Source organism: Globicephala melas, chromosome 4 (genome assembly GCF_963455315.2).
Source record: "Globicephala melas chromosome 4, mGloMel1.2, whole genome shotgun sequence".
Classification (NCBI taxonomy): domain Eukaryota; kingdom Metazoa; phylum Chordata; class Mammalia; order Artiodactyla; family Delphinidae; genus Globicephala; species Globicephala melas.
This window is the reverse complement of record NC_083317.1, coordinates 66855700-67358657: the sequence shown is the minus strand read 5'-3', so window position 1 is coordinate 67358657 and position 502958 is coordinate 66855700. Positions and strand designations below refer to the sequence as shown.

General features: G+C 38.1%; 10 protein-coding genes, 2 non-coding genes and 1 pseudogene across 21 annotated transcripts; 7 read left to right on the top strand and 6 right to left on the bottom strand.

Annotated features, from left to right (window-relative positions):
* The first annotated feature begins 18403 nt into the window (after positions 1–18403).
* Positions 18404–45622, top strand: ILDR1 (immunoglobulin like domain containing receptor 1). The gene is given in 8 exon segments (XM_030858069.3): positions 18404–19195; positions 20580–20729; positions 24058–24177; positions 24461–24607; positions 30622–30753; positions 30972–31669; positions 31672–31794; positions 44122–45622. Coding segments are annotated over 8 exon segments (1659 nt in total). The 5' UTR covers positions 18404–18948; the 3' UTR covers positions 44164–45622.
* Positions 45623–67807: 22185 nt separating this feature from the next.
* SLC15A2 (solute carrier family 15 member 2) lies at positions 67808–104685 on the bottom strand. Of its 2 annotated transcripts, XM_030858037.2 has the most exons (22): positions 104548–104685; positions 102630–102717; positions 101885–102026; positions 93835–93927; positions 92637–92736; positions 90716–90806; positions 90359–90436; positions 85031–85113; positions 84524–84610; positions 84261–84350; positions 83996–84040; positions 82868–82900; positions 82053–82141; positions 80853–80934; positions 80147–80281; positions 79039–79203; positions 78839–78885; positions 77118–77228; positions 76350–76446; positions 70657–70803; positions 69990–70094; positions 67808–69660 (listed from the first exon to the last, which is right to left on the bottom strand). In XM_030858037.2, the coding sequence occupies exons 1-22, from the start codon at positions 104683–104685 to the stop codon at positions 69484–69486; spliced, it is 2223 nt and encodes a 740-aa protein (XP_030713897.1). In that variant the 3' UTR covers positions 67808–69483. The 2 variants fall into 2 exon arrangements, with proteins under 2 accessions (XP_030713897.1, XP_069901553.1); XM_070045452.1 differs by lacking the exon at positions 79039–79203.
* Positions 104636–166135, bottom strand: EAF2 (ELL associated factor 2). 2 transcript variants are annotated; one of them, XM_060298137.1, is made up of 6 exons: positions 165993–166135; positions 159289–159383; positions 151792–151928; positions 149651–149796; positions 125026–125286; positions 104636–104737 (listed from the first exon to the last, which is right to left on the bottom strand). In XM_060298137.1, the coding sequence occupies exons 1-6, from the start codon at positions 166099–166101 to the stop codon at positions 104649–104651; spliced, it is 837 nt and encodes a 278-aa protein (XP_060154120.1). In that variant the 5' UTR covers positions 166102–166135; the 3' UTR covers positions 104636–104648. The 2 variants fall into 2 exon arrangements, with proteins under 2 accessions (XP_060154120.1, XP_030713867.1); XM_030858007.2 differs by lacking the exon at positions 104636–104737 and adding an exon at positions 110524–110847.
* On the bottom strand, positions 153928–154000 carry TRNAG-ACC (transfer RNA glycine (anticodon ACC)). The gene has a single exon. It is a non-coding gene; the product is annotated as a tRNA-Gly (tRNA).
* Positions 166136–166290: 155 nt separating the features above from the next.
* Positions 166291–212544, top strand: IQCB1 (IQ motif containing B1). Of its 4 annotated transcripts, none has more exons than XM_030857940.3 (15): positions 166291–166423; positions 166909–166991; positions 171481–171592; positions 171824–171986; positions 174095–174224; positions 184647–184740; positions 189370–189469; positions 192447–192625; positions 194606–194715; positions 195323–195432; positions 199078–199220; positions 200830–200978; positions 208529–208660; positions 210140–210296; positions 211138–212544. In XM_030857940.3, the coding sequence occupies exons 3-15, from the start codon at positions 171493–171495 to the stop codon at positions 211365–211367; spliced, it is 1797 nt and encodes a 598-aa protein (XP_030713800.1). In that variant the 5' UTR covers positions 166291–166423; positions 166909–166991; positions 171481–171492; the 3' UTR covers positions 211368–212544. The 4 variants fall into 4 exon arrangements, with proteins under 4 accessions (XP_030713800.1, XP_060154118.1, XP_030713808.1 ...); XM_060298135.2 differs by having other exon boundaries at positions 166311–166371; XM_030857948.3 differs by having other exon boundaries at positions 166390–166777.
* PIR (pirin) lies at positions 201309–205493 on the top strand. The gene is given in 6 exon segments (XM_060297574.1): positions 201309–201336; positions 203020–203201; positions 203203–203284; positions 203287–203409; positions 203412–203756; positions 205275–205493. Coding segments are annotated over 6 exon segments (873 nt in total). The 3' UTR covers positions 205388–205493.
* A 17565-nt stretch (positions 212545–230109) lies between the features above and the next one.
* On the top strand, positions 230110–317238 carry GOLGB1 (golgin B1). Of its 3 annotated transcripts, none has more exons than XM_060298133.2 (22): positions 230110–230220; positions 248929–249023; positions 250264–250416; positions 250609–250761; positions 253286–253414; positions 256487–256612; positions 258816–258938; positions 260048–260161; positions 261618–262020; positions 263009–263124; positions 279590–279671; positions 282321–282394; positions 284657–289860; positions 290730–292638; positions 298318–298496; positions 304813–304978; positions 305179–305316; positions 310458–310613; positions 311950–312047; positions 312503–312637; positions 314011–314116; positions 314376–317238. In XM_060298133.2, exons 2-22 carry the CDS (start codon positions 248931–248933, stop codon positions 314508–314510), a joined length of 9792 nt encoding a protein of 3263 aa, XP_060154116.1. In that variant the 5' UTR covers positions 230110–230220; positions 248929–248930; the 3' UTR covers positions 314511–317238. The 3 variants fall into 3 exon arrangements, with proteins under 3 accessions (XP_060154116.1, XP_030713734.1, XP_030713725.1); XM_030857874.3 differs by having other exon boundaries at positions 279557–279671; positions 310458–310601; XM_030857865.3 differs by having other exon boundaries at positions 279557–279671.
* TRNAG-CCC (transfer RNA glycine (anticodon CCC)) lies at positions 284516–284588 on the bottom strand. The gene has a single exon. It is a non-coding gene; the product is annotated as a tRNA-Gly (tRNA).
* Positions 317239–319034: 1796 nt separating the features above from the next.
* On the top strand, positions 319035–363920 carry HCLS1 (hematopoietic cell-specific Lyn substrate 1). Of its 3 annotated transcripts, none has more exons than XR_009563712.1 (17): positions 319035–319148; positions 321565–321648; positions 322219–322292; positions 329175–329304; positions 331281–331391; positions 333977–334031; positions 340947–341057; positions 341720–341775; positions 342568–342637; positions 343241–343452; positions 343872–343976; positions 344478–344703; positions 344841–344909; positions 345109–345722; positions 352678–354582; positions 355248–355376; positions 363516–363920. XR_009563712.1 is itself a non-coding variant. In XM_030857854.2 (14 exons), the coding sequence occupies exons 2-14, from the start codon at positions 321565–321567 to the stop codon at positions 345243–345245; spliced, it is 1440 nt and encodes a 479-aa protein (XP_030713714.1). In that variant the 5' UTR covers positions 319035–319148; the 3' UTR covers positions 345246–347685. The 3 variants fall into 3 exon arrangements, 1 of the variants encoding a protein (XP_030713714.1); XR_009563713.1 differs by lacking the exon at positions 363516–363920 and adding an exon at positions 359349–360157; XM_030857854.2 differs by lacking the exons at positions 352678–354582; positions 355248–355376; positions 363516–363920 and having other exon boundaries at positions 345109–347685.
* Positions 349942–362470, bottom strand: FBXO40 (F-box protein 40). The gene is made up of 4 exons (XM_060297506.1): positions 362450–362470; positions 355407–355439; positions 352618–354513; positions 349942–350209 (listed from the first exon to the last, which is right to left on the bottom strand). The coding sequence occupies exons 1-4, from the start codon at positions 362468–362470 to the stop codon at positions 349994–349996; spliced, it is 2166 nt and encodes a 721-aa protein (XP_060153489.1). The 3' UTR covers positions 349942–349993.
* A 5203-nt stretch (positions 363921–369123) lies between the features above and the next one.
* Positions 369124–384911, bottom strand: ARGFX (arginine-fifty homeobox). The gene is given in 4 exon segments (XM_030864340.3): positions 369124–369181; positions 369183–369526; positions 370371–370555; positions 384803–384911. Coding segments are annotated over 4 exon segments (696 nt in total).
* Positions 384912–385602: 691 nt separating this feature from the next.
* Positions 385603–500149, top strand: POLQ (DNA polymerase theta). Its single transcript, XM_030857808.2, has 30 exons — positions 385603–385783; positions 386251–386430; positions 388383–388513; positions 389969–390125; positions 391739–391847; positions 399447–399666; positions 402152–402299; positions 404707–404853; positions 406508–406720; positions 411429–411568; positions 413210–413414; positions 413736–413878; positions 433813–434006; positions 434888–435012; positions 436309–436552; positions 450240–453349; positions 455690–455833; positions 456839–457035; positions 459791–460031; positions 466271–466464; positions 469993–470130; positions 471370–471544; positions 474055–474181; positions 474754–474875; positions 482253–482437; positions 485121–485232; positions 490124–490248; positions 496341–496494; positions 498625–498740; positions 499191–500149. Exons 1-30 carry the CDS (start codon positions 385603–385605, stop codon positions 499302–499304), a joined length of 7791 nt encoding a protein of 2596 aa, XP_030713668.2. The 3' UTR covers positions 499305–500149.
* Positions 453828–455640, top strand: LOC115857316 (ATP synthase F(0) complex subunit C1, mitochondrial pseudogene; annotated as a pseudogene).
* Positions 500150–502958: the final 2809 nt, after the last annotated feature.

The window sequence follows — 502958 nt, the reverse complement described above, 5'->3', positions numbered from 1 at the left end:
TTGAACCAATTTACACTTCTCACATCTTTACTAATGCTTAGTTGGCTCAGACTTTTACATTTTAACCAATTTGTCAAATGTGAAGTAGCATTTGTTGTTTTAAATTTCCAGTTTTTGATTACTAGTCAAGTTGAGCATCTTTTAATGTTTAATACTGAATCAGATTTCCTCTAATGTGAATTGCCTGTTCATCTCCCTTACCATTGGATTGTGTCCTGCTTACTTTTTAGGAGTTTTTTAATATTTGTTGGTTATAATCTTTTTGCCTTTTAAATGCACAGCAAATATATTTTTCCAGTTTGTGGTTTGTTTGTTCACTTTGTATATGTTGTCTTTTGTTTATAGAACTTTTAAATTTAATATAGTCTTATGTATCAGTCTTCCTTAATGAATTATTCTTTTTGTTTTCTGTTTAAGAATTCAGTCTTTTCTACAAGGTCATATGGGTATTCTATATTTTCTTATAAAAAATTGAAATTCTTGCCTTTAATATGTAGATTTTAATCAGTTTGGAATTTTGTATGTGGTATAAAGAAAAGATACACCTTATCTTTTAATACAACAGACACTAATTGTCCCAGCATCACTTACTTAATAGTTTATAGTTGTCCCTTGCATTGTAATGCCATCTCTGTTATATATCAAGTTCCCATTATTATGGGTGCCTATTTCCAGAATCTCTTTTACGTTCCATTTGTCTGTCTATCTATATGCCAGTGCCACATTGTTTTAATTACTCTAGCTTTATCATTTGAAGAGGCAAATTCCCTCTTCCTCCTAATTTTTCGTCAAAATTATTTAGCTACTTATCACCGTATAATTTCCTTTTAATCTTAGAAATGGCTTGTGAAGTTTTACAGAGATTTTTTTTCAGAATTTTGTTAGAAATATATAGAATTTGATTAATTGGGGAAATATTATCATCCTTAGTGATATTGAGTGTTCTTATCTATGAGCATGGTACATCTTTATATTTATTTAAATCTTTAAAAAATGTCTTCAGTACCTTTTTTCAAATTTCTTCATAAAGCTGTTCCACATATGTTTTTAAACTTACTCCTAGTTACTTTATAGATTTATTGCTATTGCAAATGTATATTTTAAATTCATTTCTTCTAAATGGATATTGTTGGTATATACAAACACCAGTGACATTAGTATATTGACCTTGTTTCCAGCAACCTTTCTTGTTAGTCCTTATATATAATTTATAGATTCTCTTCAATGTTTTGTGTAGATAATCATAATGTAACATCTTTATTCTTCATTTTCAGACTTTTAATTTTCTTATTATACTAGTTATAATATCCTGTAAAATGTTGACTAAGTATGGTAATAATAAACATATTTGTTCTCAAACTCCTTTTACTAGATTCTACCACCTTCTGCTTTTAGCCCTACTCCAAGATAAATTGTCTTGTTATATCCCACTAATCCAGAAGGTTTCTCAGTCCCTACTAACCCAGACCTCCCTATATAGTTGTGCAGCTCCTACTAACCTAATGTAACCAGATTGCACTTAATAAAGATGTCCAACCCTCCATAGGATTTTCATTTGAATGGTCCACTATTCTCTCAGGTGCAATGTGTTTGAAGTGATTCAAAACCTTTCTATATATCTATTTTCTTTAAAGGCATCACCATCCACCCAGGCTCAATAGTCAGAAACTTATATTCTTCTCTCAATTCCCACATCTAATTTATCACCAATCTTGTCAATTCTATATTCGAAATATCTGCCCAAGTATTCTCTCCTCTCCATTCCCAACACCAACGACTGGCTTAAGCCCTCAGTATCTCCCACCTTGACTATAGTATCAGTTTCCTAACTGGTCTCCCTGCCTTTCATCTCCGTTCTCACCTACCATTCTTCTTACTGCTACCAAGTTTATTTTTCTAAAATGCAAGTCTGATCATGCCTCGCCCAGCTTAAAACGCTTCACTGGCTTCCCAGTGTCTATTATATGAAGTCTTAGTAATCCAGCTGGTCATGCGAGGCCCTTTATTTACCCTGGCTAGCTCTCTAACATACTTTCCTACCACTCCCCACCTTGCTCTATAGTCTAGCCGAACTCAACTGCTTATAATTCAGCTATGCTATTTCCTGGTTCCATGATTCTTCACATACTGGTCTCTCTGCTTGGATTACTCTGGCAAAATCTTATTTGTTTTCAAACCCAGATCACATGTCACTTCCTCTAGAAACTATGGATTAACAGCTCGACAAATATTTATTGAGCACTACCTATATGCCAGGTACTATGCTATATGCCAGGCATACAAAGATGACTAAGACATACTCCAAATGGTGCAGCATCAGTTGGTGACTTTCTTTTCTTGCCCTCCTTTACCTTTAACTGCCTGAAGCATAATTTTTATTTACATGTTCTTTTGTTTTCTCCATTCTTGATAAATACACATATAGATATAGAAATATCACAGTATTCTCAAATACAGATGCATATGCACATATAGACTCAGTATTCAGAACATTCATGGATACAGTTTCAACTAGGAAGTGCAATTATAAAGGGTGAGATCATAAGCTCAGTACTTTGTGGTCAGAGCCTGGACCAGTCGACTCATAGAAGCACAGCATAACGAGAGTAGTAATTAAGGGTGTGTGCTCTGAAGACAGGTTGCTTGAGTTTGCATCTCAGCTCTATTACTTACAAACTGAGTGGCCCTGGGTAAATAACTGAATCTTAGTGCCTCAAGTTCATCAGCTATAAAATGGGGTCAGTGTTAGTCCTTGCCTCATAGTGTTGTTGAAAGAATTATTGAAGTTAAAACAAAAAGTGCTTAGAATAGTGCCTAGCACAATGTAAGTGTTTAATAATAGTAGCTATTATTATTTTACAGATGAGGACACTGTTGTCTCAATCAGTATCAGCAGGTCAAATGATTTTTACTTCTATATCTAGCAATGAAAAAACTATTTGTTCTGAGCCAAATGTATAATCTTATCTAATCTTTGTTGAATGAATGGTACATATTGGCAAAATGACTGGCCCAGGAGAGCTCATGACAGTGGAATGGAGTTTTTCTTTGTCTGGAGCTAAATGGCATATGTGGAAAGAAACTGCATTAGCACACGCTGATAGAGTCAACTATACACATTGAGACGTAACTAGGTGAGAGTGCATGGTGGTATAATAACTAAGAGCACAAGATCTGGAATCAGATTGCCTCACTTAGACTCATAACTCCACCACTTACTAGCTTTGTCACCTTGGGCAAGTTACTTCTTTGTATTTCAGCTTCCATTCCGTAAAATGGGATTGATAGTAAGTTCCAATTTCATACAGTTATTGTGGGAATTTACTGAGATAATGCATGTAAAGCACGTAGAACATTACTTGGTACATAATATGTAATAAATGGTGAAGAAAAAAAGATGCACATAGTAGACAGAGGACCATATAAAGTTAACCTAAGTGTTCACTACAAGAGAAGAAATGGAGGTAGATGTTCAGTTGAATGAGTGATTCTCAAGAGAAAATAAGGGAATCTTCTAATTCTACTACACTTGGAATAACCTTTGTTAAAGTCATTATTTTGTTGTTGTTGTTCCTATGTAAGTCTCAACGTATTCCCGCAGTTATGTTTGGGGTAGACCACCAGGCTTTCCCAGAATATGTTCCATGGGACATCTGCCCTAAGATATGTATGAGAAAAAAGGGTTTTGTGGTTGAACAATGCTGCATGACATATTCTCTTGGAAATTCAAATGTATATTAGCACCCTAAGAGGTTGATAGGTCCTGGAAAAATGTTTCATTTAGTTTAACCCAGCATTTCTTGAATATATTTGATCAAAGAGCCCTTTTTCCATATACTATTTATTAACATTCCATGGAACTACTGTTCCATGAAATAAACATGGAGAAATGCTGACTTCAGTGAATAGCAAAATGACCTTAATACCAAAGCAAGGGCTAAGGGAGGTATAGGTGTGGGAAGGAGAGGGCTCATACTTTTTTAGACTGGATTGAAAATTTCCCTAGAACAATTCTCAAAGCCAGGAATCACACAAATCCCTCAGGGTCACAAACTCTCAAACACATACAAGGTTCCTGGGAGCACATGCAGGATCCCTGGAAGGCGCTGGGGGAGCACCCCTCACTCACATTGTGTCCTGCTGCTCCTGCTGTGCTGGGATCCCACTGTGGAAGATCCAAAGGCTCCTAAACACACTGTGCCATCTGCCTTTGGCCATGCATTTCCTGATTCTACTTCCTACTTTTTAGAAGAGAAGAGGCTACAAGAAAACTATTTAAAGTGGAGAGGCCCTATAGGGGAACCAGAGGCCAGACACAGGAGTGGAGGGGGGAGGAGGGGATTTGGAGAGAAGAGACTGGGTTGAAACCTCCAGTCAGATTCAGGACAAGGATGCTCCTCTGGGTGGAGGCGAGATGAGGGACTCCAGTAGTGCCAAGCGAAGAGGAGCCTTCGTGGCAGAGCAAAACAGGAGATACACTTATGAGAAGTAATACTGACTTGTAAGGTCGGTGAGCAGAATAGGAGCTCCCTGAGGGCAGAAACCATGTTCAATGCATTTTTATAACTATTTTCTTCAGGAAAAAGGTGGTGCCTAGGAGGAGGGGGGAATTGTGTTTGTTACAGAACGGAGAGCACAGTGAGAAATCCCTGATAAAGGAGAGGTGTATAAGGTGGCTTGCTGTCTATTTATATTGGCCAGTGTCCATGTCACTTTCCAAATTAATGTCATTGGTTGGCTGGTTCCTGAAGGCAAGTGTGCCTTCCTCCTCTGATTTGCTTTACCCCTTACTTCCTACCAAGGAAGAAGGAGAGACTGGGAATACATCCTAGGTGGCCTGGTGCAAAAAGACCTAGAATCTTTCATCTTGGGCGGCTGAGGTCTGTGAGGGGCTGCTGAGCTGCATGCAGGATGGCAAATAATAAGGCCTAAACCAATATTAACGATGCCTAACTATGGATGGTGGGAGCACGGTTTTTTCTTACTTCCATTAATTTATATTTTTTCTAACTTTTCTATAATGAGCACCCTTTTCTTTTATAACTTGGAAAATTAGGTCTATTTCTCTAGTTCACACCCCACCATCTTTATTTATAGAAAACCTGAACAATCATTACACATAAACTTCCTATTAGTGTGTTTTTAGTGGGGAAAAAACATGTTTTCCAAGCACGTGTGAGTGAATGGAAACATACGGCAGGAAATATTCCCTAGAAAGTTATATCCACATAATTCTACGAAGAGTGAGGGAGAAATTTGCTAGGGGTAAGATTTCCCAAGAACTTCTGGGGAAAATGGTAACAGGCTCTTATAAGTGGGAGGCGAGAGTGGCACGAGATGGTGTTTCGGTGAGGAGAATCACCTGGCAGCCTGCCTGGGCGGGGCGGTGGCAGGCAGGAAAGGTGGCCGCGGGCCAGGGCCGGGGCGGAGCAGGAAACGGCGGCGCGCGGAGCGGGAGGCGGAGCCGCGGGGAGCTCCCAGGTGGACAGGAGCCGGGCGGTACCTGCCCGCGGAGCCGGACCGGTCCTCCCGCCGCGCCGCACGCAGTGAGCGGAAAGCGGGGGGATTCCTAGGAGAAGTGGTGCGCCCTGAACCGGCCGCTGATGAAGACAGACACAGTGTCCCTGGAGCCCCTGAGCTGAAAGGGAACGGAGAGGGCCGGAATGAGCCCCGAGCTGCCCGCACCTTGGCTGCTGCTCTTCACCTGGCTCCCAGCAGGTGAGCCGTGGGAAAATGGGTCCCACCAGGGGCCCAAGGGGAGAGGAAGCCATTGTTGCCTGGCCTTGCAGAGCTGGCCACAGGCAGGACAGCGGAGGCCCGGGCCGCGCTCAGGTGGCTCTTGGCACGGGCGCCAGGAGTTGCGGGGACTGAATCGAGTTTCTGTCTGTGGGAACCTGTTGTTTTCTTCTTTTATTAGCCTAGGCCCTTCCGAAACAGGTGCAACTAAGGAAGAAGCCAGGAGCCTCTGGGCTTCTCCTCCTGCTCTTTAGGCACTTCTTGGTCTCTAAAGCCAAATTGATAGAGGCGGAAACACCACTCTTACAATTCCTAATTGTAATTCCTAATTCCCACTTCTGACCCTGGGCACCCCATCCTCAGAATTAGGACTCTGTAGCCAGCACTCATCTAGGTCAAAAGAATAATAAAAGAAGCCTTACAGACAAAAATCCCATTAGGGTATAAAACCCAATCCTTAAATCACCAGCATGATGTTTTAAAAGCTGTTCTATTTTTACAAAGAATATTGAACGCTCAACATTTTTCAAACACAATGATTATAACCAAAGGGTATATTCTTTTTTTTTTTTGAATTTTATTTTTATACAGCAGGTTCTTATTAGTTATCTATTTTATACATATTGGTGTATATATGTCAATCCCAATCTCCCAATTCATCCCTTTTTCCCCCTTTGGTGTCCATACGTTTGTTCTCTACATCTGTGTCTCTATTTCTGCCTTGCAAACCGGTTCATCTATACCATTTTTCTAGATTCTACATATACGTGTTAATGCATGATATTTGTTTTTCTCTTTCTGACTTACTTCACTCTGTATGACAGTCTCTAGGTCCATCCACGTCTCTACAAATGACCCAATTTCATTCCTTTTTATGCTGAGTAATATTCCATTGTATATATGTACCACATCTTCTTTATACATTCATCTGTCGATGGGCATTTAGGTTGCTTCCATGACCTGGCTACTGTAAATAGTGCTGCAATGAACATTGGGGTGCATGTGTCTTTCTGAATTACCATTTTCTCTGTGTATATGCCCAGCAGTGGGATTGCTGTGTCATATGGTAATTTTATTTTTAGTTTTTTAAGGAACCTGCATACTGTTCTCCGTAGTGGCTGTATCAATTTATATTCCTACCAACAGTGCAAGAGGGTTCCCTTTTCTTCACACCCCCTCCATCATTTGTTCTTTGTAGATTTTCTGATGATGCCCATTCTAACCGGTGTGAGGTGATACCTCATTGTAGTTTTGGTTTGCATTTCTCTAATAATTAGTGATGTTGAGCAGCTTTTCTTGGCCAGCTGTATGTCTTCTTTGGAGAAATGTCTATTTAGGTCTTCTGCACTTTTTTGGATTGGTTGTTTGTTATTCTAATATTGAGCTGCATGAACTGTTTATATATTTTAGAGATTAATCCTTTGTCCTTTGATTCGTTTGCAAATATTTTCTCCCACTCTGAGGGTTGTCTTTTCATCTTGTTTATAGTTTCCTTTGCTGTGCAAAAGCTTTTAAGTTTCATTAGGTCCCATGTGTTTATTTTTGTTTTTATTTACATTACCCTAGGAGGTGGGTCAAAAAAGATCTTGCTGTGATTTATGTCAAAAAGTGTTCTGCCTATGTTTTCCTCTAAGAGCTCTATAGTGTCTGGTCTTACATTTAGGTCTTTAATCCATTTTGAGATTATTTTTGTGTATGGTATTAGGGAGTGTTCTAATTTCATTCTTTTACATGTAGCTGTCCAGTTTTCCCAGCACCACTTATTGAAGAGACTGTCTTTTCTCCATTGTATATCCTTGCCTCCTTTGTCATATTTAGTTGACCATAGGTGTGTGGGTTTATCTCTGGGCTTTCTATCCTGTTCCATTGATCTATATTTCTGTTTTTGTGCCAGTATCATATTGTCTTGATTACTATAGCTTTGTAGTATAGTCTGAAGTCAGAGAGTCTGATTCCTCCAGCTCCATTTTTTTCCCTGAAGACTGCTTTGGCAGTGTCTCCATACAAATTTTAAGACTTTTTGTTCCAGTTCTGTAAAAACTGCCACTGGTAATTTGATAGGGATTGCATTGAATCTGTAGATTGCTTTGGGCAGTATAGTCATTTTCACAATATTGATTCTTCCAATCCAAGAACATGGTATATCTCTCCTTCTGTTTGTGTCATCTTTGATTTCTTTCATCAGTGTCTTATAGTTTTCTGAGTACAGGTCTGTTACCTCCTTAGGTAGGTTTATTCCTAGGTATTTTATTCTTTTTGTTGCAATGGTGAATGGGATTGTCTCCTTAATTTCTCTTTCTGATCTTTCATGGTTAGTGTATAGAAATGCAAGAGATTTCTGTGCATTAATTTTGTATCCTGCAACTTTACCAAATTCATTGATTAGCTCTAGTAGTTTTCTGGTGGCTAAAGGGTATATTCTTAAAGTAAGCAAATTGCTAAATGGACAGACTTCAGAAAGTGGAGCTCCAGGTGTTCATGAACCAACCATGCAGTGTGAGTAGCCAGGATACTGAGGTGGTCAAATAATACAGACTGCTGTATTTGCCTGGCATTCGTTAAATGGAAGCCTACCTGCGTGACACATTTTAGAAGCAAAGAATGCTGAACACGGAAAGATCCTAAGTCCAGGAAGAAATACAGTTTACATTGTGACATATACACACATATATGAGATTTATAAAATATGAACAAAAGGTATACACACACACACACACACACAAAACCAGTTACTATGTTGGATAAAAGAATAACAAATTAACATTAAATATTACTTTAATAACATTTAAATTCATAGAAAGTAATCCCCAAATTAACAGTATTAAATAGAAAAATCCAGTAAGTTGATATTCTCAAGACCCACTGCAAACTGAGGTATGAACTTTGGAAAACCCTGCATTAGAACATATTCATTTTGGTCTGTCACCTTGTTCTCTTCTGTTTCTAAAGAAAAGTCAACCCAGCTCTCTGATTAGCATCCAAGTTTCTGCAGTTGCGAAGTGTGGGTCAGGAAAGAGATTATGTCAGATGTGGGTACTGGCTAGTTGGTGTGGCTTGGGGCCTCGATGAAGCCTCTGAGGTCAGGAAGTCCTGTGAAGTTACCAGAGTCTTTATGTTTGGAGCTGTGGAGAGATGGATTGTCAGAGGGTTTTGTGTGTGTGTAATTCTCCAAACTGTTTTTCCTTAAAAAGAAAGAAGTTTTTTTTATCACACAAGTGATATTTGCTGCTTAAAACAGAGCCTTAAGATAAGGCTAAAGTAAGTTCCTATAGCTCTTTGCATTATTGGCTAATAGCTCTGGTTACCTTCATCCAATCTCAAAGTTTATTCCTGGAATAAAAGTTTAGATTCTACCCCCCGCCCCCCCACTGCCAAATTCTAAAAGGTTGTGTGTTGTTTGTGCTTTTGTGAATATTTAAAAAGATCTTAGAGGGGTGTTAACTTATAGATCCACGTAGCTATCAACTTATATTATTCTTTAGGAAATCAGACAGCTGACTTCTAAGGGACAAGATTCTTAGCATCCTAGACCAGGAGCTTCCCCTTGGTGGTCGGGGTGAAGGTTGGGATCATACTGAAAACCTAATGACATCTTGGTCCCTGATACAGTAGATAGTAAAAAGTAGAGCTTCTCAGGTGTTGGATAGGGGACTGTCCACTCGACTCCTCTCTTGCCCCCCACCCCCCTGCCGTGAGGCTCCCTGAAGTACCTCCCAGAACCCCAGTGCTCTGCGAACACAAGTAGAAATCCCTCCCAGTCCTTGTCTTCTCCTCCCAGCCAGTTTTACAGATAAGGAAATCTGTGTCCAGGGAAGTCAGGCATCTCAAGTTGACACAGTGGAGTTGGTTTGAGAGCTGGGACGACGGGAACCCTGGCGTCCTCACTCTTAGTCCATTGCTCTTTCACCTATTTCATACCATGGAGCAGGTTTGTTTTGCCTAATTGAATCCTGGTAGAAATAGAAATTGACTACCTCCTGGAGGTATAACCAGATGTTAATTATTAAACCTCTTGCCTCAACAACAGTATAGTGGGATGAGATGCTGGGTAATTACTGTACTGTCTGCCTAAGTTTCTTTCAGCTTAATACTTTATTTCATTATTTGAAGTCCTTAGGGGAGAAATAAGATTGTGTGTTTTAAGAATTAGGAAGACTCTGATCATGTCTTGTCTTTCTCCAGTCCTCGTTTCTGGATCTTCCAATCTACAAATCTTAGGGTAAGGTGGGGTCAGAGGAAAGCATTCTACACTTTCTTCATTTCCCAAACCCAGTTAATCACCATGTGCTATTGCTTAATCCCAGCATCTTAACCATCTCCTTGCCTCTAGGCCTGCTACCTCTCTGCCTAGTTTCAACCATCCTCTACCCAGATGATAGGTTAGCCTACCTGGATTAATCTTTCCCACCTTCACTTGAGTCCTCCAAGAACGTCTACTAGATCCCCATAGTTTATATGAGTGGATTAAAGCTCTTTGGAATTCAAGCCTCACTCATTATGGCCTCACTAACATGGGCAGCCTTGTCTCCACTACTGTGAGCGTGCTCTTGCACCCCCTCTCCCCCCAACATACACCCTTCTTCCTTGCTTTTTGTCTGGCCATATTACAAATGGTTGACTTTAACCATTTGTTTTCTGTACTTTCAGAGCACTTAAACTTTGTTCCAAGCAGCTTAGCCTGTCTTGTATGAATTTATTTGTTTGTTTATTCAGCAAAGGTTTAATGCACACCATGTGCCAGACGTACTCTCAAACAAAAGCAGACACGGCTTTGGTCCCCATGGTGCTTATGGTCTAAAGGAAATACAAGCAAATGTAGAAATACAACTATGATAGGGACTATGAGAAAGAGATACAAGGTACCACAAGAGCATATAATAGATGGATTTTGCTCATTCAGGAGGCCCTCCCTGGAGAAATGATGCTCACATTGAGAGCTGAGGGGTGATCATCCCAAACAAATGAATAGCATGTGCAAGGCTGCTGGATAGGAGCTCAGTGAGAATGAGAGGTGGCAAGAATATCAGTGTGACTGAAAGGAGGAAGCCACTGGACGTGTGGTGGAAAGGAGGCCGGGGATGGGTAGGACCAGATATGCATGGCCTCATGGGTCATGGTGGAAGGCTTTGTATTTATCATAAGAACAATGGACAGCTTTTGGAGATATTTAAGGAGAAAGAGTTGGGAGACGGGTGTGAAATCCACGTGGAGGAAAACCAGAGTATGTGCAGGTACCAGTTAAGCTGAAGCAGTATCCAGGCTGGAAGTGATGGTAGCTTGTGCTAGGGTGACGGTGATGATGGAGAGACAGAGATTCCAGAAATACTTAGGAGACAAATAAACCCAATTTGATAATAGACTTTATATGGAGTGAGGAAGAAAGAGATGTCAAGGACGATTTCTAGTTTTCAGTCTTGTCCACTCACTGAGATGGGAAATAGGGAAGAAGCCCAAGTTTGTACAGAAGGAATAGGATTTAGATTTGGGGTCTGATTTAGATTCTGAAACAACCAAGAAGAGCTATGAGGAGGATTTGGACCCGTGTGTCTTCTTGGCTCTTATTGTACAGTAGTAGGATTTGTTATTCAAAACTCTACCAGTTTCTAAGCCATCCTATAAAGTTTAGCCATGACCAGAGGTACCTTGCTTATCCGTTTACTTATGTATTGTTGACTTTCCCCAAGAGTATAAGTTCCAAGAGTACAGGGACCTTGTCTCTCTCATTAGCTACTTTACCCCCATCGTCTGGAACAGCTTCTGGCTCATAGTAGGTATTCAATAAATGAGTGAATGAGTGACCTGAAGGCCCAGGGCACACCGAAATTTGTCATTGTGGTGAGACTTAAATTTGCATGTGCTCTGAGATTAGCATGTGGGGACACAGATGAGTCACTGAGTCACAGACACTGAGCGTCTGGCTTTGGGAAACCCCAAGCATCTGCCTCTCAGCCAGGTCTTGTTGTCCTCTACCCCTAATAACCAAAGGATATTAAATTCAAACCACCTGAGGGGCTATTTTTTTCACCTAGTAGTTTATCAAGAAATTTTTAAAGATTGATATTTCCCCTGTTGGAAAGATTGTGGTGAAACATGGGAGTGTCACACCCTGTTGATGGGAATATAAATTTCTTTCCTGAATTATCTATTAAAATATAAAAGTCTTATCCCCTTTGACCCAGCACTCTCTCTTTGAGAAATACATCCTACTAGAATAAAAGCATGCATGTGAAGAGATACTTTATATAATATAAAGGTATTCATTTCGACAAATTATTTCAGCATTGTTTGTAATAGTGAAATATTAGAAACAACCTAAATGCCCATCATTAGAAAAATGGGTAAATTATGGTTCATCCATGTAGCAAATTTTCATGCAGCCACTAAAATTTAGATCAATATATACTGAGATAGAATATAATGATATCTCATTAGTTTGAAGAAAAAACAAAGTTGCAGGTCAATGTACATAATATTAATTTTAATAAAAAAAAAACGTGTAGGAAAAGATGTGGAGGGTAGACACCAAATTATGGTGCCTCTGGAGAGTAGAGTTCATAGTGAGCAAGGATGAACATTTTACTTTATACCCTTCTCTATTGTTTGAAGTTTCTTATTATTTATCTTATAAATAAAAAAGGAAGAAAGGGGTTTCTCTACAAAATGGTTAAAATAAATTTGTGAATGTCTCTTAAAGGGTTAAACCTCCACCATTAGGAAACTTATCCAGAAGGCAGGTGGTACAATGGAAACTGTAGGATTTGGGATTTTAGAGGTATACGCTTATATCTAGTTTCGCTATTTACTAGCTGTGTGGCTTCAAACCGGTTACTTAATCTCCCTGAGGATTTTCCTCATCTATGAAATTGAGATAAAAATAAGGCTGATCTCATGGGGGTTTGCCAAGGTTAAACTACGTACTGCATAATGAAGCCCCCAATACCATGCTGACCAACACTGAAGTGCTCAGTAGTTACCAGTTTCCTCCCGAGGGTAGTCATAGGCTTCTGCCACCCCAAGCCTAACAACTGTCGAGAAGCACCCCCAGACCTTTGTTAAACGTGCAATACGTAGACATAATTCCTCCCCCGCCCCAACCTGCTTCTTTCTCCCCTTTTCTCCTCTCCTTGCTCTCTCCGTCCCTTACTTCTTGTCCATGCATTGCCAGGCCCTCTTCCCCTTGATTCCTCTTCTGTTTGCACTATTATCTGAGGAAATGTAACAAATACTGATGGTAAATGTACTTGGGGAGATAGCTTGCCCTGACATAAACTCTGATAGGATTAAACCTGTGTACTTTTTGTTAACCTGATTAGTGGAGCAGAGGTGACTCCGTGCCTGAAAAACAGGAATCAAGACCTTCCATTGGAGGCACCATTAGGCCACTGCCCCTTGCTGGGAAAGACCTTGCTCTCCTCCCTGCCTGCCACTCCCTTCCAAGCAAGACCTTTCACGTGGAAATGAGGGGAAATGCCATCCAGTCCCCTGAAAAGGATTCTTAGTTTAAAAGGAAAAAAAACTTTTGTATCTGTATCCCTGTACTGTATGGATAATATGTTCTAGAAACTATAAAACATCTTGCCCACTCTGATACTACACAGGGAAGACAGGCTGAATAAATAAATGTGCAAAGATCTGCATCTATTTGGGAACACATGGCATTTAGTTGTAAAGATACTCTTTTTTTTAATTGGTATATTTACCTTCCACTTCAACGCGGGATGGTAGTCCCCACTCTGCTTAGCAGCGTAGTCTTGGAAAGTACCTCATGGTGGGAAACAGAGAATCCCCTTCTCCTTCCCTCCTTCCCATGAGCTCTGCTATCTCATCTGAAGTTACCTTTCCACCCTTACAGATCTCCCTTCCTCTTTCACAGAGACAAACTGTGAATGGGTTTGCCAGGTAAGACGCAGCTTTAAAAGCTTTTAATGCACTAACTCATTTTGCAAAGAGAAGGCAGTAATGATAGCTTACATTTGTATCATTTTAATTCATTCAAAATGTTTTTGCATGCTGTTCTCAATTGCTCTCAACCTCTTGAAGTGGGCAAGATAAGAACAAATGATACAAGTAATAGCTACTGTTTACTGAGTGTCTATTATGTGCCAGGCTCTTTGCTAAATGCTGGACATATTTATCTCATTTAACCCTCACTATTACCCTATCAGGCACGGATTATCATCATCCCAATTTTGCATATATAGAAACAACTGTAGTTTGGAAATAACTTGTCAGGTCTTTTAGCGAGCAGGGGAGTGGAGGCAGAATTTGAACTCAGAAAATCAGTCTCCAGAATTCATGTTTTCAGGAGAAAATTATAGACACAACTAGGCAATTAGATGGTGATGAACTGGGGAGAAGGAGATGCCACAGGATGAAGGGAATTTAAGAACAGAAAGAAAAATTAAGAATTTGAAAGCCCGTAGTACCAGGTTTAAAAGAGCAAGGATGCAACCAGGACACATATAAACAGGACACTTATCTTTTTGAATCTCTTCATATTTTCAGCCCAGATTCTGCTGCCCTTAGTCTCTTCTTGAAAACTTTACCTGCTTAGTAGTGTGCGTGTCCAGTGTGGTTAGTTTTACAGAGAAATTAGAGGCTAAAGGAAAAGATAGGAGGTTTCTGCCTTTGAAATGGTCTGTCTTGCTACTTCTTCTCTCTTCCTCCCAATCTGGAAATTCCTCCTGCTTTTTGAGAGTCCAGTGCCTGACTTCTACTTGGGAAAGATTGGATTTGGTGTGAGCAAGACCCGAGTTCAAATCCCGAGGCTGAGAGGGCTTGGTTTATTACAGTCTCTGAACTTTTGCCCACAGATATGAGCAGGGCTGACCCCACCCTAGGGAATTTTGTGAGGATTAGAGACGATGTATGTACATCACCTGGTACACAGTAGATGCTGAAACCCAGAGCAACAGCTGAGAAGAAGGGAGAAGGGTTTGCTGGTTGCTCGGTACCGTTTGGCCTGAGACTCTCCCCCACTCTCCATGTGAGGGTGGGCGAGGGGTGAAGGTCTGGGAGCTGTACAGGATGCTGTAGGGCCAACAGACCGCTGGAGGGAGTGTGAATGAGTTCAATATTGTCAGATATGTGGGAACCTGGCGTATTTCAAGGCTTGAAGTTCACGTAAGGCATGAAATTAAAGAGAGGATAAAAGAGAAATACCAGGCAACAAAGCCAGTGCTGACGTTGGTAAAGGTGAGTCAAGTCACCCCACGTGTGCTTTGTCCATAACAAGAGCATTCATGGGAAAGAAGCTGAGTGCGCATTTGGTAATGAAGGTGATCACCCTTGTCCCCATTCTTCTGCCTCAGGGTGTCAGATTCAGCCATCTTCAAAGCTACCCCAGAGCAACTTCTGGCTCCAACCAAATACCCTCTCTGACTCCCAGCAAACCTGCACTACCCCCCTGCAGATATTCCACCTCTATACAAATAATGTTGACTGGAGTCCTTTGAATAAACTGTCATTTGTATTGAATTACCATTCAGCAAAATAAAGAACATGTAGTTTATTAGTCACGGTATTAGAGTAACTGCTGCCCGTTGTTTATTAATTATTGCTCATGTAGCCTGGCCCCATGCTCTGATTATTTGCAAGCTATTGAATACCAAACATCTTCCTTTATTTAAAGAATAGCCAGGTAGAGTGGCAAGAGACTGCTCAGGGGCAGAATCTTGGCTCCAACCCCCTTAGAAAATGAATGACCACAGTCAAGCCACTTGCCTTATCCAATCCTAGATTTGCTGTGTATGCACGGGCACAACTTGTTTCCTCCCAGGGCTCATATTTAGGGAGTAAATGAAAATATTTGAAAGTGCTTTGTGAACCTAAGATTTTGTTTACACCACAATTCAATGTTTTTCTCTCTATTCCAATCCATGTGTGTTACTGAACAAAATAAGCTAGTGTTTCTGTAGTGAATAGTGCCATCCTATTCATTGTCAAATCTTACCTGTAGCTGCTTCTGGTATGCAGTTAAAGCTGTGTTGGGTAAAATCTCCAAGGCCTACTTCAGGTCAGTTCTGGAAAAAACCAAAGAGGTGGTGAAGGTGGAGAAGCAAAAATAAAAAATCAGATTATGAAATAATCCTTGTTAGGCTTGAGATACTAGTCATTAGCTCTTCCATTCTGATTGGACTGATTTCCAGGAACACTACAGCTAGTAGAGACAGCAGCTATTTCCCCCAAACTCCTCAAGGCTTATTTTCAAAGTGATGTTCTTTTTCCATTCACAACTAAATAAGGAAGTTATCCATCTTCCTAAAAACATCACTTTCACCTTATTACTCTTCTTCAGGAAAGCCTTCAGTGATTATCCATTAACTGGAAATAGACTCTGGAGTGCAATTTACACTCCACCCCACCTCCCCACTTCCTACTCCCCACAACCAGCTCGCCTTATTTATCCTCTGTCTATAAAGCCAGAGGCACCAGCTGGGTTGGTTCCCTCCAGGTTCTCCAAGGAACTGCCCCTTCCTGATAAGGGCCTTTGCTCACTCCTTTCTTCCATCCTGACACAATGAGTCTCTCTGCCCTTTCCCTATTTTTCACATATCATGTTTTTTTTTTTTTTTTTGCGGTACGCAGGCCTCTCACTGTTGTGGCCTCTCCCGTTGCGGAACCCAGGCTCCGGATGCGCAGGCTCAGCGGCCATGGCTCACGGGCCCAGCCACTCCGCGGCATGTGAGATCTTCCCGGACCGGAGCACGAACCCGTGTCCCCTGCTTCGGCAGGCGGGCTCTCAACCACTGCGCCACCAGGGAAGCCCTCACGTATCATCTTAATCCTACTTGGGTTTTAGGGTCTAGCTTAAATCTCTTCCTTCCATGATGCTTCCCACCCACAGGTCTCCCCCACACTGCTGCAGACCCTCTCTCTAGCATGGCTGTCACTGGCACATCCTCATTACAGCCCAGCCCTGGAGATGGCTCAGGTCATTTCTGGGGACCAGAGCCTGTCCCAAGCAACATTCTGCTACCTCTCTGTGGACATGAGAAAAGTGGCTGCTGGTGGCCATCACAAACCATGATGGCTGTCTTATGAGGGTTGTGTCCAGAAGGCGAGGCAGGACCCAGAACCATGTGGCTCTGGCCGTTGAGCCAGGCTCACCCAGCTGCTCTATAACAGGGGTGACTGTATTTATTTTGTTTATGGGAGTTAGTCAAAATGAAGGTAGCTCTACCTGAGAACTCTATTGGAGGGACTCCCAGCTTGAACCCCTTTCTCCTTGGCCCTCATAATTAGGGAAAAAAGGAAAAAAAAACTCATACAGTGTCACTAACATGGCAGCATATATGCCAGCACCTTGCCAGGTACCATGCCAAGTGCCAGGAGTGGGTTATCTCATTGCATTCTTGCAAGGACCTGATTAGGTTAGTACTATTATAATCTCCATTCATAGCTGAGGAAACACAAGCTCAGAGAGAGTAAATAACTTGTCCAATGTCCAAGTGAGTAGTACAGTTTGATTTGAACCCAGTCGTATCTGAGTCCAAAGCCTGGGTTTACTTTAGCTAGTCTACACCAGTGGTTCTCAAAGTATGGTACCCATCAAAGTAGTATCAGCAACTCCTGGAAATTTGTTAGAAATATAAGTTCTTGGGTCCCACCCAAGTCCTACTGAATTAGAAACTCCTGCTGACAGTGATCTGGGCTGTCACGAGTCCTCCCGGTGGTGCATGCTCAAGTTTGAATACTACTGCTCTACACTAAACCTCCTATGAGAAGGCCGCTATAACTTGGCCTAGAGTCCATATTGACATAGGAACATTTGAAGATGCTGGTTATGTGTGGACTTCTGACCATGTCAGAGTCCCACCTGACATTTCTGTGCCACCTGGTTCCTCATCAACACACACTTGGAGCTTTCAGTATATCTGTAGATTTGGAGGGTAAGGGGAGAAAGTTTTTAAAAAGTAAAAAGAAAAATTGTTAGTTCCTTCAAGTCTTTCGTGATAAAATTTGTCACAGTCTGATCATTTTTTTATTTTCTTTATGCTTATGTCGACCAGTTGAACTGCCAAGTTTCACTGGTCATTCATTCTATCATTTATTCAACAAACATTTGTTGGGTGCCAAGGAGGTGACAGGCACAGTATGAGGCTCTTGTGTTTGAACAGTGAGTCAGAGGCAAACCCAGTTGGCCTTCTCAGAGCCTACAGTAGACAGGCCATCCCCAGAAGTGTGAAATGCTCTGCCTGTGGGTAGGATGAGGCACTTTGGGAAAACAGAGGAAAGCCCCTCTCCCAGACTTGTAGTCAGAGGAGGCTTCTTGAGGAGGTAAGGGTGCAGCTGAAGACCTAAGAAAGAAGTAGTACTTAGCCTGGTGAAGGGAGTGGAGTGGCAGCTGGTGATGTGGAAGAGTGCTCCAGCCAAGAGATGTGCATGTGGGAGCACCTGGGGAAGACAGCAGTCCTAGCACGGGAAAGACTGAGGCAAGTCCAGAGTGGCTGAAGCCCCAAGTTGGGGTGGGCATGAAGGGAGATGAGGCCACAGAGAAAGGCTGAAGGCAGACGTGACTGGCCTCCTAGGCCAGGGTACAGAGGTTGAACTTTATCCTTAGGGAAATGGGAAAACATTTTAAGAAGAGAAGTGACATGAAAAATTATATATATTAGCAAAGTCACTCCAGTACATACATGACCTTCTTTTTTTTTTTTTTTTTTTAAAGAAGATGTTGGGGGTAGGAGTTTATTAATTAATTAATTTATTTTTGCTGTGTTGGGTCTTCATTTCTGTGCGAGGGCTTTCTCTAGTTGTGGCAAGCGGGGGCCACTCTTCATCGCAGTGCGCGGGCCTCTCACTGTCACGGCTTCTCTTGTTGTGGAGCACAGGCTCCAGACGCGCAGGCTCAGTAGTTGTGGCTCACGGGCCCAGTTGCTCCGCGGCATGTGGGATCCTCCCAGACCAGGGCTCGAACCCGTGTCCCCTGCATCGGCAGGCAGACTCTCAACCACTGCGCCATCAGGGAAGCCCCATGGCCTTCTTTTAATATCGTTTCTTTATCATTGTTGGATGTGTTATCACTCCCTATGGACTGGGAGCACCTTGGGAGTCATGGTTTTTGCTCTTTTTCTCCTCCATCTCCTCCAGGGTGTCTGTGCAGTTTCCGTCCCAACCCTGCCCAGGCTAAGTAAGAACACAGACAGCTTGTGAGCTGCTCCCAACCAGTCAGGCGGTGTGTTTGCTTGTGTGCAATGCTTTTATTGCCCCATGAATAGAAGTAGGTCACCCCTTAGAGACCTACCTAAGGTCTGCCTTCAGCATTGTCTCCTGCTCTTGGCTGCAGGGTGTGTGTCCTTGCTGGTGACAGTCCAGCACACGGAGCGCTATGTCACCCTGTTTGCCTCCGTCGTTCTCAAATGTGACTACACCACCTCTGCCCAGCTCCAGGATGTGGTGGTGACGTGGCGCTTCAAGTCCTTCTGCAAGGACCCCATCTTTGATTACTACTCTGCATGTGAGTGCCCTCATCCCTTCCCCCTGCTCTCCCGGAGTCCTTCTGTGAAGTACCGCCATTAGGGTGTAGGAATTATTTAGGATCACAAATCCTTATAGTGAGAAGAAGCCAGAAAGATCACTTAATACTGTCCCCTTGTTTTATAGATAAACAAACGGAGGCCAGGTAGATGAAATAACTTATTCAGGGTCACATAATATTTATTTATTTTAAAATTTATGTCTCACCTTGTTCTAAAATAAATGAAGGCAGCTTAGACTTTAAATAAAAGGCAGAGCAAGTTGTGACTCCTAGTTCATTCCTGGTTGCCCACCCATGCGCTAAGATGAGGATGTAGGTCTGCCTCTCATCACCCCCACCTCCTCCGAACGCAGACAAGAAGACTCCTACCCGCCCCCCAATGACGCATGAGGAGTGGTCCCTTGTGAGCCTCCCGCCCACTGCCACACTCCCTTCTAGAGCCAGCCTTCCTGGTGGACAGTCAGTCCTCTGTGGACTAAACACTCTCAGTGCTGGAGAGCTCCCTGGCCACAGGCAGCCTGTTCATTGTTGGACATCCCTGAGTGCTGTGCAGCTCTCCCCATGCTTAGCCAAGTCCTGCCTCTCAGTAACAGCTGCCCTACTCACGTCAGTCCTGCTGTCTGGAACCAAAGCTCTTCCCTAGCTGCCCACCTCTGCCTCTCTCAAGAAACAAAGGAACCCTGATCCCCACCACCAGCCTGGGACAGTTAACCATTAGAAATTCGGAGAATAGAAGTAGATACCCTGTTCACAGGAAGGAACTGAGCTTCCTGAGATGAGGAAAAGCAAGGGGAGACATCAGCTTTACCTTTTTTAGCCCTAATATCTTACAATATGAACTCCAAAACCTAACTGTCTGAGCCACCCACAGAGCCTGACATTGTCCCCAAAACACCCCTCTCTAAATTGAGGCATTGTTTCCTGGGGGTTACTCTTAAAATGCCTGCATTAAGTGGGAAGGTAGGAGGGACCGGCTAGTAGGCATTTATCATCAGCAGATTTAACAGCTCTCAAAACTTTTATTGTGAGGGCAGGTGGATGAACCATATGGGAGCAGATTCTGGAGTGACTTTGAAAATGAGGCAAGGGAAACTGGGGGGGGGAGATGGGGATGCAGTCAGGATTTGGAAATGATGGCCTATTAGAGGGGTCTGGAGTCTTGCTGCTCAAAGTGTGGGTCATTGGTGTCACCTGGGAACTCATTAGAAATGCAGAATCTCAGATCCCCACTCCAGAATCTTTGTGGGGATGCATAGGCTCGGGAAAAATTGAGAACATTCATTGCTCCAGAAACCACTAAGGGCACCTTTCTTCATGGGAATTCCCCACTGCTGTGTGACGTAGGTATGTACTCTTTCCCCAGCATACCAGGCGGCTTTATCCCTGGGCCAGGACCCATCCAATGACTGCAATGACAGCCAGCGGGAGGTGCGCATCGTGGCCCAGAGGCGGGGGCAGAACGAGCCCGTGCTGGGGGTGGATTACCGGCAGCGCAAGATCACCATCCAGAACCGTGAGTGTGGAGGCAGCAGGGAACTGGGGGTGGAGAGGTGTGTAGACCAGGCCCAGAGGTCTGAGTCATTGTGGGGATTTCCCCTTTTTTTCTGCTGCCTGATGGTCTACTTCGTCACTTTCATTTTTTGAGGAAAGTGCCAAATACACAGAATGTGCTATATACCATCTGAAGTCATTACCCTGGAAGCTGGTCTCAGGCAAGAAGACATCCTACAGCTTTGGCTAAAGGTCAGGGAGTGGGTGATTTCCTTTGCTTTTCCAAGATGCAGGTCTAACGTGTGGCTCAGGCTCCCTTGATTCCTTCCACAGATTGTTCTCAGGGCCTGCTCGAACCCCAGGCCCCTCAGTTCCCCTCTGGCTACTTCTGTTGCCCAAATCTAAGGAAATAGGGGTTTCCAAGTAGATGGCCACCTTAGACCCTTGCCCTCCATTGGTAGAGGAAAGAGCATTGTGCTTAGAATCAAAAGACAGGGTGGGTGCCCCCATGCTTCCACTCCCTTGCTTAGTGACCAGCAGCAGATCCATTCTTTTCTCTGGCCTCTGTTGCCACATCTGAAAGATGGGCATAATGGCCTCTGTCTCCCCACACCAAAGTGAGTATCAAATGTGGTATCTGAGAGCTATGTCTAAAGCATATGCATTCTTTGTGGGAGTACAGAGAGTAGTGGTCAGCCCCGGCTATGGAGTCAGACTCAGGTGTTGGTCCCCGTTCTGCACGTACAGGGTGTGTGAACTTGGGCAAGTCCCTTCCATTTTTTTTAGCCTCAATTTCTGTAAGATGGGACTTGCCGTAGTACGTATCTCATAGAGAGTTGTCAAGATTAAGTGAGATAATACGTATAAAGCACTTAGCAAACATTAAGTGTGCAGTAAACTTCAATTATGATCACTCAACACTTTTGAATGGATGGGTCAGTGCCCCACATTCCTGTCTTATAATCCAGGACTGCTGCAATGGATTATTGGCACAGAATTCAGAGCGTATTTCAATGAGCTTTATGTGCAGTGTTACATAAATATTGGCTGGTTGAAAGTGAAAAAAAAAAAAGTGGGAGAATACACCTAGAAGGCCACTCAGGGTACTCTTAGCAACAATGTGAGGAAATCAGTGAATATTCTATGACTGTTGAGGTAGATCAAGCCAGTTTAAAAATTGCTTCCACCTTTGTGTATAATACTTTGGCTATAATACATAAGTCTGATCCATTTACATTCAACCTCAGACCTTCCCAAGTCAACCCTTGAATGCTCAGCCTTAGGGAACATCTATCCTTTTCCAGTTTCTAGGTGCATCCTCAGAGGTTCAGGGTGACTCTGCTTTCTCCAGAGCCCACAGAATTAGCTCCGATCTGACCTCAAAGTTTAAAGTCTCCTTTACAGTTTTTGAAGGATGAAAGTGCCCATAGGGGATAGTCCCTGATTTGCCGTCTTTTTTTCTAATTTTGCGCAGCACTGTCTACTACTTCCCCTCCCAACCACGTTTGGGTCAAACTCTGCCTCCTTCTTACTCCCATGGGAAAACGGTATTTCCCCTTGGTCTTAATTTTTAACCTCAGGCTTGTTGTGACTTCTTGGAGCCCTTGTTTTCTGATACTTTTATGCCTGTGTTTGCATCATTTGAGAAGACCCTGTCAAATCAGTTCTTGGATAATTTAAAATATTAACATATCTGAATGTCCTCATTACTCTGACATCCCTGAAATAATCCTTATGCCTCTAATAAAATTGGGGCAGATTTATAACACACATTAACCTTGGAGGGGGAATTTCTTCCTAAGCACTTTCACCATTCTTCCAAGTCTGGGGCAAGCTTGTTTCTGGGAAAGGCAGTGGGTTTGGAAAATCATGGGGTAGGAAAAAACCGTAGGGATTGACGTAGAAAGAGAAGGAAACAGAAGTCGAAGTTAGCTCCAATGGTGCGTGACCTTGCATGTTTGTTTCATTTCCTCAGTAAATATTTCTTGACAAAGAGATAATAAAGAATTGCAGCTAGGACTGCCAGCTGAGCAGGAGCAAGTCTTTAACTGAGGTCTTTAAGAATTTGAAGGTGTCCTCTGGTACTTACTGTGGCTGAAGTAGCAGGGACGTGGGAGCTGCCCTGATGCCTTTGACTGGACTTTAAGCGCTTTGAGGACAGAGATAGGTCTTGTTTGACCTTCCATAGAGTCTGATATAGTGCTGGACCCACAAAAGGTCTTTAGTGAACATTTGTGACATTTACTAAATGTGAACATAACATTCACCTATCTTAATGGGGTAGATGCTTGGTGCTCATGAAAACTGAAATTCTTTTCTTGAGTAAGCTTTACTCTTAAAATATTGGCATTTCATCTTTACTTATTATTCAAGTTCATCTCACCTATCCTTTCAAGATTCAGAAGTATGTGTTTCCAGCTTGTGAGGAATCCAGGCTGTGGAGTTTTCCACTCAGTTAGGAGAGGACGGTAGAGCTTGGTGGTTAAGGGAACCAGCTTTGGGGCAGAGACATGAGTTTGAACCTACCTCTGGTACCTCTCTCTGTTCTAGCTTCCTCTAGTCCTAGTTTCCTCATCTGAAATGCAGCTAATAATCCTACCCACTGTATCAGGATTAAGTTTGATTGCAAGTAAGCAAAAGCCCCAAATATTAGTGACTTAAACAATAAAGAAGTTTATTTCCACTCATGTATAAATTTGGAGGTAGACAGACAAGAACTAGTGTGGTGGGTCCGTTCCATTATGTCCTCAGGTACCCAAGTTCCTTCCAGCTCACCAAGAATGTCATCTCCTTCCTCATGGTCCAAGATGGCAGCCATCACATTTGCTTTCCAGATAACAGAGTTGAAGAAGAAAGGGGCAAAGAAGTTCCTAAACTGTTTTTAAAAAAGTTCCTGGGAGCCATCATGTGACACTTCTGCTTATATTGTGTCCACCAGAACTGAGTCACATGTCCATGTCCATCTGTAAATGAGGATGGGAAATAGTGATTTTATTCTGGATGGCCATGTACATGACCAAAACTTCTATGATCATGAGAGAAGGGGAGAATAGACATTGGGAGATAGCCGGTAATCTCTACCTCACCCACTTAGAGTTGTTTTGGGAAGTAAATGAGGTGATGTATCCCAAATCCTTTCAAGGTACCTAGTAGGGCTCAATGAATGGTAAGTTCTGCCACCTTTATATTGTTTGGAGAAAGAAGAGAGTCTCAAACGAAGGAATTGAGGCCTTTCTCTGAACTATGAGAGGCCCTCTTGGGATGTGGAAGTACAATGCTGGGGACTTGAAGCGACCATAGATCAGATCCCTCTCCTTTAACCACTGGCACCTTCCCCTCCCCTGTTGCAGGAGCAGATCTTGTGATTAATGAAGTGATGTGGTGGGACCATGGAGTGTATTATTGCACCATTGAGGCTCCAGGGGACACGTCAGGAGACCCAGATAAGGAAGTGAAGCTCATTGTCCTGCGTAAGTGCTCCTGGAGCTTTCTATTCGGCCACCCCGCTGTGACACTTTTACATACAGAAAAAAAAGAAAAACAGAAACACGCAAGCCTAGGTTATTGTTGTTGGTAGCCAGCCTCTGAAGTTCCCTTACCAAAGATAAACTTTTTTTTTTTTTTTTTTGCCTGTATGTTGCTCACCTTTAACCTATAGTTCAAGAGCTGTGTTGATCAGACCTCTACAATGTTACAACCTGAAGCATGCACCTGCATGTTTAGTTCAATCCCTGCTCGGCTTCTCTCCTGCAGACTGGCTGACAGTGATCTTGATCATCCTGGGGGCCCTCCTTCTGCTCCTGCTGATTGGAGTGTGCTGGTGCCAGTGCTGTCCTCAGTACTGCTGCTGCTACGTCCGCTGCCCCTGCTGTCCCGACCGCTGCTGCTGCCCCGAGGAAGGTGAGAGGGGACGGACGAGCAGTGCGGTGGGGTGGTGCAGGAGCCTTGTGCCCCAGACAGATCCATTTCATATGCCCAGGTCAAAACCTTGGGTTCTTCCAGGTTCTCCTCCATGCCCTTCTCCTGTCAGAGGCTCAGAGGTCTTTGGCCTCAGCCCAGGAAATTATGCTCAGGGAAGCTATGGAGCAAAGTGGGAGGACTTCTGCCTGTTCACCTCCTAGCCTGCCTAAGGCTTCGTTCAGGTGTCTCTGCCTACATATCAGTGGCCCTGATGTGCCTGTGCTCCAGCATTTGCTCCCGGCACTGACCTTGCTTGGACACGAGGTGGCTGGAGGGAGTGATTTGCATAGAGCTGTGAGAGAGAAGGCCACTTCTCAAAGATGACTTGAAAAGAACAGATGAGTAGAGAGAGGTGTTGGAGCAGGGATTCTCAAACTTAAGAATCTCCTGGAGGCCTCCATCTGCAGAGTTTCTGATTTAATCGGTCTTAGGTGGCTCTGAGAATTTATATTTCTCAAAAGTTCACAGGTGATGCAATTCTGCCAGTCTGGGTGCCACACTTCGAGAGCCTCATTTTTAGACAAAGGAAAGAGGGGGCAGAAGAAGATCTTGGTCTAATGTGATCTTTCTTTGGGCTTAAGTTTGACCTTTTAAAACAGAATTGTGACATGCCATAAAAAATTTGGTGAAGGCAAAAGAAAAAGAATTATTCTACAAAGATCTTTCCTTACTAAAGAGATGGAATCAACAGCTTTAAATGGAAGGAGGTTTTTTTGTTTTTAAAGTAACATTTCCTTTTCCTGATGATATAAGTGAAGTATTACATTGTCGAAAATTTGAAATGTAGGAAAACGAAAAGACTAATCTAAGCACCCAGATATAACCACTCTTATCATTTTGGTCCATTTGAAAAGAAAACTTTTAAAAGAAAAAAAAAAAGAAATTGGTTGTTAAGACAGAAACAAAACCTAATCTACAAGGTCAAGAAGTTCAGTGGTCTGAGTCTAGTTTCAGGCCTATGTTCTGAGGTTGCTGTCTTACAGGAAAAGAGAACTAACTTTTATTGGATGTCTGGTGTGTGTGGGCCCTTTGCATATATTTCCCTTTTGAATCCTCACAACCCTAGAAGGCAGGTATCATCATTATTTAACCATGAGGAGACTGAAGGTCAGAGGAGTCACACAGCTGGTAAGTAGCAGAAGTAGTGCAGCGTCGTATTCATGATTATCTGACTTATGAGTGCCTGAATTTCCCACGAGAGAGGCTGCCACGACCTGTCTGTGTAGATCACTATGGGATTGGCTGAGATACCAATGAACTCCTTCAAGAGAGGAAAAATAGCAGAGAACTCAATATTGGGCCACGGAGCTCCCTACCGTTCAGAGGCCTCTGGGAGAGATGCCACGTAGAAGTCACTGCCACTGGAGCAGAAACAGGCAGACTGAGATGGGAGAAACTCTCCCAAGATACTTTCTTGGAATCCCTAGGTCTGTGGGGTACTCAAAACAGTCAGGGCTAGGGACTCAGTCAGCACAAGCCATAAATGTATCCACTGTCAGTAAGCTGATAAACAGGTTCTGGGAGAAAGTGGTTTCTCCTAAGTGGTTAGAGGTCATTTAGAAGAACTGGTAAAATAAAGAAATGTGGGCCACAAATAAAAGATCCCTGAACTTGAGCAGATGAGATCACTTTCAAAGTGAGTCACTTGGGGAGTCTGTCCTGAGGAATTTGGTGATAAGAGGAGATTACATAGAGGGGGCAGGAGTTGTCAAGGAAAGCTCTTGGGTGGGGAAGAGGGTGTATGTGATCGTTGATTTTTTTTTAGAATAAGGTAACCCTAAGCATATGTGTAGGCAGAGAACCAAGGCCAATAGAAAGAGAGTGAAGGGAAGCATTGTGAAGTGAGGCGATGACTCAGAAGGGATGGAGCCAGTGGGAGAGACATCAGGCTTACAGTGAAAGGATTACCTTTAGACAGAAAAGGAAAAGGAAGCCTGCCCTCTGAAGAGAGAGAGGAAGTTGTTAACACCTGGAAGATGATTAAAGTGTCAGGGAAGGAGCTGAGGGAGCGAGCTCACACCAGCCTGTCTCGATTTCAGCACATCAAAATTCTAGATGCAAAAGGCAGCTTCGAGAACGATGCCAGTGATTCTTGAGCTTCCGAGACCACAGCCCACCTCCCCAACCTGCTCCTACTTTCCAGTGAGAGTTAACAGAGGACCAGAGAGGAGAAAAATGAAAATGACACCAAAGTTTAGTCATCCTTGGTAATTCACTTAGTACTAGTAAACAACCTACAGTAGAACTTAAAGAAGAAAAGTTATTGACACTGAATCTTATTTTTTTTCTGTGGGAACTGGAGCGACAACTTCCATCCCTAGATTGGTTGTTGACCCTCCTCCCCACAGAACCCCTAGGCGCACCCTGCAGTGGGCTATAGGCCACACGGAGAATCTCTGATCTATGCCACCCACCTCCCCATCCCCTCAGCTGAGGGAAGTGAGGCCTAGAGAGACTTTTCCACAGTTACACACAGCTTGTTAGTGATGAGCCCTGGACTAGACCTAGGTCTCTTGATTCCATGTCCAGGGCTGGTTCCTCTTCCTCAGCAAAGACATGTCATTAGCTGAAAGTTCATAGGGAGGGGAAGACATGAGAAGTTTAAACTGCTGCTCTGGAGGAGGGAAGCAGGGTTGCTAGATCAGTCAAGGAGATCTACGCACATTGCGAGAAGGGCTATATGAGGTCAGTTGCCTGACTGTGCAGCCAGTGTGGGCCCAGGAAGCATTGACTGGTGGTTTCCTAAAGCTGAAATGGCAAAAATTCAAGGGGCATGAGATTCTAGGATGCTCCCGAGGATGTCAGTGGAAGGACTGCCAGTCAATTTGGTATACTGTGTATACTGCCAGTATATGTATAAAAAAAAGGAATGTGTGACCATGGGTCAGAGAGGGCGAAGAACACACTGTAAGGGCAGGGAGGGGGTGGTAAGGAATAGTAAGAAGTTGGAGGTCCTCAGGGGCACCATGGGTGATGCACACAGAGGATGCTGGCTGCAGGTCTCTGCAGGAGGGGAGGTGTTGAGTGTTATTTCTGCCACAAAAGGGTCTTCTTAAAGAACATGCCCTGGGTTTTCCTCAGAAATGAGGATGAATATGCTTTTGGTGGTCTAGTCTCCAAATGTGTACTTTTTGAGATCTAAGGTGAAAGATGAGATCTTTCTATGAGATATCTTCTATGAGATCTAAGGTGAAAGAAGCGACTTATTTTAACAGTAACAGTGAGAGCCATGAGCTATTAGGCATTTCATGTGCATTACCTCATTTAACTTCAACAACTTTGTGAAGTAGGTATTATTATCCCCAGCTCAGATATGAGGAGATTGGGCTCAGACACTCTGGAAACTCACTCAAACTTACACAGCTAATACATGCTGGGATTCAAGTTGAAGTCCACTTGACCCTCAAAGCCTGTGTTTAACCTATCCCTGAGGACCATAATTCTCAGAATGTTGTTGAGAATCCACAATAGTCAACTCCAGTTCGACTCCCTGCATTAAAATCAGAGAGCTTGTTGAAAACATGGATTTTCTTACCTTGTATTAGACTGAAGGTCAGTCTGCGAGCAGGGTCCAGGAGTCTGTATATATAACTAGCGCGTTAAAGGTGACCAAGGCAGACTTTACACCACTGAGGTTCAGAGATAACTTATTAGGAGTCTTGAAGCTTTGTTCGTTTCTCCATGTTTCTTATTTTATTACCTGATTCCCCATTAGGTGAGCAATAGAAACACCTGATAGCCTAGACTTCCCCATGGAGCTGTTTCCAGGGAGAGGAGGGCAAGGGAGAAGCTCAGAGGCTGTATTTTTCCACTCCCATCTCATCAGTTCCAGTGCATCAGGGAAGGGAGGGACCCTGGGAAAAAGTTTGTGGCAGCTAAGAAGGGAGCAGGTGTGTTAATCTTGGGAATATGTAAAAATCTGACAGGAAAGCGCGTGGAGGATCTGGAAGGGTCTCTAGGGAGTCATCTCTGCAGGGGGTCCCATTAATTAAAAAGTCATTTGGGGAGCAAGGAGTTAAGCCCAACTCTCCTTTTCCCTCCTATTGAATTGGAGGAGTTGAAGAAGGAAGTGGCCCAAAGGGGGAATGGTATCATCTGGAGGAAACCAAGATTCAGTCAGAGGGGCAGGGGGTGGGTAGGGTTGTTCCCAATGGAATCAGATGTCCCCAGGCCTTGGAAGCAGAGGTTAGTCTGAAGTGGGTTTTGAATGGTGTGGTGCTGAGTGGAGAGAAATAAAGTGAGGCACTACCACTAGAGAAGGGTTTTTTTTTGTTTTTAGGTTTTTTTTTTTTTTTTTTGCTTTATCACATAAATAAAGGAGTCTGGGGACTCTGTGGTTTGGCAGAAAGAGTACAGGCTTGAGTGGCAGACAGACACCGGGTCACATGCTGCCTCTGCCAGTCACCAGCTGTGGGACATTGGGCTGGGAAGATAACCTCTGTAAGCCTAACTTCCTCATCTGATTCTCATATTAAGAGATTCCTCTGAGGATTAGTTAGCTCATGTAAAGTGACTGGCGCATATTAAGGAGGGCATTGTGTGTGCTGAAGATATCGTGTATAGGGAGCTGGGGGAGGCACCTATTAGCAAGAGGGAGAGGAAAGTGCTGAGCAAGTGAACCTATCTTTAGAGGGTCTGGAGTGCTGTCCTTTGGCATGAAGATGTGGCAGCTGGGTGAGCTGCTCTAAGTTTGCATCTGACTTCCTCCATGCTGGGCTGTGACTCACCATCAGGGCTGGGGCTCCAAACATTTTGGGGGGCTTGGCCGAAACCACTTCCTATTGTGCTGGAAGTTGGTTTCATACTAGAGCCATTGGGTAGCCTTCCTGATGGCCCTTTAGCTGCTGGCCTCAGCAAATCTCCCAACCTATGCAGCTGGGTCCAGAATGTCTGTCTTCTACCTCTTCCTACTGTGGTAAGAGGAAGCCTCTGGCAGAGCCCTGCTGCTTTAGGGGTGGCCACTGGGCTTGGGAAACCCAGGAGGAGGTGAGAGTGCTAGGCTGGCAGGCACTTCCTGCACTTAAGCACACAAGTACATTTCCTACATGCATGGATAGACAGGGAGCTTGGGAGACATGTGCACTTGGTCACAATTACCTCAAAATAGAAATTCATGAACAAAAACAACTAGATGTGTTTGTTTTTAATTTGTACTTGCTGTGGGTTGTGTGCTTCAGACCAGCTGCACCTAAGGGACTGGAGAAACATTTCTATGGATCCCTTGTGCTGCTTTTTTCTATTATTTTCTTTGCCCTGAAAGGAAATGGTATTTCCCTTCTCCCTTCTCTGCCTCTACCCCACCCATTAGAGATTCCCCCTACTTAGGGAAAACCCCAATACTTAATAAAGTGAGGAGAAGAGTAGAAAGGATCCACTTCAACTTTTTTGCATTCTCTGCCTTCTTCCCCCTGGTTTTCTCCCACCCAGGGCTGGCATTACCAGCTAGAAACGTTCTTCAGTCCCTCTCCCTTTACCAGTAATTCTGCCCATTGACCTCAGCACCTGCGTCCTCTTTTTCCACTCTGAGCAGGCAGTCCTCCCAAGCAGCCCCTGACTAACAGCCTCCTCTGAGCCCTTTGCATCTGTACCTTCTATATTTGGCCTATGGCCTGAAATTTCATTGCCTGCTAATACCTATGCATGTACCTATACATTTTAGGTGACCTTGGAAATGGGCAGAACAATGAAATGTTTTCAAGACTAGGAAGTCAGGTTTTAAGATTATATTTCCTAGTGTGCAGGAGTTGCAGTGTTGGCTAGGGAATTTATTCCCAGCTCCTTGCCAAAGGAATAGTTGATTCACTACTTCCCTTACACCCATGCGAGAGAGGTCACAATAAACTTCGAAGAGAGAAAGTGGCCTCTTGGCAAGGCTGCTAGGTGGAGAGAAGTGAAGTGGGAGGTGTGGGCCTTGCCCTGGCTGAGGGTCTGCATTTCTCCTTTTCCCCCTGCAGCCATGGCCCACCAACGCAACATGAAGCAGGCTCAGGCCCTAGGCCCTCAGATGATCGAAAAACCCCTGTACTGGGGGGCGGACAGGAGCTCCCAGTTTTCATCTTATCCAATGAATCCACTGCTGCAGCAAGGTAAACCTTGCCAGAGATTTGGGGTGGGAGAGGGTAAAGGGCAAGGGTAGGAGCGTGGGCTGCATTGGGGCCTTCATGACCAATATGGTGGACATCTTTACGACTGAGGATGGGAGGGGGTAGATGCATGCTAATAAGGTGGCACTTCGGTGCCCTGATTCTGAGGAGTGTGTTTTGGATCAGCAGTTCTGCATGTTCTTTTCCTTATTTTCAATCAGATTTGTCCCTGCGATCCAGCCTCCCAGAGATGACCACCGCTCACCCTCCCATCACCAACGGTGTCCTAGAGTATTTGGAGAAAGAGCTGCGGAACCTCAACCCAGCCCAGCCTCTGCCGGCTGACCTCCAAGGCAGATCTGGCCATCCCCGCAGCATGCTGTCCTCCCTGGGCTCTGAGGTCGTGGAACGCAGAATCATCCACCTTCCCCCGCTGGTCAGAGACCTGCCGTCTCTGCGGAGGACCAGCAACTCCTCCCACCAGCAGTGGCTCCCCCCGCCTCCCCCCGGACCCTGGGATCTGAGGGAGGGGAGAAGGCAGCACCGCTACTCTGATTTCCAGCAGGAGCACCGGGACCGGGAGCCTCAGCGCTGGGCGCTGGAGCAAAGGGAGCTGGGCCGACTGCGGAGCGGAAGGCACCGCAGCTCCAGGCAGCGCGGGTCACCCATGCCCTGGTCAGACAGGGACAGCCTCAGCGACGGCCCCTCGTCCAGCGAGGCCCGCTGGCCGCCCAACCGCCCCCGTCTCCGCAGCCGCTTCCCAGAGAGAGCCCGCGGGCCCAGCCCCCGGGGCAGCGCTCAGGGACACCAGAGGCGCCGGCACCGCAGCTACTCCCCTCCCCTGCCCTCCGGCCTCAGTTCCTGGAGCTCCGAGGAGGAGGAGGAGGAGAAGGAGAGGCAGCCCCGGAATTGGGGCCCCGCCGCCGCCGCCGCCGCCGCTCGCGCTCCCCAAACTGGCCTGAGGAGAAGCCACCCAGTTACCGCTCGCTGGATGTCACCCCAGGCAAGGATGGCAGGAAAAAAGGGAGTGTGGAGAGGCGCTCGGTGAGCCTGGGGCTTCCTGCTGAGGGTCGGGCGCGGGCAGAAGGGACCCTTCAGCCAGGCTGACACGGGCCACCTCACCTGCCGCCGCGGAGGGTCCCTCATCTCTGTTTTGCCCCGCTGGCCCTCTGGGCGTGGTGAGACCCCTCTTGCAGAGCTGGACGGGACCAGTGAGTGCCAAGAGCAGGGGAGGGACTCTGGGCGTGATGCTTAAGAGGGCCTTCTCACTCTCAGTCTGGCTCCAGCCCTCATCACAGTCCCGTGAGGCCAGTCGGGCCGGGTCCCTCCATTTCACGGGTGAGGAAACGAAGCTCAAAATAATTAAGCGCTTTGTGAGTAGTGGAGCTAGAACTCCAGCACAGGCTTCCACCAGCCAAGGCTTTACTTCCTGTCATAGCTGCCTTGCTTTACTTAGCAACAATTTCCATACCCCAAATTAGAACCGTGGGCCTGACAGGACGTTTGTGCCACTTCTGGGTGCTGCAAGTCAGTGTGCAAGGGCCTGAGACCCACCCCCAACCCCTCCGGAAAGTATCGTTAAAGTGATTTAGGGAAACAAAAACAAAACAAAACAAAACCCCCCAAAACCCTGTTATCCCAAATATGGGTCGAAACTTTAGGACTCTGTGAACAGGCAAGGTGCCAATGGAAAGGGGCACAAAGGGGGATGCAGGCTCTTTAAGCCTCTGAATATAGACCTTTTTTCTCCTTTAAGATGCGACTTTAAAATATCATCTTATAATTAATATACCCCTATGATAGTATTCCTTCTGTGTTGTCACTTTGCAAAGTTATGCTGGCTGTTGCTCAGAAATATTCATGAACTGCCTCAGAACCAACCTACAGGCTAGCCACAAAAATCTATTTCTCTATTCGACTAAAATCCTTTTTCCGTTTTGCTTCTGTTGAGATAAAGGGATACGTAGTCAGTTGTGAGGGAAGTTCCCAGAGTAGAGGGATATTAGAGGAACAAGAATTTTAATCTCTCATGCACTTTGAAGGATACAACTCTCGTTTGGAAATGCAAATTCTGCTGTGACTTGTTTTAAAACCAATCATCTGCATAGTGTGTACAAAGAAACAGGCACCTTATGAGAGCCCCAGTGCTGGCCTTTCTAGGGAAGAACCTTGGCGAAAGAGTGATTTGTGAGGAAGGTAGCAAAAGCCCACAGGCATTTCTGAAATAATCAATGGCAATTATATTCTCACAGATGTCCCACGAGAGAGGCAAAGACCAGTAATAATGAAACTTAGTAGTATCCTTACTAAGTGGTACTGAGCTATGGACATTTATGCAACATCTCATTTAATCCTTTCAACACCCTGTGAGGTTTGTACTATTATGTTCATTTTACGGTGGATACAACTCTTTCTTCCATGTTACCAGTAAGAAAATTACACCCTGAAAGAAAATACAGAATCAATCAGAGCCAGGACAACCACTGTTACTTTGGTCATACGATTACTAGACAGTCTCTTATCTTCATTTTAACAGAAAAATGTAATTTAAAAGTCAGCTTTTGGCTTCAAATCCAAACCCTATTTTTTTTTTAAGTTAAACTTTTTCTTTATTTTCTTCTAAATTATATGGTTTCTTTTAAGTGAGAGAATGGTGAAAGGAGCACCAGTTATGTTTTGGATAACAGAATAAGCCCTTTCCAAGCCTTATTTCATTTAATCCTTGCGATAGCCCTGTGAGGCTCAGTGAGGTTAAGTAACATGCTCAAGGTCACACAGCCAATAGGGAGTGAAGCCAGAATTTGAACAAAGCCCTCTGACTCAAGACTATGCCCTTTTCAATAACTCATGCTGCCTAATTAGAAGAGAATTGTGTGGGGCAATGATGTTTTCTTGTGACTTTATTTCTTATCATCAAGATGTACACACAAATAATTCTATCACAAGCAAACCAAATTTTCGATTGTAAAGTTGCTTGTGAGAGGCAAAGTCGCTCAAGATAATTGTAAAGGCCTTCATTGTTTTGGATTTCTCTGAGCTTATCTCCAAAATAGTTATCACTTTACTTTATCACATTCAACTATCCACTCAAACTCTGAGTGACCAGAGGCCCAAGACCAAAGCTTGATTTGGAAGGTTGATTCGTTTGAAGGGCACCGTGTTTTGTTTATTTTGTTTGTAACTTGAAATTTGAATGCTTTTAGTGGGCCCCAAATCTCTCTCCGCTCCTCTCCTTGGCAGGGCCGGATGCTTTCCACACACCTTCTAGCCTCTGAAGTCTTTGGAGCTTGCAGCTAACTTTAGAAGTTATGGTACAATTGGGCCACTAGATGGTGATCTTTGATTATATATAACTTGAGTTTCTTAAATTGAGCTGATAAGATGTATGACTATTTTCTTAAATCAAGCTTTCAACAGTTACAGCTTTACCATAACTTTTTACAAAATACTTATTAAAAACACTTTATTAAATATTCAGAGTAATATGAATTAATCAAAAAATCTTTTGGCTCAAATGGAGTGTCTCTCTAGAGTAATGTTTAACAAGTAGATACCAACAGGCAAGGCCTTGCATGTAAATGATCTCATGGGAACTGAACTAGGTAAGGAGTATTGTCTGCACAGTGCCCATGAGAAAAGGGAAGTTATGTTGAGGTATCTTCCATTTGACTCCAGAACCAGGACTCCAGCCAAGATCTCATTGCGTGTCTGGTGGTCTTTTCACTCCACCAAAAGTCAACAGTCTCAGAAATATAAGAAGCAGTAATATCAAGCTTTAAACTCCAGGGGTTTCAGACTGAGTGGCCCCTCTGTTTCTGGTATCCTTCAAATCGATCATCTTTCTTTCCAGTCTTGCTCTGTCAGGAAGGGCTTCCCAAGGCATTGCTGATTTGTTCCAATCTTGGCCTGTACACACCTGTTCTAATGCAAGAGAAAGTTACTGCATTCTTTCCTCTCCAAGCTAAACTCAAACTTGCTGTAGAGAATCCAAGATTTTTTTCTTTTTTCTTGACTCTTTGATTTAATTAAAAACATTTTAGATTATGGTACTTTCTTCTACTTTCAGTAAAATGTCTATTCTTTGATAATGTCTTTTCTTTAGAAAACCCTGTACAACTTCCTTTGGCTCCATTTTGTTGCTTTCCTTTGTCAGAGAGCATTCATCCCACAGCATTTTTGTTCCAAGAAAAATTTTTTTTATTGAAGTATAGTTGGTCTACAATGTTTCAGGTGTACAGCAAAGTGATTCAGTTTTATATATATATTATTTTTCAGACTCTTTTCTGTTATAGATTATTACAAGATATTGAATATAGTTCCCTGTGCTATACAGGAGGTCCTTGTTGTTTATCTACTTATATATAGTAGTGTGTATGTGTTAATCCCAAGTTCCTACTTTATCCCCCGCCCCTTTCCCTTTCATAACCATAAGTTTGTTTTCTATGACTGTGAGTCTATTTCTGTTTTGTAAATAAGCCCATTTGTATCATTTTTTAATCCTACATATAAGTGATATTATATGATATTTGTGTTTCTGTGTCTGACTTACTTCACTTTACTTCACTTTGTATGATAATCTCTAGGTCCATCCATTTGTTGCTACAAATGACATAATTTCATTCTTTTTTATGGCTGAGTAATAGTCCTTTGTATATATATACCACATCTTTTTAAAAAAAAATTTATTGGACTTCCCTGATGGTCCAGTGGTTAAGACTTCATGCTTCCACTGCAGGGGGCATGGGTTTGATCCCTGGTTGGGGAACTAAGATCCCACATGCTGCGTGATGTGGCCAAAAAAAAGAAAAAAATTATTGAAATATAGTTGATTTACAATGTGTATTAGTTTCAGCAAAGTGATTCAGTTTTATATATATTATTTGTGTATATATGTGTGTATATATATATTTGTATATATATTCTTTTTTAGATTCTTTTCCATTATAGGTTATTACAAGATATTGAGTATAGTTAGTTCCCTGCGCTATATAGTAGGTCCTTGTTGGTTATCTGTTTTATAAATATATAGTAGCATATTTTAATCCCAAACTCCTAACTTATTCCTCTCCCACCTTTTCCCCTTTAGTAGCCATAAAGTTTGTTTTCTATGTCTATGCATATATACCACATCTTCTTTATCCATTCATCTGTCGCTGGACATTCAGGTTGCTTCCATGTCTTGGCTATTGTAAATAGTGCCACTATGAACATTGGGGTGCATGTTTCTTTTCAAATTAGAGTTTGCTTCTTTTCCATATATGCCCAGGAGTGGGATTGCTGGATTATATGGTAACTCTATTTTTAGTTTCTTAAGGAACTTCGTACTGTTTCCATAGTGACTGTACCAATTTACATTCCCACCAACAGTGTAGGAGGGTTCTTTTTTCTCCACACCCTCTCTAGTATTTATCATTTGTAGACCTTTTGATGATGGCCATTCTGACTGATGTGAGATGATACCTCATTGTAGTTTTGATTTGCATTTCTCTAATAATTAGTGATGTTGAGCATCCTTTCATGTGCCTGTTGGCCATCTGTGTGTCATCTTTGGAGAAATGTCTAATTAGGTCTTCTGTCAATTTTTTGATTGGGTTATTGGGCTTTTTTTTTATTGAGATGTATAAGCTGTTTGTATATTTTGGAAATTAATCCCTTGTTGGTCCCATCGCCTGCAAATATTTCTCTCCCATTCTGTAGGTTGTCTTTTCATTTGATTTATGGTTTCCTTTGCTGTGCAAAAGCTTTTAAGTTATTTAGGTCCCATTTGTTTATTTTTGCTTTTGTTTCCATTACTCTAGGAGGCAGATCCAAAAAAAAATTGCTGCAATTTATGTCAAAGAGTGTTCCACTTATGTTTTCCTCTAGGAGTTTTATAGTATCCAGTCTTATATTTAGTTTGCTTTTGTATATGGTGTTAGAGAATTTTCTAATTTCATTCTTTTACAGGTAGCTGTCCAGTTTTCCTATCACCACTTGTTGAAGAAACTTTCTGTTCTCCACTGTATATTCTTGCCTCCTTTGTTGTAGATTAATTGACCATAAGTGCATGGGTTTATTTCTGGGCTTTCAGTCCTGTTCCATGGAAGTATGTGTCTGATTTTGTGCCAGTACCATATTGTTTTGATTAGTGTAGCTTTATAGTATAGTCTGAAGTCAGGGAGTGTGATTGCTCCAGCTCCGTTCTTCTTTCTCAAGATTTGTTTAGCTATTCAAGGTCTTTTGTGTTTCCATACAGATTAAAAATCTTTTGTTCTAGTTCTGTGAAAAATGTCATTGGTAATTTGATAGGGGTTGCATTGAATCTGTAGATTGCCTTGGGTAGTATGGTCATTTTAACAATACTGATTCTTCCAATCCAGGAATATGGTATATCTTTCCATCTGTTTGTGTCATCCTCAATTTCTTTCATCAGCGCCTTATAGTTTTCAGAGTACAGGTCTTTTGCCCCCTTAAGGTAGGTTTATTCCTAGGTATTTTTTTTAATGGTATTGTTTCCTTAATTTCTCTTCTGATATTTTGTTGTTAGTGTATAGAAATGCAACAGATTTCTATACGTTAATTTTGTATCCTGCAACTTTACCGAATTCATTGATGAGCTCTAGTAGTTTTCTGGTAGTGTCTTTAGAATTTTCTATGTATAGTATCATGTCATCTGCAAACAGTGACAGTTTTACTACTTCCTTTCCCATCTGGATTCCTTTTATTTCTTTTTCTTCTCTGATTGCAGTGGCTGTGACTGCCACAACTATGTTGAATAAAAGTGGCAAGAGTGGGCATCCTTGTCTTGTACCTGATCTTAGAGGGAATGCTTTCAGCTTTTCACCATTGAGTATGATGTTAGCTGTGGGTTTGTCATAAATGGCCTTAATTATGTTGAGATATGTTCCCTTTATGCCCACTTTCTGGAGAGGTTTTATCATAAATGGATGTTGAATTGTATCAAAAGCCTTTTCTGCTTCAATTGAGATGATTGTATCATATGGTTTTTATTCTTCAATTTGTTAATGTGATGTATCACACTGATTGATTTGCAGATATTGAAAAATCTTTGCATACCTGGGATAAATCCCACTTGATCATGGTAAATTACCCTTTTAATGTATTGTTGGATTTGATTTGCTAGTATTTTTATTTATTTATTTTTGGCTGCGTTGGGTCTTTGTTACTGTGCATGGGCTTTCTCTAGTTGTGGTGAGTGGGGGCTACTCTTCGTTGTGGTGTGTGGGCTTCTCATTGCAGTGGCTTCTCTTGTTGCAGAGCACAGGCTCTAGGCACATGGGCTTCAGTAGTTGTGGTTCACAGGCTCTAGAGCACAGGCTCAGTAGTAGTGACACATGGGCTTAGTTGCTCCACAGTGTGTGGATCTTCCCAGACCAGGGCTTGAACCCGTGTCTCCTGCATTGGCAGGTGGATTCTTAACCAGTGTGCCACCAGGGAAGCCCTATTTGCTAGTATTTTGTTGAGGATTTTTTCATCTGTGTTCATCAGTGATATTGGTCTATAATTGTCTTTTTTGTGTGATATCTTTGTCTGGTTTTGGTATCAGGGTGATGGTGGCCTCAGAGAATGGGTTCAGAAGTGTTTCTTCCTCTGCAGTTTTTTAGAATAGTTTCAGAAGGATAGGTGTTAACACTTCTCTAAATGTTTGGTAGCATTCATCTGTGAAGCTATCTTGTCCTGGACTTTTGTTTTGGGGGAGGTTTTAAATTACCGATTCAGTTTCCTTACTGGTAATTTCTTCGTATTTTCTGTTTCTTTCTGGTTCAGTCTAGGGAGATTGTACTTCCTAAGAATTTGTCCATTTCTCCTAGGCTGTCCATTTTATTGGCATAGAGTTGCTTGTAGCATTCTCTTATGATCCTGGATAAGTCTGAGTAAAGGCTTATCAATTTTGTTTATCTTTTCCAAGAACAAGCGTTTAGCTTCATTGGTCTTTTCTATTGTTTTTGTGGGTTTTTTTGGTCTCTATTTCATTTATTTTTGCTCTGAACCTTGTGATTTCTTTCCTTCTACTAACTTTGGGTTTTGTGTGTTGTTCTTTCTCTAGTTGCTTTAAGTATAAGGTTAGGTTGTTTATTTGAGATTTTTCTTGTTTCTGAGGTAAGCCTGTATTGCTCTTAGAACTGCTTTTGCTGAGTCCCATAGGTTTTGGATCATTGTGCTTTCATTTTCATTTGTCTCTAGGTATTTTTAAAATTTCCTCTTTGATTTCTTCAGTGATCCATTAGTAGCATATTGTTTAGCCTCCACGTGTTTTTGTTTTTTTGCAGTATTTTTTCTTGTAGTTGATTTCTAGTCTCATAGGGTTGTGGTCAGAAAAGATGCTTGATAAGATTTCAATTTTCTTAAATTTACCAAGGCTTGTTTTGTGGCCTAGCATGTGATCTATCCTGGAGAATGTTCCATGTGCACTTGAATGTGTAACCTGCTGCTTTTGGATGGAATGCTCTATAAATATCAGTTGAGTCCATTTGGTCTAATGTGATATTTAAGACCTGCGTTTCCTTACTAATTTCTGTCTGGATTATCTGTCCATTGATGTAAGTGGGGTGTTAAAGTCCCCCACTATTATTATGTTACTGTCAGTTTCTCCTTTTATGTCTGTTAACATTTGCCTTATATATTGAAGTGATCCTATGTTGGGTGCATATATATTTACAATTTCTTTATCTTCTTCTTGGATTGATCCTTTGATCATTACGTAGTGTCCTTGTCTCTTATAAGGACAAGGACACTTGTCAGTGTCTTTATATATATATATATATATATTTAACATCTTTATTGGAGTATAATTGCTTTACAATGGTGTGTTACTTTCTGCTTTATAACAAAGTGAATCAGTTATACATATACATATGTCCCCATATCTCTTCCCTCTTGCATCTCCCTCCCTCCCTCCCTCCCTATCCCACCCCTTTAGGTGGTCACAAAGCACCGAGCTGATCTCCCTGTGCTATGTGGCTGCTTCCCACTAGCTATCTATTTTACGTTTGGTAGTGTCTATATGTCCATGCCACTCTCTCACTTCATCCCAGCTTACCCTTCCCCCTCCCCATATCCTCAAGTCCATTCTCTAGTAGGTCTGCATCTTTATTCCCGTCTTGCCCCTAGGTTCTTCATGACCATTTAATTTTTTTTTTAGATTCCATATTTATGTGTTAGCATACGGTATTTATTTTTCTCTTTCTGACTTACTTCACTCTGAATGACAGTCTCTAGGACCATCCACCTCACTACAAATAACTCAGTTTCGTTCCTTTTTATGGCTGAGTAATATTCCATTGTACATATGTGCCACATCTTCTTTATCCATTTGTCTGCTGATGGACACTTAGGTTGCTTCCATGTCCTGGCTATTGTAAATAGAGCTGCAATGAACATTTTAGTACATGACTCTCTTTGAATTATGGTTTTCTCAGGGTATATGCCCAGTAGTGGGATTGCTGGGTCATATGGTAGTTCTATTTTTAGTTTTTTAAGGACCCTCCATACTGTTCTCCATAGTGGCTGTATCAGTTTACATTCCCATCAACAGTGCAAGAGGGCTCCCTTTTCTCCACACCCTTTCCAGCATTTATTGTTTGTAGATTTTTTCATGATGGCCATTCTGACTGGTGTGAGGTGATACCTCATTGTAGTTTTGATTTGCATTTTTCTGATGATTAATGATGTTGAGCATTCTTTCATGTGTTTGTTGGCAATCTGTATATCTTCTTTGGAGAAATGTCTAGGTCTTCTGCCCATTTTTGGACTGGGTTGTTTGTTTTTTTGACATTGAGCTACATGAGCTGCTTGTAAATTTTGGAGATTAATCCTCTGTCAGTTGCTTCATTTGCAAATATTTTCTCCCATTCTGAGGGTTGTCTTTTCATTGTTTATGGTTTCCTTTGCTGTGCAAAAGCTTTTAAGTTTCATTAGGTCCCATTTTTTAATTTTCGTTTTTATTTCCATTTCTCTAGGAGGTGGGTCAAAAAGGATCTTGCTGTGATTTATGACATAGAGTGTTCTATGTTTTCCTCTAAGAGTTTGATGGTGTCTGGCCTTACATTTAGGTCTTTAATCCATTTTGAGTTTATTTTTGTGTATGGTGTTAGGGAGTGTTCTAATTTCATTCTTTTACATGTAGCTGTCCAGTTTTCCCAGCACCACTTATTGAAGAGGCTGTCTTTTCTCCACTGTATATTCTTGCCTCCTTTATCAAAGATAAGGTGACCATATGTGTGTGGGTTTATCTCTGGGCTTTCTATCCTGTTCCATTGATCTATATTTCTGTTTCTGTGCCAGTGTCTTTATATTTTAAACTCTATTTTGTCTGATATAAGTATTGCTACTCTAGGTTTCTTTTGACTTCCATTTGCATGGCATACATTTTTCCATCCCCTCGCTTTCAGTCTGTAGATCTGAACTGAATCTCCTGTAGGCAGCATATATATGGGTCTTGTTTTTGTATTCATTCAGCCAGTCTATGTGTTTTGGTTGGAGCATTTAGTACATTTACATTTAAGGTAATTACTGATATGTGTTCTTATTGACATTTTGTTAATTGGTTTGGATTTGTTTTTCTGGGTCTTTTTCCTTTTCTTCTTTTGTTCTCTTCTCTTGTGATTTGATGACTACCTTTAGTGTTATGTTTGGACTTCTTTCTCTTTTTTGTGCGTATATCTATTATAGATTTTTGGTTTGTGGTTATCATGAGGTTTTTATACAGCAATCTATAAATAAATATTTTTATTTCAGTTATTGTATTCTTCAATTCTGTTTGGTTGTTCTTTATATTTTCTAATTCTTTGTTAAAAATCTCTAACTTCTCACTCTGTGCATCCATTTTCTTCTTGAGTTCCTTGATAATCATTATGAGTATTACTCTAAACTCTTTCTCAGATAGATTGCCTGTCTCCACTTCACTTAGTTCATCTTCTGGGGTTTTATCTTGTTCCTTTGTCTGGAACATATTCCTCTGCCACCTTATTTTGTCCAAGTTGCTATTTGTATTTTTGTGTATATGGTATATTAGTTATGTTTCTAACCTTGGAGCAGTGGCCCTCTGTAGGAGGCATCCTATGGGTCCCAGCAGTGCATTCCCCTCTTGTTACCCAAGCTGTATTCTCTAGGTGTTCCCCCTAAGAGGGCTGCTTGGGTCCTTCTGTTGAGGCAGGCTATGTGGGCAGTCTGGTAGGCTTGGTTGGCCCCTAGTTTGGTTGGTGTCAGCCCCTGTCTTGTACACATGCTGCTGGCTGCTGTTTAGTGTGGTCTGGTCATGAGGTGCCTGGTTTTGGGATCCAAGTGGGCTCCCCAGGGCTAGTGCTGGCTCCCTGGTGGGCAAAGTCAGGATCCTGAAGACTCGGGCTGTTGCCCACCCACTAGCAGGTGAAGCCAGATCCTGGGGTTAGTGCCAGACTACTGGCAGGCAGAGCTAGTTCCCAGGTCTTGCTGCAGGGTCCAGGGATCTCAGAGCTTGTTTCAGACCATTGGTGGAAGGGGGGCAGTTCCTGACACAATTGGGTATGGGGTCTGGGGTGTCCTGAAGTTTGCATTCACATGATAGTGGGCAGGGTCAGGGTCCAGGTGGTCCCAGGGTAGGATCTGGCCTGCATTGCAGGATTGTGGATTTCTTGCTTCTGGTGTCTGCCCCCTGGTGGGTGAGGCTGATCTAGAGGCTTGTGCAGGCTTCCTGGTGGGAGGGGCTGGTACCTGCCCACTGGTGGGTGGAGCTGGGTCTTGGCCCTTTGGTGGGCTGGGCTGTGTCTAGAGGCTTTTGTGGGCTCTGTAGTCTTTAGGCAGCCTGTCTGTGGATGGGTGGGGCTGTGTCCCCGCCAAGTTAGTTGTTTGGCCTGAGATGTCCCAGCACTAGTGCACCTACAGGCTATTGGGTGGCCCAGGTCTTGACTCTAATGAGCCAATATGGCAGCTGCCAGGAGTGTTCATGTGGCTGAATGTTTAATATGTCTGCAACTAGTGTCTGTTTCCCCAGGGTGAGCTGTAGCCACCCCTACCTCTCCAGGAGACTCTCCAAGACCAGCAGGTAGGTCTGGCCCAGGCTCCTATCAAAGTATTGCTTTTGCCTTGCGTCCTGGTGAATGGGAGCTTTTGTGTACTCCCTTTAAGAGTGAAGTCTCTATTTCCCCCAGTCCTATGGGGCTCCTGCAATTAAGCCCAGCTGGCCTTCAAAGCCAAATGCTCTGGGGGCTCATCTTCCTGGTGCTGGATCCCCAGGTTGGGGAGCCTGATGTGGGGCTCAGAACTCTCACTCCTGTGGGAGAACCTCTGCAATATAATTATTCTCCAGTTTGTGGTTCACCCACCCAGGGGGTATGGGAATTGATTATATTGCAAGTCTGCCCCTCCTACCTGTCTCATTTTGGTTCTTTCTATATATCTTTAGTTGTAGGAGATCTTTTCCTGTAGGTTTCAGTTTTTTGTTTTGTTTTGTTTTTTATTGATGGTGGTTCTGAAGATAGTTGTGATTTTGGTGTGCTCATGAGAGGAGGTGAGCTCAGGGCCTTTCTACTCTGCCATCTTGGCTACAGTCTCCCATCCCACAGCATTTTGATTAGAAACCATGCTCTCAAAACTCACTTTCTTGATAAAATGGAAACACACAATTTTTATAGCAACATGAATATAGTACATACATATACATTTTGAACAGTATGTTTTGAGGCAGATACCTTATCTTGCCATTTCAAACAAGAAAGGTTACATTCATAGATGACGTTGTAGATATTCAAAACTGAAATAAAAATAATCTCCTCCAATACAAAGTTAGAGAAATACGAGAAATTAAAACCATAGTTCTTGAAGCCCTCATAGCGCAAGATGAGAAAGCCAAAAGATCAAGTGGAATAACTTCTGAAGAAAAGCCACCGCGTTTGGTCAGGAAAAGATAATTAGTGATCTGAACAAATAACATCAGAGAAATACCAAGGTGTGAAGCTTAACTTTTTAGATAAGGGCTAAGAACAAATCGTTCAGGAGAATATAAATGGGAAAAGGAAAACTGGGCCATATCTTCATGAATAAATGATAGAGAGAGGGACTGATGAATGGAACAGGGTACCTTGTTTTTCGATCTAAGAGAGACTTAAAGATGTTAAAAACCAGCAAAAAGCAGAGTGAATGAGACTCTAAGAAATTTTCAGAAATTAAAGGTGTTTGAGGGAGGCTCCAGTGAGGTAGAAAGATGAGAAACATAAGCCAAGGGGAGAAACTGGCTTCATGACAAGTCAAGAAATAATTTTTAGATTCAGAGCTGCTGTCCCAGCAGCCACCACTCACTGAGGATTTGCACCAGAATCAAGCCTACTCGTGTATTGTATACATAGACAATAGAGCCCAGCTGACTGGATTTTTGTATATTCTTCTATTCCCCAGGAGAGAGAGAGCTCCCATAGTGGAAGGAGTGTGGTCATTTAGTCACCAGGCACAACACTGCTTCTGTGGCTACTTCTCAGCTCCTGCATGTCATCAGCATCACCTAGATTTCCAGCTGACTTGGGAGGGGCCATTCCAGCTGACTTGAGATGGACACCGCAAGTTTGTATCTAACAGTTTTGGCTTAGATTCTGAGAATCAAATAGAAGAATTTTATAAACAAAGTTTGAGGAATTAATGACTGTAGTTTTAGCCTTGGTACACACTCTGCATATTTAGATAGTCAGACTTGTAATGAATTCTAACTGGGATGTGATCCCTCAGGAACTTAGTAGCCTGAGTCTTCAACTAGGTTACACTGCTCAGAACTGTGGCCATTCTCAAAGTGAGAACTCAGGAATCTTTAAGAGGAAATCAAACATTTCCTGCTCCTCTTAGGAGCAGAAAATCTATGGAGTACTATAGGGAAATTTCCATGGAAACTTGTCTCCCCCTATAGCATATCTAGAGGATCCCTCCATGTTACGAGTCCACTTTACTGCCCCCAAGCCTGGTCCTGAATGCCTTTGAGGGTTCACTCAGAGATGGCACAGGAAATACTCCAGCAATGTGCCCTCTCACAGGCTATTTATTGCATGTGTAGAAAGTCACAGAGAAGCACTTTTGCACCAGTCTTATTCCTGTCATTTGTTTTCTTCTTTTTTTTTTTTTTTTGCCTATATCTAATTTATATTTTCCTATATAACATGCATCCATTGAAACCACTTTAAATGCTTCTTGGGAACAACAAAGTACATAAGTAAAGAAGAAGTAAGTGAAAGCTACTGGCCTGAGGATTCTGCCCCAAATATCTATTTTGATGCACTTGATGAAGTTAAGCCTTCTTCCCGACTAAAGCTCAGAGAAGAGCCAGGCCAACCTGATAATTTTGGAGCGACCTTTCTCCTGGCACTACTCAGCCTTGCAGAGTTATTCCCCAAGCAAAGGCATCCAGGCAGGTTTTACTACTCAGTGCCCCAGGAGGAAGGGTCTGTGCCTCTCTGTAATAGGCCCTACCTCTCTCTCTCATTTTCCTCAGCCCCTTCTGGTGGCTTCATCAATCCATTTGTGCTTCATGTAGAGACTCTCCTTAAGCAGACTGTAAGTAGATGGCCTGAAAGGAAGCGCGTGCATGTGTGTGTGTGTGTGTGTGTGCGCGCGTGCACGCGCGTGCGTTCCTCAACAGTATCTTTATGTGTATGGCCTTAAGCTCATTTTAGATCCTTTTGTATTAACATCCGTTGTTTCTCCCAGTCTCATTAATTACATGTTAGAGAATATTGGTTAAATACCTGCACTGTGCAAAGGTGTCTTTGGGATTTTTACTATCCATAATGTAACTGCGTCTAAATTGGTAAAACAGAAAAAATAAAACTTTAATGGATAATTCAGTAGCTGAGGGACTTCTGGTCTGGACAAGATGGCATAGACCTCTTTTTCCCTGCTCCTCCTCCCTAAGCACAACTTTATATATCCTAGAAATGACACAAGAGACGAGCAAAAGATGACTCTGAAGGGTGCTAAGAAGAAGATGATCTGGTTTGGGAACCTAAGACCAGATGCCAACACAGAGGCAGGGCATCTTGTGTCCCCCAACCAACAGAAGGCAGCCACCCAGACCTGATGTTTTTCTGGCTTCCCACTTGGCAACAGAAAGTAGTCCAGTAGCTTGTTCTTCCCCCTAGATGTAGTGGGAGTCCCTCTGACAACTTCAGGCAAGGGGGAACAACCGGGAGTCCTGCCAAAAATAAGTGACCAGGGGAAGCATTCTCCTACCCTGCTGGGCCAGAGACTCCTCTCTTCTATGGAGAGATACTGATGTGGATGGGAGCAACCAGTAAGAGACACCCAGGTAAAGCAGGTGGCCCACCTGGGGAAGCCTCTTTGTCCCCAACTCCTCCTCTGCCCAGAGACATTAGGGCTGACTGGTGGAATCATGAAAAAGAACCTGTCACAGCTAGCAGCCCTGTAGCTAGCAGCCTGGTCCCAGAAATCACTTTATCATCTCTCCTCCCTGCCCAGAGAAACCTGGGTAGCTGGGGGTGGTGGTGGTTACTAATAGAAGGATTTCCTCACCTGCCTCCCTCAGGCAGTCACAAAGTCTCTGAAAATTAAACTGTTGGAATCACAGCCCACAAAAGTAGGCTAAGACTCATGTGTTAAACCTAAATAGAGTAAATTCCTGTAAAATAAAATATTTAAATAGGTCCCAGATTGTCCTAACACAATAGACAAAATGTCCAGGATATAAATCAAGAACCTAGAAAATCACAACTTGAATGAAAAGTGAAATCAACTGATGCCAACACTGAGATGAATCAGATGTTGGAGTTATCTGATAAGAATTTTAAGGCAGACATTATAAAGATGCTACAACAATTACAAATTGTCTTAAATAAAAATGTAGAAAATCCCAGAAAAGAAATAGAAGTTATGAAAAAAAACAAGTGGAAATTATAGAACTGAAAAATACAATAGAAATTAAAAACTTGCTGGATGGGCTCAACAGAAGACTGGAGATGATGAAGAATAGAATCAGTGAATATGAGGACAGAACAGTAGAATTCACCCAATATGAATAATGGAAAAGAGGTTGGGAAAAAAATGACCAGAGCCTCAGGGACCTGTGGAACAATAACAAAATATCCAACATTCATTTCATTGGAGTTCCAGAAAGTAAAGGAGAAAGAGTGGGGAAATGAATAAACATTCAAAGAAACAATGACTGAAAACTTCCCAAATTTGATGAATGACATCAACATAGAGATCCAAGAAGCTGAATGAACTCTAAGAAGGATAAACCCAAAGAATCCATGCAATACACATCATAATTAAACTTTTGAAAACTAAAGACAAAGAAAAAAATCCTGAAAGCAGCCAGAGAGAAACAATGCATTCCCTATAGGGAAACACCAATTTGAATGTATTTCTCACGTGAAATCATGAAAAAGGAAATGGCCAAATATCTTTTTAAGCACTGAAAGAAAATAACTGTTGACACATAATTTTATATCTGGCAAAACTAGTTTTCAGAAATGAAGGGAAAATAAAAACATTCACAGATGAATGAAAACTAAAAGATTTTGTGACTAGCAGATACACCCTGGAAAGACTGGACAAAGGAAGTTCTTCAAACGGCAAGAAAATGATAAAAGGAAACTTAAGCATCAGAACACAAGAAGAAACAATAGAAAGATCGGAAATATGAGTCCATACAATAGACATTTTTTGAGTATTAGATGGTATTATAATTTGTTTCAATAAAATATGATTTATAAAACCCAAAAGGAAAAAATCTCACAAAAGAAATAGAAGTTATGCAATGTGTTAACAATGATATGTAAAGGTGGGAAAGGTAAAGAGACCTAATTGGAAGTGAGGTTTCTATATTTCATTTTAAATGGTAAACACTGTGATACCAAGTACAGAGTTATAAGTAGCACCCAGAGCAACCACTTATGAAAACTGCAGAGATGAACTCAAACGTGCTATAAATTAAGATGGAATCCTAAAACATGTTCAAATAACCTGCAGAAAGGCAAGAAAAAGAATAAAGAGCAACAACAACCAAAGGAAACAAGTAGAAAATAAATAATAAAATAGCATCGTAAAGTGCTAACATATCAATAATTACCTTAATTGTAAATGGTCTAAACATACCAATCAAAAGACAGAGATTAGCAGAGTAGACTGAAAAATTAAAAAACCAAATCCAACTATATGCTGCATATAAGAAACTCACTTCATATTCAACCACAGGTAGGTTGAAAGTAAAAGGATGGGAAAAGATATACTATGTACACATTAATAATAGAGAAATAAAAAGCAGTGACAATATTAATATCTTATAAAGTAGCCTTCAAAGCAAAGAAAATTATCAGAGAAAAAAAGGGATATTATATAATGATGAAAGGCTCAATCTGCCAGGAAGACACGATATACTAATGTGTATAAACCACAGAGTCTCAAATACATGAAGCAAAAACTGTTAACGCTGAAATGAGAAAGAGAAGAATGTATGATTATAGTTGGGAACGTAAACACTGCTCACATTCAGCAACCAATAGAACTGTTAGGCAAAAAATCACAAGGACATAGAAGATCTAAACAACACTATCATCAGGATCTAATTAACACATATAAAACAGACCATCCAACAACAGTAGACTACATTTTTCTCAATTTCCTGTGAAACACTGACCAAGTAGGAAAAAAAAAAAAACACCTAAAACAAATCTTGACGAATATAAAAGAATTGAACTCATAAAGTATGTGTGCTCTGACTATGGTGGAATCAAACTGGAAATCTGTAAGAAAGACAACAGGAAACTCTCAAAACACTTGGAAGCTAAGCAACACACTTCTAAATAATTATGGGTCAAATAATAAGTCTCAAGGGAAATTAAAAAGTATGTAGAACTAAATAAAAAATTAAAACACAACTTAAAGTATGTAGGATGCAACTAAAGCAGTATTGAGATGGAAATTTATAGGTCTAAATGCTTACATTTAAAATGAGGAAAGGTGTCATATCAATAACTTCTTTCCTCCAGAAACTAGAAAAAGGAGCAAAATAAACCCAAAGCAAGCAGCAGGAATGAGATAATACAGAAAATAAAATTGGAAATAGGAAAAAATTACTGAAAACAAAACCCCAAGGAAACAAAAAGTTCGTTCTTCAAAAAAATAATGAATTTGGCAAACCTCTAGCAAGACTGACAAAAATAGAACACAAAACACCAATATTAGGAATGAAATCAGATATATCATTCCACATAGTGCAGCCATTAAAAAAAATACGGGAGTACTACATACAACTGTATGCTCATAAATATGACAACTTAGAAAAAAAATGGAACAATTCCTTAAGAACCACAAACTGCTAAAATTCAAGTAAGATGAAATAGACAATTTGAATAGCCCTATAACCATGAAGGAAATTGAATTTTTAATTAAAAACTCTCCAAAATGAAATCTCAAGGCCCAGATAGTCTCACTGGATAATTGTATCAAACCTTTAAAGGGTAGTTAAAACTAACTTTATACAATCTCTTCCAGAAAATGGAAGAGGAAACATTTCCCAACTCATTCAGGAAGACAGTACAGAGCCAGACAAAGATATGACCAAAAAACAAGGAAAACTACAAACATTCCTCATGAACTTAGATGCAAAAATCCTTAACAGAATATTACCAAATATTTTAATACACAAAAATAATTATACACCACGAACAAGTGGGATTTATTCTACGTATTCAAGACTGATTACCAGAATAGTCAAAACAATCTTGAAATATACAACTGGAGGACTTATACCTTCCCATTTTAAAATGTACTATAAAGCTACCATAATTGAGACAGTGTGGTACTGACATAAGGATAGACATATTGATCAATGGAAGAGAATTGAGAGTCCAGAAATCTTATATTTATGGTAAATTGATTTTTGGCAAAGCTAGTTAGGCAATTCAATGGGGAAAAGATAGTCTTTTCTACAAATGCTGCTGGGTCATTTGCCAATGGCCACATGCCAAAAAGTGGATTTAGACCCTTAATTCATAGCACACAAAAGCAGTTAACTCAAAATGGACAGTGGACCTAAGTGTAAGAGCTAAAACTGTAAAACATTTAGAGGAAAAGGTAGTAGAAAGCCTTTGTGTCCTTGGATTACTTAAAGAGTTCTTAGCTATGACACCAATAGCATAATCCTTAAAAGAAAAATTTATAAATTGGACTTCATCAAAATTTAAAACTTTTTCACTTCAAAAGACACCATTAAGGAAATGGAAATACAAGCCACAAACTTAGAGACTATAGTGACAAATCATGTTTCTAATAAAATACTTCTAACCAGAATATATAAAGAAATCTCATAACTCAATAAGACAAAGAACCCAATTTTTAAAAATAGATAAGATTTGAATAGTGATTACACCAAAGAAGACAAAGATGGCTAATAAGCACATGTAAAGATGCTCTTTATCGTATCATGAGTCATGAGGAAAATACAAATTAAAACCACACGCCCACTAGAATGATGATAATAAAAGAGACAGACAATAATAAGTGGAGGCCTAGACATGGAGAAATGGGAGTCCTCATAATTGCTGATAGAAATGTAAAATGATGTAGCCACTTTGAAATGCCTTTTGTCAATTAAAGAAAAACCACATTCTAAAAAAAAAAAAAAGTTCTGAAAAACCTAGGGGCAGGACAGGAATAAAGATGCAGATGTAGAGAATGGATCTGAGGACATGGGGAGGGGGAAGGGTAAGCTGGGATGAAGTGAGAGAGTGGCATGGACATATATACACTACCAAATGTAAAATAGCTAGTGGGAAGCAGCCACATAGCACAGGGAGATCAGCTCAGTGCTTTGTGACCACCTAGGAGGGTGGGATAGGGAGGGTGGGAGGGAGAGGCAAGAGGGAGGAGATATGGGGATATATGTATATGTATAGCTGATTCATTTTGTTATAAAGCAGAAATTAACACACCATTGTAAAGCAATTATACTCCAATAAAGATGTTTAAAAAAAAAAACACACACGTTAAACATAAATTTACCATATGACCCAGCAATTTCACTCCCTGGCATCTACCCAAGAGGAATAATATATTCATGTAAAGACTTGTACATGAATGTTCATAGGAGCCTTATTTTTAATAACTAAAAATGTAGAAAAAAATCCAAATTTCCATCAACTGGTGAATGGATGAACAAAATATGGTATATCCATACAGTAGAATTCTATTCAGTAGTAAAAAAAGAACAAATAAGTGATACATGCTACAACATGGATGAACTTCAAAAACAATATGTTCAGTGAAGGAACCCAGATGCATAAGACCACATATCATATGATCCAGAAAAGACAACTCTGTAGAGACAGAAAGTAGATTAGGGGTTGCCTGAGATTGGTCTGAACAGGAATTGACTGCAAGTGGACAAGAGGTTCCTTTCTGAGGTGATGGACGTGTTCTAAAATTGGATTATGGTGATGGTTGCGCAACTTTATACGTTTACTAAAAATCATTCAATTGTATACTTATAAGGAGTGAATTCTATGATACATCTACTATGCCTCAATAAAAATCTTAAGTATAGTACATGAATATCATTTCAAAATGTTTTCTCTGCATATAGAGAGTGATAAAAATCCTTTTAAAATGTCTAATTTTAATTAAATATTTTAATTAAAAATTAAATTCTAATTTTAATTAAAAGTTTTTCCTACTTTAACAGAAGGAAATTGAAGTGAAACTAGAGGATTTGTTAAACTTCAAATCGTTCAAGTTTTTTTTTTTTTTTTAAAGAGCCCTTCCAGATTATGAAAAAAGACAAAGAAAAATGCTGATTTCAAATGGACTACCTGGTATAAACATGAGAATGCTAGCAACTCTCATATTTCCTCTAATCTCTCCATTCCTCACCTCCCAACTTAATCTTACGGTAAAAGTAAACAAAGTTCCCAGTTACATTTATTTTAGAAAACCTGCAAAAGACACAGTTTTTGTTCAAGATATTTTCTAACTTCTGCAGAAGGATGGCCATCTTAAAAATCAAAAGCTGTTCTGGTCTTTTACAACTCTGTAGAGTAAAACGCTGCACTTTTCTTGGGGTAGTGTCATGGACACAAAGTCCTTAGAGTTCATTTTAAGATCCCATACATCAAGACAGGAACTAGCCAGGCATTCGGACTTCTTTTCATTGTCTCAAACATATTTCACAGTTCTTGAGAAACAAAGATTTACATTTCAGTTGAGTCATTAGACAGTTTGACAGCACAAGAGTCTTAATTTCTTACACTGAATAGCAGGTAAATACCACAGAGAAATTGTAGGCAAGATAGAGCATAGTCAGGTTTTGTATTCCTGAAGACCTCATCTGAACCTGAATTAGTTAGTAAATTCAACCTTTCTTTAGACACTCAGGTCATAAATATCCTGTACCCTCTAGATTCCATTTTCAGAAAAGTGATTTACAAGATAGTGTCTGAATTAAAAAAAAAAGTACTTTTAGGACCTGTTTTTGATCTTGTTTAGTCTCCTTTTAAGTTAAAGGTGATGCCTGTCTTAAAGAGAGGCTCAAATTTTGGTTTACATATTTCATCCTTATAGATGAGATATTTTGTCTCCATATACATAAGTATTATTTTATCAAAGTTTATATTTATAATCTGCTTTACAATCATCATTCTCACAATTAGTCAGTGTTGGTTTTATATTTAACACAACTTCTCCATTCCCGAGTTCTTTATTTTTATTCATCTTATCTGGATTTCATCATCACACAGCTTGTGCAAGAGGTTCTCTCTCATACAGGCAATCTTCCTTAAGTTTATGAAAGCTATCAGTGGCCCTAAAAATTCAACCATATTTTGGTATAATTTTTTCTTTAGAATATTGTAACAACTGCTCCATTATCTTTTGGTATTGAATGTTGCTGTGGAAAAACATGAGGACAGTCTGTGGGGATTTTTTTTTCTCTTCTCAGTAGATCAGTGGTTCTTAAAGTATGGTCCCTGGATCAGCAGCATTAACATCACCTGGGAATTTGTTAAAATGCAAATTTTCAGTCCCCATTTTATAGCTACTGAATTAGGAATATGGGGTATAGAATCCAGTAATCTGTTTTAATAAACCATCCAGGCGCTTCTAGTGCATGCTAAAGTTCAAGAATTGATTAAATATTTCCTTTTTCTGCCTGAATACTTGAAGATTTCTTACCTTGAAATCCAATAGCCTAATCCAAAATATCTTAGAATTGAGAGCTCTCTATCAAAATTTCCTGGATTCATCTTGCAATGTGTACTCTGGCTGGTCATGAATACCTAGTAAACAAATTAATCACTTGGCTTTTATGACTGGATGGCCATGTATGTCAGGATAGTTTTAATTTATGCCTGTTGTCCCAGCATATTTATTACTAGTGTCCCCTTTACTCTCAAGACATTCCTAGTTTGAATGATAGATGATTATTTATGACCAGTGAGTCCAATGGTTTGCAAAATACCTATGACTGATCAAGATGCTGTATGGCCTCTGTGAAAGCCCTGATAGGAGATTCAGAGTAGAGGCCCATAGGGTTTTTGAGTAAAATCACACCTATTTCGAAAAGTTCTTATGCTTATTTTGAGAGAGAACTCTTGGCTTCCTATTGGGCTATGGTAGAGACTGAACACTCACTTGACTGTAAAACAACAGCTGCCCCACATGAATTGGGTGTCCGATCTACCAAGCCACAGAGTCAGGCATGCCCAGTAACACTCCTGCATCACGTGGTATATTTGGGACTGGGCTTGAGCAAGTGTAAATTGGATGAGCAGGTAGTTCTCACTCCTGGTGTGCTACTCCCATTGCATTGCCATCCTGCCCTCATACTATGCTTAAGCCGCATGAAATGCTCTCCATGGCCAGTTGACTGAAAAGAAAAAAATCTGAGTCTAGTTCATAGATGGTTTTGCATGACAGCTGGAGATGACTTCTGCAATGCAGCAGCCCCACCAAGGAGTGGCCCTTCAGCAAAATAAAATGGAAATTCCATCCAATGGGCATAATTTTAAACAGGACATCTCATTGCCCATTTTGCCCACAGGAAAGCAGGCCTGTGGAGCAGCTCTATAGTAATGCATGGACAGGGGCTAATGATTTGGCAGGATAGTCGGGGACATGAAAGGAATAAGATAATGAGGATTGGTAACAAGTTGGTCTGGAAAAAGAGGTATGTGACGGGATCTCTAAGAATGAACTCAGAGTGTGGGAATATCTGTGTCCTATGTAAATGCTCACCAAAGGGCCTTTACTTCAGAGAAATTTTTCTTTACCCAGGTAAGCATGATGACCCTCCTAATTTCAGCGCTAGTGACCCTATGATCAGTTATTCAATGCCAAATGTTCCTGTGAGTCAAACCAAATTGATTACCCACACCAGCTCTTCTGCCTACTAAAATAACCAGCTCCAAGTTGTTTCTGACAATTTGGTGCCACTTATTATCTCTTACATCCCAAGCTGCCATCATCCTTATTGAAATCACAGAATCTATTTCAGTATCAGTATTTTCCACCTTCATCTCTGACCTACAGAAGGTAGCCACTGTGGTGCTTTTCAAATACGTTGGCACTACCTTCATTAATGCATTTCTCAATGTTCTTACGACAGCTGTGTCCTCAGGGTTGGGATGGTTTAGAGGGTAGTACATAAATCCACACTGGCATTCTCATCTCCCTAGATCTTTCTATTCCTTCCTCTATAAGGAATTTCTGGCATCTCAACTCAGCCTAGGTGAGAAGTGAATCCAATTTTCAGTCTACAAAAAGATAAAATAATTAGAACTCTACCAACTGCATGTGATAGCACATTGAATGCAGACTCTCTGATAAGTGCACCTATATAATCATTTTTAGCCTAACTGAAAGTCTTTTCCTCCATTTCTAGTGTGGTACCCTCATAATTCAGTTCCATGTTTATTCCTCTGGGGTTTTGCTGATAAACATTAGTGCAGTTTTGCAACTCTTTTACCATGCAGGCCTCTTGCTCCCAAATTTGACTGTGTAGTTGGCCCACATGCATTTTAGGATCTGCCTCTAGCTGTAGATGTGGAAGCAGTGAAGGAGAGCTGGGGAGTGTGTGAGGAAAGCTGGCACTCACTTGACTGGTAATCACCTCAAGTAGGGTCATTACAGGGTCTTCAGGCAAGGCTGGCACCATCAATCAGGTGTAAAGCAGCTGCTTCTGGCAACAGAGGCTCAGTGGTGTTTGTAGCTAACAGATTCCTAGTCATCTGAATTCTTCTAGGTTGAGCATTCCAATTCCCTGTGTTCCTGATATCCTGTCCCCTTTTCTTTCTCACTTTTCCCTGGGTGTCTGTCCTCTTGTCTCTTTTTGTTTTCCTTCCAAGCTGTGTGTCTTCATACTTAAGCTTTTCTCTTTTTGCTCATCAGTCCTCTCAGCTAACCACATTCTTTTACAGGATTCTAATCTCACCCCTGTGTAACTTCTGCTTACACAAAAGTTGCCATGCTGCCACCACCCCTGACCCCCCAAAACCCACACACCCTTCAGTTTGAGTGTCCTATTCCATTTGACTCTCTGAAACTTTGCCTCAATTCTAAATTCTTGAGAGACTCTGATGAGCCCTACTTGGGCCAATGTTCCACCTTGGTCCAATCTCCAAGGATGGCAGAGTTGCTTAATACCTAGGGCTTCCCCTCTTCTGGGTGTGGCTGGTGAGGTTCTCTAAGAGAGAGGTTTGGGCAGGGAGGATCCTGTGGAGAATGTAGAAGAAATATAAGATATGATCCTTGTCTTTAGGGAATTGAATATCATGGACGCAGAACCTGCTGTGCTTCATTAGTAGAATTCTGGCTCCTTTTTGAATTTCTATAATTGGATATTGCAGAGAATATAGATGAAGTTAGCCCAAGGCAGGTTTATACCAGTAAGTTCTAACTTACTGAAGATCTGAACTTTCTTTCCTAAAGATTAAAACTTAATGTAGTAGACTATAGTATTTATGGAGTACCTACTGTATCCCCAATGCTTTGCATATATTTTATTTTATTCTCTGAGAAACTCTATGGACAGTTATTATCACCCTTTACCCAAGTCTCAGAGATATTAAGAAACTTTGCAAAAGGACCCACAGTAGTAAATAAGAGATTCAAACTAGAGTTTGCTAGTTCAGAGTCCATGTTTCTTCTGGTAATAATACAAAGCTGTCTCTCTAACCAGAGCAATAAGAAACTTACCTTTAGTTAGAACTAAATCCACCTCTTCTAGAGGTCCTAGTGTCTCAGAAGGCACCAGAGCAATGCAGAAACCAGACATGTTAAAAGTGAATTGTGCTGGCTTTGTTTGTTATGGCATAGCCTAGGAAGGAGGCCACATGCCACTGCTCAAGCTACATGTTGCAACATGGTCTACGTCCCACCATACAGGACTCATAATTTCTCAGGGACCACACAAGACCTTACAGACCCTCCCTAGATGCCATACCAAGCATTAATCTCACCCTTACAAAGGCCTCCACTATAGTCTGTGGAAGAAAGGAAAGGACAACAAAACAAAAAAAACATTATGTTTGGGTTTTTAGAAAGTAAACTCACAGGAATTCCTAGGTTTCCTTTTGTTTCCTATGTATCTCAGGCAGGGTGCTGGAGAAGCCTACAAACTGCAACCACTAACAGATGCAGCCAAAAGAGTCCTCCATAACGACTGTTCACCCAGCCAAGGAACCAGAAAAAGAGCAGGTTAGCAGAACAGAAAACACTGTTTGCAATACCAATACTACTCCATCCAAACACCAATGGAAAACTGTCTCCTCCACTGTAATGTCTGTGGGACTGAGCAGGGAGTTGAATTTTCATCCCTCAACCATTGCTACCATTCTGCTTCTCCCATCAGGGTGGTGTATGCAAGGTCAGTGATAGCAGGCAGTACTCCAGTTCCACCACTGGGGTAGTGTCAGCATGACTAAGCAAGGAGCTGAGCTTCCAACCCTTCACAACCCTTGAAGGTGGTGCTAGTCAGCACTCTTCTTCCTTCCTGCCCTTGTGTCAGCAGGGCCCAGGGGGTTGCTGAACTTCTTCCTCTACCAGGCAGCAACGAGATGGAATGAACTGGGACATATTGGTGGTCCACGTTCTCCACTCTCACCATTTTTCCATCCCTAGTTTAAGTGGAACTCAGCAGAGAACTGAACTCACACACCCACCCACTAGCAATGAGATGGAAGGGGAAGTATGAGGTGGAGCTATGTGGCACTCTAAGCTCCCCCATGCTGTCAGTGGGGCCCAGCAGGGAGCTCAACTTTAAACCCAGCAGCAATGAGGTAGTGCCAGTTGGTATCATAGGACCCAGGGTTGTCACAGGACCCAGTGGGGAACTGAATATCCACCTCCACCTGACCTGAGCACTACTCTTAAACAGGGTGACTTCTGCCAGAAAAGAAAAAGATTGCATGTAGAATCTAACAACATAATAACCAAAATGTATGAGATACAACTGAAAATAATTCACCATTCTAAGCACCAGGACAATCACAACTTCAATGAGAAAAGGCAATTAGCAGATGCCAACAATGAGATGATTCAGATGTTGGAATTATCTGGCAAGCACTTTAAAACAGCAATCATAAAAATATTTAAACTACCAATTACAAACAGTCTTGAAACAAATGAAAAAATAGAGTCTCAGCAAAGAAATAAAGCTATAAAAAAGAATAAAAAAATTATAAAACTGAAAATTACAATAAATGAAATAAAACTCACTAGATGTGCTCAACAGTACACTACAGATGACAGAGTAAAGAATCAGTAAACTCAAAAACAGATTAATAGAAGCTATCCAGTCAACAACAGTAAATGAACAGAGCCTCAGCGGCATGTGGGACAATAACAAAAGATCTAATGTTTATGTCATGAGAGCCCCAGAAGCAGAGGACGAGAGTAGGGCTGAAAAAATATGCAAAGAAAGAGTCAAAGGCTGAAAAAATTTCAAATTTGATGAAAGATGTTAACTTACAGGTTCAAGAAGATTAGAGAGAGAGACCTTCAAGACGGCAGAGTAGTAAGATGTGGAGATCATCTTCCTCTCCACAAATACATCAGAAATACATCTACATGTGGAACAACTCCTACAGAACACCTACTGAATGCTAGCAGAATACCTCAGACTTTCCAAAAGGCAAGAAACTCCCCACGTACCTGGCTGTGTGGCTGACAGGGTCTTGGTGCTCCAGTGGGGTGTCAGGCCTGTGCCTTTGAGGTGGGAGAGCCGAGTTAAGGACACTGGTCCACCAGAGACTTCCTGGCTCCGTGTAATATCAAACAGCGAAAGCTCTCCCAGAGATCTGCATCTCAATGATAAGACCCAGCTCCACTCAACAACCAGCAAGCTACAGTGCTGGACACCCTATGCCAAACAATTAGCAAGAAAGGAACACAACCCCACCCATTAGCAGAGAGGCTGCCTAAAATCATAATAAGGTCACAGACACCCCACAACACACCACCGGACGCAGTCCTGCCCACAACAAAGACAAGATCCAGCCTCATCCACCAGAACACAGGCACTAGTCCCCTCCACCAGGAATCCTACACAACACACTGAACCAACCCTACCCACTGGGGTCAGACACCAAAAACGGCGGGAACTACGAACCTGCAGCCTGCAAAAAGGAAACCCCAAACACAGTATGTTAAGCAAAATGAGAAGACAGAAAAACACACAGCAGATGAAGGAGCAAGGTAAAAACCCACCAGACCAAATAAATTAAGAGGAAATAGGCAGTCTACCTGAAAAATAATTCAGAGTAATGATAGTAAAGATGATCCAAAATCTTGGAAATAGAATGGAGAAAATACAAGAAACATTTAACAAGGACCTAGAAGAACTAAAGAGCAAACAAACAAACAATGATGAACAACACAATAAATGAAAAATAAAATAAAAATTCTCTAGAAGGAATCAATAGCAAAATAACTGTGGCAGAAGAACGGGTAAGTAACTTGCAGGATAAAATAGTGGAAATAACTACTGCAGAGCAGAATAAAGAAAAAAGAATTGAGGACAGTCTCAGAGACCTCTGGGACAACATTAAACACACCAACATTCAAATTATAGGGGTCCCAGAAGAAGAAGAGAAAAAGAAAGAGACTGAGAAAATATCTGAAGAGATTATAGTTGAAAAATTCCCTAATATGGGAAAGGAAATAGTTAAGCAAGTCCAGGAAGCAGAGTCCCATACAGGATAAATCAAAGGAGAAACACGCCAAGACACACATTAATCAAGCTATCAAAAATTAAAGACAAAGAAAAAATGTTAAAAGCAGCAAGGGAAAAACAACAAATAACATACAAGGGAATCCCCATAAGGTTAACAGCTGATCTTTCAGCAGAAACTCTGCAAGCCAGAGGGAGTGGCAAGACATATTTAAAGTGATGAAAGGGAAAAACCTACAACCAAGATTACTCTACCCAGCAAGAATCTCATTCAGATTCGATGGAGAAATTAAAACCTTTACAGAGAGCAAAAGCTAAGAAAATTCAGCACCACCAAACTAGCTTTACAACAAATGCTAAGGAACTTCTCTAGGCAAGAAACACAAGAGAAGGAAAAGACCTACAATAACAAACCCAAAACAATTAAGAAAATGGTAATAGGAACATACATATCCATAATTACCTTAAATGCAAATGGATTAAATGTTCCCACCAAAAGACACAGACTGGCTGAATGTATACAAAAACAAGACCTGTATATATGCTGTCTATGAGAGACCCACTTTAGACCTAGGGACACATGAAGACTGAAAGTGAGGGGATGGAAAAAGATATTCTATGCAAATGGAAATCAAAAGAAAGCTGGAATAGCAATTCTCATATAAGACAAAATATAGACAAATATAAAATATAAGACAAAATAGACTTTAAATAGACTTTATATAAAGTCTATTTAAATTTAAATATTTAAAGACTTTAAATAGACTTTATATAAAGTCTATTTAAATAGACTTTAAAATAAAGACTGTTACAAGAGACAAAGAAGGAACTTCATAATGATCAAGGGATCAATCCAAGAAGAAGATATAACAATTGTAAATATTTATGCATGCAACACAGGAGCACCTCAATACATAAGGCAAATGTTAACAGCCATAAAAGGGGAAATCGACAGTAACACAATCATAGTAGGGGACTTTAACACCCCACTTTCACCAATGGACAGATCATCCAAAATGAAATAAATAAGGAAACAAAAGCTTTAAATGATACATTAAACAAGATGGACTTAATTGATATTTATAGGACATTCCATCCCAAAAAAACAGAATACACATTTTTCTCAAGTGCTCATGGAACATTCTCCAGGATAGATCCTGTCTTGGGTCACAAATCAAATCTTGGTAAATTTAAGAAAATTGAAATCGTATCAAGTATCTTTTCTGACCACAATGCTGTGAGACTAGATATCAATTACAGGAAAAAATTTGTAAAAACTATAAACACATGGAGGCTAAATAATACACTACTTAATAACCAAGAGATCACTGAAAAAATCAAAAAGGGAATCAAAAAATACCTAGAAACAAATGACAATGAAAACACAACAACCCAAAACCTGTGGGATGCAGCAAAAGCAGTTCTAAGAGGGAAGTTTACAGCAATACAATCCTACTTCAAGAAACAAGAAACATCTCAAATAAACAACCTAACCTTACACCTAAAGCAATTAGAGAAAGAAGAACAAAAAATCCCCATAGTTAGCAGAAGGAAAAAAATCATAAAGATCAGATCAGAAATAAATGAAAAAGAAATGAAGGAAACAATAGCAAAGATCAATAAAACTAAAATCTGGTTCTTTGAGAAGATAAACAATATTGACCAACCAGTAGCCAGACTCATCAAGAAAAAAAGGAAGAAGACTCAAATCAACAGAATTAGAAATGAAAACGGAGTAGTAACAACTGACACTGCAGAAATACAAAGGATCATGAGAGATTACTACAAGCAACTATATGCCAATAAAATGGACAACCTGGAAGAAATGGACAAATTCTTAGAAAAGCACAACCGACTGAGACTGAACCAGAAAGACATAGAAAATATAAACAGACCAATCACAAGCACTGAAATTGAGACTGTGATTAAAATCTTCCAACAAACAAAAGCCCAGGACCAGATGGCTTCAGAAGTGAATTCTATCAAACATTTAGAGAAGAGCTAACACCTATCCTTCTCAAACTCTTCCAAAATAGAGCAGAGGGAGGAACACTCCCAAACTCATTCTACGAGGCCACCATCACCCTGATACCAAAACCAGACAAAGAAAGAAAGCTACAGGCCAATATCACTGATGAACATAGATGCAAAAATCCTCAACAAAATACTAGCAAACAGAATCCAACAGCACATTAAAAGGATCATACACCATGATCAAGTGGGGTTGATCCCAGGAATGCAAGGATTCTTCAATATACTCAAATCAATCAATGTGATAAACCATAATAACAAATTGAAGGAGAAAAACCATATGATCATCTCAATAGATGCAGAAAAAGCTTTTGACAAAATTCAACACCCATTTATGATAAAAACCCTCCAGAAAGTAGGCATAGAGGAAACTTACCTCAACATAATAAAAGGCCATATATGACAAACCCATAGCCAACATCGTTCTCAATGGTGAAAAACTGAAACCATTTCCTCTAAGATCAGGAACAAGACAAGGATGTCCACTCTCACCACTATTATTCAACATAGTTTTGGAAGTTTTAGCCACAGCAATCAGAGAAGAAAAAAAAATAAAAGGAATCCAAATTGGAAAAGAAGTAAAACTGTCACTGTTTGCAGATGACATGAGACTGTACATAGAGAAGCCTAAAAATGCTATCAGAAAACTACTAGAGCTAATCAATGAATTTAGTAAAGTAGCAGGATACAAAATTAATGCGTAGAAAGCTCTTGCATTCCTATACCCTAACGATGAAAATTCTGAAAGAGAAAATAAGGAAACACTCACATTTACCATTACAACAAAAAGAATAAAATACCTAGGAATAAACCTACCTAAGGAGACAAAAGTCCTGTATGTAGAAAACTATGACACTGATGAAAGAAATTAAAGATACAAACAGATGGAGAGATATACCATATTCTTGGATTGGAAGAATCAACATTGTGAAAATGACGCTACTACCCAAAGCTATCTACAGATTCAATGCAATCCCTATCAAACTACCAATGGCATATTTCACAGAACTAGAACAAAAAATTTCAGAATTTGTATGGAAACACAAAAGACCCCGAATAGCAAAAGCAATCTTGAGAAAGAAAAACGGAGCTAGAGGAATCAGGTTCCCTGACTTCAGACTATAGTACAAAGCTACAGTAATCAAGACAATATGGCACTGGCACATAAACAGAAATATAGATCAATGGAACAGGATAGAAAGCCCAGAGGTAAACCCACACACATATGGTCACCTTATTTTTGATAAAGGAGGCAAGAATATACAATGGAGAAAAGACAGTCTCTTCAATAAGTGGTGCTGGGAAAACTGGAAAGCTACATGTAAAAGAATGAAATCAGAACACTCCTTAACTCCATAAACAAAAATAAACTCAAAATGGATTAAAGACCTAAATGTAAGGCCAGACACTATAAAACTCTTAAGAGGAAAACATAGGCAGAACATTCTGTGACATAAATCACAGCAAGATCCTTTTGGACCCAGCTCCTAGAAAAATGGAAGTAAAAAGAAAAATAGGGCTTCCCTGGTGGTGCAGTGGTTGAGAGTCCGCCTGCCGATGCAGGGGACATGGGTTTGTGCCCCAGTCCGGGAAGATCCCACATGCCACGGAGCAGCTGGGCCCATGAGCCATGGCCACTGTGCGTCCGGAGCCTGTGCTCCACAACGGGAGAGGCCACAACAGTGAGAGGCCCGTGTACTGCAAAACAAACAAACAAATGGGAGTGATGAAACAAATGAAACTTAAAAGCTTTTGCACAGCAAAGGAAACCATAAACAAGACGAAAAGACAACCCTCAGAATGGGAGAAAATATTTGCAAATGAAGCAACTGACAAAGGATTAATCTCTAAAATTTACAAGCAGCTCATGCAGCTCAATATCAAAAAAGCAAACAACCCAATCCAAAAATGGGCAGAAGACCTAAATAGACATTTCTGCAAAGAAGACATGCAGATGGCCAAGAGGCACATGAAAGGATGCTCAACATCACTAATCATTAGAGAAATGCAAATCAAAACTACAATGAGGTATCACCTCACACCAGTCAGAATGGCCATCATTTAAAAATCTACAAACAATAAATGCTGGAGAGCGTGTGGAGAGAAGGGAACCCTCCTGCACTGTTTTGGGAATGTAAATTGACACAGCCACTATGGAGAACAGTATGGAGGTTCCTTAAAAAACTAAAAATAGAACTACCATATGACCCAGCAATCCCATTACTGGGCATATACCCTGAGAATACCATAATTCAAAAAAAGAGTCATGTACCACAATGTTCGTTGCAGCTCTATTTACAATAGCCAGGACATGGAAGCAAACTAAGTGTCCATCGACAGATGAATGGATTAAGAAGATGTGGCACATATATACAATGGAATGTTACTCAGCCATAAAAAGAAATGAAATTGAGTTATTTGTAGTGAGGTAGGTGGACCTAGAGACTTTGAAATAAGTCAGAAAGAGAAAAATAAATATGATATGTTAACACATATATATGGAATCTAAAAAAAAAAAGTTTCTGAAGAACCCAGTGGCAGGACAGGAATAAAGATGCAGACATAGAGAATGGACTTGAGGACACGGGGAGGGGGAAGGGTAAGCTGGGATGAAGTGAGAGAGTGGCATGGACTTACATATACTAACAAATGTAAAATAGATAGCTAGTGGGAAGCAACCACATAGCACAGGGAGATCAGCTCCGTGCTTTGTGCCCTCGTAGAGGGGTGGGATAGTGAGGATGGGAGGGAGATGCAAGAGGGAGGAGATACGGGGATATATGTATATGTATAGCTGATCCATTTTGTTATAAAACAGAAACTAACACACCATTGTAAAGCAATTATACTCCAATAAAGATGTTAAAAGAAAAAATGTGTTGAATGGATAAAGCAATGAATAAATGAACAGATGCAAATAAAGACCAGCTCAATGTGGGAAAAGATTTAAAAAAAAAGAGTAGCACCTGCTCGCCTCAACTAGAGAAAGCCCGTGCGCAGCAACAAGACCCAACACACCCAAAAATAAATAAATAAAATAAACTTATTAAAAAAAACTATTAAAAAAACCCTACTATTATCCTAAATGTGTATATTATAAAAAAGAAAAATAAATGATCCAAGTATCTATACACTATTATCCTAAATGTGTATATTATTAAAAAAAAATAATAAATGACCCAAGTATCTATATCAAGAAGTTAGAAAGAGCAAAGCAAATTAAACCCAAAGAAAGTAAAAGGAATGACATTTAAAAAAGAACGATTCAAGGTTGGGAAGGCTCAGTACGGTAAAGATGCCAACTCTCCCCAGACTGACCTATAGATGTGATAAAATCCCAATTAGGATCTCATCAGATCTCTGTGTGTGTGGGGGGGGGGCGTGCAACTTGACAAGGGCCAGTGGCAGGATGAGACTAGTTAGGTAGGTAGGGACAAGGTCAGATGGCCTTGTTGAGGAGTTAGAAGTTAAGACTGAATAGGGAGCAATGAAGTGCTTTTAAGCAATAAAGCAATATGAATTACATTGTAAGAAAGATCATATTGCTAGTAATGTAGGAAAAATTGGAGACCGAAAAGTAAACTTAAAAGGCTGTTGTAGGGCTTCCCTGGTGGCGCAGTGGTTGAGAGTCTGCCTGCCGATGCAGGGGACACGGGTTCGTGCCCCGGTCCGGGAAGATCCCACATGCCGCGGAGCGGCTGGGCCCGTGAGCCATGGCCGCTGAGCCTGCGTGTCCGGAGCCTGTGCTCCACAACGGGAGAGGCCACAACTGTTGAGAGGCCCGCGTACAGTAAAAAAAAAAAAAAAAAAAAAGTCTGTTGTAATAATCTACAGATATGATGGTGGCTTTAACTGGTAAAGCAGCAGTGGGAAAGGAGAGAAGTGGACAGATTCGAAGCCTACTAAGTAAGTAGAATCTCCAAGACTTGTTGATCAACTGAGTATGTGTGAAGTGGCAGAGGGAGGAATCATGGAAAATGCCTAAGTTCCTAATTTGGAAAATGGGTAAATGATGTTGAACTTGGAACTACATAATCAGTCTTGTGACTTTTTCCTCCACTCCCAGGCAATCCAAAAATAGGAATAGAAATAATGGATATATGTGCCTAGTGGTAGAAGAGATTGGCAAAGACGTTGGAAGGTGAAGAAGGCCAAAAATTCTGAGGTGGTAGCAAATGCATAATTAAAATGTGGAGCTATAATAATTGACCATAAGGTCCAAGCTAGTTTCATGGCCAGACTAGCACGCAGTATGAGAAAACTGAGATGTGTCAATTGGAGGTTAAAATGAAGATGAACAATGAGTTCAATAGAGAGGGGGGAGGAAAAGTTGTAGAAGGATAGAAGATCTCAAAATTGGAGATTTTGGAGGTAGAGTCTTTCAAGGTATGTTTAAGTTTAAGATATAGTTGAGTTTGAGAATGACTGAGTTACCCTAGATAAAGTAAAATGGAGATCACTGGCATTAAAAAGGAGACAAAGAATTGGTGTTAATGTTTATGTCTATGGATGTGGAAGACTCCAACATATTGTTATATACTTCTCCAGCCTTATCTCCCACTACTACTCTGCACACACTCTACTCCACACAAATCAGACTACTCATCATTTTCCCAGTGTTTTGTATTCCTGCCTCTTCACCTTTGCTTGTGAGGGACTCTCTACCTGCAATGCTGTCTTGTCCCTTGCTTCCATGTCCAAATTCTAGTCACCTTCAAGGTCAAGCCTAATACACTATCTACTCCATGAATCCTTCCCTAATTCCCATGGCCAGAAGTAATCTCTCCTTCTTATGAATTTTTGTAACATTTTGTAATTTCCTTGGTATAGGTGACATTCTGTCTTCAGTAAACAGGATTGAAATAATGCATGTGAAAAGTAAAATGCTAAACAAATGAAAATTATTACACTAATTTTTATTTACATGATAGTTATTTAGGTACATGCCTTATCTTCCTACTGCAAACTCCTTAAGAGTAGGGACTCTATTTATTCCAATTTATTTCTCCCATAGCTTCTGAGATAATGTCTCTCAGGTTAAAAAAAAAAAGTTCCATTAAATTGAATTAAACCATGGAGGCAAAAGAATTCAGGTAAACTTACATAGAAATTACCAGAACCCAGGTTTCCTAAGAGGAACATGTGCTTCCTTTAGGTCAAAGATTTTTTTTTCATTTTAGTTTCATCTAATTGTAATAAATAATGTATAATTAAATCACATTCTCCTGGTTTTCCTCTTACTTCATAAATCACTCATTCTCATCACCTGTTCTGGATCCTCCTCTTCTAGATCTCTAATGTTGGGAAACCCCAGGACTACACCTTGAACCTCTTCTCTGTATACGTTTACTTCCTAGGATATCTGCTCCAGTGTCACGCCTTTAAATACCGTTTATATGCTGATGACTCTCAAGTTTATATATCCAGCTCCAGGCTCTTAACTGAACTTCAGACTCATAAAACTGCCAGCTCAGCATCTCCAGCTGGATACCTTATTGGCATCTGAAGTTCAACATGCACAAAACTCTTAGTTACTTTACACCCCAAATCTATTCTTGCCCTAGTCTTCCCTACTCTCAGAAAATTGCACCATCATTCATCCTCATTACTCGAGCCTTCAAATCTAAGAGTCAGCACTGATTTCTTTCTTTCAAATCATATATGCAAACCATATTCAATTCATGTCAGTCCTACCTTAAAGATAATTTAATTTATTCCAAGTCAAGCCATTTCTCCCCACCTCCACTGCTACCACCTTGGCCAAATAACAATCATGTTTTACCTGGACTATTATAAATATCTACTAATTGGACTCCCTGCTTCCATTCCTTCCTGCTTACAGACAATTCTCTACTTAGCAGCCAAATTGATCTTAGAGAATGTCAGATTATGTCATCCCCATGTTCTAAACCTCCAACGGTTTCACATCTCACTTAGAATAACATCAAAATGTTTTATCATGGCCACAGGCCCCACATAATCTGGTCCCTAGCTTCCTGGGACTGCATCCTCTACCTCTTTACACCTTACTCACTCCAGTCCTGTCATACTGTCCTTCTTGCTCTTCCTCAGTATTCCATTACTTCCTCAAGCCCTGTGTACTCTCTAAGATCTTGACAGCTAGTCAAGGTAAGTGAGGTAACCTTGCACACAGGTATAGCAGATTACTCATCTTTGTTTTTCCAACACCTAACTCAATGAATGGCATATAGTGAAACTCAAAGATGTATTTGAATAAAAAAATAACTCTCTTAAAAATATTGAGGTTTTAACCAGCCATGTGATTAAAATGTAAGCCTACATTGTGATGCAGTTGCCAAAAACATCTAATGTTACCTAAGGCTACATTAACAGAAGTGTATTGTTTGGAGAAAAGCAGGTTGTAGTTCTTCTGGTCCAACCAATTCTGGAATGTCGTACATATTTGGCTTCAGATATCACATATTAAGAGGGATTCTGACCCACTGTTACATTTCAGGGAAAGGATATTTTTCAGAAGTGGAAAAACAGTTGTGAAAGGACTGGACTACGCCCCGTGAAGAGCCATGAAAAAAAACTGAGAATCTTTAGCTTGATGAATACTTACTTGATGACTGGGGAGGCGACATGAAAATTCTCTCCAAATAGCAGAAATTCTGCTGCATAAAAGAGAGGTTTATGCTTATTCTTGTTAGCCATAAAGGAAAGAACCAATGGTAGGAGGTTCCAAAGAGAAAGCTTTCAGTTCAACATAAGGAAGAATTTCCTGCCAGCTTTTCCCAAGTCAGTGTTCTGCAGAACACTATACCATGTGAAACTAAACAAAGTGTCTTGTGTCTTTACTGAAGGATATCTCAGAATCCTTAATATGCAAATGTTAAGAAGAAGATATATATGCTTCATTTCCAAAAGTTATTTATCCATAAAAACTTTTATTCACAGAGCACTGTTACTATCTCTTGAAACAATAGTTCATAGAACAGATTGAGTTAAAGCTGCTCAAAAATGAACAGAGAATCTTCTGAAGAAGCACAGTCAGGTTCACATTAAGATATCTGTGGAAACTGGATGGTGTTGCTGTCACTTCGGTACTTCGGAAAACTTGGTAACTAAGACTAGAGTATTAAAGCTTGGGAAACTTAAGCAACTTTCCTTGTTACGTTTATAACGTGAGACTGACTCAACACAGTTCTAGATGAGAATAATGGAGCAAAACCAATGGAAATGAGGCTCTCTAGGACAACTGTTCTGAACTTTTCCCCCAGCAATACACTGTAGAGTCATGATATTCCCATGTCTGTCCACTGATTCATTCATTGTGTGCAAGGTAATATTTCTCAACTTCTTTCGCCAACACAGCAACAAACAAAAACCTGTCATGTTCTACCACTCCTTCCCTCAACCCCCACATTTTGTTAGAATCCTGATATGGGACCATGTCCCCCATGGAGCACTGCCATTTTAGAAGCTCAAACCTAGAGTATTAATATAACTTTTTTTTTTAATAAACAGGAAAATCTAGGCCTAAATGAAGAAATGGCATTTAAAAATTTTGGGAAAAGTAAAACAGGAAAAATTATCAAAACAGATCCACTACTTTGAGGCCGAAGGAAGTACTAATAAAAAAGGAAGTTATGTTCATAAAAATACTGTTGTTATTAAATACTTGTTGCAATAAGCAAGATGATGTAATAATAAGACAAAGCTGGCCCAACAACATTGAAAAGGCAGGGGTGGAAAATTATAATTAGTGTCTACACAGCTGTCCACAGGAGGGCGTACTCTAGGGCTGAAACATTGTAGTCCCTAAGAAGAATGTACACTGTAGAAGAAATGGCTCATCAGGACTTCTGCAATTTATACTTGTTCTCTTTTCCAGAGCCATGTTTACTATCTTTAATTTGGTTTCCAAATATCTATCAGTACTGAGAAAGGGGATTTGGGTTAGTGGATAAAATACTGTAATTATCAGAAAGATATATCTTCTCCTATGTGTTAATAAAATGTCATTTTGTTTCCTACTCTCTGTACTGAAAAATTAACTACGGTCTTATCAAATCTGGATACCTGAGAAGCCAGGCCCTGGACCAGATCACACCAGACATACCAATTCTTGAGGTCCTTGTACACAGTACAATTACACTGCTAATGAAGAAACTTGAAATACCATTTCTCTGTTATTCTGCAATTTTGCCTCTAAATCAGCACTTCAAAAAGTGGGGTCATCAGTTCTAAATGGCAGGTAAAACAATTCCTACATAACTTTGATAACCACAGAGACTAACCTCAATTTTACATTTGTGTTTTTCATGGCCATTTGGAGGTAGCAGGCCAGCTTCAGCAACACTACACAAGGTTTACCGAGTTCACTGAGAGATGGGAAGACATAGAGTCTCAGGGGACTTGCTATAATGTACTGAAAAACCCAGTCCTAGAACTGCCTCTATCATGGGAGAAAAATAGAGGAGGTTAGCTCAGATATGATACTACTTCTCTCTTCTAATCAAGTCGGAGTGAGAAATGCTTAAAGATGGTGATGGCCAAGATCAGAGTCAGGAATTGGGGTCTGGGCAGAGTCCAGGGAGTCATTAGAGCTTTGTCTTCTTGGTCTCCAGGTTGATCATGTTTCCTTGGATTTGGGGAATCTGCTTATCTGCTGACCCCTGAATATCCTCTAGCTTTATAGGAACATAGTAGTGGCCCATGATGGAGAAGATCAGGCAGACCACCAGCAGGAGGCAGGAAAACAAAATGAATTCGGCCCACTGCAGGAAGAAATACATATAAGAGAAGAATATGGAGAACCTGAAACTAAAGGGATCTTTATAGGATGAGGACTGGGGAGCAGATTTACCCAGGGTCACCTGTTTAGGAAGAGCTTTGGCAGAAGACAGGGCTCACTGGCCTCTCCTTGCATGGGCCTATGGTAGTCATTATTGCCACTTACATGTCTATTTTTCTGGCAAAGTCTGTGGGTATCTAATCCATCTCAAATCAGAGGGCTGAGTGGGGAATGTGGGAGACAGAGGGGAGGGGGAAGAGAGAGCAGAGGAAGTTGGATAGACATGTGCTCCTGCTTCCCTTAGGTCCATACCTGTACCAGGCTGCTGAACTGTGCCACAATAAGCACGATGATGTTCCCAACTGCAACTGTCAACAACCAGGCTGCCTGGAGTACAGACTTCATGCTAGAGGGAGCCTAGAGAGGACACAAATTTGTTAGTAAACAAACTCCCTACACCACCCTCATGCCCCATGCATCTAACCAGAAAACTTCTCCCACAAAAACTTCCCCTACTAAGTTCAGCTATCACTGATGGTAATAATGTTCAGAGTAACAATACGATGGAGCTCTTAACTGAATATTTTAATTCATTATATCATAATCTTCATTACAACCCTAAGGGATAAGTTCTATTACTATTATTTTATACATAAAGAAAAATAGCATTAGAGAGGTACACTTGCTCAAGGTTACACATTAGGTGTGCAGCCAAAATCTGAATGTGGGCAGTTTGATTCCGTAGCCCTTATTCTTAGTATTTAAGTATCCTTTTCTGGATTCCAAACAGCATAGGGATGCAGCCTGCCATTACCCTAGGAGTCAAGTTGATAACTCTGTTCAGGACCATAAGGAATCTAAGGCCAAAAAATATGGAGGCCTTGGCCAGGGTCACATACCTAATTAAGGCAGTGCCAGGATTAAAACTCCACCCTCTGAGCAACAGCTCCACCTCCACCTTCCACTTGCAAAAACCTACCTGAGAATAAGAAAACTCAAGTCCTGTGACAGAGAACATGACCTCCCCAGCTGTAACAAGGGCATATTGTGGTAGCTGCCATGCGATGGACATTTTGTTGGCTGGGATATATTCCATCTTCCAGGCCTGAGGACCCTGACTGGTGCTCTTAGTGAGGGAAAGAAGAAATGGGCTTGTCAGGAGTCTCAAGTAAACATTCCTGGCCTAAAACATTTTATGGTCTTATATCCGTCCCCTCATTGTACTTTCATCCTTGTGCTACCAAGCAATTTCTACACAATTTCAGTTTTTTGAAATTCCTTTCAGTAACACTGAACTCACTTGCCTGACTTCAGTCAATCAAATACCATTACTGCAGAGCCCTTAAATGGTAGACTATTTTGATACTGTACTTTAGATTCCCACCATTTTGACCTACTGGGTATTTTGATCCTGGCCAACATTTTAAATGTAAAATGGCATCTGAATTATACAAACAATGAATTTTCAGAAAAGCATGTACTTAAGAAAAGTTTAACTCCTTGTTAAATTTTCTATGTAAATACAGTTAAACTATTTCTAACATTTTCCATTTAAATATCTATTTTACTAAAATTACTTTTATCAAAATGAGTTATTTTCTTGGTAACCCTCACATTGAAGATTTTCTTGATCAATGTTTTAAAATCCATATCAAATACCACTTGCTATGTTGAATTCTATTTATTAGCCATTATTTTTGAACTCAAATCTTACACATTCAAATTTTGTCAAAAAGATGCAATTTTTCTGTGAAATTTTGGTCAAAAAGAAATCTTTTCAGGGTCAACTTTTTGTTATTAATGTTACCAATATACATGATTCTACAATTCTTTTTTCATCTAAAATTACTTTTATTACATGCAGGTTTTTAGCTGTAGTTGGTTTTATTTTATATAGATTATATTTACTAATATTTCTTACAATAATGGAATTAAATTTTTGGAATTATGTATTTTTGTTGGAGTAAAACCCAGTTATTAGGTAGTAAGTGTTATTAAATAGCCGGTGTAATATCTGGATATATCATGAGATAAACATAGCAGAGCTAAAACATATAGGTCAAAAGTCCCTGAAATCAAAAGTCTTTGATGTCCAAATGCCCTTGATTCTCTGAGTCAAAAGCCATTGCGTTCGAAATGTAGTAAGGCAAATGTTGTTTTAGTTGGTATTGTGAACAATACCTAGGCATATATTTGGGTTTTCTTAGCCTAAGAGAAGACTGTGACCTAAGCTCGTAAATCAAGGTCACATTCTCAAATACCCACAGGCAGGTAATTAACTAAACAAAGCAGGCTGAATGGGAATGATAGGGACTATGGTGAACTGGACAGCCCAACCCCATCTAAAGTGTACAGCCAGTATAGCACCAGCCAACTGACATGGTAATACCTGTTATAGAATCTTCTGATTTTGTTTTTAAGAAATATAAGGAATACAGTTTCTTAGGTAAAATCACTTGAATTTTAAATATTGTCAATTAATAATAATTATTTTTATTTTTGTCAAGACTGTACAGACCAAACAAAACAGGACTACGTGAGGAACTGGGCCCTTAGGTCTCTAATATATGATCTGTACTCTAGATGCTTATTATCCTGGCATTCAGAAACAATATATATAGCCTCTATCTTGAGCAGTATATGAGAGACAGAAGGAAAACACCAGGAATGCAAGTGTTATGGGTTGAGTTGTGTCCCCCTAAAACTCATATGTTGAAGTCCTAACCCCTAGTACCTGAGAATGTGACCTTATTTAGAAATAGGGTTGTTACAGATAGAATTAGTCAAGTTAAAATGAGGTCACTAGGGTGGGCTCTAATCTAGTGTGACTGGTGTCCTCATAAGAGAAATTTGAACATAGACAAACATACAGGGAGAACTCCATGAGAAGATGAAGGCAGAGACTGGAGTGATTCTTTTACATAACAAGAAACACCAAATACTGCCAGAAAACCACTAGAAGCTAAAGGAAGCTAAATGAAACAGATTCTTTTTTTTTTTTTTTTGGTTCACGGGCCTCTCACTGTCGCGGCCTCTCCCATTGCGGAGCACAGGCTCTGGACGCGCAGGCCCAGCAGCCACGGCCCACGGGCCCACGGGCCCACGGGCCCAGCCACTCCGCGGCATGCAGGATCCTCCCAGACTGGGGCACGAACCTGCGTCCCCTGCATCAGCAGGCGGACTCTCAACCAGTGCGTCACCTGGGAAGCCCTGAAACAGATTCTTTCTCACAGCTCTCAGAAGGAACCAGCTCTACCAACACCTTGATCTTGTACTTCTAGCCTTTATGACTATAAGGAAATAAATTTCTGTTGATAAAGCCACTCAGCTTGTGGTACTTTGTTACAGCAGCCCTAGAAAACTAATACAGCTAGGTCGGTTTAAACATCAGAAAATCAATTAATATAATATACCATATCAATAGAAAACCATATGATTATCTTAATAGACACAGAAAAGCATTTGACAAAATTCAACCTCCCCCCTTCATAGTAAAAAACAAAACAAAACCCACAACAAACTAGGAATAGAAGGGAACTTAACCTGATACCTGATAAATACCTATGAAAACCCCACAGCTAACATACTTAGTGATAAAAGACTGAATGCTTTCCCCCTAAGAGGATGTCTACTCTCACCACTTCTATTCAATACTGTATTGGAGTTTCAAGCAAGAGCATTAGTCAAGAAAAAGAAATAAAAGTCATCCACACTGAAAAGAAAGAAGTAAAGCTTCTTTATGCAGATGACAGGATCTTGTATGTAGAAAGTCCTAAGGGATCCACTAAAAAACTATTAAAACTATCAAATGAGTTCAGTAAGGTTGCAGGACACAAGATCAATATCAATTGTATTTCTACATATTTGCAATGAACAATCTAAAAATGAAATTAGGAAAATGATTACATTAGCAACAGCAAAATAAAGAATAAAATACTTAGGAACAAATTTAACAAAATAAATGTAAAACCTATACTCTAAAAACTATAAAATATTGTTGAAAAATTTAGGTCTTAAAGAAGACCTAAATAAATGGAAAAACATCTCATGTTCACTGACCAGGAGACAATATTGTTAAGATAGCAAAACTCCTCAAAATCACCTACAGATTCAGTGCAATCCCTCTCAAAACTCCCAGCTGGCTTCTGATCCTAAGCTGATCCTAAAATTCATATGAAAATTCATGGAACCCATAATAGCCAAACCAATCTTTAAAGGGAAGAACTAAGTTGAAAAACTCATATACTTACTGATTTTGAAATTTACTACAAAATAACAGTAATCAAGAGATTATTGTACTGGCACAAGAATAAATATATAGATCAATAGAATAGAACTAAGAATCCAGAAATAAGCCCTCACATTTCTGGTCAATTGACTTTTGACAAGAATGTCAAGACCATTTAACGGGAAAAGATGAGTCTTCAACAAATTGTGCTGGCACAACTGGATATTCACATACAAAAGAATGCAGTTAAGCCCCAAGCTCACATCATATACAAAAATGAACTCAAAATGGATTAAACACCTAAATATAAGAGGCAAAACTATAAAACTCTTAAAGGAAAATAATGGGCATAAATCCTCATGACACTGGATTTGGCAATGGTTTCTTAGATGTAACACCAAAAGCACAAGCAACCAAAGAAAAAAATTGATAAATTGAACATCATAAAGATTAAAAATGTTTGTACTTCAGTGGACACCATTAAGGAAGTTAAAAAGACAACCTATTGAATGGGAGGAAATATTTGCAAATCGTATATCTGATAATGGACTTATGTTTAAAATATATAAGGAATGCTTACAACTGAACACAACCCAATTAGAAATTGGGCAAAGAATTTGAATAGACATTTCTCCAAAGCAGATTACAAATGGCCAAAAAGTACATAAAAAGGTGCTCAACATCATTAGTCATCAGGAAAATATAAATAAAAACCACAATGAAATACCATTTCATACCTACTAGGATGGCTATAATTAAGAAGATAGAAAAACAAGTGTTGGCAAAGATGTAGAAAAATTGCCACCTTTTATTGGTGGGAATGTTAAATGTACGTTCACTTTGAAAAAGTCTAGCAGTTCCTCAAATGGTTAAACATAGAGTTACCATGTGACCCAACAACTCCACCCAAGAGAAGTGAAAATATATGTCCACACAAAAACTTGTACATGAATGTTCATAACAACATTATTTACGTTAGTCAGAAGGTGAAAACAACCAAATGTTCATCAACTGATGAATATATGCATAAAATGTGTTATACCTATACAATGGAATATTATTGGGCAATAAAAAGAAATGAAGTACTGATGTATGCTATATGAATGAACCTTAAAAAATATGCTAAATGAAAGAATCCAGACACAAAAGGCCACATGTTATATCATTCCATTTATACGAAATAGGCAGAATAGGCAAATTTATAGAGACTGAAAGTAAACAAGTGGTTGCTAGTGCTAGAGGGTATGGGAGGGAATAGTGAGTAACTGCTAATGAATATGGGGCTTCTTTTTGGAATGATGAAAATGTTCTAAAATTACACAACTCTGTGAATTTATTAAAAACCATTGAACATATATTATTGAAAATATATTCTATATATGTATTGAATATACAATATATATTGAATATGTTAATGCACTGAAAACCATTATACACTTTAAGTGGGTGAACTGTATGGTATATGACTTATATCTTAATAAAGCTGTAATAAAAAATGGCATACTAAAGATATCATGCTAATTAATTAAAATAAAAAAACTTTACAGATTATTCTCATCACACTTCTAGAAATTTTCCATCTTTTCCTTATTCACTGTCTTCTTTTTATATTTAATACAATGTCAAAAGTAATGAAATAGGGCTTCCCTGGTGGCACAGTGGTTAAGAGTCCGCCTGCCAATGCAGGAGACACGGGTTCGTGCCCCGGTCCTGGAAGATCCCACATACCGCGGAGCGGCTGGGCCCGTGAGCCATGGCCACTGAGCCTGCGCGTCTGGAGCCTGTGCTCCGCAACGGGAGAGGCCACAGCAGTGAGAGGCCCGCGTACCGCAAAAAAAAAAAAAAAAAAAAAGTAATGAAATAAAATTAGAAGCAAGATTCACATCAGAATTAAAATTCAGAGGTGTCATGTCCTGAGTGCTGAGACAATTGCTTTTGATGGAGCACAGTTAATTCATCCCCCAAACTTTGTGTAGAGACTGACATTTGTTACCAGTCTTGGTATTTCAGACTGTGATATGCTAGCAGATCAGTTTCCAAGGAGCTAGGAGACCCACATGTGGAGTCAGTCAAGAAGACCTAAACAATTTTTGTTTTCTTGGGGCCATAATGAGACTGCAGCAAACCATGTCACCTCATAGCAATGACTCAAGATAAATTATGTCTACCATTCCCCAAGACCCTGTGCCTGTTGCCAATGTTATCTCTTTTAAGTTCTCATGGAGACCTTAGTAGGTTTTCTAAAGTCATTATAGAAACTATCACCTTTCACTAGAAATAAGTATGTGATGCTGTCTTGCCACAGAGTCTTATCTGGGTCCCAGGACAGATACAGATTCAGATAGATATAGATTTATATATAGAGATATGATACAGTTATCTAGACATAAATATAGATACAGATATATGGAAGGAGAGAGTAAGGGTGGCCAGGAGCTACTTACATTAGTAATAACAAACAGATAAGCTGCACCAAAGTCTAGTAGACCCAAATTCAGTGAAAATTCCTCATTTTTTGTTCTACAAGGCACCGCAGAATATCTGGAACAGGACAATTTTAGGTTAGAATAGACATTACAGTTTAGAAAAGCATTCCCATCTCTGGAGGAAAGAGTGATTTCATCTCTCTACTGATGGTGAATCAATCAGCAAAGCTACCATTTCTCTTTGAGGAGAGGAGTCTCAGAGTGAATTATTTTCATGCCAGGGTTTTTCTACCCCTGATCTGAGCTTTTCATTGTCTGTTGGCTAATTTTTTTTTTAAACCTTAAACCTTAATGCAGAAGGCACAAATTGTCTTCTTTGGTGAACTTCAGACTCTAAGTCTTCTCATCTAAATTTTAAGAATTTTTCTCTTCTAAGTCTTATGAATTAGTGGAACAGCATAAAACAGTGAACCTGAAAGGATAAGCTCGAACGAGGTGTTAATAGGAGTTACCAAAGGGTAGGAGTGGGAGCCAGTAATAAACTGGCAAACCTCCCAGAGATGGCCTTGTTGACTATACAGTATGGCCTTTACAACAAGCATGGTCTCAATATATCTATGCAGAAAAAGGTGAGACTGAGGGAAGCAGGCAAAGGTCGAAAGAGAGCAGGAATCTGTGTATATTTAAAATTAGCTGAGATATACCTAATCCTCCCACCTATATGCAAAGAAAGCATTTAAAAAACAGTTGTTGATAAAAGTAAAATTACAAGGGTAATGCTCTTACTCTCCTCTTTGCACAGTTCTGTAAGCAGACACACCATAGTCTTCTTCAACACTGAGGGAGGTATCTGTACCCAGGGAGATGTTGATCTCTTCATGCAAAGTGTTAACAAACCTAAGGGTAGAGACATTGTTACAGATCAGACAGACTCTCCCACCTGATAAAAGGGCAGGGGCCTTTTCTGTTTTGTTTACTGCTATATGCCTAGTGCCTAGAATAGTGGCTGGCACATAAAAGGTACGTGATGTATATTGTTAACTGCGTGAATAAATGAACTCACATGTAAGAAGCAATCAGTAGTCTTAGCTGTCCCTAACTTTTTCTTTCCTCAGGTATTAGCTTTTTATCTGCCATACTCTCACCTGATTTCAGCTGGGATGACACTATTGTGATCACCCATGGCAGTCCGAGTCTCCTTACTAACCTACCTTAGGTGCACCTAATTTCTTTCCGTCTTCTAATGGTGTAATTCATCAACTGAGACTCCACTAAGAAAAATAATTATGTGTGTGTGTGTGTGTGTGTGTGTGTGTGTGTGTGTATATATGTATATGTATAAATACGTACCAGTATTTATATAAAACTGCCACTTTATCCTCTTACAAATGAAGTCTGATTTGACTTATGCAAAACTCAAGACTCCCAGCCCACAGTAGGTTGAGCTATCATTGTTTTGGGACTGCAGATAACCCTGGACTCTTCCAGAACCATCTTTCTAGTCTTTTGAACACGGGCCGCTAAATTGCTCCCTCAGTTTAGGTTTTTGGTAGCATTTGCGTTGGTCCCTGGCCCATGGGATTAGAAGGGCAGTTCCCTCTAAAATCCTTGATATTGATTTCTGGACATTCAATCATCCTGCACTAACCTAGAAATTGCTCCCTTTCATCCTTCCTGGAGGTTCCCATTGCTCTCTGACCCAGGGAAGTCCTATCCTCATTGTTGTCTTACTTATTTTTGATCTGTTTACTTTTTCTGAAGCTGCATATGCAAAAGTAGATTATTATGACTGTTCCACCCTTCAGTGAAATTCAAACTTTTTATTGAAAGCTCTCCTCTAAAATGCTATTCTCAACAGCAACCATCTAATCTTGATGGCCATAGGCACATGCATCTGTCTATTTCATGTCAGATTCCTGCCCCAGTGAGCAGGTGACCCCTTCAAGGCTCCATTTCTGTAAATGTCCCAGACTGTCTAACAAGACCTTCAGCCTTATCTAGATTCAAAACCAAGTCTTTTGACTTCAAGTGTGTTGCCTTTACTAAACCATGAGGCCTCTATAGGTTTATTTTAAATTTTACTTAAAAAACACAGTAACTATAAAAGATATTCAACTACCAATAACAAAGGGAGGATTATTTGCTTACTTCTAAATTTCTCTCTGGTGATCACCGAGAGGAAAGAATTCAGTTATTTTCCTAAGAGCAAGATAAGTGGATAAAATTCAGCAGAAGAGATTTATGTTGCAGAGCACAGGGGGCGTACATAAATACAGGGTCATCTTTGAATACCACATGAGAAAGCAAGCCAAAAGACTTGGTTTTGAATCTGTGCTTCTCACTGCCCTGGGAAATGCCTTCTGACACTAATTCTCTTGACATTCTAGGAAGAGAATCCCTGTACAAGACAAGTAGAATGTGAAGTCTCTTCATGTGAAGCCCCACAGATCAGAAGAGACCCAAGATTCAAGAGAACAGAGAGGCCTGGGTCTCCTTGGCATCCAAACCTCATGGCTGTCATCCCATTGGTTGTTTTGTTTTCTTCATCCTTTACCTACAATAGAGGGAAGTAAACATCAGTTACAGCTGACAAGAGGGAACTGATAATAAGAAACTTTGATCATCATTCATATCCTTGGTAAGATATTGATGAGCCCAGTCATTGTACTCTAAGATAATTTGGAAACTAGGCCATTCCTCAACTTACCATCATGCTAGAAATACTTTTCCCATCTTCTCGAATGATCAGAGTGTACCATTTTTTCTCCTCCACAGAATGCTCAGTGTAGACAGACAAATTGTGATATTTCAGTTGGAAGTGGAAATTCTGGCTTTTTGTCTTCAGGTGGAGTTTGGAATAGTGTGGCATTTTCTATAGAATGAAGAGCCTGTCACACTCACCTTCTACCCCATCTTGGACATCACAATCTCATAGTAACCCAGGGCAGGTGACCTCATTAGATACTTTCAACATTACCCTTTAACCTAGTAATTCCATTTCTAGAAATATACCATAGGAGTAATTAGAGGCTTGAATAAAGATTTATGAGTACGGATGTTCATTATAGAATTATGTATAATAACAAAAAAAATTAAATACCTATAAGGAAATACTTTACTAAGCCATGTTATATCCACAGAATAGAATATTATGTATCCATTAAAATCACATTCTCAAAGTTTACCTAAGGGCATGGGAAAATGCTTATGATGGTTAATGTTAAGAAAAAATCAAGGTCAATACAGCATATAGTGTTTCAACACTTTTTAAAAATTTATTTATTCATTTATACAAAAATGCTAACTATGATTATCTCCGTGTGATAGATTTATAGGTGGTTTTTATATCTTTTGACATACTCCCCAATTTTCTACAATAAATGTATATTACTTTTATTGTTTAAAAAATATTTTTAAATGAATATTTCAGAATATATATAATATAGTCGTGAAAATATGCAAGCCAAACTCTTCCACAGGGTGTGTGTTACAAGGCAGTTTGAAATAATAACACAAATTACAACCTATTGAGAGCTTACAATGTCCCAGACATTATGCTAAGCACTTTACATATAATATTTATCCTTACAACAGCTTATGACATAAAAATTATTGCCATTTTACAGATGCTAAAACTGAGGCTTAGAGATCAAATAACTTGCTCAGGGTCTTATAGCTAGGGAATGGCAGAACCAGGAATTGGACTGGGGCAGTTTGACTCCCCAAGTGCATGCTCTTCACCACTCACTGTATTATGCTGCTGCCTTTGCACATAATCTGAATGTGTTTCTGATTCATTCAAGTCCATACGTCACCTGAAAGGATTTGATGGACTCTGCCAACAGAGAGTTGTTTTCATCTCCCAGCACTGTAACCTTCACCTCATTATCTGCCAGATTCAAGACTTGTAGGAAAATCTCTTGGGAATCTGGTTGGGGTGGGGCCATTTCCTTAGGACAGAGAACACGTGTTAGAATTACCAACAAATAACCCTTCAGATACCATGAAAACACATACCTCAGTCCTTTCTCGACAGCCTAGCTCATCTAGTCAGGAGGACACAGTTTCCTACCTCTAAAGAACATTTGGCTTAGAAAACTCTGAAGGCAGTTTGGAGGGGGAAACACCAGCTCAATATAGCAAGCACTGATGCCAGGTAACAAACTCCATGCCTTTTGACTCAGCCGTGGCCTCATACATCATTCCCTAATAGTGGCTATTCAACCTGCCAAAAGTTATTTGAGTGTCTGGTAAGTTATCTAAGAGATGGTTATATATCTTGGATACTGGTGTTTGGAAATTCCTTGACAATATACTCTGAATCACTCAGGTGGGAGGTGGGCTTCATTTTGCACTGCTGCTTTACCCCTGTATCTACTCATTTACCACAAACACTTATTATGCACCTTCTTTAAAACAGGTACTGTGCTTAGGGCCCAGGGAATCAAGATTGAACAAGTCAGAAAAGTGAACAAAATAGGTATGGTCCTGCTCTCATGGCTTAAGATTTATTGTACTCACATTAATTTTTATCTCTACAGTAGCAGCAACTGCAAAGGCCAGGCATGCTAGGATCATACCAACAGCCATTTTCCTAAGTGATCTATAGGGGAAAGAAAGAGACAATTATAGCTAAACTCTAGACTCTAAAGAATAAAATCTAAACCCCCTAAGCTTAGCTAATTTGGTCCCAATTACTTTTCAAAGTATTGCCTCCCCTTCATATAACCTTCTTTCTACTTTTACTTGAGTCATACTGAATTGTTCTCTGTAATGCACCAAATTTTTCCCTCTATCTTTGCTTATGATTTTTTTATCCATTATGTCATAATAACAAAAATAATAGTAATATAGCCAGATTTACTGAACATTTACCATATACCAGTCACTATACATTATTACCTCCTTTTCCTCTCCTTCAGAAGTCTTTCTTGACCCTGGCCTCTCTCTTCCATCTCTGCATTTCCCTGGCACTTTGCTTTCCTTCTTAGGGCACTTAACAAATTTCACCTTGTTGCAATAATTAACCTTGCATATTTTCTAGCTTCCTTACTAAAGAGTAAACTCCTTAAGAGCAAGATTTGTGCTTTTACATTTGCATAGCGCTTGGTGCTGAACTCAATAAACTGCTCAATGAATGAGTAAATGACAAAAGGTCATCTGAATATGGTAAGTGGTTATCAAAAGGAAATTGCTATTAAATCAGAAATTAGAGAAAACTTAACACCCTCCTCTGTCAAACTTTACAAAAAATAACACTTCTATTTAGAAGGGGGGGAAAGCAGTAATTAGGGACAATTCTATCCCCACTCTTATGAGGTCCCCCATTTGTTTCATAGGGACAGTGGAAGATTTAAAGGGATTAGTTATCCTCAAAGGCTTTGGACTTCTTTGAAGAGGCAACTTTCAAGAACAAAGCAACAAGTTGGTTTAGGAGCCTAATCTCACATACTTTTTGACTTCCCATGAAGTAGAGTCCTAACTCTTCAACATCACATATGTAAGTCTGCAGTAATGGCTTGGACTCTCTATCATAAGAATTAATTAGATCTAATTCCCGTCCTTCAGTATTAATAGGCATTTAATCTAACATGGATAAACAGAAGCAGAAAAATGATAAATCAAAACAAATCATCACTAAGTAGAAAAGATATTGACTCTTTATCAAACTGGGCAAATGTTGAGTCAGTTTGGAGCAACATAGGCATAGTGAGCACTTACGTGAAGTTAATGCCACACTTGGAGACCAGAGGATAAATGATAAAGTCAAACAGTGGGATGAAGATAAGAACCAAAAAGGGATTTAGTACCTGTAACACCATGGTAAAAGGGATTAGTTACAACGTTCTTCTATCATGAGTGTGAGCATGTGCTCTCATTTGCATGTGTGCACTCTCTCTCACATCCAAACACACTTTCATCATACTATGTACAGAATGATTCCACATCCTTCAGTCTCTTTACACCCAAGACTCTATTTCCCCTGCATAGCACATTATCTTCCAAATATCCCAAGGAACGAGTTTCACTCTGAACCTGTTTTTCTGTCAATCAACTGGGAGCTTTCCCCTCCCATTTTCACTTATCTTCTTCAGCACCACAGCCAAGGGAAAAATGTCATGGCCAGGAGAAAGGAATGAGAGAAGGAAGAATTGGGGATTGTTGAACAAGAGTTTAAAAAGATACCTGGGAGTCACCAATAAACAGAGATTCTGATTTTGTTGCTCACACAACAAAGCCTTATACTTTCTTTGACAATATTTCCATGATACTTGACATGGAAAAAAATCCAGTGCTTATACTTTCCCTGTGAGCTCAAAACTCAGTCTCCCTGGAGTTGATCAGGAGCTACTTACTAAACAGAGGATGTGAAAGAGAAGTGTGGGGCTTAAAGAGAATATTTTCATTCCTATGTTTAGCTCTCCTCAGCATACAAGGAAAAAAACATCAAATTATGGTTGGTAATCCTACTACTATAGGTAATGGTGTAGATGAGGAAAGAAATAAGTACCCGGGACTATAGAGAAGTCTCCTACCTGCATCTGGTCAGGCTGAAGCACAAAAAACCCCTGAAACATGATAACAAATCACATTAAGATGGTGGCCTAAAGACAAAAAAAAAGCCTAGATCAACCATCTTGCTAATTAGCAGGTGAGAAGCTTAAGGTAAAATCTATCAGGTCTTTGGTTCAGGATCACTATTATCCTTGTAAGGGTATGCCGGGGGTGGGGGGGTTGGGGGGGGTGGGGGTGGGGGGCGTGGGGGGCGAAAGAGACTGGGAATGGCTTTAGGCTATGTCTCCTGAAGGCAGATGGGCTTAAGGGAGAATCTTATTTTCTGTTCACTATGCTTTCTTTAACTTGAAAGAGAATAAAGTCAGTGTGTTTTTTATTAATCTCAGTAACTGCAGTCGTAGGTGGTAATAATATGACGGACAAGACATCATGGTTAGGGTGAAGACTCCCACTGACACACAGGGTTTCTGAAGTTGTTCTCCAGGAGGTCAAAAAGAGGAAAAACATGGTAAATCCTGGACAGCCAGGGGAAGGAAAAAGGTGAAATTATATTAAGCAGGCTCCAAACAGACTGGCATCATAAAACCCTGGCATCATTCCACCCTGCCCTCTTCACAACTGAGATGATAGAAAAACAATACAATAATCTAGGAAGTGGGAACAAATGAGAGAAGCGTTTTTGCCAATGAATGGAAACTGGAAAAAGAGGAAATAATGTTTACAATTTTCCCGTTATTTCTGTATCCATGTACAAAATATCCCACCTCTGGGTCCTCTGCTGTTAGCCCTGCCTAAGAGATGGTGTCAATTGTGTTGTAGCAGCAATCAAACCTGCTGTTCCCTGGCCAGGCTTAGATGGAAGAAAACATCCACTTCCCCAGGCTCTATCACTTCATTTGCTATCCTCTCAATGCTTCTTTGTATACATTTAAACCTTTCCATCCTTACATTTCTGATTTCTAAAGATAAGATTCTGCTTTTTATTTCTAGATTTGCTTTCTTTATTTTGCCTACTCAGTATCTTCATGCTAAAGGCACATCTATTATGATCTTATGTCAGTTTTCAGGCAAAAACACAAAGAAATTTCTCCTTAATATGGATTATAAAGAAAATGATAGACTTCTCTGGAAAAATCTCTTCTACTCACCAAATTCCCATTCATCCTGGTGGCTTGCAAGGTCCATCGTGAGCCCTAGGGCAAACAGATGCTATTAAAAGAAATCCTTTTCTCTGAGAGGGAAGGGGCTGGAGGAAGGGGTAGCTTTCAAAAGAACTATTCTTTTTTTTTTTAACATCTTTATTAGAGTATAATTGTTTTACAATGGTGTGTTAGTTTCTGCTGTATAACAAAGTGAATCAGCTATACGTATACATATATTCCCATGTCCCCTCCCTCGTGTCTCCATTCTTACCTGCTGATCCAAAAGAGCCCAGAACATGGGCAATGGGATATAAAGAAACAGTACCCTGGTCAGTGCCTTCACATCCATAATGAGCTGCCTCTGCAAGAAGGGGTGAGAAGGAACAGGCTGAATTGCCAGATAGGGTTTTCTGGCTTACAGTAGAAGTGGCCCAGAACAGTAAGAGAAGAGGTCAAATACAGCACGAGGGAATCAGTTTGGACATTAGGAAAGACTACATGGAGGCATCAGATGTTTCTGCAGTTCCAACTTACTGGGTATTTCTCAGCTGCCCAGTCCAGCCAGTGCTCTCGCTTTGGAATGTCCGCAGAACGGTTCTTGAAACGGTTGGAAATGGCAAACTAGGGCAGAGCGTAGATATCAGAGGAGAGACCAAAAAAACATCCCCTGCTTTTTCCAATTCATTATCTCTTCCCTCAAACACACATAACTCTTAAGTGACTTACTCCAACCTTTTGATTTCATCAGGCATTGAATTTCAGAATATTTCAAATCTAATTTTACCTATCCTTATTTTCTGTTGGCAACATACATAACTACATTTCAGAAGACTTTTGCCCATTTTTAAAAACGATTACATTATTTTTAACTTAATGGTTAAGTAGAGGCACAGAGGGAAGACCGATTAATCTCAGTTTGCCAAAAGGCACAGAAGTAGAGCAGAGGTCATTGAGAGAAGCCATGTTTGAAGACCTATATGCTCAGTACAGCATCTCTTGCCCTTTGACTGAAAAAGGTAGGTAAACAATTCATGGACTTACCCAGATACATTTGACAACTTGAGTCACTATGTTTCCTTCAGGAGGTGGTTTTCTGTATATTTTGCTTCCCATTGCAAACACAACTGCAGTTGATAGACAAATAAGGTTCTTAGCTTCTCATTTAGCACATTCAGTATGTAAACACTAAGGACAGAATGCTGAAATATAGGAGTAACTGGCACATCTCAAAAAGGGAGGGAAATGACTGACGCTATCTGACTCTGGAGTTAGAAAAACTATGGGAGCCAAAATGGTCAGTGTTGAGACTTTCCTGTTATCACAGAAATGAAAGTCACCTTTGAATTCTCACTCTTCTTTCTTCATCTCTACATCTGACATATTAGCAACTTTCACTGACCCTCTGTCTTCAGTGCATTTCCTGCCTGCCCCCTCTTTTGCATCACCACTGCTGTGACTCTTGTGTAGGACCTCATAACTTCTATCCTGCATTATCAAAATGGCCACCAACTAGTTTCTCAGTCCTGTTCTCTTCTTCTTTTATCTGATGCCAAATTAAAATCCTTTTTCCAGGACCTACCTAACAAGCCCAAACTCCTGGCATGGAAGGCCTTCCCAAATTCATTATTATCCTGGTGGTTATTATTATCATTAATGATCTCTTGAAGATTTATTATTATATGTAAAGTGTTAGGCGTTTTACATTCAGTACTGATTTAACCTGACAAAATATGTAATACTCTATTTTACACATGAAGAAATCAAGGATTAAAGAAATTAAGCAATCTGTACAAGAAAGTGCCAGAAACTGCATTTTTGACCTGAGGCCTGACTCAAGAATCTATACTCTTAACCACCATAAAGCACCTCATTCATTCATTCTTGCATTACACACTCTGCTAGATACTACTGGTAATAAAGATAAAAAAGAGGTGGCCCCTGTCTGCAATGGCGCTCCCCCTCAACCTACCACTTTCCACTTTACCTTTCATTATTCTCCATTTGGCACCTTATCCTCTAACCACTATTCATCATTCCTATGAAAAGTTCTTTTCTGTTCTATTTCTGTTCTTGAGCTCATTCTCTTTCGCTCAACGCCCATCTTTATCCTTTAACCACATCTCCACAGTTATCTACAGGTGAATTTAATTTTCTTATTTTCTCCTTTATTTTACCAGCAATGAGATATTAGTTTTATAATTATAAAAAAGTAAATTTTTTTCAAGTTTATTAAATTTAACTAAAATCCGTGGGAAACCTCCATCTTGGTACCCTCCCAGATGTACTTTCCTCCTGAATGGACTTCCCAGCTCTAGCCAGATGCCCCTCTAGTAGATCTTCTACCCAAGATGCTTTTCTCAGTGACCAGTAGCAATTTCCAATATCCTTACATCTAGAATGCCTGAATCACCTTACTTTTCTCTATCTTAACTTTCTAATTTCTCCATTCCTCTCAGTCAGATTCACTCTACCACTTTTTCTTTATTTATCCTCTCAGTTTCCCCAAAGCTTCTCCAAATAGCACCCTTTACCTACCACAGCCTTCTTACTGTTGATAGAAAAAATAGTTCAGAGAAAAGAATGCTAATCCTGGGAGACCAGTGGACAGACAAAGAGGTATCTAGATAAGTGGAAGATTTTGGACAGGAAATAGACTGCTCTTGAAACTAAGAATGATCCTAGAAAGAGGCTGAAATTCTCAGGAATTCTGGTCTAAAAAGTGACAGTGAAGTGATAAAAGGAAGACCTTGACAAGTTCACACTTAAATTTCAAGGCCACTTAACCAAAGAAGCTGAGTAGGGACCTTGAGTTTCTCTACCATCTCCTTCTACTAGTAGACGTTGCCTCTTACTTCACAAAGAAGATAGAAGGCTTCAAATGAAAACCCCCTCAACTTCTTGCCACCAAATCTATTAACTTCTGTATCCACACCCATCCTCTCCTCTCTCCATTTAGGTGAGGGTGATTGATGTTCCTCCTCCTGTATAAAGGCAATTGTGCCATGTGTGCTTTCATACTGATTATACTGTTTTATCTTACATCTTCAACATGTTTCTTTACTGGAGTCTTCCTAATGACATTCAAGCATGCTCAACATCCTCTCTTGACTCCATGTCGCCTTTCAGCTATAAATACTGTCTTCCCCTTCATCCCTCTTATTCACTTCCCAGTTTACTCTAATTAGTCTCAAATCTCCACCAATCTACCATAGATGATATCATCAAATCAATGACCCTCTTGTCGCTATATTTTATGGACATTTTCCACCCTTATCTTGCTTTCCCAGTCAGTAACATTCCTTACTCTGAATGAGTCCCTTCTTGAAATCCTCTTGGTAGCCAAGATAGAACAACTATCACTTTGGCCATTCCTTCTTAGTCTCATTTGTGGGTTTCCCCTCTTTGCCTGTCTTTTTTTGTTGTTAACTGTTGAACCCTTTACCTAATTCAAATACAAAATTTGACCCTTAACACATTTTTATTGTAAAGGAAATACAAGAACTTACAAGTAAATGCTGGCTTGTATAAAGGTATGCTCAACACTGAATAATCTCATTTAATAATATAAATACATAACAAAGAATTGACAATCTATATATTGGAGAAAATAATCATTGTTAAGTTTTCATTACATTAAGACTCATTCCCATACAAATTTGAAACATTATTCTAAAGGTTTATGCCATAGAGATTGCCCCTTAATTTGATTCTGGCATTAATGAAATCACCCTGGTTCTCAAAATACGATTTCTGCCTCTCCATTTGCACTGTTTTTTTCCTACCTGGAGAGCCATTCCCCAACTTTTCTTTTGTGAATCTTTATTTGAATAACTTCAGTGCAACCTAGTTACTCATGCCTTTGCTGCACTTCCTTGTAGATATCTTTATTTCTGCACTTATCACAGTGAACAGAACTTCATTGTTCACTTATCTGTATCTTTACCAGGAAAATAAAATTCCTTGCAAATAGGTACCATAACTTGTTTATCTCTAATTCCTGGTGCTTAGATCATTTGACTGTCTTTTAAATACCAGTGTTCCTCACGGTTCTATCCTTGCTGTCTTTTTACCGTACTCTTATTATCTCTTAGTTATTCCATCCATTTTCATGAATTAATTGCTATCCATATATTAATAGCTCCAGATCTTTATAGCTGAAACATTTCTTCTGAACTTTAAACCTGTATTTCCAAATAAATGTTTGATACTCCCAATTAAATGTTCCAAGGACATCTAAAATGTAACATGTCCAAAACTAAATTCATTAGTATTGCCCCAAACGTTTTCTTCCTTATTATCAGTTAATGACCCTACTATCCACCATTTGCTCAAGCCAGAGCCCTACATTCAATGTTGGCTTTTCTTCTCCCTTACTTTCACACATCTAGTCATATCAAGTTTGTCAATTCTGTCAGGACCAAGGAGGGTGAGCTAAGTGAGGCACTCACCTTGAGCACAAAATTTAAGGGAGTACCAAAATTCAGTAATCAAGACAAAGGGTATCCTTGTCTCACCTTAACCCATTTTTTCTCCACATTACAGTCAGAAATACCACTGAAAAATAAAAATCTAACCATCATTCCTCTATTCAAAATCCTTTTGAAGCTCTCTACTAGTCTCCTGATAAAGTTCTAATTCCTTAGTAGGTTAAAAGGCCCTTCATTATCTAGTTTCTGTCAATTTCTCCTCTCTATCTTTCCATTTATGCTCCAGGCAATTTGAATTCCTTTAAGGCCTTCAAATATGTCATACTATTTCTCATCTCCTTGTCTTACAGATACCGTGTCCTATTTCTGTTTCACTTTCAATCTTTTCTTTGATTAATCTTTGAATTAATTGCTGCTAATCCTTTAGGTCTTACCTTACACATCATTTCTTTCCTGACCCTCGAAGTCTTTGTCAGATATCCCTCCTATGTGTTCCTATAGCTTTCTCTGTATTTCACCAGCTGTGACAGTGATCATACTATATTGAAATTTCCTGTTTTCTTATCTGTCTCCCTCCACCTGCTGGACCAAATAAATTCTTTGAAAGCATGAATTCTGTAGCTATCTAATTCACCAGTGTGACCCCAAAACCTAGCACAGAATCTGACACATAAACGGCTCATTAAGTCAATGTCTATCAAATTAATGAGTGAAAAAAATCAAATGAATAAATTAAATTATAGTGAAAAGTCAGAGAACTGACTTATTAGTACCCAGAAAATTGAAGCAGCTGACTAATGATGACAGCTAACACTTATTTAACATTTCATAATTTATTAAACATTTCCATTACAGCATCTCTTTTGATCTTCATAATTACTCTGATATGTAAATAATATTATTGTGCAATGATCCAGAGAAAAAGACATAGTACTAATCAGAGGAAAACCAGGAAAATATTTGGCTTCAAAGGGAGAAGGAAGCAGAGAATGCATTATCACAGGGCTCCAGGAATTACGCATAAATTTCCTTGGAATTGGAATTGCAATCTGATATAATAATATTAGCCCCCCCCCCAACCCCGGGTAGAAAATAATCAGATGGAACATTGAGTCTCTGGGCTCTTTATCCTCTATTGAGCTCTTTATGTGTTTGGACTGGATATCTTCCAGTGGGGAGTGTCACCCAAAGGCTCAGTATGAGAACAGGTTTCCAGGTCAATGATTAGAAACAATCATGTCCAAGTTTCCCCTTAGGCTGTGTAAACTAAGCAACACACACATCCCCCTTCCACTTCCATTGCTGGGTTCCCTGTGGTAAAGAGAATGCCACTTGATCTAAGTTGCATCAGTTTCCCCCTACTTATCCAACTCCTCTTATTCTCTTTGCTTAAGAGCAAACTTCTTGGGAGCATTGCAGAGCAGGGCAGAAACGGCTAAACCTAGAAGCTACTTTAAAAGGCCCAACGAATTTTAAAAGTCTTTCAATTACCAGATAAATAACCATCAGATGAAATAAGCTAGTTCAAAAGGAAGGATTAATTATTTTCCTTGCTTCATTATATACTGTAGTGTAGATCAGTACATCTCAACCTTGACTACACATTAGAATCACCTAGATACTTAAAAAATTACAGATGCCAAGGCCTTATCCCACAGAGATCCTGATTTAATTAGTCCTACATAGGGTCCAGGGATCAGTCTTTCTTAAAGCTCTCTAGGAAACTTCTTATTAGTTATGTAACCTTGGGCACTTTTTTTTGAGGTTTCTGACTTTATTCAGTTAATTTATCTCCAACGTCTAGGGAAAACCCCTATAATAACACTTACCTAATAGGTTAGTGTGAGGACTGAATGAAATAGTTTGTGTAAAGTGCTTACATCACCCTTTACATGTGGAAGGCATCAGTGGCTATTAGTTTCCTTTGCCCCACTGCACTTACCAAGAGCTATCACCATAAGCAATCCTGGAACTCCAAAAGCCAATGCATAGCAGTCTTTCCCAAAACATTGCACATCTCCTACAGGAAAACAAAACAAAACAAAACAAATTAATCCTGAATCTTAAGTCTTTGATGTTCTATTCTGTAAGCTCAGGTTTTTGAGGTCATAGACATAGCCATCCTCTTTCTTCCCATCACCTAATCCACAATTCTTCTTTTGGGCCAGACAAAGCAAGGTTAAAAGAAATTCTCTCAGATTTTCAAACCAAAGGAGAAGATGGACAGGAGGAAGCCTTGAACAGATTTCTGGCTGGCCTGAGTAAAGCTTATACAGAGTCCCTCAGAAAAGATACCAACCTCTCAGCATGGGTGTGACAAATGTAGAAATCAAGCTCCCTGCATTGATGGAGAGGTAGAAGACTGAGAAGTATCTAGTCCGTTCCTCTGCCTGAAAAAAAAAAAAAGCCAAATCATCAGTGCAATATGCCTCCTAGCTCCACCCCCTACCTCGCGTTCAGACTAAGCGAGAGGTACATACACAGAGACAGATTCAGGCACTGCCTCTGTGAATGTGTATGTGAATATCATATCAGATATTTTAACACATATCTCGCTGACCCCAGACAAACATTTCCCTATCTTTCAAACCCTAGTACAAGCATCTTTAACATTCTTTTACCCCTTTATCTTGGCAAAAATGATCATCTTGTACACTATGCCTATGTACTGTGTCCTATACATATCTATTCTAATATTAGTTTCTTTGCATTAAATGTCTGTTTCTTTCTGTAGGTTGAGTTCCTTTAGGGCAGAAATTGTATCTTATTATTTTCTGTAATCCCCACTAGCATAGTACCTGTTATACTACAGACAATAAATGTTTATTAACTGAATTTATTAAGTGATTGAGTGACTAAATTAAATCATTGATTTTGTGGAATGTGTGGTAGGAATAGGACTAGAACATGGGACAGTGGAGTAAATTGTCCGTCAAACAGGATAATTTACCTAATGTTTATGGGAAGTCTGCCAGAGTATAAAAGGATGTCTGTGGGCTTGGAAATGGCTGGTGGAAACCTGGAGGTGCGTTTGTACTATTATTGAAATATCTTTGTGGAGCAGTTACAAAATGAAGCAATTTTCAAATACAGTTGTTGATGCTTTATTCATTGTGCACTTCTGTGCTTCATTCTGACACCCCAGATCTTTTCCTGACACATCAGCACAATCCTCATTTTCTATTTATGGTGTGGTTTGCTTCCTCTTCTGGTCCCCATTTAAACTCATTACACCAATCTATGGGTATAGTTCATTGTGCATAGAATCCCACTTGCCAGAGGTTGGTTATTTCTCCAACGTCAGCAAGCAATTATGATCTATGGACCCTCAGGCAGATAAAGAATATAAAATAACTCAAATGGTCTGAAGGGTTAGAGACATGAAGGAAGACAGGACACAGAGAAAGAACAGAGTGAAAACCCAGAAACATGGTAACCAGCTACAGAAGAGGGAATAATACATGGAGACAGGCAAAATAGAAAACTGAGAGGAAAAAAGAAGAAGCTAGAAATGTTGGCTGATCTAAGAATAGACTACTTCCCTTGCCTAGTTGTCACTGCTTCCTTATACAGGCCCATTTTTACCTTTATTCATACTGTTTTCCCCTCCCACTGACAGTGGCAAGTATTTAGGAAAAGAAGGAATGATCATCCAGACAGGTTCATCTAGAGAAACTCATTCTGTTTTATTCCAAATGGTCCTTTTCCCCTTTCATAGAATCTCAAAGCTAGAGATGCTTAAATCATCTCTGTACTACTCATCACCTCCCATTCCCAAAGTGATTACCATGTATCTTCTTAAGTAACTCAAGTGAGAGTAAACTCGCTACTTCCAACTATTTGAAGTTTTTCTTTCCATCAAGCCAGAAGCTAGCTTCCTATAGCTTTCAGCCATTGATCTTTGGTTTAATTACTGATATCCTTCAAATATCTATAGACAGCTAAGATATTCTCTTTAATTCTTATCTTATCCAGCTATAAATATCTCCATTTCCCTCAACCTTTCTTCATAAGAGCATCTTTTAGTCCATCTACCACCCTGGTCACTTTCCTTTGAAATGTTGCAGTTTTTCCCTCTATTAATGACCAGTACCCAGCACTGAACACAGCTCCTCAGATATGATCTGACTGGTGGATCACTTCAATCTTGGCAAATGGTTACCTGCCGTTTGATGCCTGCTCTACATTCTTGAAAAACACAGAAATTACAGGACTCTTACATGTTTTTCTTCAAACTGGTCTCCACCAAAAGCTGCCACACAGGGTTTGATACCTCCTGTCCCCAAAGCTATTAGACTCAAGCCGACCATTGACAGGACTCTGAAATGGAGAGGTGAGAGTACTAACCATATTGATACTAAACACAACTGTAGAAATAAAATATAGAGCTACAAGAGAAAAAAAATGTGTACAAGGGCAAAGACCTCCTTCACATTTCTACACTGTGGGCATTTTCCATATGCCTTCAGTCCTAGGGGAGACTCAGGTACACTTATAATCCTTGAGTTTCTGCCAGAAAGTATACATTACATGGTGAGATTTGTCCCTGATAGTTTCATTTACCCCTTGTGCACAACAGATAGAAGCAGATACTGAAGGAACTCCAAAGTTAAAGCACTGGTTCTCAATCTTGTCTTAGTCAAAGGGACACTTCAATAGAATGACCTTGTGAACCCTTATCCCACATATCCTTAGTAACCACAAAATAAAATGTTAAACTAGTCATAACTAATAGGAGTAGTGTCACTGATTTCTGAGGGGACAAAAATAAGGGGGTATCTCATATTTATTAACTTTCAAACAAAATTCTTAACTCATTGGAAAATACACATATAGGCACAGTATAAACATGAATATGTACGACCTGCTTCTTGAACAACTCTAATCTTCTCTACTGACTGAACCAACAGACATCAGAATCTATCAAGAGTCTCTGGCATCATAAACATCAAGAGCTTAATAAAGAGGGATAGAGAAACTGGAATATATGGAACTACACATAAATGGAAATAATCCAAGCTTTGAAAATGAATTCTACAATGTATTATAAGGAAATATCACAGACATTTTTTTTTAACTCTGGTAAAGGTACAATGTGTGGATGGGTGAATAGGTGAGGGAATATGGAGGGCATGAAGGTTTTAATGTCTTCAAGCACATGAAGAGTTTTTATCAAAAGGATACTAACTGGGCATTCTACTAGTCCCCAAATATTTAATAAAAACAAATGAGCTCAGATAAAGCAGGAGAGTTCAACTGGTCAAAGTTTTTTCCTTAACCAATTTGGTATTAAAACAGATTGGAAAATAAAGGGACATCATTGGTAAGAAGACAGAAAAACATCTGTAATGAATGTGTGAGACATTTACCTGCCCAATGGAGGAAAAGTGGTTTAGTTTATTCCATGATTTTACTCACGTGTGTAACATTTGTCCCCCCAGTATTGGTAAGGCACCCATGGACTTGATCACATGGCCAAGCACATACACCAAGGAGAGATAGATGATTGTCCTGTTGAGAGAGTTAAATCAGTCAGTCTACAAACAGAATTCAGAGATTTGAGTAATTACAGCCTCAGAGTTCATACTGTTCTCAATGCCAGGATAAATGGAGCGGCAGGAGGAGGGGGTAGAGGAGGAAAGAATTACCTGAGATATGCAAATAGAAATAATAATGGTGAATGAAACAAACAGTCTAGAAAAAGAGACAGTAACTATTTACCCTGTAGTGTTAGAGATAATGGACATTCCTTTCTCATACCTGCTCTCTTTTCCCTCACTAACCCCACACAAACACAGAGTACCCCTGATCTTGTGTAGATATGTCATGACCAGGTTGGATTTGTAGCCAGCGATAATGTTTTAAGTAAGGAGAACCAGAAGAACAGGATACTTTGACCCGAGGTTTCTTCCAAGGAATGTCTTTGGCTCTAGAAATCCATAAGGGTCAAGAAAGAATGTCACATAAACAGGAAAAAAGGGATGGTTAACACAAAGAACTTTCTCTAAACACAATCACTGGGATATACAGAGAGGTAAAGGGCTCTCAGGTTCAGTCTGAACACTTGGGTTAATTGTAATCCCCACCACAGTTTCCTCATGGACAATTTCCCAAGGGTAAGAAAGGAACCAGGGTCTTTGAACAGACTTTCCAGTGATATAGCTCATGCAGTTGATAGGGACTTGTTGTTATGCTGTTTTTTCAAAAAAATCTGAATGACAAACAGGAAGTAGAAGAGTGAGGAATTCCAGTAAGAACATATGTAGAGATATACACACTGAAACATGGCATACTACCAAATATACAATGTGTATTATTTGTATTAGGACACCAGTATTCTCTCTATATATAAGTAGAATATTAATACTAGAAGGAACCTTGGAAATTATATAGCTTACTTCTGTGATTTTGAAGTGTTATATGCTAATGTGGAATATAAAGAATGGAATGAAGGTAGCAGAGAGAGGCTGGAGATGTCAGAAATCTCAGAATGTGGATTTCTCATTCTAAATGCCTAATCTTCCTAGGTTGGCTCTCCAGGGAAGGGATCTTAGAGGGTTTATAATGGAAGCAGGGGATAAGAAAGCTGAGTGACTAAACCAGGGCTAATTAATATTAGGGGAAGGGGCAGCCTTTTCCAAAAGGCCTTGTAGTGTCTTCTGGAGAAAAGTTTCCTTCATTGGAATAAAAAGAATGAATAGAAAGAAAGGGAATAAAAAGGGACTGAAAAAAAGGCCAAAAATTATGAACACAAAATAGATAATCTATGCTAAATCATCACAGAGAAAAAACAAAAGGAGTCTGAGCTGGAGTGATAGTCTGCGTTGGGAGAACAGGGCAACATCAGGTTGTTGGACTAAATGAATGAGAGAAGTGTAAGTGCCTTAAAAGGAAAACAGGCAACCTTCTAGGTGAAAGATTCAGGGAATTAGTCTAGAATGTGAGGAATATAAGACAGGAAGCTAATGGCAGAGAACTTCAACAGAAGTAGAGAGAAGTCAAGAGAGACTTGGAAATTCTGCATTTGAAATGGAGTCATTGGGGTCATTACAATCCCAACCACAGGACACAGATCTGTTTTAGATAGACTTGACCAATCTTCCATTTGCAAATGAGGAAAGTGAAATCCAGAGAAGTCAAAGGATATTTTTAAGGTGACATTCTAATTAGTATTAGGATTAGGTCTAGAACTTCCACTTTCTTACAGCCCAGCATTCCTTCAATTTTATCATGAACAAGTTAATGTGGAAAAAGGAAAGGGAAGAGAAAGAAGTTTTAAATTTTATTTAACTGTAAGAATATCAAAAGCCAGAGACATTTTTAATTAAAGCTTAGGAACTGAGAAGGAGTATGTGCAGTAGGCATATATTATTGTGCATACTTCCTCTGATGGCAGAGGAAGAGACCTAGGATAAAGAGGGTCAGCTCTGATGAGACAAAAAAAAAAAAAAAAAATAGTGGGGGAAGGACATGCTATAGACACACTCAAAAAACCCCCAGAAATTGTAGAGAAGACATCCAAAAGCATATTTGGCAATAAACATATTTAAGAGAGTGGCTTTTAGTGATTGCCATGATCAGGAGTCCAGAGTAATAGGCACAGGTCACAAGGTAAAAACCAACACTAGGGACTATGACTAAAAATGTTATTCTCTCTTAAAAGCAACTAAGCATCAAAAATTGCATCTGAGCATGTAATTAACCCTCTCAGTAGATGTTTATAGAAATAATAAAAATCCAGTGTCCATGCTTAAAAATTTTCTTTTCCATTGTATATCCACTGGCTACTCTTTCCTGTGTGTAGCCCTGAAGGAAGGTTCACCTCTTTCCTGACATAGCGAGTTCCTTATACAAGAGTCAGAGACCCTGGGTACCCATTTTCTCTTAACAAAGCTATGATTCTGCGACTGCAAACAGAGGAAGCACTTTTAATAGAAGTTGTTTACTAAATTCAGATGTTTCTAATGTTATAGGATGTTTTTTATCCTGAAGATAACATCTGAAGAAAAGGAGAGGAGTTTTAAATACTTATATGCTTATGTTGCTGTCATCATTGTTTTTGTACATGTGAGCTCACACCCCCCCCCCGATAGAACAAGTTACTCATGTTTTCTCCAACTCACTTTCTCTCAGAAAGAGATACCAATTCATCCCCAAAGAGTTTTGTTATTTAAAAAGCAACCACAGGGTTTCCCTGGTGGCAAAATGGTTAAGAATCCGCCTGCCAGTGCAGGGGACACGGGTTCAAGCCCTGGTCCGGGAAGATCCCACATGTCACGGAGCAACTAAGCCTGTGCACCACAACTACTGAGCCCGTGTGCCACAACTACTGAAGCCCATGCACCTAGAGCCCGTGCTCTGCAACAAGAGAGCCACCGCAATGAGAAGCCCACTCACCGCAACTAGAGAAAGCCCGCACACAGCAACGAAGACCCAACACAGTCAAGATAAAGATAAGATTGGAGCTGATTTCTTTGCTTTGCTTTGGTGTTTTCACGGCAGGAAATGCTTTCAAATCATTTTCTGTGTGTAATCCGAATGCAGGTAAAGAATTCCTCAATTTGTCAGAATGCTAATTAAATGTAATAATAATTTGTGTAACCTGCTGTGATACTAAAGTGGCTAATGACAGTCACTTGGGTTTCCAACCAGGAAGGGTTTGTTTTAATGCACATGTCTAATTTAAGAAGTTCACTGCTTTATTATCATGTAATATTGTCGTTTGCTTGAAATAGTGCAAAGCAAATAGTTGACTGATCACTCCTTAAGAATTTATGGTTTCTTGTAAAATCAACAGAGAATCTATTTCCAAAGAAAGAAATATCAAAATTAAGTAATAATTTAAAAATGTACGGGGAAAGTATCTCAGGCAACTCATAACAATTCCTAGATGTTTTTTATTAGTCCATGATGTTTTCACAGTAAGAAAGGCTCTAAATTTATAGATAAATGCTGGGCCTGCTACCTTAATATGTGAGTGTGGTTGCCCTGGATGCAGTGCAGAGGATACACAGAGGTGATAATTTTGTGCTCCAAGAGAATTAATGGTGGAAAGTTACACGATGCTCAAATAGCTCCTTCCTCAGGAAAAAGGAAACTATCCAAAAAGTCACACACCTAGCAGAATCTATTGGAACCTTGGGACTTAGATATTTTTATAATCCTATTTTTTTTTATAGAGCTTCAAAAAATCATCTTTGTTCAAAAAGAGGAAATATTTTCTTTACTATAAACGGACAGAACTTTTCTCATATTTTCACAAATGTTGGTGTTCTTCTATTTCAGGAATTAATTAAAAATGTTGTCATCAAATAAAAATTCCCATATTATTTAAATTTTTTTTTTTTTTTTTTTGTGGTACGCAGGCCTCTCACTGTTGTGCCCTCTCCCGTTGCGGAGCGCAGGCTCCGGACGCGCAGGCTCAGCGGCCATGGCTCACAGGCCCAGTCGCTCCGTGGCATGTGGGACCCTCCAGGACCGGGGCACAAACCCATGTCCCCTGCATCGGCAGACGGACTCTCAACCACTGCGCCACCAGGGAAGCCCTAAAATATTTCTTTTATTATTATCAAGTGTCAAAGGTAATCAAGGCTATTACTCTTGAGGCACAAGGCAGATGTTGACATAAGAATGCTCTTTGTCACTACCCCTTATTGTCGTATGCCATGGTGCCAGTGATGTCTCACCCTAATCCCTGGAACCTATGACTATAATGAGATGTCACTTCTTTAATTATGTTATATTATATGACACAATTGACAGTAAGATAGTGAGATTAACTAGATGAGCCTGATCTAATCATATGAGCCCTTAAAAGCAGAGACTTTTCTCTGGTAACAGAAGGGGAAGAGATTCAAAGTTCGAGAAGGGTTTGATACACCATACTGATAGCCTGAATATGGAAAGAACCATGTGTCAAGGAAAGGGGACACCTCCACCTGAATGATGGCAAGAAAATAAGAACCTACAATGACAAGGAAATGAATTCAGGCAACAACGAATGAGGCTGGTGGTAGATTATTACCCAGAGTCCAACCTAGGAGACACCCAGACCTGTGAGCCAACTGACTGCCTCCAACTTCTCACTTACAGAATTGTGATATAATAAATGAATCTGGTTTTAAGCCAAAAATAAATAAATAAATTTATTTTAAAAAAGTAGCTGAAGTAGAGATTAAAAAAAAAAAAAAAAGGAATCACAATACCCACAACAAAATAAGTCATCTTCACACCTGCCCACACCTACCTCAGTCTTGTGCCTGCATTTGAGTATCTGAGGGTGAATAAATTTATTAATTGAAACACTTGCTGTGCTGTGGGCCTGTTATGTACCAGGCACTGTTCTAGGTGCTGTGGATAAAAATATAAATGAGACTTTGTCTTCTAAGTGTCTGAAGAAGGTATTAGATTCATATACAATAGTTGTGATAAGACAGAGTTTGGTAAATGTCACATGAGGGTAAAAAATGAGTTCAGAGAACTTTAGATTACTTCTGGCTAGTGGTGAAAGACGTGGGGCAGAGAATACTCCACTGCATAGGTGGAATTTGAACTGAGCCTTAAAGGGTTTGGACATAGAAGGCTGGGGAGGAAGGAGATTCCATGAAGTAGAAACTATGCAAACAGTCATGGAAAAGAAATGTCCCTGTTTATCATTAGGTAAGTATTAGTATTTGGTTTTTCTCTAGTGTACATTTTTGAAAGGGAGTATGATAATAAGAGCAGAAAGGTAAGTTGGATGAGGTTAGTAGACAGTGTGTTAGCAGAAATTTTTGAGCAGAGTAGTAATATGAACAGAGATTTCTTTTAGGAAGATTAATTTGACAGAAGTGCACAGACTCAATTGTGAACAAAAGATATGGGAAGCAATGAAAACATCATACACGTCCATTTCAATAGCCCAATTTAGAGGCTAATGAAAACCAAAACTAGAGTAGTGGTGATTGATGGCCATGGGATTCAGTGTTGAGGAGGGAGAATGTGAGAGAGATTATAGAAATAGAATTGGCAGAATTTGAAAACTGATTGGATGTGGGAGTATAGGAAAGCTAGGAGAGAGGATAAGGTGGAATATCCAGGAGATGAATGCTAACATGCAGTTATAATGCATAAGGGCGCTTGAGTGACAGGTTAAGATTACAGAGTTTGAGGAGCCATTAGCATATAGGTAAAACTGACACCGCAGAGCCTGCTAAGGGAGAATCTGGAGAAAGGGAAGAGGGTAAAAGGTATACACTGGGGAAATGCCTACATTCAGGAAAGAGTAAAGTAAACAAAAAGCAAAAGAAAAGCCAAATGAGGAAGAATCCAAAAAAGTAAAAGAACCAGAAAATACAGTGTTAGAGAAGCCCAGGAAGTTTCAAGAATTTAGGAGTGATAACAGACTAAAATGTTAAAACACGTTCAAAGTGAATAAGAATTTAGAAAAGACCACTGCGTTTGATAACAAGGAGATCATTACCAGTGATCTAAGAGAGAAGAATTTCAATAGGATAAAAAGATGACATACTATATATTATTTCACTTACCGTAATCTGCTTTGTATTAAAGCTAGTTGAATATGAACACCATGAAGCAGGTATTATGTCTTATTCATCTTTTTATACCTCATGGTTCTTTGGACAAATAGAAGTTGCTCAATAAACATTTACTGAATTAAACTCGATCAGCTTAAGTTGAATCTGATTGGATTCTACTGCACTGCATTACATTACTCTACCCTAAGGAGTGATAATGAAGAGTGAGAAAGGAAGGCAACAAATAATAAGTGATTCTTTTAAAAATCTGAAGGTAGTGATTCTTTTAAAAATCTAAAAAAGAAGATAGAAAAAGAAAGGTTAACAATAATTTTGTTTGTTTAAAGGTCTCATATTTGCCCTTGCTTCTAGGTACAGGAATCACAAAGAGTGTCTCTGAGGAAGAATTTGAAGGAAAGAGATGGAGGTATTGAGGGTACAAAGACACCAAGGAGAGTGATCTAGGTGACGGTGATACATTTGTAAAAATTCATCCAGCTGTACATTTAAGACTTTTGGATTTGTGTACTTTATGTAAGTTATACCTCAATAAAAATAAATTCAAAAAAAATTAAAAGTACCTCATAAAGGATTGAGATTGAGGGCACGAGTGGAGGTTGCTAAATTTCCTCTGAAATAGTCAGGAAGCTATTACTTACCAAATCTCAGATCTATACTTTTTCAATCTTAAAGGAAGTCATTTTAAAAATAAATAAAATTACTACGTGATATATGTGAGTCTTTTATTCTATAACTGAATGAAGACTATATACCATGGTTTATACTTTCTTTCTGCACATAGTGCCAACCCTCTATCTGGATGGACTCGGTAACTACTACTACATAAGGAGCAAACATAGATCTCAGCCACCTGCCATACCTTTCCCAAGGCAAGAAACTGTGTTTAGTACTAAGTTGTGGTTGTAGCGCTATATTGGGTGCTGATTAAAAACTTTAGAAGAATGAATATATCTAGGTCAAAGTGAGATAGAAACCAATGTTTACTAAAGAGGATTCCTTGGAACACTAGGTCCACAAGAAATCCTGGAAAAATATTCCACGGTTAAATAAGTTTGGAAAATACTACATACCATAACCTCCTCTTGGATATTTTATAGTATGAGTTCACAAGTTAAAGGCTGTAAGAAGTCATGCAGTAAAGATACCTTTTTAGCTTTATTCAGCCTAGCATTTTCCAAACTTATTTGACTATGAGAGCTTTATGTTCCCATATAACATTCATTAGATCCTATACAACCAATTTTCAACAGAATGCAGTTTGAGAAATGCTAATTTAGACAATTCCATAGATGACAAGTCTACAGAAAATACCTGAGTGATGGATATCTAAGAGCCATCTCTAGCCCATGAGGATGATGTTATAGGGGACAAAAATAACACCATCCCAAACATATCTCTTGGTGCTATTTTCAGGGACTTAAAAGATACTGAACTGAATAGACCATTAGTCTAATTCATGAAGATATTTATTATATTATTAAGAAATAAACTACAGAAGGTTAGAGAAGAGAAACAGAGATGGTAAAAGAGCTAAAAAGAGGGATTCATAAGAAGATAGTAAAAGTGTTGGGATGACTCAATCTAGAGAAGAGATGGATAGTATATCAAATAACTACATTGAATTATAAATTTTCTTGTGGGTAGCGATCTCTATCACCTGAGATCAGAACAAGAACTAGTCTTAAATTACAGAATGGAAGATTAAAATTAGATAAAAGAAAAAAACCCTGCTGACTGAAAAGGGTATAGAAATATTGGAAAAACTGATAATGAAGAGACAAAACCTTTCTGTATTGTCAGTCTGAGAGAGATTCTTATTTGTCATGGATGACATAAGCATGTTCTTGCTTGGAAGCAAGAGGCTAGAAGTGATAGTCTCTGCACAATTAATATGTGCAGCTTCTTGGACTGTGACCTCCCATCATCCTTACTTGAATTTTCCCAACCATGAGTCAGCAATGGCTGCTCCCAGGATGGGAGTGAAATAACAGAGGCTGCTGAAGGCATGGTATACAGATGTGGAAGTGTCTTCACTCCAGTGCAGGAAATACAGGAAATACAGGGTCAGCACAGCTGAAGCAAAAAAAGAGAGACAAAACAAAATAGATGCATTAAAATGATTTATGGAGCAGAAGAACATTTGATATGGTCTTTGAAGTTGATCTTGACCTTCAACACTCCTATCAGTGAAGTGATGAGGGGTGATTGCTGGGCAGTAGAAGCAGGGCCCCTTGGAGTTGTGGGAGTAAATGGGGCTATGCTTAGTATACAAATGCAATACTCCTCCCTTCAGTCTACGTGTACATAGCATCATTTAGGCTAATCCAAAAGATAACATGGGGCTTCTAATATCCCTTCCTTCTCCTTCCCAGCAATGATATAACCCATAGACCCGAGGAACAGAAATGAAGAATGGAATGTCGATGATGAGAGTTTTTCCACTTATATTCTCATAGGCTGTGTTCTGATTTCCACTTGGCCTTTCTGTTCTTGGCCTGTATGAGTTAGTAGGTGAAATCCCATGAGGCATTTTTTGGAAGTCTTCGCCAAAGGAAAGGACCAATTGGATGAAGGCAGAAAGAGTAGATAAGGGAAACAAGTGCATATGAGATAGGTTGTTACAAACATGGGGTGAGAGTGAGTGGAGAAGAGTAGGACTCAGGGACACAAAATTACCTTTCATGCCATAATAGGAAAAGCGCTCACAGAATTCATTCACCACAATGAAGACAATACTCAGTGGATAGTTGGAGCCACAGATTTTCTAAGAAACAAAAAGGCAATGGTTCAAGCATGAACTATATTTCCCTGTTTAAACCATTAGATTGCTCCACAACAGAAAAAAATCATTTATTTTAAGTTGCCATGATAGGTCATGCGAAACAATGGCCCCTGCTCTTCATGAAACAGCCAGTATCACACTAAAAGTGCTTGCATTGCTGATTTAGCAGTGAGAAGCTATTCTGAATATTACTTTGTTCCTCAATTCATTTAACATGAAACTGCTCAGGCATTCCTTGATACTAGACACCAGGACCTGTTCATCTTCCCACAAGTACTAAATGAAAAGCCTGGGGCTCTGAGTAGGAGAATAATCATACTTATTTTCAGGAACATAACAAAGAGTTGGCCTATGGAGCACTTGATGTCCAGGCAGTCACACTCACATGTCAGTATCCTGCTTAGCTCCACTGTGCGGATTAACCTTTCTGTTTCCACTTGCCCCATTCACTCTGCTGGGAAAAATCCTAGCAACATGAAGGTTTCCCATTCAGTGGCTACTGAAGCCAGGCACAGAGCCTAGTACAGATTGCTAAAGGTAAGATGACTGATCACCTTGACCTTGGGCAGAGAGTTCTTAAATCTTGTCAAATTAAATGGCCATTGTTTCTATGAAAGAGAGATTCTATAACATTTTCATGCTAATCCTTTTGGGCATTAAAAGGACTACGCTATTTCATGCACTGTATCAGTCAGAATAAAAGGAACATCACGTATTATTTCAAATCCTTACCCATTATGATAGTCCAGTCAATATGAGAGGGGGATGGAGATATGTGTCCTTGGTTCAATCAAATCTTATCATGAGATTTTTATTGCCTTTTCTTATTCATAAGATGTACATACATCTTTGTAAGCAGCCTCAAATTCTTTGGGACCAGAAAATGTATAACTAAATAAATTAATGTATTCATTCTTTTATCCACATGGATATATAAAAACAACCCTCCAAAATATTAATATACATTAACATATGATAAAAACTTGCTTGGAAGACAATATGAATTAGTCTTATTACCTTCCCAGCTCACAGCTCGAGAATCATGCAAACTGAAGTTTAGTAACACATTTCTACTAGCTATGTAACACTGTCACTGGCTGTGTTAACATACTGATCCAGGCCATGTCACTATACTTGGCTTTATACTTCAGTTTTGTTATTCCAAAGAAACTACCACCTCTAGAATACTACTACAGTTACCTCTTTGCCTGTAGTAAGAATTCAGTAAATACTGGCTAGTATGTCTGTATCCTCTCCATTTACAGGATTTTGATATGAGGACTGAATAAGAATTGGCAAGTGCTTTAACAAGTGTATAAAGTAAAACATTATTATTACTCTCTTGTTTCTCTGTCCTTTCTCCCACTGTAAACTGGAACACAGTAACAGAAACTAGATCTATTCTAAAACTTCTCTTGGTGGTCAGCATAGATTCTGTGCACAGGGGAAACTAAGGGCTGAGATTTTTTTTTGGTGAAGAAAGAACAATCACACACAGTTCTCCAGAAAGGAGTACTTGCCAAGTTTCCCTGGACATTCAAATTGCTTTTTTTCCACCCCAGAGAAACTCAGAATATACAATGAAATATAGCCAAGTCCTGGATACCAACTGAAGAACTCTACCTCTTTCTGTTGCTTCCTCTCCTAAGTTAAAGGAAAGTTTAGGTTTGGTTTACAGGTTAATTCTAACTCCAAGAGAGAATAGTTTTTAATACTCTAACACAGCTCAGCGTGAAGCTCCAGGGGCCAAGGAGGAGAACCAAAGGAGTAAGTCTGTTCCTACCAGAGACAGAACTGAATATGAAGACTCACCGGAGATGGCTTCTTTGGAAAGCTGGGGGGTCGAGGTGGTACCTCTTCAGGGGAGACAGGTAAAAAAGGAGTTTCCTTGAACTCATTTGTCTGGAAGAGATTCATGGCTGGCTCCTTACTCTCTCTCTCTTCAAGCATTTGGCTTCGGTAGGCAGTTGGGACAGCTGCCAGGCTACTGTGAAAAGGGGGACTGGGAGGGGAAGAGGGGGTGGCTTCAGCAACTAGGTTTAACCCTGTGGGTGTCAGGCGTCAGCAGCCGCCTGCAAAGCAGAAAGCTATAGAGAAAGGAAGGATTGGGTCTCAGAGACTAGTTCAAAAGAACATTTATGTCACAGGGGAGTGAGAATAACACATCACGGGATGAGACAGTATAATGCTGGAAAATTTCAAATGAGTGAAAATTAGTTAAGAACACAATGCCTGGAGCATAGCTTAGAGCAGATTTTGAAATCGATTTCAGGGTAATAATAGCTACCATTTATTGCACACCTATTGTGGGGAAGGTTTACACACACACACACACACACACACACACACACATATTATATCTACATGTTCTAATTCTTACTACTATCCCCATTTTATAGGAACTAATGTCCTAAGAGGTTATGTAATTTGTCCAAAGTCATGTGGCCAGTAAGTGGCAGATCTGGAATTTTCACTATGCCACTACAGATTAGTATCAGTAATGCCTGTGGTCATTACTTAGGAATGGAAACTATAGAAATAAAAACATAGCAATGTAGGGGAAATGAAATGCATCAAAGAGGGAAAGTTATCTCCAAACAGAATTTGGAGAGATACAAAAAATGTTGATTTTTGGTTTTCAGCATAATAAAGTTCAACTAGAAATGTCTTATAAGCAATTAAAGAGGTGGAGCTGAAGAAAACAAAAGGAAAGGGTTGGTGATGTACATTTGGGAATCATTCTTCTCCTTTGCTAAATTCATTCCCTGTGTTTTCATTTTCTCACTTCAAGATGAATCCATCATTTAATTAGTAAATAAAATTTAATTTGTGTAAAAATTATGAGCCAGTTATTTTCTAGGAACCATTATAAACATCATATTTCTTAATTTTCAGTGAATGGACTCCCAAATGACTCCAGAATATAATATTTAGTTCTTATCAGAGGAGGAACAAGAACAGAGATGACAATGATAGATACATTTTAGACAGTATTATTTTTGCTAAGTCAAAGAGGTAAAAGAACAAGAGAGTACGGTGCCCATCTAGATGTCAATCAAAAGGAAAAGAATGGCTAGAGAGCAATAAGAAAAATGAGGACTAAACCAAAAAAGAAGTCAGGAAACAGGAGAATGAATTATTTTATTTTAGAATATGAGAACCTATGATTCTCTCCCTCATAAAATTCTTACATTACCTATTTGAGTTATTGACAAATAAGACCAGGAAAAACTCTACCCTTTCCTCCCTAAACTCCATCTTAGACTTTGACCATGTTTTCCCAGCTTCTACTCACTCCTCCTCCTGCTTCTCTCCCATCAACCTTTACCCAAAGAAGGGTCCACTTCATTTCTGTTTGTGACATTAATGATTAAGCTACAGTTATTCTTTCAGGAAGTACTGCACTTTCTGACCTAGTTTGGTTAATGACTCTGGATACAAAACAGATGAACAGTCAAAACTTACTAGTCAAATTAACCACTAGAGGCACAGATGCTTTTAAGATCTAATTATATCACCGGCTCCCCCTGCTCTGGCCTTGTACCTCTGGAATAGCATTTGATCTCTCAGAGCAGATGGAATAGCACCGGTAGGCAAGGCACCAATTCATTTGTGCTTATAGGTGCCCTAAATACCAGACTTTAGAGTACTGGCATTGGTTCTCTGATACTTGTTTGTTTAGGTGAAATTCTTCTTTTGATTATGGCAATACCATGCTAGCATTTATAAAATCGAATAGTATCAGAGATGGAAGGAATCTTAATCTTGTCCTACATAAACTAAACTTCCCTGATGCTAAAAATCACTTAGGGATATATATATTTACATATATATTTATATTTGTATATATACTTATAACTACAAATTTTCACAGCAATTCACACACACACCACACACAATTTACAGGCCTTTGCTTTGAAAAGTCTTATTGAATAGATCTAAGTAGGTATCTAAGAACTTGTATTTTTAATAAGTATCTCTGGTAATTCTTATAATAGGGATTTGGTGAACACTGGTTTGAAATCCTTTTCCTAGTCTAGCCTGAAGAATATTACAGAAGAGCCTCCCAGCCTCCAAGACCTATTCTAGAGCCTTTTCTATCTTATCAAGATGCCTCTTGTACACCATCATTTTTGCTAAGTTGAAATCAGATAGAAGGATAAAAGGGAAAAGATCAAAGAGAAAAGCAATTCCTGAATAGAAATGAGTACAAACTCTTGAAAGATAAAAAAAAATAATAGAGTGAAAGAATCTAAAATATCAGTGATAAGAGTAAAAAATATTTGTGACCTCAATGATTATGACAGAAGAGAGTGATATTTTACAATCATGTACAAAAAGGAGGCTGAAAATGACAGATACTAATATAGTCAGAAAAGAGGCAAATATAAAATTAAAAGAGAACATGTGTTTAGCAAGGTGTATGAATACAAAATCATCACATAGAAATAAATTGTATTTAAATATCAGCAAAAACAAATAGAAAAGGGAATTTAAAACATTATACCAGCTCTAAAAGCATAAAAAATACCTAGGAATAAATCTATTGAAAGATGTCTAAGACATCAACACTAACCACTCTTAAAACATTATTGAAAGAAATTAAAGATCTAAATAAATGGAGAGACATACCATGCTCATGATTTGGAAGCCTCAGCAAAAATGTCAGTAATCCCCCAATCAATCTATAATTGCAACACAAAATCCAACAGGTTTTGTGAGTGTAGAAAATGACAAGTTGATTTTTAAAATTCATATAGAGATACAAAAAGCGAAGAATAGCAAAGGCAATCTTGAAGAACAATAGTAGAGGATTTGCACTAACCAGTAGGAGACCTATTATAAAGCTATAGTAATTATAACAGAGTGGAACAGACACAAAGATAGATAAGGCAACCAATGCAACAGAACAGAGTGCAGAAAAAGACCCACACATATACTGAGGCATCAGTTATGACAAACGTGACACTGCAGTGCAGTGGGGGAAATGACGGTGTTTTTAACTAAAAAAACACCATCTAGGGCTTCCCTGGTGGCGCAGTGGTTGAGAGTTCGCCAGCCGATGCAGGGGACACGGGTTCGTGCCCCGGTCCGGGAAGATCCCACATGCCGCGGAGCGGCTGGGCCCGTGAGCCATGGCCGCTGAGCCTGCGCGTCTGGAGCCTGTGCTCCGCAACCGGAGAGGCCACAACAGTGAGAGGCCCGTGTACCGCAAGAAAACAAACAAACAAAAAAACAAAATAAAAAAAAAAAACACACCATCTAGATACTCATATGGAAAAAAATATGTTTACCCATGTTTTTATGCATGGTGTAAATATATCTTACACCATGCATAAAAACCAATTCAATACAGATTACAGATCTGTCAAAGTTTAAAAAATTAAAGCTTTTAGAGGAAAACGTAAGAGAGCATCTTTATGGCTGTGGATAAGCCAAGATTTCTTAAATAAGACATAAAATATGGTAACCATAAAAGAAAAAGAAGTGATATATGGGACAGTATTAAAATCAATAACTTTTTTGGGCTTCCCTCGTGGCACAGTGGTCGACAGTCTGCCTGCCGATGCAGGGGATATGGGTTCGTGCCCCGGTCCGGGAAGATCCCACATGCCGCAGAGCGGCTGGGCCCGTGAGCCATGGCCGCTGAGCCTGTGCGTCCGGAGCCTGTGCTCCGCAACGGGAGAGGCCACAACAGTGAGAGGCCCGCGTACCGCAAAAAAAAAAAAAAAAAAAAAAAAAAATCAATAACCTTTTTGTTCACCAAAAGATACCATTAAGAGTAAAAAGACAACTCACAAAGTGGGAGAAAATACTCATATTACATATATTGTCAAAGGATTTGTGTCCAGAGTATATAAATCACTTCAAAAATCAATAAAAAAAGGTTCACATTCAGATTTTTTAAGTCTTTTGCAATTATAAATAATACTGTAATAATAACCTTGCAAATAAGTCAAATGTATCTGTAGAATGAATTTCTAGAAGTGAGATTGCTGTGACAAAAATGTTTTTATAATTTTCAAAACTGAAGATTCATTCCCTTTTTTCTATTGAGTTGTTTGTCCCCTTCTTGTAAGTTTGTAAGATCTACCTTTATATCATTTATGTTACAGCTGTGCCACCCTCTATGTTGCAAATATTTTTTCTACTGATTTTGTTTGTGGACTTTTAAAATTAAACGTAACTTAAAAGGCACAAATCTTAAATATAAAACTCCACTATTTTTTACATATGTGTAACTCACACAACCACCACCCAGGTAAGATTATATATATTTGTAATAAATATTTATTTATAATAAATATTGGGTTAGCCAAAAAGTTCGTTCAGGTTTTTCCATACCATCTTACAGAAAAACCCAAATGAATTTTTTAGCCAACCCAATATAATAATATATATTATATATTATACTACTCCTACGAATTGAGTTAGTCCCTTTGAAGAAGGTTTCAACCTTTTTAGAATATATTTTTATAATATTTTTCCCATTCTTGAGTTGGTAATTTTGATTCATCTCTTAATAAATCAGAAATTACTAAAGTAATTATTACATGAATGATATGTGAATGATACAATTCCTGAATTCTGACATGTCTAAGAATGCCTTCTTGCCAAACTGTAGATGATATTTGATGAATACATAATTCATAGGTCACACTTATACCTTGTGCTGATACAGCTTTACTAACTTTAGAGTTTTAGTGTAGTGTTATGGAATAGTTCAAAGCCCACTGATTTTTGTTCCTTTGTAGCCAACTTACTTTCACGCTTATATTATCATCAGTTAGTGGATAAATAAACTATGGTACATCCAAACAATGTAATAATATTATTCAGTGCTAAAAAGAAATGAACTATTAAGGCATGCAAAAGACATGGAGGAAACTTAAGTGCATATTACTAGGTGAAAGAAGCCAATCTGAAAAGGATGCATAATGTATGATTTCAATTATAAGATATTCTGGAAAAGGCAAAACTAAGCAGACAGTAAAAAGATCACTGATTACCAGGGGTTGGGGTGTGGAGGAATGAATTGGCAGAGCACAGGATTTTTAAGGCAGTGAAACTATCCTGTATGATACTACAGTGGTGGATAAATGTCATCGTACATTTGTTAACACCCATATAACGTACAACACAAAGAGTGAACTCTAATGTAAACTACGGACTTTGGGTGATGGTGTGTGAATGTAGGTTCATCAATTATACAAAAAAAAAAAGGTACCACTCTGGGGCAGGATGTTCATACTTGGGGAGGTTGCGCATGTGTGGGAACAGGGAGTATATGAGAATTCTCTGTACTTTCTGCTCAATTTTGCTGTGAAACTAAAACTGCTCTTAAAAATAAAGTTTATTAATTAAAAAAAAAGAACTTGCTGCTGGTTAGTGACTCTCAATTATAATATTTATCATTTCCCCCCAATTCAAAAATGTTATAGGTATAAATATTATTTATCTCATTAACATAAATGCTTATTTTTACTCTCAAAAGCAAAATAAGAAAATGCTTAAAAAGTATCAAAGAGATAAGAGAACATGATAAAATGTGTGAGAGATAAGAGGACAATTGTTTCATTAAAACAATTACTTAGCTTCACCTTTACCCTAAACTTTAGCTTAATTTTCAACCAAAATTTAAGGAATATCAGATAGAAAGGCTCAGAGATGTAATTAAAACCAGGACATTTATTATAAATCAACAGTTTTGCCATTCACAATTGAAAACAGCAGTGTGGTAAAACAGAACACTGAACCTGAACTTCAGAACACCTGATCTGCCACTTGTTAACAATATGTGGGCAAGTAACCTAACCCCTGAAGTTTGTTTTCTCATCTGTAAAACTTCCTAGGAGTTTTGTTAAGATTAAATGAAAATACATGAAAATGCCGGTACCCATAAAAGGTAAAAAATGTAACATCAACTGAAAATTCTGAATCAGATTAAATTTCTCTTATCATCAAAGTTAAGATACATTTTCCTCAGCCTTAGGAATTTTTATTCCTAATATAAAATAAATTATCACATGTCTTATAAACTTTATACTTATAGCTGAATATTTCTTCAGTCATCACTGTCACTTCCTGATTCACTCAGCTGCAAATCATTTCCTAAAATAAAAAAAGGAAAACTGTAGTAATTGAATATTTAATATTTAATATTTTTGGATAACATAGATGTTTTACAAAATATAACCCCAAGGTGATCCTGTTTAGCCAACATTATGTCTTTAAATTATAGGATAAGCAATCTGATTATTAGTCACATCAGTAGCAACTCAAAGAATTAATATTACCTGTAAAGAAAAAATAAACCACCAATCTTCAGCATAGTTTTAGTATCACTTGGCATCTACTGATATTTTAATCTTCTTTCACATACCAACATCACCCTTCTTTTATACCACTGATTTAATTACATCAGAAAATGTGATTCAGAAGATCAGACTATTCTGAAGAGTAAAAAACGTATAATTTTTTACTACAAACTCAGTCAAAGTCATTAAATAGTGTATGTTAAGAGTACCTCATCATTGATTCTTTTGTAATTCATCCATGTTCTTACAGTTACGGAACTTACATTCCAGTGGGGGAGACAGACAATAAACAAATATATAATGTAATATTTATCCTAAGTAGGGATAAATATTACACTATTTAGATGGGTCTGGGGAGAGTGGTGAGAGATGCTATTTTAAATAGGGTAGTTAGGAATGCCTCCTCAAGGTGGGACATTAGAACAGAGATCCAAATGTAGAGAGAGAGTAATGAAAATACAGAGGTGGGGGAAAATGTCCAGGCTCAGGTAAAAGCAAATACAAATGCCCCAAGGCAGAAGCATGCTTCTTGTGTTCTCTGACAGCAAGAACACCCCTGTGGCTGGAGTGGAATGAATGAGGAAGAGAATGTAGGGAAATAGGTCAGAAAGATATCCAGAAGACCATGGTGTATAGATCATGGAAAAAACTTTAGATTTTGTTTGAAATGTAATGGGAATTCAATTCACTGGAAAATTTTAAACAGGCAACTGACTTGAACACTATTGTATATCAGTGAATAGACTATAATGGTGTGGAGGAAACATGGAATCAGGGAAAACAGTTATGAGTCTGTGCAGTTTCTCATGTAAGATATAATATCAGCTTTAAGAAAGACAAATACTGTATGACTTCACTTATATGTGGAATCTAAAAAACAAAACAAATGAACATATAAAAAGGAACAGAGTGACAAATACAGGGAACAAACAGGTGTCATAGGGGAGGTGGGTAGGGTGAGGAGAGAAATAGGTGAGGTACAAACTTTCAGTTATAAAATAGTGATAAGTATGAAATGTACATTGTGGGGAGTATAGTCAGTAACTATGTAGTACCTTTGTATGGTGACAGATGGCAACTAGACTATGGTAATTGCTTTGAAATGTACAGAAATATCAAATCACTATGCTGTGTACCAAGAACTAACATAGTGTTGTAGGTCAATTATACTTCAAAAACAAACAAACTCAGAGAAAAAGATCAGATCTGTGGCTACCATGAGTGGGGGGTTGTGGGGAGGGGAAATTAGATAAAAGGCAGTCAAAAGGTACAAACTTCCAGCTATAAGATAAATACTAGGGATGTAATGTATAACATGATAAAAATAATTAACACTGCTGTATGTTATATATGGAAGTTGTTAAGAGAGTAAATCCTAAGAGTTCTTGTTTCAGGGAAAAATTTTTTTCCTATTTCTTTAATGTTTTATGTATATGAGATGATGGACAGTCGCTAAATCTATAGTGGTAATCATTTCAGGATGTATGTAGTTAAACAGTTGTACACTTTAAGATTACACAGTGCTGTATGTTAATTATATCTCAATAAAACTGGGGAAAAAAGAAGTAATACTGGCTTAGACTCAGGTGGTTCAGGTGAAGGTGGTGCTAAGTGGTCAGATTTATAATTTGCTTTGAAGATGGAGCTTACAGGACTATCAACAGTACTGGACTTAGTACATGAGAGAAAGAGAAAAGTGAAGGATGACCCCCAAGATTTCTGGTCTAAACAACTGGATAAATGGTGGTATCATTTACTGAGATGAGAAAAACCAGAGGAACAAGATTGTGTAAAAAAAAATCACAAGTTCAATTTTTAACAAGGTACATTTGAAATACCTAGTAAATATTCAAGTATATATGGTATAGGCAATTGGATATACAAGTCTGAAGCTCAGGGTAGAGGCTACAGCTGCAAAAGATTTGGGAGTCATTGATTACAGGGGGTTTATTTGAAGCTATAGGATTGGATAAATCTTTTGGTTGGTAAATTACAATGGTTAACAAACTCTTGTATTTTTAAACTACTCCACAATCAACAAAAGCTGGCGTATTTTGAAGTTAATATCCAATTTAAGATGAGTACTTTTTAGGCCATATATAAACTGTTGTAAGATACCTCAGTCCACTGCATGAACTCCAGAACTAATTACATCACTTGATAAAGAAACCTGCTAAAGCTTCATTTGTGCATCTGGTTCACATGACCATTTTCTTATTTTCAAGGCTTAAGTTTCTACTTATTATGGCATAAGAATGTTTATCCTGATGTGATGCCTATAAAATGAGTTTCTCAAGTGACACAAACCCAAATGTCCTGAGTTCCGTTTTTCTTAATAGACTTCATACTACGGAGGTTATAAGCACAGCATTACCATGCTGTTGGCTGAAATGTTGTTTTGAAGATATGAGATTAGCCTTTGAATATGAGATGCTTAGTAAAGGAAATATGTTTTCAATCAAAATGGTAATTATGACTTGGAAAAAAGAGTATACCCATAGCAAATGCATTCAGATACCTAAACCAATGTTTCTCAATGAGAGCAATACTGCCCTCTAGGGGATGTTACAGAAATGTACGTGAGGGGTCTCTTGTCCCAGTGATTTGAAGATTGCTAGTGGCATTTAGTGAACAGGGAACTTAGGAATCTTAAATGTCTTGTAATGCAAGGACCAATCATGAACAATAAAGAACCCTTCTACATTCTGTAAAACTTTTGAAAGTCCAGTGGGATACTCATGTACTTGAGAGGTCTGTTTATAATTTTAAGGCCAGAACTAATTGTATTTTTATAAACTAAAAGTATCCTTTTGCACAGACATAAAATTCTCTGAAATTTACAAGGATGCAACTATCATGTAAACTGAAAGACTTTACTTTTCTTCTAAGACCTTTACAAAGATTGTTTAAAAATGTTTCTGAAAACACAGTGATATCTATGTTGCTCATTGGCTTTGGGTCAGCAATACAGCACCTCAAAACTTATCTGTGTACACAATTCTATGAATATGTATGTATATACCTTTCCAGTCCTTATTTTAACAAGATAAATAAAAAGAAAAAATATTGACATATGAGTTGAATATTGCCTTGCTTCCCTTAATTCCAAATATATTCATTAAAATTAAGTGCAAACATATGGCACTTTGTTATGTTGTCTCACCAGGCCTGAACATTTACAAAATAGAATATCTATTACTTTACCATAAACTATTTTTATTTTGTCTTAATATTACATTAATTATTTTCAAAGATATATGTGCCTAGATGATATTAAGCTATGAAATTCATTTCAGAATAGTAAAGGGGACTTAAATATATGTTATAAAAGAGGGTGTTGAGTCTGCTAAGGTTGAAAATGGGATGACTGCAGTTAACAATAAAAAAGGGTTTATTTCCTCTTAGGAAACTTAAAGTTTGGATAAAATATATCAAGCAAAGAAATTCACTATTTTTTTGAAAGAAATTCCAAGTGGTTACTACTTGTATAACAAGATTGCTGCTGATTTTTCCATACCATTGTTGCATCCAAAATATTTCTAAATTCTGTTACTACTTCTATAGTTTGTGGATTCCTTTGGATTTTCTATGTAGACAATTACATTGTCTACAAATAAGGATCATTTTATTTCCTGTTTCCGATTCTTATTTTCATTTCTTTTACTTGTTTAACCACATTTTCTAGAACCTTCAGTACAATGTTGAATAGAAATCATGATAGTGGTCCTCCTTGTCTTCTTCCTGACTTTAACGGAAATGCTTCTGGAGTCTCTATTAGTATAATGTTGGCAGTAGTTTTGTTCTTCGTGATTAACTTTTATAACGTTAAGGAAATTCCCTTATATTCAATCTTCAGTAAAAGTTTTAAAATTAATAAATACTGACTGTTGTCAAATTCAAATTTGTTGAAATGATCATATGGCTTTATTCCTATAATCTGTTAATGTGGTAAATTATATTGATATAATTCCAGATATTGAACATTTCCTACACTTCTGTGATGAGCTTTACTTGGTCATGATTTAGCTTGCTTGTTTTAAGTACCGTGGTTATTCAATTTGCTAATATCTTATTTGGTAATTTTACATCCATGTTCTTAAGTGAAATTGGTCTATAATGCTTTTTGTCTTGTTCCTGTTCAGTTTTGATATTAAGATTACCCTAGAATTATAAACGAATTGGGTTGCTTCCCCTACTCTTCTATTCTCTGAAACAGTTTGTAGAAGATAAGAATTGTTTGTTCCTTGAAGATCTGCTAAAATTCATCTGTAAAATTATCTTCAATTTTCTAGCATCTTGGAGATATGGAGATAGGATGAAGGAGGAAGAGACGTTAATTGTTAATGGTTTCTTCAGACTTTCTACTTCTTTTTGAGTCAGATTTGGTAAATTATACTTTTTTCCTAGAAAATCATCCATTTTTATGCCAAATATACTGGGATAAAATATTTGTAAAGTTTTCATAATGAAAAAAATAAAAACATACTATAATTTTAACCACTTTTTCATTCCTAATACTGTGTTTTACTCTTTTTTTCTTCATCAGCCCTAGTTACAGGTTGGTCTTCTTATAAGTTTTCAAAGAAATAACTTTTAGTCTTGTTGATCCTCTAATGTTTCTTTGCTATCTATTGTACTAATGTCAATTCTAATCTATAATACTTTCTTTCCCTGTTTTAAGGTCTTATTGTTCCTCTAGTTCCTAAAGGTGAAACTTTCACGCATTTATTTTCAATTTTTTTAAAAAAGAACATTTTGAGGCTACAAATGTTCCTCTATCATTTTGGTTGCACCCCAAAACTGTTGAGATATTTCTGATATTGCTTAATTATAAATATTTTATTATTTCATTGTAATTTCCTTTTGTGTGTGTGTGTGTGTGGTACGCGGGCCTCTCACTGTTGTGGCCTCTCCCATCGTGGAGCACAGGCTCCGGACACGCAGGCTCAGCGGCCATGGCTCACGGGCCCAGCCACTCCGCGGCATGTGGGATCTTCCCGGACCGGGGCACGAACCCGTGTCCCCTGCATTGGCAGGCGGACTCTCAACCACTGCGCCACCAGGGAAGCTCTGTAATTTCCTTTTAACATGTAAGTCACTAGGTATGTGCTCCAAAGTTTCTAAGCATGTATTTTAAACTATTTTTGTTATTTATTTATATTCTCATTGTTTTATAGCCATGTGATATGATCAATAAAATATGAATTCTTTTAAATGTGTTATTTCATTTGTCCTAGTAGAAAGTAATTTCCATAAATGGTTTATATTATTAAAAGAATGCCTGCTTCTCATTTTTAGATTGTAAGATTCTACGTATTTACTGTTAGAATGGGCATGTTCAGCCTCCCAAGGCAATAGGAATAAAAACAAAAACAAATTGGAGCGGGGCTTCCCTGGTGGTGCAGTGGTTGAGAGTCCGCCTGCCGATGCAGGGGACACGGGTTCGTGCCCCGGTCCGGGAAGATCCCACATGCCGCAGAGCAGCTGGGCCCGTAAGCCATGGCCACTGAGCCTGCGCGTCCGGAGCCTGTGCTCCACGACGGGAGAGGCCACAACAGTGAGAGGCCCGCGTACTGCAAAAAAAAAAAAAAAAAAAATTGCTGGAGAGGGTATGGAGAAAAGGGAACCCTTCTTCACTGTTGGTGGGAATGTAAGTTGGTATAGCTACTGTGGAAAACAGTATGGAAGTTCCTCAGAAAACTAAAAATATAATTACCATATGATCCAGCAATCCCACTCCTGGGCATATGCCCAGACAAAACTATAATTCAAAAAGATGCATGCACCCTTATGTTCATAGCAGCACTATTCACAATAGCCAAGACATGGAAACAACCTAAATGCCCATCTACAGATGAATGGATAAAGAAGATGTGGTACATATATACATATATACAATGGAATACTACTCAGCCATAGAAAAGAACGAAATAAGGCCATTTGCAGCAACATGGAAGCAACTAGAGATTATCATACTAAGTGAAGTAAGTCAGAAAGAGAAAGACAAATACCATATGATATCACTTATATGTGGAATCTAAAAGATGACACAAATGAACCTATCTATGAAACAGAAACAGAATCAGGTACAGAGAATATACTGGTGGCTGCCAAGGGGGAGGGTGGTAGAAGAGGGTTGGATTGGGAGTTTGGGATTAGCAGATAGAAACTGGTATATATAGAATGGGTAACCAACAAGGTCCTACTGTATGGCACAGGGAACTATATTCAATATCCTGTGATAATGGAAAAGAATATGAAAAAGAATGTATATAAATATAAATATATATATATATAACTGAGTCACTTTGCTGTATAGCAGTAATTAACACATTGTAATTGAACTATACTGTAATAAAAATAAATTTTAAAAAAGGTATAAAAAAGAAAAAATAAATATGGACACAGACACACAGAGAAGGAAGACAGAGGCCAAGTTTGGAGCACTGTGTCTACAAGCCAAGGAACACCAAGGATTGCCAGCAACCACCAGAAGCTAGGAGAGTCACAAAACAGACTCTTTTTCAGATCCTGCAGAAGAAATCAACCCTGCTGACACTTTCATTTTAACTCCTGGACTCCAGAACTGTGAGAGAATACATTTCTGTTGTTTTAAATCACCTAGTTTGTGATATTTCTTAGCATCCCGAGAAAAATATCACAGTGTAGTTCCTTCCATTTGTTTGCGCTCTTGCAAAAAATAAACTGCTTCCTATGACCAATTTTAATTTACATAAATGACACTGTGCTGTGGACCAAAAAAAAAAAAAGATAGAATTTATTATATTTAAAAAAGGGCATGTTAATTGTGTTGTTCAAAGATTTTATACCCTTACTAAATTCTGTATCCTTGAGTACAGATACATTAAATCTACCATTACAATAGACTTGTCAATTTCCCCTACTTCTGTCAATTTTTTTTATATATACAAATACACATATGTAACTACATTTTTTAATATGTAGTTACATACATTATGAAGGTATATTATTATGGGCATACAAATTCATTACTGTTTATCCTCCTAGTATTTGTCATTATTTGGCCATTCAAGAAATCAGATGCTATAATTTCACCTCTCAAGTTATAAATAATAGCACTAAATACATAAATAACTGGAAGTTCAAAAGACCTTTCCTAGTCCCTAATTAACACATAGTTTTACACTATCATAACCATAACCACAGTTTTACTCTACCACCCATGCTTGGCTCCTCCCTTATCTACTTCTGTTTTTAAGTTAGAGCAAGTTGGTCTTTCCTAGATATTTACTTTACCATTAAAATTAATACAGTGAGATTAGTTTTAAATATACAGAAAGTCCCATTCTCCCCCAGAGAGTATCAACCTGCGTGCCTTTGTTAAAAAGAATTTACTGAGCATCTACTATGTATCAGGAACCGTGTCAGGTGCTAGTATTCAGTGATAAGCAAAATAAGCAAGATCACTGCTCTCCTGGAGCTTATACTTTAGAAGAGAACAAATGAAAGAAATATAAATTTATAAATGATAATTGATATAAAGAAGATATTGCTCTGAAGGTCTATAACAAGGGGGATTTGATCTTTTCAGAAAGGTCAAGAAAGGCTTTCTTGATAAAGTATATATAAAACTACCATCTAAAGGAGAAAAAGTTAACTACATGAAAAGAAAGAACTATTTCTAACTGAATGGACAGTATGGGTAGAGTCCCTGAGGTAGGCAAAAGTATTTGAGTATGGTGACAAAAAGAAGGAAAATGTTGCTAGAACAGAGAGGGCAAGACTCTTATGTTAAAATGTTTTGTCTCTATCCTAAAAGAAATTATAAGCTATTGTAAAGTTTAAAGTAGGAGAGACAAATAATACTTGAATTATGAAAAGATCAATATGGCCGCAATGTACTTAGTAGATCAAAAATGGGTTTGAGTAGATAAGTGGTGAACCAGTTAGGAAGTCATTGCATTATTAAAGCAAGAAATAATGGTAAGTTTAACTAGAGTGACAGTGGTGGAGATGCAGAAAAGTAGATGAATTTGAGATTAAGGAGGTAATATAAACAGGACTTGGTGAAGGTGAAGGATTGACTATACTGTAAAGAGGGAGAGAAACTCAACCCTAGAATACAATCACTTCTGGTTTGCATAATTAGATGACTCCTGCCTTTCACTAGGAAGAAACATAGTGAAAGATTATAAATTGGTTTTGGACAAGGTGAATTTGAAATGCCTTTTAATATGAGATGTGTTGGACTTATGTGTCTAGAGCTCAGAGGTGTGGGTCAGAGATGCAAATTTACAAGTTATCTATATATAAGTATTGACTGCCACAGAAATATGGAGATTATCTGTGGAAAGAATATAGAATAAAACAAAAAAAGGACCTAGAATTAAGCCTTGCAGAACCCCAGCTCTAATGACTAAGTAAAAGATTATAAACTAGCAAAGAAGAGTCAGAAAAGTATCTACAAAGGTAGGAGAAAAGCCAATAGGACGTTATGTTACAGAGTCAAAAGGAAATGAATAATTCAATAAGAAGGTAATGGTTGAGATGGCAGAGAGCAGAAGCAAGAAGAACTACAATTCTGCAGCCTGTGGAACGAAAACCACATTCACAGAAAGATAGACAAAATGAAAACGAAGAGGACTATGTACCAGATAAAGGAACAAGATAAAACCCCAGAAAAACAACTAAATGAAAAGGAGATCGGCAACCTTCCAGAAAAAGAATTCAGAATAATGATACTGAAGATGATCCAGGACCTTGGAAAAAGAATGGAGGCAAAGATCAAGAAGATGCAAGAAATGTTTAACAAAGACCTAGAAGAATTAAAGAACAAGCACCTAGAAAAATTAAAGAACAAATAAACAGAGATGAACAATACTATAACTGAAATGAAAAATCCACTAGAAGGAATCAATAGCAGAATAACTGAGGCAGAAGAATGGATAGATGACCTGGAAGACAAAATGGTGGAATTCACAGCTGTGGAACAAAATAAAGAAAAAAGAATGAAAAGAAATGAAGACAGTCTAAGAGACTTCTGGGACAACATTAAATGCAACAACATTCACATTATAGGGGTCCCAGAAGGAGATAAGAGAGAGAAGGAACTCGAGAAAATATCTGAAGAGATTATAGTTGAAAAATTCCCTAACATGGGAAAGGAAATAGCAACCCAAGTCCAGGAAGTGCAGAGAGTCCCAGGCAGGATAAATCCAAGGAGAAACACACCGAGACACAGAGTAATAAAAATGACAAAAATTAAAGACAAAGAAAAATTATTGAAAACACAAGGAAAAAACTACAATAACATACAAGGGAACTCCCATAAGGTTAACAAGTGACTTCTCAGAAACTCTACTAGCAGAGTAGAAGAAACTCTACTAGCTAGAAGGGAGTGGCATGATATATTTAAAGTGATGAAAGGAAAGAACCTACAACCAAGATTACTTTACCAGGCAAGGATCTCATTCAGATTCAACACAGAAATCAAAAGGTTTACAGACAAGCAAACACTAACAGAATTCAGCACCACCAAACCAGCTCTACAACAAATGCTAAAGGAACTTTTCTAAGTGGGAAACACAAGAAAAGGATGTACAAAAACAAGCCCATAACCATGAAGAAAATGGTAATAGGAACATACATATCGATAATTACCTTAAACGTGAATGGATTAAATGCTCCAACCAAAAGACACAGGCTTGCTGAATGGATACGAAAACAAGACCTGTATATATACCGTCTACAAGAGACACACTTCAGACCTAGGGACACATACAGACTGAAAGTGAGGGAATGGAAAAAGATATTCCATGCAAATGGAAATCAAAAGAAAGGTGTAGTAGCAATACTCATATCAGATAAAATAGACTTTAAAATAAACAATGTTACAAGAGACAAGGAAGGACACTACATAATGATCAAGGGATTAATCCAAGAAGAAGATATAACAATTATAAATATATATACACCCAACATAGGAGCACCTCAATACATATGGCAACTGCTAACGGCTATAAAAGAGGAAATCGACAATAACACAATAATAGTGGGGACTTTAACACCTCACTTACACCAATGGATAGATCCTCCAGACAGAAAATTAATAAGGAAACACAAGCTTTATGACACAATAGACCAGATAGATTTAATTGATATTTATAGGACATTCCATCCAAAACCAGCAGATTACACTTTCTTCTCAAGTGCACATGGAACATTCTCCAGGACAGATCACATCTTGGGTCAAAAGTCAAGCCTCAGTAAATTTAAGAAAATTGAAATCATAACAAAGCACCTTTTCTGACCACAATGCTATGAGATTAGAAATCAATCACAGGGGAAAAAAAGTAAAAAACACAAACTCATGGAGGCTAAACAATACGTTACTAAATAACCAACAGATCACTGAAGAAATCAAAGAGGAGGGCTTCCCTGGTGGCGCAATGGTTGAGAGTCCGCCTGCCGATGAGGGGGACGCGGGTTCGTGCCCCGGTACTGGAGGATCCCGCATGCCGTGGGGCGGCTGGGTCCGTGGGCCATGGCCACTGGGCCTGCGCCTCCAGAGCCTGTGCTCCGTGGCGGAGGAGGCCACAGCAGTGAAAGGCCTGCATCCCGCAAAAAAAAAAAAAAAAAATCAAAGAGGAAATCAAAACATATCTAGAGACAAATAACAACGAAAACACGATGATCCAAAACCTATGGGATGCAGCAAAAGCAGTTCTAAGAGGGAAGTTTATAGCAATACAATCCTACCTCAAGAAACAAGAAAAACCTCAAATAAACAAGCTAACTTTACACTTAAAGGAACTAGAGAAAGAAGAACAAACAAAACCCAAAGTTAGTAGAAGGAAAGAAATCATAAAGATCAGAGCAGAAATAAATGAAATAGAAACAAAGAAAACAATAGCAAAGATCAATGAAACTAAAAGCTGGTTTTTGAAAAGATAAACAAAACTGATAAACCTTTAGCCAGACTCATCAAGAAAAAGAGGGAGAGGACTCAAATCAATATAATTAGAAATGAAAAAGGAGAAGTTACAATGGACACCACAGAAATACAAAGCATCATAAGAGACTACTACAAGCAACTCTATGCCAATAAACTGGACAACTTGGAAGAAATGGACAAATTCCTAGAAAGGTATAACCTTCCTAGACTGAACTAGGAAGAAACGGAAACTATGAACAGACCAATCACAAGTAATGAAATTGAAACTGTGATTAAAAATCTTCCAACAGACGAAAGTCCAGGACCAGATGGCTTCACAGGTGAATTCGATCAAACATTTAGAGAAGAGCTAACACCCATCCTTCTCAAACTTCCAAAAAAATTGCAGAGGAAGGAACACTCCCAAATTCATTCTACGAGGCCACCATCACCCTGACACCAAAAACAGGCAAAGATACTACAAAAAAAGAAAATTACAGACCAATATCACTGATGAATATAGACGCAATAATCCTCAACAAAATACTAGCAAACAGAATCCAACAACACATTAAAAGGATCATACACCATGATCAAGTGTGGTTTATCCCAGGGATGCAAGGATTCTTCAATATATGCAAATCAATCAATGTGATACACCATATTAACAAATTGAATAATAAAAACCATATGATCATCTCAGTAGATGCAGAAAAAGCTTTCCACAAAATTCAACACCCATTTATGATAAAAACTCTCCAGAAAGTGGGCATAGAGGGAAGGTACCTCAACATAATAAAGGCCACAGACAACAAACCCACAGCAAACATCATTCTCAATGGTGAAAAAACTGAAAGCATTTCCTCTCAGATCAGGAACAAGACAAGGATGTTCACTCTCACCACTATTATTCAACATAGTTTTGGAAGTCCTACCCACTGCAATCAGAGAAGAAAAAGAAATAAAAGGAACACAAATTGGAAAAGAAGAAGTAAAACTGTCACTGTTTGCAGATGACATGATACTATACATAGAGAATCTTAAAGATGCCACCAGAAAACTACTAGAACTAATCAATGAATTTGGTAAAGTTGCAGGATACAAAATTAATGCACAGAAATCTCTGGCATTCCTATACACTAATGATGAAAAATCTGAAAGAGAAATTAAGGAAACACTCCCATTTACCACTGCATCAAAAAGAATAAAATACCTAGGAATAAACCTACCTAAGGGGGTAAAAGACCTGTACGCAGAAAACTATAAGACACTGATGAAAGCAATCAAAGATGACACAAGCAGATGGAGAGATATACCATATTCTTGGATTAGAAGAATCAATATTATGAAAATGACTATACTACCCAAAGCAATCTACAGATTCAGTGCAATCCCTATCAAATTACCACTGGCATTCTTTACAGAACTAGAACAAAAAATCTTAAAATCTGTATGGAGACACAAAAGACCCCGAATAGCCAAAGCAGTCTTGAGGGAAAAAAACAGAGCTGGAGGAATCAGACTCCCTGCCTTCAGACTATACTACAAAGCTACAGTAATCAAAACAATATGGTACTGGCACAAAAACAGGAATACAGATCAATGGAACAGGATAGAAAGCCCAGAGATAAACCCATGCACCTATGGGCAACTAATCTATGACAAAGGAGGCAAGGATATACAATAGAGAAAAGACAGTCTCTTCAATAAGTGGTGCTGGGAAAACTGGAAAGCTACATGTAAAAGAATGAAATTAGAACACTTCCTAATACTATACACAAAAATAAACTCAAAATGGATTAAAGACCTAAATGTAACACTGGACACTATAAAACTTAGAGGAAAACACAGGCAGAACACTCTTTGATATAAATCACAGCAAGACCTTTTTTGACCCACCTCCTAGAGTAATGGAAATAAAAAGAAAAATAAACACATGGGACCTAATGAAACTTAAAAGCTTTTGCACAGCAAAGGAAACTATAAACAAAACAAAAAGACAACCCTCAGAATTGGAGAAAATATTTGCAAACGAATCAACAAAGGATTAATCTCCAAAATACATAAACAGCTCATGCAGCTCAATATTAAAAAAACAAACAACCCAATCAAAAAAATGTGCAGAAGACCTAAATAGACATTTCTCCAAAGAAGAAATACAGATGGCCAAGAGGCACATGAAAAGCTGCTCAACATCACTAACTATCAGAGAAATGCAAATCAAAACTACAATGAGATATCACCTCACACCGGTTAGAATGGGCATCATCAGAAAATCTACAAACAGCAAATGCTGGAGAGGGTGTGGAGAAAAGGGAACTCTCTTGCACTGTTGGTGGGAATGTAAATTGATACAGCCACTATGGAGAACAGTATGGAGGTTCCTTAAAAAACTAAAAATAGAATAACCATATGATCCAGCAATCCCACTACTGGGCATACACCCAGAGAAAACCATAATTCAAAAAGACATATGTACCCCAGTGTTCATTGCAGCACTATTTACAATAGCCAGGTCATGGAAGCAACCTAAATGTCCACTGACAGATGAATGGATAAAGAAGATGTGGTACATATATACAATAGAATATTACTCAGCCATAAAAAGGAATGAAATTGGGTCATTTGTAGAGATGTGGATGGAACTAGAGATTGTCATACAAAGTGCAGTAAGTCAGAAAGAGAAAAACAAATATCGTACATTAATGCATATATGTAGAATCTAGAAAAATGGTACAGATGAACCGGTTTGCAAGGCAGAAATAGACACAGATTTAGAGAACAAACATATGGACACCAAGGGGAGGAAGTGGGGTGGGGTGGTGCTGGTGGGATGAATTGGGAGATTGGGATTGACATATATACAGATATGTAAAAAACAGATAACTAATAAGAACCTACTGTATAAAAATTAAATTAAAAAAAAGAAGGTAATGGGTAATACTGTCAAATAAATAAAAAAGAAGTCTTTCTCTGTATGCAAATTTTAGACCATAATCGGTATGGCTCCACTGTAAATTCTTACTTTTCCAATTACGCATGCTTATGTATACTTACTTAAAGTATTCATCAGGAGGCCATTGCTGTCATGATGTTTATTATGACCAGTCACTACCTCAGGAATCCTGCACTGTGGCATGGTAGACATGGTAGGATGTTCCGAGACATAATTCCCTGGATCAGAGGGAGAGGATCTGCACTCTTCATCTTCTGAATCACTAGAACTATCCTTACTGCTTGAAGATGATGAACTTTTGGAATCTGATGAACTATCACAACTACTCATCTGGTCCATTAGACTAGCTTCTGCCTTCAGTTCTGAAAATAAAACAGAAGTTAATAGCGTAAATAAATATTAACTATAAATATTAAATAAATATAATAAAATTTGAATGTATCAGTTTCTAACAAACTTGATGGGGAATAAATAAGACTAAACGTACATTTACAGATTTAAAGCATTTTATTTAAAAAGCTCCTCTACTAGTAGAAAATGAAAAGTAAAATCCCTCTTCTTACCCCTTCTTCAAGTTCCTTTAATCCTACTCTCCAGGAACAATCACTCCTAACACTTTCTTGTGACCATATATGTTTTAAAATTCTGCTTGGAAACTGGCATTTTAGATTTTGACACCAACTCACTTACTGTTAGAGCTTGAGTGTGGTCTTTGTTACTAACCAACCAAGAGTTTAAAAAAAAATGTCAGGACTTCCCTGGTGGTGCAATGGTTAAGAATCCGCCTGCCAATGCAGGGGACACGGGTTCAAGCCCTGGTCCGGGAAGATCCCACATGCCATGGAGCAACTAAGCCCGTGCGCCCCAACTACTAAGCCTGCTCTCTAGATGCTGCAAGTCACAACTACTGAGCCCGCGTGCCACAACTACTGAAGTCTGCGCACCACAACAAGAGAAGCCACCGCAATGAGCAGCTTGTGCACTGCAATGAAGAGTAGCCCCCGCCCGCCCCAACTAGAGAAAAACTGCGTGGAGCAGCTAAGACCCAATGCAGCCAAAATAAATAAATTAATTAATTAATCTTTTTTAAAAGTCAACTTTTCTAGCAAAAATTGCATCCCTGAACCCAAACCTTTCTTTCCCAGCTCTTCTCTGGTAGTCTTTCTTTCTCCCTGTCCTATGTCTGGACAACATATACACATAGTTCTCAGACACCCCAAAAAGTAAAATAAAAAGCTGCTCTGCTATCAAGCTGAGCTATATTCAATGTTGGGATTATGAAAAGTAAAAGGTAAAAGACATAGGCAATATCTAAACTTAAATACTATATTTACTTATGCCATTATACTTAATTACCCATGTAACTCAAATAAAATACAAAAAAGAATGTGAACGTTTTAAATTGTAAAAATTGAAATCTGTTTTGTTAGAAACCGTCCTCCAATTCTCTTCTTATTCCCCCAGTACATGTAATGCAACACAATACATAGAGATGAATTTTTTCAGCTTTACTGAGGTATAATTGGCAAAAAACTTGCACATATAAAAAGTGTACAACATGATGCTTTGATATACATATACATTGTGAAATGATTACCATAATCAAGTTAATTAACACATAATCTCACATAGTTGCCATTTTGTGTGTGTGTGTTTGTGTACTGTGGTAGAAACACTTGTCTTGACTAGCCTGCTGTTGTTGGATAGCCCTTTCAATCTGGGAGAAGAATAAGCTATCTGAGTAGACGCCTTCTGTAACTAAGCTGGAGTCAGGACATGCTGGGCCTGAATTGTCATCTTCTGAAGGAGGAGGTTACAAGATGCCCTGAATATGCTGTTCTTCTAGTGCTTCCTTGGGTCCCTAACCAGATTACCTTCCTCTTTCAGATTTCTCCTTTGATTGTCTTTTGCATTATTTCCAGGGTTTATAGTTTTACTTAGTGGGGAGAAGCAGAAATAGATAAGTCTATGTCATCTTGTTCCACAATACATTTTAAGAGACTGATCTTACACAGAATATGTTCTCTATCAAAACAAAATAATTTAAAATTTATAAATGGAACCTAGATAATATTCAAGTAGTTGAGAACTAAACACACTTCTAAGAAACCCATGGGTCAAATACGAAATCAAAAAGATTTCAGAAAATACGTCTAATTGAATGAAAATAAAAACACAACTTATCAAAATCTGTGGAATACAACTAAAGCACAGCTTGGAGAGAAATTTGAAACATTAAATGATTATACTGGGGGGAAAAAGGAGGTCTCAATTAAATGAACTAAGCTGTACCTTAAGAAGTTAGAGAAAGAAGAGCAAATTAAAACTAAAGTAAGCAGAAGGAAAAAAATAGCAAAAGCACAAAACAAGAAAGACAACAGAAAAAAAAGTGAAAATAAATGAAACATAAATTGACTGCTTGAGATAAATAATGTTGATCAAACTCCACCAGGTTTATCAAGAAAAAAAGATACTAGATATAAATTACTAATATCCAGAGTGAAAGAGGTGACAGCACTACAGACCTTACAGCATTAAATGAATAGAAAGGAACACTGTGAACTACTTTATGTCCACAAACTCAATAAATTAGATGAAATGGATCAATTCCTTGAAAGGCACAAACTACTAAATTTCACTCAAGAAGAAACAGATAACCAGAATATCCATAAATCTTCTAAAAAAAACTGAGTTGTAGTTAAAACCCTCCCCACACCCTACACACAGATCTCTAGTGACAGATGACTTTACTAGTGAATTCTACCAGTTATTTAAGGAAGAAATAATGTCAGTTTGATACAAATGCTTCTGTATAATTAAAAAGGAAGAAATACTTTCCAATTCATTCCTTAGGGCCAGAATTACTGATATAAAATCCAACAAAGACATTACCAGAAAAAAAAATATCCCTTATGAACAGACACAAAATTTTTAAAGAAAATTTTACCAAATCAAATTTAATAATATATAACAGTGGTTTTCAACCAGCTATGATTTTGTCACCCAGGGAGACATCTGGCAATCTGGAGACATTTTTGGTTGTCACAACTGTTGGGGAATGGTGATACTAGCATCTAGTGGGTAGAAGCTAGAGATGCTGCTAAACATCCTACAATGCATAAGACAGCCCCTGACAAAGAACCATCCAACTCCAAGTGCCACTATTGCTGAGGTTAAGAAATGTCCTATATTAAAAGGACAATACATCATGATTAAGTGGGGTTTTCCAAGGAATACAAACTTTCAAAAATCAATCCATATAATTCACTATATTAAAAACTGAAAAATAAAAGCCATCTCAAAACAGCAGAAATTTCAGCAGTGATTCTTGATAAAAACTCAGCAAAATAGAAATATAAGTTAACCTTATGAAGGACATCTAGGAAAAGCTTACAGCTGAAATCATACATAATTGTAAGGGACTGAATATTTTCCCTCCAGCATCAGAAACAAGAGGTTTTCCACTTTGACCACCTCTAGTCAATGTTGTATTGAAGGTTCTAATTGGTGCAGTAAGTCATGAAAAAGAAATAAAAGCCATCCAGATTGGAAAGGAAGAGGTGAAATTGTCATTATTTACAGATAACGTGATTGTCTATGTAGAAAAGCTGATGGTATCTACAAAAAAGCTCTAGAATAGTGAGTTTAGCAAGGTTAAATACACAGGGACAATATACAAAAATCGGTTTTATTTCTATCTACTAGCAATGAGCAATTAGAAGTTAAAATCATATAAACAAGAGCATTTATAATAGCTTCCGAAAATTAAATAATTATTAAAAATTAAATAATTATAGATAATGCTGACAAAATATTTGAAGGACCTGTATGTTGAAAACCATAAAGCATTTCTGAGAGAAATTAAAGATCTAAATAAATGGAGAGAAATACTGTGTTCATGGGTCAGAAGACTCAATATTGTTAAGATGCCAATTTTACCCAAATTGATCTATGGATTCAGTGCAATCCCAATAATAATTTCAACAGAAATTGAGAAGCTAATTCTAAAATTCACGTGAAAATGGAAGAGTCCTAGAATACGCAAAACAACTTTGTAAGAGAAGAACAAATTTGTAGGACTAAAATTTCCTGGTTTCAAGACTTATTATAAAGCTACAATTATCAAGACAATATGGTGTTGCCATAAAGATAAACAAATAGATCAACATATCAGAATAAAGAGTCCAGAAATAGACACACACAATATGGACAACTGATTTTTTTTTTACAAAGGTGCAAATATATGAGGAAAGACAGTCTTTTCAACAAATGGTGCTGGAATAATTCAATATCCACATGCAAAAAAAAAAAACCTTTGATACATACCATGTACCATATACAAAAATTGACTCAAATGAAGCATGGGCCTAAATGTAAAACTATAAAACTTGTAAAAGAAAACATGAAAGAAAACCTTTGTTACTATGATCTTGGTTTAGGCAAAAAATTTCAATATGACACCAAAAGGAGAATCCAGAAAAAAATGGATAAAATGCATGTATTCAAAATTAAAATCTTTGGCTCATCAAATTACATTGTTAAGAGAATGAAAAAATACAATCCACAGACTGGGAGAAAATATTTGCAAGGCATGTATATGATGAAGAACTTGTATTCAAAATATATAAAGAATTCCTAAAAGTCTAATAAGAAAATAAATAATCCAATTTTTTAAATGGGTAAAAAGATTTGAATAGACATTGTGCCTGAAGAAAATATAATGATGGCAAATAAGGACATGAAAAGATACTCAACATCATTAGTCATTAAGGAAATGCAAACTAAAGTGACAATGAATATGATCCAACAATCCCACTCCTGGGCATGTATCTGGACAAAACCATAATTCAAAAAGATACGAGCACCCCTATGTTCACAGCAGCACTATTTACAATAGCCAAGGCATGGAAACACCTAAATGTCTATTGATAGATGAATGGATAAAAAAGATGTGGTGTGTATACACACACACACAAACACACACACACACATACACACAATGGAATACTACTCAGCTATGAAAAAGAATGAAATAATGCCATTTGCAGCAACATGGATGGACCTAGAGATTATCATAGTAAGTGAAGTAAGTCAGAAAGAGAAAGACAAATACCATATGATATTACTTATATGTGGAATCTAAAACATGACACAAATGAACTTATCTATGAAACAAAAACAGACTCATATACACAGAGAACAGACTTGTGGTTGCCAAGGGGGAGAGGTGGTGGAGAGGGATGGGTTGGGAGTTTGGGATTACCAGATGCAAACTAGTATACACATTGGGTTGGCCAAAAAGTTCACTCAGGTTTTTCTGCTGAATGGCTTTGCTGTATACCATAAACTAAAACAACATTGTAAATCAACTATACTTCAATAAAATAAATTTTAAAAAATTTATTTTTTAAAAAAAATTAAGCCACAATAAGATACCACTATACACCCCATTAAAACTGATACAAGCATTGATATAGATGTACACTGCTGGTAGGAATGTAAAATAGTACAACCACTTTGGAAAACATTTTGGCAGTTGCTTAAAAAGTTAAATACACACCTATCATACAATCCAGCTATTTCACTCCTACATATTTACTATGGAGAAAAGAAAACATTTGTCTTTTCAAAGACTTGTATGTTATGTTCATAGCAGCTTTATTTGTAAAAGCCAAAAACTGGAAACAACCCAAATGTCCATCTTCAGGTTGAGCAGATAAACAAATTCCTGTATATCCATAAAGTAGATTACTGCTCAGCAATAAAAAGGAATGAGCTATTGATACAACCTTCAATAATGGATGATTCTCAAAATAATTATGTTTAGTGCAAAAATCTATGCAAAAAAGAGGACATACTATATGATTCCACCGATACAAATTTCTACAAAAAGCAAACTAATGATAATGACATAAAGCAGATCAGTAGTTACCTGGGAATGGATGGGGTGGGAAGGAGTGGGAGAGAGGGATTACAAAGGAGGAGGAGGAAACTTTTTAGAGTGATAAATATGTTCATTACCCTGATTGTGGTTGTAATTTTAGGATGTACACATATGTCAAAACCTAGCAAACTGTACTTTAAATACATGAAAATTTTGTGTCAGATATACATAGAAACACACCCGCACAAGTGATCCTACATGATTTCTGAGCCTGTGTAATTAAAAAGACAAAGTTTTGACCTCACTCCTCTGTATCCTTTCTCCCTTCCACTCTCTCTTTCTCGACCCTTATTCTTGGAACCCAGCCACTATGTTGTGAGGAAGCCCAGGCCACCTGGAAAGGAAATGTGTAGATTTTCCAGCTGACAACCCCCAAAGTCTCAGCCAAAAGCCAGCAACAACTGGCAGGTGTGAATAAGTGAGTCTTCAAATGATTCCAGCTGCTAGACCCCAAGTCAGTCCAGCTGACACCAGCTGTTCCTAGAACAGCTATGAACTATCCCTACTGACCCTACACAAATTGGAGATTTATGAGCAGAAATATGTTGTCATTGTTTTAAGCCTGCCCAAGATTTTCCTTAAATTCCATATATTTGGAAACCACAAAATATTCTTTTTTTTTTTGATCAAGAACTTTATTTTACTGGTTGTAAAGGTGCGCACATGCAGGCGCACACAATCACCAGTGCTTTTAAAATTGTGGGACAGAGTTAATCATAATTATTGAGTTTAAATGTCATTTATCAACTTATTAAAGTGCAAGCAAGCAGCGAAAATAAGCTAAAGACAAGTCTTCCGTTTTTTGTTTTTTGTTTTTTTATATATATATATTTTTAACATCTTTATTGGGGTATAATTGCTTTACAATGGTGTGTTAGTTTCTGCTTTATAACAAAGTGAATCAGTTATACATATACATATGTTCCCATATCTCTTGCGTCTCCCTGCCTCCCACCCTCCCTATCCCACCCCTCCAGGCGGTCACAAAGCACCGCGCCAATATCCCTGTGCCATGCGGCTGCTTCCCACTAGCTACCTACCTTACATTTGGTAGTGTGTATATGTCCATGACTCTCTCTCGCCCTGTCACAGCTCACCCTTACCCCTCCCCATATCCTCAAGTCCGTTCTCCAGTAGGTCTGTGTCTTTATTCCTGTCTAACCCCTGGGTTCTTCATGACATTTTTTTTTCTTCTTAAATTCCATATATATGTGTTAGCATATGGTATTTGTCTTTTTTCTTTCTGACTTACTTCACTCTGTATGACAGACTCTAGGTCTATCCACCTCATTACAAATAGCTCAATTTTGTTTCTTTTTATGGCTGAGTAATATTCCATTGTATATATGTGCCACATCTTCTTTACCCATTCATCCGATGATGGGCACTTAGGTTGTTTCCATCTCCGGGCTATTGTAAATAGAGCTGCAATGAACATTTTGGTACATGACTCTTTTTGGATTTTGGTTTTCTCAGGGTATATGCCCAGTAGTGGGATTGCTGGGTCATATGGTAGTTCTATTTGTAGTTTTTTAAGGAACCTCCATACTGTTCTCCATAGTGGCTGAACCAATTCACATTCGCACCAGCAGTGCAAGAGTGTTCCCATTTCTCCACACCCTCTCCAGAATTTGTTGTTTCTAGATTTTTTGATGATGGCCATTCTGACTGGTGTGAGATGATATCTCATTGTAGTTTTGATTTGCATTTCTCTAATGATTAATGATGTTGAGCATTCTTTCATTTGTTTGTTGGCAGTCTGTATATCTTCTTTGGAGAAATGTCTATTTAGGTCTTCTGCCCATTTTTGGATTGGGTTGTTTGTTTTTTTGTTATTGAGCTGCATGAGCTGCTTGTAAATTCTGGAGATTCACCCTTTGTCAGTTGCTTCATTTGCAAATATTTTCTCCCATTCTGAGGGTTGTCTTTTGGTCTTGTTTATGGTTTCCTTTGCTGTGCAAAAGCTTTGAAGTTTCATTAGGTCCCATTTGTTTATTTTTGTTTTTATTTCCATTACTCTAGGAGGTGGGTCAGAAAGGATCTTGCTGTGATTTATGTCATAGAGTGTTCTGCCTATGTTTTCCTCTAAGAGTTTGATAGTTTCTGGCCTTACATTTAGGTCTTTAATCCATTTTGAGCTTATTTTTGTGTATGGTGTTAGGGAGTGATCTAATCTCATACTTTTACATGTATCTGTCCAGTTTTCCCAGCACCACTTATCAAAGAAGCTGTCCTTTCTCCACTGTACATTTCTGCCACCTTTATCAAAGATAAGGTGACCATATGTACATGGGTTTATCTCTGGGCTTTCTATCCTGTTCCATTGATCTTTCTTTCTGTTTTTGTGCCAGTACCATACTGTCTTGATTACTGTAGCTTTGTAGTATAGTCTGAAGTCAGGAAGCCTGATTCCTCCAGCTCCTTTTTTCGTTCTCAAGATTGCTTTGGCTATTCGGGGTCTTTTGTGTTTCCATACAAATTGCGAAATTTTTTGTTCTAGTTTTGTGAAAAATGCCAGTGGTAGTTTGATAGGGATTGCATTGAATCTATAGATTGCTTTGGGTAGTAGAGTCATTTTCACAATGTTGATTCTTCCAATCCAAGAACATGGTATATCTCTCCATCTATTTCTATCATCTTTAATTTCTTTCATCAGTGTCTTATAATTTTCTGCATACAGGTCTTTTGTCTCCTTAGGTAGGTTTATTCCTAGATATTTTATTCTTTTTGTTGCAATGGTAAATGGGAGTGTTTTCTTGATTTCCATTTCAGATTTTTCATCATTAGTATATAGGAATGCCAGAGATTTCTGTGCATTAATTTTGTATCTTGCTACTTTACCAAATTCATTGATTAGCTCTAGTAGTTTTCTGGTAGCATCTTTAGGATTCTCTATGTATAGTATCATGTCATCTGCAAACAGTGACAGCTTTACTTCTTCTTTTCCGATTTGGATTCCTTTTATTTCCTCTTCTTCTCTGATTGCTGTGGCTAAAACTTCCAAAACTATGTTGAATAAGAGTGGTGAGAGTGGGCAACCTTGTCTTGTTCCTGATCTTAGTGGAAATGCTTTCAGTTTTTCACCATTGAGGACGATGTTGGCTGTGGGCTTGTCATATATGGCCTTTATTATGCCTACTTTCTGCAGGGTTTTTATCATAAATCGGTGTTGAATTTTGTCAAAAGCTTTCTCTGCATCTATTGAGATGATCATATGGTTTTTCTCCTTCAATTTGTTAATATGGTTTATCACATTGATAGATTTGCGTATATTGAAGAATCCTTGTATTCCTGGAATAAACCTCACTTGATCATGGTGTATGATCCTTTTCATGCGCTGTTGGATTCTGTTTGCTAGTATTTTGCATCTATGTTCATCAGTGATATTGGCCTGTAGTTTTCTTTTCTTTCTTTATGACATCCTTGCCTGGTTTTGGTATCAAGGTGATGGTGGCCTCGTAGAAGGAATTTGGGAGTGTTCCTCCCTCTGCTATACTTTGGAAGAGTTTGAGAAGGATAGGTGTTAGCTCTTCTCTAAATGTTTGATAGAATTCGCCTGTGAAGCCATCTGGTCCTGGGCTTTTGTTTGTTGGAAGATTTTTTTGTTGTTGTTAAACATCTTTATTGGAGCATAATTGCTTTACCATGGTATGTTAGTTTCAGCTTCACAACAAAATGAATCAGTTATATATATACATATGTTCCCATATCTCTTCCCGCTTGCGTCACCCTCCCTCCCACCCTCCCTATCCCACCCCTCCAGGCGGTCACACAGCACCGAGCTGATCTCCCTGTGCTATGCGGCTGCTTCCCACTAGCTATCTACCTTACGTTTGGTAGTGTATACATGTCCATGCCTCTTTATTGCTTTGTCACCATTTACCCTTCCCCCTCCCCATAGCCTCAAGTCCATTCTCTAGTAAGTCTGTGTCTTTATTCCTGTTTCACCCCTAGGTTTTTCATGACATTTTTTTTTCCTTAAATTCCATATATATGTGTTAGCATACGGTATTTGTCTCTCTCTTTCTGACTTACTTCACTCTGTATGACAGACTCTAGGTCTATCCACCTCATTACAAATAGCTCAATTTCGTCTCTTTTTATGGCTGAGTAATATTCCATTGTATATATGTGCCACATCTTCTTTATCCATTCATCCGATGATGGACACTTAGGTTGTTTCCATCTCTGGGCTATTGTAAATAGAGCTGCAATGAACATTTTGGTACATGACTCTTTTTGAATTATGGTTTTCTCAGGGTATATGCCCAGTAGTGGGATTGCTGGGTCATATGGTAGTTCTATTTGTAGCTTTTTAAGGAACCTCCATACTGTTCTCCACAGTGGCTGTATCAATTTACATTCCCACCAACAGTGTAAGAGGGTTCCCTTTTCTCCACACCCTCTCCAGAATTTGTTGTTTCTAGATTTTTTGATGATGGCCATTCTGACTGGTGTGAGATGATATCTCATTGTAGTTTTGATTTGCATTTCTCTAATGATTAATGATGTTGAGCATTCTTTCATGTGTTTGTTGGCAGTCTGTATATCTTCTTTGGAGAAATGTCTATTTAGGTCTTCTGCCCATTTTTGGATTGGGTTGTTTGTTTTTTTGTTATTGAGCTGCATGAGCTGCTTGTAAATTCTGGAGATTCACCCTTTGTCAGTTGCTTCATTTGCAAATATTTTCTCCCATTCTGAGGGTTGTCTTTTGGTCTTGTTTATGGTTTCCTTTGCTGTGCAAAAGCTTTGAAGTTTCATTAGGTCCCATTTGTTTATTTTTGTTTTTATTTCCATTACTCTAGGAGGTGGGTCAGAAAGGATCTTGCTGTGATTTATGTCATAGAGTGTTCTGCCTATGTTTTCCTCTAAGAGTTTGATAGTTTCTGGCCTTACATTTAGGTCTTTAATCCATTTTGAGCTTATTTTTGTGTATGGTGTTAGGGAGTGATCTAGTCTCATACTTTTACATGTATCTGTCCAGTTTTCCCAGCACCACTTATCAAAGAAGCTGTCCTTTCTCCACTGTACATTTCTGCCACCTTTATCAAAGATAAGGTGACCATATGTACATGGGTTTATCTCTGGGCTTTCTATCCTGTTCCATTGATCTTTCTTTCTGTTTTTGTGCCAGTACCATACTGTCTTGATTACTGTAGCTTTGTAGTATAGTCTGAAGTCAGGAAGCCTGATTCCTCCAGCTCCTTTTTTCGTTCTCAAGATTGCTTTGGCTATTCGGGGTCTTTTGTGTTTCCATACAAATTGCGAAATTTTTTGTTCTAGTTTTGTGAAAAATGCCAGTGGTAGTTTGATAGGGATTGCATTGAATCTATAGATTGCTTTGGGTAGTAGAGTCATTTTCACAATGTTGATTCTTCCAATCCAAGAACATGGTATATCTCTCCATCTATTTCTATCATCTTTAATTTCTTTCATCAGTGTCTTATAATTTTCTGCATACAGGTCTTTTGTCTCCTTAGGTAGGTTTATTCCTAGATATTTTATTCTTTTTGTTGCAATGGTAAATGGGAGTGTTTTCTTGATTTCCATTTCAGATTTTTCATCATTAGTATATAGGAATGCCAGAGATTTCTGTGCATTAATTTTGTATCTTGCTACTTTACCAAATTCATTGATTAGCTCTAGTAGTTTTCTGGTAGCATCTTTAGGATTCTCTATGTATAGTATCATGTCATCTGCAAACAGTGACAGCTTTACTTCTTCTTTTCCGATTTGGATTCCTTTTATTTCCTCTTCTTCTCTGATTGCTGTGGCTAAAACTTCCAAAACTATGTTGAATAAGAGTGGTGAGAGTGGGCAACCTTGTCTTGTTCCTGATCTTAGTGGAAATGCTTTCAGTTTTTCACCATTGAGGACGATGTTGGCTGTGGGCTTGTCATATATGGCCTTTATTATGCCTACTTTCTGCAGGGTTTTTATCATAAATCGGTGTTGAATTTTGTCAAAAGCTTTCTCTGCATCTATTGAGATGATCATATGGTTTTTCTCCTTCAATTTGTTAATATGGTTTATCACATTGATAGATTTGCGTATATTGAAGAATCCTTGTATTCCTGGAATAAACCTCACTTGATCATGGTGTATGATCCTTTTCATGCGCTGTTGGATTCTGTTTGCTAGTATTTTGCATCTATGTTCATCAGTGATATTGGCCTGTAGTTTTCTTTTCTTTCTTTATGACATCCTTGCCTGGTTTTGGTATCAAGGTGATGGTGGCCTCGTAGAAGGAATTTGGGAGTGTTCCTCCCTCTGCTATACTTTGGAAGAGTTTGAGAAGGATAGGTGTTAGCTCTTCTCTAAATGTTTGATAGAATTCGCCTGTGAAGCCATCTGGTCCTGGGCTTTTGTTTGTTGGAAGATTTTTTTGTTGTTGTTAAACATCTTTATTGGAGCATAATTGCTTTACCATGGTATGTTAGTTTCAGCTTCACAACAAAATGAATCAGTTATATATATACATATGTTCCCATATCTCTTCCCGCTTGCGTCACCCTCCCTCCCACCCTCCCTATCCCACCCCTCCAGGCGGTCACACAGCACCGAGCTGATCTCCCTGTGCTATGCGGCTGCTTCCCACTAGCTATCTACCTTACGTTTGGTAGTGTATACATGTCCATGCCTCTTTATTGCTTTGTCACCATTTACCCTTCCCCCTCCCCATAGCCTCAAGTCCATTCTCTAGTAAGTCTGTGTCTTTATTCCTGTTTCACCCCTAGGTTTTTCATGACATTTTTTTTTCCTTAAATTCCATATATATGTGTTAGCATACGGTATTTGTCTCTCTCTTTCTGACTTACTTCACTCTGTATGACAGACTCTAGGTCTATCCACCTCATTACAAATAGCTCAATTTCGTCTCTTTTTATGGCTGAGTAATATTCCATTGTATATATGTGCCACATCTTCTTTATCCATTCATCCGATGATGGACACTTAGGTTGTTTCCATCTCTGGGCTATTGTAAATAGAGCTGCAATGAACATTTTGGTACATGACTCTTTTTGAATTATGGTTTTCTCAGGGTATATGCCCAGTAGTGGGATTGCTGGGTCATATGGTAGTTCTATTTGTAGCTTTTTAAGGAACCTCCATACTGTTCTCCACAGTGGCTGTATCAATTTACATTCCCACCAACAGTGTAAGAGGGTTCCCTTTTCTCCACACCCTCTCCAGAATTTGTTGTTTCTAGATTTTTTGATGATGGCCATTCTGACTGGTGTGAGATGATATCTCATTGTAGTTTTGATTTGCATTTCTCTAATGATTAATGATGTTGAGCATTCTTTCATGTGTTTGTTGGCAGTCTGTATATCTTCTTTGGAGAAATGTCTATTTAGGTCTTCTGCCCATTTTTGGATTGGGTTGTTTGTTTTTTTGTTATTGAGCTGCATGAGCTGCTTGTAAATTCTGGAGATTCACCCTTTGTCAGTTGCTTCATTTGCAAATATTTTCTCCCATTCTGAGGGTTGTCTTTTGGTCTTGTTTATGGTTTCCTTTGCTGTGCAAAAGCTTTGAAGTTTCATTAGGTCCCATTTGTTTATTTTTGTTTTTATTTCCATTACTCTAGGAGGTGGGTCAGAAAGGATCTTGCTGTGATTTATGTCATAGAGTGTTCTGCCTATGTTTTCCTCTAAGAGTTTGATAGTTTCTGGCCTTACATTTAGGTCTTTAATCCATTTTGAGCTTATTTTTGTGTATGGTGTTAGGGAGTGATCTAATCTCATACTTTTACATGTATCTGTCCAGTTTTCCCAGCACCACTTATCAAAGAAGCTGTCCTTTCTCCACTGTACATTTCTGCCACCTTTATCAAAGATAAGGTGACCATATGTACATGGGTTTATCTCTGGGCTTTCTATCCTGTTCCATTGATCTTTCTTTCTGTTTTTGTGCCAGTACCATACTGTCCTGATTACTGTAGCTTTGTAGTATAGTCTGAAGTCAGGAAGCCTGATTCCTCCAGCTCCTTTTTTCGTTCTCAAGATTGCTTTGGCTATTCGGGGTCTTTTGTGTTTCCATACAAATTGCGAAATTTTTTGTTCTAGTTTTGTGAAAAATGCCAGTGGTAGTTTGATAGGGATTGCATTGAATCTATAGATTGCTTTGGGTAGTAGAGTCATTTTCACAATGTTGATTCTTCCAATCCAAGAACATGGTATATCTCTCCATCTATTTCTATCATCTTTAATTTCTTTCATCAGTGTCTTATAATTTTCTGCATACAGGTCTTTTGTCTCCTTAGGTAGGTTTATTCCTAGATATTTTATTCTTTTTGTTGCAATGGTAAATGGGAGTGTTTTCTTGATTTCCATTTCAGATTTTTCATCATTAGTATATAGGAATGCCAGAGATTTCTGTGCATTAATTTTGTATCTTGCTACTTTACCAAATTCATTGATTAGCTCTAGTAGTTTTCTGGTAGCATCTTTAGGATTCTCTATGTATAGTATCATGTCATCTGCAAACAGTGACAGCTTTACTTCTTCTTTTCCGATTTGGATTCCTTTTATTTCCTCTTCTTCTCTGATTGCTGTGGCTAAAACTTCCAAAACTATGTTGAATAAGAGTGGTGAGAGTGGGCAACCTTGTCTTGTTCCTGATCTTAGTGGAAATGCTTTCAGTTTTTCACCATTGAGGACGATGTTGGCTGTGGGCTTGTCATATATGGCCTTTATTATGCCTACTTTCTGCAGGGTTTTTATCATAAATCGGTGTTGAATTTTGTCAAAAGCTTTCTCTGCATCTATTGAGATGATCATATGGTTTTTCTCCTTCAATTTGTTAATATGGTTTATCACATTGATAGATTTGCGTATATTGAAGAATCCTTGTATTCCTGGAATAAACCTCACTTGATCATGGTGTATGATCCTTTTCATGCGCTGTTGGATTCTGTTTGCTAGTATTTTGCATCTATGTTCATCAGTGATATTGGCCTGTAGTTTTCTTTTCTTTCTTTATGACATCCTTGCCTGGTTTTGGTATCAAGGTGATGGTGGCCTCGTAGAAGGAATTTGGGAGTGTTCCTCCCTCTGCTATACTTTGGAAGAGTTTGAGAAGGATAGGTGTTAGCTCTTCTCTAAATGTTTGATAGAATTCGCCTGTGAAGCCATCTGGTCCTGGGCTTTTGTTTGTTGGAAGATTTTTAATCACAGTTTCAATTTCAGTGCTTGTGATTGGTCTGTTCATATTTTCTATTTCTTCCTGATTCAGTCTTGGCAGGTTGTGCGTTTCTAAGAATTTGTCCATTTCTTCCAGGTTGTCCATTTTATTGGCATATAGTTGCTTGTAGTAATCTCTCATGATCTTTTTTATTTCTGCAGTGTCTGTTGTTACTTCTCCTTTTTCGTTTCTAATTTTACTGATTTGAGTCTTCTCCCTTTTTTTCTTGATGAGTCTGGCTAGTGGTTTATCTATTGTGTTTATCTTCTCAAAGAACCAGCTTTTAATTTTATTGATCTTTGCTATTGTTTCCTTCATTTCTTTTTCATTTATTTCTGATCTGATTTTTATGATTTCTTTCCTTCTGCTAGCTTTTGGGTTTTTTTGAGCACTCTTATGTGACTGATATAGGTATACCTATGTAATTATGTATCTATCTGTACAAGTTTCACAATAAGAGAAATTTCTAGACTTTCTAGGTAAGGAATAGGCACACTTTTAATTTAACAGTTATTAGCAAATAAGGATGATAATGAGAGCAGAACCTTATATAGTAGTTTCTTTGTGCTAGACCCTGTTCTAAGTGTTTTGCAGGAAAAATTCCTCTACAAAAAAATATATGTCAATTTATGTTTCTTCAAAAATGTATGCACACATTTGTTTCCCTTTATATCCTCACCAGTACTGGATGTTGACAATTATTTTAGCTACTACCAAGCAGATAAATGAAAAAATATCTCTTTCCCTATCAAAATACTCATGACATTTTTCACAGAACTAGAACAAATAACCCTCAAATTCACATGGAACCACAAAGACCCGAAATTGCCAAAGTAGTCTTGAGAAAAGAGAACAAAGCTTGAGGTTTCACATTCCCTGACTTCAGATTATGCTACAAAGCTACAGTAATCAAAACACCATGATAGGGCTTCCCTGGTGGTGCAGTTGTTGGAAGTCTGCCTGCCAGTGCAGGGGATGTGGGTTTGAGCCCTGGACTGGGAGGATCCCACATGCCGTGGAGCAACTGGGCCCGTGTGTGCCACAACTGCTGAGCCTGCGCTCTAGAGCCCACACGCCACAGCTACTGAAGCCCGCAGGCCTGGAGCCCACGCTCCGCAACAAAGAGAAGCCACCGCAATGAGAAGCCCATGCACCACAGCGAAGAGTGGCCCCCACTCGATGCAGCCAGAGAGAGCCTGCGTGCAGTGGCAGAGACCCAGCACAGCCAAAAATAAATAAATAAAATAAATTTATAAAAACAAAACACCATGATACTGGCACAAAAACAGGCACATAGATCAGTAGAAAAGAATAAAGAGACAGAAATAAACCCATGCACTTATGGTCAATTATGACAAAGGAGGCAAGAATACATAATAGAGAAAAGATAGACTCTTCGATAAGTGGGGCTGGGAAAACTGGACAGCTACATGTAAATGAATGAGATTAGAACATTTCCTAATACCACATACAAAAATAAACCCGAAATGGATTAAAGACAGAAATGTAAGACCTGAAACCACAAAACTCCAAGAGGAGATCATAGGCAGAACACTCTTTGACATAAATTGTAGTAATATTTTTTGATCTGTCTCCTAAGAAGAAAGAAGCAAAAGCAAAAATAAATGGAACCTAATTAAACTTAAAAGTTTTGCACAGCAAAGGAAACTAACAACAAAGTGAAAAGACAACCTCCTGATTGGGAGAAAATATTTGCAAACGATATGACTAATAAGGGGTTAATATTCAAACTATATAAACAGCTCATAAAACTCAATATCCAAAAATACCTAAACAATCTGGTTAAAAATGGGCAGAAGACTGGAATAGACCCTTGCCAAAGAAGATATACAGATGGCCAACTGGTACATGAAAAAATGTTTAACATCGTTAATCATCAGAGAAATGCAAATCAAAACCACAATGAGATATCACCTCACACCTGTCAAAATGGCTATCATCAAAAAGTCTACAAATAACAAATGTTGGCAAGGATGTGGAGAAAAGGGAACCATAGTACACTGTTTGTGGGAATGTGGATTGGTGCAGCCAAGCTTCCTTAAAAAAACTAAAAATAGAATTACCATATGATCCAGCAATCCCATTCCAGGGTATATACCCAAAGAGAACAAAAACACTAACTTGAAAAGATGCATGCACCCCAATGTTCACAGCAGCATTATTTACAATAGCCAAGATATGGAAGCAACCTAAGTGTCCATCAACAGATAAATGAATAAAGAAGATGTGGTATTTATACACACACACACACATATATATATACACAATGAAATATTACTCAGCCATAAAAAGAACAAAATTTTGCCATTTGCAACAACATGGATGGACCTAGAGGGTATTATGCTTAGTGAAATAAGTCAGAGAGAGTAAGACAAATACTGTATCTTATCCCTTATATGTGTAATATAAAATCTAAAAGATAAAACAAAACATGTGTATAACAAAACAGAAACAGACTCACATATACAGAGAACAAACTAGTGGTTACCCATGGAGAGAGTGGGGGTAAGATAGGGGTATGGGATTAAAAGATACAAACTAATATGTATAAAATAAAATTTAAAAAGGATATATTGTACAGCACAGGGAAATATAGCCATTATTTTATAATAACTTTAAGTGGGTTATAATCTATAAAAATATTGAATCACTATGCTGTACACCTGAAACTAAAATAATATTGTAAATCAACTATACTTCAATTAAAAAAGAAAAATATCTTTTTTTGGCTGCGTTGGGTCTTTGTTGCTGTGTGCAGGCTTTCTCTAGTTGTGGCGAGCAGGGTCTACTCTTTCTTGCGGTGTGTGGGCTTCTCATTGTGGTGGTTTCTCTTGTTGTGGAGCATGGGCTCTAGGTAGTTGGACTTCAGTAGTTGTGGTGCACGGGCTGAGTAGTTGTGGCTCAAGGGCTTTAGAGTGCAGTCTCAGTAGCTGTGATGCACGGGCTTACTTGCTCCGCGGCATGTGGGATCTTCCCAGACCAGGGATCAAACCTGTGTCCCTTGCATTGGCAGGCAGATTCTCAACCACTGTGCCACCAGGGAAGTCCCAAAATGTCTTTTTTTGTTGAGATGCTTTGCTATGTAGCACATGGTCAGTTTTCTTTTGTTTTGTTTTTTAATTTCACACGGACTTGAAAAACCTATATATCTCAAACAGTGGAAGTGCTATGTATGTCTACTTAGTTCAAGTTTCTTAATGGTGTTTTGCAAATCTTATTAATCTGGGGTTTGCCTGAATCTATCAATTACTGAGAGGGGATATACTAAAAATCTCCCACTATTAAGTGAATTTATCCATTTTTCCTTGAAATTATGTTAAACTTTTAGCTTATTCATTTCTAGGCATACTCTTGTAACCCCTGCACAGTGTCAGACATTGCAAGAATAAAACTATTAAATTTTAGAAAAAAATATCTTTTAATCTTAAAATTTGAACTTTGAAAGCATTAGTGAATCTGATCCACTTTTCATACATGTATTGGCCACTGTACATCTTATGTTGTGAGATAGACTTAAGTCCAGAAAGAAATTCTGCATGTGACAAAAATGGCTTTTCGGAGCTAGAAGATTTAAGGAACAAACAGATGAAAAATACAATAACTGAAATGAAAAATACACTAGAAAGAATCAATAGCAGAATAAATGAGGCAGAAGAACAAATAAGTGAGCTGGAAGACAGAATGGTGGAAATCACTGCTGCAGAATAGAATAAAGAAAAAAGAATGAAAAGAAATGAGGACAGTTTAAGATGTCTCTGGAACAACATGAAACTGACGAACATTTGCATTATAGGGGTCCCAGAAGGAGAAGAGAGAGAGAGAAAGGGCCTGAGAAAATATTTGAAGAGACAATAGCTGAAAACTTCCCTAACATGAGAAAGGAAACACTCACTCAAATTCAGGAAGTGCATAAAGTCACATACAGGACAAACCCAAGGAGGAACATGCTGAGACACATATTATTCAAATTGACAAAAATTAAAGACAAAGAGAAGATAGTAAAAGCAACAAGAGAAAATCAACAAATAACATACAAGGGGATTCCCATAAGTCTATCAGCTGATTTTTCAGCAGAAACTCTGTGGACCAGAAAGGAGTGGAACAATATATTTAAAGTGATGAAAGGGAAAAACGTACAACTAAGAATAGCCTACCCAGCAAGGTTCTCATTCAGCTACAACAGAGAAATCAAAAACTTTATAGATGAAAAAGTTAAGAGAATTCAGCACCACCAAAGCAGTTTTACAACAAATGCTAAAGAAACTCCTCTAGGTGGAAAAGAGAAGCCTGTAACTAGAAACAAGAGAATCTAACAGGTAAAGAGAAACATACAGTAAAGCTAGGATATCATCCATACACAAATATATCAAAACCAGCAATCGTGAGAAGAGGAGAGTACAAATGTAGGATATTGGAAATACATCTGAAATTAAGAGAACAGCAACTTAACACATTATTGACCGGGGGTTTTTGCAGAAACTAACACCTGAGGCTGTAATACGTCGCTGGTAAAAAATGTGTTAAAACAACCATATATATCTATATCTATATCTATATCTATATATATATATGGGCTGCTATATCAAAACATCATGGTAACTGCAAACCAAAAATCTACAATAGATACACAGAAAAAAAGAAAATACAATCCAAACAACACTAAAGACAGTCATCAAATCAAAAGAGAAAAGAACAAAAGAGGAAGGGAAGAAAAAACACCTACAAAAACAAATCCTAAACAATGAACAAAATGACAAGCAGAAATACATATCGATAATTACCTTAAGCAGTTCTAAGAGGGAAGTTTACAGCAATACAATCTTACCTTGCGAAACAGGAAAAATCTCAAATAAACAACCTAACCTTATAACTAAAGAAACTAGAGAAAGAAGAACAAACCCCAAAGTTAGTAGAAGGAAAGAAATCATAAAGATCACAAAAGAAATAAATGAAATAGAGATGAAGAAAACAGTAGAAAAGATCAATGAAACGAAAAGTTGGTTCTTTGAAAAGATAAACAAAATTGATAAACCTTTAGCGAGACTCATTAAGAAAAAAAGGAAAGTGCTCAAATCAATAAAATTAGAAATGAAAAAGGAGAAGTTACAACTGACATCATAGATATATAAAAGATCACAAGAGACTGCTATAAGCAGTTATATGCCAAGAAAATGGACAATCTAAAAGAAATAAACAAATTCTTAGAAAGGTATAACTTCTAAGACTGAACCAGGAAGAAGCAAAAAATATGAACAGACTAATCACAAGTACTGAAATTGAAACTGTGATTTTAAAACTTGCAACAAACAAAAGCCCAGGCCAGATGGCATGGCAGGTGAATTCTATCAAACATTTAGAGACGAGTTAACACCTATACATCTGAAACTATTCCAAAAAATTGCAAAGGAAGTGACACTCCCAGACTCATGCTATGAGGCCACCATCACCCTGATACCAAAATCAGACAAAAAAAGAAAATTACAAGTCAGAATCACTGATGAACATAGATGCAGAAATCCTCAACAAAATACTAGCAAATCTAATTTAACAGTACATTAAAAGGATTATACACCATGATCAAGTGGGATTTATCCCAGGGATGCTGGGATTATTCAGTATCTGCAAATCAATCAGTGTGATACACCACATTAACAAACTGAAGAGTAAAAACCATATGATCATCTCAATAGATGCAGAAAAAGCTTTTGACAAAATCCAGCACCACCCATTTATGATAAAAACTCTCTAGAAAGTGGGCATGGAGGGAACATACCTCAACATAATAAAGGCCTTATATGACAAACACACAGCTAACATCATACTCAGTGGTGAAAAGCTGAAAGCATTTCCTCCAAGATCAGGAAAAAAACAAGAATGTCCACTCTCGCCACTTTTATTCAACATAGTTTTGGAAGTCCTAGCCATAGGAATCAGAGAAGCAGAAGAAATGAAAGGAATCCAAATTGGAAAAGAAGAAGTAAAACTGTCACTTTTTGCAGATGACATGATACTATACATAGAAAATCCTAAAGATGCTACCAGAAAACTACTAGAGCTTATCAAGGAACTCAGTAAGGTTGCAGGATAAAAAATTAATACACAGAAATATCTTGCATTTCTATACACTAACAATGAAAATCCGAAAGAGGAATTAAGGAAACAATCCCATTTACCATCACATCAAAAAGAATAAAATACCTAGGAAAAAAACCTACCTAAGGAGGCAAAAGACCTGTACTCTGAAAACTGTAAGACACTGATGAAGGAAATCAAAGATGACACAAACAGATGGAAAGATATACCATGTTCTTGGATTGAAAGAATCAATATTGTCAAAATGAATATACTACCCAAGGCAATCTACAGATTCAATGCAATGCCTATCAAATTACCAATGGCATTCTTCACAGAACTAGAAAAAAAATTTTCAGAACTTGTATGGAAACACAAAAGACTCTAAATAGCCAAAGCAATCCTGAAAGGAAAGATGGAGCTGGAGGAATCAGGCTCCCTGACTTCAAACTATACTACCAAGCTACAGTAATCAAAACAGAATGGTACGGGCACAAAGACAGAAATATAGCTCAATGGAACAGGATAGAAAGCTCAGAAATAAACTTACACACGTATGGTCAATTAATCTATGACAGAAGCAAGAATATTCAATGGAGAAAAGACAGTCTCTTCAATAAGTGGTGCTGGGAAAACTGGACAGCTACATGTAAAAGAATGAAATTAGAACATTCTCTAACACCATACACAAAAATAAACTCAAAATGGATTAAAGACCTAAATGTATGACCAGATACTATAAAACTCTTAGAGGAAAACATAGGCAGAACACTCTGACATAAATTGCAGCAATATCTTTTTGGATCCACCTCCTAGAGTAATGAAAATAAAATAAAAAATAAACAAATGTGACCTTAAAATAAAATGGGACCTAAAAATAAACTTAAAAGCTTTTGCAGTGCAAAGAGAAACCATAAACAAAACAAAAACACAACCCACAGAATGGAAAAAAACATTTGCAAATGAAGCAACCGACAAGGGACTAATCTCTAAAACAGACAAACAGCTCATGCAGCTCTATATCAAAAAAAATAAACAACCCAATCAAAAAGTGGGGAGAAGATCTAAACAGACATTTCTCCAAAGAAGACATACAGATGGCCAAAAGGCACAAGAGAAAATGTTCCACATCGCTAATTATTAGAGAAATGTAAGTCAAAACTACAGTGAGGTATCATCTCACACCAGTCAGGATTGCCATCATCAAAAAGTCTACAAACAATAAATGCTGGAGAGGGTGTGGAGAAAAGGGAACCCTCCTACACTGTTGGTGGGAATGTAAATTGGTACAACCACTATGGAGAAAAGTAAGGAGGCTCCTTAAAAGAGTAATAATAGAGCTACCACATGATCCAGCAATCCCACTCCTGGGCATATACGGAGAAAAACCATAATTTGAAAAGACACGTGCACCCCAATGTTCAATGCAGCATTATTTACAATAGCCAAGACATGGAATCAACCTAAATGTCCAACGACAGATGAATGGATAAAGAAGTTGTGGTATATATACACAATGGAATATTACTCAGCAATAAAAAAGAATGATATAATGCCATTTGCAGCAACATGGATGGACCTAGAGATTATCATACTAAGTGAAATAAGTCAGACACAGAAAGACAGATATCATATGATATCACTTATATGTGAAATGTAAAAAGATGATACAAATGAACTTATTTGCAAAACAAAACAGACTCACAGACTTCGAAAACAAACTTATGGTTACCAAAGGGGAAAGGTGGGAGGGATAAATTAGGAGTTTGGGATTAACATATATACACTACTATATATAAAATAGATAGTCAACAAGGACCTACTGCATAGTACAGGGAACTATGCTCAATACTCTGTAATAACCTAAATGGGAAAAGAATTTGAAAAAGCATAGGTACATGTATATGTATGACTGAATCACTTTTCTGTACACCTGAAACTAACACAACTACACTCCAATATAAAATAAAAACTGAATTTAAAAAATGGCTTTTCATATCAGCAGAAGAAATACTGGCTTATTCAAAAAATGGATATTGATACTCTTTTTCAATACTATATTTGTTGATTCTCTATCAATATCTATGTAATTACACTGTTGGGGAGGAAGGAAGTTTAGATTCTTATTTCTTAGACTAGAATTCCAGATAGCCCAAACAGGTAAATGTAAAAAGTAAACCAGAGAAACACTAGTAAAGCTGACAGACATCTAATCATAAACTTAAAAAAAGTGTTTCAACCATAGCAGTAGGCATTGGCATAGTAGGGTCAAATATTAAAAAAATATTTAAAAGAAGATAGTCTAAGGAACATGCTCTGCAAACTGTAAATTCTTATACAAAGTTAGATCTTATGCTTGGATTACCTTAACTTATATTCTACAATACAATGTTTTTATTAAGGTCTCTGCTAAAAACCTGTCACATAGAGAAACTTCTTTTTGTATTGTAAAATTATAGTTGAAGATACTATATAGTTTAATTCTCCAAAGAACAGGTTCCATACGATGAATTCCTTTTAGAATTTAGTAGCAGGGAAGAGTCCAAATCTTTGGAACCTCTTAGATAATACAAAATATACTAAAGTTTTCAGTTTTGTATTAGTGGATAGGAAGCTCAGATATAAATTTAATGTCTTAATAATTAGCAAATTTGCTTCCTCTTCCCTCCAATATCTTAATTTTCTGTTCCAGATTTTTATTGTACACATATATAAAATGATATAATGATTCAAATCCATTTTGGAAGCAGATATAACAATAAAATAAAATTCAAGATCCCTTGTAGCAACAAGGGTTCTGAGCTTATATTTTCCTTATTGTTTGAAAAGGGAACACTAATATATTAGGGAACTAATACTATACCGGGCCTAGAAGGGGGCAAGTGGAAACGGAGAGCTATATGCAAGTTATGAAGGCAAAGTGTAGAAACAAATAAACTTTGGTGACCAGGGTCTTACCCCTACCACAATTACTATAACATAAACACCCAAACTGCAGCTAGAAAAAAAAATGGGGATTTAAGTTTCCTTACTTTCAAAAAGACTGTGCCTCTCTAGAAGCACCTACCTGCTGAGAAGTGAGCAGCAGTTCAGAAGAACTTGCCTGCTGCTTTGGCTTACTACATCTCCTCACTCCACTACTGGTTTGGCTACATCTTAGACATCTATAGTCTGGCTACACATAAAAAAACTTCAACAAGAAGACGCTGTGAAGGACTAAATTGGAATCATCACAACTGTCAAAAAGAAGAAAACTCCAGTTACACATATCTAAACAGTTACTTTTTCCCCTGAATAATAAAAAATATAAATTCTGTTATACAGACACAAGCTTACGTACTTAATACTCTAAATCATAAACTACACTTCTCCCCTAGAACCATAACAAAAAACATTATGTTTTTAGAATTTTACAGTTAGTTCCCATGTCAATTAAAATGAAAAATTTCACTTAACATTTATTAATAATTTATTTTAAAGGGCCATTACATACTCATAGATTTTACCTCTTTCAATATCATCCATCGGAGATGCTGGGGACATCTTGTCTTCCGATGGAGAATGTTTTACAAGATTGGGAGTCCTAGTTGAATTCCGCATTTGTTGCTGCTGCTGCTCTATACGATACTGAATTTTACTGCTTCCTTCAACTCTGCAATTAAGAACATCAAAAGGTCAAAACAGGTATGATGATTGCAATATAACAACAATTTCAACTTACAAAGCTACTAAAATCGACCACTTATTCTTTTTCCTAGAGATCTTTAAAACGATATTCAAGGATTAAAGCATTAATTTAATTCATTATTTAACAAACCTTTATTGAGCCCTGCTATAGGCATGGCATACACACAAATCCACTGAGGGATACAAATGTGAATTTAAAAAAAGCCACTGCTCAAAACTGAAGAGATAAGACATACACAAATGACTAAAACAAAATGAAATTATACATGAGTATAGCAGACACATTACATTCCCTAAATTCTGAAATTACCATTTCTGTTAAAATTAAATCACTCCCACATTTCTCATTCATAAGGTTAAGACATGTTATTAAAGGAGGTTCGTATACTTTCCCTTCAATACTTAAAAAAAAAAAGTATATAACACAACTATGCTTGACTTTGCCTCTCCCATTTCCAGTCACCAAATCCTGTTAGTCCTTCCTTCACAAAGTATTTAGAACTTCACTTTTCTCTTCATTCCTACTCTAAAACATCGTGGTTTGTGCATTTTTCTCTTTCCCACATTGTTTCATTTAAATCAATTTGTTTGGTGGATTTACATTTCAAAACAAGAATGTAAGCATGTCGATCCCTGGTTAAAAAAACTTTAATATGCAACCACCGTCAATAAGACAATGTCCTAATTTCATAGTTAATATTGAAGGCAACCTACCTTTATAACCTTACCTCTAGTCTACTTTCAACCTCATATCCCACTTTCTATACTTGTATACAGGGAAAGAAACAAATCTCTGCTCTATTCAAGCAAGTCTTATTCATAGGTTCCAAATAAGTCAGATACATTCCTGTCTTGTTTACATACTCATGTTCTCTCTGATCAATTAAATCAGTATTTTCCAAACTTTCCTACAAATAAAAATCACCTGGGAAGAGGGGATAATTAAAAAACAAAAAAAAGTTTCCTGGGCTCCTTCTCTGATCTGTAGTTGAACTGGGGAACTCATTTGTTTAACAAGCACCCAAAGGCAATCCTTATCATGAAATATGTTTGGGGGGAAAAAAAAGCCCTAAATCTTAACCTCCTCTTAAGGTACATCAGTAAGGGCTCCCTGAATGCTCCGACGAACCATGTCTTCCTTCCTTTAATTCCTAGGACAATTTTTATCTATACTATTTGTATGGCTTGTTAATGCACTGCCTATTTCCCCCCAAAAAACATGTTAATTAATGCACTGCCTATTTCCCCCCAAAAAAACAATTTGAGATGGCTATGTTCTCTTATTGACATTTTTAATAGAATTATCTGCTAATCCAATTAAAACGTGGACGTTCTGAGGTTAGTATTTGTATAGGAAGTTCTCCTTTTTCTTGCCTCACATTTTCTAAGTGCTTGATAAAATTTTACTACTGATAATGAAATTATTTTGGAGATTGTGTAATGGCTCCTTTTAGTCCAGTTCTACAAAAGTATCTACAGTAGAATAAAAGACGTACCTACATATAAGAAAACATACAGAAACAAAACAAGCTTTTAAATATCATAGGGAGAAATGGTAAAAGCTTCTGGCTAAAGGATCTTCACCAAATTTAAACTTGGAAAAAGATCAAAACATTTTTGTAGGGCTTCCCTGGTGGCGCAGTGGTTGAGAGTCTGTCTGCCTGCCGATGCAGGGGACATGGGTTCGTGCCCCGGTCCGGGAAGATCCCACATGCTGCGGAGCAGCTGGGCCCATGAGCCATGGCCGCTGAGCCTGCGCGTCTGGAGCCTGTGCTCCCCAACGGGAGAGGCCACAACAGTGAGAGGCCCACGTAACGCAAAAAGAAAAAAAAAAAAAAATTTTGTACCAGACAGAAATAACCCTTATGTGATAGTGTGACTTAATCCAATAACTTTTTTCACTGACATTCTCTTAGCAATTTATGTGTTGATTAAATAATTTATTTCATTAACCACATACCTTGTTCTTTTTACAGTGATGTTGCTGCTGAGTTTTTCTAGTCGACATTCCCCAGTATCATGGTTAATAATCAAAATGCATTCTTTTAAGTAAGGTTTCTTTGAACCTTTGAAAACAGTTACTGGTGTAGTTGAACCCTGTTTAAAAAATTAATTATTATTACTTGAAATTTATCATAGAAATTCAGTTGAGAGGGCCTTTGAGATCTTCTGTCTTTCTCAATCTATTGATATACTGTACTTCAAGTCACCTAACTGCCTAAATTTACTACTCTGGCAATAAGGAGTATAGTAAAAAAGACAGATGAAGAGAGGCTGAGATCTCAAAATTGCTGTCTTGAGGAAAGGGAACAGAGGAAGCAGCTGCCCTGAGCCAGTAAAGATTCGTTTCACAAATCTTTGTAGACGTGGTCTACAACAGGAAATTGGGATTCAATTCTAATACAACCAATATACTTTACAATAAGGGAACAAAAGTCCTGAGTTATATTTCCTACTCTTCCTCTTCTTCCTACCTAAATTTAATTTTTTAAATCTGGCATTTTATTAAAGGGGGGCTTCCCTATGCAGATTAAGGAAAATGAATGTATCAGGGAACATATGTTACATTAAACTCACTGATCAATTTTAGTGTCCTTAAAAGTGGGACAACCAGACATTATGTGCTTCATGATGTGATATAAAAGAAAGTAGGCAGCATCACCTATAAAGTGTTCTTGCCTGAAAAAAAACCCACAAAGAATCTAACTCTCACCAAGGCTTTAGAAATAACTACCAGTTTATAGGAAATATGAGGAAGGAGAAACAAGTTATATAATCCCAGACAGAAGTAATTTGAAATCCAGAATGTGGGTATATTCTCTAGGACAATTAACCTGGTTTCTCCAACAAACCAGTGGCATAAAAGGGGGGAGGGACTTTTACAGAATAAAAGAGATAAGAAACATAATATCAGAATACAATATAGGAATATAAAATAGGTAAACAACAAGGAACTACTGTATAGCACAGGGAACTATACACAATATCTTATAATAATCTATAATGGAAAAGAATCTGAAAAAGAATATATATGTATAACTGAATCACTTTGCTGTACACTTGAAACTAACAGAACTGTAAATTAACCTCAGTAAAAATAAATAAATAAAAATACAATATAGGGATTTTATATGGATTTCTAGGGAGAAAAACTGAAAAAGGACATTTTTGAAACCATCATGAAAACATGAATATGGACCAAGTATTACAATTAATTCTACTATGTGTGATAATAGCAGGGTTACCATGGTACTTAGGTGAAAATTAAAATATCCTTATCAGTTAGAGATGCATACATAGCATTTGTGAATGTCTGCGATTGCTTTAAAATATGCCAGGAAAAAAGTAGGAAGCTCTATTAAAAAAAGATTAGCGGGGCTTCCCTGGTGGCGCAGTGGTTGAGAGTCCGCCTGCCGATGCAGGGGACACGGGTTCGTGCCCCGGTCCGGGAGGATCCCACATGCCGCGGAGCAGCTGGGCCCATGAGCCATGGCCGCTGAGCCTGCACGTCCGGAGCCTGTGCTCCGCAACGGGAGAGGCCACAACAGTGAGAGGCCCGCGTACCGCAAAAAAAAAGGTTAGCAAAATGTTGATAATTGTTGAAGCTCAGTAAGTACACAGGAGTTCATTATACTATTCTATTTTCCATAATAGAAGGTTAAAGAATCCTGGTCATTACTAATAACCTACATCTACCTATGATCCTCTTCTATCCTTTGTCCCTGCCTCCCTCAACCCTGAAGGAATTTTATGTTTCTCATTCTCTTATTTTATCCCACATATATGTATCCCTAAATAATATATTGTTATAATTGCTTGGTTTTGAACTTTATAAAAGTACATTAAATTTTTAAAGCACTGATTATAACAATTTTGCCAAATACAATAGTAATGTTAGATCAGGTTAGAAAAAGATGACTTCTAAAAAAGACTAAAGGCCCTATCATTTTTTTAAAAAATATTTATTTATTTAGCTACACCGGGTCTTAGTTGTGGCACGTGGGATCTTCGTTGCCACATGTGGGATCTTCTTTGCGGCACGCGGGATCTTTTAGTTGAGGCATGCAGGCTGTTAGTTGTGGCATGCGGGATCTAGTTCCCTGACCAGGGATCGAACCCAGGCCCCCTACATTGGTAGCACAGAGTCTTAACCACTGGACCACCAGGGAAGTCCCAGGGGATATCATATTTTAAAAGTTAACAATCATTAGAGGCTTAACACATTACCAGAGGAGTATGAGATAAATTTGGTAATTGAGGATGCCATAAAAAAGGGGTAGGTTAGAGACCTCTGAGAGGCTGGGAGAGAAAATTATGAAACCAAAAGTAAGGAACAAGTTTTTCTAAAACAAAAATGATCTACAGGAAGTCAAGCATGCATAGCACATAGATAAGGACATATCTGGAGTGGCCCCTAGAAGAGTGAGATGCAGAGCACTTAGCTGAAGCCCTGTAAGGTAGAGAGCCAGAAGCATGATCATGACAAAACTAAGTTGGGCCTTACTTGGCTGATAAGTATATTTTTCAAACGTCTTGACTAAAAACAAGTGAGTAAGATACCCCAGAATAGCAACCCAAGGGCTTCAAATTACATTTAAGAGAGTCACGTAATATATTCTTCTTAAAAAATACTTGTATTCTTACTTAGAAAACATTTTAAAATACATTATTGTACTCTGAGTTTCTGAAGGAGGAGGACTGGATTAGAAATTTTTTATTGCTCCTAGCACCTGAAGTACCAAGCTCTTCACAGGTACTCAATGAATGTTGAATGTGAACAATATGAACATTTTTACCATAAATAACAAGTTAAGTAAGCCTTTCACAATCCCTGTACCTGCCTTCTATACTTTGAACAAGTTTTTTTAAATTAAACTTTTTTCCTCATTAAATTGAGCACCATTCTTATTTTAAATTTCAATTTCTGCCCTCTTATTTCATATTTCAAGAAAGGGGTATTAAACTATTAAGGTACCAGGAAACTCCGAAGCATATGAACTCTTTTTGCCTCTGAATAACTATGGAACACATGCTACCACCTCCATGTTTACTGCTATAACCCAACATCAGAACCCAATCATCAGGTCACCTAGATTAATGTTATCCTCCTCCCTATTCTCCTTCTAGTTTTATTTCCCATCTGCTAACAGGCGAATCTGATCATGCCTGATTATGAATACCAGGAAAGGAAAGTAATCAGTAATGGAATGGAAGAGTACAATAATACTCCCAAAGTAACATGAGGGAAAACAAAGAAAAAGAAAAGAAAGAAGAGACGCTTGACAAAACTAATAAAGAACAGAAAAAAGAAAACAAATTAAAATAACTAATACACATACTATAAGATGATAGAAATAAAAATCAAGTATAAAAACTTTGAACTAAATGTGGATAGAATTCTCCTAATAAAAATAGAAAGTGTCAAAATTGGTTTAAAAATGAAACAGAATATTCTGTTAACAAAAGATATACTTAAAATGTAAGCTAAATAAAAGTAAGAGACACTTAGATTCCATGAACATACAAACAAAGAGAAAGCAAAGGTGGCAATATTAATATTAAACAAGGTGGTATTTAACCTTAAAATCACAGAAACAGGGTAAAAAAGGTTTATTATACAATGATAAAAATATAATTCATTTAGAAGTATAACTGTAATAGGACGTTAAAATAGGAGTCAAGTCCTAAAATAAGCTGAAGTCCCAAGAACATGGTAGGCTATTTTCCCATGTAAGCTAAGTAAACTCAATGGAAAGAATCAGACTAGACTCATCTTGGAAGGGACTTTGACCAACAGCGTCATCTAGAGTGGCATAGTAGCCATCAGACATATGGAACTCTCACAAGTCCAGGGTTTGTGGGCAAAAGCTGTTGAGCAACCACTAGAGATGCACTCATTGCATAATAGGAAGTGTAGCTGGAAGTTTCCTGTGGGCTATTTCATCAAAGTCCACAAAAGTACCTCACAAGATAGCACTAAAAATATGCCAAACTGGACAACACCAATAACAAATCATAACAGTCAAGTAAATCTTTTCCTTTCAATATTCAACATTTTGAAATTTTATAGCAGTCAACCATAGAGAATTGTTTACAAAAAAGAGAGATTTGTAAATGCCTAATATTAACCCCCTTAACAGTCTTCATTTTTATTAGTTTCTTCTATTTTATACTACCAAAGAAAACCTAGAGGAATGAGAATTAGAAAATCTACCCTATCGAAGAACCACCAGAACCTGAAGGTACTCTTAAAAGTATAATAATAAAAATTCTATTTTATGGAATGCCTCCAAGCTTCTAGGCATTTTCACCAAGATGATGAAAGCAAGTTGATAAAGAAAATAGGAGAATATAAATGCCTCAAACTAATAATCATTACATTTCCACAAAATTAAGAACTGTGAAGAAATGTAAACCTCCTACTTATTTGAAGAAGTTCTTTAATGAAGGGGTAAAACTCCACAAAATTTGAGAATATAATTTCTATTCTTATTCACAATTGTTCAAGGATTGTAGGCCCAGCAGAAAAAAAAATTTGCTCTTAGCAAGTGGTAATTTTAACAATTCTCTTCCATTCCAGCTATCTGAAAGATTCACAGGATAAAATTCAAATTCTTTTGCATTACACATCAGGCCCTTCTTTATCTGATTCCTAAATACCATCTCCGACTATGTCCCCATATGCACCCTTTCTTACCTAGCCATAGTGGCTTATATATAGTTCTTCAAATGTAACAGACTCTTTTGTTGCTTTGTCTTAGCCCACGTCTTTCTTTTCTCTAAGAGGTCCTTCCCTCTTTCCTTCACCTGGGTAATTTCAACTCATCTTCAAGACAGCATATCCTGATGTCTCCTCTCCCTCGCCAGGCTGAATCGCCGCTCTTCTGTACTCCCATAATATTCTGTGTATACCTTTATGATAGTCCTTACATTACTAAATTTTAATCAATTATCTCCTATCTTCCTCATTAAATGATAATATTTTTTAGGACACCTACCACGTCCAGTCTACCTCTGTCTTCTTTTTTTATTTTTATTTTTGGTCACGCCACATGGCATGCTGGATCTTAGTTCCCCCAACAGGGATCGAACCCGTGTCCCCTGCAGTGGAAGTGTGGTGTCTTAACCACTGGACCGCCAGGGAAGTCCCTACCTCTGTATTCTTAACAGCTACCTAGCAAAGGACTTACCACACAGAAAGTATATGCATATATGGACTGTCTGTCCAACCATCTCCCTTTCTCATACACACATATACACACAAAAATATTGAGGCGTAGTCATTTTGGACATATCTCTGGTGGGCTGAGGTGGGGAGGGAACTACTTTTTCCCAAATGATTTCTCTGCTATTTCATAAATTTACAATTTGAAGCTTGAAATTTTCCTCCTATAGTTGTCATTCCTTCAAGAAGTATTTTCAATTGAGACCAAAATCGAACACATGGTAGATGGTAACTCTTGATTAAAGCTGGATTATGTGTGAATGAAAAAGGTTTATTAATAAATGTAAGAATCCCCATCTGCTTGGAGTAGAAAGACAATGCAAGGGATGAGGATGGGAGGATTGCAATTTGAGAAAATAATATGCTACGTGGCAAAGAAGAACTCATCTAAAGTTCTGCAAACCAATCATCACTGATCAATAATCCTATAATCTGAGACCAGGATAACAGGTGGTGCCTGTTATCCACCTGAGGCTTTTCAATAACTTTTAAGATTAAGTGAATGATTTGGGCTTTTCTTTAATAAACCTCATAAAGCAAAAAAAGCCTTAGATTATTGGGTACTTAATATCCAAACTATTTTAGAGACACCAGAATCTGAACACTTTTTAAAAACAGAGTAATACAAAGGCTTACTAATCTACAATGTCTCAGACTGATTTCTTCAATTTCTAAGGGAGCAAATGAGAAATATACAATAAAATGCACCCACAAATTTCATTAACATTAGGGAAACCTTCAGAGGCAGCAACTCATATAGTCTGACATATAGGTGGGGTCTCAATATATAGTGTTGACAGACAAAAGGAAACAGATGGAAGGCTAGATAGAGGATAGAGAGCTTGCTTGCTATACCTCTAACCATGACAAGCCATCACATAAATGTATACAAGAGAATGTGGATGAACTAGCACAAAACCATTCCTATTACAAAAGTTAAAACAATGTAAAAAAATCTCAGAAAGTCTAGTGTTTTCTATGTTAGAGTATAAAATTAGTCTTGGTTTTCTTTGAGAATAGATCAAGTCAGTATAAAAGGAAAAAGAAACTTAGGTTGAATGCTAAGAAATTTCTAACTCAAGGACTGAGAAAACTAGAGCATACAACAAAGAACTTGCATATTTATGTAAACAGTATTTGACAGCATTACTTTGATATATCTGAAAATTTTTGAAATGGGCAAAATTTTGGTAAAGGCCTACCTGACCTAGTCTCTTTCTTTTCCAGTCCATTCCCTAAGTCATTGTTAAAATCACTCCCAAAGCACAAATCTAATCATGTTAGCTCTCTGCTTAAAAACCTCTAATGGTTCTCTAATACCTATGACATAATCTCAAAATTCTACATTACAACATAAAAGATTCTTTATAATCTGGTCCCAACCTACCTTTCCAGTCTCTATTCCTATCAATCATTTTTCATTATTCTGTAATTTACTACATTCATTCATTTATTCCACTTGTCCTTTCTCCATTTGGAGCCTTTCACATACTGTTCCTTTTGCCTAGAATATTCTACTCCTCTTATAACGGATGAAATTCCACTTGTCCTTTAAGTTTCAGCCCACATAGCATATGCTTTATGAAGCCTTTCAAGATTCCACCAGGCAGGGCTTCCCTGGTGGCGCAGTGGTTGGGAGTCTGCCTGCCGATGCGGGGAACGCGGGTTCGTGCCGCGGAGCAGCTGGGCCCGTGAGCCGTGGCCGCTGAGCCTGCGCGTCTGGGGCCTGTGCTCCGCGGCGGGAAGGACCGCGGCAGTGAGAGGCCCGCGTGCCGCAGGGAAAAAAAAAAAAAAAAAGATTCCACCAGGCAGAGTATCTAATTCCATTTATGTGCTTAAACAGAATTTTGTCTCTGTTCTAATCTATAGCACTAGATAGATGTTTATATGTCTGTCTGCTGTAACAGATTAGGACTACATGGCAGGGCATATGTTATTATTCCTAGTTTGGAGAACAAAATCTGGCTCATAATAGTGATTTAATAAATATCTGTTTAGACCTCCAATTGTTTCAAATCATTTAATATGATAGTTCTTGAAACTTACAAAGTAAATTTTAAGAGTTTAAGATTGTTTTACTTAAGATAGTTTAAAATATGATTTTTTTGCTTTGCTATATTTATTAATTTTTTAACTGACTACCACTACATGAATTGTACAATCATTTTCATTTAAATTTAGTGGAAATCCTGTAAAAACATCTATTTAGTTTAAATATATGGAAATACTCACTTCTATATTTGGTAGAGTAATTGTCACCTGTTCACCTTTGCCGACTTCAAGCTCTCCTTCACAAGAAGTGTCAATAGAAGCAGGTTTGAAGTCATCTAAAAATAGATATAGATACTGGTTTTTATAAGATGGAAGAATACCTGAATACCTGGGTATCAAAAATATGAGCATGTTTCAGAGTGATAAATCATTTTTCAATAGCCAGTAATTAAAAAGGCTTAGAAGAGTCTTAATATTGCAAACAAACAAAATACAATCCAGATTATTTGTGTATGTATAATTCTGAGAGAAAAAGAAATAGCTACACTCTAAAACAGTATTTCTCACTTCATGATCCCTTGGGATCCTGTTTAGATCAAGATGAACTAGACTACGATGTTCCACTGCTAAAAATGAAATAATGTCAGTATCTTGACAATTTTCTAAAAACCAATATCAGTAGAACATCTTCAATTTTCAGTTTTTTTCCTCCCCTAAATTTTTCTTAAACCACCTTGGGCTCCTACTACCACTTGTCTGCTGTCCTAGCAGAATACAAAATGAATGAAAACACAGCAAACACACATTCATGGGGAAAATTTAAAGAAAACTTATTCAGTTTAACAGCTTGAGTTTTTCATGGATACATACACCACTAAAAGATGTGTAAATTTAACCAAATCTGCCACTTCAGAAGAAATTAAAATAAGTTTTCATTTTGAATTAGATTATAATTCAACTGATGTCATTAAAATATATCACCTAGAGGGAACACAAGGTGCTAAGATATTTCACATACTGAGCAAGTTTAAAAACCTCTAAGATATGAAAGTCACTTAAAAATAATTCACATCAGTATACATCAATGACTAATAAGAACCTGCTGTATAAAAAATAAATAAAATAAAATTCAAAAAATATATATATATACATCAATGACTGAAAATAATTCTGATACAGAATTCCTTTGCTGTTGCCAGGTTATCTTCTGGTTTCTTTTAAATAGAGGCTGGTAATCCAGATTTTTGTATAAAAGATCTTGATTTTTAGGTATTTACAACCAAATCATGTTAAAACAACAACTGTGTGGGTCAAAAAAAGCATCTCTAAAGTCAAAATCAGCTGATAGGATGTAAATCTATAACCTCTGTTTTAGTGTTTAAAAACAGATTTTTTTTCTTTATATCATTACTTCTGATCTTCACAACTCTCTGAATTGAATATTCTCACCCATATTTTACTGATGGTGAACTCCTCTAAAGTAACGAAGCCAGTAAAAGATAAGCGAGGAACTCAAGCCACACACTCTACCCAGCCCATATTATATAGCCTCTTTGCCTTAGATCCACAGTTCCAAACTTTTGTGTATATGCATGTGTCTGGAGGGGTAGTGTTAGGAGATGAGGGATAGTCATAAGTCCCTATCGGAATCTGATGAAAATTATAGACCAGCTACAGATCCTCTCTGTATAAAAATGCATATATGGGGACTTCCCTGGTGGCGCAGTGGTTAAGAATCCGCCTGCCAATGCAGGGGACACGGGTTCGAGCCCTGGTCCAGGAAGATTCCACATGCCGCAGAGCAACTAAGCCCATGTGCCACAACTACTGAGTCTGCACTCTACAGCCCACGAGCCACAACTATTGAGCCCGTGTGCACAACTACTGAAGCCCGTGCACCTAGAGCCCATACTCCACAACAAGGGAAGCGAAGCCACCGTAATGAGAAGCCCGCACACTGCAATGAAGTGTTGCTCGATGCAACTAGAGAAAAGTTGCTCGATGCAACTAGAGAAAAGTGTTGCTCGATGCAACTAGAGAAAAGCCCGCATGCAGCAACAAAGACCCAATGCAGCCAAAAATAAAAAAATTAATTAACTTTTAAAAAAGTAATACATGCTTAAAATATGCATATATGAATATACATATCAAATTCTATATAATTTCAAGGGATTCACAAGCCCTTGAAGCCTATGCATAAATGCCTATAGTATATGTGATACCAATAACAGACAGAAATGTACTCAAAATATCTGTAGGTTTGCTTAATGAGCTGGAATTTATAACCAGTAAGTCCATCAAAACTATTCTGAACCTATTTATATTTCTAATTATTATTGTTAGAATAAATTGCACATTTTATTACTTGTTATATTAAGTAGAGTTGTCTTTTATTTACCTTCACACAAGAAATTTCTTTTTAAGTATACAAATTTTGAGATTCAAGGGGTTAAATATAGCTCTAGAACTACAGAATTTGTTGAATAATCTCATGTTCATGCTTTCCATATGTTTTCTAATGTCAAATGTATTCTCTTCTAAGTTGGAATGATTCCAGACTAAATAGTTTATTTCTTTTGGTTCTTCTTGGTTTGGAAGCCTCACCACTAATTTTATCGTTTATTTTCTCTGGATTTCCTTCATTTATGTTATTTTCTTCAGATTTACAATACAATTACTTATATTACATAAAGAGTGGAAAAACATTTCCTGCCTTATTCTCAACACTTTTCCTATCATTGTTGATCACTTCTCTGACTATTTTGGCTGTAGCATCACACAATGTCAATATCTTCACAAAAGAGTCCACAATTAGTAACATAAATTTATTTCCTGGGATCTGAACTAATTCAACTAACTCCAAAACCCATACCCTTTCCAGTATACCACACTAATCAGAGAACATTAACTGTAAATATAATTTCAATCCTATTTTTCATTAGTGTACTTTCTAATGTGTGCCCATACCAAAGCTTAACAACCAGTTTTTTGGGAGTGGCTCCACTTGGTGCCTCAGACAATCTTCCTGTAGTCACTGTCCATGAGCTCATCATTTCATGACAGGAAAAAATGGTGTCATTTACAAACTTAGGAATTTCAATCTTTATTCCCTTATCTGGTTATAAATTGTAAAACTAGTACTAGCTCAAATCCAAAATTTATTCTAATGGGTCCTATTGCTCAAACTCTTCTACCCAGTGAAGCATCTGCTGTTAAGCATTAAGTTTATCATTTACAGAACATCCCACGTCTTCCCTACCACATGCCAGACTATGTTTTTGATAGGTTTTACTGCCAAGCCCTGATAAATGCTTTTTTTTTTTTTTGCAGTACGCGGGCCTCTCACTGTTGTGGCCTCTCCCGTTGCGGAGCACAGGCTCCGGACGCACGGGCCCAGCCGCTCCGCGGCATGTGGGATCTTCCCAGACCGGGGCATGAACGCATCCCCTGCATCGGCAGGCGGACTCTCAACCACTGCACCACCAGGGAAGCCCGATAAATGCTTTTTGAAAGTCTAGGTAAAGTACATTTATTGGCACTCTGCATACACACATGAATATAACCCTTCAATAATAATGGTGACTACTATTTATTCTCTACCATGCACCAAAAACTGTGCTAAGTTGTTTATACTATCTTACTTAATCATGAAACTCTGAAATGTAGATATTACAATTTCCATTTTACATTTAAGAAAACTGAGACTGAAAGCTTCGAGAATATTACCAAAGCCATTACACATATAGGTGGTGGAGGTCAGAATTCACATCCAGGTTTTTCCAAAACCTCAGTGTATTGAACAGGCATCATTACCCAAGTACATAAAGATAGAATACTACTTTCTCCCAGGTAACATTGATTTGTTATAAATTAGGTCCACCCTGAAGGGGATTAAGAAGTACAAGCCTCCAGTTACATAAGAAACAAGTCATGGGGATATAATATACAGCATAAGGAACATGGTCAATAATATTGTAATAACTTTGTATGGGGACAGATGGTTACTAGACTTATCTTGGTGATCATTTCATAATGTATGCAAATGTCAAATCATTATGTAGGAAACCTGAAACTCACATAATATTGTATGCCAACTATGTTTCAATAAAAAAATTTTAAATAAATAAATGTCATGCTAAAATATATTTGAACCATCCTTACAAATTATCATGATACTTTCAATATATATCTTTACAGCCTTACCTGTTAAAAAAAACTTAGAAGATTTAGAAAGATATTTACATTTAGTGAATGAATGAAAGCTTCAAGCATTATATAAAACTGATATTGAAAATATTGTATTTTTCACATACCTATCAATTTAAGGGCAGTTCATAATTTTAATAAAAAATGATAGAATGGCTGAATTTATTGCTTCATTCTATAGATAAGATGAGCTCAGCAACTTAAAGTGAATTGTCTATTTTACATGTTAATAAAAAGTTGAAATTAATGTATTATCTGTGTGTATTTCTGTTCTACTTTATTACAGAGCTTAAACATGAGTATATTTTTCTGAAAATAGAAACAAAGTTTTTCTTCAGTTCCCTGAGGAAAAAACATATCTTTATATGTAGTAGTGATAATTAAAAATACTAAACATTTTTGGTTTTCAGAAAGAAAAATGTGCAATTTTTTAAAAAAATAAATAAATCATATCCACCTGCCTGTATGAAACTCTATAGTTTCCATCCCTCACTCTGAGTCCTTAAGGATGAGAATCATATGGGAAATGAACCTATCCTCAAGGATAATGATTGGTTTTCTTTTAATAAATCTAGAAAGGTTTTGTCTGCTTCAACAAGAATAAAACTAAGGGCTGAAAACCTTTCTGATGTCTTCCACAGGATTAAAGGTGTATTCAAACATTTGGGGTTTTTGTGGTTATTATTATTGTTGTTTTGTTTATTTTCATTCTTGTAACAGGATCACCCGATACTCTGATTCTGAAGACACGATTCCAGCATTTTGAGAACTTTTATAAATAAAAGGCTTTGAAGCACCTGCAAAGTGCTTTTCGAAGGCTATTTCTTATTCACTTAATTTGGGGCTTATGCCCTTAAAAAGAGACTATATACCCAAGTTACACGAAAATAGATTCTTGAGCAAATTTGTGTAATCTCAAACCTTATCATTAAAAAAACTGATACTAAGATTACTGCATACCTGAGAAAGAAGAGGAAAGGAGAGGGAAGTTATTACTTGAGAGAAAGGCATGGAGAAACCAGGTAAGAACTATATCATACTTCTGAAAAATGGGGCTGAAGAAGGAGAGAAACTGCACAGCCAGCACTAGCTGTTTCAAGGTCTTAGACCACAAAGTATGGTAAAGAAGGGACAGTGTTGAAGATCTGTTTGCAGATATCGCCCCCATTTATTCTATCAACCGGATATTAATTTTGCTTAATAAAATCCTTTCATAAAATGTAAATATATCCTTGGAGAGTTAAACTTATTGGTTCTTCATACCTTTACTCTGAGTTACTGTAATTAGATTGTGTACAACTTAAGTAAACTTTTGGAGAATGTGAGTTTTAATTGAAACATGGAACACTTCAGAGTAAAAACCATAAAGATCTCTGAACAGTCTAAGGACAGAATGACTGAGAAGGGTGGAATGATGAGACACTAAGGAAGGGCAGGGCTAGAAAGAGGAAGTGAAAAAATACCTACTTTACAATTTGGCCACAGAAAAATAAGAGGTTATGATTCAATGATCTCAAAGTTTCCTTCCCACTCTATAATTCTATGAGGGCTATTATGCAAAAAATGAATGTTTTACATACCAAATCATAATATGCTATATTTTCCTTCCTGGAATCTACACCATCCAACTATTAAAGCATCCAACTATTGAAGCAGAACTGAGGTAGCCTCAATAACATAAAAGAGAAAAATGTATCAAAACTAGTTCCAGAGGACAAAGGGAAACCAAAAGGAGAAATCACAGGGGGTAAATATCTTTCTAATAAATTCATAACACACCCTTCAGTACAGTGATAATCAGTATTTGATAAGTGACTGAATGAAATCAGGGGTCCAAAAGAGATACAGATTATTAGAATCGTCCAGAATATTTCTCCAGGAACACAGTAAATAAGAACCCTCATCAGTCAGACACCAAAAGTGAAGAAAGGAGAGAATGTTTTCCTACCAACCTAAAGGAATTTTCATCAGCCAGACACCAAAAGTTAAGAAGGGAGAGAATGTTTCCCTACCAACCTAAAGGCATTTTCCCTTCCCATTTCCCTTTGCCCCCTTCCATTTGTCACCTTATTACAGCTGTTCCTTGAATAACACGCACCGGTCTGCACCGCACGGGTCCACTTACATGAGGATTTTTTCCATTAAATAGAGTATCTGTATTTTCATCTTACAGATCTTTAAATTAACGAAGTGTGGGGAAAAGTCTGTGTTCCATTAGAGATCACAATACGTGTAATGAAAAAAACTACAGAGTTTGAGTCCTGATTCTACCCAAACGGCTTCAGCTTCGGGATCTTGGGTGAGTCATGTATCGATTCCTTCGTTTTTGAGGCAGAGATAGCAATCCGTGGATTTTCCACTGCGCGGGGTCGACGTCCCTAACCCCTGCGTTGTTCAAGGGTCAACTGTATACTTTCCTTACCACCTCTGCATGATCCGCCAGTCACGTCTGCCTCCACCCATAGTCACCCCTGTAGACCTCCTCCACAAAGCGTCCCTTTCTACCTGCTGGTCTTACCTAAATCTCTCTGCTCAGAATTACCCACACCTGCTCGACCAGGCTGCTTCCACCGGTCCCCTAGCACTCCGGACAGGGCAGCGGGTCGCGCTGGGCACCGCATTCTCCCATAGAATAAGGGGTGGGGGCCTCTGTTCGAACACGACTTGGAGAGAGTTGTGCTTCCGCACCCCCATACCCAGAGCTCCCCCCAGTTTCCCCGGGGGTCGTCCTCACTCACAGCGCACAGTGTGGAAGGCGCAGCGCGGCTGCTTCTCAAAACTCTCCCCTAACTTGAGAACCCGCTCGCGACTGTCAATATGCGAAGTTCCCGCGATTCCATTCATCATTCTCCTCCGGCTCCAACTCTGCCTCGGCCACCGACGCTCACTACCCTCTGCCAACTCAGCCTGAAGAACAGGCGCTCGGCCGCCGCGGGCGTGGCCACCATAGCCTCCGCCCCGCGGCCGACAAGCGCGGTCCCACCCGGCCTCTCGCGTGCTGATTGGCCTCCTGGAGATTGGCGCCCCGCCCCTTGGCCCCGAGACTCCTGGTCCTGCAGCCAGGCTCCATTTCCCACGTTGCGACGCACGCAGACCCCGGCACGCCGCGTTTCTGAGGTGCGCGGTGGGGGCGGGGTTATTCGGCGGAGCAGCGTGAAACAGGACTGAGGTAGCCGACCTGACTGGGCGGCTGGGGAAGGAGGGCGCCCCGGGATACCGGGAGGCCCGGACCGCAGGCTTCTGGACCAAGCGACCCATCTTGTAGGAGCTCTTAAAGGGAGAATCGGCCTGCTCCACGCCTTTTCTGTGGAGATCTGGTGTGGAAACTGAGGCGGGGGAGGGGCGGAGCCTGGGCACTAGGCCTGATGTCTTGTCCAAGGCCAGATAGCACGAAAGCCGGCTCTAGAATCCGGAGTAGAGACGCCCGTGGCCTCAGAGACGCAGTCGGTGGACCTGACTGAAGGCGACGCCGTTGCCTCAGCAATCGTTTTTTGACCTTATGTTCCAGAGGAAGTTCCTGGTGGTATAAGGACTGGGATAGAGGGAGGAGGGTGAAGTGGGGCGGGTAAAAAAGTTTCAGAGTTTGGAACTGCAGATATTTAGGATTACTTGCAGCTGGAATCCATTGGGTTACCTTCTTTATCTTCTTCACAGTGATCTGTGGCGGCGGTAACGGCACGGCCCTGAAGACCGAATTCCCAAAAGATCAAGGCCCGACCTTGTGCTCTGGCAGCAGGGTAATAGCATTAATAATTGAAAAATAATTGTCTTTTTTTTCATTTTTTCTGTCAAAAGTTCGTGAGTTTAAGGGTAAAGATGAGAGAAGTGCTGTATTAGAAGAGAAGCATCCAAGAGAAGGTGTAAAAATGGTTGCCATAACGGTGGTTTTTCAGGGTAATTACGTAATCCGAAAACTTTCTTACTTAACTGCTACCGTCGCCAGGTTTGTAATTTATTGTTCCAGGCAGGTAGATGAATGTGTCTCTCGCAGCCTATCCGCTTGTCCAAATTCTACTCTTTTAAGGCGGACTAAGACTGTTCCCTGAGGTAGTTAAGCGCTCGGGTTCTAAAGCCAGAATCTTTGGGTTTGAACCCCAGCTTCATACTCTGTACAGTATGACTTTGTGCAAACCAAAGTTAAGGATGCTGATCATTAAAATGGGAGGAAAAAATAATAGTACTTATTATACCTTACAGTTGTTGAGAGGATTAAATTAGGACAAGAAAGCATTGAAAACAATTCATGGGATAAAGTAAAAGCTCTCTGAATGGTTATTATTTCTGAGACTTTACTGTCATGCAACATTTTAGGGCCATCTTTGGTGGTTGCCTTCTTTTCTAAACCTTGAATTACTCTAGGAGGTAGGAATTATTATTTTGTTTACAGGTAAGAAAGCTTGTTCATGGAAACCCTGTCCTCTGACTCTGTGGTCTTTATTCTTATCATCTGTGTCACCTATTTGGCATGTAATGTATTTTACATAATTATTTTATTTTACATATGTGCGTATATAGGTCTGTGTGTATACTTTTCTTTCCTAACCAGAATGTGAGCAGGAAATCTGTCCTATATAAAATCTTTGTGAACCTTGAGTCTATCATAGAGCCCTACGCATGTTTGGTGGTGGTGATGATGTTTTAGTGATGTTTTATTATATTAGCCAGAGGGGAAAAACAGTGTTGTGAATCTATTTTACTTTAAAAAGGCTTTCAACCGGAAGTCTGAGGTTTCCATTTATAACCAGGAGAAAAGCAGAGCATCAAGAAGTTGAGGTTTTGGAATACCCAAAGTTTGTGCATTTATTCATTGTTTCAACATATATAAATACTAAGTACCTACCACGTGCCAAGTGCTAGTTTAGCCTCTGGGAATATAACAGTGAACCAAAGAGGTAAGAAGGCAGCCACCAAGGATGGTATGAGTTTTGCCCTTGTGAAGCTTACCTTCTAATGTGAATTTTCTCTAAACATACATCTAAATGAAATATGTTGTACTAGCCCAGGAAGAAACAAATAGACTAATGGACTAAATAGAATCTAAAAATATACCCAAGTGACATTTCAGATTGCTTCTCTTGTATCCATTCATGATAAATTATCTCAGAAATTTATGATAGCTATGTGCATTTGTTCTTTTTACACCAATCTGTAACCTCATCTGACGTTATAGCTTCCTATCTTAAACCACTCACAAAAATAACTTACATTTGTATTGAAGATATAAATAAAGTATGTTTTTGAAGATATAAGTAAAACAAAATAATAAAAACAGTAGAAAAAATTAGATTATATTTTAGCTCTTAGGGTAGGGAGGACCTTTCTAAGCATGACACCAAAGGCAAAGTCATAGAGGGAAGATTGTTATACTTGACTACATAAAAATTGTAAAACTACGGTAAAACCATAATCAAGCTTTAATAAATAAACGACAGATGAGGATAAAGTGTTTATAGCCAATATAAAAGATAAAGGGTGTATATCCATGTATGAAAAACTTAAAGCTTCTACAAAAGAATAAGATAAGCCAATAGAAAAATTGTTGAGGGATGTGAAGAGAAAATATATAAAAGAATAAATGGCCAGTGAACATGCAACGTGCTGAACCTCCCTAATAAAGAAATAGAAATTAAAACAAGATGATTGGGCTTCCCTGGTGGCGCAGTGGTTGAGGGTCCGCCTGCTGGTGCAGGGGACGCGGGCTTGTGCCCCGGTCCGGGAAGATCCCACATGCCGCGGAGCGGCTGGGCCCGTGAGCCATGGCCGCTGAGCCCGCTCGTCCGGAGCCTGTGCTCCGCAACGGGAGAGGCCACGACAGTGAGAGGCCCGCGTACCGCAAAATAAAAAACAAAAAAACCAAAACAAGATGATACCATTTTTCACCTAGCGGATTGACAAAAATATAAAATATAACATTAGGTACTATTGAAGGCATAGTAAAGTGAGCACCCTCATACATTGTTGGTGGAAGTATAAATTGGAACACCCATTTTGGAGAAAAATTTGGTATCTAATCAAAAATTTTAAAATATGTGTCCTGCCACCCAGCCATCTGACTGCAAGGGAAAAATTCATCCCACAGAGTACTATCATGAGTACCTAAGACATATACTTTGATATTCATTGCAGCATTGCTTGTACTAGCATACACTCTGAATGACTTCCAGTAGAGGAGATGTTTAAATATATTTTGATACTCTCTTACAAAGGAAACATAGCATAATGCAGCCATTGGAAAGAATGAGATAACTATATCCACTCTCCTAGAAAGTCTATGTGCCAAGAGTTGTGCTGGGCTTTCTTTAAAAATGTTTCCAGAAAACTTGTTTTTTAATGATCTGTATTTTACCTAAAAAGGAATGATTTTTGGATCCTGTATTATGGCCAACTCTTTTTTTTTTAAATATTTTATTTATTTATTTACCTTATTTTTGGCTGCATCAAGTCTTAGTTGCAACATGTGGGATCTTTCGTTGCGGCACGGAAGCTCTTCGTGCCGGCATGCAGGCTTCTCTCTAGTCATGGCCTGCACATTTTCTCTCTCGTTGTGGCGTGGGCTGCAGAGCGTGTGGGCTCTGTAGTTTGCGGCACGCGGGCTCTCTAGTTGAGGCGTGTGGGCTCAGTAGTTGTGGTGTGTGGGCTTAGTTGCCCCACGGCTTGTGGGATCTTAGTTCCCCAACCAGGGATCGAACGTGCATGCCCTGCATTGGAAGGTGGATTCTTTACCACTGGACCACCAGGGAAGTCCCCAACTCTTTAATATAAAGGGTGAACTGTGGTGCCAGTTATGAAGAATAATAGCTTAAAAAGTGAGAAGTAGGTTATTTGGGAATATGTTTTGTGTTTCTTTACTCTTTTATGTGGGAAGGAATATAATGAACATTGTAATGGAAATTGGATTCATACTGATCTGGATTTGAATACTGACTCCACCACATGCTGGTGGAACCGTGACAAGTTTCTTAACTTCTTCAAACTTTACTTTTTTTTAATCTGTAAAATGTAGGTGATTAAAGGCTCTACCTCATAGTCCTGTTGTGAGGATTAAATGAGATAATGCATATGAAAGCACTTAGCACAGTGCTTAATTCATAGTAAGCACTTAATATATGTTAGTGTTTATTATAAATAAGTTAAGATTATACTTTTTTAAAAATGGTATCTTTGAGCTTTGAATGCCTTAATTAAAAGAATTTAATTTTCTTTAAATTTTTTAAAGAAAAGTTTTAGCGACAAATTGAATTGGGATGTGGATTTTTTTAAGATAATTGATTTATTCACTATGCTATTTATAAACAAGCTTTGGTTATCTTATAATAACATTTCTGAATTGTGTGTTGGGAATCCCCAGGACCAACTCCAGGTTTAGTAATTTGCTAGGAGGGCTCATAGTTCTCAGGATATAATCATAATCATAGCTATGATTTATTACACTAAAAGGATACAAAGGAAAATCGTCAAAGGGAGAAGGCAGATGAGGTGAAATTCAGAGGAGAACAGGTGCAAACTTCCAAGAGTCCTCTCCCAGCGGAGTCACATAGGACATGCTTAATTCCTCCTTCAGTGAGTTGTAGTAACACGTTGAAGTGTTGTTTACCAGGGATGCTCACTGGAGACTCAGTGACAAGAGTCTTTATTGGAGATGGTCATGTAGGCATCCTCTGCTACCGCATATCAGAATTCCAGACTTCAGGAAGGAAAGCAGGTGTTCAACATAAACCACATTGTTTTTACAAAGTTTAGGCCCAGTGAGCCAGTCATACTAGGAAATTGGTGGAAACCCTCCTGAAATCCAAGTTCCTAGACACCAGGCAAGGGCCAACCTTGTAAGAAGACCTTTAAAAAAGATATCAGTCTTAGGCCTGTATTAGCTCATTTCTGCACACTCGGTTTCTCTTTTATGATGAAAGAAAATTAACTCCTAACCTAGGATTGTTGTGCAGATTAGGGAGAGTGAATGTGAAGCACCAAGCACAGTTTCTGACTCTTAGAGAGTGCACAATAAACAGTACCTAGTGTAGCTGTTACAGTATGGTATAAGGGTCTTTAGCTCTTTTAGAGGTACACTAGTTGGAAAAACCAATTTCTCCCTATAAGGAAGAAATGAGAAAAATCTACCCTTCACTTCTTGAACCAAGCAAAGCTGCTGTCATTTATATTTCAAACATTATTTAGGGGGTGAATGTTTTAGGCTGTTGACCTTTATTTTTCTGATTTTGTCAAATATAGGTGGTATGAGAAATGAAGCCAATGGGTAGAGACCCAAGGATCTTATCTCTAGCTGCTGAAGTTGCAGTAAGTCCTGAGCAGAATGTCCCTGTTATACTGTTGAAGTTAAAAGGTAAGAAAATCTTTTTGTGATCGGCTGACACTTAAACAAAACAAATTCCATCATGGGTACAATTTTAGCATTTGTTTTTAATTTGTTCAGTGAAATCTTAACACTGTGATAAAGCAGTGATTTCTTTTTCCTTTTTAATGTATTTTTAGTCATTATTCAACCTATAAAAATACGGATAACTCTTGGATTTATTGAGCAAAAATAAGTATATCTTATTTCCTTTTGCCTTAGAAATAATAAACAACACACCTTTTGGAAGCTCAGAGTTGAAGAAAGTCAAACAAGATATATATTGTTATGATCTCATTCAGTATTGCCTCTTGGTCCTCAGTCAAGATTGTTCTCGAATCCAGGGTGGTTGGACTACAATTTCCCAGCTTACACAGATATTAAGGTAAAATGAACAATAAATCAGCTTGTTGTTAAGGGATATAGTAGTAGATTCTTTTTTTTTTTTTTTTTTTTTTTTTGCGGTATGCGAGCCTCTCCCTGTTGTGGCCTCTCCCATTGCGGAGCACAGGCTCCGGACACGCAGGCTTAGCGGCCATGGCTCACAGGCCCAGCCGCCCCGTGGCATGTGGGATCTTCCCGGACCAGGGCACGAACCCGTGTCGCCTGCTTCGGCAGGCGGACTCTCAACCACTGCACCACCAGGGAAGCCTGAGTAGATTCTTAATTTCAACATTTGCTTTCTTTGCTTCATCTGGCTAACAAGCATTGGCATCCCATGGTATGTTATGGATGTACTTTTCCTTCATACTATATATTATTATTCCTAACTGTATTTGTGAATATTTCACTGTCAATTTCACTCCATAAGCTCTACGAAGATGGTGATCTTGTGCTCACCACTGAATCCCAAGGGCCTAATAGACTAAAGACTAAAGAATATTGAAGAAATAAATAGATTAAGGCACTGGCTTTATACTGGAAAAACTTACAGTAGACATGGGATGACAGTCATGTGGATTTATCATACAAGGCAGAATGAAATAGGTGCTGAAATGAAAGGCATAAGCAAAGGGCTGCAGAAGAAGAGATACAGAAACTTAATTTCACAGTGTATTGGTATAGCTGTCTCAACTGTATATTTCATTAAGTAACCCAAATCATGTCAATAAATTTAGAAGCAGCATTTACTGATCAGTAGATGCTAGATCAGCCATGCTAGAAATTTTGAGAAAAAGATCAAAATCTTTTTTCATATAGGAGGCAATAAAATAAATCAGGTGTTCTCAGTGTCTAAGCCACTTCCTAATTAAGTAACTGAAAATGCGCAGTACTAGTTGGATCTTAGCTTTTGAAACTGCTTATAATTAAACATAGATAGATAAAGGCCAGATTCAAGGTATACAGTTAGGAAAAACAGTTAACACATGTAATATTTTTTAATACCTTAATTTTCAAGATTAATTATTTCCTTAAGTAAATAAAGCCTTATGTCTTTGTGTTGTTAGATATGTTAGCTCATGGAAATATTGATGGAGCTAGGCTCTCAGAAGTGGACTCCAAGTCTTAAGAAATCCCCATGTTTGTGAACGTACAAAAAATGTATTTCATTTATTAACATTTTCAATGAAAATAGTACTCTTAATTAACTTTAGAAACCAAAGGGAAAAGAGAAACTGGTACATGTGAGTGTAAGTCTATTGACCTTAGGAACTGATACGCAAAAAAAAAAAAGACATTGAGCATTAGTCAGTTTTTAGTGCACTCAGTATGTAGTCACTGTTGCTTATCAGTGTCTGCACAAGCCTCTAACATCGATACTTACTTATTAGAGTACACACAAAGAGACCATTCTTGGATTGGGGACTTTTTTTGGTATTAGTCTGTACAAATAATTCTTACCGTTGAGGCTTTTGAATATACTCGTTTCGTATCCAGGGGGTGACTTTATGTGTGGTTTCAAGAGGACCCATTTCTCTAAATAACCTTCTCTCTTTCAATGTATATTGTAAACTGTTCCTACTAGACTTTTTGCTGTCTCCTCTTCTGATGTAGGGAATGTGCAGTCAGATATTTTTCAGATTTTAGGAAAGTAGATCTGTTGGAAAAAATTGATTATCTGTCCCTTGTAGACTAATGCTACCCTAGCTATTTTTCAGCTATCTGATGTGTAAAATGTATCAGTTAACACATATGTTACTCTTGAATGGTATTCTATTGCTTTTAGAGTGTGTGTAGCCCCTTCACTGAAAACTTGCCTCTTTCTCTTTATTGTGAGCCAAGTGTATTTTGTTTCCTGAAGGACTGACAAGTAAGTTTTTAGGACAGGTAAGGCCTAGCTCTAAGTACAGGCAAAATCCACACCACTGTTTACTTGTTACTTGTTAAGAAAGTCGTTACACTAATTTTCCTGTAAAAGTTCTTTATTGGCTTGGCAACAAAAGAAAGATACTAAAAATTCTCATTAAGGCATGGTGTCTATAGAAGCTTTAGCATTCATCTAAAATTTATAATTAGCACAAACTGAATCACAAACCTGTGCTCTTATTTCAGCCATTGCTGTGTGGGTTTGGAACCAGGAGAAGATGCAGAGGAATTTTACAATGAATTGCTTCCATCAGCTGTAGAAAATTTTCTGGTTTTGGGGAGGCAATTGCAAACATGTTTCATCAACGCAGCTAAGGTATATGTATTTATTTAGGGTTTTTTGTTTTGTAGCCAAAACAAGTTAATTCTTGAGACGATGTTCCACATTGTTTTTTCAGGTGTGCAATATTTGGCTGAAAGTACAATTAGAGTAATGGATTCAAACATTTTGAAAGCTACGACCAAAAAAAAGAAAATCTCTACATTTGAAATATTTAAAGTGCTGACTGAAGCATATTGTATGACAATATGCTTTTTGAAGGATCTGTTTTACTACTCAGTTTTGAGCATCACCCATAGACATTTATTTCCATAACATTTTCCTAAAACATACTTTCTACTTAAATCAGTAGTGGAAGAAAGTATTGTTCTTTAGGCCCAAGGCTTTTCTCAGTAGCTCCAATGGTGAAGAAGAATAAAGGTGCACTTTCTATATGCTCCTTCACATCCTCTCTAGTCAAAATGTTTCAACCTCAACATTTGGGTTCATTTCAGTCCAACAAGTATTTCTTGGGTGAATTATGCTGGATGCTATATGTACTTTTTTTTTTTTTTTAACCTATGGATCATTTAGAAGTTTGTTGCTTAGTTTCGAAATATTTGAGGGTTTTCTTGCTGTTTCATTGTTATCAGTTTCTAATTTAATTCTGTCATGTCAGATAACATACTCTGTCATTTCAGTCCTTTGAAGTATTTTCAGACTTGTTTTGTGGCACTCCATATGTTTTATAGTGGTGAATGTTCCATTACAAGCTGTCCTTGCTTTGCACAGTGCTGTCTTAACTGAAATTCATGGATATCAGGGACATGTAAAGCTTTTGATATATACAGATTTCATTTAACATGGTACCATGCAAAAGCAAAGACTCCCCGTTACCTGAATGTGAACTCCTCAGTTGTAGTGTGTAATGTTCTGTAAATGTCAATTAGATCAGTTTGGATATAGAATATATAAGGAGTGATAAGTCCACAAGGCTGAAATTCCACCTTGGAAGAGTTCTTGGCTACATGTACATTTGGGCCTACTGCCACATCAGAGATAGAGCAGATTCAAAACTTTTGTGAATTATGAAGGGAAATAATGTAAGTCACTATAGGATGTTAAGTTCGATTTGAGATGCTTTGGGTATATAAGGAATACACATAGTTTTGGCTTTAAACAACTCTCAGGCTAATAAAGTAGATAAAACCTCTAGGTATTTCTTATAGAAAACATAAGACAGATATATTTTTAATTCAAAAAAATAAGTTTAAAAAGTTTAAGAGTGAAATTGAGCAAGATATACAACAGTATGGACAAAAAAGTGGTTTGAGTATGAGTATTGTTGGCAGAGAATTTAACTTAATGGTAGAGTATATGGGTCACAGATGCCACTTCTACCATCTCCATTGACATTTTGAGGGATGCTAGCAGTAAATAAATCTTTGCATATTTGCTAGATATAATTCAGTTCAGTTAAAGCAACATGAACTATAGAAATTGTGTTGAACTTGATTTCTTTTCTGGCTGTGCCACAAACTAACTCTGGGTTCTTGGGCAAATCACTTGATTTCACTCCACCTCAACTTCCTCCTTTGTAAAATGAATTTCCATCTCATGAATAGCTCAGACCAGAAAGCTTTATGTTTTCTTCAAAGCACTTTTATTTAATATTCCCCACTTAAAAGCAATAATAATTATATTCTTTTCATTTATATAGTCCTTCAATACTTTTCATAATACTTTCTTATTCTTAGTCATGGTATTTGTATAGAGATAAAAAACTGTTTAGTATATACATCAAAGGGAGTAAATCAGCTACAAAAAAAAGAGGGCCACTTGACCACAGAACAAATTAAAATGGTGAATAAAAAGAAAATGACGAGAGACAGGATTCAGTGCACAGGGCCAGGAGGACACAGAAGTGTCCAGAATCCAGGCAGGAAGTTGCTGTCTGAGTCCATGACTCAGGTTCCAGTGGAGCAGGTACTGGTATGATAGACAGGCTGGTAGGGCAGGAGGACCAGCTCTCCTTGGTCTGAAAGCCCAGCCTCTGCCACTGAGCCCATCCAGTTCTTCCTGTCACACTAGTTTTTTAACATCTTTATTGGAGTATAATTGCTTTACAATGCTGTGTTAGTTTCTGCTGTATAAAAAACTGAATCAGCTATATGTATACATATATCCCCATATCCCCTCCCTCTTGCATCTCCCTCCCACCCTCCCTATCCCACCTCTCTAGGTGGTCACAAAGTACCAAGCTGATCTCCCTGTGCCATGCAGCTGCTTCCCACTAGCTATCTATTTTACATTTGGTAATGTATATATGTCAGTGCTACTCTCTCACTTCGTCCCAGCTTACCCTTCCCCCTCCCTGTGTCCTCAAGTCCATTCTCTACATCTGTGCCTTTACTCCTGTCGTATCCCTAGGTTCATCAAAACCATTTTTTTTACATTCCATATATGTGTTAGCATACGGTATTTATTTTTCTCTTTCTGACTTCACTCTGTATGACAGACTCTAGGTCCATCCACTTCAGTACAAATAACTCAGTTTCATTTCTTTTTATGGCTGAGTAACATTCCATTGTATATATGTGCCACATCTTCTTTATCCATTCATCTGTCGATGACACTTAGGTTGCTTCCACGTCCTGGGTATTGTAAATAGTGCTGCAATGAACATTGTGATACACGTCTCTTTTAGAATTATGGTTTTCTCAGGGTATATGCCCAGTAGTGGGATTTCTGGATCATATGGTTATTCTATTTTTAGTTTTTTAAGGAACCTCCATACTGTTCTCCATAGTGGCTGTATCAAGTTTACAGTCCCACCAACAAGCAAGAGGGCTCCCTCTTCTCCACACCCAATCCAGCATTTACTGTTTGTAGATTTTTTGATGATGGCCATTCTGACCGATGTGAGGTGATACCTCATTGTGGTTTTGATTTGCATTTCTCTAATGATTAGTGATGTTGAGCATCCTTTCATGTGTTTGTTGGCAATCTGTATATCTTCTTTGGAGAAATGTCTATTTAGGTCTTCTACTCATTTTTGGATTGGGTTGTTTCCTTTTTTGATATTGAGCTGCATGAGCTGCTTGTAAATTTTGGAGATTAATCCTTTATCAGTTGCTTCATTTGCAAATATTTTCTCCCATTCTGAGGGTTGTCTTTTGACTTGTTTATGGATTCCTTTGCTGTGCAAAAGCTTTTAAGTTTCATTAGGTCCCATTTGTTTATTTTTGGTTTTTATTCACATTTCTCTAGGAGGTGGGTCAAAAAGAATCTTGCTGTGGTTTATGTCATAAAGTGTTCTGCCTATGTTTTCCTCAAAGAGTTTTATAGTGTCTGGCCTTACATTGAAGTTTTTAATCCATTTAGAGTTTATTTCTGTGTATGGTGTTAGGAAGTGTTCTAATTTCATTCTTTTACATGTAGCTGTCCAGTTTTCCCAGCACCACTTATTGAAGAGGCTGTCTTTTCTCCATTGTATATTCTTGCCTCCTTTTTCAAAGATAAGTTGGCCATATATGTGTGGGCTTATCTCTGGGCTTTCTATTCCTGTTCCATTGATCTATATTTCTGTTTTTGTGCCAATACCATACTGTCTTGATTACTGTAGCTTTGTGCTATAGTCTGAAGTCAGGGAACCTGATTCCTCTAGCTCCTTTTTCCTTTCTCAAGATTGCTTTGGCTATTCAGGGTCTTTTGTGTTTCCACACAAATTGTAAAATTTTTTTGTTCTAGTTCTGTGAAAAATGACATTGGTAGTTTGATAGGGACTGCGTTGAGTCTGTAGATTGCTTTGGTAGTATAGTCATTTTCACAATGTTGATTCTTCCAATCCAAGAACATGGTCTATCTCTCCGTCTGATTGTGTCATCTTTGATTGCTTTCATCAATGTCTTATAGTTTTCTGCATACAGTTCTTTTGTCTCCTTAGGTAGGTTTATTCCTAGGTATTTTATTCTTTTTGTTGCAGTTGTAAATGGGGGTGTTTCCATAATTTCTCTTTCAGATTTTTCATCATTAGTGTATAGGAATGCAAGAGATTTCTGTGCATTAATTTTGTATCCTGCTACTTTACCAAATTCATTGATTAGCTCTAGTAGTTTTCTGGTAGCATCTTTAGGATTCTCTATGTGTAGTATCATGTCATCTGCAAACAGTGACAGCTTTTCTTCTTCTTTTCCGATTTGGATTCCTTTATTTCTTTTTCTTTGATTGCTGTGGCTAAAACTTCTGAAACTATGTTGAATAATAGTAGTGAGAGTGGGCAACCTTGTCTTTTTCCTGATCTTAGAGGAAATGGTTTCAGTTTTTCACTATTGAGAATGATGTTGGCTGTGGGTTTGTCATATATGGCCTTTATTACGTTGAGGTAGGTTCCCTCTATGCCCACTTTCTGGAGAGTTTTTATCATAAATTGGTGTTGAATTTTTCGAAAGCTTTTTCTGCATCTATTGAGATGCAGAAAGGTAGGTTGTTTGAGATTTTTCTTGTTTCTTGAGGTATGATTGTATTGCTATAAACTTCCCTCTTAGAACTGCTTTTACTGCATCCCATAGGTTTTGGGTCATCATGTTTTCATTGTCATTTGTTTCTAGGTATTTTTTTGATTTCCTCTTTGATTTCTTCAGTGATCTCTTGGTTATTTAGTAGCATATTGTTTAGCCTCCATGTGTTTGTATTTTTTACAATTTTTTTTTTACTGTAATTGATATCTAGTCTCATAGCATTGTGGTCGGAAAAGATACTTGATATGATTTCAATTTTCTTAAATTTACTGAGTTTTGATTTGCGACCCGAGGTATGATCTGTCCTGGAGAATGTTCCATGTGCACTTGAGAAGAAAGTGTATTCTGTTGTTTCTGGATGGAATGTCCTATAAATATCAATTAAGTCTATCTGGTCTAATATGTCATTTAAAGCTTGTGTTTCCTTATTTATTTCATTTTGGATGATCTGTCCATTGGTGAAAGTGGGGTGTTAAAGTCCGCTACTATTATTGTTTTACTGTTGATTTCCCCTTTTATGGCTGTTAGCATTTGCCTTATGTGTTGAGGTGCTCCTATGTTGGGTGCATAAATATTTACGATTGTTATATCTTTTTCTTGGATTGATTCCTTGATCATTATGTAGTGTCCTTCTTTGTCTCTTGTAATAGTCTTTATTTTAAAGTCTATTTTGTCTGATATGAGTATTGCTATTCCAGCTTTCTTTTGATTTCCATTTGCATGGAACATCTTTTTCCATCCCCTAACTTTCAGTCTATATGTGTCCCTAGGTCTGAAGTGAGTCTCTTGTAGGCAGAATATATACGGGTTTTGTTTTTGTATCCATTGAGCCAGTCTGTGTCTTTTGGTTGGAGCATTTAATCCATTTACTTTTAAGGTAATTATCGACATGTATGTTCCTATTGCCATTTTCTTAATTGTTTTGCATGTGTTTTTTGTAAGTCTTTTCCTTCTCTTGTGTTTCCTGCCTAGAGAAATTCCTTTAGCATTTGTTGTAAAGCTGGTTTGGTGGTGCTGAATTCTCTTAACTTTTGCTTGTCTGCAAAGTTTTTAATTTCTTCATCAAATCTGAATGAGATCCTTGCTGGGTAGAGTAATCTTGGTTGTAGGTTTTTCCTTATCATCACTTTAAACATGTCTTGTCTTTCCCTTCTGGCTTGCAGAGTTTCTGCTGAAAGATCAGCTGTTAACCTTATGGGGATTCCCTTGTATGTTTTTTGTTGCTTTTCCCTTGCTGCTTTTAATGTTTTTTCTTTGTATTTAATTTTTGACAGTTTGATTAATATGTGTCTTGGCATGTTTTTCCTTTGATTTATCCTGTATGGGACTCTGTGCTTCCTGGACTTGATTGACTATTTCCTTTCCCATGTTATGGAAGTTTTCAACTATAATCTCTTCAAATATTTTCTCAGACCCTTTCTTTTTCTCTTCTTCTTCTGGGACCCCTATAATTCAAATGTTGATGTGTTTAATGTTGTCCCAGAGGTCTCTGAGACTCTCCTGAGTTCTTTTCATTCTTTTTTCTTTATTCTGCTCTGCGGCAGTTATTTCCACTATTCTATCTTCCAGGTCACTTATCTGTTCTTCTGCCTCAGTTATTCTGTTATTGATTCCTTCTAGAGTATTTTTAATTTCATTTATTGTGTTGTTCATCATTGTTTGTTTGCTCTTTAGTTCTTCTAGGTCCTTATTGAATGTTTCTTCTGTTTTCTCCATTCTATTTCTGAGATTTTGGATCATCTTTACTATCATTACTCTGAATTCTTTATCAGGTAGACTGCCTATTTCCTCTTCATTTCTTTGGTCTGGTGGGGTTTTACCTTGCTCCTTCATCTGCTGCATATTTCTCTGTCTTCTCATTTTGTTTAACTTATGATGTTTGTGGTCTCCTTTTCATAGGCTGCAGGTTCGTAGTTCCCATTATTTTTGGTGTCTGCCCCCAGTGGGTGAGGTTGGTTCAATGGCTGTGTAGGCTCCCTGGTGGAGGGGACTGGTGCCTGTGTTCTGCTGGGTGAGGCTGGATCTTGTCCTTCTGGTGGGCAGGGCCGTGTCTAATGGTGTTTTTTGGGGTGTCTGTGAACTTATTATGACTTTAGACAGCCTCTCTGCTAATGAGTGGGGTTGTGTTCCTGTCTTGCTAGTTGTTTGGCATGGGGCATCCAGCACTGGAGCTTGCTGGCTGTTGTATGGAGCGGGGTCTTAGTGTTGAGATGGAGATCTCTGAGAGCTCTTACTGATTGATGTTATGTGGAGCCTGGAGGTCTCTGGTGGTCCAGTGTCCTGGACTTGGCTCTCCCACCTCGGAGGCTCAGGCCTAACACCTGGCCAGAGCACCAAGACCCTGCCAGCCGCATGGCTCAGAAGAAAAGGAAGGAAAAAAAAAAAACAGAAAAAAATGAACAGATAGAACCCCAAATCAAATGGTAAAAGCAAAACTGTACAGACAAAATCACAAAAAGAAACACACACACACACTGATAAAAAGAAAACAAACAAAAACAAACAACAACAAAAACGAACAAACAGAACCCTTGGACAAATGGTAAAAGCAAACCTAAACTGACAATAATCACAGAAAGTAACATATATACACACACTCACAAAAAGAGAAAAAAGGAAAAAAATTTTTTTTAAATAAAAAGGAAGAGAGTAACCAAACCCACCAATGATAACAAGCACTAAAAACTAAGATAAACCTAAACCCAAAAACAAATCAGACGCAGAAAGCAAACCCCATGTCTACAGTTGCTCCGAAGTCCACCGCCTCAATTTTGGGAACATTCATTGTCTATTCCTGTATTCCAAACATGCAGGGTTTATCATGTTGATTGTGGGGATTTACTCCACTGCTTCTGAGGCTGCACAGAGAAATTTCCTTTTCTCTTCTTTGTTTGTACAGCTCCTGGGGTTCAGCTTTGGTTTTGGCCCCACCTCTGTGTGTAAGCCCCTCTCAAGCATCTGTTCCCCGCCCAGACAGGAGGGGGTTAAAGCAGCAGCTGATTAGGGCTTTCTTGCTCACTCAGGCCAGGGAGAGGGAGGGGTACAGTAGTCATAATTGGAATGCGGGCCAAGCATGTGGCGGGAGAGGCCAGTGTGACATTGCAACAGCCTCAGGTGTGCTGTGTGTTCTCCCAGGGAAGTTTCCCTGGATCATGGGACCCTGGCAGTGGCATGCTACAAAGCCTCCCAGGGAGGGTGTGAGTAGTGACCTGCCCTTGCACGTAGGATTCTTGGTGACAGCAGCGGCAGCGTTAGCGGTACATGCCCATCTCTGGGGTCCAAGCTGACAGTCGTGGCTCATGCCCATCTCTGGAGCTCGCTTAGGCAGTGCTCTGCTGTCTCTGGGCACACGGAGCAGGAATCCCCTCTCCTTGCGCACCCGGAAACAATGGTCTCTTGCCTCTTAGGCAGGTTCAGACTCTTTCCCGGACTCCCTCCCGGCTAGCTATGGGGCACTAGCCCCCTTCAGGCTGACTTCACACAGCCAACCCCAGTCCTCTCCCTGGCATCTGACCTCCAAAGCCTGAGCCTGAGCTCGCAGCCCCCACCCACCTCGGCGGGTGAGCAGACAAGCCTCTCAGGCTGCTAAGTGCTGGTTGGCACCAATCCTCTGTGCAGGAATCTCTCCGCTTTGCCCTCCGCACCCCTGTTGCTGCACTCCTTCGTGGCTCTGAAGCTTCCCCCCTGGTCACCCCCTGTCCCCGACAGTGAAGGGGCTTCCTAGTGTGTGGAAACTTTTCCTCCTTCACATCTCCCTCCCAGAGGTGCAGGTCCCGTCCCTATTCTTTTGTCTCTGTTTTTTCTTTTTTCTTTTGCCCTACCCAGGTACGTGGGGATTTTCTTGCCTTTTGGGAGGTCTGAGGTCTTCTGCCAGCGTTCAGTAGGTGTTCTGTAGTCATTGTTCCACATGTAGAGGTATTTTTGATGTATTTGTGGGGAGGAAGGTGATCTCCACGTCTTACTCCTCCACTATCTTGAAGGTCCCTGCACTTGTTTGTTGATGGGTTATCATGGCAGTGGGAAGCACAGAAAAAGTTAATTATCAGCACAGACTAAAATGGATCAATTTGGACTTTGGTTTAAAATTAATTAAAATTCTGTTTCTAGTGTTAAAAAAAGAAAAAGAAAACTGAATTTTTTTTCAGAATTATTATTATTTTTAACATCTTTATTGGAGTATAATTGCTTTACAATGGTGTGTTAGTTTCTGCTTTATAACAAAGTGAATCAGTTACACATATACATATGTTCCCATATCTCTTCCCTCTTGCATCTCCCTCCCTCCCACCCTCCCTATCCCACTGCTCTAGGTGGTCACAAACCACCTAGCTGATCTCCCTGTGCTATGCAGCTGCTTCCCACTAGCTATCTGTTTTACGTTTGGTAGTGTATATATGTCCATTTATCTATTAGTTCTATCTACCTAGTTGTTTCCCAATTATATATATATTTTTTAATTAGCTAGCAGGTAGGTAGTAGAGCACATGGTGGGACATACACAGGGTATTATGGCCTAAAATGCAAACTCGTTAAAATATGCATACACATATATATACGTACACACACACACACACACACACACACACACACACACACACACACACACACACACACACACACACACACACACACACACACACACACACACACACACCCACACACACACAGTTGGCCAGAAAGTTCATTTGGGTTTTTCATAACATGGTACAGAAAAACCCGAACGAACTTTTTGGCCAACCCAATATATGTATTTTATATGTAAGAATAGGAAAATAACTGCCAGAATTTTGTAGTGACTTAAGGGTAAATTTTGTTAACCAGTCTCAGAGGCCGTGAATTTGTGGGTGACATTATCTAATGGGTTTTTAAAGGAAAGTAGTAAGTATAGGAGCCCAGCACTATACCTTGAGGTTGGCAGCAATGAAGATTACTGTGCCCTTTATTTCAGTGAAACTGGCTAAGGCAGTTTATTGGACTAAAGGGATTCTTGATCTAATGTGACACTTCTTTCTTTTTTGATTGTTGGTATATTTGTCAGTATACATTTATTTAAGCACCTATCTAACCCTGAGGAAGAAAATACTTTCATTTTTATGAAGAGTAACCATAGCAGCCATGTTTTTGCTGTTGTCATTACTTTTAGGCCACAGTACATTCATGACATGGATAAGATAAATGGCCTTTATACAACTTTCCACTAAAATTATGTGGCCAGTAAGACAGAATTGTGAATGTAATCTGTTTCTTATTTCCCATTGTGACACATACTCTAATGTAGAATAATTTCTCACCCTACTTTCCAGAAGGAAAGAAGCAGAAAAAATTGTCATTTATTTATTGGATAAATATTGATTGAACATTCACTGTGTGTCAGAACTGTTTTAGACACTGGGTGTATAGTGGAGAGCTAAATAACATGGTCTCTGCCTTCATGGAGTCATAGAGTAGAAGCTGCAACTGAAATGCACTAATAATAATGCTTTTTATGTTGACACCTACATTTGCATATTGCAGTGATTTTCAACCCTGGCTACATAAACAAATCACACACCTAACCTTGTAAAGAGTCAGAGGTCCGACTTTTAACTTTGGAGATTCAGATTTCAGTATGTTTGGACTAAAGCCTGTGCACAGGGATATTTTTTAAAACTCCACAGATGATCCTTATGTATAGCTGGTATCGAAAAATCCTAGTGTATCAACTTGTAGTTCTTATACTACGTATATTGTCCCATTTGACCTCTGGATAGCAACCATTTCTGTTAAGTAGAGTAGGTATTACTAGCCTGTTACCACAGTTTTATAAATTAAGAAACTAAAAGCTACAAGATCATGTACCTCATAAATAGCTGAGATAGATGCAGAAACCAGGTCCTGTGACTCTTCAGAGAGAAGTCTATTCTTTTATTAATTAAAACAATTACAGAAAAGTCAATTGGTTTTTTTTGTGTGTGTTAAGGGTGAAGAAAAAGATGCATTACTACACTTTTTTGAAATTGTGACTGATTCTCTCTTCTGGCTATTGGGAGGACATGTTCAACTCATCCAGAATGGTAAGAAAAAAGATTTTTTAATTGATAGTCATTGTAGAGTCACCTGCTAACAGTTTGTTTTTTTTCTAAAAATAAATACCCCATTAACTACAGATAACCACAGTTAAATGAAACCACACTGAAATAACCCCACACACAAAAAGTAAAAGCACATTTGGATGTTCCAGCTTTAAATAGACAACATCAACAATGTGGATGTTACATTAAGTGGAAAATTGCTAAAATATAACTTTCTCCTTAGTTTTTTCTATTTAGCAAATCTAAGATAAGGATTAATGATCTTAACAGTTTAGTCTAGGGAAAATCTTTTTTTTTTTCCCCCAAAGATTACAGTTATATTTTAGACTTAGTATGATAGACATCCCTATGTACAGAGTATAGATATAATTTAACTCACAGCCTAACTATTGATGTAAGAGTAAGCTTTTATATAGTGATATTTTACTAAACTTGAAAGTTACTATATAGGATTTCTGTACTTACACTGAGCAATACAAATACATGTTAGTTTTATATTATGTTTCCTTAAGACTAAGAAAGTAAACTAATAATAATCATGACAACATTCTTACCTTCTTGAAAGATTTAATCTAAGAGAAATGTAATTATATAGGAATAATATAAGAACATTGATATTTTTTAGAACGTTAAAATTGAGCTGAATATTAATATTTTATTTTTTACTCTCAGAATTATGTCTGTGCATAATTTAAAGAGTCGGATAGTTCCGTAAGAATTGTTTAAAAAATACACACAATCCCTGGCCCTCACACCTCACTCCAGTTCCCGTTTTCTAAAGGCAACTACTTTCGATTAGTATAACTAATACTTTTGGTAGTTATATCCACATAGAGCTAAGTAACATGCTTGAATACTTCTTTTAAAAATAAGCATTATCTATTCATTTCCCATTATAGAACAAATATTAGTATAAACTTCCCAACTTAAAGAACTATTTTATCAAAAATATAAAGTACTTAGCCACACTATAGTGAGATATTAAAGACCTAGTTAATGAGAGACAGTGAGAGAGTGAATACTTGAAAAATTTTTAAATACGCCATATTCCTTTTCAAAAATTATAACAAAAGTGACAGTACTCCTCAGATCAATCTGTAGATTTAAAACACCAATAAAGTAGGTATTAAAACTAAGGTAAACAATTGGATACAAAATTAGGATGTCCAGTAACCTTTTCTCTCAAAAGAACCACCTCCTTGGAGAAATGGCTGACTATATATAGGTATGAGGTAGAAAATATGCAAGATAAGCCAGAAGTATCTTGAATAACTAGATAGGAAGGAAGCAATCAAAGTCTGTTAGGATTCTGTGAAAAGGACTCAGGAGCCAACATAAGGAGGCTTCTACTAGCTAAAAATGCGAAATTTGAACAGTAATAAGGGTAATAACTACAGTGGATTAAAACTCGTCAAATATAGTGAGATTATTAACTTTAACCTTTTATTATGGAAAGTAGAATAGTATAATGAACCCCTATGTACTCATCACTGAGCCTCAACAGTTATCAACATTTTGCTAATCTTTTTTTTATATATTCCCATACCATTATTAATAAAAGTTACCATTAGAGTCTGCTAGGGGACCAGTTCATTTTGAAAACTGTTAAATGGAGAGTTCGGCATTTATACTGCCTTTTCTTACATATTGATGAGGAGAAACTTTTCTTTATAAACATATCCCAACTAATAAGTGAAAAGGGTATGATAGAATAGTGCTATTTTGCAACCTTTAGTGAATTATCCATCACTGTCAACACCTCAAAAGGAGAGACAACCAGATAATAAGTGCCTCATCATAACCTCACATATGACATGGATATGCCAGAAATTCAAACATGAATCATTTTGATCCTGGAGCTCCAACTACCAATTTTTAGAAGGTCAGAGAAACATTAAATTATACCCCAGGAATGCAGTTAGCAAAGCTAGACTGTGGGAAACTCATAGGACAATTGACATAGTTTCGTCAATAAATAAATTGCAAGGGGGAAAAAAGGTAAAGTAGAAACCCATAGGTTAAAAGAAATTTGAAAGATAACCAGTTCCAATGTGTGACTCTTAATTGGATCTTGATTCAAATAAACTTTTAAAAACTCACACAAAGGGCTTCCCTGGTGGCGCAGTGGTTGAGAGTCCGCCTGCCAATGCAGGGGACATGGGTTCGTGCCCCCGTCCGGGAAGATCCCACATGCCGCGGAGTGGCTGGGCCCGTGAGCCATGGCCGCTGAGCCTGCGTGTCCGGAGCCTGTGCTCCGCAACGGGAGAGGCCACAACAGTGAGAGGCCCGCATACGGCAAAAAAAAAAAAAAATTCACACAAAAAGTGGAAATGGGAGGACTGACTGGATATTTGATAAAATCAGGAATCATGACTATTTAGGTTAGATAATGGCTATGTTTTATTTTTTAATAATTCATATGTTTGGGGAATATGTATTGAAATACTTGTGGATAAAATGATTTGATGTCTTAGATTTGCTTTCAAATAAAATGAGAGGCAGGAAGTAGATGGGATAGGTGAAACAAGATTGTTGGTGAGTTGATCACTGTTAAAGTTGAGTGACTGGTACATGCAGGGTCATTATACTGTTCTCTCTTACATATGTTTGAAACTTTAATTGTAAAAAGTTTAATTAAAGAAAGAAATGGGCAGAAGTATCAGTTTTAGTTTGGGGGACCAAATAGTTATCTGACTGCACTTGAAAAACATAATAGAGGCTCCAAAAATAAGTTATATAATAATATAAGACAAATAGTATAAAAAATAAAGTAGAATAACTTTAATAAATTATCATAATTTTTCCAATATAGAAAAAACGTATATACACACTAGATACTATATGATTTCAGTGAATTCAAACTTAATTAAAGAGTTGTTAATGAAACATCTTTAAGTAGACAAAAATGGAAAAATACACTTATCCCAGCTACAGAGGAGAATTTTTTTGCTATTAAAGAATAGAAAATTAGAAGCCATAAAAATATTTAATAGTAGTGGTATTGTGCTTTGAAGTTGTTAAACATTAAAAAAGAATAGTATCTGGTGAGATATTGAAATACTGTATTATATAAATAGAAATGAAGAACAGTAGTTAGTATGTGAAAGAAATCAAATACGTTCCCTCAGGAAACTGAAAGACGAAAAGAGGAAAGTTGTTTTGTAGAAGCTAGGGTAGTGTTCACAGAGCTGCCTTGCCAACATACCTGATCCCACTTTAATTAAAATTCTGAGGGGCTTCCCTGGTGGTGCAGTGGTTAAGAATCCACCTGCCAATGCAGGGGACACGGGTTCAAGCCCTGTTCCAGGAATATCCCACGTGCCACGGAGCAACTAAACCTGTGTGCCACAACTACTGAGCCTGTGCTCTACAGCCCGTGCGCCACAACTACTGAAGCCTGCACATCTAGAGCCCATGCTCCACAACAAGAGAAGCCACTGCAATGAGAAGCCTGAACACCGCAATGAAGAGTAGCCCCCGCTCACCGCAACTAGAGAAAGCCCGTGCACAGCAACAAAGACCCAACACAGCCAAAAATAAATAAATTTATTTTTTAAAAAAATTCTGATCAGTTAGTGAAGAAAGGACTATAAACTGACATCTACTGGGAACCTACGCTGTTCTAGGACATTTTACAGTAGTCTGTGAAAGAGCTGTTATTTTTAGTTTTATACAGGCAGAAATAGATGTTCTGAGAGGTTAAGCGACCTGCATAAGCATCCAGTGCCAAGTCTTCATAACTGGCTGCTCAGAACCTAAAAATTATAAACCAATACAAACAAATACTCTTCTGGGTAATTAATGATTTATTATTATTTAAGATAAGATATTAGCAAACATGATAAATATGATACATTATATAACAATTAAATTTTTAAGGACATGAGCCACTGATTACGGTCATCTGTACCATTGCTATTCCTTCACATTCTCTTTTTTTCACAGAAAATTTGGTTTTTTTCACTGAACTCACTGCTAGAAAAGGAGATTCAGTTTTAGGATTTTATATTTTACTTTTAATTTAAGGGGAGATAACAGTAGATTCTTAGCTTAGTATTTCTTTATTTTTCTTTTAATTTATTTTTGGCTGCATTGGGTCTTCATGCTTTCTCTAATTGCAGCTAGCGGGGGCTACTACTCTTCGTTGCAGTGCATGGGCTTCTCATTGCGGTGGCTTTCTTGTTGCGGAGCACGGGCTCTAGGTGCATAGGCTTCAGTATTTGTGGCACACGAGCTCAGTAGTTGTGGCTCGTGGGCTCTAGAGTGCAAGCTCAGTAGTTGTGGCTCATGGGCTTAGTTGCTCTGTGGCATGTGGGATCTTCCCAGACCAGTGATGGAACCTGTGTCCCTTACATTGGCAGGCACATTCTTAACCACTGCGCCACCAGGGAAGTCCCATCTTAGCTTAGTATTTCTTTATTTGTAACTGTCCATAAAAATGGGATAGCTATCTATTATAGTTATTGAAACTATTCTAGAAAATCTTTACTGCAAAGTATATAAAGGCAGGAAGTTTAACAGAAATGATTATGCTTTGGCTTGGTTTTGAAAGGGCAAGTAAATACTAATTGTATCATCATAGAATCTTAATCTTATTTTCTCTTCCTTTAGTACTGCGAAGTGATCATTTCTTGCACTTACTACAAACTGACAATGTTCAGGTAGGATCTACGGTCATGACCATGCTACAGAACATACTACAGATCAACAGGTAACTTGGCCTTACAAAATATGTAGAATTTTTTTATTCGTGATCAGAAGCATTACCAATTTTATTCCAATTTCCCTAAAATCTTCGATTGCATATGACTTGTACATGGCATTTAAAAAGCTCTATTATTACCATTGTATTTCAGAAAAAAATGGATGTAAAATACTGTAAAAGATTGGAAATTTGTTATCAAATTTGTATCTTATCTTAGAGCTTAAGAAGATTTTAATCCAAATCGCAGGCTTAGAGAAGAAAAATTACTGTGATATCTGAAGGAAGATATTGGGATCACAATAAAAAATATTTAATCATATATTTATTTAGCAAACTGCAAGCTTAGTATTTGCCAGGTGCTATAGAAGGGCATAAAAGAAGTAATAGGCAATTTTCCCAGGTTAAAATAGAAAGGCAGAGTAAACACTGTTGAAATCATTGATTCTTTCAGTTCAATATGGATTTGTTAAGCATCTACTATACGTGCCAAGTATTTGTCTGTCATTGGGTTTACAAAATTGATTAAGATATGAACCTTGTCTTCAAATAGCTTACAGTATAGTGGAAGAGACTAACACATAAGGACAATTATATTACAGTGTAATAAGTTACCATGTTTAAGGGTACACAAGTATTAGAGGAGCTCCTAAACCAAACTGAGGGGGGGCTACTTCCTGGAGAAGGTTAACACCTGAGATGAAACTTTACGGATAAGAAATTAGCCAGGGAGGAAGAAGAGAAAACAGTATTTCTAGGCAGAGGTAACAATATAAGCAAGTGCACACAGGTAAGAAACAACATGCAGAGGGTGAAAAGTAGGCTAGAGTTTATAAGACAGGATACCGTAGAAGAGAGAGCTACACAAAGAGAGAACCCTAGAGATCTGCAGAGTCCCCTACAAGTTTTCAGTAGAGTACTGATCAGCACATGCGTTTGAGGAAACTATCCAATGTCGTGGAAAACAGTAATCCAGAAGGATTAAAAGGAGCAGTACCAGAAACACAGAGCCAAGAATACTGACTGATTCCAGCAGCCAAACTGGAAAACTACATGAAAAATGGAGCACTGAGAGTACTCAGGATGGTTTCATCCTAGTAGTAAGGGATAATAGCACTAGACTGAGCACCATTCTGGATCATCCCAACAAAATGAAAGCAAGATCTGAAAGGATCAAATTGTTTCCAAGCAACTTAACCACATCTGGTTATTGAAACTGCCTACATCTTAAAATTTTCTTTATTTGTAAAGTAATACAAAGGCAGGAAGTTTAGCAGAAATGGTCATACTTTGATTTGGCTTTAAAAGGATGAGAAAATCAAACTTGTGCCATGATAGAATCTCTGCTTTGCTCTTTTTTTTCCCCCTCTTCCTTTAGTAATACAAAGTAATCATTTCTGCAAACTGATGATGTTCAGATAGGATCTACAATCATAACTATGTATAAAATTCTAGGAAATGTAAATTAATTTATAGTGACAGAAAGCAGATCAGTGGTTGCCTGAGTATAAGGTGCCAGGGAAGGTAAGAAGAGAGGGACTACAGTGAAGCAAAAGGAAGCTTTGATGGGTGATGGATATGTTCATTATCTTGATTGTGATGGGGAAATGTCAGAACTTACCAAATTGTACATTTAAATGTGTGCAGTTTGTTGTATATCAATTATACTTTAATGAAGCTGGTCAAAATAAAAAATCATCAGGTCTTTATGAGCATTTTGATACGGAGTAAAATAAAGGATGCATTCAGGTATGACACCAAGTTTTCTATAATGGATAATAGACAGTGGTATAGCCAAAACAAATTAAATATTGGTTATGTCCAACATAGGTAGATATTTTCAGCAGACAGAGAAATAAGAGTCCATGCAAAGACTTGTACACAAATGTTTATAGCAGCTTTATCTGTAACACCCAAAGACAAGACAACTTAAATGTCTACTGACAAGTGAATGTGACTTCTGGAAGAGATCTGGACTAGAACTGTGGACTTATGAGTTAGCCTAAAACCGATAGTTAAAAACATGAGAGAAGATGAGCTCAGTGGAAAATATGAATAGACTGAGAAAAGAAATGGGCTGAAAATAGAATCCTGGGGAGTACCTTTAAGGGGTATATTGGGGAAGGGGAGCCCACAAAGAAGACTGAGAAAGAATGGTCAAAAATCTGTAAGTAGAGGATGGAAGAGGATCAGAAGAACATTTTATCACAGAAACTGAATGGTAGAGAATATCAGGCATAACCTTTACGGTTACTTTTTCTAGTGGATAAAAGTCATTTATATTGTTGTTGAGTAAGAATCTCTTTGCATTGTTCTCAGATAATAATCATTGCCATTATTTGCTTTCTACAAGCCAACATCTACTTTTACAGAATTGCAAAATATCCTAATCAGTAGTAAATGGATAATCAAAGGTACACACCCCTAGAAAATCACATATTCCTTGGTGGGGTGAGTAAAAGAACACCCAGTAATCCCTTTTGACTATTTCGACGTTTCAGGTAATTTTTCATGACATCAGTAATGCAACATGAGGTTGTTAGTGTAATAGAGGAATACTAAAAGAAAAAGTTCCTTCTATATTAAGTACATGATAATTGAATTCCTATAACATGTTTGTCTTCGTACATCATTAAGCAGTGAACCATGTACTTAATGTCCTGTGATCTTCCTCTTATTATTGCCTTGAAGCTTTTGAACCATCTATTTACTATTTTGCACATTTATCTTTCCTCCAGTATTTGATTGCAAGTTTCTTTGTCAACTTTGTATTCCTTACTTTACCTAGCATGGTGCCTTACAGTAAGAATTCAATTAATTGATTTAATGTGATGTATTTTTGGAACTAAGCTATCTGCTTAAACTATTGGTTATCTTCATGGATCAGGCCATAGGCATTAACTTGCTGCACCTGTAATGTTTAATTTTTTGAGATACTTATGTGTCGTTTAGTAACGGTACTTTTTTTTTTATTTTGTTCTATTAGTGGTGATTTACTCAGAATAGAAGTGAAAACCCTGCATTCAATTTTAGATGAAGTTGTTTTCAAACTTTTATCAACTCCTAGTCCAGTCATAAGAAGTACTGCTACAAGGCTCCTACTGTTGATGGCTAAATCCCATCAGGAAATTTTGATTTTACTGAGACTAAGTGCCTGCTACAAAGGTAGTACATATATTCTTTCTGTTCTTGAAAGTCTCAAAAAGAACATTTTTATTGATGGTTTATGGAAAACAAAATACCTGTGTTTTTAAAAAGTCAATAATTGAAATGTGCAGATAAACTGTCACAGCAGATAACAGTTCAGGGAAAAAACCTTTATGTAATCCAGCCATCTTCATGTCTCAACAGGTGGCATATGATACCTTATTGACAAGGTTACAATGAATATTTGCTCCCTCTCTGACAAAAAGGCTGTGTATTGATTATACCATATAGTGTAGTAAAATAATGACCAAAAAAAGATCAGTGATCTTACCTAACTTTACTGAGAAAATAGAGCTGTGCTTCAGAGATTGACAGCCCTTTTGATCTTTACATCAATTAATAATTACTCTTCAACTCCTATACTGCCTTTCCTCAAAGACAAACAAAAAATTTCCCTCACCTCCAAAATCAAACATATATGTGAATAAAAAGTCAGAAAACTTGAGAAGGAAAGGACTCAGTGTTTTACCATTACCATAGAATAATCTTTCATTTAATTGAGCATTTACTATGTGTCAGATGACTATTCCTCATACTTTATGTGTATTAAAATATTTAATCTTCATAACAATCCTGTGAGATGTTTACTCTTATCCTCATTATATAGCAGTGGAAACAGAGGCATGGAAAAAATGTAGGTGTTTACCCAGAATTACTCAGGTAGTTTTTTTTTTTTTTCAACTGTTAATCAAAGTTATATGTTACTTTGTTTTATTTCTTTGCTAGCCAGAGCCATGAATCCATTACAATATATTTTCTTATTTGGTATGGTCAAGAAGTAGGTTTCTAATTGATTAAATATACTTACTAATACAGGGTTATATTATATATAAAATTTCAAGAATTAGAATATAATGTGATGCATTTAATACCAAAACTATTACAATGGCCTTTAATCATTCTTGATGATTTGGAAGGCACTTTAGTGACTTATCTTGCATGAGTCATTACTGTGAACATTGTAATTATTTTATGTATTATAGAAATAGGGAGAGAAGTGCCAGTAATAAAACTGTCTAGATGATATTGTGCCAGATACACATTTTTTTATTTCTGTAATTAGATTTCCTCTATAGAAATGTGAATGTCCAACAGTTCATTCTAAAGGAATTTTATCTTAAGCTGTCTCCCTTTCTTTTCTCAACAGTAGAACTTATTCAGTTTCCTCAAGATATTTTACAATTATTAATACTGCTGAGAACTTGAGTCTTGAAGAAAGTATGACATGGAAAGACCTATCTAGTGGCTTCCCCATTTGTACACTCCAAGGCCATTTTCCCTTGCTGATGTATCTTGTGTACATACATTATAATACATCATTCCTCCATACGCTGGAAATAGTACTTACTTTGTAACTTATATTACTACTCAGTTTTAATTTGGGATGAAAGTGCAGTATTTTAATATTATAGCACTTCTCCTATAATAAATGCTCAGGAACCTATTGATTTACCCCAAATTACATACATTACTGTATATTTTTATGTAATAATAACTCCATATAATTAGTAGTAACTAATAACCTGCTTAAGTGCTTCCACAGGATAGGCATTTACTCAGTATGTATTCATTATCTTTTTTAAAATGTTTTTGTTTAAGGTATTTATGTTCAAAAAAAAAACCACAACTATATGTCTCTACCCTTTGACTTATCGCAGTGATTCCATTCTCCCTTTTTTTTTTTAATTAAAGAGGTTGACTAGACAGATTTTGCATCAGATCTCACGAGTAAGCACATAAGAACTCCAGGACAGTGGAAAATCCTAAAGACCTCAATCTAGAAGTTTTTGAGAAAAGGAAAAAGAAAAATCATGTGATTAATCTTGTTATTGTTTTCATTTGTTTCTAAACTAGACTTTTTAACCTCAAATTAATTCTGATTAGATAGCAAAATCATATTTTATTATTAATAGTTGTGCCTTTGTTATTGCATTTCAGGACTCAGAAGTCTACTAAATAAACAAGAGCCTGGGACAGAGTTTAGTCAAGAACTTAGACAGCTCATTGGTCTTTTAAGCCCTAAGGTCTATCAGGAAGTAGAAGAGCAGGTATTAAATTATAAAAATAATTTGCATGATATTTACTAACATTTCAGTAAACATTTTAGTTTCAAAATATTGGATAGTGGTAGTCTCTTGAATCTTTTATTTGCTCTCTCTCCCCCTTCCTTTACTTATTTTCCCCTAATATCCAGAGCAGCCATAGTTTGATGGGAGAAGGAGTTGTTTATGGTCTAAATTTTTAACCCCAGAGCCTTTTTTTTTTAAACCTATACAAAGAGTCCCTCATACCCTTGAATCTTTGAATAAATGAAGCCAGGCATAGGAAGTGAAGCAAAGAAGTTAAAACATTAAATAAGCAAAACTATGAAATTCTTGTAATGGGAATGGAAGTGAGATTAATCAGGGAGAATTTGAAGCTAACTAGACTGTATCTTGAATACATTCTAGATAATGCCTAACTGAGCTTCCTTTGGGAGATCAGGTTTAATATTCTTAGGCCTTCCCTGTCCTGGGCCTATGCAGATGTTGCCTCCTGCTCAGCTTATTAAAAATGGAGATTAATACTTGCCCAGGCCTGATATTTTAAGAAGTAAACTTCTAAAAAAGACTTTCCTAGAGATGTCTCTAAATTAATTCTGGCCTTTAATTTCAGAAACTGCATCAAGCAGCTTGCTTGATTCAAGCTTATTGGAAGGGTTTCCAGACTAGAAAGAGATTAAAGAAGCTTCCATCTGCTGTGATTACTTTGCAGAGGAGTTTCAGGTAAAAAATTTGGGTGAGAGGAATTATGATCTGAGAGGGCTAGATGTATCTTATTAGAGTATAGCTGAATGAAAACTTATAGTTTGGGGTGTTTTTTTTTTTCTTTTTCAATATTCTAATCCGTTTCTTTCATTCTTGCTTCATACATTTCTGAGTACCAGCACTTCATTAACTAGATGTACTTCCAAAAGCAAAAGACATAATGTAAGACAGGAATGTGATGTAACAAATACACAATCCTGTTCACTTAATGAGACTTTCTTGTGGGCCAGGCCTATAGAGGGAGCCAGTAATGGTCAATTATCTCATCAAACCCTTAAAACTAAAAGTTGCCATAATTGTTCATATGTAATTTTGGTAAAAATGTGTATGAGTACAAAAAGGTTTAAGTATGTTAACCTGATTTTCCTCAGTAAATATGGCATGGATACATATGGTCATTGAGATATGACATAGTTTGTCATTTGTTGCTATTTCAAGTAAACTAAAAATGAAATACTGAAGACATGGCCCAGTTTTTACATGACTAATCCATCCAGATTCTTAGAGGTGACAAAAAGAACACACACACACCACACACAAATGAGTTAGCTCTTAGGTCATTGTTGATAAATTAGAGCCATCTCAGAGGTGATTTCATGTAACCTAATTTAAAGCTAAATTTTAGTTCACTAAAGTGTAACTTGCATATTCCAGAAGTCAATGTTTTTTTTAAGAAAACTGAAACTATTCTTTTAATAACTGCAGCTGTGTTTCTCAGTTACAAATGTGTTTTAAAATAGTGAACTAAAATTTAGCTTTAAGTTAGGCTGCATGAGAAATCACCTCTGAGATGGCTCCACTTTATCATAAATGACCTTAGGAGCTAAGTCATTTGTGTCTGTGTGTTTTCTTTCCATTGCCTCTAAGAATCTGGATGGGTTAGTGGAAGGTATTGAAGCCACTCTGGCTGTGTCCCTTAGTGGACATGCTTTTCATTGATAAAAGTTTCCTTCAGAGAAAACTTAAAAGATAAGTTATTAATATCATTGGGCATGAGTTTTGTTGGTAGCCAAAAAATCGTTAATTTTTTAAGCATGCTTCAAGTGCCTAATATATGCCAGAGGCTGTGCTAGGTATTGGGAGAGTTAAACAGACTTGAGTTTGTATCCCTCCTCAGCAACTTGTGAACTGAATGATCTTGGACAAGTTGCCCCACCTCTCTCGCCTCAAATTTCCCATCTATAAGATGGGGATAATTGTCTGTGTACCTCACAAGATTAAAATAATAGAAAGGTTTTTTTAGCATGTTACTGGGCACTTAGAGGAAAATGCATATGGCACATTTTTTGCCCTTGAAGATTTACAAATCTAGTTAGACAGGCAGATCTGTTAAGTAAATAGTACTCATGAGAAGCAAGTATAATCCATTCCAGCATTGCTCAGAGTTTGTCTATCCTACTAGCTATTTCTTTAAAAATATTTAAAAAGTTATTTCTTTGGTTAAATAAGTTTGGGAGATGATGAATATTTTGAGAGTCACACTGTATATTCTTCTATTCAAGAGTCTGAGATGTTCTTGGTATAGCCTTACCTTTGTAGTGAACTCAGAGTAGTTATCCCTTATGGATCTTCCTGCTACCATTCTCAGCTATGTATCTTACATTTAAAGGTGCCCCTATGCCATGGATTCAGACCTTTAATGTTTAGTCTTACAGTAGTTGCCAAATTTGCCAGTTTACTTTTCTTTGCAATATTAAAATCTTTACTTAAAAGCATCCTAGGATTAAAGATTTTGTCCACTTAGAGGGGTATCTGTGGAATCTAATTAAGATTCCACTATTTTAAAATAGAAATTCCATTGCTTTATGAAACAACACCAGACCAGTTATAAATATATCCATTATAAGACATCAGCCATGAAGCCAAAATTATTTAAATCTCACATTATAATGAGTTTTTAGTTTTTTAATCTCCAGTTTGCTCCAGGCTTCAGCACCTTTCCTCTTCTATTAGTTGCAGCAAGTTTATGCAAATTTCTTTTACTTCCTTTGTAGCTGGGCTTTCTGCCAAGGTTATTTCTGTCTCTTTGTGGTCAGGTTATTATCTCAGAGTAGTTTCCCTCCCATGTTTTTTGGGGGGAGGGACTGCCCACCACTCACAGTTATGGACCTAGATTCATCAGAGCTTCGGATTCAACAAGAGGTACTCTTTTATAGTCACACCCTTGCTAAAGCACTTTCTTGGGGGTTTCTTCTTTATTTAATCACTTTTCATGGTCAGAAACTTTGTTTTCTGTTAAGTACCCTTTTCCTCAGCAAGGTTTACTGAAGCAGCTAACAGCTGCCTCACAAGCAGGAAAGCTCACAATTTACCTTCCTCTATCATGGTGCTGATACTTAGGTATTTTAATTTTATTTGTTTGACTTTGTAGGGGAAGAAAACAGTTTTTACCTCTATACATTTTAGGTTCGTTGGTTGGGGCCCTGAAAATTATACTGACAAAAACAAAAACAGATTAACAAGAGAAAAACAGTTTCTTAACATGTGTAGCACACGTCACATGGAAGAAACCTGACATGATGCATAACTCAAAGGGGTGGTTAGAATTTGGTCTTATATAGCTCTCGCCCTCTGAGATGGCCCACACTCTGTGGAGTGTGTTTCTCCCAGGGCCGTTCTCGCCTTTTGAGACAGACCACATTTTGTCTATGGAACATGTATTTCTCTAAATAAATCCACTTCTTACCTTAAAAAAAAAAAAATTGGGGCCTATATAGATGTTAACAAAGAATAATTTATAGAGAAGTGACAGGTGAAAAGAAAAGGATTTTAGGCTTCTGAGGGCAACAAACTGTGGGAAGGTAAGTATATTGGGGAAGGTAAATATATTGGGGAACTTATGGAAGATATGGGTTATTTGTGCAGTTCCATCTCTATGGCCATAAAACTTCCTTGGGAGGGGAAATTTATGGCAGTCCTCATTTCTCAGCTGTTTCTGCTTTTAGCCAGTTAAGGGATCCTCTGGGAAGGCTTCTTTCTGTGTTTCCTGATTCTCATTTGCCTCCAGCTCAAAACGATCTTTACGCCAGAGTGGCATATTCCACTACCCTTCAACTTCCCCCTTGAAACCGAGCTTAAGGGCATAACTCTATCTCTTCTTTGTCTGCCTTAGGGACAGTGATTGCTTCTTTGAAATTTTTATTTTTTCATAGTTTATAGAATTCCGTCCAGTGAATGAACCAGTATTTATTTATATAACTCACTATTGTAGGACATATGGTTTGTTTTCAACTTGTTACTATTGTAATGCTATGGAGAACATCCTTTAACATAAGTCTTTACATACGTATTAGATTTTTCCTTATGAAAATAATTAGAAATGGAATTAATTGGTTAACATTTTTAAGGCTTTTGATACATATTTTAAGTATTTCTTCAGAAATATTTTGATGCATGTATCCAAAATATTTCTTCAGAAAGGTTGTAGAGCAGCACATGAAAACTTATTTCATCATACTCTAACTACACTAGGAATTATCTTTGAAATTTTTTTTGCTGTCTGTATTTATATGATTACTAGTGAGGTTAAGCCATTTTTCATAAATACTTCTTGAGTGGACATATAATTATGAAAATTGTGTGTACTTAATGTTTCCATCACAGATCTAAGCGAACAAAGATGTTACTGAAGCTAAGTAGACAGAAGGAAGAAGAGGACTGCAGATTACAACTGCAACTTCAAAGGCAGAGAGCCATGAGACTTTCCCGAGAATTACGGCTGAGTATGCTTGAAATAGTTCATCCAGGTGTGTGGCAGTATCAATTTTATAAGTGTAATTAAGACTGATTAGGATATCTTTTAATAAACCAAATTTCCCAGCTACCTGATGATTTATTTTTTTAAATGGGGACCTTTTCCCTGTTTCTCCTTTTTCAGATAAATCTTATTAAATCTCTTGAGTCAAAAAAAGTAACTATTTTTTTTTGATTAAGGCCTATTAGTTTATGATGAGCAATCTCTCCAGTAATTTTTCTTTTCTTTCAGATAAATTAGTGAAACAAAATTTTATGCTTAAAGATATCTGTCTTTGACATAAAGAACCCCCTTGAACTTAAGTAAGGTGTTAGAATATTGCTACATTCTGCCCTCAGAACTCAGTACAAACCTTGTGACACCTCTTGCCACTTTCGACACACTAAGCTGAAATTAATATTAAAGTGTAGTCTGGGAAATCTGAGTCATTTCAAGATTCCTTTTTAGTTCTACTCCTTCCCCCTTCTACTACTCATTCCCAGTATCCTTCACTAGCCTCATATTTCTTTTTCTTTCCCTTAAATTCAGATGTTTCCCAGGGTTCCATCCTTACCCCATTATTTTCATGTTGCTCTTCCTGAGGTATCCCATCCATAACTGCAGCTTCAACTACCAACTGAGTGCTTAGCACTCTGGAATCTTGTCTGCATCCTCACCCTCTCTCCTAAGCTCTAGACCAGCCCTGCCCAGTAGAACTTTCTACAAAATGAAGTGTTCTATATCTTCACAGTACCAATGGCTAGAGGTAGCTGTTGACTTGAAATGTGGCTAGTGCACTTGAGGATCTAAAATTTTATTTTACTTTCTTTAAATTTATGTAACCAGTTGTGGCTAGTGCCTACTACATTGGACAACACAGCCCTGTAGCCAGCTGCCTATTGGTTAGCTTTACTTAGATATCCACAAGCATCCTCAAAACTAGTCATTATCTTCCCTCACTGATTTCCTCTTCCTGTATTCCTCATCTCTCAGGTAATTGCACCAACAGTCTACTCAGTGTCCCATCTATGAGACATCCTAGAATTTTTTCCCTCCCTCCACATCTAGTTCACCACTAAATCCTATCAATTTTTGGTACTGTCTCTCAAATATATCCCTTTTTATTTTTACCTTCCACCTTATTCTGTCACTTAGCTACTGTGAACCCTAGACTGTATGCTGACTAACTCCCAGAAAGTAAAAAGAAAGTCATCTGTAGAACTAACTGAGTGACTAAAGAGAAACTTAGAACCACGCAGAGTAGGTAACATATATACACAATGTGCTTTTCCCTTTTCGTAGTACTGAATGACTTTCTAACTATTTACTTGTGATTCTTTTTTCTAAATGTTCTTGCTATTGGATTTTTAGCCCTTTTCTCATTCCTCTGAGACAAAAAAAATGATATGAGTCTTTTCCAAAGAAGATGCATAATCTGAGAAAGCTTTTGGAGCGTTTTGTTTCTAAAATCTTATAACCATTGTAAAATAATAGAATTGGGAAAATCAATATTGAAAAAAATAAAAGGACTGCAAGATTGTTGGTACTTTCATTGTCCTGATTCTAGAACTTGAGAAAGCATAGAAGTGAGTATGTTGTAATAGTGTTTGTTATCTTTTTAGGTCAGGTGGAAAAACATAATCGGGAAATAGAAGAGAAATCAGCATTGATTATCCAGAAACATTGGAGAGGGTACAGGGAAAGGAAGAATTTTCGCCAACAGAGGCCATCTCTTGTGGAGTATAAAGCAGCTGTCACACTTCAAAGAGCAGTGAGTCTGAGTTAGTAAAAAGAGTACTGGATTAGGAGGCAAAGACATGGGTTCAAACCTGACTTTCCTGTTTATCTGCTGTAAAGTCTTGGTCAAGTCACTTAGCTTTTCTGAGCCTTAGTTTCTTAAAATGAGAACATCCTTATCACTGGCCAAAATGATTTAGACATTCAGTCCTTAGTATTTCCATAGACCCTTGTACATCATTTACCAAAATGCAGTGTTATTTGTTAATTTTTTTCTTTCTTACTTGAGCAATGAGAATCTCAAGGGTAAGGAACGAAGTCTTATTTATTGTCAGCTTCCTGCATGTGCTTGACATATGAATGAATGTCTACCCTATCTTTTTCACTCAGTTGTTATGTGGATCAGATGACCTAATTTATGGGAAAGTATTTTGTCAATTGTAAAGTCCTGCGTAGGAGCAGCTTATCATATTAGATGTTTTTTAATGCACAGATAATACATTAGGTATAATTAGATCATTGTAATTCTTGAATTATAGAATGGTGTTCTTAAATGATGATCTTCCTGGGATTTATCTGGAGCATAGTAATATTTTATTGCCTTGGAAAAGCATAGTACAAGGCTGTCTATTTCACTTAATGACCAGTTTTCCTAATGTCTAGTTATTATACATAGTTAACGTTCATATTAGGATTTCAGATCATGTAGCATTTAGTTTTATTGTTATTGTTAAACTTATTTATTGTTATTGTTAAACTTTAGGTCAATTTATTGACCTAAATCCCTTTTTGTTGAACTTTGTTTGTTAATCCCTATTGTTAAATCCCTTATTGTTAAACTTTAGGTCAATTTCAGTTTTTCACAGTGATAGATTTTGAACAGTCTCCTTATTGATTTCTCTGATTAAGCTTTTACAAAGATTTTTTTAAACCACTTAAAAAACAGAGTAAATACTAGGGAAATAGGAAGAGATGTCTGCTGCCTCCATCTTTCTCAGGCTCTTTTGGGGATTTTAGGCCATGTGTGCAACAAACCGTCCTGCACCATCACTGAATCACACCCACATCTGCTGTTTACCCTCTGCTAAGCAATGCCACCTAAGGATTAACCCATGGACCCATGGATATCAGTGCCTTGGGTCCTTTCTAATTCCTTTACCTCGTGGCTACCGACTTTTTTTTTTTTGGCTGGGCTCCGTGGCAGCATGCAGGATCTTAGTTCCCCCACCAGGAATGGAATCTGTGTCCCCTGCAGTGGTGCAGTGGAAGCACGGAGTCTTAATTACATGTGGAAATGCTAATATTTTACATATATTGAGTTATGCTTATGTAACTCAGTACATGCAAAATATTAATTTCACCTGTTTTTACCTTTTTATTCTGCCTCCCAGAAAATTAAAAATTACATATTTGACTCATTTTATATTTCTATTAGCACTGCAGATGACCTTGATAACAAAAAAGGAAATAATTATCAATTTCACAGAACGAAGTTGGAATATCATTTCATTGAACTTATCCCTCAGGAGGAACTGGTTATTAGTGTCCTTGGCAGACAAAGGCCAGAACTGTTGTTTACCTTCTGTCCCTCACTTTGCGTAAAAGAGAGGCATTGTTTCTCAGATAGATAAAAATCAAGAAAACCTTATGTACACCTGCTCATTTCAAATTACACATCCTTACGTAAACAAGTTGGAGTTCTATGTAGTGGTATAGTATTAGAATTAAATTTGAAGAATTAGCTGTCTTTTCCTTCTTAATGTTCCAGGATTTTCTTTTCTTGCTTTTTCATCTCTTAAGCTCAGAAGGGGCCCCCACGAACACTGGAGTACTGGGTACCCATGGGGCCAGGCGGGACCGGTGCCATCGATCAGTTAGCAGGACCCCACCCTCCCCGGCCAGCTTTAGACTCCCAGGGGAGTCTCCAAGGGAGATGGCCAGGGATGCTTAAATGGTCCTCTGCAATTTGGTGCAAGTGGCAAATGACTTTTCTTTCTGCAGAGCACTGCAATCTGCTAAGCCTCAGCATGCTCGCATTTTAGCCTTTATATGGCATCCTGCAAGGTTACCCTCAGTGCTTAGCTGGGAGCAGTCAGAAGGGGTTGGAGCATGGGTCCGCAGAAGCATTGGCTGACCTTAGTTTAAAAATCTGGATCCATTTTTACTGTTTGATGAATTTAAAGGCGGTAGACCAGGTGGATTTCCTGATCACCCACACTGAGGTTTTGAAACAGTGTATTACCTCCTGGAAGGGGGTTATCATGGCCAGCGAAGACTTCTGTGGACATGCTGGTCAGTTGAACACAGGAGACCTACAGTGGATGACCATGGGCTGGGGCATTGTGCGGAGATGCCTTGCTCGGAGGAGTCAGTCCATGGCCTACAGCTGTGGGTTAATTTGAGGAGCTCACAGAAGATGGTGGAGCCTTGGTACCAGGAAGTAAAAAGCAGCAAAATCCCTAAACCCGTAAGGATGGTGTTACTGTTGCTGTCATTTCTGGAGAAGCCCTGGGAATCAAGTCCAAGATTTACACTTACACACCAACTTTATATTTGGAGTTAAGATTGGACCAAGGAGCAAAGCATTCCCAGCCTATTCCTAAAGGGTGATCAAGCTTCATTTATACCATATCTGGAAACGTGCATATTGGACCTAACACCCAACAAAAGATAGAACCTCATCACACAGCTGTGCTGGGGGAAGGTGACAGTGTCCAGGTGGAGAACAAGGATCCTGAGAGAAGCCACTTTGTCCTAATTCCTGAGGAGCCATTAAGAGAACCAGTTGTTGGGCTTTCCTGGTGGTGCAGTGGTTGAGAGTCTGCCTGCCGATGGAGGGGACATGGGTTCGTGCCCCGGTCTGGGAAGATCCCACATGCCACAGAGCGGCTGCGCTCATGAGCCATGGCCACTGAGCCTGCGCGTCCGGAGCCTGTTGCTCTGCAAGGGGAGAGGCCACAACAGTGAGAGGCCCGCATTCCGCAAAAAAAAAAAAAGAAAGAAAGAAAGAAAGAGAACCAGTTGTTGGGACTCCCCTGGTAGCGAGTGGTTAAGAATCCACCTGCCAAGGCAGGGGACATGGGTTCGATCCCTGGTCCGGGAAGATCCCACATGCCGTGCAGCAACAAAGCCCTTGCGCCACAGCTACTGAGCCTGTGCTGTAGAGCCTGTGAGCCACAACTCCTGAAGCCCGCGTGTCTAGAGCCCGTGCTTTGCAACAAGAGAAGCCACCGCAATGAGAAGCCTGTGCACAACTAGAGAAAGCCCATGCACAGCAATGAAGAAGACCTAGCGCAACCAAAAATAAATTAATTAAATAAATAAATTTTAAAAGAGAGAGAGAAACAGTTCAATATGGAGAAGTGTGCTGACCCCTAAAGAATCCAAAATGTGATTCTTTCTTGACTTGAAATTTTTGTAATCTTTTGTTATTGTCAATGAGGTGCTACTAGTTTTCAAAAATTACTTAGACTCCTCATGTAAGGACACAGCCTCATATACTGCAGAGACACGAAAACTATGACAAGATGTGCCAATTTTTTTTTATCAGATCAGTTCAGTTCTTGACATCAGCCAATGCTATTTAACTGACAACTACAGTAAATCTTTTTTTTTTTTTTTTTTTTTTTGGTGGTACACAGGCCTCTCACTGTTGTGGCCTCTCCCGTTGTGGGACGCGCAGGCTCAGCGGCCATGGCTCAAGGTCCCAGCCGCTCCGCGGCATTTGGGATCCTCCCAGACCGGGGCATGAACCCGTGTCCCCTGCATCAGCAGGCAGACTCTCAACCACTGTGCCACCAGGGAAGCCCCAGTAAATCCTTAAAGTTCTCATCATAAGAAAAAAAAAAATTCTCTAACTACGTATGGTGACAGATGTTAACTAGACTTTTTGTGACAATCATTTCCCAATATATACAAATATCGAATCATTATGTTGGACACCTGAAACTAATATAATATTGTATGTCAATTATACCTCAATTAAAAAAAATAAAGAAGGTAAAAAGAACTAAAACTACAAAAATGGTCATAATAGAACCAAACCTAAGAATGTTTTTAATAAAGAGATTGCCATTGCTGATGACAGCCTGCAGTGGATGAGTGAGGTCTAATTGCATATGTTTATCTGAAGTTTGGTCTTTATAATCATACACAATCCTAAAAACCTGTTTTACCATCCTCGAGGATCTGATGCTGGGAAAATAACCGTTTGCTATTCAGATATGCCTGAGTTTGTTTCAAATTAAGAACTACAGAAATATGCACCATTTTAGTGGTAGAAGAAAATTCTCATCACCCAGAACTTTCTGAATGTCTCTTTTTACTCTAGGTTCATTTTTGATGCACACAAATGAAGAGATTTCTCAGGCCATTCTTGATTTCAGAAATGTGAAAAATGGCTTTGAAAGAGCTAAAACCTGGAAATCAAAGACTGGAAACTAGTGACAAGCACAAGGGCAGGTCTGGCTGCCTTCTAGAATTTTCCATCTGTGGCATCCACCAGTTCAGTGCATCCAGTTTCCAAAGTTGCCAGTGCTTCTAAAGAATTCCACACTAAAGTGATAAACATGGTTTTTATAGCAATGTATGTGAGATATTTCCTGGCACAAGCAAATAAACCTAATTGTTCCTTCTTAAAAAAAAAAAAAGAAGCAGCTCAGAAAGAAGGTGATGTTTGCTGGCGTCTGCTCTCTAGAGCCAGAATGATAGCTAATTCTTGCTACTTGATTATAGCAAAACAGTATCAAATATACATATCTATTAAAGACCAACAACAAAAGCACTTACTGAAACAAACCAGTTGAAAAAATAAACATTGGGAGATAAATACAATTTCAGAGAGTCCTAAAATGACAAAGAATGAGGAAAAGAGACAGAGATGTCAAGGTGGACTTTTCTGATCTAAGGGCAAAAATTCCTCTGTTCTGGAAACTTTACTCTGAGTTCCCAGAGTAGCATCATAAGCCTGGCTTCATACTAAAAGCAGGAAGTAGAGGAAAGATAGAAGGAGAAGCAAGGAAGAAAAATCAAGAAAAGGGAAGAATAGAAGAAAAGGAGAAAATCTCAATAGGAGAATGTAAGCGCAATTGAAGGCTCAAGTACTATAGTAAAAACAAGGGTATTAAGGAAATCTTTATACTGAATGTGAAAACCTCCAAGCCCTTTTTTCTTCTCAGATCTCAGTGCTGTCAGCCAGGCTTGTATCCTGTAAACAGTAGGTTGAAAACATTTTCTTTAGGAAATCTGAACAGCCCAAGGGAATAGTTATACATGTACTCACAATGAGGTACTCCAATGAAACAGCCCAGTTCAGTAGCCCTATAAAGAAGTACAGAATAGATAAACCCTACCCATCTGCTCAGCATTTCTAAACAGCTTTTTAGTGCCCACTCTTAAATATCAGCTGAAAGTATCACTGGACGTCTGCAGGAAGCTAAGGCCAAAACAAATAGAATAAAACTACTTGGTGGAAATAGAGATATTGCAGGGATAAGAAAACTTTTAAAATGTATTATTTTCTCTGAGAGCTAAAAGAAAATAATACATGAAGCAAAAACCAAGATGCTGGATAACAGGGAACAAATGGAATAAAATTTGACAGAAAAAAGAAAGACATAATAAAAGGGCTAGAAAAAAAGGTTTGGGAAATCTAGAGAGCAGGGCAAAAAGAAACCAGAACCAGTCTAGGAGGTCAAACATTTGAAACAAAGAAAAAAAAAAAACTGGAGGAGAAGAAATCAAATAATTTAAGATTTCTCAGAATTGAATATCATGTGGTTTAGATTAAAAAGACTGAATGTCCAATACAATGACAAAAATACACTCACATCTATTTCACATTATTGTGAAATACACTGGGGCGAAAAGTACTCCTCAACAGCATTATTGGAAGCTAAAAGATATTGGAGTAAGGCTGTCAAATGTTTGAGGGAAAATGATTTCCAACTAGAATTCTACATCCAACTAAACCATCAGTTAAAGGTAAAGATACACTAAAGACATTTTTATGCATCACAAAGTCTCTGAAACAAAGGAATAACCCAAGAAAGGACAACATGGAATCCAGGAAACACAAAGGAAAGATGAAAAAAGTCACCAAGATGATGGGGAATGGGAGATCTCGGGATGACAGCTATGCACCAAGCATAGGGAATAATCTATCCAGATTGGAACAAGTCAGAAAGCTCCAGAATATGTGTATCTAAGGAAATTAATTTGATAGATTGCCTGATGTGTTTTAATGTATGAACAGTTAGGGCAGAAATTGTGATAATCAGTGATAAATATATAGAAAAATAAGCACAGGAAAATAATAGAGTTATTAATTCCAGTGAAAATAAAAATATGCAAAGAAGAAAAAGTAATCATCACTACATGGTTGAAAAATGAATAGCCTTTATGTAGTCATAATAATGTAAACACTGAATATTAACTAAAATTATGATTTAATAATATTGGATATTTGGAGATATAGAAAGTATGTGTGAAAGAGAGCTAAGTCCTTATCTTTCATACAAGAAAGTCAATAGATAATACCTATCACTGAAAAAAATCACAAAAATGTAGATGGAGATAAACATCAGAAGAAAAACCTGAAAGAACTAAAGTTGCTGTCTTTGGGGGAGAGGTTTTTAACAATTCTTCTAAAACTGACACTTTAAACAATAGTTATATCAACAAACTTTTTGGAAAGCATCAAATAGTAAAATATTTTAGGTTTTGCTGGTCATACAGTTTCTTGGAACTATTCGACTCTACAGTTGTAGCCCAAAGGAAGCTGTGGATAGTATGTAAACAAATGAGCATGACTCTTGTTTCAATAAACATTTGTAGACACTGAATTTTGAATTTCACATAATTTTCACATGTCATGAATTAATTCTTTTCCTTTTGAACTTTGTAATCATATAAAATGTAAAAAACCATTTTTCAGCTGTTCAAAAACAGGCAGCAGACTGGATTGACCTGTGGGCCATAATTTGCCAACCCTTGCCTTAAGCAATGTGAACATATAACTTTGATGAAAGTAAAAACTACAAAGAAGGGAGAAGAGTGAAAAAAAAATTGGGCAGAATAATTTCAGATGTGTCTCCACATCTTGCCTGTTAAAAGATTTCTTACCAGGAATTCATTCTGAAGGACAGGAGAAAGCACATTCATTTACCAAGCTTTTTCTTGTATACCTTCTCCTTGATCTTTACAATCCTTTGGCTAAGTACAATTGGGATCCCTGTTTTCTGTAGACATAGAACCTATCCTATAGAGATTGAATGAGTTGCCCCAAATCAAACAGTTTTATAAGGGGCTAGAATTAAGACTAGAACCCAAAGCTGATTTCCCTTTTTTTTTCTTTATTGCCTTCTGTACAAATAATACATGAATATATCCTTGTAAAATATTAAAACACTACAGAAGAATATAATGATAAAGTTATTGTCCTCTGTCACCCCAGTCACAATCCTATCTTTCTCCCCATACATAAAAGGGTTAACAGCTGTTGTCACTATCATATGTTTTGGTAGGAAGGAAATAGTTCTGCTAGGGAAGAAAAAAAATCACAAATCTTTTTTTTTTTTGTCCCAGACTCTTAAATTCCTAGCGAAGTGCCGTAAGAAAAAGAAACTATTTGCTCCTTGGCAAGGACTCAGAGAACTCACTGATGCACGCAGAGTTGAACTGAAGCATCAAGTGGATGACTATATCAGAAGACATCCCGTATGTAGGCTTTTGTGCCATGGTACCAGTGTTACATTATTGCAGTGGGTGATATTCACCAACAAATAAGTGTCTCAGCTGTATATGTACATTTATTTTTGGCATAAGGTAATGCAGTTGCTTTACCATAGTCAATGGATTTGGCGTCTTATAATTACGTGGACCATATAAGTAAAGTCAATAGTAAGGGAGACTTCACTTCAAATTAGTGGTTTTCCGTACTGCGTCAGCAAGACTTCTTCACATCCTCACCAACATTTATTATTTTCACATCCTAATGAATGTGAAGTGGTATTGTGATTTGGATTTGCATTCTCTAATAATTAGTGATTTTGAACATCTTTTCATATGTTTATTGGCTATTTGTATATCTTTTTTGGAGAAATTTCAATTCAAGTCCTTTGCTCATTTTTTAATCAGGTCGTTTGTTTTTGTGTTGTTGAGTTTTAGGAGTTCTCTGTATATTCTGGATATTAATCCCTTATCAGATGTATGATTTACAAACATTTTTTTCCATTCTGTGGGCTGCCTTTTTACTGTTGATAGTGTCCTTTGATACACAAAACTTTTTCATTTTGATGAAGTACAGTTTGTCTGGTTTTTCTTTTGTTGTCTGTGCCTTCAGTGTCATATTTAAGAAATCATTGCCAAATCTAATATCATGAAGCTTTTCCTCTGTCTTTTCTTCTAAGGGTTTTATAGTTTTAGTCCTTATGTTTAGGTCTTTGATCTCTATTTTTTTTAATGCACTGTGTGTGATTGTGATGCATTCTCCTGTTAAAAAAAGAAGTGCTGCTCTAGCCATACTCTAGTACACCTGTTACTCTGTGGCTGAAAAGTAAGGTGTTAGCTGGAACAGGGCTGTATCCAAGATCCATGAACTGGAATATTTGAGAAAGCTGGGGTGTCAGAAGCTCTGTCAGCTTCAATGTTGAGATTATTTCATCCTTGTCCAAACTAATTAGGTAAGTTCCTTTTAAAGTAGCTGACTAGCCAAAAGAATATGGTCCTTTGAATGATTTTGTCCCTTGTTCTGTGAAATTAGAAGCCGTTATAACATTATGGCTTAGATAAGTTTGGGAGTGGGGATAGGACAAGAAGTTAGGTAGTCTTACCAGGTGGGGCTAGAACAAAAGGATTGGTCTTGTTACTCCTCTTCCAGGCCAGTATCTTTACCAAACCATTTGTAATTTTCACTATGATTTCTCAATCTTATCTCTTCTCCCAGAATACCATACTATGTGAGGAAGTGAGGTATAGGAGCATACCAAAAAGAATCTGGCCCACCTGCATTTTCATTTAAAGCTGCTTTTAAGAGGCTATTTAATGCTTGCTCAAGAGTACAAGGTAGATATCAACCATAACATTCAATTGATGAGAGACAGCTAAGCATTCTAGAACCTCTACTAAGTGGTTAAGTGAAACATACTTTGATATATGTGTCCTTCATGTGACACTTTTTTTGTCCTTTGTTCCCAGGGCTCTGAGGTATCAGATGTGATCAGCAGGGAGCTCCATTCCCAAGCACAAGAACGACTGCAACACTACTTCATGGGCAGGGCTCTAGAAGAGAGAGCCCAACAGCACAGGGAGGCACTGATGGCTCGGATCAACACCAACATCGAACAGTTGATGAGTATGTGCTCATTCCATTTTTGCTTCCTAAAAGGAACAGCCTATGTAAGATTTTGTGACATCTAGATCTTCAGAAGGAAAACACCATTTAGTGGTCTATTAACCCATCTCCTATCCTCAGAAATTTCTCCTTCTAGATCATATCACCACACAATGATTTCAAATGATGCAGACCCCATAACCTTCTTGACTGCTTCCCTCAGCCTTGTGATCATTGATATGTGTCAACTCAGAAAAGTTATTAATTATAAAGATGCTGAGCCCTACTAGCCAGATTCTGTTATACAGTATGAAAAGCTTTTTGAACATATTTTAAAAGTAGATGATGAGAGTGGTTATGGTGGCACTTTAATGAAGTGTTTTCACAAAAACTAATTCATCTGCTTCTCACAACCACTGGTGCATTTAATGAGAGATCCCATCCATGAAGCCAGTGTCTCAGATGGCCTCTGAAACACTTTTAGTATTTGTGGAGCAAAAAGGGCCAGGGTCCTCTCTTTAGTGCCATTACTTGCAAATTTTGTGTTTTTGAATGGATAGGTGGCTGGAACTGAGCCTCTCATCTGTAAGGATTCTGCTATTATATTAAAAGTTTCTGCTCTTTTAAATAAACCATCTAAAAAAATCTACCTCTTTCTTTTATTCTTTCCCTTTAAACACGGAAGCATGGGCTACAACTTGTGAATAGTCACATGCCATCTACAGCTGACAATAATAATAGACTCAGAGTTGGAACCTTGTTTTTGCCTGCTATTGCAGAGTTCCAACACTGTAGTTTCCAAGTTCCTGTTTGTTTGGTACAGAACTCTTCCACTCACCTTTTTATTTTCTGTTTACTATAGAAGCACCAAGTCTGAAGGAGGCAGAAGGAAAAGAACCTGAGCTCTTCCTAAGCAGATCCAGGCCTGTGGCAGCCAAGGCCAAGCAGGCCCATCTTACCACCCTGAAGCATATACAAGCACCCTGGTGGAAGAAGCTTGGGGAAGAGGCAAGAGATGAGATTGATGTCCCAAAGGATGAACTTAGTATAGAATTAGGAACTTTATTCATTGGTGGAACCAAACCCCCTTAAGGGAGTTACCTGGAGGAATGACAAATTATATTTCTAGAGATTATATGGGTTCTGCCTCTGACATGCTAGTAGACTAGCGTTATCCTAACTCATGGTTTTCCAGAGGTTCCTCTCCAAACAAGACTTGAAGGCAGTAAGCAGAGTTATCTTCTACCTTGATTTCAGTTCTTTTTCTTTATCCATACTTCCATCCTTGGCCACACATAAAAATTGGTATGACTTTTATTATGGAACTAAACTCAGCATTGTATTCTATTGCATATATGAAATGTGATATTTCTATTTTTGTTTCTGCTGTTTTCCAACTAAAGTGTTTTCTGAATATTTTCAACAATTGTTCTGAAAAACTTGTCAGGGTTACTTCAGCTTTTCACACTTATTGATTTTTCTATTAATATAGGAAATGTGCTCTTGGCATTTATTATGGTGAGGAAAAGAAGTGGTCATTTGAAAGACATTTGACTATTTTCGACCAAACAGTGTTTGAACTCAATTTATATCTTGTTATTTCTAAAAGGAACTACATTAAAAAGTCCTCCTAGGATTCAGTGCAAGAAAAATTTCTCCTGATAAAATTGCATTCTTTGTATTAAACTAAGAGAACTATATAACACACTATTTGCATTTTGATTTGTCTCTTAGGAATCTCAGAGCTAAAACAATGCTTACTTTCTGTTACGATTCTCAATACCTACATGATTATTTGGTTCCAATCTAATAATTTCTGATTTTCCTGTTTATCTTTAACTGTGTTTTAATACCAGAAGCCACCTCTATGTTTGTGCTAATATGGAATTTAAGTTAAAATCAATTAAATCATTGACTCTGTATCATAAGGAACCTGGAGTGTGCTTTTTCTATAAATGAGTAGGAAAACCAGTATTTCTGGATAAGAAGACCAAATACTATAATGTTGTTCATCCCACCAAAGTTAGTTTAGTAAAATTCTAGTCAAGATTCTAATGTAATTGTTATTCATAATTGAAAATGAATAAAATTCATTTGTAAGAATAAGGAGATGAGAGTTCTGATTTCACTTAGAATGTAAAAATCTCCATGAGAATGTTTCTTCCATCTTAACAAAAAAAATGCCAGGTAATCTATAAAAATCATTTTTCTTGAGCCTATCAGATAGTTGAGGCCTCAAGATAACCAAGTAAATTGATGGGACTCAGTATCTGTGAAATAAACCATTTCATCTTTTTTTTTTTTTTTTTTTGACTGCATTGGGTCTTCATTGCTCCACGTGGGCTTTCTCTAGTTGCGGCGAGCGGGGGCTACTGTTCATTGTGGTGCATGGGCTTCTCATTTCAGTGGCTTCTCTTGTTGCCGAGCATGGGCTCTAGGCACGCAGGCTTCAGTAGTTGTGGCATGCGGGCTCAGCAGTTGTGGCACACGGGCTTTGTTGCTCCACCGTATGTGGGATCTTCCAGTACCAGGGCTCGAACCCATGTCCCTTTCATTGGCAGGCGGATTGTTAACCACTGCACCACCAGGGAAGTCCCCCATTTCATCTTTAGTAGAGCACAAGAGTCAAAGGTGGCTGGATAGGAAGAAATCAACTAAAATGTTAACAAATTCTTAGGAGTCCTAGGTGGTGCAGTGGATAAGGCTGCACTTCCAGTGCAGGGGGCCTGAGTTCGATCCCTGGTCAGGGAACTTTATCCCACGTGCATGCCGCAACTAAGAGCTTGCATGCCACAACTAAGGAGCCCACGTGCTGCAACTAAGGAGCTGGCTAGCCACAACTAAGGAGCCCGCCTGCCGCAACTAAGACCTGGTGCAACCAAATAAATAAATACATGTTTTAAAAGCAAAACAAAAAAAACATTCTTAATGGCCAAGTGTGGGTAGCATGTCAGTTTAGAATATCTAGGGACTTCCGAAGGAGAAGTTAGACCTTTACCAAACACAAACAAGAAAGTTTGGGAGCAGGGCAGGAGACCTGCAGAGATGCCTTTAGTGGCACAGGCAAACATGAAGTGATAGGCTGCTGTTGGGTGACATGCCCAAAGACTCACCTGCTTTCCCAAACCCTTCTCTTAAAAGTCTTAAGCTGCTAGAGCAGGGGCAGCAAGCCCTCTTACCTCCAAGGCTCAGAGAAAATTCCATTGCGCTTAAGGAAGGGACAGAAACAAAACCTAGCTGTCTGTGTGGGGGCAGGGGGGGCGTGTGGGGTAGCGAACAGTCTAGCCCCAGATACAAGTAGAGATCCAGTGTTGCTGAGGGCAGGATAGAAATAAAAACCCTCTCTCCTGGGAGGGAGGCAGGAAATGATTTTGGGCCCAGAAATCCTACACCAATACAAAGCAGATGTCTGCTAATGCTAATGATTGCTACTGAACTTTAATGATTAAATATTGAAGACTTTATTCATCTTATAACAAAGTTTGTACCCTTTAACCAGCATCTCCCCATTTCCCCCACCTAGCCCCTGGGAACTACCATTCTACCTTATGTTTCTGAGTTTGACCTTTTTTTTGAATTCCACATAACAAGTGATGTCATATAGTTTTTCTCTGTCTGGCTTATTTCACTTAGCACAATATCCTCCAGGCTCATCCTTGTCACAAATGCAGGATTTCCTTTCTTCTCATGACCAAATAGTATTATATGTTTATATTTTCTGACATTTTCTGTATCTATTCATCCATTAACACTTAGATTGTTTTCATATGTTGAAGATTGTGAATAATGCTGCAATGATGTCTCTGAGATACTGATTTCATTTCCTGCAGGTATATACCCTGAAGGGGGCTTGCTGGATTACATGGTAGTTCTATTTTTGGTTTTCTTTTTTTTTTTTTTTTTTTAGGAACCTCTATACTCTTCCATCATGGCTGTACCAATTTACACTCCAACCAACAGTGTACAAGGGTTTCCTTTTCTCCAATTCTTGCCAACACTTGTTATCTCTTGTTTTTTTTTAATAAAACATCTTAACAGGTGTGAGGTGATATCTCATTGTGGTTTTGATTTGCATTTCCCTGATGATTAGTGATGCGGAGTACCTTTTCATGTACTTTTTGGCTGTGTGTGATATAATATTATCCACTGGAGTTAATGCAAACTCCAAAGTTGAGGTCATAGTCCCCAACAAAATTCCCTCATAAATTTAGATATACCCAGACTGCCCACACTTCTGACCAACTTACCACAAATTTGGGGGTTCCCGCAAACCTATCAGGTTTGATAATTCTCTAGGATAAACCAGAGAACTCAGGAAACATTATACTTATGACTAGTTTTGCTGTAATGATACAAATAAGGTTTAGCCAAGTAAAGAACACTTAGGGCAAGGTCTTGGAGGATCCCAAACATGGAGCTTCCATACCTTCTCCCCATGGAATCAGGATGCATCACCATCTTGGCACACTGATGTGCTCACCAACCAGGAAGTTCAAATGACCCTTAATGTTCAGAATTTTTACTGGAGTTTCATTACATAGGCATGATTAATTGTACCACTGGCCATGTGACAGAAAGCAATCTCCAGCCCCTGACACCTCTCCAGTGGTCAGAAGGTCAGGCTGATATCATGTGGCTCAAAGCCTCAAAACTCTAATCCCTTTGAGCCCACCACAAAGATTAAAGACACTCCTATCGCTCAGGAAATTCCAAGGGTTTAGAAGCCCCATTGCAGGAACTCGAGGCAAAGAACAAATTCTTTACTGTACAACAACCCCACATTAACTGTCTGATATAAAGAGAGATGTACCCATATCTGGGCATAAGCAGTATCTACCTTAGTCCTTTCTGTTCTATACATGTATGACGTTTAGTCAAAAATTGAGACACACTAAAAAGCTGGGAAAAAAAAAAACTTTTGTCGAGATGACAAAAGATTCAGATTCAGAGATTCAGAGATGACTCAGATATTGGAACTCACAAAAAAATACCTTAATAACTGTGATTAATAAAAGACAAAATGTAAAAGTAAACAACGTGCAAAAACAAATGGGGAATTTCACAGAGATGGAAGCTTTTAAAATAGATTAGTGGAAATGCTAGCAAAAGCACAATATCAGAGGTTACGTTTATTAGCAGTTCTTTGACAGGCTCGTTAGCAGACTAGAATTGAATAAAGAATAGGTAACTTTGCCAATACATCAATAGAAATTTTCCAAACAGAAACACCAAGAGAAAAGAAAAAAATGAGGGGTGGGGAAGTAAGGAGAATAGAGCCTCCAAGAGCTAGGAGACAATATCAAACAATATGACATGCAAGTAATTGAAGTCCCAGAAGTAGAAGAAAGAGAAATGAGGTAGAAATAGATGAAGTAAAAATGGCCAAGGATTTTTGAAAAATTAATGAAACAGATTCAAGAATCCCAGAGAACCTCAAGCAGGATAAAAAACAATTATGTTACAAATGTAAAAGCACACCTAAATACATCATAGTCACATTGCTTCAAATCAAAGATAAATAGAAAATCATGAGAGCAGAGAAAAAGGAAAATTTTATACCAAAGCACAAATATGAGTTTCAATAGACTTCTCATCAGAAACTATAAAAGCCTGAAGACAATGGAAATGACATCTTTAGAATGCTAATAGAAAAAACTATCAACCCAGAATTCCATATACAGCAATAATATCTTTCAAAAAATTAAGGCAAAATAAAGATTTTTTCCAGAAAAACAAAGCTGATCATAAAGGAAAAACTAAGATTTTTTAAAAGAAGGAACAGGATACAAGATAGAAATTAGATCTACACAAAGAAAAGAAGTGAGGGAAATTGTAAAAAGTAAATATAAAAGATTTTTTCTTATTTTTAATCAATTTAGAAGTTAATTTACTGTCAAAGATAGAGAATCTCAAAAGCAGCAAAAGAGAAGTGACTTGTCACATACAAGGGATCCTCAATAAAATATCAGCAGATTTGTTATCAGAAACGTTGGAGGCCAGAAAGCGGTGGGCCAATATATTCAATGTGCTAAGAGAAAAAACCTGTCAAACAAGAATCCCAGGCTTCCCTGGTGGCACAGTGGTTGAGAGTCTGCCTGCCTATGCAGGGGACACGGGTTTGTGCCCCGGTCCAGGAAGATCCCACATGCCGCGGAGCGGCTGGGCCCGTGAGCCTTGGCTGCTGAGCCTGCACGTCCAGAGCCTGTGCTTCAAGAGTGTGAGAGAAATTAAGACATTCATGGATTAACAAAAGCTGAGGAAGTTGATTATCACTACACCTGCCTGGCAAGGAATGTTTAAGAGTCCTGCAGGGTGCAATGAAAGGATATTAGACAGTCAAAGCTGGTATGAAGAAATAAATATCTCGATTAAGGAATCTGGGTGATGGCAGGCATCTGATTGAAGACAACAGCATCTGAGAAAATAGAAACCCTACCATTTGGATGATTCAGTGAACATACCATGGATTCATGGCTGTGGTTTTTCCATAGACTCTTAATCATTTCCTATTTAGGACTGTTGTGAAATAATTCATGTAAGTAATGGGGATATGTAAAGTCTCAAAGGATGACAGAAAAGCTCTACATTTAAAATAAGATATGGGAAAAAAAGCATTTATAGGACTCACTCTCATAGGTCACATTTACATTTAAAATAAAAGCAACCATATGGAAATATTAGGCCAGTTTGTTTTTAAATGTCTATTTCTGACTTTGAATGTATTTACTTGAGTTTGTACATGTCTCAAAGAAATGAGGAAAATATGATGTTCTCAAAGGCCTACTTCTTCTTTGCCAAAGTGTCGAGAACATTCATGGTAACAAAACTATATCTACATAGCCACTCTAACACATTCATATGAATTAAAGGGCTTAAAAGCTATACTTCCAAAAAAACATATTTCCTATTTCTTAATAAAATTTTAAACATTCTACTTTACTTCTTCAATGGGTTTTTTGAAGAGAGGTTCTACAGTTTCTTGGTCAGCAAATAGAGGAACTGAAGAGCTTGTGTTCTGTAGGCAAACGTTAACTGATAAATACCTAATGTCTGTAAGACTAAAAAATGTTTGGAGAGTTGTACATCTGCATGTTGTAGTTGGGTTAATTAGTTTCAAATTATATAACATAAGCAATATAATTTTTTAAAAATTAAAGTCAACATTTTCCCTTAAGGAGTCTACAGTATAAAACAATGATTTTCAATGTGTGCTTATGGATCCCTGTAGGGGGTTGTCCTGAGACCCCTTCACTTACTGAAGAGTCAAAACTATTTTCATCATAATACTAAGATGTTATTTGCCTTTTACACTGTGTCAATATTTGCAATGATAGTACAAAAGCAATGGTGGTGAAACTGCTGGCACAAATCAAGGCAGAGGCACCCGACTGTTAGCAGTAACCATTGCATTCTTCATAGCCAGGCATTCACAGTATTGAAAACAAAAGATGACCGTCACTTAAGAATGTTCTTGATAAAGGAGTAAAAATTAATTTTATTAAACTTCAACTTTATATATTAATATGAACTCACATTTGAATACATACCAATATTACTTAGTTAAAAGGTATTATTAAAAATAAAATTACAAAAAAATAAAAATAAAAAAATAAAATTACATAAACTGACAGTTCAATAAATCGTATTTGAAAGTATTATATCTACTGTATCCCTATATGGGAAATACCGTGTGTGTGTGTGTGTGTGTGTGTGTGTGTGTGTGTTTCTCAACATTTCTGCACATTCAGTGATGATATATTAGTAGTTTGAAGTCAGACATGGTGGGTGTGCCTATACCACAGAAATCAGTAAATGGTACATGTCTAAAATTTTACCCTTGAAGAAACATTTACCCCAGTTGTTAAACATTTACCAGCACATCACTGGATATAATCTACCTAAACAAAAGTTCAGTGGGATCTGTGATGGTTAATTTTATGTGTCAACTTGACTAGGCTAAGGGATGCCAAGACAGATGGTAAAACATTATTTCTGGGTGTGTCTGTGTTTCTGGAAGAGATTAGCATTTGAATCAATAGACTGAGTAAAGAAAATCTGCCCTCACCAATGTGGGCATGCATCATCCGATCTGTTGAGGGCCCAAATAGAACAAAAATGGTGAAAGAAGAGTGAATTCTTATTGTCTCTTTCTGAGCTAGGATGTCAGATATAGTAGCTTCTGGTTTTCAGGCCCTTCAGACTCTGGGACTTATACCAGCAGTCCCCCAGTTCTCAAGCCTTTGGCCTGAGACTGGGAGTTACACCACTGACTCCCCTAGTATTCAGGCCTTTGGACTGGGACTAAATTATACCACTGGCTTTCCTGGTTCTCCAGTTTGCAGAAGGCAGATTGTGGGACTTATCCTCCTTAACCAGTGAGCCAATTTCTATACTAAATCTCTTCTTATATATAACTATATATCTATAAAAAAGATGTATTCGTTCTGTTTTTTCTAGAGAATGCTAATACAGAGTCATCATTAATTTAAGTATATTAGGTGGTCCTGAAACCCAAAAGTTTAAGAACCCCTGATCTAAGATAATCTTGCAGCATTAGTCTTTAACAGTTTGTTCCTTACCTAGTCTATCTGAGAATGTAAGGATATGCTATTCATAGACCCTTCATCAAATCATCCCACCTTGCCTCTTTTCAGGAACCTAACTATACTACTCCTACTCCTAATCCTACTCCTACTCTTTCTCCTACAACTGCTGCTGTTGCGTTTAACTGCAACTATTGCAATAAATAGTTGACATTTATTGTGTGATAAGTGCCTGACTCTACTAAGTATTTTATGATCATTATTTCATTTATTTCTTACAAGAACCCTACAAGATAGGAACATTTATAATTTTCATTCTATAGATGTGAAAACTGAAGCTGTGAGACATTGACTAACTTGCCCAAGTTTAAATCCAGGTCTATACAACTCTAAAATGAACCACTTATTCATTTCAATTAATCATCTATTCATTCACTCACTCTTTTTGTACTTGAGATTTATGTAGGTATTTAATTTGTTGCATGAAAATGGCCCATCTCCTTTATGGAACATCTCTTGAGGGCTGGGATGGTGCCCTATAATTTTTTTTAGTCCCTCAACTATTATTTATGCACTTTGAGGTGCTCAAATAATAATTGTTGAAGACTGAGTTCTCAGTGTTTGACAAAGTGTCTATTACATCAGAGATTTTAAACTCTAAGATACTATTCATTCAATGAATACCTATAAGCATCTATGACGTAAAAGATGCTGTGCTAGATGCAGAAGGCACATACAGTCTCTGCTAATGAAGCTTATGTTCCAATAGAAGAGATAAACATTAAACAAGTAAATGATTTAAACTGTGATGACTATTATTTTGCAGGAAATGATGTGTATATGAGAGTCATTAACTTAGTCTGGGAGATGACCAGAAGAAGTCCCTCAAAGAAATGAACTAAAGAATGAACTGAGTGAATTACAGAAAGTTAGATGAAATGAAATGGCAGAGGATTATGTCCCAGATGAAGGAACAAGATAAAACCCCAGAAAAACAACTAAATGAAGTGGAGATAGGCAACTGTCCAGAAAAAGAGTTCAGAATAATGATAGTGAAGATGATCCAGGGTCTCAGAAAAAGAATGGAGGCAAAGACTGAGAAGATGCCAGAAATGTTTAACAAAGATCTAGAAGAACTAAAGAACAAACAGAGATTAACAATACAATAACTGAAATGAAAAACACACTATAAGGAATCAACAGCAGAATAAATAAGGCAGAAGAATGGATAAGTGACCTGGAAGACAGAATAGTGGAAATCACTGCCGTGGAATAGAATAAAGAAAAAAGAATGAAAAGAAATGAAGACAGCCTAAGAGACCTCTGGGACAACATTAAATAAACCAACATTCACATTATAGGGGTCCCAGAAGGAGAAGAGAGAGAGAAAGGACTTGAGAAAATATTTGAAGAGATAATAGCTGAAAACTTCCTTAGCATGGGAAAGGAAACAGTCAACCAAGTTCAGGAAGGGCAGAGAGTCCCAGGCAGGATAAACCCAAGGAGGAACACACTGAGACACATAGTAAAAAAATTGACAAAAATTGAAGACAAAAAAATATTAAAAGCAACAAGGGAAATATGACAAATAACATACAAGGGAATCCCCATAAGATTATCAGCTGATTTCTCAGCAGAAACTCTGCAAGCCAGAAGGGAGTGGCAAGGAAATATCTAAAGTGATGAAACAGAAGAATCTACAACCAAGAATACTCTACCCAGCAAGTCTCTCATTCAGATTTGATGGAGAAATCAAAAGCTTTACAGACAAGCAAAAGCTAAGAGAATTCAGCACCACCAGACCAGCTTTGCAACAAATGTTAAAGGAACTCCTCTAGGTGGGAAAGAGACTAGCAACTAAAAAAATACTTTGTACATATATACACTGTTATAGCAAAACCTCATGGGAACAGTAAACCCAAAAACTACAACAGATACACACATGAAAAAGAAAAAGCAACCCAAACACAACACTACAGATGTTCATCAGACTATACGAGAAGAGAACAAAAGAGGAAGGGAAGAAAAAAGACCTACAAAAACAAACACAAAACAATTAAGAAAATGGCCATAGGAATACATGTATCGATAATTACCTTAAATGTAAATGGATTAAATGCACCAACCAAAAGACACAGACTGGCTGAGTGGATACAAAAGCAAGACCCGTGTATATGCTGTCTAACACAGACCCACCTCAGACCTAGGAACACATACAGGCTGAAAGTGAGGGGATGGAAGAAGGTATTCCACACAAATGGAAATCAAAAGAAAGCTGGAGTAGCAATACTCATATAAGACAAAATAGACTTTAAAATAAAGACTGTTATAAAAAACAAAGAAGGACACTACATAATGATCAAGGGATCAATCCAAGAAGAAGACATAACAATTATAAATATATATGTACTCAACAAAGGAGCACCTAAATATATAAGGCAGATACTAACAGCCATAAAGGGAGAAATTGACAGTAACACAATAATAGTGGGGCACTTTAAGAAGCCATTTTTATCAATGGAAAGATCATCCAGACAGAAAATCAATAAGGAAACACAGGCCTTAGGTGACACATTAGACCAGATGGACTTAATTGATAGAACATTCCATCCCAAAGCAGCAGAACACATATTCTTCTTAAGTGCACATGGAACATTCTCCAGGATTGACCATATGCCGGGCCACAAGACAAACCTTAAATTTAAGAAAACTGAAATCATATCAAGCATTTCTTCCGATCACAACACTATGAGATTACAAATAAACTACAAGAAAAAAAAACTAGAAAAAACACAAACACGTGGAGGCTAAACAATATGCTACTAAACAACCAATGGATCACTGAAGAAATTAAAAAATACCTAGAGACAAATGAAAATGAAAGCACAATGATCCAAAACTTATGGGATGCAGCAAAAGCAGTTCTAAGAGGGATGTTTATAGCAATAAAATCTTACCTCAGGAAACAAGAAAAATCTCAAATAAACAACCTAAGCTTACACCTAAAGAAACTAGGGAAAGAAGAACAAACCCCAAAGTTAGTAGAAGGAAAGAAATCATAAAGATCAGAGCAGAAATAAATGAAATAGAGACAAAGAAAACAATAGCAAAGATCAATGAAACTAAAAGCTGGTTCTTTGAAAAGAAAAACAAAATTGATAAACATTTAGCCAGAATCATCAAGAAAAAAAGGGCAAGGACTCAAATCAATAAAATTAGAAATGAAAAAGGAGAAGTTACAACTGACACCACAGAAATACAAAGGATCATAAAAGACTACTACAAGCAACTATATGCCAATAAAATGACAACCTGGAAGAAATGGACAAATTCTTAGAAAGGTACAGTCTCCCAAGACTGAAGCTGGAAAAAATAGAAAATATGAACAGACTAATCACAAGCACTGAAATTGAAACTGTGATTAAAATACCCCCAACAAACAAAAGTCCAGGACCTGATGGCTTCAGAGGCAAATTCTATCAAACATTTAGAGAAGAGGTAACACCTATCCTTCTCACACTCCTCCAAAATATAGCAGAGGGAGAAACACTCCCAAACTCATTCTATGAGGCCATGATCACCCTGAAACCAAAACCAGACAAAGATACCACAAAAAAAGAAAATTACAGGCCAATACCACTGATGAACCCAGACACAAAAATTCTCAACAAAATACTAGCAAACCGAATCCAACAATACATTTAAAGAATCATACACTATGATCAAGTGGAATTTATCCCAGGGATCAAAGGATTTTTCAATATCCACAAATCAATCAGTGTGATACCCCACATCAACAAATTGAAGAATAAAAACCATATGATCATCTCAACAGATGCAGAAAAGCTTTTGACAAAATCCAGCACAGATTTATGATAAAAACTCTCCAGAAAGTGGACATAGAGGGGAATATACCTAAACATAATAAAGGCCATATACAACAAACCTACAGCTAACATCATACTCAATGGTGAAAAGCTGAAAGCATTTCCTCTAAGATCAGGAAGAAGACAAGAATGTCCACTCTTGCCACTTTTTTTTTTTTTTTTTGCGGTATGCAGGCCTCTCACTGTTGTGGCCTCTCCCATTGCGGAGCAGAGGCTCCGGACATGCAGGCCCAGCGGCCATGGCTCACGGGCCCAGCTACTCCGCGGCATGTGGGATCTTCCCGGACCGGGGCACCAACCCGTGTCCCCTGCATCGGCAGGCGGACTCTCAACCACTGCGCCACCAGGGAAGCCCAATTGCCACTTTTATTCAACATAGTTTTGGAAGTCCTAGCTATGGCAATCAGAGAAGAAAAATAAATAAAAGGAATCCAAACTGGAAAAGGAGATGTTAAACTGTCACTGTTTGCAGATGACATGATACTATACATAGAAAATCCTAAAGATGCTACCAGAAAACTACTAGAGCTCATCAATGAATTTGGTAACATTGCAGGTTACAAAATTAATAAACAGAAATCTGTTGCATTTCTATACACTAACAATGAAAGATCAGAAACAGAAATTCAAGAAACAATCCCATTTAGCATCGCATCGAAAAGAGTAAAATACGTAGGAATAAACCTACCTACAGAGACAAAAGACCTGTACTCTGAAAACTATAAGACACTGATGAAAGAAATCAAAGAAGACACAAACAGATGGAAAAATATACCACGTTCTTGGATTGGAAGAATCAATATTATCAAAATGAGTATACTACCCAAGGCAATCTACAGATTCAATGCAATTCCTATCAAATTACCAATGGCATTTTTCACAGAAGTAGAACAAAAAATCATAAAATTTGTATGGAGACACAAAAGACCCTGAATAGCCAAAGCAACCTTGAGAAAGAAAAACAGAGCTGGAGGAACCAGACTCCCTGGCCTCAGACTATACTACAAAGCTATAGTCGTCAAAACAGTATGGTACTGGCACAAAAATAGAAACATGGATCAATGGAACAGGATAGAAAGCCCAGAAATAAACCCACACACCTATGGTCAATTAATCTATGACAATGGAGGCAAGACTACACAATGGTGGAAAGACAGTCTCTTCAACAAATGGAGCTGGGAAAACTGGACACCTACACTAAAAAAATGAAATTAGATAATTCTTTAACACTATGCACAAAAATAATCTCAAAATGGATTAAAGACCTAAATGTGAGACCAGACACTATAAAACTCCTAGAGGAAAACATAGGCAGAACACTCTCTGACATAAATTGCAGCAATATTTTTTTCAATTTGTCCCCCAGAATAATGGAAATAAAAACAAAAATAAACAAATGGGACATAATTAAACTCAAAAGCTTTTGTACAGCAAAGGAAACCATAAACAAAATGACAAGACAACCCACAGAGTGGGAGAAAATACTTGCAAATGATGTGACTGCCAAGGGATTAGACTCCAAAATTTACAAAGAGTTCATGAGGCTTAATATCCTCAAAACAAACAACCCAATCAAAAAATGGGCAGAAGACCTAAATAGACATTTTTCCAAAGAAGACATACAGATTGCCAAGAGGCACATGAAAAGATGTTCAACATCACTAATTATTAGAGAAATGCAATAACTATGAGATATCACCTCACACCAGTCAAAATGGCTATCATCAAAAAATCCACAAACAGTAAATGCTGGAGAGGGTTTGGAGAGAAGGGACCCCTCCTACACTGCTGGTGGGAATGTAAATTGGTACAGCCGCTTTCGAGAACAGTATGGAGAACAGTTCATTAAAAAACTAAAAACAGAGCTACCATATGACCCTGCAATCCCACTCCTGGGCACATATCCAGAGAAAAACATGGTCCGAAAGGATACATGTACCCCAATGTTCATTGCAGCACTGTTTACAATAGCCAAGACATGGAAGCAACCTAAATGTCCACTGACAGAGGAATGGATAAAGAGGATGTGGTACATATATACAATGGAATATTACTCAGCCATTAAAAAGAATGAAATAATGCCATCTGCAGCAACATGGATGGAACTAGAGATTGTCATACTGCGTGAAGTAAGTCAGATAGAGAAAGAGAAATATCATATGATATCCCTTATATGTGGAACCTAAAAAGGTATGATACAAGTGAATTTATTTGGAAAATAGAAACAGACTCACCGACCTATAGAACAACTTACAGTTACTGGGGGGAAGGGTGGGGGGAAGGGATAGTTAGGGAGTTTGGGATCGACGTGTACACACTGCTATATTTAAAATGGATAACCAACAAGGACCTACTGTATAGCACAGGGAACTCTGCTCAATGTTATGTGGCAGCCTGGATGGGAGGGGAGTTTGGGGGAGAATGTATACATGTATATGTATGGCTGAGTTGCTTCGCTGTGTACCTGAAACTATCACAATATTGTTAATTGGCTATACTCCAATATAAAATTAAAAATTTTTTAAATATAGGAAATAAAATATAAAGTGGATAGAAAAGAATTTTATGATTAAAAAAAAGAATGAATTGGGCAGCTCAAGGAGTAAAAGGGGAGTGTTCCATGAAGAGGGAATGAAAAAACAGTATATCTATTCAACCAATGTATTATGAAGAAGGCACTTGGTAACTATTTGTTGCGTGAAGATTTGGCTAGCACACATGGAAAAGCAGTCTTGCCTTCCCATTAAGAGACCCAAGCAATTTTAAGTGCTTTGAATTCTCATGTAATATACTCAAAAAAATATCTAATAGGCAGAATAGAAAGATTAAAAAATAGATCAAGTTAAAGTAATAAATATGGAATGAATAAATTGGCTTCATAGGATGCCCATATGACATAGAGAGGACAAGAGAGTTGAGGGACTTTCTTGGTGATCCAGTGGTTAAGACACCATCCTTCCATTGCAGGGGGCCCGGGCTCAATTCCTGGTCAGGGAACTAGATCCCTCATGCCACAAGTAAAAGATCCTGCATGCTGCAACTAAAGATCTCGCACACCACAACGAAGATCCCGCGTGCTGCAACTAAGACCTGGCATAGCCAAATAAATAAATAAATATTACAGAAAAAAGAGAGAGCGAGTTGAGGCAAGGTCCTAGATGGCTGTCTCTAGAATGTGCAACCCTCAGCATTACACAGGCATAAAGAAGTCATGTATCTTAATGGAAAAGAGTCTCCAAGGGAGCAGAGACTCAACACCTGTGTCCCTACAGGAGTCCTAAAAGGTGTCTTATTACTGGGTCTATATATTATGCAGCCAAATCTTTCACTCATATTAATCAGCCTGTATTTCTTGTGCCTGTCAGCCTAATTAAAATGTGTGTAAGCCAAGGAAATTAGAAGGTTGGTCATCTTGAGGGCTGAGAGGAATGAAGCAGGAGAAAAAGGCTAGGGCTGCACTTCCTTCAGAGATCAGAAGAGAGACTGTTAACTGCTGGTTATACAAAACCTATTAGTATCTTAGTTTTGACTCTAGGTTGAATACACCTTCCTAAACAGCATGCGCAGAACTCTAAAGTAATAAATGCAGAAAATCTCTTAATTGTTAAAGAAATCTTCTAATAAAGATCAAGGCGAGTTCATTGAGCAGGACACACCTAGGACAATTTAGAGATGTTTAGGAGGTCTACAGACTTCCTCACAATATCTGCTCTACATGCAAATTTATTAGTTATACCAGCAGTAGTGGGGTAACTATGTTAAACTTTTTGATATTCTAAACTAGGAATATTGATGAGGGTAGGCTTTAGTGATACAGTCCTTGAAAGTACCTATGAAGCATATCAGAGATGCCAATTTGATATGTAACTTGAGTCCTAGTGACCTCTTCGTGCTAGTATATTAACCATTAAATATAGTTGTATCCTGAGGGACTTTTATAGTACTTGGGAGTTCTCCAAAAAAGGGGCCTACCACATCCCCTAAGATACATGATAAGAACATTCTTCAAATTGATGGGCTAGAGAAGTCTCCATCACAAAGCCTGCTTTAAAGGCCCGAGATTTATTCTTAGATCCCAGATAAAAAATAAGCCACATAAAGTGCCTGACACATGGTCTGTGCTTAGTAAGTATTTGTTGAATCAATGCTGAATAAGAGCTGTATGGTTACATCTCCTAGGAATTTTCTTCTCTTTGATTTCAGGTTCCTCATGCCCTTGGCTCTAGGTGCCTCAGGATGAGAAAGTCACCACTGCTCCCCATATGACTTCCTCATATATTGTAAATGCTCAGTAACAATTCATATAGAAATAGTAACTGAGTTCTTGTGGCATAAATGTTGCTTCTCCTCTACAAACTACTGTGGCTTCATCCCCTATAGAGAATAATCCCACTTGTTTCAGCCATTCCCACCCTTTGCCCACCAGGGCTTCCAAGATTTTCTGCCTGGCTCCACATGTTCCATGAAGTATCCAGAGCCTGCTGATTCTGTGGGGGAAGACTCTTGAAGTTAGAAGAGGGCTCAATCAATTCTCCTGGAGCCTGGATTATTCCAGGCCTTTGAGTCAAACAGTTATAGCATCTCTAGCCCCTGAAGACACAGGGGGAGTTTTAACAGTGGTTTCTTCTTCAACTGTCAGAGGAGCAGATCCTAGCAAGAGCTGGGAGACAACTCTTGCCATCTTCCAGGCAAGAATGCCTGGTCTCTTCAGCTCTCCTGTTCTCCCATGTGCCAGGGTTCCTGCTTAGCCCTGCCCACCTTTGGGCAAAACCGCTGCTGCTTGAGGATGCCCAGCAAGAGCTGAAAGACCTTAATATCAAGGCCTTAATATCAAGATAAGAGCATAAATCAGCAAGTTTCTGTATCCCTCAGGCATCTCTGATGCCTCTGAGAAGCTGAATCAGGACATCTACTCATTCCACACTTATAGCCTTCTCAAGAAACAACCTGCCATCCTTGGTCCCCATCCCAAAGTTCATCCAGCAGGAGGCAAGGAGACACCTGCAGCTCCACAGACAGAAGAGCCCCCAAATCCTAATCTCTTCCATCGTCAAAGATAGACTATCTACAGGGACCCATGGAGAGCAAAAACTGGAGCTGGGCTGGAAAAAAACACATCAAGGGCTGCTGTACATTTCAAGTTTTAAGGAGTGCAGGAAGCTGGAAGTCATCAGGCCTGGTCTCAGTTTTCCTAAAGTCAGCTCAGTCTCTCCATGGGTCTAGTGCTTAATCAGGAGTGCTGACATTCCCAGGAGGAAAGTCAGGAGAACAAAAGTCCTAATTCCTGTAAAGAGCTTCCTCTGGCATCTGTTTCTAGGAGTTAATTGGCATGAAGGATGACTACCAACTGCGACATGGAGACAAATGGCCTGAAATCTACCCCATGTCATATTGGCCTCCTTGGGACACCAGAACAAAGCCCAAACAATTCACACAGCGGCAGTCCCTCTGTCCTCAATGTAGGTGGGACACCAGTCCCGTCTACTGTGGCTGCATTCTGTAGGCAGGCCCTAGTCAAGAAATGGGCACCAAAGTATGCACAGGCATCTCTGCACTTCCAGAGGAGACACCCATGACTTACTACTTATGAGGGCTAGGGATTTCAGAACAGTCTTTTCTTAGGCTTTGAGTATTGGGTATTTGGTACACTCTGGATCCTTCTGGGATTTTTGCTGACCTAGGGGAATATAGATAAAGACCCAGACCTCTGTGGACAAGTATACACAGATACTTTCATACAAAATCCAGATCTCATAATTTAGACTTCTTTACCACTAGGGAATCCTGATTAGTGAGGATTTTATTTAATGACTGTATTTAAATATAACTCACAGAGACCAGCTACATGAAAGGTCTGTACATCATCAGGGAGCAATTTCAGCTGTTGATGCAGTCAGCTGGGTGCCTCAACCCTAAACAGCTGCAGTTGATATACAGCAACATTCCCTTGCTCACTGACCGCAAATAAAATCTCTTGGAGAGCCTGCAGAATAAGCCCTGCAAGCCCTGGCTCATGTTGGGCCCTGGAAGGGCTGCCCTTTACATTCCAAGTTTTAAGAAGTACAAGAGAATGAAGCAAAAGCCAGCATGCCTGGTCTCAGTTTCTCTAAAATTGCAGTCCCCCGCACCCACTATACTCCATCTCTGCTTGCATCTTTCCTAAGCATTTTGCCATCTACCATATTACAGTTGACCCTTGAACAACATGGGAATTAGGAGCACTGACCCTCTGTAGTCGTAAACCCCAGAATAAATTAGGGAGTTGGTTCTCCCTATACATGTTTCTTCCTTACAGGTGGTTCTGTTCACGGGTTCAACCAGGCCAGATAGTGTAGTATTTATTACTGAAAAAAAAATCAGTGTATAAGTGGACCCGTGCAGTTCACACTTGTGTGGTCCAAGGGCCAACTGTTTATTTTCTCTCTCCTCACTAAATTATTATTTTCAAAAGGGCAGGAACTTTTGTTTCTTGGTCTCAGCAATATCTCCAGGTCTAAGAACAGTACACGGTGATTACAGGGGACTACAATTTTAGATGGGTAGCCAGCAAAGGCCTTACTGATGTTCAAACCTCAAAGGGTTATGTAAGCACTAGGGTGAGGATGCATATAGTGGGCTGAGTGCCTGGTACACAGTAAGCTACTTTCCCCCCTTTCCTTAGTCACTGACTCCCATTCCAGGACCCAAGCCCTCAACCCTCAACCTCTGTTTAAGGGCCAGTTCAAGCCCCACTTCCTAAAACGCATTTCCTAGTGTTCACTATTCTCTCTCTCATTCATGTCCTTAGAAACATCTCTGATCCTTTCATACAAACGCCAGGTTCTTGCCCAAGTTCCATCAGTAAGTTGCTGTTTGTCTTTGGGCAAGTCACTTTAAACTGGTTCTCATTTTTCATCAGTAAAATGAAAAAGTCATATTAGACCACCTACCTTCTGGCTCTAATATTTTATGACTCTAAGAGCAAAACCCACATCCCCACTCCCTTCACAGCTCATTCAACAATCCTAACGGCAGCTGGTTTCCCGGGGTGCAGTGTCTCAGCAAAACCCCAAGCCCTAAGCTGGGTCAGGCACCGCCAATCCCGCGGAAGAATTAGAAGAAATCGGCCGTCCCATCAACACCTGACCTTACCAGAACGCCCGCCCTCCCGGCATTTCCGGCTCTTCCCTAGATTTTCTTCCGGAACCCTTGCTCCCGTCTGACTCCGCCCCTCCTCTACTCTTCAGAGTCCATTGGCTGTTTCTTTGAGGAAGCGGAGCACATCCCGACGTTGATTGGTCTCTGTCATTGTTGATGAGTTAGTTACAAACAAGGCGTGCCTGGTCTCCCTGGTAACGCCCGGCTGCTAAGTCCTGATTGGTCCATAGCCTAATCCCCTTTTCCGTCCCAACTGCCAGTGGTTGAGTCCCTTGGCGGGGCGCTGCAGCGGTAGGTGTCGCGTACGGGATTCCCGAGCTGACGTGGCTTAAATTTGGGAGGGGGGCAGCTGGAGCCTCCGGCGACAGCCTCTTCCAGGTGAGTGGGGGACGCTCCCCAACTCTTCGCCTCCTTGAGCCTTGTAACGGTCACCCCCGCCACAGGACCCGCGGGGCTGCCAAAGCAGCCACACTCGGATTCCCTCCCCGTCCTGATTCAGTCCCGGATCCGGCCGTTCAGTCCGCCTCCCTTCACCTACCAGGCCTAGTTCTAATCGTCCACCCGCCAGCTGGCCCCGCCGGATGGCTTCGGGGTCGCCCTGTGCAGCCTCTAGGCACATATGCACTCTTTACCCCATCCCCAGGACGTTTCTCCTCCGGGAGCGACGGAGAAAGGCGCTCCGGGCGGTCCTGTCAGGACGGCCTTTTTCCCTGAGCGGCCTGCTCAGGCTGACCTGTGTACGCAACAGCTGACGTCGGAGAGAACCTGCCAGGCCCCTGCGCTCAGGCCCTAAACAAACTTAGTGTCGGGAAGGGGAGGCGGGACCCAGACAAACCAAAAGTCTTGAGGGCAGAGATCGCAGAAACATTGGCGACAGTAACTCAAACGAGGGCCTGACGAATGATCCTGCTAATGAGTTGCTGGAGAGATTCGGAGAGAGGGAAGATCCTTGCGATCCCATCAGCACTAAAGTCCCAGGAATCAGAGGTGGTCAGGCAGTTAGAGGAAAGGGAACCCTTAATAGAGTTTGGAGGAAAAAGAACTTGATTTGGTGGTGTGGAGGATGTTTATTCTGCGTAACAGGAGTGGTGCGTAGGAGTGTGAAGCAGAGGATGAGCCCCTCGAGGAATATATTTGTCTGACTTACTCAAAGAGTTCCAGTTGGTCTGTGCGGAGAGGACAGTTTAAGAGTGGGGCAGAGATATTTAAAAATCACTGGATAAGTACTTTCACTTTTGGAAGTAGTTGGAAGCTTTCTGAGCTTTTAAAGGCTCTCACAGTTCTGTGCAAGATGGCAGTGGAGAACTCCCCGCAGAAAGGCTGGAGGCCTTTTCAGAAGAATGAAGTAATTAAATTTGGATGGTCAGAATAATTGTGAATGGTCAAAAAATTGCAGACGTTGTACACTGACTGTTTCACAGCTTTTACTTTTCATCCTTTGACCATGGAATGGCCATTTAATGCTTTCCTCTTCACTGTATTAAATTTGTTGGACTACATCAATAGTTTCCAAACATTTTTAATTGCTTGCCCTATCAATAAAACTTTTTTTTGAGCAACCATCCTCTAAATACTGTATATTTAATTATAAATAATGTATGAATAACACTGTAAATATATTACTTATAAAATATACAAAAACATACATATTTAAAAGGATGAAAACAAATTCTTGCCCATTTTCTGGGACACTCCCACCCCAATCTGGAGATCACATAAAGATGTTTCCTTATTTTTTGAGAAAGGTGTTTGCATCTCTGAGGACTTCCAGATTGGGGGAATCCTTTTTATTTTAATTTATTATTATTATTATTATTGAGGACCTCCATTCCTCTGAGATGCAGCCTCTTCTAAAAATAATCATCTTTAGGATATAACTCTCTTTTCCCTCTGCTTGAATATTAAAGTCTCTCTTTTTATCCCCGTTACATTAGTGGATTAATTAAAAGGATGTTGATTTTATTCTTGTTTATAAAAAATCATTCATAAACTTCTCTAGCTTAACTACTATTAGAAATAAATTATTTGGGACACATCTCATCACTGATCATTACCTACTGGTATATTGTTAGGAACCACTATATGAAAGGATGTTAAGCTCTACAATACTCCATTTTTAATTAAGCTAATTTAAAATCAGCAGTATGTGCTTTTGGTAAAAGTAAATTCAATACAAAAGGATATAATATAAAAACAAAAATCTCTTTCTCCTCTATGTACTGATCCTTTTCCCCATTCCCTATTTCCCAGAAGTAAGCACTGTAAATAATTTGTTTATTCTTAAGAAAATTTCTGATCATATTCAAGCACATGTGTAATATATATCCCTCTCCTTTTCTCTCTCACACAAGTTGAATCGTAATATACCTGCTATTCTACACCTTTTTTTTTTCCACTTTATACTATAAGGTATTTTTCCCATATCCATAAGTATAAACTATCCCATTCTTTTAAAAGGCTGTACAGCATTCCCCTGTAGAAATATCAAAATGTATTTAGCCTGTCCCCTACTGATGGACATTGATATTGTTTTCAGTCATTAGTCATCACAAACACTGCTGTAGGGACTTCCCCGGCAGTCCAGTGGTTAAGACTCTGTGCTTCGACTGCAGGGGGCATGGGTTTGATCCCTGGTCCAGGAACTAAGATCCTGCATACTGCGAGGCCAAAAATTTTAAAAAGTAAAAATAAACTCTCTTAAAAACAAACAAACAAAAACCACTGCTGTAGTGAATATCCATGTGCAAATATCCTTTGTTCCCTTGAATGAGCCTATCTATGGTATAAACAATACGGAATTCTTTAGAGCCCTACTACTGTGAGTCATTTCATTTTAGTCTAGTGGTTATATAACTGTAAGTATGTACAAGTATACGAGTGCCCTCATGCCTCCAGCACTATTTTCAGCCCCAGTGAAGAATGTTGGGTGATGAGGTTGCTCAGAAAATAGGTTATCTTCTGAATCTCTACCAGTAAAGAAGCTTTGTCGAGCTCTGTGACTGGGAAGATTACTTAACTTCCCTATGCCTTACACACTTTAATACTAGGGATATTGATAGAACTCCTCCTTGGAGTTGTTTTAAAAATAAAATGAGTAAAATGATGAGGATAAATAAGTTATTATATGTAAAGCAATTGGAGTAGTATTTAGTACATAGTACTGTGTATATAAGTTATAGATACCGTTTACTGCTAAATTTGTTTAATAAAAACAAGTTTTTTTGTGTTATGAAAACTGGTTTTCCATTTTCTAACTGTAAAATTATATCATAGTATTGCATATGCTTTTCCCAGCTATATAGCACCATTTCCTATCAGCTTCTCAAACTGGTTGAGGATCACTTAGAATTAAGGAAAACTACTGAGGCTCAGCTAAACATGCATTGAGTGAGTTTGAGGACTGATACGGAAATACAACCATTTTCTGTGTTGTTGTTTCTGTGGGAAAATGTGACTTAAATTCCAAAGCAAGTGGTGCATATGCATGTAGTCATAGGCATGTGCTCACTGTCTTCAGTTACTTTATTTTCCCATGCATTTTGTACTAGGTTCTCTGTGGTTGGGGCATGCCTTATATTTCTTTTTATATTTTTGTGGTTCTTAGCATAATGCTCCACACCAAGTAGATATTTTGAAAACAATTAGCAGTGAATACTGAGAAAATAAGACTCATGGAATTCTAAATGCCACCTCAACACAGAAGTGTTGAGATCCTGTGGCAGAATTTATAGAAGGTGTGGCCAGCATTGACTCTGAGGGATTGTTTTATTTGCCTGAATGTTTTATTGAACCCTGACCTTGGCATGAAGCTCTTTATTTTATTCTTTTCCCAAATTGCTATTCATGATTCTGGTGCTTTATAAAACAACAGCAAGAGCATTGCTTGTCCAGTAGTCACAGATATTCCTTACATTAATTTATTACTATATGTTTTCCCCTTTACTAATTTTTATATGTGCATTTGCCCATTTCTATCCTACAGTGAGCCTTTCAGAGGCAGAGATCCATCTTTCTTCGTTTAGCTTAAGCATGGCTACTTAGTGGCTCTCTTGCCCTCAGATTCCCAACCTCTGAGCTACCTAAAGACCCTAACTGTGCCTGAGGTGCCCATCCTTTTACACTTCCATGTTATTCCTTTAATGTCAACAGCTATAGAAATCACTCTTGTATCATGGAGTCATAAGGCAAAGTCCAAATAGAAAAGACAAGATAAATCCTTGTACTTACCTAGTTTTCATGATACTTAGTTCAGATGATGACCAGTTTATTATTATTATGAACTTGTGAATTTAAACATTTTTGGTGGATTTAAATATCTGTTGCAATTTAATTCATAATCTTATTAGAAACTCAGTTGTTCCTTTGGCCTGTGGGAACTTCTTCAGTTTGTCTCCTGGATCCTTTTGACATGACTCTATGTTAGTCTTTGTTAGCTTCCTTGCTATTTTGTATGAAAAAATGTTTCAGGCTCATTTTGTACCATTTCCTGCTTCAGAATTGAAATCAGCCATTTCTCTAAGAAGCCCTCCTATTAAAAAAAAAATTTTTTTTAACAGGGAATAGTATTTCAAGACTAGAAATACTTATTGCTTCTCAGTTTGTCATAGTTTTTTTCAATGCACAGAGCTAGGAAAATATATGTGCTAAGGTAAAATACCTTATAGGTTCATACTGGTACTTTTGATTCAAATTCAAGATTAGTTTTTATTTTGGGGTTCTTAATTTCTTTTGTGTTATATGTCTATCTCCTTTTTTCATAATGACTGTATGATAGAATTACTATGCCCATAATTACTCATTTAATTCCACAGGGCACATATAATAGTCAAGGAATAATAATACTGATAATGAACACCGCCAATTTTGGTTGTTAAAATTTTTATGTTTTTTTTTGTATGTGCTATTTACATTTTCCCCATTTTTTAAAAATTGGAGCCCTATATGTTGTCAGAGCATATAATCATTAAATACTATGCTGTCTCCATCCCAGTCTTAGTTCTATGAGTAATATATTTAGTGCTCACACCAGTCCTTATGATGATGTTTCTTTAGTCATTTTGGTTATCTCAAGCTTTTTCTCTAATAGATGCCTTAGGAAAGGCTCCTGGGAAAATTTTTCATTAATTTTCTTGCAAGTTTGTAACATTCTGTCTGTGCTCTTTATATCTGAAGGTCATTTTTTCTGAAAATAAAATCCTTAGCTCACATTTTCTTTCCTTAAATATCTCAAGTCTGTAACTCCATTTTTTTTTCTGGCAAAGCATTGCTGTTGAAAAGTCTGACCATAGTCTTTTTTGTTTTTTTGCTTGTAAGTCACATTTCAGCCTAAACCTCAAAGAATTCTTTTAAGTCCATTAATTTTACTAGAATGTCTTGTTGGTCATTCTGGGTTGATATTCTCAGGTATCTGGTGGCTTCTTTCAGTATGTAACTTCAGATCTTTTAAAATTTCAGATAAGTGCTCTTGGCTTTTGTTTTTTGCGTTTGTTCTGTACCTTTGCTTTGGTTTTCTTTTTCGGGGATCCTATTATCCTCATTGCTTATCTGCAATATTTATCACTTTCTCTTGATTCCTTCTTTACTATTTATTTCTTTGAATTTTTTAAGAGAAACAAAGCATTAGGAACAATATTAAATTTACTATAGAAAATATGCAAAGATAGTTCAGAATTCAGTATATCTCTCACCCAGTATTCTCTAATGTTAGCATGTTACAGTGGAAAAGTGCATTTGTCAAAACTAAGAAATCAACACTGATGCGTTACTATTAACTAAACTCCATACTTTGGATTTTACTCATTTCTCCATTGATGTCCTTTTTCTGTTCCACGGTATTATCGTAAGATATCACATTTAGTTTAATCTTTTTATTTTTTAAATTGAGGTAATTGTGGATTCACATGCAATTCTAATAAATAATATAGAGAGAAACCTTGTATGCGTTGTTCAGTTTCCTTCAGTGGTAACATTTTAGAAAACTATTGTATAATATCACAACCAGGATGCTGATAATACATTCCCCAATTTTACTTGTATACATGTATGTTAAGTTCTATAAAATTTTATCACCTATGTGTAGGTTCCTGTATCCACCACCATAATTAAGATATTGAACAGTTCTAACACCACAAGGATACCTTGTGTTGCCGTTTTATAATTATAACCACCTCCTACCCTCTCACCTTCAGCTTCTCCCTAAGCACTGGTAACCATTCATCTGTCCTCCATTTCTAAAATTTTGTCATTTCAAAATATTCTGTAAATGTGGAATTATATAGCATGTAACCTTTTGGAACTGGCTTTTTCTTTTTCATTCAGCATGATTTCCTGGAGATTCATTCATCTAAATTGTTAGGTGTATCAGTAGCTTGTTCCTGTTTATTGCTATGTAGTATGCCATGGTATGTATGTACAGGCATACCTTGGAGATATTGTGGGTTCAGTTCCAGACCACTGCAATAAAGCTAATATCACAATAAAGTGAGTCACACAAATTTTTTGGTTTCCCAGTGCATATAAAAATTACATTTACACTATATTGTAGTCTTTTAAGTGTGAAATAGCATTATGTCTAAAAAATATACATACCTTAATTAAAAAGTGCTTTATCATGAAAAATGCTACCATCTGAGCCTTCAGCAAGTTGTAATCTTTTTGCTGGTAGATACAGGATCTTGCCTTGATGTTCATGGCTGCTGACTGATCAGGGTGGTAGTTGCTGAAAGTTGGAATGGTTGTGGCAGTTTTTAAAAATAAGACAACATTGAAGTTTGCTGCATCGATTAACTCTTCCTTTCATGAACAAATTCTCTGTAACATGCAGTGCTGTTTGATAGCATTTTACCCACAGTAGAATTTCTTTGAAAATTGGAGTTGATCCTCTCAAACCTGCCGCTACTCTGTTAACTAAGTTTATGTAATATTCTAAATGCTTTGCTGTCATTTCAACAGTCTTTGTAGCATCTTCACCAGGAGTAGATTCCATCTCAAGAAACCACTTTTTTGTTCATCTAGAAGGAGTAACTCCTCATCCTTTAAAGATTTATCCTTAGATTGCAGCAATTCAGTCACATCTTCAGCCTCTACTTTTAATTCTAGTTCTCTTGCTGTTTCCACCACATCTGCAGTTACTTCTTCCACCAAAGTCTTGAACCTCTCAGAGGTCATCAGTGAGGGTTGGGCTTGACTTCTCCCAAACTCCTGTTAATGTTAATATTTTTACCTTTTTTCGTGAAGCATGAATGTTCTTAGCAGAATCTAGAATGGTCAGTCCTTTCCAGAAGGTTTTCAGTTTACTTTGCCCAAATCCATCAGAGGAATCTATGACAGCTATAGCCTTAGGGAATGTATTTCTTAAGTAATAAGACTTGAGAATTGAAATTACTCCTGGGTAATTTCAAAAAGAATTTGGGTTGCAGAATGGATGTTTTGTTAGCAGGCATGAAAACAACATTAATCTCATTATACATTTCCATGAGAGCTCTTGGATAACCAGGAGCTTTTTTTCTGAGCAGTAGGTCTCAACAGTGGGCTTAAATATTCAGTAAACCATGTTGTAAACAGACGTGCTGTTATCCAGACTTTGTTTTTCCATTTATAGAGCACAGGCAGAGTAGATTTAACATCATTCTTAAGAGCCCTAGGATTTTCAGGATGGTAAATGAGCATTGGCTTCAACTTAGTCTCCAGCTGCATTAACCCCTAACAAGAGAGTCAGACTGTCCTTTGAGCTTTGAAGCCAGGCATTAACTTCTCGCTAGCTATGAAAATCCTAGATGGCATCTTCTTCCAATAGGAGGCTGTTTTGTCTACGCTGAGAATCTGTTGTTTAGTGTAGCCACCTTCACTAATTATCTTAGCTAGATCTTCTAGATAACTTGCTACAGCTTCTACATCAGCACTTGCTGTTTCACCTTGTTTCAACCTCATGAACCAACCTCTGCTAACTTCAAACTTTTCTTCTGCAGATTCCTCACCTCTCTCAGCCTTCACAGAATTGAAGGGAGTTAGGGCCTTGCTCTGGGTTAGGGTTTGGCTTAAGGGAATGTTGTAGCTGATTTGATCTTCTATCTAGACCACTGAAACTTTCTCCACATCAGCAATAAGGCTCTTTTGCTTTATTATCATTGTGAGTTCACTGGAGTAGCACTTTTAATTTCCTTCAAGAAATTTTCCTTTGCAATGACATGACAACATGGCTGTTTAGCGCAAGAGGCCTTTCGTCCTCTCTGGGCTTTTGACCTCCCTTCCTCACTAAGCTTAATCACTCCTAGCTTTTGATTTAAAGTGAGAAACATGTGACTCCTCCTTTCACTTGAACACTTAGAAGCCATTGTAGGATTATTAATTGGCCTAATTTCCATACTGTTGTGTCTCGGGGAATAGGGAAGCCCAAGGAGAGGGAGAGGCGGCAACGGCTGGTGGGTGGAGCAGTTAGGACACATACAGCATTTATTGATTAAGTTCACCACCTGATAAGGGTGTGGTTCATGGTGCCCCACAACAATTACAATAACATCAAAGATCACAGACCACCATAAATATAAGAATAGTGAAAAGGCTTGAAATAGTGCGAGAGTTAACAAAATGTGACACAGAGAGATATGAAGTGAGCAAGTGCTATAGGAAAAATGGTACCAGTAGACTGGCTCAACACAGAGTTGCCACAAACCTTCAATTTGTAAAAAATGCAATCAATATCTGCAAAGTACAATAAAGCAAAGCTCAATAAAACGAGCTATGCCTGTACCATAGTTTATTTAACCATTTACTTGTTGAAGGACATCCTTGCTGATTCCAGTTTGGGGTACTTAAAACTAAAGCTGCTAAGAACATTCATGTATAGGTTTATGGGTGAATTTAAGTTTTCATTGCTCTGAGATAAATGCCTAGGAGTAAAATTACTGGGTCACAAAGTAGTTACATGTTTAATTTATGGTGAATTTCTTTTTGATTTTTAAAATTATCCTTCATTTCAACTTTCTTTTTTTTTAAGGCAATCTTTGTTGTGATTATTCGTATACTTATTCCCTTTAGTTTCATCTTTATTTCCAAAATATTTTTTTAATTTTAAATTATTTCTTGTGTTTCTGCTTCATTTCTGGGTTTTTCTATTTTTGTTGGGGGATAATTGATAAATTTATTTGTTTTAATTCATATGAAGAAATCACATATATACCTATGTGTGTGTGTTCACCAAAGTTTGCATCATAGAAAATGGTAAGAATATCAAAGTTTAATTTTTCTTTTGTAAAAGTAAATATGATACACATTTCTGTCATATACCTACGGTTTGTGCTCTGCTGTACTGTTAGGTGCTCTACATTCATTTAGCAATTAATACTTACCCGTTAATTTTTGTTAAGTAGGTGTCAATATTGGAAGTAGATATTAATCATTTTTAAGCTTCTTTGAGGTGTAATTGACAAAAATATATATATTTAAGGTGTTAGTGATGTATTGATATATGTATACATTGTTAAATGATTACCACAGTCAAGCTAATTAATATATTTATCATCTTATGTAGTTACCTTTTTTTTTTGGAGGTGAGAATATTTAAAATCTACTCTCTTAGCAAACTGCCTGTAGTCACCATGCTGTACATTAGATTCCCAGACATTATTCATCTGGCATAATTGAAATTTTGTACCCTTTAACAAATATCTCCCCATTTCCCCTATCCTCTACTACCTGGCAATCACTATTCTACTCTCTGCTTCCTTGAGTTTGACTTTTTTAGATTCCATATATAGATGAGATCATGCAGTACTTGTCTTTCTGTACCTGGCTTATTTCATTCCGCATAATGTCCTCTAGGTTCATCTATGTTTTCACAAATGGCAGGATTTCCTTATTTTTTTAGGACTGAATAATATTCCATTGTGTGTATATACTGTATACATTTTCTTTATCCATTCATTTGTCAGTGGACACTTAGGTTGATTCTGTAATTTAGCTGTTGTGAATAATGCTGCAGTGAACATGGGAGTGCAGATATCTCCTCAAGATACTAATTTCATTTCCTTTAGGTATATACCCAGAAGTGGAATTGCTGGATCAGATGGTAGTTCTATTTTTAGTTTTTTGTAGAACCTCCATATGTTTTTCATAATGGCCATGCCAGTTTACATTCCCACCAACAGTGTTCAAGCATGCCTTTTTCTCCACATCCTGGCCAACACTTGTTATCTTTCGTCTTTTTGATAATAGCCTTTCTAACAGGTATGAGGTGATGTTGTGATTTTGATTTGCATTCTCTTGATGATTAGTGATGTTGAGCATTTATCATATACCTGTTGACCATTTGTATGTCTTCTTTTGAGAAGTGTCTATCTAAATCCTTTGCCCATTTAAAAAATTGGGTTATTTGTTTTCTTGCTATTAAGTTGTTAGAGTTACTTATATATTTTGGATATTAATCCTTTATCAGGTGTGTGGTTTCCAAATATTTTCTTCCATTCCGTAGTTTGTCTCTTCATTGTTTCCTTTGCTATGCAGAAGCTTTTTAGTTTGATGGAATCTCATTTTTCTATTTTTGCTTTTGTTGTCTGCACTTTTGGGATCATAGCCAAGAAATAATTGCCCACACGAATGTCGAGAAGCCTTTTTTCTGTGTTTCTTCCACTAGTTTTACAGTTCAGTTCTTATATTCGAGTTTTTAACCAAGTTGGAGTTAATTTTTGTATGTGGTGTCAGATAAGGGTCCAATTTTATTCTTCTGCATGTGGATATCCAGTTTTCCCAATACCATTTATTGAATAGACTGTCCTTTACTCGTTGTCTATACTTGGCACCTTCTTTGATGATGAATTGATCTTCCTTGCTTTGGCCTTTCAGGATCTTTTGTGGTACTATATGATTTTAGGATTTTTTTTTCTATTTCTGTGAAAAAAGCCAGTGGAGTTTTGATAAGGATTGTGCTGACTCTGTACATTGCTTTGAGTGGTAGGTACATTTTAACAATATTAACTCTTCTAATCCATGAACACAGGATATCGTTGTATTTATTTGTGTCTTCTTTAATCTCTTTCACCAATGTTTTATAGTTTTCAGTGCACAGATCTTTCACCTCCTTCATTAAATTTATTCCTAAGTACTTTATTATTATTTTTGGTGCTATTAAACATGAGGTTGTTTTCTTTTTTTGTTTGTTTTGTTTTGTTTTGTTTTCTTAATTATTTTTTTGGCTAGCTCATTGTTAGTGTATAAAAACAATAACTTTTGTATACTGATTTTGTATCCTTTGACTTTACTGAGTTCATTTATTAGTTTTAACAGCCTTTTCGTGGATTCTTTAGAGTTTTCTCTATGTAAGATCATGTCTTCTGCAGAGACAATTTTACTTCTTTCTTTCTGATTTGGATGGCTTTTATTTATTTTTCTTGCCTAAATACTCTCCCTAGGAATTCCAGTACTATACTGAGTAGAAGTGGTGAGAATAGGCATCCTTGTCTTGTTTCTGATCTTAGAGGAAAAGCTTTCAGCTTTTCACCATTGAGTATGATGTTAGCTGTGGTCTTGCCGTATATAAACTTATTATGTTGAGGTACATCCCATCTGTATCTAATTTGTTCAGTTTTTATCATGAAAGAGTGTTGGATTTTGTCAAATGCTTTTCCTGCATCTATTCAGATGATTTTATGATATTTATCCATCATTTTGTTGATGTGGTGTATCACATTAATTGATTTGTGGATGTTGAACCATCCTTGTATCCAAGGAATAAATTCTACCTGATCATGGTGTATGGTCCTGCTAGTGTGAAGCTGAATTTGATCTTTTACTATTTTGTTGAGAATTTTTGCATCTATGTTCATCAGGGACATAGGGCTGTAATTTTCTCTTCCTGTAGTGTCCTCGTATGGATTCATTATCAGGTAATGCTAGTCTTGTAAGATGAATTTGAAAGTGTTCCCTCCTCTTTGATTTTTGGGAAGAGTTTGAAAAGGATTGGCATTAATTCTTCTTTAAACATTTGGTAGAATTCACCAGTGAAGCCACCAGGTCCTGGACATTTCTTTGTTAAGAGGTTTTTGATTACCATTTCTTACTGTTATTGGTCTCTTCAGATTTTCTATTTCTTCATGAATGAGTCTTGGTAGGTTGTGTGTTTCTAGAAATTTATCCATTTCTTCAAGGTTATCCAATTTTTTGGCATATAATTGTATATTGTAGTCTCTTATGATCCTTTGTATTTCTGTGATATCCATCTTACTGTCTTTTCTTTATGTATTTATTTTTGGCTGTGTTGGGTCTTTGTTGCTGTGTGCGGGCTTTCTCTAGTTGCGGCAAGTGGGGGCTACTCTTCATTGCGGTGCATGGGCTTCTCATTGTGGTGGTTTCTCTTGTTGTGGATCATGGGCTCTAGGCGCTCAGGCTTCAGTAGTTGTGGCACATGGGCTTAGTTGCTTCACTGCATGTGGGTTCTTCCTGCATTGGCAGGTGGATTCTTAACCACTGTGCCACCAGGAGAGCCCCTCTTTTTCTTTCACATATACTTTTATTTGAATTTTCTCCTTTCTTTCTTAGTTGATATACCTAACAGTTTGTCAATTTTATCTTTATAGAAAATCACTTAGTTTCATCAATCTTTTCTATTATTTTTATACTCTTCAGTTCATTTATTTCTGCTCTGATCTTGGTTATTTCCTTCCTTCTGCTAACTTTCAGCTTAGTTTGTTCTTCTTTTTCTAGTTCCTTAAGGTGTAAAGTTACGTTGTTTATTTGAGATATTTCTTTTCTTAAAGGTTGGCATTTGTTGCTATAAAATTCCCTCTTAGGGAACTTACCTAAACATAATAAATGCCGTATATGACAAACCCACAGCCAACATCATTCTCAGTGGTGAAAAACTGAAACCATTTCCTCTAAGATCAGGAACAAGACAAGGTTGTCCACTCTCACGACTCTTATTCAACATAATTTTGGAAGTTTTAGCCACAGCAATCAGAGAAGAAAAAGAAATAAAAGGAATCCAAATTGGAAAAGAAGAAGTAAAGCTGTCACTGTTTGCAGATGACATGATACTATACATAGAGAATCCTAAAGATGCTACCAGAAAACTACTAGAGCTAATCAATGAATTTGGTAAAGTAGCAGGATACAAAATTAATGCACAGAAATCTCTGGCATTCCTATATACTAATGGTGAAAAATCTGAAAGTGAAATCAAGAAAACACTCCCATTTACCATTGCAACAAAAAGAATAAAATATCTAGGAATAAACCTACCTAAGGAGACAAAAGACCTGTATGCAGAAAATTATAAGACACTGATGAAAGAAATTAAAGATGATACAAATAGATGGAGAGATATACCATGTTCTTGGATTGGAAGAATCAACATTGTGAAAATGACTCTACTACCCAAAGCAATCTACAGATTCAATGCAATCCCTATCAAACTACCACTGGCATTTTTCACAGAGCTAGAACAAAAAATTTCACAATTTGTATGGAAACACAAAAGACCCTGAATAGCCAAAGCAATCTTGAGAATGAAAAACGGAGCTGGAGGAATCAGGCTCCCTGACTTCAGACTATACTAAAAAGCTACAGTAATCAAGACAGTATGGTACTGACACAAAAACAGAAAGATAGATCAATGGAACAGGATAGAAAGCCCAGAGATAAACTCACGCACATATGGACACCTTATCTTTGATAAAGGTGGCAGGAATGTCCAGTGGACAAAGGACAGCCTCTTCAATAAGTGGTGCTGGGAAAACTGGACAGGTACATCTAAAAATATGAGATTAGATCACTCCCTAACACCATACACAAAAATAGGCTCAAAATGGATTAAAGACCTAAATGTAAGGCCAGAAACTATCAAACTCTTAGAGGAAAACATAGGCAGAACACTCTATGACATAAATCACAGCAAGATCCTTTCTGACCCACCTCCTAGAGAAATGGAAATAAAAACAAAAATAAACAAATGAGACCTAATGAAACTTCAAAGCTTTTGCACAGCAAAGGAAACCATAAACAAGACCAAAAGACAACCCTCAGAATGGGAGAAAATATTTGCAAATGAAGCAACTGACAAAGGATTAATCTCCAGAATTTACAAGCAGCTCATGCAGCTCCATAACAAAAAAACAAACAACCCAATCCAAAAATGGGCAGAAAACCTAAACAGACATTTCTCCAAAGAAGATATACAGACTGCCAACAAACACATGAAAGGATGCTCAACATCACTGATCATTAGAGAAATGCAAATCAAAACTACAATGAGGTGTCACCTCACACCAGTCAGAATGACCATCATTTAAAAATCTACAAACAATAAATGCTGGAGAGGGTGTGGAGCAAAGGGAACCCTCTTGCACTGCTGGTAGGAATGTAAATTGATACAGCCACTATGGAGAACAGTATGGAGGTTCCTTAAAAAACTAAAAGTAGAACTACCATACAACCCAGCAATCCCACTACTGGGCATATACCCTGAGAAAACCATAATTCAAAAAGAGTCATATACCACAATGTTCATTGCATCTCTGTTTACAAGAGCCAGGACATGGAAGCAACCTAAGTGTCCATTGACAGATGAATGGATAAAGAAGATGTGGCACATATATACAATGGGATAATACTCAGCCATAAAAAGAAATGAAATTGAGTTATTTGTAGTGAGATGGATGGACCTAGAGTCTGTCATACAGAATGAAGTAAGTCAGAAAGAGAAAAACAAATTCTGTATGCTAACACATATATATGGAATCTAAAAAAAAAAAAAAAAAGGTTCTGAAGAACCTAGGGGCAGGACAGGAATAAAGACACAGACATAGAAAATGGACTTGAGGACACGGGGAGGGGGTAGGGTAAGCTGGGATGAAGTGAGAGAGTGGCATGGACTTACATACACTACCAAACGTAAAATAGATAGCTAGTGGAAAGCAGCCACATAGCACAGGGAGATCAGCTTGGGGCTTTGTGACCACCTAGAGTGGTGGGATGGGGAGGATGGGAGGGAGACGCAAGAGGGAAGAGATATGGTGTTATATGTATATGTATAGCTGATTCACTTTGTTTTAAAGCAGAAAATACCACACCATTGTAAAGCAATTATACTCCAGTAAAGATGTTAAAATAATAATAATAAAAAAAAAACAAAAAAACTTCCCTCTTAGACCTACATCCCATAAGTTTTGATATGTCATGTTTTCATTTTCATCTGCCTCAAGATAGTTTTTGATTTCCCTTTTGATTTCTTCTTTGACCTGTTGTTTTTTCAGAGTGTGTTAATTTTCACGTTTGTGAATTTTCAATTTTTCCTCTTGTTATTGATTTCTAGTTTCATGCCATTGTGTTAAGAAATGATACTCAATGTGATTTCAGTCTTCTTAAGATTGTTAAGACTTGTTTTGTGGTCCAACATATGATCTATCCTAAAGAATGTTACATATGCACTCGAAAAAAGTGCATGTTCTACTGCTGTTGGATGGAATGCTCTATATATGTTTGTTAGGTCTTTTCTGTATAACGTGTTGTTCAAGTCCAGTGTTTCCTTATTGCTTTTGTGTCTGGATGATCTATCCATTGTTGAAAGTGGGATATTGAAGTCTCCTACTGTTATTGTATTGCTACCTGTTTCTCCCTTCAATTCTGTTAAAATTTGCTAAATATAATTAGGTGCTTTAATTTTGGGTGCATATATATTCACAAGTGTTATTTCCTGTTATAGACTTACAAGTTCATATCCTGTTATGTAATAATTGATCTCCCCTGTCATTATATAAACACCTTCTCTGTCTCTTGGTCAGTTTTTTACTTGAAGTCTTTTTTGTCTGTTATAAGTACAGCTACCCCTGCTTTCTTTTGGTTACTATTTTCATGGCATATCTTTTTCTATCCCTTCACTTTCAGCCTGTGTGTTATCATTAGAGATCAAGTGAGTCTCTTGTGGACAGCATATAGTTGGATCTTGTTCTTTTAATCCATTCAGCCACGATGTCTTTTGATTGGAAAATTTAATCCATTTACTTTTAAAGTAATTATTGAAAGGTAAGGACTTAATTTTCAAATTTTTCTCAGAAAATTCTCCTCAGTGGAGGCCCTATTCTGAAAAAGATCCCTGGCTCATCGGTTGGAGAATTAATGTGGCCTGCGCTGCCTTAGCCACTTCAGACCTTGCAGGTTTCTTGTACTTACCTGTTGTTGGAGTGGGGATGCATTTCCCTTTTCCAACTACTGTTCTTGAATTGGCTGGACACATTTTCCAGTGAATACCCACTGGATTTTTTGTGGTTCTCTTGGTATTAGGTCTGTTGTGCTCTTACAGTTTCTATAGGGGAGATAAAATTTTGCCTCTGTTCTCTAAGGGTTTTTGGCTAGGTCTGAGAATTAAATTGATATAGGAAAGATTAACAGGAGAAAAGCATACAAATTTATTTAATATCAGCTTTATGTGGCATGGGAGCCCTTATAAGGAAATGAAGACCCAAAGAAGCAGTTAGAATCTAACATCTGTACAATGAGTTGGTCAAACAGTAGTAAATTGTGAAAATGAGACAACAGAAGGAGGTCATTAATCATAGAGCAATGACTTGGGAGATAAGTGTTAGTTTACAAGGTTTGTTTTTACAGATTTCTTTTGGCTTCAGCTCCCATCCCTGGAGACAACAATATTACTTTTCTTCCTGGTAGAGAGAGAACATCTTCCATATGGGTGTTTTATCTCTTCCTTTCAGGGAGAAAAATGGGAGATCAGCACACCCTACTTGTACCTGCTGTTTTTCAAGTGCTTTAGCCCAAAATAATCCTTCTGCCAAGTGACATATTTTGGAGTGAGTGGCACATTCTGCTACCCTTTGCTTCCCTTTATTCCTCCTGCATGGACAACAGTGATACACAGATCTTATGGCTTTTGGTGTTTTTTCTATATCCATGTTTATTTTGGAGTTTGTGGGAAACTTTGCCTCATTTTATTTGTTTGCTTGTTCGTTTTGGTAAAGGCTGTCCATGGGTTTTTAATTTTGTTATCTAATTGCTTTGTCTGTTTTTATGTGGGAATTTAGGAAGATCCAAAAGCTATGCTATCTGCTATTACCATCTTCTCAGAGTCCTATCGGTTGTTTTTTTTTTTCTTTCCTTTTGCTTATTCCCAACATAATCTGAAAAATTTGAAGATAAAGTGCTTCTGCTTGATATGTTAGGTTCTGTTATGACTATTTGATTAGTACACATTTCTGTGCCTAAAAAAGACTCTTTAGTTATAGTGTTCATTTCCTTCTTTAATGATTACTATAGAAAATTGAATGTCTAGAGCTAAAAAGAAAGTTTAGAGTCTGTGTCCTGGTGAGTTTTGTTTGTTTTTTAGCTGACTGTAGTTGTGAGTCTCATAACCTGATGAGTGACTGATTATTATGTCGCTATGCACTTATATATGACTTTGTGTTTCCCTTTCAGTAATTATATATGTAATTTTATATGGTCCTATGTTGCCCTCCTAGTGGTTTTCTCTTCCTTTCCTGTTTCACACGTCTTTTCCAAATGCTATATGCTGCTTATCTAAGTAACCTGTTATAGAAACAAAGGTCTTGCCATTTCTTAATTAATGACCATGGCTGCCCTAAACACTGTTACTGAGTGGAAGAAAACTATAGCAGAGACTAGTTTTATTCAAGTGCTTATTTTGTGCAATAGCTTTTACATTTCTTCCTGCTGAGGATTTTAAAAGCCGAATAATATTTTGTCACTCAGCATAATTGCTTATAATAATGCTATGATAATCCAGTTTATTTTGATTTTTCCTATCAAAACATTAATATTCTCACTTTTAAGGAGTTTATGGACTAGCAAGTGACACTGATCTGAATGAATGATTAAATAAATAATGAAGGAAAAAGGAAGAGAGAGAGAAATGGTATGTGTGCTTGCATGTGTGTGAGTGTGTGTGTGTGTGTGTGTGTGTGTGTGTGTGTATTCAGGTGAGTTTAGTGAGTTTTGGTGGCTTGTTATCTTTCAAGGAATTGGCCTGTTTCATCTATGTTGATGAATTTATGGGTATAGAGTTATTTGTAGTGTTCCTTTATTACTTTTTAATGTATGGTAGGTCAGTAGTGATGTCTCTCTCCTGTTTCATATCTGATATTGACAATTTGTGTCTTCTCTCTTTTTGTTTGTCAGTCTGACCAAGCTTTATGTATTTTATTCATGTTTTCAAAGAATCAACTTTTAGTTTTGCCGATTTTCTTTATTTTTCTATTTTCAATTTTATTAATTTCTGCCCTAATATTAATTTTCTTTTTTCTGCTTAAATTTGTTTTGATTTGCTCTTCTTTTTCAAATTTCCTACAGAAGAAGCATAGGTTACTGATTTTAGTCATTCTTCCTTTTTTTCTAATGTATGCATTTAATGCTATATGTTTTGAACAAGGATTACATTTAAATTTTAGTGAAACCACATGGTTTACTGAGAAAGCTTCCTGAAAGAACAGGTTCATGAGGCACATAAAAAAGAAAAATTTTGGGCTTCCCTGGTGGCGCAGTAGTTGAGAGTCCGCCTGCCGATGCAGGAGACATGGGTTCGTGCCCCGGTCTGGGAAGATCCCACATGCCCCGCGGCTGGGCCCGTGAGCCATGGCCGCTGAGGCTGCGTGTCCGGAGCCTGTGCTCCGCAACGGGAGAGGCCACAACAGTGAGAGGCCCGCGTACCGCAAAAAAAAAAAAAAGAAAAATTTTGCTGAACTATGGGGTGTATATGACAGATCAGAAGTGAATAATAGTCTGGCAGGGGAAGGAATAGTTAGAACTCCATGTTTGCCAATGAAATTATGATGAAAGAAAAGGCATTAAAGATAACCTGTAAGGTGTATTATTTTCCACTAAACAATTATGTATTTCATTTTTAAAACATTAGTGATGGTGATTAAAATCTCTGTGTAGTTGTCACTGAAAAGAACAGTGTTTGACTACAGTGTACATACTGAAATGCCTTTTTAAAGACATCATCCTGATGTAGTCTGTGTCTAATATATATCACATGCACAGTTTTCTTATTTAACTTATAAATGATAGTTACCATCATAGGAGAAGCATGTATCTGACTGATTCTTATGTTTTCTTTTCTTGCAGAAATGCTGAGCCGATTGTCAGGATTAGCAAATGTTGTTTTGCATGAATTATCAGGAGATGAAACTGATGAGAATATGAGGGCTTCCTTAGAACCTGTGAGTAGCTCTGTTCTGAATTAAGCTAATGAGAAATATGTTCCGTGTTCTTCTGAGGACAAGAATTTAAGGTAGAAGGGTGTGAGCAGCCTTCCTTGTGCTAGGTGGAAGAGAAGATTAAGAAAAATATTGAGACTTTGTAAATTATCCTTTTCCTGTAAGTTTGTAGCCTGTGAGACACAGTAATGGGAATCAAGTCCTGGATGAGATTAGAAAGATTGTCCTCATTTGTCCCCCTGGGGCTTACTTAGTGCTAGATTATTTTAACTCCTCAGATATGTATTCCTGTTTCATAGGAAAGGTTTGAAACAACAAATGGTGGAACTGGAGCACCTTTTGGGTTTCAGACCATCTGTTTGCTATTGTAAATTCATCTATCACTTCTCTTATAGTCTGTATTGTATTTTTTGAAGGTCACATAGGACTCAAAAAAAGTCCTTTCACTTTCTTGAAAGACAAGCAGTATTCCCTGGTGATTAAGAGAATTTTATTCAACTACTCTCTTAATTTTAAATTTTGAGCTCTTCCACTAAATGTTTTGTGATCTTTGCTTCCCTTTATTTTTCTCTTTGGTAAAATTAGTATGATAAGACTGTAAATGAGATAATGTTTGTAAAATAGTTAACATTTACAAAATACTTAATATATATTGCAATGGCTATGATAATAATTATTGGTTAATAATAATATTGGGTAATAACTAATATTGGGTAGTTATTATTGGAAAGATTTCTTTTTAAAATTTAAAATTTTTAAAATTTTTATTTCCTCTGCCAGGTAAGTATGAGCGTGTCCCTGTCCATCCCTGCACAGCCTTAGACGCCTTACAGTGTACACACATGCTCACTTTGCTCCCCCTCCCTACGCATTCCCCCTCCTCCACCCTCCACCATCCTCCACACGCCCTCCTTTTCCACAACTCTCAGCCCCTCCAAACAACTCTTATAATAATATCCAACCAACATCTCTGGAGGACTTCCACAGCCCAGGGCATTCAGTCCCCGGGAATTTTACCACTAGGCTACAAGATTTACATAAGCCAATCCCCATTCTTGACAACTAAGGCTCCTCCTTTCCTCCAACCCATACCCTGCCCCTGGGTTCTCATCTCCTTGGAAAGATTTCTTAAGTAAGGATATGAGTTGGACAAGACATAAGATAAAGTTACAATGAAGGACCTCCTGTTTGGAAGCTGATACCTTTTCCCTTGTAAATTGGCAACTTTTTGTCTAAATACCAGGAATTACCCCAAGAATCTGACATGGAATTTAATGATAGAACACAAGAGGATGTTCTGGAGCGCCTGGCTTATGCAGAGCAGTTGGTGCAGGAACTAAAAGAAATCATTAGACAGAAGGATGCTCAACTACAGCAGAAGGATGAAATTCTACAGGTACCATTGTCCTTCCTTGCCAAGCACTTGATAAAAGACATAACAGTCACTTTGGTTTTTTTCTTCACTTAGATTATTAGAGAATCTGATTTCCCTACTAGTCCAAGATGATGCCTACTGAGAATAACTTGTTATATGCTGGATAAGTGATGAATAAGCATTTGTGTATTTACCATCATTGTTCTCTGACAGGAAGAAAGAAAAGCTGCTGATAACAAAATTAAAAAACTAAAACTTCATGCTAAGGCCAAATTAACTTCTTTGAATAAACACATAGAAGAGATGAAGGCACAAGGAGGGACTGTTCTGTCCACAGAACCTCAGTCAGAGGAGCAACTCTCCAAGGTATGGTGACTGGGTATAATACACATTTTCTGAGTAGAAAAAGGCTCTCATTATAGCAGATCTTCACTAATCACAAAAATTTATGAAGCTAAAGTAATATAGCACTAAATGCAGTCCTTTTTTTTTTTTTCTTGCGGTACGTGGGCCTCTCACTGTTGTGGCCTCTCCCATTGCGGAGCACAGGCTCCAGATGCGCAGGCTCAGCGGCCATGGCTCACGGGCCTGGCCGCTCCACGGCATGTGGGATCTTCCCAGACCAGGGCACGAACCCGTGTCCCCTGCATCGGCAGGCGGACTCTCAACCACTGCGCCACCAGGGAAGCCCAGTGCAGTCCTTTTTTTTAAAAAAAAATTTTATTTATTTATTTGGCTGTGCTGGGTCTTAGTTGCAGCACATGGGATCTTCGTTGTGGCATGTGGGATCTTTTATTTGCGGCATGCAGGTTCTTTAGTTGTGGCATGCAAACTCTTAGTTGTGACATGTGGGATCTAGTTCCCTGACCAGGGATCGAACCCAGGCCCCCTCCATTGTGAGCTCAGTGTCTTAGCCACTGGACCACCAGGGAGGTCCCCAATACTGTCCTTTCTTTTTGAGCTTGCAGTCTAGCTGGGCTGTGGGCCAAACACAGAATAAAAGGCCAACAGAACATATGGAAATTAAATATTAGTTGTGACCTAGACTTTCAGGGAGTTAAAAAGGCTAACAGGAAGAAAAAAAATTAAATAGAGGCATTTAAGTAGGAGAGGCACATAGCTTTTGGAGGAGTTTTATCTTTAGTTAGAAGATTAAACTAGGTGAACTCTAAGGTTTCTCCCACCTCTGAAATTCTTTAGTTCAGTGACTTGATACAGAATATTCTTTGTCTTTATGGCCACATAATAGTATATTAAAGTTTCATGCATTGTGGGCTTAATCAGCTAGATTACTTTGGGCTCCTCTAAGTGATGCTTTGTAGGTTTATGCCTGCCACCAACAAAAACGTTCAAGGTTGGGGATGGAGAGAGGAGTGAGGAAAGTGCCTATGCCTTTTGAGGAATAGAGCACTGTCCTAATACTTGTTATTATTACCTTTCCTCTATGGTTAAACCCCAAATATTCACATTCAGCCAGCTAGTTAGAGAACAAGAAACTTCAGTTGTTTGGAGAGTTTGGTATAGAATACAGAGAGGCCAGCACATCACAGTACACATTACCAGTTGGCTTAGATGTAACTCTACATAAGAAACCTTTTAATTTTTTCTTAGATTTCATCCTGTTTTAGTTTTTGACCCACTGGTATTCTTATTCACAATGATTTTAGTTCTTGGGAAATGAGATTTTAATCAATTCTCTAGGCACAACCTTTGGGGTCACTAGTTAGCTCACTAGTACTGTGGTTCGTCTTTCCTTCCTGGGTGTAATGCTCAGAAGATATTACTTTTCCTTAATTGATAGCCTTATTTAACTTCTCAAAGCTTATTTTAGAAGCTTCTCTTACTCTTCTCAACTAATGTATTCATTTTGATTCTTCTTTTCTTACTTTTTGTTTTTTTCCTCTCATTATTCTTTCTTCCCCCTGGCTGTGGTAGCACCAACCTGTCTCTCCCCATGTGGCTTTGTTTCTTTTAACTTTTCCCTTTGCTATGTTGTTAGATTTTTAAATCATCCATTTTATACTCTGCCTTCTTTTTTTTTTTAAAGCTCTGAGACCTTAAACAAATTATCATCTTGTAGCTTCATTTCCTTCCTCTGTTTTAAATAAAAGCATTGGATTAAATGATTTCTAAGTTCCAGCAATCAGTCACAGCAGCTCTTTAACTATTGTATACCCATGACAGAGCTTGATAGTCTCTGGAAAGCGTAGTTGAAGAAATGATGGCAATCCTCAGATACTTGACTATTATGTGGAAGAAAGTGTAAAATTATTCTGTGTGGTTCCAATAAGCAGGCTAGGTTCATTTTGGGGGCTAGGGGCTGGTGGTGACTTCAGATGGGAGGTAGAATCTGGTTCAGTCGAAGGAAGAGATTTTGGGAAAAAATAGATTATTGAAATATTTGAATTCCTCCCCCCTTCCTGCCACTGTCTCTTTTATGATGCTTTGCCCCTCACTTAGCAGCTGTGTTTTCCTGAATTCTGTCCTCTTGTTCTTCAAGGCAGTGAGACTGAGTTTTCTGTTATGTTTTAGTCCTGTATGTCACTGACTGGTTTTGTCCTCAGACTAAAAACTATAAAAATGGGAAACATGGTGCCATTTCTTCCAAGTATTGACTCCCCTCTGGTATCTTCCTGCTTTTGGTTGCTCTCCAGCATTTTCAGATAGCTGTTTTTCTATATTGTCCAGTTTATAGTGGTTATCTGAGGGAGGATGGTTTTAATAGGAACTACTTGGCCATACTGAAACTGGAAAACTCTAAGATTCCTTCCTTGTTTTTAGGTCAGGTGTTATTTTTTGCTCCCATCAGTTGGATAACACTATAATCAAATGGCTGTATAGGGCAAATTAGATTCTTTTATTTAAATGACTTTATCTCCTGTGTTTTCAGCATGACAAGAGTTCTACAGAAGAAGAGATGGAAGTAGAAAAGATAAAACATGAACTCCAGGAGAAGGAGGAACTAATTAGCAGTTTGCAAGCCCAGCTTAGCCAGGCACAGGCAGAGCAAGCTACACAGGTAGGGGTATAAGTCACCTCATAATCATTAAGTTAACAAATCACTAAAGCCCAATGGATTGTTATATGACTAATAACATTAGTTCTATAATATTTGTCTATGAATCTATCAATTTCCTTCCTTCCTTTTTCCTTTTCCTTCTCTTCCCTCCCTTCCTTCCTTCCCCACTAAGTCTAGTAATTTTACTAGACTGTGCATTGGTGTTTGTCATCCATGGTTGGTATTTGTAGATACCCAGTATGCTTTTTCAATATTTGGTTTTGCACATTTTTATTTCACAAGAGTTTTCTTGAATTATATAGCTGTAGTATTTAGTCTGTTTTCTTCTTTGGGGACTTCTATTATCCATATGTTCTATCTTTGATTATCTTCCATTTTGTCACTTTTGGTTCCTTTTTACCTCTTCATTTTCAAAAGTTTCTTCTTTTTTTTTTCTTATTTAAGGCATTCTATGTTTATTTACTTTTGTGTTCCTTCTTGTTTTGTGTTCTTTTCTGAAATGAATTTTCAGAATTCATTTTGATTCAGAAGAATCAAAGTTTTCCTGAATTCTGTCACCTCATTTCTGAGTTTTTCTGATTCTCATTTTTTAATTTTATTCTTTCATGTCTTGTATAATTTTGTTAATTTTTTTAACACCTGTTGAAATAAATTGCAATTTTGATTTTTTAAAAATTAATTACTTTTATTGGAGTATAGTTGCTTTACAATGTAGTGTTAGTTTCTACAGCAAAGTGAATAAGCTATATGTATACTTATATCCCCTCTTTTTTGGATTTCCTTCCCATTTAGGTCACCACAGAGCACTGAGTAGAGTTCCCTACGCTATACAGTCGGTTCTCATTAGTTAGCTATTTTATACATAGTAGTGTATATATGTCAATCCCAATCTCACAATCCATCCCATCCCCACTTCCCCCTTTGGTATCCATACTCGATTTGTTTTTTGAGCATGCCTATCGTATGCTTTTCTCACCTGCTCCTTAGTTTTCTTTTTTTTTAATAATAACTTTGGATGGGATTTGACCTTGATCATTTTATGTTTCTTATTTTTGTGTGAAATTAATTTTCCTAAACTTTTAGAAGGAGGCTTGATTCAGGAAAACTTTTTTTATTTAACAGACTTTTTTCTTTTGTTGTTTTTGTGTTGTGTTCAAAGATAAGGCAGGTGGATTTCTGAGATTTCCTGGCTTTCTTCTTCCTGCCCTTCACTTTGGTTTATACCAAATTGGCTCAGTAGTAATATAATATGGGTCATGTGTATAATTTTAAATTTTTTAGCAGCTACATTACAGAAGGTAAAGAAGAAACAGGTAAACTTAATTTTAACAATATATTTCATTTAGTTCAATTTATTAAAAATATACTTTTAACATTAATATAAAATTATTTTTGTGTAAATTTATAATCTTTTTTCTGCACTAAGTCTGAAATTTGGTGTGTATTTTATATTATATATCAATTTGGATGCTAAATTTTCATTGGAAATACTTCATCTGTGTTTAGATTTCATAAAATTTCCAGTTGAGAAAATAGATTCATATACTCAAGTTGTTCCATACATATATAGAAACTTTCTAATAACTGAACTGAGTGCTGAAACATCATTTTCCTTTAATATTTGCATCCACGTTTAGAAACTGGTTAATTATTTAGAATCGTTAATTTGACTTTGAAAAACATATCAGCTTTAAAGCTACATCTGTGAGAAATGAAAGCACATGTCCACATAAAGACTTGTATATGCGTGTTCATAGCAGCTTTACTTGTGAAACCAAAAACTAGAAACAACATGTCTATCAATAGGAGAATATTTAAACACACAATGGAATACTACTTAGAAATAAAAAGGAATGAACTATGCATCGGTAGTACACCTTTATTTTAAACTTAAGTGTGTCTATACTTATTTTTGAACTAGAAAAATAATTCAATAAAAATAAGTATTTATATTTTAATTACCAATTATGATTTACATAGGTATCAACTGTTATTCATGCTCTCTGCATAAAGTATTCTAATAAACACATCACATAGGTGTGTAGGAAAAAAATTATTTAAATGGAATCAATCCATTGCCACTGGCTAGATAGCTGGTATGTTTATTGTTAACACTAGGAGCAACATGCACACTTATTACTTGCACAACAATTCAGCAGTATATTATGTGATGCAACAAGTGAAGTGAAATATAATCATATCAAAACACAATTGTATTTAATGGAAAAATAATTTATACTTAAGTTAATTAAAATTAACTAATATTAATAAATTTCTCATTTACATTAAGCATATTTCAAGCCCTTGATAGCCACATGAATTGATATATGAATATATCATAGTTGATAATGAATATTATAACACGTGTATAGCCCTTTGTCTTCTATTTCTGTTATCCCTATTCTGTTTAATTTCTATTTCACACCTAGAAGTCTTTTCTTGGTGCAGTCGGTGTCTTGGAAGGCAGCCCTGATGAGTTAGTTTTGAGACTTCAGCTGGGCCAGATTGTTCTAGCACTTTTGTCCTTTTTTCTGTGGACCCCTTGCATTCAGCCAGTATTGGAGAATGGGAAAGCCCTGCCAATTTAAGCTGTTGTTCTAAGATTGGCCAACTGTGCTTTCCAATAAGAATTTACTGGCTATTTGGAGGTTTTCCTGTTCTCAAGGCCATCAGATGTTGCTCTGTCGCTGCCTTCTTCCTGTTGTACAGACTCTAATACCAGAGTCTTTTGGTGGCTTGTCTCTGCCTACTTGTATTTTGGGGTTTGTAGTACTACCTTCCTAATTTATTGTAAATATTGTCCATGGGTTTTTGATTTTATTATCTAGTTGTACTGTCTGGTTCTATGTGAGGATTCAGAGAAATTGAACAACTGCCGCTATTGTTTCTGTTTTCCTCTGACAAATAATTTTGATAATTAAAAAAAAAAAAACACAGTACATCAATTCCCTTCAGTGTTAAGCAGAAATTAGAAGGATATTGGTAGGTATTTAGGGCAAATGAGAAAGGGAGGTCCAAGAATTAAGAGTGCCAATTCTTTTGCTTAAATATTTTTTTCTTCTATGTCTTCAGTTTGCTAAGAGTTCAACAGAGATGGAAGAATTTTTAATGATGAAGAAACAGCTCCAAGAGAAGGAGGAACTCATTAGCACTTTGCAAACCCAGCTCAGCCAGACACAGGCAGAGCAAGCTGCTCAGGTAGGGTGGAAGGTACCTCAGAATCATTAGAATAAAGAATCATGACAAGTCACTTCAGACAGTCTATTTTTAAAACTTTAGTAGATGAAAGTATAGTAGCTAGAATATTATAGTAGAAATTAGAAGGGTGTGATAGTAGAAGAAATTAGAAGTGTTATTTACCTTGATGAATACACCATAGCTTAATTTATGGCTGTTTCTTAGATCTACAGGCCCAGAAACTTGGTTTTAATAGCACACAGAGATTCTGTCTTTCAGGAAGGAATGAGCTTATGCTAAGTTCGAAAGAGACTGTTAGATAAACCAAAAGAAATACAAGTGATTAGGTCCATTATTTCTTTATAGTAAAATCTTAATGATAAGTTATAGTCAGAAGATTACTTAGTGATTATGTAATGAGAAAGTGGTATAGGTTATGTGATTCAATGTTAAAAGGCACCAGTATGTGCCTTTCTTCTTCATAGTTATTTCTGCTTACCAGGACCAGACCGTTTGGACTGGCATCCTCAACTTTTTCTCTCTATTTTTCTAAATTTCCAGTTTGACCACCCACTCGTATTTTTCCTTTGGGAATGCTTTTGACTTAAGAAACATTTTTTTTTCTTTTTTCCCTCAAGTGCCTTTGTATAATAGCTAATCTTATCCATTGGGTGTTAGGTGTTTACTTTATTGATAACTTGTAGTATTAGTGGTGCTCTCTGTCTATGGATAACCTACTGCTGTGTATACATTTAAAACTGGATATCCTAAAATCCTTAGTTTTACCTATTAGCTTTTATTGTGTCCTTTTTTGTACACTTTATACAATGTAGGATGGAGAAATACAAAATAATTTTACCGAGTGGCTTAAAACATGGCAAGCCAAGATACACATACACACACACATGCACACACACACACATACACACACACACACACTATGATGGATCCATTAATACATTTATGTGAATTAACAAATCCATCAGAATACAAGCCATTCAGAATGTGCATCGCAAGCAACAATACAAACTGAAAGTATTTTGAGAGGTGAAAGGGGTTACTTGCATGTGACAACCAAGGAAGGTTACATGGAAAACTCAGGATTTAGGTAAAACTATGATGGATAGATAATATAGTTTCAACAAGGTGGGGAAAGGTATTCCAATTGTAGGGAATGCTGTAAGCAAAGTCTCAGGAAAAAGAATATGGTACATTTATGGGAAAGGATGTGTAGATGTGTTTGGCTCATGAAGGAGTCCAATGCGTATACATTTGAAACACAGGATTTCAAATTCATAGTGATTTCAGAATTCAGATAATCAAAGATATTATGAAGATTTTTTTTCTCCTACCTAGAAGGAGAGCCAAGGTTGGTTCAAGGTGTCACAAATTGAAAAATCAACAATAGTTGAAGGACCTGTGCAAAATGGACACGCCAAGAGCTGTTTGGCATGCTTAACCACAGATCTTAAGGAAATGAATAAGCAGGCGCGCACGCGCACATACACACACACACACACACACACACACACACACACACACACAAAACCTATGAACAAAACAAAAACACTGCTACCGAGCAACTCACAACCAGTCAATTTATTTCCATTTCATTTTGTTAAGAGCCAGTTACAAATGAGGGTGATCTGAAAGTAATGACAGTTGAAAATAGCTGTCTGGGGAGGTGGTGTGGATTTGGATGGAAATATACCGAGTTCTTTGGTAGAAGCAATTCTTTGAAAATGAGATCTGAAAGAAAGATTTGTATTTCCAGTTGTAGAGAATCTTGAGTAAAAGATACATTAGTTTGAAGTTTATATTTATAAACTGAAAGTTTTTGAGCGTGAGTGTGATATTCAAAGAATTGTCTAGGACTTAACAGGAATCTAACTTTGTATCTTTAATATTCTAATCTCCTTAGATCTTTTAAAAATATACCTCTTGTATATTTAAACACTTCTATTAACCATGCAAATACAGTTTTTATTCAAAATTTATGTTTAGGCTGACTTCTGAATTTGATGGTAGGCTTTCTCTCATTCCGAAGTTAGCATCAAAGCCTATCTCTCTTCCAAAATTCTCATCCTTGGCATTCAAAATTTAATTTGAAAACCTTATTGTCTATCAATTCTCAGTGTCTGTGTTTGGAGAATAGTCTGTGTGTTTTGTTTGTGCGATATTCTGGGAGTGTAACTTGTATAGTTTCTCTGGTGTGTGTCTTCAGTTGAGTTCCATGCAGCAGGTGGTCCGAGAGAAAGATGCCCGCTTTGAGACACAAGTTCGTCTTCATGAAGATGAGCTTCTTCAGTTAGTAACCCAGGCAGATGTGGAAACAGAGATGCAACAGGTGTGTTGCTAAAACCTAGTAGAATGATTGTAGTTTTGGTTAACATTTAATTAAGTTATCACAGCCACTTTTCCACCCTTACCCACTGCTCTTCACTTGGTCTGGGTTTGCTCATTAATTGCCTTCTTTTCGGTGTTCTTCTCTTCTGTTGCATATTGCTTATTTATTTTCCCTTACCTTGCCTCTTACCCCTCTAATCAGGTTGTCCCTACTCAAAAGCTGAGTTTAATTGGCAAATGTATGTGGTAGTCAGAAATTGGTTTCTCTTCAGTTTGCTGATTGTAGCTACCTTTGTGCATTGAAAACCTGATCCAAAGCTTCAAAAACAATGAAGTCTGTTTTACACTTTAGAAAATTTAAAGATAAAAAGCAGTGATTTTGAAGCCATAAGGTCTTTTATTAACTCATTCATTATTTTTAATTCATTGAGTAATTTTTGAAAATTGGCTTCATTGTTTTTAAGTTTATCATCGACTAACTCAAAAGTATCTGTTTCTGTTTAGTATGTAGTGCAGTGTGGTACCCAAAGGCCCTCCAGTGGTATTTCATAGTTGATTCATTTAACTGTTTTTGAGCTTCTTCCAAATTCTAGGCAATTCTTCAGAATATACCACTAAATAAAGTTAATTTATATAGCACTTTTAAAGTAGTATATTAATATATACATGTATTGTTGACTTATTCATTCAACAAATGTTTACCAAGTGACTGTACCATGCATGAAACTAGAAGAGAAATGGTTCTTGCCTATAGAGAATATTCTCTTTGGTGAGTGGGATATACGTGTACCTATGTTATTTAGGTACAGGACATGACTATATAATTTTAAAAGTGGATATGTATAATAAATATCTAATTATTAAAAAGGTTCCCTAATTCAGGGACTTCCTTGTGTCAGTTTGGTTGTTGTTGGTGCTCTGAAGAAGACATTTTTGGAGATTCTTTGTTGCTCTTGGATAGGAAGCATGGCATGCTGGTGTCCGACCCTTTAATCTGTCATCCTCAACATCTAAAAATCTTAAGTACACAAGTCTACCTGACATTTTGAAAGGTAAGCAGATAATGATGCTCATGCGTTAGCACATTATGTCTAAACGTTTTCTTCTCAGAAATTGAGGGTGCTGCAGAGGAAGCTTGAGGAGCATGAAGAAGCCTTGTTGGGCCGTGCTCAGGTTGTGGACCTGCTGCAACAGGAGCTGACTGCTGCCGAACAGAGAAACCAGGTACTGCCTTCTCTACTACCTGCCTTGGGAGTATTCATTTCCACTTCAGTTTGCCAGGCAGCAGGTATAAAATCCTGTTAGAAGCCTTCAGAGAATTGATGCCATTTATTCATTCTTTCAACAATTCCCTGTGCTTAAGTGGTGGTGATACTATGATGATCAAAATATATACAGTTCCTTCCCTCATGAGGCTTACATTTCACATCTTTTATTGTTGCTCTTTTCCTTTGTGATTTTAGGTCTAGGGTCCTAGTTTCTTTAGAATGTCATATTTTCATCTAAGGAGTTTCTTTTCTGTCAGTTTACCCCTTCTCTGTCTTCAATGGTTCTTGTGCTTTATGTACTGTCCCTTCTTTGTTTGTTTTGTTGTTTAACTTTATGTTGGTTTGAAATAATCCCACCATGCAATATTCCCTTAAATTTAAAGGTGATTAAGGATGCTGATGTTCTAAAATCTTAAACTCACGTATCCTATTCCCTGACTGTTGCCCATCCTGTCATTCCCTTTCTTAGGCTGTCCTGACTTTCATTCTCATTAAGATTTCTTGATCCTTTCATGTGTTGCTCTGGTATGTTGGTTCTTTCTTGGCCTCGCTCCTTTCCTTATCTGGTATAGATCTGCAACTGCGATTTGGACTACTCCTTTACTAGCCCTTGGATTCCCTGTGTCCCTGCCCCTTCACATCCAGGGAGCCAAATCCTAATGTGGAATCGGTGCTATGGTCCACATTCTCTGCTTGTTCATCTGGGTCCCGCATGCTGCTGGAGAAAGTCATATCTTTTCTTCTTAATTTTCAACTCTCCTTGAGAACGACTGTCTTTCTTGCATAGAAACATGTTCCCATATCTCCAATTCTAACAGAACCCATACCCTGACCCTGAGTCCCCTTTCTGGCTGTCATTGAATAGTCAGGTTCAAATCCCAGTTGTGCTACTTACTAGATAGGTACTGTGGAGATAGTTACATATGTGTGACTTTATGGTAAGTTTCCATTCTCTGCTCCTTTTAGTACCTTATAAGTATCTCTCTCATGGCCTCTAATATTTTGTATTATAATGATCTGTTTAAGTGTGACTCTCTCACTAAACTCTGAGTTCCTTGAGGGCAGGGACTGGATCCATTTATTCAGTATTTATTGAGTACCACATACTCAGTATGCCATATATTATGCTAGATGCTGGAGAACAGTGATGATAAAACAGACACAGTCCCTTTCCTTATTGAACTAATTTTGTATTGGGAGACACATAAGTGAAAAGCTGATGACACAAATAAATATATATATGAACAGAAACTGTCAAAAGTATCAAGAAGCAAAAACAGAGGGTCTTATGGAATTGTAGCTTTGGTCCTGAGTGTCTAGGCCTGGGCTTCACCTAGAAGAGACTCTTCACTATGCTTATTGAAATGAAAGAATGAATTTATGGTTCATGAGGCTTTGTCTTTTTTTCTTAGATTTTCTCCCAGCAGTTACAGCAGATAGAAGCTGAGCAGAGTACTTTAAGGAACACTATAGAAACAGAAAGACAGGAGTCCAAGATTCTGATGGAAAAGATGGAACTTGAAGTGGCAGAGAGAAAACTATCTTTCCATAACCTGAAGGAAGAAATGCATCATCTTCTAGAACAGCTTGAACAGGCAGGTCAAGCCCAGGCTGAACTGCAGTCCAGGTACAGTGCTTTGGAGCAGAAGTACAAAACAGAAATGGCAGAGAAGACCTCTCACATTTTGAGTCTTCAAAAGACTGAACAAGAGCTGCACTCTGCCTGTGATGCCCTAAAGGATCAAAATTCAAAGCTTCTCCAAGATAAGAGTGAACAGGCAGCTCATTCAGCTCAGGTCATTCAGCAGCTAGAAGGTCAGTATTTGATTGCGTTTGAAGCCCATTTGTCTAGCCCATTTGTCTAGCATCCCTTTAAAATTTCAGGGATCTCTTAGTGACATCATTTGCTTAAACCAATTGAATGAATAGAATGATTAAGAAAGGTGTCTCTTCTGAACTCTTTGTTGCATTTCTCCCATCTCTGACTGAAGTTATAATCTGGCTTAATAAAATTATTATTATAGTACTAAAAACTATTGATAGTAATGTGTCAGACATTAAAAAGAACCCTATGTGAAACATAACTGTGGTCTGAAGGGTTCACTGACTGAAATGAGTAGGATTTGAATTAATTTGTGGAAAGCTCAGGCCAGATCTAGCTGCAAAGGTAGGGAGACTGAATTGCGTGGAGTCATCTTTACTTCTAAAGATGGATCTGAATGCTTTTCTTATAGGTGAAAATTTCTTTTTAAAGAAAACTTTTTTAAAAATGTGTTATTATTAAAGTAATACATGCCTCTGATTTAGTTTAATTCTAAAAGATTGGCATACAGGAAAGATTTTAGAAAGCATTAAATTGAACATCTGTATTGAAGAGAGCTGAACATTAATCAGAAAGCCTTAAGGGACATTACATGGGAACAGTGTGTTACATGAGCATGCTGTTCTCTTAACTGAACCATGTTCATGTTTGAAACATCTCAGTAGAATTTATAATGCTTATGTGGAGAGTGAAGAAAATAAAATAAAAAACGCTAAGGGCATTTTCAAGGGGGAAAGGAAAAATGACTTTAAAAAAAAATACCTAGACCTGTTTTATTTTACCTTTGAAGGAGGTTTACTGAGATGTCCTTTGGTCCTTGAGAGCATATAAACAATTTATAAAAATGATGGTATTGGCATCGTAATTTTAATTAAGATAACGGAACTAGAATAAACAGCATATGGTGTATCCCTAGAAGATAACTCACTAAGTTTCAGGCTTGAGGCAAAGATCATTTCAATTTTATTTTCTTTTCCTTAGATCAACTCCAGGAAAAATCCGAAGAAATCAACCAATTTCTAAATAAGGCAACGTTGCTAAAACATGAAATAGCATCTCAGACTTCTTTGCCAGATGTTTCTAACGAGGGCACACAGGTAATTAAATGTGTACTTCTTATGAATATGATCTATTTGTCTTTGCTGTATCTATACTTGGGTGTTCTAATAGAATGTATTCCAGAAAGCAGTATAAGCCTTCTCTCTTTTCTGCCTATACAATGCTTTTTTGGAGCCAATTCTATTTGAAAGGAAACATGAAAGACAGTAGTGTCCCAACAATGAATAATGAGAAAAAAGTAGACAATGAGCAACATAACCTCAAGAGCCTTTCTAACCTCTACAGCCTTTCTGTATTGGAGATGAGTCATTAATTTTAATCTTATAATCAGCTTTCCCAGTTGAGAAATCAATTTTGTTTTTGGTAGACTGAGATTTGATCAGGTTTAAAGTATACAATTCAGTCTAACCAAACTTAAAAGTCTATTGTAGAAATCATAATGCCCACATTAATCAGTTAACAGTAAAAAGTTTAATTTCCTGTTGATTGGCCAGTATATTCTCTCTGCCTTCTATAAAAGTCTCCAGGGAGCTAGATTTTAATCACCAGAAGGCTGCTTATTGAGCTTGAATATCAGAACAAGGAGAGTTAGTTTGATGATCTTAATTAACTAGTGTCAAGCTGGGATAACTGGATTAATTTATCTCCATTATAAGATTATACCTTCCAAACTGACAGATATAGGGGTCAGCAGAGTCCCATAGTTCCTGGGCAGTACTGTGCACTGACAAAAATTTTTCCTTCCTGGTTTTTGGCATCTAGGCTTTCCAATCTCTTCTATTCTCCCATTCTCAACTTTTTCCTCCCGTGTTTTGTTAAGACATTTTTCAGCAACTCTAAAAAATTCAGATTCCATATATATGTTTTAGCATACAGAATTTTTCTCTTTCTGACTTACTTCATTCTGTATGACAGACTCTAGGTCCATCCACCTCACTACAAATAATTCAATTTTGTTTCTTTTTATGGCTGAATAATATTCCATTGTATATATGTGCCACATCTTCTTTATCCATTCATCTGTCAGTGGACACTTAGGTTGCTTCCATGTCCTGGCTCTTGTAAATAGAGCTGCAATGAACATTGTGGTACATGACTCTTTTTGAATTATGGTTTTCTCAGGGTATATGCCCAGTAGTGGGATTGCTGGGTTGTATGGTAGTTCTATTTTTAGTTTTTTAAGGAACCTCCATACTGTTCTCCATAGTGGCTGTATCAATTTACATTCCCACCAGCAGTGCAAGAGGGTTCCCTTTGCTCCACACCCTCTCCAGCATTTATTGTTTGTAGATTTTTTTGATGATGGCCATTCTGACCAGTGTGAGGTGATACCTCATTGTAGTTTTGATTTGCATTTCTCTAATGATCAGTGATGTTGAGCATCCTTTCATGTGTTTGTTGGCAATCTGTATATTTTCTTTGGAGAAATGTCTATTTAGGTCTTCTGCCCATTTTTGGATTGGGTTGTTTGTTTTTTTGATATTGAGCTGCATGAGCTGCTTGTAAAATTTGAAGATTAATCCTTTGTCAGTTGCTTCATTTGCAAATATTTTCTCCCATTCTGAGGGTTGTCTTTCCATCTTTATAGTTTCCTTTGCTGTGCTTTTAAGTTTCATTAGGTCCCATTTGTTTATTTTTGTTTTTATTTCCATTTCTCCAGGAGGTGGGTCAAAAAAGATCTTGCTGTGATTTATGTCATAGGGTGTTGGACCTATGTTTTCCTCTAAGAGTTTTATAGTGTCTGGCCTTACATTTATGTGTTTAATCCATTTTGAGTTTATTTATGTGTATGGTGTTAGGGAGTGTTCTAATTTCATTCTTTTACATGTACCTGTCCAGTTTTCCCAGCACCACTTATTGAGGAGGCTGTCTTTTCTCCATTGTATGTTCTTGCCTCCTTTATCAAAAATTAGGTGACCATATGTGCGTGGGTTTATCTCTAGGCTTTCTATCCTGTTCCATTGATCTATATTTCTGTTTTTGTGCCAGGACCATACTGTCTTGATTACTGTAGCTTTGTAGTATAGTCTGAAGTCTGGGAGCCTGACTCCTCCAGCTCCTAAAAAAAAAAATGGTTCTGAAAAATGTAGGGGCAGGACAAGAAGAGAATAGACTTGAGGACATGGGAAGGGGGAAGGGTAAACTGGGAAGAAGTGAGAGAGTGGCATGGACATATATACACTACCAAATGTAAAATAGATAGCTAGTGGGAAGCAGCCTCATAGCACAGGGAGATCATCTCGGTGCTTTGTGACCACCTAGAAGGGTGGGATGGGGAGGGTTGGGGGGAGACACAAGAGGGAGGAGATATGGGCATATATGTATATGTATAGTTGATTCACTTTGTTAAAAAGCAGAAACTAACACACTATTGTAAAGCAATTATACTCCAATAAAGATGTCAAAAAAACCCCAAAAATAAATAAAAACAAAAATTCAAAGAATTTTATGGTGAACACCTGCATACTCACCGTTTAGATTCTATTAATATTTACTATATTTGCTTTATCATATATCTATCCATTTATCCATCTACCAATTCATCTTAATTTTTTGTACATTTCACAGTAAGTTGTAGACATCAGTACATTTTTCTCTAAATATTTCGGCATGCATATCATTGACTAGATTTTAATATTTGTTTATAGTTCTTTTTCTTTTGAAGTGAGAGTTACAAAACATGAAATGTACAGGTATTAAGTGTACCATTCATTGAGTATTGTCAAATGCGTTACCCAAATCCCTATCAAGATATATCACCCTACAAAGTACCCTTTTGCAGTCAACCGCATTACTCCCCTCCAGAGATGAACCAATGTTCTATATTTTTACCGTAGATTAATTTTGCATGTTTTATATCCTATAAATGTAATCGTACATTTGTGTTATTTTGTAGAAAACTTCTTTCACTCAGCATATTTTGAGATTCATTTATATTATCGTATGTATCATAATTTATTCTTTTATATTGCTGAGAAGTATTCCATTTTATGAATACACTGTATTTTCCTTTTGCATGACTGTGCTATAATTTCCTTTTGATGGATAACTGGTCTTTTTATGCTTTGGGTATTATGAATTAAGCTGCTATGGACATTCTTGTACAAGTATTTGTGTGGACATATGTTTTCATTTGTCTTCATTAAATGCTAGTTGAGGAATTTCTAGGCCATAGAGTAAGAATATATTTAGCTTTATAGGGAAATGCCAGATCTTCTTCCAAAGTGATTATATTGTTTATACTCTCACCTAAAATATATGAGAGTTCTAGTTGCTCTGCATCTTCTCTAAGATTTGGTATTATCAATTTTAAAATTTTAGCCATTTTAATGGGTGTGTAGTGGTAGGTCAGTGTGGTTTCAATTTGCATCTCCCCAATGACAAATGACGTTGAACATGTTTACTTGAGATTCTTGGACATTTGTATATCTTCTTTTGGTGAAGTATCTGTTCATGTCATTTCCTCATTTTAAAAATTGAGTTTTTTGCCTATTTATCAAGTTGTAGTAATTCTTTATACATCCTGAATGCCAATTTATTATCAGGCACGTTTGGTAAATATTTTCTCCCATGCTGTGTCTTGCTTCTTTTTCTTTTTTAATTTTTTTAAATTGAAAATCACATATTGAATTTTTTTTATTAAAAGTAGAATTTCTTTTTTAATATTTATTTATTTGATTCCACTGGGTCTTAGTTGCAGCAGGTGGGCTCCTTAGTTGCAGCTCGTGGACTCCTTAGTTGCAGCTCACTGGCTCCTTAGTTGTGGCATGCGAACTCTTATTTGCAGCATTCATTTGGGATCTAGTTCCCTGACCAGGGATCGAACCTGGGCCCCCTGCATTGGGAGCGTGGAGTCTTATCCACTGCAGTACAAGGGAAGTCCCCGTGGCTTGCTTCTTATCCATTTTCTTCATGATGTTCTTTAATTAGCAGACATTTAAAATTTTGATAAAGTCTATTATTTATCATATTTATCATTTTTTTTCTGGTTATAATTTTCTTTGTCCTGTGTGTGAAACCTTTGCTTAACCCCAAGTCATGAAGATATTCTCTTATGTTTTCTTCCACAAGCTATATAGTTTTAGCTTTCACAGTTAAGTCTCTGAACCTCAGTAAATTTTTGTGTGTGGTGTAAGATAAGGGTCAAGTTTTATTTTTTTCCCTATATGGATATCCAGTTGTCTCTGCACCATTTCTTGAAAAGAGTTTACTTTCCTCTTTGGATTGCTTTGGTACCTTTGTTGAAAACAAATGATTAATAGGTCTATTTATGAGCTTTCTAGTCTATGAGCTTTCCAGTCTAGTCTAGCCAATTCTTAGGCCTGTATCATATTTTTTTTCGGGCAAGGCTTTATTGGGGCAACAGGGGGAAGTGAGAACAAGTAACAGGTTCCCTTGCTGGCTGGCTCCCTGAGGGGAGGCGAGCTTGTTCCTTATATGGAGTGAGGGTAGGGGTGTGTCCAGGGGTCTTGCTGGAGGGGTGGCTTAGGTGGTTTGCCCACCCCTAAGGTGGTGTTGTAGCATATGCTCAGTACCCTGCTTTTGCTCCCAATACCCTGTTTTTGCTCCAAGCTCTTCAAAAGTGGCAGTTGGGTGTTTTTGGTCTCTTTGTATCTTTTGGGCCCAGAATTTGCTCCAACTGCACATGCATGCAGTTATTTTTAGTCCCATATAGTTTCTTTGTATTTTGTTGCTTGAGGAGATGTTTGTCCAGGTGCAAGCACTGCAGCACTGCAGCACTGCAGGAAAGGGTCCTAGGTCCCAGCCTATCTCATCCCCTGCTGAGAGACTCTACACCCTTATTCTTAAGGGGTAAGGGACCGAAGATCTCTTCTTCTGAAACTTCTTCCTGCATAAGGGGACAGGGGCCACAGACCCTAGACCCTAGAGGTGTAGAAGTCTCTTGCTGACTGTCCCAAGGACCTGGGCCATTTTCTGCTGGAATGGGCTGAATTCCTTGAGCCATCATGAGCCTTACTTCAAATTGTCAGAGCCTAGAAGACACAAACTCAATCAAAAGGTTAAACAAACAAGGGCTATAAAGGAGAAAAACAACAATAGCCATTAAAGGGCCTAGGAAGGGAAGGAACCAGGTTACTTTGGGAGGGCTTCCTTAACTGTTGACCTGACAGGGGAAGCAGTGTCACCCCTGCCAAGAAGCCATTCTGTTTGGGTGTATATTTTTGTTAATTGCAGGGTTAAAGTTCAACATGTTTCTCTATTTTTAGAATGGAAGGTCTGGGTTGGTCCCAGGTCTCCTTTTTGGACTGAAAAATCTTAGTCACAGGTTTACAACAATAGGGAAGACAACAGAGTACTAGACAAAATATAGTCTAAATCAGTATGACTGAAAAGAAAAGGGTTATGAGAAAACAAAAACCTCCTGCCAGAAAGCTTTTTATTTTTTTTGCGGTACGCGGGCCTCTCACTGTTGTGGCCTCTCCTGTGGCGGAGCACAGGCTCCGGACGCGCAGGCTCAGGGGCCGTGGCTCACGGGCCTAGCCGCTCCGCAGCATGTGGATCTTCCCAGACCAGGGCACGAACCCGTGTCCCCTGCATCGGCAGGCAGACTCTCAACCACTGCGCCACCAGGGAAGCCCCAGAAAGCTTTTGATACCTTGTGGTATCCAAGAGAACAAACTGGAGAACCAGTTTTCAGTTTCCCTGCCCATATTGAATAGTGAGGATTGGTGGTTAATTGTCTGCTGAAACCAGGTGGTTTGTTGTCAGATATTCTCAATGTTGGTTTCTACCCGGTACGGGCATCAGGGCTGTTTTCTTTGCCTCCTGATGTGCCCTGTTCTCTTAGGTAATCTGAGAATTTTCCTTTTGGTGCCCACAGCAGTGAATGACTTCTACTAGTGTTGATTTTTGAGCACTTCTATGAGTTGTAATATCTCAGCCCCATATGTTACAGTGGAATTTTTTGCATTTAAAAGTCCTCTTTCTTTCCAGATTAGCTGCATGGGCATGTAAAACAAGGAAGGCATATATATATATATTTAAAATTTATTCATTTTATTTATTTATTTTTGGCTGCATTGGGTCTTCATTGCTGCTCACAGGCTTTCTCTAGTTGCGGCGAGCGGGGGCTACTCTTCGTTACAGTGCGCGGGCTTCTCATTGTGGTGGCTTCTCTTGTTGCGGAGCACGGGCTCTAGGCGCGCGGGCTTCAGTAGTTGTGGCATGTGGGCTCAGTAGTTGTGGCTCACGGGATCTAGAGTGCAAGCTCAGTAGTTGTGGCGCACGGGCTTAGCTGCTTCGCGGCATGTGGGATCTTCCCGAACCAGGGCTTGAACCCATGTCCCCTGCACTGGCAGGCGGATTCTTAACCACTGCGCCACCAGGGAAGCCCGGAAGGCATATTTTGAGTCTGTATATATATTTATAATTTTCCTTCCCCCAACGTTAAGACTCAGGTTAGGGCTATTAGCTCAGCCCTCTGGGCTGAAGTGTTAGGTGGCAAAGGTTTTGCTTATATAACACTATAAGTGCTCACAGTAGCATACTCTGCCCTCCTGACTCCATCTTTAATGAAACTACTGCCATCAGTAAACCATTCTTCCTCAGGGTTTTCTGTGGCCTGGTCTGGTCTGATCAGGCCTACAGGCATAAACCTAGTTAGGGGTTTCAAGGCAGGAATGTGTTAGTTCTGGGCCTTCAGCCAGGATTAGAGTAGCCAGATTAAGGGTGTGGCAAGTTTTGAGGGTTAGTTCTGGGGAGTCAAGGAGTAAAGCCTGCTACTTAGTAAGGCAGCCTCCACTTAGCTAATGGTGGCCTTTAATTTCCAGAATCTTTTGTACTTGATGAGGGGTCTGGACTTCCAGCGGCTGTCCAAAGGTAAGCTTGTTAGCTTCTTCCACTAATAAAGCAGTGGCAGCTACCGGCCCGGAAGCAGCCATGTCAACCTTGGGCCATGGAATCTAGTTGTTTGGAAAAATAGCCTATAGGTTGAGGAACTTCTCCTAGCTTTTGTACAAGGACTCCCATAGCTGTCCCCTGTTTTTCAGCTATATACAAGATAAATGGCTTTTTTAAATTGGGGAGACCCAGAGCAAAAGCTTTGGTGAGGGTCTGTTTGATCTTATTAAGAGCCCTTTCTTGTTCCCCAGTCCAAAGTAATGGCTCTGTATCTGGGCCTTTAGTGGCTTCATATAGAGGCTTCGCCATTAGTCTGAATCCTGGAATCCAAATTCCGCAAAATCCTGTCATGCCTAAGAAAGTACAAGGATTTTTTTTTGGTCTTTGGGGCGCTTAATTCTAATATAGCTTCTTTTTTATCTAGAGATAGCTGTCTGCTTCCAGGGTTTATAATATATCCCAGATATTTAACTTGTTACTTTGAGATTTGTGCTTTTTTCTGAAAGATCCTGTAACCCTGGGTCCCAAGGAAATTAAGGACTGAAATGGTATTCTGATCTGAGGCCTTCATGGTGGGAACTATATATTAATATGTCATCTACATACTGTAGACTGGCCCCTTCTTTTAGATGTATTTCCCTTAGTTTTTTTTTTTTTTTAATAAATTTATTTATTTATTTATTTATTTATTTATATTTTTGGCTGCGTTGGGTCTTCATTGCTGTGCGCATGCTTTCTCTAGTTGTGGCGAGCTGGAGCGACTCTTTGTTGCGGTGCGCGGGCTTCTCATTGTGGTGGCTTCTCTTGTTGTGGAGCACGGGCTCTAGGTGCACAGGCTTCAGTAGTTGTGGCACATGGGCTCGGTAGTTGTGGTTTGCGGGCCCTAGAGTACAGGCTTAGTAGTTGTGGCGCACAGGCTTAGTTGCTCCATGGCATGTGGCGTCTTCCCTGACCAGGCCTTGAACCCGTGTCCTGTGCATTGGCAGGCAGATTCTTAACCACTGTGCCACCAGGAAGGTCCCTCCCTTAGTTCTTTTCTTAGGGCCTGGGTGAACAAGTGTGGGCTGTCCTGAAACCCCTGAAGCAATACTGTCCAGGTATATTATTGCATTTGACCTGAGTGGGGGTTAGTCTACTAAAAGGCAAACAGATACTGAGATGAGAGATGAACTGGGATGCAAAAGAAGGCATCCCTGAGGTCAAGCACTCCAGGAATCTGGACTAATATAAGGATTGGCCACAAGGGGATGTATAGGGACCACTGCATCATTTACTCCTCTAAGGTCTTGTACTATTCGATATTCCCTATTTGGCTTAACAACTGGCAGAATAGGGGTACTGTATGGAGACTGACAGAGCACTAAGAGGCCACGTCTTAAAAATTTATGGATGGGGGGTTGCAAACCTTTTTTTGCTTCCAACTTTATGGGGTACTGTCTCTTGTTAGAATAAGCGACTTCTGGCTTAAGGCTAATTTTTACAGGTTGAACATTTATAGCCTTCCCAGGGATTCCTTTGTCCCAAACTGCAGGGTTTACTGTGTGTAGAATATGGCTGGGAATAGGCCCTTGTTCTTCCAGTTGATTTGTCTTAGTCAGAATCAAGATAAGGGGCTGCTTCGGGCCTCCTAACTGTAATATGGCTCCAAGGGAGCCCAGAAGGTCTCTCCCCAGTAATGGGATAGGACACTCAGGCCCAACTTAAAAGGCACGAGATCAAACACTGTTCAAATAGGCAAGTGAGAGGCCCAGTGAAGTAACGAGTGTGAGGCTTTCCATCAACACCAGTCACAGTACAGCTTTTGGAGGAAGGAGGCCCAGTGTGAGAGATCAGGACAGAGTAAGTGACTCCATTATCACTTAAAAAATTGATTTTCTTACCTGCTATGTCAAGGACCACCCGGGCCTCCTTGATGGAGATAGATGTCTCATTGCGGGGAGCCACCAGAATCCCCAGGCCCGCTCAGTCGTCCAGCATGGCCATCTCAGGAGAGGGACCCCCAAACGTGGTGACACTGAAACAAGAGGTTCAGGTGGCTACTTGTCATCCACAGGGAAGCTGCATTCAGTGGTCCTGGAGGTGCCCAGATCCTCTCCCTGGAAGAGGACAACTGCCCCACACTGAGCACTGTAAATCTGATACTGATCAGGGTTCTTGGCCTTCCCCAATCAGTAGAAATTGATTAGAGGCCAGACAAGAAATTCAGGCAAGGCTTTATTGGGGCCCCTGCTACAGCAGGGCGGAGTGAGAACAAGTGATAAGTTCCTTTGCTTGCTACTCCTGCCTATATCACATTGTTTTCATTACTGTAGTTTGTAGTTAGTCTTGAAGTCAGGTAGTATAAGTCCTCTGACTTTGTTGTTCTTTTCAAGATTGCCTTGATTATTCTAAGTTCTTTGCATTTCTACAGAAATTATACAATCAACTATCTCAAATTCTATTTGAAAAAAAGAAGAAGCTGGATGGGATTTTGAATTGGCATTGTGTTGAATCTATAGATCACTTTAGGGAGAATTGACATCTTAATACTACTGAACTTTTCAATCCATGAGTATAGTATATCTCTTCACTTATTAAGATCTTCTTTAATTTCTTTCAGCAATGGTTTATAGTTTTGGTTGGAGGAGTTGTGCACATTTTAAAATTTATTCTGAAATAGTTCTTTTTTTTTTTTTGCGGTACGCGGGCCTCTCACTGTTGTGGCCTCTCCCGTTGCGGAGCACAGGCCCCGGGCGTGCAGGCTCAGCGGCCATGGCTCACGGGCCCAGCCGCTCCGCGGCATGTGGGATCTTCCCGGACCGGGGCACAAACCCATGTCCCCTGCATCGGCAGGCGGACTCTCAACCACTGCGCCACCAGGGAAGCCCATAGTTCATATTTTTTAATGCTGTTGTAGGTGGAATTTATTCTAATTTCACCTTTCCAACTGTTTGCACTTTTATGTAAGTATATAATTGAATTTTGCTTATGTGAACTTGATATTTATTTTATTAATTCTAGGCTCATTCTGTAGATTCTTTAGGATTTTCTACATAAACAATCATGTCATCTTCAAATAAAGGCAAGTTTTACTTACTCCTTGCTAATCTTTATGCCCTTATTTCTTTTTCATGCAATGGCTAGGACCTTCATAACACTGTTTAATAGAAATGGTAAGACTGGGCCTTCTTGCATTTTGCCTGATCTTAGGGGAAAGTATTTCATATTTTACCATTAGCTGTGTTACTAGTTTCAAGTTTTCATTAATCTTTTTTATCAGATTGAGGACTTTACCTTCTATTCTTAATTTGGTAAGAATTCGTATTAAATTTTGCCAAATGCCTTATCTGCATTTATTGAAATGATCATATGGGTTTTCTTCTGTTCATATGGTACATTACTTTAATTTTTGACTATTAAACCAACCTTGTTTTGTTAGGATAAACCCAACTTGGTCATAAAGTATTATCCTTTATATATATTACTGAATTTGATTTACTACTATTTTGGGAAGCATTTTTGTATCTGTACTTATGAAGGATATTGGTCTTTGTTTTGGTCATGAAGATTTTCCTTTGTTTTATAGTACTTTGTCAGATTTTGGTATTAGGGTTATTATGGCATAAAAAAAATGAGTTGGGGAGTGTTCCCTTTTATTTGAGAGTTTGTGTAAAATTGGTATTATTTCTCAAGAATTTGAAAGAATTCACCAGTGAAACTATCTGGGTCTGGAGTTGATAATGAATTGAATTTCTTTTACAGATATAAGACTAATAAGATTTTCTTTTTCATCTTGTGCCAGTTGGATTTTAGTTTTGTTTTGTTCTGTCCGTTTCATTGAAGATGTCAAATTTTTGTTATAACGTTGGTTATAGTATTCCCTTTTTTATCCTTTTAATGCTTGTACGCTCTGTAGTGATACCCACCCCTACCCCAATCCCTATTGTTTTTTTTTAATTAAGATATAATTGACATATAACACTGTGTAAGTTTAAGGTGTACAACTTGTTGATTTGATACATGTATATATTGCAATAGGGTTACCACCATAACATTAGCTAACACCTCCATCATGACACATAATTACAATTTCTTTTTTGTGGTGAGAACATTTAAGATCTAGTCTCTTAGCAACTTTGAACTATATAATACATTATTGTTAACTATAATCACAATGTTGGGTGTTAGATCTTCAGAACTTTTTCATCTTCGATCTGCAAGTTTCTACTGTTTGGCCGACATCTCCCCACTTTGTGCTTCATTTTCTTGATGAGACTTTAAACTAGAAATTATTTGACTTTTAAAAAAAATCTTTTCAAAGAACCAACTTTTGGCCTTGTCAGTTTTCTCTAATGCTGGTCTGTTTTCACGTTTATTGATTTTTGTTCTTTGGTATTTCTATTTATTTGGGTTTACTTTGCTCTTCTGTTTCTAACTTCTTAAGGTGTAACTTTATATCAAACACTTCAGATCTTCTTTTCTCATTTAAACATTTAAAGTTACACAATTCCCTCTTAAGCACGTGGTTTGATATGTTGTGTTGTTATCATTCAGTTTTTGAAGAGTTTTCTAATTCTCCTTATGATTTCTTCTTTGATCATGGATTATTTAGAAGTGTGTTATTTAATATCCAGATATTTGGTTTTATTTCTAGATATTATTATTGATTTCTAATTAATTTCATTATGATCAGGTAATACGTTCTATATGATTTCAGTGCTTTGAAATTTATAGAAATTTGTTTTATGACATAGCATATGGGGTGTCTTGGTGAATGTAGCTTGTGCACTTGTAAAAAATGTATATTCTGTAGTTACTGGCTGTAACATTTTATAAATATCACTTGAATCATAGTATTATTCAAATTATATTTGACTGATTTTTGTCTAGTTGTTGAAACTTGACTTTTTTTTAGCATTTGACAAAATTTAATATCTATTCATAATAATAAGTTCTTAACAAATTAGACATAGACAAATGTAGCTTAATGTAATAAAGGCCATATACAACAAGCCCACAGCTAACATCATACTCAATGGTGAAAGGCTGAAAGCTTTTCCTCTAAGATCAGGAACTAGACAAAGGTGCCCACTCTCATCACTCCTATTCAACATAATAATGGAAGTCCTTGCAAGATCTGGAATAGCCAAGCAGTCCTGAGAAAGAACAAAGAGGGAGGCATAAAATTCTGGATTTCTTTTCTTTTCAATTCTGTGTTCCAGAGATTTGGAGAGGAATGAATGATGAGGATGGCTCTTTTCTCCCTGAAGTCTGGAGCCTTCTGTAGGAGAATCAAAGACTGGAGTTGACTTGAAAGCTGAGAGTTGGAATTATCTGGAGGCTTTTTCAACTCAATTCTGGCGCCAGGAGTAGGATGACTTGAGTTTGCTGACATAATCACATGCCCTTCTCTTGTGGCTTGGCTGGTGTTTTGATTGCTATTTCTTCATTGGGATGATTTAGTTGTTCTTCTAAACAGAAAGTTATGAGATTCCTCGAATTCTAGAGATCAGAAATCAAAATTGGTTTCACTGGCCAAAAGTCATGATGTCAGCTGAGCTGCAGGGAAGGAGGCTTTAGGGAAGAATTCATTTCCTCATTTTTTCCAGTGACTAGAGCTGTATTACTTACACCCTTGGTTCCTGGTTGTTCTTCCATCTTTAAAACCAGAAGCCTAACATCTCGTCTTAGTCATCAGGTTGCCTTCCAACTCTTGAAACTAGACTGATTTTTTTTTAAGAGTTTATTTATTTATTTATTTGTTTGTTTATTTATTTATTTGTTTTTGGCTGCGTTGGGTTTTCGTTGCTCCACTCAGGCTTTCTCTGGTTGTGGCAGGTGGGGACTACACTTTGTTGTGGTGCCCAGGCTTCTCATTGCAGTGGCTTCTCTTGGTTGCAGAGTACAGGCTCTAGGCATGCAAGCTTCAATAGTTGTGGCACACGGGCTCAAGAGCACAGTCTCAGTAGTTGTGGCGCACAGGCTTAGTTGCTCCATGGCATGTGGAATCTTCTCGGATCAGGGATTGAACCCGTGTCCCCTGCATTGGCAGGCGGACTCAACCACTGCACCACCAGGGAAATCCTGCATACTTTTTTTTTTTTTTTTTGCGGTACGCGGGCCTCTCACTGTTGTGGCCTCTCCCGTTGCAGAGCACAGGCTCTGGACACACAGGCTCAGCGGCCATGGCTCACGGGCCTAGCCGCTCCATGGCATGTGGGATCTTCCCGGACTGGGGCACGAACACGTGTCCTCTGCATTGGCAGGCAGACTCTCAACCACTGCGCCACCAGGGAAGCCCCCTGCATACTTATAAAGTGTACAACTTGATAAGTTTTGACATGCATGAAGCCATCACCATTATCAAGAAAATGAACATATTCATCACCCCCCCAAAGTTTCTCATGCCCCCTTTTAATTTTTCTCTCACATCTCCCACTACCCAGGCAACCACTTATCTTCTTTCTGTCATTATAGATTAGTTTGTATTTTTAATAAATTATATGTGCTCTTTTTCTTTCCTGGTTCTCTCACTCAGCATACTTATTTTGATATTCATCCTATTGTATGCAGCAAGAATTCATTCCTTTGTATTGTTGAGGATATTGTACCTACCACAATTTGTTTATCCATTTACTTGTTGATGGACAAACTTGGATTGTTGACAATTTTTGGCTATTACAAATAAAGCTTCTATGAATATTCTTTTACAAATCTTTGTTTGGACCTGTGCTTTCTTTACTCTCAGTAAATACCTAGAAGTGAAGTGTCTGGATCATATGGGAGGTTTTAAGACCTTGGCAGTTTTCCAAAGTGGTGTTACCATTTTCTATTCACAGCAGAAGTGTATGAGAGTTCCAGGGGTAAACTTCACTCGGTAGTGATATATTATCCTTATACTTTCTTGAATTCACTTGCTAAAAATTCTATTTGTTTCATAACTATTTGGCTGTTTAGGTTATCTATTTCTTCTTGAGTGAGCGTTGGTGTTTTATATCTTTTAGGGGATTTGTCCATATAAAGTGTCAAATTTGTAGGCAAATTTATATAAAGTTATTCATAATAGTCTATAATTATTGTTTTAATATGTATAGAATCTGTAGTGATGTTACCTCTCCCATTTCTGATATTGGTAATTTGTGTTTTCTTTCTTACACAGGTTAGACTGTCCAGAGGTTTATTAACTTTACTGATCTAAAAACCAGCTTTGAGTTCATTGGTTCTGCCTTGTTTTCTATTTTATTGATTTCTACTTTGATCTTTATTATTTCCTTTCTTCTGTTTACTTTGGATTTGATATCCTCATTTCTTAGCTTCTTAAGGTGAAAGCTGAGGCCATTAGTTTGACACCTTTCTTATTTCTAATATAGACATTTTGCATTATAAATTCTCCCCAAAAAATCTACTTCAGCAGTGTCTCACAAGTTCTGTTGTATTTTCATTTTCATTCAGTTCACAATACTAATTTCCCTTTTAATTTCTTCTTTGCCCCTGGGTTACTTAGTTTCCAAATATTTGGGAGTCATATGTCTAGAGGTCTTTCTGTTATTGATTTTTATTTTAATTCCATTGTGGTCAGAGCACATACTTTATATGACTTGGCTCTTTAAGAATTGGTTGAGACTTGTTTTATGGCCCAGAATGTTGTCTGTTTTGGTAAATGTTCTATATGTACTTGAAAATAATATGTAGTCTGCTGTTGTTTGCTGGAATGTTCTATAAATGCCAATCATGTAAAGTTGATTGATAGTCTTATTCAAGTGTACTATGTCCTTGCTGCTTTTCTGCCTCTCAATTATTGAAATCCCATATTATATTTGTGGATTTATTTACAGTTCTATCAGTTTTTACACCATGTATTTTCATGCTGTGTTATTGGGGGCTTAGACATTTAGGATGTTTATGTCTTCTTGATTAAGTGACCCATTGATATTATGAAATGACCTTCCTTATCCCTGGTGACATTCTTTGCTGTGAGATGTAGTTCTTTCTGATATTAATATAGCTATTCCACTTTTCTTTTGAGTAGTTTTAGCATGGTGTATCTTTTTTCACTCTTTAACTTATTTTTGTCTTTATATTTAAAGTTTATATGCAGCATAGAGTTTGAGCCTACTTCTTATCCAATATGTCAATCTCTGCCTTTTACTTGGAGTGTTCAGACCATTTCCATTAATGTTGTCGTTGATATAGTTTTAAGTCTCTCACCTTGTTATTTGTTTTCCATTTTTCCAACTGTTGTCTTTTACTTTTTTACTTTTCCTTCCTTTTAAAAAATTGGTTGAGTATTTTTTATGACTCTGTTTTTCTTCCTTTTCAGCGTATTAGCTATAATTTTTTATTTTATGGTAGTGACTGCATTAGGGATTATAGTCTGCATTTTTATCACAGTTACCTACATATAATATTGTGCTTCTTCAAGTATAGAATAAAAGTCTTACAATTATATACTTCTATTTCTTCACTCTTGGGATTTATATTATTATTATTTTACTTATGTATATATTATAAACAAAAAGTACAAAAATATAACGTTATAAACAAAAATTTTTATTTTTGTTTAGTCATTTATCTTTTAGAAGATTCAAATAATAAGAAAATAAATCTTAACTACCATTGCAGTTACCATTTCTGGTACTTTTCTTTAGGATAGATCAAGAGTTGGCTGTCTTTTTCCATAAAGGGTCAAATGGTAAATATTTTAGGCTTTTAGGCCATAAATAAAACTTTATTTACAAAAACAGGTGGAAGGCTCCAAATTTTGCCAAACTCTAGTGTAGTTTCATATTTCCATCTGGTTTTGTTTTCCTTCTGCCTAAAGGACTTCTTTTAATGTGGGTGTACTGTCATGAGCACGCAAGTCTGCTGGTGATGGGTTCTTATAGCTCTTGTATGTTCGAAGACATTTTTATCTCTCCATTGTTTTTAAAAGATATTGTTAAAAGCTGACTAGAGAAGCTATATCGATAGGTTTTTTTTTTCTCTTTCAGTACTTTAAGGCTATTACTCTACTATCTTTTTTCTTGCATTTTGTTTTTGACAAGAAATCTGTCATCCTTGTCTTTTTTTTTTTTTCCTGGTTGCTTTTAGGATTTTATCACTGGTTTTGAGCACTTGGGCTATGATGTGCCTTTGCATAGTTTTCTTCATGTTTCTTTTGCTTGGACTTTGAATCTCTATGTTTATAGTTTTCATCAATTTGGAAAATTTTCTGCTGTTCATTAGTCAAATATTTTTTTTGACCCTCTCCCTTCCTTTGGAGACTCCAATTACACATATATTAGATTACTTGAAGTTTTTCCAGAACTCATAATGCACTTTTAGTTTTTTGGATTCTGAAAATTTTCTTTCATGTGCAGTAGACTTGGAATTTCTCTCTTTGTAATCCAGACTTCAGTCTTAAATTCAAAAGCCAATGAATTGCAAATTTGTGTGAAAGATTTTCTCTTTCTGTCTTCAGATGAAAAGTATTACTTTAAAGGTTACCTAGGCAGATAAGTAGATGCTATTTTAAAAGTATTTTCATGGCTGGAGAACTTTTAGAAGACAAAAATGCCAGAAGCTGTCTGGACATTAGTATGAGAGTTTTGTACTGGAGAATCATTAATTTGTTGTCTTTCTACAATTTAGGCAGTCACTGAGGAGAGTATTGCCTTTTTGCAGAAGAGAGTGGTAGAACTAGAGAATGAAAAGGGAGCCTTGCTCTTTAATTCTGTAGAGCTGGAGGAGCTGAAAGCTGAGAATGGTACGTACAAATGAAAACCATAATTCTCTGACTTCTTAACCCACAAGTGCCTCTACTTTTATCACTATATATGTATAACATGTAGATTCTCTGATTCTATGATAATAAAGATCTTAGACAGCATGGCTGGTAATTATTGAAGTTAGGATTAATACACATTAAACAATTTAAGCACAATACCAGTGTTTACATAAGTATAACATTTTACAGTATGGGCTATAGATGCTGCAGGAGATCTGTATTATATTCACTTTGGAGTGGCCAAGGAATCTTCTCAGAAGTATGGCTTGAATAGGACCTTAATAAGACAATGAATTTTTAAATAGCCAAAATAAAGATAGAAAAGACTTTTCCAGTAATAAATTTGTGGGGTGAGATAATAGAGATCAGTATAAATAAAGGTTCAGAGGTAGAAACCATTTTGGCTTTTGCTCATAGTATATACTGCTTAGGACCTTATCCCTTTTCTTTAGCTTGGCTAATTCTTACTCATGTTTCAGGCCTCAACTAGGCCATTATCTTTTTCAGGAAGTCGATCCTAATTTCCCAAAGTTGGGTTAAATGCATTTTTGTGCTTCCAAATTGCATTCTTTTAACACTGTATTAAGATCATCTATTTATAATTTTATGTCTTATATTATAAGCTCTTTAGAGATAAAGTATAAGCTCTTCAAAGGCAGGGGCCCTTTTTTTTTTCGTCTTTTGCTTTACCAGGAACTAGAATAATACCTGGCAAATGAGTGACTGCTGAATAAAGTTTTGTTTGATTGAACTAAATTTAGCACTTTATTCTATTGGACTGTGTGTGAAGAGTTAGTAAGAATGAAGATAATACCTCCTTCCATTTGTCACCTGCTTCATAAGGACCTTATGGTTTTAATAACTTCTAGTTAATAACGTTTTACTTATCTATTTTATCCTGGAGTAACTGACTACCATGCTTTATCTTTAAGAGTGAGAATGAATACCAAATAAAGTTTGTACCATTTCCTAAAGTCTATAGCCAATATTTCCAACTTAACCATCTTACAGTTCCACTTAGCTATAAACTAGGGATCGTATACCTTTATTAGACTAGTCCCACCATTGCTGATAAAGAAAGAACGCCACAAATTCAGTTCATTATTCAACCCACTGAAAATACTTCTTTGAGATCTTATCTGTGATGCTTATTTTGTAGTTTTGCAAGCAGTCCCTGTCACTTTCATGTAGCTCACTGTGGTTTAGAGTTTATGTGAGTTCCATTCTCTTTGTTCTTTCCTGCAGGGGTCACTGGACTTGTTTTCTGTATTAGTTTTTGGGTCTGGTCTCATAGGTTACCTTTGTTTTATGAGTCATGTTCTATTAAACTCACCTTTTGTGCTTCCATTTCTGCCACTGTGCTCCTTCCTCAAATAATCTTGTGAAATGTCTGAACATATTATATACAGTCTTGAATTCGTTTCATAAATGTTCATTCATTCATTCAGCAAATATCTGTGGTGCCTTTCCTATGTACCAGGCACTAATTTAGTTGCTAAGCATATTGCTCTGAACATATTAGAGGACAAGACAGGCTATAAACATGTATATACATAAGAAACTTTCAGGGAGTGATAAGTATTAGGATAAAAATAGAACAGGCTACTGCACATGTGCCTGGGGGAAGAAGAAAGTAGCGTCAGAGTGGTTAGGGTGGGCCTCTCTGAGCACTTGATACCTGAATGATGAAAAGGGGACAGCCATGCAAAAAGAGGCTGAGCAAATCGAATCCCAAGCAGAGAAGAGCAGTGCAAACACCCTGAAGTATGAATAAATTTGATATGTTTGCAGACAGAAAGAAGGCCAGTGTTCTTGGGATTAGAGTGAGCAAAAAAGGGGTGGTACAAGCAGAGGAGTTTGTAGAATAAGTGGGGTCAAATCATGTAGGTCACGTTAAGACATTTGGATGTAGTGTAAAAAATATGCTTCTTTTGTTTGTTTCTTTAGTATATTTGTCTTAACTTCTCAGAAAGAGTATAAACTTCTTGGGGGCTTATTAATACTCAACATTTTTATCCTCCAAGGTACTACTACTGTTTTTAAATACACACTTTGTAAACATGGGGTGGAATTCAGAAGACTGAATTCTGATCCCAGCTCTATGAACTAGCTGTAGGTCATGGCATTTCTTTGTTTCCTCACATGGTCATTGAGGAGATTGGATAGCTCCCTTCTAGTGCTAAAATTTGACGTCCTTATGAAAATATGTGAAAGAATGTTGAAGACATTATAAGTGCTATATTAATACATTATAATATGGATACAGAGGGTTATAGATAAATTAAGTTAAATTTATTGCCCTAGAAGTCCCAAATTATGCCACAGAAATAGCTGCTTTTTGTCATATGCTCTGGCATTTTTATTCCCTTTAAAGCCTTCCACTATTTATTATACTTCACTCAGGTTAATAATTAACACCTAGTACCATTCTATCTTATATCTCATCTTCTCATCTTCTTTTGCAACTTCTTTAATAAAATAAACGTTTTATCTCCCCCAAACTATTGTATCTGTTCTTTCCTCTTGGTTATTTCATGCATCTCAAATAGCCACATACATAATCATACCTCTGTTTTTTTCAAACACTCTACATTTATCTTCTAAGGATATTTATTTTGTGACTTTCAGAAAAACTGTCCTCTCAGATTACTCTCCTAGAGGCTCAGAAGAGAACTGGAGAGGCAGATAGAGAAGTCAGTGAGGTAAGTGATGCATTCTTTTTTTTTTTAATGATTTATTTTATTTATTTTGGCTGTGTTGTGTCTTCGTAGCTATGCGTGGACTTTCTCTAGTTGCGGTGAGTGAGGGCTACTCTTCGTTGTGGTGTGCGGGCTTCTCATTGGGGTGGCTTGTTTTGTTGTGGAGCACAGGCTCTAGGTGCCCAGGCATAGTAGTTGTGGCTCGCGGGCTCTAGGGTGCAGGCTCAGTAGTTGTGGCTCGTGGGCTCTAGGGCGCAGGCTCAGTAGCTGTGGTGCATCGGCTTAGTTGCTTCGTGGCATGTGGAATCTTCCCAGACCAGGGCTCGAACCCATGTCTCCTGCATTGGCAGGCGGACTCTTAACCACTGTGCCACCAGGGAAGACCGATGCATTCTTAAAATAATCAGAATATGAGCTCAATCAAAGGGAGGTAATTTCAAACCTAAGCTTTTCTGCAATTTTCTAATGTTGATAGAGAATTACATTACCTGGAAAGTGAGGTTTAAGAGTTGTAATGTTTATTATTTATCTTTTACTCTCACTTGTTTCTAAATATTTGGAATTTTTTTGTTTGTTCAGAACCAACACAAGTACAGTAGCACTTGCTTGGGATTTGATAACCCATTTTTCATGCTAGGTTATCATTTATTTCAGCTTCTTTGCCCATCTCAGATAAGTTTCTCAGTGAAGAGATTAGATAAAGTCTCTAGTCTCTCCCCAAATCCCCTTCCCCAGTTGGCACAGTTTCACTTAGGATTATATTAAAAAGGGTATTGTCAGAGAATGGTGCTTTTTATAACCTAAAAATTACTGTAAGAAATGTATGGTTGCTCAATATTCTGCTGATTTAAGATTACTGTTAGCTGTACTGTGTTTAATTGTCCTTCCAATCAACAAGTCAGTGATAGACTCATAAATGGCTTTGGGGAATAATGTAACTTCCTTTTTTTAAAAAAATTATTTATTTATTTATTTTTGGCTGTGTTGCATCTTCGTTGCTGCACGTGGGCTTTCTCTAGTTGTGGCGAGTGGGGGCTACTCTTCGTTGCGGTACATGGGCTTCTCATTGCGGTGGCTTCTCTTATTGTGGAGGACGGGTTCTAGGTGCACAAGCTTCAGTAGTTGCAGCACGTGGGCTCAGTAGTTGTGGCTCGCGGGCTCTGGAGCGCAGGCTCAGTAGTTGTGGCTCACGGGCTTAGTTTTTCTGTGGCATATGGGATCTTCCCAGACCAGGGATTGGACCCATGTCCCCAAACTCATTTAATAAAATACTAAATTTGCCATGAGATTCACTGGTTTTGTTTCCCAAGAAAACAATTATAGAATAATTTATGTGGATTGAGCAGTCTAACACAGTAATCCTTGTAATAGTAACTTGGTTAATATTTTGTAAAACAGGTCCATAATGTCTTCCCAATCCCCAACAGAACTCCTTTTTGATTATTTTATCCTGGCAATTTATCTCAATCAACTGGTTTGATATTTGTCTGTTAATGGCTGTCTTATCTAATACTTCCCATTTCAATAGATAGTTTAGGAAAAGGAATCCCTAACTTCCTCCTTGGCATGGGATGAAACAAAAATTTAATTCATTTCCTGCTTCCCTTTTTATTTTTAAGCAGTTCTTAGGAGAAATAAGTAGTTTTAATCTGAAGGAAAAGTTTCCCAAGTGCGGAATATTTAGAAAATGAGTCTCAGGTTTCCTTAAGTGTTATGAATATGACATGACCTCAGTGCAGCATTGACAGGATGCCCTCAGAGGTCCAAGTTGGGAAAACTGATTTTAAAAGTATTTAGCAGTGTTATGTTAGGAAGGTTTGGACAGAAAAGTTTTAGGTTTTGGAAAATGCACAAAATACCAGTTTTTACTTAGGCTCCTTTCTCCCTCCCTCCCTCTCTCCCTCCCTTCCTTCCTTCCTTCCTCCCTCCCTCCCTCCCTCCCTTTCTTTCTTTCTAATAAATTTATTTATTTATTATTTATTTATATTGGAGATTTATTTATTTTGGCTGCACTGGGTCTTCGTTGCAGCACGCAGGCTTCTCTAGTTGCGGTGCACAGGCTCTAGAGTGCACAGGCTCAGTAGTTGTGGCATGAGGGCTTAGTTGTGGTATGTGGGATCTTAGTTCCCTGACCAGGGATTGAACCTGGGCCCCCTGCATTGGGAGTGCGGAGTCTTAACCACTGGACCACCAGGGAAGTCCCTACTTAGGCTCTTTTCTATAAAACATTTGATTGAGGCTTTTTCTTTCTTTTTTTAAAAACAGATGAGCATGGTTGATATTGCCAGGCTCAACAAGAGCAGCTCTTCTGCTGAGGAAAGTGGACAAGATGTCCTGGAGAACACATTTTCTCAGAAGCATAAAGAACTATCCACTTTATTGTTGGAAATGAAAGAAGCCCAAGAGGAGATTGCATTCCTTAAGTTGCAGCTTCAAGGCAAAAGGGCAGACGGTGACCCTGAGGTCCCTGACCAAAAAGAAATGAAACAGACAGAGAGTGAAGGAATACCTCCAGTTAAAATGACAGTATTGCTTGAAGATACAGGGCAACATTTTCCCCCCATGCCAAATGGAGAGAGCGGTCTTCCAACAACTGAGAAAGAAGAACAGGTGAACACTAAATACCAACACAGAACATCTGAGGAAATATCTTTAAGTGACACTGGAATGGAATTAAAATCAGCAAAGCAGGATGATGATGATAAATCCCCTTCTGTGGTATCAGGTATTTGTCAGTATCACCAGGATGAATTGGAAAGGCTAAAAGGTCAAATTTTGGAGCTTGAGCTAAACCTTCATAAAGCAGAAGAGATCTATGAGAAAAATTTAGATGAGAAAGCTAAGGAAATAGGCAGCCTAACCCAGCTGATTGAAGAGTTTAAGAAAAATGCTGAAAACACCAATAGTGCATTCACTGCTTTGTCTGAAGAAAGAGACCAACTTCTTTCTCAGGTGAAGGAACTTAGTGTGGTAACGGAACTGAGGGCTCAGGTACAGCAACTGGAAGTGAACCTTGCAGAAGCAGAAAGGCAAAAAAGACTTGACTATGAAAGCCAGACTGCTCATCACAACTTGCTCACTGAACAGATCCACAGTCTCAGCATAGAAGCCAAAACTAAAGATGTAAAGATTGAAGTTTTACAGAACGAACTTGATGATGTGCAGGTTCAGTTTTCCGAGCAGAGTACAGTGATCAAAAGCCTGCAGAGCCAGCTGCAGAAGAAGGAAAGTGAAGTGCTCAAGGGGGCAGACCGTGAGCGGGATATCTCAAATAAGGTGGAAGAACTTTTACAGGCTCTTTCACAGAAGGAACTTGAAATAGCAAAAATGGACCAACTCTTACTAGAGAAAAAGAAAGATGTGGAAATCCTCCAACAAACCATCAAGGAGAAGGATCAGCAAGTGACAGAAATCAGCTTTAGTATGATGGAGAAAATGGTTCAGCTTAATGAAGAGAAGTTTTCTCTTGGGGTTGAAATTAAGACTCTTAAAGAACAGCTGAATTTATTATCCAGAGCTGAAGAGGCCAAAAAAGAGCAGGTGGAAGAAGATAAAGAAACTGTTTCTGGCATTAAACAGAATTATGATGAGCTGAACCCAGTAGGGCTAATAAGTAAAGAAGAACTTCAGTATGAATTAGACCTTGTAAAGAAAGAAAGTGAGCAGAGAAAAAGAAAGCTCCAGGCTGCTCTTATTAACAGAAAGGAACTTCTACAGAGAGTCAGTAGATTAGAAGAGGAATTGGCCAAAGTGAAAGATGAACCCAGGAAAGACACCCCACTCAGTGAGAGTGAGAGGAGGGAAATGGAGGAAGATAAAGAAAGCAAAAAAGACTCAGAAAAATGTATGACTTCTAAGTGCCGAGAAATAGAAATGGTAATATCTTTAAAACAGGTAATATCTGAGAAGGAAGTGGAACTAGAGCAGATAAGGAAGGATTTGGAAGAAAAGGCAGCAGCTGAAGAACAGTTACAGGCTGTGGTCAAACAGATGAATCAGAATTTGCAAGAGAAGACAAACCAAATAGATCTGCTCCAAGCAGAAATCATTGAAAACCAAACAGTTATCCAAAAGTTAACCACAGGTAACAAGGATGCAGGTGATGGAGAGTCAGCAGCACCTGTAAAAGTAGCAGCAGCCATCAGTCCACTTGGTGCAGGTAGTGGAGAACACTGGAAACCAGAACTGGAAGAAAAAATAGTGGACCTTGAAAAAGAAAAGGAGCAACTTCAAAAGAAGCTACAGGAAGTATTAACCTCTCGCAAGGTGATTCTAAAAAAGGCACAGGAGAAAGAAAGACATCTTCGGGAGGAGCTCAAGCAACAGAAAGATGACTATAATCGCTTGCAAGAACAGTTTGATGAGCAAAGCAAGGAAAATGAGAACATTGGGGACCAACTAAGGCAACTACAGATTCAAGTAAAGGAATCTTCGGACAGAAAACTCCCAGGCAGTGGCCAGCAGGTTCCAGGTTCTCCCACTCAAGGTTTAGAAGAACCTTTATTCAAAGCCACAGAGCAGCAACCTGCTCAACCTGCTTCAGAGTCTGACTTGTACCCAGACTGGCCTTCTCATCCTGGAGATACAAATGGTCTGCAGGGCAATACTGCTATTGCCCAGATTAAGACACAGCTGAAAGAAATAGAGACTGAGAAAGAAGAGTTAGAGTTGAAGGTTAGCTCTACAATAAGTGAGCTGACTAAAAAATCAGAAGAGGTATTTCAGTTACAAGAGCAGATAAATAAACAGAATTTAGAAATCCAGAGTCTGAAGGCAGCGTCCCATGAAGCTGAAGCCCACACAGAAAGCCTGAGGCAACAACTGGAAAGCAGTCAACTAGAAATCACTGGATTAGAACATTTAAGAGAATTACAGCCTGAACTAGATGAACTGCAAAAACTCATAAGCAAAAAAGAAGAAGAAGTTAGATACCTTTCTGGACAGCTTAGTGAGAAGGAAACAGCCCTGACTAAAGTACAGACAGAGATAACAGAACAAGAGGATTTAGTGAAGGCTCTGCATACAGAACTGGAAATGCAAGCCAAAGAACATGATGAGAAGATAAAGCAGTTACAGGTGGAGCTTTGTGAAATGAAGCAGAAACCAGAAGAGACTGGAGAAGAAAGTAAAGCAAAGCAACAAATACAGAGGAAACTGCAAGCTGCCCTTATTTCCCGAAAAGAAGTACTAAAAGAAAACAAACGTCTCCAAGAGGAGTTGTCTTTGGCCAGAGATAACATTGAACATCTCACCCAGTCTCTGGCAGATGTGGAAAACCAAGTTTCTGCTCAAAATAAAGAGAAAGATATATTCTTAGGCAAGTTAGCTCTTTTTCAGGAAGAAAGAGACAAACTCATTGCAGAAATGGACATATCTTTAATGGAAAATCAAAGTCTCAATGGTTCTTGTGAAAGTCTGAAATTAGCTCTGGAGGGTCTTACTGAAGACAAGGAAAACTTAGTGAAAGAAATTGAATCTTTGAAATGTTCTAAGATTGCAGAAATAACAGAGTGGCAAGAGAAACACAAAGAGTTACAAAAGGAATATGAAATTCTTCTGCAGTCCTATGAGAATGTTAGTAATGAGGCAGAAAGGATTCAGCATGTGGTAGAAACTGTGAGGCAAGAGAAGCAAGAACTATACGGCAAGTTAAGAAGCACAGAAGGAAACAAGAAAGAAACAGAAAAGCAGTTGCAGGAAGCTAAACAGGAAATGGAGGAGATGAAAGAAAAGATGAGAAAGTTTGCTAAATCTAAACAGCAGAAAATCCTAGAGTTGGAAGAAGAGAATGAGAGGCTTAGAGCAGAGGTACACCCTGCAGGAGGTACATCTAAAGATAGTATGGAAGCACTTCTTTCTTCCAATTCTGACATGAAGGAGGAACTAGAAAGGGTCCAAACAGAGTATAAAACCCTTTCTAAGGAGTTTGAGGCTTTAATGATGGAGAAGGACTCTTTAAGTGAAGAGGTTCAGGATTTAAAGCATCAGATAGAAGGTAATGTATCCAAACAAGCTAGCCTGGAGGCCACTGAGAAACATGATAACCGGATGGTTGTCACTGAAGAGGCAACCCAGTCTGCTCCAGGTGAGGCCCATGAGCAAAGCTCTCCAAGTATGAACCCAAGGTCTGAAAATTCAGAATCCATTCATTCAGAGAACAGTGCCAAGCCTGATATAAGTGAGAATGTCAGCTTACATGATGAAATTAATAATTACCTACAGCAGATGGATCAACTCAAAGAAAGAATCACTGAATTAGAGGAGGACAAGCAGAAAGACAAGGAATTTAGCCAGACTTTAGAAAATGAGAGAGCTGCTTTATTGAGTCAAATATCAGCTAAGGATGCTGAACTAAGAATGCTTCAGGAAGAAGTAACCAAAATAAACTCATTAAATCAGCAAATCCAAGAAGAACTTGCCAGAGTTACCAAGCTAAAGGAGACAGCAGAGGAAGAGAAAGATGATTTGGAAGAGAGGCTTATGAATCAATTAGCAGAACTTAATGGAAGCATTGGGAATTATTATCAGGATGTTACAGATGCCCAAATCAAAAATGAACTACTAGAATCTGAAATGCAGAACCTTAAAAAGTGTGTGAGTGAATTGGAAGAAGAAAAGCAGCAGTTAGTCAAGGAGAAAACTAAGGTGGAATCAGAAATACGAAAGGAATATATGGAGAAAATACAAGGTGCTCAGAAAGGGCCTGGCAATAAAAGTCATGCAAAGGAACTTCAGGAGCTGTTAAAAGAAAAACAGCAAGAAGTAAAGCAGCTGCAGAAGGATTGCATTAGGTACCAAGAGAAAATCAGTGCTCTGGAGAGAACTGTTAAGGCCTTAGAATTTGTTCAGACTGAGTCCCAAAAAGATTTGGAAATAACCAAAGAAAATCTGGCTCAAGCCAATGAACATCGCAAGAAGGCAGAAACAGAATTAGCTAGCTTCAAAGTACTGCTAGATGACACTCAAAGTGAAGCAGCAAGGGTCCTAGCAGACAATTTCAAGTTGAAAAAGGAGCTTCAGTCAAATAAAGAATCAGTTAAAAGCCAAATGAAACAAAAGGATGAAGATCTTGAGCGAAGACTGGAGCAGGTAGAGGAGAAACACCTGAAAGAGAAGAAGAATATGCAAGAGAAACTGGATGCTTTGCATAGAGAAAAAGTCCACTTAGAAGAGACATTTGGAGAGATTCAGGTTACTTTGAACAAGAAAGACAAGGAAGTTAAGCAACTTCAGGAAAACTTGGATAGTACTGTGGCCCAGCTTGCAGCTTTCACTAAGAGCATGTCTTCCCTCCAGGATGATCGGGACAGGGTGATAGATGAAGCCAAGAAATGGGAGAGGAAGTTCAGTGTTGCTATTCAAACCAAAGAAGAAGAAATTAGACTTAAAGAAGAGAATTTCAGTGTTCTAAAGGATCAGCTTAGGCAGATGTCCATCCACATGGAGGAATTGAAGATCAACATTTCCAGGTAAATGAATGATGACTTTTTTTGCTCTTCCAAAGGTAATTGAAGGCAAAGGAAGTCTCTATTTAAACTATTTCTATTCCCTTTAATATTATGGGACTGATTTTGGTTTAAATTCTCCCTGAAGATGTATTCCCTCTCACTTCTGTCTCTCTCGCTCTCTTGCAAATGACTTACAAATGACTTTCTCCTACAACTTGTATTAACATGAAAAATTTACATCTGCTTCTCTACCCATCTTTCTATTGAGAGATCTCTTAGATTTCTTCCTTTCTTCTCATTTCCATTATCCTTGTCTGAATTTTTACCATAGTACATATTATTGTACTCTCAAATTACTGCCTTAGCCTCTGAAACGATCTCCTCTTTTCTCTTCCTCATATTCCACATAAATTCATACTGCATATGCCTGCTAGAGTTACTTTCTTCAAACTCCAATTTCATATCACTTTTCAAGCTCAGGAAATAACAGTGTCCCCCACACTTTGTACTCTCATTTTTAGTAGGATCCTTCTGCTCTGAGACAGGTCTCCTCATTGCCTCTCATACCAAGATTATTCCGTTAAGGGGCCAGACAACAGCTTGTCTAGAGCAAAGAACAAAATTGGGGGCACTTTTTAGAGTGTCCAAGGTCATGTCACTAAATTAGCAACATACTTTGGAGTTTATTTTTATACAAATTCTTAGGTGCAATATACCTTTAATACAGAACATTCAGTAGGGCTAATACCTCTTTATTAAAAAGATGAACACCTTCAATTATGAATATTTATTCACTTGTAGATCTGAGTACATGTTTTAGTATGTGTTCCTTAGGCATCAAGTACTTTTCCCTTGAAATCTGTAATTAATGACCTTCTCTCTTTTTCTAGGCTTGAACATGACAAGCAGATTTGGGAGTCCAAAGCTCAGACAGAAGTCCAGCTTCAGCAGAAGATCTGTGATACTCTACAGGGAGAAAACAAAGAACTTTTTTCCCAGCTAGAAGAGACTCAACATCTATACCGTAGTTCTCAGGATGAATTAGCTAAGTTGGAATCAGAAATGAAGATTCTCAGAGACCAGTCAACTGATTTAAATAACTCTTTAGAAAAATATAAGGAAAATAAAGAAAATTTGGAAGGGATCATAAAGCAGCAAGAGGCTGATATCCAAAATTGTAAGTTCAGTTATGAACAGCTAGAGACAGATCTTCAGGCCTCCAGACAACTGACCAGTAGGCTGCATGAAGAAATAAACATGAAAGAGCAGAAGATTATAAGCCTGCTTTCTGCCAAGGAACAGGCAGTCCAAGTAGTTGCTGAACTGCATCAGCAGCATGACAAAGAAATTAAAGAATTGGAAAATCTGCTGTCCCAGGAGGAAGAGGAGAATACTGTTTTAGAAGAAGAGAACAAAAAAGCTGTTGACAAAACCAATCAGCTTATGGAAACACTGAAAAACATGAAAAAGGAGAACATGCAACAGAAGGCTCAGTTGAATTCCTTTGTTAAATCCATGTCTTCTCTCCAGGATGACCGAGACCGTATAGTAGGTGACTACCAACAGCTGGAAGAGCGACATCTCTCTGTGATCTTGGAAAAAGACCAACTCATCCAGGATGCTGCTACTGAGAATAATAAGCTGAAGGAAGAAATTCGATGCTTGAGAAGTCATATGGATGATCTCAATTCTGAGAATGCCAAGCTCAATGCAGAACTGATCCAATATAGAGAAGACCTGAACCAAGTGATATCAAGGAAGGACTGTCAGCAAAAGCAGCTCCTTGAAGCTCAACTTCAGCAGACTAAGGAGGTGAAAAGTGAGTATGCTAAATTAGAAGAAAAGCTCAAGGAGTCTGAGGAAGCAAAGGAGGAGCTGCAGAGGTTCTCTCTTGCCCTACAGGAGGAGAAACGAGGTTTATCTAAAGAGATTGAGAACTTAAAAGTATCTCTATCTCAACTAAAGAAACAATTGACAGCCTTGCAAGAAGAAGGTACTTTAGGATTCCAGGCCCAATTAAAAGCAAAAGAAGGAGAGGTAGAGAAGTTAAATACTACCCTTTCTTTGTCTCAGAAGAGAATTACAGAACTGGAAGAGGAATTGGTTCGTGTTCAGAAGGAAGCTGCCAAAAAGGTAGGTGAAATTGAAGATAAACTGAAGAAAGAATTAAAGCATCTTCATCATGATGCAGGGATAATGCGAAATGAAACTGAAACAGCAGAAGAGAGGGTGGCGGAGCTAGCAAGAGATCTGGTAGAGATGGAACAGAAGTTACTCATGGTCACCGAAGAAAATAAAGGTCTCACAGCACAAATCCAGTCTTTTGGAAGGTCAATGAGTTCCCTACAAGATAGTAGAGATCATGCCAATGAGGAAGTTGAGGAACTGAAAAAGAAATATGAGGCCAGTCTGAAGGAGTTGGCACAGCTGAGAGAAGAGCAAGGCCTCTTAAGCAAAGAGAGAGATGTTCTTGTTTCTAAAGCTGCGTTTCCAGTTAACTCCACTGAGGATAACAGCTTGCCCCACCTTGAGAAACTTAACCAACAGCTTCTATCCAAAGATGACCAACTGCTTCACTTGTCCTCACAACTAGAAGACTCTTACAACCAAGTGCAGTCCTTTTCCAAGGCTATGGCCAGTCTACAGAATGAGAGAGATCGCCTGTTGAGTGAACTGGACAAATTCCGCAAGTCAGAGGAAGGGAAGCAGAGGTCTGCAGCCCCACCTTCAACCAGCCCAGATGAAGTACAGAGTTTAAAAAAAGCTATGTCATCACTTCAAAATGACCGAGACCGACTAGTGAGTATCTAGATTTCTCTTTCCAATCTTCTTTTGAGAGTTTTTGAAACTTTCTTTAAATTGATTTTCATTTTTATAGAAAATGATAAAAAAAATTTATTCATATTATCTGGGCATTCTAGGACGATTCAAACCTCTTAGCCTGGGTTTAATACCCTATAGTTTGTTTTTGCCTCTCTTTCCAGCATCCTCTTTTACTGCTTCTCTACTCATCCTCTTCATTTCAGCCAAACTGATTTACTCACCCACAAACTGATCTACTTACCCACGTTATTGTCCTCTGAACCAAAATGTCCTCTCCATTTTCCTTTTTTGGGCACATATTTCCTACTCTTTAAAGGTTGCCCCAGAGCTCAAATCCTCTGGCTACATTTCCAGACCGCTTGATTGTCTATTACCTTCTGTCTGTACTTCCCTAGTGCTTTTCTTTTCCTTTGTCCCATATTGCCTTGATATATATGGGTGTCTGTGTATGTGTGTGTGTGTTTAATTTCTATACCCTTATTTTTTATTTCCACAATTAAATTGTAAACTCTTGGTAAATGTGTCATGTCTTATACTTGTTCATATTTCCCATGGTTTTTAGCAGAAGGGTATTTAATCATATGGTAGATAATCAAAAATTGATGTATATTCTCTATATGTGTTGTTACTGAAAACACTTTTCTCTATTTTGTGAAATTGTCGTGTAGGGAAATTATAGGAACTTTTGAGACTGAGGCTTTTATATCTGCCATGAACAAGTCATAAAGCCTAGGCAGGGTTATAAATCACATGAAGGCCTGACAGTCTGACTCAATGATATTGCATACAGGCTCTGCTACAGCCGCTGAGGCCCTTCTGCATACTTACTGAATGTATTGTTAATTGTCCATCAAATCTTCTTTTCCACATATCTTGTTCTCAGTCTGTCTCATGAGCATTGAAGTTTCTAGTCTCTTAGCCACTGGCTGCATGTACAATAACTTATTTCAATCACTATCAGTTTAAACATTTAGCCTAGGCCAGCGGTTTGTCACCTCTGCCTACACTATGCTTCCTTTCCCTCAGGACCACCCAAGAGATGAGCTAGGTCTGAACGGAGCTTAGGTGACTTTGGTTTTCTTTATGTAATTAGTCAAAGGGAAGTTTCGCAAATAAAGTCCGAGGGTCTAAGTGGCAAGGAGTTAACCCAGAGGATTCTAGGATTCTACTAGGGCATGACAAACAACTCTGAAAACATTCTGGAGTTTTCATATGTGTTCAAACTTCCTTAGGATTTTCCCTACCTAAAGGCTGTAGAGCAAATCTCTAGAGGTGCCTTTTTGTTTGTCTATACTTATTTCAGTCTGAAAATGATTTGAGGTAGCATATAAAGATATGAACAGTTTTTCAAGGTAATATAAGGTGAGGAACTGGGAAGGAAAAGAAAATTAGGATCTGAGAGAAAAAGATTAAACCAGAAGTAAGTTTAGTTTAGGAGTAAACTTATCCCAAAGGGCTATCACAATATCCTATTAGAAAGATGGACCACTAATTTTGCTCTGAGGTCTGGCAGCCATCAGAAGTATGGAATTTTAAAACCTTGTGTATGAATTGCAGTGTCCATATTTTAGGGAAAAGGAAGAAAGTAAAACTACTTGGAACAGATAAGAATAGTTATTCTTTAAGTATTGAGGCCTGTAAGAAATTTCTTCTGTGTTTCCATAGGGAGGTCACTATGAAGTTATGAAACATTCTTTACTTCTCTACAGTAAATATAATAATTGTTTTATAGGATTTTTATTTAGCTGTCCCTTGATGTAAGTGCATAGCAAAAGAATTTTGAGTAATTCACTGAAGTTACCTCTGCAAGTGGCTAAAATGCAGTTCCAGACACACAGCTTTCTGATGATCTGCTCTATTCCAAAGGTAACATTTAGAGTATCTGGACTAGAGGAGTGAGTGGATTGCATAAAGAATATATGTTTGCTTTAAAACAAAACAAAAATATGTTTTTATTTTAGTTTTGGGTTAAAAGATAAAGCTATACACATATATTTGATGAGTCACTAAATTCTACAATGTTTGATAAGAAAAACAAACAGTAGCATTCCCAACCCTGTTTCTCCTTCTTCTGAGGCAATCTGCTTTCAACCCTTTTAATTTGTTATTTTGGTGTTTCCTCAGTAGCTAAATATCATGTTTATAGTGCATCTTGGCTTTTCATTCTTTGCATTAGCTGTTGACTTTCTTATATGCTAACAGGGTTTAGTTCTCTTTACTCCCTCTTTTTTTTTTTTTTTTTTGGCGGTGTGCGGGCCTCTCACTGTTGTGGCCTCTCCCATTGCGGAGCACAGGCTCTGGACGCGCAGGCTCAGCGGCCTTGGCTCACGGGCCTAACCGCTCTGCGGCATGTGGAATCTTCCCGGACCGGGGCATGAACCCGTGTCCCCTGCATCGGCAGGCAGACTCTTAACCACTGCGCCACCAGGCAAGCCCACTCCCTCTGTTTTCACAGTATACACGTACATTTTCAATATACAACCCCTTCCCCATTGTCCTGATGTAATTTAATTTTAATTTTGATTAAATCAATATTCAATGTCTACATTTTTATGACTACAAATGCTATTAGACCTGAGACATGTGTTACTGTTAGTTTCCTCAACACCTTTGTTTTTCCTGGAGTGAATAACTGTGTTTTTGTTGTTGTTGCTTACTTAGTTTTCTTTGTACTTATCAATGTAATTAACGCCAGATTTACTGCCATTTAATCCACATTTTTCAAGATGTTTATTCCTATCTATTTAGTCTTCAGGAAGAAAATTCTCTTGGAATCTCTTTTTTGCTCTTAAATGAATCAGTTGCCCTGTACTCCTAGGACACAGTTTTCATCTTAGAATATCTCCCTCCATTTCTCTCCTGTGTTAGAGTTCCTGTTTCTTGTATTCCGTGTTTTCCTCATCTTGGTTTTGTGCCATGATGTTGTTGGAATAAATCATTCAGCAGCTCTCTAAGTAAAGATACAGGGGAGGTAAATTTATTGAAAATGTCTTATCTCTTACACCTGATTGATAGTTTGGCTGAGTATAGAATTCTAGGCTGAAAATAATTTCCCTTCAAAATTGTGAAGACATTGGTCTGTTCCCTTTTAGCTTACATTGTGGTTCAGGAGTCTAAAGATATTCTGATCCTTGATCCTTTGTGAGATAGTTCTGTCTCTGTCTCTCTCCCTCTCTCCCTCATCTCTTATCTCTTTCTCTCTCTCTGGAAATACAGCTGGACCTTGAACAACATGGCTTTAAAATGCATGGGTTCACTTATACGTAGATTTTTTTCAGTAGTAAATACTACAGTACTACAGGATCAGTGGGTGGTTGGCTCTGTGGATGCAGAACAGTGGATATATTCAGTAGAAGAACCGCATATATGAAGGGCCAACAATAGTATACATGGATTTTTGACTTCACAGTGGGTGGATACCCCCACTCCTTCCTTGTTCAAGGGTCAACTGTAAATGGAATCTTTTAGTCTTGTGTGTTCTGACATTTCATGATAATGTATTTTGGTGTGGGTCTATTTTTATCATTCTGTCTAGTCCTTTGAATCTAAGAAGTCATGCTCATCAATTTTGGGCAATTCTTTTGAATTCTATTTTACCATTTTCCCCCATCCTTTTTCTCTATTGCCTGTTTTTCCCTGGAAATCCTGTTGTTTAGGTGTAGGGCCTTCTGGATTGGCTCTATAATTTTCTTACCTTTTTTATTGTTTTTGCTTTACTTTGGGAAGATTTTCTCACATTCATCATATGCATCCTATATTGAAGTTTTCATTTTTGCTATCATGTTCCTGATTTCTAAAGATTTTTTTTTTCTCATGGATATATATTCTTAATTTATCTCTCCAAGAAGATTGGGGGTAGTTTTATTCTTTGAAATTTTTTCATAATAAGTTTTTCTTTATAATTTTAAAATTTCTACTATAATGTTTCTAACTTCCAATATTCTCTTAAGTCTTTGAGTACATGACATTCTTTCTTCTGCTGATGTCTTCTGAATTACTTTTCTTCTAGTTTCTTTTTATCCCTGCTTAATGTTAGCTGTTCTTCAGGTGAGGGTTAATCCTTGGTTTATTCTTCATGTTTGTGGGCAGAGTCTAAAATGTTTGTGGGTGGGACTTAACCAGCTGTGAGTTTCAGTGCATGGTGATCTTGCTGAGATTTTTGAGGGTAGTCCCCATGTTGATATTTTTAGTTCCTCTTGGGTTGGTCAGATTTTCTAGAGAAGACTTCTCAATTTCCCTTATGGACGGTAAAGGCCTGTGTGCCAGCACTCTTCAAGCTAAGAAGGGGAAAGGCTTCAAGCATTCAGAAAGCACACATTCACTTGATCACCCTTGTTTTGGAGCAGTACCCTTACCTTCTACTGTACCTAGTGTTCCATAGTCCAGAGACACTCTTTTAACTTCTTCTAGAGAATAAAATTCTAGTTGTCTGTCAGAGTAACAAAAAGTGTGGAACTGGGACGGTATTTAGGGATATAGTTGTTCTCAAGCAGTTTTCACCGAATCCTCCTTATTTCAGCTATCACCTCCTCCTCCCTACCCCCATCACCATCTTTTCCAGAGGTACTTGGTGCTGTTAATTCCTGAGCCTTTTGAAGAGTCTGCAGAGTAAATTCTATTGGTTCTTGGCTTTTCCTACTGCCAGCTTAAGACTTGCCTTTCCCAGATCTGTTAAGTCAGTTACCATTTATGCATCTCCTTTTCAGCTTCTAAAATTAATTTTGTTGCTGCTGACTCCTCTCTTGTTCTTCTTGTTTTCTATGCTTATAAAATGATGCCTTTATTGTAGCTTTAGTGATGTTTCCAGAGAGGGTGAAAGAGATGTGTGTTCAAGGCCTCTCTCTTTGCCCAGATGTCCTGACATTATTTCTTACTACCAAGCTTTTAAAGAATATTGGGGATAAAGAGTTAGAAGATATATCTGGAATGTAGATAGGCAGTTTTGCTAATTAAAGGCAAGTTCATCATCATCATCACCACCACTAACTTTTATGTGTGGAGTGCATTAATTTTCTCATTGAATTCTCATAATCTTTATGAGGAGTACTATAATTACATTCATTTTATAGGTGAAGGAAATTAAGGCTTAGAAGGTGTGTGGAACATGCATAGCATCACACACTATGTGGGCAGGACAGCTGACTCCAAATTCTAACTGCTCTTAACACTTGGCCTGGGCATCAATGCCTTCTTTATAATCAACATCAGCTAAGCTAGAACTAAGATTGATATTCATGTAAGAAAGTTTAGAAGCCTAGCCAGGGCATATGACTAAATAGAAAGCCAATCTATCTTTACACTTCTTGTTCTAGGGAGTTACCACCCACCAAGAAGCTGTTAAGTCCTTTAAGTCTATCCTATCTCCGAGTTGTAGATCTAGTGTCAACTTAGAACCTCAGGGCCAGTGGGCTGGGGTTGAAGTTGCAGTAGTGGTCAGGCCCTACAGCCTTGATGGTCGCTCCATCAGGAGATTCCCACCAGCCTGGCTGCTTGTATTTCACCATTTTAGGGATTCATGCTGCCATTATGTCAGTGGACTGTTAGGTGCTGGTAGTCAGTTGTGATGTTGACTGACTTAGCAGGGAGGTGCTGCTGACTTACAGCTGAATGAGTGAAATGTGATGAATCACCCTTTTACTTTCCTTTTGGTTAAAGCTGAAGGAATTGAAGAATCTGCAGCAGCAATACTTACAGATTAACCAAGAAATCACTGAGTTACGTCCACTGAAGGCTCAACTTCAGGAGTATCAAGATAAGACAAAAACATTTCAGATTATGCAAGAAGAGCTCAGGCAGGAAAACCTCTCCTGGCAGCATGAGCTGCATCAGCTCAGGTATGGTAATCCCTGCTATTTAACCCTTTTCTTTTAGTTTTTTTTAAATGAAATAATTATAGATTTATGGGAAATTGCAAAAATAGTACAAAGAGCTTTCATGTACCCTTCATCCAGTTTCCCATCACTATAGTACAATTTCAAAACTGGGAAATTGATATTGGTACAATTCAGAGATCTTATGCAGATTTCATACCAATTTGACATTCACTCAAGTATGTATATAGTTCTATGCAACTTTATAATATGTGTGGACTCATGTAACCACCACTACAACAAAGTATACAGCTGCCCTATCATCACAGATGTGTCCTTTGTGCTACTAGTTTATAGTCACACTTTTCCCCTCCCTCCCATCCCCATATCCCTACCTTTTGGCAACCACTAATCTGTTCTCCATTTCTATAATTTTGTCTCATTCTGAGAATTTTTTAAAGTATGCAACCTTTTGAAATTAGCTTTACTCATGCATAATGCCCTTGACATCCGTTAACATCACTGTGTGTATCAATACTTCATTCTTTTTATTGATGAGTAGTATTTCATGGTATGAATGTACTGCTTTAACCATTCACTCATTGAAGGACATGTGTTGTTTCTAATTTTTAGCTCTTATAAATAAAGTTGCTATAAACATTTGTGTATTGGCTTTTATGTGGACAATAAGTTTTAATTTCTCTGAGATAATTGCCCAGGAGTGCAAATGCTAGGTCATATAATAAGTGGCGTTTAGTTTTTTAAGAAACTGCAAAACTGTATTCCAGAATGACTGTATCATTTTATACTCCTACCAGTAATATATGAGTGGTCCAGTTTCAATATCAAATGCTACATCCTTATCAGCATTTGATATTGTAACTAAATTTTAGTTTTTTACAGGTATGTAATGCTGTTCCACTGTGGTTTTAATTTGCATAATGGCTACTAGTGTTGAACATTTTTTTACATGCTTATCTATAGGTCCTTTTTGATGAAATATTTGATCATGTGTTTTGTCTATTTTCTAAGTGGGTTGTTAATTTTTACTGTTGAGTTTTGAGAGTTCTTTATGTATTCCAGATACAGGTTTTTGGTTTTTTCGTTTGCTTTTTTTCTCTCTCTAGTTGTGGCGTGCAGGCTCCAGGGCATGTGAGCTCTGTAGTTTGCGGCACACGGGCTCTCTAGTTGAGGTGCGCGAGCTCAGTGGTTGTGGTGGGCAGGCTTAGTTGCCCCACGGCATGTGGGATCTTAGTTCCCTGACCAGGGATCAAATCCGCACCTCCTGCTTTGGGAGGTGGATTCGTTACTGCTGGACCACCAGAGAAGTCCCCAGACACAGGTTTTTTTGTCAGATACATGGCTTGCAAATATTTTCTTCCAGTCTGCAGTTTATTTTTTTCATCCTTCCATTGAGAAGGTCTTTTTAATTTTGATGAAATCAATTTATTGATTACTTTTCTCTTTATTCAAATTCAGTAATTTTTATTGTCTGTCTTCAAGTTCACTGATAATTTTTCTTTTTCCTTCATCACTTCCAATCTGCTATTGAGTCCATTGAGTTAGCTTTTTATTTTGGCTATTGTAGTTTTCCATTCTAAAATTTCCATTCAGGTCTTTGTATCTTGCTGAGGCTTTCTCTGTTTTCATTTATTTCCAGTGTGTTAGTAGTTGCTTGTTGAAGCATTTCTATGATGGCCACTTTAAAATACTTCTATAATTCCATATATATAGTTCCAACATCTCTGTCATCTCGGGTGTTGTAATCTATTGATTTTCTTTTCTCAATCAAGTTGTGATTTCCCTGGTTTTTAGTATGATGAGTGATTTTCAGTTGTAACCTGGACGTTTTGGAGTCCTATAAGTTTTAAGACTCAATCTTACTTAAATCTTTGGTAGGCTTCCACTGACACCATGCCAGCAGGGGAAGGGGAACACTGCCACTTTACTGCTAGAGGAGGGTGAAGTCCAGTGGGCTCCTTACTCAGCCTTCATTGATAACCCCTAGTGGGAGGCAGTGCCCTGATACTGCCAGAGGAAGTCCAGGCTCCCCACTTAGTACTCCACTGAGACTGCAGTTAGCAGGGAGCAGTGCCTCATTACTGTTAGGTGAGAGTAGAAGTCTAAGCTCCACACATGGGTTCCATTGATACCACTCAGGGGTGTGGAGGGCAGCACTTCATTGTCACTGGGCAGTGGTGAAAGTCCAGGCTCCCCACTTAATCTCCACTGACACTGCAGGAGGGTGATTGAGGAGGGGCACCTGTTACCACTGGTTAGTGCCCACAGTTCAAACTTCCCTCTGGCGTCTTCTGTTACTACCTCTGCAGGAACAGGGGGGAACATTTTTAGTCTGTTATGGGTGGAGGTGGATGTCCAGTCTCCACATGTTGTCTCCAATGACACCGTAGCGAGGGTGAGAGTGAGGGTGGTTAGAGAGAGGCACCTCTTTACCAGAGTGATGGACAGTCCAGTGTACACACTTGGCCTCTTCTTCTTCTTCTTCTTCTTTTTTTTAATATTTATTTATTTGGCTGCACTGGCTCTTAGTTGCAGCATGAGGGATCTTTATTGCCGCATGTGGAATCTTTAGTTGCAGCATGCAGGATACTTAGTTGCAGCATGCGGGATCTTTTAGTTGTAGCATGCGAGCTCTTAGTTGCAGCATGTGGGATCTAGTTCCCTGACCAGGGATCGAACCCAGGCCCCCTGCATTGGGAGCGCAGAATCTTAACCACTGGCCCACCAGGGAAGTCCCCACTTGGTCTCTTCTGACACCACCTAGCATGGAGGGTGAGGTGCACCTAGTTACCTCCAGGCAAGAATGACACTAATCTGTTCACTAGGAGTTTGTTAATGGCGGTAGGGAGATACTGTAGTCTTTCCATGGCGTTCTGCTGCAGTTGGGTGGTTATTGTCATTAATGTTTCTGTCTTGCTAGTCCTCCCCTTCCTGGGCCTTTGGCAAAAGACAGCAAACTTTTCTTGGTACTCATTCGTGTTCTAAGTTGTTGGATCCTCCCTCACCCAGTTTGGGATATGTAGAATTCAAAAAGGAAAACCAGTGAAGTCACCACCATGTCATTCCTTAAGTCCTAGAGTCCTGAGCTTCTCTACCTTCTTCTCCATCTTTTCCAGTCGTCTTATGTTTGGTTTTATATATAATTTCCAAGGTTTTTTTAATCTATACTTAGTGGGTGGAATAAGGAAAACTGCATCTACTCCATCTTGTTTGGATCTAGAAATCCAAGCCCTTTTCCTTTAAAGATGACTAACAGTGCTATATGTTCTACTAGAGGGAAAAAAATTATGATAGGAACTCAAATTTTGGATGGTTTTTTAATTCATTGTTTCAGATTTGATCTGAAAAGTAAAGGTAAAGAATAAGTGCTTAACAGTGTATAAAAACAGGTCCTGTTGTTGCAGCCTCATTGTTGGGACTTTATTACTGTTTAGTGTAAGATGGTGGTACATGCCACCTTAGTAAAATCAAACCCAAAGCTTTCAGAGTTTGATACTAAAAGGGGAATCTCCATGTTGGAAAGTGCTGCTGATCAAGCAGCACCTGCTTTGTCTCACCTGCTGCTACAGGACAAACATAGGCAAGTGAATACAGAGATTATGAGGTGGAATCTAGAGTCCCATCCAGGTTACATTATCTACCATGATGACAGATATCAATATAGTAAAATTATTATTGTAACATCCCTAAGAGAGCTCTTAATGTGTAGATAGAAGAGATTTGTTCCTTCACAGATCCTAGATGCCATGCACTTTACTAACGTGATATTTCAAAATAAACCTTAAGCAAGGTTTATAGAGCAAAATGCTTTTTAGAATTTGGTCATTTAAATTTTATGGAGTGAAATTACGTCCAAAAGATTTTCATATTCAACATCTTTACAGACTTTTTTATAAGTGAAAATATATTAAACTTATTCCATGGAGTTGGCAACTTCCCCAGATAATACAAGAGCACATTTTTTTAATCAAAGGATGATTGCAGAGAAGGTAAAAATACTGAATTTTTGCTCTCTGGGAATACAAATTGCTTCTGTTTCTTCTTTCTGGAATTGAACCCTAGAAGAAAGATGCTCCATTTTAACCTCATCCTTTTTTCCGCCAGGGAATAGCTGCCCTAGCTTATTCTGTTAGAATCTCAATTCACCATCAAGAGATCATCTTCCCTCAGATGCACATTAATGTTGACCACTGAATTTAGGGCCCCCCAAAGGTGATTGGGAGCACATGGGAACATCACCTTGACATCTCCCATATTATCTCCAGATCACCTGGAACTAAAAAAAATATTGTGTCCAGTTGCTAGTGTAAACGGAAGAAGGGCTGCAAGGCTCTAAAGGGTTATTTTCTGCAGCCACTTGTTCCTCTTTAAACTTCCTCACAGGGCATTCTGAAAGGATACTTTCCTTATAAAGTTGACCCTTAAGGGAAGAGAAAAAGAGGGAGAAAGAAAATGATTTCTGGCCTATTGATTTTTTTCCTCCCTCATTTTCTCCCTTTCCACCTTTCTCTTAGCCTTTCTCTCTTTACCTTCCACATTTGAGAAGTTTTGAAGAAAAGAAAAATTGTATATCAAGTGGATGTGAGTAAATTATGAGAAGGAAAGGAAGACATTTAACGTCACTTTTAGAAGAAGAAAATGAGGACACAGATTTGATTCACTGACTCTAGGACCAGTTTCTTTAGCCAAATATCTTTAAGATTCCCTGTTTTTTGCTCTTGAAATACTTGGGAGAAATGAGGTTTTCAAACATGAAAAAGCTGGAACATCTCATTCAGACTTCTATGGCACTGGGTTTGGCTTATGAGAAGAGCCTGGATTTATACAGTAACATTTCTCTTCCACTTGTAGCTACTGATTTGCTTATTCTGCTCTGGTTCCTGTGCTCTCTTACTTAAGGGGTAAGTGAGGTATAGCCCGTTTATGGCTGTGTTCTCTTAAGTAATCAGGTTTGTTCCTTAGTGCCTCTTCTCCATTGAGGGTCTCTCCACACCATAACTACTTGTCCATCTTTCTAAACAAAATGGCGGCTTAAAGCTTTATGGAAGAATTGTGATCTTTCTTGTACATTCTCAGTCTTACACTCCTCCTTTCTTATTCTCTCTCATTTTTCACAGACAAATATCGGAGAAAGTGTTTTAGAAAATTTCTGTGCCTTTTCCATATAGTGGCCTTGTAATAAAAATTTATTTTAGTTTCTAAGTTTTAGCTCTGCCTTTTTAAAAAAATCTGACTGTAATCCAAGTCACCTCTTGACATAGCAGGATTATTTCATAATTGGTGTATGTCCTTTAGAAAAGAAAGGACCATTTTACCTTACTTCTAGAGAGAAACAAAAAAGTCAGATGCAATTCAAATAAAATCTTATATTTTTAGGAAAAATTAGAGACATGGGTACTATTCAAAGTAAACAGATGCTGCAGAAATTTGATTACAATCCTAATGGTTTTTTTCAATCATAGTGTAGAAAGAAGTAGAACTAAAGAATATGGCAGAGAGGCAGTTTTTGATAGAACTATGAAAATTAGCTGGGGTCAAATAGAAGCTTCCCTCTTGGTCAAATTCAGGGGATAAATAAATATCAGCAGTTTATATTTGTTGAGTGATTGTGATATGCCAGGCTCTGTGTTTGGTACATGACATAAAGTATCTCATTTAATCCTCACAATAATCCTAAGGAATAGATCATTTATTTCCATTTTACCAGTGAGACTCAGAGAGATTGTTACTTTTACCCAGAGTCTCATGCCTAGTGTATGATAGAGCCAGCATTTGAACCCAGATCCTTCAGACTCTACAGTTGCATTCTCATAACCCTGATAGTATACTGCATCATGGCATCGCCTTTCTGAAGAATTACAGTGGTTTCCCATTGCTTAGAGTAAGTTTTATTTAGCATGGTGTTCAGTGCCCCACAGGGTCTGACTTCTTTCCTCTCCACCCTCATTTCCTGCCCTATCCACTCTATACACTACTACAACAATTCCAAAACTCACTATATATATTCATTCTTGTGCCTTTTGTTCTGTTTGCTCCCTGAACCTGGAATGCCTTTCCCTTTATGGAAACCTGCCTGACTCATTGTTCAGGATTCAGACCAAATGCCTGCTTTTCTTCCCCAATCCTGCCAGTTGCAATTCTTTTTTAAGTTCTACTCCATCATCTTGCTGCATAGTTCTGTTTATAACATAAATTTCTCTCTGGTTATGTATTTTCTTTACTACGTCTCTACAGCCCATAATACTGTTTTAAATATGCAATTATTCATCTTTGTCTCACAAGTATATTTTTGCCTGTGACTATTTCATGTGTTTTCTAGGATGGAGAAGAGTTCCTGGGAAATTCATGAGAGGAGGATGAAGGAGCAGTACCTTATGGCTATTGCAGATAAAGATCAGCAGCTCAGCCATCTGCAGAATCTTATGAGGGAACTGAGATCTTCTTCCTCCCCGACTGAGACCCACAAAATGCAGTATCAAAGACAGGTGAGTGATTTCAGCGCTGATTGCTACTCAGAGGTAACCACTACCCAGGAAACATCAGCTTCCTGCAAGCTAAGTGCCCATCTGCCACTATTAGGCAAACCATCTGATGACTTCCTATGAGGTGGGCAGGTTTCTGGAAGGAAGGATTTAAGCATGAACAATGTTAAGAGAGAATTTCATCAGTGTTTGTATCCTGGCAGGCATCCCCAGAGACACCAGCTTCCCTAGATGGATCACAAAACCTAGTTTATGAGACAGAACGTCTTAGGACTCAGCTCAGTGACAGCTTAAAGGAAATTCACCAAAAGGAGTTAAGAATTCAGCAACTGAACAGCAAGGTAGGTGTTTCCTGCTAGGCTGGAGTTCAATTTCTTGTTTCCATGACTAGAATCAAGAAGGTAAGTAGAATCTGGTTAAGCCTGGCTCTAGCTGTATTAGGGGACAGAAGCTTTACCCTTCTCAGAGCCTGGGTTGCTTACCCCAAAGCACTGCACACAGGGCCATTTCCTTTTCCTCACCCTTGGAGAGTCCTTGGGAGCGATTTGGAGAAACCCATTCAGTAAGAATAAAAAAGCCAACTCCTTAAGGGAGCCTTCCTCCCCAACATCATCTCCCCATCTGTATCACTTGTTAGTAATATTGAGTTAACTCCCCACAAATCCTCCAGCAAGTTTCTCTGTATTTCCCAATAGTGTGTAACAGGGAAGTCTCAGGAAAGAGGATTTTCATGTGTGATTAGATAACAGGGACAGAGGTGAGAGATCTGCTCTTCATTTCACTCCATTTGTAAGCTCCCTCATTGTGTATTTAATGTTCCGGAATTAAAGAAGCCAGCTTGCTTTTTCCCAAACCCCAGCCTTGCCACTCTAGACACTCTAGGGAAGCATGCTGAAGTAGAGGACCTCTTTCTATAGGGAAGAGCTGCTTTGCCATATGGTTCCTAGAGCAAAAGCCAAGGTAAGATAAAAAAAGATTATTCTTGGTGCCTTCACATCTCTGTCTTCTCCCCTCATCCATTCTCTGGCTTCGCTTCTTCCTTCATCTGCTTCCCTTCCACCACCCTCTTATGAATTATTATACTCCTGTTGCTCTCTGACTAGTCAAAGTATTCTCTAGTGGCACCTCCTCTAGTTCTGCCTTCTTCAGAGGAAGCCAGCTAGGTAGTGTATGTTAGCACTGGAAGGGATTTAAGTAATCATTGAGACTCTGGAATCCAAAAATTAGCTTTGAGGAGGGCTATAAATATCCAAAAAATATATGCAGAATGGTGTGTGTGTGTGTGTGTGTAAATTTCTCATCACAAGAACTCAGGCATTCACCAAGGGATCTGTGATCCAAAAATGGTAAAGATCAGTAGGCTGTATCACAGATGAGGAAACTAAGGCCCAGAGGTATTAAGTAATTTGCCTGATGTGTTAGGAGGAGGTCAGACTGAGGTAAATATGATAATGTACATGGAAAAGCACAGTGCCTGGTTTATGTAGAAGGTACTTACTAAATGTTGTTAAATTCAACTAATTGACACTGAAGTATCAGAGACTGATAACACTATTAATTTTGGCAGAGAAATTTGCATTTTTTTAAGTAGGTTTGTTGATCAAAATGAATTGGTAAAATTGCAGACCCTTTTTGGGGAGGTTGTCTGGGAGTTTTTAGGGGGGCAGTGGGGAGACTCCAGAGCAGATCCTACCCAGTTCCTCTTCTAGCCTAGTCAGTTATTTCCAGAAAGTTCTGCCCTTCATAGCTCTGTAACACCTCCTCTTTCTAGAAACTATTCAATAGACTCCATCTCAACCTTTGTTATATTTGCCCTCCTGAACATTAGACTGTGAATCACTCTGGGCATTTGTCTTTTCCGGACAGTACTTTAAACTGCAATTCAGGGCTATTAGTAGATGATGAGGTCATTTTCGTGGACAGCAACTGAAACATTTTTCATGTAAATGTTTTACTGAAGTAAAACACTGAAAAGCACACAAATCACAAGTGCATCATGGTATATTTTCTGAAAGTGAAGACACCTGTATAAGCAGCACCCAGATCAAAAATCAGAACATACCAGAACCCCAGGAGTCCCTTGTGTCTTCTATTCACTACCACCACCTTAGAACTATGTATAAATGGATCATATCTTCTCTTTTGTTTGCTTCATTTATTTTGTGAGATTCATCCATGTTGTTATGTATACTGTGATTTTTCTGTTCTCATGCTGTGTAGTATTTATTACATTGTAGGCATATAACAATTTCTCTATTCTGCTGTTAAAGAACTTTTGGGGTTTTCAGTTTTGAGCTATTACAAATAGTGCATATAGTTTTTTTTTTTATAAAACAAGTAAAAGAGATTGAAACTATGTATTATGTAATATGTAATAAAGAATATAATTTGTTTTGAGAAACTTTAGTTTCAGTTACTTATATTTAAATACTGTGTTCTGGGTCATTATCAAAGTTATGTTTTCTTTAACAGCTTTATTGAGATATACTTCACATACCACTTAAAGTATGAGAAACACTGCATTAGATCACTTTCATTCTGGGTGAGAAAGAGTTCTTCCTTTAGAAATCAGCTGTAAGGAGGCATCTCCATCCCTAGGATTGGTTGTTCACTTATTCATCATTCATCAAAAACAAATAACTGTTATCTGCCTTCTATGAGCCTGGCCATACATTAGGTATTGAGGATACACAGTGACCCCTCATGGAGCTAATTGGTGATATTAAAGCCTCACTCTAAATGGGTCCCAGCTAGCTAGGAGGACTGCTTCTTAGGTCCTAGCATGGGATGGTAGTAGATGGGCTGTCAGCATAGAATGTCTCCTCTCCAAGCCACTGCCCTAATTCTTCCCATGGATGCTCAGATTTTATATGTATCTCTGCTAGCATTGTTGGATATTTGTATGTAATGCAAACTTAAAACATGAAACTTAAAACTTAAAAACATGAGGGGAATGATTATTGGTATCCTGTAGTCTCTATTCCCTACTATTCTGTTTTTACAAGTATAGATATGGTGAAATACAGTAGCTTATGAGTTAGAGCAGAGGTCAGCAAACTTTTTCTTAAAGACTCAGTAAATATTTTGGGTTTGTAGGCCATACCATTTCTGTTACAACTACTCAGCTCTGCAGTTGTAGCACGGAAGCAACCACAGATGACACGTAAACAAATGGGGTGGTTATGTTCCAATAAAACCTTATTTACAAAGAAAAGGCAGGGACTTCCCTGGTGGTGCAGTGGTTAAGAATCCGCCTGCCATTGCAGGGGACACGGGTTCGATCCCTGGTCTGGGAAGATCCCGCATGCCGCAGCGCAACTAAGCCCATGCACCACAACTACTGAGCCTGTGCTCTAGAGCCTGCGAGCCACAACTACTGAGCCCAAATGCCATGACTACTGAAGCCTGCATGCCCTAGAGCCCTCATGCCGCAACTACTAAGCCCACGCTCCACAACTATGGAAGCCTGTGCACCTAGAGCCCGTGCTCCTCAACAAGAGAAGCCACCACAATGAGAAGCCCTTGCAGTGCAACTAAGAGTAGCTCCTACTCGTCATAACTAGTGAAAGCCCATGCGCAGCAATGAAGACCCAACACAGCCAAAAAAAAAAAAAAAAGCAGTAGGCCCTGGCTCATAGTTTGCCAACCCCTAAACTACAGGGATCTACGTCTGTCCTAGACAGAACAGTGCAGACATTACAAAAGGTGGTTTGTATGAGGGTGGCTTAAAAGCAGTTAGACTTCTTAAGTTATGGGAATTTTTGCTTCCAGTGAGTTTTACTGGTCTACCCTTTCTCCTCTAGATCTTCCAAGAAAAATGTGTTGGATTTTTTCAACACTGAGTGATTGGGGGGGGGGGTTGTTTTTTCATTTATTTGTTTGGTTTTTCTTGGTATGGTTTGGGCTGCTTACTGTGGCCAGGAAAGTTGACTTTCTTCTATATTAGGAGAGGACCATATTACTCCCTGTCTCAGAACCCAGTAGTTGTCATTGTACCCAGCTACCTTTGTTTTCCAATTAGTATTGCTTCTTAAACATTTATATTCTTTCCTTTACTAACTGTTCCCACCCCTGAAAAACCCTACAACCTACTTAAGTTCCCTTGCTGAATTCTCAGATGGGACACCATCAGAAAGCAGATAGCGCTCCAGACTTGGAATCAAGAACCATACTTGAGTCCTGGCCTGCCATCTTTTAGCCACATAACATTGGACAAGTCACCACTCATCTCTTTTTTGTCATTTGTAAGTGAAGATAGTGGTTCTTCCTCTAACTCTCTCAAATAAGATAATACTTTTGAAAGTGCTTTGTAAACTGAAAATTGCTCTTTAGAGGTAAGGTTATTTGTTGTGTTTTTCATTCTGGCTATGCAAATATTTTTGTTATACCACATGGATTTCTTGTTCTAATTTTCCATATGCATTAAATGTCCTTCCCAGTCAGAGTATCTCTAAAAAGCTGTTTGTCCTTTCTCCTGTAAATGTTGATTCAACTTTTTTACACAAACATTAACCCAGAATACTTACAAAAGAGAATACTTGAGAAAAGACTGAATGTGCAGCCAGGTACACCAATTTCCTTTCACATAATGTACATTATCCAACAAAAAGGTACTTCAGAGAGACATCTCTGTGGTTGTTAATGTATCTGGATGTTAATCATAACTAAAGCTTAAAATTTGACAGCCTGCAAGTGAGGAATTAGAATTATAGTTCCAGGAAAACCGAATTCAAGTCATTGGGTGGAAGCTACAATAGGTAAATTTTTTATTCAGTATGAAAAAGAAAAATATCTGTTTTTGACGTAAAAAATGGCTTGGGCTGCTGGACACATTCAAGGGAAGACAGAATTACTACCTGTTACTCATGCAGTAGAGGAGAGCCCTGACTTGAGTGACTGAAATGCTTCCCCCTGTGAGAGTTGATGCTCCCAATATAGTTTCTTACATACATAGGCATAGTAGGATTTATTCTGTTTCTCCCTCTTACCACCTGTTATCATTTTTACTTTCTCGGTAGCTTGTAACTGTCTACAGCATTGAAGAATCTGCCCAGGAATATTATTGTATGAATTTTTAGGTGATAGCTCTGTCTCCAGCCATATTGAGCTTTGAGGATTATAGTCATTTATTAGTAATCTCAACTTGGACCCAAGCTATTGCCTTTCTCCTTTTACAGGCCTTGGTTAGCCTATCCTGTTAGACTGCTTTTGGGTTTCTGCCTCCTAGTTATTCAGTTAATGTACTAGGCACCATAAGTAAAGTTTTTACCACTCTTCCAGAATTGTTTTCCTTTCTCAGTTGAAAAATTCTGAGTTTTCTCATGTTGGAGGAACACAGTGCTATTTTTGCTATTATTGAAAGAAAGGTCTTGCATAAAAAAATTTGATCCTTAAGACTTAGGACAGTTTGCCTACACACTGCTCGTAGTGAAACTAGTGAAACAGTCCTATGGGCTGGTGCTCATCCTCTCTCCTATTTCAGTTCTCTCAACTGCTGGAAGAGAAAAATACTCTTTCCATTCAGCTCTGTGACACCAGTCAGAGTCTCCGTGAGAACCAGCAGCACTACAGCGACCTTTTCAATCATTGTGCGGTTCTGGAGAAGCAGGTTCAAGAGCTGCAAGCGGTGAGTGAGAAGGTGAGAGGCTGGGAAGAGTGTTGGGAAATTGAGTGCAGATGATAAAGCGTAAAGCACAGCATCGAAGAGGTTGATGTCTTCAGGCTGAGGATTCATTAGGTGTGATGGAGACAGTGAGAGGAGAGGAGAGGAGGAATAAGGTCCAGGAAAAACTAAAGAGTGAACGGTAGGGGCTTCCCTGGTGGCGCAGTGGTTAAGAATGCGCCTGCCAATGCAGAGGACACGGGTTTGAGCCCTGGTCCGGGAAGATCCCACATACTGCGGAACACCTAAGCCCGTGCACCACAGCTACTGAGCCTGTGCTCTGGAGCCCGCAAGCCCCAACCACTGAAGCCTGCGCGCCTAGACCCCGTGCTCCGCAACAAGGGCAGCCACCACAATGAGAAGCCCGTGCACTGCAACGAAGAGTAGCCCCTGCTCGCCACAACTGGAGAAAGCCCGCGTGCAGCAACAAAGACCCAACGCAGCCAAAAATAAATAAATAAATAAATTAGTTTTTAAAAAGAGTGAATGGATTAGAAGGAAAAAGATGAGAGAGGTGGTGAGAGAGAAATCAAAAAGTGAGTGGGAAAAAAAAAAAAAGTGAGTGGGAAACGTGATGACTGAGGCTTTTGGAAGGCTTTTTGCTTTTAGTAATAAGACAGCTGTAGGAAGATTTGGACCTGAGAAACAAAATAGGCAGAGCTGTTGACAGCAGTGGAGAGGAGAGGTTGTTGAAGTTGGAGGAGACTGAGAGTTAGAGTGGAGGTGAATAGGACATGGAAGGAAGAGGAGGGGTTGGGGAGGAGTTGTTGAATAAAGGAAGGAGCAGAGTAGCTTCTGGAATGTACATGAACCTCCACTAGAAGAAAGCAGATTTCAGTGGTAAGCCTTTAAACTTTTTTTTTTTTTTTGGGGGGGGGGGTACGTGGGTCTCTCACTGCTGTGGCCTCTTCCGTTGCGGAGCAGAGGCTCCGGACACGCAGGCTCAGCGGCCATGGCTCACGGGCCCAGCCGCTCCACGGCATGTGGGATCTTCCCGGACCGGGGCACGAACCCGTGTCCCCTGCATCGGCAGGCGGACTCTCAACCACTGTGCCACCAGGGAAGCCCCTTAAGAGGAGAGATTCAAGAATGAGAATCTGAAGGAAAATCTAATAAAGAGTTTTATGTAGGAGATTAATCTATTAGAACAAAAGATTCTCACTTCTAAATCTGTACCTAAAGAGAGTGATAACGGAGGTATTCCTCTCCACATTTCTCTTTCTCTCCAATGCCTAAGTGAGTTCTCAGTTTGCCTAAGCACAGTTTCTTAACTGCTTTCATCACTGAATTACTAAACTTATTCTTCTTCTAGGGACCACTGAATATAGATGTTGCTCCAGGAGCTCCCCAGGAAAAGAATGGAGCTCACAGGAAGGGTGATCCTGAAGAACTGAGGGAGCCACAGCTAAGGTTGGGGAGGAGTTCTCAACCCCGGAGCGTGTGCTGTGTCTGCAGAAATTGGGTGGTCATCGAGTTAGAACAGGAGTCCATTGTATGGATTTACTATGCCTTCTTATCTTACTGGCCTCACAGAATTAATGTGAGGATTAAAAGTGACAATTCTAATAACAAATTGTGTGTGAATAGTTTATACAGCAACGCCCTTGCCCCACACACACCTTACTAATGTTATGGTGTTCAAATGAAAGCTATTCAGTCAGTCCCTAAAATCTCTTAAAGCATTTCCTACAGCTTTAAGAGATTTTCCTACATCTCTTGACAGGTATGCTTTTAAAATATTCTTTGTGTTTGTACAGTTTTCTATAAATTTTCATGCTTTATAACCTTTTGAAGACTCCGGATCCCTTGTGTCAGCAACTATGTCCTGCATCTAGTGATGCTGTTGTTCTCCTTTTGTCCTGAAGCTTTTCTGAAGCCCAGCAGCAGCTGTGCAACACTAAACAGGAGATGAATGAATTGAGGAAGCTGCTGGAAGAAGAACGTGACCAAAAAGTGGCTGCTGAGGCTGCCCTCTCCATGGCCGAGGAGCAGATCAGGCGGTAAAGGGCTGAGGGACACAGCCTCTGTTCACTTCTGACCCTTTCTGATCATACTCATGTGCATTTCAGTGGCCAGACTTGGGAATAATTAGGATCTAATTCTAATTCTCACTACAGATGGGTGCTGTAGTGAGGGTAGGATCAAGACAAGCCACGTTAATCCAAGCTCAGCCCCTCCGCAATTCCCTCTTTGGCCCTGATGCAGAATGGAAATTGAGGCAGCTAATCAAGCGCTGCCTCCCAGGCCTGGCGCTGCCGTTGTCGTGTTAGCACCTCATACGCACTCTGCAGTGCTTGTGGAACTCAGCAGACTTGCCATTTAAAAGCAGCTCACCAATACTTATAAACATCTCCTCCTTCCTCACCCTAGCCTGCAGAAGGTGACAGACTGACCTACACGGTACCAGACCATTCTGTCCGCATCAAGGCTGCCCCTGAAAAGCTTATCTTATGGAGGAACAGACACAGAAGGGGTCCTGTTCAGCCAGCCTGGCTCTCATGAGGAGAACAGGCAGGATGGAGCTAGGCTGGGCATGTTCAGTTTCTCTTTCCAGGCTCACAAATCAGATTAAAGTGTTCCTTCTCTCCTGGAGAAAAGTGTGGGCCCTGCCAAGAAAGTCCAGGAGTTTTAGGCTAATGGACATACCTTCACATGGAGGAAACATCAGGAGTAGAGTTCCATCCTCCCCACCACGATTAAAACGTGCATCCCTCTAGGCAAATGCTTGATCAAGTGTGCACTATGTTTACTCACAGCCCCTTGATACATTTCTCATTTTTGTGAGAAACCATTGAGTGGATAAAGGCAGCTTCTTCACTAAATGGAGAAGTTCCAGTATTAAATAAATAAGCAAATAAGCAAAAAATGAAGCAGAAAGCAGTAGAGGCTGCCAGTTCAGTTTAATTGTAAGAACCCCACAAAAATCTTTCTTGGATGCTTTTGCCTATTAGCTTTTAATAAATGGGAAAAAAATTAATGAGCTTCTCTGAGTCAGGTATGGTGTAGCAGAGGTTTAGAGACACACCTGGGTTTTGAATTCTAGCTCTACATCTCACTAGCTGTGCCACCGTGGAAAAGTACTTTTACCTCCTTAAGCCTTACTTTGAAGATAATAGCACCAACCTCAAACCTGAGGATTAGATGTATGTAAAGCATGTGATCCAGCATCTGATCCACAGTAGGCAGTCAATTCCTGGTAATTATTACCATCTCTACTGCTGCTGAAAGAAATCTGTCTGCCCTTACACTCCTTGCATGGGGGTGGGGCCGTGGGAGCAGCCCTTGCTGCAAGTCCCTTACCCTGCATCACATGACAAGAAGGCCATCAGCCTCTCATGCCGTGGACCAATGCCTCTTTTTTTTCTCAACACAGGTTGGAGCATGGCGAATGGGACTCTGCCCGGTCTCCTATCATTGGCTCCTGTGGCTCCCAGGAGCAGGCACTGTTAATAGATCTTACAAGCAACAGTTGTCGAAGGGTAAGAAGGGAGAAGGATAAAGAGAGGGTACTGTACTCTCAGACAGGGCTGGCTGTGTTGAGGGCAAGGGGTCAAGGAGGAGGAATGTGGGCCTGAGACTGGAAGGATATGGAAGGTTGGAAGAAACTAGTGGAAGCTGCCAAGTCGTTGGCCCCGAGGGGCTTTCTCTCAGGTTACCTCTTTTCTACAGTGGTTGGAGAAGGGAAAGGGACAGATCTCTATAGGGCAAAACTCTCTGACTTTCAAATTTTCCTTTCAGACCCGGAGTGGTGCTGGATGGAAGCGGGTCCTGCGTTCGCTCTGTCATTCCCGGACACGGGTGCCACTGCTGGCAGCCATCTACTTTCTGATGGTTCATGTCCTACTTGTTCTATGTTTCACAGGCCATCTATAAACCTAGTTCTCACCTTTTGGATCACTCCCCTCAGAACTTGGAATTCCCTCACCTCTAGCATCAAAACCATCAATTCCAATGGAACAATCTTCCCACTTACAGGTCCTCTCTCCAACTCTCCACAGAAAGTGCCTGCAAAAAGAGGTGGATATGAGCACAGGTTAGAGCTGCAGGGACCAGTGAGTCTGCTTTCTTCTACTGTCCAGGACCTGACTCTTCTGCAAAATCTGAGGAGGCCCCACAGTTGGTTATTGAGCCCAATATTTGTTCAGATTTTGTAGGGCCCTGATCTTTTATGGTCCTATGAAAGATGCTGAGGAATGTCTTTCAGCCAGGGGGACGGTTCCAATAAACCTAATAATCAAAAGTCCAATATCATTTTGATTGATACTTTCTTTGTCTCATGTACCTTATATTTTGTCCTGCTTCAGAGGGAAGGTGAACCTGCCATAAACAATGGCAGGGGGAATGTTCTGGGGAACATTATCTCATAGGATATCTAATTAGGTCTCTGGCAAAATAGAGCCAGAATAGAAGAACTCCCCAGGGGTTTTAGCTGTTGGATCACAGGGGAGGACGGCATCGCTTTCCCTGGCTGTTCAGGCATAAGTGGAGTGAGAGTCATGGTCCTGGACTATAAGGTGAGGATCCCACTACTTATCCCTTCATCACATGTGTACTAAGGTAATAAGTGGCCTGTGCCTTTCCTTTCACTGAAAGGCAAGAGGAACTGGCTATGGACAGTGGGATTCAATTTTTGTCATTTGTGTGTTATCTGAATAAGCCTCGAATGTGGACCCTAAGACAGTACCCTAGGAACCAGTCCTAGGTGAGGCACTGACTCCCAGCCAGGGAGGTCTGACTGCTGTGACAACCACTCCTAGCTGCTTGAAGTACGAAACTGCTTTGCTGTTAGTGACAGTTATTCCAGTTTCTCATTGCGTCGTCATCTGCCTTCTGCGGTAACAGAGAGCTGAGGAAAATGGAGGGAGATTATAGAGAAGACAAAATATTTAAATCCAAGCCTGAGAATGACAGCCGGGTTTGAATTCCGTTTGTGCCTATTCCCCAGCTCTCCTTTCTCCAACCCTTACCCGTTGGTTATTTTCTCATTTTGCACATGTTCCCTGCCTGCTCTCACCACCCAGAGAGGAGAGAAAACTGGTGGACGGACTGATCCGCTCTAATCCTTTGTTCTGTGGTGGCCAAATCATGGTCACAGCAACCCAGGAACTTTCCTGAACAACTGTAAAATAATAAAATTATTTTCAGAATGAAATACTGTGGTGGCGTGTAAATGCATGTATACACAGGTGCTTACATATATGTGTGTGCATGCTGAGGAGAGGAAGGTACATAGAGGAAGTAGGGATGGAGTAGCCAGGAATTACCATAGGAGTAGAAAGCTCTGCATATCCAGGCTTCATTCTCACTGGCCAGCGTCCGGCTGCTTGTGTCCTTCTAGCCTTAGCTGCTAGACCCCAGGGTGGTGAAGCAGAGTGAGGAAATTCCATCCTAATACTGAACCAAACAAGCTGGGCCTTAGGGCATGAGATTCATGCAGGTTTTTGCCTGGGCCTGGGAGAACTGTCTGGTGCATATTGAAAACATTTTGTCCCTAGGGATCCCTCTGGGTAGGAGTGCGGGAAGGGAAGTCTCATAGGGGAAAAGCAGGATGGGCATTATGATGTGTTTACATCAAGTCACTGCTTGAGAAACGCTAGCTCACTTTCTCAAGGTACAATAAGTAAATTGAACCACGTCTATCTGGCTTTAAGGCCCATGCTTGCTATTGTCTCACTGCCTCTCATCAAGAGTGAACTTGGGGGACTTCCCTGGCAGTCCAGCTGTTAAGACTTGTGTTCCCAATGCAGGGGGCACGGGTTCGATCCCTGGTCAGGAAACTAAGATCCCACATGCCACACGTTGCGGCCAAAAAAAACCACAAAAGAGTGAACTTGGGACATTTGCTAAGGAGAGGTGCACTTGATTGTTTGTTTGTTTGTTTTTGCGGTACGCGGGCCTCTCACTGTTCTGGGCCCTCCCGTTGCGGAGCACAGGCTCCAGACGCGCAGGCTCAGCGGCCATGGCTCACGGACCCAGCCGCTCCGCGGCATGTGGGATCTTCCCGGACCGGGGCACGAACTTGTGTCCCCTGCATTGGCAGGTGGACTCTCAACCACTACGCCACCAGGGAAGCCCTTGATTGTTTTTTAATTTAATTTTATTGAAGTGTAGTTGATTTACAATGTTGTGTTAATTTCTGCTGTACAGCTAAGTGATTCAGTTATACATATTTTTCATATTCTTTTCCATTGTGGTTTATCACGAGATATTGAATATAGTTCTCTGCTATACAGTAGGAACTTTTTGTTTATCCATTCTTTATATAATAGTTTGTATCTTCTAATCCCAAACTCCCATCCCTCTCCCCCCCCACCCCCTTGGCAGTCACAAGTCTGGCCTTTATGTCTGTGAGTCTGTCTCTGTTTCGTAGATAAGTTCATTTGTGTCATATTTTAGATTCCACATATAAGTGATATCATATGGTATTTGGCTTTCTCTTTCTCACTTACTTCACTTAGTATGATAATCTCTATGTCCATCCATGTTGCTGCAAATGGCATTACTTCATTCTTTTTTATGGCTGAGTAGTATTCGATTGTATGTATGTATCACGTCTTGTTATCCAAGATGGGCTTTCTTGTCATCTATGATTAAATTCTATGATTTCTCTAAACATCTGTATCTGGATGGTGTGTCACAATATCTGGTCTGATCATTTCTATTTTTGACCCAAAATTAGGACTCAAAATGTTCTAAAAGATTTTTTTTCCTTCTACAAATTTACTCTTCCTTAAAATAATTTTGGTGCTGCCATAATAAATAGGTTATGAAGTAGGAGAAATAATCAGTTGATCTCCATGCTAGGCGTAGAATCCTTAGATTTGGAAGTGACTAAAGTCTTACGTTCCTAATGCAGAAATCCCCTCCTCTGTATCTTGGACAAATTTCATCCATTATCTGTTTGAATCCATTGGGGAGCCCACAACTGAGCAAATGAGGTCAGGACTCCATGTCAATCAAGATTAGGAGAGGCTTGGTCAGATACAGTAACAAACACCCCCAAATTCTCAGTAGCTAAAACAGTAATTAGTTTTTAGGATTATTTTTTAGTCAAAGACTCCAAGTCCCTCACACAATGGATGGAGCTCTACTTGTATTGTCATTCTTAGTTGGGGACCCTCTCACTCAGGGACCTAGGCTGCCAGAGGAGCCACTCTGGAGAGTTGCAGGTTGCCTTGTGTCTACTGCGAAAAAAATGCACAACCTAAAAGTTGAGAATTATGTTTTATTTGGCAGACAAAACTGAGGACTTAAACCCAGGATGCAGCCTCTCAGATGCTCTGAGGGACTGCTCTGAAGAGGTAAGGGAGGAGCCAGGATATATAGGAGTTTTTGCAAAGACCAGATAGTCGGAACTTCAAAAGATTACTGTTAATGAAAGAAAAACAGATATCTCAAGTTAATTTTCTGTGTATGGGAGGAGGTAAGAGTCTGGGCTCATTGATATGCACCTTAGCTATCTAGGGCCAGTGTCCTGTTCTTTCCCATCCTGAGTCCCCTCAGGCATCACCCGTGGCTTGATAGCTGCAGCATCCTTTATTTACTGATAATGATAGGCAACATTTTTTTCATTCACACTTGGTAAGCAGTGGACACAGGAGCATAGCAAAGCTTGAGCTGGTCTTGAAGTCTCACTTCGAGTCTCACTTGATGTTTCACTTCTTACATTTCACTGGTCAAAACAAAGTCACCTGAGCAAGTCTGACTTCAAGAGGGAAGGGAGGGGCAGCAAATCTTACAGAACAGTAATAACAGAATACCACAAAGACCTTTCATCATCTGGTACCACTTAGCTTTTTCAGACTTCTTCCTACTACCTGGGACCAAATCTTTCTGAATTAGCTCACACTCCTCACTGCCCCCTTAACAATCTCTGAACTTTCCTCCCTCCATGTCTTGCCTTTCCCCTATGAGTTATGCCCTTCCATCATTTGATTGATCAATGTTTATTTGAACATCTACTGTATGCAAACCCCAGTTTTTAGTACTGTGCGTAATGTGGAAGTGACTTTCTTTTTAAATCTTATCTTTCAAAACCACATAAAAATCATTTTTTCCATTAAACCTTTCTTGATTCCTTCAGCCCATACCAAATACTCTAAATTTCTTCAATATAAACAGATACAATTGCCCACCTATTTGGGACACAAATAGTGTTGTACAGCATTCTTCTATGTGCTTTCTAGTTGAACGTTTTGCTCCCCTGACCAGATTATAGACTCTGAGAGTAAGAGCAGCACTTTTTTATGACCTCTGGAACCCTCAAAGCCTTGCAAAAGAGTAAGCACAGAGCATTTAATCCTTATTTATTTCAATGCCTCAGCAGAAGGAACTGACTCAAACTTCAGGAAGTAGCTGTGAAGACAGGGTAGCAGGAAATGACAGAAAACCTGAATACGGAACTGAAGCAGCAGCTCAGAGTTTCTTGCTCTGAAGTGGCAGGAGCTAGAGAGGAGCCGAGTGTCTACCTGAGGAGCCGAGAGCCTAGAGCAAACGCTTGCGCGGTTAAAGGTGGGTACTCCGGGCAGTGGGAAAGTTGGGGAGCATAGGACAAGAGTTGAAGTGAGAGGACTCTGCCTGACTTTTCGTCCTTGCTGAGCTGTGAAGTCCCTGCTAGTAAGCTGCTAACCTTTCATGGCCAGAAGGCCGGCCTGGGTGTGAGGTCTTGTGGATAACAAGCATCTGGGGATGGAAGCAGAAGGGAGATGCTGGAGCCCAGGGAACGCGATCCAGCAGCCACCCAGGACCCCTGGTTTCTGCCCACAATCTACAATCCTCTCTAAGGCCCGATGGTCCTAGGCACTGAGCTGGGAGGAGGACCACTGGAGATGAGACAGTCTCTGCCCCTGGAGAGCTTATGGTCTAGCAGAGAGACAAAACCCGCAGGAGACATTGCAACAGATCAGGAAGTAGTGGTAGCTAATGTACACCAGTGCTGAGAACCAAGTGCCAGATGAAGGTGTGGCGGTTCGATTAGGGCTAGTTTCTCTGATTGTAGGGTCACAGGATCCCAGAATGTCAGAAATGGAGGGGACTTGATGAATTAGCGAGGTTAACCTCTCCATTTATTTTCCCTTGGGAGAAACAGTATCAGAGAAGTTCAGTGATTTACCAAATTATTTAAGTTAATATTTGTAAATTGCCTAACCTGGTACCTGGCAAATAAGTACATACCCTCTCTACTTTGACTCCCTAACCCATATTCCCACAGAGCTGGATGATCTGACTCTCTGTCCGTGTACTTTACTCAGGCAGCCTTAAGAAGAGGCCCTCGATTGTGCCTGATATCCTGGCCACCAGGCCTCACCGACTTATTCTCTGGTCTCCCACCTCTAAATAGTACCTCTTGGCTTCCGTATTTCCGGCCAGTAGCTCAAGCATACTAAATTGTCTCTGTGTCAGAAACCCTTCCCTCTGTTTCAAAAATACATGAGGATGGTAGGCTTATGGGAGAGTCAACCTGAGACCTGGGAGGAACAGCAAGAAAGAGGACAGGACTATCGGTCCTCACTGCTTCCTTATTGCTCATGAATATTTCAGAAACTTCTCTTTTCCAGTTTTCTGTGTGAACTTTTGTTGCAGAGCAGCCCAGGAGCCAGGACCATAGGTCTTATCAATGTGCCCCCCACCATGCATTACTGTTGCCCCACAGGGGAAGGCAGAGCTGCTCTTGGCAGTGACTCATCGCACAGTGCAGCTGACTCGGTCCGTACTTCCCCAGTGTCCTCTTTGCATCTTGTTAACCAATCTACCCCCAGATTTCCCTTGGACTGGTTTCCAAGGGGTTTTTCAAAGAGCTGGAGAAGGATGGAGTTTTCAAGTGGAAAGGAGAATTGGAGAATCTGAGCACCTCTGGAGAGACTGGAGGGTCTTAGGAGTGGTTTTAAGATGGGCTTGTTTAAAAGACAGTAAACAGTGTGGGGAAGGAGTCTGAGCAGGGAAGGGTGGGCAGGGAGTTGCCAGCCAGCCAGTGGTACCAGGGTCAAGAAGTCTCAGCACCAGAACAGATGGGCATTGTCTGTTGTTTCCTCTCCACACCAAGATCCAGGATCCCACAGATGCAGAGCACCTGTGCAGCTCCTCACACAGGACTGGCAGGGCCAGCAGAAACACTGGGGATGCCCTAGTGGAATAACAATTTGGCACCCCCTCAAAGCAGTGTTCTCTAAATATTTCTCTAACATTTATTTAGTTAATAAAAGTCAAATAATTCTTAATGTTCAAAACAAGGGGCTTATTACATGCTCTTTTTTGAACCAGTTATCTACTTTCAAAGTATAATTAAACTGTTTTTAAAAATTGAACAATAAATGAATTATTCTCAGCAAATAATGCTTCCCCATGCATTGTTCAGTTGAGGAATTTCAGCTGAGTGCCCCTACTGACACACAGCTGTGCAGTGGCCAGTATTGAGTGGAGGTTGGAAAAATTCTCAACGGCGTTTAGCAGGTTGTAGAGGAGTGTAGATGTTCACATTATCAAGAGCTGGACAAATATATATCTCAAGAACTATGAAAGAAGTTATATGTAGATACCTGAGTGAAATGTTGCTGTAATTCCAGGGATGTTCTAGCAATCCTCATTGATTACCTCTTCAAGCCACTAGCTGGCTGGCCTCTTGACACAAGTGAAGGATCTCAGCCATTTGACACCCAGGTTATTTAGTATTACCTACATTCATGATGACTTCAGTCCAGACTAATGAGCCCAGGCCACATTAGTTTGTCTTAAATAAATCCACATCCCCCTTCCTCTAACTGAGAAAAAGTGCTTTCCTAAAACTTCCATCTGCTTTGCCTCAGATTCTATTTTCTTCTAAGAAAAAAATAGCATGAAACTTTGGCTGCTATATCATTGACTTCAGCGTTCTTGTTTTCCCTCTTCTTGATTTTTTCACCTAATCATTCCCATTTTCTGTCACCCTCAGATGTGGAAGTCTGTAGTAGGTCATGATGTATCTGTTTCCGTGGAGACCCAGGGTGATGATTGGGACACAGACCCTGACTTTGTGGTGAGTGTGGAAATAACTTTCCTTGGACAATGAAGGGCAGTGGGCAGGCATGTGGGCCACTCTGTAACCCTTGAGGGGGCTTAGAAAAAGTCTGGGACTGGGATAGCCCTCATGGTGGGACTGCCTGGCAGGACAGTTTGCTGTCATGAGTGGGGCCTGCATGATAGCCTGTGCTGAGGATGGAAGGAGACGGGTGCGAAGGAGTTTGACATTGTGATTGACAGGCTATGGCAGGCTATGCTGAGGGAACAGGTTAACTGGGTGTCCTTTGGCGTGTGAGCCAGGATTTGAGCTGAACATGTATAATTTGGGGGAATTCGGAAGTTGTAGGAGACCTAAAGAAGAAAGTTTGAGGGATGCAGAGTAGAAAGGGAGGTTTCAGAGCTCACCAGCTTAATTTTAACATGGGGGCCTGGGTGGGATAAGCACAGAGAGGAGTCTGAGTAAAGTCCCTGAGTGCCGGAAGCAGCTAATGCAGGGGACGTGGGGGTTATGTGTGTCAGCTGTGTGGCCTCTCGCAGCCTGGCACATTTCTTGCCATCACTTATTGCTGAGTGTTGTCTTTTGTAGAATGACATCTCTGAGAAGGAACAACGGTGGGGAGCCAAGACCATTGAGGGGTCTGGACGCACAGAGCACATCAAGTAGGTACCAAAAGGACTGGGAGGAGGGAAAGAGGTATGGGAAGAACCCAAGGAAACCTTGGAGACTCAGGAGAAGGCGAGGAGGGAAGGAAAGAGGGAAATTCCTGTCTGTGTGTCTTTGCTTTTCCTTCAGTCTGTCCCCATGTGTCCCTTTGGGTGTCATTGTGTATTTGTTTCATGTCTCTCCTCTTATCCCCCCAACCCTATTATCTGTCTTTTATTTCTAACCACTCTGATATTTCCCCAACTGTGCCTGTTATTATAACTGTTTCTCTTCCGTCAGTAAGGCATGAGGAATTCAGAGAGGGAAGTGCTGAGCTTGTATCATTTACTATCTATCTATTCACATAAATGTAAATGTGTGTCTGGATTGTAGGGTGACTTCTGATGGGCCAAGGGGGATTCAGTAAAATGTCAAGATAAAGAACTCAGAATAAATGCTGTAAAACAAGGACAATATCAGGTCCCATACCTGGTCTAATTGCCTTTTAAAATAAAAATTTGTGTTTGGCTACTTAATAGAAGTAGGAAGCCATGAATGGTAATATGAAGAAATATGACACTTGGAAAACCTGTTGATGTATAGGGATCTTAAAGATTATAACCCAATATTTTACCAGAAAAAAAAAAAAGCAAAACAAACAATAAACTCTGATACCATAACAGAGAAGGAAGTTACTCACAGACAAATCCAGGGGTTTCTGTGGGATATGTTGTGTATTAGGATTGAGAGATTCTCTCTTCTTTAATAATCCATGGATTATTCGGGATCATCTAACCAGGGCTGTTTGCTTTGGATAGTGTCAGAATGTCCAATAGACGCAATAAACAGTATAACAGGAGCAAAATTTAAAAGTAAATAAATAGGCAAAATTAATCTTTTTTAAGCTCCATTTTAACTCCCCTCCCCCACAAACAGCAGTGTTTTTACCTCATTTTCTTCTAGATTTTAAAAAGTGTCAGTGGATTATCACATTGCACAAGAAACACACTATGAAAACCTGGCACATGTTTATACAATTTGATAATATTCAGTACTCCACAGTGTTGTTTAATCAGACATAAATGATTTATTTCAAGTAACTGTAATGAATATCATATTTAAAGAAAGTAGGCAATTCTGGAAGCAGTTGGAAAGCAAAAACATGGAATTGGGTCATGCAGGAAGCTTCTTTGATGCTCCTCTGTAGGCTCATCAATCCTACCCAAAGTAAGACGTCTTTCCTTTTCTGAGAAAAGGCCGCTCAGTCCTAGTATCCTGAAAACTGTTAAGATAAGCATACAAACTCTCCTTGTACCTTTCCCCTCCCAGTGCCTGTCTTATACAGAGTAGGAGTAGAACATTTTAAAGAAGACTCCTAAATCCCTGCCATGATCTTATGGAAAGAGCTGGAGTTTGGATATCAGATAGATTCAGATTCAATTCACAGCTTTACCATTAATAGCAATGTGAGTTAGACATATAGCCTCTCTGAAACTCAGCTTATTTATTTATCAAATGAGGATAATAATAGCTACCTGGCAGGTGTATGGTTAGAATTCAATGAACTAGCATATAGCAAAATCTAGTGCAGTACTTAGCACCACTTAGCAGCTCAATAATGTTATTTCTCTTTCCTGTTAATATAGATTAGTTGAATCAGATTTTCTTCCTAAAAACCTAAAAGTAAACATGTAAACAGATGGCGATCTTCATTCTTCCTAAGTGGCGTTTACCTGGACTGTTGTGTTACACAGTCCAGTATATATATTACTCTGACTGGTGACCGCTAGAGTTGTAAAATGTGGTGACCCTGGGTGTTTCCTTATTAGCCTAACTGAATCTATATCTGATAGAATAAGTGGTGGAGACATTTACACAAAAACCCACTCCCCTCCCGTTTACCCAGGCTACTGAGGTATAAAAGCTCAGTCTCTGCTAGTAACTAACCAGGTGATCCTGGACAGGTCACTTCCCTCTCTGATTCCCAGTCTTGCCATTGGGATCAAAAAGACCTCTACAGGACCTTCCAATAGTAAACCTCCAATACTCTGGGATTCTTTCTGGCTAGTGTGGGCTAGGAAAACCTTTAACGTCAGATGGGAATCACTAAAGTCCTTGGAAAGGAGGGGAAGTTGAACAGGAGAACAGTAGCTGCAGAGCTCAAATGACTCAAAGCAGGAAAAGGAAGTGATTGTGGTTCTCATTAATCTCACTACCATCCTCTACACCATGATCTTTCTTTTTTAAGTCTGCCTAAAATATATTTAGTTTGGGGAATGGTTTGGTAATTTGGTGAATAGTTCAAATGATCCTATCCATCCTTCATCTATTGTGTAGAGAAGTCCTGGGCCAGGCAGCTCCAAGCAGCCTAGTGCTTCCAGGAGCTGCCAGGTTTTCAAGGGCTCTTGCATTTTCTCCATCTTCTTCTCCCCACTTTTGCTCACTTGTGCCCATGTGCCTCTTTTTTTTTTTTTTTTTTTTTTTTTGTTCGGTACGCGGGCCTCTTACTGTTGTGGCCTCTCCCGTTGCGGAGCACAGGCTCCAGACGTGCAGGCTCAGCGGCCATGGCTCACGGGCCTAGCCGCTCCGCAGTATGTGGGATCTTCCCGGACCGGGGCACGAACCCGTGTCCCCTGCACCACCAGAGAAGCCCCCATGTGCCTCTTTACAGTCGATATACCCCTCCCCACCCCTGGCTGGATGTAAACACTGATCTGCTTCTTGTCACTACAGATTAGTTTTGCCTATCCTAGAATTTCATGTACGTGGAATAATATAGAAGGTATTCTTTTGTGTCTGTCTTCTTTCACTAAGCATAATATTTTTGAGATCTATTCATGGTCTTGTGTATATCAGTCTTTTGTTCCTTTTTAATGTCAAGTAATTTTGCATTGTACAGATATACCAGAGTTTGGTTTATTAGCCTGTTGATGGACATTTGGGTTGTTGACAATTTGGGACTATTACAAATAAAGCTGTCATGAACATTTTGATCCAAGTCACTTTGTTAACATATATTTTTACTTCTCTTGGGAAACACCTAAATGTAGTAGAATTCCTGAATCATATAAAAAGTGTGTTTTAACTTTTTAAGAAACCAGTAAACTGTTTTCTGAAAGAAACGTTTTTTCACTCCTACAAATAATGTATGGGTTTCAATTGCTCCACATCTTTGTCTATACTTGTTATTATTAATATTTTTAATTTTAACTATTTTTGTAAGTGTGTGGGGATTTCAATTTGTATTTTTCTGCTGACTAATTTTATTGAGCATCTTTTCTTGTGCCATTCATATATCTTCATTTATCTTCATTCTGAAGTGTCTATTCAAATCTCTTCCTCACTTTTAAAGTGGGATCTTTGTATTCTTATTGAGTTTTAAGAGTTCTTTATATATTCTGGATAAAAGTCTTTCGTGACATATGTGTTTTACAAATATTTTCTTCCAGACTGTAACTTGCCTTTTCATTTTATTAATGGCTTCTATTGAAGACCAGAAGATATTAATTCTGATGACGTCTAATTTATCAAAATTTTTTATGGTTAGTGCTTTATGTGTCTAAGAAATTTTTGCCTACCTCAAACTGTGAAGATTTTTCCTATGTTTTGTTCTAAAAGATTTATAGTTTTAGCTTTTACATTTAAGTCTATGATCTATTTCAAATTTGCTTTTGCATACAGTGTGAGGTAAAGATTGAGGTTCATTTTATTTCCATAAGGATATCTCATTATTCCAACATCGTTAAAAGACTAATCTTTCCCCACTGACTTACCTGGCATCTTTGACCATATACATGAGGGTCTATTTCTAGACTATTTTATTGATTTATATGTCTGCTCTGACCCACACTATACTGCACTGGTTGTTGTAGCTTTATTGTACTGCACTTTTTATTGCAGTCATGAAATCAGGTAGTCCTTCTCCTTTGCTCTCCTTTGAAAAAAAAAAAAAAACACTTTTTACCATCCTAGGACTTTACATTTCCACATACATTTTATTTTATTTTATTTTTAACATCTTTATTGGAGTATAATTGCTTTACAATGGTGCGTTAGTTTCTGTTTTATAACAAAGTGAATCAGTTATACATATACATATGTTCCCATATCTCTTCCCTCTTGCGTCTCCCTCTCTCCCACCCTCGCTATCCCACCCCTCCAGGCGATCACAAAGCACTGAGCTGATCTCCCTGTGCTATGCGGCTGCTTCCCACTAGCTATCTACCTTACGTTTGGTAGTGTATCTATGTCCATGCTTCTCTCTCGCTTTGTTACAGCTTACCCTTCCCCCTCCCCATATCTTCAAGTCCATTCTCTAGTAGGTCTGTGTCTTTATTCCTATCTTACCCCTAGGTTCTTCATAACATTTTTTTTTCTTAAATTCCATATATATGTGTTAGCATACGGTATTTGTCTTTCTCTTTCTGACTTACTTCACTCTGTATGACATACATTTTAGAATTAGCTAGTCAATTCCTGCAAAAATGCCTGTTGGTGTTTTGAATGGGATTGCACTGAATCTATAGATCATTTTAGAGAGAACTCATATCTTAATAGTCTTGAGTTTTCCAATCCATGAACATGGGATATGTCTCCATTTATTTAGGTCTTCTTTAATTTTTTCAGAAATGTCTGTGACTAGTATGTAGAAATAAAATTGCTTTTAATAGTGATCTTGTCTCCTGGGACCTTGCTAAATATACCTAATAGTTCTAGTAGCACATTTATGTAGATTCTTTAGGATTTTCTACAACTATGATCATACTGTTTGTGAATAAAATCTTACAGTCTGTCACTCACTTTTGTGTTTTTACTTTTGTAATAAAAACAAAAAAAGCTCTTCCTTCTCTTAGCTCATCTTTGAGGTCCTGGGTGTCACTTGGTTTCTATAAACTGTATTGCTTCATCAATTCCAAGGTATTTTAAGCCTTAAAATAGACATCTGAGAGTTAATGTGTTAAAAGTTTCTTAGGTATGCCAATTAGGACATTGAATTACAATTTTTTTTTCCTTTCTGTATTTCCACCTGATCACTATTTTCATACATTAATTATCTTTGTATTGCCAGAGCCTAATGGTGCCTCACACTCAAAAAAGTTTAATATTTATTTAATAAAGGAATAATATAACTAACACATTTATAGTGCCTTAGCTATATTCTGATGAATTTGGTAAGAAGTTGGTCTTTGTTGGCCCCAACATTTTCATTCAAATTATATTATCTATTGTCATGATTCTCTGACTAACCTCATTGTCCTCTATTAGGTGGATATTCCTGAATCTCATTTTCTAATCCCTTTTAAAAACTTGTTTCAACTATAATACAGTTATGATCCATGTAACAGTAATTGGATTTATTAAAACTTTGCTAATTTTTCCCATTTGAAAGTAATGTTTAGTCCCATTTTCTTCATTCTTCATCTGAACACTTTGGTTGGGAAATATTGGTCATTTACCTGTTCTTGGAACCAATAACTTTTCTGACACTGACAGTTCTAAAGTGTTGATGCTGTTGAAATAGCAACACAGGATCTCTGCCTTCACTGCTGCCAGAGGGTTTAGAGCAGGCACAGGAACAGAGGGTTCTTCCAGCTGTTAGCTTAATTTCATCTGGCTCAAAGCCAGTTTTCTAAAATTAACTTTGACTAAAGCTGAGAAGGCTTTTTAAAAAGACCTCTGTTGGGCTTATACTACAAGGCCACAAGATGGATCTATTCTTCCACGAAAGAGGAGACTTTCTGATGTGAGATGGCCATTCTACCTGTAAGCAATATATCTGGTTTTTCTGAGCTAGCGCAGTCCCAGGAACATCACTATATCTCAGTTCCTTAAACGTCCATTTCTTGCTGCAGGAAGTCAAATTTTTTATTTAGGGTTCTCTTGCCCAAATATTTCTAAGAATCCCCAGTGGTCCTTATATGTGTCCAAGTATCAGTCCTGATTGTCACTTATTGGTACTGGTGTTGGTGCTGGTGCTGAGCTGTCACTTCTTATCCTCAGCCCAAACAAATACAGAGAGGTATTCTCTACCCACATGGTAGAGATGAAAGTGAAGTAAGAAAGAGAATGCCTCCTTTTGGTGTTATGTTCTCTTAAGGACAGAAGTGTCCCAAATCAAGGTTATTTGAGCCTTAAAGTTTTGCAACAATTAGTGATGAGAGTGAATTTTATTAGTGAGCCCTTTTTAGTTTTTAGTTCTCTCAGGAATTAGCAGATATATGGGCAGTGTGAAGGGCATTCATTTTTGACAAGAAGAGACACAGAATACTTAATGTATAGATAAATTTCCCAATGCTGCATTTTTCGTAATCATCGTTTTTAATGACTTCCTCATGTGCCATTGAAAAGTAATATTGCAATTTACTTAACTATTCCCCATTTTTTCCATATAAATTGTTTCTTGGTTCTTGCTATTAAATACAATGTTTCAGTGAATATCATTAGACATTAAACTTTGCCATATTTAAAACTATTTCCTTGGGGTAGACTTCTAGGACTAGAATGTGTGGGTAAAGGGTGCATGAATATCTTTGTGCTTCTTGAGGTAGAGTACCGAACTGTTAAACGATAAATCCATTCAGAGAGGAAAATAACTTTTCGGTTGCTAGAATATAGGTAACACTGTCCTCTAATATTTAGGAACATGAGACTAAATATCAGAAGGTTATTTAGTGAGCAAAATAACAGACTAGAAGAAATACTATTGGCTTATGGAGAGTTTATATCAGGCTGTATATGCAGACCACACTAACCTCCTACTCCCAGACCCAGCACAGGTACACTTTGGGGGCTATTGCTAAAAATGAACAGAACACGCTGCAAGATTTCAATTTTTCTGTGAAGGAGGGTTTGTTGACATCTCTGTGCTAGACGAGTCTCTGTGATGTGGTTACTTCCAGCATTCACCAGCTGAGGAACAAAGTGTCAGAGGAGCATGATGTTCTCAAGAAGAAGGAGATGGAATCAGGGCCCAAAGCATCCCACGGCTACGGAGGTCGGTTTGGGGTGGAAAGAGACCGAATGGACAAGGTGAGTTGAAAGGGGGATATTTGCTTTAAAAAAATAAATAAGTGAATTGATTCGTTTGTTGGTTTTATGGTTTAAAACTTATTCAAAAGTAAAATATTCATTTGGGTTTTAAAAGAGAATGTCCACATATTATTTGTGTCATTTGCCCCCTGATTTCAACACATAAAATATAGATGACGGAAAATGGGAGCCAAGAATTTAGAAGGGCTGGCCTAGTGTATGTAGACCCAGCCACACTGTAACTCCTAGACTAAGGAGACACACATAGAGAAGGGGAAAATATGTTTTAAAATCACTTACTGCTTTTAAATGGATGTGTCTCTTACTGGTTTCTTTACTGTATATTTAGTGTTCTTTTTGTACATATTTTATACATCACTTAATATGATTTGCACATAGACGTGAAAAATATTTATGTGAATTTATCTATTAGATGTCCTCAAATATATTATTATTTTTCCTTTATCCATTAGATACTATGAAAGTATGATAAAAAGAAAGCCTGTATGTTGAATTGTATTTTTCCATTGAGTTTCCTAACCTCAAAGATAAAGATATAGGACTTCCCTAGTGGTGCAGTGGTTAAGAATCCGCCTGCCAATGCAGGGGACACAGGTTTGATCCTGGTCGGGGAAGATCCCACATGCTGTGGAGCAACTAAGCCCATGGGCCACAACTACTGAGCCTGCACTCTTGAGCCCAAGAGCCACAACTACTGAGCCCATGTGCCACAACTACTGAAGCCCACGCACCTAGAGCCCATGCTCTGCAACAAGAGAAGCCACTGCAATGAGAAGCTGGCACACCACAACAAAGAGTAGCCCCCGTTTGACGCAACTAGAGAAAGCCCGAACGCAGCAACGAAGACCCAATGCAGCCAAAAATAAATAAATAAAAAATAAATAAATTTTAAAAAAAGATAGAGATATATTCCTATAAGAAAAAAGAGTTAATCTCCAAGGAGAAAAAGCAATTTAATGAAAGCTGTTAGTTCACCCTTCTGTCATTGTGTAAAGTGCAAAGTAGGCCTTGTATTCTCCCACAGAATTCCTAGGAAAGAGTAAAATAGATAAGCAGTCATTCATTCCTGAATTCAGCAAACAAAGTTGACCTACACAGACCCAAAAACACTGCAAAATGAGCTCCCAGGAACTCATATAGGGCAGTGTTTCACATCCATCTCTGTATTAATATTTATCCCAGCATGGAATCGGAAATTCAGGAGGAAGAAGAAACTTTCTAATTTCTTCTTAGTTGAGACTCTGCAAGGTATCACTATTTGGTTTGAAGTATTATTCAATTCCAAGATTATTAAAGCATCCATATCCAAATATTAAAAGAGACATACCTTTCAAAACCAAGTAGAAAATGGTAGATGGAGAAAAAAGTGGAGGGGAATAAAAAACAGTTAAATTATATGCCATCTTGGACTACTCACGGTGTTGTCTACCAGCCCCCTTTGGTATAAAGAGTCAATCACTGTTAATATTAGGGCCCAGGCTGCACTTCTGAACTTTGATGGTTGTGTAGGAACAAAGGTCCAGAACAAAAGCACCTGGCTGTGTTAAATATTCAATCCGGGCTATGGCATCTAGTCAGTCCCCTTAGGTGTCTCCCCAGTAACTACCCTTATTTCTATTTTGATGCACAAAGCCCGTGTTTCACCCTCTTTTTAAGCAGTGGTTTAAACACTTCCCTGTCTATGTAGTCTCTATCCTTCTGGTTCCCAACCCATCCTATGGGAGTTTCCTAAATGATGGGTTCCTAGTGGTATTAAAGAAGAGTCAGGATGTGCAAGGTTCCAGAAAAAGTCATCTTGCTCTCCCATCACACGTTCCTTGGCACTCCGTCAGAGATTATCTGTGTGACCTAGAGTGGAATTTCTTGTATTCTTACATCCCATCCTATCTCTGATCATTTTATTTTTTCATGGTCATTTTTATCTTCTCACTCATTCCGATCTTGATTTTTTTCAGAGTGCTGTGGGCCATGAGTATGTTGCTGAGGTGGAGAAGCACTCTTCCCAGACTGATGCTGCCAGAGGCTTTGGGGGCAAATACGGAGTGGAGAAGGACAGGGCAGACAAGGTAAGTGACAACTCTCTCCCTGTGCCACCCAACTCAGATCATGTGGGACTTACCAACAATCACCTTGAATGTAGGTCTGTGCTTCTCCTGTGGAAAGATGGGACAGTGGCCTCACGGAGGGTCCATCATGAGGATGGCTCCCACACCCCCTTCAGCAAGTTCTTTGGTGCCGCTGTTGGAGGCCACATGCTGACCTGAAAGGTGTTAATTTAAAAGAGACAAAGACTCCCAAACTCTGAATAAGGAATCCCTAAGCCATTGTTTTATTGTTTTCCCCCTGCATTTTATTTTATTTATTTGTTTATTTTTTAAACATCTTTTTTGGGGTATAATTGCTTTACGGTGGTGTGTTAGTTTCTGCTGTATAACAAAGTGAATCAGCTATACCATATATCCCCATATCCCCTCCCTCTTGCGTCTCCCTCCCACGCTCCCTATCCCACCCCTCTAGGTGGTCACAAAGCACCGAGCTGATCTCCCTGTGCTATGTTAAGCCATTGGTTTTATCATACCTGTACGCATGAAGGGAGAAGAGGAAATTCCAAAATTCCTCCTTTGGTCTAATATGAAAGCCTTATAAATATTTATGCCTTTCAGGAAAACAGACATATCAGCTGAAATATTATTACAATGGTAGCAAATAATCAAGTAAAACAACTAATTAAGGTTACAATGTTTTTAGAAGGTGAAGGTTACTTTTCACAGGACTTAGTACTAACTCCTTGAAGTCCAGGTGTTTTAAAGACTCCTTTGTACAAAAAGTAGTGATAGTTTTAAAGAGAGAAAGAGAAAAAGGACAGCATGATTACAGATGATAGAGTGGTCCGGAGAGTACGATTGATAACTCATTCATGTTCTCATTTTCACACCTTAGTAGATCAGATTCTTTGAGCTCATTCTTTATGGGGCAGAGTAGTGTCTCTGCCCTGCAGCAGCACACAGAGGGGACATTTCCTTCACAGCTAGCTGAGATTTTGTTTGTTTGTTTGTTTGTTTAACCTGCAGCTGTTAATAAGTAGGCCTGAATCCTTAAAGCTAAGTGTTAGAGTGTTATTTGAATTGTAGGGGTAAAAAAACCCAGAAAAGTTCAAAGCATACTGTAAGGTAAAGTAAAAGCACACAGGATAATTTTTAAAAGCAGTAATGGAATATGGAGCACGTAATGGTCTCTAATCAGGGTGCAGTTTCTCTTCCTTCTTGGCTCCCCTACTGCCTTTGCCTAATCTTTCACTGTTCTTTCTTTCAATTCCTGCCTCACCAGCCACAAACCGAATCACCTTAACAATCAGTGTGTCTTGTAAATCAAGAAACAATACATACTAATAACTTTTTTAAAAATAAATTTATTTATTTTACTTATTTATTTTTGGCTGCATTGGGTCTTCATTGCTGCCCACGGGCTTTCTCTAGTTGTGGCGAGCGGGGCCTACTCTTTGTTGTGGTGCATGGGCTTCTCATGCAGTGGCTTCTCTTGTTGCAGAGCATGGGCTCTAGGCGTGTGGTCTTCAGTAGCTGTGGCACGAGGGCTCAGTAGTTGTGGTTCTTGGGCCCTAGAGCACAGGCTCAGTAGTTGTGTCCCACGGGCTTAGTTGCTCCGTAGCATGTGGGATCTTCCCGGACCAGGGCTCAAACCTGTGTCCCCCGCATTGGCAGGCGGATTCTTAACCACTGCACCACCAGGGAAGTCCCATACTAATAACTTTTAAAATGCAAAATCTAGACTTGCTTAGGGACCTATTACTGAGCCATATGGGGACATAGCTAGGTTAGATATTTACCAATATATCCTGTCCCAAAGCAGCTAGGATCCAGATTCTCCTGGTTGCCTCTCATCCCACCAAAATCTACATCTCTGCGTTTCCACTGTTGTGTAAGGAAAGAGAAGAGGCACAGTATAATCAGTCAGTATAGGATGATATCTCTTACATGTGCACAGTGCTGCTTTATAGTTTAAAAGGCAGTTTTCTAGCTATTATCTCATTTTAGTTTCATGAGACTTAGGAAGAAAAACACTAATTTACTGAGTGCCCACACTTTATGTATCTTGCCCCATTTAGTCCTCACAATATCCCAAATAAGTTGGAATCATTTTACAGTTGAGGTTAATAAGGCAGGTATACCTATTTTCATTTCATATTTAAAGGGCCCAAGGGGGACTTCCCTGGCAGTCCAGTGGTTAAGACTCTGCACTTCCACTGCAGGGGGGCACGGGTTCCATCCCTGGTCAGGAAACTAAGATCCCACATGCCTCCGTATGGCCAAAAGAAAAACAAAACTAAAAAAAGAGGCTGAGCCTTAGTAATATTAAAGGACATACCTAAAGTTACACAACTACAAATAGGAAAGGTGGGGTTGGGGTTTGGATCTAGAGCTATCTGTGTCCAGGGCCCATGGTCATTGGTTTGTAGCACACTGCCTTTACACCAGCCTGTCAGGGTACTGTCTGTTTCTACATTGAACCCCCATACTCAGCTCTGAGCCCCTATAACTAACCCCTGGGCTGAGCTATAGGTGTAAGGGTAAGTGAGAGCGGGAGAAAATGTTCATCTCTGACTCTAATCAATTCTCTCTCCTTTTCTCTGTAGTCAGCTGTTGGCTTTGATTACAAAGGAGAAGTGGAAAAACACGCATCTCAGAAAGGCAAGGACCCTGCATTTCAGCCTTAGCAACCTGCCTACCCAGACTTCAACTACCAACAGCCATCGTCAACTCCCTTTAGTTCCATGGCCCAGTTCCCTGCTATTTTATTTTATTTTTAAATCCAAGCATGTACTTGCTTCTTTTTTTCTCCTATATTGCTTTCTATGAGCTTGGTCAAGTTTTCTTTAGTCCCATTTCCCCTCTAATGGATCAAAAATAGGATATTATACTCCTTTATTTTAGGAAGTTATTCCTAAGTTTTAATGTGCATCTGTGGCTTAAGTTTTAAATTAATCACTATTTCTTCCTGAGTAACACAGGAAATGAAGAATAATTTAATTACATTTCTTCTACATTCTACAGTCTTTGTACCAACTGAACAATTGTTTAGTATATCGATTACATGTGTTTGTTTTTAAACGCCACAAAAATTAATCATTATTATTACTAGGTGAAGGCTTATTTAAATTGACCAACATATTTACCAGTTTACTAGCTCATCATTGTTTATAATATTTCATTGTTTCCTCCTTACTTCTTCTATTCCTTCTTGCTAGAGTATATCCTTTGATAATTCTTTCAGTGAGAGTCTATGAGAGAACTCCCAGGCTTTGTCTGAAAAAAAAATTTATTTTGCTCCATTCTTCATTGTTATTTTCCCTTCATCGTGGTGAAGATATTATTCCATCATCTATGGCATTTCTCTTGGGTTAGTCTGATCATCATTCCTTTGTACGTAACATGTCTTGTCTCTCTGTTTTTGTTTTGTCTCATGAAAATTTTTCTTTTTGTTTCTGATGTTCTGAAATATCATCAGGCTATATCTAGGTGTTGATCTATTTTTATTATTCTACATGAGACTTATTGCTCCTCTTCAACCTGAGAATTAACTTTCAACATGAAAAGTTCTCGGGCATTTTCTCTTTAGGTAGTGTCTCTCCTCTCTTCTCTTTTATTCTTTCTTCTGGAACTCAGATGTATATTAGAACTTTTAATTCTCCATCTCTCTCTCTCTTTTAAAAAAGACTTTATGTTTTCAGAACTTTTTAGATTTAGGACAAAATTGAGAGGAAGTTACAGTCCTGCACCCATACATGCATAGCCTCCCCCATTATCAACATCACTGACCAGAATGGTGTGTGTGTGTGTATTTTTCTTTCTTTCTTTTTTTTTTCTTACCAAGGATGATTCTACACTAACACATCAAAGTCAGCCAAAGTCCACAGTTTACTTTAGGGTTCGCTCTTGGTGTTGTGCTTTCTATGGGTTTGGACAAAAGTATACTGACATATATCCATCATTATACTGTCATACAAAGTATTTTCAGTGTCCTAAAAATCCTCCGTGCTCTGCCTATTCATCTCCCTCATCCCTCAGCAACCACTGATTTTTTTTTGTCTCTATAGTTTTGCCTTTTACAGAATATTTTATGGTTGGAATCATATACCATGTAGCCTTTCCAGATTGGCTTCTTTCATTTAGTAATATGCATTTAAGTTTCCTCCATGTCTTTTCGTAGCTTGATAACTCATTTTTTTTTTTGCTGAATATTATTCCTTTGTCTTGATGTACCCCAGTTTATTTATCCACTCACCTACTGAAGAACATAGTGGTTGCTTCCAAGTTTGGGCGATTATGAATAAAGCTGCTATAAACATCTGTATGCAGGTTTTTGTGTGGACCTACATTTTCAGCTCCTTTGGGTAAATACTAAGGAGTGCAATTGCTGGATCCTATGGTAAGAGTATGTTAAGTTTTGTAAGAAACTGCCAAACTGTCACTCAAAGTGGCTGCACCATTTTGCATTCCCACCAACAATGTATGACAGTTCCTGTTGCTCCACATCCTCACCAGCATTTGGTGTTGTGAGTAGTCTGGATTTTGGCCATTCTAATTGGTGTGTAGTGTTATAGTATTGTTTTAATTTGCATTTCCCTGATGATATATGATGTAGAGCATCTTTTCATATGCTTATTTGCTATCTGTATATCTTCTTTGGCAAGGCATCTATTAATATATTTGACCTATTTAAAAAGTTGGGTTGCTTGTTTTGTTATTGTTGAGTTTTAAGAATTCTTTGTATATTTAGGGTAACAGTCCTTTATGACATGTGTCTTTTGCAAAGATTTTCTCCCAGTGTAAGGCTTGTCTTCTCATTTGCTTAACATTGTCTTTCACAGAGCAAAAGTTTTTAAAATTTTAGTGAAATCCAGCTTATCAATTATTTCTGTCATGTGTTGTGTCTTTGGTGTTGTATCTAAAAAGGCATCACCATACCTAAGGTCATCTAGGTTTTCTCCTATATTATCTTCTAGGAGTTTTATAGTTTTGCATTTTACATTTAGGTCTATGATCCATTTTGATTTAATTTTTGTGAAAAGAGAATTTTTGTAATGCATGTGTCTAGATTCATTGTTTTTTTAATCTGTGGATGTCCACTTGTTCCAGCACCATTTGTTGAAAAGACTATCTTGTCTTCATCGTGTTACCTTTGCTCCTTTGGCAAGCATCAGTTAACTATAATTATGGAGGTCTATTTCTGGGCTCTCTGTTCTGTTCCACTGATTTATTTGTCTATTTTTTCACCTCTACCACACTGTCTTCATTACTTTAGCTTCATAGTGAGTCTTAAAGTCTGGTAGTGTCAGTCTTCTAACTTTGTTCTCCTTCAATATTGTGTTGGCTATTCTGGGTCTTTTGCTTCTTCATATAAACTTTAGAAACTGTTGATCCAAAAAATAACTTGGTGGGGTTTTGATTGGGGTTGCACTGAGTTTATGGACCAAGTTGGGAAGAACTGACATCTTGACAACATTGAGACTTCCTATCTATGAACATGGAATATCTCTCCATTTACTTAGTTTTCTTTGATTTTGTTCATCAGAATTTCATAGTTTTCCTCATATAGATCTTATACATATTTTAAGTTTATACCTAAGCATTTCTTTGTTGGGGTAGTAATGTAAATGATACTGTATTTTTAATTTCAAAATCCACTTATTTGTTGCTTGTATATAGGAAAGCAATTGACTGTTGTATATTAACCTTGTATCCTGCAACCTTGCCATAATTGCTTATTAGTTTCAAGAATTTGTCAATTCTTTTGGATTTTCTACATAGACAGTCATGTCATCTGTGAACAAAGACAGTTGTGTATCTTCTTTTCTAGTCTACATACTTTTTTTCTTGCATTATTGCATTAGCAAAGACTTCAAGTACAATGTTGAAAAGGAGTGATGAGACAGGCCATAGTTGCCTTGTACCTGATCTTAGTGGGAAGGCTTTAAGTTTATCACCATTAAGTATGATACTAGCTGTAGAGTTTTTGTGGATAGTCTTTATCAAGTTGAAAAATTTCCCCTCTATTTCTAGTTTACTGAGAATTTTTATTGTGAATTGTGTTGGATTTTGTCAAATGCTTTTTCTGCATCTATTGATATGATCATGTGATTTTTCTTTTTTTCTCGTTGATGTGATGGATTATGCTAATTTATTTTCAAATGTTGAACCATCATTGCATACTTAGGATGAATCCCACTTGGTCATGGTAGATAATTATTTTTATACATTGCTTGGATTCGATTTGTTAATATGTTGTTGAGGATTTTTGAATCTGTGTTCATGAGAAATACTGGTCTCTAGTTTTCTTTTATTGTAGTGTCTTTGTCTGGTCTGAGTATTAGAGTAATGCTGACCTTATAGAACAGTTGTGAAGTATTCCCTGTGCTTTTATCATCTGAAAGAGTGTGCAGAGGACTGGTATAATTTCTTCCTTAAATATTTGGTGGAATTCACCAGTGAACACATGTGGGCCTGGTGCTTCCTGTTTTGGAAGATTATTAATTATTGATTCAATTTCTTTAGTAGATATAGGCCTTTCAGGTCATCTGTTTCTTTTTGTGTAAGTTTTGGCAGTTGTGTCTTTTCAAGGAACTGGTCCATTTCATCTTGGTCATCAAATTTATGGGAATAAAGTTGTTCATAGTATTATTTTATTACCTTTTAATTTCCTTGGAATCTGTTGTAATATAGCCTCTTTCATTTCTGATATTATAGTAATTTATGTTCTCTCTTTTTTTCTTTGTTAGTCTGACTAGAGGCTTATCTATTTTATTGATCTTTTCAAAGAACCAGCTTTAGGTTTCCTTGATTTTCTCTATAGGCTTCTTGTTTTTAATTCCATTGATTTTTTTTGCTCCAATTCTTATTTATTTTTTCTGCTTACTTTGTATTTAATTTGTTCTTCTTTTTCCGGTTTCCTAAGGTGGACACTTAAATTGTTGATTTTAGGTCTTTTTTCTTTTCTAATATATGCATTGCTTTTCCTTATGCACTGCTTTCACTGCATCCAAAAATTTTGATAAGTTGTGTTCTTGATGTCTCTTAATTTCTCTTGTCTATCTCCATCTCTTCATCTCCCTGTGTTGTATTCTGGGTAATTCCCTTGGATCTTTGTTAAGTTCTGTAACTCTCCCTTCAGCTGTATTTAATTATCATTTAAGTTGTCCACTAAATTTTTAACTTTATTTCATGTATTTTCATTTGTGCAAGTTCCCTTTGATTCTATAGAAAATCTGCTGATTCCTTTTCCATAATGCCCTATTGCTTTCCTTATGTTTTTCACCCTTCTTTAACTCTTTAATTATTTTTAAAGTATTCATTTTATAATTTCTTTCACATTGTTATATTATTTGCAGTTCTTGAGGGTGCTAATTCTTCTGTTCAGTTAATCTGTTTTCCCTCATGGTTATTTATTTTTTTGATGGTTTGTAATTTTTGTTTGCAAATTTATTTCAGTGGGGGAAAGGGATATTTGTTTTATGAGAGTTTTATGTGCCCTGGGTTGAGAAGTTTCCCATCAGAGAAACTATGCCTTTATTTCTGTCTGAGTTCTAGGGGTTTTAATAGTAATAGACCATGTTTTCTTTATGATTTTTGTTTTCTGTTATGAATTCAATTTCTTAAATAGATACAGGTCTATTCAGTCTTTCTTAAGTTATGGTATAGTGTGCTCTTCAAGGAATGTTTCCATTTTTATCTATATTTTCAAATATATTGGCATAACTTCATTTATAGTATTCCCTTATTTTCTTTTTAACCTCTGTAAGATCTATAGTGATATGTTCACTTTTACTTCTGATATTGTTAATTTGTGTTTTTTCTCTTTTTAATTATTTTTGCTAGAGATTCATCAGTATTATTTTTTATTAATTTCAAAGAAGTATCTTTTGGCTTTGCTCATTTTCTCTATTATTTACTTGTTTTTAAAATTTTATTGAATTCTGCTCTTATCTTCATTATTTTTCCTTTCATTTTAATGTGGGTTTAGTTTGTTCTTTCTGTAGCTTCTTAAGGTAAAAACTTAGATAATTGATTTTAAACCTTTGTTTACTGTATGGGCTTTTAAAACTATATATTTCCCTCTAAACACTGTTTTTGCTACATTCCACAGTCATGCATATTTTAATTTTCATTCAGTTCAAAACATTTTCTAATTTTCCCTTTCATTTCTTCTCTGACCCATGAGTCATTTAGAAGTGTGTTGCTTATTTTCTAGGTAGTGGGGAAATTTTCTAATTTTATTGTTATTAACTTCTAATTTAATTCTATTGTGATCAGAGGATATGTTATCTCATGTTCCAATCTTTTGAAATGTATTGAAACTTTTTATAAGGACAAGCATGTGGTCTATCTTGGTGAATGTTATATGTGCATGGAAAAAAATGTGTATTATGCAGTTTGGGGGTGCAATATTCTGTAAATGTCACTTAGGTCTTGATAATGTTATTTGGGCCTTCTATAATTTTAGATTCTTTTTGTTGAAATTTTCTACTAATAATGAGAAAAGAGTGTTAAAATTTTCAACTATGATCATAGATTTGTCTATTTTGCTTTCTGCTTTGCTTCATGAGTTTTGATTCTGATAATAGGTTTATACCAGCATATATATTCCTGATGAATGACAAGTTGCACTCTTATCATTGAGTTATGTCTCTCTTACCTTTTATAATGCATTTTGTCTTGGGGTCCATTTTGTCTCATATTCATGCCATCCTTCTGATGCTTACTGTTTCTGCGGTATATATTTTCCTACATCAGTATTCAATTAATTTCTCAGCTTAGAATTTCTGTATGATATAAGTAGCATGAAACTGGATATTTGTATCCCACACCTTCAGGTGTAGGCTTGGAGTTTCCAAGTCTCATAGGTAAAACTTCCTTCTCTAAATGCTAAAAAGAACCCTACAGTTCCTCTCACTATTTCCCTGGACAGGTAAGTAGGCTTTTTCTAGAATTCTTTTATAGGAGTGGGCAGAACCTGCTCTCCAGCCACCTGTTCTTATAGGAAGTAGAACCCCAGACCCTAGATCCTAATCCTTAGGCACTAAATTTGGGACTTAAAACAGGTTGGGTTTTCTATATCAGCTCATAATTACCATCATGTCAGCTGTTTTGATTCACCTGTTTGTTTCTGGAGCCGGGAATTTTTTTCTTCTTTTCTTTTGAGATTCACTATTTAAAAAAGAAAAAAAAGAGAGATTGCTCTATTTTTCTGACGTTGCTAAGTGTTTATATAAGATTAGGGAAAGGCATATATTTCATATGCATCTCTCTTTTTTTCTGGAAGTCTCTCCTCTATACTCTCTATACTTTCTCCTTCCTTGAAGAAGGGAGAAAATTCAAATGATCTTCTCATCTTGAAATGGAAGTAAGGGAGGAGAGGAAAAGAGTGAACATTGTTTAAAGCTTATAGAAGTTGCTTAGAATAACATTTCTCTTTCATTTCCCAGTATTCAAGCCCCGCTCTCTTCCTGGGCCCCTATCACCCTGCACCCATCCCTCCTGACTCTTCTCTTCCACAGCACTTCCCCGTGGGCTGAGAGTGAGCTCTCATGACTGCTCCTTCCACCATAGATTACTCTCATGGCTTCGGTGGCCGTTATGGGATAGAGGAGGACAAACGGGACAAGGCAGCTCTGGGATATGACTACAAGGGAGAGACAGAGAAACACGAATCCCAAAGAGGTAAGTTGGGATTGGAGAGGAGGGAGGTCACAGGGTACATGGAGCCCTCCTTCTGTCCCTGAAGGCTGACATGGAGGACCCAGAATATGAGGGGCAGGTATGCAGGAAGTGGTGGGATGAAAAGTAAGTGTACGTATATAGGGGTAGCTGGGAGGAGACCAACAGGGGTGGAGGGGAAAACAGCAAGCTAAGGAGCAGGACAGAGGAGGATGACCAAAGAAAAGGGATCACTGAGAAAGGGATGAAGATAGACAGGCCGGGTGATGACAAGAGGGTGATTTGGCTGTGAGTCTTAGAGGCCCCTCTGCTTCACAGAGAGAAAGCCTTCTTCCCTGGGACACATAGGGGATGGCTGGGGGGCGCTCTTCAATTTTTCCTGTTTCTTCCCGTATATTTTCCCCTTTTCTGTCACTTCTTTCTTTTTGTTTCTCTCTTCCCATCTCTCATCCCTCCATTCTCTCTCAAGTGTTTTTCTCCCCATCCTTTTTCATCTTTTCCCACCCATGCCTCTCTATCATCTGATTTTCACACTTTCTCATTGATCTTTCTCTTTTCCTCATTCCTGTCTTCTGGTCTTCCTTCTCACTGCTCCCACTCCCTCTTCCCATACATTTCTAGCATTTTAACTCCTCTTATGACTCTCAGACCTTTCCATCCTGCAGATTATGCCAAGGGCTTTGGTGGTCAGTATGGCATCCAAAAGGACCGAGTGGATAAGGTAAAGCACCAGAACACTAGTGTCTTGAGAATGGTTCCCTGAAGTACATGGAGAAGAGTGAGAGGCAAAGCTGGAAAAAGGATGGGCAAAGCTAGGTGCCCTGCACTGTCCTCCTGGTGTCCTGCTCTCCCCATTGACTGCCCTCAGCATCTAAAGGGCATGTCTTCTGAAGCCTGAGATTTTTTTTTTAATATTTATTTATTTTGGCTGTGCCGGGTCTTAGTTGTGGCACACGGACTCTTAGTTGCGGCATGCGTGCAGGATCTAGTTCCCCAACCAGGGATCGAACCTTGGCCCGCTGCACTGGGAGCATGGAGTCTGACCCAATGGACCACCAGGGAAGTCCCAGAAGCCTGAGCTTTAACTAAGGAGAGTGGAGGGAGGCAGAGAGACAGAGAAACAGAAAAACTCCAGGAAAAGATATTCGAAATTTCATTGATTGCTTGGCATTGATTAACTCAATCAATAATTTCTTCCCACTCCATTCAGTCGTCCCCTACACCTCTTCATGTACTGGCCTGAGACCCTCCTGCATTCCAGGCAACTGGACTTAGAGATGTGAGATTCCAGGAACACTGAGCTTTTTAAAAGGAGAGCTAATCCCACCAGTCTAGAACTTCTTTACCCCTCTCTCTGCCACAAAACAACACTATTTGAATACCCTGTCTAACTATAAGCATCAAAAGGTTAGGGAGACCTCCTATAGTGACCCAATCACGACTACTGCCTTCTGGATTATTACCACTCCCTTCCCTGTCCCCACCACTACCTATACTGTTCTCTTACCTGCAGAGCGCTGTTGGTTTCAATGAAATGGAGGCCCCAACCACAGCTTATAAGAAGACAACACCCATAGAGGCTGGTAAGTTTTAATTCCCTTTCTCTGTGCTCTTCAACGTCTTCTCCCTTCTCATTCTTTTTTCTTCTTAGACTACCTATTCCAAGCCTTTACCTACCTAGGTTAGCTGAGGTAGACTTGACCCCTACCCTCATATTCCCAGATTCGCTCTCCTAGAAAAAATTAGGTTAAGTGGATATCTGAGTGACACTGGTGAAGAAACTGTATGCAGAGAACAGAGGGAGGAAGGGAGGGAGCCATTTGGGAAGAACACATAAGGAAAGGAGCTTTGGATGGGGGATAGAGGGTAGATGGTGGCCAGAGGGCATACAGCTTTAAGAAATGTGGACAGAGAAGATGCAGGTTAGGAGAACAAGCCTTATGATTTAAAAAGGGCAAGAGTCTGAGATCACATGGCCTGGCTGTATGGAAATCTAGGCATCAGGGTTACCTTATCCTCCTATAACCCCCTTGTTCCTTCATTGATACCTCTTTACCTCCCTTTCCATGAGTCCCCTCTCTACCTGCTCTTCTTTGGATATTTAACTGGTTCCTCTTCTTCATTCCAGTGCCACTCCCCTACCTCCAACCCAAGACAACCCTAATTTTTCTTGCCTGTGTCTGCAGCTTCCAGTGGCGCCCGTGGGCTGAAGGCAAAATTTGAATCCATGGCTGAGGAAAAGAGGAAGCAGGAGGAAGAGGAGAAGGCACAACAGAAAGCCAGGCAGCAACAGGAGAGAAAGGCCTTGGTAAAGATGAGCCATGAGGCTCAGCCACCAGTGGCCACTATGGAAGAGCCGGTGGTGTCAGCCCCACTGCCCAAGAAAATCTCCTCAGAGGTAAGTGTTTGGCCCTTCGGGATCCACGTCAAGGATTCCTTGCCCAGACAAGAGCCTAAGGGGTCTGTATTCTTAGAAAATAAAGCACAGGCCTCCCCTGTGTTAGGCAAAGTCTACAGTTGCTATCCCTGTCTTCAGGAAGATTTCAATCTGATTGTGTAATTAAGCTTCATATATACATATGAGAATGTTAGCTGAAAAAAACCAAGATTTACATAGTACAACAGAAGATAGGTCACCAGCCAGTGCAGTCAATTACTGCTGCAACAACAAGAGGAAGGAGCTGTCATTTCAGGTTGGAGCCCATCTTGAGGAATGGATGATTTGAACTGGCAGAGGTAGGAAGGGGTATTCCAGGTCAGTACAAGAGAGAAGATGGAAGTTTCTTGCTCACTGGAAAGTTGCTTCATCCTCCACAGGCCTGGCCTCCAGCAGGGAGCTGTCTGTCATCAGAGCGTGGGCCTGTGAGAACCAGTAGGGAACAACCAGTGCCTACCCAGCCCCCAAGGCAGAATCCCCCAGAGGTAAGCAGAGCCCCAAAGATTCTCTGCTCCTTCCCCATCTCCTCATGTCCTAGTAGGTGGACTGTACAGGATGATCAATGATCCTGGTTTGTCTGGGACTATCCTGGTCTTAGCACGGAAAGTCCTATATTCTGGGAAATCACCCAGTCCTGGGAAGACTAGGATATTTAGTCATCCTAGCTGTCATCTTTCACCTTTTTTTTTTTTTGCTTTTGCTTTTGCTTCAATGTTTTCTTGGTCTTCCAAGGATTCTGACTTGCTTTCTGCTTCCCTTCTATCATCTTTTGGTAGGTGCTTTGAGTGGATGGGTGTGGGAGGTTGATGAATGAAGAGGGATGAAAGATTGTGTTCCCTAGGAGAGACTGTTAGAAGGATGCAAGGATGGAGGGTAGAATGGAAGCCTGGGGATGGGTGGGGTCTTAGCAGTCCTCCATTGGGAGATTTTGGAGAGGCAGCTCCTGGTGAACAGATGTCACCCTGCTTCACACTGTCTCTTCTCAGGACAACGAGGAGCCCCCAGCTCTGCCCCCCAGGACTCCAGAAGGCTTCCAGATGGAGGAAGAGCCAGTGTATGAAGAAGCACCTGAGCCTGAGCCCGAGCCTGAACCAGAGAATGACTATGAGGATGTTGGGGAAATGGACAGACATGAGCCAGATGAGGAACCAAAGGGCGACTATGAAGATGTGCTCGAGCCTGAGGATCCCTCTTTTTCCTCCACTCTGGCTGGTGAGTGGTGGGGCAGCTCCTGGATTTGGTCAGCTGTAGGGGAGAGGAAGAGGGAGAATTCCCCCATTACACAGAAGGACCTGTCTGTTTTCCTTTTCCATGTTGATGAGACCATATTCATATTTCTCATTATGCAGGATCATCAGGCTGCCCGGCTGGGGCTGGGGCTGGGATCTCAGCTGTAGCCCTGTATGATTACCAAGGAGGTAGGTTGGGAGTGGCCTGAGGGGTCTGGTGCCTGGAGGCCCTTGATACATGAGAACGGGGATGGATTCTGGGGGTCAGGATAGGGCCCAGACTTGGTATCAAGAACAGGCCTATTTCCCTTCCTGAGGTTTAAAGGGGACACAGGGGTGGAGGGATTCCTGCCTGACCATCCTAATATCCTGTCAATTTTCTCCCCAGAGGGAAGTGATGAGATTTCCTTTGATCCAGATGACATCATCACTGACATTGAGATGGTGGATGAGGGCTGGTGGCGGGGACGTTGCCACGGCCACTTTGGACTCTTCCCTGCAAATTATGTCACGCTCCTCCAGTAACTGTGGCTGTGTGTCTTCTGCACTGTGACTTCCCTTGTCCCAAGTGGCTCTGCCTCCACCCGCTTTCCATTTCTACTGCAAGTGTCTGACAGGATGTCATGAGTTGCCTGAAGCTCTAGACAGACTGTCTCTCCCTCTCCATTAGGGTTTGGGGCAGAGACAGCATGAGGAAGGAGGTCTCCTTCCCCTCGGTGTCCTGTCTATCCTGGATACCCTAGATGATCTCAGGGATGTTTATCTTGTGTCCTGCCTCCTTCCCCATGAATCCCCCCTCTAGCACCCACCCCCACCCCCACTCTACCTTCCTTTGTTTGTGAACTCTGAGCTTCCTGGTTTGCTTACCTGGGAAGGTATGTTTATATTTCCTGGTTGTGCTGTTTGCTCACTTTTCTTCTCTGCAGAAATATCTCTGAATCTTTTCTCTGCTCAGTCCTAAAGTGGAAATAAAGCGGGACCACGGCTCACCTCTATTCTGAGGTAAATAGTACTTTTTATGCAGCCCTCAATGGTCCTGACTCTCATGGCTCCAATCCTCCTCCCATCTTTTAGGGGTATCCAGAAAACTCCCTCCTCCACTGCCCATCACTCTGCACCCTGGATGTCAAGGGCCGTGCCCTTTCCTTAGACTCTACTGATACCCAGTCCAAAACAAGATGGGCCTGGGGAATGGCAGTAAGGTAGGGGAACAGGGGCCAGGAAGTGTCCATGATAAGACAGTTCAACTTCTGCTGGCTTCAGCAGTTGTGAGAGGCCAGCCACTTTCTGCCTGGGAGTAATGACTACACTCTTTTCATGCATAATGATTCTTGAGGCAAAAGCACAAATTAGGGGAAAGAAAGGAGGAAAAGATTTAGCTAAGAGAAAAAGACTAAAACTAAAGAAACAATGAGGTGTTAAGAGGATTTAGAGTGAGAGTGGCCTCTGCTAGAGAAAGTCTAGGCTTCCTTGTAGCTGGATGAATGAAATCGATGGTCATGTAAGAAGGTAGATTGAGGAAGCTCATAAAGTTTCTGTGTGGTCCAGAGCTGAGGCTGCTGATAGGAGAAGAAGTGAGGACCTTTGGACGGCCAGTGATAGGCAAAAAGCAAATCACCAAGCAAAGTATGGGGATGAGGGAGAATGAAAGGCCAGGACACGGTGAGTTTATTCTAACCCCCAGGCCATTGGGCTCGGCAAGGTCCAGAATAGGAGATCCTAGGCAAAACCAAAATCAAATCGAAATGAAAGTCAGGGATTTGGTATAGGGGATCTTTGATTGGTGGAAAATAGAAGTCTGTGCTATAACCAGTATCTGAAGTTGGATTCAGCTTTCAAAGATGGAGAAGACAGTGGGATCAAGGAAGAGCTAGGATTGGTGTCTGAGACCCATAGTTGCTGCAGGACTTTATAAAAGTCCTTAAAAGTTCAGTGGTGAGCTGTCCATGTGCTTAGAGCACTGCATCCCTCAGGCTCATTCCTTGGCTTTTCTTCAAGACACACCTTTGTTTTCACAGCGACTTCTATGCCAGTGAATCACGCATCTGTCTCTACACCTCACTTATAAGATTCACCCAGTTAGACTTTCAGAGTGAAAAGCAGCTTTTATTTCTGCCTATAGAGACATTGGGGTTTCCAGTGTATAGAGGTAAGTCACACTAGATATACACAATCTCATTCTTCACTTCAGTTTGATCTGCCATCACACATAGATCAGACTTTTGCAGTGGTTTTATTCTTACATCCAAGTTCCACCTTGCTTTTCACTTTTCCCTTCATTATAAGACAGAAACTTCTTTTCCAGATCCTCATATTTTTAAGGCAATAAAGTCCTTTCTGCCTCAGTTCTATAGACCTCGCCCTCCACATTTGGCTGATCTCTACTTGGACTGACTTTCTTGGTGGTGATTCTCTTCAAGGGCTCTGCTCGCAGACACCTCCCTGTCCAGGCTCCTATTCTTGGGTCCACAGTCCCCTTTCACTCTCCTTAGCTGCTTCTTAATCTGAAGCCGTGTCTAGCTGTCTTGCCTCTCTCAGGTGATGCTTGCTGCTCACGCTGTTCACTACAGCTTCATCCCACTAATCAAATCATCTGTCTAATCCACCATCTCTCTAAAAGGCTTCCCTTTTTCTCCAGTTGCCCTCTCACCATAAGATGTGCTTGATTGTGTAGGCCAGTGGATACCTGCAATACTCTGGTTTCCTGCAACGTATACAATTAGATACCTTGTAAAATGTGTTTGATGATGTTGATCAGCTCAGTATTGTGCTGAAGGCAGCAGCTGGGAAAGTAAAGCGTGCCTGGAAGGGTGGGGCCCACAGAGCAGTGCGGTTAGTCTCCTGAATGCCCTCCTGCACCCTGGGCTGCCCAGAATGTCAAGGAAGAGCCCTCTGCTCTCTTCCTTTCTCTATACTTCTCTTGCAGCTCATGTTAGCCCCGGATTTTCACCTCCCTTAGTCTACAGCTCCCCTTGCTTTCTTTTTCTAATAAAATAAGAAACCCAAAATGGATTTTCAGAACTTTCTTCCTCCATATAGGAAGGACTAGATTCAAAACACATGGAACTGAACCCTGGATCAGTTCCTTTTCTCCCACTTCACTGCTTAGCTGTCGCAGTTATTCATCTTCACTGAATAAAATCTTAGTTCACATTCTAGTTATATTTTTTAGAAAATGGCGCCTTATATACAAATGTGAAATATAAACCAAACAATAAGGATTAGGAAAAATAGAGTTACGTTACTCAATAGTACCAAGTGGCACATTATAATGGAAGATGAGCATACTTCTACTCTGGGATTTGCTTTAATGCCTTCTTGACTCTTCTCAGGGGTGTCATCTACTTCATCTATACCAGCTCTGAACCATGTTCAGAGGGGAACCCAGGCAATAACAAACATTCATATTGACTAGACTCTTTTTTGTTGTTGTTGGTTAAATTCTTTGTTCTCTGCTCCCCCACAATGCCCATCCTCCTTTTCCCTTCTTTCTCACTCGCTGAGGACTGCTAGGAAAATGGCATCAATTAAAGAGAGAGGGTTAGGGTTAGGGCTAGGGCTAGGGTGAGGGTTAGGGTTAGGGTTAAGATAAATAGCTCAGCCTTCCTGGCTTCAGCTATACCTGGAGAGCTGATAGGATATACTTTTTGCACTGTGACCCAGGGACGTGAAGCCACACCAAACAAACCATCTCCATTTGGTTCCCAACTTAAAATCATCATGTGTCTAAAACCTATTTGGTAAAGAAAGAAGAGCTGCATGAAATCATGACCATTGTAGATAACTATGTGAGATAAGAATTTGCTGTACTAAAAAGCAAACTTATCCTAATTTACTGCCATTGGCATGTCATTCTTTAGGGCAGTTGTTCTCAACCAGGAGCGATCTTGCTCCCAGAGGATTTTTAGCAATGTCTGGAGACATTTTTGGTTGTTATAGCTGTAGGGGTGCTACTGGTATCTATTGGATAGAGGTCAAGGGTGTTGCTAAACATCCTATAACACATAGGGCAGTCCCTTATGACAAAGAATTATCCAGTCTAAAATGTCAGTAGTTCCATGAAACCCTGCTTTAAGGGATGCCAGCTTCTATTGTGTAGTTTTATCTTACTTTTGTTCTCATAAGTTTTAACTATTTGTTACCAAAACCCAGAAGTGTCACGCACTTTTGACAGAATGCAGTCATGGCCAGCAATAGGTAGGAGCAATTATAGGGAATCACTATGTTCAGATATCTTCCTTCTCAAGAATCCCGATGGGGTACTCAAGTGATGTCTAGGACCTGGCGACTGGTACCACAGGAGCTGCAGTGGGCCTTGTCTGGACTTTTCCAAATGCGAGGTCTCCTTGGGCTACCCTGTGCATTCTGACATGACACTGAAGTTGGTGTTAGTGTCTCGTGATCATTTCACTTAGCTCAGGGTGGTGCTGGCCCGTGCCTGTGCTCTCCCTAATCTAGACGGAGAATATAATTTTCAGAGGAAAAGAACCTTGACTCTCAAGTCACTATTAAAATGTTTGAAAGTAGGCTCTGGCTTTTGGTCCTAATTTTCTCCATAAATATAATATCTCCTCTGGATTCTTCTTCATTTTTCAAGGCTGTCTTTCTATATGTTGCCAGGATTCTATACAACAATCGCATTCTAGGACCTCATTTCTACCTCTCATCCTTTGGCCTTTGGTGTCCTCGAGGCTGTTGTGCTTAGCCTAGGTCTCTATTCTTTCGGGCTGTTTGGACTGTCTGGGCTTAGACGCAGTGGGGCAACTAAAAAAAGCCCTGGACTTGGCTGTCAGGACAACCCCAGCTCCAGAAATTTCAAACTGTGCCCTTCACCCTGGGTACCCTGGGAGGCATGTCAGTCCCCATCCCTACATTGCCTGCTCCATATCATTACAAGTGCTTATAAACTGAAAAGCTCTCCACAAAAGCACAGGCCTGTGCTGGTTATGGAATTTCACGGCTCTCTCATCTCATCTTCCAAATGGCCTCAAGTCACCTATTTAAAATACTTCACAGACTGATTTATTTTAGAAAAAGAGTGTGGGGGGAGGGAGGAAATAAGTTATCAGTATGGCACTATAGCAGTTATACAAGCCATGGCTTAGGAAATTCTTCGGCCTTGTGCAGCTGCTCAGGTTTTGAAGGACATTTGCATGTTCCAAAACACCGAGATAAGCACATTTGCAGTTTACAGAAGGAAGTCCTCAAAACCAAACTCTGTCGAACTTTCAGTAACCCTGAGTGGGAATCCAAGAAGGGTGGCTTCTGAGCCTTTAGTAGGTGTGTCTTCCTCTTGGTCTGGCTTTAAAGGTTGTGACTAAAGTCTCTGAGGCCTGCTTACGGGGCTGACACATGCTGGTCAAAAGAATCGGGTCAGTCTTGTGTTCTACAACGTTGAAAGGACAGGACTTCAGGTGCTCAGACATGGAGGCAACTTCATTAAACTCCCAGCCCTTGATTTTGGAGAAGAGGCTGCTGAATTGCCAGATCTATGAGGAAAGAGAGAAGTTCCAAAGTAAACACTGGAGGGTTACCCTCAGGCCAGCTTTGTTTGAACAGTGTGGGGAAATGCCTTTCTGTTCTTAGATTCCTGAGAGTATTTAGTGGCTGCAGCATACATTTGTAGTCCTTTCTCCAGCATCCAATTCCTAGATCCCCCTTCCAACTGATAATCATCCCAGCCAGCCATGTGTTGTGTGGAAATGACTAACACCAATCTGCTTATTGACATATACCCTTCCCCCATCCCCCACCTCCCCAGGAACAGTGGTTAGTTCTAGAATAGACATATGGTTCAAATCAGGACAACCAGTGCCAATGAGACTCTACTCCAGAACTTTTGTTTGTGATACCAAGAAGCAGATTCTCTTTTCCCCTCTGTGCTTGAACTTGGAAGCTACAGTCTTAGGAGCTTCTGGCAGCCAGCAGGGACCACGAAGCGAGAACTGTGTCTTAGAGTGGAGCCACAAGCGAAGAAGTAGAGATAAGAAATAGAGAGTAAAAAGGTCATTTGGGGGCATTTTGAGCTGCTAGATCAAGCCATACCTGAAGCCATCACCTTTGCACTCTTCAGTTATACGGGCCAATAAATTCCCTTTATTGTTTGTCATGTTAAGTTGGTTTTCTATTACTTAAAACTAAAAGTATGTTAACTAATAAGAGTCTCAGTAGAACAGAAACCTTAGGAGAAATCTAGCAGTCTGGCACTCAAATCCGTGTGGGCCTTTCCACCTAGGATGTGGTGGCAAAGCCACTAGTTTTAAAATCTGCCTATGAGGATAGGCATAATCTGATATCCTTCAACCTGATCATTTCACCCTCAGTTTCTTGTCATTGTTACTATATAAGAAAAGTGTATCCTGTGATCTATTAGTGTATCCTGTGATCTATAAGGAAATTAGTTTGTCCTAAATGATATTTAAGAGCGGTCAGCAATCACTGAATTGGGAAAAAATGTGAGCCAAAAAATAATGAAATTTCTAGTATGTAACTTAAATTATTTGCATTTGATTTTACAGAGGAAGATATTAGGTAGTTCTAAATGATACATTGTATCTTGGCAATACAATTCCCAAAGGCAGGGTCTTAGTCTCATTCATGTTTATGCCTAACACATGGTTGGTTGGCAGTCATTATCTAACACATGGATTGCAGGCATGGACTCAAGCATGAATTCATGAGGGAGAGTCTGATAATTATTTTTTGAAGAAGACTGCTCAGGGAATAAATAATAGAAAATATGCAAGATGTTTTAGACATAATAAAAATAGATGTAAACATCTCCTAACTCCCCAATACCAGTTTGCATATACCCACATACTGGGAAGAGACTCAACAGTGAGATTTTGGAATTATTGACCTAAATGGGCATCATAAATTTGTGATTCACATTACCAATATATGTACCATAAGAGAGGATGCTATGGTGCTACAGCACCTTGGATATGACAAATTGGGAGTTTCACTTCTATAGAGTACAAGCCAATAGAACTTATACAGTTAAGCAAGCCTAACCTGATTGGGAAAAGGGGATGAGGTTTTTCCAAAGGGAAAGATTCTTTGATCTATACAGCAGAGTTTTTTTAAAAGAATTAAATAAGCATTTGAACCAGGGGAAATCAGTGGACCAAATTATTTTAGAATTTCAAAATGAATTCAACAGGGGCAAAACTTGTTTGTAAATAAATTGGTTGACATAGGGCTGAGGAGAATTTGTTGGCATATTGTATCAGTTGGAGTCCAGGCAGAAAACAGATGGCACACTCAAACTGGGTAATCTGAAGAGAATTTTATAAAGGAATGATATACAAATGTGTGGGCAGGGTATAGAAAACCCAGGCTAGTAACAATCTAGAGTGTTACTACCCTAGGCCTGAAAGGGAGGAAGGAAGTCAATGGAACCCAGAATCGGTAACCTATCAGATATCAGATACAGTTGGAGGGACATGGCCAGTGCAAAATGTCATGGAGGGGAGAATGCATGCAGGAAGGAAGCCAGAAGAATAACCATGTCAACCTCACTCTTCTCCCTCCTGACCATCTCCTGCTGATACACTCCCGTTAGATTAGCCCAACTGGAAGCTGGAGGGCAGGGGAGCTGGTTAAGCTAGTCTATAAAGATCAGCCTCCTGGGGGACAGATCACAATGGAGAATGGATCATGTGAGCAAATGGAAGACATGCAGGACACATACATAAATAGGCATTACCATTTGTATTGCCATTTTTATGTTTATGGGTCTGTCTCCTCTACTATGCTGACCTCCTTGAGTTCATAGACTGTGCTTTATTCCCGGTAACCTAGTACAATCTCAGTGCCTAGCACATGGCTTGGTGCACAGAAGGCCCTTAGTAAATACTTGTTGAATGAATGAATAAGTGAATGACTATTTACTTGCCTTTCTGTGAACTCTCCACGAGGTGCCTCCATGGGAATACCTCTTCTTCTTCCATTGCAGGAGGACCATCCCTCTCTCTTGTAACAAAGTGGCACAGATATTCCTCATCAGCACGGACACCTGGGAGAGCTGGGATAGGCTGATGCTGTCTAAGAACCCAGCAATGTACTGCAAAACCTCCAGGGGCAGGCTGGTTAGAGAATTCTGGTTTTTTCCCTCATGGCCTGAGAGATGGTTGTTCCCTCCCTCACTCAGCTCTGAAGCAACCTCCGGCTTGATGGCAAAGGTCTTGAGCTCCTGACTGTAGATTACTTTTGCCTTTTTCCCTGGGGGACAGAAATGGTTTTGAATAAAGGTACATCCCAAGTAGGCAAGGGGGCATCGGTGCTGGAACCAACCATTGAGACATGACTGAATGTCTGTGTGGACATTCTTGAAATGTAGGGGAAATTCATCCCTCCTGAAGAATTTGTTGCAAGTGAAAGTAAAGGCAGAACTGCTCTTGTTGTGTCTCCTGGTCACACACTCACTGTGGAGCTCCATATGGAGCCCATTCAGATTGGCAGTGGTTAGAAGGTCAGCCAGCACCGTCCTGGAGGAAAATTGTTCTGGCTCAAAACTGTATGTCTGTGTAGCAAAATCCATGAACACCCCATCAATGCTCCTGGATTCAGAGATGACATGACCTTTGAGTTCTCTTTCCAGAGCACACAGCAGGGTGGTCTTGATGAGATCTGATTTGGGGAGGTCCTCCACAGTGATCCCTAAATCCAAAGTATCTACTGCCTTGTGTTCACTTGGCCTACTACTCAACGAGGTGTCTCTGAGGTGAGCCCGCTTCCCGCAGTAGCTCATGGGAACTTTGAAGGTGTAAACAGTCTTCACTTCCTGAGCCTCGAGTTTGCCATAAACAAAGTCTCTCTCTTTAGGTGTACAAGCAGGCATCTGACCAAAGTGAATAAGCATCCTCCCATTGTGCACCAGATACATATTATAGTCCTTTGCATCCATAGCTGTTTTCAGTCTTTCCAGAACACCATCCTGCCAAGGGGCAAGCCCTGACTTTTCTATGGCTTCATGAAATTCCTGCTGCTTCTGGTCTTCCTGTGTTTCCTTCCCTTTGGCAGCGCTCTTTTCTACCATGTTGTTGCTGCTGGAAATCTGTTCTTTCTCTGGGCCATCCCTGCTCTTGCTCTCACTGCTCACTGATGAGCTCGTTAAAGCAGAGGCCGCATGCTCTTTGCTGAACATATTTTCCCACTTGTCAAACTTGGCTAGGTCCATCCCTTCTCTGGTTTTGGCTAATACCTCTCGTTCTTCTTGACTCAGCTCTGCCACCTCTCCGTTGGTGGTTGTTACCAAACCAGCATCTGCCCCACCCACCGCTCCTTCCATTTCCTTCCAACTGGCTTCACCATTCATGGTAGGTTCCTCTTCCATGGGTTCTCTAGTTTCTGGGAAAAGTTCTACCATTTTCAGAGATCTAAAGAGGACCTTCTGGTCTTGGAGGGCCAGGGCTGTGTCCAAGCACTCCTCATTGGGGGTCTCTTTCATGATGTTCTCGTGAAGGGCTGTTTCAGAGTCCAAGTTTGGCCAGCGGTTCCACTCCATGGAGCAGCAGACCACGCTGGCGGGGCACACTTGCAGGTGCTTGGCCAGCTTGTGACGGGAAATGGAAAGGGGGCAGCCATATTCGGAGTTGAGGCACGGAACCTGCTCCAAAGGGCACAGGAGCTCGTGCTCTGCCTCTTTGCACATGTGGAAGGTAGCACCGCAGGACAGGTGGCAGTTTATCACCAGGCAGGAGACACCAGGCTCCATAGGCATGTGGCAGTGACGGTTGAAGCATCTGTCACAGTGCCCGTGCTGCCCTCGTGGAGGCCTGCGCGCCCTACGCTGGAGACACCAAAGGCAAGGGGAAAGAGAAAACAAATGACTGCTGGAAGAGAAGCTCTATGCATGTCTGTGAGTGTTTACGTTTTAATTGACTTATTTCCTGTTTATTCATGTTTATTGTAGGAATCTTGAAAAATATAGAAAATCATAAGAAGAAAGCAAGAATACTCATAATCCCACACAATCTAGAAATAACAGCTATCAATACTCTTCTCTTTATTTCCCAATAGTTTATTCTATGTATTAGCTGTGTTGAGAATAGAAAAAAAACAAAGGTGAAAGTAATGGGCTACAAGGTGACAATTGCTATTTTTGAGTTGTGGGTTGTGGAGGATTTATATGACACAGTTAATACTATGAATACAATTTTGCATTCTGCTTTAACTTGCTATTATGACATGTCTAGGCTGTTTTATTAATTTTTCTTTGCAAACTTTCTTCATAATGGCAGTGTAACACTCCAGAATGAGTGTTCTGTCATTCATTTAACCAACTACCACTAGGGGTATGCTGGGAGGACATGGGGCATGACTGGTTTTGTTCACATCTTGGTCCCCAGCACCTGTCACAGGGCCTGGACCATCGTAAGCACTCAGTAATATTTGCCGAATGAAGGAATTGTTAGCCATTTAGGTTATACCTGGATTTTTTGCTTTTTCATGTGTAAAGTTTTACTAAAAATCTTTGCTCACAGATCTTTCTCAGGTCTATGATTTCCCCCTATTCTGTGTCAGTTTCTTCTAGGTTCTGCTCTAGCAACTATGGTTCGGCAAAAAGCCAATATATATCATCAGACCAAAAGGATAAATCTGCCAGATGTAAATCTTACAGGCTAAATGAAGCCAGACCTAGACCTGTGAAAGGTAAAGTTCCAATAAGCACCTGGTACTTACCATAGCTTCCAAATTTCTTCTTGCTTTGTAACTCTAGGGGAAAATATAAATATACAAATATGAATGATTAGTAAGAAAAGTATTTTATCTGTTTTAAAAGGGGCCAAAGAGACTTCATGTATTCTTCCACCACCCTGGCCCACATTTTGCAGTCAAATATACTCTACCTAGATACAACAATTGTTAACATTTTGCCCCTTTCACTTTCTCTCTCTCTCAACACACACACACACACACACACACACACACACACACACACACATTTTTTGCCAAACCACTTGAAGATAAGTTGCTGATGTCATGACCCTTCATCTGTAAGTACTTCAGCATGTATTTTCTAAGAATAAAGACTTTTTTTTGTAACTACAGTAACATTATCTCACCTAAGAAAACTAAAAATAATTTTCTAATATCATGTAACATGCTGTCTATATTCAAATTTTCCCAATTATCTCCAAAATATCTTCTGTACTTTTTAAAAAACAACTCAGTTTTGAACCAGGATCCCTTTAAGTTTAATTTATTACATTTGTTTGTTAAATCTTTTTAGCCTCTTTTCCTCTGGAAAAATCCCCCTCAACTTTTCTTTTTTAGAAGAGACAGCCTTAAATATCAAGGGAATTGTATGCTAGTTCATTCATGTATTCATTTGTTCATCCATTCATTCAACAAACATTTTTGATTACCTACTATGTACCAGTAAGTGAGCATAAGGGTCACCCGGACTGCTTGTTAAAGTGGCTTTAAACACTATTGTTCATTATAATCAGCTGTGATTCTTGTTAAATATATAGATCCCCACTGTTCAATATGGTAGTCACTGGCCACATGTGGCTATTTAAATTTAAATTAATCAAAATGAACTAGAATTAATAATTCAGTTCCTCAAGTCATATTAGCTACACTTCAAGTGTTCAATAGCTACTCTATTGGACAACACTGCTATAGATGCTGGCTGCACCCCTGACCTGAGCGAAGGGTGTATCCTGGAATTTACATTCTTAACACATTCCCCATCTGACTCATGCACTATAAGTGTGGAAGAGGGATCACGCCAGAATCCCTCTTAGGCTATAGAGGGATACCTCATACCCTAATAGTCAGCCTGACCATCAGTAGCTTCAGGGTTAACTAGAAGATTAATCAGACAGAGAGGGAGCTGAGCAGAGTGGAAAAGCTATGAGGGTAGGACTGAGATGGAGCAGAATAGGATCAGGCAAAGAGCACATCTTTTGGATGCAAGAGTCTAGCTACTTGATCTTTTAACATACAATTTAACATTCAGGTAGGCTCCTGCCATATTCCAGATCACTCCTGAGGGGGAAAAGCCCATTATGGACTTGTAGAAATTCATAAATACTAGGCTCAAGCATCTAGAATTATTTGGTACTCAGTAAGGAACCATTTACCGTTGTAATTGGGGTGTTAACCAGTAGTAGTGGAAGAATGGAGTGGAAAGACCTAGAGTTAGAAACTGCTATGTAGAGAACATGATGTAGGCTGAGATTGTGAGACTGATGACAGTAGAAATAGGCAAGATGAGACAGAGAGGAGACATTACAAGGGAGGGTCAACTAACATTTTTGTTTCTGGCTGGAGATGGGGGAAGAAGAAGAGTCAAAGGTGATGCCAAGAAGGTGAACTAAGAAGAGAGAATGTTGGGTGTAATTCTGAGAAAAATAGAGGTCTAAGGAGGGAACTGTTTGGGGAAGAAAAATGGGTCCAGCGAGTGTAATACAAGTTGCTTTAGGTGATGACAGATCATGTGGGTGGGAAGATGAGGGGTTAGAATATAGAGATTCAGACTTGAGAAGTATCCACTTAAAAGTAAGAGAAAGCCATAACTGGGGAAGTGAGAACACAGAATAGAAATCTGAGCCATGAAGTACAAGGCTAAGTATGACCACTTTGGGGACAATAAGAAGAAGCAGAGCCAGAGAAGGAGAGACCAGTGAGCTAAGAGAGTCAGGACTATTGTTGCTAGATGTAAAGGAAAGGGTGAGTGATGGCCTCCAATGCTGCTGTGCGGTTAAGAACAGGGATGACAATGCCACTGCTCATGGCAGTTCCCCAAAGAGCTCTTGCCAGAGCATTTGCATTTCAGCTGTGAGGTGGAACCCTTGGCCATTCAAAATCTAGCGTTTGTTTGGAGTAGAGGAGAAAGCTATTAAGCACACACTCCAATGTTGGCAGGGCCTGTGCCCTGGCTGGGAGAATGTGATCATCTGCTTTCTATTCATAATAGACATTCATCAAGAATGGACTCTGGATGACTCAGGGTCCCCTGTTGGTTTTTAGGTGGGGAAGAAGAGGCAGATCACGAATGGAGTAAGGTTATGTGAAAAAAGCTAATAGCACCAGGAATATCCAACTTCGTATTTGCCAACCGGGTTCTGTCACAAAGTTGAGCCCAGTTTCCAGCAAGGGCAAAGCAGCTCTGGCTAGTTCTGTGCACTCAATGTATGTAGTGAGAACTCTGCCCCTATCAGCAGGCATGTGTCTGGCTGGAGGGACAATAGTGAAGAACTCTAAGCCCAATCATTTCTTTTTCTCCCTCTTCTTCCTCTTCCTCTCCTTCTCCTTCTTCTCCTTCTTCTTTTTTTAATTGAAGAATAGTTGATTTACAATGTTGTGTTAGTTTCAGGTGTACAGCAAAGTGATTCAGTTATATATACATCTATATCAATTTTTTAAGATTATTTTCCCTTATAGGTTATTACAAAATATTGAGTATAATTCCCTGTGCTACACAGTAGGTCCTTGTTGCTAATCATTTCTTATCCTTCAGCATTATAAAGATGGTTCTTAGCAACAGCGTTATTGAAGCTGGGAACATTTGTGGTGGAGTCTTATTGCTCTCCATCTCTTTGAGGTTATTTGAAAATATTCCTTTAAGAGAAAAGAAAAGCAATGAAGGCAGGCAACAAAGATGCTGTTGCTTTATGTTGCTATTTAAGGATCTTCTGCCAGGCTCTGGAGCTACCCCAGATGAGTGACTTTGAGAGAAGGCATGTGCTGAGCAGAAAGACACTGAGTGGAGATGACTTTTTGGAGACATTTGTCAGTGGAGGAAAGGAGAAAGACAAATATAGCCTAAGGGTATAAAAAAATCACATCTGAACCTTTTGTTGTATATCTGGGGGAAATCTTTCCCACTGAGATAAAGGACAATCCAAAATTGTTGATAGTCTAATTATTGCTGGAGAAACAGGGTAACCAATCATCCTGGTTTGCCTCGGTCTCTCCTGGTTTGAGCACTGAAAGTCCCAGGTCCCAGGAAACCTCTTATTCCCAGGCAAACTTAGACAGCTGATTGGTCACCTTAAGTTGGAGTCAGCTGGTGTTGCCTCAATTTAATCAAATTAGATTTATCATTGGTTGTCTTGTGACATGAGATGCCCTGTTCTCCCAATTTCTGTTCCTGTGCAGTGACTGGATTCTTATCCTCCATGGGGTCTGTCTGAGTTTCCTAGATGGAGTGATTTCTCCATTTTGGATGTCATAATGGAAGAGAAATAAAATATTAGTGCTTAACATGTGCATTTACATAACATCTCATTTAATCCTCACAATAATAATGTGAGGTGGGTATTACCATCTCCAGTTTACTGATAAGGACACTGAGGCACAAAGAAGCCTAAGTTTGTCTCGCTTCAAACTCTACTGTCTGCTACATCACACTGTGTCCATCAGAGACCCATAGAGACATTTGTGGTCCATCTCCATGGTTTGGGGAGAATGCAAGACCACGGCTAGAGTCTGTAAGGGGAAAGCCTTTTTTCCCCCAGTTGGGGCACAGAAAGGTGTCTACCTGTATAATCTTTCCAAATTGTAGAGAAGCTGGATGCTTCACATTAGGAAGATCCTCCATGCCTATGATGAATTTTTTTTCTTTTTTGGTCCTGCTCTGGACTACAACCCATACTGTGCCCTTCTGAATAGAGGAAACAAGAAGACTGCGCAGGTTCCATGCCTTTGCATTTCAGGGAATACAAATGTGGCAGGGAAGATTTTTAAGGTTAAAAATCTGCACTATAGGGACTTCCCTGGTGGCACAGTGGTTAAGAATCCTCCTGCCAATGCAGTGGACACGGGTTTGAGCCCTGGTCCAGGAAGGTCCCACATGCCGCAGAGCAACTAAGCCCGTGCGTCACAACTACTGAGCCTGTGCTCTAGGGCTCGCGAGCCACAACTACTGAAGCCCGCGTGACTAGAGCCTATGCTCTGCAACAAGAGAAGCCACCGCAATGAGAAGCCCGCGCACCGCAACAAAGAGTAGCCCCTGCTCGCCGCAACTAGAGAAAGCCTGCCAGCAGCAATGAAGACCCAACACAACCAAAAATAAATAAATTTATTTATTTAATAAATAAATAAATAAAAAGGAAGGTTTCAATTGAGACTTGTCTCCTCTCGCGACTGACTCTGGGTGTTGATACAACCCGAGGGAAGTTGCTGTGATGGTGTGAGTGGTGAACGACCTGATGAAGGGCATAAACGGAACAGAAGTGCTGGGACCCATGCAATGTGTGTAGGCTGTGAAAGGAGCTCTGACTGGAATATCAGCAGAGGGTGGGAACGCCCCAGGAGGGATACAGGAATGATTTCTGAGGCCCTGAGAGTGAGTAGAGCTAACAGGGCTCCCAGCACTCCATCAGCCTTCAGTGAAGGATTGGATTGGATGGAGTTGAACAGGACCCTAAAGAAGGCAGCATTTGAAACACCTGTGAGAGCAATTTGAGACCTTTAGGAGGAAGGGGTAATGATGTCAGATATATGCTAATTTGTGTTTTGTTGTTGTTGTTGTTTTGTTTTAAAGGAAGAAAAATAAATGTTTTCAACTTTATTTGGTTAATGTTGCCTTAACTGAATGGAAAAGACTCCGTGGACTCCAGTTATAACAGATACTCTGAATGCTGCCAGAATTGTTTGTAGGAGGTTACAACTTGTTCTCAACACTTACAGTCATAGAATCAGGAATCTGGCTCAGGTAGATAACCAGAAATCCTCTGCTCTGGAGCTTCTCAAACTTCAGTGTGCATAGGAATCACCTGGGCAATCTTTTTTGAAATGCAGCTTCTGATCTGGTAGAACAAATGGTCTAGGAAAGAGTCTAGGTTAAACTCTTCATTTTTTACAAGAGAAACTGAGGCCCGGAGAAGTAATGTGTCTTGCTTATGCTCCCACAGTCTCTGACTCTAATCACATGCTTTTCTTTTTTCTACTTCACCTTGATAGTTTACTGAGAAATTCTGTAGAAACCACAGTGCCACACAGAGCTACCTGCATGATGACGGCCAAGGGCATATGGGCAGCTTAGGTGGTACCAAGGGCAAAGCAGGACAAGGCCTGGAAGAATGAGGAAGAGGTGGTGACCAAGTGTCACTGGCCAACAAGGTCATGAGAAGGCATAAAGCAGGTATATTTAAATCACTGACTCAAGCAAAAGAGAATGCAATTAACAGAAAATAGTTTTAACATTCTTCACTATAAAGTTAGTAGGCAATCAGGGTTGGTGTCAGGGAGATATTTTTAGGCAAGGGGCCCTCCCAGCACCCCTCACATGATGCAGCGACTATTTTGCCTCCTCATGTGGCTAGCCCTGGCAATAATTATTTATTCCTGAGCTTTAACTTTAGTGGAAGTGACAAGGTCAAGAGTTAAAGGACAGAGATTAACTGTTAACCTATTAACCAGTCAATTAATCTGTTACTTTAATTATACATTGTTAATCTGTTTCCCTGCTATGGAGATACTTAATTCTATGGAAAGAAAATGTATAAAGTTAAATATTAAAGTAATCCCTTTGCATCTTGAGATTTTAACACAACCAGTTGGCTGAGGATAGTTCCCACATCTGGTCGCATAATCCTGGGCTTTCAGGCTATGATTTCAGCCTTTTCACTATACCCTAAAAATCATCCTCCCTCAAATCTGTTCAACCTCACCATCTGCAGTACCTACACTAGAAATCTCTCCACCTTTAAACTTTCTAGTTATTTAATTAGCTAGTTAATTCTCATATCTTGTACTTACATTATTAGTTTCAGTATTTTAAATTACTGTTTTGTATTGGCCAAGAAAGTGCAAACTAGATGGATTATTTAGGAGTAGCTCTGAGTCAGCTGGTCTGGTTGGTTACTGCTAAGCTAACTTGCCCATCTTGCTAGGAAAGTACCCGGTATACCCCTTGAAGACCTTTGTGCCATGGAAACTCTGACAAAATTAAATGAAGTTAGGCAAGTATACACAGTGCATTTGATTGTGCCTAGCAAACAGGCATAATTATAACCCAGACACCTATAGCAGAGTTATGGGATGCATCTGGAGGTTACAGGGGCAGGCAAGAAGGAAACAGGAGTTAAGGTGTCTGGTGGTAGGCCTCCTTTTACTTGACATTGGTGGCTTTAGCCTGTACAGTGCAAAGTTTAGAGTGTACAGAATCCCTTTTGCTGCACAGGCCACTTCCTAGGATGTCCTTAGCTGAACTTTTAACTGTATAACACTAAAGCAAGGTCCAGAGGAAAACAGGAAAATAAACACTGCTCCCTTATTCCTGCCAATTTGTTTGTGCATGCAACACTATGCTGTTACTCCCAAAGCTAGAAATAACCTATCTACACTTTAAAGTGTTTGACTCCTCAAGTATCATTAATCATTTTACTTTTGTCCCACTGGAGTTGCAAGTTTCAAATTTGTGATAATTTTTGGTTTGCATGTATATACCATTTTTCAACTTGTAAAATACTTTCACTTCTATTCCATAGATGCATTTGGATTCAAGAGAGCTGGGGAGGAGTGAGTCATGTTTAGGGAATATTGTTAAAGAAAAACAGGTTTTAAACTCTGCAGGCAGAATTTAAATAATATACGCAGTAAATACAACTGTGCTAAATTAACTGGTAGAGTGACACAGGTGATGGAATTTAAAGTACATGAGAATGACTTGCAGTTTACATAGAAAATGCTGATTGGGGAAAGATCACAACATTTGGACTTCAGAAAACAGAAATCCTGGGTTCTGGGCCTTCCACCTATTTCCTCACCATCTCCTCTCCCCCCGCCATCCTGAACCCCCATCAATACTGTGTAACCTTAGAGATAGCACATAACCACTATGTGCTATCACTATGGTTGATTTTAGAAGAAAGAGCCTAAGCTGTTAGAAAGCAGGTCATCTCTTCCTGCTCTAAGATTTTAGATTCAAAGCAGGAGTTTACCTATGGCTGGGTCTCATTCTCAGTGCTAACCTTTTCACCCCCATATGTAACTTAATTTGCTTAACAACCCTCTTACTCAGAGCAAAAAGGTGATATGCCGCTCAGCCTCTGCCTCCATGTTCACCACTCTAAATTTCCCCTTGATGAACCTGCCCACATTTGAAAAGCTTACCTTAATGGCATGGGCTGAGTCAGCATCTGCTGCACTTGTGTCCCTTGATGGTGAGCAAGTAGACTGCCGGAGGTGGCTCAGCGTGCATTGGCTGCAGCAGAGGACAGAGTTTCGTCGAGGAGGTAGGGAAAGGAGAAAAAAACTTCAACAGAAATAGTTCAAGTGTTTTGAAGTTAAAAATAAAACTGTATCACAAGGGGCAATGTGACCAGGCTCAGCTTACGATTTTTTCTTTCTCTTGTATTTGTCCACACTCGGTCTCTGTTGGAGTGGCAGTTAGCAGGGGAAGCCGGAAGGCAAGTGGGGTTTTATATCAATGGGTTTTCTTTCCCTTGAGGAAGAAGGAAAATCCTTGTAAGAAGGATTATTTCAAGGCCCGAGCAGCCTCATAGAGTCCTGTGCATGTGGTTGGCAGATCCAGCTGTGCCCACAGTGGCTGGTGGAGCAGTCAGGACAGGCTGCTGCTCTAATTATAACCGTGCTTTTCACCTAAACCTATCAGTGGCTGAGGCAGCAACTTGTGCAAGTGACATGTGGTCCTGTTTCTCCTATTTCTTGTCGTGACAAGTGCCTGTCCTCTCCTGGCCCTCTTCTTTCCCAGATGGTTGGGAAAGGAAGATTTTGTAATTCAGAAATCAGGCATAGAATAAGTCCAGTCTGAGAAAATTAGAGGTGGTAGGAGGCTTAGCTATCACTTAGTCCAACTCTCTCATTTTACAGATGAGAAGACGGAGAATAGAAAGTAAATTGTTCGCCTAGATCTTCCAGCACTACATTGAAAAACGTAGTGAGTGGTTGGGACTTCCCTGGTGGCGCAGTGGTTGAGAATCCACCTGCCAATGCAGGGGACGTGGGTTCGAGCCCTGGTCCGGGAAGATCCCACATGCCGCGGAGCAACTAAGCCCATGTGCCACAACTACCGAGCCTGCACTCTAGAGCCCGCAAGCCACAACTATTGAGCCCACTTGCCACAACTACTGAAGCCCACGCGCCTAGGGCCCGAGCTCTGCAAAAAGAGAAGCCACTGCAATGAGAAGCCTATGCACCACAATGAAGAGTAGCCCCTGCTCGCTGCAACTAGAGAAAGCCGCGTGCAGCAACAAAGACCCAATGCAGCCAAATATAAACAAATAAATAAAGTAATTAATTTTTAAAAAAAGTAGTGAATGGTCATCTCTAACTTGTTTTCTTTTTTTTCTTTAACATCTTTATTGGAGTATAATTGCTTTACAATGGTGTGCTAGTTTCTGCTTTATAACAAAGTGAATCAGTTATACATATACATATGTTCCCATATCTCTTCCCTCTTGCGTCTCCCTCCCTCCCACCCTCCCTATCCCACCCCTCTAGGTGGTCACAAACCACCGAGCTGATCTCCCTGTGCTATGCGGCTGCTTCCCACTAGCTATCTATTTTACATTTGGTAGTGTATATATGTCCATATACTACTCTCTCACTTTGTCACAGCTTACACTTCCCCCTCCCCATATCCTCAACTCTATTCTCTAGTAGGTCTGTGTCTTTATTCCCATCTTGCCCCTAGGTTCTTCATGACCTTTTTTTTTTCTTTTTCTTAGATTCCATATATATGTGTTAGCATACGGTATTTGTTTTTCTCTTTCTGACTTACTTCACTCTGTATGACAGACTCTAGGTCCAACCACCTCACTACAAATAACTCAATTTCATTTCTTTTTATGGCTGAGTAATATTCCATTGTATATATGTGCCACATCTTCTTTATCCGCTCATCTGTTGATGGACACTTAGGTTGCTTCCATGTCCTGGCTATCGTAAATAGAGTTGCAAGGAACATTTTGATACATGACTCTTTTTGAATTATGGTTTTCTCAGGGTATATGCCCAGTAGTGGGATTGCTGGGTCGTATGGTAGTTCTATTTTTAGTTTTTTAAGAAACCTCCATACTGTTTTCCTTAGTGGCTGTACCAATTCACATTCCCACCAACAGTGCAAGAGGGTTTCCTTTTCTCCACACCCTCTTCAGCATTTATTATTTGTAGACTTTCTGATGATGGCCATTCTGACTGGTGCGAGGTGATACCTCATTGTAGTTTTGATTTGCATTTCTCTAATGATCAGTGATGTTGAGCATCCTTTCATGTGTTTGTTGGCCATCTGCATGTCTTCTTTGGAGAAATGTCTATTTAGGTCTTCTGCCCATTTCTGGATTGGGTTGTTTGCTTTTTGATATTGAGCTGCATGAGCTGCTTGTAAATTTTGTAGATTAATCCTTTGTCAGTTGCTTCATTTGCAAATATTTTCTCCCATTCTGAGGATTGTCTTTTGGTCTCGTTTATGGTTTCCTTTGCTGTGCTAAAGCTTTGAAGTTTCATTAGGTTCCATTTGTTTATTTTTGTTTTTATTTCCATTTCTCTAGGATCTAACTTGTTTTCTAGCTATGTTCATTTATGTTATATTCCACATATAAGTGATATCATATGGTATTTGTCTTTCTCTTCTGACTTCACTTAGTATGGTAATCTCTAGGTCCATTCATGTTGCTGCAAATGGCAGTATTTCATTCTTTGTTATGGCTGAGTAATATTCCATTGTGTATATATATACCACATCTTCTTAAGGCAGTTGTCTGTTGATGGGCACTTGGGTTGCTTCCATGTCTTGGCTATTGTAAATAGAGCTGCTATGAACATTGGAGTGCATGTATCTTTTCAAATTAGTGTTTTTGTTTTTTCCAGATATGTACCCAGGAGTGGAATTGCTGGATAGTATGGTAGTTCTATTTTTAGTTTTTTGAGGAACCTCCATATTGTTTTCCATAGTGGCTGCACCAATTTACATTCCCACCAACAGTGTTCAAGGGTTCGCTTTTCTCCACATCCTCTCCAACATTTGTTATTTGTAGACTTTTTGATGATAGTCATTCTGACAGGTGTGAGGTGATATCTCATTGTGGTTTTGATTTGCATTTCTCTGATAGTTAGCAGTGTTGAACATCTTTTCATGTGCCTGTTAGTCAGCTGTATGTCTTCTTTGGAGAAATGTCTATCCAGGTCTTCTGACCAGTTTTCAGTAGGGTTGCTTGTTTTTTTGATATTGAGTTGTATAAGCTGTTTGTATATTTTGGATATTAACACCTTTTTGGTCACATCATTTGCAAATATTTTCCCCCATTCCATAGATTGTCTTTTTGTTTTGTTTATGGTTTCTTCTGCTGTGCAGCAGCTTTTAAGTTTAATTAGGTCCCATATGTTTATTTTTGCTCTTTTTTTCTTTTTGCCTTAGGGACTGATCCAAGAAAATATTGCTATGATTTATGTCAAAGAGTGTTTTGCCTATGTTTGCTTCTAGGAGTTCTATGGTTTCATGTTTTACATTTAGGTCTTTAAAGCATTTTGAGTCTATCTTTGTATGTGGTGTGAGGGAATGTATTAATCTCATTGTTTACATATAGCTGTCCAGTTTTGGTATCAGGATAATACTGGTCTCAAAATGAGTTAGGGAAGTGTTCTCTTGTATTTTAGACGAATTTGTAAAGGATTGTTAATTCTTTAAACATTTAGTAGAATTTAACAATGATGCCACCTGGGCCTGGACTTTTCTTTGTGGAAAGTTTTTAAATTACTAACTCAATCTCTTTACTTGTTAAAGGTCTATTTGCAGCATTTCTATTTCTTGGTTGAGTCAGATTTGGTATTTTGTGTCTTCCTAGGAATTTTGCCTAGGAATTTGCCCATTTCATCTAAGTTATCTAATTTGTTATACAAATTATAAAGTAACACAAATGTTCATAATATTTATTTATAATGCTTTTTATTTCCGTAAGGTTGGTAGTTACATCCCATTTCTGATTCTAGTAATTTGATTCTTCTTCCTCTTCTCCCTTGTCCCCCTCCTCCCCTTCCTCCTCCTCCCCTCCCCCTTCTCCTCCCCTTCATCTTTTCTTTCTCTTCTTCTTCTCCCTCTTTTTCTTCTTCTTCTTTCCTCCTCCTCCTCCTCCTTCTTTCTAGCTTGCTTTGATTTCATTGGTTTGCTCTATTGCTTTTCTATTCTCTATTTCATTTATTTCCATTTTAGCCTTTATTTCCTTACTTCTGCTTGCTTTGGATTTATTTTGCTCTTCTTTTTCTAGTTTCTTAAGGTGAAAAATTATTAATTTGAAAGCAAAACTATGGAGACAAGGATCAGTGGTTGCCAGAGATTAGGGGAGAGGAAGGGATGGATAGGTGGAGCACAGAGGATTTGTAGGGCAGTGAAACTATCCTATATGATACTATAATGGTGGACACATGACAATTACCTATTTGTCAAAATCCATATAACGTACAACACTGAGAGCTAACTCTAATGTAAACTATGGACTTTAGGTGATAAGATGTATCAGTGTAGGTTCATCAGTCATAACAAATGGACCATTCTGGTGTGGGTTGTTGATAGTGGGGAAGGCTGTGTGTATGTGGGAGCAGGGGCTATATGGGAAATCTCTGTACCTTCTGCTCATTTTGCTGTGAAATGAAAACTGCTCTAAAAATAAAGACTATTAAAAAAATAAAACATAATTAAAAAAAAAACAGTAAGCAAAAAACCTCACAACCTAAGGGCCAATGTCTCTACCCTAGGTCTGCAGTCTTGCCCTTCAAGATCCCTCTGTGATGACCCAGAATGTGATGGGTAACAAGACATTCAAACCTGCTACTGCTACTATCTCTATTACTTTCCCCCAGTGAATGCTGATACAGTTATTGTTATTATATAACGTATGCTACGAGATTATTCACCTAATTTCTCCTATGCTTGATTAATCACTTAGAAATGTCCTTTTTACTTTCTAAATTGAGAGAGAGGTTGGAGTTTCTTCTAATTAAATTGCCTTATGATCAAAGAATGCTGTTTGTATGTTATTGAGTTTGTTAAGATTTGCTTCGTGGTCTAATATGTAGTCATTAGGTACTTGAAAAGAATGTGTATTCTCTACCAGCTGAATGCAGAAATCTACATACTTTCATTAAATCAAGCCTATTAACTGTACAGTTAAAATCTCTACCCATACAAAATTTTTATTCATTTGACCTATGGATAAAATCATCTATTATGATTATGTATTTGTTAAGTTTCCCCAAGAGTTTTGTTAATTTTTACTTCATATATTTTGGGAATATGTTAAATATATACAAATTCAGAATTATTATATCTTTCAGGTTAAATGTTCCCTTTATTCTTGTCTAATATACTTTTACTTCCAACAAAATGTTTTGCCTTAAAGTTTAATTTGATAGATATTAATATAACTATGCCAGCTTCCCTCCTATTTAAAAAAAACGGTTGATTTGAGAGCTTATTCTTTAAATATAGGCTTTTTCAGCTATAGATTTCTTTCTAAGTGCTGATTTAGCCTCATCCCATAAGTTTTGGTATATTGTGTTTTTGTTTTCATTCATCTTCACATATTTCCTAATTTTCCTTCTGATTTCTTCTTTATTGGTTATTTAGGAGTATGCTTTTTAATATCCATATATTTGTGAATTTCCTGAATTTTCTTCTACTATTGATTTCTATTTTCATTCCATTGTGTTTGGAGAACATGCTTTATATGATTTTAACGCTGTTAAATTGATTATTTTATGGCTTCAAATGTCTTTTATTCGAACATTTCCAATGTCCATTATTAAGTTTTAAACTTTTCTGTACAGAGGTCTTAATTTTCTTAGTTAATTCCTAGATACTTTATATTTTTCATTGAGAGGTACTTATCTTGTTATGTGTTTATTATTGCTTTTGAGAAGTGCCATTAATTTTGTTCATTAATCATATAGCTGGAAAATTAGCTTAACTGTCATTCTAAAAGTCTGTTGAAAATGTAAGTTTATAAACCTGCTGACATTAAAAGTGGATGACCCCTAAATGCTACTGACCTTTTAAAAAGTCAAAGATAGTCTTGGGAAGAGGGAATTTTGCAGTCTCATTGGCCATCAAAGGGACTAGGAAGTCCTCTCCAGGGAGAGTTGTGGGGCTGATTGTGTAGTACTGGGCTATACTTGCGGGAAACTCCTAGTTTTTACAACATTTCCATGGAAATCCAAGTAACACTGAGCCAGATATTTGGGTTAAAAGCAGGCAAAGGAAAGAGCATGTACAAGATGCAAGAAGATCCTTTTTCAATACTGTCTGATATTTATTAGTACTTTGATCAGCAACCTCCAAAGTGTGCCATACTGAAGGGGTTCTGGAATTCCAGGCTGTTTCTTAGACTGTAGGCTGCAAAGCTCCAGCTTGTCATACTGAAGCAGGTTTGCCCAGGAGATAAACCTACAGCTGGATCAGCAAAGAGGCTAAGAAAGGAACTCTATTCTAACTGGGCTTTGTCGGTGAGAGATAATGATACAGAGAATGGAAAGAAGAGCTGGCTTCTTTCAGGAAAACTGTACAGTTCCATGATTTGTGCTATGTCATAGGCATCAGAGTACAAAGCAGGAACTGAGGCCACTAGCCTCTCCAACTGAGGATCTTGCATTTGGACATCACTTGTAGCAATCTCAGTGATTATAGAGTCCCTTGCCCAATGGAAAGGGTCTAAGGGCTGAGATGAGTGGGAGCTATAAGAATCTGAAACTGCAGGGAGAAAAGAATGAGGACTGGTTGATGCTGTGGGCACATTCTTGGCTGGAAGGACCTGGTTCGGTGGCTTCAGTGATTGCTGCTCTTGTTGCCACTGCTGCTTCCTCTTTTTGAACTGCCGATTCCTGAACCAAATCTGGGAGTGGGGGAAGAGAGATTATGGTCTGTTACTGGAGAAGGAGTTTGAGGCTTCTCCTGGGTGAAAAAAGTCAGATTATAACCCTCATGTCCTCTCCAAATCACTATGATACTGAGTTCTGAGAGAGCAGAGGTAGGTATGAATGGAGTCAATAGGAACAATGAGGGATCAAGGCTGGGCCCCAGAGGAAAAAGAAAGAAAAAAAAGGAGGGTATGTCTCAGAGGTTGTGCTGGGGGTTCAGAGAAAGGGTCCTGAACTCTAGAGAAGAGAAGGAAGTTCAGGGATGTAGGGAGAGGTGGAGAATTTGAACTAAGGGATTTTCAAGGATTATTTTAGAAGGCCTCTTCAGTGAACAATATTCTAACAAAAATTTGGGGTCTTAGCAGACTCAGTTGTTGGAGAAGTTACTTGTCTGTTGGTAATAAATGATTACCAGATTAGTCTGTTGTGAATAAATGAGTGCAGGGTTTTGCTAGAGAAGTTCCTAAGTAAGAAGTCTGTCAGGATGAGAGTCATTTCTCTAATTTGAGCTCTTTTGTACCTCTGGAGTTCTAATTCCAGTTATACTATGTATTATCTCCATGACCCAGTCACTTGGCTCCCGAAACTCACTTTTCCACATCCTCTAAACTGGGTGATAATAAAGCCAGCATATACAATGTGCCCAGCTCAGTACTAGCACACAGTAGGTACTCAATAAATGAAGTGTTACTACTTCATTGTGTTACAATGAAGTAACAATGTTACTTCTTCATTGTGTTACAGAGGGAATTTCCAGGCTGAATGGTAGAATGTAATTTGGATGGGGGCTCAAAGCACACCTCAGAGGATCAGACAGACCTTTATTGGTGACGCTGGTAGGTTGAGTTTTAAAGCAAGTTCTCTCTGGAGGTTTTTATCTGGAAACATATTGCAGCTAAACAGAGCCTCCAACTCTTCATGCTGTGTGTGTGTGTGTGTGTGTGTGTGTGTGTGTGTGTGTGTGTGTGTGAATGAGGTGCGTTCATGAGGCTTCTTCCATTTTGCTGTAGAGCAGAGATGGAGAGGAGGTGGTTACAATCCCCTTCCCACTCAGATCCCCAAAATACCACAACTGTGAATTTCCCATGTCTTCCCCCCAACCAGGCTTGGAATCTAGGAGATAAAGATCCCAGGTCTTGACTCTAGGAGGCTGAGCCCTGTGTAGCAGCACTCTGTCCTCTGTTTTCTGAAATTTAGTTTGTCCCTGCTAGGAAATGTTACCTCTTCAATTTTCTCTGTACCCAGTCTGTCTACCCTGCCTAACCTTAGGACAGTGGACAGTGGTTTCCCTTGTCTTCTTTTCCATATTTTGTTTCTTTTAGAAACTGGGAAGAAACCTCATGTCCCTGTGCCTGAATATATAACACACTCTTCAAAATGGGTTTCCTTTTCTCATTTATTTATTCAGGAACCTAGTCTATCTCATCTAGAAAATGGGTTTTTTCTTCTCCAGGCTTTCTGAACCTCTATTCTTTGCTCTTCTGAGAAAAGGTTCATAAGAAATGAGACATAACTAAATATGTGGAGACAATTGAAAAATTATGGAATATTTTTAAAAATGGCAATGGAGAGAAAAAGGAAATTTTCTAAGAAAATACAATTACCAAAATTTGCTGAAAAGGAACTTCAGACACTGAATGGACTAATAACCATTAAAAGAACAAGTAAGTTATAGAATTCAAGGCAATGTTGTGCTAATTCTCCTGCTATATGCCCATTTCAGTATAAGGAAGAAGAGTCTTCACTTGGTCCTCACTTCTGTATTTGAAGTTCCTAACACCAACACTAAAACCAGACAAGAATATACACTACCAACAAAACTATAAAACTAATGCTACTTATGAACACACACAGAAATAACTTTTACACATATATTTAATATAATCACATATTTAAATGTACATATTCCTAAACTTATAGTATCTAATTTATTTTTGAAGTTCATATATATTTGAAATCAAATATATAAAATATTAATTTATAATTATTGATTTTTTTCTACTCACATTTTACAAAAGTATTCTATTCAAACTGTTTGCATTTACTTTAAATAGCCATATCTTCATCAACACTCTGATCCTCTTCTTTTTTTCTTTTTTTGGCCATGCCACGCAGCATTCGGGATCTTAGTTCCCTGACCAGGGGTCGAACCCTTGGCCCCTGCAGTGGAAGCACGGATTCTTAACCACTGGATAGCCAGGGAAGTCCCCTGATCCTATTCTTTTAATTAAATAGTGTAGTTTTACCAGGCATATAATCTTTACTTTGAAATAAGTTTTTTGTGATACAGCACTTTCGGAATACGTTTATGAAATGCTGTTACTAGGAATTTTGTTTTAAGTTACAAGAAACTTATATAATATTAAGATAACTCTTTTGCCCCCACATTCATCCTGTAAGGGTGCATTTGCAATCTCTACAACTTACTAGTTACCATATTGCTTTAAAACAAGACAATGTTTTATTCATGTATTTGTGTTGTCATGTATGGAAATAGTACAAATTTGAAACCATCCTTGTTCCCCAGCCACCCAATTACTCTCTAGAGCTCTTTTGTATAGTATAGTAGCCACTACCCAACATGGCTATCAAACACAAAAATGTGACTAGTTCCACCAAGTACTGAATTTTTAATTTTATTGAATTTTAATTAATTTAACTTTAAACACTGGTTTTCAATCCAGTTATTGGGAAGCTTTTTAATATGCTTAGAACAACTTGCATATGTGAATCTACTCTTTCAACTGTAAATTTTATGAGCTCTAAATGCAGAGTAAGTATTTCTGATGAAAATTTAGCATTTACATTGAGATATGTTGGTAAGTGTGAATTTTTCACTGGATTTCAAAGTCTTGATATGAACAAAAGAATGTTGGGACTTCCCTTGTGGTCCAGTGGTTGAGACTCCACGCTTCCACTGTAGGTGGCACAGCGCAGGTTCAATCTCTGGTCGGGGAACTAAGATCCTGCATGCGGCACAGTGAGGCCAAAATAAAATAAAAATTAAATTAAAAAGAATGTAACTATCTCATTGGATTGTATATTGTCTGTTTAGCAGAAATGTTACAAGTTAAGATGTTAAATCCTATGTGATATATACAATGTCTGATTTAATTATGTATTAAAAATAAAGGTAAAGGCTTTAAATTTATTATCTATTTGTGTATTAAACACAACATATGAAAGTAAATTAAATAAAAAGCTCACAGGTGATAAAAAAGGAAAAGACTAATCTTTGTGTATGTATTTACCTTTTTACATACTCTTAAATTATTATCAGCTTGCTTTTGTGTTTATTTGTAATATTATCCCTTTTAGTAAGGTTATAACAATTTTTTGCCTCAAAGATTTATGCCTATATCTTGGTGTAAGAACCAGACTGTTCTGACACTTCCTTTCTTGTGTTTATCAAATGGATCTTGAAGCTGCTGATTGTCTATGGCTTCCCACTTATCTGTGCACAAAGATGCAGAAGGAAGACAGCAAGGAATCATCAGGGCTTAAGAAGATGAGAACCCCCCAGACATCAACAGGTATACACTGGAAGGTTCATCAGACCATTCTGCGAAAAGTCATCTGTGAAAAGATGCTTTTAGACATACAAAAGTTGAAATAATCCATTACCAGCAGACTTGTACTATAGGATATGTTAAAGATCATCCTTCAGGCAGAAGGAAAACATCATATATCTGAAAGGATTTGCATCTGGAATATATAATAAACTCTTGTATCTCAAAAATAAGAAGACATATATTCCAATTAAAAATCCTTTAAACCTAATTAATAGATTTGAGTAAGCTTTTCACCAAAGAAGATATATAAATGAAGATGCGGAAGAGTGTGGAGAAATTGGAACTTTCATACAGCAATTGGAAATTATAGGTGGAACTGTTAAATGATATAGCCACTTTGAAAAACCATCTGGCAATTTCTTCCTAGGAATCTACCCAAGGGAATAAGAACATTTATCTATGCAAAGATGTATACCCAACTATTCATAGCAGCATTGTTCATTATTGCCTAGTTGGTAACAATCTAAATCTCCTTATTGAATGAAGACACCAACTTTTTGCATTCATACAATGCAATACCATTCAGCAATAAAAGTAATGGATTACTGATGCATTTTATACAACATGAATGAACCTCAAAAACACTATGCTAAATGAGATGTATACTTGCTAAGATTAAATGATAGACCCATGAAATTATACTATTCTGTTGTGGTTTTGTTTTTTTGTTTTTTGGCCATGCCATGCGGCTTGTGAGATCTCAGTTCCCCAACCAGGGACTGAACCTGGGCCACAGCAGTGAAAGCACTAAATCCTAACCACTACACCACCAGGGAACTCCCCTCTTTTTTTGTTTATATTTTCTATATAATAAAAAGTGGAAATAAGTAAAAAAATGTAAACTTCAGCAATTATTTTTTCAAAAAGGAGAGAGTTTCACCCTGAGATGGAACTTTGATGAGTAGGAACTATGTTTGTTAAGATAAGTGGCTAGAAGTGGAGTGGAGATTCAGTAATCTCTGAATCATTTATGTTTAATAGTAGAAATTTTGCTTATCAACTGTACTTTTCTAGGAATGTGATCATGAACAGTTTAAACTCTTCACCTCAGTTTCATCAATGCAATCCCTATGAAACTACCACTGGCATTTTTCACAGAACTATAACAAAAAATTTCACAATCTGTATGGAAACACGAAAGACCCTGAATAGCCAAAGCTATCTTGAGAATGAAAAACGGAGCTGGAGGAGTCAGGCTCCCAGACTTCAGACTATACTACAAAGCTACAGTAATCAAGACAGTATGGTACTGGCACAAAAACAGAAAGATATATCAATGGAACAGGATAGAAAGCCCAGAGATAAACCCACACACATATGGTCACCTTATCTTTGATAAAGGAGGCAGGAATGTACAGTGGAGAAAGGACAGCCTCTTCAATAAGTGGTGCTGAGAAAACTGGACAGCTACATGTAAAAGTATGAAATTAGATCACTCCCTAACACCATACACAAAAATAAGCTCAAAATGGATTAAAGACCTAAATGTAAGGCCAGAAACTATCAAACTCTTAGAGGAAAACATAGGCAGAACACTCTATGACATAAATCACAGCAAGATCCTTTTTGAACCACCTCCTAGAGAAACGGAAATAAAAACAAAAATAAACAAATGGGACCTAATGAAACTTCCAAGCTTTTGCACAGCAAAGGAAACCATAAACAAGACCAAAGACAACCCTCAGAATGGGAAAAAATATTTGCAAATGAAACAACTGACAAAGGATTAATCTCCAAAATTTACAAGCAGCTCATGCAGCTCAATTAAAAAAAAACAAAAAACCCAATCCAAAAATGGGCAGAAGACCAAAATAGACATTTCTCCAGAGAAGATATACAGACTGCCAACAAACACATGAAAGAATGCTCAACATCATTAATCATCAGAAAAATGCAAATCAAAACTACAATGAGGTATCACCTCACACCAGTCAGAATGGCCATCATGAAAAAATCTACAAACAATAAATGCTGGAAAGGGTGTGGAGAAAAGGGAGCCCTCTTGCACTGTTGGTGGGAATGTAAACTGATACAGCCACTATGGAGAACAGTATGGAGGTTCCTTAAAAAGCTAAAAATAGAACTACCATACAACCCAGCAATCCCACTACTGGGCATATACCCTGAGAAAACCATAATTCAAAGAGAGTCATGCACTAAAATGTTCATTGCAGCTCTATTTACAATAGCCAGGACATGGAAGCAACCTAAGTGTCCATCAGCAGACGAATGGATAAAGAAGATGCGGCACATATGTACAATGGAATATTACTCAGCCATAAAAAGAACGAAACTGAGTTATTTGTAGTGAGGTGGATGGTCCTAGAGACTGTCATTCAGAGTGAAGTAAGTCAGAAAGAGAAAAATAAATACCGTATGCTAACACATAAATATGGAATCTAAAAAAAAAATTAAATGATCATGAAGAACCTAGGGGCAAGACGGGAATAAAGATGCAGACCTACTAGAGAATGGACCTGAGGATATGGGGAGGGGGAAGGGTAAGCTGGGATGAAGTGAGAGAGTGGCATGGACATATAGACACTACCAAACGTAAAATAGATAGCTAGTGGAAAGCAGCCACATAGCACAGGGATATCAGCTCAGTGCTTTGTGACCGCCTGGAGGGGTGGGATAGGGAGGGTGGGAGGGAGGGAGACGCAAGAGGGAAGAGATATGGGAACATATGTATATGGATAACTGATTCACTTTGTTATAAAGTAGAAACTAACACACCATTGTAAAGCAATTATACCCCAATAAAGATGTTAAAAAAAAACACAAACATAAACGTAAAACAAAAAATGAAATAAGAAACCTAAGCCCTAATATCAATAATTACATTAAATATATATGGTCTAAATATGAAAATTTAGAGACAGTGAGTGGCAGAGTAGGTGGGGAGGAAACGAGTCAACTGTATATGCTATACAATAAACTAAGTTCAAATATAATTACATAAGTTGGTTAAAAATAAAAGGATAGAAAAGATAAAATGCAAACATTAATCAAAAGAAAGTTGGAGTGTCTATCTTAATATCAGATGAAGTACAGAGCAAAGCCAAAAAATTATCAAGGACAGAGAGGGACATTACATAATGATAAAAGGATCAATATACCAAGAAGACATAGCAATCCTAAATGTGTACATATGAAACAACAAATGTGAAGCAAAAACTGATAGAGCTGAAAGGAAAAATAAACAAAACCAGAATCATAATTGGAGACTCCAACATCTCTCTCTCACTAACTGACAGAACAACCAGATGCAATAATTAATTCCCTCAAAGGATTGTAGTAAAGATTTATGGAACAAACGCCTGAGACCTTCAATACTCATCAGCAGGATATACAAAGTCAACCATAATAGACATGATCTCTGACTTTATGCAGATTATGTCTAGTGGGGAAGACATAATTAAACAGCCAGGTTCAAGTGTGGGTAAATGGAGTAGTGGAAATTCAGGCTCCTATGGGAGTTAAAAGGACTTCTTTTCTTTGGGGGGATTTTATTTAATTTATTTTTTTTATACAGCAGGTTCTTACAAGTCATCCATTTTATACACATCAGTGTATACATGTCAATCTCAAACTCCCAATTCATCACACCACCAACCCCACCCGTCGCTGCTTTCCCCCCTTGGCGTCCATACGTTTGTTCTCTACATCTGTGTCTCAATTTCTGCCATGCAAAATGGTTAATCTGTACTATGTTTCTAGGTTCCACATATATAAGTTAATATGTGATATTTGTTTTTCTCTTTCTCTCTTACTTCACTCCATGACAGTCTCTAGATTCATCCACGCCTCTACAAATGACCGAATTTCGTTCCTTTTTATGGCTGAGTAATATTCCATTGTATATATGTACCACATCTTCTTTATCCATTCATCTGTCGATGGGCATTTAGGTTGCTTCCATGACCTGGCTATTGTAAAGAGTGCTGCAATGAATATTGGGGTGCATGTGTCTTTTTGAATTATGGTTTTCTCTGGGTATATGCCCAGTAGTGGGATTGCTGGGTCATATGGTAATTCTATTTTTAGTTTTTAAGGAACCTCCATACTGTTCTCCATAGTGGCTGTATCAATTTACATTCCCACTAACAGTGCAAGAGGGTTCCCTTTTCTCCACACCCTCTCCAGCATTTGTTGTTTGTAGATTTTCTGATGATGCCCATTCTGACTGGTGTGAGGTAATACCTCCTTGTAGTTTTGATTTGCATTTCTCTAATAATTAGTGATGTTGAGCAGCTTTTCATGTGCTTCTTGGCCATCTGTTTGTCCTCTTCGGAGAAATGTCTGTTTAGGTCTTCTGCCCATTTTTGGATTGGGTTGTTTGTTTTTTTAATATTGAGCTGCATGAGCTGCTTATATATTTTGGAGATTAATCCTTTGTCGGTTGATTCATTTGCAAATATTTTTTCCCATTCTGAGGGTTGTCTTTTCGTCTTGTTTGTAGTTTCCTTTGCTGTGCAAAAGCTTTTAAGTTTCATTAGGTCCCATTTGTTTATTTTTCTTTTTATTCCCATTACTCTAGTAGGTGGATCAAAAAAGATCTTGCTGTGATTTATGTCAAAGTGTGTTCTTCCTGTGTTTTCCTCCAAGAGTTTTATAGTGTCTGGTCTTACATTTAGGTCTTTAATCCGTTTTGAGTTTATTTTTGTGTATGGTGTTAGGGAGTGTTCTAATTTCATTCTTTTACATGTAGCTGTCCAGTTTTCCCAGCACCACTTACTGAAGAGACTGTCTTTTCTCCATTGTATATCCGTGCCTCCTTTGTCATAGATTAAGTGACCATAGGTGCGTGGGTTTATCTCTGGGCTTTCTATCCTGTTCCATTGATCTATATTTCTGTTTTTGTGCCAGTACCATATTCTCTTAATTACTATAGCTTTGTAGTATAGTCTGAAGCCAGGGAGTCTGATTCCTCCAGCTCCGTTTTTTCCCCTCAAGACTGCTTTGGCTATTCAGGGTCTTTTGTATCTCCATACAAATTTTAAGGTTTTTTGTTCTAGTTCTGTAAAAAATGCCATTGGTAATTTGACAGGGATTGCATTGAATCTGTAGATTGCTTTGGGTAGTATAGTCATTTTCACAATATTGATTCTTCCAATCCAAGAACATGGTATATCTCTCCATCTGTGAGTATCATCTTTAATTTCTTTCAACAGTGTCTTATAGTTTTCTGCATACAGGTCTTTTGTCTCCCTAGGTAGGTTTATTCCTAGGTGTTGTATTCTTTTTGTTGCAATGGTAAATGGGAGTGTTTCCTTAATTTCTCTTTCAGATTTTTCATCATTAGTGTATAGGAATGCAAGAGATTTCTGTGCATTAATTTTGTATCCTGCAACTTTACCAAATGCATTGATTAGCTCTAGTAGTTTTCTGGTGGCATCTTTAGGATTCTCTATGTATAGTATCATGTCATCTGCAAACAGTGACAGTTTTACTTCTTCTTTTCCAGTTTGTATTCCTTTTATTTCTATTTCTTCTCTGATTGCCGTGGTTAGGACTTCCAAAACTATGTTGAATAATAGTGGTGAGAGTAGACATCCTTGTCTTGTTCCTGATCTTAGTGGAAATGTTTTCAGTTTTTCACCATTGAGAATGATGTTTGCTGTGGGTTTGTCATCTATGGCCTTTATTGTGTTGAGGTATGTTCCCTCTATGCCGACTTTCTGGAGAGTTTTTATCATAAATGGGTGTTGAATTTTGTCAAAAGCTCTTTCTGCATCTATTGTGATGATCATATAGTTTTTATTCTTCAATTTTTTAATATGGTGTATCACATTGATTGATTTGCATATATTGAAGAATCCTTGCATCCCTGGGATAAATCCCACTTGATCATGGTATATGATCCTTTTGATGTATTGTTGGATTATGTTTGCTAGTATTTTGTTGAGGATTTTTGCATCTATATTCATCAGTGATATTGGTCTGTAATTTTCCTTTTCTGTAGTATCTTTCTCTGGTTTTGGTATCAGGGTGATGGTGGCCTCATAGAATGAGTTTGGGAGTGTTCCTTCCTCTGCAATTGTTTGGAAGAGTTTGAGAAGGATGAGTGTTAGCTCTTCTCTAAATGTTTGGTAGAATTCACCTGTGAAGTCATCTGGTCCTGGACTTTTGTTTATTGGAAGAATTTTAATCACAGTTTCAATTTCAATACTTGTGATTAGTGTGTTCATAGTTTCTATTTCTTCCTGTTTCAGTGTTGGAAGGTTATACCTTTCTAAGAATTTGTCCATTTCTTCCAGGTTGTCCATTTTATTGGCATAGAGTTGCTTGTAGTAGTCTCTTAGGATGCTTTGTATTTCTGCAGTGTCTGTTGTAACTTCTCCTTTTTCATTTCTAATTTTATTGATTTGATTCCTCTCCCTCTCTCTCGATGAGTCTGGCTAATCATCTTTGTTTATCTTCTCAAAGAACCAGCTTTTAGTTTTATTGATCTTTGCTATTGTTTTCTTTGTTTCTATTTCATTTATTTCTGCTCTGATCTTTATGATTTCTTTTCTTCTGCTAACTTTCGGTTTTGTTTGTTCTTCTTTCTCTAGTTCCTTTAGGTGTAAGGTTACATTGTTTATTTGAGATTTTTCTTCTTTCTTGAGGTAGGTTTGTGTAGCTATAAACTTCCCTCTTAGAACTGCTTTTGCTGCATCCCATAATTTTGGATCGTCGTGTTTTCATTGTCATTTGTTTCTAGGTATTTTTGATTTCCTCTTTGATTTCTTCAGTGATCTCTTGATTATTTAGAAAGTATCATTTATCCTCCATGTGTTTGTGTTTTTTACGTTTTTTCCCCTGTAATTGATTTCTAATCTCATAGGGTTTTTTTCTTTTTTTTTGCGGTACGCGGGCCTCTCACTGTTGTGGCCTCTCCCGTTGCGGAGCACAGGCTCTGGATGCGCAGGCTCAGCGGCCATGGCTCACGGGCCCAGCCACTCCACAGCATGTGGGATCTTCCCGGACCGGGGCACGAATCCGTGTCCCCTGCATCGGCAGGCGGACTCTCAACCACTGCACCACCAGGGAAACCCCTCGTAGCGTTTTGATCAGAAAAGATGCTTGATGTGATTTCAGTTTTCTTAAATTTACTGAGGCTTGATTTGTGCCCCAAGATGTGATCTTGCCTGGAGATTGTTCCATGTGCATTTGAGATAAAAATTTATTCTGCTGTTTTTGGATGGAATGTCCTACAAATATCAATTAAATCAATCTGGTGTATTGTGTCATTTAAAGCTTGTGTTTCCTTATTAATTTTCTGTCTGTAGGATCTGTCCATTGGTGTAAGTGAGGTGTTAAAGCCCCCACTATTATAGTGTTATTGTCGATTTCCTCTTTTATAGCTGCTAGCAGTTGCCTTATGTATTGAGGTGCTCCTATGTTGGGTGCATATATATTTATAATTATTATATCATCTTCTTGGATTGATCCCTTGATCATGTATTGTCCTTCCTTGTCTCTTGTAACATTCTTTCTTTTTTTTTTTTTTGCGGTACGCAGGCCTCTCACTGTTGTAGCCTCTCCCGTTGTGGAGCACAGGCTCCGGATGTGCAGGCTCAGTGGCCATGGCTCACGGGCCCAGCCGCTCTATGGCACGTGGGATCTTCCCAGACTGGGGCATGAACCCGTGTCCCCTGAATCGGCAGGCGGACTCTCAACCAGTGCGCCACCAGGGAAGCCCTCTTGTAACATTCTTTATTTTAAAGTCTATTTTATCTGATATGAGTATTGCTACTCCGGCTTTCTTCTGATTTCCATTTGCATGAATATCTTTTTCCATCCCCTCACTTTCAGTCTGTATGTGTCCCTAGGTCTGAAGTGGGTCTCTTGTAGACAGCATATATATGGGTCTTGTTTTTGTATCCATTCAGCAAGCCTGTGTCCTTTGGCAGGAGCATTTAATCCACTCACATTTAAGGTAATTATCAATATGTATGTCCTTATTACCATTTTCTTAATTGTTTTGTGTTTGTTTTTGTAGGTCCTTTTCTTCTCTTGTGTTTCCCACCTAGAGAAGTTCCTTTAGCATTTGTTGTAGAGCTGGTTTGGTGGTGCTGAATTCTCTTAGCTTTTGCTTGTCTGTAAGGCTTTTGACTTCTCCATCGGATCTGAAAGAGATCCTTGCCGGGTAGTGTAATCTTGGTTGTAGGTCCTTCCCTTTCATCACTTTAAGTATATCATGCCACTCCCTGCTGGCTTGTAGAGTTTCTGCTGAGAAATCAGCTATTAACCCTATGGGAGTTCCCTTGTATGTTATTTGTCATTTTTCCCTTGCTGCTTTCAATAATTTTTGTTTGTCTTTAATTTTTGCCAATTTGATTACTATGTGTCTCAGCGTGTTTCTCCTTGGGTGTATCCTATATGGGACTCTCTGCACTTCCTGGACTTGAGTGGCTATTTCCTTTCCCATGTTAGGGAACTTTTTGACTATAATCTCTTCAAATATTTTCTCGGGTCCTTTCTATCTCTCTTCTCCTTCTGGGACCCCTGTAATGTGAAAGTTGTTGCATTTAATGTCGTCCCAGAGCTCTCTTAGGCTGTCTTCAATTCTTTTCATTCTTTTTTCTTTATTCTGTTTCATGGCAGTGAATTCCACCATTCTGTCTTCCAGGTCACTTATCCATTCTTCTGCCTCAGTTATTCTGCCATTCATTCCTTCTAGTGTATTTTTCATTTCAGTTATTGTGTTGTTCATCTCTGTTTGTTTGTTCTTTAATTCTTATAGATCTTTGTTAAACATTTCTTACATCTTCTCGGTCTTTGTCTCCATTCTTTTTCCGAGGTCCTGGATCATCTTCACTATCATTATTCTGAATTCTTTTTCTGGAAGGTTTCCTATCTCCACTTCATTCAGTTGTTTTTCTGGGTTTTTATCTTGTTCCTTCATCTGGTGCATAGCCCTCTGCATTTTCATCTTGTGTATCTTTCTGTGAATGTGGTTTTTGTTCCACAGGCTGCAGGATTGTAGTTCTTCTTGCTTCTGCTGTCTGCCCTCTGGTGGATGAGGCTATCCTGCATCCCACGTTTCTGATCAAGTGTATTTTCCAGCTGTTTCTATTTTTGCCAATCACTTCCACTCATGTGAGAAGCACATAGTTTTTTTTATTGCTTTTTTCTTCCAGTTTTATTGAGATATAATTGAAATACAATACTGTATAAGGTGTACAGCAGAATGATTTGACTTACATACATCATGAAAAGATTATCACCATAAGTTAATAAATATCCATCATCTCATATAGATACAAACAGAGAAATAGAAAAAAAGTTTTTTCTTGTGATGAGAATTCTTAGGATTTACTCTTTTAACAACTTTCATATGTAACATACAGCAGTGTTAATTATATTTATCATGTTGTACGTTACATCCCTGAGAAGCACAGAATTTATTTAGTCTGGTTAGATGTTTCTGTTTTAGTCAATTCACAATTTAGTTTGTGTAAATTTCATTTTTTCATATAACCTCTGCAATTTCAATGGATAAACCACTCTTCATTATTTGTGCAACTTACTAAAATAATCAGATGACATCTTTGAAGGTACATCAATTGTTATTGAGTTTCCTTTACTTCTGTCTTTAGCAATATTAGGCCAAACAAGAAACCACTTCTAGAACAGCACATTTTCCTTAAAATTCTGGATGTTATATAAAAAATACTTGCTTTAAAATTCATGACTAAACTGGTAAAATCAGAGATTTCCTTGTCAGTCAAAAAATTTGACATTTGACTCCTTAATAAAAGGAGTAAGTAGAGAAGTGAAGCGTTAGAATCAGAATTTTTCATAGTGATGTCTGCTGATCCCTGGTGGTCTAGAGTATGGATTTTAATGGATTATGTGTTCTGGGGGATAGGAATCTGGTGTTCCTAGCAGGGTGGGTGGTAAGATCTAAAATCCCCTGTATAAAGCCAAAACCCCAAAACGACAGCTCCCTCAGAAAGTAAAGCAGAGAAATATCTCTTCTGAACATTGAGATGGTGAGTGTGGAAGCTGTCCAAATCTGGCTCTGGTGTCTAACATTACTACTTCCATATCTTAAAAAATGCCAACCCAGAGATTACATTTAAAATGGGCCAGAACTGATATGTCTCCCAGGTAGCTGACAGAAATATATTCAAAAAAATTTTCAAGGTCTTTAATGCAGACCTTAAGGAATTACCACAGATACAATTCCAAGGAATCCAAGCTTACAGTTAAAAGACAGGTGGGAAATACTTCAGGTGTATTAGCTTTAATTATTATGGTAACTATTAGCACAAAAAATGTTTAACATTTTTGAGAAGTAACCTTCTCTTTTCTATTTTCTAAGAGTTTTTTTTACATCTTTATTAGAGTATAATTGCTTTACAATGGTGTGTTAGTTTCTGCTTTATAACAAAGTAAATCAATTATACATATGTTTCCATATCTCTTCCTTCTTGCATCTCCCTCCCTCCCACCCTCCCTATCACACCCCTCCAGGCGGTCACAAAGCACCAAGCTGATCTCCCTGTGCTATGTGGCTGCTTCCCACTAGCTATCTATTTTACATTTGGTAGTGTGTATATGTCCATGCCTCTCTCTTGCTTTGTCACAGCTTACCCTTCCCCCTCCCCATATCCTCAAGTCCATTCTCTAGTAGGTCTTTGTAAGAGTTTTTTTTAAAATTAGAAATTTATGTTGAATGTTTGAAGTACATTGTAAATTTTAAAATATTCTCTAGGTTTTTTAGAAGGATGACACAAACCATGCCTTTCAATTTCTTCGTAATTATTTTTCTCACTTGATTATAGTTCACCTAATAAAAATAGAATAACTTTGTGACAGAGATTTCTTTGGTTTATTCTTTTCCCATCGAAGTGCTGGATTTATATTAGAAGCAATATTAGAATATTTATATAGCACTTTCTCTGAAGAGCACTTATTATGTGGTAAGCACTTTACACCTATGACTATCTTAGTGCTAATAATAACCAAATAGTTGTTACTCTTATTATCTCCATCATATAGATGAGGAAAAGGAAGCTCAGGGGGTTAAGCAAAATCACACAGCTACTAAGTCTTCAAACAAAGACTGATTGGCTACAGAGTTGCTGCACTGTTGACCCCTATGCTACACTGCATCTCTGAAAGATCTTCCATGACTACAATCTAAATTAGGATCCTTTTATATCTTTGATAGCACTCTATTCTTTTTTGCCTGAGCAATAGTACAATTTAAAATTATCAATTAATTAATTAGTTTAATGTCTGTCTCCTCTAGTCTCTTTCACTTTGAGAGCAGGAGCCATTTCTTCCATTTCCCTGCCATATACCCAATGCCTAGCACGTAGTAGACGCTCAATAACTAGTTGAGTGAATGATTGCAAGAAAGGTTAACTAAGAAAAATGTTTCCTTCATGGAGTAATGTCTCCATCTTGTGGAATTTTAGAATACTGTCCAAAAAATTTTTCTTTTAACAAGGAAGGTTTCACAGGAGAATTGATTCTCCTATTTCCCAGACTACAAGTCCGGGAAATATGAGAATTTTTGTTGTTGTTATTGGACTGGTCCTTTTGAGACTTTTAGAGCTGTAGAAAAGCACCACCCCTTCAGGGCAGGCCTTTCCCTGACTAGATTTGCTTGGTGAAACGAATTGTGCAACTGGGTAATTAACTGGCATCAGTTTAAGTCCAGAACTCGTTTGATTCTACCTTGCCAAAGGTAGAGCACAGATCCATTAACAAACTCTTGGCTCCGAATGATCACTCGGGCACATCCAGAGCCCCTTCTATGCAGCGTTCTACTACCTAAGAGGTCCATCGGCCGCAGTCCCTATCTCTCCATCACATATTCCTCACAGCGTATGATGGCTAAAGTAGAAATTGTGTACAGAAATAACCTCTGCCCTACCATCTGTAAATCAGTTATACATATACATATGTTCCCATATCTTGTTATAAAGCAGAAAGTAAAGCAGGAGTAAATTGCACTCCATTCTAAATCCTAAATTTTACTTGTATAATATTTTGCACATATAATTTGTAATAATTGTTTTAAAAATACAATATGTTAAATAGAGCTACTTCTCTACCTATTATGGGCAGTTCATTTTATGAAGTTAACATAAACTTGCTATTTAAACCAGACATGGACAAAAAGAAAAGGAAAAACTTTAAGCCAGTATGATTATAATTGGAGATTATATATACTGAGTCTGGTTTTTCCCCCCGTTTAATCTAGGTCCAAGTCGGGTTCTCTTTCACTATCCGACAACCGAGGTTACAGGCCGGAGGTCTACGACACCAGCGAGAGCCCCTCCTTCCCCACGATTCTATGGTCCTCAGGTTACTCTCGTCACTGGGAACTCTATGGTTCCGGGGCGGGTTGGGAGGCCTGAGTTTGAAAGCCGTGGCGGGAAGATGGCAGCCGCACCTGTCGCCAACTTCCGTTTCTTCCGAGCGGGAGGACGCTGGGACTGTGCCTTTCCCTGAATGGCCGAGAATATTTAGCGATGAATCTGACGCGCTGGAGTGGGAAACGACGACGTTCAGCACCAGGCTCAGACTTCTTTTCGGGAAGTGGCGGTGACAGCAGTGACAGCCCCCTGCTCCTCTCGGGGCCGGTGCTGAGCCCGCCCCCGGGCCTGAGACGCAGCCTGAAGGACCGCGGCCGCCCGCCGGCCAGAGCTGCAGGTACTCCCAGGCACTCCGTGGGCAGCGGGCGAGGTAGGCAGCTCAGCCGGGCCAGTCGTCGGGAGGTGTCCTCACCGCGCGGAGCTCGCGCGTTTGCACGGCCTGCTAGGCTTCTACTCCCCTTTCTCAGTTTGTGACTAGGATCTGGTGCGGCACGTCACTTTCTATTGACGTGGAAGAGCTTTCAGTCCATATTCAGCGACTGTCTTCAAGTGGTTTCTGGATCTTTTCGACCTTTATTTACAGAAACAACTTACTAGCTGGCCAAATCTCATCACCTGTAGGGAATTCACTCCTAATAGTGCCCAGTGCTCCTTACAGATCTTTATATTGTATGTGTTTTATGTCAGGATGTACTTTAAATAGCCTCTTTACAACACATAGGAATCCCAAAACACAGTGGAAAGCAAATTACTGAAGTCTTATGTTAGAACTAAATTTAACTATTTCCTTTTTTTTCCTAAAAGGGAAATGCAAGCAGACGTTTCCTGACGATAAAGTAGACAAGCTGCTATTGGCAAATTGGGGGCTTCCTACAGCGGTTCTGGAGAAATATCACAGTTTTGGTGTAAAAAAGATGTTTGAATGGCAAGCAGAGTGCCTTTTGCTTGGACAAGTCCTGGAAGGAAAGAATTTAGTCTATTCAGGTATTCAAATTTGTGCAAGTTAATTTCTCTACTATTTTTAAGACATTATTAATGTAAAGGACACTCTATTGAGGTAAGGTGGGTGAGAGAGTGCTTTATAACTAGAGAAAGTCTTAAAATATTTGAAAAGCAGAGTTTCATCATATGCATACTTAAATTATGAAAATTCCATTAGATGGTAGGGTGGGGGAAGGCAAAAACCGAACAATTTAAACAGAATTATCTGCCTACCATTCCTCTCAAAAAACATGTGTCCCAGAGCTTCCCTGGTGGCGCAGTGGTTGAGAGGCCACCTGCCGATGCAGGGGACACGGGTTTGTGCCCCGGTCCGGGAAGATCCCACATGCCGGAGCAGCTGGGCCCGTGAGCCACGGCCGCTGAGCCTGCACATCCGGAGCCTGTGCTCCGCAACAGGAGAGGCCACAACAGTGAGAGGCCTGCGCACCGCAAAGAAAAAAAAAAAACAACAACAAAAAAACATATGTCCCAGAGTGAGTGTGCAGTATGAGATGTAAATGTGCTCTTCCCACAGTTGATCTCAGTTGCTTTTCAGTGTGTGAACATTTTATGTTATATGTTTATAAATTGACCTGCTTATACAGGATTGTATATACAAAACCCTATGTAATATACTTTATGAAAGGTTTATATGGGCTTTCAAGAGCAACTTTGACTTACATAATTTTTAACCGTCTGTGCTTAGTATACTGACTTTAGAATCTAAATCTACTTGGTAAGATGTACGTCCTTTGTATCAGTTTTCTCTGAAATTGTGAGTCATCCAGATTTTCATTATGGCTGCCAAAAATGATTAGAGAGTTAACTATCAATAGATATAAGTTCAGGCTGTTTACTGACTGTGTAACCTTGCAAATTAGTTGAGAGAGAGAAGCAGAGGGAGGGAGGGAGCGAGCGCCTACGCGCACAGAGAGCATGAGTGCCAGGGTGTGGGCTTAGAAAAGTTTTTGGCATGTAGGAAATACTCAGTTAATGCTAACTAGTGGCAGTTGGTGGCATTGGTAGAATGGCCTGACCGTTTCAGTTGCTTAAACAAGAATTTGGGTGTCATTCATAACTCTGCTCACCAACTCACATTAATTAATCACCAAGTGTAGTGTCTGTTACCTCAAATGTCTTGATTCTGGCTACTACTCTCTGTTCTTAGGTCCATTACCTAGTTTACTATCATCTTCTAGATTATGCAATAGTTTTCTAACTAGTTAATCTTTTCTTTCTGCTCTTGCTTTGCTCCTGCAGCCAAAAGTGATCTCTCTAAAGTATAAATATGATTTTGTCATTCCTTTTCATAAAACTCACTAGTCACTCTGCATTGCTTTCAGGATAAATTCCTTACATGGTAGGATTATAAAAGTCTTCTCCATGTGGCACTTTCCTATGTCTGTTTTCACTCCCCTACTTGTACTTTATACTTCAGGCTTACTAAATTACTTGCTATCATCTGAACATACCAGGCTTTCCTCTAGAACTTTACACATGCTGTTTTTTTCTGCTTGGCATTCCTTTCTTCTTGCCTTCTTTGCTCTCATAAGTTCTGTTTCCATAAACTTCCTTACAGCTCTTCTCCCTCAACTTCTATCATAGCTCCTATCACAATGTATTAAAGCTTTTTATCTATTTCCCCAAAGCAGGGCTTTTAACTGTTCAGTACTTAAAGGAAAGGATCTTTAGGTATAAGCTAGGTACTCAGTAATATTCATCATTTATTTGATGTAAAGATTTATTTGTCTCTATTTTCACTGTGAGAGTATTTAGAAACCTGGTTTAAAGTCAGGGGCATTTCAGGGTATAAAGGTTTCAGATGCTAGCTGGGGCCTTAATGATAGTTTAGCCTTGGGCTATTTAGTTACTGGATATGATTTAAAACATTTATTAATGCAGTGTATCAAATATTACTTCTTTTTGTGATAACCTTGCCGAATAACTTGTTTTAGCTCCTACAAGTGCTGGGAAGACTCTTGTTGCTGAGCTACTTATTTTGAAGCGGGTCTTGGAAACGCGGAAGAAAGCTCTATTTATTCTGCCCTTTGTCTCTGTGGCTAAAGAGAAGAAATACTATTTCCAGGTAATGTTCTTTTACTAAGTTTGAAATTGTGAAAGGCCTGTTATTGGCAGCTTCGGCTTTACTCATTTAAAATGGAATTATAAAAGCAATTGGAAAATAAAATTTCTTTTATTACATCCCAATGTAGCTTTAAAAGTTGACCATTTATGAGGGGAAACTTTTAAATTACTGCATAAAGGAGAAAGGGCCATTAAATCAAAGAGCAATCGGTGAAAATTGTGTAAAAATTTATAAACTTTTCCTTAGGAAATAGGCAGGGTACTTTAATTAGCATATAAAAGTGCAAATTAAGAATCAACCTCTTAAGTGAATAGTAGGACTAGACTGAAGCATGGAAAGGAAGTATGTTTGAGGAAGCATATCCCATCCTGATGCAAGGCCATTTGGGAACGTTAGAGGATGAAGAACAAGATCCATTGGTGCTTATGTAAAGCTCCAAACCTGTGTTTTCTTCTCCTGTTCTCCTGCAAAAATGAATGACAACAGTATACATTTGTGTGACGCTCACTGGTCTTTAAGGTATTTTTACAAATACAATACTTCATTAAATAGAATAAATTTATTCTGATTTCTGCAGTGAAAAAATGTGATTTTGGAATGCCAAGATTATTGCAGTGGTAATACAAAAAATCTGAGTTCTAGTCCCAGTTTTGTCACTACCTGTGTCTTCAGGCCAGATACATAATCTGCTGGGCCTCAGTTTTTTCACTGGTAAAATGAAACTATGGGGTTAACTATGGGTTAACTTAGTAAACACTCAGAAACATTTTATTGAATGAACAGCTCTAAAATTCAATGGTTCTATAAATCTTTTTAACAGTTATTTCAGAGGTCAAATAGCCAACCAAGCTGGTTTTACATGGTAACATCCTTTCAACTTAGACCAAAGTAACAAAATGATGATCCTTTTTACTGAGAAGGTATGTTAGTTAAAAGTTAAACTAAAAAAATTAACATCAAAGTCCCATTGCATTTGACTTTTGAAACCTTTTCTTCTGTTATATAAAAAACTAATCTTTAGGGGGATAATGAGAATATTTTCCTCATGAAGTATAAATTTCTGAAAATATTAAGTTTCTGAAAATATTACATTAGTGTTACTTAAAGAAAGAGTGAGTTTCTTGCTTGTTTATTAGATTAAAAATGTTAGTGCTTAAGGTAGTTTTTCTTTAATTTTAATTTCTATAAAGAGCTCTTAGAACTTATTTGATTAAGTATGCCATTTTATTTGACTCTGTCTTAACAGAAAATCTCTGTACTGAGTTTTATCAGTTCTGAACTTCTTATTTTTAGTATATGATTCTAAAAAGAACCAGTGTGCCCTGACCAGGAATAACTAACAGTAATCTGATAAATGTATTTGAATACTTATGTCTATGTTTTGGGAAAGAACCAATTTAAGATTCATGAATTTCAAATATTTTCCCCTGTATTTTTCCTTTTTACTCAATTTAGAGTCTGTTTCAGGAAGTAGGAATAAAAGTAGATGGTTATATGGGCAGTACCTCTCCAACAGGGCATTTCTCTTCTTTGGATATTGCTGTCTGCACAATTGAGAGAGCCAATGGTCTGATCAATCGCCTCATAGAGGAAAATAAGATGGATCTATTAGGTAAGCAAATAAGAAAATAAGTATATACTTTCTCTTGCTATTTTTGATAGAATGGAGTGAAGCTGTTGTGATTTCTGTATGACTTATGTTTTATTCTGTTGTCTGTCATCTACTTCTAGAGGTGAAAATTGGCATCTGTAATGTTAGGAACTCTGTAAAAAAAAAAAAAAAGTTTTGCATCCTACTGATGTTATTGACTCTACTTCCTTGTATTTTTGCACTTTACAAAGCATAGAGGGTATGCTTGAACCCTCAAGTCATTTCTCATTGCTTCTTTCCTATCTAAAGTTTACCAGGAATAGAAGGAAGCACCTGCCATCTCTGCAGTTAGTGTATATATGTATTCATTATCATATTCTGGTACTGTGGTATCTAGATTAGGCCTGGACCCAGAGGCTACCATTTAGCAGGCAAATGGTAGGGAGCTATAGAAACTGGCACTGTATTTGAGCTTGGAACTTTTCTACCTTAATCCTTTTTTTTTTTCCTTTTCCAACCACTTGGGAAAGCCCACTATGTAGAGGTAGCAACAGGAAGAGAATGGTTATAGCAGCAATAGAAGCTGCAAGAATATCAGTTAGCTACTCATTGTTTTCCTGGTGAACGTAAATGGTAAAGTTAGGGTAGGGTAGGGGTGGGGAGTAAAATCAAAGATTAATGAGACACAGGCTCCGCTCTATAAAGCTTGGAGAGAGAAATCACATTCATCAGTTTGTATCAGAATTGTCAGATTGTGTTATATCAGATTAAGTGTTATATCTACTATACCTAGCACAGTTCTTGGCACACTAGGTAGAATAAATATTCTTTGGATGGATGAATGAATGCTGAAATAAGTCATCATACAATATGATTTGGAAATAGCTTACTGATGAGGAAAAGGATCATCATGTACCATTAGGAAATAGTCTGAAAGGTCTTTATTTTTGTAGGGGGATTTGTGGGGGGGACACTAGTGCACATGCAAACTATGATATTATGAAAATGTTTAAAGGAGGCATTCGTTGATACAAATTTCAGTACTTCTTGAGCATTATTCCAAGTGCATAGACTGGTTTGATTCTCCAAGTAGGGGAGGAGGGAATTACGATCATGTTTATGTTTTATAGTAGGGTGAGTCACTAGTCTACCATAATCAAACAAAAACATCCTCTTAAAATCATTTATTTCTTCCTGATCTGATTCTGTTTTTCTAAGCACTTGCTAACATCAGTATGGTTGCCCTGGCTGTTTTCCCCACAGAAAAGTCAACCCACTGAATAATTGTTGTGGATGTCCTTGATTTTCATTGTACATGTATTTCTACAAGGTTGCCAATTAAGAATTGTCTGAGTAACACGACAAAGTTTTTCTTGAGTTAGACCTGAGTTAGCTAATCATTGATTTTTAGATCCAGAATACATTGTGGTAAGACCACTTATTATACTTGAAATATCTTGGAAAAGAATTGTCTGCTATGTGGAATCTGATTTTTGTTTTATGGTTAGAAATTTGTATTACGTGCAGTGTATTATAATGACAGCTATTTATGGTACAAGATACAAGTTATTGAGTCTTAAAATTCTTGGAATTGTGAAATTCTGTAAAAACTAGTATCTGGAAAATCTCTTTAGGAATGGTGGTTGTGGATGAATTGCATATGCTGGGGGACTCTCCCCGAGGGTATCTGCTGGAACTTCTGCTGACCAAGATTTCCTATATTACTCAGAAATCAGCATCTTGGTAAGTACCTGAAATAACTAAGTTCCTGAGATTCCAAAGAATGTTGAGAATGTGTTTGCAAAAGTGCATAATAACTAGGAGTTAAATACATCAGAGGAGGGTAGTACTTATTTAGAACAAACTCGCGTACAGCATTTCATTTTTGTTCCAAAAGAAGTACTTAAGACTAAGAGTGATTTTAGATTATTTTTAAAACATTCTTAAATTTCTGACTGCTCACCACTTTTATGATAGAATTTTTAAAATCCAGTTTTTGTATTTGTTATCTGCACACACATCCTTTTTAAGTAGTCAAGGCTAATTATGAAAAATAGCATTTCTTTATCCCCTACTTTCCAGAGGTAACTATTTTCAACTCTTACAGCTTATTTTCTTTTTTAAAAAAAATTTATTTTATTTATTTATTTTTGGCTGTGTTGGGCCTTTGTTGCTGCGTGCGGGCTTTATCTAGTTGCGGCGAGCGGGGGCTACTCTTCGTTGCGGTGCACGGGCTTCTCATTGCAGTGGCTTCTCCTGTTGCAGAACACAGGCTCCAGGCGCATGGGCCTTAGTAGTTGCGTCACTCGGGCTCAGTAGCTGTGGCACGCGGGCTCTAGAGCTCAGGTTCAGTAGTTGTGGCGCGTGGGCTTAGTTGCTCTGCGGCATGTGGCATCTTCCCAGACCAGGTATTGAACCCATGTCCCCTGCATTGGCAGGCAGATTCTTAACTGTGCCACCAGGGAAGCCCCTCTTACAGCTTTTTAAAAATTCTGTTTACACGGATATCTCTAAATATAGCTACTTGAGTTTTTAGTTTTACACGTTATATATTGACTTTTTACTATGGAAGATGAAGATCTAGCTCTTTTTTATATTCTTTACTCACTCTGCCTGATCTCCTCCAGCCCCTTAGTCTTTCTTTATCCTCTCATTATATTCCCATTCTTCAAATATACTTATGTTCTAATTTTGCTTAGTTCAGTATTCAATATTACACTATTATGACTATATAAGTGTCGTTGTCAACTGAGCCATGTGGTATATTATGATTATTTTTACTTCCTAAATAACTTTTTGTTTTCTCTGAAATTAATAAATGTCTTTTGTTTGATGAGTTGGTTTTCTGTGAACTTATCATTGATTTATCTCTAGCCTCTTCCCCACTTATATAAATCTCCACCCAGTATGTTCCAATACATTTGTTATTCTGCCCAATTTGTTTTCTTGAAGAAGTTTCTCCTAAAGCCTCCTGAGTTGTTCCAATTTAGATAGGTGGTTAATCTATATATGTGCTGTACAACAGTTATCTTGAGATCTCTTTTTATCATTATCATTAATTCCCATTGCTGTTGGCTTGAGTCAGAGCCCTCCTTTTTTGTGATCATATGTATTTCTCTTGATTCACTTTCTCATTTTAGTGGGGATATCTTCTAGGAAGTTCCACTTTATTTCAGTGTACAGGCTATTATGGGTATAAATTTTGCAAAAATTAGCATGTCTGAAAATGCCTTACAATTATTTCATAGATTTTCCAGGTACAAACGTCAAGATTTTAAACACTTTTAGAGTTTTTAACATAGTACTTCATTTTTCTCATTACTATTGAGAAATGCAGTGCCATGCTAATCCTTCATCCTTTGTATAAATTTTATAAATTTATTTATTTATTTTTGGCTGCGTTGGGTCTTCGTTGCTGCGCGCGGGCTTTCTCTAGTTGTGGTGAGCAGGGGCTACTCTTATTTGCAGTGTGCAGGCTTCTCATTGCTGTGGCTTCTCTTGTTGGGGAGCACAGGCCCTAGGTGCGCGGACTTCAGTAGTTGTGGCTCGTGGGCTCTAGAGTGCAGACTCGGTAGTTGTGGCGCACGGGCTTAGTTGCTCCCCGGCATGTGGGATCTTCCTGGACCAGGGCTCGAACCTGTGTCCCCTGCATTGGCAGGCAGATTCTGAACCAGTGGGCCACGAGGGAAGCCCTGTATAAATTTTAAAATTTTTCTCTGAGAGTTTTTAAGAGATCCTTTTCTTCCTTAGTATTGTGAAATTTCACTGATGTGTCTTGGTGTTGGTCTATTTTCTAACATTGTTCTGGGTACTCAGTAGTTGCTTTCAGTCTAGGAGCTCTTGTCTTTCAGTTTAGGGAGATTTTAACACATCTCTTGCAGTATGTGGGAAAACATACAGATAGTCATCTATATCCCAAATTAGTAGGGCTATAGAAGATATGACTAATACAATTAGCAAATTTGACCTAATGGATGTATGTAGAATATTTACCAAATAAGAGCAGTATATATATTCTTTTCAGTTACATATGAAACATTTACAAAAAAAAAAAAACCCCTATCATGTGCTAGGCCATAAAACAACATATTTAAAGGATTTAAGTCATTTAAAATATATTCTTTGACAGCAGTGGAATTAAGCTAGAAATAACTATAAGAAAAACATAACTGAAAGATGCCCACATATTTAGAAATTAATAAATAATTCTGACCCCTTTTGGGGTGAAAAAAATAATCACAGTAAAAACAGGAAGATAGTTTGGAATGAAAGTATAATAAAAATATCTCCTAATGAAATTGTGAAATGCAGCTAGAGTTGTTTTTTTGTTTGTTTGTTTGTTTATTTTGCGGTACGCAGGCCTCTCACTGTTGTGGCCTCTCCCGTTGCGGAGCACAGGCTCTGGACGCGCAGGCTCAGTGGCCATGGCTCACGGGCCTAGCCGCTCCGCGGCATGTGGGATCTTCCCAGACCAGAGCACGAACCCGTGTCCCCCGCATTGGCAGGCGAACTCTCAACCACTGTGCCACCAGGGAAGCCCTAGAGTTGTTTTTAAAGGGAAATTGATAGTATACAGTGTGTATATTATTAAAGACGAGAGACTGGAAAATTAATGACTTATTCATCTCTAGAACTTAGAAAAAGAATAGTAAAATAATGCCACAGAGAGTGGAAGGAAAGAAATAATAAAGACAAGAACAAAAATTAATGAAAGAGGAAAGTCATTATCCTGAACATTAAAAACAATTCTACAAGTCAATGAGGAAAAATACAATCTAATATATCAATGGGTAAGGAACTTGAACAGACATTTATAAGAGGGTATCCAAATGGTGTCTAAGCATGAAATGGTGCTTAATCTCATTAGTAATCAAGGAAATGTAAATTACCTCTTCAAAGAGCTATTACCACACACTGTCCAAAATACCTAACAGATTGACAATACTAAGTGGTAACAAAGATGTGGAACAGTAAGGAAGTCCTAGCCACAGCAATCAGACAAGAAAAAAAAAATAAAAGGAATCCAAATTGGAAAGGAAGAAGTAAATCTGCCACTGTTTGCAGGTGACATGATAACTATACACAGAAAATCCTAAAGACACCACCAAAATACTAGAACTCATCAATGAACTATGTAAAGTTGTAGGATACAAAATTAATATATAGAAATCTGTTGTATTTCTGTATACTGACACGAATTATCAGAGAAATTAGGAAAACAATCCTATTTATAATTGCATCAAAAAGAATAAAAATCCTAGGAATAAGTCTAACTAAGGAGATAGAAGACCAATGCAATCCCTATCAAATTACCAATGGCATTTTTTTGCAGACCTAGGGCAAAAAAATCTTAAAATTTGTATGGAAACACAAAAGACCCCGAAATAGCCAAAGCAATCTTGAGAAAGAAAAATGGATCTGGAGGAATCAGGCTCCCTGACTTCAGAGTATACTATAAAGCTTTGTTCCAGTACCATACTGTAATCAAAACAGTTTAGTACTGGCACAAAGACAGACTTATAGATCAATGGAACAGTATAGAAAGCTCAGAAATAAACCCATGCACCTATGGTCAATTAATCTACGACAAAGGCAGCAAGAGTATACAATAGAGAAAAGGCTGTTTCTTTAATAAGTGGCACTGCGAAAACTGGACAGCTACATGGAAAAGAATGAAATTAGAATACTCCATAACATCATACACAAAAACAAACTGAAAATGAATTAAGGACCTAAATGTAAGACCAGATGCTATAGAATTCCTAGGGGAAAACACTCTTTGGCAGAACACTCTTTGACATAAATTGCAGCAAGATCTTTTTGGATTCACCTCCCAGAGTAATTAAAATGAAAACAAAAGTTAACAGGTGGGACCTAATTAAACTTAAAAGCTTTTGCATAGCAAAGGAAACCATAAACAAAATGAAAAGACAACTCATAGAATAGGAGAAAATATTTGCAAACAAAGTGACCGACATGGGTTTAATCTCCAAAACAGACAAACAGCTCATGCAGCCCAATATCATAAAAACAAACAACCCAATAAAAAATGAGCAGAAGATCTAAATAGACATTTCTCCAAAGAAGAATACAGATGGCCAAAAAACACATGAAAAGATACTCAACATCACTAATTATTAGAGAAATGCAAATCAAAACTACAATGATGTATCACTTCACACAGAATCGCCATCATTAAAAAGTCTACAAACTATAAGTGCTGGAGAGGGTGTGGAGAAAAGGGAACCCTCCTACACTGTTGGTGGGAATGTATATTGGTACAGCCTCTATGTGAACAGTACGGAGGGTCCTTAAAAAACTAAAAATAAAACTATCATATGATGCAGCAATCCCACTCCTGGCCATATACCTGGAGAAAACCATAATTTGAAAAGATACATGCACCCCAATGTTCACTGCAGCACTAATTACAGTAGCCAGGACATGGAAGCAACCTAAATGTCCATCAACAGGAATGGATAAAGAAGATGTGGTACATAGATACAATGGAATATTACTCAGCCATAAAAAAGAACAAAATAATGCCATTTGCAGCAACATGGATGGACCTAGAGATTGTCATAAGGAGTGAAGTAAGTCAGACACAGAAAGACAGGTGTCATATAATATCACTTATATATGGAATCTAATAAAAAATGATATAAATGAACTTACTTACAAAACAGACTCACAGATCTTGAAATCAAACTTATGGTTACCATAGGGGAAAGGTGGGGGGAAGTGATAAATTAGGAGATTGGGATTAACCTGTACATACTACCATATATAAAATTGGGAACTAACAAGGCTGTACTGTATAGCACAGGGAACTCTACTCAATACTCTGTAATTACCTATACTGGAAAAGAATCTGAAAAAGAATAGATAAATGTATAACTGAACCACTTTGCTGTACACCTGAAACTAAAACAACATTGTAAATCAACTATACTCCAATATATATATATAAAAAAATCCTAGGAATAAGTCTAAGGAGGTAGAAGACTTGTACTCAGAAAACTATAAGACACTGATGAAAGAAATTGAAGACAGCACAAACAGATGGAAAGCTATACTGTGTTCATGGATTGGAAGAATAAATATTGTTACAATGACCATACTACACAAGGCAAGTTACACATTCAGTGCAATCCCTTCCAAAATACCAATGGCATTTTTCACAGAACTAGAATGAAAAATTCTAAAATTTGTATGGAAACACATAAGACCCTGAATAGCCAAAGCAGTCTGGAGAAAGAATAACAAAGCTGGAGACATCACACTCCCTGACTTCAGACTATAGTGCAAAGCTACAGTAATCAAAACCGTATGGTACTGGCATAAAAACAGACACATAAATCAATGAAACAGATTAGAAAGCCCAGAAATGAGCCCAGACTTTTATGGGCAATTAATCTATGACAAAGGAGGCAAGAATATACAACAATGGTGAAAAGACAGCCTTTTCAATAAATGGTGTTGATAAAACTGGATTACTGTCTCACAGCATGCACAAAAATAAATTCAAAATGGATTAAAGATTTAAATCAAGACCTGAAACCATAAAACTTGTAGAAGAAAGCATAGGTAGTATGCTCTTTGATGTTGCTCTCAGTAATATTTTTAGGATATGTCTCCTCAGGCAAGGGAAACAAAAGTAAAAATAAACAAATGGGACTATATCAAACTAAAAGGTTTCTGCACAGCAAAGGAAACTTTCAATAAAATGAAAAGGCTGCATACTGAATGGGAGAAGATTTTTGCAAATGATGTATTCAGTAAGGGGTTAATATCTAAAATATATGAAGAATTCATATAAATCAACATAAAAAAATCCAATTAAGAAATGGGCAGAGGGTCTGAATAGACATTTTTCCAAAGAAGACATACAGATGGCCAACAGGCATATGAAAAGATGCTCAACGTCACTAATCATCAGTGAAATACAAATCAAAACCACAGTGAGATATCACTTCACACCTGTCAGAATGGCTGCTATCAAAAAAGACAGCAAATAACAAGTGTGGGCAAGGATGTGGAGAAAAGAGAAGCCTTGTGCACTTTCGGTGGGAATATAATTGCTGCAGCCACTATGGAAAACAGTATGGCGATTCCTCAAAAAATTAAAAGTAGAACTGCCATGTGATCCAGCAATTCTACCCCTGGGTATTTATCTGAAGTAAAACAAAAACACTAATTTGGAAAAAATATGTGCACCCCTAGGTTTAGTGCAGCATTATTTACAATAGCTAAGATATGGAAGCAACCAAGTGCCCATCAATAGATGAATGGATAAAGAAAACATGGTGTATTTATATACCATGGAATATTATTCAACCATACGAAAGAAGGAAATCCTGCTGTTTGCAACAACATGGATGGACTTAGAGGGTATTATGCTAAGTGAAATAAGTGAGACAGAGAAAGACAAATACTTTATGATTTCACTTACATGTGGAATCTAAAAATACAGAACAGATGGTTGCCAGAAGGATGGGGGTTGTGGGGAGGAAAGAAATAGGTGAGGAAGATTGAGGTATAAATTTCAGTTGCAAAATAAATGAGTCATGGATATGAAGTGTACAATGTGGGGAATATAGTTAATAACTAATAGCTTTGTATGATGACATATTGTAACAAGACTTATGCTGATCATTTTGAAATGTATTGAAATATTGAATCACTGTGTTGTGTAACAGAAACTAACAGTGTTGTAGGTCAGTTATACTTCAAAAATGAACAAACTCGTAGAAAAAGAGATCAAATTTGTGGGTTACCAGAGGCAGAGTTGGGGAGAGAAGGAGCTGAATGAAGGTAGACAAACTTCCTATTATAAGATAACTAAGTACTAGGGATGTAACATACGACATTATAAATATAATTAACACTGCTGTATGTTATATATAAAAGTCATTGAGAGTAAATCCTAAGAGTTCTCATCACAAGGGAAAAACTTTTTTCTGTTTTTTTAATGTTGTATTTATGTGAGATAATGGATGTTCCCAAAACTTATTGTGATAATCTTTTCATGATGTAAGTCAAATCATTATGCTGTACACCTTAAACTTATAGAGTGCTGTGTGTCAATTATATCTCAATAAAACGGGGAAAAAACACACATGGATTGCAGGGGTATAACTCTGGTACAGTCTCTTTGGAAAACAGTTGGACATTATCTAATAAAATTAAGATAATATAAGACCCAGCAATTTTACTCCTAGGTATATACCCTAAAGAAATTTATGCACATATATACCAAAGGACACGACCAAGAGTATTGTTAGCACCATTTGTAATTAGTACTGTGTGTCTTTTAGCATCATTTTCATTTGTTTTTCACAGCCAGGCATATTTAGCCAGTCCTCTGTCTAATGCCGTGCAAATTGTTGGCATGAGTGCTACTCTCCCAAATTTGGAGCTTGTGGCTTCCTGGTTGAATGCTGAACTCTACCACACTGACTTTCGCCCTGTACCACTGCTGGAATCAGTAAAAATTGGAAATTCTATTTATGACTCTTCATTGAAGCTTGTGAGGGAATTTCAACCCATGCTGCAAGTAAAGGTAAGTCATTATTTTTATATAATTACCACCAGTACTTTTGTGTTTGATTGCATTTTCTCACAAGTTAACAGTTTTTTTTTTGTTGTTGTTATTTTTGTTTTTTGCTATACGTGGGCCTCTCACTGTTGTGGCCTCTCCTGTTGTGGAGCACAGGCTCCGGACGCGCAGGCTCAGCGGCCATGGCTCATGGGCCCAGCCGCTCCATGGCATGTGGGATCTTCCCGGACCGGGGCATGAACCCATGTCCCCTGCATCGGCAGGTGGACTCTCAACCACTGCGCCCCCAGGGAAGCCCAAGTTAACAGTTTTTGAGTTAAGTAAAGTAGGGGGTTGCAAAGTAGTTGAATATGCATTATATATGCATTAGAAGGATTCCTAATGCTAAGCTAATTGGTTTCATATTAAAGAATTGGTGGTCTTGGTGAGAGAGGAAATGTAGCTGTGTCTTAAATTTAAGTATTATCATTTCCTGTAAGTGTAAGTATAAAATTGTGTAGATTTTTCTTTTTAACTAGGAAAAAGATTTTCTTATGGCTTTGTTTACACTAAACACTAATGTGGAAAATTGACCTTTTGTTTAATGTTATAGGTATAATATAGGAGAGTGGAAAAATCATTTTTTGGAGTCAGAAAGACCTTCTGATACTTCATAGGGATACATGATATGGCTATGATATTAGTTGAATCACATAACTTCAATGAATGTAGTGTCTTCATCTATAAAATGGCATATAATACTTGTATTTAGCATTGTAAGAATGAAATTTGATTTAAAAGAATTGCCTAGCACCTAGGAAGGGCCTGAGAAATATCCCCTCCCCACACCCCTAAATACACTTAAAAACGTTTAGTTCACAATATTTTTCTAAGCCTGATTCTTCAGTCCTGAGGTTAAAGGACTGACTCATGATCTGTGCTGTGAGGGATCTGTTTTTATGCCGAGCAGTGCCTCTGAGTACTGAAAAAGTTAAGGGTAAGTTTAGAACTAGGAATAGGACTAAATTCATGTGTTTTAGTACTGTCATAGGTATGCATTTGTAGCTTCCGCATGCCTGGTATGGAATCTTATTTAGTTGCTTCGCTCTGTACCCCAAATTTCACCTGACTGTGCCTTGGTTACCTTAAGCATATAAGTAAACACATTCATCTACTCTCCTGTTAATCTTCTTCTATTATCATGCCTATGCCTCCACCTCATTTAAATGTTACAACTCTTACCTGGATTTTTGAAATAGCCTCATAATTGATCTCTTTGCTTCCTACTTTGTCCCCTTCAGTCTGTGCTTAAATCAAGAGCTAGTGACCTATTTAAAATGAATATCACATGCTGCTCAAAAACTTGTGATGGTTCCCTGTTTCATTTAGAATGAAAGCCAACATCTTTAAAGTAGCCTACAAACCCCTGCATGATCTGCCCCACTCCCTTAGTGCGCTGACTTCAGTTTCTATATTCCTTCTTACTTCCTCGGTAGCCTTTTTGCTATTCCATAATATGCCAAGAATCTCCCACCTCAGGTTCTCCTTATCTGGAATGCTTTCTCCCCCAGGCATCAGTAGGGTTTACCCTTTCACCTTTGGACCTTTACTCAAATATCAATTTCTCAGGCTTTCCTTGGCCACCTTATTTAAATTGCTGTGTTCTCCCATTCCTCCTATTTTCCCTTTTTATTTTTCCCCTTTGCACTTTTCAAAATTGAACATACTACGTGTTTTACTTATCTTGTTGTTTTTATCTATCTTTTCTTACTGGAGTAGAAGAACTCCGAGGGCAGAGCTGTTTTTCTGCTTTATTCTCCATCTGCAGTGCCTAGAACAATATATGGCACATAGTAAATATTTGCTTAATGAGTGAATGGATTAATGAATTAATCCAGTTACACACACTCACCTTCCAGTTTTGAGAACTCCCTGGGCCACCACTGGGTGTTTACAAATGCTCTTTGTTCTGCTTGAGATGTGTTCTCTGTCCCCCAGTTACCTTTCATTAGGATAATGCTTCCCATTCTTCACGTCTCAGCTAAATCATCAGTTTCTCAGGGAAACCTTTCTTTCAGATCTTTCAAATTTATGTCAAATATGAGGCTTCAAAACACCATAAAACTCTCTTTCATAGTACGTATTATGATTGTATTTTACATTTGTTTGTTTAGTACTTTAATGTTTCCCCAGTGAGACCTAAACTCCTTAAAGATAGTACCTTGACTTTCTTTTACTCACCATAATATCCCCATTACTTGAGGGTTGGAGGTCAGTCAATATTAGTTGAATGAATATAAGATATTTCCTACTCACCTTGCATCATAAGGAAGTTTATTTTCTTCTTTTCTCTTTCTGCTTTTTCTTTGTTTTATTACTGATTTTGTGTAATTGATTTTTATCATGCCTTTGAGTAGAAAAACCTTTCCCTTGAAGCAAAATGAATGACTTTAAAATGATATGAAAATGTTTTGAAAGTTCTACTACAGTGGCAACTTCTCTTTTTTAGGGAGATGAGGACCATGTTGTTAGTTTATGTTATGAGACCATTCGTGATAACCATTCAGTATTACTTTTCTGTCCGTCAAAGAAATGGTGTGAGAAGTTGGCAGATATCATTGCCTATGCGTTTTACAGTCTACACCATCAAGCTGAGGGTAAGTTACTGATAGCAGTGAAAGCCTCCATACTTAGGACATTTGCTTGAAAGTAATGTTAATAATTATATTAGCAAAGCATGGCTCTCTTTCATCATTGCCACCACCTGCCTACTGTATACTCCTTTGTAAAACTATGCTTTTGTGACTAATCATCTCCTTATCCTCCTTACAGGCAATGTGTACACACATTTAGATTAATCTTCAGAATTTTAAAATGTTGGATTTCTACAGATATATACTGAGGTTCTTCATCTAGGATCCATGAGCTTTGAGAGGTTGACCTCGAAGCCCCTAAATTGTATAAAAAACTTCACATATACACATTTTTGGGGGGAAAGCAGTCATATCTTTTTTATATTTCCAAACTGTAACTCTAAAAAGAATCATACACACACACACACACACACACACACACACACACACACACACGTACATATACATATATACACATGTATTGGGTTGGCCAAAAAGTTTGTTCATAACATCTTATGGAAAAAGCCGAATGAACTTTTTGGCCAACCCAATATTTTAAAAGCTTTACTGAGGTGGAATTTATGTGGAATAAAATGTACCCACTTGAAGTGTGTAACTTCATGAATTTTAACAAATGTGTTCACCTGTTTAACTCCCCCACTGTGATCAACATGTAGAACATTTCTGTCACTCTAAAATGTTCTCTTTTGCTGTCAATCTCCTACCTCTATCCCCAGCTTCAGGCAACCACTCATATATTTTCTGTCACTCTAGATTAGTTGTGTCTTCTAAGAATTTCATGTAGTAAATGAAATCATATTGTGTGTGTGTGTCTTTTGTGCCTGGATTCTTTTACTCATCATAATATTTTTAAGATTCATCCAGATTGTTACTTTTATCAATTTGTTTCTTTTTTATTGCTGAGTATTGATCTAGTATATTGCTATAACCATTAGTATATATTTTTACTGATTCTAGGATGAGTACTAGCTTATGGTCCCTTGGGGTCAAAGATAAGTGTAGGGAAGACAGAGACCAGTTCTAGTTACAGAATACTGTGATATTTTATGACTTTGTTATGACAGTGGCATCTTGAGGACAGGTGATGGATATCTCAAGCCTAGCTCCAATAAGTAAACTTTGCCTTAAGTTATATTGGGTAGACTCTGATCCAACGTTTTAATATCTCTTCTAGTTCCCTCTTAATTGATACTTTCTTATTATGCCAACTTATATTTTTTATGTGAACCATGATAACTTATATTCCTTAATAACCAGAAACATTATTAATATTTTCTTTGCTTGAGGCTCTGTTATTTTGATTTATAGCAGTGGTTCCCAAATCCTAGTGCTTAGACTGGAGCCTGGGCTATGATGAACTTTTCACCAGAAAAGTAAAGACATGGCAGCACATTTTTCATAAAGATGAAGTTTAAATTTTGAAATTATCCCTACTGATTTTTTATGTTAAAATAACTTTTCTTTTGAAATAAGGAATCAATGATAATTTTAAAAAAATTTTAAATTGTTCTTAGAGAAATAAAACTTTGGCAACCCTCTATGGATCCTCAAAATTTTAGGAAAAGTTTACCTAAAAGACTTAAAAATATATAAAATATAAGATACATTCTATGAGAAGGTTTACTAGTTCAGAAATCCAAAATTCTAAGAAATTCTTTAAGCAAACATAGTTCTTGCATCTAAGAAGGTCTTCTGGGGGAAGTTACACATAGAGGCAAAAACAGAGGGTAATGTATGATTAATTACCACATTGGTGCCAAAAAGGCTAGAAGAATTGTCATTTAGAACTAAGCTCCTATGTGATTCTGACACTGCTGGTTTGGGGGGTGGGGCACACTTTGAGCGAGGATTTTGATTTTTAGTCTCTGAGTGGTAGTATCTGTAATTTTCTCCTTCCTTCAGCTGTTTCTTTGATCTCCTCCTGTGGGCTTGATCTCACCCTAATATAGTGTTTCCTAAACTTTGGTACACATTAGAATTGCCTGGGGAGATTTAAAAATCGTTATGTCCAGGTTGCATCGCATCACAAAGTCCAGAGGTGAATGCCAGGCATCAGTATTTTTAAAAGATGTCCAGGTGATTTTTTTTTTTTTTTGTGGCGGTACGCGGGCCTCTCACTGTTGTGGCCTCTCCTGTTGCGGAGCACAGGCTCCGGACGCACAGACTCAGCGACCATGGCTCATGGGCCCAGCCGCTCCGCGGCATGTGGGATCTTCCCGGACCAGGGCATGAACCCGTGTCGCCTGCATCAGCAGGCGGACTCTCAACCACTGCGCCACCAGGGAAGCCCCGTCCAGGTGATTATTATAAGTAGTAGTTTCAGAACCATTGCCCTCTGTCATGACTCAGGCAGATAGCAGTTAAAGAGGTCCAAGGGGAGGTGACAGTGTTGATGATTTTTTTGTGACAGGATTGGTAAGATCATCTGAACTTCCACCAGTGATACTGGAACAAAAGGGCCTCCTAGAAGTGATGGATCAGTTAAAACGTTTGCCTTCAGGACTGGACTCTGTATTACAAAAAACTGTGCCATGGGGAGTAGCATTTCATCATGCAGGTATCCGTATTTATAATATGTTATTAAGAAGCCCCCTCCAAGAATCCTTATAATTTCTTCATTTTTATATTTGATTTGCATTTGATTTCTTGTTAACCACACTTAATACTCTTAGATTTTATTTTAAGAAATTGTGTGATTAAGGTTAAACAAGAATAACATGTAGGTTTACTTATCTGTATGGTATATAAATACTGGATATAAGCTTTTTTGTACCATTGGGGAAATGAATTCTAAAATTATTACCTTTCTATACTTTGTTTTCTTAAAAATTAGGTTAGAGTGGTACTTGCTATCCTAATTTTATGCCACTCTGTTTCCTTTTATCTCAAGGGGTATTGGAAATATTCTCACGAGTATATCAAAATCAAATTAAGTTTAGAATTTGTCGTATTGTATTTTGAGAGGGCTACAAGTGTTTAAAAACCAAATACCTAGGTTGTCAAAATTGCAAGGGTTATGACAGTCACCGAATTAAATAATTTCTTTCAGGATATGATCTGTCAATGATGATATATGCTGAGGATATGATTAAGAATATATAGTTTCTGGGGAGTGGGAAGGGTAAGCTGTGACAAAGCGAGAGAGAGGCATGGACATATATACATTACCAAACGTAAGGTAGATAGCTAGTGGGAAGCAGCCGCATAGCACAGGGAGATCAGCTTGGTGCTTTGTGACCACCTGGAGGGGTGGGATAGGGAGGGTGGGAGGGAGGAAGACACAAGAGGGAAGAGATATGGGAACATATGTATATGTATAACTGATTCACTTTGTTATAAAGCAGAAACTAACACACCATTGTAAAGCAATTATACTTCAATAAAGATGTAAAAAAGAAAAAAAGAATATATAGTTTCTATGATTAGGAACTTAACCTTTTCAATTTATTTAAAATTTTTATCGTGCTATATATAAATAAATTTTTAAAATATATATATATATACCCATACACACAAACACATAAAAGAATATTTTCATTGTATATAACTTATAATGCATACTAGTAAAATGAATACCGGTGGACCCACAACTTATTTACAAACTAGAATCCCAATCCTTTTGATTTTTCTTAAAATAAAAAATAAGCCACATAAGTGTGTATTCTATATGCTGTTTTTCATTTACTCATGTATTTATTTTTCAGACATTTATTTATGTGTCTCACCATGGTGTTGGATAGACCCTGCAGATACTGTCATAAGGCATGTCTCTACCTTCAAGGAGTTCTTGTCTAGAGCAGGGGTCAGCAAACTACAGTCTGCTGGTCAAATCCAGCTGTTTTTGTAAATAAAGTTTTATTGGAACACAGTCTTGCCCATTTGTTTTGCGGCTGCTTTCATGTGACAGTGGTAGAGTTGAGTAGTTGCAGCAGAGACCATCTGTCCTGCAAAACCTAAAATATTTACAGATAAAGTTTGACAACCCCTGGTCTAGAAGATGAGATAGAAGTACAGTATACAGTACAAGGGTTGGCAGATTATACTCTTAAATTGGTAGACTTTGATTACTTCTTTGTTTACAGTCATAACAATAGCTTGAAAAAAATCTTTACATGCTTGTAACAGATTCTCGGATCCATTTATAAGTGATCAAGTACAATATTTTCATTATATGTTAATAAATATATGCTATTGTAATTTCTTTTTTTTAGGTCTTACTTTTGAGGAGAGGGATATCATTGAAGGAGCCTTCCGTCAAGGTCAGATTCGGGTCTTGGCAGCAACTTCTACTCTTTCATCTGGGGTGAATTTACCTGCACGTCGTGTAATCATTCGGACTCCTATTTTCAGTGGTCGACCTCTAGATATTCTTACTTACAAGCAGATGGTTGGTCGTGCTGGCAGGAAAGGAGTAGACACAGAAGGTAAGTGAGTTTGAATTTTGTAATAGTGTTGCTGAAGGACAGTGTCAGTCTACCTGAAATTGAATGGCAACCCATTTCTTATCATGCTGTATTTCTTTGTTATCCAAAACACTAATGTCATCCTTTTGGATTTGTTTAATATTTATATGACTATAACTTAAAATTTTCATATCATCAACTATTGATTGTCTAGTAATGTAGAATCAAGATTTTCTTTTGTATTATATACAGTGAAATGATTCAGTATTATGTTAGATGACATCACATTAGCTGTAAGATGACTTTTAATTTCCAGTATCATCTACTATTTTGTGCTAGTGAAGGGATTAATTTATATGGGTATTAATTCTGTTTAGGTGCCTGCTGTAAGAGTTCAAATAGGGATGCTGAGAGCTGGGAAGTACTCGCACACTTTTGGAATAGGAACTTCATGTACCCTCTTTCTCTTTCTAAATTGGTGCTGGCTCTGAAAACACTTTTTCAGTTTCTTATTTTGTATCAACAAGTAATGATAATATTACCAGCAATGCAAACAAAACTTTTGTCTTAAGCAATAGGGAAGAGGCTTGTTTGAATTAAATATGAAGATAGCAGCAAATATTATTTCTTGCCTGCTACATTATTCTGGGTATGACTAAATTGTTGAGTCTTCTAACATTAAAGAACTTTGAGAGGAACATTCTCTGTCACACTTTCTTTCTTCTAGTTTGTTTTTCCTTGTTCAGCAGTATAGTTTCTATCTTGTGGTATAAGATGGCTATTCCAGTCTCTGTTATCACATCTGCATTTCAGTCATCAGGAAGGAGAGATGAGGAAGTAAAGGGCCCATCCTACCCTTTAAGGACACTTCCCAGAAGTTGCACTTAGTATTTCTCTTTACACACAATTGGCCAGAACTAAGTCATATGTTTACATTCCCTGACTACAGGGAAGCTGGTGAATATAATCTAGCTGAGTGACCCTGTGTTCATCTAACATTTAGGGGTTTTATTAAAGAAAGAATGAGAGAATGGCTATTAGGGGCAAGTATTAGTCTCAGCCCTAGTAGCAAATGATTCGTCTGTATGTAATCCCTGAAGGGCCACTGGTCTGCCTCACTTTTAAGCCCTAAGAAGTTTGTTGATTAAACAAACCTTCCAACTCATTGGATTTCTCTTACTAAAGGCATCAAAGAAGTTTATCCTACTTCTGTCTCTTACTTTATCTACGAAATATGCAGATTATATTTATGTGTTTTAAAAGGGCGGGAGGAAGAGCTAAGATGCTCCCTTCTCATTCCTAACTGCCTCCTTCTGTCCTTCCTCCAATTTTCATTTCTCAGTAGCCTCACAACTCTGGAGAGTGGAGTGTAAGTTCATTTTACATAGATACTCTTCTTTCAAGGCCAGAGGGTCTTCAAGGTGATGTAAAGATAAGGAGGTTTTATTTGCCTTGCTATGTTCTTAGCTTGTGCTTATCTTTCTCATGGGGAAGAATAATAGGAAGGTTGGCACCCTGGACTCATATCAAGCCTTAAATCAGATAACATTCAAACAATACTAAAATATACCACAACAACTTTGTTTCTGAGGTCTTGGAAACTTCTGAGATTTTGACTTTGCATAATGTTCCATTTTAGGTGGCATATGGCTTGCTCAGAATTTCTTTAAGTGGAGAATGTGCAAATAAAGTGTTTCATATCAACTATGAAGATTTAAATACTTGGTCATTCTTTTTGTAGCATTTTTGTAACTTCTTTGCATTTTATAAATGATATTAATATTTCCTGGATAGTTCATGGAGTTTTATTTAGATGACTCTTTAATCTCTCTTTGGATTTTTTGGAACCTTCCAGTGTAGGATGATGGTGCTTTGTGCCAAAACAGTGACTTGCAGTTAAAAAGTTTGCAGATCTATCTATATCAAATCTATGAATGATTTGACTCTAATTGACTTCTCAATTATAATATGGATACAGCCTCACTAGGCAGGTGGGAATGGGATCTGGACATATATACTGGCATTATTTTGGGCATTTTCATAAATCTTGCTCATCCTGAAAAAGGGTTGTCTATTTTGTTGAAGAATCAAAGCCTGGAAGAGCTTTACACTGCTCAAAGTGGCTTTTTAACCTTGTTGCTAATGCTAGTTGATCCATTTTCTAGGTAGTTTTTTTGTTTTAAGCTGGGTTGTTTTATAGTTATCACAAGAGCCAGGTGGTATATTTTATTCACCTGGCTTTTGTTTGTTTGTTCTGATGGCACCTATGTTTTTGTAGTTATATTTGGGGTAAATAACCAATGGTTATCAAGTTTATAGTTCCTTACATTTTTCCTATCTTGATTCTCAATTTGGCAGTGTTAAGAAAGCATCATCTGTATTTTCTCTCTGCCTGGGTGGTTAGTATAGTCCACCACAATCCTACTGTTATTTCTGTTTTTCTCTAATGCAAATGGCCTTCATTTTGCCTGTTGAATATCTTATTTACTGCCTCCTTTCCCTTACTATTGGATTCATTTTTGAAAAAAAAATAGTTTTCTCTAGTTTTAATTGTTGTAATAAGTGTTTATGTTTGTATAAATTGTATATTTTTTTCCTTAGTGACTTTTTTTAAGGTTTAATTTTTTTTTTTTTTTGGTGGCTGCGTTGGGTCTTTGTTGCTGCATGCGGACTTTCTCTAGTTGCGGTGAGTGGGGGCTACTCTTCGTTGCAGTGCGCAGGCTTCTCGTTCCGGTGGCTTCTCTTGTTGTAGAGCATGGGCTCTAGGCATGAGGGCTTCAGTAGTTGCAGCACGTTAGCTCAGTAGTTGTGGCACGCGGGCTCTAGAGCACAGGTTCAGTAGTTGTGGAGTACGGGCTTAGTTGCTCCATGGCATGTGGGATCTTCCCAGACCAGGGATGGAACCTGTGTCCCCTGCATTGGCAGGCAGATTCTTATCCATTGTGCCACCAGGGAAGTCCTGTATATGTATTTAATTAATAAGTGCTTTCACATATTTTTGTTCACTTGATTGTTTCAATAGCCTAAAGCATTTAAATTAGTGAGTGTTATAATGTGATTTCTAGGTATCTGTTAATATTTTTGATTTTATATTATCATCATGTATAACTGATACTGAACTCAGGTTTGGCTACTCGTTACACGATAGGCCAGTAAGTCAAGTGACAAGGTGTTCAGTCAAGGAAAGTGACTTTATTCGAAAAAGCCAGCTAACTGAGAAGGAGAAGATGGTGGACTAGCGTCCTTAAAAACGATCTTAACATCTTGGTGCAGGCAAAGAGCTTTTAAAGTCAGTGTGAGGGAGGGTGCTTCCGGGTGCATGAGCAGCTTTTGCACAATTCTCGGATTGGTTGGCATCAAGGTGAAGTTTCAAGCATCACCAGTTTTCTGGGTTCAGCTGGTCTGGGGTCTACATGCTTGTAGTCAGCAGTTTTCATCTGGGGGTCTGCTTCCTATAGAACAACTTAGGAACGTGTGTTAGACCTTTTATCTATATCTTTCAGGGAACTGAGAGTTCGGTGACTCTGCTTTGTGGCTGGTTTATAGTCTAAATTGTTACCAGTTTCCTGGCCCAACAGCTATTCTTTGTTTCTACACCTTCGCATTTCCTAATCATTAACTCTTTTATTTATTTATTTATTTTTTTAACATCTTTATTTGGGTATAATTGCTTTACAATGGTGCGTTAGTTTCTGCTTTATAACAAAGTGAATCAGTTATACATATACATATGTTCCCATATCTCTTCCCTCTTGCGTCTCCCTCCCTCCCACCCTCCCTATCCCACCCCTCCAGGCTGTCACATCATTAACTCTTGAGCCAGGCTTTTGAGACTGAGGGGAGGCCTGGGAGCTTTTTACTTCAAAGGACAGGGACACAGGGACTGGTATGCAGTTTCATAACCAGTAATAAATTGCATCTGCATTTTCCTTTATAGTTTTCAAAATATCTATTACTATTATATACTTAATTATTCAATAACAATAGTTAATCCTGTAGGGAAGGAAAAAACTTTTCCTCTACCCTCTTAGGTTCTATGCCTAGTGCCTGCAAATGAAACTGACAAATTACAGATTAACAGGAAAAAAGCCATACATATTTGACTTGATGTTAATATTTAATTTTTTACATACACAGAGTCCCTAATAGAAAAATAAAAATCTAAAGAAGCAGTTAGATGCTGGGGGCTTATATACCCTTTTAACAAAGGTTGATGAATTGTAGAGAAGTGACAAGACAAAGGAAAAGGGGTTTGGGCTTCTAGGGGGTAGTACATTGTGGGAAGGTAGATATATGCTGGAGTTTAATGCAAGTTAAGGTTTCTTTAGTGAGGTTTGTGCACACCCATCTCAATACTGACTTTTTGTCTCCAGTGATAAGAATTGTCCTCCTGCTGTGAGAGACAGGAAGGGGAACACCTTCACAGAGAAATTTATGTCCTGCTTCTAAGCAAATAAGGAGAAAGCAAAGAGCTCTTTCTATGTTTGCTGCTTCCCAATTGGCTTCAGGTCAAAATAATCCTTATGCTAAAGTGGCATATTTTGGTGTAGCATATTCTGATCCCCTTCAATCCAAAATTCAGAAAATAAAAACAATAGTGATAATTATATGACTATAACAACCACTATCTCTTGTCTCCTTTTAAACAAGCCAGTTTAAATTCTCTTTAGCAGGTATTTTATGTAAACGTGTTGGGATTCTGCAACTGTATAGTTTTTTTTGATTATAGGTGAGAGTATCTTAATTTGTAAAAACTCTGAGAAATCAAAAGGTATCGCTCTACTTCAGGGATCTCTAAAACCTGTTCGCAGCTGTTTGCAAAGACAAGAAGGAGAAGTAACTTCGAGCATGATAAGAGCTATTCTGGAGGTAAGAGAGAGTTCACTAAATCACCATTTGCTTTTTTGTTCCTGTAGTACAATGATAGAACTTTAATATGTGAAAAATCTTAGTTTTGTGTTTCTTTATGAGATTATTTATAGCCTTCCCAAGTCTGAACCTCTTCTACTTTATATAGTTATTTCCTGGAGTTTAATACAGCTAGTGCCATACGAATCTACTTCAAAACAGTGTATTAAATCACAAATGCCAGATGGTTATTTTTTAGATGTTCTTTATTATTTTCTGAATTAAAAAAAATGATGACAGGGCTTCCCTGGTGGCGCAGTGGTTGAGAGTCCGCCTGCCGATGCAGGGGACACGGGTTCGTGCCCCGGTCCGGGAAGATCCCACATGCCGCGGAGCGGCTGGGCCCCTGAGTCGTGGCTGCTGAGCCTGCGCGTTCGGAGCCTGTGCTCCGCAACGGGAGAGGCCACAACAGTGAGAGGCCCGCGTACTGGAAAAAAAAAAAAAAAAAAAAATGATGACAAAAATGGACCATAGTTCCTCCATCCAGATAATACCTGTTGACATTAAAATAAAATTAAATTACAAATACACAATTAGAAGTTGCAAACTTTTACAGACGGAAGTATCTAAAGTGAAAAATAAAGCCTTTTGCTCAGAGTCCTCAAAGATAACCCCTTTTAACTGTTTAATGTATTCATCCAAAAAAGTTTCTATTCCTATACCAGCATGCCTTGCTGTTGGTTTCATTGCTGGTGCTGGAGGACTGGTATTGTACTCATTCTCGTTTTTTCCCCTTTAGCTCTGTTTGAAAAAAAAAAGAAAGTAATTGATAGCACAGGGTAGGTAAGACTGTAGAAAGTAGGCACTCATACAGTGCTGAAACTCTTTTGGAGAGAAACGTGGCCATACCTACTAAGAATTTTTTTAAAAATGCACAAAGACATTTATCCAGCAGATTCACATCTAGGAATTTTACCTAGGGATGTATTTGTGAAATTTCATCAAATTAAAGATACAAGAATGTTTATTATAGCTCTATTGGTAATAAGAAGAAACTGGAAACAACTAAAATACTATTAAAACTAAACAAATATTGGTAAAACTATGCTTTGCTGTCATTAAAAAGAATGAAATAGCTCTGTTTAGACTGATTTGTTATGTTTCCAGTATACTTTAAATGACAGAAGACAAGGGGCAGATTAGTATATGTCATCTTTTTCTACACTGATTCTCACCCCTCTTCTAGGTGGGGAGTATTCAATGCTTGCATTCATATATGCCCACATATTTAAAAAAGGAAGGATGAGAAGAATTGATTTGGTTCATGGCCATGAACCATCAACACCCCCTTTATATTATATATGTTATATACTTATAGATGTATATTATTTAATTATGTTGTTAATTCCCACATTTCAGATAGATAATGATTCATTTATTTTCATTTATGAGAACATGCTATATCTACTTTTAAGGAAAACTTTTCATGTTGTCAGTAGGTGTTATCTACCTTTGTAATGAATGATGGTGGAAGAGTTAATAAAGAGTCTCTACATTAAGATGCTGATAATAGTTTAAGGGAACAAAGTTATTTCTTTTATATTTTGAGGACCTATGTGTCTTATTAAAAAGTTACAGAATATTTCAAACCTCTTGTCTCAGATAATAGTTGGTGGCGTGGCAAGTACATCACAGGACATACAAACTTATGCTTCTTGCACATTTTTGGCTGCAAGTATGAAAGAAGGGAAGCAGGGAATTCAGAAAAATAAAGATTCTGTTCAACTTGGAGCAATTGAGGCCTGTGTAATGTGGCTACTAGAAAATGAATTCATCCAGATTACTGAAGCTAGTGATGGAACAGAAGGTAAATTATTCTTAATTGCAGCTTACTCACTTTTTCACCTTTAGTGATTTAGAGTATCTAAGACTGCTTAGTAAAAGGAAATTGACTTTTTCAGCAGTATAAAAGGAAACTGACTTTTCAACTCATTTTTAGTAAATCAGTGCTGTGTTCAGCAACATCAATTAGCATAGAGCCTGCTAATAAATATCCATGCATTGGATTCTGTTTGTAAAATTTATAAGAGCCTTAAAATGTTAATTATAGAATGCCAAAAGACAGCATTTGTTTTATTTTATTTTTAACATTTGGTCCTTTATTTCTCCACCCCCAATCCCAAATCAGGAAGTGTGTATCATCCAACACATCTTGGTTCGGCGACTCTTTCTTCTTCACTTTCTCCAGTTGATACTTTAGATATTTTTGCTGACCTCCAAAGAGCAATGAAGGGCTTTGTTTTAGAAAATGATCTGCATATTGTTTATCTGGTAAGTTCTGCTTTCTTCATTATTATATTTGTGAAAATGGGGAGAAAATACCTATAAGAATCCTGAGCATCAAAGATACCCTAAGGGAATATCTTGCCTGCTTCCCTTGACTAGGTAGTACTGGTGGGAGTAGAGAAGAAGTAAGAAGAATTGTTGTAAAGTAATAAGCTAAATGTTCTAGTGACCTTTTCAATCTACTTGCCTACTTGTCTTTTTTCTCCAACTTTCTTTCAAAAAGTATTTGAGGTGACGTAAGAACACAGCAAAGGACAATGAGATATCTGGAAATTAAAGATAAGATCATAATGTAAAACTCAAGCAAATGTTGGTACATAAACAAGAACACCATTAAGTCATGTACAGTTTTTGTGCCCAACATTGGTTCTGGGCTGTCTAGCAGCTGTAGCAAAGAGGGAAGCTTTGTTAGTCTCAATATTCATAAGATAAAAAACAAAAAAATTTAGGAGAAGCATTGCATTTTATTGCCTAAGAGAAATGTCTTATAAAGATACTATGGGACTTAGATTCTTGATAAAATATTTATAGTAAATGCAATTAGGAATTTTAAAAGTTTGTCTACATTAGGTAATCTTTTATAAATGTTATTTCTTATAACAAATATTTTTGATAAGAATTGAGTAAAATAAAGTTTGAGATCATATTCTCTGGGAAGAACCTGACCAGAAATAAATACTTAATTTTGCAATTAAGAGCAGATGTAGGGACTGGTGTAAGCAAGATGGTGGTATAGGAGATCCCTGGCGCTAGTCCTCATCAAAAATACAGATTAGCAACTATTCACAGTCAAGAATGCCTTTCTGAAAATCCCAGAACCTGGTGGTGAGGTTAAAACACTCTCTTAGAGCACAAAAACTGAGAGAGGCCACATTCGAACACTAAGAACAGTGGTTTCACTTTGACTCTGTTGCCCCTCCTTCAAGCAAGCACAGTGCCACACTGAGGCATCCAGTTTCTCCAGTGGGGTGAAGAGAGTCACGGTAGTCATCCAGTTTCCTCAGCATTCTGGAGTATTCCCTGGGAAGGTCACTTCTGTCTCGCCTCATGGAGAACCCTGGGAGAATTGGCAAGGCTAGACCACCAAGGGTCAGCTAGTAACAAAAAAGTGGGCGGGGCTCACAGTGACCAGTGTGTGGATCATGGCAGTGGCTCTGCATCTCTCCTGGCCACCTCACCCAATCAGAGAGGCCAGTAAGCGATTCCACTCACTGTGGCATCAGAATGATGTCCCCATCTGGCCAGGAAGCAGGGTGAGCAGTTCTGCCCAGCTGGCATCCCTGGCTAGTGGCCTGTGCATAATCCTCAATGTATATTTATACATTTTTATTTTTTATAATTTTGGGAGAATTTGTGGAGGGAAAAAGTAGTAACAGAGCCAGATTAAGAATGTGATTTATGAGCTCTTAATAAAGGTCATAATAAAAACCTTTTAATTAAAAAAAAAAAAAAAAAGAGAGCCAAGCCAGCAGCCCCACCAGACTGCAGAGCTTGCTTGCAGTCTTGCCTGACCAGGGACCCTGACTGTGGAACATAGCCTGGAGTCCTGCATGAACACAGAGTTCATCCTGTGGGCAACCCAACTGTGGAGCACAGTCTCTGTCTACACCTGAACATGGAATCCAGCTAATAGCACCAACCAGCCAGGGAGTACAGTTTGTTCCTGCCTGACCAGAGAACCCAAGCAGCAGCCCTCCCCAACCTCAGAGCTCAGCCAGTGGTCATGCCTATCCATGGACCCCAGCTAGCAGTTCCACCTGACCAGGCAGCTCAGGCAGTGGTCCTGCCTGAATGCAGAGCTGAGCCAGTGGCCCCACCCAACCAGAGGCCCTGCCTGCCCTCCTATGGACTCTAGCAGCTGGCCCTTTCTAGAGCCCCAAGCTAGCCTGACTAGTGAAGGTCTTTCTCTGCCAGAGCAAATGTGAGGATTGGAAGAGGAGACTGCTTCCTCAAATGCACAGACACCAACACCAGAATGCAAGAATAATGAAGAATCAGGGAAACATGACACCACCAAAGAAACTAATAAAGCTCCAATAACCAAACTTAAAGAAATAAAGATCTATGAACTGACTGACCAAGAATTCAGACTAATCCTTTTAATGAAGTTCAGTTACTACAAGAAAACACAGATAGGCAACAGAACAAAATAAAGAAAACAATACATGAACATAATGAGAAGTTCAACAAAGAAACAGAAACCGTTTTTAAAAAGCCCCCCAAGCCCCCTAAAACCCAGAAATCCCAGAGCTGAAGAATACAATGAGTGATCTGTAAAATTCAATAGAGAGCTTCAAAAGCAGACTTGATCAAGCAGAAGAAGGAATCAGTGAACTCAAAGATAGGTCATTTGAAATTATGCATCCAGAGGAGGGGGGGTGGGGGTTGGGGGGATGGAAAGAATGAAGAGTGAAAAAACCCTGCAAGACTTACGGGATGCCGTCATATACATTATTGAAGTCCAAGATGGAGAAGAGAGAGAGAAAATGGCAGAAAGTCTATTTAAAGAAATAATGGCTAAAAACATGCCAAATATGGCGAGAGATATGGACATGAAGCTAAAAGGACCCCAAACAGGTACAACCCCAAAATGACTTCATCTAGACACAACAAACTGTCAAAAATCCAAGAATCAGAATTTTGAAAGCAACAAGAGAAAAGACTCTTGTCATGTACAAGGAAACCTCAAAAGGCCATTAGTGGATTTCTTAGCAAAAACTTTCCAGAGAGAATGGTATGATATATTGAAAATATTTAAAGAAGAAAACTGCCAACTAAGAATGCTATACCAAGTAGTTCTGTCCTTCAGAAATGAAGGTAAGATAAAGACTTTCCCAAACAAAGAAAAGGTGAGGAAATTCATCACCACTGGACGTGCATTATAATAAATGTTAAAAGGAGTTCTTCAAGCTGAAATGAAAGGATGCTAATTAACAGTGTAAAAACATATGAATGTATAAAACTCACTGGTAAAGGTAAATTTATAATCAGATTCAGAATTCTGAATGTAATGGTGGTATGCAAATCACTTTTATATAAAAGTTAAAGACAAACATTGAAAATAACTATAATTACAATAATTTGTTAATAGATATATAAGATAAAATGTAAATTGTAATATTAAAGGCATAAAATATGAGGGGATGGAGAAGTAAAAGCATAGAGTTTTTGTATAGCATCGAAGTTAAGTTGTTATTAGCTTAAAATAGGATTTTATAACTATGTATACAATGGAATATCATTCAGCCATAAAAAAGAAGGAAACCTTGCCATTTGTGACAACATGGATTAACGTGGAGGGTGTTGTGCTAAGTGTAATAAGCTAGACAGAGAAAGAAAAATTTTGTATGGTCTCACTAATGGAGAATCGGAAAAGTTGAACTCAGAAACAAAGGGGAATGGTGGTTGCCAGGGGCTGGGGTATGGGGGACATGGGGAGGTGTTGGTCAAAGGGTACAAACTTTCAGTTAAAGGCATACCTCCTCGTTTTATTGCACTTTGCTCTGCTTCATTGCGCTTTGTAGATACTGCATCTGTTTTTTAGAAATTGAAGTTTTGTAGTAACCCCACATTAAACAAGTCTTTTGGTGCCATTTTTCGAACATCATTATTTTTATTTTTTATAACTAAAAATTTTATTTTCATTTATTTATTTTTGGCTGTGCCTTGCGGCTTGAGGGATCTTACCTTGCGGCTTGTGGGATCTTAGTTCCCCCACCAGGGAGCGAACCCCGGCCCTCAGCAGTGAGAGCATGGAGTCCCAACCACTGGACCGCCAGGGAATTCCCTAACAGCATTATTTTTAGATTAAGATGTGTGCATGGTTTTTTTAGACATAATACTATTGCATACTTAAGAGACTACTTTTATATGCACTGTTAAACCAAAACATAACTTTTATATGCACTGGGAAACCAAAAAACTTGTGTGGCTCACTTTATTATGATAATTGCTTTATTGTAATGGTTTTTTTTGTTTTGTTTTGTTTTTTTACATCTTTATTGAAGTATAATTGCTTTACAATGCTGTGTTAGTTTCTGCTTTATAACAAAGTGAATCAGTTATACATATACATATGTTCCCATATCTCTTCCATCTTGTGTCTCCCTCCCTTCCACCCTCCCTATCCCACCCCTCTAGGTAGTCACAAAGCACTGAGTTGATCTCCCTGTGCTATGTGGCTGCTTCCCACTGGCTATTTTACGTTTGGTAGTGTATATATGTCCATGCCACTCTCTCACTTTGTCACAGCTTACCCTTCCCCCACCCCATATCCTCAAGTCCATTCTCTAGTAGGTCTGTGTCTTTATTCCCATCTTGCCCCTAGGTTCTTCATGACCTTTTTTTTTTTAGATTTCATATATATGTGTTAGCATATGGTATTTGTCTTTCTCTTTCTGACTTACTTCACTCTGTGTGACAGACTCTTGGTCCATCCACCTCACTACAAATAACTCAATTTCGTTTCCTTTTATGGCTGAGTAATATTCCATTGTATATATGTGCCACATCTTCTTTATCCATTCATCTGTTGATGGACACTTAGGTTGCTTCCATGCCCTGGCTATTGTAAGTAGAGCTGCAATGAACATTTTAGTACATGACTCTCTTTGAATTATGGTTTTCTCAGGGTATATACCCAGTAGTGGGATTGCTGGGTCATATGGTAGCTCTATTTGTAGTTTTTTAAGGAACCTCCATACTGTTCTCCATAGTGGCTGTACCAATTCACATTCCCACCAGCACTGCAAGAGTGTTCCCTTTTCTCCACACCCTCTCCAGCATTTATTGTTTCTAGATTTTTTGATGATGGCCATTCTGACTGGTGTGAGATGATATCTCATTGTAGTTTTGGTTTGCATTTCTCTAATGATTAATGATGTTGAGCATTGTTTCATGTGTTTGTTGGCAGTCTGTATATCTTCTTTGGAGAAATGTCTATTTAGGTCTTCTGCTCATTTTTGGATTAGGCTGTTTGGTTTTTGGTTATTGAGCTGCATGAACTGCTTGTAAATTTTGGAGATTAATCCTTTGTCAGTTGCTTCATTTGCAAATATTTTCTCCCATTCTTAGGGTTGTCTTTTGGTCTTGTTTATGGTTTCCTTTGCTGTGCAAAAGCTTGGAAGTTTCATTAGGTCCCATTTGTTTATTTTTGTTTTTATTTCCATTTCTCTAGGAGGTGGGTCAGAAAGGATCTTGCTGTGATTTATGTCATAGAGTGTTCTGCCTATGTTTTCCTCTAAGAGTTTGATAGTTTCTGGCCTTACATTTAGATCTTTAATCCATTTTGAGCTTATTTTTGTGTATGGTATTAGGGAATGTTCTAATCTCATACATTTACATGTAGCTGTCCAGTTTTCCCAGCACCACTTATTGAAGAGGCTGTCCTTTCTCCACTGTACATTCCTGACTCCTTTATCAAAGATAAGGTGACCATATGTGCGTGGGTATCTCTGGGTTTCTGTCAGGTTCCATTGATCAGTATTTCTGTTTTTGTGCCAGTACCATACTGTCTTGATTACTGTATCTTTGTAGTATAGTCTGAAGTCAGAGAGTGTGATTCCTCCAGCTCCGTTGTTCTTTCTCAATATTGCTCAGGCTATTCGGGGTCTTTTGTGTTTCCATACAAATTGTGAAATTTTTTGTTCTAGTTCTGTGAAAAATGCCAGTGGTAGTTTGATAGGGATTGCATTGAATCTGTAGATTGCTTTGGGTAGTAGAGTCATTTTCACAATGTTGATTCTTCCAATCCAAGAACATGGTATATCTCTGCATCTATTTGTATCATCTTTAATTTCTTTCATCAGTGTCTTATAATTTTCTGCACAGGTCTTTTGTCTCCTTAGGTAGGTTTATTCCTAGATATTTTATTCTTTTTGTTGCAGTGGTAAATGGGAGTGTTTTCTTGATTTCACTTTCAGATTTTTCATCATAAGTGTATAGGAATGCAAGAGATTTCTGTGCATTAAATTTGTATCCTGCTACTTTACCAAATTCATTGATTAGCTCTAGTAGTTCTCTGGTAGCATCTTTAGGATTCTCTCTCTATATATAGTATCATGTCATCTGCAAACAGTGACAGCTTTACATCTTCTTTTCTGATTTGGATTCCTTTTATTTCCTCTTCTGCTCTGATTGCTGTGGCTAAAACTTCCAAAACTATGTTGAATAAGAGTGGTGAGAGTGGGCAACCTTGTCTTGTTCCTGATCTTAGTGGAAATGCTTTCTGTTTTTCACCATTGAGGATGATGTTGGCTGTGGGTTTGTCATATATGGCCTTTATTATGTTGAGGAAATTTCCCTCTCTGCCTACTTTCTGGAGGGTTTTTATGATAAATGGGTGTTGAATTTTGTCAAAAGTTTTTTCTGCATCTATTGAGATGACCACATGGTTTTTCTCCTTCAGTTTGTTAATATGGTGTATCACATTGATTGATTTGCGTATATTGAAGAATCCTTGCATTCCTGGAATAAACCCCACTTGATCATGGTGTATGATCCTTTTAATGTGCTGTTGGATTCTGTTTGCTAGTATTTTGTTGAGGATTTTTGCATCTATGTTCATCAGTGATATTGGCCTGTAGTTTTCTTCCTTTGTGACATCCTTGTCTGGTTTTGGTATCAGGGTGATGGTGGCCTTGTAGAATGAGTTTAGGAGTGTTCCTCCCTCTGCTATATTTTGGAAGTTTGAGAAGGATAGGTGTTAGCTCTTCTCTAAATGTTTGATGGAATTCACCTGTGAAGCCATCTGGTCCTGGGCTTTTGTTTGTTGGAAGATTTTTAATCACAGTTTCAATTTCAGTGCTTGTGATTGGTCTGTTCATATTTTCTGTTTCTTCCTGATTCAGTCTTGGCAGGTTGTGAATTTCTAAGAATTTGTCCATTTCTTCCAGGTTGTCCATTTTATTGGCATATAGTTGCTTGTAGTAATCTCTCATGATCTTTTGTATTTCTGCAATGTCAGTTGTTACTTCTCCTTTTTCATTTTTAAATCTATTGATTTGAGTCTTCTCCCTTTTGATGAGTCTGGCTAATGGTTTATCAATTTTGTTTATCTTCTTAAAGAACCAGCTTTTAGTTTTGTTGATCTTTGCTATTGTTTCCTTCATTTCTTTTTCATTTATTTCTGACCTGATCTTTATGATTTCTTTCCTTCTGCTAACTTTGAGGTTTTTTTGTTCTTCTTTCTCTAATTGCTTTAGGTGCAAGGTTAGATTGTTTATTCGAGATGTTTCCTGTTTCTTAAGGTAGGATTGTATTGCTATAAACTTCCCTCTTAGAACTGCTTTTGCTGCATCCCATAGGGTTTGGGTTGTCGTGTCTCCACTGTCATTTGTTTCTAGGTATTTTTTGATTTCCTCTTTGATTTCTTCAGTGATCACTTCGTTATTAAGTAGTGTATTGTTTAGCCTCCAAGTGTTTGTATTTTTTACAGATCTTTTTCTGTAATTGATATCTAATCTCATAGCGTTGTGGTCGGAAAAGATACTTGATACAATTTCAATTTTCTTAAATTTACCAAGGCTTGATTTGTGACCCAAGATATGATCTATCCTGGAGAATGTTCCATGAGCACTTGAGAAAAATGTGTATTCTGTTGCTTTTGGATGGAATGTCCTATAAATATCAATTAAGTCCATCTTGTTTAATGTATCATTTAAAGCTTGTGTTTCCTTATTTATTTTCATTTTGGATGATCTGTCCATTGGTGAAAGTGGGGTGTTAAAATCCCCTACTATGAATGTGTTACTGTTGATTTCTCCTTTTATGGCTGTTAGTATTTGCCTTATGTATTGAGGTGCTCCTATATTGGGTGCATAAATATTTACAATTGTTATATCTTCTTCTTGGATCGATCCTTTGATCATTATGTAGTGTCCTTCTTTGTCTCTTGTAATAGTCTTTATTTTAAAGTCTATTTTGTCTGATGTGAGAATTGCTACTCCAGCTTTCTTTTGGTTTCCATTTGCATGGAATATCTTTTTCCATCCCCTCACTTTCAGTCTGTATGTGTCCCTAGGTCTGAAGTGCGTCTCTAGTAGACAGCATATATATGGGTCTTGTTTTTGTATCCATTCAGCCAGTCTGTGTTTGGTGGGAGCATTTAATCCATTTACATTTAAGGTAATTATCAATATGTATGTTCCTATTCCCATTTTCTTAATTGTTTTGGGTTTGCTATTGTAGGTCTTTTCCTTCTCTTGTGTTTCTTGCCTAGAGAAGATCCTTTAGCATTTGTTGTAAAGCTGGTTTGGTGGTTCTGAACTCTCTCAGCTTTTGCTTGTCTGTAAAGGTTTTAATTTCTCCATCAAATCTGAATGAGATCCTTGCTGGGTAGAGTAATCTTGATTGTAGGTTTGTCTCCTTCATCACTTTAAATATGTCCTGCCAGTCCCTTCTGGCTTGCAGAATTTCTGCTGAAAGACCAGCTCTTAACCTTATGGAATTCCCTTGTGTGTTATTTGTTGTTTTTTCCTTGCTGCTTTTAACATATTTTCTTTGTATTTAATTTTTGATAGCCTGATTAATATGTTTTTTGGCGTGTTTCTCCTTTGATTTATCCTGTATGGGACTCTCTGTGCTTCCTGGAGTTGATTAATTATTTCCTTTCCCATATTAGGGAAGTTTTCTATATAATCTCTTCAAATGTTTTCTCAGTTCCTTTCTTTTTCTCTTCTTCTTCTGGAACCCCTATAATTCGAATGTTGGTGCGTTTAATGTTGTCCCAGAGGTTTCTGAGACTGTCCTCAGTTCTTTTCATTCTTTTTTCTTTATTCTGCTCTGCAGTAGTTATTTCCATTATTTTATCTTCCAGGTCACTTATCCGTTCTTCTGCCTCAGTTATTCTGCTATTGATCCCTTCTAGAGTAGTTTTAATTTCATTTATTGTGTTGTTCATCGTTGCTTGTTTCATCTTTAGTTCTTCTAGGTCCTCGTTAAATGTTTCTTGCATTTTCTTTATTCTATTTCCAAGATTTTGGATCATCTTTACTATCATTATTCTGAATTCTTTTTCAGGTAGACTGCCTATTTCCTCTTCATTTGTTAGGTCTGGTGGGTTTTTATCTTGCTCCTTCATCTGCTGTGTGTTTTTCTGTCTTCTCCTTTTGCTTATCTTACTGTGTTTGGGGTCTCCTTTTTGCAGGCTGCAGGTTCATAGTTCCTGTTGTTTTTGGTGTCTTTCCCCAGTGGCTAAAGTTGTTTTAGTGGGTTGTGTAGGCTTCCTGGTGGAGGGGACTAGTGCCTGTGTTGTGGTGGATGAGGCTGGATCTTGTCTTTCTGGTGGGGAGGTCCACGTCTGGTGGTGTGTTTTGGGGTGTCTGTGGACTTATTATGATTTTAGGCAGCCTCTCTGCTAATGGGTGGGGTTGTGTTCCTGTTTTGCTAGTTGTTTGGCATAGGGTGTCCAGCACTGTAGCTTGCTGGTCGTTGAGTGAAGCTGGGTGTTGGTGTTGAGATGGAGATCTCTGGGAGATTTTCACCATTTGATATTACGTGGAGCTGGGAGGTGTCTTGTGGACCAGTGACCTGAACTTGGCTCTCCCACCTCAGAGGCACAGCACTGACTCCTGGCTGCAGCACCAAGAGCCTTTCATCCACACGGCTCAGAATAAAAGAGAGAAAAAGTAGAAAGAAAGAAAGAGGATAAAATAAAATAAAATAAACTAAGATTAAATAAAATAAAGTTATTAAAATAAAACATAATTAATGAAGAAAAAAAATTTTTTTAAGTAAAAAAACAAAAGAAAAAATGGACAGATAGACCCCTAGGAAAAATGGTGAAAGCAAAGCTATACAGACAAAATCTCACACAGAAGCATACACATACACACTCACAAAAAGAGGAAAAGGGGAAAAAATAATAAATCTTGCTCTCAAAGTCCACCTCCTGAATTTGGGATGATTCGTTGTCTATTCAGGTATTCCATAGATGCAGGGTACATCAGGTTGATTGTAGAGATTCAATCCACTGCTCCTGAGGCTGCTGGGAGAGATTTCCCTTTCTCTTTGTTCGCACAGCTCCCGGGGTTCAGCTTTGGATTTGGCCCCGCTTATGCGTGTAGGTCGCCGGAGGGCGTCTGTTCTTCGCTCAGACAGGACAGGGTTAAAGGAGCCGCTGATTCGGGGGCTTTGGCTCACTCAGGCCGGGGGGAGGGAGGGGCACGATGCGGGGCGAGCCTGAGGTGGCAGAGGCCGTCGGGACGTGGCACCAGCCTGAGGTGCGCCGTGCTTTCTCCCGGGAAGTTGTCCCTGAATCCCAGGACCCTGGCAGTGGCGGGCTGCACAGGCTCCCCGGAAGGGAGGTGTGGATAGTGACCTGCGCTCGCACACAGGCTTCTTGGTGGCGGCAGCCGCAGCCTTAGCGTCTCTCATGCCCGTCTCTGGGGTCTGCGCTGCTAGCCACGGCTCGCGCCCGTCTCTGGAGCTCCTTTAAGCAGCGCTCTTAATCCCCTCTCCTCGCACACCAGGAAGCAAAGAGGGAAGAAAAAGTCTCTTGCCTCTTTGGCAGGTCCAGACTTTTCCCCAGACTCCCTCCCAGCTAGCCGTGGTGCAGTAACCCCTTCAGGCTGTGTTCACGCCGCCAGTCCTAGCCAAGCCCTAGCCTCAGCTCCCAGCCCCGCCTGCCCCGGCGGCTGAGCAGACAAGCCTCTCGGGCTAGTGAGTGCCAGTCGGCACCGATCCTCTGTGCGGGAATTTCTCCGCTTTGCCCTCTGCACCCCTTTTGCTGTGCTCTCCTCCGTGGCTCCGAAGCTTCCCCACTCCACCACCCGCAGTCTCTGCCCCTGAAGGGACTTCCTAGTGTGTGGAAACCTTTCCTCCTTCACAGCTCCCTCCCACTGGTGCAGGTCCCTTTCCTATTCTTTTGTCTCTGTTTATTCTTTTTTCTTTTGGCCTACCCAGGTACGTGGGGAGTTTCTTGCCTTTTGGGAGGTCTGAGGTCTTCTGCCAGCGTTCAGTAGGTGTTCTGTAGGAGTTGTTCCACGTGTAGTTGTATTTCTGATGTATCTGTTGGGAGGAAGGTGATCTCCGCGTCTTACTCTTCCGCCATCTTCCCCCTCTTCCCTCTATTGTAATGTTTTGAACTGAACCCAGAATATCCCCAATGTATGCCTGTGTAAGATGAATAAGTTCTGGGAATTTAATGTACAGCATAGTGATTTTAGCTAATAATACTGTATTGTATACTTGGAATTTGCTTACGGAGAGAATCTTACCACACACATGCACACAGTGGTAACTATGTGAGGTGATAGATGTGCTAATTAACTTGATTGTGGTAATCATTTCACAGTGAATACATATGTCAAATCAGTATATTGTACACCTTAAATATATGCAATTTCATTTGTCAATTATGCCTCAATAAAGTTGGGAAGGGGGAAAGAGCAAATGCATGTGTTTTGATAGGCAAGAGAGTGGGGGGTAAATTTGAAATTATAAGAATTATGAAGGCTTATCAAGAAATGTATTTCAATAAAAACACTATATAGAGGCGAGCAGAGGAGAAATTTCTGGACAGGGCCTTCCTTCCGTCCCCCCTTCCAGTGAACATGTGTACTACGTGGGTGATAATGTGTTCAAAGTTCTGTGCCTGAGAATGTGTCTAAGGAGAATCTCAAAGCTGGTCTTACGAGTTATCTGGCATGGCCTTATAAATAAGTCTCATTTATTTTACATTGGTTATGATTATGGGCTCTAGAGTCAGACTGCCAGTTTCCTTCTATGAAAATTAGATTTAATGCAAGTTACTAAAATAATTGCTGATAAAACATGTGAGTGAGACTTCTGTAAAGCTCTGAAAAAAAATTATAATCTATATGGGAAAACAACTAGAAGGATACTGTTCACAGAGTATTTTGCAATTTTCTTTAATGTCTAATTTCACTTGACCAAAAGAGTAACTGGATTTATGAGACAATGTATTGTGGGTATGGTTTACATAAGAAAGCCATGGTAAATTCTAATCAATAGACTCAAACTCAAAAGACCTTAACCCTATCTCAAAAAATTGCCAAGTTAATGTACATTTATTTTTTTAAATAAAACATTTAAGTTTGCATGTACTATTTTGTTTTTTGAATATTTAAAACATTTATGTGATTCAAAAGTCAGAACTATATAAAAAGGAATACCCAGTGAAGTCTGGCAGCTATATGTCAATGCTCTGCATGCCGTTTCCTCTTACCTTCATAGATAATTGTTTTCATTAGTTTCTGGTGTATGTCTTTTTCATTGTATAAATATTAGCAAGTGCTAATAAATATTAGCAAGTGCTTAGATACAGTCTCACTTTACCTTTCTTATTCAGAGGATAGTATTCTATATACATTACTTTGTACCTCTTTTTCCCCTTTAACAATATATCTAATATATCTTGGAAATCACTCTTTGTCAGTTCATGGGATTTTTATTCTTTTTATATCTGTATAACCCCATTGTGTATGTGGATAATCCATTGTTTATTCAGTCAGTTCTCTGATGGATATTTGAGTTGTTCCCAGTATTTTGGTATGGCAAATGATGCTGCAGTGAGTAACTTTGGCATATATTATTGTTTAGTTTAGTTTTGATGGAGGTGTATCTTTGCAAAAGAATCCTAGAAGTATGATTGCTGGGTCAAGTGTAAAGACATAGGTGATTTTGGTTTTGCATTGCCCTCTATAGCGTTTATATCATTTTCCAGTTTTACCAGTGCTATATGAGAGTGGTTATTTTCCCACAACCTCATAAATAAAATTATATTGTCAAGCTTTTACATTTTTGAGTATACTTTTAATTTACACTTTTTATTATGAATAAATTTGAACATTTTTTCTATATGTTTAAGGTAGTATTCTTTTATTTTCTATGAGTTGTCCATGTCTTTTGCACATTTTTCTATTGTATTTTTGGTCTTTTTCTTAAGTTTTAACAATTCTTTTACATATATTAGGGAGAGTAGTTCTTTGTGGTATAAATATTTTTCTCCTAGTTTTTCACTTGGCTTTTGACTTTGTTTATTGTGTGTTTTGTATAGCATTTAAAAAAAATGTAGTTGAATTTTGAACTTTAGAATCAGTGAGAAATGCTTTTCTTGTTCTGAGATTATAAATTCTCTCACATTTTCTTCAAGTAATTATATGATTGTAGTCCCTCTCTTTTGCGCTCTATTCCATTTAGAGTTTATTCTAATATATGGTTCTTCAATTTTATCTTTTTTCATAATGGCTATCTGTAGTCACATCTTTATTTATTAAAAAGATTTGTTTACACACAGTGACTGAAAAATTTTCTTCAGCTTTCATTTAACTTTTTTCTCCAATTTTTATGTACTAATTTGCATTTGTGTTTAGATGCATTTCTAATTTCCATTTGTTGTTGGGTATATTTCTATTTCATTTGTTGACCTGACAACAGACCAATTTTACCAATATGTACACTACTACCTCTGTTTTAATTAAAAGCTTTTGTTGTATTATCTAGTAGGGTTAGTTTCATTGCTCTCCTTTTTTAGTGTTCATAGGTATTCTTACTTACCTCCCTTTTCATATATCGCTTAGAATTAACTTGGTATTTTCATTGGTATTGTTAAATTTATACATTAACATGGAGGAGAACTGACTGACATCCTTTTTAATTTGATTGGTCTTATTTATGAAAAGAGATGTTTTTCTATTTCTTTGAGTCTACTTTGGGGCTTTCAGGAGTGTTCTGAAAATTTTCTCATAGGGAATTTGAGTTTTTTTTAAATAGCTGTGTTGCAATACAATTCACATAGTATATAATTTAAAGTGTACAAGTCAATGATTTTTAGTATGTTCACAGAGTTGTGCAGTCATCAACATCTAATTTCAGAACATTTTCATCACCTCAGAAAGAAACCCTGTACCCATTAGCAGTCACTCCCCATTTTCCTTCAACCTCCTCATCTTCCCCTACCCCTGAGCAACCACCAGTGTGATTTCTGTTTTTCTATAGACTTTCTATTCTATTCTTATTCATATAAATGGAATTATATAATATGTGGTCTTTTATGGCTGGTTTCTTTCACTTAGCATAATGTTTTCAAGGTTCATCCATGTTTTATCATGTATCAGTTCTTAAGTCCTTTATATTGCAGAATAATGTTTCATTGTAGAGATGTACTACATCTTTATCCATTCATCAAAATGATGGACATTTGATATGTTTTTACTTTTTGACTATTATGAGTAATGCTGCTGTTAACATTCATATTCAAGTCTTCGTGGACATATGTTTTGGATTCTCTTAGATATATTTCTAGAAGTAGAACTGCTGGATCATATGGTAACTCTAATTTTAACATTTTGAGGAGCTTCCAAAGTCCTATAAAGCAGCTGCATAATTTTACATTACCATAAGCAATGTACAAGGGTTCACATTTCTCCACATCTCTCCAATGCTTGTTTTTATCTGTCTTTTTAAGTATATCCTTATGGGCTTGAAGTGCTATCTCATTATAGTTTGAATTTGTATTTCCCTAATGGGTAGTGACGTTGAACACCTTTCCATCTGTTTCTTGACCACATGAATATCTATCTTCCTTAGAAAAATATCTACTCAGATCCTTTGCCCATTTTTAAATTGGGTTATTTATCATTTTATTATTGAGTTGTAAGAGTTCTTTATATATTCTGGATACAAGTCTCTTATGAGATATATGATATGGAAATATTTTCTTGCATTCTGTGGGATGTCTTTTCAAGTTTTTGATTATGTCTTTTGAAGCACAAAGATTTTTAATTTTGATGACAATTAACAATGTTAAGTCTTCCAGTTAGTGTACATGGCTGTCTTCACATTTGTGTAGGTCTTTAATTTCTTTCAACAGTTTTTATAGTTTTCAGAGTACAAGTTTTATATGTCTTTTGTTAAACTTATTCTTAAACATTTTATTGTTTTTAATGCTATTGTAAATGGAATTCCTTTGTTAATTTTCTTTTCAGATTGTTTATTGAAATATATGAACAATTTTTTAATATTTTGATCTTGTATGCTGCAGCCTATTAAACTTGTTCATTAATTTTAATAGTATTTTGGTGGATTCCTTAGGATTTTCTACAAGTTCATATCATTTGCAAATAGAGGTAGTTTTGCTTCTTCCTTTCCACTATAGATGAATTTTATTTCTTTTTCTTGACCTGTCTGGAATCTCTAGTTAAATATGAATAGAGATAGTGAGAGCAGACATCTTTGTCTTGTTCCTGATCTTAGAGGGAAAGTGTTCAGGCTTTCACCATCAAGTATGATGTTAGATGTGGATTTTTTGCACATAGCCTTTATCAGGTTGAGGAATTTACCTTCTATTCCTAGATTGTTGAATTTTTTTAATCACTAAAAGGTGTTAGATTTTGTGACGTGCTTTTTCTGCATCTATTGAGATCATCATGGGATTTTTGTCCATTATTCTATTGATATTACATTATTTGATTTTCAGATATGATATTAATCTTGAATTTTCTGGGTAAATCTCACTTGATCATGTTGTATAGTACTATTTACATGTTGCTAGATTTGGTTTGCTGGTATTTTGTTGAGGATTGTTGCATCTACATTCTTAAGACACATTGGTCTGTAGTTCTTTATTCTCATGATGGTTTTGTGTGGTTTTGAGGTAGTGAATGAATTAGGAAGTGTTCCTCTCTCTTTTTGGAAGAAATTGTGAAGGATTGCTGTTAATTATTTAAACATTTGGTAATAGATTTCACCAGTCAAGCCATTTGGGCTTAGACATTTCTTTGGAGTACAATTTTTGATTACTAATTCAGTCTCTATTCTTGTTTTAGGTCTATTTAGATTTTCTATTTTTTCTTGAATCAGTTTTGGTAGTTGGTATGTTTCCAGGAATTTGTCCATTTCATCTAGGTTATCTAGTTTGTTGGTATTCAATTGTTCATAGTATTTTTTTATGATTCTTTTTATTTCTATAAGGCAGTAGTAGTGTCCCCTCTTCCATTCCTGATTTTAGTAATTTGAGTATTCTCTCTTTTTCTTGATCAATCTAGCTAAAGGTTTCAGTATTGTTTCAAAGAACTGTTAACAATACTTAAATAAGGAAGCCTGTCTTAGCAGCTTATGTAAGCAAACAAGAACTTAAGCCTTAGTCAATGCACTTGAATCCAAGAAAGTGAAACTTGAGAACAACCAATCACAAAAAGCCAACTAGGTTCTCCCAAATAAGGCAGCTGCTGAAGCTATAACCAGTCCTGTAATTGCTTTGATTTTCTTCAGCATCTTCTCTTTAAAAACTTTGCCCCTAGCTCCTGTCCTTAGAGGACTCCTAACTGCCTTTGGTTTGGCACTGCCCAATTCTAATTGGTGCGTGCTCAAATAAACTCTTGAAAATTTTAATGTGTTTCAGTTTACCTTTTAACAGAACCTATTTTGGGTAGGTTGATTTTCTCTATTATTTTTTACTCTCTGTTTCATTAATTTCTGCTCTTTATAGTTTTTTTTTTTTTCCTTCTTGCTTTGGCTTTCCTTTGCCCTTCAATTTGCAGTGTCTTAAGGTGGAAGATTAGGATATTGATTTTAGATCTTTATTCTTTTTTAGTATAGGCATTTATAACTATAAATTTCTTTCAAAGCACTACTTTCACTGTATCCCATAAATTTTGGTATTTTATGTTTTCATTTTTTATCTTCATCTGTTTCAAGGTAGTTTTTAATTTCAATTGTGATTTCTTCTCTGACCCATTGTTATTTAGTAGCATCTTGTTTAATTTCTACATTGTGAATTTCCAAAATTTTTTAAAATTTATTTTTAATTTCATTCCATTGTCAGAAAACATATTTCACATGATTTCAATCCTTTTACATTTATTGAGGCTTGTTTTATTGCCTAGTAGATGGTCTGTCCTGGAAAATGTTCTATGTGGCCTCAAGAAGAATGTGCATTCTGCTGTTGCTGGTTGAAGTTCTACAGATGTCTGTTAGGTCTAGTTGATTTACTGTATCGTTTTCACCTTCTATTTGCTGTTGATCTTCTTAGTTCTTCTTTCCACTGTTGAAAGTGAGGGTATTTAAATCTTCAACTCTTATTTTTGAATTGTCTGTTTCTTCATTTCTGTCAAGTTTTGTTCATGTGTTTCAGAACCCTGTATGTATTTACAGTTGTTATGTTTGTTTGTTGGATGGGTCCTGTTGTCATTATAAAATATTCCTCTTCTGTGAACTTTTTTTTAGAAGTCTATTTTATCTGATATTAGTCTAGTTACTCTGGCTTTGTTATAGTTGTGGCTTGCATATTTTCACTTCCTTTTACTTTTGACCTGTTTGTATTTTTGAATCTGTAATGTGTCTCTTATAGACAGCATATAGTTGGATTCTGGTTTTTTTCTTATCCAATCTGTCAATCTCTGTCTTTGATAGATTATTTAGTCCATTTGCATTTCATGTTACTATTGATGTAGTTGGATTTACATCTTCCACATTTTGTCTGTTTTCTATATATCTCACGTCTTCTTTTGTTCTCTTGCACTTTTACTGATTTCTTTTGAATTAAGCAAAACTTTCTAGTATAACATTTAAATTTCTTTACTTTTTCTCTATATTTTTTGAAGTTATTTTCCCAGTAATTACTCAAGGGGTTAGCATATACAGCTTAAAATTTATACTTACTTAATCCCATTGAGATATAGAAACATTATTCTTGTATAGCTGTATTCCTATTCCTTTTTTTTTTTCTTTTTGGTGCTATTAGTGTTATACATGTTACATCTAATCTACATGTGTTACAAACCCAACAATACATTGTTATAATTGTTATTTTATACAATTTTATGTCTTTAAAGAAGCTGAGAGTAGAAAAGAGAGCAAATGTATACATATAAAATTTGTTATATTTACATTTTTATTTAAGATTTGTGCTTCCCTTTTTTTGTTTCTATGGATTTAGTTACTCTCTCTTGTTATTTCCTACTTCAATATAGCTTTGCTCCCATCTGCCTCCTTTGGGCTGTTATTGTCAAACATTTTGTATTTTTATATGTTTTATACATACTGTTTTGTACAGTTGCTTTTTAAAGTCAGTCAAGAGAAGAAAAGAGGGGAAATATGCAATAATACTGTCTTTACAAGTACCCATGCAATTACCTTTGTTGGCACTCCTTGTTTTTCTGTGTGGAATTAATATACTGTTTTGGGTCACTCTCTTTCAACCAGAAGAACTTTTCTTTAGTAGTTCTTGTAGGCAGATCTGCTAGCAACAAATTTTGTGTTTATCTGGGAATGTCTTTGTTATGCCTTTATTTTATAAAGTTAGTTTTCCTTTATATAAGATTCTTTGTTGACTTTTCTTTTCTTTCAGCAGTTTGAACACGTTGTTTCACAGCATTCTGTCCTCCATTGTTTTTTTTCTTTTTTTGCAGTATGCGGGCCTCTTACTGTTGTGACCTCTCCTGTTGCGGAGCACAGGCTCCGGACGCGCAGGTTCAGCGGCCATGGCTCATGGGCCCAGCCGCTCTGTGGCATGTGGGATCCTCCCGGACTGGGGCACGAACCTATGTCCCCTGCATCGGCAGGCGGACTCTCAACCACTGCGCCACCAGGGAAGCCCTGTCCTCCATTGTTTTTGATGAGAAGTCGGCTCTTAATTTTTTTTGGTTTCCCTTGTATATGATGCATTGTTTTTCTTTTGCTGCTTTCATGATTTTCTCTTGGTATTTTACATTTTGACTCTGATGCATCAGGGTGTGGGTCTTTTTGAGCTTTCCTAGTTGGAGTTCACTTTTAGTCTCTGGCATATGTAAAGTTTTCCGTTAAATTTGGAAAGGTTTTAGCCATAATTTCTTCAAATATTCTTTCTGTTCCTTTCTGTCTTCTTCTGGTACTCTCATTATGCATATGTTGGTACACTTTAATGCTTCCCACATTTCTCTGAGGCTCTGTTCATTTTTTTTTTCCTTTTTTCTGACCTCTCAGATTACATAATCTTGATGGATCTATCTTCATGTTTGCTGATGCTTTATTCTGCCAGCTTGCATCTACTGTTGAGCTCTATAGTTAATAGTTCATTTCAGTTGTATTTTTTAACTCTAGAATTTCCATTTGGCTCTTTTTTTTTAATCATTTCTCTTTATTCATATTCCCTACTTGATGAGACATTGTCATCATACTTTCCTTTACATTATTAAGCATGTTTTTTTTTGTTGTTCCTGTTCTTTGACCATACTTATAATGTCTCTTTGAAGTCTTTGCAGATATTTCTGACATCTGGAACCCCTCAAAGGTGTTTCTTTTGCCTGCTTTTTCCCCTGTGTTTGGGACACATGTTTCTGTTTCTTTGAATGTCTCATTGTTTTTTGTTGTTGTTGTTGAATACTGGACACTTCAGATAATAAATATATTATAGCAATTGTGAATATTGATTCCTCTTTCCCCTCCCTGTATTTTCTCAGAAGTCATACAAAATACTTAAGATTGTATTTAACATCAGAATACCGAGATTAAAAGTGTCTATGATTAAAGTCCTTGGATTCTGTAAAATCCAGCTTGTGTGCTTAGTGGTCTCTTCTTTTCTCTTGTCAGTGAGTTGTTTGTGATTAAATGAAGTTTCCATATAAGTGAGACATTATCACATTTAGAAATTTTTCCAAATACTGAAGACTTTGTTTGTTTGTTTGTTTTTTCGGTACGCGGGCCTCTCACTGTTGTGGCCTCTCCCGTTGCGGAGCACAGGCTCCGGACACGCAGACTCAGCGGCCATGGCTCATGGGCCCAGCCGCTCCGCGGCATGTGGGATCTTCCCAGACCGCGGCACGAACCTGTGTCCCCTACATCGGCAGGTGGACTCTCAACCACTGCGCCACCAGGGAAGCCCATGAGGCCTTTGTTTTTAACATGAAGTTTACGTTTACGATTTTGTCCCTTTTGTAATGCAATAGTTTTAGGTAATGAATGATGCTTCTTCCCTTTAGGTTACACCTGTGTTTGAGGATTGGACTACTATTGATTGGTATCGATTTTTCTGTTTATGGGAGAAGTTGCCAGCTTCTATGAAACGGGTGGCAGAGCTAGTGGGAGTTGAAGAAGGGTTCTTGGCTCGCTGTGTGAAAGGAAAAGTAGCAGCCAGAACTGAGAAACAGCACCGACAAATGGCCATCCATAAAAGGTAAATATCAAGGAGCCTGGACTATCCAGTTTTTAACACAGTATTGGATATACAGTAGATGTCCAGTTTATTGTAATCACTTTCATTGTCATTAAAATAAAAGTTTTGGCTGAATATAGTGAAAATTTTCAACTTCTTGTATTTACTGAATTTATTGATATTTTAGTTTCTTCTTTGTAGCTTATAAGAAGCCACTATATATCAAGACTTTTTAAAGTAGAACTCTTAATTACTTTCTTCCCTTAAAGAAGATATGATCAGAATTGCCAACTTAGTGTGGCTCCATTTGAGGATATGGTTTGTATCATCCTTTGAATTGATTTGTTACCAGTAGGGAAGAGCCAATTAAAAGATTCAGGTGGGGAAATTGTACAGGCTTTAGCTTCTTTGAAATATAATAAAATTATTTTTCTTAAAGCATTAGTCTCATATTATTTACATCATAGTCAAGTGTAAATTTTGTAAGGATTATATACTTGGCTTATTTGTGGCACAATTGCCTTTCACATCAAAACTTCTTTATAACCAAATTTTGATTGAAATATGATTAGGTGATATAATTGTGTATCAGGTGTTCTTTAAAATTTTTGTGCCATCATATTTCTTGAACCCAGTCTCATTTCTTAAAATTAGTTAGCATTATTGAAATATGAACAAAATCTTTTTGTTATACAGATATTAGTTTTTTGCTATAGTACTAACGTATGTTAGAATTTACGAACATTGAGCTCTTTGTCCACTAATCCTATATCCTATTAGGAATCTTCTCACCTTCTCACCCTCTTACCTTTTTTGGTTCTTTCTTGTTTCTCAACATACATTGTACTTTCATAGTAGACATAAGTGACCTCTTACCATACTTTTGGTAATTTACTTTCTAGGTTTTTTACCAGTCTTGTGCTATTAGATTTAATCAGTGAAGTTCCCTTAAAGGAAATTAATCAGAAATATGGATGCAGTCGTGGACAGATTCAATCGTTACAACAGTCGGCTGCTGTTTATGCAGGTCAGTTAAACAAGTGTTCCCACATTTATTTAAGACTCTGTGGTTTGAGGTCAAGTTAAGATTACTTTTTTTCAAATTCCATTTTACTGTAGGTTTCTCTAAAAGTGAGGGGATCATGTTAAGCCATAATTTTGTATAGTTCCTGTCATCATCAAAACACCCAAAACTATGACTCCTGTGGGCTCAGTTACCCTGCTACAGAAGACTGGCAGCTGGCTGAGCGTCTGGATCTTGGTCCCCTTCCATTCCCTAGCAACCTGCTGACCATCGCTCTTCTTTCTGTTTTTCTGTCTTTTTTTTTTTGGTGGGGGGAGCGTATTGTAAGAAGAAACAGACACAGTTCTCACTGGTCTTCATTTTTTCATCAAGTTATTGATTAATACTTGTTATTGTGGAAGATGGCAAGTGGAGAGGGCTTTCTGGACTTCTGTCTCATTGTTTTAAATATCTGTTCTCTAAGGAAATACTGGTCTTTCTTAATAAAATTAAACTCTTATCTTCTAAGCTAGGCAAACAAGGGAAGTTCTAGGTCTGATTTTACCAAGAAATCCTTAAGCCCTTAGGAGGGAAATCCTGGGCTGCTGGAGAGTGTGTTTACATGTGTAAGAAGTTTCATTGTGAAATTTTGTGCATGAGAGATTACCGAGGGAAAGATGCCAGGAGAGGGCAGTAAGAAGGGAGAGACTTACCCTTCAACTCACTGGCATCAAAGATCTCAGATTACCTCTAGGGTTAATGTTCTTGTAGGGAAGTGATTTTCTTAATGACTTGACACTTGGCTACTCTGGCCTCTTTATTTCAAGAGGGTATAGCTATCAAGCTGGGCAACCTTTTTTTTTTTTTTTATGAAATTATCAATGGGACTTTCACTCTTTGTAAATAATCCTCTCAGCACTTGACAATTTAAATTAGCTCTCTTGTTTTCCTCTAGGTGAAAAGAGTTCTTTACCTGTTTTAAGAGTTCTTTCTTCTTTAAAGAAAGTAAGGAAAAAAAGAGAGAGAGAGAGGCAAACTAGTGAGGGCTTTTTGTTTGTTTTGTGTTTATGTGCTCTGCCTCAATTTTTTCAAATGCAAGTTCATGATTAAGAAAAAATGAGATGATATTTAATGTGTCTAGCCAATTAGCTAGGCCCTTAAAGATGTCTGCTCTCCTATTATTTTATACCTTGGGCCTGTTAAACTTTATAATTCTGCAGAAAAAATAACAACAACAGTGAAACAAAAATACATCTCAAGAAACGAAGAATTGGTCTAGAAAGAATTTTTAATTCAATAAATATTATATGAATATTCTAGGGATGATTACAGTGTTTTCTAACCGCCTGGGCTGGCACAACATGGAACTACTACTGTCCCAGTTTCAGAAGCGTCTTACATTTGGCATCCAGAGGGAGCTGTGTGACCTGGTCCGGGTATCCTTACTTAATGCACAGAGAGCCAGATTCCTCTATGCTTCTGGCTTTCTTACTGTGGCCGATCTTGCCAGAGCAGATGTTGCTGACGTGGAAAGTGTTCTGAAAAATGCTGTGCCTTTTAAAAGGTAAGAAAAAACCCCTTGTCTACATATGTTATTAAATGAAAACAGGTCAATTTGTAAATAATAGATAATATACTAAAATATTTTTCCCTTAGATAATATCGTGCCATATTTGGTATAAGTGGAAGAAAATGTGGCTCCTTTTCCCCTTGAGGGTTACTTTTTTCTTTTTTTGTATGTTTAAAATATATTTTATGACTTTAAAGACACTTCTAAATGTATCATAACTCTCTCCTAGAAAGTTTGAGTAAAGTTAAGTTACCAATGTTTCTGCTTTGATGGATTTTAGTTCTCAGTATATATCCAGGACTCATCTTAGATTTTCTTCAGGCAAGAAAACTTTAAAATATACTCTTCTTGACTATTCTTTGGAATACTAGTCCCTCAAAAACAGTTTATGAGAAGAGGACTTCTTGATGTGTGTGTGTGTGTGTGTGTGTGTGTGTGTGTGTGTAAGTGTGTAACCAATTCATTGAATGGGCTGGACTCAGCATATTATCAAGGAATAGCTTAATTATTTTCTCAACCACTATTCTTTGAACTCACTGTTATATGGAATCTTAGCTAGATTCTATAGCTGTTTAGGCAGTTTCAAGTATTAACAGTTTTATTTTCAGGTTTTAAAAATTTGTCCTAAATTAGAGCATTAATCTCATTTCCAGTTCAGTGCTTCTTTCCTCTTTGGTTTGACACATGCTCTGAAACTTGAAACATGTGTGAAGGGATGGGAGCATAGTCAAAGAAAGGGCCTCACTGCGCAGTGCCATCTCACATCATGGGCTCTACTCCGTGTACTTCGGCAGCAACGGCAGGTGTGATTCCTACTAGTGGGCCCTAGTACAGCATGCACTACAGCCAGCATAGCTATAGCTGTATAGCTACCTCTACCTAGATTTTGAAGGATGAAATTGCTTGGAGTCTTAAGCATATGCAACCCAAGCAGAGAATGTGGAGCTGTGGGGGCAGGGTCATCCCCTGTGACCCCAGATTGGCAGATCCATTGGTGGGAGATTTTGTCACTTTGGGGTGTGCCTCTGGCTGAAACCTACATAGAGTATGCTTTAAAACCTACTTGTAAAGGTGTTGATCTCCTCTGGAGCCTGTGATTTTCACAGAATCTTTGGATATATTCATAGTTGCTTAGAAATATGTAATAAAAGACCTGAGGTGAAAAAATTCAGATGTGGGAGTATCTCTGTGGTAACAGCATACCACATATCATACTTAACCCTTCCAGGGAGTCATCTGAAGTCAGTACACGTTTTTAAAAATTTAATTGGAAAAAATTTGTAAACATATTTTGGAATCTCTTCTGTGTGATTCTAAGGCCATTATTGCCATGACTGTGATTCTTCTGAAAGCCCAGAACCTTCACTGATCAAAATTAATGAAACATAGTAATATGAGAAATCAACATTATCTGCCTCCTCATGTGACATACTGAGAAAGACACAACATTACTCCTGGAATATTTTTATCAAAAATGTCTAATGTAAATTTAACTGTAGAGAAACATCAGACAAACCTAAATTGAGAGACATTCTACAAAATAATTGGCCAGTACTTTTCAAAAATATCAAGGTCACGGAAACAAAGACTGAGGAGCTGATTCCAATTAAAGCAAGCTAAAGAGACATGACAACTAAATGTACCACCTTAATCTAGATTGGATTAGAAAAAGGACATACTTGGAACAATTGGTAAATTTTGAGTAAGGTGTGTAGATTAGATACAGTATTGTATTAATGTTAATTTTCTGAATAGAAACTGATGTATTTGGAGACTGGCCACCCTTTCAGTGCCCGGTACGTAAAAGCCAGAAAACCCATCCACATTCAGATTGTCTCAAATAGCTTGCCATTACCAACAATCTGTAATGAATTACCTTGTGCATATGTATTTTCATATTGTTGGTGATGTTTCTTCAGAGTAAATTCCTAGATGTGAGATTTCAGAAGGTAAGTGCATATATATAGATTTATTAGATTCCAAATTGCTCTGCAGAAGGGTCTAGCCAAGTTACACTCTCACTAGTCTATTACCCCTCAGCTCACCAGTAGAATCCATTGTTGGATGTTGTTAAAAAACAAAATTCAGCTGAGTAAATTTGAAGATCCAACTAGCTTTATTAGGTGATTCATGAATTGCAGCATCCAATCTAGGAACTAGAAGGGGTTTTACTAAAAGATGGAAGGTTTTTGTAGGAAGAAGGATAGGGCAAAGGAGCTATTAGCAAAATAAAAGAAAGGATTATTTTTATACCAGGGCAGCTTTTTGGGGGTAAAAGGGAAAGGCAAGGGGGTTTTATCCTGCAGATTGTATCTTGGGGGTGGGTGGGGGTGTGGGGGGGTGGGGAGGGAGGATGGACAGATTACCTCTTGGTGCTGACCAGGAAATTCTAGACTGGTTGATTAAGATTACATTTCTGGTGAAGGTCAAAACTGCAATTAGGTTAGGTATTAAATCTAGGTTTGGTATCATGGGCTTTAGCCATTTGGGGCCTGTGGCTTTTCTCTTTAACAGTTCCCTCCTTTTCATCATACTCTCAGCCTGAGAGATGTGATCAAAATTTAAGGCATTAGCTTCGCTCTCAACTACTGCTCTGCAGCTTTGTTGATCTTTGTTCTGCTATCCATAGGTCATGACGTCTTTGATGAACTCCTGTGATATTCACAGGCCATGACTTCAGGTTTGTTACCGAGTCCAAGCTTGTTCTGCTGCACAACAGACCAATAAATCAGGAGATGAGGTGTTGAGGCAAGGAATAGCGACTTTATTTGGAAAGCTGGGCATCCGAGAAGATGGCAGACTAGAGTCCTATAGAGTACCATCTTATCTGGGTCTGGATGCTAGTTTCTTTTATAGAACAGAGATGGGGAGGAGGTGAGGAAGTAAAGTAAAAAGGCTCTAAGTCTTGGAAAATATCTTCTGGTTTGGCCAGCGTCTGGGAGGAGATGTGTTAATTTCTTCTTTCTTGCAGCCATTCACGGGCGGGCAGGGGCAGGGTGTTTCCCTGTGAGCTGAATGAAGGCACTTTGGTTTAACATTGAGGCAGAGGGGCAGGGTTCCCCAAGGGACGCCACTATGTATGCTTATAGCTATAAAGAGCATCCTTTTAGTGATTATAGTCACAAAAGCAACAGGAAGCAAAGGTTAAAGTAAAAGAAACAGATCCAACATGGAGTCAGATTTTGTTCTTCCCTGTTACAGGTTCACAATTTTTAAGGTGGCTGTTCTCCTCATTTCTTTTCTGATGTTCCACTCAGGGAGATCACTTCTCTGCTGGTCAGTGGCTGTGAACATGCATTTAAAACTTTTGAGAGAATCCAATGTGCTGATGTTTATGACAGCTATAAATAGGATAACTCCCAGTATTTGGGGTGTGCTTCAGAGCCATAGTCCCCAAGACCCAAACCAGTCAAAGACACTGTTGAAGGAGTCACCCTTTTAAGCCAAGTGGCTTACTCAGTGATCTTACATAATTAAGTTTCAGCTTCACCAGAAGTGTCAATCCAGGTACAACAGATGGTATTGGTCATAGCACAGACACTTCCCTGCTCAGCTAAAAGATTATCAAGGGCTATCTTATTATCAAGAGCAACTGTGGCCAGAGAGTCTAAGTATTTTTGTTGGGCAATTAGTGCCCTAGCAATGGAATCTGCAATGTTCTCTAAGAGTTGAGGAAAGGTTCCTGATTATATTCTTCTTTGTTTTAACTCCTAATCAGGGAAGTAGACCCTGCCAAAGGAAGCAGTTCTTGAATCATGAATCCTCCTGTTAGACCTTTTCTAGAACAGTTAGGGGCACAGTTAGATAACCTAAGACGCCTAGTACAGTTGTGTGCCAGCCATATGGGCATTCATATGGGCCCAAGGAGAATGATAACCACCACAGACAAAGACAAGACCTGTCGGGATGCAAACCATTCCTGTTAAGGAATACTGATAAAAGATTTATTCACAGGGACTGCTGCATTTACCTTTTCAAGCCAGGAGTCAGTCAGGTTTTTAGTGCATGTGGAAAGAGAATCTCCCATCCTAAAATAGAGTTATCCTAAATACTGAAGCTTATCCCTTCTTAGTAATGGCCTGGGAGATACAGATGAGGGTGTTATCTTTCCAGGCCAATGCCAGAGTGAAATTAAGAAAGAAAAGGAGAAAGGATTTCATGTTTAACTAAAGCAAGAAGACTTGAATCTGGTGTCTTGGGTGAAAGCAGTAGACATCAATATCAGTGACTTTTCTTACTCATCATTTTGATTCAGGGGTCTCCAGTGTTGTGTAGGACCAGATGTCAGGTGGTCGTCCTTAGCTGTGAGACATGTACCCAAGGCTCAATGCTTTCCATAATTTTGCATCAGTGTCAGTGGTCAGGAGCACTTGGTAAGCTCCCTTCTGACAGGGCTCAAAGGCTGCCTTTGTTCTTAGTGATGTCAAATCAGACGGGTGGGAGAAAATTGGAAATATTAATTTGGTGAGTTGTAGCCAGATATTTAAGGACACTAGAAGAATTCAGGATCCAGTCCAGTTTACAGGTATGTAATAAAACCTCAAAGACAATTAACAGGACTAGAATCTAATACTATCTACAAAGGTGCAAAGATAATTTTTCTCTCTTTAATTACCCCTATATTTTTTTTAACCAAAGATAATCATAGTAAAACGAATTTGTTTGCATTAAACTTGGCCTGATTATTTATATAAGTACAGCAAGAATAATGATTGACCATATAAGTCCTTTTTTAAGACTGCTTTGCTGAAACCTTGTAAGCAAGGTACCTGGTTGATTTTTTTTTGAAGCAGTTCTTTGAAGCTATCTGGTCATATCTGAGTCTGTGCACACCTTTCTCAAATATGACATTCCAGTCAAAGCCTTGGTAGTATAGCCAGTGTTTCTAATTGTATCCTGTTACAAGGAGAACAGATTGTTATTGAACTTATGCAAGCAAATAAATTGTTAAGAGAGTAAGAATATTCACTGAGAGTTCCTGAATCCTGGAGGGATCAGGTGGGGAGAAAATGTTTCATCTTTGTTCACAAAGGTATACTTTACCAAATTGTTGTTAAGTCATAGATAGCTTAAGAAAAGGTCTCCTTAAATCTGGAAGAACAGAAACATTAGAGTATCCTCCTCAGGTCATGTAGTCCTATGTAATTATACTTTTTCTGCTTGAATACAGTTTTTCAAGGGCCCAGAGGGAGGAAGCCTAAGGCCTTTAGGGACACAAATAGTTGTTCTTAAATATACTGTGGTGGGTGAAGGAATGGGAAAACAGAAAAATGAGATTTGTCAGGGAGCCAGGAAGAACCATGAGGCCATCTTGGTTTTCCCACAGCTCCAGCTGTTTGTTTAATTTACAGCCATTGTTTACCCATCTTAGTTTCTCTGATTCAGGAGCAGACTGTCGTCTGTTATAAGGACATCAGGTCTGGCAGTAAGCGGGTCATTTTTGGAGAAGTAGAACAAATCTCATCAACACTTGCCACAATCTTTATATAGATTCTGTTGCCTTTACATGAAAGTCAGCTAGGTCATTTCCCTGTTACTCAGGTTCAATATTTTTAGTGTGAGCCTCAATTTTGATGAGTAATTTTAGAAAGTAAGTGAATAGCAGTAAAAGGATTGTTTACTTGTTACCCATTTCTGATTGGGGTCCCAGAGGATGTCATACACCATTTTAAGATAATGACTAGAATTATAAGTTAGGATTATACCAGGATATATCAAGTTTCTAGGAATTTCACACAATTTCTAGAACACTTACACACCTAATCAAGTACAACATAAAGAAGGCTTAATGTTGCTCCTTGTTTGGTAATGCTTCCGATGTTATTTAACATATCAAATAAGCCTAACATCTTTTGAAATGTTCCAGGGGCCTCTGAAAAATTTCAAAATTAGTTTGTGGTCAAAAGACATCATTCAGAATTTGATTTGGGGAAGTTTGTCAAAGATATCAAATGGTTTGCACACTTGACTAAATAGGATCACAGGTCCATATGAAACAATACTTGATTGTCTATTTAGCAGATGAAGGAAAATTAAGTTCTAGTTTTATATAAGTACACTATTGATATTAAAACTTAATTTTTAAAATGCTTATAATAAGTCAGTTTTAGCCAGCTTGATTACACAAGGTAAAATCTTTTCTCTCTTCAGTGAAGAGAGAAAAGATTTTTGTATGCCTTTAGTTTACCCTTTATAACCAGAAGCTCTAGTTCAGACAAAATTACTCTCATTTCCCTTAACAAAATGCATCTTCATTCCTCATGCCTTTTCTTTTCGTTGTTTTTTTAAAAAATTAATTAATTAATTAATTATTTTTTGGCTGCGTTGGGTCTTTGTTGCTGCACGCGGGCTTTCTCTGGTTGCGGTGTGCAGGCTTCTCATTGCGGTGGCTTCTCTTGTTGCGGAGCACGGGCTCTAGGGCTGCGGGCTTCAGTAGTTGCGGCTCATGGACTCTTGAGCACAGGCTCAGTAGTTATGGCACATGGGCTTAATTGCTCTGTGGCATGTGGGATCTTCCTGGACCAGGGCTCGAACCTGTGTCCCCTGCATTAGCAGGCAGATTCTTAACCACTGTGCCGCCAGGGAAGTCTCTCATGCCCTTTCTAGCCAAAAGCATATCGTGCTTTTCTTGCATATGGAGATGTTTCCTTTGTTGTTTCTTGTAGCTTTAATTACATATATTAGAATTTTTAATCTTTTGAAAACCTTAATTTCTGGCTAAAATTTAGGAACTAAACAGTTGTGGACTCTTACACTAGCATTCCGAAGCTTGGCAAAATTATAAGTAATCTTTGTAACTTCTAGAAACATGTGCTTTCTCATAGAAACTTTCTTAGCATGGCACTGTTGACTGAAAAAAAAAAAAAGCGCAATGTGAGAGTTGTGAGTTCAAGTTTTATTTGGGGCAAAATGAGAACTATAGCCCAGGAGAGAGCATTTCAGGTAGCTCTGAGAAGCCGCTCCAAAGAGGTAGCGGGGAAGGTCAGTGTTATATGACTTTAGTGAAGGGGGGTACGAGCAGCCAAGCACACATTTTGGCAGAGGCTTGCTGCTAGTCACGAGGAGCAGGCGTCACTGTTAATGATTTTAGTGCTTTTCTAGATATGAGGAATGTAAGAATTGGGCTCATAAAATCTCCTGAAAATATCTATCTGAAGACCTTTTCTGCCAGTTTTTCCCAGAGCATGAAGTGCCTCATTCCTGATCTCCACCCTGAACTCCTTTCAGGGTGTGTTGAAGGTCAGCAGCTGCAGCAGCTCATGATTTAATCCTTGTAGAGGTAGATGGCAAGTGCCAATAGTTGGCAGCACCAAACATGCTTACTAATAATCCCAAATTTTATCTTTAGTTTTTAAACAATAGAAAGCCAAAAGTAGATAAAGCTGTGTTCAGTAATTAATCTTTCACCTATTTTATCTTATTTGGAATGATCTAAATGTTCAATAAATTTCCATTACTTAACCTAAGCTTAGCAAAACTTTAGGGTTTCAGGCTAAAGATTTGGAAAACTTATTTCAAAAGTTCACCTAGAAAATCTTTTTATTCTACTTTTATTTATTTAATTTACTTGCTCTAAACAATTATATTTAGGTTACTAATGAAAATTTCATCATACCAAGTTATTTTTCTTGCTGACAAATTTGTTAGCTTAGGTAGAATAAAAATATAATTAATGCTGACAACTATTAAGACTTGTCTGTTTTAATTAAAGCGACAAACTTAAACTAGCTTTTACTTCCTAAAGATTATCTTGGATAACTTGATCTTGAAAAGCATTTGAGTTAGCTATATTCCTTAGAACTTTGGAGTAGCCAATCCTTACAAGCTTGTCTTTAAACCAAAAAAAAAAAAAAAAAAAAAAAAATACAGCTCTTATTGTACATCAACTATATTTCAAAAAAAAAAGATTACACTTCTGATGAAGGTTTAAATTGTATTTAGGTTATGTATTAAATCTAGGCTTGGTATCATGGGCTTTAGCACAAGTGATGCCATTTGGAGCCTCTGGTTTTTCTCTTTGACAAAAAGGTTTTCATTTTTACTAGTTGGATAGATGAGAAGTTGTATCTCAGTATGGTTTTAATGTGCATTTCTCTAAATGTGCGTGATGGTGAATATTTTTTCTTATTTTCAGGATTATTTAAAGAAATATATCTTTGTGAATTATCTGGTTATGTCTTTTCCTTATGTTTCTACTAGATTTTGGTTTTTACCCTCTCCTTTTTAAAGAGTCTTAGAATCTTTTCTTTTTAAAACTGATTAGGGTTCTTAGCCATTTGTTTCACATGTATATTTCATACATTTTTCTCAAAAACTTATCAATTGTCTTTTGACTTTATTGCATTGTTTTCACCATGCAGAATTTTTATTTTTCTTTTCATTTATTTTTTAGCAATCTTTTTTTTTTTTTGCTTCTAAATTGTCATAGTTAGAAAGGTTTTTCATATATTGAGGTTAAAGAGGAATTCACACGTTTTCTTCTAGTATTTGTAAGTTTGCATTTGGATTCCTGATTCATTTAGAATTTAATTTTGTGTATGGTGTTAAGTCTGGATCCAATTTTATTTCTCAATGGTTCCCATTTATAAAAAAGTTTATCTTTGTCCCAGTGATTTGAGATGCCACCATCATATATTAAATATCCATATGTAATTAAGTCTATTTCTGGACTTTCTATTCTATTTGCTATTCTTTCTGTCAGTTAATGAGCCAGTACCATGCTTCTAATTATAAGGGCTTTATAGTGTGTTTTAATGTCTGGTAGAGTAAATTCTACCTTATGTTTTTTCAGTATTTTCTTGGCTATTCTTGCATGTTTGCCCATATGAAACTTAAAGTGCTTTTTGATATTGTATTAGAATTCGATTGAAATTTAATAGAACTGAAATCTTTATAATGTTGAGTGAACCTACCCAAGGATAGGTAATATCTTTGCATTGGATCTAGTCTTTTTGATTTTTCAGGAGTTTTAAAATATTTTCCTCATACAGGTTTTCAGGAGTTTTAGTTTTCCTCATACAAATTTTATACATTTCTTGTTAAATTTATTCCTGTTTAATCATTATCCTGTTTTTAATTAGTGGCTCTCTTCTATGTCTTCTACATGGTTATTATTTGAATATGTAAAGGCTATTGAGTTTTATATTTTTTTATCGTGCTATTTTCTGAATACTTTTGTTTAAATTACTTTTATCATTGATTCTCAAGGATTTTCCAGATATATTGTCGTATCATTTGCAAATAGAATTATTTTACTTTTTCCCTAACAATTCTTGTGCATCTAACTGATTTATTTGGTCGAATTGAATTAGCTAATAGCTCTAATAGGTAGTGGTAGTAGACAGTAGTAATAGAGATAGTGGACATTTTTGCTTTGTTTGTGATCCTAGTGGAAATGCCTCTGCTACCCTAGTAAGATACTGACTTCAGGACTATGGGGTGTGTGTGTGTGTGTGTGTGTGTGTGTGTGTGTGTGTGTGTGTAATCATTTTAAGAAAATGTCCATTAATTGCAATTTTCTCGTATATTTTTTATCAGGAATGGGTTTTAAATTTTGTTAAAGGCTTTTTCAGTATCTATGGAGATAGTCATAGGTTTCTCCCCCTTTACATCTCTTAGCATGCTATATTAATAGATTTCCTACTATTGAATCAGTTTTATGTTCCAGAATAAATTTCACTTGGTCGTGTTATATTATTTTTTTACATGATGTTGGATTCTATCTGCTAATATTTAATATAGTATACTTTTGCATTGTTATCCATAAATAATATTAGTCTACAGTTTTTGTATGTGTATTTTGCACTGTCTTTACTCAAGTTTTCATATCAGACTTTCTTCATGAAAAACAAAAAGGAAGATTTTCCCTTATTTTCAGTACTTTGGGACTGGTTAAAGGTTTGATATGATTACCCTATGAAACAGTCTTGGATGGTGCCTTTTTATGGGGTTAATTCTCTGATCACCTTCTCTATCTTATTTTTTCAGAACTTAATCTCTTTAAGCTTTCTATGTCTCGTGGGGTCAATTTTGGTAGCCTTTCTTTCCCAACTAAATTATCTATTTCATCTGGATTTTCAAATATATTTTCATAGCGATCTATAAATTAGTCTGTTAGGAATTTTAAATATTTCTTTTATTTCATTGGCTATGCCTCTTTTTTGATTTATTATTTTGTAAATTTCTGCTTTCTGTTTTCTTTTTGATCAGATTAACTAGTAGTCTATTTTGTAAATTTTAAAAAATCAAGTATTTTGTTTTACTAGTTAGGTCTATTAAAAAAATCTACCTCATTAAATCCTATTTTTTGAATTTTATTACTACCTACTGCTTTCTTTTGTTTTACTTTGTCATACTTTTTCTAGTTCTTTTTGTTGAACTAGGAGTTTAATTGGTTGACATTCATATTTTTATTGATAAAATACTGTGTGTTTTTATTTTAATACTATGAATTTAGTACTGTGAATTTTCCTGTGGTCTCTTATTTTAAATGTACCATAGATTCTGATATTTAGGGCTTTCATTATTTTTTTTAGGAATTATGGAATTTGCATGTTTTCCCTTTTTTGCCTGGGTAGAAGTTCTTCTTTGTTGTTAATAATTTTTAGTTTATTGCATTGCAATATAAGCATGTTGTTTATAACATTTCTACTTTATGGAATTCACTGGCAATTTCTTTGTTTCCTAATATATGATCAATACAAACTAGATAGTTGTATTCTCTATTATAAAAGTAAAATGTTTGAGATATTTTCACAAAATCTACCTTTTTGATTATGTTAATTAAGTCTTATTCATTCCTATTTATTCCTCCCTGCCAGTACTTCATCTGTCTTTTAATAAGAATGGTTTATTAAAGTCTACTAATTGTTAGTACACTTCTCTCTTTGTCTCCTTGTATCTCTTACAGTGTTTGCTTCACAAATGTGGTTGCTTGTTATTTAGAGTGTAAATGTTCATAGTAAATATGACTGATTGATAGTTATCTTTGTTGTGCTTTTGGTTTTGAGCATTAAATTATACCCTTCTTGGAATATCCCTCACTGCTTTCTTCTTGTTTCCCTTTGCCTGGGAATTCCTTTGCCCATTCCTTTATTTTTAGCCTTTTTGAATTACTTTGTTTTAGGTATGCTTTTTTGTACCACATTGAGTTGTAGTTGTGTTTTGCTTTCTGAAACAAATTGAAGATCTTTTTAATAGATGATTTAATCCCATTCACATTTATCAATATGAATAACATGTTTGGTTTCAATTCTCTCAAATTATTTTATAATTATGTGTATTATGTGTTATTTGCTGTTTCTTTCTCCACCCAAGGGTATTCTTTGGTATTTTATTTTTAAATTTAGAAAGGTGTATATTTTTGTTTTAATGGGTGCTTTTGTACTTTTTATTATGTGGTTTGTCAAGATTTTAATTGTATCCTGTAATTCCTACCTATTGCCGGAACAACAGTCACTGACATTGAGCTTACTTTAACTTTCTTTTTCCCTCTCCCTTTTTCAAAGTGCATTCTTTCTACTTTATCTCAATATAAAACTTGCATACATTAATTTTCCACCTTTGCCTCCACCCTTGTGGGGGGGTAGGGTTGGAAGACTAATATAATCTACATTTTTAGTTATTCAGATTCTTACTATCGTTCTTATTTCTGAAGTATTCCTTCCTCTCTTGAGTGGATGAAACTTATCCTCTAGTAGCTTTAGGTTCCTTGAGGAGGGCTTATATAATATAGAATTCTTCAAGTTCTTGTGTGTTTCAGACAGATTTTCCATAACCTTAATATTTGAAGCACACCTTGGCTGGATAGAAATCCTTGGTCTATACTTTCTTTTATTGAGTTTTTTGAAAATGTTGTTTCTTTGCTTTGTATGCTGTTTTCAAGAATTCTTACGGGAGTGTGATTCTTTTGCCCTTCCAAATATGTAGGCCTTGAGAGTTCTTTTCTTTTCTTTCCTTTTAACATTTATTTGTTTATTTATTTATTTTTGGCTGCATTGGGTCTTCGTTGCTGTGTGTGGGCTTTCTCTAGTTGTGGTGAGCAGGGGCTACTCTTCATTGGGGTGCACAGGCTTCTCATTGCAGTGGCTTCTCTTGTTGCGGAGCACAGGCTCTAGGGTGCGTGGGCTTCAGTAGTTGTGGCACATGGGCTCAGTAGTTGTGGCTCGCGGGCTCTAGAGCACAGTCTCAGTAGTTGTGGTGCACAGGCTTAGTTGCTCCACGGCATGTGGGATCTTCCCAGACCAGGGCTCGAACCCGTGTTCCCTGCATTGACAGGCAGATTCTTAACCACTGTGCCACCAAGGAAGTCCCGAGATATATTTTCTATATCTTTGAAGTTCAATAGTTTTACTAGGCATTTTAGTTAACTCTTGCTATGGAAGAAATTACTTAAGAACTTAGTGTCTTAAAAGCAACTAGTAAATATATATTTACTCAAAGTTTTTGCAAGTCATGAATTTGGGAGTACCTTTCCTCGTAGTTCTGGTTTGAGCTCCTCAGGAGGTTGTAGTTAAGTTGCTGGCCAGAACTGTAGTCATCTGAAGGGCTGACTTAGATCTGCTTTAAAGACGCCTCACACACATGCTGGCAGGTTGGTGTTCATTTCTCTACATGAACTTCTCCATAGAGCTGCTTGAGACCCTTTTGCCATGATGGTTGGCTTCCCCCAGAGTGAGTAACCCAAAAGAGAGCAAAATGGAGACTCATTGTCTTTTATGACCTAGCCTCAGTTTTTAGTTGTTTTGGGTGAGAGGCTAAATTGGTCCCTGTTATTTTATCTTGGTTGTAAACAGAAGTTTCCCAGCTTCCATAATTTTTATGCCTCATCCTGTTTATCTTCTCTTCATGGTACTTCAGTTACGTATGTTTGACCTTTTAGGGTGTAGAATCTATTATTTTACTATGAAGAGCACTGATATTTTGTCAGTCAGCTTGGGTAAGCTCAAACTTTTCCTGTTGTAGGCAATAGCTCAAATCTCTGTTCAGTTGTTTAGACTTTCACCTAGCTGCTTGGAGTCTCTCCACACTTGCATAGTTTTGAGGTCAGCCAGATATTTGGGCAGAATTTGTATGAAAAATATGGGGTTCTCCTTCTCTGGGTCTCTCAATTCTGAACTTTCTCTCTTCATTTTGAATCTCTTGTAGTTACTCTGAACTGTCTTTCAAATTCTGTCAATAAACTCCAGGTTTCCATTTAAAGACTCTGTCTTAGTGAGGCCTTCCCTAATGATGCTATTTAAAAACTGCAGAACCACCTATCCCTTTCTGGTGCTTCATTTTTTTAACATCTTTATTGGAGTATAATTGCTTTACAATGGTGTGTTAGTTTCTGCTTTATAACAAAGTGAATCAGCTATACATATACATATATCCCTATATCTCCTCCCTGTTGCATCTCCCTCCCATCCTCCCTTTCCCACCCCTCTAGGTGGTCACAATTGTGCTTCAATTTTTTACACAGCTCTTATCTATCACCAGTTGACACAGAATGCATTTTAACATTTGTTTACTTTCTGATTTCCCCAACTATAATGTAAGCGCTATGAGAGTAGATACATTTCCCTCTTGTTCAGTGCTATTTCTTCAGTTCCTAGAAAAGCTCAGATTGATGCTTAATAAATACTTGTATTAATGAATGAATCAATGCATTAATTTATTTCTTTTCCTACCTCTTGTATAGTACCCGAAAGGCAGTGGATGAGGAAGAGGAAGCAGTTGAAGAGCGTCGGAATATGCGAACTATTTGGGTGACTGGCAGAAAAGATTTAACTGAAAGGGAAGCGGCAACTCTTATAGTAGAAGAAGCCAGAATGATTCTGCAGCAGGACTTAGTTGAAATGGGAGTGCAGTGGAGTCCATATTCCCTTTTAAATTCTGATACACACTCATTGACCTGCAGTGAATCAGAAGTAAAAGAACACAAATTTATACCCCAAACTAAGAGTTCTTATAAAAGATTAGCATCAAAGAAAAAAAGTAACACAATATTTAATGATTCTTCTGTTACTCATTTACCAAATACAGTGCAAGATTTAGATAAAAGTAGAGAGCATACAGATTCCTTTTATTATAAATTTCAGGATGGGCATCAAGAATGTCAGTTGCATTCCATTTCCAGAGCAAAAAGACGGGCTTCTTTGAGTATAAATAAAGAAAAGCTAGGGACCTCTCTGAACGAGGGGAAAGCAAGCACTACGAAAGTTGTTCAGACTCTCTCATCTGAGAAAACAAAAAAAGAAGCTTTGAATTTCAGTTCAGAAGAGATGAGTACAACCTCTCAATCTTGGAAACATAGTAAGCATCTAAAACGATCTAGAGACAGTAGCCCTGTGAAAGACACTAGGATGTGTAGAATCAATTTACAAGAACAGACTCTGTCTAATCCTATTCATTGTGAAGAGTCATTTACTTCAGATGAGAAGAATATGGAATTTAGAAGTCCAGAGCCATTTGCTAAAAACATATCTTTCTGTGCTGAGGGAAGATATAGCAAAGTATCATTCCCATCACAAACAGAACAAAGTTGTTCAAGGAACAATAAAGTATCTAATGATATTCTTGTGGAATATTTTATCACAGGATCCCAGAATAAAAATGTGACTCATCAAGCCACCAGTGTGGTTAGTGAAAATGGAAGAGGATTAGCTGTTGAATCAGAAAAAACAAATGAAGTGCTGATACAAAATGATTCAAAAAACCAGCATGTTAATGTGAAACACCATGACACCCATCCAATTAACCAATGCCTGGAAAAGCAGTTTGATAGACAGACAAATACTTACACCAAACTGAAAAAACCAATAGCAAGACAAATGCCCTATGAGAAAGACAGCAGTTATATGAATAGGGACTCAAATGTTGTTATGAAATGTGAAAGTACAAAGTTTAATGCTGAGGAAAATAAATCAAGTAATCTTCAGGTATCAGGAGATAACATAAGCAGCACTGAGATATCCAGTGGAGTACATCTACTAAGTGGAGCATTTGGTAAATCAGGAGGCCAGCGTGAGAATATTCTGAATACCCTTAGAGTACAAGTAAAAACAGATGCTTATGCAGCAGACAGAACTAAAAATAATCATGTTTCTGACTTAGGTTTAGATCTCTGTGATTTTGAAGATAGTTTCTACCTGGATACTCAGTCAGAGAAAATAATTCAACAGATAGCAACTGAAAATGCCAAGCAAGAAGGAGCAAAGGATACCAGCCTGGCAACAGGAATGATGCAGAAGAGCCTAGACAAACAGAGCTCAGTGAGCTCCTTTCAGAAAGAGATTCACTTTACTTTTCCAGGTGAACAACATTCACCAGGAATGGCAAGTCATTTGAAACTTAAGACTGTAGATGCTATGAAACAAAGCACTGATTCACATGGGGTTGATAACCTGACTCCAGAAAGCCCAATTTTTTATTCTCCAATATTAATAGGGGAAAATGACCCATGTTTTAAAGGCAATGAACTTTCTGTTACTGACTCCCAATTAAATAGTTTTCTTCAAGGTTATCAAACACAAGAAGCTATGAAACCAGTTATACCTCTGGTTCCTAAAATGAGAACTCGTACTGATATAGAAGTAGAATGTCTGCCAGTTCCTGAAACAAGTTTGAATTTGAGTGGTAGTTTACTGTTTGACAGTTTCAGTGAAGAGTACCTGGTAGAAGAACAACCACCTGATGTACAAGCAAAAGAACGCCTTCCTTCTGAAATAACTTCAGTCCATTTTGCTGATTCTCTGTGTCTACAACCAGAGGGCCCAATTAAAAAATCAGATGTGAATGAGAATCAAGATAATCAGCAGCCATTGTCTTGTTTCAGTGATGAGTCTACTGTATTTTCAGAAATGGATTCTGCTCAGATGGTTGAAGCTTTGGATAATGTAGACGTATTTCCTGTCCAAGAGAAACATAATACTGCAGGATCTCTTAGAGTATTAGAACTGAGTGATCCAGTGATTGTGGGTAATGATTATTCCCAAAGAGAAGTAATTGGAGGAGATAAAGATAAAAGGTCTCAAAAATCCAAATTTACTGGGACAAGGCAAGATAATTCATTCATATGGTCAGGGGCATCATTTGATTTAAGTCCAGGACTGCAAAGGATTTTAGATAATGTGTCCAGTCCTCTAGAAAATGAAAAGCTAAAATTAACCATTACAGACTTGCTCAGTTTGAAAGGAAAAAACACAGAGGTAAATGACAAACAGGAAGTTATTTCAAATTTGGAGACAAATAAAGTGCAAGGAATTCCATTATCCCCTAATATTGTGGTAAAAGGCAGTATTGACGCACTAGAGAACAATGTCATTCATGGTGAAACCTCCTCCCTCTTGCCTTGTAAAGAAAACTGTATAGTTGATGATAATGGACTCATTCCTCCTATACCATCTGCTTCTAAGTTGTCATTTCCAGGTTTTCTTGGAACATCTTCTGTAAAACTTAAGAAAATTAGTGGTGGTTTACAACTTGGTGAAAGTTATTCATTTGGCTCACCTTCAGATAATAAAAACTGCAATTTAAATCCAGAGACTAGAAATGGTTTCAAAGATGACAGTCCTATTGGAGACACAAGTTTTTCACCGCAGTTATCACAGGATGGATTGCAGTTAACTCTAGCCTCATGCAGTTCAGAAAGTTTGGCCATAATTGACGTAGCGAGTGACCAAACTCTCTTTCAAACATTCATGAAGGAGTGGCAAAACAAAACTCGATTTTCCATCTCATTGGCTTGTGAAAAGATCAGTAATTTGACATCTTCTAAAAGTGCTACTATTGGTGGTAGGTTTAAGCAAGGTAAGATTTTTTTTTTTAATCTTTTACATTTTTATGTAAAATAGTGGACTGAGATGGGACTGAGACTTTTCAGTATTGGATATTAAATGTAATAAGTGTGTTCAAAGTTTAATAAGTTTCAGGCTTCCCTGGTGGCGCAGTGGTTGAGAGTCCGCCTGCCAATGCAGGGGACACGGGTTCGTGCCCTGGTCCGGGAAGATCCCACATGCCGCTTAGCGGCTGGGTCCGTGAGCCATGGCCGCTGAGCCTGCGCGTCCGGAGCCTGTGCTCCGCAACTGGAGAGGCCACAACAGTGAGAGGCCAGCGTACCGCAAAAAAAAGTTTAATAAGTTTCTCCTATGTGGTTTTATATGTGGAACAGCCTTATTGTTCAGCACAACTAGATTAAAAATAGTTACCCTCTGGTATAAGAGATGGGGGACCTCTGGACACATGGGCAGGAGAGCTGAGCAGTGAGGCCAAGAGCTCAAGCTGGTAGACTGAAAACGTGCACACCACTAGGACACTGTTTGTTCCTCTGGCTCTGATCCATTGTTGTGCCTGGGGTCTAATCAGGCCTGTGTCTGCCTCCTTCCAAGCAGGCCAGAAATCCCATCTAAACAGCCTTTCTATAGTAGCTCCCAACAGGAGTTCCATACCAGTGTTGTCTCCCATGACACTGACCCAGCAGCCAAGCTTATTGCTGGTGGGGACACCACAGTTGGTATGGCTGGTTCAGAGGCCAGCATTAGAACAGTGTTTGACAGATTGATGCTTGGGTGCCAGGCATACATACATACAAACAATACCTCTTCTATGTCATTCTGGGCTCTGCCTTGTCTGAGGCCATAGGGCCCTTCTGTTTGGTTATCTTCCTCATCCTCTACTTTGTGAGTCTCTGGAGGTTTCCTGTACATCCCTGCTGCTTTAGCTCCTGGTCATGCCTGGTGTTAGAGTGTGCCAAGCTTACCATTAAACACAGCATTTCTCTAAGAAAGAAATCATATATATATATACATCTGTGTATCTATATCTATATATATAATCATATGCATATATTAATGTATATTAGTTAGAATATAATTTTGTAAAATTTAAGATGTATATTTTGAAAATGGATCAGACTTGTTATGGTACCTTAATGGTGTGACATGGTTTGAATTTAATTAATTAAAGTATAGCTGATTTACAATATTAAATTAGTTTCAGGTATACAACATAGTGATTCAGTATTTTTATAGATTATACTCCATGTAATGTTATTGTAAAATAATGGCTATATTTCCCTTTGCTGTACAATATATTCTTGTAGCTGATTTATACATAGTAGGTTGTACCTCTTAATCCCCTACTGATATCTTTCCCCTCCCCGCTCCTCTCCCCACTGGTACTCCCCACTTCTACTCTTCTCAAGTAGAACTTGTACCTCTACTGATAGTCATGAAAGCCTCAGAACTCTTTCAGGTTTTCAGAGAATTGAAACTTTTGGTTAAATAATGCCATGTATTCCTGTCTTATTTCATGGAAGTAATGATTCAGTATTATGGGGGATAGCTGTAGTCAGCTTTACAATCTGTTGTGGAAATCAAAGATTTGATCAAATTTCTTAAATCTCTATATTTATGAATGAGTTTGTTCATAAAGTTCTGAGTATTTGTTTGATCTTCAATTCAGGAAGCATATGTGTTAATGACAAGTTTTATGCACTTTCATTGTTGACTAGCTCTTTCCATTTTTCATTCAACAAACATAAAATTGAGTACATTTTCTGTGCTAGAGGTTAGAGGGATAAAAACATTAACTTAAATTTAACAAATATGTGACAGTTATTTTCCAGGTATTGGGGATATAATTGTAAATAAGATGGATTAGTTTTTGACCTATGTCTGTGCAATTGAAAGGTGTATTATTTTAGGAAAAATATTGACTCAAATACAAAATCATACCTAATTCTTCACTAAGAAGTAAGACTCTTGATTTTTCTGGAGTTTCTAAGTGTTAAGAATTGCTAAATTTGCTACAAAATTTTTGTAGTATGCAAGTGGTCTTTATTTCTGAGTTATAGAAATTCAAAATGCAGCTTTTGGAAAACTTTAAAAAGTTAATTTTAAACTATCTTAGTCATTATTACAGATCTCTTTTAAGAAATCTTTGGTAGATTTTTCATAGTGACAGTTATCTTAAATGATGGGAAGCCTAGGAAGATCTTACACCTAAAAATGACTATCCACATGATGCATATTGTAGGGATCTGAAAAATTTGCTTATCAAATAATTTTTTATTATATCATTTTTTTTAGTACTCAATTTAGTGGTTTCATTTTCAGAGATTTTTAACTATTTCACTTTGGTTTTACATAGTTAGTTCCTCTCAGGAAAGCCCTATTGGAGATGATGGAATTCCTGTTAAAGGTTGTGATGGCATCTTGGTGGTTGGACTGGCAGTATGCTGGGGTGGAAGAGATGCTTACTATTTTTCATTGCAGAAGGAACAAAAGCATTCTGGTAAGTAATCACTATTTGGTTAAGTTACCATATAATTTTAATGTAACCTCTATGAGGATAGTGACTTGTTTGTTGAGAATAGTTTCCTGAAATTTACCTAGAATTTATTTTTTAGGATTAAAAAAAAAACCTTCAAAAAATAGTAGCTATTGTATACATTATTTCATATATTAACTAGAATGACATTTTAAGAAGCCACCCCCCTTACTGTCTTCTGCTTGTCACATGTGGCTGTTACTGTGTTTTCTTCTTTGGGGTAGTGGATCCTTAAGGACTCACTGGCCACCTTGAGGATTTGCTTCTGAAGACTGGATCATGGCAGTTTCTTTCCAGGCTTTTATCCTCCTATCGACTGTATCTGGAACTCATTTAGAGGCAGTGATGAGCTAGACATCTACAGTAGTTGAATCACACAGCCTTTGGAGAAGTCTTGGAATTAAAAGGATAGGACCTAGGTATAAATTGTGATCTGATTATGGTTGTTGGATACCTAGTTGATTGTTTGGTTTTAGACAGAAGCAAAATTAATAAGGAAACATTTAAAAAGATGCCATATAATGTCTGTTCTGAGTAAGCATGAAATATTTTCAGTTGTTTCATAGGAGAACATCTTAGGATAAGTAATTACTTGAACTTCTTTTATTTTAGATGTAATTTTATACATTCATACTAAAATTCCCTCTGAAATGAGTTCCTTTAAAATTCATTTAAAAATAACTTTTCTTTTTTTAATTCCACATTCTGAGAAGCGTAAATTTATTTTTAGGAATCTTAATGTTTAGAATTTTCTCCCACCTGATTAAATAGAGCATTATAAATCACCTAGCCCAATCCTTAAGTTTTAGATTACAGAGCACTTCATCTATGTAGCCAACATGACCTGGACAAGGTCTTGCTGAACTAAACTGAGGCTTTTGAGTCTTTTTCAGTCTTGGCACTAAAGATTGCTGTTTCAAATGAATGCGTGTACTTTTTGCCTTAAGACTTTTTTTTTTTTTTTTTAAGAAATTAGTGCCAGTTTGGCCCCACCTTCTCTGGATCCAAGCCTGACTGTGAAAGACAGAATGCGGCACCTTCAATCTTGCTTTCAAAAGGAATCTGATAAAGAACGTTCTGTTATCATCTATGACTTCATCCAGAGCTATAAAATTCTTCTTCTGTCTTGTGGCATCTCCCTGGAACAAAGTTATGAAGATCCTAAGGTTCCCTGTCTTATCTAAAAGAATTTTACATACTTCAAAAAATATTTAATTTTAATGTTTAGGGTTAATTCTTAAATGACTTGGTATTTATTTAGCTTCAACAGTACAGCTTAAGTATTTTAGAGTAGTCACTTCTTTGTCCAATAACTTCATCCACCCAGAACAGATTATTATGCACCAAATGCCTCTGTGTAGATAAAACCAGAGATGTCACACATTCCAAGCACTAAAGTTCACATCTTTCTTCAGAGACTTAAACAATTTTCATTTTGGTCATAAGTTCTAAATTTTCTGTCTCATAGTAAATTAGAATGAAAGGAGAACTGTCAGATTTAGATATATGATAGCAGGGTGTTTCAAATATCCATGAGGATAGAGGCAGAAAATAGCAAAAGCATACAGATATAAGAGATCACAAAGCATAGTAGTTAGAGGCCATTAGCATAGGGACAAATGGCCTTACTAGCCCCTGAGAACTTTTCCATATAATAGCAAACTATGATATACTGTTCATAATGATGACTCTGAGTTATTAAGGAAAGAGTAACTTATGTTGTTGTAATATACACTTAACAGTATAATGCACTTTCAGAAGATATTTATTTACAGGATCATAGCCCTGAAAAGGGATATCGTTTTTTCCCTTCTGTTGAGACTGGATACATGAGGTGTGTGGAATATTAATTTTGAGTTGAGATATGATACTAATTGGTTGTTATTATCAATATGATCAATGATAATAGGATAATATTTTAGTTTCTTTAGCTTTTTTGGCAAAGATTTTTGAAGACAGTATCAGGTAAACTAATGATACTATTCTTTCCTATACTTCAGACCAGCCTTGGTTTATATGTGATAAATTTCATATAGTTCCTAAACTGACCTTTACTGGATATAAAAGGTTATCACCTAATTTTGATGTTCCAGAGCCCAAAATGAGAATAATGGTAATGTGAGCTTATTAAAACTGTAGTAGTATCCCAGATTTATATAACACCTTTGGCATAAACTATTTGAAATATTCCATACTTGGTTTTGTTAATCATCACATTTTTGGTGTAAGAAGAGAAGCTATTAATTTATAAAATTTCACTTTTATAAGAGACGTTTGCCAACTTTTACATCAGACTATCTTATTCAACACCCCTAAAAGGGTTCTGATCACCAATTTCTAATGGTGGGGGGGAGGGGGTTTCGCTGTATCTCCAACAGTTCTCTGGGTACCAGTTGGGTGTCCTACAATTCAGCTCAATTCTGTTACTATCTACCTGGAATGAGCATCAAATCCCATAAGTTAAGGGCTCAGTCCCACAAGCCCCCAACTTCAAACACCAGTTGCAAGCCCAGCTCGTTACTTGTGCTTCTGGTCAACCAGCTATAAATAAATCAGATTCCCACAACCCCCTCCTTGAGTTTGATTAATTTACTAGAGCGGCTAACAGAACTCAGGAAACCAGTTTACTCACTAAATTACTGGCTTATTACAAAGGATATTAAAGGATACAAGTCAACAGCCAGACGAAGAGATACATAGGGTGAAGTTTGTAAGAAGAGGTGTGGAGCTTCTGTTCTTTCTAGGCTTGCCACTCTCCCTGCATCTTCATGTGGTTACCAACCCAGAAGCTCTCTGAACCCTATCCTTTTGGGTTTTTATGGAGGCTTCATTACATAGGCATAATTGATCAAACCATTGGCCATTGGTGATCAATTATCCTCTGGCCCCTTCCCCTTCCCAGGAGTTTGAGGGGGTGGAACTGAAAGTTCCAGCCCTCCTATCACAGGGTTGATTACTGGTGGCAACCAGCCGCCATTCCTAGGTGACCTAGGGGCACTCCAAGTCACTGCATTAGCATAATTAAAGACACCTTTATCTGTGTTGGGAAGACCCAATTTATATTTCTTATTATAATTTACAATATCGCCCCCCCCACCCCATAAAACTACATTCTAGACCTATAAAAGAAGTAACCAAGTCATTTAGTAATTATTGAAATTATGAACAAGGCTTAGATTTCCTTATTCTAAATCCAATTTCGCTCTGCTAAAATCAAGTATTAGAAAATACAGGTCTTCTAGTCTCATAGGGAAGCTAACAGTAGCAGTCAAATCACTAGTTGGATGGTCATGGTGACAGGTCCTCATCCTTGAGAGAAATTCTGTAGGCATTCTAAAACACTGGATATGAACTTGTAATGGCGAAATATTTATGTCTCACTTCTTCCAATATTGAATAAGCCACTTAACTGTACAATTAAATATGCTTAAAATAGTATGTTTTATATTATGTGACTTACCGCAATAAAAAAATTTTTTTTAATTAAATAAACCTAAAACTATATAGGCCCATCTTTGTTATAGTAGTAGGAAAGCCAAAATTAGCCTTAGTGGAGAAGAATCCAGCTGCATTTTCAGAAACATGACTTTTGTTAGCTGAAAGGCACTTGGTTTTCAAGCCTACTTCTGAAGTAGGTCAGGAGGAGCATTGCAGTAGTGGAAAAGTATAAATTTTCCTTCTTTGAAGGCTACCTTTGAAGGCTCTTATTGGTAAAAAATGAGTTATTTTTTATACCAATTATCCTTTCCTTATCCTGGTACAATTATCCTTTCCTTCTCCTCTCCTGGGAAGACCATTGAATAAGTATTAAGTGAAAACGAGTGAGATTAGAAATGAGCTTTCTTTTTTCCCCTTTTAATTTAAGGGTACAGAAATATCTTTGAAAAATCAAGAAAATATTCTGATTGTTATCTCACTCAGGTGGCATGCTGGTTACTAGATCCAGATTCCAAGGAGCCGACTCTTCATGGCATAGTTTCCCGTTTTCTTCCTCATGAGCTTCCACTCCTGGAAGAGATAGAGACTGGCCAAGGAACTCAAAGCCTAGGGCTGAACGTCACCACTGAGCATTCTGGGCGATACAGAGCATCTGTAGAGTCCATTCTCATCTTCAGCTCTATGAGTCAACTTAATTCTTTGTTGAAGAAGGAAAACCTTCAAGGTAAAAACACAGTTCCTGGCATTTTTACGATGTTATGAGACTGGGGATAGTTATGTATTTAGCCACTCTATCACAGGTGGATAAATTATACTTTTTATGCAGACCCTTTCTTTTGATTGTCTAGTGCAGGAATCAACAAATTTTTTTCTGTAAAAGGCCAGTGATGAATATTTTTGGTTTTGCAACCTAGACAGTCTCAATCACAAATATTTAACTCTGCCATCACAGCACGAAAGCAGCTATAGACAATATGAAAATGAGTGTTCCAGTAAATCTTTATTTACAAAAACAGACATCTGGCCCTAGTTTGACCGTAGTTTGCTGACCTTTGGCTCTGCTGTAATGAGGTGAATTAGTGGCATCTTCTTCATTTATTCCTAATTTTATATTTGAATGTTATCAAATGGTTTTTATTCACACTTAGAATATATCTTTTATGGATTTAAAAAAATGAACTGTTTTCTTTTTAGAGCTATTAACAGTTATTTTTTTCAGCCAAGGGTGTTTATGTGAATCTTTTTTTTCCCTTGTGACAAATAGCATGAATTTATTGTGCAGGCTGCTGGCCCAGATTGAGTACCTTGACTTTGGAGAGCATAATATATGTTCATGGTGAAAATGAGAAAGTGGAACAAAGTTGGCTTCATTGTGAGGAGATATAAACTGTGGATTTACTGGCTGATTAATAAATACTAGAAACAGCAGACTGGTGAATTCACAGAGACCAGGGCTTGAATCTGTATTATTTATTTGTGAGGGACCTTGGGCAAGCTATGTTAACTCTCTAAGTCTGGTTCTTATTTTGTAAGTATTAAATGAGACAGAGAACTTAGTGCAGTGTTTGCAACAGAGCAGGCGCTTATTATTGTATTCCTTGATGATTATTATTACTGCTAGCACAAACCCTCTGTGCTGGTAATAAAGTTCTCCCCAACATCCCTGGGGTAGAATATACAGAAGACCAGACTGACTTATTTGCTCACAGGAGACTTGCTTAAGTGATGTTAATTAGTAGCTCTTCAACAGGCATTGTAGTATTTCAGACAGCTTCTTTAAGCCAATCTAGGCAGGCCAAGGAGTGGGAGTATGCAGCACACATACCTCAGCTACTTTACAATAATGCTGAATGAACATAGCTCATTCCCTCTTAGTCTGACTAGTCTGCTCCTAGGATAGGCATCCTGGGTAGTCTGTATAGTTTCTAGACACTGACATTTGACGATGGTGATATGAATTAGTCTGTAACTTTTTAGATATTTGTTACCCATTATCAGATTTGTAAGTTTTCAGTCTGATTGGGAGGGGATGGTTCCACTATTTAAAGACAGTTTTTCACCTATAAAAAAAAGAAGACTGACTTTCCTTTCCAGAAAAGCACAAGAAACCCTCTAGATTTGTAATTTTTAACTTTCACAATTTCTTTCTATGTGCCTTGAAAGCTTTTTTTTTCCCTGCAGATTCAAAAGTGGGTGACCACGAGGTGTTAAATGCATTCTTGTACAGTGTTAAATATTTCTTATTCACAGAATCCATAGAATTGAAGTACATTGAGATAAGGGAGGTTTTTGGAGAGAATGTGGACAGCTATCAAATTTTATTTGAAAATAATTATTTCAGGATGTGCTTGTTAATTTTAATGGGCCTCCAGAATCTTCATCTTTTTCTTTTCTCATCTTCTTGCCTGTTGGAGAGGTGTGTTCTAGCTGACTTTCTCCCCATAGAGAGCTGATTTTTGTTTGGGTATGAATTAATACTAATAGTACAATGTGTCTTTGCTTAATTTGAACCAGGACAAAGTATCCTGTCCTCTTCACATTGATCAATTAGGTCCTTTCTAGATAGTTTGAACATAGATTAGATGATTTTCTAGGTATGGAGTGAGTTGGTTTCTCTCTTTTTCAAAGGACCTCAGCTGCACAGATTTATATTAGTCATAATCTTTCTTTCATGAGCACTATCATCATTGGTCCATGTATGGTCCTCTTATTATTCACCATTATTTTAATAATATAATGATAACTGTTAACTCACATTCATAACTTAGACATTTGTCTACCTTTGTGCTCCTCCTTCCTTGTACATCCCAAGTTTTATGTTTATCATTCCCTTATTTTCTTATTTAAATTTTATTTTTAATTAAAAATTTTAGCATATATATGTCTGAGTCCAAACAATGTATTATTTGGTTTTGCTTGTTTTTGAACTTTACAAAACATCTGTCACACTATGTCTTGTTTTACTTGCTCTGCATCATGTTAGTAAGTTTCCTGCATATTATTGCAAGTATGTGTAGTTTATTGATTTTCACTGCTCTGTAATATATCACTGTGTTTTGTGTGTGTGTGTGTGTGTGTGTGTGTGTGTGTGTGCACCAAAATGTATTTATCCATTTTCCTCTTGGTGAATGCTCAGGTTGTTTCTAGTTTTGTTTTATTTTGTTTTTTTGTTCTGCTATAACAGGTATTTCTGTATAAATATTCTTATAAATTTACATGTCTCCTGCTATACTGGGCAAGAATTTCTTTTGCATGTAGAATTGCTCCGTCTTGGAAATGGGAATATTCAACTGTACAAGATTATGTTAAATTGTTTTCCAGAATGGTTGTATAAAGTTTGTTCTTTAAACAGCAATGTGAAAGAAATCTTGCTGATTACGTTGTCTCTACTTTGCCAAGTCATTGGTTGTAAAATGACTGTAATTTTTCTTTCTTGTGCTTTGTTTTTGGTAAGAGAGTTACTCTAGTTTCATGGAATGCGTTGATGAATATAGCCTCTTTTTGTTCTGGAGGAGTTTATGTATCGTAGGAATGATGTGTTCTTTAAAAGTTCGGTAGAATTTGCCTGTAAACTCTCTTTATGGAAATATTTTTAACTACTACTTTGACTTCTTTAATAACGGTAAGATTATTCAGTTATATCTTTTGATTATGTTTTGGTAAGCTATATATATTTTTAAGAATTTATCTAAAGGTATTGCTGATTTTTTATATCTCTGGTTTATCTGTTATGTCGTCTTTTTCTTTCATAATACTATTGTTTAATCTCACTAGAAGTTTATCCAATTTTTCAGTCTTTTTAAAGAACCAACTTTTGCCTTTGATCTTTCCTGTTGTTTTTGTTTTCTATTTCATTGATTTCTGTGAACATTTATGTAATCTCTTTTCTTCTAGTTCCCCTGACTTTATTTGCAGTCCTTTTTCTAAATTCTTAAGTTTGACACTAAACTCATTATTTTTAAAATCATGTTTTTCTTTTCTAATATAAGTACTTAAGGCTATAAATTTTCCTCAGAGTTCTACTTTCATTATATCTTACAAGTTTGACATATATTGTTTTCATTGTTTTATCCTAAATATTTAACATTTCCTGGTATACCTCTTAGACTTATAAATTATAAGAAGATTGTTTTTAATTCTCAAATAGTTGGAAACTTTTATTTCATATTTTCATTATTACCTTCAATCTTTATTGTGTTGTAGCTAGAGAACATGTTTGTATAATACCCATTCTTTGAAGTCTTTTGATAATTGTTTTATAACCTAAAACTTGAACTATTGTGTAAATGTTCTGTGTGCATATAAAATAATATGTATTCTAATTCTGGATGCAGAATTTCATAAATGTCTGTTAATTCAATGTTGTTGTTTAAATCTTCTATATCTGATTTTCCCTGTAGTTCAGGTAATTTTATATGTTTTGAGACAATTTTATTAGGTGCATACAGGTTTAAAATTGATGTATTTTCCTGGTGCATTAAACCTATCATTATGTTGTGACTAGCTTTTCCACTAATATGATTTTTACTCTTAATCTATTTTTTGGAATGAATATGGCAGCATCAACTTTCTTTTGATTAATACTTGCCTCATATATATATCTTTTCTTTTCTTTTTTTTTTTTTTGCGGTACGTGAGCCTCTCACTGCTGTGGCCTCTCCCTCTGCGGAGCACAGGCTCCGGACGCCCAGGCCCAGCGGCCATGGCTCACGGGCCCAGCCGCTCCGTGGCATGTGGGATCCTCCCGGACCGGGACATGAACCCGCATCCCCTGCATCGGCAGGCGGACTCTCAACCACTGTGCCACCAGGGAAGCCCCTCATATATCTTTTTTTCTACCCCTTTAAACCTTCTAGATCCTTACTTTTTAGATGTCTTATAAACAAAGTATAGCTTATTTCTTCTTCAAACTATCAGTTTTTTTTTACAAATTTAGCAATTTATTATGATGATTGATGTGTTTCTATTCATTGTGATTATTGACATATTTACACTTTCCTGTTTTGTTTCTGTTCATCTTGTTTGATTTTGTAGATAGTTCATTCGTAGCTGTGCTCCGTTCTAATGATTCCATACCTGCAATTCTTAGGGATCTAAATCTGTCATTTGTTGTTTCTGTTGAGTCCAGTTCATACATCTTTGCTATCTTATATTTTTTATAATCTTTGTGAAATCATACAAGATTTGATTAGTAGAGCCCTGCAGGGCTTATTTGGGGGAAGTCTTCCTCTAGAAAGGCTATGCTCTGGCTTCTGCTTGTTACTAAACTAAACTTCATCCAAGGCCTACATTAGCTTTTCTCGAGAGTTTTGGTTCAGAACAGAAGTCTGATAATCAGCTTCTCCTCCTATTGCTACTCCAAAAATCTATTATTCCCTCAACCTTTTTGCAGTAGGACTCCATTCCCATTGCAGCCCTGTTTCTTCCTACTGTCTGTGAATCCAGGCTGGCTTCCTACCACTCTTGACTCTTCTTTTTCTGACCCTAGTTCCTTATTTCTCTGGTCCCACATCACATGAATTTCTGCTCTGGTTCCAAGTCTCCAAAGCCAGGCTCTGACTGCCCAGTATGTTCTGACTATTAGAGGCCAGTAGCTCTCAATTGTTTGCTTTTGGGGGTGGTTACAGGTGTCCTTTGGGATTTCGCCTGCTGATTGAGACCAAGAGTGCCTTAAAGAATATGTGGGGGCTTCCCCGGTGGTGCAGTGGTTGAGAATCCGCCTGCCAATGCAGGGGACACGGGTTCGATCCCTGGCCCGGGAAGATCCCACATGCTGCGGAGCAACTAAGCTCATGTGCCACAACTACTGAGCCTGTGCTCTAGAGCCCATGAGCCACAACTACTGAGCCCGCGTGCCACAACTACTGAAGCCCACATGCCTAGAGCCCGTGCTGCACAATGAGAGAAGCCACTGCAATGAGAAGCCCGTGCACCGCAATGAAGAGAGCAGCCCCCGTTCGCCGCAACTAGAGAAAGCCTGCGTACAACAATGAAGACCCAACACGGCCAAAAAAAAAAAAAAAAAAAAAAGTGTGTATGTGGAGCTGGGGAAGGCAGGCCAGGGTTACACAGAGTCCTAGTGAGCCATAGTACTGGAGCAGAAATCTTTGTTATGGATTTTTTTCTTAATAATTTTAGGATAGCATTTCCCACAGAGTGTTCTATGGACACTTACTTTTCACAATGTTAATAAATATTACACAGATAAAGGGTTTTATGGTCAAATGATTTCAGACTTTTGGTTAAAACAAAATTAAATAGTTGTCTTTGTTCATTTCTACTCAGAGCCTTTAATATATTAACAGGCATCATGAACATCTAAGAGTAATTTATAAATGATGAAACTCATAGTATACAGTGTCTCTCAATCCCAGCCTTTTATAGAGTATTTTTGAGACTAATATTCTAAAGAACATACTGGGAAAACTGATTTAGAGTGACTATTCTGTTGAGAAATGTCAGCAGATAGAAAAATACTCTGATTCTTACTTCAGGAATCTTATTCTTTACTCTTAGAGCATTGGAAAATATAAAACCTTCATGTTTAGCTTTGTGCACGCCGGCATACCATGGGACCAAGAATACTGGAAAAAATTTTGGTGAATTAACCTTTTGTAGTCAGCTTAGCAAATTAGATTGGCTACCTTGTTCTTGCTAAGAGTAGAAGCAGAAACATCATCTTGGGAGAAATGCAATCTCTTATAATTCAGACTGTTCATAAGATTGCCTGTTTTACTCTGCATGGACACAGATAGTAATCCAATACTCAAGTGGAAAAGTGGAAAGTACTTTAATACCTTTCACTGATGGTTTGATAATGCTGCTCAAAAGACTGGATCTTGAAGGATAGCTTAGTAGCATCTCTGATTCTCCCAGAAAAATTCTATGTATGTTTAGGTACTCATGCTGATCTAGTCACTTAGCTGGTGAATTAATGTTTTTTGCTTTCTTTTTTTCTTCCAGATGTCTTCTGTAAAGTGGAGATGCCTTCCCAGTACTGCTTGGCCTTGCTAGAACTAAATGGAATCGGCTTTAGTACCGCAGAATGTGAAAGTCAGAAACACATAATGCAAGCCAAACTGGATGCAATTGAGACGCAGGCCTATCAACTAGCTGGCCATAGTTTTTCTTTCACCAGTTCAGATGACATCGCTGAGGTTGTATGATGGGAATAAAAAATTTAGAAAAGTCATTTTTAAAGCAAAAACGTGTGTGTGTGTGTGTGTGTGTGTGTGTGTGTGTGTGTTTCATAAGTGTGTTTACCTAAGTACCAAAGATCAGTAAAATAAAACAATCAGTTAACCAGAATACTTTGGAGATAGAATATTCTAACATCTCCTTTGTAAGTTTATACCTATATTTATGAATAGGAAGGTAGTAAAGAAGTATCCTAGAATGTGTGTTCCATAAGGAGATTTGCCTGGAACAGAAGGGGCACCCAGTAAATATTTTTTTATTTTAAAAAATTAACTACCACTATGAGATCCATAGTGGTAGTTGTATAACAGTGTAGGTGTTTCTCCATGAAGTTAGTAATTTCATGAACTCTCACTCCTTCTTCACTGCAAAATTAGATATTTTTCTTAGATGTTAGTGAAAAAGGGATTTTGGGAACGCTCTGCTTTTTTAAACCTACTAATATTTTTATCATCTTAGATAAATTTTGACATAGTTTACTCTTCCCCCCGCCGCCACCCCTCAAAAGTTGGTGTTCTCTTCCCTCCCCACACTCCATAAAGGGTGGTTGGGTTGTTTTAGAGGAGTTACTGATACAGGGTGGGTGCTTACTCTTGATATCTTTGAAGTTCTATTGTTATCTAGATGTGATTCAGTATTATAGTATATTGGTATTATAGACTTTAAATCCAGACTTCTTGGGTTTGAATGCTACCTGCTCTATTTATTAATTAACTCCATGACCTTGGACCACTTCATTAACTCTATATCTCAGTTTCTTCATCAGTAAAATACCTCATGTTAGAAATACCTCATAGAGTTGTGAGGAATAAGCAATAAATGTAAAACACTTAGAACAGTGCCTATCTCATAGTAAGTGTTGTATAAATATTATATAAAGGGCTTACAAATGCCCCCCCCCACTTTAGCCACAGTTATGCGTTTTTAAAAAATGAGGAACTTTGTTTCTCCTAATCACGTGGTACATTTGTATTGAATTCAGTGGTGTTTTTTGGGGTGTTTTAAAATACTTTCTTTTGATTTCTTTAGTCCACAAGTCCCCAAGCCAGAACCTAGCTCGCTACACCTAAAATTACATGGGGAACTTGTCAAAAATATAGAATCTCTGGATATCAGCACAAGTAGGCTTGGGGCAAAGGCAAGAACCAGTACTCTTGTGATTCAGATGGGTGCAAAGGCATGTGGGCCTTAGGCCTAGACCAAACTCTGGCCTAGAATAAAAGTCCTTTGATATTATTGACTTGTTCTTAGATCTTCATGTTAAAATGGAAGTTATATTAAAGGTAATCTAACATTTTCATACATTGATTATTTTATCCTTGGTGATTTTAAGTTGAATCTTTCAAATAGGCAAGATGTTACTAATCATCTAGAGCTGCAGTGTTCAATAAAGGAGTCACTAGCCACTTATCTCTGTTTCAGTTTAAATTAACTGAAATTAAATAAAATATATCAATTAAGTTCCTTAGTCATGCTAACCACATTACAAGTGTTCAATAGCCACAGGTGGCTAGTGGCCACTATATTGGACAATACAAATATAGAACAGTTTTATTATTGCAGAAAGTTCTTGGATGGCACTGGTCTTGAGAAGGTATCAGCAAAATATGACTTGCAGGCCAGATCTGGCCTGCCACCTGTTTTTGTAAATAAAGTTTTATTGGAACACAGCTATAGCTGTTCATGTACTTATTGCCTGTGGCTGTTTTCATTCTATAATGGCACAGTTGAAAAGGTGTGACAGACAGTAAAACAAAGCTAAAAATATTTACTGTCTGGCCCTTTGTAGAAAAAGTTTCTGACTCCTGGTCTAGAGGGAAGCATGGGTTAGTAGAAAGAAAAAGGACTTTAGAGTTAGAAGACTTTGGGTTCTAATTCTTAATTCTACTACATTTTGGGCATGCAACTTTGAGCAAGTTTCTCCAACTGTCTAAACTTTGCAGATTTGTCATAAAGTTGTTATAAGGATTGCATGTTAAAGCACCTAGCCTGATGGCTGGCACATAGGAAGTGCTTAATAAATATTAGTGTCTCTTGCTCCCATCCAGTTCAACTCCCTCAGTCACAGATGTGTTAGTTAAGACCTGAAGAGAGAATTTATGTGTGAAGTTTTTATAATTAATTCTGAAGGATTCACCAAAAATGGAAGCTTAAGATAAAACTTGAGATCTTTAAATTGTCTTAATTATGATAGGTCTTCCTTCCTGGGGTTGTCGATTTATTGTTATTGTAATAATGTTTCATTTTTTCTATTCAGTTATTTTCTTCTCTCTTCTCTGCTGTCATTCATTTATATACTCTTTGATAAGTATATTAGAGTTGCCTGATTAAATACCAGCACTTGGTTAAATTTGAATTTCAGATGAACAGTGGACAATATTTTAGTATAAGTATGCTCCATGTCATTCAAATTTGGCTGGGCATCATGTAATTTTATTTGCTAAATATAGCAACCCCAATCCTTATGTGTGCATATGTTCATATCTATATAACACAGTCTTTGGGCAAGTTAGTTGTTAACATCCATAGTAAGCCTCAGTAATTTTCATGCCTAGGACCCCACTTATTCACACTACTTAAAACTAAAACCAGATTTTTGTTTCTGTCATCACCACTGTTCTAGGGAAACAGGTATATCTTTACTTCCACCCCTGGCCCAACTTGTAGAAAAAATTCTCATGCAAAGGGTTTCAATTTTTAGAATTATTATTGGGAAAATAATCCAAGGTTCAATAAATCTTACTGAAAGTATATAAATGAATGAGTAGAAAGAGTAGATAGTGTTCTGAATTGCCTAAATTGGAACCCCTCTAACAAGAACTAGTGAGTTTAAGGTATACATGGGATCTTCCCTCTGACCCGCAGCCTGGATCCCTGTTCCGTGTAAGCCTAGTTTCTTCAGTGGGTGCTTACTGGCCACTCTCTAACTTTCATTATTGCTGCATTGGATCAATCACCTTCTCCTGGCTTTTTGCCCAGGGCCTCTCAGGGTCTAGCCTTGTGGTAGTGGAATTAGATGGCTTTTGGGGCCCCTTCCTACTTTAGTGTTCTCTGAGTTTTGTGATCACACAATAGCCACGAAGCCTCCCATGTTTATCCTTTATGGGGCTTAAATGATCAAGCAGCCGCATTGGTCACCACATCAAGCAGTATTTAGGTGAGCTTATAATCAGAGCAACCTAAAGTCGCAATGCCAATAGTTTGTCAGTTGTTCAGCACAGAATATACATTCTTGTATTCTTGACTGTTTAAGAGCCTGGTGTTACTGTTAATCTAAGACTGACTAAATTAGGGTATGGACAGCCTACTTGATGTAAGATTTTATTGCCATTATTTATTAAATGTGATAATTCCAAATTGTCCAAAAATATTCTTACAATCCATGTTGAAATGTATAGAATCTTTTCTCGAATAACTTTTTAAAATGTTTTCTGAATGATAATACTTGTGATTTGATTCTTGACTAAAGAAGCATTAATTTCTTGCAGGTTTTATTTTTGGAATTGAAGTTGCCACCAAATGGAGAGAGAAAACACCAAGGCAGCAAGAAAACTTTGGGTTCTACCAGAAGAGGGAATGATGATGGATGGAAGCTAAGGCTGGGAAAACAGTTCAGCACTAGTAAGGTGCTCTTTGGGGCAGTCACAGGGCAGAATCTGAACTACTTTTAGCATTTTGGTGTCCTGAAAGAATGCTGATGAAATCAAGATCCAATGTAGTACACCATTTGAACTTATCCAGACAAAAACAAATTGGTTTTTTGTTCAGCTGCCCACAAACACTATGGAAACATTCCAGCATGGAAAATCTGGATCATAATCTGAGTTAGCAATTGTGTCCTTCCTATCATTAAAACAGTGTAAAGGTTTGTAAATTCAGACCTATATAGACATTAATTATTGATATGCACTACTCTTGGACTTCTAGTATAATATAATTTCTGTCGTTATATGAACATGAACAGAAAGGTATGGAAGAATTTAAAAAATAAAAAGACAGTCAATATAAATAAAATTTTGTTTTTTTCAATTTCAGAGCAAAATAGTAAGTTTTCCATGCATTTGTTTTGAGAATCTAATCTGTTAATTTCAAAGTCAAATTGAATCACAACCCTTGGAAACTGTATACATGGGACAAAAGAGAGAAAGCCTTAATTTTACATTTTTACTGAATGAATTATCAATGGAAAATAAGGATAGAAAGTACAGCCACAACAGCCATGGAGAGAGCAGTCCAAGTTGCCATTCTGTAGAATTTTGACCATAATATTATTAATTATGACTTGCCTGCCCCGGGGAAGTTTCCACAGCCTCATTCTGTAGCAAAACTTTTTATTTAATCGCATTGGCCCTTTTACCCTACAAGTTTTTGTTCCTTAAAGGTTCATTGAATGTCTGTAGCATGGACAATTCAAAGTTTTAAAAATAAATTTCCTTGATACAAAGACCATGAAAGTATTATGGCAAAAAGAAGGAAAAAAAAAAGACTGGGAAACTTACAATCACATGAGCAATGGAGGAGGAAAATATAAAGGAAAGAGATGGTGTAAACAATTGGGTGGGGTGTGGGGAAGCAGCTGTTTTACTAAGTTGACATCTCATTGATTTTTTTTTTTAATAGTAGATGTAAATTGACATTACTCAACATTAACATGTTTACATTTTATAATCTATAGTTATTATAGATTTATCATTATGGTGATTTCCAAAAAACCCAAATAGTAATTTTATAATAGTAAAGTTGAGTTTAGATACAGGAGTTATCAAATTTAGTTTTGAGATTATATTGTTTACTTAAAAGAGATTCTAGTTTGCTATGGAATTTGGACAAGAATCTGATCCTACTTTATTATAATTCTTTGGCAGGATGTTTTAAATAAATTAAGGGCATTACATCCTTTACCAGGCTTGATATTAGAGTGGAGAAGAATCACTAATGCTATTACCAAAGTGGTCTTTCCCCTGCAGCGGGAAAAACGTCTGAATCCTTTCCTTGGAATGGAAAGAATCTATCCTGTATCACAATCACACACTGCTACAGGTAATGAGAAATCTTAAATATGGATAATATCCAGTTTTGCAAAAAAAAATTCATATGTAATATTTGCTTATGTAATAAGCAAATAATAATATTTTAATATAATATAATAATAATAATATAATATTTGCATATGTAATATTTGCTTATGACGACCAAGGAATTCGAATGTTGATCATTGGGTTCAGTGAAGTTCTATAAACATTTATGAAACGCATACTACATCCAAAGCATAGGTGAATATCAGGTAGATAAAGAGATGAAATTTAGTAAGATAACAGTTCCTGCTTTCAAGTACTGTATAGAGTAACTTGGATGTCTGAGATTGGATGAGAGTATGGCCAGGAATTAAATATTTATTTGAGTCAGTGATCTTATCTAATTTCAGTCACAGCCCTATTCTGAATCTCTTAAGAGTCTCTCCAAGTTGAATCTAAGTAGGCCTGTGCAGTAATAAGGGAGTGTCTTACTTTACTCAATCGGAAAAGAAAGCTGTAGAGTCCTTTGCATGTCTTTTGGCCCTCTTGGGATCAGTATGCATGTAATCTCATGAAGAAAAAAAAGCATTCTTTTTCTAGGTAGTGCACAGCTTCACATATTTGTCAAATGCAATGTGCAGTGGAAGAAAGGGCAGCATTAACTCCTTCATAGAGGGGGCATTTTAGTTTGGTGGTATAGAATGTGGACTTTGATATCACATTTTCACAAGGTTTGAATCTTGGTGCTGAGAATCTTTAGACAAGGTACTTAACCTTTCAGTACCCAAGTTTCCAAATGTATAAAACAAGATAATAACAGTCCTACCTCACTGGGTCATCCTGAGGATTAAATAGGTCAGTACATGTAAAGTGTTTAGAATGATGCGTGGTACATTATCAGTTGTTGCTGTTATTGAGGATGGGGGCACCGTGAGGAGCTGCTTTCCTCTTTGCTTGCTTAGTCTCTGTTCTAAACAATTCCTCTTCCTTCTCCCTATTTAGGTAACCTCTTGGTGCTTCTTGCCTATTTCTTGCCCTGTTTTAAGTTTCATTTTGAAACGTATGCTAATGTGTAAACTTATGTAAAATAAATCCTTGTTGGTGAAAAAAAATCAACCTAGAGTTTTCAAAGCTTTTGCACATTTATTTGTTGCTTATAAAGCAGAAAGTCATCAATTCCTTGTTGTTTTCCTGATTGTTTTTCATTATACTATGCCTACATTTAAAGAATATTTTAGAAATACAAGCTTACCTAAGTATAGTAAAGCCCTTTCATTATTAGAATTAATCTTCATGAAGCTATATTCATGTTTTGTAATTTACTTTTGCCATTTTATTTGTCTACCAGTGTTACCTCATTAATTCAAACACTAGGCCTGAATATTAAGTATTGATATTATCATAGAAGAGAAGACAGTGTGCTGAGGCAGAAAGAGACTTGGATTCTTTCCTGTGCTATTTGTTAGCTTTATAAAATTGATTAGGCCATTTAATGCTAATAAGTGTAATAATATCTACCATTAATTGAACACTAATTTTTGCTAAAATCAAAATAACGAGGATATAGTATCAGGAGTTTATTCAGAAAAACAGTATCTGAGATACTTAAGATCTCTGATTCATCTAAAGAAGATGGAATTACATACAGTAGCTAGTAGAGAGCCTGTTAGAATGAAGAGTGTCATAAAACAGAGGATTTTTTGGTCACTATATGTGTATGATAAAAACTGCAGTAGCAGTCAGTTACCCGAACTTTTTGAACAACGCCTGTGTGTTTTTGAAAAATTCATCCAATAAATAAATAAAATGTAAAATATTTGGGGGAAATTAAAGGCCATAAGCATTAAAACAAATAGCTTTCTGTTTCCTAGAAAATGTACTAGCCACCTGATTCTAGTTTCTAGTCATGTCAGTGCTACCTACCATTGATTCTTGTGATAAGTGATGAGGAGGAGGAGGAAAACTGGCCAGGTGATATCTAGAAAGTAACGTTCTAGTCACCATCTCTCACTACTACTCCATCTCCTGCATCCTGTGGCCTAACTCCTGTGGCCCCAGTTGTTCTGTTCAGCACTCAGTTGCTCTTCTGCTTCAGATCCTCTTTTCTGTATCTTGTTTGTTCCTGGCTTTTAAAGGCTTCGACAGTCATTTCTCCTAAGATCCATTTGATTTGTCTTTTACTCATTTGTATAACTGCTAGCATTTTATAGTGCTAACTTCTGGTACTCATTTTAGCATAGAAATAGTATGATTTATCATATTCTTATCATGGGATTGTTTCTGTAGAACGAAGTTAATTATAAAACACTGTATTGTAGCTGATTCATATATTCACTTATATCATGATTGGTCTTGTACTTGTTATTTTTAGACACATGAACATAATAAAGTGTATATCATTTAAATTTAGTTTAACAATAACAGAGCATGCATTTTTAGGATAATTCAGAAATGGTATTCGTGTTAAAGTAAATGTCAGATTTCCCCTCTTCCCTTCCCCCCCTAATTTTATGTCTTCATTCTGCTTGATTTTAGGACGAATAACCTTTATAGAACCAAATATTCAGAATGTACCAAGAGATTTTGAGATCAAAATGCCAACACTAGTAGAGGAAAGCCCACCTTCTCAAGCCCTAGGCAAAGGCCTACTTCCTATGGGCAGGTAGACTCTATTTCTCTTTATTTGGGTTAATATACTTCTGGGAGTATGAATGGCTCAAAAATAGCCTATTGGACAAATAATGAAATCAGTTTAATTTTCTGTTCCAGGCATACACATTTCTATTCTATTTCAAATCCTGAGTCTGTCTATAAAGAAGCTAGTTGATGGCAAAAAGCTGAAAATCTGGGTCACTAATTAAATCAACCAGCACTATATGCTTAAGTCAAAAACTAAAGGGACAAGTTTAGCAGTGTCTGGAACATCCCCCTTCCTGCCCTCTTCATATGCTCACAAAAGGAAGAAAAAGCACAGATCATTTATATTAGATATGGTCAATGAGATTTACTGAATTGAGTGAAGCAGTTTGTGGGAAAGGTTATTACAGAAATACCTTCCTGTTTAATTGAAGGTTTGCTGAACGAGGTCTAGTATATTTGTTAAGCTTTAAAGTGTGTTTCAAATAAGCTTTTTAAATTTCTTAGATGGAAATATTGACTTACTGAAAAACTCAGACCATTTTCATATATTTAAGACTGCTTCATGTCCAGCTGATGATGTTTTTCGCACAACAGAGGAGGAAAAAAGAAGGGTTGTGGCCTGAACCCCAGGCACCAGGCAAAGATGGAGGAGAGAGCCTCAGACAGAGGAATGCCGTTTTCAGTTAGCATGAGACATGCCTTTGTGCCTTTCCCAGGTAAGGTGACCGATGATAGTTTTTGAGCTTCTTTTTGCTGTGGGAATGGTTTTCAAAGCACTGATAAAGCCTGATTTATGAATAAGACTCAGAAGAATACATTAGTTTCTCCATCTTTCCTCTCTTTGGTGGAGCCTGTTTTTCCCCTTCATGTTGCCAGGTTTATAACAGTCAGTCATTATTGTCTTCATGATCTGCTCTGTGGGAAACCTCTGTGCTGTTTGCTCAGCATCCTGCTGAAATCATGTAATCCTGGGTCATTGCCTTTTTGCAAAATCCAGTGAATTTTGTTAGTTGTCATCCTCTTTGACTTCTCTATAGCATTTGTCACTCTGTTAACCCTCTCTTTCCTCAATTTCTCTCCCCCCCGACCTCTAAGGGCACAATTTTTTTTTTTTTGGTCTCTTTCTAACTTGTTTTGCTCTTTTGTTTCTTCTCCAGTTCTCCCCACTGCTGCTTCCTATTGCAGGGGGTAACCCTCAAGGCTATCTTACTTCTGTCTGACCTTTCCTCAGTACTCGTCATCAAAACATTTGGAAGTCATGATCTATCTCCCAGATCATCCCTATTATTTGTATACATATTTGCTCTTTTTGCCACCTGGCAGCTCTGGGTGAGTGCAGTTAACCAGCTGAATTTATTTGAATTCTGTCAGAAATTTATATTCCAAGGGTGAATTCAGGTCTATGATAGTATAACCCATTTGGCAGTTTTCAGCTTTGCTTTTTAAATATGAACTACCAGCATTTTACCATTGTAACTATATTTAAGTATTCAGTTCTGTGGCATTAAGTACATTCACATTGTGGTGCAGCCATTACCACCATCCATCTCCAGAACTTTTTATCATCCCCACCTGAAACTCTGTACCCATTAAATATAACTGTCCCCCTGGATTCCCACAGCACCTGGCAACCACCATTCTATTTTCTGTCCCTATAAATTTGACCACTCGAGATCATATAATATTTGTACTATTGTGCCTGGCTTATTTCACGTAGCATAATGTCTTCAGGGTTTATTCATGTTGTAGCAATTGTGTCAGAATTTCTTTCTTTTTTAAGGCCAAATAATATTTCATGATATTTATTTATTCTTACCTAAATAATAAAACTGTGTTTAACACAACAATATTTTATACTGATTTTGTTTAAAATTTTAAAATTAATTTAAATTAAATGTATATGGATTTAACCTGAAAATTTCTGCCATTTAAATGTACTGTTTAGTTAACTATCTAAAATAACTATTGATGGGGTTTATCCCAGGAATGCAAGGATTCTTCAATATATGCAAATCAATCAATGTGGTAAACCATATTAACAAATTGAAGGAGAAAAACCATATGATCATCTAAACAGATGCAGAAAAAGCTTTCGACAAAATTCAACACCAATTTATGATAAAAACCCTCCAGAAAGTAGACATAGAGGGAACTTACCTCAACATAATAAAGGCCATATATGACAAACCTACAGCCAACATCGTTCTCAGTGATGAAAAACTGAAAGCATTTCCACTAAGATCAGGAACAAGACAAGGTTGTCCACTCTCACCACTATTATTCAACATAGTTTTGGAAGTTTTAGCCACAGCAATCAGAGAAGAAAAAGAAAGAAAAGGAATCCAAATCGGGAAAGAAGATGTAAAGCTGTCACTGTTTGCAGATGACATGATACATAGAATCCTAAAGATGCCACCAGAAAACTACTAGAGCTAATCAATGAATTTGGTAAAGTAGTAGGATACAACGTTAATGCACAGAAATCTCTTGCATTCCTATACACTAATGATGAAAAATCTGGAAGAGAAATTAAGGAAACACTCCCATTTACCACTGCAACAAAAAGAATAAAATAGGAATAAACCTACCTAAGGAGGCAAAAGACCTGTATACAGTAAACTATAAGACACTGATGAAAGAAATTAAAGGTGATACAAATAGATGGAGAGATATACCATGTTCTTGGATTGGAAGAATCAACATTGTCAAAATGACTATACTACCCAAAACAATCTACAGATTCAGTGCAATCCCTATCAAACTACCAATGACATTTTTCACAGAACTAGAACAAAAAATCTCACAATTTGTATGAAAACACAAAAGACCCCAAATAGCCAAAGCAATTTTGAGAAAGAAAAATGGAGCTGGGGGAATCAGGCTCCCAGACTTCAGACTATACTACAAAGCTACAGTAATCAAGACCGTATGGTACTGGCACAAAAACAGAAATATAGATCAATGGAACAGGATAGAAAGCCCAGAGATAAACCCATGCACATATGGTCACCTTATCTTTGATAAAGGAGGCAGGAATGTACAGTGGAGAAAGGACACCCTCTTCAATAATTGGTGCTGGGAAAACTGGACAGGTACATATAAAAGTATGAGATTAGAACACTCCCTACCACCATACACAAAAATAAGCTCAAAATGGATTAAAGACCTAAATGTAAGGCCAGAAACTATCAAACTCTTAGAGGAAAACATAGGCAGAACACTCTATAACATAAATCACAGCAAGATCCTTTTTGACCCACCTCCTAGAGAAATGGAAATAAAAATAAACAAATGGGACCTAATAAAAATTAAAAGCTTTTGCACAGCAAAGGAAAGCATAAAGAAGACGAAAAGACAACCCTCAGAATGGGAGGAAATTGCAAATGAAGCAGCTGACGATGGATTAATCTCCAAAATTTGCAAGCAGCTCATGTAGCTCAATATCAAAAAAAATAAACAACCCAATCCAAAAATGAGCAGAAGACCTAAATAGACATTTTTCCAAAGAAGATATGCAGATTGCCAACAAACACATGAAAGGATGCTCAATATCATTAATCATTAGAGAAATGCAAATCAAAACTACAATGAGGTATCACCTCACACTGGTCAGAATGGCCATCATCAAGAAATCTACAAACAATAAATGCTGGAGAAAAGGTAACCCTCTTGCACTGTTGGTGGGATTGTAAACTGATACAACCACTATGGAGAACAGTATGGAGGTTCCTTAAAAAACTACAAATAGAACTACCATATGACCCAGCAATCCCACTACTGGGCATATACCCTGAGAAAACCATAATTCAAAAAGAGTCATGTACCACAATGTTCACTGCAGCTCTATTTACAGTAGCCAGGACATGGAAGCAACCTAAGTGTCCATCGACAGATGAATGGATAAAGAAGATGTGGCACATATATACAATGGAATATTATTCAGCCATAAAAAGAAATGAAATTGAGTTATTTGTAGTGAGGTGGATGGACTTAGAGTTTGTCATACAGAGTGAAGTAAGTCAGAAAGAGAAAAACAAATACCGTATGCTAACACATATATATGGAATCTAAAAAAAAAATGGTTCTGATGAACCTAGGGGCAGGACAAGAATAAAGATGCAAACATAGAGAATAGACTTGAGGACACGGGGAAGGGGAAGTGTAAGCTGGGATGAAGTGAGAGAGTGTCATGGACTTATATATACTACTAAATGTAAGATATGGGACTATATATGTATAGCTGATTCACTTTGTTATAAAGGAGAAATTAACACACCATTGTAAAGCAATTATACTCCAATAAAGATGTTAAAAAAATAAAATAATTCTTGATATATGGTTGGATTTAAGTCTATTGTCATTTGTATTTTGTTCTATCTGTTCTTTATTCTTTTTTAAAAACTGTAAGTGACTATTTTTGTTATTGTTTTATTTCCCCCATTTTTTTTTTTTTTTGCGGTATGCGGGCCTCTCACTGCTGTGGCCTCTCCCGTTGCAGAGCACAGACTCTGGATGCGCAGGTTCAGTGGCCATGGCTCACGGGCCTAGCCGCTCCGTGGCATGTGGGATCTTCCCGTACCGCGGCATGAACCCATGTCCCCTGCATTGGCAGGAGGACTCTCAACCACTGCGCCACCAGGGAAGCCCCTCTATTATCTTTTTAACTCTATATCTTAGATACTTCAGAGTTTACAATATGCATCACATCACAGTCTAGCTTCAAATAATTTTATACCACTTCATCCATAACGTAAGGAGTGTTTTTCCATTTCCCATTTTTTGTAATACGTTTAACTTCTATGATTATTATAAACTTTGCTATGTAGTTTTTTTTTTTGCTGTAAACAGTTATGACCTTTCAAAGAAATCAAGAAACAAAAGTGTCTTTTCTGTCTGTTTACTTTTTTACCCTTCCTGGCACTCTTTGTTCTTTGAAGTAGACTCAAGTTTCCATCTGTTATCAATTTTCTTTACCCAGAGTACTTCTTTAAGGTTTTTTTTGTAGTGCAGTTCTACTGACAGTGATTTCTCTTAGCATTTCCATGTCTAAATTTCTCTATTTTATCCTCACTTTTGTAAGATTTTTTTATTTGACATAGATTTATGGGTTTATAGTCCTTCTCTTTTAGCACTTTAAATATATATTTCCATTAGCTTATGGTTTGCATTATTTGTGATGAGAAGTACACCACTATTTTTCTTGCTATTCTTCCAAGCATAATATATTTTTTCCCAGGATGCTTTTTTGATTTTTTAAATTTGTTATTCAGTTTTAGCAATTTGATTTGGGTGTGAGTCTCTGGGTGGTTTTTTATGCTTTACTATTTCGGCTTTTGAGTTTGCTGAATTTCCTGAGTCCACTTAGGTTTTTTTTTCTTTCTTTTTCTTAATCTATGTGCTTATATTTTTCATTAAATTTGGAACATTTTCAACCATTATTTCTTATAATATTTTTGTCCATATTTTGCCCTTTTTTCCTATTACTCCAAATATACATGTGTAATACCACTTAGTATAGTCCCACAGATCACTGAAACTTTTTTTCTTTTCTTCTTTATTCCCCTCTCTTCATTTTTTTAAACTCTGTACTGCAATGGATATTTTCTACTGACTGTTTTAATGTTCACTGATCTTTTTTTCTACAGTGTCTAAATGCTGTTATATCCTTTTAGTGAACTTTGCATTTCAGATATTGTATTTTCAGTTTTAGAATTTTAAGTTTTTGTATAGTTTTCATTACTTTATTGTAATTCACTATTTGTTCCATCATTATTTTTATATGTCTTTAAATTCCTGAACATATTAAAATTCCATCATCTCTGTAATTTCTGAGTCATTTTTCTATTGACTGAATTTTCTCCTGGTCAGAGTTACATTTTCCTGGTTCTTCATATGTCTAGTATTTTTTTTATTGTATGCTGAACATTATGGTTACTACATTGTTAACTCTTTGGATTTTGTAGTCTTCATTTATAGCGTTTTCTTCTGGCAGGCAGTTAATTTACTTTCACATCAGCTTGATCATTTTGAGTCTTTTAAGCTTTGTGAGCAGACGTTTAGAGTAGCCTTTACTCTAGGGCTAGATTAACCATCATTGTAAGGTTTGGCCTTACTGCGGTCTCTACTTTGTGCTCAAGTTGTTCAGCAGGATTTCTCCACTCAGTCTGGTCAGAGCTTGAACATCTTTCAACATTCAAGAGTATGTTGTTCAAGTAGTTCAGCTGATAGCTGAACTTTGATAATAGCTATTTCTTTAGTGTTTGTTCTTTGTCTGGTTCTCTGAACTTTCTCCCTGCACAGTTTAGTATTTGGTCAAAAATCCAAAGGGATTACTGTGCATATTTCTGGTGATCCTTTTATGCAAAGTTCCTTTCTCTCCAAATTTCACAAGTTGTAGCAGCCTCAGCAGGCCCAAATTACACTTTCTTCTTCCAGCTCAGAGACCACAGTGCTTTGTTTCACCTCTTTCCCTGCGCTGCCTCCATTCAGAAACTTGAGACAGTTGCATGGCTCCTCTTATCTCCCCTCTCCTTCCCCTTTCTCAGGGATTGTAGTCCTGCATTGCCTATTGTCCAACATCTGAAAACTGTTATTTCATATAGTTTGTCCAGTTTTATTTTGTTTAGGGCAGAAAGGCCATAAAAGTTGTGGTCATTTGTTTCAAATCAGTATTTATATATTTTTGAATTGGTTATTCGTTCACATATTTCAGAAATCAAAATATTTAAAAGGTATATATTGAGAAACTTTGCTTCCTTCCCTGTCCTAGCTACCCTGTTATGTATAACTCTTATAGTTAATTACATATTTGAGTTTCTTATATATCCTTCCAGTATTTCTTTATACAGATACAAGCAAATATGAATATGTACTATTTTCTTCCTCTGTTCTTACACAAGCATAAGCATTCTGTATACACTGTTGTTTGCTTTGTTTTTTTGTTTAATATTTTTATGCTGAAGACTTGTGATTATCAGTAAAGAAATTTGAACGTAAGCCAGTTTAATTTGTATGCAGATAGTCTTTGCAGCAGCCTGTGGGCTTGTTTACTGAGTCACAGAGTTAAAAGCCTGTTTAATTTTGATGGATATTGTCAAATTGCCATCTAATGGGACACAGTTACCATTTACTTCCAAGTAACAATGTATGAGTGTTTTCTTTCTCCACAGCCTTGCCACAGAATGTGCCATCCAACCTCTGGATTTTTACAAGTAGAAAAGAATTGTTTCTTGTTATAGAGTTAATTTGCCTTTCTTTTATTGTGAATGAAGTTAAGCATTCTTTAATAGGTTTAAGATTCTTTTGTTTTTATTAGTTCTGTGAATTGCTTGTTTATATTTTGTTCTTGATTTATAGCACCTCTTTTATACAATATAGCAGTGAGTCCTTTGTGATATCAGTTGCAAATATTTTTCTACTTTTTCTTTAACTATGCTTTTGCTTGTTCTATTTTGTTTTTGCCATGCTTATCCAGTCATTCCTAGTCCATAGATAAATTATTTGAATCCTCTTAATTATTTGAATACTCTTTTTCACATACAGGCCACTTGACCTTTTTTTGTTGAGCAAGTTTATTTTCAAAGCAGAGCACACATTTCTCTCCATACCCCTTAAAATGTCAGCACACATTAGAAACCAGTTTCTTGATTCACTCATTCATTCATTCCTTCAACAACCATTTGTTAAGGACCTATTAGGTACCAGGAATTGTGCATTTCTGTAGAATGCAAAGGAAGATTATCTCCCATCCCTAATGGCTCAGTGTTACGTGGGAGAGGCATGAAAGAACCATTTTAGATTATGTATCAGTGCTATAGGAACACTGAGGAAAGCACTACCACAGTGGTTAACGGGCAGAGGTCAAGGGTGGCTTTACATATATTACATATCCTTGAAAGCTAAGCAAAAAATTTTTATATGTTACAGAGCTGAATTGCATCATATTAAGAGCAAGGTTTTAGCTTTTTTTGATTTGAGCTTTTTTACATGATCTCACGGTTGTATGTTGGAACTAAATTTCTGTCATCCTGCTCAGTGTTATAAAACTTAGTTTTGTCTTTGTACCGACTTTTCTAAAATCATTTCTGTTTCAGGTGGTTTAATATTAGCTGCTGATTACTCTCAACTTGAGCTGAGGATCTTAGCTCATTTATCCCACGATCATCGTCTCATTCAAGTACTAAACACTGGAGCTGATGTTTTCAGGAGTATTGCAGCTGAATGGAAGATGATTGAGCCAGAGTCTGTTGGGGATGATCTGAGGCAACAAGCAAAACAGGTGGTCTTTACTGAACATGTTTAACATAAATGAGGAGAATTTTTATGATTTAAAAAAAAATTTTTTAACTATCTCAATCATTTGTGGTTGAGGAGTGATTTCTCCCTCTTTGGATTTTTCACAACGTTCACCTGAGCCTGTCTCATGGTATTCATATTTTCCTTTGTAGAGTCAATAGAAAGAATCAGGTAGAGTTAGTCCGAGCCTACTTAGTTCTGGGAAATCTATATGCATTAGTGGTAGATATTGTGGTGGTGGTGGTAGATATTGTGTGTGTGTGTGTGTGTGTGTGTGTGTGTATTTTTAAAATCTCTTTCTAGTCTGTAAGCACACAAATATTTATCTTTTTATATTCACACGCATTGAGCCATGGTGCCTTTTATAGAAGGATGCTCTCTGAATGTTTGTTGAAAAATAAATATTGCTGAGCTGCGGATTATAATCAGTAACTATTAGCTTTTTGGTTATTTTAAGATTTATTTATTATTATTTTTTAAAATAGATTTTATTTATTTATTTTTGGCTGTGTTGGGTCTTTGTTGCTGCTCACGGGCTTTCTCTAGTTGCGGTGAGCGGGGGCTACTCTGTTGCGGTGCACGGACTTCTCATTGCAGAGGCTTCTCTTGTTGCGGAGCACGGGCTCTAGGCGCGCAGGCTTCAGTAGTTGTGGCACACTGGCTCTGTAGTTGTGGCTCACGGGCTCTAGAGCACAGGCTCGGTAGTTGTGGCGCACGGGCTTAGTTGCTCCGCGGCATGTGGGATCTTCACAGACCAGTGATCGAATCCGTGTCCCCTGTATTGGCAGGCAGATTCTTAACCACTGTGCCACCAGGGAAACCCAGCTTTTTAGTTTTTTGAGGCCATTAGTTAGCTAATCTGCCTGTAAAACTTCATACTGCCCTTGGACTTTTCACATGGGCCCATATTAGTTCCTACTCCTGGATGACTGTTGGGCACAGGGAAAATCAAAGGCCACATTCACACTGTTCCCTGGCCTAGATTAACAACTGATACTTGTTTATCACATGACCTGTGGGAAATCTGATGCCCTTTTCAAGAGAGCAGGATTGTTGGCTGAGGTAAAGGCACACCACCTCTAAGATCCTGCTTTACTAGTTTTACATTTGCACTTCTTGTTACTCACAGCTGTGATTCTTGACTGGCTCATTAGGCATGAAACACTTCCTCTCACCACTGCCTGTTTAGCACCAACACTTGTTTCTTCCACTATTTAGAAAGCCAGTTTTGTCTTCTCTATTTAATCCTCTCAGATTAAATCCTGCATTTAGCAGGAATCAAACCCTAAGTTAAATAGGTAATATTCCAATATTTAATCCTCGTAGTAAGTACACGAAATAGGTTTTATTATTATTATTCCCATTTTACATAGGAGGAAACCAAGGCACAGAAAGTTAGTAGTTTGCTTAAGGTCATATAGCTATAAGTGGTGGAGCCAGGATAAGTTCAGAATGACAGAACTTAGACATTCTGACTCCATAATCTAAACATTTATATACTGATGATAGCTGCCTCTATTTAATAAGTTCTTGCATGATTTAATGGGGTTTATGATATACCAGTTTTTTTTTCTTGAATCGTCATGCACTGAACCATCTAATCTAGATCTCAGTCTTGCTGAGGTATCAGTTAGCACTAAGTAATATCTGAATTAAGAAAAAAAAGTGTAAAAAGACCTAAAAGGAAAAGAAAACAGGAGTGAAAAAACTCCCTCTCAATGTAATTAAAAAAAAAATATTTTGGGAAGTATTTTGGATTTTGATAATCAATTTTTGCAAGTTATCTTTTTAAATTTTATTTAACAATATTTATATGATCTTGCTTTATGTCAGGTGGTATCCTACACACACCCACACACACACACACACACACCCACACACACATATATAAAATAACTCATCTAATCCTAACAAACTCATGATGTAGATATTACTGTCCTCATTTTATAGTTGAAGAAACTGAGATACAAGGTAGATTGTGCAAGATAATACCTCTTGTAAATGGTGGAACTAGGATTTGAACCCAGGCAATACTTATTAATAAATCAGTTTCTTTATTGACCTATTTAGACCATTTTCCTCCACTACTCCCAAAATTTTCTCAAAAGTTTGTCTTTAACCCAAATGAATTCTGCAATTGTGGGATTTCAGGTGGCTGTGAGATGAAGAGGATATTTATTTCCAATGACGTCCTCCCTATTATGAAGCCATGTAGTCTACTCTTCCTGCTTTTTTAGTGCTATTCAAAGGTGAGGAGAGGAATGTTTGTAATGCTTCTCTTTCCTGACTCCTAGGCACTTCTTTAAGCAGCAGTTAATGAAGTATTATGAGGAGTAGAAAGCTTCTCTGAAGAGTTCTGGATAAATGACAGTCAGAAATATTTCCTTTTAAACAACTAGGGTTATTTTCTTCACCCACTCATATTCATTCATATTCTGCCCCTTCTTCTCTTTCTCTCCACACCTCAAAAAGTATTGCTAAAAGGCAGTAAAGGCGCTCACTGGATATCAGCTTCTATGGATCTAACCCACCAAAGCAAATCTAATCATTTCTTTGACTCACTATGAAAAGTTTACCAAATCTCAATCCTAATGAACTTTTTATGTTTGCATTTTATGTAGTTATGACCTATAATTTACTTACTGTGTGTGATGAGTCCCTTTCAGATTTGCTATGGAATCATTTATGGAATGGGAGCTAAATCTTTGGGAGAGCAGATGGGTATTAAAGAAAATGATGCTGCTTTTTACATTGACTCCTTCAAATCCAGATATACCGGTAAGGAAGCATTGAATGTTAATTATCTTCTAGATACTATTCTTCTCAACTCTCTTTCCATATTATATTTTTAAAAATTTGTGTTACAGAATTTTCTATTAACAGAAGTTTTCATCAAGTACTGTTGATTAAATAACATCAACCTTACTTAGAGATGTGCTTTTTTCATAAAAGTAGGGACAGAAATGGAATAGCAAAATGAAGTTGATGTATATGCTACTGTGTCGTTGTGAAAATCTTATAAAATCTAGGAATTGTCCTGTGCTTTAGGTTTACATAGCTTTATCTTGAAACAGTAAACCATTGAGTAAATGTACCAGAAACTGTGAGAGAAAAATTGCTTTTATAGAGCAGTTTGAATATCACCATTTTAAATTCTCTCTTCTTTCGGCAGTTTATTGAGGTAATTTGCACACAATAAAATTCACCTTTTTTAGTTGTATAGTTCTATGAATTTTGACAAATGCACGCAATCATACTGTCTACATTACAGCTGAGGTATGGAACCATCACCTCATCATCTCAGAGAGTTCCTTTATGCCCCTTTGTAATCTACCCTGTCCCCAGTCCCCAAAAAGAAAAACTTTTATTCACACATGACATGATCTTGTACATAGAAAATCACATGAATTCAACAAAAACAACTACTAGAACAAATAACTAAATTTGGCACAGGTTCCCACCATACAAGGTCAGTTTGTAAAAATCAGTTGTATTTTTTTTTTTTTTCCTTTTTTTGGCCATGCCAGCATGGCATGTGGGATCATAGTTCCCGACCAGGGATTAAACCCATGCCCCCTGCAATGGAAATGCGGTGTCTTAACCACTGGACCACTAGGGAAGTCGCTGAATCAGTTGTATTTTTATATACTAGCAATAAACAATTAGTGAATGAAGTAAAAATAAAACCATTTACAATAACATCAAAAAACATGAAATACTTAGGATAAATTTAACAGAGTATGTGCAAGACTTTATTGAAAACTCCAAAGCAATCCTGAAGGAAATTGAAGAATACTTAAGTAAATGTGAGGTTTACCATGTTAATTTATTAGAAGACACAATATTGTTATCACGGTTCTCTGTAAATTGTTCTATAGATTCAGTGCATTTCCAATCAAAATATCATTAGACTTTTGTGTCAGATTTGACAAGCCGATTCTAAATTTATATGGAAATTCAAAGGGCCTGGAATAACTAGAATAATTTGGGGGGGAAAGCACAATGTTGATTATTTACACTCCTTGGTTTCAAAATTTATTATAAAGCTACAATAATCAAGATAGGTATAAGGGTAGACGCAGGGAACAATGAAACACAATAGAGCATCAGGAAATAGACCTATACGTACATGGTGAATTGATTTTCAACAAAGTTGCCATGGTAATTCAATGGAGGAAAGATGGTCATGTCAACAGTTGGTGCCAGAACAACTGGATACCAGTATGGAAAAAAAAATGAACTTCTACTTTATCTCATACTATATTCAAAAATTAACTTGATATGAACCACAGACCTAAAAGTAAAAACTAGAACTATCAATCTTGCAGAAGAAAAGGGAGAGGAGCTTTATGACATTGAGGTAGGCAACAATTTCTTAGGTGATAATAACACTGAATTAGTCATAAAAAATAAATATTTATAAAAGACACCATTAAGAAAATGTAAAGTCAAGCCACAGACTGAGAGGAAATATTTATAGTTCCTATTATCTAACAAAGGACTTGCATCCAGAATATATAAAGAACTCTTACAACTCAATACTAAGAAAGTAAATCATGCAATAAAATAAAGTTCAAAAATTTGAACAGACACTTCACAAAAGAAAATATGTGAATAACTACATCAAGTGTTATCGTCATTTGTTCTCAGGGAAAAGCAAGTTAAAACCACAAAGAGATACCATTATATAAACATTAGAATGCTAAAATTTAAAAACATTGTGTCTCTTTTACATTGCTGATTGGTTGTAAAATGGTACAACCACTTTGGAAGACACTATGACTCTTTCATATAAAGTAAAACGTACACTTAACTGTATGATTCTGCAATTCTACTATTGGATGGTTGCCCAAGAAAAATGAAAACATATGTCCAAAGAAAGACTTGTATGTGAATGTTATAGCAGTTTTATTCATAACTGCCAAAGACTGGAAGTGTTAAACAACAAAAATCCTAGTGAGTAAATTAAAAAAATTTTTTTCCCAATATTGAGTTATAATTGACACACAGCACTTTATAAGTTTAAGGTGTACAGCATAATCATTTGACTTACATACATCATGAAATGATTACCACATAGATTTAATGAGCATCCGTCATCTCATATTGATACAACATTAAAGAAATAGAAAAAAAAGATTTTTTCCTTGTGATGAGAACTCTTAGGATTTGCTCTCTTAACAGTTTTCATATATAACATTCAACAGTGTTAATTAGCTTTATCGTGTTGTACATTTCATTCCTAGTACTTATTTATCTTATAACTGGAAGTTTGTACCTTTTGACCACCATCACCCATTCCCTCTCCTCCCACTCCCCACCTCTGGTAGCCACAAATCTAATCTCTTTTTCTATGAGTTTGTTTTTGAAGTATATTTGAACTACAAACTATGTTAATTCCTGGTATACAACACAGTGATTTGATATTTCTATACATTTCAAAATGATCACCATGGTAAGTCTAGTTGTCATCTGTCACCATACAAAGATATTACATAGTTATTGACTATATTCCCTACACTGTACATTTCATACTTGTGACTCATGTGTTTTGTAACTGAAAGTTTGTGCCTCTTAGTCTCCCTCACCTATTTTTCTCCTCCCCCCAACTCCCTCCCCTCTGGCAACCATCTGTTTGTTCTCTGTATCTATTACTCCATTTCTTTATCAACTGAGTAAATTTATTAAAGATCAAATTGGCTTTATTCAATGATTCATGAATCGGGCAACATCCCATCTAGCACTAGAAAGGAGCTCCACCGAACTGTAGAAGAGAAAAGTTTTTTAAAGGCAGAAAGGGGATAGGTGGATAAAGGAAATATTAGCAAAGAATGCATGGTTTCAGGCAAGGTCACTCTCCTAAGGGGATTGGAAGGGCCTATTGGGTAGATAACCTCACTAGTGCTGACCATGTAATACCAGGTTGACTGGTTAAAGGTTACATTCCTGGGGGTGTTGAGGCTGCAATTTGGTTAGGTAGTAAGTCTTAGTTTGCTAACATAGGGTTTAGCACAAGTGACTCCATTTTGGCCCTGCTGTCTCCTTTTTAACAGGAACAAATATCTGTCAACAGGATTATGGATAAACAGATTTTGGTATATCTCTTCAATGGAATGCTACTTAGCAAGAGAAGGCAGACACAAGTGAGAACATACAGTGTAATTTATGAAATTCAAGAACATGAAAAAGATACAGTGTAATAAAGTAGATCCATTAGTGTTTGAGGCTGATAATGGGGAGCTGACTGTGAAGGTGATTAAAATGTTTTGTATCTTGTAGTGGTTGTTGGAGGGGTGCATATGTTTGTTAAAATGCATCAAACTGTTCACCGGAAGTGGGTGCCTTTTATTGTATGTAAATTATATCTCAGCTTTGTTTATTGTATGTAAATTATACCTCAGCATTGATTGTTTTTTTAAAGTAGTTCTTGCAATCTCTGAATATTTGAAGTCTTCCTACAGGAGTCAGGTTAGAGAATTCATAGAGGTGTAGTCTCTTAAATCTCATCCTTTTCTTTGCTCTTTACTCAGCAGTATCACAGTAATTCCTGAAGAGAAGGTGAGAGCCTGATTGCTTTCTGAAATTCCTATGCTAGTAGTCAGATATCACCAACAGCTGCACTTGGCAGGGTTTCTCCCCTTCCTTTCACCCACAATCTGTGCCAGCCACACAATAGAAATCCTCAAATGAGGGGTTTTAATTGGGAGGCATTAGTGTTTATTACTTAGGATGAGCAGAGCTGTGAGAAAGCAGAAATTGCACAAAAGAATAAAGATAAATTAGCAGTCTCTGTACTTAAATGTGTTTTAAAGAGTATAGAAAAAGAATGTTACAGGAGAGAAGAACCTCTCTAGCTCAGAGACAGGAATGGGCAATGAAGAGACTGGCCCATCTGAAGCAAAGAGTTCATCCTGGAGAGTCATAAGACCTAATAACGGACCTATATAGCAAAGGATGAATGCTGGTATAGGGAATGTGAATGTGTTTGAGTAATATACTATATGTAGTCTTTTTGAATTTTAAGAAGTGAGTTGTTTAAGTTTCTAATAAAATATTACAACTTCATGCATTAGTTTCAGTTAGGTCCTATTTGAATCATAGCATAGATGGTAACAAGGAGCTGTTGGAATGTATTAAGCCTGGTAAAGATAAGCTCAAAGAGTAAAAGAGGGTTAGTGTGATCAAAGAACAGAACCCTGTGAAAAGTAGCATGGAGTAGTCTTAAGGTCCTGTAATAAAACCATCTAGGTTTTAGTACCTGCTCTGTTGTTCTAGAGTTTAGTTTTGTATTTTTTGTTGTTGGTGGTTGAAAAACAGAGATTATGTCATTTCTAAAGTCCCTTTTGTTTCTAACTTTCATAGCTATATGAGGTGATGAGCGTTAATTAAATTTATTGTGGTAATTTCACAATATATGTATATGTGCTGCCTAAGCGAGCACTATTTCACAATATATGTAAAGCAAACTGTCATGCTGTACAGTGATGTGTATAAGTTATTTCTCAATAAAACTGGAAGAAAAAGTGAATGAAAGTTTATATGCAAAATTTTGATGATGTGATATTAATGTTAATCATGGTGAAGTTTTGGTATATTTCACTATATTGAAACTAGTGAGTGAGATTAAGGATGGACATTGATTGTAATTATTTCTTCATTTTCTTTGTAGGGATTAATCATTTCATGAGAGAGACAGTGAAGAATTGTAAAAGAGATGGATTTGTTCAGACCATTTTGGGAAGGCATAGATATTTACCAGGAATCAAAGACAACAACCCTTATCACAAAGCTCACGTATGTTGAAATTTCTCTGGATTTTTAACTTAATATTTTAACTTAAATTTTTAACTTTAATGACATGTACTTTTTCAACAAAGACTGAACCCTGCTATTGTCCCTTTTAGAGATCACTAGCATATTAATTGGATCTTCTGTTTTATTAAGGACTTCTGAAGTGATGGTACATGCCAGTATTTGCTGAACACAGTCTCTATAGGAGACTAATGTAAATATGAGTTCACTTAGTAATATTTCAGTTAAAGATGTTCTGTTTTAGTAAGCCAATTATTTATTAGCTTTGGTAATAAGTTATATATAAACTTAATTCTTACATTTGCTAATTGTTCTTTGTTTCAGATATCTATACTAATTTGTCATATTACACCAGATTGCATTGTCTTCAGAGATTAGCCAGTCATTGAATTGCGGTATTTTTTGGTTCATTCCTTTTGTTTATTTATTTTAAAAGCACTGGCTCATCAGAGGTTGTTATTAGGATACCCAAAATATTAAATAAGATATTAAAATGATATTTAATATCATTCAAAAGATGTATTGATGGTATTTACTCAAATTATGGTTGAAATCTCTTTCTGAAATCATTGGGATCCATAAAAGTGTATCTGTACACTTTTTGTGTATCTGAGCATTTAAATTTCTGTTATAGTACAAACCTTCCTATTTTAACTGGTTGTATTTTGCCCTTACCTCATACTTTTGTGTGTCAGTGCCCACTACACATTGTATGTAATGAAAATATCCAGCCCCCAAATTGCTAAACTACTGTCTTGAGCTAGAATCTCTCAGAGCAATAATGCTCTTAGGGACCATGGAGGAGTAGTTGGGGTTTTGTTACTTCTTCACTCTCTCGCCTCCCATATATCCACATACAGATGTCAGATATTTATCAGCCTTTTACCATATCTCCAAGTGAAGTAGGCACTGTAGTTGTTGCACTAGGAAAAGTAAGTCTTAAAATGTATTGGAAGAGATAAAGCAAACTAAAAAAATATAAAAGTAGCATGTATACTCAGTTATTTAGGCTTCTAGAGGAGATAGGACTTAAACAGATTCTTGAAGACTATTTAAAATTTAATTGATGGCATGAGAAAAAGATAATCACAAGTGACCAAGAGTTTGAGTAAGGATTGGCTAGAAGCCAATCTGATAGGAGTGGAAAGTTTGAGTTGTCACTTAGGAATAGATAATTTTCTACTGGTCAGATGGAATCAGCTATTGGGGAAGGCTTTTAATGGCAGGCTGAGAAATTTGGGCTTGATCTAATAGGGATTGATTATGTTTTTTGGTATTTACACAATGAAAAATGGAGGATAGAATGATTAATGTTAATGAACCATATAATTTTTTAAAAACTAATATTTTTGAAGTTAAAACTGTGAGAGTAAGACTTTTTATACCAAATCCTTAGGAGTCAGGTTCTAATTGATTCATTATGTTGTTGCTGAGGGAAAAAAAAAAAAATTGCACCCCTCTGAATCAGATATGGAGTAAATATAGCCAGATTTATTGTTTGGTTTTCATTTAGTTTGGTTTTACATTTTATTTCAACTTTTACTGTACTGAAAAATATACATAGAGAAAGCACAAGAAACAAATTTAAATTTCAGTAAATTATCATAGAGCTATACCTATGTAACTACCATACAAACCAAAATACAGAATATTGTCAGCACCCCAGAAGCTCCCCTCATGCCTCTTCCTAATCACCATACACTGCCTTCCCAGAAATAACCACTATAACCTCTAACCCTATGGTTTTGTTTTGACCTCTCTGTATATCATATATATGTATTCTGTGTTTAGCTTCTGTCACTCAAAATTACATTAGGCAAGTCATTTATGTTGTTTCATGTTGGGGTAGGTATATGGCTCTGTTATATGAATATACCACAATTTATCCATTTTTCTGTTGATGGGTTTCTAGTTTGGAGAATTTTCTATTTGGATGGGTTTCTATTATGGATCTTGATGATTTGATTATTCTTGTTCAAGGTTCCTGGTGCACATATGTTTCTGTTTATGTTTGGTAAAGCAGTAGACATAGAATTTCAGTAGATAAAGCAACGTTGTGTTTTATGGTAGTTGTAGCAATTTGTCCTCCCATATAAGTTTGAGTTCTCATTGCTCTGCATCCATGCCAGTTTGAGTTCTCATTGCTCTGCATCCATGCCAACATTTGCTATTAAATTAACATAATTTTAGCTTTTCTGGTGGGTGTAAAGTAGTGTCTTGTAGTTTTGCTTTTTCTTGAATACTATGTTTTGATATATGGTAAAGTTTTCCCAACTTGCTTTTTTTCTCTCCCCCAAGATTTGCCTGTTCTTGGGTTCTCTGCATTTCCATATAAATTGTAGAAGCAGCTTGTGAATTTCCACACAAACACAAAATCCTGTTGGGATTTTTTAATTGCAGTTGCTTTGAGTTCATAGATCAAGATGGGATTAATGACATATTTATAAATTTGAGTTTTCCAGTCGATAAACATGTTATATATGTCCATTTATTTAGGTCTTTAGGTCTTTTAAAATTCTCTCACTAATGATGTATAGTTTTGGGGAAGAGATCTTACAAGGTTTTTATTAAATTTATAGCTAGATATTGGAAAAGTTTCATGCTGTTGTGAATGGCATCTTTTTTAATTTTTAATTATTTTCCTTCCCTTTTTACATTTTCTAACCCTTTACTACTGGTATAGAAAGATAATTGCCTTTATTCTTTTGTCTAGAAACCTTGCAAATATTACTTACTAATTACAAAATTTTATCTGTAGATACTTTTAGGTATTCTATCTACACAGTTATTATCTGGAAAAAAAAAGTAGTTTTATAACTGTCTTTCTGAGTCTTATTCTTTGTTTTTTTTTTTACTTTTGCTTGACTTACTAGCTAGGACAGTGTTGAACAGAGTTAGTGATAGTGAGTATCTTTGCCACTTTTCAGGTCTCAGAGGGAAATTTTAAACATTTTACCAATAAGTAGAACTTTCCTTTAGGTTTTTAATAGTGTCTGTGTCAGAAAAAGTAAGCTCCCTTAAACATGTGCTTGTAGGCTGCAGAGTCTCCATCACAACTACTCAAGCCTGCTGTTCTAGTGCAGATGCAGCCATAGACCCTACATAAATGAGTGAGTGTGGCTGTGTTCCAGTAGAGCTGTATTTACAGAAACAAGAGATGGGCCAGACTTGGCCTGTAGGCTTTAGTTTGCCCATCCCTGGTCTGTTTCTTCTTTAAATGCAATCTGCCTTTTTTCTCTAGGTTGCTTTTAATACAGTATTTTTCTTTCCTTGTGGTTTCCAACAGATTTTCTGTGATGTGCTTAAGTTTGTGGGTTTGTTTTTTTTTGTGGTACGCGGGCCTCTCTCACTGCTGCGGCCTCTCCCGTTGCGGAGCGCAGGCTCCGGACACGCAGGCTCAGCGGCCATGGCTCACGGGCCCAGCCGCTCCGCGGCACGTGGGATCTTCCCAGACCGGGGCATGAACCCGTGTCCCCTGCATCGGCAGGCGGACTCTCAACCACTGCGCCACCAGGGAAGCCCCTGTGGGTTTTTTTTTTTAACTTCATGTGCCTGTGTGTGTGTGTGTGTGTGTGTGTGTGTGTGTGTTTAACTGATCTGTTTTTGAGGGTGTTAGGACTTCTTGAATCGGCACCGTGAGATCTTTTGTTGATTTTGGAAAATTCTTAGTCATTTCTTCTTCAGTCATTGCTTCATCAAAATCTCTCCTCTCTTTCTGGAACTTCTATTATAAATTTTAAAAACTTTTCTCTTTAATTCCTCATTTTTCGTATCCTCTGTTCCATGTTTATATTTCTTCATGCTTAATTCTGGATATTTTCTTCTAACTTATCTTTCAGTTGGCTGATTTGCTCTTCAATTTGCTGTTGAGCAACTATTGAGCTTTTAGGTTCTAAATGATATAGAACTTTTCCAGCACCCCAGAAGGCCTTTTTATCTTCTCTCCAAGTCGATACTATCTCCCCACTGCACACATACACCAAACTATAGGGAAAGCACTGTTTAAATGCTTTAAGTTCTGTTGTTTTAATTTTTTTGGTTATAGAGTTTCTATTTGGTTCTTAATGGTATTTTGTTCTCTGCCGAAATATTCAATTTTGTCTTTTATTTTCTTGATAACATGATCATTTTATAGTCTAATAGGTTTGATACTAGTCTGTAGTCAAATATGGCTCATACTTGAATCCCTGTAGTCTGTTCCTATTGCCTTTTGTTTTTCTTAGTTTTCTATAAAAACAGTTGTATTATCTTACCTCCTTACCAGGCCTCCTACTTATTGGGCTGTGAACCCAAATATTTCAAGACTATCAAGTTCTGCTCAGCTTCTTAGCCTGTCAGCTGCCTCTTCTGGAATCTGTTGATTTCCCTGGGAGAAAGGATGGCCTCCAATGCCAGGATCACCTCCTTGGTTTCCTTTCTCTCCCAGTTCTCTAGGTTCTATAATTCTTCACTTCCCTTTTCCTGTCTGATTCATTCAAAGAGGCATTTTCTGACCACCTTTTTCTGGTTATCAGTGGAAGGGTTAGTCCTAATGGCATAATCTCCTATTACCAGAAACCTGTATATTTTTATGTATATGAAAACACTCTAGTGATGAGAAGGGACTAAGATTGTGGGACACAAAGCTGAGACTGCCAAGTTTTCTTATTTTGGAATAGAATCAGGGAAGTACAGTATCATGAGAATGAATTATATATTTTAGTTATATTTGTTGTGTCACAGTAAAAACAACTCCCGTATTTCAGTGACTTATAATAAGAATATTTATTTTTAATTCATAGTATAGTTTGGCTCTGGGTTGACTCTGCCTCTGCTCTGTATTTTCTTCATTCTAAAATTCAGAATAAAGAAAAGTACCTACCTGGGATAAGCCCTTTTTTGTGACAGTGTTAGATAGCTTTTAAAACTCCTTGCATGTGCTGTATGTCAGTTTTACTCACATTTTATTGGCCAAAACAAGTCAAGGCCATTCTTTTAGAGTGAAAAACACTTTGAATTACATGGCAATGGGTGGGGGCCATGGGACTTCACAGAGAAAGGCAGCAAGTAATAGCAACAATAACATAATCCACTGCACAGAGGCATATAGTTTCAAGAACAGGAGCAGTCAGAACTTTGAAATTCAGTCACTCTTTAAACAATGACAACTGAATGAGTTTAGAATGGATTCATCAGCATTTGACAAAACAATAGTTAAAAAGTCTGTCTCTTTACCAGTATGTAATATACTAGGAGTTGGATGTAGCCCAGGTGACAGGGAACTAGAGAACACCTCTCAGGTTACATAGATCCCTCCAGTGAGTAGACCCTTCCCATTTTCTGAGCCCTTTTGCAACAACAGGAGTGATATTCATGGATAGATTACATCTTGGATATTAACCTAGACCCCTATTCCTACTGCCCCAGGATGTTCACTTTTAGCAGCTGTGGTTGCCTGCCAAGAAGCTCATGGCAGCAATAGTTTCAGGGAAGTTCTAATTTAATACCTGGGGATCTAGGATCTGCATTTTCACCAGCAGCTAACGATTAGGCCCAATAGCCCATAAAAAGCTCTGATTCATACCAGAGGGCTGCAGACTTGCTGTGGCCAAACTCTACATAGGACTGAGAGGCCACTGATATGGGGGATGTGCTTGAAACATTCCAACCCACATCACAAAGAATGGTATTCTAATTATATCTATTTAGTGTTAAGAGGAATTGTATTTTGAGGAATGGATCCTTTAAAGTGAAGTTTAGAATACTGATACTATATTTTTAAAAATAATTTTGAGCTTCTAGATACATTTTAAGTGTAATGTAGTTTTTGGTTCCTAACTGTCGAAGATTTCTAAACTGAAGCAATCTGACCTTCTTTTGTTTAGTCTACCCTCATGTGAATGATAGCCCAGGATCTAGAGCCCTGGATCATTCTGGTTGTTATTCTTAAGATACAGCTTATAGTGGATGCCCTGGGTCACATCTCAGTTCCAGATTTCCAGTCTGCACATGTGAGCACTAATCTGTGGACGCTAAAGGCAGGTATGAAACAATGCTGGCGTGTCTGATGGAGCATCTGTTGTTGTTTTTCATAGGCTGAGCGTCAGGCTATCAACACAAGAGTCCAAGGTTCGGCAGCTGATATTGTCAAAATAGCCACAGTTAATATTCAGAAGCAATTAGAAACCTTCCACTCAGCCTTCAAATCCCATGGTCATCGGGAGAGTATGCTCCAAAGTGACAGAACAGGTTTGTTCATAAATGAGGCCCTTGCTATAACATGGTGAGATTAATTACATCAGAAAAGAAAGGGGGAAACGATTTATATTTATTTCTCAGCAGTTCTCAAACATTTTGGTTTCATGATGTCTTTACACTCTTAGAAAGGATCCCAAAGAGCTTTCGTTTATGTGTGTTAATTATATCTACTAATATTTACCATATTAGAAATTAAAACTGGGAATTTAAAAACATTTATTAACATTTACAGGTAACAATAATAAACCCATCATGTGTTAACATAAATAACATATTTTTATGAAAATAACTACATTTTTTTCAGAACAACAAAAAAATTCGTGATGAGTGGTTTTATTTTTTCTGAAAATCTCTTTAATGTCTGGCTTAAGAGATGACAGTTGGAGTCTCTTATATTTTTCTGCATTCAGTTTGTTGCAATATTACCTGTTCTGTAATCTCTGGAAAATCCTCTGTAGAGGATGATGAATGTCCCAGTTTGTGGGAGACTGATGGTTTCCCAGGATGTGGGACTTTCATTGCTAAAACCAAGATAATTGATCACCTTGTTGTACGCTTATGAAAGAAGGAGACTGAAAAAGGAAAATAACCTTTGGGTGTTATTGGGAAAATAATTTGACTTTGCAGATGCTTTGAAAGAATTTCTGGGATCCTCTTCGATCCTCATACCACACCTTAAGAAGATGTTGATTTTCCTGTTCATGACTTTCCATGAACACATGCACACATTCACACTCTTATATTTGTAGAAAGAGGATGTATGGTCAAACTTATTTGGGGAATAACATTGTACTGTGTGCTTTGGAGGATTTAGAAGTGAAAGTTGTCAACCTATGTTTGAATTTTAAATCTGCTAAGGAAAGGAAGATATGATACCTGACTGTGAAATATTTACCTGACTCTTCACAGCAGAATGATGCAGTGTCAAAATGAAGTTATAGGTGGTATCACTCTTTAGAGTGAGTGGAAGACAATGTGGGTATGTCACTGAGGATGGCTTGATTGTGTCAAGTTGAGTTAAAGGCAGTAGTAGGTCAGTGGGATCAAAGGGAGCTCAGCCTGAGGAAGCAGACCACACAGGGAACAGGAGGATCATGGCATTCTGGGTCAGAAGCCAAGTAACCAAGGGAAATCAAGAGGACAAAGGTATAACGATCAGAAAGCAGAAAAACTAGAGCATCCAGACAGCCAATGATGCAAGATAAGTGGGGCCCAATGGGTCAGATCAGATTTTAGCCAAACTGGCAAACAGATGCACAGCCTTTGCAGCCCTGGTATGGAAGCAACTTGCCATGCCTCATCTGCCTTTGTTCTCTTACCCTGTGAGAGCCACCTCTGAGAAAACTTGGGCTGCAGGTAGTGACAGCTAAAGAACTCTCTCTGAGGGAAGCACCAGATATCGAGGGAGACAGTATTTGTGCTGTCCTGTCCTGAAGAATAAGTGTAGGAAATTTGAATGGCAAAAAGGAAGGACTGCTCTGAGAAACGGGCAAACAATGGAAGGCAGATACTCTAAAAGTATTAATGTTGAACCTTATTTTAGTGATCAGAGGGGCATAATCTGTACCACTAGGCCCACTAGTTAGGAAATAGTGACTATAATAACTATATTATAATAACTATAATACAGTGATTTTTTTAAACCATTTTTGGATTCATGAGTTCTTTTGAGAATCTTCTGAAAAGGTATACATCATCTCCACAGAAAAATATACAGACATAGACCCTTTCATATATCTTGAAGGAATCTGTGTATTTTCTGAAGTCCACATTTGGACCCTAGGTTTAGAATTACTTGTCTAGAGTGTGTGGTCCAACTGGGGAATCACCAATTCTACCATGGTGACACTTCTGGCCAGAAAAAGACATCAAGGAGTGTCAATCAACTCCATTTACTGATGTCTTTTTTAGACTCCTCATTTCCGGGAGGAGGTAGGTGGAGATTTGAGTTTACCTGATAGGTGGGCTAGGTGGCCATCAGCAATTAGTTATTTTCTTGATAGCTCCAAATTTTATGTGTTTTAATCTCTTAATTATAATTTCCCAAAATCTCTCAAAAAAAAAATACTCCCATAGCACAGTGACATGCTGATCAGTTTTGCTACTTTTCTCATGGGGTAGGATTGTTACCAAAGAGAAAACTGCAAGGGATGTTCTGTCCCATCAGAGGAGGCTTCTTCATCCTTCAACTCCATGATGAACTCTTATACGAAGTGGCAGAAGAGGATGTTGTTCAGGTATTTTTGCAGTATTCATATCCATTCTACAGAAAGCTAAGACACTGTAAGTCAGGCTAAGATGCATGAGATTTCTGGAGCCCTTCCCTAGCCCCAGGATGGCTATAGAAAAGTAGAATCCTTAAGGGTAGAGAAAGAGCTAAGAGTGCTCATCTTTAAACTCATTTTAAAAGAAATTCCTGATGCAGGGATATTTTTGTCTGCGAGAAGTTAGATGAGAATTTGGAGTCTTGCCCTGAGGATTTCAAAGCTCTGAGCATTCTAGTGAACCTGGCAGAGCTTCTGTTTGTCAGTGCAGATTAGTGTGGGATACCTGGCTCTTTTCCAACTTAGAGTTTTAAGCACCATGAGGTAAAGAGCTCCAGTCTGGTTTATCCCCTCAGTGAGTGGGCTGGCAGACAGTTCTTTGACTGGGCAGAGTTTGTTAACCTCTTTTTTTTTGTTTTGTAGGTAGCTCAGATTGTCAAGAATGAAATGGAAAGTGCCGTAAAACTCTCTGTGAAACTGAAAGTGAAAGTGAAAATAGGTGCCAGCTGGGGCGAGCTGAAGGACTTTGATGTGTGATTGTAGGGAAGCCTGGTGTAGGTACAATCACATGGAAAGAATAGAGATTACCCTTTCACCTACTTCATGAAAACAGAAAACCTCAAGTTCTGGTGAACTTACGATAGTAATTTTATAGTGAGAGTTTCAAAACATATATGAGTTTATTTTCTGTAGTATGAAAAACATTTTTGAGGCAAAATATCAAGTTTAATGATTATATTCGCTCTCAAAGAGTATCTATGAAATTGCCTTTTATAGTTTACTGTGGTCCTAAACAGTTTCAGAACACATGCTTGAAATACGTACTTAGCACTTTGGATCTTCATCTGTCTGGTTGAGCATGAAGAAAATGAAACTGCTGTCTCAGGGTCATTTTCATCCCAACCAGGATTCAGACACTGGTGATACAGACCCCTGAAGGAGCCAGAGGCAGATAAGGATTTGGTTTCACATAAACCACCAGGGTTAGGTGTTGTGTGTGATTTTCATCCAGTATCGGTGTAAGACTTTTGAAGTGGTATTTTTAAATAGCACTGGCTAGTAAATTAAGAATTCTGTAAAGTGGTAAGACTTGGTATGGATGTAGTCTAGGAATGGATTTTCATGAATTGCCATTTCTTCTTCCTTTCCCTCTCCCAATTCATGCAATTAATATATTTCCAATACTTAGGTATTAGAAAACAAGCTACACCTCTTCAAGAGGTATTCTGATCTTAAGATCAGATATTTATACTGCAGTTTAATATAACACTGCCAGAGAAGGAAAACACCCCCTCATCAGTCCCTCAGTACCTTTCTCTGTGGCATGGTGAGAATACTCACGCTAAAAGATTGTACTTTATAATCCCAGTCAGAGGTGAATAACTGACCTTTTTTTTTTGCTGTTTTAATAAAATTAATTTATGAGAAACTTTATACCAGCAGTTCAGTTTTCAAAATTGTGTTTGGTCTAAGTATCAGAAGCCTGTGTATCCATTTACTTATTCTATAGTTTGCTCAACAGTGTACACATAGGAAGTGTTTATTATATTCTTAATCAGTTATCAAAGAGCTCTTTTATGTTTATTCATCAGAATTTTAAAAGACAGTTGCTTTATAAACAAAGTGTAATACACTATTAGTAGTTGGATATTAGTGCACAAAATCCTCAGATATTTTGGTGCTGGGGGGAAGTGGCAGAAGACGACAGAGGTAAGAGGGAAGTTATATCATTATTTCTCGAGTTTTTTCCATATTCACCTGTACCACGTTTCTCAGAAGAGTTGCAGTGCTGTTAGTATTCTGGTGGCCTTGAGAATCCAGCACAAGAGAAACCTCAGCCTATTTACATGAGTGTTCTCCAAATATGAGCGCAGACATATAGATCACTTCCACCTCATCTTCTGCAGCCATGGCTCTGCATGTGTGGTTACATGCATTTTCTCATCCTTTTTGACCTTCAGCTGGGCTTAAAACAGGAACTCCTTGCTTTGCATGATTCAGTTATGAAAAAATTCAAGTTACCATGGTTTACTTAAATAACACTAGTGTCCATACAACACAATTCAAATTTCAGTTGGCATGGTATATTAACTTAATAATCGCATAAAGTTCAAACTTCAGTGGTAGCTCTTCAGTCTACAAATCACTATGTTAGTAACAGATGCCCTTTGTTGTAGGCAGAATAATGCACCTCCCCTCCCCAACTGCTCACATCCTAATCCCCAAAACCTGTGAACATTTTCGTCACATGGCAAAAGGAACATTGCTGATGTGATTAAGTTAGAGATCATGAAATGGGGAGATTATCTGGGTGGTTCCAATGTGAACACAAGGGTCCTTGTGAGAGGCAGACAGATGATCAGAGTCGGAGGAGGAAATGTGACGATGGAAAGAGTGAGATTGAGGTTTGAAGATGCTGCACTGCTGACTTTAAAGATGGAAGAAGGAGCCATGAGCCAAGGAATGCAGACAACCTCTAAAAACTGGAAAAGGCAGTGGAATGTACAGCCTCCAGAAGGGACACAGCCCTGGCAGCACCTTGATTTTAGCCCAATAAGATCATATTGGACTTCTGACCTTCAGAACTGTAAGATACTAATTTGTGTTTTTGTTTGTTTTTCAGTTTTATTGAGATATAATTGACATACAGCACTGTGTAAGTTTGTGTACAACATGACTTACATATATTGTGAAATGATTTCTACTATAAGTTTAGTTAGCATTCATCATCTCATTAGATACGAAAACGTTTTTTTTCCTTGTGATGAGAACTTTTAGGATCTACTCTCTTAGCAACTTTCAAATATACCGTCCAGTAGTGTTAACTATAGTCTTCATTCTGTTCATTACATCCCTATTTTCTATATATAAAATCATGTGATCTGCAAATAGAGACAATTTTCCTTCTTCCTTTCCAATTTAGAAGCTGTTTATTTCTTTTTCTTGGCTGATGTCTAGTATAGGACTTCCAGTACTATTTTTTTCCATTAATTAATTAATTTATTTATTTTTGGCTGTGTTGGGTCTTTGTTGCTGTGCGCGGGCTTTCTCTAGTTGCTACTCTTCATTGTGCTGCGTGGGCTTCTCGTTGCGGTGGCTTCTCTTATTACGGAGCACAGGCTCTAGGTGTGTGGGCTTCAGTAGTTGTGGCATGCAGGCTCAGTAGTTGTGGCATGCAGACTCAGTAGTTGTGGCTTGCAGGCTCAGTAGTTGTGGGGCATGGGCTTAGTTGCTCTGTGGCGTGTGGGATCTTCCTGGACCAGGGCTTTGACCCGTGTCCCGTGCATTGGCAGGTGGATTCTTAACCACTGTGCTGCCAAGGAAGCCCCCTTCCAGTACTGTTTTTAACAGGAGTGGTTGAGAGTTGGCACACCTGTCTTATTCCAAATCTTAGAGGAAAAGCTTTTAACCTTTCACCATTGAGCATGATGTTAGCTTTGGGCTTGTCATATATGGCATTTATTCTGTTGAGGTACATTCCTTCCATACCTAATTTATTAAGAGTTTTTATTATGAATAGACGTTGAATATTGTCATGCTTTTTCTGCATCTATTGAGATGATTGTATGATTTTTTTTTTTTTTTTAATGCAGTACGCGGGCCTCTCACTGTTGTGGCCTCTCCCGTTGCGGAGCACAGGCTCCGGACGCGCAGGCTTAGCGGCCATGGCTCATGGGCCCAGCTGCTCCGTGGCATGTGGGATCTTCCCAGACCGGGGCACGAACCCGTGTCCCCTGCATCGGCAGGTGAACTCTCAACCACTGCGCCACCAGGGAAGCCCAATTGTATGACTTTTATCCTTCATTCTGTTAACATGGTGTATCACACTTATTGATTTGCATATGTTGAAACATCTTTGCATCCCAGGTATAAATTTCAGTTGATAATGCGGTATAATCCCTTTAATGTGCTGTTGAAGTCAGTCTGCTAGTATTTTGTTGAGGATATTTGCATCTGGGTATATCAGTTATATTGGCTTGTAATTTTCTTCTCTTGTAGTGTCCTTTTCTGGCTTTGGTATCAGGGTAATGCTGACCTTATAAAATGAGTTTGGAAGTGTTCCCTTCTCTTTGATTTTTTTCCGAAGACTTTGAGAGGGATTGGCATTAATTTTTCTCTAAATGTTTGGTAAAATTCACCAGTGAAGTCATCTGGTTCTGGGCTTTTGTTTGTTGGGAGGTTTTTTTTTAT

Excerpts from the sequence above, each read along its gene's own strand:
- SLC15A2 (XM_030858037.2), bottom strand. The coding sequence starts at position 104,685 with ATGCTTGAAGAGAGAGAGAGTAAGGAGCCAGCCATGAATCTCTTCCAG. Across the intron at positions 90,807-92,636 it reads ACCAGTTTGAAGAAAAACAT|GCAGAGGAACGGACTAGATA; the intron begins GTAAGAGTCCTG and ends TTTTTTTTTCAG. Across the intron at positions 82,142-82,867 it reads TTCAGCCTGACCAGATGCAG|GTACTAAATCCCTTTTTGGT; the intron begins GTAGGAGACTTC and ends ATGGTGTTACAG.
- EAF2 (XM_060298137.1), bottom strand. The coding sequence starts at position 166,101 with ATGATGAATGGAATCGCGGGAACTTCGCATATTGACAGTCGCGAGCGG. Across the intron at positions 159,384-165,992 it reads CGCCTTCCACACTGTGCGCT|ATGACTTCAAACCTGCTTCT; the intron begins GTGAGTGAGGAC and ends ATCTATTTTTAG. Across the intron at positions 151,929-159,288 it reads TTACTCTACCAAATATAGAA|GGTTCAACTACACCAGTAAC; the intron begins GTGAGTATTTCC and ends TTTTTTAAACAG.
- IQCB1 (XM_030857940.3), top strand. The coding sequence starts at position 171,493 with ATGAAGCCAATGGGTAGAGACCCAAGGATCTTATCTCTAGCTGCTGAA. Across the intron at positions 184,741-189,369 it reads TGTTCAACTCATCCAGAATG|TACTGCGAAGTGATCATTTC; the intron begins GTAAGAAAAAAG and ends CTCTTCCTTTAG. Across the intron at positions 195,433-199,077 it reads ACTTTGCAGAGGAGTTTCAG|ATCTAAGCGAACAAAGATGT; the intron begins GTAAAAAATTTG and ends TTTCCATCACAG.
- GOLGB1 (XM_030857865.3), top strand. The coding sequence starts at position 248,931 with ATGCTGAGCCGATTGTCAGGATTAGCAAATGTTGTTTTGCATGAATTA. Across the intron at positions 249,024-250,263 it reads TGAGGGCTTCCTTAGAACCT|GAATTACCCCAAGAATCTGA; the intron begins GTGAGTAGCTCT and ends TCTAAATACCAG. Across the intron at positions 312,638-314,010 it reads GCCGAGGAGCAGATCAGGCG|GTTGGAGCATGGCGAATGGG; the intron begins GTAAAGGGCTGA and ends TTCTCAACACAG.
- HCLS1 (XM_030857854.2), top strand. The coding sequence starts at position 321,565 with ATGTGGAAGTCTGTAGTAGGTCATGATGTATCTGTTTCCGTGGAGACC. Across the intron at positions 331,392-333,976 it reads AGAAGGACAGGGCAGACAAG|TCAGCTGTTGGCTTTGATTA; the intron begins GTAAGTGACAAC and ends TTTTCTCTGTAG. Across the intron at positions 342,638-343,240 it reads GACAACACCCATAGAGGCTG|CTTCCAGTGGCGCCCGTGGG; the intron begins GTAAGTTTTAAT and ends CTGTGTCTGCAG.
- FBXO40 (XM_060297506.1), bottom strand. The coding sequence starts at position 362,470 with ATGGCGGGGGGAGAGGAGATG. Across the intron at positions 355,440-362,449 it reads TGGCGGGGGGAGAGGAGATG|AGTTACAAAGCAAGAAGAAA; the intron begins GTGAGGAAATAG and ends ATTTTCCCCTAG. Across the intron at positions 354,514-355,406 it reads GAAGAAATTTGGAAGCTATG|CGTAGGGCGCGCAGGCCTCC; the intron begins GTAAGTACCAGG and ends TGGTGTCTCCAG.
- POLQ (XM_030857808.2), top strand. The coding sequence starts at position 385,603 with ATGAATCTGACGCGCTGGAGTGGGAAACGACGACGTTCAGCACCAGGC. Across the intron at positions 391,848-399,446 it reads ACTCAGAAATCAGCATCTTG|CCAGGCATATTTAGCCAGTC; the intron begins GTAAGTACCTGA and ends TGTTTTTCACAG. Across the intron at positions 460,032-466,270 it reads GAAGAAGGAAAACCTTCAAG|ATGTCTTCTGTAAAGTGGAG; the intron begins GTAAAAACACAG and ends TTTTTCTTCCAG.